Below are 571,712 nucleotides of genomic sequence, written 5' to 3' on the forward strand. Positions count from 1 at the left end.
CGGAGGCTGGATCCGGGTTTGTGGTGTTATTTATTTTTTCCTCCCTTCCCTTGTGCTGTCAGCGTTTATTTTAATTTTAACAACTAATTGCTGAACCCGGAGAGGGGCGATGAGCCTGTGGGAAACACCTTTTGTTTCACTTGATTTTTACAATTTTTTTTTTTTTAATGACTTCATTTCCTTGTGGCAGATGCATAAGGATTTCCTCCTGAGCAGGAAAAACCTTTATTTAATGGTGTTTAGCATCATCTGCTCCTTCCCCTGCTCCTTGCACCGTTGGTCCTGACTGCGTTACAGGGTTGGTCCCTCTCCGGTTCAGGATGGAGTTGGGATCTGCGAGGGAAGGGGGTGACGCTGGTCATCCCACAAAACCACTAATGGAACTTTTTGGGGGATGGTGGAGGACTTGTTTAGGCAGGCTCCTTGGAGCACCCTCATGGGGGGAATAGGGCCCCCAAATTGCTTCTCCGCCAGGATTTTTCCCAGATGGTGACCCCGGTGCTCCCCCTTGGGCAGGTCTCCCCCAGCGATGAAGAGGAGCGGGATGCGCTGGTGGCTCGTCACCGTCCTGGGGGTGAGTACAGCCTCACCCATCCCATCCCATCCCTCTGCACCTCTACTTTCGGCTCCTCCGATGCTCAAACCCATCCCGGCATCACCATGCCACAGCCACCATAGGGCACTCCAAAATGTTTCTCTCACAAACCTGCAGCAGCTCAGCCCTGGGATGATGCTTAATTTGGGTCCAGGGGGATTTTATTTTTTTTCCCGAAAAATTCTTCCTCCTCCTTTTCTATCCTTTGCCAAAGCTTCTTCCAGGCAGGGGCTGATAGGGAATGCGGCTTCTCCCTCGCCGCTCCCCCTGGGGCCACCGCGTTGTCCCATGTCTGGGAGATGCTCCCGGGATGGGCCGTGCAGGTACCCACCGGTGGGTTTGCATCGCCCGTGGTGAGTTTGCCACCACCGTGTCACCGGTGATGGGTTTGCATCGGCCGCGGTGCATGCGATGGGATTGCATCTGTCGCATCCCTTGTGACAGGTCGGTATCCGCCACGGTGCATGCAATGCGTTTGGATCCATCGCAGCATCGCTGATGGGTTTGTATCCGCCGCGGCGCATGGGATGGGTTTGCATCCATCGTGCAATGGGTTTGCATCCATCCTGTCACACCAGGGTGGCTGCAAACCCATCACGAGTGCGCGATCAGTTTGCATCCGTTGTGTCGCTGGCGACGGGATTGCATCCGCCGCAGTGCACACGATGGGTTTGCATCCGTCGCGGTGCGCGCAGTGAGTTTGCATCCATCACGCCACTGGTGATGGGTTTGCGTCGGCTTCAGTGCATGCGATGGGGTTGCATCCATCACGTCGCTGGTGATGGGTTTGCACTGGCCGTAGAGCGTGCGATAGGATCGCACCCGTCGCATCGCTTGTGACACATCGGCACCCGCCACCGCGCATGCAATGAGTTTGCATCCATCATGTTGCTGGCGACGGGTTTGCATCTGCCATGGTGCATGCAACGGATTTACACCCGTCGCGTCGCTTGTGACGGGTTTGCGTCTGCCGTGGTCCATGTGAGAGTTTTGCATCCATCACGTCGCTTGTGATGGGTTCAACTCTGCCGTATCACCTGCACCGGAGCCGCATCGCCGCCGGCGCAGGCCTCGGAGCAGCGGGAAAGCTGGAGCAGCCGGCGCTGAGCACCGCTCTTTCCGCAGGTGCTGAGCGGACCCGGCGCGGGGGCCGGGAGCTGCGGACCCCGGGAGCACGGGACGCCGGGATGCCCACCCGGAGAGGAGCCCGCCGGGGTAAGCCGTGCCCACCCGTGGCACATCCACCCCGGAGGGAAGGCGCAGGATGCGGCCATCGCTCACCTCCTTTTCCCTCCGGGCAGACGTGCAGCTCGGCGCAGGGTCCGGTGGGGACGTGTCGAGCTTGTCCCCCCGGCACCTTCTCACCGGGGGACATATCCTGCTCCGCTCACACCCGCTGCCGAGCCGGGAACAGGATCCTGGTGGCACCGGGAACGGCGATGACCGACAGCCGCTGCGGAGCCTGCCTGCCGGGGTGAGCCCAGCCCTTGGAAGGGGGGGAGAAAAATTTTGCACACCCCCAGCCCCGATGCCGCTCGTGGGCCGTATCCTGACCCTCCCCTCCCACCCCGCAGGTTTTACAGCCCTGAAGGGGAGAGGGAGCCCCAGGGCCGGTGTCTGCCCTGCGCCGATGCTCCCCGCAGCACCCCGGGGTGCCCAGGTGGGTGCTCGGGCTGGAGGCGTCACCCCGGTTCCGTGGGTGCCGAAAAAGCCTGTGCCGGCGTTCGCCCCGGGATACGGCGCAGGATGCGTCCCCCCCTCGAGATGAGGTGTGACGTCCTGCCGGGATGTGGCAGCCGAGAACGTCTCCGCTCGTGACACGAGTGGCTTCTGCTTCCCCGGGGCGCCAACCCTGCAGCGGGGCTCCTGGGAAAAACGGGATTTAATCCCAACAAAACCCTTCTCTGAGGCTGACCCGGTGCTTCCCCTCCCCAGGCCGGCGGCGAGCCCGCAGCCCCGAAATACCGGGCCGGCCGTCGGGGACCAACAGGACGTGGGTGACCCTGATGGGTGAGGAAGAGGAGGAGGAGGAGGCGGCGGCGGCGCAGGCGGCCGTGCTGACCATCGTCCCCGTCTTCTGCGCCATGGGGTTGTTGGGCATCCTGGTCTGCAACCTGCTGAAGAAGAAGGGTTACCACTGCACCGCCAGCAAGGACCCCCAGCCCGGCGGCACCGGTGAGCTCCGGTTGTGCCGAGGACACCGTTCGGTCATCCCACGTCCGTCTCCCCTCGCTCAGCCCATCCCCGTGGCTTCTGGTCTTCGTCGTCCCAGGGCATCCTCCTCATCCTTGAGGGGGGGGTTTATCCCCCCTCACTGAGTCCCCCCAAAACTTCTGCTTCCAGGTCCCAGCTCCATCTACCAGCTGGAGGACGCCAACGAGGACACCATCGGGGTGCTGGTGCGGTTGATCACCGAGAAGAAAGGTCGGGGGGGGTCCCTGGGGGTGGAGGGGGGGTGACACGGGCCGGACCCCCATGACTGCCCCCTCCATGGTCTCCCCCCACCCACAGAAAACGCTGCGGCGCTGGAGGAGCTGCTGAAGGAGCATCACAGCCAACAGCCGATGCCACCACCGGGCTGCACCCCCCCAAATAAGTAAGAAACCCCCCCCCCTGCCCCCAAGGTGCACGGAGGACCCCCTCATGGTGGGACCAACCCCCTGCTGATGGTATCTCCCCCCCCTTTCTTCCCAGGCTGCACCTCCTGCCTCAGTTTCCCCTCGCCTGCCGGCACCAGCAGCACCTCCACACGGTGCAGGGTCCGGCCCCGTGCGCCCGCTGCAGCCAGAAGAAGTGGCCCGAGGTGCTGCCATCGCTCGGTGCCACCAAGGTCCCCAAAGCTGGGGGTCGTCCCAGTGAGGTCACCATCCTCTCCATCGGCAGGTAAGTGGGGGACCCCCCCCCCACCCCCCCAGCGTGTGTGCCCCCCCTGCCCCCAGCCAGGGTGGGGACAGGCTGATGGGATACCCCCCCCAACAGGTTTCGAGTGTCCCGGATCCCCGAGATGAGGAGCGAGGCAGGGGGTGAACCCCCCCGCGGTCCCCTCCCTGCTGGTAGCGGGATGCGGCCCCCGTGGTTGAGAAGCATCGATGGCCCCCCCGAGGTGAAGGGGTGTGGAGGGAGGGTGGTGGGGAGCCCCTGGGCGGGGGGGGGTCCTTCCTGGGGAAAATGGGGGGCTTCAGGAGGCTGGGGGATAGAATGTTAACTCTGAAGCCTAATGAGGGCATCTGGTGATTTGTGAGGACAGAGCAGCCTATCACCCCCAAGCCTCTGCCAGCAGCTGGTACGCCTGAAAAAATACTTTAAAACTTGAGCCTGAAGGGGTTTGGGGAGTGTCCCCCCCGCATTTAAGGTGCTATAGGGGGTTGTGGAGTGGGTGCTGATGAGGGTGCAGGGGTGGGTGCTGGTGCAAGGGGGGGTGTTCTGCAGCAGCCAGCGCTTTAATATACCCTCGTCCCCTGTGTATCTGCACACTCGCAGACAGCTACACCTATGTACACCCCTATAGCACGCTAAAAACACATATGCAAATGCCCATACACCCCTGTACAACACATATGCATACACTTACGTGTATAGGCATACACCCGTACAGGCACAAAAGGCTACGTGTATGTGTATGTGCGCTTACATATGCGCACGCACCTCTACACGCCCCCCTATAGCCACGCATAGACTGGGACAGACAGAGGGGACACCGAGGCAGGACAGAGGGGGTGTCACACGCCGCAGGGTGCTGCGGGTTCGCAGCGGGGCCTGGCACGGGGTGACACGGCCGGGGGTGGGGGCTGCTGGGTGACTCACGGGCAGCTGCACGGGCGCACGTGCCCCCGCACACGCGCATCCATCCCCCCCCGCCACCCCTGCACCAGGTCACGCTGGCGGGCACGAGCGCCTGTGCGCGGAAATGTGTATGTGCATGCGTGTTAACGTGAGCATGCACACATGTAGGTGTGTGCGCATCGCTGCGCGTGCATGCGCACCTCTGCACGCATATATACATGTGTGCACGTGCACACATGCACGTGCACACACACGTATGCAGTTATGCATGCACGCAAACACGCACCTGGAGCTCTGTAAGCGTGTATACATGTGCACGCACAGATGTGTACACGTGCACTTGTTCACACCATGCTGCACACGCACACAAACAGATGCACAGAGGGACATGTATGTAAATACATGTGCAAACCCACCTCTGTACAGACACACAAACACATGCACCCATGTGCATGCACACACATGTATGCGGTCACACACGCATGCAAACACACCCACTCTTGCACATGGAGCTCTGTAAGTATGCATCCACATATGCACACAGACATGCACATGTTTACACACTGCCACACATCTAATGCATGGATGAACATGTGCATAAATACTTGTGCAAACCTACCTCTGCATGCACACATGCACACACATATGTACATGCACACACGTGTATGCAGGCATGCACGTGGAGCTCTAAGTGTGCATACACACACGGAGGTGCACATGTGACGCCTGTTCACACACTGCTGCAGATACAAACATACGCATGGATGAATACACGCACATGCAAACCCACCTCTGCGTGCATACATGTGTTCACATGCACATATGTACTTGCGCGCACACATGCAGTCACACATGCGTGCAAACGCACCCACACTTGCACATGGAGCTCTGCGAGTGTGCACAACCCCCCCGCTGCACGTGCACACATACGCGCACAGATGTGCGCATAAATGCGCGCGCAAACCCACCTCTGCACGCACACCCGTGTGCACGGGCACGTACGTACACGCCTGCGCACGCATGCAGCCAGCCCACGGGGACACGAGGTCACCTCACGCCTGGGGGCCGGAGCCTCGGCAGCTGCCTGCCCTGCCTTCACCTCTGCCCAGCTGAGCCCCCCCAGCTCGTGACAGCGATGATTAATGTTCACTGCAGCGTGTCCCCCACCCCAGCACCCTCAGGGGCCACCCCGGACACCGTGTCCCCTCCAGCTCCTGTCACCCCAACCGTTTGGGGGGCACCTTGACCCTGCTGAGCCCGTGGCCAAATCCTGCAGGGTCTCAGCATCCTTGTGGGGGGGGTCCTGGACCAGCTGCTGGGGGTGGGGGGACAACCTGGGTGGCTGCCCTTAGCAGGAGGAGTTGTCCTCTCCAACGTGGGGTACCCTGGGGTGGTGACAGCCACCGTGGACGTTGGCCCAGGGAGTGACACGGAGTGGCTCCTGCCACCTTGGGTGGTGTAAAGGACCCGATCCAGCCTCACCCGGAGACGTGGTCCATCCCTTGTCCTCCACAGCTAGCACCTGGCCTGGGGGCTGCCTCGGGGGGACGGTGACACCCACAAAGACCCCCACGGCGGGGATGGAGGATGTTGGGCACCGCGTGAAAGCCAGTCCCGCTCGGAGCCACGAAGTGCTGGAGGTGGCAGCTTGGCTTCTGCTCCTGCCACCAAGGTGTCCACCAGCAGCATGGCAAATCCAACATCTTGCCCGGCTGGTGAGAAGGATTCCCTGTCCCCGAGGTCCGGTGGTGGCCACAGCATGGTGGCCTGATGGAGAGCATCTCCAGGAGCTGCGACGCCGATGGTGGTGGCCATGGCGTGGTGGCCTGATGGAGAGCATCTCCGGGAGCCGTGACGCCGGAGCACGGCTCCGTTGGAGGCACCGTGCAATGGAGGACGTCGCGCGGTCAAGATGCCATTTCTCAGTCACCTTCTGGGTCTGTTGAACTGAAGCCTCTCCAGGACCATCGTGGGCTCTTGATTTCCCTCCATCATCAGGTGCCAGCGCTTAACGCCACAAGCTAATGACAGTGTCTGGATCGTGGGACAACTCCCACCCTACATACAACCCAACTGGGGCATGCATGGTTGCTTTGGCCAAAGCTGGTTTCCTGCATCTACATCTCCTCTAGCCAAAGTCTCAATCAGCCCAGGAGGACATGGTGGTGATGCTCTGCTCACCGTGAAGATCACACACTCCACTTTTCCATAGGAGCTGTTCCTGTAGGATCACATTGGCTTGGCCATGTTGGGACAACCCACCCAGGGTTGGGTTGGAGACCATCAAGCTCCACCACCAACCTAGAAATGGGTTTATGGCTGGTCCCATTCACTTCTCCACCACATCACCGCACCAAAAAACCAACCACCAAACCCTCTCGGGCTCTTTTATTTATTTTTTTTTTTTTTTTGGAAACATTTTAATAGTTATTGAATGTTCTACATCTTACAGTAAATATCGTACAGTTACAAACTCTTGGCTGAAATCTGTCAGGGAGAACACGACCTGATCTTCAGAACCAAAACCAGAACAGAAAACAAACAGGAAAAAAAAAACCAACCCCAAATTTACACGTCAGATGGACAAACCGAGGCTGTGGGGCTTTCCAGGGCATCAGTTCAAGGCCATGTTCCCTACACACCTTTGAGACCTAGACTTGGAAGACATGGTTACTCTTGGTTTTAATTATTTTTTAATGTTTTTTGGTTGTTTTTTTTAATCTGTTTTTGCTTAAGAGGTCCAATAATATTTAAAAATGAGCTGGCCTGGTGGTCGAAATGAATTTAAAACTTAATCACATAGAAAGAGGGGTAGGAGCACGGCATGGGTTTGCTCCGTGCTATGGGAATGGGAGGGTCTGGGTGCGATCCTGCACCCCGCTGTCTCACTTTCCCTTCCTTGCTGTGCTTCCCGATGGCTGCCGACCCTACAAATCTCTCCCCACCCAGTGCCCTGATCCTGAACCCGCTTCGCCTGGGGAAAAAGCCAGCTCACCCAGCTCCATCCCTTGCAGGAATATGCAGTGATGCTGCAGGTGGCTGCGTTGCATCAGGATTTTTTTTCCCTACAAAGAGCACAATTGAGTGTTTCTAACTGGGAATTGCTGCTGTTAAACCGCATATTTTGCTATTCCTTCTTTGCAAACATCCCTGTAACAGGTTATTTTACCCAATTACTGGTGAATCTGTGAGCACCACAGTGCAACATGCCAGAAAAATGCCTTTTCCAAGCTCTTCTCCCACCCAAGCTCCTTAACAGGCTTTATTTTCCTTTTTCCCTATGGGAATGCTAGCACACGGCAGACAAAATATCTGGAGCCTGATCCTGCTGGCAGCCCGATGGGCTCAGGAGCCAGCTTGGCACTCGCGGGAAAGTGAAGGGAAGATGGGCAGAGGGTCGCCGTGTTTCAGGGATGATAGATGGAGGGCCTGAAAATACTGACAATTGAAAAAAAAACAGAACAAAACCCTGGATTAACGGGTATCCAGCGGCTCTTATTGCTGTTGTCGGCTGGTTGGGTTTTCCTATTGAAAATAAACCCCCAAATGTGTTTTGTCTCCCTCTAAGAAAGCAAGATGTGATTTCATGCCCTCCGGCCAGGGATCGCATCATCCCAAATCCCCCACGGGGACGTATCTGCCGCTGGGATGCAGGAGAGGAGGGAGGGGATGGCAAAGGGGGGGTCTCTCCGGGAAGGACCATATTCAGCGAGATGCCGGAGGCTGGGAGAAAAAAAACCCTGATACTCTGAAACATCCATCATTAAAACAAACCCCTTAACTAACACTTCATGATAATTAGATCTTGAAACTGCAAAAAAGCTGGACTGGGTAATTATTATTCATAAAATACAGGAACAAATCCTCACCCGGAGGGTTCAGCCGCTTGGAGGCGTGATGGGAACAGGCTCCAAGGGGCTCGCTCATGTTGGGGGCCACCACCACTATTAATATGCTTCCCCCCGCCCCAGATCGTGTATTACAGCTCATGTTTTAAAGCAAAGATAACGTCAGGGATGGGTTAATGGTCATAACAGCGGTTTGAGAGTTATTTTCCTTCCTCTTTAGCTGGAATTTTAATCTCTGAGACACTTGGCTAAGGGTGGTTTAACCCCTCCTGCTCTTCCCTGTTAATGCCCGGTGTGATCCTTCACCATGGGAAACCCTTTTCCTTAACCGATGTTGGCAAAGCTTTGTTGGAGTGAATTATTTGAGAAGCTGGTGGCCTCCATCAGTGTCCCCCCCACCAAGGGAGTCCCCCACCAGGCTGTGACACCCCAGGACCTTCACTTAAGCCATGACTTGGCCAAGGAAAGGGCTTGGGGTCATGGGCTTTCCTCCCATCCTTCCATCTATCCGAAAAACCACATCCCTCCACAGGGAAGGGGACAGGGCTGCAGGTCACTGCTGGCATGAGCCGGGGGGGATATCAAGCCCCCCATCCCCACATGGTGGCAGGGAGCATCTCTCCACCACCATGGCCCCATGAAGCCACCTTGGGAAGGAGCTACCCAAGCCTGGAGCCATGTGGTGGCCCCAGAGCCATGCAGTGGTCCAAGCCTAAACCCAACACTGGTTGCCAAATGTGCTCACCGAAGCCTCTCGCCCAACAGATGGCGAGTATTTCACCTCTTCACATCCTTGTTGAGTTAACGAGTATTTCTGCCTGGGCATAACAGGATGAGGAGCATCAGATCTGCTATTGATCCAAGCAAAGGAATTAAAACTAAACCGTCCCATGTCAGATCTCATTAGCGGTAACACTAAGTGACCCTCCATGCTCAGCTCCTGGAGCTTTCTACCCCACCTTTAGTGTTTTCTTTCCTTTCAGGAGAAAGCCCAGCATCTCCTTCCTAGCCGTGGGCCAAAATTTTAGCAGTTGTTCCTAAAGCAGTTAAGGGTGAAGGGTGCCTAGGCCAGTGGTAGGACAGTGTCTGCTGGGAAAGGTCCTCCTCTGCAGAGCCTGGGCTGTGATAACAAAGCTCCTTGGACCCTGCAAGTCGCAGTGCCGTTACGTTGGCTAGAGCTTACTCTATCCTGGGTGTTTCAACACTCACAGACAGCTGCTAATACATAACACGAAGTCAACACTGAGAGCAAAAAAAGGTATTTGAGAGATCTTCAATTCCTGTGATCTATTGGGAGTTTTTTTTGGCCCAGGTTTAACTGTAGCATGCTACAAACAGTGGAAGGATGATGTAGTATTGTTATTTCCAAATGTCCCGTTGCTTTTTACGTGCCAACTCTTGGCTTCGCCAAGCTGAATGGGGCAACTGTCTGATTATCTACTCTTTTTTTTTTTTTCCTTTTATATGAACCCAAAGTGCAACCCAAAGTACTACACGGGAGAAAGCCACCTTCCCCACCCCACAGCATTGGTGTTCAGTCTTCACCCACTTTGTTCTCCTTGAGGTTGGGAAGGTCAACCAGAACTTTGCTAGATTTTTCTTTAAAACCAGCAGAACCAATCAAATGACCCCCATACAGAAGTGCCGGTGCCAACACCCGACCTGACAAACAACCCTGGACCAACCAGTGGTAGGACGAGTCCTTTTGGGTCCCCAAGCTTGTTTCTCCCCATTTGGACCATGCTCAGGGGAAGGAGCTCCAGTAGCTCCTCCCAATGGCAGCAGAAGCCGAGCTGGGAGACACCACCAAGAGCAAGGAGGTCTCACTCAGGTGCCAACAACTGGTCACCTTGCTCTTCTGAAGGACCCTCCAGTCTGACCTCTACACTGTGTCCTGGTCAAGGTGACCCTCCAGTGTTGGTCTTCACTGCCTTCACCTCCATCTGGAGATGTGATCCAGGCATGACCAAAGCAGAGCGACCAGCAGAGACATCTGGGCACTGACTCAACACCGTGCATGGGTTGGAAACCCATGCCAGGCGGGATTCCCATCCACATCTCCTATCCCGACTTCTTTAAAGGCTCTGGATTTGGTCCGTTGTGACAACCTCGGAGCCCAAGAGACGTGAGAGTTGCAAACACGCCACCAAGTGAATGTAACTCTTTTGGCACACTTGAGGGAAAAATCAAAACCCTACAGTATTTTTGTCTTAGGAACAAAAAAGAAGAAAAACCTTGTTTCTATGCTGGGTTTAGTGATAAGGATTTAAAAATAAACTGGCCGCAAGCATTGTCTGCAAATACGAACTCTCTCTCTGCTGCCCTCGAGACAACTTATTGCTCTACTTGGGCACCCCGAGGTGGGATGTCACCGGCTGCAGTTGGCTTCTCATTCTTCTGCCCTTGGGTAAGCCAACACCCCCAGAAATTACCCCTGTGCCCACAGCCCCTGCATGCCCGTTATCTCCCAGCCCGGTCCATGTCAACTGTGGATCACCTTCCTTGCTCTCACCTTTTCTCAGGTGCCTTCCTGTGAGGAAGGCGACGTGTTTATTGCTATTGCTTCCTCTTCCCCCCACTTCTCCCCACTCGCCAAGCAGAGCAGCCAGACATCATCCCCCTCTCCGGCCTTTCTCTATGGTGCTGGGATTTGTGCTTGGATGAACATTTCTCCTGGAAGTTTCCGAGCCCAGCTGTAACCCAAAGAATGGCAGGGGGAGCACCTCGTTTGCCACGGAGGCGTCACAGTTTGGTCTCAGCCCTGCCAACGACACGGGTGCGAGGTGAAGCCACCCATTTTCCCCCTCGCCCTGCCTCAAAGACTCTTCTCCATCAACCAGCCGCCCTCTTTCCCCACACCACCAGACTCTGGAGAAGCTCTTCAGACCAACCCCTGGACCTGGAGAAGCTCTTCAGACCAACCCCTGGACCTGGAGAAGCTCTTCAGACCAACCCTTGGACCTGGAGGAGCTTTTCAGACCAACCCTTGGACCTGGAAAAGCTCTTCAGACCAGCCCTTGGACCTGGAAAAGCTCTTCAGACCAGCCCTTGGACATCTCCTCACTTCCTTCAACAGCTGCCTGGCACACCTCTGCCTGCAAACGGTAGCCACGCAAGGAAGGAGCTGCCTTCTCCCTCACGCAGCCCCAGGACATGGCTGATGGGGAGCATCTTGTTTTCCCAAGAGGTGCAAGATGCTACCAGGGCATGTGTTTCTCCGCTGCTCTCTTCCCATCACGCAAGATCCGTTTGCCCAGTTGGAAAAAGCAGACCAAAGACCCGATGGTGACCAGTCCTCCTACTTCCTAAGACAAGTGTGTTACATCGCTAATTATATTTATATTCTCTTACTCCTACAAAAGAAGGGATGAGTTCAGAATTTCACTGCAGATAATGCATTTATAATCTATCACGACAGCTATCTGGAAGACACCAATTTTCCTGTAATATGTTATGGAAGATTAAATAATTTATATTATTCAACTAAAAATACCCAAACCAAATCGGAATAAGCCTGCCTACCAGCGCTGTGCTTTTCACATAGTACCCTGAACATCAACCACTCTCACTAGCCAAAGAAAATCTAGGCTCTTGTCAACAACAACAACAACAGAAAAATAACGAAAAGAACCCAAACAAACAAGAAGTGGGGGGATCTTTGCACCACTCAGCTGGGCAATGCTGGAAAAGTGAATATTCTGAGCTTTCAAATGATAGGACCAAAGAGAGAACTTTACTATTGCTCAGTGTCAGTATGTGTGTTACACAATTTATGTGGGTTGGGGAGGAGGAAGGGGGAGAGGAAAAAAAAAAAAGAGGCAGAAGATTAGAAAAAGCAGCTTTTACAAAAACCACTAAAGAATGCATAAAGTGACCCTTGCACTTTTTTTTTTTCTTTTGTTCTTGCAAACAGACGAGGTGCTGCAGTACAGCGGCCACAGCACCGATGTAAGACTTGTGTAGTTGCATACAATGTTTGACTCCGGATCTGGAAGAGAGCAAACATATTAAAAATAAGGAGTTAGAAGCAAGCGGTGCAGGATCAGAGAGGGCTGTTCTCCTCTCCTCTGCACCCCTGCACTGTGCGCAGCACGTATAGCTGATGCATACGGGATTTAACCATCCCTTGCGCCGCTCTGCGGGCAATTTCTTGGGCACAGAGCTGAGAAAGCAGCAGCTCGCCGGTAATATCCAATGCACAGGATTAAAAATATGCAGATGGGATGCTCTCTGCTAATTGCACAACAATTTGTCATGGGCAGGATTAGCCCAGCGTAATGTATACAGCAAGGAGAGATTTCAGATAACCCCCTGGGCTGGATGAGCTCTGCGCTGCCTCCCCGTGCAGAATCATGCGTTCCCATCAGCTGCGTTGCCCGTTAATTGGGCATGATGGACCAAGGGCTCCAGCAACACGCAGAGGGCGTTTAAACAAGCAGCTGGGATTTCTGGGATCCTTAGCAGGACACGAACCTGCAGCTGGTAGCAGGCAGCTGCACGCAACCCTGGTGCTAATGAACAGGCAGGGTGCAGGCAGCTGCATGCAACCCTGGTGCTAATGAACAGGATGATCTCCCAGTGTGTTTTAGCAGGGAAAAAAAAACATATTCAAGTGATGCTGAAGATGGGGAGGACTCTTTATCAGGCAGTGTAGTGACAGGACGAGGGTAATGGTTTTAAACTGAAAGAGGGTAGATTTAGATTAGATATTAGGAAGAAATTCTTTACTATGAGGGAAGTGAGACACTGGAGCAGGTTGCCCAGAGAAGCTGTGGCTGCCCCATCCCTGGCAGTGTTCAGGGCCAGGTTGGATGGGGCTGTGAGCAACCTCGTCTAGTGGAAGGTGTCCCTGCCCATGGCAAGGGGAGTGGAACTAGATGATCTTTAAGATCCCTTCCCACCCAAACCATCCTGTGATTCTGTGAAAGAGCGCGATGCATCCAAAACCTTAAGGCATGACAATTTCCACCCTCACTGTGCCCGACTGCACTCAAAGCGGCTTGATGCCACTGAGGTCACTGGTAAAGCCTTGCATGCAGCGAGCAGCAAGATGTCAGGTCAAGGTACGCCGTGCTTTGCTAACACCCTCCGTAGCCCCATGACAGCGCGCGATGCAGCTATCCCTGCCGGGGAGCAGTGCTAAATGGCTCTTCTGGAGTCAGCATCGCCCGGACAAAGAGATTCAGCAGCTTTGTAGGAAGGAGAGAAGCGATAGCGGTGCTCGGTGGCTAATTATCGACAAGGGCAGAGCAAGACCAGTAAAGGCAGCACTTACATGAATTGGCCAGTGGGTTTACCAGTGTGGAGGTACGTAGCTGTAGGTGGGGGTTCCTTGAGCCCTGTACGTTGGCACGGAAACTGGATGTGCTCCGATGGCGGTGTGTTGTGGGGTGGTCAACAAGGTTCCTGCAACGGCATGGAGAAATATTTAGCAAGGCTGAGAGCTCCATCGGGGGAGCGGTAGCCCGAGGGTACGATGCTGCAGACTGCATCCGAGGGGCAGGCACAGCATCAGCTCCCTTTTTTTTTCCTTCTTCAGTTCTCCTAAATATTATTCTGCCTGTGAGACCTGAATCGAAGGCATTTAACCCATGCGGTTGGTATCAGCCAGCACCATGAATGGAACAAACCCACCTGAAGCTCCAGCATATTTGGGCCCTTAACTCATCTTTTTCCAATTTTCCTTGTCCCTAAAAGAGCAGCAGCACATCTAGCTGCTAACCTGCTGACATCTTTCACCTGCTGAAGGCACCGGGCTAAACTGCAACAGCAGATCACTGCAGCAATCTGAAGCATCCAAGGACCAAACTGGAAGGGATGAGGGTTGCAAAAGGAGATGAGAAAAAACCCAGACCTTTCAGGGAAAATTCAGATGAGTTTTGCTACTCATCTCCCAAGGGCAGTGGAGCTCTTTTGCTTCATTTAAACCCACAGAGCCAAGAGCCTTGGGATGCAGCAGAAGGAGAAATCCTCTGCCAGCCATGAAGCAAAGGGACTGCCCAGTGCAGCCTCTTTTCTTTTAGTCTGCAGCTGATACACAGAGGGGTTTTAGGTAAGAATTTGCACAATGCCTTCAGCAAACATGGGGAGGGAGAATACAGCCCCAAACTACTCTGTTCTGGGAGTAACTGGGTGCTTGCAACAATTTCTCAGTTTCTGGGTATCTCTCTACAAATGCTACTAATGAAATTTTAGGACATCCCACGTGCATTAATTACATTATCCACTTCTCAGTATAAGCAACAGTAAATCTCTCAGAGTGGTTCTTGTCATACACAGGCTGCAATATCTCTGCTTGTACCAGGGATTGCGTCCCATAACAAAGTCCTATTTCACAGCTAATGCAGATGCAAAAGGATGAATGATGCATTTCTTGGCATAATTCAATATCCAACCCTAAGAATTGTTAATGAGAGAAATACAGGCTTTGGAAAAAATAAAACCAGCCCATATCCTTACTTAATGTGCTATCAGTTAATTGCAGTTTGAAGCAATCCTGCACATAAAATGCAGAGGATTTGGGATACATAAACCAAGGTTAATGTTCATTTCATAAAATGAAAGCAAGACCGTAGGTATCCTAAAAAAGGAACTTAAGGATAGAAATGCAATGGTATTTGAAGACAGACAAACCTGGTTATTCCTCTACTTATGGAACAGAGGAAAGAATAATGTATTTAAGGATGCAAGAGTGCATCTCTCTAGAGTGAGCCAAATGAAAGGTCTCCTCTGCTAACCTAAAAACTGAGTTAGATCAGTATCGGGAGCAAATTAATTGATTTTTGCCTGCAAAGGAGCAGTAACTAGCAAGCAAAACTAGCAGACGAAGCTGCAATTAGCTGTGTGCAAGGTGCTTCTGCAGCCACTTGCCAGATACACCCTGCAAGGCTGCAGGCAGCACGTGGGATGCACAGCGAGTTTTTCATCCAGGACAAGTCTCCTGCACAGGTTGTTTGGATATGTCCCACCTGAGAGATGAAACTATGGCTCAGAACATGGAAAGATTTTTCCCTCTTACCTGCTGACATTGCCATGGTGGTCCCAGCGACCATCCCCATGGCCACACCGTTGGTCCTGGGCGCAGCGACCGGGGCCGGATAGATGGCCGATGGGATGCTGTTGGGCTGAACCACGGTGGTGTGATGGATAACGTGAGGCTGTGCCGCGTACACTGGCTGGGTATAATAAGCTCCCTGTTTGAGAAGGGAAAAAACCCCAACCATCATCGTCTTTGTCATTTGATTGAAAGCACAAGCCAAAGCAGTGACTTGAAGCCCAGTATTTTATTTAAAGGCGATCACCAGCACTGTCTGCAGTGGGTGGCAGCCCGGTAACACAGACCGTGCTGTCAGCAAGGAGTTAGTTACATCAGCTGGGACCGTAGAGCCTGCTGTGGAGCGAGCAGTGATGCTCTCGGAGCCTGTCCTGCCGGCTGCGGCAGCAGACCCCCACACCTACCCCCTGCACCACACGGGACGTAAGAGGTTCCCAAACCCAGCCCAGAGCGGCTCCACCGGGACGGTCCTTCACTTCGAGACGTCAAGCCCTCAGCTCCTCCAGATGTGTTGCAGAAGCAATATTAAGATGAGCAGGCGTCACGCGTGGCTGCTGGTACAAAGAGCTGCCCACGGGACATCATTCAAGCACTGCCAAAGGGCTGGTCCTTCCCATGAGCAAGCTCCTGTGCCTGGAGACCTGGATAAGCAAGGATGAAGCTGGACCTGTGGACATGTGAGACGGTCCGTGGGATGGATGAAGGCAACGGGACTGGGAGGGGGATCAGCATCATGGGTCAGAGCTCGTCAGGGACAAACCGTGCTGCCTCCGTTTGGTGGGATGAAATGGGGCCTGGACCCAAAAGACTTTGGCTGCTAGCACAGAAAATGAACAAGAGATGGAGGAAAAGGAGAAGCCATGGCTCTCGGCTGATCCCAAGGTGCTTGCTTGGGTCCAGGAAGAGTGTCGTCTTCTTGGGTTTCCGATGGGAGACAGAGGGGCTCCGAAATCTGGGCTGCTGAGACCCGTGAGGTTTTGAAACAAGGTGGGGAAGACAGGTGGGAATAAAAGAAAGGAGCCAACAGAAAAAGCTCCACGTCCAAAATAATGAAGGGCCTGAAATGTGAGCGGTGCAAGGGAGAGAACTGCCAGGGGACAGGCAGGGACACCACTGATACCTGCAAACCAGGGACAATTAGAAAGATTAGAGGGTTTAAAACAATGAAGGGAGATTTTATCGTGCATTGGTGAAAGCTGTTAGAGAATCTCTGAAGCTATGGATTAAGGGGAGAAGGAGATGCAGGTGAACTATTAAATTACTTCTTTCTTTCAGGAGCTACAAAGGTTGGTAGGACAAATTGCAGATGCTGAAGGGCATTTCCTTAGAGAATGAGAAGGAAGCGCTAAGATAAATTAGGCCCATGAAGAAAATGCGACTGAGAAATCAGCTGCAGAGAAGGAACATCCCAGGCAGCAAGTGCTGCAAGCGCAACGTGCTGAAAGGATCTACCAAAGCATCCCCTTCCCGCCGTTGTTCCCTTCCAGGCTGTCAAAACTCTTATTTGCCAGTCTCTGGGAAGCAGAGAGGAGGAAACGGCATCTGCAAGCTCTGCTCCATCTCAGGCTTGCTAGTGGGCACTGCTAGCAGATGCCAACCTCCCGCTGCGGCTGGGATGGGAGAGAAACCAGCAGGCAGGGATGGGTTTGGTCCCCAGCGGTTTATGCAACGCTCAGTTAACGGAAGGAGAAGTGATGGCAGACCAAATTGGCAAGAGGAGATGCTCTGGTCTCAGCAAGACGTGGAGAAACCACTCCATGAGGTTGTAGTTGCTGGAGAAGTTGGTTATTTGACATTAAAGAGGAAGGGGAAAGCTAGGGAAGCCGTAGGGCCAGATTGCTCCAAGGAGCTCGTGGTGTTCAGTGGGAAGGGGCATCAAGGTGATTTTTGGAGGACATCTGCCCTAAACTGCATCCCCGTGGAGGATCTCGGCCCCAGCACATAGCTGGAGGCGGTGGCAATGCAGGAGCAGAGAAGATGGTACTGGAAACCCATCCAGGTGCTCAGGGAGGAGCTCTTCCATGAGGACACGAATCTGGGTCATGCCTGAAATAGCTTGTGCTGGTGAAGGTGACACAGGGGCTTTTCCACGGGCGGCGTCAGGAGGGCAATGCAAGCCAAGTGAGATGCCAACAGCCACCAGCAAGTGGACCTTGTGGTGACCCAGACTCATCTGTGGCCATGGGGAAGAGCAGCACTGAGAGCTGGCGAGCGTGGGGAGAGGTGGCTGCAGGGACCACCCTGGAGCCAGCAAGCCCCGGCAAGTCAGGCATGTGATTTTGGGGGAAGGGACCCAATTCCCAACCTGGCCAAGCCACAGAGATGCCACCATGCTGACTCCGCTGCACACCACCAACCACACAAGACCATGTCTCATCCAGAGGATCCAACGGAGGAGGCAGGAGAGAGACCCCAGCATCCCAGAGACCCACCAAGCCCCACCAGGACATGGGTGCTCAGCCCTGACAGCCAAGGACAAAGCCCCGCAGGAACCTCGGGCTGTATTCGCACGCCATTGAGTGAGGCGGTGAGCTGCCGCGGCGGCTGGCGAGGCACCTACCTGGGTGTACAGGTTCTGCTGTGGATAGGCACTTCTGATGGGGTACATAGCGGTTTGGTATGGATTCGGAGATGGCGAGTAGGGAGGAGGTGCGTTGTTACTCTGGGTCGGTGGGACCTTGTAGGGAGTCCCCGCAGTGTACCCTGGCAAAGACAAGAGGAGTCCAAGTTAGGGTGAGGATTTATAGCTGCAGAGCCGGTCTAGCTGGCCCATGAGCAACCCGAGCCGCTCTTCATGATGGACCGGCTGCTCGCCGGGCATCGCTCAGCACGGAGGAGACGTACCGAGATGCACCAGCATCTACTGACATCCCATGAAACCCATCAAGCCGAGACCTCCGAGTCCAGCATCCAGCCCCTGGCTAATCGGTCACAGCAGCCGGGGCCGCATCCTCCACCCAGCCCAGCGCTGGCTCTTCCCACACTGCCTACACTGGGCCATAGAGTTGATGAGTATTCCCAGCGGTCAAGGCATGATGAGACTCAACCAGCACTTAAATCACCTAAGACAGCAGTATCCCCACACCTACTTACCCATCTCTATACATCTACTTGATGAGAATAATGTTTTTCCTTCTCTCCTCCCCAGATTTTTGTCCTTTCACCTTTTTTTTTTGCTCAGGGTGTGATGGGCAAAACCAGAATTTAATTGCTGGAGGATCTGATTTCATGGCACAGTATGGCTGTCCCCAGGCAATGACCAGAAAAGCAGCAACACCGATGGTCCAAACCTTAATATTAAGGTGAAAATGGTGGCTGCCTTTAAGTATTTCAAGGTGGACAGTGCCAAGCAGTTTTCTCTCTTGAAAGGAGGGCTGTGACCATCAGCTCACCTTGCAGGTGGAGAGGCAACCCCAACTGATGCTTGAGCACCTTTATACCTGTCCTGCTCCCTGCAGGCTATTTGCATTAGCCGCAAAAGCAGCAAATCTGCTTTTTTGCCATTAAGAAAAGCCATTTGCTTTTTTTGATGGGACGTCCCTGCACCAAGGATATACAGCACTTGAATTCCCAACCTTTAGAGGCATTTCCAAGGAAGGTGCCATGAAGTTGCCCCTAAAACATTATTACTTAAGTGCTAAATTGGGGAAAAATCCTCGAGAATACTTAAAGTTGTGCTTTAAGGGTTTTTTTTTTAGGGTGGACTAAAAGCTGAGCTGCTGCCATGGGACACCCCGGACTGCACCAAGTATGCTGTGAAGGCATCAAGGTGTTGGTCACAGCTTGATGAATGGTTAAAAAAAATGGAAATGGAAAAAATCTGCTCGCACAAGCAAGGAAAAGCATGTGGGCTGGGCTGGCTGGTGAGAAATGGTAGCCAGCTCTTGCAGGAGAGCTGGGAGAAATCGTCCTTAGGGCAAAGAGGCCTGGAAGACTGTGTAGGATGGAGAGGAGAAGTCAAGGCTCAGCCCAGCGTTAAGACGTCTAAACACTCAAATATAATGAACTAATTTACTCAACCAGTGTTCAGAGCAGCAATTAATGAAGGCTACGTTTTCAAGACTGCTAATATCCCATATTATCTGCCCAGCACTGAAACAGTGTTAAGATAACAAGGAGCTTTCTAGGAACTCCCAAACAGCATGTCACTGCCTCCTGATTACTGCAGATTGGAAAAAATGTGTTAATTAAACAGCGGAATAGCTGTGACCCTTTTCCTGACTTGCATTAGCAGGAGAGCAACTATCTTTAAATGAGAGATGGAAGCAGCAAGAGGAAATGCAGGTTCGAAACGGCCGAATTCACCCTAGCAGCAGAAGTGGAGACTCCTCCATCACGAAGTCCTCCAGGAACCCAACAGTATGTCACCTACAGACCAACCAGCCTCCTGTTTTTCAATCTTATGGATTTTTTTTCTATTCTGAACTCATTTTTCCAAACAAAGACCTCTTGGCATCATGCTTCGTTTCTGACGGGCATCTGGAGATGTGGACCAGCTCAAGGCTGTGTGGTTTCACTGCCTTGAATGCCAACGCTCGCTGCGGTTTCCTGATTGCTGAATCACAGACAATTTATCTACAATATTTTAAAAGGTATTACGCATAATAGTCCAGGCAGATGTAATCTTCCATGTTTATAAATTGCAAAAAAATAGAACAATCTGTGGGTAAAAACAATGTGTAATCAAGTGTTAATGACACAAGATGATGGAGGTTCCTCTCAGAAAAGCATGTCTGATAGCTAATTTTAAAGCCTAATTATGACTCTCTAACACCTTATTAGGATTAGGAGGTTGGCATGGCCCGTGCTTCTGCCGCTTCGCAGTTCAGCAGCAGGCTGGGATTTTAAAAGCAATAGCGAGCCTTTAAGCTCCAACATTTATTAAAATTGCGGATTAAATCCTTCGTGCCACTCTAGAAAGCTCAACCTTATTGATCCTGCAACACAGAAGTGCCCTGAATTGTGTGGATAAATTTTTCTATAATAGCATGAAGGCTGGGGGGGGGAAGCTCTCTGATGGATTTTGTATCACCATCTCCTCTTGTTTCCACATGAAGGGGTCACCAAAAGCACGGTTCCTCAGATGGAAAAGGAATTGGCTGGATGGCCATGTCCAGAGTTACAGTCAACAGCTCAATGTCCAAGTGGAAACCAGTAATGAGTGGTGTACCTCAAGGGTTGGTACTGGGACCAATACTATTTAATATCTTCATCAGTGACATAAATGGTGGGATTGAGTGCACCCTCAGCAGGTTTGCAGATGACACCAAGCTGAGTGGTGCAGTTGATAGGCTAGAGGGAAGTGATGCCATCTAGAGGGACCTGGACAGGCTTGAGGAGTGGGTCCAGGTGAACCTCACGAAGTTCAACAAGGCCAAGTGCAAGGTCCTGCACATGGGTCGGGGCAATCCCCGGTATCCATACAGGTTGGGGGATGAAGGGATGGAGAGCAGCCTTGTGGAGAAGGACCTGGGAATACTGGCGGATGAAAAATTGGACATGACCCAGCAATGTGCGCTCGCAGCCCAGAAAGCCAACCGTGTTTTGGGCTGCATCACCAGCAGCGTGGCCAGCAGGTCAAGGGAGGGGATTCTGCCCCTCTGCTCCCATCGGGTGAGACCCCACCTGCAGTTCTGCGTCCAGCTCTGGGGTCCTCAGCACAGGAGAGACAGGGACCTGTTGGAGTGGGTCCAGAGGGGGGGACACAAAAATGATCCGAGGGCTGGAACACCTCTGCTATGAGGACAGGCTGAGAGAGTTGGGGTTGTTCACCCTGGAGAAGAGAAGGCTCCAGGGAGACCTTACTGCAGCCTTTTAATATATAAAGGGGGCTTCTAAGAAAGCTTACAGATTGGACATAAGGAGGAAATTTCTTATGATGAGGGTGGTGAGATACTGGAGCAGAGAAGCCATCCCAGAGAAGCTGTGGCTGCCCCATCCCTGGCAGTGTTCAGGGCCAGGTTGGATGGGGCTGTGAGCAACCTGGTCTAGTGGAAGGTGTCCCTGCCCATGGCAGGGGGGGTGGAACTAGATGACCTTGAGAGGTCCCTTCCAACCCAAACCATTCTGTGATTCCATGATTCTGTGATTCTATAAAAACCAATGTGCATTTTTTCAGTAAATTCAAGCTGTGTCTAAGGAGGCTGCACTCAGCACACTCCCACCCCCCGGAGCAGAAGGCAGATCCCCTGAGGAAGGCACAGGGCAGAACACGGGGCTCACGCTGCGGTGGACTGTGGACAGAAGTAAGCAGCCACGAGCAGCTCCGGGAGGTCCTGTGTGGTTGCATGGCCCAGTTGAGTCTGACTGGTTCTGGGTGTCTGGTCCTGCTTCTGCCACAGCCCTCCACCTTGGCTCATCATCCTCCAGCCTTTTTCCTGGCTTTATCGTCCATCTGCCTTCCCTGCACCCAGAGGGCTGGAGGAACAGCTCTGGAGGGGTGAGCAAGGAGACATCACAGGGGATGATGCCGTGGCATGGACACTGGCACAGGCAGCTGCCTGGCAGGCTTGCACAGCCTCTGCCAAAGTCCTGCCTGGCACATTGTCACCGCCACCACCATCCTCACCAGCCAGACAAAAGCAAACAGGAGGCTCTGGGGCAGAAACGACCATAAAATCTACAACCTTGCTCACTACTGTGCGCAAGGCTTTGTGTCTATGACCGCCCTGATCTCAACTGGAGTATCTAAGCAACAAAACAAAATACCCCAGGCAAAACCAAGCTTTGAAAACCCATCATTAAAGGACAAAAAAAGCCAAAAGGCAAAGGCATGTCCCCACACTGTAGGCAAGGCCAGGATGAAGGCACCTGGGCAGCTCTTACCCAGCCTTTAAGTTCATGCATGTCTTGCCATGGTCTTTCACTGCAGGGTCACAGCCCAGTGGAGCCCTCAGCACCTTTTCTATCTTACTGGTGCAGATGTGGGGAGGTACTGAGCAGCTATTGCGTATTTATTTGTATTTATCCCTGTTTGGCATGCGGCTCCAGTCCGTACTGGTGGGCACTCTTCACCCTGGGAACAGAAGGACTTGTCTCCCAGGATTCTCCTTGGCTCTCCTCCATCCAGATCTGACACCTTGCCGATGCTCATGAGTAAGCTCTCACCTGTCTCCTGCCGCCTGGGGAAGGCTGTTCTCCCAAGAACAAAACCTGGGCTAGGTGAGATTGAGCTGAAAGACAGAACCGATTTGGGATGCCCAACCTGAAATGCTTCTGATTTTTCAGAGCCTGCACTTGAGATGGCATCTCCCAGCAGAGCTCTGGTGAAGCCAACTGCAGCTGTAAGCCTGAGGCATCTCTGCAAATCAAACCTCAAGGCTTTATCTATTAAATATAATTTCCAAATTAAATGTGCCCAAGCCAGTCCTCTGGAAACAAGGCCAGCCTGCATGGGTCTGGCCGGTGACTGCATTATTAATCTCCTTTATCACCCACACTGGGTGGCCACAGCCAAATTTTGCCCCCAAACCCTTTCCTACCCCAGTATCTACTCTTGCCCTCTCTGTTTTCGAGGGAGGAATCTCACCTGCAGCAGCCCAGAGGAGCAATGGAGAGGAGAAATCACATCCAGGCATGGGTGGAACTCCAAAGGAATTTTGCTGAATAATATCTAGGTTTCTACTGATTACAAGCTGAGATTTTCCAAACACTTACAACTCGGTCAAATCTGGTCTGCTGTGAAATTAGGTGCGATGCAAAGCCTATGCACCATGTCAGGCATACAGCCCCTACCCCAGAACTGTAGGGACATCCCTCTTCAAAGAAAAAGTCTCCCAAAGGCTTTTAATAGATTTATTTTTTAATAATTCTTTTAATAAAAAAAAGAAACAATATTTCTTCCTCTCATCTCATTCTGTAAATGATTTAATTTAGCACAAGAAGGGAGCCTGCAGCAGACAGACGGTAAGGAACGCTTCAACCCGCACGTGTGCATGGGCGCAGCAGTCCCAGCCTTGTAAACACGGCCCGCGGAGAGTCACTTTAAGATACCTTATATTTTTTTCTCCAAATATGACTTGGAGTTTCTCCAGGTCCCGGGGGGTGTTTGGAAGGTTAATTTTGCATTTTGAACCTAGGACTGGTCCCACCTCACGCTTGCAGCATGCCCCATGCTAGCCATGCCCCAGCTTTAGCAGGCAACAGGAGGGCAAAAGCAGGCAAGAACAGTCAGGCAGGGGCCAGAGGACACCCCGCATGCCAGGGGAAGCACTGGGGGCCTTATCGGGGAGTTTATCACCTTTCCTGGAGGCACTATTTGGCCTCTTAGGGGATGAGATTACAAGGCTCCTCCTGGAAAAGCCTGTTTGACGGCGATCCATAAGCGGCATCTCCTCCCCCACCTCTGCTCAGCCAGTTTGAGTTAAAAGGTGGGAATTTCACCCGGGTTCCTTGAAAATCACGCTTTATTTTGGAATTGTCTCTTTCACTTTTAAGGGAATAGGAAAAAAATCTCCCTTTGGTTTTTCTACACATACCACTCTGCTCAACCACAGAGCATCATCACTACAGACACACACCTGCAAACAACCTCAGGTTGCTCCTGGGGACCAAACACTCAGCTAAAAGAGAGGCTTTCACCCTTCTCCACTTGCATTCCTCCTCTGAAGGAGCTCTAGGAGGGTCAGTGCTCTCCTTTTCATGCTCCTTCGTGGTTTTAACACATGAGAACAGAAAGGAGCAGGGATGCTACCTCGTTTTCAGATGAAAAAACCCAAGAGCTCTGCAAAATTTCATCCCAGAAGGGAATTGCAGCAGCAGCACAATGCTCCCACTGGGCAGCTCTGGGTGCAGAAGGTGATGGATCAGCTCCATGGTGCCGGTGAGCACCCCCAGGACCTGCAGCACCCTCACCTCTGTCAGGGCTTAGGACTCAGGGAAGGACACACGGACGCACGGACATGAATGATCCCATCCGTTTGCTGACCCCAAGTAACCCCATCCCCAAATAACCCACAGGAGGGGAGGCAAATGGGCACAAAACAACCAAGTAAAACCCCAGAAGAAAAGGTTTATTTACTGAATGCTGCAGAAGAAGCCTGATAAGTTCTGTTCTCGGTCCCGGTGTCCACCGGGAGGTGGAAGGTGCCCTCCGTGGCACAGGAGGAAGAGGTCTGTGGCCAGGCTTGCTTCATCAGAAGTGTAGCTTGAGTGGAGACAGAGAAGAGGTGTCACACAGAGCAATGAAGATACGACTTCCCGCATTTATGTCACATTTGAACCACTTTGCTGCTCTCTTCCTTTCCCTCCCACCTTTTAAGGACAACTATCCGTAGGAATTTCACACCATGGTTCCTCTGGCCCCACCTGCTCCCCATGGAGGGATGGTTTGCACAGCGCATTGCAGCAAACCAGTTACCTACCCCAAACAACTGGTTTCCCGAGCTAAGCAACCTGCATGAAGATCTACACGTGGGGCACGTGGCCAGCAGAGCCACCATCCCTCCCCAGATACCACCAGTCACCTCTGTGCATAGGGACCAGTAACAGCTGTCCTTGACCTTGTGTTTCCAGCTGGAAAACAGGCCGAGCCTGATGTGCAGGGCATTTTATTCTCAGTAAAACTCTTTGAGATGCTTGCGTGGCAGGTATCACTAGTGGACAAGGTACTGGTCACTGTGACCGTCCCATCAGTTTAGGTGGTCCCTAGAAACTCTGGAAAGGACAGTCAGCAGAAGCAGTGACTTTGGGCAGGTTGCACTGTATCCCAGTTTGCAGAAAACTATTTATAAAGCCAACCAAGATAATCCAGAAGAATCTCAAGAGCCAAATCTTGTGGGATTTGAGAAGGGACCAACAGAATTCAGACATTTTGTGGGTCATAAATTTTCTGAAAGAGGAAAAGGTCTTGCACTAACTGCCATAATGCACCTGTGTATGATGAACCAGCACTGGCTATACCTTTATCCTATATCCAAACGCATTGCCAATGCTCATCTAAGAAGGACTGCCATTACACCGAAGGCACACCTACAGAGAAGGCAGATCACCAACACAAGCTGACAACCAGACTCCTTCCCAAAGTTGGTGCCTCTGAGAAAGGCTTAACAGGTCTTTTTCTTTTTCTTTTTTTTTTTTTTTTTGTCCCCTGAAACTATGGATCCGTCCTAACTTTTTGTTCCAGACTAATCTCAAATGGTGGCCCCCACCATCCTTGGTTTAAGTCCCACCACATCCCAACACGAGTGCATATATCTTTTGAAAGCCTCAGCCAGTTATTACAGCTCGCTGCTCACCAGCTTAACAAGCTGCTCTGGCTGTCATTATGAAAGAAATAAGCTCCAGGTTTTCCATGTACTGCAGTATATACTTTGCACACGCAGCTACTAAGGAAAGAAAACCAAGCAAGGGTTGATCGATCCTCAGCAAGCCACTCAGTGATTAGACTTCGCTGTGAAGTTGTGGAGGATAAAGGAGGTAAAATGATGCAGCTGCTGGAATCAAAGAAAATCACTGATTGATGGCTTCTTTAAAGGTATTGTTTGTGAACGCAGAAGGTAGACTGTTGAGACGCTCTCTCTCCACCAAATTCTGAACTTCCCAAGATCTCTAGAAGGTTGGAGGTCAGAGTACGTCCCCGTCGTCCCCTTCTCCCTGTGCGGGTGGCATTAGGGACAGGTAGGATTTCCGTAGAGATGTGGTAAAGAGATTTTGGGTCAGATCTGCTAACTCAAGAGACTTCTGGAGGAAAAAAACAAAGGTGTAATTTTGTAGGCAGGGAACTGTTTCTGATAGCAGAACCAGCCAAGCTCGGACAAAGCAGTCTGGGGCAGAAAGAAGAGCTCTTTGGGAGGGACACCATGGCCCACAAGAGGAGGTGGTGGGTTCCTTATACTCCCGTCAGCCCCAAGGGCATCACACATGAAGACATTTTAAAGCTGCACTTCATAATTCCTTCTCCCAAGCAAGTTCCTGCCCCCCGAGGGGCTCGGCGCTAAGCCCCAAAGAAGGGACTTCATGACTTGGTCAGGACTTGTAAACCTTTCTGCAAAGGCAAGAGCAATGATGTTTCAAACCCCTCCAATGCCTCCATGTCTGCTCAGACTCTTAATTAACCATCTCGGAAGATCCAACTGTAAATCTGGAGTGCCACAGGGCTGGAAGTTGGGGATGAGCGATTGAGGAAGCCAAGGAGGAATCGGCACTGGTGCCACAGCCCGTGCCAGCCGCAACGTAGGTCCTCATGGCTGGGCACCACTGCCCAGAGAGAACGGAGAAGCACTACCACAGGTCTGTTGGTCCACCAAAAACTCGTGAGACCACTCACCTAGCGTGGGGCAGAAATACAGGAGCGTGGAGGACACCCAGCAGTGATGCCTTACGGGACAGCACGGCAATCATGAGCTGTGTGGAGATGTTTATGGGGGCAAGATCTGGCTGGATGGTGCTCCGCTGCTGGAGACATGGAAAACGTGCTCCTCCCTCCTCACCTTCTCCCAAAGAAAACCAGGAGGTTTGTGGGAAGTGAGGGACTCGGAGCACAATTTCTCCTCCACTCAAGCACTGATCACATTCTGCTCCGAGCCTGCGCCCCCTCCCAAAGGTTTGTGAGTTATTAAGGATTTCCAAACTGCCTTGCTTTATTTTCCATGGTACACTGCACTCCTGAACATCACACTGGAGAGCTAACTCCCAGCGCTGAGACAGAAACACTCTTTCACTTACGCTTTTATTCAAAATCAGATTCATTTTTGCCTCTGGATTTCACAAAGGTTTTAATCTCCAAGACTGATGAGACAATTTATTTAGATGTTACGTGAATCCTTCCTCTGCAGTTTCTCCTCTCCACATTAGACCTACCAAAAAATCAAGGTAATCTGGGTTGGAGACGGCTGGGAGCTTGCCATAGCTATACATGTTCCTTATATTAAATCATGGATCCTCGGAGAATCCATCACTTAAAACTACACAAAAGGTGAACCAAGGAGGCTTCTAGAAACATTAATATCTCCTGGTCCTTTGCAAGAGCTACAATTCATAGAGGTTACAATCCAGCCATGACTATCTAACATAATTTAAGATCTATCTCCTACCAGTGTCTTCCAGATTTGGTTTAGCCTCTTGCCTGTGCTGTTCATTGAAAAATAAAGAGCTTTTATTCATTGTCTGTTGGATCCCTGGCAAATCTAGTGGTGGGGACTGGGCAAGCAATGTGAACTGAGCAGGGGTCTCTGCAGCGCTGGGACTGGTCTGTCTCCCTGCGAGGACCTCTAGCCAATGTGCTAATGTTCAAGACATATTTTAAGTGGAAAACCAGATATGCCTGAAGAAAATTCTGTGAATTAACTGGAGTACAGAATCACAATGAAAGGATGAAGCAGATGATACAGAATATACAGTGTATATATATTTCTTGCTTCTCTCTGCCAACCTTATTTGTGATGGATACAGCCTTGAGCCTTGTACAAAGTTTGCAATAAGCTTAATTCCCCAGGCAGTCCCATTACCATGAGCCTGAGTGCCCCAAAACGGTGGGAGCACTTGTTCTTAGAAAGCCTTGCAAGGCTGTACAGGATGTTCACCCCACCAGACCCCAAGATACCCACCTTAGGGGACCCATTGATGCCCCTAAATAGTCGGTGGGCGCCTACAGAGGATGGTTCAGAGCACTTATGTGGGGAAAGACGATGCCTACACTTTCCCTCTGCAGAGCAATGTTTCCTCTGGGGAGGACCCAGAAGCAGGAATGAGGGATTGGAGCCTCCGTCCTGTCCCACAACATCCCCACAGAGACCCCTAATTTCCGAGGGTGATTTTAGAAATATCTGTTCTGCTCTGGAAGGGCATTGAAGTAATGGATGCAAAGCATTATTCTCCCCTGCATTATTAATAAATGCAGTTAAAGCATAAGCCAGCCTCCGTGCAAAAAGTGTGTGCCCTACTTTCAGGAAAATAAAAAGGCATGCTTTAATGAAGGAAGTTAAAACAAAACAACCATCTCAGGAAGACAGAATGCCTGGGAGGGAACATGCACCAGGCCTAATGAAGACATATATTATTATTTTTTTTTTTAAATTGGCATGCCTCGTGTCTCTGCAGCAGAGTGATTTTAGGCACTCATTTTTATATACTTGAAAGGAATTTTTTTTAATAACACTGCCCTCAATAACCAGGCTTATTGCAAGCATAAGAGTTTGCAATGCCAGTGTTTTGCAGTCATCTTGTAGCCTGCCTTATGTCTCTCCCTCTAACAAATATGGAAAAACACCAACAGGAAAATCACACAAGGCAGAAACTTGTGTTGTTTCAATGAATCAGGATGGAAAGAAATTAATTCCCTTGCTTGATGTAGGGCTTCTTTGGCTGAGCTTTGCAAGCAATGCAGTGGCTGGCTGTTATCTATGCCTTGGGAAGGGTTGCTTTGAAATAAACTTGGTGCTCAAACATTAGCAAATATTCACCAGATACCTGACATTGACAGAGGGAGGAATCAAGACTGGTTCCAACTACCGTTTTCCTTTCCTTTCCTCACGGCTATTGGACCAAGGGGACTCCAGAATTCTCCAAGCTCCTCTCCATGTCTCCTTATGCTTCTCAGATTGAGGCAATTACAAAGTTTGGGGCACTAAATCATTTACTTTTCCACATGGATCCCGGGGTCTGGGGAACCATGAGGTCAACAGAAGAGCAAGAGCATCGCTGACTTCCAGCGTGGCATCAGGGACTGTAGCATGAGTGTTTGGGAGGACATCAAGGATGATAGCGGATGGCACATAAGTAGCAGGTATTTGAAAAACAGACTTTGAAAATTAACCACCGCTGATGCACTTCTCTTCAGTTGGGGTGAACCACACCAAAGGCAGGAGCCAAGGGCAGTCTTCATCTTCGCTCGGTGGTTCATCTCTTGCTAAGATTTTGCATGGAAGCCAAGCAAAACTCATGAGGTTTGGGGCAAGAGATACCTAACCAGAGAGAGCTCGTCTGAGGAACACCTTTAGGGTGGACCAGAGAGGGTGATCAAGGTTGTACACAACAGTTTCTTTCAAGACTGACAGCTCACTTCCAGTTACATCCCACAAATTCAGAAGTCACAAGCAAAGGATGCTCTTCCCACCCTTTTCAACATCTATTCCAAGCAGCATTAAGAGGCACATTTTCCTGGTTAACCTACGTATGGAGAATCAGATAACCAAACATGAAACTTTGGTTTGTGATTGCTTTTTTAATGATCCTGAAGGATTTCTGCCAGCAGGTACCACCCCCCTCCCAGCCTGGGAGGTTTTAAACAGAAGAACATTGTCGGTGGATGGGGTGCTTTTGAGAGTAGCAATTCTGCTGGGGACGTACAGCATCTCTTTCTGCAGTGAGGCAGCTGAAGGCTCAACATCTAAAATTCCTTAAAAATACATTTAGAATAAGTCTTCTGTTTCAGAATCAAAGATTTTAAAAATAAAGCTGATCCCCTCTGATTCCCAGTGTGTTTGATGGATGGCATGAACCCCAGCAGCATGTTATTCTCTGCGGCAGGTTTATTTCCAGCCTCCTGTATGACAGCAGCTGATTCAATTTGAGTAAACGCTCTCCATACCGATACAGACGACTGGTTTTTAACTCAGCCACTGAACCACAGTATTACTTCAAGTCAATTCCATTTAACACAGTGGAGGACGCTGCTTGCTCTGTCACATGCACCCACTGCTGGACTATTTTATGGAGCTTATTTTGCATTAGTTGTCCTCAAAAATTCTTCATTTTTCTCCTTTACACATGTTTTCCATAGAGAAGTGACCACAGACAGTGGGTGCAATGCTGGGAGGTCCTGAGCGGCAGAGCCCGTGCCTGCTTCCTGGAGTTGTTAATGTGTCATTTTGCCTGCGGCAAAATTGGGATCTTAAGAAACATAATTCAATAAAAACTGGCAGGGAGTTGCAAATAGCTTGAAAAAGCCTCTAAATTTAAGAAGGGTCCAAGCCAGGATTGCCTCTGTAGCCTTTGCTCTGCCTCTAAAGATAATGTTGACAGATGCTGTCCTCACTCACAGCATCACACAGGCGTTTTTCTTCTCCACTAACTGGTGCTTGCGCATCCCCCGCTCCTGAGCCGCTGGTCTGAGCATAGGCGAGTCCACGAAAGCATCTTTCCTCCCGGCTGCACACGAACAAGCTGAGGGCTCTGAACCATGCCTCCTACGAGATAAATCTCCAAATAGTGGGGAAAAAAAGCCTGCTGTGATACTAAATTGATTTCAAGAGCTGCATGATTGTTTATGGGGAGAATGGAGGTTTCTGCACAAGAGGAGTTGGGTTGAGGAGCACCGATTTTAATCTTCACCGTTTCCTTGCTAATTTAGTGCTTAGCTATGTCGCGTTACGCACTGGAAGATTTTTGTTCTCACTGCAAAATGACCTGTCAGCTTTCTGGACATTAGGAGATTTCTAATATGGAAATTATTAAAGGCATTTTTTAAGAACTGTAAACAGAGAAATGAAATTTAAATGTTAAGATGGCTGCAAAGGCTTTCTTGCTTGAGCGTTAAGCTGCGTAACAAAAAGATCTGGCGAGGGGGGGACAAAATGATCAGAGGATTTTTTTTAGAGAAAGCAAGTCGGTAAAGATTAGGATTGCACTTCAGAAGGGAGCATCGGGGGAATGAACAAAAGGCTGGCTGGCACAAAGAAGATTGACCAGGGCTTTCCTTTCCCCTTTCACACCATGCAAATCTAAAGCAACAGACAATTATTTGCATTGCTTTAAAAAAAAAAATCAGTAACTCAAGCCTTAATTAATCTGCAGAACTGCTTGCTGCAAAGTATTGTAGCGATAAAATATAGCAAGAATCAAAGCACGGGGGAGGTTAAGCATCTTTAATGAAAGAGAGGACACCCACAGCCACAGCCACCAGGACAAAGGTAGGGAAAAATCAAAGTCTTTGTGTTTTTGTGCTTATAAAAGCCGCTGACTAACAAGGTTAGGGGCGGATTATTCTATACCGAACAATCACAAGGAATCTTCTGAAGGTCGATCTGGCTGTTTTCAGGGAAGAGAGACCAGGGTGGATGGACAACCCAGCCCTCGCTGAGTGTGGGGGCTCCTTTCTGCTGGGTGGAGGACACAGGCTGTAGATGCTGCTGCAGGAACGATGGGGCTCAAGAGGGTGTGCCCAAGGGGTCACTGCTGCCCACCTGTGTGAACCCCAATTTCCAGGGTTATCCCTGTGTTTTCTTGTTCTTTCCTGGTTTCCTGACTGTTTCTTCACTGTCTGGGTTGGGACAGGCACTTCTTTCTTGTCTTTGTTGTGCGGGCAAGCAACTTCTTTGCTTGAGAGAAGGAGGCTTGTCCTCCAGCCCACTCCAGGACCTACACTTCTACAAGCCAGGTGCATCCCATTTCTCAATCTATTCCTACTATCCTAACCTATGCCAAGAAAGCAATCCCATAAAACATTATCTTAGAGGTCTCTTTCTCTGAGGGTATCTTGACTATGTATCAGAGTTACTTCAGAGAGCATCCACAACCCCCCCTTGGGTTCCTGTTCCTCATGAGCATGAAGGACATCCCAGGCAGGATTCATCTCAAGCTCTCCTGGTAGGACAGACAGGCATCCATGGGACGTCTGTCCCCAAAGATGGGCTAGATGTCTCTCTGGGGAGGTCTGTCTTTCTCTCCACTGAATACAGAGGGACCTGGGCTAGAAGGATTAGAGACCTAAGGTCTATAGAGCTAAAGGGAACCAAATCTTCCCTAAATATGGCAATTGCTGCAGCTGTTTAGAATACTTGAAAATTTCCTAGTCTTTTCTCTTTCTTTTTGATTTGGAAAATTAAACTGAGCTGAACTAAAATCTTTCCAGGGGAATGTGTGGATTTCATCAAGATTTTGCAAAGAAAAGTATTTTGTTTGGATAGCAACACAGCATTTCTGAGGGGTGTTTCCATTTGTTTTCTAATAGGAACTCCAGCTCCCAAGGATGGTGTCTGAGATGTACAAGAAGCAATACAAAAGACCCTCCCAGAATTCCTCGTCCTGCAGTGATTTGGTGTTCCCTGTCACTTGGGTGTCCCCTTGGCCATCTCACCACTCAGCGGTGGAGCTCCTGCCTGCGCAAGGCACAGGCAGTGGCTGGGGACAAGAGACATTTTATAATGTCCAGGCCAACATGCAGGAACGCTGCTGTATTTACATCCCTGGCTAAGAAGGCAGGACGTTGCCAGCCTCTGGCAGGACAAGTTACTAATAAATTTGTGGGTTTTTTTAATGCTGTAGAGCTCTTTTCACTTTACTCTTTCAGTGTTATATCCTTCAGGGGAATTTGAGGGTGGCCAGCACACATCTAGGGGAACAAAACTTGTTTCATATTACATGTTAAGATTTTTAGTGGGAAGAAATGCAGCTAAAGACCCTACCAGAAGCACATAAAACCAAACAAAACACAACAGATCCCTTACAGAGTCATCCGCAGTAAACGGCTTTATTTAATAACCTTGCAAAATAACAGTGAATTTAAACTGTGATGTGGAGAAGACAAGCACCAAAAGTTTTTGGCAATGAAACGCTCATTCCTGCTTCATCAGCCTTGGAAAGCTCCCGAGCCTGGGGATCCACTGATTTTACGACAACCGGGAGACTGAAAACTTGGCAATTCAAAGGAGAAAGGGTTTAGCAAGACTGCAACAAAGTCCAGCTTTGTGTTCGTTACGCAAGCATCTATTTCACTCCAATGACTACTGAACACTTAGCTGAAAAGAAGGCTTTATTCAGAAGTTTTAAAATCCTGCAGCTCTTTTGAGGCAAAGCATTCAGAATAAACATCTCGGCCAACCGAAAAGCCATGAAGTCAAAACAAAGGGTGAGATATTATTTTTCATCTCCAATGTGTGCTTGGAAATGGGTGAGCAAGAGATTTTTTTCAGGCCTTTTTCATGAAAACCATGAAAAAAGCACAGTCCTGATTTCAGAAATGCTTTTCCAATCACAGTTCGGACACTGCCAATTCTTGCATTTGACCTGTGTGAGCGTACCCCTTAAAAAAAATGCTCCAATAACACACAGACTAAAAAACCACAGCTAATAAATAATGTTCTGATCATAGAATGGTTTGGGTTGGAAGGGACCTTCAAATATATCCAGTTCCAACCCCCCTGCCATGGATGGGGACACTTTCCACTAGACCAGGTTGCTCAAAGCCCCATCCAACCTGACCTTGAACACTTCCAATGATGGGGCATCCACAGCTTCGCTGGGCAGCAAGATCTCAAGATTGCTATTAAATAGGATATTTCCTTTTCTTATACTAACTTTCACTTAATTCACTCCACATAAGAGTCACATTTTCAAACTGCTACTTAGCCCTTGGGTTTCTACCACCCTTTGTCATGCCAAGAGGGTCCCGTCCCCCAGGTAATTTGGCTGAAAGCAGAAAACTTAACTGCATTTTAAAAACTCAAGGTCACTTGGTCCTTCCAAAGGGCTGCTTTCAGTAAAGTACTTAAATGTAGGTTTGACTTCAGTTAAATTATTTCCTGAGCGGGGCCTAAGAGAAGTCTTCAACTCCAAAAAGAAAAAGACTTCTATAAAGGTTTCCAAATTTGGGCTCAAAAGCATAAAAAAGCAAGCGATTGATTTAGCAGAGCAACTCAAATATTCCTCATTAAGCACAGAACCTCATTAGTCTGTGCTGTGGTGAAGACAACTCCTTGTGGACAGGTGGGAATTACTCCATGACTCCTGCTTTGGAGTAACTTCTCTGACTTAAAAATAGTGGAAGGTCCCCTCCTCCTGGAATAAGAAGTGTCCTTGCTGGAAGCTATTTGACAGAAGCTCCTGTGGTTAATTTCCATTGTATCCTCATCTACATGAATCTTCTACCATTGGCAGCCCTTGGCTATAAGCATTTCTCCCATCTCCCCACCTCATGTAGATGAGGTGTTCAACCTCAAAGTGACGGACAGGGGATGACTGGGTTTGTACTCATGCCACCCACATGCTTTGATGGCTTTCTCCTCTCCAGTTCTCTCCGGCCAGGCAGGAAGGTCCTGGATGCGTGTGTGTCCTCCTCCATCCAGACCCTTCTGTACAATATAACCGGAGCCATGGGCTGGGTACGAGTTTGGCCAAGCGACAACAGAGGAAACCAGACAGAAGGGAGGTGTGGAGCGATGGTACTCAACAGCAGGGAAGGGAAGGATCTTGGCAGTCTAGTCATGGGTTTTTGTCAAAAGAAAAATCATGGCTAATGGAGGAATTCAAACGAGAAGTGGCTTTGTGGATGATAAGGGGAAGCCTCCTTCCAGTGAGAGGAGCAGAAGGAACAAGGGAGATGCTTGCTTGGAAAGGTAAGAGGTGAAGAGGACAGACATTGTTGGCTGAGCTAGAAGAGCAATAAGGCTCTGGACACCAAGAATGAATGGAGTAGGCGTTGTTTCTGTCAATAAGGACAAGTAGCCTGTGCTAGATATGAGTAAGAGGGAGGCAAAGAGGGGGATGACATAGTTAAAGCAGTGGGCTGGGAAAATTATTTTCGTACCAGCTCTCTGGAAGGATGGGGAAGAATTTGCCAAGATTTGAGACAGCAAAGAGAGCAGAGCTCCAGGGTAGGCGCTGAGCTACGGAGGATGAACGCGTTACCCATCAGCCTGGCTGGTAGGATGGTTCAGAGGAAAGGCAAAGGAGGATGCAAAAGAGCATGTGGCTCCAAGTAAGGTTTCCCGGAGACAGATGGGGAGTAGTGGAGAAGGGAATAAAGGACGGAGCTTGGCTGAGCTTTCATGGAAAGCTGGAAGAGGCGGATGACAAATACATCCCAATGGACACACTGCAGCAGAGGTAGAAAACAAGTGGCCAGACTGGGAAAACTAAGGGAAAACAAGATTTTATGGAGGAGAGTGCAGCTGGTACTGTCAATGATAACCAGTACACCAAGGCTCAGGCAGAATTGTTCCTGAGTTTGGCCGGGAAGAGCTTGCTGCATCTTTGGAAGAGCCATTTTAGGGTGGTGTGAAGGGCAGGAGCTGGACAGAAGACACTAGGACAGACCCAGAGTCCGTCGGTGCCACAGGAAAGCAGGGGACAGTAAAGACACGGCACGGGAGATCCAGACACCAAACAGGACACGGTTGCTGACGTTTCTGCATCGATGACATGGAAGGAGGAGAGAGGGACAAGCAGGGGGAAGGGGAAGCAATCTCGGCAAGATAGCATGCGGTATTCAGAAAATATTAGAAGCCATCAATGTGCAGGTATCACAGCAATGAGGATTATAAAATTCCTGGGATTAGTATTAAGATATAATTCATGGCTCACAAGTACTTTGCAACATAGACAAATATTCACAATGGTGGGCATGAAGTTAATAGCAGAGTTAGGAAGGGAAGAGCTTAATACAGGCCCCTTGCCTGGGAAGTATTTGCTGACAAGCACATGGAAACTGCTGGGTTTTGTACACTGAGCAGCAAAAGGTAAATCCTCTTGCATGTTTCAACATGCCTGATCTCTTCTCCATACACAGATTTTTACCTGGGGCATAGCCGGGGCTGCTGGTTGGATACATGTTTGGGTTGTAGGCTGGGGCAGCGGTGGGATAGCCCGTCGGATAACCTGCAATGAGAAAAAAAGAGAAATTATGCTTTTGTCAACAGGGAGAGAGAAAAGGACAGCATCCCTGGGAAGCAATAAACAACCTGTGTGAGCAAAGAGGCCAGCGGCACAGCTGAGAGGTAAAGCACAGATGTATTCTCAGTTGGCCAGGGTACAGGAAGGACTGTGAATGCGCTCTGCAGACTTACATGTGACATCATCAGTATTTCATCTTTATTCCTCTAGAAAACAAGGACGATAACCAGAATGCAGAATGCAGGAATGTTCACTGTGCTCTGAAGAAAACTACCAAGAAAATACACACACTGAATGCAGAACTCAGCTACAAAAAAACACCAGTGTTGCAGTATTTGAAAGGTTTTCCTTGGCTGCTTTCAGCCATCATAGCTTGATCATCGTACCACTTTTTGCGTTCTAACAGCAGAGCTCAGCACCCAGCCCAAGTCCTCGGTGCTCAGCACTTCCATTAACCAGAGCTTCTTGCTAAAGGGAAGGTAGAGACGTTGCATGAAAACATGCCAGCCCTTATATTCACTCATGGCTGCACAACTGCCATCCCTGGGAGGGACCCAATTACCTGCCAGGCCACCTGGAAGGAACACGCATGGCAGCTTGTACCCTTTGAAGCCGCATGAGGTTTTAATGGGCACTTTAGAAAAGGTTGCAGAGCATCTTCAATTTTCATCATCTTCACTCAGATCGGTCACAGGGAGTTCAGGGGAAATAATCTAAACAGTCAGCTACATGGAGGCTTGGAAATCACCGTACGCTGCAGACCCAAGTCCCTATGTGCACCCACACACAGTGCAGATGTCTTGCACCAAACTCTTACTTCATTAGAAGTTCTTGTCCTCTACAAAGACCACAGACGACAACCTCCACACCTTGGTCCCCTCCGTTTTTGCTTTTGTTTACTGCCCTACTTCCATTTCTTGGAAGTCTTCCTGACTGAAAACAGTAACACTCGAGTAACTCCATCCTTTCTTACGTGCTCCTGCATAAATCCCTCTGACAGACCAAATGGGACATGTTAATCTTCCTTTGCTGGCGGAGAGTTTGGCTTTGCTGTGCTTCACGGCCATGGCCACCGCCCCGGTTTATCTGTGCATCTCGTTGGCCATCGTCCCAGAGCAGAGCCAACCCAACGGCAGACAAAATGACCCTTGGAGAGTCTTTCTACGCCAAGCTCCACTGACGCTGTCTGCTGGTTGCCAGCAAAGGCTGGAAGAGGTAATTAGCAGTCGATTCACACCCCATCTTTTTTTTTTTTTTTTTTTTTGCTTTATTAAATAAAAGCAAGTGTGGGCCTTTCCTCTCCCTTTCCGAGCAGTAAGACAAACACATCGCAATCTCTTCCTCCTATGCCCCAAAGCTCACTGCTCTTTGACTACGTGCAGATTTCTAAAACCTGGCACCCATCACACAGCTGACTACTGCGGCAAAATTTTGAGGTTCATTTGAATAAATCTAATTCAACAATCATGACCACTGTACTGGAATAAATGACTGTATGTTCTACCCTCTCATTTTCATCAGTGATATATTTGGCTTCTAAATCAGGTTAATTAAAAATTGCTGTAGTTAATGTTGGATAAGCAGCAGTTTAACAGATTTTATTTTTTTTTTTAGGCTACACAAAACTATGTTGTCATCATACTCAGGAATATATACAGCCTTTTAGCAATCAAGAAGCTCCTCAGAAAGTTATTTGCAGATCCAGTGATTGCAAGCAGAACATTAATGATGAAGATCTTAAATCAGAAATATGCTTGCCTACTCTCTGCTTCATTAGAAGATAACAATTTCTTTTCCAGTATATTCATTGCTCCAAGGTCCTCCTATTGTCTGCTCAAGCTCAATGATCCCACTTTGCCTCCTGACCAATCTGGCTAGGGGTGTTAAACCAACTCCAGCTCACTTCTTCACCACACCAAGCATATTTTCCCTACAATTCTCTCAACCATGTTTCTACATGGGGTTTTACCTCCTCAGCACACAGTTTAGTAGCCGATGGCTGTGTGTGCGTGCCATGGTGTTGGGAAGTCCCTTGCTCATCAACTAAGGATAAGATCTAGATGATAGCCTTTTGGGGCACCAAGGGGTTCTTCTGGTCTTTGCTGCTGGTTAATCACCCCCCAAGTAAGTCCTGAATCCCATGAACTGCTGCAGTAGTCCTTAATAATAGTCCTTAAGTAATAGTTCTTAAATCAACAACCATGAAAAACATAGTCCTGTGTGGCTACATGCAGCAAAGGTTTAATCTGTGCCCTCTGAGATATCACCAGCAGACACACACTACCATACTCAGCAAAAAAACCTTCTCTTTTACTCGGACCAGAATTTTCAACATTAGGTTTACAGGCGAAAAACAAGCCTGAAATAAATCAAACCACTTTCAGACCACAGGAAAACTGTGGCTTTGGGTAAGCTTTTCCATGCAGCCCATTATTGAAAGACTTCACAGTTATTTCAGGCAGATGGAGACAACCATATATTTAGGTCTTCTTTCTCTTTTTTGGGGTTTAACTTATGCTTGGTAGGACTGCATCTTGCTTACTGTGGTATCTTTTGTTGTTCTGAAAGAAAGTTATGGCCATTTTCAGAATAATTTCATTTCAGATAAATACCGTTTCTATCAAGGAAGCTTTAATAGCTTCGGATGCGAAAAGATGCAGCCAGCCCTGCTCTACTCTATCTTCCACTCTGATCTCATAAACTTTGATAAGTGCTGACCTCCAGCAAGAAAACTTGTCCTTTCTGTTTCAAGGGGAAACAGAGATGGGAAAGGTGCAGGAAAATTAATGTGGTTTGCTCCTTTTTTGGACATACTAAAAGATAAGAAAGTAGCAGAATCTGGGGCAATTTGTGCCAGGGGAAACACGCTTGAAAATTCCCAGCACTCAAAACCCACTGGGTTTAAAAATACATGAGATGGTTTTATACCTTATTGGTTTTTGAGCCGTTAGGATTTATGTTTGTTGGCTCTTCTTCATCCCCCAAATGACCACAAACAAGCTTCCTCAGGAAAGCAAAAGCTGCAATCCCCATGATGGTCCCCGTGTCTTACATCCCCTAGGGTAGAAGACAAAGCCTGGATCTAACGACCAGGGATGAGCTCAGGAGAGGTGGCAGCACCAAAGCATCTGATGTCCTGCTCTGATTTTCCCCCTGGATACCCTAAGAGATCTCCAGTAAATCCCTGTCCCTCCTGCTGACCCTGCTCCCCTCCTACCACATCTGTCTTGCTTCTTCACCTTGAATCAAAAATAACAGCAAGTGGGCCAAACCCACTTGTTTTGTGTTGAGTGCTGCTAATCTTCATGGGCTTCCTGCTGGAGACATGAAAATGTCAGGGACAGAAAGAAAATATCCTTTACTTTCTACTTGAACAGATCTGCACATGATGGGACCCTGTCTCTGCTGGGGCTTGGGGCCTTATTACAGCAATGATACAGAAGGAAAGAAAAATGAGATGGAAACATATTGAACAAAATTTATCAGAGTCCTCACAGAAGAAATCAAAAGTTGTTTTCTTGCTTTATTTTAATTTAATATCATCTCCACAATCAATAGGAGTAGGAAAGCCAGTGTTCATTTAATGTTCTCCCCAAGGAAAATATACAGCACTCCAACTCGGAGAAGCACTAACTGAACTGCTTTAAAAATTACGACTCAATAACTGGCTGTGCAAAGTGAAGAGCACACAGGGCTGCATCAAGTAGGTATTTTAAAGCTGTCTTTAATTTTTCATGTATTTCTAAATGTTTCTATACCATTATTTCCAGCTCTGCTCACCCCTGTCCTCTTTGGTGCAATGCTGCTTTTGATTAATGGCTTTTAGGCTACGAGTCCCAGCTACCCACCCCCTCTTTTTAACATGCACACCTTTAGGAGATGCACTAGTAAAGGAGTTAATGAAATAATTTAAAAAAGAGTGGCATACAGAGCCTTCAAATGTGTTTAACCACCAGCTTTGTTTAGCTCAGGCTCCTTCGTGATTATACTCAGAACACCCATAATAAAGCAGTTAGCTTGTATTTCCAGCTATATATATTTTACTGCCTACATGGAAGACAGATGCGTGTGTAACTGTACACACAAGCTCACCGCAGACCGTTTCTGCACGAGACAAGAAATGGTTGGATGGGGCATTTAAGACAGCTCTTTCCATCCTGGCAGCCTTCTGGGTTAGCTTATTCCTGGTCTCGAGGTACCGAGCTCATACGTGGACGCTGTGGTTGTTCTGTACGTCAGTAGACAAAAAATGCTGAATTACTGGGGAGAAATGAGAGGGCAGGAGAAAAAAACACAGAGATGTCAGCAGGTAAAGGGCTGCCCTCAGAGGAAAGGTTAGCAGCAGGGTGGGGAGGATTAAAGAATTGAACAGGCAGCGATAGAGGGGAAGGGTATATTTGGGCTCATTCAAGGATTAGATTTGTTATATTCTCTTAATTCGCTTCAGCATCTGAAATTCAGGGTGCTCATACCCAGCCCCAGGTGCAAACCAGCTCCAGCTCATCCTTCCCACGAGCCACTGGAAAAAACCTTGTGACACCCTGTAGGCTGGCACCACCAGGCTCCATAGGACCATGCACGAGGGACAAAGTGACATTAAAACTCCATGACAAAGGCACCTGTGGCAAGTTTTAGAGGTGAAGTCCCAATTCAAAGGTCTCCTCATTTGTCTGCTTCCTCTAAAGTAAACTTCAGCATACACTGCCCATCCTCACTGTAAATGAGCAACCTGCACCCACAGAATCACAGAATGGTTTGGGTTGGAAAGGACCTTCAAAGATCATCTAGTCCAACCCCCTGCCATGGGCAGGGACTTCTTCAACGAGATCAGGTTGCTCAAAGCCCCATCCAACCTGGCCTTGAACATTTCCAGGGATGGGGCAGCCACAGCTTCTCTGGGCAACCTGTTCCAATGTCTCACCACCTTCATCATAAAGAATTTCTTCCTTACGTCCAATCTAAACCTACCCTCCTTCAGTTTAAAACCATTACTCCTTGTCCTGCAGGCCTTGGTAAAAAGCCTCTCTCCATCTTTCTTAGAGCCAGCTTTATATATTAAAAGGCTGCAACAAGGTCTCCCCAGAGCCTTCTCTTCTCCAGGCTGAACAACCCCAACTCTCTCAGGCTGTCCTCATAGCAGAGGTGTTCCAGCCCTCGGATCACTTCTGTGTCCCCCCCTCTGGACCCACTCCAACAGGTCCCTGTCTCTCCTGTGCTGAGGACCCCAGAGCTGGACGCAGAACTGCAGGTGGGGTCTCACCCGATGGGAGCAGAGGGGCAGAATCCCCTCCCTCGACCTGCTGGCCACGCTGCTGGTGATGCAGCCCAAAACACGGTTGGCTTTCTGGGCTGCGAGCGCACATTGCTGGGTCATGTCCAATTTTTCATCCGCCAGTATTCCCAGGTCCTTCTCCACAAGGCTGCTCTCCATCCCTTCATCCCCCAACCTGTATGGATACCGGGGATTGCCCCAACCCATGTGCAGGACCTTGCACTTGGCCTTGTTGAACTTCGTGAGGTTCACCTGGACCCACTCCTCAAGCCTGTCCAGGTCCCTCTAGATGGCATCACTTCCCTCTAGCCTATCACTCCAATCCAGATTTGAAAAAATGGAGTGAATTTACAAAAAGACAAAACTGCGGATGCATTATTATGATACTCTTTGACAGTAAAGAACCTCCTTAGGTTAACCAGCATCTTAGCCAGGCTGTGAGCCTGCCTCTGTAAGCTTTAGGTCTGGTTCTGGAGCTTCAGAGACACCAACATGTGGTACCAAGCAGAGATTAGGCCACATTTCCCCCCAGATTTCATTCATGTTTCTAATTGTGTCACCTACCGTGCATATTTCTTACACCCATCTCACACAGCCTTCTGAAGGCACACTATAAACCTTGATATATCGTAAGATTCATGCCCTCTTGTCCTCCTATTTCTGGATATGGGCTCTCCTCTGTGTACAAACATCACAAAAGCCATGTCCAAGAGACAGTGGGGCGCTCAGGAACCACTGTGGACTTCAGGGGACCTTCCCTGGGGCTCTGCCACTCACTTCTCCCCTCCAGCCCTGCTGAAATGGAGAAACAACCCCGTCGTCCACACACCCAAGGCACACAGATGTTAAAAAGTGGAGCAGACAGAGCACTTCAGAGTACTTAGAAAAGGAATCAATACGGTGATCTGAACCTGTCATGCTGAACTGGTCTGGTTATCCCATACCAAGGTCCTTCTCAAAAGGTGCTCGCTGGTTTTGAGCAGCCCAAACTCCACACGTTCACCCAGGGTTTGGCATCTGCCAGCAGCATCTACCATAATCCATCCACCCACAATTTCACACCACATATGGGTGAGCTTCCGGCTCCAGATCACTAGCAAAATTGTCAGGAGCATCTAAATAAGATACCAGTCAATGCAGCACTGAAAGTCCACAAGTGCTAGGTCTCTGCAGGACTTAGGTACTCCTGAAACTCTTGAAAAAGAACTTGCTTCTCTTTGGCTAGAGAAGATTCAAACCCCAGGTGGTTTGGTCCATACTTCAGATCTTCCACCAGTGATTAGGTAAATGAATTGTCACTTACAACACTGATTTCCAAAATGTGCCATTTAATTTTTCGAGAATAGTTTCTGTTGGCCATTATCTGATTAGGATTTAAATTGCTACCAGCAGCCTAAATTAATTTACAAGACAAAATATTCTCCTTAATTCTTTTTCCTAGCAAGTCTCGAGGAGTGATACAATCCTAATAGCAGCCATATCACAGGGATTTTTACAGGGACAGATAATAAAGTCCCTTATCTAACTGCAGGACAAGGCACTATAAAACCAACCACACTTCAGCTCGTTGAACCACTGCCACCAAGGACTCCAGCTCACCGTTGCTCAGACACTTGCTGCATTATCTCAAGAGCTCCTTAACTACCAACATTCAACGGACTAAAAAGCCGGGCAGCCACACAAAACTGTTCATATTGTGTCATTTGTTGCTCCAAGGTGGATAAATTCAAGGGACCATTTTACTAATTCTCCCCTTTTAAACCCCTAAACCACTGTATGCCAGTTTGCTTCTGCTGAGCGATAGCTATGAAGCTGCAACAGGTCAAGGAACATTTTGTCTTTATGATCACCTCTTCAGGTCAGCCCTATGAATCCAAAGTATTTTCACCTGCAAAATACTTTCACGTTATATTTTAAGCCCATCTACCATTTCTCATTCTTTATTGCCTAGACCTCAGAAACTCTTCAAAAATATTATTTATGAGTACCTTCTCAGGACAGAAATGTGACAAACTTCATGTCTTCAACTTCACACCACACTAAATCCATTCCCTCTAGACTGATTGGGAATTTATTCTTGCAAAAAGTCACATTCTGTGACATGAATGTGCAAATTTGGTACTTGAGGAATTACCCCAGAGCTGAGAAACTGAAGAGCAGACACCATATAGGCTTCCTGGAGTAGCTCCACCAAAGCCTCCACTAGCCAGACTTGCAGCAACGCTCTTGAACGTTGATTGCCGGTAGCAATGACACCAGAAAGAATGAGCCTAATTATCACTGGAGGGCACAGAGAAAATAGCTGAGAAAGACATCTGGGAACTAATTCTGCATTGGAAACCAAGCCTCCAGGGATGAAGAGCTACAGCATTTCGGAAATGACATGCAGCATAAATTTAAACAAACCTTGCTCTCCCATGGCATGAGCCTTTCTCCATCCAGAAGGCTACCTTTTCAGTCCACCTTGCTCCTCACACAGCCGCAGAGCTTGGGGCTTGGGCCATGAATCTCCTCCTGCCTTTTGGGGAGCTGTCCCCCAGGGAATATCCCTTGGTGTATGGGAGGTAGGGAGGGGACCTCTGAATGGCTTCTTACGGAGGGCATCTTATACAGCTTTCCTGTTCAATGGGAACTATTTAAAACATCACTTACTTATATCAAAGGTTAATTGCTCCAGATTTATCCCACGTAAATTAGGTGTGTAGCTGCCTTGATACAACACCGTAGCCTACCTGGTACACAGCAGGTATTCCTGCCACATCACTTCAGATGTTCACGGCCAGCCTGTTCATCCCCTTCCATAAGCCATGACCCAACGCTACCAGGCTGCTCTTTTTACGGGTCCAGCTGCCTTGGTGGGCACGGGGGCTGCACCAAGGTCAGCGGAGAGCAACGCTTCTAAGACCAAGCACCTGATTTACCAGCCAGGAGCCCTCTGTCACAAGTGACTTACAGACTAAGGGCCCTCAGGATGCTACAGGTACGAAGATTGTCAGTATGTTTTAAGATGTTACCGTCCTTCAGCTAGAACTCGGGTCAAACTCAGTCCTAAAACATCAAGACACATCTCATCCATTAGACTTCACTTACCCCCAGCTTAATTCGGCCTCGTGCATTTTAAAAGGCAAATCTATTCTACTGGAACTCCTTTTATAGCTCAAAATGTACATTCCCCAATTCACAGACTTTTCCAAATCAAATTTAAGTCTAGAAGCAGTCTCCAACTCAGGAGGACAGAGCTGAAACCCTCCTAAACTGATTTCTATTTTGTTTTATGCTTAACACTTTAAATTATATGAATCTGAGTAAATCCTGTTTTGCCAGCTCACAAATGCAACTACAGCAGGAAGGATGGCACAAGCTTTTCTTTCTTCCCTAATCAAGCAGAACCATTTAACAGTAGAATCCAGCACAGCGATTGCACGCACTTCCATGTCAAGCTCTGCCCAAACCTCTCCCGCGTGCTGCTCCTTTGCCATCACAAAGGATGAGCATCCAGATCTGCAAATGCACCTTGATGCTGCAGGGAGCCCAGAGGCTGGGCCAGGTTTCATTTTACACTAATCATCCCACATTACTGCTGGTATCCCATCACTCACTTGCCACCTTGCCATGAAACTATTCCAGCCCACTCATGCTAAATGGATGTAAAAATAGAGGAAAAGCTGAAAGCAAGGGTGGAACCGTTCTGCAGAGCAAGTTAATGGATGGTGGAGAATCCAGCATTTCTGAAGTCTCTGAGGATAATAAATACATTCATTCCCATGAAAAAGTGCCACCCCCTTATTACTGTTTCAAGCCTCATCAGCCCAAGAGTAGAGCAGTCAAATGAACATGTATTCAGCAGACAGAGCAACTGTTTTAAAAAAAGATTTGCTCTAGCATTTGACAACCTGCTTGCTTTCCTGGAGACCTTTTACAGTTGGTTCTTTTTTCACCCGAAAGTTCCTTTTCTTTATATAAGCAGCAACTTATTTTTTGCCCGTTACCTCTGGCCATGCAAAACCAGTCTTCATGTGGACTGTAAAGGTACCCACAGCTTTGCTGGTGCTGTTGTTTCCCATTTTTAAACCTGATGTCCATACAGACCAGCAGCTGCTGATGCTGAGTTGCCTTCAGCGTGCCAGGGAATTAAGAGACTTTACAAGACCAAAAAGATATTAAGAAAATGACAGAAGCACTGTTTTCTGCATACGTTGCCTTCATTTTCTCTTGCTCAGAGAAAACTTGCTTTCAGACCATTTTTTAAGGTTCAGTATGGTTGCAAGCTGTTGGCCCAAAGAGGTGATTCCCATTTCCATTCTTATTTCAGTTCCATCTCAGTTTTACTTCCCACCTACATCCAAAAGAAACCTCCCAGGCCTTACGGTAGCTTTCTGGGTTCAGGATGCATTTGTATGAGCAAAACTCATCTTGAAAACTAGGAGCAACTGTCCAAAAATATTAGGGAGATAGTTTGATTATTTAAGGCACATACTATAAATAAACCATAGTGACAGAACTTGACAGACTGTCAATCAATATAACTTCTGGGCAAGAGACATGTGTCATATCCTTTCCCATGTTGAGACAAGTCTCTATGGGAAAGAAGTTCTAGAAAACTGTTTAAGTCACGCAATATTAATGCTCCCTGCAATTATTTACTTCATTCTATATTTGACTAATCCAAAGCAAGATATGAACAGCCTCTAATGGTAAAATAAAATTGTTTGTTGCTCCAAAGAAAGCATAAGCCCGAGATAAAGAAGCCATTACAGTTTTTCTTAAACACTGAACTGTGGCCCCACCTTATCCGATAATGTTCCCCAGAGAAATATTTAGCTGGAAGGATTAAAATAAATTATGATAGCAGAAGACTGCTAAACTTGAAGCAGACCAAGTAGTATTCCTCCTATTCTCCCTAAGATAAGCCCTGAAGAATAATGATTTTCATTCTTCCTCAAAGGAATCCCAGTTGTGGAGAGAACCAGCTTGCCATCAGTCTGCAGCTAAAGCCAGACATCCACATCAACGCTGGGTAAGCACTAATATGCCTGCCCAGAGCCAAGTAGAAAAGACTTATGACGCCAGGGTTGCTGGGAGAGGACAGATCTTTTATTAGAGAAGCTGACATAACTGCAAAAAAAGGGAAATTTTTTCAGGCACAAAAGTCCATCTGCAGCTCTCTCTCAGGAGAACTTGTCACCATTTAGTTCCTTGCACAGAAGACCAGGCAGTGTGGGAAAAGCGAGTTTCAGAAGTAAATACTGTGCTGTGCTTTAGCCCTGACGGGCTCTGGATGTAAGCAAGAGGACAGACCATGCTGCCAGAACAGCAGGAGCTGTACCGTATCGTCACATAATCAAGCACGCCCTTGCAGAGGATGGTACTGGGGAAGAGCAAGAGGTAAACATACCAAGGAAAGGCCCATTGCTGGAGAGCAAGCTGAATTGAGAAGGTTATTATTTATCAATAAGCTGAGCTGAGCACAAACACTGGGAGATACTGCTTGGTCACTAATAATTTGTTCAAATGACAACCGTTGCTGAGGTTACAGCTGGGCTTCAGGAAGGGCCTCATCAACTTAATGAAGGACATTAACCTACCAGCAGCTGATGACTGTATCGCTGTCCTAGACCTGCTTGTAAACCTTTCCTCTTCTGAATCACCTACCAGAGGATTAACACAAGGCATGAGTGTGCGTTGTCAAGACCTGAATAGCTTTGGTAGGATCATCCCTGGTCCTTGTGGAGATCCCGCAGCAGTGATGTGATGGACAAAACCGACTTTCCCTCTTGAGAAGCTGTGCATAAATTCAATTTAAAATGTAATGCCTGTTTCCTCCCCAGGAAAATTATCTCAGGAAACAGTGTTTCTCTACCTCAGGCAAACAAAACTGTTCCTAAATTCTTCCATAAGGACACATAAAAGATGGCTGTCAGGCCCTCAGATTAGTTGTAGGGACAGGGCATGGACCAAGAATGAAAAAGTCAAGGACTCTGCAAAACCTCTTTCCTAAAGCAGAGCCGGTAGCACTGGGTTGTGCTGTAGGCTGCACAAGAGTCAGCCACAAAGAGATGAACCACCTGGCACAGTCAAGGTAGAAGAAATACTGATACTGCCATCGGCCAGGTCGTGCCAAACCCCTTCCCTGCAGAACTGCTCTCTTGGGATGCAATCGGTAATAGATGCTCTGCTGAAGAAGAGGATGCTACTGGTAAAAGTGTCACCGTTTAGTAGCCAAGGTGAGAAGCATAAAGCCAAATTGCAGGTGTGTAAAAGGCAAACAGCAGCTTTTTATAGCTATGAACATTAAGACTCACAGAAATGAAGAAAATTTCTGCACAGAGAACACCAGAACTTGGATGAGGACCCGAGATCCCAGACTGATGGTGTACCTGATGCCCAGCACTTCTTAACCTCTCAGCCAAGCTAGCATGAAAAGCCGAAGTAGGGCAGAGCAGACCCCATCCCAAGTCTCTTACCATGATGAGGCACAACAAATTCTTACTCAACTGACATGAGGTGTGGGCGATAGAGATTGGGACAACACATACCAGCAGCTGTATTGGATCAAACTAAAGGTCTGTCTAGTCCAGTGCCCTGCCTCTGACAGGGGCCAAAACCACTCCTAGGATGTCTGAGGAAGAGAGTAGGAAAAATAAATGCTTATGAATTCCCTCCAATACACTCCCAGCCTACAGCTGTTTATAGCTGGGGGAGTTCCTGTGCTAGATACTATTTTCACCACATTTATTATTTCTTATTTCTCTCTTAGTGGGTTTCTTTTCCATGGTCTTGTCAAGTTTTCCGTTTCAGCCTTGGATCTCCACAGCCCAAACACTTGTTGAAGAAACTTCATCTTTGGTTTGTTGCAAACATTTATTTAACTTTCCTTCATTTGATGACTCCTAGTTTTTGTACTACAGAAATGGAGAATGACTTATTTTTAGGGACCGTGTCACCCATGGCTCTATTGACCTCTCTCATATTCCCCTTGGTTGTGTCTTTCTTAGGCTGAAGCTTTCCAGGTTACTCAGTTGCTCCCCTTATGGAAGCCTTTCCAGACCTTTATTTGCCCCCATTGTCCTTCTCTGTACCTCTTCCAGCTCTCCTAAAGCCTTTCTGAGATGGGGGCCAAAACCACACAGAGTGTTCCAGAGCTGGGTGAACCAGGGAGATGCCCAGAGCTGTACTGGCAAGCTCTGGTCTTCAACTCCTTTCCTGATTAATTCCTACTGTAATATTTGCCTTTTGGGACAGGTGCTGAGCATTGAGCTGATGTTTTCATGACACTGGCTGTCATGGTCCAGGACCCTCCTCCTGAGTGGGAATGGTCAGCTCAGACCCCAGCATTTTACATGTGAGATTAAGACTCCTTTTCCTCACATGCATCACTTCACATTCACCTATACTGAATTTCATCTTTATGCAAGTCTCACAAGAGGCTACTGCAAACCTTCACACTCAGCCCTCATCTTCTATTGGCCTGATTAATTTAAAATTAGCACTCCTCAGCACTCCTTCCCTTTCCCTGGTCACTTCTGAAAGAGCTGAACAAACCCAGCTCCCACCAACCTCTGCCAAATGCCAGGACCCCTTCACGAGAAAAGCCTGTTACTTACTCCAACCCCCTCTTTTTATCTTTTAATAAATTACTTATCCTGGAAAGGACCTTCTCTTTCCTCCCATGATGCTTAGTTTCTCTACAGATCTTTGCTGAGGCTGAGGGACCTTGTGGAACCCATTGGAAATGCCACCTCCTTCCTGCAGGGGCTTGTTGACATCCTTGGAGAATGGCAGTAGGTTTGTGAGGTTTCGGCACATACTGTCCTAGGACTAAGCTACTTCTTTCCTTCTTAATCTTTGTTATTTTCAAAATCTTTACCTCAAAAGACAGTGAAAGATGTTCTTCTCTTCTGCAGAGTAATGAGGATGAAGCACAACTACTTCATCAGGCCCTTAACTCAGCCGATATCTTAAATTTAAAGGAAAATAGAGTGACTGTTCCTCTTCCTGCTCACAGTGACTATACATAGCTCATTTTTCATCCTGTCCAGAGGCTTTTTCCTCTGTCTTTCCTTGAATATTGTAGAAAGCATCTTCTGGGGCTGTTATAACATTTAGAAGGTCAGCAAGGGTGTACAGCAGGTGAGGATATGCCACAGCAGGGCATCTGAGATGGCAGCTGAACTGATCCAGAATGACAAACTAAAGGGAGGTTACGGTCACAAAAGTGACGGGGTTGCCTTTTTTTTCTGAAAAACTCTACTTTCCCATGTGTACTCAGAGTCAAATCTGGTTACTTCACCAGCAGAAGTCGCCTTCTGCTCTCACTGGCTTATAGATGTGACGTGGTTCAGGGAAAGTGAGCTGGAGCCTTGCTCAATTCATGTATCTTTAATGGGATAATTACTTACATTCTTAATACTGAATCTGCATTTCTTTCTCTGAACTGAAATCTGCACTGAAGTGCAGAGGTTGGAAGGAAAAAAAGCTGCAGTAAACTGAAATTTGGGGAGACGTACGTGAAGAGAAGGAAGATGAGGACATCATGTTTCTGGTGCTGTTTTTCTACCTTCAAGTGAAAGTTGCCTGGTGCAACTCCGACACAGAGAAGGCTCCACCGTGGTGAATTTTAAGCATCGGATCCTCCTTGAGATCCTTCCCTAACCAAGGAGGAGACAGAGCATCCTTCTGGCCCCAGAGACATCCCTTCTCCTCCAGCAACCCGGGAGTCCAACCCACGAACACCCGCAAGTCACTCCAGTTTCATACATGACGCTACCGAAGCCCAAATGCTTTTCAGTCATGAATTCGCCATCTCCCTGCAATCTTGCAGAGGACGAGGCGAGCCTCACGCTTTCAGAAGCGGGTGCTCCCGATCCCCTTCTGCTCTGGCAGAGTTTCTATGGCAACTCTAGACGGGTCTTGAAGGGAGGATTTCTGGTAGGCTCTTTCTGGAGGAGTTTGTAATGTAAATGCAGGCAGGCATAAGAGCAAGCCTGCACTCTCCGTGCCCTCAGGTTATAGGTTATGGCAGGGTATTTACAATAACTGCTCAGAAAACAGCCCTTTGTGATTTCCAAAATGCACTTGTTCATCTGACTAATTTTCAATTCAGCCTTTTCAGCTCTGCTCCCAAGCCAGGAGGAAAAAAAAATAATCATTTCAAGCCTTGGCCTTTTGCTCCAGATGTAAGTTTTGCTCCACAACAAACAGCCCGGTGCGTGCAAGACCTCCGTCCTTCCAGACGGAAAATGAATCAGCTTCAGTGTGCATCTCTGATGCCTTTTTAGACTTTGGAATTGGGAATTTGCTCCTGTTTCATATCTATTGTAATTCCTTTCTTCTGCCCGGTTGGCATTTACAACAACTGGGTCTAAAATATTCCTTGTTTCAATGACAGCAGCATCTGGATCTGGAAAGGGCTTCCCGTGCGCTAGATACCTGCAGATGCGTCAGAAATCGGTCTGTTCCCGCAACTTTGCAATGTGAAGAAATGGTTGAAAAGGCTGGAAGAAGGAAGGGAAATCCCAGTTTCACAGCCAGAGATGCTGACACACCGAGGAACAAGCTAGCTTGCCACCAGTCACCCAGAAACTGCAAGCTGAGTGGAAGATGACCCTGTTTTGTCTGTTTGGCACAAGACTATCCTCCCACTTCATTTGTCATCACTCAGTGTTGTAGAGACACAGTCTGAATGTTTTCTGGGACAAGTCGCCGTTTTCTGATAGGAGGGGTTGTCGCTACAGACCTCGTGGGACTAGCGCTGCGTGAATTGAGGAGTTAAACATTGAGTAATAGGTGTCAGAAATGCTTTTTCAGACTGTTAGTTTTACAGGACAAACAGCAAGGCATTTGCTTGGAAGAGAAGTGATGGCAGAAAGCTCCTTACCTGGTCACACATTACTTTTAGTTTTTCTTATTCAAGATGCTTGAATTTAATTTGCCAGTGTTGGACCTACCTTAAAAATGGTATTCCAGGTGTGCTGCCAAAGCCAGGTCCCCAGTGCTGCTGGTTCGGCATACCCTGGGCATCCCCAGAGCACGATCAAGGATTAACGCAACAAAAACTGCCCAGTAATTAAGTCTCTTTTATAGCACAAGTGTTGTCCTGTTTCCTATCTCTGCTTTTTACACTCCATATTCTCCTCTGACATTGGCAGCGTCCTCCTGATTTCACCAGAGCTAGTCTTGATTCACACCCTTAAACAAGATCTCTGGGGACACTGAATTTCCTATTTCAGCTAATTCTAGTAATAGGCAATTCCAGGATGACCACAACAATGTTACAGAATCAAATTATTGCCCAAAAGGGCCAGTTTTAAAGGATGGACCCAGCAGTTTTCATTTGCAAGGGTTAACAAAGATAAAAATTCAAAATTATATAATATTTGGGGTTGTAAGAATAGGCCCAGTTTGAGTTAAACTCAGGAAGGCCAAGGATTTAGGGATCACAGCATCCTTAATTTGGATATTGAATTTTAAAATGCTAATTAACTTTAAAATGTCCATATGGTATTTTGGACATTTTGGACTTAGACCAGCGAAGTGAATTGCTCTCAAATACATTAGCTTTAGACAAACACAGCAGCAGATGGAGCACACACAGAATATTAACAAAACCAGTTTTTGGGTGTTAAAAGGCTTAATGGGTCTCTTGCATGTATTTGGGCCAGGAGATTAGATTCAAATTGTGCTTGGGGGAAGCTGAGAATACATAATATTTGAACTGGCAAAACTCCACAGCAGTGTTTAAAAAAAGGCTCTAGTGAAAATAAAATCTAATTTCACCAGCTCAAAAGTGGAAAGGTTCTCTCGGAAAGAGAGGAGAAATACAGTGATCTGACAAAGACCCCTTATCCCGAGGTCTTTATTATTCATCTTCCAGCCAAGAGCAGGGATGAGATCCCCCTGACACCGGACCAGACCCTAGAGAAACCCACAGCAGATGCAGCTCCTGCCCAACCCACCGAAAGCCAGGGAGGAAGAGCAACAGCACTGAAATCATGGGGTTATGCAGTATTTACTACTTCTGGTTCATAAACTGAATTTTTCAATCTCGTTACTTGATAAAGAAGTGTATATAAACCATGTTCTTGCCCTATAATCCCTCTCCTAAAAAAAAGAAACTCATTTTGGGAAATGTTTTCATTAGAGCTACGTTTTTGCACCAGCTGTTCTGGTAGAACTTCTCTTCAGAAAGCTTTAGAAGAAAAAAAAAAAAAGAAAAAGCAAATAAAAATCCCTCCCCCCCCATCTTGTAAATATTTTATTCCTTACAAACAGACTTCTGCCCAGAAGAAACTACAAATGTATTAAAAACCACAGCTGAGGGGTGACAGCCCCGGTATGTTTTAGCACAGTACAATTTTCATTTGCTTGCCATAAAACAATGATTTCTATGATGGTTCAACTCGGCAAAGCAATTACAGCTAATTAAGTAGATTACATTTTATGGTTGAGGTGCATTCTCCTGGTTGCTCAAGCAGATGTGATAAATTTGTGGCAGCTCCTCTTTTGCTTGTTTTTGACATGGGGAAGCAGTCAGGCTTGTTTAAAAAAATCCCAAGACTCGCGTGATATTACACAGGCGCAATATTTTATGTGGATAAGCGGGGAATGTCTACGACTCTTGGGATGGATGGCAGATGTAGAGCCGTGGAGGAGGAGAGAAGGACCTTCTCCAGCTTCATGCCCCAAACCCATGATCTTGGCCAACAAGGTTGGGAGAAGCTATCTGACAAACTAAAAGCTCATGGAAAACCTCCAGCGCTCACTTGCTGGGATCTAATCACCGGATCGGCAGTTCCCGTACCTGCATGCCAGAATGGCCCCACCGCTCGGAAAGGAGCCGGGCACTTATCGTGCTTCTCCCTTCCACCGCTGCCAACAAAGCGCTGGAGGAAGCTCGAGTGGATGGCTGACATGAGAGACTAAAGGTACAAGGAAAGATAGAACACAAAATGCCCTGTATGTGATTTATCAGCTGGAGATGCAGAGGAGGAAAGTGCCGACAGCACTTTCCAATTCACCCAGGCGGCCGTAGGACTGTAGGTGGGCTGCAGACCACCAAAAGCTATGGCATTAAATCAGTCCTGCCCATCCACGTGGAAGAACAGGAGGGATTTTAGTAACATATCTTGAAATATTTATAACGTTAGATACATAACAAACTCTCCTAAAATGCATAATATATGTGTGGGCGCTGCAGAGGTGGTGGATGTGTATTCATGATGCACGCAAGCCCAACTGCTCAAACAAAAAAGACAGCAAGCACGTATTAAGCAAATAAGTATTGTGGCTACGCTGTCACATGCTGTTCACATTTTTGCAGGCCTTTGACACGCAAGCCCAAATCTCAAAGGATCAAAAGTAGTCCCCAGTGTCCAGATTTAATTAGGTATAACCTCCTTCCCCCTATATGTGTCCTGAGTTAGACTAAAAGCTCACTGTAGACAGACGGTATTTTCATATTTCATAAAGCAGGGTGTATAGATCCAGCACACCAAAGCTAAGGATCCCATTCCCATCCAAACTGGGTTTTACAGACAGGATTTCTTCATGATTTAAAGCTGAAACACAGTTCTTCAGGATCAGGGTCCCTCCTCAGTGACAGAACAGGTCACCCAGAGAAGTTGTGGATGCCCCATCATTGGAAGTGTTCAGGAGGAGGTTGGATGGAGCTTTGAGCAACCTGATCTAGTGGAAGATGTCCCTGCCCATGGGAGAGGTCCCTTTCAACCCAAACCATTCTGTGATGGCTCGGGAACACAAGGCACCTCTCTGCAGATGGGAGGAAATCAGAAAAGCATCCCAACAGCAATTCCCAACGTGTTCATCCCAATGTCCCAATGCAGCTGGTTTTCCTCTCGGTTTCCTACAACCACCTACTACAGAGCAAATAGAGCTCTACCAGAGAAGAAATACCAGAACACATGAAATATTTAAACCTGTGGACCTAGGTTTTCAGGAAAGATACAAAACTGTAATAAGGATCATTGCTGTGTTACCCCATTAAATCATCCTGCCTAAGGCATCGCTTTCCCCCTACAAACCCAAGGCTTGCTGCAGCCAACCCCCCATCATTTCCTCTGCCCCAGGAGGTGGCTCCCAATGCAAAAACAAAAGGTCCTTGGCTCACTCTATGCCCCCTAATTTTAGAAGGGCACACGGTTGTGTTGTGTTTAGGGAAGATTTTCTGGCTTTAACATCCTTAAAGGATTTGGAGACTTTATGCTGCGCTCCTAACTATTCTCTCAAGAATTAAATCCAGAAGTCGACTTCTTGGCAAAAACGTAGGGGACTTTGCAAATCCGTAATGAGTCATCGTGCCGCAGGTAGTGAGGCTGGCTTAAAAATAACACATCCACCAGCGTGTCTGGGAAACAGAAAAAAGAGTCACCAGTTCCCTCCAGGAATAGCAAATTATAGTAATGGACTGGGATGAAAAAGGGAAGGAAAAAAAAGAAAACCTCAGAAGTTGGAGGAGCAAAAGGCATTATGTCGAGCAAAATAAAAATCAGATGGTTCACATCAGCCTCCTCCTGTACTGTGAGCTGCTGAGTAGATAAATTATCTTAAAAAAAGGAAGACAACTAGTTATGGTTTGGGATTCAAAATAGCAGCATGCTTCAGTTTTACCAGCAGAACCTGAGGGTTTTAAATGAGGAGCATAGATAAGGAGAGGAAAGAGCCATCCAGAGAAATCTCTCAGATGGTATTAAAAATTGTTACCAAAAAAGCCAACAGTAGAAAACAGCCATTAATTCATCGCACCAAAATATACTTCTAAGAGATAATTTGAGGCACTTGAAACTGAAAAAATAGCAATATATCTGCACACTTATGAATTTTTCCTACACTAGTTCATGTGGGAAAGGTCTCTTTCCGACAAAATGCCCAAAGCGTGATTGCTTTCACACATGTCCCTGCCCACACCTCTGTCTTGGTGAGGACCATCCCAAACCATCATTTGGATGATGGACTGTGGTCCATCATCGCTGACTCTGCAAGCTAGGGAGCACTGCAAAACCATCCTTCTGCTCTGGAGCACCAAGGACATCATGATGAAGCCATACTTGAGGGTCCTGCGTAAGGACAAGGTCACCCTTGCTCTGGGTTGACCTCTCCTTGCAGACATGCCCAGAGCTGCACGTACTTGTGTAATGTTGATGAGTTTAAGAAATGTATTACCATGTCTACATTGGTTTTGATGTACACTTGTAAAATTCCGTATATCCTTCAACAGAGGTTATGTAAGGCAACATAATGAAGTAGCCAAAACTCATGGCAGGCTTCTGCTTTGTCTTCTGTGTATGTATGTTAATGGGAACAGCTGAGAAATGAAGGATCAGCTGAGGTTGTCTCTAAACTTAAAAAAAAAAAAAAGCTGAAATGCAACAAGTATGTATTTATCCTGACATGTTTTTTCAATATCAACATTACCAGCACAGCACACAGTCCTTCACCAAGGTTTAGCAGGCAATGGTGCTACGTTCTCCTTAGATCTCCTGAAATCCTCCTCTGCCTGGATTTCTGCCTCCCACTCCATCTCAGCATGCCAGAGACCTCCCATTATCCACAAAGCCCTGGTCTACTTCCAAGCAGGGCAAGTATAAACAGTATATATTTTATTGGATACGGTTGTTTTTAAAGCTATATGCGAAGTATATATTTAAATTATTCTAAAGCCTCATCAATATAAAATACTAAGGTGATCCTTCTTCATCTCTGTAACCTCTTTATGGGTTCACACATTGCAAAAAGGCACTAGGCTGGATGGAGCAGAGGTGTAGGCTTGAGATGTGGTATCAGGTCATAGTATTTGGCAGTGATGGTACTAGCATGGTGGGATGGGACAAGGTACAACAGTCACCAAAAAATGATGGACACCAGGGAAAGAAGTTCCTCCTCAAGTGGGAGCAGAGAAATGGGTTAATGGTGATCAGTTCCTGAAGAACTGAAGACTTCAAGAGTCCTCAAAAAGCAAGACTGCCCCAATGGGACTAACACAAGTTGCAAGAGGGTCCAGTTGTGTGAGATAACCTTTCTCCAGTTTGGACACGTTCCTTGCTTGATGTATTTTTGGAGGGATCAGCAGCAGAGACTCAAAGGGGCCAGCAGGTTGGAGGACTGTTAATCATTTCATTTTCACTTCAGCTTTAAAAGATGCAAGATACTCAATATCCACCCATAAAAAATAAATATGCATCAAGCCAGAAACTCCTTTTATAAGGGATGCAATTTCTTTTCACATGGTTGGAAATTGCATATTAAAAATACCTTCATGCTAAATTATTTCCCCTGCAATATTTTTTTAAGCATTATGCAACGCAGTTGCTAGCTTTTCAGCAGATTTTTCAAGGGACTTACTACAGGAATGATATTTTGAATTAGCATTCTTTTAATCAGCGTAGCTGAAATCAGCCTCCTAGTTACCAAATGAATTAAGTCAACAAAAAAGTCCAAGTTTGCAGAGTTCCTTCAAACCCAAAGGGACATTTCTTCATTAAGTTAAAACTCGCCAGAAATGATGAACCATTTTAGCAGCATCAGCTGAAACAAAACCCAAGACCCATCACCCGTGGGCCTGCCCATGTGCTTTTGTGTGATGGCAAAGAAGGTCTCTGAGGAAGCGTTTCCATGCACATCGTGCCCTAAAGAAATTAGCAACCAGATTCCCTGCGGGAATCTGATTTTATCTGACTGACTCGAGACGGAGCATCCTTACAGAACACTTTTTAGAGATTTTGCTCCTTCTTTTAAACACAAGCAAGTACCAATTCCAGGTCACTTGGCAAACATCAAGTGGGTCACACGCAGAGGCTGTTCTCAGTGTACGGTGACATCTCGGGTGTCCTTGCTGGTATGAGCAGACTACAGTTCAGTCAAATAACCACCAGGCACCTGGTCAGCCGGTGCTCTTACAGTCCTGTTCAATACTAATGAACTTCTGTAGATTACAAGTATAAAATCAATGCATTACAATTAATTTATACTGAGTCATTGTCTTGCAGTATCTCCTTGCAGCAAGCAATTGTAGGGAAAACCACAACTGAATGATAGCTTGATTTTCTAGGTAAAACCCTAACATGTAATACTCATCCCCCGCCTCCCCATATCACCAATGAGTCAAATCTAAGCTTTTGTCCCAGAATAAAATAAAATTAGATCTTAAAACACTGAGCAAAGCTCTGAGATCCAAAATATAGCCAAAGTTAAGAGAAGCCCTACCATTGCTAACAATAACTGGGCTTTCTGCCCAGCCATCAGCCTGCTTGACCTTAGACTGGTACAACTGACCTCATATCAAAAGCCAAGTGGTGAACCCTTCAGTGGTCAGGCTGTTACCAAACATGCACATTCCTGCCACCAGCATCCACTGGGAGCTGTGGCCATCCAGGCACTTCCCACAAGTGCACTTAGGGTTTGTGTCGACCTCAGATGCAGCACTGCTTCAAAATACTCACTGAGAATAAATCTGGTGACACACAACACCCTCCCTGTAATGCAGCCTCTTGATACCTCAGAGAAATGAGAAGTTACTGGGGCATGCATGAACATATCTGCAGGTCCATCCAAAAAATCCAATCTTTTAGGTGTAAAAATAGTGGTGGAATGAAAATTCCCCAAACTCAAAGTTTGTTATTCCTTCATACTCTAAATATCAAATTTAATAAACAATGAAATTGCCAACCAAATCACCCATCCAGGAGTTTTATGACTATAAAAGATGCTGAGGACTCTGAGGATACTTTTCAAAAATGAAAGGACCAATAGCAAAGAAATTCAGAAATACAATAAGAACAGAAAGACCCACTTTTAGCATCTCATTTCTAGTAAAACAAACTAATGAGACCTCTATTAGAAGTACGGAAGTTTCTAAATTTATGTTGGAAGCATTTCAGGAAATGTATTTTAGTTGTGAAATTTCACCTCGAAGCTCCACATTTCATTGCAAGCACACGTGAGTCTTCACTGTTTGTTTGCAAAGCAGCTGCTCATGAACTCCAAAGTCACTTATACTCCTATGTGCAAGCTCAAACCAATGGAAGCAAATCCTAGGGTGAGCAGACTCACAGCTAGAATGATTAGGAAATTAATAATCCGGTTTTACTCATGGAAAAGTGACAGAAATGCTCTAAAACCCAAGGAGGTGCAATAGAAAAAATTATGGACAAATGCTGACCAGATTAATAGGAGATAAATCTCAACCAGGGCATCCATCTCAAGACAGACCACAGTTAAGACATCTCTCTGCAAGAAGACAAAAGAGCTGGATTCAGTCCCATGTGCTCACCTCCCTCTGACCTCCAACAAAAATGAAAGGTGAATTCTGGCTTGTGCCTCATCCCAAATCAGGGATTACACCTTCCTTTTGTGACCGTTTCCCTGGAGAGGATCCTCCATCCTCTTTGTTTCCTGCTTGGGATCTGGAAGTCAAAATATCAGCACATCAGTGAGGCATCGGGATCGCCAGCGTTCTGGCTTCTTTGCAGACTCTTACTTTGGGGATCAATGTTTTGCCTGGTTTCGCTGGCAGTGGGTGCTTCAACACCTTGCTTTTGTAAAAAGGAAGAGCAGGGCTCCTCGGCCCCTTCCACAACCCATGCTCCGGTTTCTCGTGCAGAATACTCTACTTGAATGCTCAGCTGCGCTTTTTGTTTTGCCTTCTCAGAAATTAAGCACAAAGAGGGATGTTACAGCATCTACATGTGTGCATGCTGGAAATGAGGAAAATGATAAACAATTCCATGTCCAGCACATGCATCTCTAACATATGTGAGAGGCAAAAGGGGATCTCAAAGGCCAGTCGTAATGGACACAGAGAGGAGAACAGTTGTCAGAGACACAGTTCAGAGAATCACAGGACGGTTTGGGTTGGAAGGGACCTTTGAACACCATCTCGTCCAACCCCCTGCCACGGGCAGGGACACCTTCAACCAGACCAGGTTGCTCACAGCCCCGTCCAACCTGGCCTTGAACACTGCCAGGGATGGGGCATCGACCACCTCTCTGGGCAACCTGGGCCAGTGTCTCACCACCCTCATCTTAAAACATTTCTTCCTTATGTCCAACCTAAACCTGCCCTCTTTCAGTTTAAAGCCACTGCCCGTTGTTCTGTCACTACAGGCCTCGGTAAAAAGTCTCTTTCCATCTTTCTTAGAAGCTCCTTTTATATGTCTAAAGGCCACAATAAGGTCTCCCCGGAGCCTTCTCTTCTCCAGGCTGAACAACCCCAACTCTCTCAGCCTTTCCTCACAGCAGAGGTGTTCCAGCCCTCTGACCATATTTGGTGAAAGTCCAAAACCTACATCCTTAGTGAATGAACAAATTCAGAGGCAAATTTAAAATATAAAGGCAAGAAAACAGGGGAGATTCTATGTCAAGCAAAGGCAGACAGAAGAGCTCCCCGAGTCCCTGAAGCACCAGTCCCAAGACTGGCTGCAGCACAGAACACTTGGAAGATTTTGCATCAATAGAAGACAGAATTAGCCAATATTTTAACCCAGAATTCACACCTGTGCTTTGTGAACTGGTTCTGTTCACCGTAAGGTTGCCTCACGTTTGAAGTGAGCTCAAGCAAACGTGGTACTTACGGTACAGTCCTTTTTTAGAGGTGATGGAAGGTATCTGCCCCCTGAGCTTCCTACCGGGTACCTGGAGAGCGGAGCGGTTCCCTGCTGAGGAGTCGTGAGAAGGAACTGAGAGCGAAAAGACCATCCGTGACCTCAGGAGACATCCTCATTGCCAACTATCTGATTCTCACATGAGTATCAGCTATACAGCAGGAGAAACCCCCGGTAGGTCCCACCATCCCTCAGGTGACAGAAATTATGACCAAGCGATTTTAGCAGATAAACCACAGAAAAGCTGAAGAAGCCCAAGGCCTTGGCAATCCCACCTTAGGAAAAATTTCTCCCTTTCCTCAGATCCTCCACAAGATCTAATGATTCCTTTAGCTTTTCCACTGTTCTTCCACAGAAGAAAGGCAGAGGGAAAGGGCTGAACAAACTCCTACCTGCCCTTCTACCCCCACTCCACTAACATTTCACTTTAGTTCTGCCAGAGCTTGGCATTTTCTCAGTATATCAAGATGGATCCATCACAGATGGGCAAAGGGGTTAAAACAGTGGTATTAACTGTAATCTAAAATCTTCCATCTGAGAATACAGACAATTGAAAATAAAGATTAACATTTTTTTCTCTTAAAAAACAGAGACAGACTTTTAAAAACACAGAGCTACTCTGGATTTGCTTCTCGGGATGATAGAAATGGTGTTCAAGAACCAGCTGTGTGAAGTGCGGTCCTGGGCACAAGAAAGTTGCCAGCTGGGCTGAATAAAACTGCAGCTGAATCCATTTCAAGCAGCTCTTCCATCCTGCAGAACCCATTAACTTCTGGATTTCCTGAACTTGCTGCTGATGTTTTTCCCTTAAGAGTCGGTTGTGGCCTTGAAATGGAGGAAGGGAACCTAAGAGGTGCTAAGAGCTATTTATCTGCCAATTTTATATGTATGTTTGTATGTATTTTTGTATTTTTGGCAGTGCTAGACTACTTCCTACATTGTCCAACTCGGTTTTAAACAGCCAGAGCTCACACCAACACCTTTTCTGGAGACAAGTTCTTATTGCTGTTATGACACCTTTCGCCTTTGGGTGGAAGGACCTGCACATCCAGCACGCCCTGGGATCAAGAGGATCTGAAGTTATTCTGGGGGGAAAGGGAAGATGAACATCTATTTTATCAGCACACGTGTGCAAACTAAGCAGTGTTGCAGTACCAGACTTATTCAAAATTAAGGTTTTACAAACACATGAGAGTCATGAAACCCTGAGAACCTAATGCCATTCACAGTCTCCAAAATCCAGCAAAATTCAAGTTGTCTGGCTTCAGGCTGCCTCTATCAACCAGCTAAATGGTGCTGGGCACCACTGCCCAGTTGAAATTTCATTTTCAGTGCTGCAAACCATCCAAATGGGAAAGACATACATGTGCCTTAGCTGATTCCTGCAGCACTGGTCTGCTCATCCCAAGCTCCACCTTCCAAGGTGGTTCCCACACATTAAACCAATTTATAAAGGAGCTGAGGAGACTTCAGAGTGACTGCAGACAACGTGAGCATCTCACAGGCGTACCCATGCATTTCACACACGCTCCTGAGCAACAGCAAACGTACCAGAACAGGGAAACAACACAAAATGAACCAGAAAAATCAGACCTTCAAGATGGATACACTATAATGGTGAAATTTGAAATCCCCCTACAACATGGTTTCAAGGCAAGGGAGCTCGGTAAAGATACCTTAAAGCTCCTCAACTGGCTGACTTGCAAATGTCAAGGAGAAGAAATGACCTGAGGCCAGTTTGTCACTGTCACAGCTCTGGTTGAATAAGTTTTAACTTTTCCCCCAAGCAACCTCCTGCCAAAGTACAATAAAAAATGCATGAAGACAATCATCTCTTTTTGCAGGAGATTTTTCTCCCTACCAAAAATAAACTAATGCATAACACCTTAGGAGTTTTAATCTAAAATAGATTTCCAAAGGGCTCCACGTGCTATCAGTCACAATTAAAAATGCTTTTATTGATTCAAAATAGGAAGTAAAGCTTTATAGCGGAATGTTTTGTGCAAAAGGAGATTTTTATTTCAAATAAGCTAAATTATGAAGCTAATTTAGAAAGCCAGTTTTCTTCCAGAATAAGCTGCCTTTTGCATGATTAGAGCAAGAAACATGCCAATGCAGGCTGCAAGGCAGTGTACATAGAGATGTAACTACTTAGAATAGATGAAATTATTGCGTTTACCAGTTCTTCTTTGTACGTGGTACCAGGCAATGGATCACTCTCCCACAACGAGGAGCAAGCCTCAGGAACACTGTTCGGATACCACTGCTGGGATAGGGCAGGAAGAAATCTGATGCTTTTTCTTCACCAGACATGTTATTGCCAGTTGTGGTGCATGGAGAAAGTGGAAGAAAAGGTTCTGAAGCTGTTGAGTGTGCTCACCAGGCACATGGCAAGTTGCTGGAGAAATTTATTCAAATAAATACAAATCTTTCAAAGGCAAGAGCCCTCTGGGATCGAAAAATGAATGTTTGATAATGGTGCCTTGGGCTGGTCCAAGTTTATTAGCCAGATGGAAGAAACCAATTTCCACAATGGGTCTATTTAACAGCAGAAGCATATCAGGAAGAGAATGATTGTGTATATGTTACACACACCAGAGACTACTTATATAGGTTCATTAAAATAATAGAATAGAATAGAACAGAACAGAATAGAACAGAATAAGTTCAGTTGGAAGGGACCTACAATGAAGATCTAGTCCAACTGCAAACTGGGTTCAATTCCAAGGGTTCAGTAATTACAAAATAGTATATCTGCAGCGCCTCGCCATGTCACATACTACATGAGATACAGGATAAGTTCAGTGTATACTCTCCAGTAATCTGAAAAAATGGAGAATAAAAGACATTTATGAGAATAGCTACAGGAAACTCCTCTATTCTCAAAGATCAAGGGCAACAGCATGATCCTGAGAAGACACATCTCACACGCACAGAGTCCATACCGCAGCAACATAGAGTTACGTACTCCTTTGCCACTTCCAAGTGTACAGCTTCCACAGGGCTTCCACAGACTCCATCATGGCTTTCCCTTCTCCTCAACTTCTAAACCTTTATCTTGTACAACCTAATCTAAAAGTTCAAACCTCTGTGCCACCTCTGTGCAAATTACACCTACCTTCCCAGCCTATGATTTGTCCACAGAATACCCTGAATATACCCAAATGGCTGGCACCTGACAGATGATCAGGTCACGAAGTCAAACGTAGCTCCACCTCACCTCCACAAGAGCCATTCCCACCACATTTTTTCCAGTTACTCTGCAGATCACCATGATCCTCCTGTCCCCTTCAGCTAGGACAGATCTTGCTTCTCCAGACTATACCCAAAACTTCCAAATTCTTGCTGCTCAACACCTCTAAACCACAGCCTTTGCCATCCAGCTACGTAGGCATGTACCTCATCTGCCATCTTCACTACTGCAACCCCTTTTTTTCTCTAGGTTGACACCTGCAGTCTCACCCTACTTACATGCATTCCGTCTGCCGCCACAAAGTTCATTTTCTTAGCTCATCATTAAGATCAACGAATATCCATCTCTGCAGACAGAACTATTAATAGTCACTTACCTCTCTAGCTGCAAATTCAAGGCTCTTCGCAGCCAATCCTCACCCTCCTTAAAATGTCTCTTCTCATCACGTATAACACTCTCATTCTACTGAAATGCCAGTATTTTAATCCTTGAATATTAAAGACTTTCCTGTCACACACTTCAAAAGGAAAGGAGCCAATAAGAAACAAACAATTTGGGGTCAGGGTATTTCCCTGTTCAGCTCACAAAATAAAGAGGTGATATTCCTCCCCCCTCTCAATTCTTGTGTGCAAATTTTAATTGCTTTTCTGACATCTACAGAATGTAATCTTCTTTCCGTGTTGTTACTAGGATTAGGGCAGTACGAAGGTAAAGCTATTTTTGATTAATATGGAAATCAGAAATTACTTCCAAGAGAAAACTGGGGACTGTTCCTAATACTACTTTATCTTTGGGGAATTACAAATCTAAAGAGTAACAAGAGATAGCTGGCAGCTCTCTATGTCTTGCAACCTGTGCAAAATATGTTTAACAATATCTAAAATCTATTCTGATGGAAATATGAGATTAATATAAGTTAAGAAAGGGCTCAAGCTGAAGAGAAAGAGAGTTAAACCCCCACAGAACAGTGAACATCAGCTTATCTGGAAAAAAAAAAAAGGTAATGAGACCATACAGTGCAAGGATAGCTTCCAAAGTCTAATGGTTAAATATGTTCCCAATTCAGTTCTTGCTGAAGTTCAAGTTTTCAGCTGAATTTCTAATGGGTGAAAATTTGAGGAATATGGTGGCATCCAGCTCCTCCTATTTCTGCAATGGGAAGAATCTGGAGATAAATACCAGGCTATTTTGGATGGAGAACCATACTTCATTTCTGAATCACTTCTGCTGCTGAAGAGCCTCTCTTTCTTGTAATCCACACCTGAACCCATTTGTGGCAACACAGGGGATTAAAACTTTGGCTCAAGTTTGAGGTCTCGTGACACCTCTTTGGCTGCCACCATCAATGCATCTGGGTGAATTCACCTAAATACCGAGTTACATGGATTCTCCCCATCTCCAGCATCCACATGCTGGGGTGAGCGAGGAAACGGGGAGATGACAAGTGACCACTCCTGGTCTTGCCCAGAGAGGTGGTTGATGCCCCATCCCTGGAGGTGTTCAAGGCCAGGTTGGATGGGGCTGTGAGCAACCTGGTCTAGTGGAAGGTGTCCCTGCCCATGGCAGGGGGGGTGGACTAGATGACCTTGAGAGGTCCCTTCCAACCCAAACCATTCTGTGAGTCTATGCCTGGAGATCGGGGATAAATACTAAAAGCCGTGTCAGCAGTCCCATCTTCCTGTCAAAAATGAGTGCAAGAGTAGGAGACAGGAGATGATTTAGAAGGAGTAAAAAAGGTACATCCTGGGAAATTTTACTTGATTTCTCTCTGAAGTACTTATGAAGCCCTGCTCTGACAGCCCTGCAGGTGTATGCTGAATAATAGGAAGCCTGTGGAAGAGGAACCATATACTGTACTTTTTTTTTTTTTATGTTATCATTGGGTGCATGAGATTAATAGGATTTTCAAATGGAATTGTAGAGCTTCAGATACACCTGGAAACAAAGGCATTTACTATGACTACCACAGAGGAGTGAAAAGGAGACAACTATTTTATCTTGAAAGCCCTCAGACACTTTCAAACAGATACAGGAATCAAATAGCTCTGTATAAAGACAGAGAGCCCTCAAGGACTGGTTGGGCCAAGCTCCTGTGTTTTAAAATGACAGGATGTGGGAGCAGGCTATTTAGTATAAAGACACAACGTCAGAGCACAAGGCTTGGTGGTGTTAAAAATTGATTTAGATGTGGGAAAACACTGAAGTCTTGCAAAGTCAGAGGTTCAGCTGTGTGTGCCGGAGAAAAAAACTACATGCTGACATTGTCATGTTCAGCGGGTATCCAGTTGTACAATGGTTATATACATATTTACTCTGGTACCTTGAGACGTATTGAGTTTAAACTGGAATTTCTGCTGTATAAAACACAATGGACAATGCTCTAAAATCTGCTGGTGGTGATGAGCAGCCTAAAAACCATTCACAGAGAGAGCCCTTTACAAAAGCGTAACATATTTCTTGCCATTTCCTTCTGACCATTTCTTACCATATTCCCTTCCATGTAAGATTTTGCAGGACGGTAGGTTTGGCATTTTTTAAACATTTTGCAACTCCATTGACATATCCTTGTCATGGCACATTCTTCTTATTAGCTGTGCACTTTTAAGAGGGGAAATACATGCTTTCTTTTTTCACGAGAAAATTTTTATCATCTTAAAGACACTAAGCATAGTCTTCACTTGATTCTCCATTAGTTTTCTTAATTTCCAGTACAGCTTCACTTCCCGAGTTGTCCCATGGGAATACAAATTATATAATTTTTTTTAGCAGTTGGCTATGGTGACACTTCCTGCTGCTAGGTGGCTCTGGTCCTGCCAGGATAGATTAAGAAGGCTCACCAAACATTTTGTTTGGGTAAGGAACAGCTTAAGGGCATTGCCTCCATATTCTATTAAAGGCGCCACAGGAACTCAGTAACATTTTCCTGTTGATCTCAGCTGCTATGATAAATGGAGACCTCATCTATTCCTTCAGGAGGAGAGGAGACATTTTTAGGACGGGAAACCAATTTCCTTTCCATGTTATTGAGTTAAACACGGTAGTTAACTTTTCAAAGGTATTAAGGTCATTTTGTTATTCTTCCACTGAGCGCTTGCTGAGCCATCGTATCAGCCTTCAGGAATTGAGACAGAAAAACTTCAGCTCCGCAGGCAAATTCCTACAGATCATGTTCTCCAGCAGCGAGGGTACGGTCAGTACATATATACTGACAGTGATGAAATACATCTGAATGTATAGACCTCAGAACAATTACCGCTGAACAGCCTTCAGCACACCATTAGTGAGAGACAGAAAAAAATCTTAAACTATCTTTGGAAAGATGAACAATACTTCTTGTTATCAACACTTCATTTAGTATCTTACTTGCCTAAACCCAATTATATCCCGAAAAGGCAACTATGAATGAACAGGATCTGAGCAACCCCAGATAATGGGACAGGATAAAAAAACATTCCAAAAGTAATGAACTGATTTGGCATTCATCAGTCACTCAGTAATGAGCAAATGCAGATTTCAAATCTAAATTCGTGTCAAATGCCTCTGGATAAAATTAACGCAAAGCATATTTCAAAACACTCATTCAAAGTGTCGCTGCTGGTTCCTCCATCCCCCTCCAGCAGACCAGACACCCTCCTCTTCCATAGCTCCTGGTGTTCCTCCTTCCACCACTCGCTCCAGCTTTTAAGGCTGTGTCCTCTCCCCTATACCCTAACTCGAATCTCATTTTCCACGCTGGTCCAAGCTCTCAGGACAGTTTTCAACCCCCTTTTAAAGGACTATTTTTGGAGAAACCCAAAATGAGTGGTGATAATGAAGGATAGGAACCAACACAGAAGACTCTCAAGAGATGTCCCTAACAAGCCTGGACACGCCACGATCTCACCTCTGCCGTCTCCCAACTCCCTGCTCCTTGGATCAGCAGCTCTGACTGTGCGTTAGCACAGGAGCACACTTTGCACACCATGTTTACAAATAATTTGCATTCCATCCAGGCAGATGCAGACTTGTAATTTTTTTTTATATTGAAGGATAAACTCAGGGCTTTAAAACTGCAGTGCATTACAAGCGAAGACAGGCAATCGTGTCTCCCAAGAATAGCATGAACTCCTTTGCAGGTGAAGCAGGTGTATGTGTTAGCAGGAGACTGAAAAAGGAAGAAAAATCTCCCCTGTATCTGGCATCAACAACAACTCCTTGAGTGAACCTCAGCTGCCTGTGATCCATCATTGCCTTTATTCTTTGACCTTACAAGTATTTTTTATATGGACAGTAACATCTGTGGCAGGCACCAATCTGATTTAAACTACTGATTTTTTTTTCCCAAGAAACTAGCAATGGATGGGATTTGTTGTCGTCGGCAGCAGTGAACAGATCCAAACACATTGCTTTTGGTTCATAGTCACTCCAGATCCTTGACAGTGTGATGGAGGTCACCTAATACCAGTCTGCTGTGGCAGGAGCTGCACATCCCTGGATAAACATGGCCAGAAAGCCTTCCTGCCTCCCACGGTCACCGCTTCCACATACACACATAGAGAAGTCAACAAAAATTACAGCTGTCCATTACAACAAAACATGGCATCATCCTGCAGCCTGAGAGATAACAGTGGTAATAGCTCTTACCACCATAAAGGTGTATCAAAGTGTTTGCAAATACTAAAGAATGCCTTTTATAATTGAACAGCTCCTTTGATTCTACCCAACCGAAAATTGCCTTCTGTTAATTCTGGCGATGTGAAAAGACTGGCAAAAAACCCTACAAACCTAGAAAATGCTAGTAGGAAGGGATTATAAGAACAAAAACGTAGTAGGCCAAGTGTTGAAGACAGCACTCAAAACAAGCAGCTCCTCTGTGCCTCCAGAGGAAGCCTCAGTGCCCTTGTTCCACACTGTTCTATACAATTTAACTACTTTTTGACCTTAAAGAACTTTGAAGCTTGTGGGTAATCCAGCTGTGAATGAGATTTCATATTCCTTGATGAAACATTTGAAGCTGCTGTTCAGTTTGCTGATGGATCCTTTTATATATCTGTGTGCAAGGCAAAAGCTTCTTTTTATTTTTATTTTTTTTTTTGAAGATGAAGGGCACCCAGTGGACACCAGGCAGAGACCATGCAAGCTTCAAAATAATTGTTCTGCCAAAAGCAGAAAAGATCTGACAACAAAGGCTGTTTCTTTCTCCATCTTGAGATGTCCGTCTACTGACTTTGTTGTACTGTGGACAGCCAAGCTCCTAATCTGTCAAAAAGTGAAGACTGCTGACTTCTCCAACTTCAACTGTTCTTGAAAGGGAATTTAAAGCTCTTAACTCCCATACAGAAAACTCAAGCGGTGTCTACTGTAGACCTGACTCCTCCTGTCCAAATAACATTTCAGCTTGACATCTCTTCATGGATGTCAAGGGTGCCTACCCATCAGCTGAAGCTCTCAAAGAGTACATGAGCTTTCACCACAAGCTCTTCTCATTAATTCTGCATCAATGGTGCCCAGCATCCTCCCTGTCACTCACACTTAGACCTTCATCACTATCTTCAACTGCAATCTGTCTGTGCTCCTGCATCAAACTAGGTTGAAGTCTTCAAGGTTCTTTGTGCATAACACCCTTAAAACACAGCCTTCCCCATCCATCTAGGCAACCATCCACTTACTTATCATCTCACATCCTAACTATCACAATAGCTTTTCCTCCGGCCTTGACAAAAACATTGCTATTCCACCACTGCCTATTCAGAATACTGCTACAAAGATAATTTCCTTAGTGCACATCTTTGTCCCTTCATTTCTCTTTTGCTCAACTTGACTGGCTCCCTTTCCTCTACCACAAGTCAGGAATTTGTGCTTATTTCAAGGTTCTCCATCACCTAATCCTCCTTGGTTCCCCCAGCATGCCAGCCTGGATTGTGCTGCTCACTCAGGGCATTTCAAAATAACCATCTTTGTGTGCTCTCTCTCACTCAGGCTGTCCCACTAAGAAAGGCTTGAATTCCCCCTAAATATCGAATGTCTCCTTAAAATATTCCTTTGACTGTCTACCTCCAAAAACTGTCGTAACAATTAGGCTGCCACTGTGCTCCATCACTCACCTTTACCTGCTTGTCTCAGGCTCTGGGGGCAAGGAGTACGGTTTTGCTCTGCACTTGGGTACTGCCTGGAGCAACAAGATGTTGATGAATCTCCTAAACCCTAAGTCCCACCTAATATACACAAGCACTGCTATTTCCAGCATGCTCTGACAATCCTCCCCATTAGGTTAGCCCCTGCAGGGGTAGGAGTTGCTGCAGTAGCTGTGTCAGAAGGGGGGAGAGCAGAAGAGATTCACCCCAAAGATGTGCTCCTTTTACTTCTTCTTTTAACCATCACCAAGGCTAACTAGGTTTGATCCACCATCTGCTTACAAGTTGTCAATGACAGAATCCAAGTTCATCAATCTGCACTTAGATCATGAGAACCCAATGCCTATTGATTGGAAATTTGCTTGTAAAAACAGCACATATATTCGGTCAAACAAGTGTTGCTCTGCTGGTGAATATAAGCTTTGGTTTCTAGAGAACTAAAACATACCAGTGGCAACAAAACACAACAAATGAGAATAAACCCCAGTTTGTAAGCACAGAGCATGTGTTGTCTGAAGGTTGCTAAAGGCACAGCCAGTTCTCAGGGGCTCAGAACATCCCTGTGAGTTAAACATCATTTAAGTCCATACACCTAAGGTTTGGAGGGGTAAAGTGATCTGCAAAAGATCATTCAGCAGTTGCAAACAAAGTCCTGAGCAGAACCTTAGTCCAGTATCCACCTCTCACCTGCTCCCAATAAGATCCTTTTATCAGCAAGGCCTTTTTGTACACAAACTAAAATACGTATTTCTTTTCCCAGCCTCAAACTACTGCAGCAAAAGCAATAATCCACTGTGCGCTAACAACATCCAGGAGGAAATGTTCCTGAGATCCGTCTGCTTGTATGTGAGTGTAGGACTGACTGTTCACTGATGCCCAGAAGGAAGTCAGGGTCAGGTCCATGAATGCCCAAAAAAAAGGAAAAAAAAGTAAAGGAAAGTAGGTCAAGCAATTCACGTTTGCTGAAAAGGACAAAGAACACTGCAGAATTTTTATTACCTTATGCAAGTGCTACCAAATATCTGAGGCATCCTTTTTATCTGATTCAAATCCCACATGAGTAATCCATGATTAAATTTAGTGGGTGTGAAATTTCATTAGGTCGTTCAATTTTAAGCATATTGGATAATGAAGTTCCGTCGTCCTTCAGAATTAAGAAAAAAATTAATACTGTAATTTTTATCTCACTTCCAGCCTTCCCCCATCTGTGAGATTATTCTCATTCATGTAAGACATCAGTGTCTTACAGCTCCATCTTTGATGCACGTGACCTTTGCTATCGAGAGAGGTTAACTGCTTGTAAACATTGGCAGGCAGCGAAGAGCACGGCTGAACCTCCTGACTGCTCTGTCAAAAGCTAAAAACCAAACTAGACTTCACCCGATGCTTGTTTAGGATACATACAGGTCAGAAATGCAAGTTTTCTTGAAACTAAGCTATGGAGCAGCCCACTACATTTTACGGACTCCGGCAGGGATGTTTTCTAAAAGATCATGATTTCTCAGAGAAATCTTTGGACTAATTCAATACTATCACACATGATCATGTTTCTGTTGGTATGGGAAAAACGCTAATAGGTAGCAGATGCCACATTAAGTCTTAATTTGCCACTCCAAAGAGCCAGACAATTCAAAGAGAAGCCACCAGCTCGCTTCATATGAAAAGGCTCCTTGCTAAGACAAAATGAGAGAGGTTTGGAGTTTTTATTAGGTTTTAAAATTCTGCTTTTTCAAAAAGACTGTTTTGAACTCATACATTATAGAAGCACTGCTAGGATTTTATAAGACGAGCGGTACAATGATGGGGAGTGGACTGCGCAAGCCAACAGGCAGCCATTTAACTGTACATTGCCCTGCGTTTCCCACGCAGGACGGATATAAACTCTGCTTATTTCCCGCTCCCCTCCCTCCCCTGAAAGATTATACAATTAAATTTTTTAATTCAATTGTATAATCCTTGGGAATAACCCAGCTGAGAAAGAGTTAAACGACAGCCACGATTCATCTCGCTGTATTTTCAAGGCACTTAGCAAGCAGATAAAGCCACTCTATGCCAGTACAAATAAATAATATCTATATCCACATCATAACAATGTATTTTCATCTTGATATCGTTCACCAAAGCATGATGACAAATAATTGGTAGTGAAGCAGGAGTTGTCAATTCTGCCTTAATCATGTGTTTACTTTCAGTCTTGACAGAAGTTGCAATATTTCTCCCATTCTCCTAAATGGCTACCAGCTGTTTTCAGTAAATGAACTGAAAACAGCAAACACCAATCTGCCTTCTATATTCTTCTGTGCTTTATTGCTGGATAGTTTTCTCATGAAAGAAGGAAAAAAAAAAGCCAAAAATTCAGTGAAGAAGCTGAAGCTTGGCACGTCTAGAGAAGCATCAAGGAAAAGATCACGTTTGGACAGATACTACTTGGCGGCACAAGACCAATATGTGTCAGTCTTGACATTTATTAAAAGTACACCCCAATATCGCACATCTATGTTAAACAAATCCTGCTAGGAATTCATTTTAGAGTCTCCTAGAGTAGGAGTTGTGAGACATCAGTCAGGCATCAACAGCAAAACAAATTAAACACCACAAAACAGTGAAAACCCGACAAGCCAACCTGCAACTTTAAATAGCACCAATGAGCTTTTTCTGTCAATAGCTGTTTACTGGCCAAGCTCCACCGCATCCTCCCTCAACTTCACCCAAACCTGCATTTTTCACATTGCAAAAATCCTCAGCCAAGTCTGGATCAGTGTAATTCTCAGCCTGTTTATCCCTTGTGCAGTTTCACACACACTTTCTTTATCCATCTTGCCTTCCTGCCTATCTTGGACGCTTTCTCTGATCTCCTCTCTCATGGGACCAAACGCCTTCACCAGCCATGTTATCGGACACCTCAAGAGTCAAAAGGGCAGAAGACAGACACTGCAGGGAGCAGGAAAGCCAACGAGGCTATGACCCCAAGTACCGCAGAGACAGACTAACGATGCGCCTACATCGGTGCTTTAGCTTGGGTCAGGAGTGCGCTTCCCATCACACCTTGATGTCCCAGGGTGGTGGCACGTGCAGGCTGCATGGATGCCATGGACCTGGAGGAGAACCTGGAGGAGAACCAGGGAAGTGAAGTTACTCGATGATATAGGCAACACTATAGGACTGACTATGGGAAAAAGGAGAAACGCGGAGGTAGGGAAGAAGACACAGTAACAAAAATGAGAAATGTGTGAATTTACACTACAATGGATTTTGGCTTGTTGGCTTGTTCAGGGGTCCGGTCAGTGGGATCCCACGGGATGCTGTCCTTAGTGGGTCTGTGAGAGCTGCTGTGCGGGGCTGGCATCGGAAAAGCCAACGCTTTGCTGGAGTTGACATTGTCAAGAAGGGCAACAAGAAGGACTTCTGCAGGTACACTGGCAGCAAAAGGAGAACTAAGGGAAACATGGGCCACTGAAGAAGGTGGCAAGGGACCTAACAGCAAAGGACACAGAAAAGACTGAGATAATTCAGCTCCTTCTTTGCTTTGTCTTTATCGGCTAGCTCTGCTCCCATGTGCCCGAGAGCAGGCTGTCTTGGCAGAGTCTGAAGGAGTGAAGTACAACTGTCGATAGAGAACAGATGAGTTATGTACCACTTAAGCAACCTGGACATACACAAGTCCATAGTGCCAGACGAGATGTATCTGAGGGTGCCAAGGGAGCTGGCTGATGTCACTGCCACTCTCTGTCATCTCTGAATGGTCATGGTGATGGGGAAGGTCCCTGATGATTGGAAAAAGGGAAACATCACACCCACCTTCAAAAAGGGCAAAGAGGATGAAGAGGGGAATGCCGGCCCAGTCAGCTTCACCTCCCTACCCAGAAGTACATGAAGCAAATCCTTCTGGAAACCATAAGCAGGCACGTGAAGGATAAGAAGGTGACTGAACAGCCACCACGGATTTGCGAAGCACAAATCATGCCCAGCTACCCTGACTGCCTTCGTTAATGAGACGACTGGCTCAGCGGCGGACGAGAAAGCCGCGGATGTTGTTTCTCCTGACCACAGCATGTCTCTCAGCATGGTCTCCCCCAGGACCAGGGAATTAATGACTGGATGGGTGGGAAACTGGTCGGATCATCAGACTAGAAGGGCAACTGTCAGTGGTTCGTAGTGGAACTGGCACTCCCTAGGCTTGGAGCATACAAAGCGTTGAGGGGAGGACCAGAACGGGGTTTGCTCAGCCAGAAGAAAAGGCAAGTTGGAGACCTTAATGCCATCTGCAGCTACCTGCTGGGGGGTTAGAAGGAAGACAGAGCCATGCTCTACCTGGAGGTGCACAGCAAAAGCATGATGTGCAACGGGCACAAGTTGCTGCAAGAAAAATTCGACTCAATATTGGGAGAAAACACATCCACAGGGAGGGTGGAACTGGGGCCCAGAGAGGGGATGGAAATATCCTTTCTTGGCTAAATTTGAAACTCAATTGGATATGACTCTACATCTAACTTTGAAGTTGGCTTTGATTTGAGCCAGGGGCTGAGGAAAAAAGATCTGCAGAGAGCCTTTCCAAACTAAATTATTCTAGGATTTAATATATTAGCCTGAGAGTTTCTGACACAGAATTATTTAATAATTGCTATTTTATGCTTTCTCTATTCCTTTCCTGCACTTCAGTTCCTGCTTCTTCTGTCTTCTCTCCCCTGAAATGATATCTTTTTGTTCCATACTTGCAATTACAACAAGCATGGCTTTATATGAAATATATATGAGATAGCGGTCCTATTTTTCACCTGAACTTGGATGCTAAGAGGTGCTGGATTCATTCTGCGCACTGTGCTCTAAGTGGTGTCAAGTACCTTCTGTTATTAGAAGCAACGCTGGCAATGAAGAGCATGGTGGAGGGAGAGCACAAAGTCGGTGTGCACTCATTTGTCTGGTAATAGGTGATAAATTAAAATATGGTAATAGCTTTAATCATTCCTGTTGAAGCTAATTTACTCTTTATTTTTTTTATGTGGGCAGTTCTACACCTAGGCTTAATGAAAAAGGTAAATAAACCAGAGTGGAGTAATGACATATACTGACTGAGCTGTCAATCAGAAACAGAGCTCCTGTATTGTTTGCTAATGATTTATAGGAAAGAGCTGTCTTAGACCCAAGATCCGAACCACAAACATAATTCCCACAGTGAATTACATTTGCCAGAAAATGACATGAAATGGAGCTTTATGATTCAATGCAAGAATCGTACATCAGAAGACTTTTTCTCCCTGTCCAAGAAGCTGCACGTACTCTGGAAAATTAACTGCAAATCAAGTATAGACAGTCTGGCAGGAAGGAAAAAAAAAAAGATAGCGAAATGAGAATATATTTAAATTAATCCTTTGGCAGGGGATAAAGGAAAGACAGGCAAAATAAGGGGAGAAGAGTTAGACTCCAAACTGACGAATGCTCAGTGCATGCGTGAGCATCTGCCCTCCGCAGCATCCTCATCACCTCCTGTAGGGTCCAGCCACCAAATGTTCCAGCACACATGCTGCTTCTATCACTGGGCACTTCAATTAAAAAGATATCAGCTCACTGCCAGTTTAAACATGGGGGGAAAAGGCTGGTTGCCTGAAGTGACCCGAGCTCAGTGTCCTGGACAGGGTGTACTTGCTGTCTCCCACTGGAACTGATTTGCGCTGTTGCTGTGATAAAGGCATCGATAACAACGGTCGGCATTAAACAGCCAAGAAAGGACGTTTGGTCTCATTGTCCTGATTCAGCGATAGTGGCCAGGGACGTGGGGGGAGTTTGCAGCCCTCCATAAAAGCTAGCAATGATGCACATTAAAACCGACACATTGCCCTGTGGGCACAGGGGAGGGCTGGCTCGTGAAGCTTGGGAAAGGTAAAAATATCCCCCGCCAGCTCCCTTGGCTCATGGAGGAGGCTCTATAATTTATTTTGTATTAATATACTGCAGCACCACTCCTCTATTAACTTTTGGGAGAGAAACAAAAAGCCATTAACAATTGTTTGATAGATGTATTAATAATGAAAAGTGACTAGTAAAAAAGAAAACTTGCTAGTAAAATGTATTAACAACACTAGCCAGACCAGAGAGGACCACAAAGAATTTAAGGGGAAAAAAAGCCTGTACAAAGCCCACTACTGATAAGTGTAAAATAATACATATTAGGAAAAAAAACCCCCACATCCAAAGTATTAAATGAACTATATCCACTCAGAAAAGGGACTGGTGCTAACAGTGCCAGGATGAAGAGAAACATCTGCTCAATGAGCAACTGGGGTCCAGGAAAGCAAATAAGATATTACGCCACATAAGGAAAGGCAGGGAGAACTCATCTCTATTAATCAGTGCTTTGCTCTCCTCTGGACGTTCCGTGTGGTGCCGGGCTCTCCAGCTCAAAAGGAGTATTGCAAAACTAACGGGGATTAGGGAAGGGCAGTTCACTTTAGAAAGGAGATGAGAAAGAAAGATATCTGAGAAAGATGAAATTTAAGCAATGGCCTCCAGGAAGGAGGTACAGACAAGAGTAGGGAGCAACTGGCCGGGAAATTCCCAGTCTGGCACAAAATGAACAAGGCAGCATTTAATGAAAATAAAAGGTGATTAATACCAAACCATGTCTAAGAAATACTTGTTTGTGAAAGTCCTTATCAGAGCATGTCACTGATGCCAAAAATTCAGTATGAATCTAATGCATCTGGGACAATAATTAGTATAGAATACACCCATCATAGAAGGAGTTAGGACATTTCATACCAGAGAGCTTAAACCAAAATAACAGAGCTCTTGATGGGACTTAGCATCCATGGACCTGGAGAGGGGGAAGGACAAATCCTCCACGTCTTCTTGTTGTGGAGAAGGTCTTGCACCTCTCTGCAGCGTCTGGTGCTGGTCCTGCCATGGAGAGGAGAAGGAACCGGGTGGACCATAAGGACCTGCTCCAGACTGGCAATTCTTAGGTTCTCAGCTTGTCCCACGCTTGAAAGACAGATTATTATAATAATATAGGAGGAGAAATGAGGAAAACATCTAAGAAAATGAAGTACAGTTTCCAGCTTTCAAGCAGAGGTCAATAAACAGGGCAACTTCTTTTTTTATGGTTTCAGACAGCTTGGCAGGATCCTTTTGGTGTTGGTATAACAAAAGATAAAGAGATTATGAAAAAGAACATGAAAGTGAAGACCTGAAGAGCTTCAGCAGAATCAAAAAGTCCTCCTAAAGCTACTGCAATAGCACAGAAGTTTTATAAATGGCACAAATATACCTCATGTAGGTTTTTGCAACTTCAGTGCTTTATCTTCCTTCCAAATTTCCACCTCAAGTTATACCTGACATGGTTTATGTGCCTTGCAATACACACCTATGCAGAACCAGAGAATATATTGATGCAAACAGCGTAGCACTTGGCTGCTTCATCATATATGAAGCTTCCTGCTTCATTGTCTGCTTTAATACATGTTCCTCACACACATATGATTCCACTCATCTATTAACCAGAATTAGAAACATGATTCTGAAAACTACCGTTGAGGTTTTGGCCTTCATATTTTTGCCTAACTTCCCTTTTCTCTCTCTCCCCCCTTCATTACAGTACTGAATGTGACACCTAGCTAGCTCTCTTCATCCTCAAACTACAGGCACCACTTTCCCCAGGTTCCCACTCGGCAGCCTGTTGACATGTCTTACGATTTTCATCTCACTTTCACAAGGGCTGACAAACCAGCAAACGTTCCTTTTACCTATCACGTACTTCACTGAATTCTGTGATCGTGTCTTTAGGCTCTGGTGCATGAAAAGGAGTGGTTTCTTGGTACGTCTCTCTGAGAACGGTCCTCCCCAAACTCTTCATCTCCTTTAACCCCCCTGCATTCGTGACACTCAATAGTGCAAAATCAAGCTAGTTACATATTTCAGTTCCTTCCTGAACCTTTTATTTCAGCTGGTGTGTCTCAGTAGCAGCTTGCACCGGGTATTTACATACTGCTTACACCTAGACCAGCCATCCTGCAACCTGCAGGTGACACCAGCTTCTTGCATGGCATTTATTGTTTCCTAGCACAAAGAATCAACACCTTTTTTCAGTAGAAAATTACTACTGCTGACTGCCTGGAAATCATGTCTTGGAAGCAGGTACAATACATTGTCAGGATTATTTTATACGACCGTTGGCAGAGGAGGAGATGCTCTGAACACAGTTAAGGGTACTGTCTGGCAATGAAGATGTATCTCAGCTTCATTACATCTCAGCTGAGCAAGAAGTTACAAAGGTTCATCCATATTCTCATGATTAAGGGCATCAAAAATTGATTCTAGCTTAAAATTTTCACTCATAAGAGTGAAAAAGAAGAAAGCACTGTATTTCCTATAGTATCTGTCTGTTCTAACTATATATAACCTATGTAACTCAATAACCTGTTTTATTGGAGTGTATAATAAAATCAGTGTCAGTGCTGAATTCATTTTCCATGACAGCAAAACCTTGCCTGAAGTAGCTTGAGACGCGGCATTTTAAGTCCAAATCTCAACATGCACTGATAGCCCCACAATTATTTTGTCTCCTGTGCATCTTTTTGCAGGTTTCGGTTTTGTGGGTTTTTTTTTTCTTCTTGTTAAAATTAGCACTGAGGAACAGGCTTGCCAAGTTAAATATCATCATAGAGGTCTACGATCAGTTATTATACAGAGGTTCACACACCTTTATCTCCAATACATTTTATGGGTGAAGGGATTCACTGCAACTCAGAGCAGTTCTACATTTGCTAAGCTGAGTAACACTCAAGAAATCCCTGTTTCGCTCCAGCAAGAGCCTGTGGTGAGGGGCTCACATGTAGACCCTCTATACTGACACTCCCTAAAGACAGATGAGATCAATCTAGGTCCTTAGCTGACATCATTTTGGCCCCTTTTTTAAAAATATATTTATAGGACACTAAGCTGAATATACATTTACCATGATTTTGAGTAGATATTTTAATTTTTAAGTTTCATTTGAGGAACAATATGGAGCCCAGCCCTTCCTGATGAATATGATGTTCAGCACAAACGGTGGTGAAACCCAAGAGCTGGAAATTCTTCAGCCAGCTGCTCCATCATAGCATAAGTACTGAGAAGAGCTAGGCAAGATCCACCAGCCCCATTGCTGGTCATGGTCCTATCTAAACCACAGCATTAAACACAACACAAGTGGGAGGTAGGAAACAGAACAGGGATGAAAATCAGTTGTGGGGTCTCCTCTCATCTCTAGATGAGACGGGCTCCTGGCCCTGAGATGTCCTACACTAACAAACACACTACAGCTTCCAGGGCTGCCATACATAACCTGTACTAGCCATTTATTCTGAAACACATTCTGGTTTTAGGGTGGTTTTCTGATTATTAAGCCCTAATCAAAGTATCATACTTACATGAGTTGAACAGAGGGAAAGAGTTTGCTCTCATAATTCATGTCCAAAAAGAACAAATGTTCTTGCATGGCAAAACAATTAAGCCCATGCTGTATTTTTACCTGAATAGGGATGCATTTGAGCTTGAGCGTCTTCCTAAGCCAAGACCAATGCAAGGCAAAATGGCAGCTCTTCTCCAAAACCCCTGGTCTGCTCCCCAACCATCATCAGGCACATTTGCAAGGACAGAAGAACTTGACAAGTCTCCTGCCATAAACCAAGCAGTCCCAAAGGGGCAAGATACAAATCAACAAACCAACCTGGATTAAAATCACAACAGGAAAGAAACCCAATCAGTGCTATTTGAATAAAATCAGTGCTAAAGAATATCACCATAATTTTGACCTTAAAGGCATAGAATAAACTGAAAGTTCCAGAAAAGGAAATGACAGCATCATTAATTTTTATTATTATTCATGTTCTCATCACTATGACTTTCAAAAGACCAGTTTGCTTTTGAGACCCTTCCTCCAGGTCAACTAGATTTCTTTACATAAAACAAGGAGTGCCATTTGGTCATATTAAATAAAATATGGCATTAGGGATGTGTAGGGAAACTGACTGGAACAACCCCTCAATGTTTCACAAAAGAATTCAAAGGAAAGTGCCCCAAAAGATTACTGTGATCGTTGAGTTGGTATCTTACCTGTTTGAAAATGCTTTCAAGCAATTTTCCAAAGAGCCTTTTGGTGTAATTTGTGCAGGCTTTCAGGAGATTAAAGAAAATGTAGATGCACATTCCTTTCAAAAGAAACAGAAATGGGCTAAAAGTAATTTATTAGTGGTCAAGGGCATAGCATGGCCAAGTGAGACTTAAGATTGAGGATTTTTTCAAGAAATTTTGGGAAGAGGCACTGCAATTACTGAAAGAGTAATCAGCTGGATCTCCTATCTGGTACGGAAATATATGCTTTCCAATTGTGTAATTTACATATGGAAGGAGGTCAAGAGGGATTAAGAAAGTAAATATATCACCTGATTAGGTATGCAAGTTCAGGACGTTAGAAGGACTTATTCTATGAATATTCAAGGTCTTTGCTTCCCAAGGTTGAGCTGTACGCATGCAATAAATTGAATATGTAGCCGAAGTCTGGTGAGAAAACTAAAGATCCCACCAGTGTGCATCAGTATACACTTGTTCCAGGATAAAATCAGATGGGTTTTTTTGTTTACTACCTTTTCCATTTTACCATGTGAAAATAAAGTTAGAGAATAAGGGGAATATACACAGGCAAGGAAGGAAAAACTATGACCTGACAAGGACATGTTCACTACTCACTGGATGTGTGTTTTTAACAGAAGCAGACAGCACTTCCTAATTATTCTTCTTAATTTGTGCTACATTTAATGCAAGACAGAATATCACACTGCACTGCTTTAGCCTTTTACTTGGGATAGACAATATAGGGAGATAATATGATCATCATCTGCTTTCTTTGATTCACACTTTGCTTCCTATGAAGGATGTCATTTATTAGGAAATTAAAGTACAGATAAGCTCAACTGCAAGACCAAGCCAGCTTTCCAGGAAGAAAACTGAGCTGAACTTTTGCTAACTGATATGTATTTGCCCTATTAACCATAAAATGTGCCTTGGACTGAGTTAAGTTAGAAAAAACGTTGGGCAATGGTCTCATAAGAGCAGCACTCTGCTGGAAAGCAGAGATGGGTCCCAACTCAGAAGAGCCAAGACATCTCTAGGAGAACCTCCTGCTTTTCTCACCTTCTCTCAGCTGTTATTCTCTCATCCTGCTATCAAAGAACCTGTGAGCAGCACCAGCTTTTTATACCTCCACTAATTGCACATTCTAGGAAAACAAAACAATGTAATGTTCATCACACATAACGTGCAGCATCATAAGGCATCAGTATGAATAGGGACATGTTTTGGATGAGACGGCACTGCTACTCCTTTCCTGTTTCTGCTGGGTGACTCATCATCCTGAATTTGGGAGGATGTGGAAATCCATTGACAAAGCAGCACCAGCTGCAAAAGCTTTGTGTCCACAGATCCTGTAAATTTTGAAAAAAACCCCACAACACACAAAAAAAATCAAGAAACCCAGCGTTCAGAATGGTAGTAGAGCAAAGGATGCTGAATCTTTCCATAAAATATTCCATGAAAGCCTGTAAGGACTAAGAGGAAGATTTTGGCCCTGCCAGGGAGGAGATAATGTGGTCAGGTTTTGAGGTGCTGCTGTTTGATTTCCACTGTGCCCAACTTATTACCTACTCTCTGAAGTCAGCCTCAGCCAAAGCGCTGCAGGGCTCAAGCACTATCAGAGGGAAAAAAAAAAAACCAAAACCAAAAACCAGCAATAAAATGAACATTTTTGCACACACTGCCTCAGCATCTAGAAAGAGAGATGGAGGAAAGTCACTGCTCAATGTGCAGTTGAGGTAAGACAAGCCAAACAGTATATTAAGATAAAAAAAGGACTCAGACAGGGTGGTCAAACCCTGGAACAGGCTTCCTAGAGAGGTGGTCGATGCCCCAAGCCTGTCAGTGTTGAAGAGGCATTTGGACAATGCCCTTACCAACACGCTTTAACTTTTGGTCAGGTCAGGCAGTTGGACTAGGTGATCATAGTAGGTCCCTTTCAACTGAAATAGTCTGTTCTAATAAAGTCTTCGAGCTGCCAGGGCATCAAGTCAGCGCTAAGAATAATCTAAAATAATCCGCACAGGTAACAGCTAAGAGAAAGCCCCTGCAATGGACTTCCATGGCAAGAGTCTCCAGCCAGCCTCGACCCCAGAAGCGTAGGCTCATCTTGGCCAGGCATCTCGCGCACGCCATACATACCACACCTGCTAGCTAAGGTATACGAAAATGCACGTATCCTAGCTAAAGCCTTGAGCTTTCCTGTTCCCCATCTCTCCCTCGAACTACGCTCACTCAAAGCTCTGTCATCCTTCCAGCCTCCAGGAGTGAGTGCTTTACAATATCCTGGATCCTCTGAAGGTCCTGTCCTTTCAAAACCTGGCAACAGAGTCAGGAGAACTTTTTTTCAGCAAAACTTGCAAACCTGCCAAAGCATGTGGCTTCAATCAGTCGCAAACATTTCATTAACTTCTGTCAACCGGACAAGGCTCTGAGCAACCTGACTCAGGCTGGACCTGATGACTTCCAGAGCTCCTTTCCAACCTGAATTATTCGGTGACTCTCCTTCAAATTTATGAGATAATTTCAACTAGAAAAATATATTGAGGACTGAACCTGCTGGACATTGTTTTGGACTCTGGTCCCATTCCAGTGTTAACACAAAATGAAGCAGGATTATAAATAAGTAGGAAAAGCATCCCAAAATATCCTTAAGCCTTGCGATCACCCTTGAAATGAAAGCATACAGGTTCAAACCTCCTCAGACAGAACTGAAGCTGGTTCTTCCATACCCCGCAAAAAAATCCTAACCCTGAGACTACTGGGTTGAAGGGGAAAATTAGCACCTCTCTTCGCTCTTTGTTTCCTTTAATTTTCTCATAAATTATTGAAATTAAACATTTTCCGTTGAATGAAATAATTTGTATTAAATGCAACCAGACTGGCTGGCAGGCAAATGGGGTGTTTGGAGAAGAATAAATATTAATTATTATTCAAACTGAATGGAATTATTTTTATGTTTTCAGTTTGTTTGCCAAATTAAACATAACATCACTGCCATAGCCCCGGCTGAAGAGGCAGGAGAAGAGCTAGGCAGAACAGGGAGTGAAGAATGGGGACAAAATGGGGTGATGCAGGAACCCAAGCCCAGAGCTGAGACCTCGAGGAAGCCCTGGAAAAGCTGCTGAAACAGTGCTTAAGGACTGATGGAGAGGGATTTTCCTAAATCCTCTGGGCAGCATAACTACAGACACTAGCTATCCAAGTCCCAAACTGGAATAAAAACAGATTTATTTGCCCCAATGAAATTATCTTTTCTTTCTTCCCAAAATCATCGTGACTGCAAAGATTTCTTTCTTTTTTACACTGTGATACATTTTTCTTGTTTTTCCACATCCTGATGAATACACCTGAAATGTTTTTAAAGGAAGAAAGCCGATTTGTAACGCTCTACTTAATTTTTAAAACGATGTCGTGCCCTGTTCTTTAATAGAATCCTGACTATTTGTTCAACAGAAAAAATTTAGTGTTTTATACAGTATTTATAAAGGGTCACATAAATACATAAGCAGAGAAGGAAAAAAAAAAGTCTACAGGATTAAAAGATAAGGAGGCTGCCAATCTTGTAGCATGGGTATGGCACTGGAGGCTTACAGCTCCTGAATAATACCTGCACAGCAGAAGGCATGGCTACCAGGAGATTCTAAGCCCCCTGAAACTCTTGTATAGGTGCTATAGGAAAGGACATAAATGTGTATTGTCCCACTAACTAACAGCTCCTACTGATTTCCCTGAAATCATTAATTGCTTGCAAAGAAAACCTCCTGAAAATGCCCCACCTGCCCTTGCAGGGAATCGCTCCGCCAGGAGTGTGAGGCTTTGGAGGAATGAAATCTAGGATAACATAGCTGAGCTTTGGGGTTTTTATCCTGGTAATTAGAAACGTTAATTTATCCTCCGATATGCACAGAAAAGCCTGGAATGTGCCAGCAGGACAGGAGCCTTAGATGCCACGCTTGCAGGACGTTATCGGGTGCTTTTGGCAGTCTGTGCCCTGCAATGTCCCTCCTCCTAACAATAATAACCATTTCCAACGACCACAACAAGTTCGTTATCCTATCACAGCAGCATCCCTCTATGAGATTAGTCAGGCATCCCAGTGTCATGCTTTATCTCTAAAGCCTTGGGCTTAGGCATAGCACGGGTCTACCCCAGAAAGCTAGGTGTATTCTAGTCAAACAGAAGAGGATCTATAAACATCTAATTTTTTATGATATGCACTAAGTTTGCAAGCATGCTTTAAATCAAATATGGTTCTGACATCTACTTAAGCTTCTGCAATAAATTGGCCAATGATTAAAAAAGAGGAAAACACTTAAAAGTCAGGCAAATGTTTCCTAAAAGTAAATTAATATGGTTCATCCTTAACAGAAGTGTGGAGTTTTATTCCAGAATGGCAAAAATGTGTTGCACAGGGCACACGTTAATGACAGTGCTTTCATCTGATCCTCTGCCCAGTGCAGCAGAGTCCTGCAGCACCAAAAAGCAGGACCTGCTAAGCACGACGAGGCTTAGAAGTGTGGTTTAACCATAGGACGTGGGTTTTAAATCTGATGACACACCGGCCTGTCAAAGGGCTTGTTGCAACCCTCCCCACCTCCCTTCCCCAGCTATAAAACCCTACCACAACGACATTCATCCACCAGCATCAACAAGCTGCTGCAACAAGATAGAGGATATTATTATAACAGCAAAGGTCCTGGCAATGCTTATCAAATAAATAAATATTAAGTACCTTGCAATAACCCCTTGATGGGAGAGACGTGGCAAAACAGCCAAGAAACATTGAATAAGCAAAAGTCTCCTGGATTCTCAAGGGGATTCTACATAAATAGAGATGAATAAACTATAAAAAACCCCACTCTATAAAGGGCTCTTTATTGCGACACATTAAATAAGCATATATTTTCTGCGATGACTAGTACAGCACGGCTCGTAAAAATGCACGGGCCACCATTTTACTCGTAAAAGAGCGCAACATTATGAAAGTTTTATAAGGAACACTTGCCCAGATCAACACATGCCAGAGCCTGCACCAGTTTCTTTTTCTTACCTAAGAAAACAATAAAGAAAAGTCTGAAGGATGACAAAAGGTACTCGATAAACGTGCGGGGGTGTTTCAGTAAGAAAAGCAGTGGCACTTTGGATGCCGAGTGGAAGTGGCACTTTGATGCTGAGATGATCCCAGCATCAGCATAAGACATGGGGAGAGAGGGATGTAGATGTGAGGATGTCCTCACTTTGAAAAACAGAGTGTGGAAGAGAGAGGGCTGCGTTACCGAGATAACCACAACACAGCAGTGAACATCCCTTCGGCTCGGTGAGAACAAGCTGATGCTCACGTCGCTGGCTGGAGGGTACCCAACTTTTTCAGGACTAGGGAACATGCTCCAGGAATCCCCTCCAGGTTTCCATCAGTGTGTGGTACAGCCAAGCAAGTGAGTAAAATGAAAATTTAAAAGCAGCCAAGGCAGCGTACAAGTGAGTGTATCCCCAGAAGCTAGAGCTTTGAAATATGGTATCGGTCAAGACACTTAGGTTACAGCAGGACTATTGCCAAGGTGCATCCTTGGTGCAGTTTGCTGCTCCCCCTCTCCACATCCCCCTTCTGGCAGCCCTTCTGCTGATGGAGCTACATAGCAAAAAAACAAACAAACAAACAAACAAAACCAACACATTGGGTAGCTACTGAATTCATTTTTCCCCCTAATTATTTTTTGCTTTAACTGGGGTAAACCAGAAATACTACAAAAGGAAAGAAGGCAGCAAAAAGCACCAGTGGCAGCATAACCCTGAGGAAAAAACTGGGAGAAGCAGTGGCTCAATAAGACCAAGTGCAAGTTTCATCAAAGCTGCAGCCCATGCCAGGCTTGGGGGGAGGCAGGGAAAGAGCTTCCCAGCGCAGCACTGAAGTCTCTCTTCATCTCCATCAGCTATGTGCCGAATTTAGAGACCTGGGGCTAGAAGCTCCTGGAGAGCACACAGTGGATGCGCCTCTGATGGGATCTAAGTGGGGATGGGGGGTGAGGAACCCCAACTGCGTTGCTGATGTCCTGCAGGAAACCTCCTCGGTGGGGATAGGAAACAGAAAAGGTGCGCTGAAAAAATGGGGCAGAGAGGCTGCTTTATAGCCAGGAGCTGCATTCAAGGAGGGGGAGCTTGTGCCTGCAAAGCCAGCGTGGATGAGCAGACCATGACCAAAATGTAATTTATATGAAGATGTTTTGAATTTCTTCCAGCTACTCCAAAGTCAATAATGCATAACAGCTCCTTGCTGCTTGTGCACAAAGGTTTCTGCAGAGAATATAGTTTGATTATAATTACAGGACAGCATTTAAAATTAATCACCGCAGTAGCCCACATTCAGGTGCATTGTGCAATTTAATTATTACACTCATGCTGTCCATAGTACCTTCTTCAATCTGTAGCCTATAGAATTTCCATCCTGGCAATATGTGGCTAACTAAAATATATCTGGGGAGCAACGCCTTTGGTTTGGTGGGTTTTTTTCAACATGACTTCAACTTTCAGAAGCCACAGTTAACATGATACCATTTATACCTGCACAGGTAGTGTGTATGGCTGTTGATATAACTAAGAGGAGTTGGCTATATGAAACGGAGCATTCCAAACTGGTACTACGTACTCTCTGCCTCCATCCAGGCTGAGCAAGGAGCACTGCTGGAGCGCGGTGGAGTGTGGAAATCTTGGCTCCTGCTTCACCTTCAGTCATGAAACCGTCCTACAAATGTGGAATCTAGTAACGGTGCTAATGACAAAGCAACAGGCAAAATTAAGTACCACTTCTCCAAACCCCTTCTCTGAGTGTGAAGAAACATTTGCCTCAATAGAGCTCTTTGAGATACCATTTTTGTTGATAAATCTAATTATGATGGTTGCTTGCCACTCAGGAAGGCTGAAATCCAGTGTTTTCTTCCCTGTAGTAAAATGAATTTCAACGCCCCAAAGATTTTCTGCTTTAAGATAGTAACAAGGAATACAGGAAAAAAAAAATCTGAAAATCAAATATTCAACAACAAAAAAAATCTGCATAGAAATACCAAGAAATTCCTGGTTTATTGATTTCACAGCAAAACTGAATTCTACCATTTTGTCCCACCTCAAGGACTAATAACCTAGCTTGATAAGAACTTCAGGGAAACGTGGTGGGTTTTGCAGCCGTGTGTGTCCTCCACTTTCGGATCAGTGGAATCCCAAATAAAAAGGCACAGTAAGACCCAATAAATATGCAAATAACTTCAAAAGGAGATTAAAAACCTTCGTCGTGTTTATGTAACTAATGAGTTTGTGTGCCGGTAACAAAAAGGCCAGCGGCTTTCTTTTTTTAACCATTCCTTGAAGGTCATTTCGACTCAGAAATTTTTTTTTCCAAGACCTCAAAATTTGTTATATAACAAAGACAGAGCTAAACATATGGCCTTCAGCTGGTTTGAATTAGCTCACCTGTATCAACCGTGTTTCATCAATACGCACTGCCATAGTAACTGGTTCCTCGGTTGGAATGCTAATTACTCCCCTCCGCTTCCAGGAACAAGAGCATTAGACCTACAAAAAAGATTCCTTTCTTCCCTTCTCATTAACTAGTTTTACTTGCTCAGCACATTAATGCAGAGCTAAGAATGATTATACAGGGGCAGCAAATGAGCTGAATAAATCTGCTTTCTGTACACATTAGCCACAGGGACTCAGGCACAACGAGGGTGATGCTGGAAGGAAACCCAGCGGTCCTCACCGGGGGGTTCACATTGGGCATCGCAAGGGAGAGCATCATCCCAGCCCCAGGCAGCAACGGCAGGGACTAAACCTGAACTCTGCTGCTGTTGCAAGGTGTTCGGGCTCAGGGCTTGACCTTCCCTTTCTAAAAATAATCTTGCCACAGGTATTGATTTTAAAAGGCAGGCGGGTCTTCTGTTCACCTGAAGGATTGAAATGACCTTCATTCTGTTGATAAAATGCATTGGATTGACAGTGCAGGAAAGCAAAGGCTTGTATTTAGTAATTGAGTAAGTACAGCGAGGACATCAACAGTACAGAGTTTGTATGCACAGAGATGCATGCAAGTATCCAGAGATACCTCCCTGTGAAGCTTATTGATTTACACCAGGAGCAAGAGCAAAACAAAAAATTTCTCTAAAAATAAGGAATAATAAATAAATAAATAAAAATCTAACTTTGCCAAATACTATGCAACTCGTACCATTTGTCAACAGCATTAGAAGTCATGCCATCCACCAAATCTCCCCATCCTGGAGAATGACAAGTCTTCCTGCTTAGCAAGGGTGGATAGAGAAGTGCAGGATGACATGCCCTGCCTTTTGAAGATGCCTGGCTTTGCATTTACTTTGGAGAGTTGCTCTGATTGGATATGCCAGAAACTTTAACAACCAAGTTCCCTAGGACCACATGTTACTCTTTCTAAATATATGTGAGTCAGGCTCTTCCAATAGGTGACGTTCGCTCCCACTTTTTGTTGTGTGTGACAAAAAAGTCACGTACTATTTTGCAGCAGAAGTCATTCAATCTGTCCTATAAACAACTGACAGACAGGACTTACTGGTAGTTGCAGTATCTTGCTTTGTTTCTTAAATACTTCTGAAAGCAAAGATTTTGGGATAAACTTCCTGGGGGAAGCAGGAGAGGTTTCTCCAAGGCCAAAGTGGGGCCAGATGGGTTCAAGTTGCTGCCAGATGGACCTGCAGAGAACCACCTGGACCACCTTGAGCGGTCAATTAGTCAAGGAAGCCCCAGGGGCTTCTAGGGATGATTTAACTATTGGTTAATGTAAGAGCTGGAAGGCAAACAAGTGGGCAAGTCGGTGGATAATCAATCGCGGTGCATTCGCTGAGTCAGTGGCTGGCAGCATTTGGTACCGAGTTTACAGCAAATGCCTCCTGAATTCCCCTTTGCTTGCTTCATACCAGTCTCTCACACTAGTTCCCTTTGCTTTTTTTATACCAGACTACTATACTGAATACTTTTTTCACATGAATAGAGGGTCCTTTCCTGTTTTAGTACAAAAAATAGAAGCTCCAAACACCACCCACTCAGTTCACACAGGCCAACAACCACTTGTCTGATAATCTTCACGTCCCAAAACTGCCTGGATGGCAGCTGAACTGATGAGGTAGAGCTGAAAAGCTTCATCTACCATCATTAGTCCTGCATTTATTTCCCCAGCTCTGTTTTTTTAATATGTACCCCAAGGCTGCGTAAGCTGCCCTCATTCATCTCATCAAAATACTACACTAGGAACAACATATTTGGTGATTAAGACCAGCTTGTATCTCCCCACTGCAAGAAGAAATTTCCCCTTTTAAAAATAAAGTGAAAATGTTGCCCCCCCCCCCCCCCCCCGCCTTCTAAGGCTCTTCAGCAAGCTCTGGGAGACCTCATCTCAAATTCAGTTAATATCAAGAATGGGAAATGTCTGCTCAAGCTGTAAGTTTGATCTGCTGTAATTTTGCTAAAATATCATAAAAGGGTGAGAAAACCAAGTCATGGTTCTTTTATTTAAGATGGTCAAACCCTGGAACAGGCTTCCTAGAGAGGCGTTCAATGCCCCAAGCCTGTCAGTGTTTAAGAGGCATTTGGACAATGTCCTTAATAATTTGCTTTAAATTTTGGTCAGTCCTGAATTGGTCAGGCAGTTGGACTAGATGATTATTGTCAGTCCCTTCAAACTGAAATATTTTATTCTATTTAACTCTTCAGAACAAAATGAGAAACAAAAGAGGAGAGAAGCAAGCTGGCTTGCTTAATAAAGTCTTGGGTTAAAGATGGACTCAAGTTTATCAGCTCTGATGGCAGATTAAGCGCTTAAGTGCTTTCCATGGGAATTCAGAAAGAAGAACAAGAGACGTAAAAACTGTTGTGAGAAAAAGATCCCGAGCTCCAGGCACACAGAAAGACAGATGAGAAAGGTTGGATTTTGCAGTGATCAAGAGGAAACAAGTCTAAGCAGAAAGGAAAATCTGCAAATATTCAATTCAAAGGTAGCAGCTAAATTTGTATCTATTGATAATGTTTTCTGCAACAGAAGCAAAAAGCGAGCAGGGACATAGCCCAGCAGGGACCCCACAGACAGCTGGAGGTGGGACAAAGAAGAACCTCTGAAGGACAAGAGGTGACAAAGCCTCCTAAGTTGATGGAGAAGGTGAATCTCAAAGACATGTCAAGGAGCCTGAAGGACAAAGCCGGAGGTAGAAAGAGATCCTTGGAAATTCAGTTGAGGTGCTTCAATGGACGAGGAGCAGACACTGCACTAGAAAGGAGCTCAGATGGAAGCAAGGCAAGAAATGCTCCTGATAATTCAGGGCCGGGCATTCATCCTGCAAGAAAATACATTCAGTGCTTGAGAAGAGGAAATTTAAGGCTCTGGACTCAAGACCTATCTTGATAATGTATTTTCAAGCCAGAGTACAATAAAATGCCCTTACACAGACAGGATCTAAAACTGTCACCGCTGAGAAGAAGCCAGGAACCCAACCAGCAACAGAAGTAGGCCACAGTTAAATGGAAAAAATCCCCGTGTTATCACAAGATTACTATAATAAATACCAGCAATATTTTTGAGGGGCACAAACAACATCATACTTTCATAAGTTATTGTTCTACATTTTTGCTTGCTCCTTGATCTCAAGGCTTCAAAGATTTGTTTACTATAGTAAAAAGAAATATCTAAGAACAGATTCCTGCTTGGGACGACTTCTTTGGCATCCAAGGAAAAAATGCACCAGCTGCCTGGAGCTGTTTGCCATTCTTATTTACCAACAGAATGAAGCTCTTGCACATTACTTGTGGGGGTTTTTTTCCACAAGAAATATTGGAAATAGCTGCAGAGAGTTTACATTTCTAAAAAGTCTTTACAAGCCCATTCTCCAAGCAACTGTCAGTGTTTTTTGGGGCGAGCGTGTAATCACAGAGAGAAAATCTCCTGGAGATGCAAGGATTTTACGCAGCTTGTTTTTATCTCTAAGTCTTTGTTTACTCCAAAAGTCATTGGAATGGAAACTACATTAAGGAGAAATCACAGAATCACAGATTGGTTTGGGTTGGAAGGGACCTTTCAAGGTCATCTAGTCCAACCCCCCTGCCATGGGCAGGGACATCTTCCACTAGCACAAATTGCTCAGAGCCCCGTCCAACCTGGCCTTGAATGTTTCCAGGGATGGGGCATCGACCACCTCTCTGGGAAACCTGGGCCAGGGTTTCACCACCCTCAGCATAAAACATTTCTTCCTTACGTCTAGTCTGAATCTACCCTACAAGAGGATTCCTCACATCTTTTCATCTCAGGCAGCCTGAACCCAAACTCCTCTCCTGACCCTGTTTTTGGTCCAAGCGAACTCTGCTGCCAGCAGCTGCACCCTTGCTGCAAGCCAGGCATGACTGTACTTTGCCAGACTGGGACTTTTCTAACAACCTCTGCAGTTTTACCATCTCATCAGCCTTGGCTTACGATGACAATACCCTTTGATACAGAAAAGTCTCCTTCCTCATATTACTAAAGGAACTGAATAGACTTAATTTTTATTTGCACTGATTTAAATAAGATGAATACCAATAGGGAAATCTGAAAAATTCCCCCTCCATTCCAAAATAATATGTTATCTCTTGCCTTTTCCGTACCTGCTAAGTGCAAGAGGAAGGAAACTCCATTTTTCTATGCCTGGAGATTTCTCATTGCACTTCACTGTAGCTGCTGGTCCCAAGCTTAGGGAAAGCACAGATCATGGTATATTTTCTTAACCAACGTGTCTCATAAAATTAATTCACTGGTCACAGAAATGCAAATTAAAAAAATCAAATAACAATGCCCTTAATAACACGCTTTAACTTGGTCAGCTCTGAATTGGTCAGGCAGTTGGACTAGATGATCACTGTAGGTCCCTTCCAAATGAAATAGTCTATTCTGCTCTAAATAATGTAAAAAGAAACAAAACCCCCAAGCAACAGAACCCACTCAATATGAAAACTATCAGCAGTATTATTAATAATTTGCGTAAAATATATTAGGTATATCCTTCATTGCTAATGATAACAGCCATTATAGTAACAATTGCTATTGAGGAAAGCTAAATGCCCTTTTAAACACACACAAAAAAGGCAAAGAAATTATTCTGAGTACAGCATGTGTACAAAATTCTGCAGAAACACTTAGATACAGCCACACACATTATAATCAACACAATTTACCACGTGAGTAATACCAGTGTAATTACACAATGTCCTCTACAAGTAGTGGTACGAAAAAAATTATCAGAGATTTATAAATTATTTCATTTGGGTGCTATATTCTCAGCATTAGGCCTATATCTTCTTTGCATCTTGCAGAATGCTGAGCAACATCAGGATAAAATCTTGATCGCTACAGTTAGTGCTACAAAAATCAACCGTATTTCATAACTACCCCTCATAACTGAAAAGCAGAACTGAACCATTAACCTTCCCAGGAAATCCTGCTACCAAAATAATGATACAATGTTAGATTTGAGGGCTGATTTATACAGAAATCATGTTGTATTTTGATTCTGCATGGAAAATGCAAAATCAGACACATCAGAAAGCAAAAGGACTCTGATGAATATCGAGACTCTGCAAGCAAGAGGCATTAAAAAACCATTCTGATCACTCTTACTGGCTGTAAAAAAGATTCAGAGTGACCTTAAACAGCAAAAGGATTTAATTATCCCAGAGAGGGAAAGATTTTACACCATTTAAAAAGAGCTTTTTAGAATCAATGATAAGCTCCTGAGCTAGAGAGGCCTAAAATTATTGACAGAAATATTATCTGTATATTTGCACCATCTCTTAAAACAACCAGTTTTACTTCAAGAAACAGGAGCACTGACCAACACCAGCTTCGTCACAAGAAACTCTGGATGACCCAGGTTTCTGCCAGCGCAAACACCTCCAAGCATGGTTTGTTAGGGATCCAACCCCATCCCAATAAAGCCAACCTGCGGGAAAATTAGCGAAAAGCACCTAAAAGGATTATAGTGCCAGAAGGTCTGATTTTGGGGGAAAGATTAAGATAGCGAAATGTATAGTTTGGCTAAGTGACAATATCATAGAATCACAGAATGGTTTGGGTTGGAAGGGACATTCAAAGACCATCTAGTTCCAACCCCCTGCCATGGGCAGGGACATCTTCAACGAGACCAGGTTGCTCAAAGCCCCGTCCAACCTGACCTTGAACACTGCCAGGGATGGGGCAGCCACAACTTCTCTGGACAACCTGTGCCAGTGCCTCACCACCCTCACAGTGAAGGATTTCTTCGTTATGTCCAATCTAAACCTGCCCTCCTTCAGTTTAAAGCCGTTGCCCCTTGTCCTGCCACTGCAGGCCCTCGTAAAAAGTCTTTTACGGGATACTGATCAATGTCTACAAGTCCTTAAAGGCTGTACGCACAACAAAGGCAGAGCTAAGAGTTAGGCTAGTATTGAAGATGCAACAGTTTAAGAAGGCTATCAAGAAACTACCTAAAAACTGTAATAGTTATTAGATGTGGAAAAAATTCCCAAGTACAGCAAAAAACCATTTACTCAAGGCATGATGAATAGAAATGAAATGCCTACAGAGTCTCAGCCACCTTCAAGAAAGACTTCCAGGCTGAGGCAGATAGCACTAGATATTCCTCAAAAATATAAACCCACAGGCAATAAAGTGGAGGAGGGCACAGAATTACACACAGACAGGAGGCTTTGGTCTGCTGTGCTGTTTGTGGAGCCCTGCAGAGAAAACCCAACCATGGCAGCAGCACCACCAAGGGATGGATCAAGCCAACGCCAGCTGCCTACAGAAATACTCTTTTTCCAAAGAAACATGATGTTCGAATGATCTGAATCAGGACTGGATAGACAACAGTATACTATAAGGTGTCCTTTTTTAAAATTTTAAGAGCAAGTGCCTAAACATAAAGAAACCTGGATTAATCCATGGCGTCACCTCTCTGCTAACTCTCTCCAGTGCAGCACAAGTGGTGATGCCACCTCAGTTTTGCCATTTTTTATTTTGGAGTAGCCATGCTCACACCCACTGAAGAAGCAAGATAAATACTTCATAAATAAATAGTAGTTGACAGTCAGCCTTGTCCAGCTTTTGGGAAACAGTCCGATGGATGCAACCTGTTTTTCTGCTATTCATTCTTTATTACTTTTAATTTCTAATTCCAAGTGATGAGGGGGAGACTCCCATGGATCACATGAACTGGCTACTTGGGGAGAAAATAAAAGCACAGGAAAGAGGGAGGCTCACAAAATAGTTTTACTGCCTTTTATAATTGAGGTAATTTGTAATAATGTTTAATGATAAGCTAGTAAATTTTTAGCTGATTGAGCGAATGTTACTCCAGTAAAACTTCCTTTGTAAACTGTTAGAAAGACAGAGAGAAAACTTCATTTCTGTGCAGTTTTGCTTCCCCAAAACAACTACATAGCAACAAAAAAAAATTACCACTTTAAGCGTCCTGTTGACTGTCTTATGTAGTTTTTCTTTTTCCCTTGTAGATTTTTTTTTCCAGTGTCCTGTGCAGAATCTGAAGTTTTCAGACGGAATTTAATGCAACAAATAGGGTCACATGCAAAGAAGAATACAAGTGCTCAGGCACTACAGCAAATGTAAATGTTAAAAATCACACAAGAGAAGATAACAAAAAAAAAAGTGCACATAATACAACAAAGCAGTAGAAAAGCATACTGTACAGACCATTCTTGCAACGGCTGACAGAGGGATCGGTTGACCTCAGAGGTCTCTGCCTTTACTGACTTACATACTTCTGTGAGGCTCATTAAAGGCTCCAAGCACAAAGCATCAAACACTTCAAGTAAAACTTGGTCTCCATGGGAATAGAGGACAAACTAAAAATAACTATAAGACGACATTTTAACAATTTTGCAGGAGATTGTCATGGCAATGAAGAGAGTTGTAACCTGTTGTCATGATAACCAAAGTTTTAAATTAATGGGAAAGCATTCTGCTTCCACTTAATCTTTATTCATAACGAGTCTAACATCCACGATGGGAGAATTACACATTACTGCCTTTAAGGAACCAGAGAGCTGGGGAGAAGCAAGGGAGGGATAATGCACTGTCTGGTTAAAAACAAAATTAAAAAACTCTACAGCCCAACCAAAGCACCGATAGGATAGAAAAGAACCTAAAGATGAAAATGCATGGGGAGATGCATGATGCCTTTTTGAGGGAGACACTCTCCTCTGCCCTTTAGTGCTTAGATAACATTATCTTTACCATGGGAGAAGTAGCAGAAACGTTAGCAGGAGAGGCAGGTCACTTGGGCCAACTGCTCCAGCAGAAGCATCACTAGCATTCAAGGAAGCAGCAACGTGAATGATTTATTGTTTTAATGGAGACAAACTAATCAGACCAACCTCATGAGGCCATGCTGATGCCAGCTCTTCCCTCTTTACCTGGAGTCCCTGCATTTTGGCAAGTGGATTTTGGCATGGGAACACTGGGAAAGCTGGAAAGTGAACGTCAGCCCCATGCCCGTGGACTCTCCTCCCTGCAACGGGAGCGGGAACTCGACTAGCATTATCCTTCATACATACCTGTCATCAGCCACTCGTTTTTACACTCCTTATCATTTATTTTCACTAGTTTCAGCATTTTTAAGATTTTATTTTATCTCGGTGGAGGCATTCCCATGGCTGCCAGAGAGAATAATGCAGCTCTTTGTTGAAGAAATGGCAGAAGAACAGTTAAGAGAAAAGCACGTGTTGGTGGCATGTGTGTCAGCAGGTCACTAATATCACAGCACAGTATGTCCAGTTTCTCAAGACACCCAAACTAGCGGGAAAAAAAAAGGACAAGAGCCGTAAGACCTCCAGATAGAGGGGAAAAAGGGGCAGTAAATAAATTAGCAGTGTTGACTAACGACTGGCAAGAGGAGAGACAGGATGAAGAGGAGAAAGATCTCAATCACTGTCAACTCCTAAAGAGCACAAATGGCACATCCAAAAACCAGCTTGTCTTTGCCAGTGAAGAGGGACCCAAGAGATACGATGAGGACTTGACGGCTGCATACCTTCTCCATCCGGCATACATGTGGTCCTGGCAGACTCTGCAAATACATTCATCTTGGTGTTGTGAGCGTGCGAGTATGACAGAATAAGCAAGAGAGAGATGAGGCGCGTGTTGGGGTTTTTTTTAGTAAGTCACCTTCCCCTCCTACATGTCTCACTTGCATTTTGCTAGAGACGTTGCAACAAGCTGCATGACACGGACAACTCCCACCATCTTTGGAAACCAATACCAAATACAGAGTGTACACACATGGACCCTCTTGTACCCTCCATCACTTGAAGCTTGCTAGCAGCACTGACCTTCAAGTGTTTGCTTGGACACAAAAGCAGAAACGCATTTCTGCTCTCTCCTTCCCATCGGACAGGGAGACATCAACGACTAATTTTACAATTTAACTCAGTGCACCTTGGGGTCAGGGGCTAGAGGAGAAGAGACAAAACAGGTTCAAATGCATGTACCAAAGGTCAAGTGCCAAACTGAGGACCCTGAATGAGAACCATTGTTATCCTAAACTCTCTGAAGCCAATAGAAAGAGCTGAGTAATTGCAAAGAATGATCCCCCCACCTAAGATCTGAATTTGTCTCAGTTGGCTGTAAGAGACCTGAGAGTCACCAACCTACTGCTCATGCATTCAATGAGATGCTGTAGATGTGCACCGTAAGTCTGAGTCCAGCAGTCCTAGACTGTAAATTATATTAACAGGCTCAAAACAAACCATGCCTTGTCTAAAGACTACATAATCATTATTGTGTCTTCGCTTATGAAAAATTGCTCTGTTCACCCTGGAATTACTATGACAGTTAATTATACTACTGTCTCCTTAACTGTTTTGAAGGGAGAGAAAAACTATTCTGGCAACAGAATGCCTAAACAGTACACATCTTTACCCACACCTTCAACACACAGCACAGAATAGTCTTCACCTCAAGAAATAGTTACTAATTGGAAATAAGAAAAAACAAGGTAAATAGAAGTTCAGATGCATACACACTCATATCTCTCTGAATTAAACAACTCATTGTTTGGCTGTTAAAATAATTTTTTTCCCCTATCTGATTTCATTTACAATTATCATGTGCTTTGCATCTCCTGGGAATGCCACCAAAATCGACAACAACTTATCCCTAGAGATGGATGCTCTTCTCTGCAATACATTAGGTTTCTAATAATGAGAGACAGCAACATCATTTTTGAGTGTAAATGGGAGGGAACAAATCAAGCATAAGGTGGAAGCTGCCTTTGATTATGTACTAAAGAGAATTTCTTAACTATGAGTTACAAAGGTCTCCACCGGTCATTACTCCAGGGTTTCATTCTTGTACTTCTCCCTCCAACCCTCACATGCAATAACTGTTGCCCACAACTCAAGTCTTCTGAGAGCTCAGCTTTTCAGCCTGATTTCTTCTTTATTCTTCTTTTTCATAAGATTCAAAATTATCTTGTTTATGAAGTGAAACAAATTAGGGGGCTTATAAGAAAGACAGAGAGAGACTTTTTTCCAGGGCCTGTAGTGACAGGACAAGGGGCAACAGCTTTAAACTGAAAGAGGGAAGGTTTAGATTGGACATAAGGAAGAAAAGTTTTAAGATGAGGGTGGTGAGACACTTGCACAGGTTGCCCAGAGAAGTTGTGGATGCCCCATCCCTGGAAACACTTAAGGCCAGGCTGGACAGGGCTTTGAGCAACCTGATCTGGTTGAAGATGTTCCTGCCCATGGCAGGGGGTTGGACTAGATGATCTTCAAAGGTCCCTTCTAACCCAAACCGTTCTGTCATTCCATAACAGGCTCCGATACAGACGCAAGAAGTGTCCCCAGTATTTCGGACAAGCAGTGGACAGCAGCTAGCTTTGCCCACCTAATGCAACTCTCACATCCCTCTCTGCCCATGGGAGACTGATCATCTCCACCCAACACCTGCCTTCAGCTGGTGACGTGAGGAGCACCATTACAACCAACACCAGCAGCAGACGCAGCCAGCTTATCTGTAAGCAGTGGGATTAGCTCCTTTATGCTTTACTTTAAATCACAAGCAGAGACGGCCGCCCCATGGATGAGCCCACCACCATGACATCGTGGTAGGGTGGCCAGGAGCACAGTGAGAGAGATGGCCAAAACCCATTTCAGTGGCAGAGCAATGACAACGTCGATGTTTACTGTTCTCATTGCTGTCCTGTGAAGGAGGCAGAACATACTTAGAAAATTAAATCACCTCTCCATCAGCACATGCAAGAGAAAAAAAAAAGGTGACAGATAACACATAACTCCTCATGCCTTGACCTGCAGGGACGTTTCAAGCAGCAGCACAATTTTCCTCCCAGCTAAACAAAGATTTATTGGATGCTATAAGCTCAATGGAGAAACCATTTCCAAAGTCTCTGAAAACCTACAGTAGGTAAAATATCCCCCCCGGAGAGCTCAGCTCCGAGCCGCAATGACCCACAGGGCTGCTCCAGCAGCTCGCCGCCCCAGATCAGTGCCAAGCACCAAGCTGTGCCGGACAGAATGAGGACCACGAGGACATCTCCCCCGTCCACGGTGATGCTGCATTACCTCCCCAGCACCACTGGTTCATCACCAGGAGCCCAATCTTGTGCCCTGCCACAAAAATTTCATTTTTTTCCCCAACTTGAGGATTACGTCTCCTTCTCGGCCTCATGCAAAGCGACCGCAGGGATTCAAAGGGCTTTATGTGACCAGGCTGTTGACAAACGTGTTTATCGTAAAAAGACCCGGGGATGGCAATTCCTGCAAGAAAACGAACGCTTCTCAACATCAGCAGAAACTCAGGGGTCGGGGACGGGGGAAGAACCGGTGGGGGTAAGGGGAGGGGAAGGAAAAAAAAGCCGTAACACTAAAGAGTCTTTCAGGACTCATTTATTTGAGCAGTGCCAAACCAGCTCACTGATGCAATATTTTCTTCCTGCACTCTGAGCCAGGGCTTTGGGATCTAATAAATCATCGCTGGCCGCAGAGACATTAAAATTCTAGCCCAGTACTGCATTAGATGAAATGAGGCCGAATGCCAGCAAGCGCAGGGAGAGGGAAAGGCAGGCACACGCACTTTAAAATAAGTATACGAATGTGTCTGCATATAAGCAACTCCTGATTCCGGTTTCAGATGAGGCTAAATCTAACGCAAACAGAATAGCAAAACAGATTAACAAGCCAGAGCTCAATCGCGCCACTTTGGGAAAGCTGATCCCCATTAAACTAAAACTAAGATGTTAGGTATAAAGCACAGTAGAAAAATAGACTTGGTAATTTACAGATCTGGTACAAACCGGGGAACAATTTCTGAAGCTTATAAAAGCCTTTTACGACCCCGTACCAGATCATGTTTCTGTATGTACAGACCTCTGCACTGTATCGCATTGACTGCACAGAGTGTAAAAAATAATTGTGCACCAGGAGAGGAGAAAAATTCAATATTTAATCTACAAACATGTTTCCAGAAGTCAAGCCACAAAATTTTAATTTATTCCTTCAGACTGCAAAAATATAACAAGTATCTAACCACTTATTTGCTGTGCCAGACAAAAAAGAAGGGGGGGGGGGAGGAAAGACAGCAAATATTAAGGGTTTTCAATGGATTATGAGGCAGTATTGGAGCTTATTTTCAATAATTTAATTGAAGCACCTGGGGATTTAAGAGGTATTGAATGTGTGGTGTGCAAGTATGCACAGAGAAAAACAAGCAAGGATATGAATTTGAACTGCAAATGGCAGAAAAAAAAATGCAGAAAAAGCCATTTATTTTAGTCTTGGTGAGATTTTTACTTACAACTGAGAGATTCTGAGCAGGCGTGGGATTTCAGTGCTAGGAGATATTTTCATTTTGTTTTCTGAACAACCCCCATCTCAAATTCGCACAATGACAAGGTCACACTCCAGCTCCACGGTGCCCATGGCAGAGGCTCCCAAAGTGCTCTGCAGAGAATCACTGACCCATTTAGCGACTGCCGACGGACTTCTGCCAGCCAATGCCGGTGCTCTTCACCTCCAGAAGGAAGGATTTTAAAAACTGATCTAATATTTTTTCCACAATTGCTACCATTGGAAGAGAGACACCATGGCTTCGTGAAAGGCGGTGTGCTAGATTGGAAACAAGGGGAGGGAGGTCCCTAAAATAACCTCTCGGTAGAGGGGCTTCATAGTAGGAACACCACCCACATCAGCAGCTTTCTCAGCAGAGCAAACCGGACATCCAGAAATAGTTACGGGGAGGGAGGAATAATTACGGGGGTTTGGAAAGCGATGAGGCCAAAATAAGTTTAAGATTTGATGTATGGCAAATCAGGTGTGACTTGGCAATGTGACCTAGAGGCACGGAGAACCGAAGTGCCACAGAGACGATGCCAAGATGGCCAACATGATCTCTGACTGCCTATACAGAGGCTCCTTGTCGTTCAGCAGTGAAGTAAAGGGAATGTATAAGAAAACATATGTAAGTAAAGGGAGCATATAGGAAAAGAAGATTTAAATGGTGTAAACCAATACGACCATGGCTAGAACAAAGAAAAAGAAGATGGCTTAGAAACATGCTATAAATTGACAAAGCCACTAAAAAAGAGTTTCATTCTATGATATAGACAGACTAAGAAATAACACAAGGCAAAAAAACCACATTCACCAGTTTTAATACTGAATATATATTTTAAAAGCCCAAATCACTGGTTAGAATTTGTCTACACACTATGTAAGACAGAGCTTTGGTAGAGCTCATGCTTAAAAATAAAGCTTATTTCTTCCCCAAGTGAGTGAAGAATTTCAGATTACGTGCCAATACTCTATAGAAGTAATCAACACACAAGAAAATTCTCCATTCACCTTTTATTTTCTTTAAATGGAGTACTTTCCCCTTCAAAACATGTTTCCAAGGCCATCTTTTTTTCCACCTATGTTTTTTTTTCTTCTCTGCCTTATACACATTTTCTCCAGCCCTCTTCAGCCCTAGTCATTTAATCTTTTTATTTCTTTTCCACTACAGGGAAAAACAAAATCAATATTGTAGCCAAGAAATGAGGCAGAGCATAAACCAGTTCCATGTACTAACTGAGCACGTAGGATTAAAAGGCACACAATGGGGTCATTCAGGAAAACATAACATAGGGTTTGTTTGCTTTTAAGATCTAAGACTATTCTGTTTATTTACAACATGGGGAAACTCAAAAGCGTGTAAAACCTGATACAAACAGTTACAAAACAAGGGGTGAAGGACGTTCCCCAAAGTTTCTGTGAAAGTCCTTGAAAGGTTGACATCAGTTGGACCAATCTCCAAACCAGCTGAGCCTACAAGCATCTGTAATGGGATGTTATAAATTATTTTCTTCAAAGGAGCTTTACTATGCCTCCATTTCTAACACTAAAAGAAAGGAGTTTTTTGTCTTGAAACACTTTTGTCTTTTATGCCAACCACACTTCCGTCTACTAAGACCTATTTTGCACAGCAATCCGCGTTCATCCATAAGTGAGTGCCGTGGGGTGACCTCCACGCCCATCGTCCAACGGTGCTGCCGTTGGCAGAAGAACCACCCAAATACAGCCTATGGCTATTGCACGCGCTTATAAATAACCCAAATCTCACCCCAAACCCCTCTGCTTCCTTCTCCCTCAATCCCCAAACAAGAAAACTTGTCCCTCATTTCCTTAGGGGTTTTACACTTTCTATGACTTTGAGAAAGTCCATGAGTTAATTTATTACAAAGATGGTGAATTAGCCACCATTGATCAACCAAAGTGCTGGAACTCAAACAGTTTCCAACACTGAGAAATTCAGCAAGTTGTTTGGAAGTATTCCTGTACAAAAATTATACATTTAAACATAAAAATAACAAGAGTCTACACAAGTCAGAGCTCATTCTTCTCCCAGTCAAGTGTGATTTTCCTTTCTGCTCTATACACACCAATTAATAAACATGAAGAAACGCCAGAGGAAAAATATTCACTGTACCCACTTCATACATTTTTAATCACCCTGAAATCAATTCAACACCCTGAACACAGTTTAAAATTCCTGTTTTACAGAACCAGTAAGCAATGGATCACCTAATTAAATCCAGAAATGGCATTTCCCAGTCAATGGAAGGGGTAGACATGCATGCAGATGTTACAAGCAGAAGGAAAGGTAAGGAGAGCACCCCAACCCTGCCTGCTTCAGCATCAAAGCCATTTGCCTTGTGTTCCTCAGCACTCCCCACAAATGTGTTGAGAAATGGCAAAAAGAAAGGAAAAAAAGTCAAGTTTATCCTCTTCACACACAGCAGTTCTGAAAGAACTTGTTTTTCTTGGCCAAAGAAGTAATGTTATCAAAGGCCCAGCCTTTCCAGAGAATAATACAGCAAAATTTTAAGTTAACAAGAAAGGCTGAAATCATGCCTAGAATTATCTTTGTCCCACAAAGAGTACGCAAAGGAGGATTAAAAGCCAAATGTGGAAATCCTACCAGAACATCCTTCTGTCGTCTACAAAATTGGAGGCTACCTGTTTTCAACATACCAATAAATTAAATGAACAGTCAAGTGTAAATCAGGTCAGTCCTCACATGTGCAGTTGTGTCTGAGGTTCAACAACGAATACAAATGATACAAATTAGGATAGAAACACACGTAAGAATCCCACACCTCCTGTACTGCCAACAAAACCAATGACCGGAGGGCGGACGGTGCCGATTCCCTCTGTTCTTCATTATGTCCAAACAAATGTTGTGGTTTCACCTTGGGGGAAAAAAAATGACAAAACTCAGGAGTTTGCAACTTGGGAGTGCAGCAAACAGCCTGGCTCAGGGATGCACCTCATTCTTCTGGAGCGTGCAGAGGTCCTCTGCAGGGAACCCAAATCACAGGTGGGAGAACTCGACGTGCTGGAGGAAGCACTGGAGCTTTCCATGTCCAAAGAGGATGGAGCAGGGCTTGCTCACGCGCAATAGCAGAGGTGTGGAGGGTCCTAGAGGAAACCCATCCTCAGCAAGCAGCGCCGGTCAACCTAGAGCCCAGAGCAACGGCTGTGAAGTTGACTGCATTTCTGTTCTCTGCCTTTCTACAAAGATTTAGACAGAATTAGTCTCCGATGGCTGTACAATTTTTGCTTCAGAATTGTGCAGCCTGCCAGTATGGTTCACAAACATAAAAGCATCAGCTTGCACAAATCCTTAACCCTTTGGGAATCCCTCCAAAAGATCTCCAAGATTTCAGGCACACAAGAAGAATATCAAACCAATGCCTTTCCACCAACATAAAAAAATAGCAATTAGTATGTTGACTCGCATATTTGCTTACCAGCCACACCTATTCTCTATCACAAAATCTTGTAACTATAACCGCATGCATGCATTATACTGTGAATTAAAATTACATTAGTGTCATATATCTTTCTCAATGCTCTCAAAAATCCCGCAGAGAGATTGCCACTTGAAGAAGCAGGAAAATCAATTAAATTGGAAAGCAAATGAACCCAGACCTTGCAGACAGCATAAAAAAGGTTGACAAGTGACACAGGGAGACACCCCGCTTTTCCACATACAAATGATAAAGCTCTTAGCCAGGACTTCTCCTTAAATCATCAGAAATAAGACTATTTTATGCTTTAAAATGAAGACAACACATTCATTACTTGAGGAAAAACATACTGGGTCTTGCACCAAAATCACAGATGAATTGCAAATGTGATTCAAAGTCTTCCTTGCTTTAGACTACTCCTCTGCTTCTCCAAAATACTTTAGTGAATCTTGTGCAGGATAAAACCTGCCGAGCAGCTATCTTTGAATATTTATTTCACACTCGTGTGCTGCAGAGGTTCACTAAAAGCACCTCTGGGCAGTCTAGGTTAATCCACTTTGGAAATGGAGCTAAACAGAACCCAGCCGCACAAAGACCTTTTACTAAAAGGCGTCAGGTTCCTCCTGGAGAAATGAGTCCAGCTCTCCTGGACATGTGCAGGTGTTTGCCAGCTGGGGCAGGCTGGCAGGCTGCAAGAGAGAAGGAAAAATAGCTGGGATGGAGTGCACGACTCCAGGGAACGAGCAATGCAAGAAGGAGAGGGACCAGAAGAGCAGCAGAGGGGCTTGCCTGATAATCTTTCCCCAAAAGGCAGGGAAGGGGGTGATGAAGGGTGCTACCTCCCAGCCCTCTCCGGGACAAAAAACAAGCAGAGAAGCAGCAGAATATCCACAGCAGAAACCTGAATGCGTGATGGATACAAATCATTAGCAAAAGAGAAAAAGGAATTGAGTAAAAGAGACAAAGGTGATTAGCAGAAGAGACAAGGGAATTCCTGCTGCAGAGACACGGGAAGGCTGGGGGCTCCACCTGACAAACCAGGAAAAGCCCTGGGAGAAGGAATGAGGGTATCCATCACATTCAGATGCTGCCACTGGGATTCCCAAGCCTTACGTGCAATGGAGGCGGAAGAGCGGGGAGTTCCCAGCCTGTATCTGGTCGGATTTAAGGACGTTAGGCGCTGCCTCCTATAAGGATAAACTGTCCCAGACAGGGTGACCCTGACCCCAAGACACTTCTGGGGAAATCCCTTGAGCGTCGCAGGTTGGAGATGAGGACCCTGCCGTAGCAGCACGCCTGGAGAAGCAAACTCCTTATAGACCTGTAGCAGTGGGGCTGCTCGTGGCTAATCGACTATCAACAGGACAAGTGTATGAGATATCAGAACTCTGAAATGCACGGGTTTTATTTATCAAAACCAGAGGATTATGCCATCTGAATACTGCCACCCAACAAAAAGCTTCTTGACAGCAGCTCACATTTGTACTTGGTGGTCTACTCATTCCTGAAAGAAACAAAGACTCGGTTGTCTTCTCTACACCCTTTCTGAGGTTGGCACCCTCCTTCTTGAGGTCTCCTTGCCGTTGTTTCTGCCACACTGTCTTCGGCTACCACCAAGCTGCATATCCCTGACTCTTTCCTGAGCAAGACCAAAGAGGTGGGAGGATCACTGACCTACGTGGCTTTGGACCAAGCATCCTCACTAGTTCAAACAACCTTGATCTGATGGCCTTGAGGACAGACTGCAGTGATGGGCATGGGCTGCAGGGATTAGGTGAGAGCTGAAAACCTTGTGTTTGAGAAATGACCGGTCCAGCTGGCCTTCAGTGGGCAAGATGTCCACGTTCTACATGTGTGGGAGTATCAGCCTAGAAAAAGCGTTACCATCCTTCCTTGCCCCACACCTCTGAAGATACATTTGCCTTTCCCTTCCCACCCAAGAGCCAGGCACATAACCTGGTCAAGACAGAATCTCTTTAAAATGCATTTCACCAGTTTAGAAGACCTGCAGTAAATAATTCAGATACAAACCCCAGGGATGGGACTCAAGACCAAACACAAACTACTTTGTGTAGATGTCTACATCCGAGTCAGCCGTCAATACACCTTTTAGTATCAGAGAGAAACGAGTACCTCTAGGACACAACCCAATGGCTCATAAAGTAAAACAGACCACATGGGAGATGCTCTTTTCTTGTCCCTTACCATTAAAGCAGTCCAGGGGATCACTCACATCCACACTGCAGGTACCTAAAACTGGGCAAAACAATTCTGAATCTGGGTGACCAGGAGAGACCCCAGGCAGGGTGAAATGGTGTGTGCCTCAGATACAAAAGTACTGGCACTTCCACAGCAGGGATTTAGGACTAGTACAAGGAGTTTGAAATAAGAGTGTGAATTTTTGTCAGAGAGCAAGTGGAGGGATGGATGTGGGAAAAGGTGGAGGGGAACAACCATCTGGAAGAGTATCACCAGTAATCTGTGGGCAAAGAAGGAACAGAAGAGAATATATCCATATTATTTAGTGATTTTTCTGAATGGATAAAGAGTGAGAAACTAGAAAAGTACATCCTTTCCTGTTTCTTTTAAAATTTTGGATGATCAACTGAATAAAAGCATTTTTCCTTTACCTTCAATAATTGTGAGGGGGAACAGAAATATTGCTTCAAGGCACATAGAGCCTGAACAGAGCTCTTTGTCAAAAGCAAACCAAGGGCTTCCATCAGCAAAAACTTGAGCTGGAGGATGTCTCTTTTGAGCGTGGAAGCTCCCGAGCAGGTTGCTGCTGCAGCAGGACCTGGGAAGTGTCATGCACTAGAGCAGTGTGACACAAACTCCTTGGAGACTTACTAAGCAGCTTCACACCTTGGGGCTCTTAGATTTTATTACCATTTATTATTTAGTAATAACTACGACGAATACAGTCAGTCTACCGAAGGTTCATGAGTCACAGCATCTTATCAGCATATTAATCAGCTTCTGGTAGGGAAAATTATAATAGTGTGAGCTATAACAAACACTTTTATAGTTTCATGCTTGAAGTCAGACAAGCTACAGGAGAGACTGATTCTTCATCCCTGATTCCACACCAACAAGCTAATCTATTTGCTGCAGGACTGGTGCCTTAGTAAAAATGGGTGCAAGAAAACAGGAAGGATAATGTGCCAAAGGAAAACCAGGCAGTTCAGCAGCTCACATTTGGGGCAGGTAAAGTGAATTCTACCAACAATAAAAAAATCAAACGACAGTCCTTAAGCACATTTTAAAGTTAACCTCAATTAAAACGACAGCTTACATGAAGAACCAAGTTAATTACAGGCTGTTTTAATTAAATAGTAAACAACACGCAAACACTGTTTGCTGCTGATGTTCTAAAATACATTGAGTTAGCAAAGTGGAAGCAGTCACCAGCCGAGCACGAGGAACCAGGACTTGCTGGAGCACAAACCTGGCACTGGACAGACGTGGCTCCATCTGCAGCACGAATATTCTCTCCATGTCACCTTAGCTCAGCAAAACAACCAGCTCATTCAACAAGCGAGAAAGCATTGCTAGCAGAAAATGCAAACAAGGCTTATTCTACTCTTTCAGTTTAGGAAGGAAAATGGGAAGAAGGTTGCAATTCAACAAATCTGGGTGTCTTAAGGACCCCCAAAAATGAGACGTACTAACTACATGAGAAACCACCTTTGCTTAATAAATCTATTAGTTCAAATATGGGGGATGTTTCGATAAACATTTCTCTTAGAAATTTAACACTTCTGACTTTGTTTCACCTAATAACTCTATTTTAAAACTTCCTTTTTTAAACTTAATTATAATTTCCCATAAAAATTCATCTAATTCAGACCACACTTTAAAAATCATTTAGGAAATAACTGACCTTCACACTGCCTTTAAGGAAGATCAAAATGGAAAAATTAAGGATCTGAATAAATGTATGGTACATCAAGTACTTGAGTATGTGCCAAGGATTTCCCATTCTCCCTAACGCGAGCAGTCAATTTGGTACAAAATTTTTATTTACCTTGAAATGGACTTCCCTCCCTAGCCCACCAGGTATTGAAAACAACAAAGAAGTGAGAATGAGAAGAAAATCAGATTAAAACTAATTCTTTCAACCAAAAGCAATCTATTCTATATAAAGGATTTACATTTAGCACTAAAAAAACACAAAAAAGTAAAATTCAACCTGCCAGTATCCTGATTACCAACCTTGTTTTCTTTCCGCATACATCCCACCTGAGTTTTATTCCAGAAGGTTAGAAATGAATGGTTTATGAATGATCTTTAAAGACAAAAATTTAAGTAATACATGTGCTGTACTACATTTGCGGTAAAAAAACCTGAACTCTAAAGCCTAGGGCTAACAACCTTTACCTCAACTTTATTACACTTCAGGTTTTTTTTATTTCTCTTTCTTGCCTAATATAAAGCTTGGCATTATTTTTTTCAGTGTCTTCAACTACTGCAAAAAGATGGCATTAAAAAAAAACACTTTCTATCTTATACTGTATAAATTCTATATTGTATCCCAAATTAGATCTCAAATCAAAATTTGGGGACAGATGTTGTACAATCTGTCTCATGAAGTGATTGTGAGAACGGTTTGTTGACATGCTATTTCAAATTAGGGGCTCTGAGCAAACTCTTCCATTCAGCTGCTGATCAGGACTGAGACACTCATTAAGCCCCAAAGCTGTAATGAGCTCCAAGGACCGTGGAAGGGGTTTGCACAAGCGATGGCCGTCAACATCTCCTCCAGATCTACGATGTCATATGCTTTAGCAATTATTTTCAAAGCAATTTGAAAAGGAAGTATCTACAAACTCCATAACTTAATGTTCCTCCTGTGAAAAGTCGATTTTGTTTGTCTCTAAGAGTTTAAATATTCCCCAGAATAGCTTGTGGCTACATTAGAAACTGATACGTAGCTAAATGACGCCAAGTTAAAGCAATGTAAATGAAGTCTAAGCATAGAAAGCAAGAATTAGATAGACAGAGCCTGGCACTTGTAATGCAAGAGACATGGCAGCCTTTTAATAATTGCTGAGACCACCCTCAGGAGTTGCCTGTCTTTGATATACAGAGGAAAGAATTTAAACTTTCCCCCCTTTTTTTGCAATTAAATATTCATTAAATATTCAAACAAATTCATATTTAAAAGGTTTTGTAATACTATTTGCCTAGCAAAGAAAATAGCTCTTCGTTTAAACAGTTTTTAACCTATTATCTATTTTGGGACTTTATTGTAAGAATTCAGTCCACTGACTCCTTACCTTACACCTGCACAATAGAAAAACCAAGCACTAATATGATTCAATTACTGCTTCGATGTCCTATGTTCAAGCAGTCACTTGCATCTTCCCTTCTTTGTTTTTCTACTGACATAACTAAAGGACCTTGTTACATTGATCTGCCTCCAACTTTTTTCTCCAAAGTCATCCTGCACATCTGCCACTGATTTCTCTTCATTTACCACAGACTCTGGAAGACAAATGCCTGACGTCCGATGGTTTGGGTGAAACCAGTCTCATAGGGGCCACCTCGCCACGATCCCTACCAGAGCTGGCGCAAGCTGGCCAAGGCAGACAATAGCTTTTTATATTTAAGTGCGCGGTATAATCTTCATGGTGATTACCCAGCAGGTTATTTTAGAAGATAATATCCTATTAATGTTGCCATTTGACTTATTCGGAATGCAGTTCATGTAGAATTCATTCATCTAAACCAGAAATCACCCTCTAAAATTCTCCTTCCAGAAAGGTCAAGGTACAAACTCTATATAATCTGCACCTCAATATTTATATAAAATCATCTTATCAAGTGCCAGAAGGCAGCTTCTAAAACATTCAGGATTGTATGAAAGCAGATACAGAAAATCTACATTGGATGGATATTAAGGTGGAGCTTTGAACACCTGCCAAAAAAAAAAAATAGTAAAGGGATAGAGAAGTAGACTCTTGTCCAAACCATCCTTGTGTTGGGAAGCACAAAATTGCTGTTCTTTCTAGTGCAGGAAAAGAACTGTGCACTTATGAGCTCATTCTGTCACCCAAGCACTGTTGGAGTCTGCAGTCCTCTTACAACGGTGATATTTTTGAAGAGACTATTATTCACAGAGATTTTTTTTTTTCCCCAAGCCTCTAGTGCTTTGACTGTGAGACCAAAGTTCCCCCGAGCTACAGTATCTCCAACAAAGCAGCATGCATAATTTTGATGGGGAAAAAGAAAGGGTGAATAAAAATGGGGCAAAATGCCTTTGAGGAACTCTCTACTCTGATGAGTATCAGACAGATCTCTTTGCAGCAACGCAGCCAGCCCTACTGAGCTACCAGCTGAAATAGCTACCAAAGTCAATGAGAATATTTTGTAAATGAAGTAGCTAAGAGCATTTGATGTTCATTTCCATTTGCTGGTGACCACTCTCCTCCTCAAAAGCACACTCCCAAGCAATTTCACACGTTGGGTAAAAGTCAAGACATACAACTGGCAATGCAAATATAAAGAAGGAAGTCTTAACACAGTATGACACTTAATAGCTAATTACATTCAACAAAATGTTAGAAAAAGGAGTCTTCCAAGGCTGATTTTGTAAGGTGCTTATACAAGATCAGAAGAACAACTGCTGGTAAACATGATCCACAGGGAAAACTACAGATACACCTAAGCTGAGATTTTCTTTTTCCAAAACACTATTTCTTTCTCAGCTAAATTCTTTCCATATCAGTACACTTTAGTTCCCCGCTAGTTACATAATTATGGTAAACATATTTCAGTGCCTTTTTCAAGTATTAAAGATGACATTTTTAGACAACTCAGTTCTAAAGATGGACTTCAAACAGACATCAGACTTGCTGTTCAAAATAAGATTAACTCAATGAAAGCACGACTTGAAAACAAAAAAAATCAGTCAATAATGCAGTTTAAATCACCACCTATACGAATAACTGCATGTTCTTCAAATACCAGGCTCTCGCCTGTGGGATCCTCATTTCTACGGCAGGATTATTCCAGCACGTGCGCCCGAGTCGTTCAGTTCAGCTCCGGAGGCAAGCCCTCCAGCTCCCAGCTGACTCCCCCAGCAACTTCTTGCCTGTATTGTTTGTCTACAGAAACCCCCTTTTGATCCTACTCTTTAGGATTTCCGGGGCATCCTCTTCTTATGAATTCAGATCCATTTCTTCTTGCTAACCTTACTGCATTGGCTTTGCTGGAGAGTTTTTCCTGCAAGTCACATTCCCATCTGGCTCCCTGATGGGAACTCTTTCTCCCTTCGTTAAGGGATTAATCACTCATTAATGATCATCTGCTCTCACCACTGAACACAGACATTCACGAAAGAGCCACTGAACACCACTCCTACCTGTATACGCCATGTTCTTCGGGTTTCCATAGGGAGCCCCAGGTTGGACGGGGCTGTAAACAGGGTTCATGGTGGAAGACAGGGAACTCTGAGGACAAAAGAAAAGGAGAGTTGAGATGACTGCCTTACATTAGCTCCGGAGTCGTCTTCTGTGCAAAGAGTCTTCTGCTACCTGATAGTGTTACCACGTTATAATTCAAGACACAGAGAGCTGCAAAGGAAAGGATTTACAACTAGACGTTACAACCAGGTAGCATATTTAATAATTCAAGTTTTGGATCCCTCAGTTAATTCCCCTAACTTCTTAAGCGCTGCATATTCTGCCTACAAATGTACCTGGAGCAGATTGATCTTACATATCCCTGCCTTCAGGGGGGCTCAGGACTCATGACCCCACTTTTAGCTTGCGATGAACAAAGAGAAGAAGCCACAAATTCAGACAAGGAATTCTCCCCCTTGGAGGAGCTAATAGTTCTTGGGTGACAAAAACAACCACAAAGAAGACCTGACCTTTCAGAAATTAGCAGATAAAAGAACATTTGCTGCTGGCGAGATGGAGAGCGGCAAATATTTGTGAGCTTCTGGCGTGAGCTGACTACAATAACTTCAAGCCTAAGGCTTGGGTCCTGTTCAAGGCTGCGCAGGGCACCCAGTGCCACCCACCGCATCCCACTGGTGTCCCAGACAGGGAGATGCAGTCACGGACCTAACGCAAGCAATGAGATTTTAACAGCCCTTCTGTTTCTCTCTCCAATAAAGATGATGAAGCAGTGCCGGGTTAGCTTCTTGTGAGTTTTATTTAGAGGAAAGCAAGTAACTTGGGAATTTGTGTCTACTAACTGTCAGTTAAGCAACTGGCTCAGTTAATTATCTTAATGAAGCACATTCTCAATTCTGATTAATGGGAAAATCAGTCATTAAGCTTTATTAGGCGACGCACTTGTCTCCACAGCTATCTAGTGACAATTTCACACAAGAACCTCAACGATCTTGCTTCAAAATATGGGGGTTTTTTAAATGTATTATTTTACAGTTCATAAATAAAACCGTTCTTTCCAAACAAGTCTCTCATGATGGATGCACAATTTGTTAGATCATTAACTCCTTCCGCTTTACCTCAAGATAGTAAACAAGTCAAATGTTAAATGTTAGCACCAATTGACTTGACAACAATTACCACTTAATTAATTAGCCTTCCCTCCGCCCCCAAGTTAGCACAGAAGGAGCAATTCTCCAAGCAAAGGAAATCACGGTTATAAAGTGAACTGGAAGAGAAGGCTACACAGAGACACGTATTTACACCAGCGGCTTCAGTAACGCACGATGGAGCTCTTAAGAAGAACAATGGGAAAATCAATGCAAAACTTTACATCCGTGAGACATTAGCACTGGGGATTTACATTCAAGCATAAGGGTTTTATGGCCATTTGGTCCTCGTGTCCCCAGGCAGTGCTGCGAGTCTCGGTGAGCCTGCCCCTGGCAAGCAGGCGTTTGCCTTCTGGCTTGAGTTCTCCTTTACAGGAAAAAACTCAACATCATCTATCTCTGAGACGGTGAACACCAGCTTCTGCAAGTGTGGGTTCAAAAGCCTGGCTTTTTGGCTGCCATACGGATCCTGTTCAACACAGGAGGCTATTTCGGTGTAGGATGTGGCAGATACAGGACGCACTCATACCTATACCTCAAACCGCACAAACATGCACTTTATGTGTCCACATATGCTATATGATACCTACCTACCACTACATTAAACATGCATATGAACATGAAATTAAAAAATCATCTACATTCATGAAAACTATCTTCTCTTCTCTAGTGAAAAAGAATGTGTTGATTTAAGCCCAACCACCACATCTCTATCGCATGTTATTTGTCCAAACAAATCATCGCAGACGAGGCACCAAACCGAATTCCCTCTCCCTGTCCAAAGCATGTAGGACGTGTTTCACCTTACTTTTTCAGCAAGTTGAAAGCATCTGAAAGAAGATGGTTTGACAGTAACAAGGTGGGGGAATGTGCTGCCCAGAAGTGCCAGCATGACCCAATGCATGAGGAGCATCTACTGCTGCTCTAAATGCAAGCCAAAAACCTCCTCCTTTTTACCCAAATGCCTCCATGGGCGACTTTCTTTTTTTGCAATTCAATTCCACCACCACCCTGCAATGCAGATTCGACATCAATAGTAGGAATAAGGCAAGAAGGTGTTTTGAACTTTTAATGGTTGTAGAATATTCTGACAAGGAAAAGCACTATAAAAATCCAAAGATACATCTACATTAACAAATGCTTTGGTGCAATCAGACACGATCAGACAATCAATACACTTTGTGCTGAGGCTCCTATGGCTACACCCTCTGCGCTTTGAGGGCTTCCTTTGAACTAGATTTAATCTGGTTTTTAGTCTGGTCCCCACCTGATGCATGGTTTGAAGTTGTCTAAAGGACACCACCAGTATGTCCTTTACTGGTAAGACCATCACCGTTAGAGACCTGTATGTTCCAGGAGAGGTTGGAGGACGTGTGATGGGCAACTGGAGTGAAGCTTCTGAAAGAAATGTGGTCCACACACACCAAAACCACTTTGCATGCAGAAACAACAATGCAATTGGTGGGAGTCACCTTCAAAGTGCAGTACTGCTCTGAATTTGAACACCGGTAATACACATAGCCTAAGGGTTACTACTAGTACATGATGCTTTAAGTAATAGATGCCACAAATAGGACTTGAGAGAAAAAGGAGGAGAGAGGTGTCATAGAGTTGCAGAGATTTCCTGGCCATAATTAACTGTTAAATCACTATTAGGACTCCTCAAGTCCAGACAAGAAATGCCCAGTGGGACAGGGAATGTGACAGATATCTATAAAAAAATAAATCACAAATGACCCAGAGGAGGTGGAGAGGCAGCACTCTTTCTTATAACCCAAGCAACTGGAGGCGTTAGAAGAAATAATTGTGTTGTAGGTTCAAAACAAGCAAAGAGGGTGGCTGGTTGCTTTCATTGCCTCCGCATGTCCCTTGCTGCCAGGACGGTGGGATTTGGAGAGCCTCCCAAGGGACAGAGCAATTCCTCCTCTCCCCCAGACAGCCTTCCAGACAGGCTTTTAGGCAGCGAGGACCTTTCACCATCCAGCCACCCTTGTGTTCCCAGGAGAAAAGTCAATATCCAGGCTAAATTTTAGGTGCCTGGCCACCCAACTAACAGCATGACGCCTGACATCGGACTACGCTCTCAACAAACGTGCCCACGGTGCTGAATGGTGCTCTTTGCACTGGGAGATCCCTGCAGCAATACCGAATGGCTGCAAAAAGCCGCATCCCATTCATCAGTCGTGCGTGGGCACGCAGCTCTTCGCGTTGGCCGTGTCAGAGGACCTGTAAGCCGAGGATGTTCTGCAACAGAGCAATGAAGTGATGGGTCCATCTTACTCCCACCCTGTATTCTCCTTCTCACACACACAGAGCCAGCCACTCACCCAGCTGAGCCTTCCTGCCCAAGAAATAAAGTTTATGAGGGTCCCTCTTCCCTCTGCCTTCCAGGTGAATGTGTGTTCCTCCACTCAGGACCACACAGTGACAGCTGGACCTGCCCTTGGGCAAGGATGGAGTCACGGCTGCATTTATAAAGTGCCTTGTTCAATGCAGTTATTTGATTTGTGCTTTTCTGGGTGTAAAGGGTACAAATAAATCATAATTTGGTGAAAATTACTGCTCATGTCTGGCTTGCATTAGGTGTTGTACCAAACAGTAAAAAGAAACACTCTTATTGAGAAGGATGAAATAAAATGCTTTTTAGATGAGATAAAGAGATTGTAATCATGTTAGGGGTTTGAGTGTACTGTGAGGAAAAGGTTTGTGCTTCCTCCCTGCTTGGTATGCAGGGTGTTATTTCCAGCCAGCATGAAAGAGTCCATGCAAACGGCATTTCAGATGGATGATTTTCTTTCTTTTCAGCCCCTAGTATTAGAGCACATTCAGATGAGCTTCCAATACATTCTGCAAGACAATACCATTCAAAAATACATTTTAAATTCATTACAGGCACTGCATTGTGGCATTCAAAAAGCTACACTGAAATGGGAATAAAACAGGATTAGCAAAATTAAACCTCCTTTGCCACAGTAACTTGCAGCACTTGCCTGTGGCCATATATACACAACAAAAAGACTAATAGAAATGAATTATAAACAGACAAACACAAGTATTTCTCTATTGCACAGAGCTTCCACTGCTTCGTAATCCCCACAACACCGATGCTCGGTTGCTTAGAAGCTGCCGAGACTCCAGCAAGGAGCTGAAGGAGTAACTCCAGCAGGAATGCCATGGGAATAAGCTGCTAGCAAACAGTCTTGGGATACTTTCTGGCTGTAACCTGGTTACATTTTCATCTATTTTATCTTTCCTGTGAAAGTGCATGACATGCTTCCATCACACTAGGAAATTACTTCAGATGAAGGGTAAACAGAACTACAAGAGAGGTCAGGCGTCAGGCGGCCACCACGCCATCAGCAGGCCACCGCGCCAGCCAAAGCGAGTTTGCACGGGGGATTTCCAGGCAGCACGAGAAGGCAAATGGAAATGTTTGTGCCGTGCACGCTGAGCTTGAACTTGCTGCGCTGTGAAGCGGCTGCAGAGCTACGCTCGAGTGCTTTTGCCTCGCTGGACCAGAGCCGGGCATTGCTCTCTGCATCGCGCTCTCCTGCTGCCGTCAGGGGAGCGGACTCTGTCCCGCATCCCTGGGACATCGCCTGCTTCATCCTCTTCCTACGGGAGAACTCGAAGCACTCGAGAACCGGCACAGTTATCACCACCACCTTCAAACTGCTACGGGTGCAAGACAACGGGAACATCTTACCCTGTTGTTTTTCTCTATCGTTAGCTTGCTTCGTGCCTTTGAAAACGCCATGACCAGCTTCGCTGCTCCCCAAAGACATTCACGCCTTCTGTCTTCATACTGGTGGCCATCACTAATTTCTAACACATAAATAAACTTTAACACGAGTATTTCTATGCACACCTTGGTGGAGCTGGCATCTTATACGCCTCTCCCACTCTGATATCCAGCAATATAGGTATTTCCTATTTCTAGCATACAGAGGCAGAGGAAAAGAAGGACGACATTGAAGGAGATTTAAAAAATCCTAAAAGAAAAGAATAAACCCAGCATGCAAGATTTAGGAAGTTTATTAAATTCTTAGCATTTTCTTTTCAGACTAAGTAAATAAAATCTTTATAAACAGAGTGTTACTGAGAAATAAATGCATTTTACGGGGTTCTTAAAACAGTGACACCGACAGGTGCATCTTTCAGGTTCTCAAAATTTAAATAGTAGATCTAAACTTAAGTCCAATTGTAAAGAAAAGAGTAAATAATGCAAATGTGAGCTTTTCTGGATGACAGACACTTCTCCATCTTTCTTCATGTCAGTCCTTCTGTCAAGGTGACCCACCCTTTAACTTCCCATACTGCTTAGGTTGTGATTTGCCTTCATCTTTTGTGAAAATGGGATATAAGTGCTTCTGAGAGAAAATATATGTACCAAAAATTATTTATTTCACATAAGATGGCACAGAACCAAACATGAGAGAGTATGAACAAAGAAAAAAGGCAATGGAAAAAGATACGTTTCTTCCCTGATCTGCACATCACCTCTTTAAATTCATTTTATACAAATCACATGCTAATAGTATTCAGCCAAAGCCTCCTTGAACATGGAAAGACCTCCTGACCTTACACTGCATTCAAATTCCAATAATTTTCTGACAATTTTTCAGTTAAGTCATTTGAAGCTTGACCCTCACTTGGGATCCGCCAAACAATAATTAAATTAACTTCCAATTCATCTGCTAAAGGTTAATTTAGGCAAGCTACAAGGCTATGTCCCACCTTTCCCCCAAAAAACTCTGCTGTGACAGTATGCACAAGCTTGGAGATTCATAACACAACGTGGTTTTCCACAATTAACACCTCCTTTCTAATTTACTCCTTTTTTAGCTACACCGTAACTAAGAGTTGATTGAATGTATCTCACCTGAAGCAAAATATTTAACCTGTTAAAGACCTTATAAAAGAATCAGGTCAAAGTTGACACAATTTTAGTTAATCTTTTATTAATAAAATAAAAAGTACTTTTTAAAAAATCAATTTAAAGAGGGAAACGAAAGGAAGGCCAGACTCCACAAAAAGTTTAAGGCTTCAATTAGCAGTAAATTATTAATGGTAGCTCCTGTTTGTACAGTATAATGTTCACTTTTACCTCTTCCACTGTACTTCAGCTATACCTTGATGTTTATACAAATCAATCTAGGGCATCATTCCAGAGCCTGAATATTGCTTTTTTCCTTCCTTTTTTCTCCTCACTTTTCACTTTCAAAGAAAATTTCAGCTCTGCTCCAGCCTTGTTTTACCTAAGTAACTGTAAACTCTTTTCCACAAACTCCAGCTCCCCAAAACCCGCAGCACCCTGCTTCACAAACCCATGCAACCGGAGCAGAAGGGTCATCCTGGTCCTCAAACCATCCCACTGATACATCTATTGATACTCATATTGCCATCTTTATTTCTAAAGCACCTGTCAAGTGGTAGCTAGCAGCAAAAGCTAGGCAAGAAGCTTTTCTTCTATCCTGAGAAAACGCTTGCTATTTCAAAAATTCCACATTTGAAATGCACATTTGATTTCAGGCTTGCTCTCAGTCATGTCCTGGACCCTTTTATCCTGGGAGCGTTTCCAGTGGAAATGAAGATGTGCAGTGAAGCAGCGGTTCAGGAACACTTTAGCAGTCGATGTTACTGCACGCAGGCATGCCTTTGCTGATGTGAACCAGATTTGGGATGGCACGTCTGCATCCCTCAGGGGGTAAAGGCTTGCAGACAGCATCAGTGTCCTCCACGCACAGACCATCTTTAGAGGAAAGATACGCTGCACGGTTTTACTCTCCAGCCAAGTTTTGAATTAGAAGAGCTAGTTCAAATAATATTCCCTCCATTCAAGAGATGGCAACTTTAAGGGAATACATAAAAAGCATGATATGAAAATATCTGAAGCGTAGTCATCACCTGACGCAATCAAGACGTTCAATGTATGAACATGGATGGCGTTGAAGTCAGCAGTAGAGCTAACGCAGCTGGTGATTAACACCACGTCATTTCTGTATGGTCTTTCATGAGGCTCTGGACGTGACTCAATTGCATTACTCATTAATTACACTGACGATGTATTTTCTTCATAGGTACTTCATGTCACGCACTTTCAGCAATCGGAAGGCGTTTGCATCCGGCTAACTCCAAGGAGTCCTGGGGCTTCGTCAACAAGCCGCTGTCCCCTGCCACAGGGGTGTTATCAGCTTGGACTACGTCAACGGGAACGGTAGGATGTTAATGACCACCATGGACCAGCAGTACGGTTCGCACCCGATGAGACCAGAGCTGTTCAGCTGAAGCTGACCCTGATGGAGGGAAAGAATTAAACCAACTGGAAATGCTGCAGAGCACGAGATTTCAGTGCAGCACTTGACCTACCCAATCTCAAAGACCAGCAGAGGGAAAACAAAAATGAGCTGGATGATTTACAGTCCTACAGCATCTTTCATACAGATCCACTGCCAAACCAGGGCAGTAGCACCCAGCTGTTCGCTGAGGAGACACAGGAGGTTGGCATGGGCTAGCTGGGAGTCACCTAGCCAAGCCCATAAGGAGCCACATTCCCACACCTATTGCCTCTTCTCCAATAAATAACTAAATAAACCCACACACCTTTCATTTGAGAAAAGTTTGACATCTATAACAGGAACAAGCCCTTGTGTCTTTATTGTATGAAAAATTAAACAGCTAATTCATAAGCACAAAGCAGCTCTTGACTTTGGAATTTGCTGATCTCAGACTGCCCAAAAATAAATGCTGAGGCAGGAAAAATCTTGACCTTTCGTTTGCTAAAGTTTATGATCTACTTAAAAGCCAGAGGATCCAAAAAGATTTGGTGATTCAATTATGCTAGATAGCATATTAAAAAATAATAAAGGAAATCCTTGCCCTAGCCTGAGAAAGTGAGAGACAGACAAGGAAGACAGGATCACTTGTTGCACTTGGTGCAACAAGAGGTTGCTCAGTGAGCCTGAACATGGCATGGCAAAATAGCTATATATCCTATTTTTTTCATTAGGCAGAACTTATAAAAATACCCTTATGGACCTCAGTAAATGAGAAACCAGTTCCCCTATAAGAAACTTCAGCAATGAGAAAAAAAAATTATGCTAGCACAGCTGATGTTATATTAGCTTGTTTCCAGAGAAGAAAATGTCTGTACGCAGATGAATTCTGCGCTGTAAATTCCTGGCTTTGTATCTGCAAGACTGATGGGTTTCACCAGCAGGTAACCAATAAATAAATGTATTTTAAAAAATATCTAACATATCTGTCCCTGTGTGTCCAAAACCATTCTCAGTAGTTTTCAGACGACTTCCTTGATACATTCCTATTAATTTCTTTAACTTGAGGCCTTGCTGACTTTTCCTTTTGAAACGAACCCTGCTGTACTCTTGTATTTAGTGTTCTCGTTCTGCCCTCCAACCGAGCCATGTCCTCCTCCAGCTGATTATCTCGATTCTTTTATCTTCACAATCCTACTTCATTGTGTTTTGTGAAAAGACTTCCCAGGACATGCAGTTTGAAGACTCTTCTCTCTGCTCCTTTCTTTCCATGAAAGATGGCTTTGAAGATTCAGGTTGGCCATTAAGAAGAGCCTTTAGACTAGGTGGGTTACTGGACCAAGCTGACCACAGATTTGCTGGAGGTTTTCAGGACTGGTGTGAGCAACGCCATGCTTGACCCGACCTGGGGCTGGTGGGGTTGGACTGGATGGCTGCAGATGTCCTCCCAACCAGCATTTCATCTCTGGCTCAAAATAGTTTGTGCTGCAACTCATTTCTCTGACCTCTACCTCCCTCCACAGTGTCAGGCTGTAACCTTCTTAGTGTCAGATGCAATTGCTTTCCAAAGACTTTGGATTCTTCCTGATGGCCTCCAGACAGAAGTTTCCTTGGCACTTGGTAGGACACCAGAAATCTTGGAGGGGTGGGGGGGGAGAGGGTGGCATTCACACTTTTCCATTGATGGATATCTATACTGTAGCGTATCAGTCAAACAGAGAATGTTAAGATGCCCCACAGGACCATGAAAATTTACATACCACATCAGCATGATGCTAAGCAAGCACTAAGTAGCATCTAACTGACATTTTTTATTAACTTTGTGCAGAATTTGACCTACCATAAAATTATTGAGGCTTTGGTTAGAAAGTTTCCCTGGATTATAAACATCTATCCTATAACATCACCCAGTCACTATAAAAAAAGCAAAATAATATTCTTAGTTATCTTTCTTATCTGAGACTTCTCGAGCTGCTTCAGACATTTCTCACAGTCAACCATTGCTCCTTCTCCTAAGAGAAGCTACACTTTAGTAGCAGACACAAAAACAATATTCATAAAAATCAATTTATGTTACTAATAAATATAAGCTTCCCCTCTTCCAAGCTCTTTCAAAATATTAAATAATCCATCACTACTGCAGCTTCATTTTACAGATGCTGAGAAGCCTGCAGAAGAGCGTTGAGATGATGGGCTCAAGGTAAGCAAGACCATACTGGCAGGACCAAGATTCAGCTCCCGAGCATCAGACTTGCTGCCATCAGTCTATTGTTTTCAATAGAGAAGACTCAAGTATTTAAGCATGTTTCGGAGATGGAGGCTCCCATCTCAAAGAGTTTAAAGCATAATTTAAAGTGGGATGTGGTCAGCTAGAGAAATACCAGGGTGGAAAAAGAGTTGAAGGCAACACCATTACAGCAAGCTGAGGATGCAGTCGCTTGCAGACAGCATATCCAAATCACGCCAGCTGCATGAACTCTTGTTTTCATTTCAGGCTACAGTATCACATTTTCTTTTCTTTTCCACTGGGTCAAACTAAACTGTATTAACCAATTTCTAACAGAAAAATTTCAATACCAGAAAAAGTCATGTTACCCTCAAAGACGTGCTTTAATTTACGTTTTGCTCCAAAATTTCCAACCACTACCACTAATTACCTTCCTTCGATTTTTGTAATTACTCCCCTCAGTATGGGAGAATCACTTTCCAACCATATCCTGAATATTGAAAACATCACTCCTTCCCACGCACTGCAATAGGATAAAGATCTAAATTTGTTTCTGAGTGGATTACACCGTACAAAGTTGACATACCAGAAATACAATATTCCTGGAATTAGAATCAGATGAAGGCAGAGATGTCCTTTTAATAATAGATGGGTCAGAATCCTCTCGGCTTTATTTGGTCAGCGTTCAAATCCACCGCACTGCAGGTTTTGACTGCGTGATTTATGACTTCCAGCCATGGTTGTTCCTCATTGCCCTCTAATGATCTCCTCCCAGGTCCTGTTTTCTGGTCGCAGGCTTTCTTCTCCAGTCAAGACTGGAAACCCAGTGCAAGGTTCAGGAGCAGGAGGACGCTGGAGCCATCCTCCAACTCCAGCCCCATTCCCCTGGCAGGCAGCACAGCAAATCCTTCCTTGCCTTCTCTTTTCCTTTGCTCATGCTGATGCACGGACAAAGACGGGGTATAGACACTGGGAAAAATGAAGATTAACAGTGCAAATGGAAGGGATCAATCCTCTGTAATAGTCTCTTCTTCCTTAAATGTTTTGCAATCTTTGTTCTAAAACAAAGCTGTACCGGGGAAGACGAAGGAGAGCACAGGCTAAATCTGTTAGCGGAAAGGCAGCTTTGGCAAGAGGTCTGTTTATCATTCTCTTTTTGTAATTTTGTGTTGGCAAGAGGTACTGTATTAACGAACCCAGGAGACTGAAAGTCTTTCCTACCCATAGGACAGGCAGACGCTGGCATTCATTCACTCCGTTTGGAAATCAATCTACATGGAAGAAGAACAACAACAGACCCCAGATTTATGCTGGTCTTAGTGCGCCTGGTGCTACTAAGGACCACCAATACCTGGCTAATATACGTGGCAACTTGTTACCACTTGAAAAATAAGTAAAAGAATGCTGTTAGCTTTTTGGGTGAAAGCTGCCAAGTGACGAACAAACAGAACTTCAGAAAATAAGAAACTCACAACACTCACAGGCAGACCTCAGGCAGGGTTTTTACTCCCTAAGGAAATATGGGACAGTCTGGGCTAAAAAAAACAAAGAGGGATGCACACCCAAAGGCAGCGGTGTTGCAATTATTATTACAAGCCATCAAAATAAAGATTATTCAAACTGAAAATATGAAATTAAGTAGTTGATTTAAATTCTAAAGACTTACTTAATCACCTTCAGCTCTCAAACACTGAAGTGGAGTGGGAGACGGGGTGTCCTACAGCTAGCTCCCCTCCCCTGGCCCACAAAAGCTTTGCACTGCTTTGGCTGAAGGTTGAGCAGCGCTGGTGGGGACCACCACCCGATCCGAATGTCCCACGCATCTCACCAGCTGCCCAAACCCAACTGCCTCCGTGACCAAACTGTGCTGTGCTCCTGGGTGGCTGCGGGTGGGTGAAGGAGCCGACCTTCAGCATCCTCCCTCCCTATCAGGAATGCCTGCCTCCTTCTGTACATATGCCCTACTGCTCTAGTACGTATCCAACTCACACCATGTCTGAATTCTTTACTACTTGCTATTTCTTCTATTGACTCTGAGCTTAAGCCTCTATGGGTGGATGCTGCAAAAATATGAGGAAAAACAACATATAACCAGCGTAAGTGAAAGAAAGTTTGCATCAGATGACTGTGATCAATCACTTCAAATCTTTAAATGAATGCTACATATGTTTATAAAGCTGTACTAGGTCTCAAACACAAATTAAACATTCAATACAGGAATTACCAAAGGTTAGTAGCAGACACTATACAAGAGACAGGAGACCAAGATCTGTGAATGTATGATATGACTCTATAATGCATGCAATATGCAGTCAATTAACATATTTGTTTCATAATCACTGTAAAAAACCAAGAATCTTTCAGCCTGCCATTACAGAGGATTTTGCAGTGCTTTTATTCACCTAAACACTCATTCAGGTTTCCAGTGAATATACCCAGCCCAGGAGGCCAAAACCAGGAATGCTTTTGCAGCACACACAAAGAAAAGGGCTGAAAGGCCACAGCAAGTCAACAATTAAGACTTTTCATAGATTTCCGGACTTTCCTTCCCAAACTAAAGAGTGAGAAGAGATTCAATGAAGTTTGAAGGAGCTTACAGCTTGCAGTTTATATCAGAAAAAAAGAATTGCTAAATCCCCAGCCGATGATTCAGGCTGGCCACACAACCCAGCTTTGCTTTCTTGTTTTCCATCCGGGGGGGGCAGGGGATAAGGCCAGTTTGGGGACTGAATGGCACAGCAGAAACTAAAAGCAGAGCAGTCATTCCCTTCTTCCTTAAAATAACAGTGTATGCTGACATTAAAAAACAACTGAAAAAGTCTTCGAGGTCTCTCGGAAATGTTTAAAAGGAAAAGCTTACTCTGAAGCAGCTAAGCAAATATTGGTCTTCACACGTGAACATTTCTATTCACCTCAAATTGATTTCTCTTGCGTGTGAGGTCAAGGATATGTGGAGCCATTTGAACAACCAGGGCTTCAGCATCCGTGTGTAGGAAAAAAAAAAAATCCTAGCGTTTTGTTTAAAACATAAACAATGTGATACTCACGTGAATCCAATATGAGACAATGCTCTCGGTATCTAAGAGTACAGTAGGATTTCCAGTCGCAACTACCGATATTTTCGATAAAAGCAATACGAAAAAAACTAACCCATTCAATTGTCGAAGGATATTACACTACGTTAAAACTCAAGAGGGCATCCAGCAATGATATGATTAGTTTAATTCACTAATCTGTCATTCATATTTGTTTTGGCTTGAAGGATGCCGGAGCCTCCACACTGAGAGCTACAATGCCTTTCAACATAGTAGTGATAAAAATCTTATTTTCTATCAATCAGTGTCCCTTTGATGCTAAAAAAAAGAATGTCTAAAAGTTTCCATTTGCCACAAAATGCCTTTATTTCATGTTAATCCCTATTGTAAGAAATCAATTTTGCAATTTAACAGATTCAGTGAATTTCTGTTTTTTAAATATCATCTACAGTCAACAGGTTACCCCATATCTTACACACATGCTGCCACCGCAACTTGGAACATCTCTACAAGATCTGTTTCATTGTCAGCTTGCCTAAGCTCTCTGCATTTTTAATATAATTTCAGTAGTATTACAGGTACAAAGGTGAAAGTTTAACTGAAAACAGAATGTATAATCTCCGCGTAATGGCCTTCTACAAAATACACTGAAATTAAACTTTAGCATCTACCTATGTCTTCACACCATAAATAACCTAGCAGAAGTAAGACACCAAAACATACACTTGCTGCTGCTGCCTTATACCAAAGCCAACACGAAATCAAGCGCTTGTGCATATCCAAATAGATAGTCGGGGGGTATTACCTATGACCAATAATTTAATTAGTCTTAGAATTCAGTGCTGCAGCTATTTTACAACACACTTAGGTGTAGGCTTAAACCCAGGTGAGTTTAAGCACACAGAGATGTCTGTAGCCTCACAGCTTTACATTATAAACTCTACAGAGCAAAGTCTTTTGTATATTCTGCAAAGATCCTCGCATATGTTAGACAGTGATTACATGATTTACAGACACACACCCCTTATTTATGCATTTCGAAAAAGAAAAAGAAAAAAAAAATCAGGCCTTTGATTTGCAACCAATTTGTGACACATTTATTTTCATGCTGATAAGCATCATCTCTGTACATAATAACCTTTTTGCCATCATTCTTCATAACAATTCAATTCATATCTTAAATTAACTCTATCAATCATACAACAGGTGCACACCACCTACTCAAGAGATTTCCTTTCTCCAAATTTTTCTCTGCTCTGACAATGCCCAAATTGATATTACCTGTGATGAAAAACACAGCCTGGTAGGGGACTAATTTTGGTGAGATTCACTCTAGTTTTAAATGAATTCACAGGTCTGTTTTTACATGCTTGGAAAATAAGCTCAATAATCCCAGGCAGTGTCTTGTGAAATATTGGGTGGCATGGTTTTTTTCTTAAGAAAGAAAGAACAGGAATCGAATTCCTGGTTTCAGTTCAAAGATTAATTCAGTTTTAAGAGACAATTTCAACACCAAGGAAGAACGATGCCTGGAAAGCTAACAAGGAACTGGGATCTAGAAAGAATCAAATATATAATAAGCGTAGCAAAATCCCCTGCAGCCCAGAAGGCAGCACACCCCATTAGTAAGACAGAAACCAGGCTGGATGTGCATCCTCTGGAAGACCAGTCCTAAGACGCTCGACAATGTGACCGGCACAGAAAACAGAGGGAGAGCACAGGGCAGGACCTAAGTGATCTTCACATGGATTGCCAGGCAACACAGGCAAAAAAAAATGTCCTTGATGGAAAGAAGAGGAGGGCAAATTGTGAGAGTAATCATGACCTCTACGATCTGGAGAGCCTGGGAATATACACTTCATAAAGAACGAGCATTACACAGCAAGACACTTCCCCAAGGTCCCCCCTTTCTTTCTTTCTTTTTTTTTCCCCTTAATAGACTTCCTTCAATAACTATTCCTTTTCAATTCATAATATACACTTAGGTATTATATTTAAATATAAGTTTTATGTTTAAATTTCTTTACATATATGAATTAATTTGAACAGAATGGTGCATGTGTGGAGAAGAGTGCATGACACCTCATGAAGTATCTCAATATAAATTTCCTGGGCACAGGGGTCCCTGCATTACTGGGGCCATGCTTCCCCCGCCAGCACCCTTCAATGTGCAAAATGACACCAGTCCAATTACAGAGGAAGACGCACAACATACGGAGAGGAAGATGCACTTCGCACCCCGCCATTTTCTCCAGAAATAATAAAGCAATAGTGCCTAGATTTAGATATCTGCACAATAGTGTCAGACTTTTCCCTCTAATGTGGCTGAAGGCTACAAAAATGTAATTAGAAAGCTTTCTAGGAGTGGCACTTTAATTTCACCCTTAGGCAATCTGTTTGCCACAGGCAAGCAATTAAGTGAATGTGTACCTTCAGCGTTTAAGCCCTTTGCAGAAGCAGCCCAGGTTTCCCCCAGCTAGCACTATTAGTTTTCAAATTAACATGAGACCACGCTGAGTGCATACAAAACCGCAGGTATTTTAGACCTGCGCGCTGCATGGATGAGTAGAGCCTTTTTCACCTCTTGGCGAAGCTGCCATTGATGCTCACTGGTCTCACATCCCTTCTTTGTTCAGATCAGCCTACACAGAAAGCACCCGTAAAAAGATGAAGCATGTGCCTGCACCTCTACTGTTTTTTTTTATCTGATGCAAAATACTTGTTACTGGCTGAAAGAGAAAGAAAGGTATGATACTGAAGAACAGGAATGACAGTTTTTGAAGGATTTTATTCTGCAGAGAGAGGTGAAACCTCCAAGCATTTCCACTGGAGAACACCAAATCTTGGCAGAGGCAAAACATCTGTCAAGGCAGCCCTGTAGAAGGACCAGAGCAGAATATCAGGTGGCCAATGTCACTGAACTCTGCTCCTTCTCATCCCTTCCAGCAGCACCGGCTCCATAGCTACGCTCCTGAGCTCTTGCTATCGGCTGACCCAGGACTTGTAATCTCCTTGGGCTGGAGTGTGTTTGATACAAATGCTAATCCTCCTGATTTGCAATTCACTGTTGCCATCTGATTTTGAAAATCTTCTGCAGACGTTGGAGGGGGGGAAACAGAAAACTGAACACGAGAGAGAACTGCTAAGTCTGTGCTGCCAGTTACTGGCAATTAAGAGGCATGCAAAAACACTCATCAGCCCCTGTACCATCTTGCAAATCTGAGTCAACATCATTGACAAAGTCAGCTTCCCATGCCTCTCCGCCTTTCTGCATCACGTTGCGTCCAGCCTGCTTGTCTCCATCTCATGGCTATTGAATAATCTGCGTGAAATGAGTTAATGATTTCAGTCTAGATCATAGTAAATGGACATTCACATCCACAATGGGCAGTAATTGCCCCATTACTGTCTGTTAACAGGAGATCACACATACAATCAAACGACCCACCGACTGAGCCACAGCTGCCCATGCAGGGAGAACACTGCCACGATCCTGCCCCAACTCTGTGCGACATGAAGAGCGCTTCGTAGCTTCAAGGTCTGTAGATCAGGCACTGCTCACCATTAAATTCACCCTGCCCTCAACATAAGCGCATACAAATTGCAAAATAATGTTCAACCCCGATGGAGTTTCCTTCCTGCAGCGTGGACCACGGTTGAGACAGCAACCTTCACAAGCATCGTGACGGACTCCAACAGATGACAGTCCATGCACGTAGCTCATGAGGAACTTTCCTCCACAGGTGCTATGTGGAGGAGGAGAGTCTCCCTAGAGGTCTAGAACAACCAAAATAACACACTTTAAGTTCCATATCTATCATCTGTATTATTAAAATGTCAGGTAAGGGCTTCATGACAGTCTAATGGCCAACTGGATACGGTGAATCTCCTGTACAGAATTATTCTTCTGATGCTGATTTATAAAATATTGTGACAATCTTAAAAATCCTGCGATCAATAGGAAAGCCATTTAAACTGACGAATGCTACTTGAGAAATGCAAGAGGACTGGATTAGAAACGAAGAGGGGGAAATTACAGAGGCGGAGGGAAGTGCTACAAAATGCAAAAGCAGCAAGTAGATCTCCAAGTTCAAAACCAGGAACAGAGGAGGCTGAGTCAGAGCAGCTATATTTGGTATAAATCCAGAAGAATCATTCCTAAAATAGGTTAACAAAATACTAAGAAGGAGAAAAAGGAAATTCCATCTTGAATATAGAGAGAAAGACTTCATCTCAGAGAGTCTTAACACGGTAGGAAAAGCTCTGGGGTCACTAGCATCCAAAGCTAAAGAAACACTGGTGTAGCTGAAGCGGATCTTTGTTAAACATAATCCTGGAATTACAAAAGAGCCACATAAAAATACAACTCTATTTCCAATCTTGTAATCCAGTATTTAACACTTGCTTTCACTAGAAAAGAAAAAGCATCCTGTTTTTTTTTTAAGGCTGTTCAGTGTTTTTTCAAAAAACAAAGTAAGGCTTCAGATGAATGCAGCACAAACTCTGGTGTTTTACTTTCCCAGGGGTAATGAGACCGAGAAAATATGTGCAGCCCAGGAAAGGTTTGGGAACTCTCAATATTCCCAAAAAGATGGGGCTCACAGCTGCTTCAGCAGCCTCTGCCCTGCAGGGGTGGCCTTTTTAGCAAGCAGAAGCTGCCGTGAAACAGCCTACGACCTCAGATAATCTCCTGCAAACCTCTTTCGCTGCATGTTCCCCATATACATCACGCTTCATATCCTGCACGACTTTGGCAAATCACTCGATTATTTGGCTGTTAATTACAGCTACACATCGCTTTTTTCTCAGCATCAGACTCCCGGCAATTATACATCTTATTCTGTTTTACTTCTGTTAACCTGATGTCTACCCCCATGTCCCACTTCCCAAGAGCCGGCTGGAAGCTGTGTGGCAGCTAGGGTGGGTTTAGCTCCCTCCTGACCAGCTGAGGTGATTTTGAGGTGGTTTGGTTAATGAGGTGATCTGCTGTCCATGCCTTATATATCCTATGTATACTCCTGACATAGGTTGTAGACTTCACACAGGTCTGTATAATTTCCTGACAGACCCATCACCAATCAGTCCAAAGACACCAACTACCAGAGGTTTCAGGTTAATCTAAAGCTGCTCCACATAATTAAACTAGCCCCAATTCCTGAACTATGTCATGAATCCTTTACTGGGGAGAACGTATGCAGTAAATCAAGAATACAGATCTTTGTGAAGCATACCCTCTAGCTTACCTGGAAGCTACAGGCCTGATGGAGACATTACCGCAAGAAGTCCCACAGTCTGGTTGAGAGAAAGCCAGGCTAGATGCATTGAGGAAGCCCTTCAAGCCTCTAAAAACCTATTAAATCTGTTCAGCGGGGAGGCTGAGGAAAGCCTCCCCGCAAGGGAAGCAAGGGAACGCAACTGCCTGTGCCTCGGCAGCTCACCCACGCTCACTGTCAGGGCTTGTTCTGCTCCCTAAGTTGCAAACAAGCTGAAGATGAATCATTACGGATCCGTGGACTTTCAGAACAAAGGATCATTTTTCTTTACCAATCTTCCGTATCTTTTGGCTGGCTGGATGAGCAGTACTGTGCCAAGAGCAGGTATTTCACCCACAGATACTACAAAGACATTTACAGGCTTGGATTCAGTAGGAGGACAGTAAGAAGTGCTAGTTCTTCACTCAGCATTGCCCTGAAATACATCACGTTCCCATAACCAGCATGGCTTTTAATCTGTCTCCCAAAATAAACTACCCCATTAGGAGTAGCCAAGTTTCTGTAATTTCCAAAGCAGTTCTCAGTAGTTTCTTTTGGACAGTTTTGCTATAAGCATATGAATGTTTTTAATTTGGGTCCAATGCTGTGAACAATAACTTTTTACTTGTTAATGTGTGGATTTGCACTGATTATTAAATGAGGCATGAAAAACAAACTAAATCGCACTTATTCGAGTTTGCATCAGCGGAGTGCTCTCCATCCCAGTACTGGAGCACTGTGACAGCTGTCACACACAAACCACGTACCAGCTTTATGAGAGACAGCAGTCGAGCATAAAACAAGGCACCTCTAGGGAGCACAACCTGCGCTCATCACTGTACACTGGTACCCTGGCAGTATCGCAGCGGAGGAGATACATCCAAGGAGCAAAGGGAGCAGTCATGCAGGTGTCTACAGGCAGCTCTTCTTGGCCATCAGGGCAGCAGGAGCTTGACAAAACCAAATGGTGAAAGAGGAAGAGGAGGAGAGCTGCCACCAAAGGACAACTGGAGGTGGACAACAGCCTCTCCTACAGAATGAGAAACAACACATAGGGCAAAGATAGGCTGCAAAGGGCTTATGTGTGAAAAGATTGAGAAGGGGAGGCAGCAGAAGGATGTAAACAGAGGGATGACTTGGTCAAAGGACAATCGAGGAAATAATTTCTGTGGTCCAAAGGATAAGTAGCAACTTACAGAGGCCTCTTCCAGCCTACCACCACGATGGAGCACCACCATTAGCCTGTTAGCTAGCAGATCTGAAACTGAGTAATTTGGAATAAACAAACACAAACATTACAGTTTAGTCCTCATGGGTACAAACACATCCTGCAACCCCTGTCCAGCTGAAAGAAGTGGCACCTCCCTCGCACTGGCTTTGAGCTAACAGACATGACAAATGGGATTACCTACCACCGTCCTATTTACAGAGGAGTTGGTAAGCTGAAGGTAATAACATGCACATTATCATCCAAACAGCCTTGCTATAAAACCTACAGTCAGGTATCTCCTTGTAAGATACAAGTTCCACCTCTATCAGAAAAGATACAGAAAAAGGAAGACTTATGGTTAAAATACCGAAAACCATCCTAAGGGATCTGAGTTTAGTTCCCAGAGGTACCTCTGATGGTGAGATAGGGACACTTCTTTCAAGAGATATTAAGAGCACATGGAATGGTACAAGCTGCCGCAGCAATTCCCTATGGATGTACCCATCTGAGCTGCCAACAGATCTGGAGATCCACAGAGTCCCAGCCAAGGCTTTGCTGGGTTTTGTATCAGTGGTATTAATGGATGCTTTAAGGCTTGTAAGCTGGCAAACACCCTATAAAGAGCTCCCTCGCCACCCGAAATTGCATATGAGCAGTTTGAGAATAAAAAAAGAGATACTCTGGAATTCTGTTCCAGGGCAATGCACTTCACCGAGGGTAAACAGCATTATGGAAAGAACAACTAAACTATCTTGGCCAAGGAGGCCAAACAAGGAGGGCTGGAGTTTTCCAGCCAGGTGGCCAGGATTCTTTAACCCCACATATTCCTGGAGAATCTCAAGATCCAGAAAGCAGTTGATTACTCATCAAGCAATGAAACCATCTCTGTGGACCACTTCTTCCACTGCACAGACACAATTAGCATCACCAGGAGAGGTGCCCACAGAATCTCTCATCACCATACCTGGAATATGAACTGGCAATGGCAACCCTTAAGCAACAAGGAAACAAAATTATTTGTCTTTTAAACTAGGAAGAAAAAAACCTCATTTTCCACTGCTTGCTTTAGCAGTCTCAGCAGCTGTGGTTGCATCCAGACAGCCAGGGACACTGCAGCGCAATATTAGTCATCGTTTTACCTGCAACATGCGGGAGCCCAGCAGAAGCAGAGGGGTGATGGAGAAGACTCAGCAAAACGAGCTCACTCTCTCCTGCAGCAGAGAGAGAGATCTCGGGCAGCCATGAATCCCAGGGCAGGGCAAATAGGAATATATAAAAACCTAATGGTCAGACCAATGAAATGAGACACCAAAAGACAACTTAAACTGGCATCCTACCTCCAAAGGATGCCAGGCATGTAAGGATACATGGAAAGGACAAGCATGCTGTGCTGCTCCCTCACAGAGCGCTCCTCAACTCTAGCAAATTGCTCTTCACAGATTCCCTGAGAAAGAAGGATTCAGCAGCCCCTGAAGACCTTTTCTGTGAACTCTTCCAGTCACTTCTGAATCAGTGCAAGCTCTTACCCTCTGCACCGCACTGGTGCTATGAGTTCGACTGCTGAACTACACGTATGAAAAGAACAACGCTTTTCTAACAAGCCTGCTGCCAGTTTCACTCAATGTCCCCCAGTTCTTGTACCGAACAGACAGCAAGTAAGGACCGATTGCTTGCCTTCCCTATACTACTCATGATTTTATAGGCATGCAACCTTCAAATATGTCAGGAGCGTATATATACTGCCATGCCTGCCACTATGGTATCCCTATGTCTATACCAACAGCACTTAAGTGCAAGGATAGACATCTTCCCAGTCATAAGACAGAAGAAGGTGGCTCTTCTCAGCCTGGAGAAGAGAAGGCTCCGGCGAGACCTTATAGCAGCCTTTCAGTACTCAAAGGGGGTTTATAAGAAAGATAGGGACAGACTTTTTAAACTAAAAGAGGGGAGATTCAGACTAGATAGAAGGAAGAATTTTTTTACGCTGAGGGAGGTGAAACACTGGCCCAGGTTGCCCAGAGAGGTGGTCGATACCCCATCCCTGGGAACGTTCAAGGTCAGGTTGGACGGGGCTCTGAGCAACCTGATCTGGTTGAAGATGTCCCTGCTCATGGCAGGGGGGTTGGACTAGATGACCTTGAAAGGTCCCTTCCAACCCAAACTGTTCTGTGATTCTAAGAACAAAGCATGACTAGATGCCTGCAAATCTGAGCACCCTATTTCCAAAGAAGAGATTACATCAAAGCATATTTTTAGAGCAGTTTACAACCCAAGTTCCTTAGTCAGTAGAGAAAGGCATTCATTAAAACACAGCCACAAGGATATCCCAAGTGATCTTTTTCTCTTTAGTCACTTTCGCTCAAATTAAACTTCAGCCCCAGCCAGCTACTGAGCTTTCACCCAATAAAGCAAGGATTAGGTAGTCCAGTTATATTTCTACCCCAACTGTCAACATCTCCACCAAAAGAAGCCTCCAAAAGCATGAGATGTCATTCTAGGAAGCACATGAACAGGAACCCACCCTGTGGACACATCCCAGCCTTGTTCCACTTGGTACCTCCTTCTTTGCCAAGCAAGGACAGACACCCTTCAGAATCGGTAGCAGCTGCTGCTGCGGTTCTCCCCCAGGGTTTCTGCAGAATTAGAGCTGCTTTTAGCAAGTTGCTCACAACATTTGTTTCTCTGTGAGCAATAGGAAGCCTTGTTCAGAGGTCAGTCAACAAGCATTATTGATCGCTTCTTACAGCACCCAAAACTCCACTAAACACTACACAATACAGATAAAAATAGCAATGAACTTTGTTCCCAGAAGAAAGAAAGAACAAACATTGCACAGCAAGGAGCAACAGCCCTAGGGCTAGTTTGTGCCTCATAAAGCAGACGGGCTCTAACGAACGACCCTGGTGAAATTGGGAGGGCCAGCTGACCCTGGAGCCAGCCGCCCGCTGCACCCTCTCCTTCCCTCCCCTGCTTCAAGGCAAGCACACACGAAACGCAGAGAACTTTTATTCCCCCTCCTTGTTTGCAATAACAGCAGAGCCCGCCGAGAGCCAAAATAGTTTATAGCTGGCGAAGGACTCCACAGCAAGCCGCTCAGAGGAAGGAGGAAGCAACAGAGCTGGGAGGGTGCCCGTCTCTAGACAGAAATTTGCAGACAGACGCGAAGCTGCTCTGCTTACGCTCAAACCGCTCCAAGCCGCACGAATGTCGCTGGTGCAGCGCCTGCTCCAACCACGGCGTTCGCTCCCAGGGCTGCACTAAAGGCGCTGGCACGCTTTCGGTCGGCCCCGAGCACGGGCAGCGCAAGCTCGCATTGGCTTGGGATCTCTGGCAGTGCTTCTCCTTGCAACCCGTCATCTAAAGAGGGACACTGAAGGAAGCAACAACTGAAACTTCAGTAAGATTACAAAACACAGCCTAGCGTGGAGGTTTTGCCCTTTGAGAAGCACCTTTCTTCCAGCCTCTGTAATAGAAGTGCATCCTAAGGAAGAATTTGAAAGCCTTAAGAGCTGGGGCTTCACAAAATCATTTCAGAGGAGGCTCGCGGTGCCCAGAAAGCTGCAGGAAAAAAGCAATTTAAAGGTCACTTCTTACCAAGCAGGAGAGACGATAAGGCTCACCAGCCTCATCTGTAGAGCAGAATAGGTGATGTGAACAGAAGCACAAGCAGGTAAGTAGGGAAGTACAAAACAAAAAATAAAGAAAAGGACTCTAAGGCTCTGGGTTTGTGCTCCTGACAAAGAGTCTTAATTCACACCGAGACAGCTTCAGAACAGCACGTCAACACTTGGCCCTCCCCGCTAACTGGTTTCCTTAGATCTGCTGAGCTGTTTGGGCCGAATGAGCAATTAGAGTATAAGAAAACAGATGGCTCTATTTGGCAACTTCTTTAAAAGTGTCATTTTGAGACTAGCCAGGTCATATCACAACTAAATTACTCCAGATTAACTGCTTTCAGGCGACCTGTAATAAAGAGATGAAACTATTCGGGCAGCAATCTCTAAGACTGCCAAACGGATTGCACCCTTTCAACTACCATCATATTTTATCATTAACAGCACAGTCGATTATTCCTCGTTAATAGGATCACAGAATCATAGACTGGTTTGGGTTGGAAGGAACATTTTAAAGATATTTAATCATTGCAGAAAAGATGCAAGTAATTATATGCTAAATGCATCCATTTATTTTTCCTTTTTTATTCAAAATGCCAAAGCTTTTCCACATATGGAGAAAGACTGGTCTTCTAAAATGCCTTTGGGACTGAACAGGGATGTCTCTGGACAGCAGCACTGCACAGCAACCCCAGCTGAGGACTGAAGAAAGATGTGGATCGCATTCTCACATAGAAAAATTTAATTGCTAGTCTAAGTCCAATCTGCAACCCAAGAGCCAAGGTGCTTGTCCATCCCTGTCCATCAGACATCCTTTACTATGACAGTGGTGAGGCACTGGCACAGGTTGCCCAGAGAAGCTGTGGCTGCCCCATCCTTGGAAGTGTTCAAGGCCAGGTTGGACGGGGCTGTGAGCAACCTGGTCTAGTGGAAGGTGTCCCTGCCCATGGCAGAGGGGTTGGAATTGGATAGTCTTTAAGGTCCCTTCCAACCCAAACCATTCTGTGATTCTGTGACACACGTGTTCAATGACACAGTTGATAGAAGTTCTGGGGGTGAATCCCTGCTATCTCCTTCTCCAATCAGTTTGCTGAGAAGCGATCAACAGAAGCTTACTCAATAATTCTGTTGGGATCACAAAATCACAGGATAATTTAGGTTGGAAGGGACCTCCAGCAGAGATCTTCTCCTACTTCTAGCTCCAAGGAGGAACATCTTCAAAGCTGTGTTAGGTTGCTCATGGGCTATCCAGCCAGAGTTTTAGCATCTCTGGGGACAAAGACTCTCGTGTACAGTATTAATACAATGGTTATACAATTAATTCTCATTCTCTTTATAGGGATCTTGGTTCAGAGGAGAAAAACCAGAACAAAACACATACTAAATAAAGCTAATACAATCTGAAGACAAATTCAGCCAACAGCATCATTCTCCAGTTTCCAATTTCAGAAATGAGCTATAATTTGAGAAGGAATGAGGGGTTGTCAAGGCTTTGTTGGAATTTACTCTGCCTGATGCCTATTACCTAAAATTTCTACATTACATCCAAGACATCATCTTGGGTAGTGTAATGTTTCTTTGTGCTTCACTGAGATGTCAGTTCAGGATAGCTTCAAAGTAACCCCCACACACACTGCGGCAGCCCTCACCCAGGCTGCAAGAGCCCCCCTACTTCAGAAGTATTAGACAGCGGTTTGAGCAAAATAAATAGTTGATGTTTTCCAGGATGAAAGCAGTTCTGATGACAAGTAAACACCATACTTTTTAACCACTGCCAACATATGATTTCAATGTCCAATTTTAAATCAACAAGTACAATCTGAACTTCCAGCAACACAAAACACATGAAGGAATTTTAAGCTGGTATTTTTATGTTCAGCAGTTGCTCATTTCATACAAACTACCAGAAAAATAGACAACACTACCCAAATCCATCTTTCATTTGCTCATCTGTGGAATGGGACTGTAAGCCCATGGCTAATTTCAAACCCAAAGCTGCTATTTACAATTTAGATGAGAGTCTGGCAAACACACATTTTTCAAAAAGCATGAATCCTACTTCTGCATTTCAGTTTAATCATAGGTAGGTCCAGTTGGGGGAGGGGTAACTATTTTTTTCTGAAAGACAGTAACTGCATTCTATGCAAACTAATGTTTTCAAAATACTGTTATGGGCTACACGTGTGAATGAAGTCTGCAGTTTAGCGATGCCACCTCAGACAATGCTTCCTATCTAACCCACTACCACCAGGCAAGTTCTGGCAACTTGTTTAATGCAGAACTAGAAGAAAACTGGATTATTTAACCTGAATATAACTATTCATAATTAGGTTTTAACTGCAAAACGAGTTGAAGATGAAAACTGCCTAAACCAATTTTAAAATGTAATTTCAAGAACATATTTACTTATGTCTTTTTCACTGTTTCAGTTGTCCAAGGCTAGAGTTTGCTGGGTCCCTATACCAGAAGCATGTCTTGCAAGTTGGTACCAAGAAGTTCCAGGGGTTTTCTGGTTATTAACAGGGTCCGGCAGAAAGAAAATCTGATCTGACAGTTCCCTTTTTCAAAAGTTACCTGAAACACAGGTGAAAGAGCTGGGAGTTATTCTAGGAGAGGGATTTAACAGCTCTGGGAAAAAGGAGCCCCCAAAGGTATTCTACTTTTGGGGGGGTTGGGTTTTTTTTAATATATATATGTGCTATTTAAATAGCTAGACACTTAGCTAACATAATTTTTAAAAACTGATCCTTCCTATGTTCTAATTGCATTGGTAGCTTTGAGACATTAGATTAGTCTTAACACTGCCAATGGACCATCACTTTAGCGGGACTTATTAAAACATGATACTTAAGGGAAAACAATGTTTCACCTACATATTTTGCAATTTTCTACCACAGGGGGGAAAAAAAAAATATTCAGGCATTTACAAACAGCTGTAGACCACCCAAATTACTGAATCTTTTCCAAGTTCAGTAATAGCAAGGATAGATATATTTCTGGGTCTGGTATATCCGATGCTCCATACCAGCATTATCTCTTTGTATAACCAGTCTAACTGAAAGACCTCTTTCCCCAATATACTTCTATTAATAATAATTAAAAAAATTAATACTTAACACTGCTAGAGTTACAGAAGGCATTACAACATCCCGCAGCTCAGCATTTTATCAGCACTAAAAGACTTTGCTGGCCTAAAGCAAAAATGTTAGTACAGCAGCACTCACCTATCACCATCAGTGAGGCCTGGCACAGCGTTTTCCTCAGTTATTCTCATCACTATCGCTCCAAAAATGAGGAATTTTCAGGCAAAGTCAGGACACACAGTTCAATGGTTTAAGTTACCTAAAATTTTCCTTTTCTTTCCCCAACTTCCCCCAGATTTCTTTCACTATTTCCTCTCTAGCCAAGAGCAGCGGATGGAAATCTGCTCCACATCCACATGAGATAATGGCCTAATATAAGTGGAAACTATTTCCTTATACTAGAAGAAAACAGCCATCAACAAGACAAATAGGTAGAACTGCTCTTTTCTAAGCGTTTCCGGATGAGTAGGAAAAGGAAAAAAAAATAAAATGTTCCGGCTGTCATTAAAACGCATCTGAAAGCTATCACTTCTCCTATATCCCAGAATCAAACAAACTACCATTTAAAGCCACATGTGCTGCTCCTAACTTGGGAATATTGTACACTCCCTGGTTTTTTTCTGGATTTCTTATCTATTTTTCAATAGCAAGAACTGTCTTTAACACGAGGACTCAGAGGACTGAACATGCTTTCAGTCATCCATAAATTCTGCTAGTAAACAGCACTTCAGATCTTCACTGCCAATAATGAAAATTTATTTGGGACAGGGAAAAATTGCAATTGAAGCTGTTTCCAAGGTCCTGCTTGGAGTGACATGGTTACACTTTTATGACATAACTTGTCTTGTTTTATCTTAGCTATCTGTTCAATTTCCCTCTTTTCAGAAGCATCTTATGAGTAGATTTCTGATCTCCACAATTTGATGCTTGTCTACATGGGCTTTTTCGGTGGGAAGCAGTATAAAATGACTCCATTTTAAAATATTCCATTTCAAAACTACACTTTAATTTTATTTTTTTTTTAATTTATTTTTTTCCTTTCCATGTCTCTGAAAGCCATGACTCCTGACACCTGGCTCAGTTTCCATCAGTGCCTATGGGATCTGTGCACCAGAGGCGATGATCACAGCCAGGAAAGACCACCTGCAGCACTTACACATACAGATCATTTCCTGGGCTGTTTCACTTCTAAGCATGCTGGCTCTGCCTTTGCTCTCTCTTTTTCATCTTTCCAAAGGTCTGATCACTGATCTACGCCTACCTGGCCGAAGCAGACTGCAGAATACTGCTGATCACACACCTCCAAATGCTGCATAGTCGTTGTCTCATGGAGGTGACGTGGGAGGAAGACTAACCAGCGTGTGGACTTCACGATGGGCAACACAATGACAAGAAGAGACCCCATGATTAGCTCTCCATCATACTGGTCTTCAAAGCATTAGAGATCTGTCTGTCTATTTTCTGGTGTCTCTATGTAAGTAGATCCTGCAGCAGATAAGAACAGTCTTTCTTCTTCAATGCTATAAACTGGTTATGGGAAAAGGAACTGCTCAAGGTCTGGTGATATCCAACTGGTTGACACAGGAGGTAAATGGTGTCAACTGTCACAGCAGAGTTCAGAGAAGCAATTTCTCAGTTACTTAAGTGTTTTTTTTCTTGAAATAGCTATTTCTATTGCATCTAAGAATTGAGGCTACTTTCATCTAATGTCCAAAACAACTTGAATAACAAGACTGGATTTGAAAATACTAACAGCTGTGGTCACTAAGTACCAACAGTACAATTGCCATGGAAGCCAATGTTTTCAACTATAAATGAGCACAGCGACCTGGAAATTCGATGCATTTGTTTACAGGAGGATTTTAAAATAAGGATAATTGAGAGCAAGAGCCTTAAGTCAAAAGGTGAGAAAATTACAGACAATAGACTCTGCCTGCTGTCTACCTGAGGAGATGTAACAGAACCTCCGATGGGAGGAGTAGAGGACAGTAGGGAAGAAAAGGCTCATCAGAAAACAAGATTATGGGAAGCAAACAAGTCAAAATCCAAACCAAGAGCAGCATAAACAGACAAAATACCACAAACAACCTAGAAAGTGCCTATACCAATTACAAATCTACTCCGCATGTATTATTTTTCAAGTATAGAAAAATCGGGGACCTTCAGAGAGCTACTAGAGAAATACAAGATGGAAGAAAAAGTAAATGTATACTAAAGTCAATAAACCCAAAGACTGTTCATTTAACAATTCAGAAAGAACTTAGAATGACCTGTCCATAATGTTTACAAAAATACACTATCATATTCAAATCGCTCATTACATAACGGCAGAAGATTTGTACTTATCTCTAATAAGTGTATTAAGGATTATCATGGAATTACCCAATGTCTTATTTCACATGAAGCACACTGGCTGTAATGATGCATTGCCCTACCACACTCAGATAAACAAACACAGCAAGGGAAGCAAAATAACTCAGAAAAAATCCTTCGATCGTGGCTATACAGTAATAAGTAAAGAGTCCATAACTGGGGGGGATGACCTCAAAAAGCTATTAATAAAAGCCCTAGAAAGACATTATTAAAAAACTAAAGTTACAGGATAAGACAAAAAGGGGCTGTCATGGATTAGAGAGCAGCTAAGCTATAGGAAACAGCCTAGTATTAAACATTGAATTTTCAGGCTCCCAAAAGGGTAACAGTAAGGTGCTCCAAGATCCTTTACAAGGACCAGCAGTATTTCATGCACGGCGCTAAAACTGGAAAAGAGAGCAAAAGAGATAAGGTAACGTTTGCAGAGATGAAATTATTCTTAATAGTCATAATTAAGTTGGGAGATTCAGAGACCCCTGATAGAAGTGCAGCCAGTGAAATCTTCTGCTAAGAGATGCAAGGTATGCGTGTATACTGAATACAATAATATATCCTGCTTGTATACAAAGAGGGCTTCAGCTATGCAGGAACGACTTGGGTAGCAGCATCTTCCAAAATCTCTGCAAACTGAGCACGCTAGTGTATGCACAACACTGCTGCCCGACTAGACACCCAAATGTCCAAGGTGCTCATGAAAGGTGGATATTTTGGGGCAATCAGAGCAGGACAGTGATGTGCATGGCAGGAAAAATTCCCTTGAAAGCTGAACGACACCGCATCTCATTGCCCTTCCACCCCCTGGCACCTCTGAGAGCAAGCTGCTTTCAAGGTCAAGTATTCAGGCAGCCTCTCAAACACACAGGCAATAATCCTCCTACATAATACTGGGTTGCACTGGCAGCTGACAACAAATATAAAAGGCTCAATTATGTTCTTTTTAATAATTTCACAAAAGGTTTATCAAAATAAGAAGATATTAAGCAATGGTGACAAGAACAACTGGACAAAGAATATGGAAGACAGTACAAAGAACCCAAATGTCACCGACCAGAGAAGTTGTGTAACATACTGACCCCCAATGCACCCACATTTCCCCCTTCCCTTCTCCCCTATCTCTTCTCTTTTTCCACTTCAAGTGGCTGATGAGATTAACTGGAAGCTAGGAGAAGCTTACCCAGGTAAAGAAACAAAGGTTTGCATTGCTTTACATTCAAGAGAAAAATACCATGCATGAAACCATCATCTTAAAAAAAGACAATATGAGAAATGAAATTAAATGCCACTATTTACCCCACCATGTGCTACAGGAACAAGGGATAAGAGAATAAAGTAAAATTCAATTGCAATTTACTCCAAGTTTGCAAAACTCACTACTAAACACTATGCGCAAAAGCTTAGTGTGATTCAAGAAGAGATTTGAAGTTTAAAATTAATTCACACACACATGTTTTAAAGGTGAAAAATCTAAAGTATCAGGACTTATAAACAGCAAATAAAACATATTAAAAGGGTCTCCTAGAAGTGAGTTATTCCAAAGTCACTTGTGATGGAGCTTCTTGACTCTTTCATTGAATGCTGCAACTTTTGTATCCACGCAACAGAAATCAAGCGGCCAGATGAAGGACTGATTAAAAACCTGCATTAAATAATGCACTTCATTTTTTCAGAAGTTAACAGCATTTCTGCATTAAAGCCATCATTGCCTTGAAGAACATGGGGAGGAACAGAGGACAGAAAGGGGACCCCTAAGAGCAGGTTTGCCCCCTTCAGATATTACTGCCCAGTTAGTCTGGGCAGCACCCTAACCCTAACCAAGAAAAGGCACAATCCTTCCCTTATAATTCTTCTTTCCTGAAGACACTAAGTCTGAAGGTTTTCATAGCCATGCTTTATTCTTCAGCATGAGATGACAGCTCCCCGAGCTCCCACCATATTCAACTTTGGGAAACAGGATTGTTTGGTTTGTTATTTTGATCGGGTTGCATTACTGGCGAAAAGCTAATATGAGAGGACACCAGCATTTGAAGCTCCGATTTGGTTCTCATAAAATTGCCTGTAGCTCAGCTCCAGCAAGACACAACTGATTCTTCCAGATGCAAGACACCTTTTCCCGGATGTATCACCTTTACATCTTAATTCTCCCTGCTTTAAATTTACCATCCTGCAAAACATTTAAGAGCCAGTAAACCCGTTTGTGTCCATTCTGAGGCCAACACTCATTTGCGAGCCACGGCAGAGTGATACAAAACCCAGATCATAAACTGGCATTTGGGTTTTCTTTTTTAAAACCACACCTATTTCACAGGTGGGATTGAAAAAAAAATAAAAAAAGATGGACACAAAAGATGACAACGATAATGAGAACTGAAGGTTCAGATACGTGTCTGGCTTTCAAAGGAAAAAGCAGAATAAAGCAGCAGAAAGGAGGAGGAACTCTTTAAAAAATACATATAGTTGAAGGCAGAGCCGCGAGGCATCCTGCAACGCTCTCCTTGCATCGGCGGCAAGGTCTGGAGCTGGGGGATGATAACAAGAACAACATACGTGTATGGATAATTTTTTCTGCTCATTTTACCAGCACAGATATTCCTACTATAAATTTAGTTAAATGATCAGGAGAAAAGTAATTATTTTACTGTTGCCCTCACTACTCATACTATTGCCCATCTAAACCCCTCAGTGAGGTACTAAAGGCAGCACATCAAAACAGTTTCTCTAAACAATATTTGACTGATAACCTCCTGTGCCCAAGCAATTCTGACTTTTTTTTAAATCAACATTAGCACCAGCCAATTCCTACATGGCATTCAGCTGGGATCCTGCAGACACAAAACCTTCATAAAAAAAAAGTAATTTTTTTCCCCAACAAATTATTTTAGGATAGCAAAAGGAATTTTTTTCCCCTTAAAGCAAGTTGTATTTCTGTTTGAGGAGAAAAATTTAATACACATTCCCTCTTGTGTAGAAAATATTCCAATTGCACTACAGAGACCCATATTCTGCTGATATACTTTCAGCGTAAAATAACGCTCAGGAAAATGAATTTTTAAAAATACAAAAGACAGTAAAATATACACATTAACAGTTTCAAATACCTACACCCACTCTGTAATCCCCAGGGATAAACCCAACAAATTCATACGCTTGTTAATTAGCTCTTATTGCCTGCCACATGTAAAAATGAACAGCCTTCCTGCCACCGCGGCAATAATCTGCAGTCAGGACGCGTTTTATCATCGTATCAGCTGCAGCCACCGCCGGCTCTGACAACAACTGAACGGTTTGGCAGAGTGCCTCAAATTACTGCCGACTAAAAGCACTTTAAACCGTCCTGCTGGAGCTTGACATGACAAATAAAGCAATGATTCATAACTGAATTACAGCGAGACGCTCTGGAAGGCAACAAGCAGGCTTGCTGATGAAAAGAACTCGCCATTCCTCCACGCCGGCAGCTGGGGGAAGGGAGTCCGAGGATGCTCCGGTGACATGCCAGCGTTATCAATCCAGGCCGAGAGACCGCTAAACGGAGGGGAGGCATCAAAGGAAGCATGTGATGGTAAATAAGCTGCAGTGGTCTTCCTACAGAACATCATTACACTCAATTACTTTCCATAGCCTATAAGCTTTCTGCTTATAATCCTTTTTAAATCAACAAGAGAATTGGCTACCAATTCTGAAATCCCACATTATTTGAACATTAAATGCAAAATATTTAGTAACCCAAACCAGGTCCACCAGAGCAACCAAAGCTGTCAGCTTATAAATACCCATCAAAACCTTTAATTAACTGACACAAACAATCCTCAAGCAGTACCTGTGAAACAACCCTCACAGTCCATCGACAAACCATTTCACTGTTAACTTGTGATGAACAGCAAATTTTTCAGTTGTTTTCCAGACATTTTTACTGAAGAAATACCTTTCAAACCTGATCTGCCCATAGACAAGGCACCTTTGCAAATGTAGAGCGCTGCCATGATTGTTTCCAAAATGCCTATTTTGAAGTCCCTTCAGAAACAAGACTGCAGCTTACACTATGGTCATAGATCTGTCTTGCACAGCTTCTGGAGGATAGTGCATTGAAGTTATTTTTATGATCAGCTTTCTTTCCTTGAGCAAGATCGAAGTCCTCTCAGTGCCCCCTTTAAGAAAAGGGAAATAGGATATTGGCCATCTGAAACAGGTTGAAAGCCAATGTACAATTCCTAGATAGATCATTTGATCTACAGTACTTGGTTTAGGTTCTTATAAAGAAGACTAATTCTAATTAAATATCTTATATAAGCACATGTGTATATCCAATAGTAACCACCAATGTGGGCAAGACTCACAGGGTACCACTTGTCTTTCCTAACTATCTCCATTTAAATTTTTGGTATCTAAGGTACATTAGTGGTCCAGATGTCCTCCATCATCAGTTGGAAAAAACTTCAAAGGCAAATTCACCCCATTTTAACACAACTGTCTACAGCAGGTGGGATGACCATATGCTGCAGATGTCTACGTGTCCCCATGAACTATGAGAGGAGCCTAGACAAGAAACTAGTGGCTAAAGTTATAAGAAATTAATTCCCTCAAGATTATCCTAGCCCTCAGACCAAGGCACCTTTTATAAAACGAATGGTGTTTTTAGAGAGAGAGAAACCTGGACAGAAATATTGTTGATAAGGCCCTACATATACATAGAACAAAATGAAAGTGCGGTTAGTGATGTACAGCCCCGTTACGCTTTTTGAACTTGCAATCTTGACATTAAGCTGCCTTTTATTTTTAACTAGAAATTACACACTCAGCTGTATACAAGACACAAAACACGTTTCTCCTTGTCCCCAGCTGTGACATCCAGAAAGACTGACAGAGAGGCAAGAGGCGCACACTGAAGTGCCAAGGAAGACGGCTTCAAGTTTGTTATGTTTTCTCCTATTTACATTTTACTATGTCTAACTGCAGCCTTTAAACTTCTAATTCACCTATTTACATTTCTTCCTCTGAGACCAGCATCCCACTTATTTGCAGATTCATGCCAGCCATGGGTCTTGGTGTGGGGATGAGTACGGCCAGCACCTTTACGGATCCAACGCATACTTCCACAAGGAGGTTGACAAACTGGGAAGAGCCTTTCACATCTGCAAGAGAATCCATCGGCTGTTTTGGTTGAAGTGGAGACCATTATTTCCACACTTTTAACATAAAAAATTGAAAATAAATATACGTAAGGAACCCATCTCCAAAATGAGGGAGAACATTGGGCAAAAAGAATTTGTGACAACATTCTTAAGGCAGGTTTTGCTCCCCTACCAATTTGTCTTCAGTTTTCCCAATGTTTTTGTACCTGACCTCCTCTTCATTACATAACTAGACCACATCCAAGGGTAAATAGGATCCTAATGATCTCTCATTAGCTAAACTTCCCAGCAGAACACTTCCAAAGGAAAAAAAAAGGTCAAAACCTGCCATCACTAGAAGTAAAATTTCAAAGGACCGGGAAACCAGCTAAATTGTTAGCTTTTCCTGCTCAAAATCTGTAGCTTATAAGGATCCACTCCCCCACTGAAAAGCTATATAATGTGGACCCAAGGAAAGGCGGTTGCATTAAGTAAGCCATAAAAGAAGTATAAAAGGTTAAGAGCAGCTGGCAGCTGTTGTGTAGCGTCTTGTGACTAAATACAGCATTTGATATTAAAAAAAAAAAAAGATATTTTAAATGACAAATGCTTAGTTCGTACACCACAAGGGCCACCAGCCAGAACTCACCACGTCTTCTTTCATTGACTCTGCTCCAAAGGGGCACAGACCACGTCCTCCCAAAATTGTACACTTCTGTCCTGAATTGTAGGCGGTATTTCATCCATCGAGCAATGGTAGATTGGGAGGCTTTGGGGACTATTATGTGGGTTGAAAAAGAGAAAGAGGGAACCCTCAGCCTTGAATTAACACATGGGAAAAAGCGAATAAAATCTTTCTAACACCGATGTCTAGACAGTGTCGACGTCTTTGTCTTTGGGAAGAGGGATTAGGACAGAAATCTGGCTGTGCTGTTCCTCGTTTGATATGAAAGCTAAAAGACACTTTGGGCTAAAGGCCTGGCCCTGTTCCAGAAACTACTTTATTATGAAGCAACTGAAGAAAAGGAGGTCTGTAAGACAGGAGAGTAAGATTTCTGCCTAGCAGTCACAGCAATTAAGCAAGCTGTCTTGATGAAGAGGAAAAAAACATTGGAATAGAACCCAAAGGCTCAAAAGAGCAGGAGAAAGTAATTTTGAGAGTAGGTCAAGACTCCAGAGGGGATTACCTTTCCAGTTTGAGACTTAACACTAGAGACATGCTTCGAAAAGCTGACCAGCGAGATTCTACTAATACCACGGATGACCCCATAACGTCTGCATGCTCAAGCACAAGTCAAGTATTAAAAGTGAATGTTGAAAACCATGCGAGTTAGGATCAAAACCGGCAGAACTAAAAGGTGCGTTCTCCTTCCTTCCTTCCTTCCCCTTTTGTTAAAAAAAAACCCCTTTTGTTTAAAAAAAACCCATCTAAGTATTTTGTATATCTGGCCTTAATAGGTTATTCAACATCTCAACTTGAAAACAGCAATCTAAGCACAGATCTCTGGAAGAAGGACAGAGTGGACTTTATATATAGTTTTCAAGAAAGAGGTCCTCTCCTCCTGTATTTGAATCGATTCCACTGTAGTTTGAACTTGTTTTTATTAGGCATCGGTATGATTCCACTCCCTCAATTACTGCACTATCTGAGCAGGTAATAGCCTTAAAATTGAAGGAAGGGCTGCTTATAGTTGTTGGAGCTGAAATAGCTAGTGAGATTCTCCCAAATAAAATCCCTGCTATGAGACTGCTGGGTAAAAGTGGTCTAATCAAATCCCAGATGACATAAGAAATTTCAAAGATTCACTTCAAAGTGCTACTTCAGCAAACAAAGTAGTTGAGTCAATTTAATCCTTCTCCTACTGAAAAGAACCACTTCCTTCAAGTGGGGAAGGAAAACAAATGATGGCAAGTCAAAGACCAAAACATTTGTGGTACCTGTGAATAATCATCCTCAGGCTGCAGCTGTAAAGAAATGATGGGTTCCCACTTTCCTGGCTGTACTGGCACATGGTACAATGCCCTTCGTACCAGTGGTCCCAACACGCTGGACTTATTTCTAAGGATGTGCTGACTAAGAGTGAAAAACAAAATAGAAGCTCAAAGGTTTTCATTCTCACCCAAAAACCTGTCCGCCAAACAAGGCAGACACCGGTAACTCACTGCCCCAAGGTCTCAGATGCATTCGGGGAAGACAGAAGGGCATAGAGCTCTTTCAAGCAAATGGAAATGTTTTTACCTGTCAGAACCTGAGCTCGGGCCCGAAGCATTTTGCTTCTTCTCCAGGCAAGGAGTATCAACAGCAACTGCACAGGACCAAGGAGCCACATTCTTTACCCTGCTTCAAGCGCCAACGATGTTATCAACTGCGGCAGGAGAAACAAACTTGGGAGCCTAAACAAACTGACAGGTAAGTGAGGGAAGAACCAGCTCCTAAATATCTCCGTGCTGCTAAAGATATTTGTCATTTTAGATCTGTCTGTGTTGCTGTTAGGAATCAAGTTTTGCTAAAAATGCAGTTTAAGGGCAGTTTCCATTTCCCTGAGTATGCAGAGGACTTTTACAGTTCAATACTCCAAAGTCCTCCACAACCACCACCACCTCTTGAGGAGTGTAGTTGCATTCCCAGATGTCTCATTTTCTATATTTAGCCATTCAAACACATGCATAGGATTTCTTCTAGGGTATAAACACACTACCAATTTTTTCCAAATGGCTTTAATTCAAATAAATAAGTAAATGAACCCCAACCAAAACCAAAATCAAGGCAGAGAGACTTCTCCTCTCTCTAGGTTGTCTAAGACCTGTTACAACAGCTTCCTAACCCTGCCTCCAGTCCTCCCTAATCTCTTCACCAGTCTAATTAAACCCATTAAACCCAATTCTGGAAATTCTGTTTCCACTACCCTTTCCTGAAGCCATCTGGACAAATTGCCAAGCAGCAGGTCTCAGTTTGGGTTTTCACAGGAAAGGAAAGAGTAAATACCTATTTTAAGGTTTCTTGGAGAGTGTATTTTGAATAGATACAACACTACTGAAATGACATGCAATTACCCCACTCCTAACACTCATAATCTTACCTCATCACTCAAAATATTCTTTTACCTTTTTCCCTAGACAAAAAAAACTTGAAATATATGATGAATTGATTCAATGACACACAAAAAAACCCCAAAGAAAATAGAAAACAAGGAGCTGCTTTAACACTAGTTTCCCATGGAGTTGTTTCTCATATTGATTTTATTTGGTCAAGGGGAAACTCAAAACAAAGCTTCTCTCATGGTAGGACATCTATCAGATCACTGAAGATCTTCTGGGACCTCGTGTGTGAATACATGTTGCCACTTTACCCACTTACAAAAATCCTTCTTTCTTTAACTCGCAGTATTTTCATGAGACCTAGAAGAATTTAATCATCTCCAAGACTTCTCCTTCCCTTATCAGACTTCCAAAGTTTGCAGAATGGAAACGCTCACGCAGACAGCGTAAGGCAAAAGCCAAATTTCCCTAGGACATCAGGTTTTAAAAGAAATGGTTAAATCTAAATTGTTGTTTTAAGTCTAACTCCTGATTCTAAATGAATCTAAAACTAAACTCCCTGCAGAATTGCTCTGCTTTCCCTACCACCTTGCTCTGTAATTTATTTGAAGAAATTAGGTTAGCAATGTTTACAAGGCTCATGAAAATAAAAGCATCCTCCTGCCAAGACTCAATCCTAGGACCTCCTCACTGTTCTTCTGCCCATGTCCTCTACCTGCCCTGCCTGCACAGCCCTCTTCTAACTTGCCGCATTCCCACATCCCTGTTAAAGACTGGATTTTCCTCAAACTGCAATAAATGAGCCCAAATTCCTAGATCACCTCTTCTACTTTAGATTACGAGCTTCCCAGGAAAAGGGAAATTTCTCCTGGACAGTCCCCATAGCATATCACATGCTTTGTCTTACACTAATAACCATGAGCAAACTTAATATCTGAAGCAGAATCATATGCTTTAAACACTTTTCGGAAAGCAAATATTGCTCTCTGTCTTCATTTCCATTCATAAATGGATTCAAGCAAGGACTCTGAACAAGAGGAAGATGATAAAAAAATCCTCAAACCCATCCTAGCATTACCTTACAACTTTGCTAAAAAAGCCAAAAAACAGGGGTCTCTCTCCACCTTCACTTATTGAACCTCAGTTATTTAAAACAGAAGGGAATTTTCCATAGGGTTGGAAGAAGGCAGCACCTTGACAGCAAAGTGTGGGCATGCGCTAGTCCATAGCCCAGCAGCTTTCAGCCATGGGGCCAAACGTAGCACGTGGACACGTTTTGAATGGTACACCATAGGTTTAGGAGCTGGGCATGAGGGTATCTGGAGAGAGTTGACAGCTCTCACTGTGTCCTAACCCCAGCAGAAGCCAGGAGGCTCTCTCCAGCAGCAACCCATGACACCCTCTAATAAAACCATCATTAATATCTACCTGCAGAGGTCGTCTCCAGTTGCTATTGGGTTTCTACTAACATCATTAACGATGAGAGGAGGGAAAAGCATATGCTGTTATGCTTTCAAAACTGCCAAACCCTGAACTGGCCTACAGAGAACGTCAGACAACTTCACAGAGCAAACATCTTTTAAAGTACAAATTACAGTAGAAGACATCAGTGTGTCATTATACACATACAAAATATTCAGGAAACCAAAGAAGGCTTTTTCTTAAGCCGAGGAGTTTCAGATGTATTCCACCGTTCTCCCTCATCTAGGGACTCAAAATCTTCTGTGAGCTCTGATGTTCAACAGTGGGAAATGTGGAGATTTTCATATGCAGCTAGATATTTGTATGTTTAAAAAACATTTCTACAGTGGGTCATCGTTAGCAAGTCTCACAGTCAATTGTTATAATACATGCTGTCATACAAAGCAAATGAAGGCAATATTGGAGGTACCACACGGGGCAACTGTTGACTCTTTAATGACAAGTATTAGCAAGTTTGGATGAAACCCAGTCCAACATTCTTTTTATAGAGCAGTTAATGCAATAATATCTAAGACAGAAGGAAACTTTATATGGACAGAGGGAAATCTTAATTCACAAACAAACCAGAGGCAATTATCAAAATTATACCAATGGTATTCTTTTTTTGCAGTCAAGCATAATTATGGAAGGTTTATTTAAAAAAAACAAAAACCAAAAACTTAGCCTGTAATTTGCATTTCAATTAATTTTCAAACTTTTCTGTGGAGAATCGATGGCTAGAATTGGGTACTACAGAAACTACCATATACTGAAATACATTCATAAATGTTGTAATGTAGGAATTGCAAGTATAAAACCCAGGCAATGCTGTAAGGTCTGGGTTTTTTTGCTCTTAGCCTGTATGAAATGAGTGAAGATGTAGGGGAAAAGAAAAAACATCAGTGCTGCTTGCGATGCAGTTTACAAAACTTCCATTACATTCATATGCTGCTGAAGTACTGCACAACGGGCAAATCCAAGGCTCTTGAGAATATATCCTTTCTGAGGTTTACCAACAGTGCCCACAGCTTACAACAAATCCTCTGGATATGGTTACTGCAAATCTAACAATACCAAGTTATCACATCCACATGTTAAAAAGAACATTTCTCTATTAAAATATATGTAAAGTTCTGGCCAATTGCTTTACAAGTTTATTGCTTATAATTGCACAGGGCTCTTGCTCTTCAAGCCCAATCTCTGTATTTCACACTAAACTCTAATTACACAATCTAGCACAAAAAAGCCAGAGATACAGACCCTTTAACAAGCTTAGGCAAAAATCAAAGGCCCACAAAGGGCTAAATCAAAAGCTGGCTCACACCAACTCTATTCTTTGTGCAGTCGACCAAGACTAATTAATGCTTTTAATGTCAGTTTACCCCTTTTGGCACTATAAATCAGAACACGCAGCTTTTATGAGTTAACAAAAGAATCTTTGAAAGGTGTAGCTTATTAACCAAACTCACAAATTCAAATGCACTTAATCAGAAACAGGTATATTTAGCAGCATTGTACTCAATGAGCAGAATTATCTGCAGGTTGTACACAGAGAACATTCATTTATCAATACAAACAAGGCTGGCACACTGGGAAGAGGTGGTAAATTATACATCTAAAAGAAAGGCCACTGCTTCCAGCACGGCTTTTGTAAGAGCAGAAATGTGGAGCAAACACAGCAGGAAGGTGTTACAGAAAGGTGTAGGGAACATACTGGATGTTTCCCTATAATCTCACCTCAGCCACATAGACCGCAAGACCTGAGTGTGCTATTGCACCTCTTTGGCATGAATAGAAAATTGGACCTCAAGTAGACCTCCTACTATCACCCACTTGGCTTGGCCCTTCAGCAGCTTCTCTGTAGCTTGCTGCACTCATTTCAATGTATCATTTGAAGAGTTCTCATTAGGGTTTTGTTTCTTCCCTCGTCAGGAAACACAGATCTCCATTTTTCTGTTGTTTCTGAAATCCATTTTGCTCTCTGTACAGTGGCCAATTCGGACTTTCATTTTGCAAGTCTGCTGGACGTCAGTCTGGCCTCTAAGAGAAGCAGCTACCACAGGGCTACACAAAGATACCCACATGGTAAACCTCAGTCCAAAAAGAAGTCAAGGCCACAAAGCTTTCAAGATATGTACACATTTTTTTAAGAAGAGATGTAGATACGACTCACATTCTCAACTCAGTGAAAGAAAAAAAGACCCTGACTGCGTCTTTCTGGCTGACTAGACAGACAAAAAGTATTTTGGTGCACTCTCCACATACCTCAGGGCAATATCTACAGCACACTTTAATATGCCACATAAGCTTATAGATCAAAAGTAGAAAGTCAGTCCAGAGCATACTGAAAAGTCTGGTGTCAGAGATCTTCTTTACTGCTTATGTCCATAAATCTTATTAAAACCTTCCTTTGTTTTTAAATCAGTTTTTGACAGTTGATTTTTTTTTCCCTTGTTATGGGAAATGTCATCTTCCTAATGATGTCTTACTCCTCTAACAATTACTGTATGTCAGCAGTATTCAGCCATAAAGAATCACAAAGCCGCTTTGTCAATAAAATAGTTCCTCTACGCCCCAAACTAATCATCGTGGGATGTTCAGGCTGATGTTCCTATCCTGACACTTAATTACAATGCATCCCTGTGCCGCAGCATCCATCACGCACCACAGACAGCCAAAGGACGCCGCAGGTTTCATCCAGAGAGCTGCAGTGGGTATGGTGGGAAGTGACACAGCCCAGCTTGGGGACCCGCAGTCACAGTTCATGTGTGCGTGATTAGCCCGTGACTCCGATTGCCACGATATACTGAGGCAAAAACATTAAGAGAGGTTTTTTTAAGGGATTAGACCTGACTAAGAGAAGCATTTGCACGAATGCTACTTCAGATTAAATGCTGGGTCATTAATCTTTATAAATTCATCACTTTACGCAGGGAAGAAGTTCCCTATGTGATATGTTACAGCGTATTTAGGTACATCACGGAGCAGGGGTTCCTTCACTGATACATCCAGCCTTGCAATAGTGTTCACAAAGGAATAAAAAACTTCTCAGGAAGTGAAAATTCCCACGAAGCAAGGATGGGCAAAGTAATTATAGATCTCAAATCCTTCCAAAACCTATAATATTTGTGACTGGCAGCAGAGAGAGGGAAGAAAGGGAATCCAACCAAAATCCAAGACCCTATGGGACTTGAAACTGTCTCAGCTGAGATACATTTAAGAGCGCCTTGCTGCTCCATGACTGTCAGACTGTGTGTAGAGATCAAGGAGATACAGCTTAAGAGAAAGAAGAGTACCTGCATTCTCTACCAAAAGTGTCCACGTTCCTGTTTCTTCCAATACAAGGCAAGATGTTGTTGGGCAAAACCAAAAGCAGCAAGAGCAGAAGGAACACGTTGGAGGGTTCTGCTCTTAAGGCAGCCATTCCTGCTCACTGTAAGAGCATCCTTAGGAAATGCCCAAGCTTGTCACACACTCAGCACAGATTTGGTGATGTGGTATGGTGGAAAACACCAGTCCTCTGGCCTGCTCTCATAACCAAACTGATACACCCCACAGACAACAGTAAGCTTTTTCTTCCCTCAAGCTCACCACCTGAATCAGAGAACCAGCAACCTCAAGCTAAGAGGCTCAGCCCTTCTCTCACCAGCTACTAGCTTCAGCTCTTAGAACATAAGACTGAAATATCTCCAGACTGAAGAGCCCTGAAGCAACAGGCAATATTCCCAAGCCCCAGTTTATGCTCCATCTACTTACACACTACTGCAGTGTAGATACAGTCACACCAAGTTGTGCGGATGAGCAGTGTGCTCCGAACTCAGACGCACGCTCATAGACACAGCTGTGTCATGGAGCACACGGAAATAAACATGCCAAAAACCTACAAAATGTCGAGACTAGATAGCAGGCTACATTCTAAAACATTGTTAATGTTCTAATATGACATATTTCCCTCCTCTAAACATGACCCAAAGGAAAGAAGGGAACATGAACCACTGTCTTTGGTATCACCATCATTAGACTCCAGCAGGAACAAGGGACAGGGATCTCCTTTCACTCTTAAACAATAATATGATGTCTCATAGGAACCTAGGACCTACAGAGAATCACAGAATGGTTTGGGTTGGAAGGGACCTTCAAAGACCATCTAGTTCCAACCCCCCTGCCATGGACAGGGACACCTTCCACTAGACCAGGTTGCTCACAGCCCCATCCAACCTGGCCCTGAACACTGCCAGGGATGGGGCAGCCACAACTTCTCTGGGCAACCTCTGCCAGTGTCTCACCACCATCGTAAAACACTTCTATGTCCAGTCTAAACCTACTCTCCTTCAGTTTAAAACCACTGCACTTTGTCCTGTCACTACAGGTCTTGGTGAAAAGTCTCTGTCTTTCTTATAAGCCCCCTTTAAGTACTGGAAGGCTGCTATAAGGTCTCCCTGGAGCCTTCTCTTCTCCAGGGTGAACAACCCCAACTCTCTCAGCCTGTCCTCACAGCAGAGGTGTTCCAGCCCTCGGATCACTTCTGTGGCCTCCTCTGGACCCGCTCCAACAGGTCCATGTCTGTCTTGTATTGGAGACCCCAGAGCTGGACACAGTACATAACTCAGCTTGACAGAAGTCACCTTCCATATCGTATGTTCTCTGAAAGGGAATTAATTCTCCAAAACAGAGCTGACAATTCAAGAAAACTTAAGATCTGTGAACAAAGGATTTGCTCATGCACTAAAACTCGCTAAGTGAGGTACCCATGCCCCAACAGCAGAGAAGTATCCATCACCCGCTGGCAAGATGCTTCGCTTCATCGCTGGATTTGGTGCATTCCCAGCCCAGTGAAGACCACCAAATGAACCCCACCAAACTGGCATAAATGGTCAGGAGACTAGAGATCAGGAATTTTCCGTATGAGTTGAGGTGAATGGAGCAAATACATAAAGTCCAGGCCCAGTTAACTGCACACCAAATTCCACTCACACACAGTATATAAAAACCAGCCTAATGTAAAAGCACATTTAAAAATATTTACATCAAACCAAACCATTACGCAGATAAGAGAGGTATTTTTAGAGACACATGAATTTTACACACACACACACATTAACTATTTAATTGCTGGAGTTCCACTTTGGATCTGGGGGAGTGCGGTACTTCCCAAGCAGGAAATTACCTAAGTAAACCAAGTTAAGAGGTTGGGCACACACACATTCAAGCGTTTAACAAAACTTCTTCTGCCTTTTGATTTCTGAACACTGTTTACCATCACGAGTCTAAAAGCAGGAGTTTCAATCCAAGATAAAGACACCTGAAAAATAAATGTCTGAAGTGGCTGGTAGAGATCCCAAGCAGGGCAGTCACGGCTTTGAGAGCAACCCCAATCGGCTTGAAGAGGACAACTAGTAGCTAGTCAGCCAGATCTCCCAAGGCTCCATCAATTCCACTCTCAAGATCTCCAGGGACCAGGCTGGGAGCTCAGACACCTAGCACACACAAAGCTTAAACTTAAGTTTCTTAATCTGAAGATGAATCAGACCAGGAGCCCCATGGACCAGAAGCTCTCTCTCTGATGTAAAGCTAACACTTCACAACATATTCTCATTTGAAAAAACATCTTGTCTTCTAGATCTCCCATCAGTGCCAGTCCCACTTCTCCATTCTGAGCAACTCAGCCCCAATCTCTGCTTTCTCTCTACGTCACAACCCATCAAATGCACACCCTTGGCTTTGCCTCTCTCCCTTCTGCAGCACTGTTCCTCTGTTTCTCAGCCCTAGAGAAAGCAGCGTAGCCTCAACTGTGTCTCCTGCTGTTGCTTCGACTTGAAGATATGGGGAGCAGTATGCAGAAAAAGGGGACAGGAGCAGCATCAAAGTCCTTTTTTTTTTTCTTTATCCTTTTTTCTAGCATGATATTCAACAAAAAGGGGAAGAGAGAGATGGAAAGGCCATCATCGTTACTTCAAGATTGGCACAAGCAAGGAGGAAGCAAAGCTTTTCTGAAATACTTGGCACTTTCTGTCCCATCCCACAATAGATGAGTTGAGTTGATGAGGATGGGATGAGAAAGAAACAAGAGCCTGATTTCGTCCATACCCAAAGAACAGGCATCTATCTAATCAGGGCAGGTTTTTTCCAAAGCAGGGCTGGAGCGCTTCTGTGTGCTAAAATATTGGGAGGGTAAGGGTCACAGCAAGCTTAAGTGTTCGATCCCGGTGCAGTGCAGTGGATCCAAGAGCAGAGAGTACCCATCAGCACTGTTGTTGTCTGCCTGCATCTGGTTTTCAGCAAATCTGACTTGAGTGGGAGCAGAACACTCAGTGAGTATCCTGGCAGCTGACATTTAAAGTTCATGTTACTAGGCAAGCAGCAAAACATATAAAAGGGGAGAAAAAAAAAAGTCAACCCTGTTTTTTCCATAATCCTTCACAAGAACAGCTGGATTGGGTCAGCCTGACACTTCAGCTATCCCAGTGTCTTCTCTGCAGCAAAAACCAAGTGTGAATATCTAGGGGAAAATTTAAGCACAGGGCAGGCGTACAGACATTTGCCCAGCATACTTTCCAGCCCGTAACCGTGTGCAGCACAGGGATTTCCTGAAGTGCTATGTTCATATTTAATAGCTAGGTGTATATCACATTATACCACTACTAAAACATATTTGATTTTTTTATATATAAATGCTTAGAGGGCTTGACCTGTTCAGGTCTCATAATGCTAGGCACCGTATACAAAAATAAGTAGTTACGATAGAACCTGCTCCAACCAATTTACAGACCACATTACACTGCAAAGTTTGTATTTAAAAAAAATGTTTCTAGCTTTCTTTTGTAAAAGACTGCAAATAAACTATTAGAAAATAATTTGCCTGTCTACAGGCAAATGACAGTAATTTATACCAGGAATCATGCCTTTGCCAACCCAGTGATTTTGTGATACAAAAATACAGTGATACAGCCAGCAAACACAAGCAGTACTTTTTGCCTTCTTTTTAATATCAAACAAAAATAAATTATTTACTAAGAATATATTAAGACTAATAAACGCTAAAAAACCCCTAACTCCCACAATTCTTTATAGGAGCAGCACATACCTACTATGTGTTCTACTCCAGTCTGCTGATTACCTTAGGTTTATTAACTTTATAAATCAACACAATAAGATACGCTACATACAGTGTTGCCAGAGTTTCAGCTTATGCATTTCTTAAGTCAGAAATTATTGCTTAGTTTAAAATGTAACGCGATTCTGCGCCAAAGTTCATTTAATATAAACAAGGGTCCAACCCATACCAAACACCAACACTTTCTGATCAATATTTGCAATCTCCATGGCATCCAAAGCTTTTCTGTCTGTGGAGGGAGTAGGGAAAAAGGTGTTTGGAGGAGTATCTAAACTCAAGTGCTACAATTGAAGGGTGCATGTAAAACACGAATTGATACCTCTTGGATACGAGCTTCCTTCAGAAGGAGATAATCCGGAGAGGAGTCTGCCTACGGCTGCAGGGCAGTGAGTCTTCACAGCATTCCACAGCTCTGCAGCAGCAACCAACAGAGAGAAAGAGAGAGACCTGTGAGGCTCTGCGGGCAAACCTGTCAGACAGAAAACACGGCTCTTTCTAGCAAAGAGTGGTCTTTTTCTACACCAGAGCAAAAGGGGAAGTGGGTACAGGTAAGAAATGCAGTCAAAAAAGGAGGAGCGATGGAGATGCAGGATAAGAGAAGGAGAGAGAAGGGATACGGGAGCCAGCTAAAAGACCATCAGTTGCAAAAAAGACAGTGTAATGTAAATGATCTGCCACTCATGTTTCCTACCTGCTGTCGTTAAACAAATAGATATGCATATTTACTGTACCTCTCCTACAAATAAATACCTCAACTTGCCTTCCCCTAAAAATACCAAAGATATATTTTTCCGTCACCACAGGTATAGGGAGAAAGACAGCAGAAATTGAACATTTGCACCTTCAAATCAAGACACGAAATCTTTCCGCAGCTATACACTACAGCTCACTGACTTTGGGTGGAATACTCACATGGGGTGTCTCGCACAAAGTCTACATCAACTATGCTTTGCCTACGCTCTGCTGAAAAATTGCATAGAAACTAGAAACAAACAGCATCAGGAGCGGATAAAATCAGAACTAGGATCTTCTCAGCTTTCAAAAGGGAGAAAACAAAGTTCAAGCTTTCATTTAAATACTTGTTAACCAGCTATTTGTCAGGATTTGGGACTGAACAGGCCAAATAAAGTTTTACACATTACTCCTACGCCCTCCCTTCCCAGCTGACACAAAAGCTCAGACAACTGAAAACGAAATACCTCAAATTAAAGCACAGCACACAAAAAAAGCTCTCAAGCAGCTCCACATGCTTTATGCATTATACAGAGGAACAGAAAACCTACTGTTCACAAACCAGGACCAGTGCTCCTTCTAACAGTTGTTTATTTTAATTAACCCAGTACCAAAAAGTTTACGTTAAATATTTTTTCATTGCTTCTAACCACTGATCCAGTATTAGTTTACATTCACTCAAAAAACACTCTCAGGGAGAAAACAGGATGCAGAAAACATTGAATCCTGTAAAACAACAGAGAGTTTCTTTGGGAGTGCCAATCCTTCCCACCTTTCCCTGCAGTATTACATGAAGAGGCCCTTCAAGCCCAGCAAAAGAACAGCATGAAATTGGAAAAGAACAGGAAAAAAAAAAAAAAAAATCTTCATTTTTACTGAAGTTCCCAGAATCGCCTACTGCAGGAAACCACCACCATACCATCTGAGATGGCATCACTGGAAAGAAGTCAAAATCCACACTGCTGATGCTCAAACATCCAGATAATCCCAACACTGTTGTTACCAAGAGCGTGAGCACACTCAGGGAAACGGCTCAGTAATATTTCCACCTGTTATACGGGTGCTTGACTTCTGTATTTCCACCTTATAGTAAGCATATTCATTGCTTGGAATTTAATCCTGGTTTTAGGCTTTTTAACTTGCCTTTATGGTCCCCCAGTTCAAAGACATAACAACTCTAAATATATAAGCAAACATCTTGAGGAGAGAGAGGAAAGCATAAGTGAATTCCAGCAGAAACGACGACTTGACAAATCTCATCACATCAAGCTCTGCAGTGGCAAATTAGTCTCTTTGAGCACATTCTGTACTCAAAGTAGCCTCAGTGCTTCAGGAGGTACCAAATATAACACAGCCCCATTTTAACTTCCTTCCAGGAATACACACAGTCATTTATCAAGAAGACGTGGGCTGCAGTTTCAGTTCCAACAGCTTCAGTAACATTTTGTAAAATTAAACAAATGACTCCTTTTGTGGCAAGAAAGAAGTAGAAAATAATCTGGGTCCAAGCAAATGGGGGAGAAAACCACCTCCCCCAAGTCTTCCTCCACCCTTTAGCGATTTTGTGAAAAGCACGCCTTGCCAGCTATGCTAGGCTCAGCATCAACCATGGGATCAACAATCATTCCTTCCACTGCTTTTACACCTCGAATCTCGATGCCTTTGCCATTACTATTTCATTTAGCAGAGCTGGTTTGATAGCTAAATTTGCTTCAAGTCCAAGTTTTGGAACATTTTTACATCTTTACACTTGTATGGCCAAGGAAGTCAATAAGCTCTGCTTAGCAAATACTAAAGGTTCCCCAGACGTGTCCAACACTGCTGCGTGTGCTGAATACATGAGGGTTTCCAGGCTCCCCCTCGATTTAGCAGGAGGACAGTATTGCAGCAACCTTTAATGCTGCGGGATTATCAGAAAGTTCACCTTTTTGTTCATCTCTAGCTGCTAAAGAGACAGAGAGAAGTACTGTACCCACCTCCCATTAACCTTGTCGGTGGGATCTTTCTTTAGCTGCAACAGCATCAATACCTTCTTGTATTGTGCTGCCACGCAGACACTGAGCAGAATCACCCTTTTTCAGGGGTTTTTTTGGTCCCTTTTCTGTTTTTTCTTGACCAGAAGTCAAAACGATTAGGATCATAATAACTGGATGCTGCTAATGCAGAGAGAAGCTGTGATGAGCTGCACGGAGATGGAGGTTATCCAAATGCCCACACACACACATCACTGCCCTCAGTCACCGTTCAAAAACCAGTCATAAATGGTCAGAATTTAAGAGAAATCATTCAAATGAGTACAAACACAAGAGAAATCCAGTTTCACATGGATCTTCACTTAACTTGAGTGTGTGAGAAGGTGCAAGACGTAAATGTAATTGAAGCTGTGTCAGATTCCTCACCATGCTCTCTTGCTTCGTGCTGTACCCCATCTCCCACCCCTCTTCAGCTGGAGTCCTGGACTGCCATGTTCTCTAACCACAGCGATGCCATACACATGCAAAATTTAGACATATCTGCAGAAATGTAGTCAGTCCCAATCAAGGCCTTTGAGTAAAAGTACGAAGACATTCATTAGAGAATGAGAAAAACAAAATATACTTTAAAGAGGGAAAACATGACGTGAGGAAGTATTACTTTGGAAAATTTAGGGACAACGTTGGGAAGTTCTTCTGGCACAACCATGTTCATCAAGAGTGTGATCTCGGATTAAGCCTCCCTGTTCAGCACGCTGGTGTAGCTCTACCAGCAAATGTTGCTCCTCTTGAAATCACTGGGAGAGGAGCAGCAGTTGGAGAAACCTCAGCCTCTTGTGTAGAAAGGGAAAAGAAAAGCTTGCATCTCTGTAGATTAACAACAAAAAAAAGGCAAACCAAGGGAATAAAGTCATTTTAGTGCTGAAGAACAGCAGGCGTGTAGCATATCTAGGGTGGACATTTGAACTGTAACATGGCATTTTTAATACCCATCTAGCTGGAGCTTTCACATGAAGCATCTAGAAATCAAAAGGAGCAGTTATCCAGCACACAAGTGCCTATCAAGTAAATATGATTACTGCTTCCTTGGGGAAGAGCGTTAGGGAAGAAGGCGGCTCTCCTTCTCAATTATTATCTCAATGATAATATTATTTTTTTCCTGGTTGTCTCTAAGTTTAACCAGGCTCATTGCTCCATCCGTTAAAAGAGCAGAGAAAGACAAGAGAGTGGGGAGCAAAGACTTCAAAAATACAGAAGAAACAACCCTGCCTTCCCCAAGAGATGCAGGTTGTCTTTCACCACTCCTGCCACTCCAGCAGTCTCTTGCAGGCTCAGTTTCAGAGCTGACGGAGGTATCGTCATCATCCGATGGTACCACGGAAAGCCAAATGCTGATCTCTCACTGGCAAGCTCAGGCAAGGCAAACACTGATGGAAAGCTGGAATCCACCTCCTTTAGCAAAGGCAGAGCATCAGCTCCCCCAGTTATTGGCCTGACAATGTTACCATAGGTAGGATTGCCTGAAAAAACTACACAGTTTTTCCTGAAATGAAATATGGAAAGAAGAAAAGGAGAAATATTCACTAGCTAGAAAAGTCTTTCATGCTTGGCCAATATTATTGATCCTTTTATTTTAAAGTTATGATCTGGATATTAGAGGGTCTGGAAGAGATGCTGGAACCGTCCTCATCTACTCACCCATCAGGCACCCCCTCTATGGGCAGAGGCACTGCCAGCCACGAACAGCTGAGATGTCTGAAAAAGGTACTTTGACCAGCTGAGATGTATGAAGAAGATACTTGGATGCCTTATTGAGTTTGGGAGGTGCTTGTTTCTTGGTAGTGAGGGGTTTGTCCTGTTTGGGTTTTTTAGAGATATGGAATGTTGCTAAACCTTCTCTCTTCAGTCCTCACAGATTTTTGCCTTCTTTGCTTGTACAGCAGATTTTTGCAACTGCAAGTGGAAAACCATCTCGGTTGAGAGTCAAGACTCTTCCAGCTCCTGCTTACTACACTTGGCTTCCTACCAACCCTTGTCAACTCCTTTTCTGGAGCCAAAGTTGCCCCAACTTGCTCATTAATTCATGTAGAATATGTTTTGTGCAAGCTTCCCATTAACTTCTAATTTCCTAATTATTCGATTATGTGCTCTGGCTTTTAAAGCAATTTACCTCCATCAAGTTGAGCAAAGAAACTTAACAGGGTTCCTGCAGCCTACTCCATAATGAAGTCCTCCCACCCCTCCCTCTTTCTTCTTGGTGTGAAAAAGTTTAAATCCCTTAACATTTCCTTTTAAGATTACTGCCATTACTTAGTAAAAAAACTTGTTCCCTAATATCTTCATCAATTACACATGGTATTTCAAGCAGCAATACAATATTTTTCATTTTAATTCTATCCTCCCCTCCTATGACCAAAATTTAGTTTGCTGCTTTTGTTTTAGTACCTACACCTTCACAATGATCTTATTACAATTATTCTTCTACAATTCCCCCTTTTTATCCATTACTTTTGTTCTTCTTTCTATAAAACTGGACTCCAGTGGTAGGAGCTGGGTCCATGGATTATAAAATAGATTAAGAATTAATTAGAACATGGTGATTAAAGAACCTGCCTTGGTAGATTGCAGATTGTTATGATAAAATAGTGTTAGCATAATTCATTTAAAAATACACTCCACAACTACTTATCAAATGAACATAAAAACATTCACTAAGTGTCTGACATGCTGAAGAGCAAAAATACAGCATCCTCCACTGAGAAAATAACTTTATTCAGTTGGACAGCACTGCCAAACTTTCCTCATGAGCCAATTTTCCATCTCAAAAACCTTCCGTACCGCTTGAGTCCCTTGAATTGCATGGTCATCCATCCGGACATTCACCAAGACCAGGATTTTTGAAGGAAGAAAAAAACATTAGGATCTAAAATCCAACAGGACAAGGTCTAATGATGCTTGACTGGAGCCAGGCACCTTCCTTTAAATCCTATTCCACGACATTTTGTGTTTAACCCTCTGAGTATCCAAACCCAGCAATATGGGAAGGGATCTTCCAGGCTCCAATAAATAAAATTAAATTGACTGAGATTACAGAATAAACGTCCTTTGGGGCAGCAGGGAGGGCTGACATTGAGTGTGCATAGCCTCGTACATCGGGCTTGTACTTGTTTCAAACACATTTCTAATTCCAGCAGGAAAAATTCTTCAAAAGTAGATTTTGAAGTTATTCACCTCCTGTTTTCATCAACTTTTCAAAACCGGTTCTTTAAGTATTGATTCTGGATTAGTTATTCTCACTTGTGCAATTTATGTATTGCAAGACACTTAGAGGTTTGTAAGTCGCAGATGACTTTGTAGTCAAAAGAAAACAATTTAATTATCTAAGATTAGCGTTAATTGAAAGAAGCGATTTACTGCACTATTGACAATGCTCAACCTTCAGAAAGTTTCACTATTAAAAAGTTATATGCAGCCATCATCTTAAAAATAAAAATAAACCTTTCAGCAATAGCAGCCTCAGTTTGACCTTTACCTCTATTTAAAAAAAATTAAAATCTAAGAAAAACACTCTCACACAAGCCTTCACAGCATTACAAAAGAGGGATTAATGAGAACATGACAGACAATCTATTTGGACATTAGGAAAAGCACTGACAGTGTTTTATGGTGAAAGTTAATTCAGACACCTTTACTTACACAGTGAATACAAGTAAAGGACTAGAACTTAAAGGCAATAATAAAGGGTGTGGTATTGGGTTGGGAGCAAGGAGATACCATAGACAGGATACCACAGACATTTGTCATGCAGCCTAACGCATTTGGTATCCAAATTAAGGAAGAATAGGGCAAAAAGTTAATGAATATACACAGATTATACAGATCGGAGTTGAGTTCAGTTCTCAGGGCACATTAAAAAAAAAAAAAAACCAACAAAAAACAAGCCCTGCGAAACCAGAGGTATTGGCAAAAAAAAATATCAGATGAGATCCACCTGGAGGAATTGGAAGCCAAAACATCTGTGAAAATACCTAGCAGGAAATAAACGCCTGGAAAGAAATAATTTTGGAAGGCAGAAAACATGGCAGGAAACCGCAGGGACATTACTGGCTGGAAGCGCCTTCCCGTCTTTCCTCCCCTCAAAAATTGCCAGTTGCCTTTGTACCAACACGACTGCTATGGAGCTGTACAGTGAACCAGATTAGTGAACTGATCTGGGTTAAAAATAACCTTTTTTGCTGTTCACTGATCTGGTTCACCATATGGCCCCTCAGATAGTTGTACCAGCACAGTTAAGGGAGCCCAGCAATGGGAACAGGCAGCAGAGGAGGAGTGAAACTCCCAAGAAAAATGCTTCACCCTGAAGAAAGAAAATACAAGATGCAGCCAAGAGAATTTGCATGGAGCAAAAGGGACACCACGAGCAGAAATTCACCCGTGGTCTCCCCAAATGCCACAGCACGTTGCTGGTGCTCAGGAGAGAAAGGCTACCAGGACTGCTTGTATCTCCTGAGCTTGCTCCTGCCAAGAGCTGGGCAAGCAAAGACCCATGCCTGGCACTTGTCCTGTGCAACTGGTGGGAGCAGGTTGGGGATCACCAGCGATGACTTTGGCAAGTCTGGAGGGGGAAGAGCTCTTGAAGGAAGAGGGTGAAAAGGGACTGGAAGCAGCAAGCTCCCCAGCCAGCATGGGAACACGCACACATGCTTCACGAGCAACTTTGCACACATCCTTGAAAACTCCATGTCAAGATACATGACGACTCAACATCTCAAGGCGTGCAATGAGTTTCTAAAATTAAAGGGTTCTTTAAACTCAAGAGTATTAAATCTTACACAGAGCCACGTTTTTTTTGGTTTTTTTTTTTTTTTTACGTACAGGATACAAATGTGAACTAGAGATGCAAGAAAAGTGCGGAAGTCATTAAAACGGGCAAAGTTGGGCATCATCCTTCCTCCAGGAACATCCTGTTGTCTCGGCTTGCAAGAAAGACAAGTGACTAATGTCGGTATTCATCTGCTGAGTATCACCCCTGGCCACACCTCCCTTTTACATCATTTCTTCCACTACATTGTTAGAATTACTTTCCTGCTTGAAGGATGCCATATCAAGGCTAGAAGGGCAGAGCGAGATTAGGAAAAGCAGCAAATCCCATCCCCATTTTTACTTACTGACCAGTTACTGATTAAAAAAAAAAAAAAGTCTAATCCACTAGAAAACTGGAGGGGTTACTTTTAGAGCCAAAGATTGGGAAAAGGACAATTGCTACCAAAATATCAGCAGTGATTTGCCTGGGCAGCTCAGTTCCCTGCTGCTGTCGAGCTCTGGATTTCAGCGCCGGAGAGGATTCAGGTGCAGAGCTTGGAGCCGTCACACCGGCAGGATGGGTGGATTCAAGATATTTAAGTCAGCCACTCTAATCTGAACTCACATCAGCAGATAAGAGAGACTTAAACAAACAGAGTGAGATCTGGTTTGATTTTATATTTGCATCTATTTAAAAAAGACTAAATCATCTAAGGCCAGTCTTTAAAACACACCAGTTTACAAAGAACTGTTGCTATATACCACATCTGCCACATTTTGTAATCCAGAAAAATGCACACTGGAAACAAACATACTGATTCTTGATTTTCGCTTTATTACGTTTAGAATAGCAAACGGCATTATGTTCTAGCCTAGTTTATTAATCTACTTCAATTTACACAGTCCATCTATGAAGGAAAGTTTTTCTTAAATCTCCAAACTCTATCAGAATAATTAGGCTCAATACACTGTCCAGTAGCAGAGTTTGGGGAGACAGGTGCTACCCTCCATGGAGGACAGAGGACTAAATTAAGGACTAATTAAATAAGCCGAGGACACAGAAGCCCCCAGGACAAGACAGGACACATCCAAGGATGCTGAGGAACATGGCTTTTCGATATCAAATTTGAAGGATGACAGCAATCACACCCTGACTGCCTCTGGCAGGGGGATGACCAGATCTGCGTATGATGCGAGTGCAGCGGGTGGCACTTACCTCGACTTTAGCAAGGTTTTCTACATGGTCTCCCACCACTGCACCATTTCCACATGATCTCCCACCGTTATATCCTTCTAATCTACCCAATTTGGCTACAAGGTGCATGGAAAATTTGCTGGGCTGTCAGACTGAAAAGGAGGTTTTCCATAGCTCAAAGTTCAGCTGGTGGCTGGTTGCATGTGGCATCCCTCAGGGCTGATCATAGGACCAGTACTTCTCAACAGCTTTCTCAACGTAGACAGGATAGAAAATATTTTTTGCATGTTCACAAAGCATATCAAATTAAGGGGAGTGGCTGATAAACTAGAGGAATTGTTAATGTTTGGAGAGATCTCGTTACGCTGACGAAATGAGCTAATGGGAAACTCACAGAGGTGCAGCAAAGGCAATTGCAGAGTCCCTCACCTGGGATGCAATAATCCCATGCAAGAGCACGTGGTCGGGAACAGCTCTGCAGGAAAGGACCTGGGCTCCTGGCAGACAAGAACTGGCCTGTGAATCAGTGTGCCCTTGCAACAGGGAAGGCCAACCACATCCTGGGTTTTACTGGCATGGGAAGTTATTATTCCCCTTGGTTTGGTACTTCTGAAGCTTCATCTGAAATACTAGCTCTTGGAAACCAGCAGTACTGGGGTCCCCAATACAAGAGAAAGTGCAACGGAGGGCCATCGAGATGGTCAGGTGGCCAGAGCACAGGAGGAAAGGCTGCAGGAGGTGGAGTTGTTCGGCTTGGAGAAGAGAAGGCTTTGGGGCTCCTCCTTGGTGCCTGCAAGTACCTACAGAGAAGATAGAGCCAGACTCTTAGAGGTGCACAGTGAGCCAACAGGGACGTGTGGCAGCAAGGGGAATTCCAGATGGGTGTAATGTAGACACAAGTTCATATTATGGGTTAAGCAGCAGTGGAAGAGGTTGCCCAGAGAGGAGGTGCTATCTCCATCCTCAGAATCTCCTGATCTAGCAACCCGATCTAGTGGAAGATGTCCCTGCCCATGGCAGGGGGGTTGGACTAGATGACCTCTGAAGGTCCTTTCCAACACAAACCATTCTCTGATTGGGGTTTAGAATCTGGTTTTCATCGATGCTCCTTTAACACACCCAGAGGATGCTGCATAAAGTCTCCCAGTGGAGGCTTGTCTCTTGGGAGAAAAGCAGATGTTTCCAGCAAAGACAGATGTGCTTTCCAAAATAAGACATTTATTTGTCAGGTGGAATACTCAGTTTAAGGACAGTGAGATATAACAGTAGAACAAGACCTGCGCACACCTCTCTCACCACCTCTGATGGTTTTATCCATCCTTTGTCCTGCCCTGTAAAGCCAACTAACAGCTTGTAGTTAAACTCCAAAACAAAATTACAGGTTAACAGTAGACCTTGATCTCTTCATGATGTTCTACTAATATAGCTACACAAGGCAGAGTTGTGATCTTTTCTCCTCTGTCCTCATGACAACAAAAACATGACAACACAATCAATTTTCAGATTCTTGTATTGACAAAGATTATTTCCATTTGAAAAAAAACAGCTAAGCTACATTGATGAAATCATCATTTTACCGGTATAAGCTACGTCTTGACCAAATGATTTTGCTAGCAACCCTTTTATCTCTAGAAACTACATCAAATTCTGCTGTCCCATGTGTCTTAGGAGAACAAGTTCTGGTCAAAAAAGTGATTCACAAAAATCATTTTTTTTTACTTATCCATAAAGCACTGTACCAGCTACTAGGAAGATAATTAACTCTATTCCAGCTGAAACCAGGACACTTCCTAAAGCAACAATTGACTATTTATCAGATCTTTTGTCTTCTAACTGAAGGATACACGTGTTGACTCATCTCCGAGCAGCATTGCTGCACTGAACTACACTTAATTAATTGAGCCATTCATACAAGATCAGGTATCAATAAAAATAATTTTACAGTGGGTACCTGCTTTTCCATGAAGGTGTTTCCAAAGTTCACCACAATTTTTCAAGGACTTTAAATACTTATCTTTTCAACAACAAACTCACTTTTAAATAAGCTTAAAAACAATTAAAAATCAGTTAAATCAACATTTCTTTCACTAGGGTCTATTAAGCACTTGTTTAAAATAGTCCCAATCTCTCCTTCCTGTGGAAGTCATTAGCAATTTCTGTTACCATAGACTTAATTTTTCATCACTTGATTCCCTTTGCCACACAGAGACACACAGATATTACAGTAGCAATGCCAGTGAAAAAGCTAGCCAAAATTTAGAGCAATATTGACCAGTTCTTAAAGAGATCATAGGGGATACAACCCCCCTCCCCCAAGTACTTCACCTTCTTGAATACTGCAGATGGACCAAAAAAATTCTTGACAATATTAGAGAAAAATAAAAAGCTTTCTTCCAGCCCTGTAACAGCTTTTGCAAAGGACTTTAATCATTTACTGTTCCACTACTGGCCAATCACAGCAAAGACCATGCCTAATAGCACTCTAATCCTTACCCCACACATTTTGTTTCTCGCAGTCAGGTCAGGTCACTAAGCAGGCCAGAAATTATCTGTTATTAATCACTTAGTAACAAGAGAGTGTGGAGTTTCCCCATTTTCAGTAATGCCATTTCCTAAGTTTCTAGTGTGTCATGGTACTCTCGAACTTCCACATTGACTCTAATAAATATATGCACCCATTCCAAATTACTCCAGGTTGCTCTCAGCAGCTCTGACATGCCAACATCTCCACTCCAGTTGTCCTCCTCTGTCCCACGCTAGACCCCCTCTCCACGCTACTCCTTCCACGTGCTCCTCTGTTTTTTTGCCATGCTGGCTCCTACTTTGAAGACTACTTTTCCTTGCACAAAAAGACCCAGACTTTCCTCCAAACAATTCCTAAAAATGTATCTTTTACCCATTCTCCTTTACATAATAGCCAGTGTTTCCAATCTCACGTTTTCTTCTCATTATATTACCAACTTCCATTTAAAATGCAACTTCCATTTAAAATGCAACTTCCATTTAAAATGCAACTTCCATTTAAAATGCAACTTCCATTTAAAATGCAACTTCCATTTAAAATGCAACTTCCATTTAAAATGCAACTTCCATTTAAAATGCAACTTCCATTTAAAATGCAACTTCCATTTAAAATGCAACTTCCATTTAAAATGCAACTTCCATTTAAAATGCAACTTCCATTTAAAATGCAACTTCCATTTAAAATGCAACTTCCATTTAAAATGCAACTTCCATTTAAAATGCAACTTCCATTTAAAATGCAACTTCCATTTAAAATGCAACTTCCCTAGCAAAGGGCCATGTCAGATTTTGTGCAAAGTGCATATTGAAATCAAGCAACATGTGATGGATTTTTTTCCTCTCCACTGACTACAGTGAGAAATATTCCAAAGCAACAGCATGCAATGGCTAGCACCAACGCTTATCATCTTCTGCTCAAGTGTCCTTGATGTACCCTCTCTCAGAAAAGCTACAATTCATCTTCAAACAGCCCTGAAAATGTGCCGGGAGAACATATTCTGAGCCAAACCTATTACTCTGCCCATAGCTATCTAATTAAGATACCTACATAGCCTCATCTTCACAGCATCTGACCACAAAAAAAACCCCAAACCCTGAAGTATTTTTCTTTATAACATTGCTGCAAGAGAGGACAGTAGCAGTGCCCCTCTTGTAGAGATAAGAAATAAACCATATTACATAGCCTACAGTCTAATCCCTCAAAGATATTTAGGAGCTCAACTCCCACTGAACCAATGAAGTTAAATTCCTAAATTCCTCTGCAGATCTGGGCAATGGAGAAGTACAGTATTCTCCTTGAGCTGGGTATTTCACATTCAATTTTTGTTGTGTGTTCTGGAGAACCTCCAAATGTGCCAAAGCCTCCAAACATGCCACAACCTCCAAACCTTTGCTTCCAAAATTTCTTCGCTCCCGCCGTTATTGCGGCAGTTTCAGTTCATGCTGTTTGGTAGGGGTGAAAGGTTCAGCCATTTTATGCTTTCAGCAATCATAACATAACTCCATTTTATTTCATGCACTGCAATGAAAGTTTTGCCCTTAGTTTGGCAGCTTTTTATACCATGCAATAACAATTAACTCCCTTTGGCATAATTTATATGAATCATTGATTTAATACAGATAGCTAGGAAAAAAAAAGACCTATTAAGTCATCTAAATGACCCTACCATCACCGCTGGATTGTTCCCGGCAGCACATTTTCTGTGCTTGTTTTAAATGTGCTTGCCACAGCGTAAGTACAAAAATTGTCTGCAAAGCAGAGACATGTTTCACTAACATATGCTTTAAGTCAACACGGTGTTGGAAATCTTCAATTTATGACTAAATGTTGCACTGCACTTTTATTCCTCCAAATAGACTTTAACGTTTCTTGAGGGAGCAAAAAAGGGCTATTTGTATTTCACTGTGCAGCAAAAATACGTAGCAAATACGTCCCTGATGCTTTTCAAGTTGAATCCAAGGCTTGCACGTCCAACAAACTAGGACTTGGAACACACTAGTGCCCACCTCTGAGAAGATATGGATGCACTGCAAAAGGGTGCCCAGTTCTAGAAGTACAAATAATACAGGCATGCACCGTATCTTCAGGATGGTTTTTTGGTGGGTTCTTTCAACCTTTGTAAGAAAAAAAAGGTGAGACTTTCTTCACGGAAGTCCAACAGGTTGGTTATGGAAAAGCCGAACTAGAAAAAGTCATTGTCTCACTCCCAGCTTCAAGGCAAGAACAATACTGGAACTGTTCCTGGCAGATGTGCTATCTAATCTAAATCTTTCCAATGGGGATTCCCATGTTTCCTCAGGCAATAGTTCAGAGTTTGGGGTTGCTTTTCCTCCCCCTCCATGTGTAACCTAAATCAAACATGTGTCTGTTGCCTCTTATCACTACACACCTGAGAAGCACACACGATTTTCCCTGCAACCTCCCCTTTGGGTAAATGAAGATAACAGCAGCAATAAGATTCCCCCTGCACCTTCTCCAGATTGAGCAGACCCAGCTCATCACCTCTTCTACATCATGCACTCCAGCTCACAACCACCATGGAGGCTTCTCCAGTATTTCACTGCCCTTCTTGTGCCAGGGAACCTCTTGCATGGGATTATTCCATCCCAGGTAAAGGACTTTGCTGAGCTTTATGGGTTTCCATCAGTCCTGGTCTCTACCTTGTTAACATCCTTCTGAATGGGAAGCCCTGCCCACAATCACAACAAGCATCACTCCCAATTCAGCTCCATCCATTAATTTACAAAAGGTGCATCCTATCCCATCTACCAAGCTGTTGAGACAGATGTTAGAAATTGTTGGTCCCGCTATTAATCCTCAGGGAGGCCACACATAACCAGCCCTCTGGCTACATCAAGCCACTGACCTTTGCAACCAGTTTTCCACCCACCTTGTAGTCTACCACTCCCCAGTATGGCTAGAAGGATGTAGAAAACCTTGCTGAATCTAAGTAAATGGCATCCACTGTGCTCCCATCATCCGCAGAGCTGGTCATCCCCCTGCCAGAGGCAATCAAGAAACTATGACGAGTAGTATGGCAAGAAAAGAGGTGTTTGTAACGAGCACCTCTGCACAAATGCAAGTGAAATATGCTCCGTGTTTTATTTGAACTTAGCAGTGCTGGCAGAGCATTACTGTTTTGCTTGTGCTGGCACGGCTTAGAAAGCTGCAACCTGAGGGGAGAGAGAGAGATTTGTTGAAGAAGTGATAAAACAAAGCTAAGCAAAATCATTTCATAGTCCACTTTAAGAGCCCCCCTATGTGCGCTTCCTTGACCTCCTAAAAGCCTACTGCAATAAAAAGCCAACCATACAAATGTACAAGTCCCTCCCATGGAAGCCATTACCTTCTAAACAGCACATAAAAAGTGAAAAATAAAGATCAGCATTTCCGGAAGAAAAAAAAAAAAAAAAAAAAAAGAAACGCCCTGAACTTGCAAGACTTAGAAGTCCTTAATTTCACTTTATATCTCAGAACACATGGTTCAAGCAGACTTAAAGTCCCTTCAATCCACAGCAAAAGGCTTTTTGGCTTCCACATTTTCTATCAACCTTTGCTGTTCTGGCACCATAGTATCTTCTGTGGTTTGTCTTTGGGTTTAATTCAGACAAACACTAAGTACATCTTACTACAGCACACTGAGTAAAAAATTAAGGGGGAGAAAGTCATGCACAAAACTGCCAATGCTGGTCCACTGAAGCTGATTCCTGAAAAATGGTTAAACTAATGCCTTTTACACTGTTGCAGAAGATTGCATCCAGTGCATTGAGATGTTCAACAACTGGGAAAGAAGACAAGAAGTGGTGCTCCTTAATACAGAGAAATATGAACAGTCAAGTGAGTACAACCACTTGGATGGAGATATAAAGGAAAGTATAGGAAAAGTAAAGGCAACAGGAAAACAGAAGCCATACGGATCATGCATTTGTCTGTTAAAGCAAGAAAAGTCCTTCTGAAAAGTATATTAAAAAATATCAGAAGCCAAAAAAATATTAACATCATTGTTTCATGAAGAACGACAAGCACCTTCCATTTTTAAGTTATAAAGGAGCAATGAGATTTTGTATTAATTCTGATGTATTTCTCAGATGAGTATGAATAACAACATATAAAAAGAACAGTCCCGTTTGCATTGGGTGGTGGTGTATAAATACACACATCCACACATATATAAAATAACATTCCTGCATAATACGGCTGGTATCATCTTCAGGCAACAATTCAAAGAGGGGCCCCATAACCAAGTGAAAAGACTGGAACAAAGCATTGGTGACAGTCTCCATCCTCACTGAACTCTTCACACAGCAGCGCCCATGGCAAACACTGCTGGGTCAAAAAAGGGCATCACCTCATAAAAATTTGAAGTGTCTTCCTGACTGCATAGGGAAGGTAAATTGCGAGCTATTCCGAGACCCTGAAACTCAGAATCTCCTGACTTTGTGAGGTCTCAGTGATACTCACAAAGAGATCGTTTAGTGGAAGGAAAATCATCCTGTGTAATAACACCAGATTTAACATGGCAACAGGTCTGCTTGTGGCCTTGAGAGCTGAAGTCTCAACGTAGCACAAGTTCGGAATAGCAACTGGTTTTCTTTCTTTCTCTGCAACAGCAATGTCTCATGCTCTTGAAACTGTTGGTGCCTTGAGCTTCGGGCCGTTTCTGCCTGCTAAAGGGTGTCTGTGATCTGAAGTTGCCACAGCATTCCAGGCTGAGTCGTTGATTCCTTCTTGATGCAAGGACACAACAGGAAAAGACCACGTAAACTAAATAGCATCACAAGCAGCGTTTGTGGTAGCATGTGGCATGAAGGAGAGGGAGACAGATTCCACAACTTGCATTTACCCCTCTTTTTTTTTGTTGGGATCCTTTTTCCACAGCTAACAGAAGGACACCAGTCTTTCTTCAGGTGGTCTCAGCTCAGCTCTAACCATAGCCAACGTTTCTTGTTTCTACCAGTTCAAGTTGAGCTGTAAGACTTTGAAAGCTCAAGCCAACTATTCTCCTATTTGGACAGGACAAAAAAAAAAAAATCTTCTGAGTCAGAAGTCTGTATGGAATCTCTCTTTAAATCAAATCAAATCATTAAGTTTGCAAAAGACCTCTAAGATCATCAAGTCCAACCGTCAACCCAACACCACCATGCCCACTAAACCATGTCCTGAAAGTCCATGTCCTGAAAGACCATGGAGTCTCCTTCATATAAAGGCTTTCAGGTGATTTTGCAGGACCTTGAGAACCACTACAGGAAGAGCACACGATGAAAAACTAGAAAACTGGATAAGAACAAGTGGTATGTTAGGAGGACACCAAAGACCAAGTGAAAATTCTATCAGTCTCACAGCCTGAGGAACAACGTTAAAGAAGGGTTACAATAATGAGAACTGGGATCACTGAATTACTGTCAAGACAATGAGTTATTTGGAATGAACCACCACAGAGCAACATAATCAGAATCCGTCTCTTTTCATAGCAGTGACAACATGGTCCTTGTCCCACCCTGGCAACCTACGAATCTTTAGACATGGAGAGAACAGAATACAGAAAGAAGAAAAATGTTAGTGGTTTGGGACAACAAATCTGAGGTAACACTGAATATGTGCAGCAAGGCCATAAGAAATTGGACACAATGCAGTCCTGCACTAGATAATGGAAAGAAAATATTAATGACCCCAAAATTTTGACTGCAAGCCCAGAACAGCATGAACAAAGAGGAACACACACACAGAAAGTGTCCCTGAATGTCAGCGATTCATAAGCGTCACCATCTGCCTACCTGTTCATCAGTCTCAGAAGTGCTTCTGCTGGACATCCAACACACACAATTACCCAACCACGGACAAATATCTCACATAGCTCTGCAAGTCAGCACCTACCCATTGCCTTCCTTGGCATCCTCAGATCATTACCACCTCCAGACTGACAGCTCCTTGGATGTCTAATTCTGTTATATGTTATCAAATTGCTTTTATTTTATCATTAACACGATTATCGCCATGTGTCCTGCTGCAGGTTTTTATTTCTTTCCCAAAAGAAAACAAGAAGCAAAAGGTTGCGGTTCATTATGGTCACTAACCTGTTTACACAGTTGGTGACCCTGAGAGAAAGAAATAGTTGGTCTCCTGAATATAAATCATTGCCCTTGCCATGATCATGACTATTGCTGTGTCATGATGGGCAAGAATTAGCTCTAGGAAGTGTCTGTACTATAAATTTTAACACTGAAAAAAACCAATCCCTAAAAACCTCTCTACTAAGCTACAATAAGGAAGAAGACAGAGGAAAAACTTGCATGAGTAATAGGAGAGATGTTTAGTGCTACAGATAATGCATCAAAATTTATCCTCCAACCTTTTACACAACCCAAAAATGAGTAATTATGTGCCAGGAGATATCATCTACTCCACAAATCAAGTCACTGAAACTACAGACTAAAAATGTTTTTTAAAAAACTCAATTTATTAGAGATTACTGTGCAGACAGACATATGAGTGCTTTTGTGTACTTGCTGCATTAACAACCTCTCAAAAGCCACAGGAAAAGAAAAATCAATACTGTATATTTTTTCTCACATCAATTTATCTACTGCTGAAAAAAATAACTAGCTTCTGTGTATGTTATGTGTACCATATTCAAGGTTTCCTTCAAGCAAGGAAAACTAAACAAGCTTTTGCTGATTTTAACTAACTAAACTCTGCCTTGCTGAACTCAGATTTTGCTTTTGATAAAACCTGAAATAAAACTTTAAAAAATCAGAGCAGTCGCAGGCAACTTGGCACTGGTACACAGAGCCTTTTGTTACTGATCCTGCAGTACTGGCGCAAATCTGGAGCCCATTAACAGTGAACTGTCCACTAAATATTTCACGATTCTAGATTTCAGACATTTCCCAGGACAGGTCCTATCACTAGAGATCATACAAACTGGCACGACAGTTGCTAAATAAAGTATATCATGCAGAGTAGCCTCTCCAAAGCACTCACATACATATTCCCCATTCAGGAACAAAAAAATTTAAAAAAAAAAAAAGCAAAAGTACTTTTTTTTTTTCCCTTTCCAACTATAAAACACAGAATTTCACTGTATAAAGCCTTTCAGACCGGTACTTGCACAGGAATCAAAATAAATCCCACAGTGGCATTCCTTGTCGAGCAGACTAATCTCGCTTCCTTCATTTTCTTTTTCCAGGTCATCAGTTTACTTCCCTCAACTGGGAGCTCCCTGTAGACTGTGGGAGGGCATCTTAAAGAACTCTTTGCAGTCATAGCATTTTACCACCCCATTAAAAAAGTCTTAAGGGCCCCTTAAAACATTGCTGCACATCTGCCAGATCCGAAACAGGGGCAAAGTCCTCTCCAAAACTAGTACCACAGCTCTTACTCTCCAGGTCAGTTATGATTTCCAAAGACACAACCTCGCTGCTTTCCCACAGCCAGTGGAACCAGGGATTCATGTCCACAAAGCCTGCCTGGGGATGGATGCAGGAGAGGAGAACGTGGTCTTCAGCAGCCACAGATTAGCAGCAGAAGTTGGATGGCATGGAACAAAGCAGCAGAGAAAACATGAGGACTCAAGCTGGGAAGCTCTACCAGACTCCACCAACTTCTCTTCTCTACTCAACCACCATGGGGTTGACACTGAGGTGCTGCCTGATACTCCTCTCCCAGTAACAATTGCTCGTTCACTTGGATCACACTCAACCTGCACAGCCAGCGGGACTAATCCTGCCCAAAGCCAGGCTCGTTAAGTCAAAGAGGCTTTGTGCGACAGGAGGAATGACTCATGCCACAAACAGGTTTCCCCCATCGCCGCCTCACTGGGCTTCACTTTCATGATGGCTTTAAGCTGATCTAAGCTCCAAATAACATGGCTAAAAATGTTTCATAAGTAGTAGTGATCCACAAATGTTCATGCTAGCACAAGGAAAGGTGGGAATAGACCAGGAGAAGACATCTCTTTCTGGTGGGAGTCTACCTAATGACGCAGGACAGGCCACTCTTTGAGCCAAGGAACTACTGCAACCTGGTTTTCCCATCATTTTTATTCTCTACCCTGATAGTTGTATCACAGCTCAGCCACCAGTGAGGCACCCAGTTCTCCTCCACTGCTCTTGCTCCCCAGCTTTGTAAGACCCCCTCTCCCTCCCATGTCCCACTGCCAGTGCCTGCCGTCAGGTGGTCAAAAAGGGATCGCCGCTGAGGTCAAAAGTCTGCCCTTCCCCAAATGTCACCCACCACCAAACGTCAAAACCTGGAGCAAAACTTATTTTTTAATCAAAATTTGGTTGAAGTTGACCCGTGCACTCAAAATCCATGAGGAAGCAGCAGACTAACAGATGTCACTGCTGCATAAGCCTCACTTCTTTAGGAAGCCGGGCTAAAAATGGAACCAGCGATCACCACTATCATCTATGTTTAGACCCAATATTCTAAACAATTCCTTCCTTTGCAGTTCCTCCCCCCCCCCCCCCGAAACTATCTTTGGCAGAAGAATTAAACAGCTGCCACCAAGAGTAGAAATTGAGTTAAAAGATGAAGAAATGCAGCACTGGTAGCAAAGGAGACACACCAGCTGGATGCCTTCCAGGTCACTGCAGCCCGTCAGTCTCCCGAAGAGGACAACCCAGCAGACCTTAGGAACACACAGTTTGCTTTTTTCCCCCACGTATGCAAAAATGGTAACTCCTATATAGGTAATCATTTCACGCTATAAGCTATGCAATTAATTTTTAAAAAGGTTTGCCAATCAGATTATTATGTTCAAGCTAAAGAAAAAAAAAAACATACAGAAAGACTTTTCATGGGGAAAGCATTCCACTTGAGATTTTACTTGTCTTCCTGTGCCAAATTGGCAGGGGAACTGTATAATTACAGTGCTTTTGCAAACAAAATTAATTTATTGCAAGTCTGTACATGGTCACCCTTACATACATGTATTTTACGGAGAATGGAGAGAAAGGATGTCAGAGTTTTATTCAACCCCACAGTTAAACCACTCTTCCAAAAAAGGAGTATTTTTAAATACAATCGCTGTGGGTTGCCTTGGACCATAGTCCCCTCTTCCATTTTGAAAGACAGAGAAACTTCACAACACAGCGCCACGGAAAGCAGGGACAACATCCCTCAGCTCTGTGGTCCCACATGGGGACCGGGACTCAAGCTGCCCAGGATTGGCATCAAGACATGAGATGCAGGTATGGATATAGAGGAAGGGCTATTATGTATGTTGTTAAGCATAAATTATTGGTTTTTTACGTGTCCGACCAGGAGACCCGAGCTCAAGATGTATCATTTTTTAGACTAAAATATAACCAAATACATGTATCATAAAAATCAATTATCCATAAAAGCCATGTTGTTGTATATTAAAGGTTTATTTCCCTTCATTATACCAGCATATCAGTTCCATTAAGATACACAACCAGCTTCCAAGAATCCTCTGTTGCTTTCACAAATGTTCATTCTGTGTATCCTAATTTTCAGTTGTTTTCCCTGTTGCATTCAATATGTCTCATGTTCATAAATTATAGACTTGCCTGATTTTCCTAACATTACCCAAGAGCCTACAGTAATGCAGGAATGCAGCAGAGGCTGGAGAGGTCCAAATACAGGATGCTGAGACTTTTTTAAGATGCTAAGGATACATGCTAGGACTTTTTTAAGATGCTAACAGACTAAGGCACCTAATTCCCCCCAGACTGAGCTGGCCACCTTCCTTTCCCTCATTATCCCTCCAAAATTCAACCCCTAGCAATTTACCGTTGAAGTGCTGAAGAGATGAAGAATACCCACGTGTGTGGTCCCCGGACCTGCTGGTGTAGGATCATACCTCACAGTTTATGCTCCAAAATTGCGCCAAACAATTTTACTAGATCAAACCATACAGATTCCCTATTTCCCAGTGACACGAGACACATCCCCATTCGCTCAAGAGTCACAGCCCAGATTTTTGGGGGAAACAAGAAGAGATCTGTCATTTCATCAGCGCCTCCGCATGACCGTAACACTGTGATCATTGAAGAAATTACTGGCTCAGTGACTTTTTAGCTGGCAGATAAGCAGATACACTTCTCACATGTGAATTCCTTCCAAACTCTCATATTAATTTTAGTATTATTTTGGACATGGTAATGGTACTGATACAACTGTAATTTAGAGCAGCAAACGTCAGAATAATTCAATTTATTTCTCCATGCGTGTGAGAAGCTTGTTAGCTGCACAGCAATTAAAACACGCGTGTGGAGTTAAACATGTTTGTGACAAAGCCACACAGCACAAGCTTCATAGCTGCCACGTTGATGAGCTTCTATCCAATTATTCATGTTCTTTTCCCATTGCTAAGAGGCTTTGTTTGTATTGTTTGGGGGGGGTTTAAGTCACCTTACATATACTTCCCTGGTAGCTCTCTTAGGGGGGAAAAAACCCCTATCTTTAAGAGGATTTTAAATTATTTTAATCTGAAGAGCGCTATAAACATTTCCCACTATACAGGAAGAACAATCTGTTGTTGTTCGTACATTAATCCTGGCAAGCACTTGAAGGGCAGAAACACAATGGGGTGAAATTGTTACAGATAGCCTCGGGGTTATTCCAATACTTGAACAACTAGAATAACGGGGTGGAATTAAAAACATAGGCCAAAGTGTAGGAAACATGCCTCATGATAAGATCACAGTGCTCAAAAAGAGGAACATAAAACTACTGAAGAGGAGACAGTTGTAGAAATTAAAAATGAGCCTTGTAGAAGCGTAAGAAGTATTTGCTAGTCCAGATAGAAAACCATCCATCCTTTTCGACTCAAAAAAAAAAAAATCATCAGCAGGCAAATTATCTTTCTTCCATTGGACAAGTAAAATTTCACAAGGTTACTGTAGAGAACAACCCAGAACTGGCAAGATGGAAGAGAGGCGAGATAATCTAATAGGCCTTTTCTATCTAACTTATGATTCTTATGAAAAATGACCTGAATAAGTGAAGTTATTTGCCCTTGTCCTCTTTGTTCATACTGAATTCAGTCATAAGGGAAATCCTGCCAAGGATAGTATGTTTTACTCAATTTACTATCCTTTGTGATTGCTCTATAAAATATTAGATACATGATAGAAAAGGTTATGGGGTTTTGGGGTGGGGTTTTTTTACAATGGAAAAAGAAGGAACACCTCGAGTACTTGCTAGCAGAAAAAATTAAGACAACAGGAACTGATGAAATTTTCTGTGGAGAATGTTTATCTATTAGTCTGTGTTCAGAGGATTATATTAAACCCAAATGCGATGTAATTTAAAAAAAAAAAAGTCATTGAGTATTGAACAAACAGTCTCTTAAAACATTTCAGTTCCAAGCAGGTCACAAATAACACTGGAGTCAGAAGCTCCATCTATCTGGTGCACAGACTTCATAATTGCAAGAAGCTGAGGCTTTTCTTTGAAGGCACAGTATTTTATTAGCCTGCTACTTTTGGACTCTCGCTGTTAATCATACGGTTAGACTGCTACTGTTATTACAGCAAAATGCAAGAAATAAGAACCTACTCTTTCAGGGTTTGCATTTGTTGTAGCTGACTGATACCACACCTATCCTTACATCGTGCTGCAAGTCTCCTTTGCAGACTTCTTCCATGAAATACATCACTAGCCCCAACATTTGTGCAGACAAAACTTGGGTCACACACAGTGCAGACTGCGAACCATAAATAACAGGCAGAGAATTATGGTAAAACCCAGGTGCAGCCAGTCACAAGCACCACTGATCAATTCTTTTGGACTCGAACACACTGAAGTTGTTTTTCTAAAGCTATAAAGGCGAACCATAATTATGCAGGATCTGTTAAGTCTTGGGAAGGCATTCCCTGCACACCCCACTCCATGTGCAAGCGGTGCTGTAAGATTCCAGTAAGAGGTTTTGACATTTCTCTCTTACCATTCAATCCCTACACCAAAACAAGAGACTGGGAACTAGCAGCTGCACACTATTGTAATAAGCGGTGTCAAAAATGCCAAGCAAATGAGTAACACATGTCTGTGAAGCAGACCCTTTTCCTGGGCTGACCTCTGAGACTGAATGGCTGCCCCTTTCCTGACAAAAGGACTGCAAAAAGAAAAACATCCCAACTACTGCTATGTAATAGCGCGGGTAAGACGCTGTGTCCCTTTTGGCATAAAGAATGTACATCGTGTGTTTGGGATAAGATCGGCTCCAACCGCGGTAAGCACAGCTCAGCTCCTTAAATACTGCCATTTCTCAGAAGTTTCCTTAAAAGCTGAATGGACTCCCATGGAGCAGGTCTCCGTTACCTCACAGACAGGCTTTTTTTTTTTTTTTTTTTTTTTTTTAATGGGGGATTTGCTAAATCACTGCTGCTACAGTATCCCCCATGGATTTGTTAAGGCTGTTCTTGGAATGAATACTGGGAGACAAAGAAGCCCTGACTCACCTGCAGGTTTCTGGAGGTTGCATTTTTGTAGTCATTGAAAAGATGGACATGCTACTCTCCAGCTGTGTCAGACATTAGCATCAAAAGGCCTAGAAATTATACATGTTATTCCTTAACCTTTTCACAGCAAGTTCCTCCTGACCCTTTACTTTCGACTAAATTATACACATTTACAAAAACTAATTGTCTAAGACGCATTCCAATTACAAGTCTAATTATACTTTCCTAACAGTTGCCTGACCGACTCGGTCTGAAATCAAACCATGCTTTTTTCTTTTATTCCATATTAAATTGGGCTGAAAGGCTTTCTGGAGTTCTGTAAAGTTCAGAAGTAGATAAAATGTAAGCATCTGAAGACTCAGCAGATAAAAGACCGAGCCAACACAGAAGAGTTTTTCAAGCGTACATCAGAAGGACCTGTCAAGATTTAATGAATCTTAGACTCTGCTACCCTCCCTAGGAAGATGCAGGAGGGAGAAAGGTGAAAGCATGTACCTTCCCCTCTCCTCTTCATCCTCCTGCATCTGTGCTTCCTCTCTTTGGGCACGAAATTTGGCTTGGTGGAAAACACCTGCAGCTGTCCGCCTTCTCCCTGGAAATAGGGGCCCCCAACATGGTTCCTCATTCACCTCGGAACTGCTCTCATTTCCTCCCCTTCCTTCCCAACCCTTCCGTAGCTGACAGCTTCAGGCCTTATCCCACTTCCCACCACTATTTATCTAGCATCAGGCTCTGCCCTGTCACTCCACCCTGGTCAGTGCAAGCCAAAGCTCCTTTCCTGCAGTTCTCCTGCCTGAAAGACAGCTCCTGCGAAGCCTACGCTTGTTTCAAACCTGCCAAAAGTAGTCTTCTTTACTGGGACTTCCTTAAAAAGGAGAGGGAGAACAATTAAACACTGTGAACATTTATTAGGAATAACGATGGACTCACCATTGCTTTGTGTCTTTACTTGAATAGTAAGTGTTTCTAAAAGACAAAAAAAAAATGCTCTGTTCCAAGCTTTGGGAGGGTTTTTCATCCAACCAGATGATTATGTCAGTCTCTCCTGATCTTGGAACCTGTACAGCCATTTTACATTTCTTTCTTTTTTGGAGACTCTGAACATGTCTATAAAAACCTTGCAGCTACATATTAAGGCAATAATTAAAATCAAAGATACATGTCTAAACGGGTTTAAAACAGTCTGGACCACTGTGCTCAAAGGACAGCAATCAATGGCTCAACATCCAGTTGGCAGCCAGTAACAAGAAAAGTGGGGCTGATACTCGGGCTAGTATTGTCCAAAAACTTCATCAATTACTTGAATAACACCACAGGCTCACATTAGGAGGAATGGGGCTAGCAGGTCAAGAGAAGTCATTATTGCCCCCAGCTTGGCACTGGTGAGGCAGCACCTGGCAGGTGGTGGACACCCTCGTCCAAGAACAACATTAAACGACCCAACGAAAACCCAGCAGAGAGCTACCAAGATGACTGGGGCATATAGCACAGGACTTATGAAAACAAGTCAAGGAAGCCAGGTTTGTTTCATCTGGCCAAGACGAGGCTAAGGACAATTTAACCGCAGCCTGCAGCTACCTAAAACACAGCTACAAAGATGACAGACCAACAACGTTGTGGGGTGACCTCTGCAATAGCCTCTTCTCAGGCACCCCAGAGCATCGTGCCCGACATGCTCAGGATCAGTCCGAGTATCAGATTAAGTTCAGGAAGGAAGGAATCCCCTTCCCTCTTCCTCTGCTGCAGGAGCTGTGCTCAAGTGAACCTTCAGCAATGCCCCATCAAAGCAGACTTGGCAATTAATACCCTCTCCTCTCCCATCATTTACTTGTGACAGAGTTTAGCCCGTAAGGACTGAAAGTGTGTATTTAGTTTACTACTCAGAATTTGCACCATCTAATTTACTCATAATTAGCACAGATGATCTAATATTCCTTTCTGACCTTAATTTCCACAAAACCCATCAAATTAATTCTTCTTTTGGACGTGTACACAGACTACAAAAGCTCAAGTCATTACAATTCCTATCCAGTTCCACGCTGGTGTAAATGAGAGAATCAGACCCTTAAATTCCCGAAGAACTTGTAAGCAGCGTTGCATTAATGGACCTCCTGGAACAACCACGTCTCTGTGAAGAAGAATGTCAACCACTTGTACGGCAGCCTTTGAAGTGCCTCTCCACAGAGGAAACAAGCCATCAGCCTAGACAAATTCACCGGCTGGGTTTTGATGGTTAGATGGATCACATGGCAAACAGATCTGTACGCTGCATTTCAAACAGATGCTGAAATTGTTTTCTGCTCCACAGCTTATACTCCTAGGAATCGCTGCTGTCAATAAAGCGGAACGGCACCCGACTATTTTGCCTTCCGTAGTTGCTGTTATTGCTGCTGCGTAAGAAAAATACTCACCTTCTGACGAAGCGTGGGGCTTTTATGCAGCCTTGTATTTTTGACCTCAGTCCTAGGGCTGTCCTGCTCAGCTCTCCACTCACTCAGCCTGTTATAAAAACCTTACAGTGGGTACATACATATTTGAGGATGCAAAATATTTACTGCAAAATCCAAGTGCTAAGAGAGCACTTACAGATCTGAGGAGAAAAAAAAAAAAGAAGCATCTTTGCTTTGAGTGAGCTTGATGTTTATCTTCTACACCAAACAAGCTGAGACAGGTTCACACTTTTATGTACCCTTTAGTTTTCTAAAAGAGTCCAAACGCATTGAAGATCTCATCTGCCTAACAATGAGGGAGAAAAGGCTTATTCCACAGGACCTGAGGATCCAAAACAGTTGGATATCTGCTCCAGGTCCTGGTTCTGGTTACCTACAGGATCTTCTTACACAAGCCCCACGACAGCACTCCTCACCGGTAGCTATTGTCTCCCACCTGTATGCATTGTACAAAATTACAGTGTAGTAGCGAGCACGGCGATGCCGATAGGGGCTGAACCACTGAACGGTCAGAGGATGGAGCCGAGATCTTTCCTTGCCAGTGGGGATGAGGCAGGGCAGAAAAGGGACAGGACCGCACAAACACTTTGAAAATCTAGTCTACAGTGACCAGAAAACACCCTGACAATTCATGCCTGCTGTTAACACTGCAGTCTGTTTTGAGAGAGGTCTGTTGTTTTTCCTCAGGAATCCACCAAGTGGGAAGTAGCTCTATTAACATAAAACACTTGTGAATCCCACACTGTATTAAACTGAATTCCAGTTTCCAAGGGAAGTTTGACATTAGTTACTAGCACACATAATCACTGAAATGTATCATTCTCTGTTTCCTACCTAATAAAAAATTAAACAAAGACTCTCAAATTACTAACTAGATGTCATTGTTTAAATAAGTGTGCACAGAAGCAATGGCCAAAACAAAGGAGTTCTAATTTTAATGAAAAGACAACAATTTACCACTAATATTTGAACGGTTGTACCAAGCAGGGAGTAAAACTCCTTTTAGGAAGACAGAGACACAAAAGAAGAAAAACACGTTTACAATCAAATGTTTTAAATCAGCAATCTGAGATCCTTGACTTCAATATAATCAAAATCAGCAATAGTATCAACTCGATTCAGATTAATCTATCGTATTAGCAAATAGGTGCACTCCCAGCTTCACAGGTAATACTCATCACAGCTTTGCCAGGCAAAGCTTTTACTGTTTCATTGTACCTACGTGACTCCTTTGCACACCAGGAAAGCTCTGGGATGCAATGGGTGAGATGGAGCCATGCATCTGCAGTCCCAGGCAGACAGCACTGTATCTGTTTTCTCACACTGGCACGGGTTATTTTCAAGAGTACAACAAATTTCATTTTTTCTTTAAATACAAACCAAGAAGGTTCAATACAAACTGAAGATTCAGCAGCACTCACCCAAGGAAACTCCTGCACATCACAAACCACCTGCTTCATTAAGCCACAAGTATTGCATTTACGCCCAAGAATGACACAATCTACGGGCATAAAATAAACACACAGGTTCAGCAAAGCAAGCCTAAAAGTTATAGGAATCTTGGTCTTATTTTCTAACACTTGTTCATGTTAAAGTCAGCACCTCAATGTGATGGAAATGGCACGTTGTCCTGTCTAGTACCTCCTCAGCTGGGAGAGGTGCCGTGGCCCTCCCAAAGCCCCCGCATGTGTTTGCAGCTCTGCTCTGCACTAACAGCCCTTGTTACGCTCTCACACGAGCTATTTGTACATCATGACAGGCATAATTCTTGCTTCCCATGTCCTGCAGCCATCCCACATGTGCAGACTGTTTTTTAGCAAAAACCCCATCATTTTCTTAAATTAACAGGAAAGCTAATCTCTCTACAGAAACAAATGAAGGTGCATCTGAATCTGAAGGAAAGGTGAAGAGGATGATGAAATAGCAGGCTTGGATATAGAGAACACATCTATAAAAGTAGGTAAAGGAGGACAGAAAAAAATAATCATTTCCTCCCCAGCAGACAAGACTCCAAGATCCCCTCTGCCAAATAAATAGGAAATTTTAAGAGAAATTCAGTATTTAAACTACATTTTGCCTACTGCAGCCCTTTCTCATATAAAATACAACAATCCTAAAAATAGAAGCAGTCAAGCTTCCCTGACAAGGTTATTACTTAAGTATTTGCACAATCATTTTTCATCTTTGATGTATTTCACTAGGAAGAGGAATAACTTCTAATCTTGCCTGCAAGAGCAGCATCGCTCATGACCACAGCCTGGAGAGGGGATGCAGAGGAAGGTCTGCAGCTGCAGCACACCTCAAGGAGTTCTGTCAATCCTGCCTGTGCTGGCAATAGTGGAAAGGGCCACACGGGATGGAAGAGAGGAGGTATTCCAGTGAGACTTCTTGCTTTTGTCCCCCACAACTACATCCTCTCGTATCTTAGGCTTATGGCCTCACCCTCATTCAGAAATCCCAAATATCGAGCTGTGCATACATAGACAAACCCAAGGATAGCAGAGAGATCAGCCTAAGGATCCTACCACAGCAATTGTTACTTTCTAAGAATATATCGAAATACAGCCAGAAGTGCACTTAAAGCAACACAGACAAATTCTCAGGGCAAACGGCAGCTTCCTATTTTCTAGCACTTCCCCATTTATCCTGGCTAGAAATAAGCATGGCAATAACAACACAGTTCTAGCAGCTTCTTTAAAATTCTTGCTATTTCAACATGAGACAACTGATTGGGCAAGTAAAACGGAGCATAAATATATGGCCTAAATGTGTCAGATACTGAGGAGTCTCATAATCCAAATTATTCTATAAGGAAAACAATGTAAGGCAAGCAAAAAATAGTTTAAATAGGATGGTAAACACCAAAATCCAACTCTACCACTTTTCCCCACCAAGAATGCAGTCACTGTGTCTAGACACAGAAATACAACAGGAAAAATTAAACAGGGTGTAACAACAACAAACAGAATGAAAAAAGAATGTATTCAGATCCTCCCACTATTAAATTCCTTTGATGGTGATTGTTGGAATTAACATAAATCCAAAGTACAAAAATCAAGAAGATATAACATGTAGGTTCACTGCCACTTCTTACCTTTGCCAGTACTTACTACGTAAGGCACTCAAAGACTTCAGCGCACTATAAAAATCAGTTTTCTTCAGTTCTCACCATTACTTTTAAGTGGCACCAATGCCAAAATCCAGAGCTACAAGGACTTTTCTTCTATATAATTGATCCCTGCAAAGGTTTTATCCAAGAAGCCTAAAAACAGCCTTGCAAGGGAAGTATCAATCATTCCATTTCAGGGATGTGAAACACAAATATCCAGAAAAGCTACAGATCTTGCTCAGTCATACAAGAATTCAGCTCCTGTGTCACGCACATTCTGTGCCTAGGTCCCCTGCTTTTGTCTTTCCCTTGTCTTGATGGAAACTCTCTTCATCCTAAATCTAAAAAATACCTTAGCAGACTGCAAAAGAGAGAAAAATATAATCTTACCTCTGACAACAATTTTTTATAGTGAAATACCCTATTGAACAAGAGAATTTTCCACAATGAAAGCATTTGAAACCTCCCCAGCATCTTCTTGCTAAGTTTTAATCAGTATTATTCAGGACGAATTTCCCAAGCAGAGCTTGTAAACAATTGCAAAGTAGCAAATAAGCATAGAGATTAGCCCAAAAGTTTCTGCAAGGTTTTCAGGTAGACCTGTTGCTTAAGGGGAGAAAATGAGTGAGGGGAAAAAGGAACACTCTAGTTACTGTGGCTGAATGAGCACTGAAAATGTAAAGTTTTTGGTTTTTTCCAATCCCATAGGTTGCTCTGCTGTCTAGTGCTGAATAAAACTGGCTAACTCCCCTGCAGATACTCAGGGCTCTGTAGGCTACAGCAGCTATATCCATAATGCATGTTGTTTACACATCTACCTGCTGCTTGGGAAAGATGAGTGGAGAGAGAGATGACATTGGGAAGAGTTCTCTTCTTTTACACTTCATTCCATCGTCCCAAAAGAAAGAAAAAAACAAAACAAAACAAAACAAAAAAACCAAACCACAGATGGAAGAGGCTGAAGAAGCAGAATAGTGATTAATCCCTGAAGTGTAAGAAAAACTTACTGCTTTTTTTCCAGCAAAAGAGAATAAAAATGGATTGATACGGTTTCAGTGGGGGAGGACAAGATATGTGTGGCCAAAGCAGCTGAAAGGCAGAGGTGGTAAGTGGGTCTTTTGACTAAAGTGTCATTCCCTACACCCCATGAGGGCAGCCGTCTTCCATGCAAGCCCCCAGCTGGCAACTGTCCACACCCACATATGCATACTCACAAAAAGCAAGTCCCACATGTAATTTTTAAAAGTTAAAGGTAATAGTTTACCTTTGTAGTTATCAGTTTGGAACCACAGGGAAACATATGCCCCTTTTGAAACTTAAAACAACAGTCAAGATAGTTTAGATGTTTCAAAACTCTATGTTGCCAAACTTGGAAAACTTCTTAAATAAGTCTCATAAATGGGGAAAGTCAACTACAGGAAAGAAAAGTGTTTAATCAACGCTATACTAAATCAAGTAGGCTACATTTTCTTACTGAGCAATTACTATCACTTTCAGTAGATGGTAACTAGCTGGGGGTCATGTCATGGAACACTCCAGTATGTGAAGTATCATGCGTTTAGTTTGTATGCAATTAAGACCATTTCATTGTCTCATCAGGTTCCCTGTGACACCCAATTAAGTAATAACACAAGGAAAGGGCTCTTAATTAATGAGGAAAATCCTCTGCAAGCTAGACACAGGTGTGTATATCTCAAGTAGAGCCTGAATTAGTTAATAGATCATTTAATCTTTATTTAAAAAAAAAAAAACACACTCAAATTTGTATATAATTAACTCAATAGAAGGATTCTTTTTGATTGCTTCCAAGGGGGTTACATTTCTTTGCAATATTCAACAATCAAATGGTTTATATAAGATTAAAATTAAAACTGACACTTGGAGTGAAAGAGTAGTTGCAAGTGATCACAATTTGCACATTGTTATTTCCAGTTTTTCACAAATTGGTGTAAATAATCTTTCTTCTTGCAATGTTTTTTCAAGAACAATCTCCTACATTGGTATTGAATGAGCACATTCGTATTTATTTCTAAGCAGATGCTCTTCAGTGTATTTTAAAACATTATCTCAACCAACTAAAAATGCCACCAACATAAGACCATACTACATATCCATTGTCTCTGACCTATATAGCTACAGGATCACTAAATGTGCGATGGACAGTAAGGAGTCAGATGAAGTGAAGTTGGCCCATCTTTCAGATCCAAGCTTATCCGGAGACAGAAGACAGACTGGTACTTGGTCAGGGGCTTAAGCCCAGTTTCTTTCAACAGCATTGCATTTTTCTTGCTGCTTTGATCACAGACAATTGCTACTCTCATACTACAAAAAAATATTTCCAAACCACAAAACATAAGCAATAGTAACGCTCATCTCCTGATATGGCTTTTTCCACTATTTATTTCTGTTTCCCATTGTACACTGTCCACTCAATACAAAGTTTTCTGCAAAACAGGGACAAGGTTTTCATTTGTGAAACTTCTACCCAAACAATATACATCCCTTATAAACTACAGGCAGGGATGCTATTTTTCTAAGAAGCAAAAAATCTTTTTAAGGTCTAATCCTATATATATAGATATATATGTGTGTCTATATAAAGCTAAGGCCATCCTCAAGAGTTGCTGTGTGCATGTATTTGCGCATATACAAACAGTCAAGTTCAAAAATTGGTTAAGGACAGATTTATAGATACTATCTGAAACACATAAAACTGTTGTTCTTATACAGAGCTATGCTATTTTGGTTGAGCTCAATGAAACCCCATCATAGCTAGCAATGTTAGATTAGTCAGTGCAACATCTTTAATGTTTTGTGATGCCTGTCAAGGACAATGTCATGCAGAGGCTATAGCAAAAAAATGATGCTAGAAAAAGTCAGAATATCATTCTAGGTCTCTTTCTTACACGCTTCAGTAAGCAGAACAGCAAAATTTAACTGCAAAGAATGACATTTCCATCAAGTACAGTAGTTTTGTACCCAAATTTCTCCAGCTAAATAAAGTGGACATGTCTTTCAATGCATTAAATGTATAGGACCATTCTTCATAACTGTAAGTAAAATTCTGTATCCATAAAGTGCAGCTGGTACAGACAACTTTAATAAAGGTTTTCTCCCACTTTCCATTGCTTGGTTTCAGTGACATTGCAACCTGAATAAATTTTAATTGTTCAAGCCACAGTTTTCTACCTTTGGCATCTGACTTGTAATGTATTTTGCAGGACTTCAACCCTAAGAAGGCAGCACTGGTCCACTTCTGCTGACACTAAGGAGTCCAGACCTTATCTGAGTATTTTGTATTCAAAATTTAGTTACAGGACTTTGCCAAAAGGTGAGGCAAAGTTAATAGACATTAAAGATGTGTGTTTAACTATGCTCATAAAAATCAGCCCTAACTGGCCAAATTATAGACCTCTGAAAACTGCAGCTTTTACAGGTTAACTTCCACAATTAAACACAGAATATTTCATGTTTCTACTCCTCCACTCAGCCCTTTACATATGCCAACAACAGGCACCCTACTCCATCCCCACAGGCTCAGCACACGGGTTCTTTGCAATTCCCCATCATTATGGTTTTTGGTACCCAGGATTCAGGATTTTTCCAATCTCAGAATCCTCTAACATCAAATCAAATAAAATAGTAAGAAACATCAAATAGCAGGAGTCCCTTCTAACAGTTACTTTGCACAAATAGTATCAACCTCACACTGACTATTTATATTTGAGCTGTGTTTGCTATTTAAAGTCTTAACGATAAACATGGTTCCGTATTATAAATTTTTGTTTTTCAGATTTCTAGTTCATCAAAGCCTGGCATGAATATACACTTGTGATTGCAAAGCCACACAACAAAAAGAGAAATTCCAGCACTGATAGTACATGATATTTTAGAACTGATAACTGATCCTTAACACTCACTTTTTTTTTCTTTTTTTTTTTTTTTTTTGCTAGGACACCTATCTTAATCTGTTCAAGAACCAAATTAGCCTTAAGAGTGAATGAAGCTGTTGTCTGCAGGACTCTTGCCCTCTCAGCTGAAGAAGTTGGATGGCATATAGTACAGAACCTGCAAGAACAGCAGGTATGGTCTTGCCATCAAGCATTAAGATGAATACTGTCCCAAGAAACTGGTCTTTCCTAGCTTCTGCCGCAGAGATTCTCCATGATGCTCAACTGAAAACTCCTTCTAGCCAGTTAATTGTGTAATCTTCATTTTCTGGACACTCAAGGCCAAATCTGCAAGTTAGATACTATGACCTCACAATCGCATCTGTGGTCAACAGAGCTTTGTATTGAATACATGAAGCGATGTGAAGATGCAAAGACTCTCTGAAAACACATGCCTCGGACATCTCAAGAAACAAATGTGGTATTTGCGAGCAAATATTTTTCTGATGAATACTTAACTATCCTCTTTGGACCTTAGTTCCTCTGCTGTAAAATGGGGACCCATTACACGAGAATTAATAAATCACACTCCTGCTTGTGAAGCAGCCTAATTCCGCACTCAAATTCAGACCTACTGTATGAAGAAGGGATTTCTCACATATATTTCCAGCACAGGTGGCCCACTCTTTCCGTGTGGTCGTGCTCAGCTACACAAGAAGAACCCATGTATGCTGCCCAATAATCTGCTTCCAAACAGATGGACAGCTTAGTTAACCTGGCGCAAGCCCAGCCTTTATCAGCTTCCACTCACAAGCCCAGCTCAGGGTAGCATGCCACGCACCATAGATCTATTCTTCCAGCTCCTCACTCTGCCTTTGCACTGCCACAACAAAACGTGACCCATTTTATTTAAACTTCATCTTGGTGTGTTTATGCCACACCAAGAAATAGGTGTGTCTCGGCCATGCAAGAAGTACATGGCTAAAATGCCTCTGAGGAAATATAACTCTGAGCATCACTGTGTCCATAAGCTCCCCTGCTCATTTCCAGCCTCATCTTTCCTCCTCCCTGCGAGCATCATCACTACCAGACCACCACATCTGGTTGCCACTGCTGCAGGCAACACTGAAACGTTGGGAAATTTTTAATTTCTTCCCCTGACTGAGAATCAGGAATGGAAACAAACTCCTAAGTTCCTACTTTAGGGGCAAACATGGACAGGAATTGCAAGAAATGTTATTCGCCAGAGACAGAAGAAAGGCAGGAGGGAAGTCATCTGAAAATTTGCACTTGCCTTTCTTCCCAGGCTCCTCAAGCACAGTCACCTCCCCTCAGCAACCAGCCTTCAACCTCTTCAGCTCTTTTTTGCCCAGATGGCAAAGGAGACCAGCTTTCTAGAAACTCAAAACTTCTTTACAGCACAATAAAGGTCTTTGATTAAAAAAAACATTAATTAAAAAGTAAGTATCCAGGCTACACTAGCCTGCCCAAAGTCTTCTACAGCAGATCCCTATGGGGATATGTTGATAAAAAGGACAGAGCTGTCAACCTGTACTTTCATAACCTCCCACCCCAGTTTCTTTCATCACACAGGTTCTTTCCTAAGCCCTAAATCTCTTACCTCAGCTGCTCATTCTCAGCTCTTGAAAGTTTTGGTACAAAGAAGGCACTGAGACAATTTTTTTTTTTCTTTGATCAGTCATGCCCCACTGTTCAGAAAACAGGTTAAAAACCATTAGTCTTGCTTATGTTATCCAAACGCTTGCTAGGATCTTATCTTTCCTATAATTTATTTAGCACTGAATCCCTTGACAATACATCTAAAGTATTCTTAGATCACTTCAAATATCACTCAGACCAGCAGTTTTGATTGCAAAGCAGAACTGGCAGAAATAGGTTTTAGATGCAGAACAAAGACTGATCAATGCATGTGGCACATTTCCTGAAAACCACTATGAATAGGGTCTGACCGGTACCTCGGTGACGCCTGGCTTCAATGACCACAACAGATCATCTGGAGACATCCAGATACTATAATACATCGCCTGGAGCCAGGGGATTTAAATAGAGTCTTTGTCTTGCTGCTCACATGCCTTGCAGTATTCTTGTTGCATCATTTTAGCTGGTGCCGACATGCACTTCAAACTCCATTTTATAAAGTTTTCTAAATTATTTTCCAAAGGCACAGCAGCCAGAGGTAAACACTCAGGATGAGATCACTTTGGGGCGAAAGAAAGTTTACAGGTGGTTTGTAAGTAGTGGTTATACAGATGGTTTCATGCCATAAATCCCTCCCTCAACTGATCCTAAATTGAGATCACCAGCCAACACCCATCGCCCTGTGAGCATCATCAAATTTCAGAACAGTCCAGCTTTCCACATGTATTTTACAGCTTTTAGAGATTCCCTATTATAAATATAAGGATTTTACCCTTAACTCTCAACAATACAATTCTGTTCCCGTAGTCACCATGTGCTCTACAACATTTTTAGGGCTTGTCTTCAGCTCGCAGTTAATTTGAGCTATAACCCAAAACTGCCCTTACCATCCTGTACAGAAATTTTTAACTAGAACAAGGCAGTAATTTTAACGTGAAGGTTGGCCCATTAAGTAAAAACTAACGTTTCAATTAGCAAACTCCTTCACCTCCTAACACAACCTCTGTAACGCAGCTACAGGTTAATGGTGCCTGGTGCCTTTCCGCAATTCTTTCTGCCTGGGAAGAAAAGATGTGTTCAGAGTTTCATCAATTTAAAGGCCAAGAAGAGACCACAGCTTCCCCGAAATTCCCCTCCTGCCTACCACATGCCACTAAGTATTGCCCACAAACTGAGCCTAATACTCGAGAAGAACATACCCTCTATTGGCCTGTACAGTTTTAAAAGAAAAGTGATCCAATAGGGGAATTTCTAGAGATGGAAAGCGCTCTTTTTTGTTTGATCATTCATTACAATGGGCGGTCCACCTCCCTAATAAAACCATGCCTCGCTTCAACTCTGAACTGCCCAGTTTCCCCTTTAAAAAACTGATTTTAGGTACGACTTCCTTGGATGCATAGGAGGACACTCAGTGCCTGGAATTTTCTCTCTGTGATGCTACTGCAGTCAAGTGCTTCCCCTGATAAGCTAAACAGACTTAGCTCTAAGCTTCTCCGTGCGTGTTTTTTCTAGTCCTCAGACTATTTTTGTGTTTCTTCTGTTCCCCTACAACTTATCCAAGAGCTATTTCAAGATGTTGAAATGGAAATCATACACAGTCTTCCCGTACGAAAGTCACGAGTACCAAATACAGACATGAGATTTGCTCTCTTTTAAATATTTTCTTGCTCAGGAACCTAAAAAAAAAAAAAAAAAAAAGCATTTGCCTTTTTTGCTACAGCATCAACCCTAGTGTTTAGACTAACCTGCTTTGCCCATCACTGACCTTTTAATCCCTTTCAGCATTACTACTCGTAATACAACTCCCTCCTTCTTCCACCTCATTTTGTAAGCATGGTTTGCAACTCTTACCTCCAGCAGCATTGCTTTGCGCCTATTTTATTCTCATGTTTCAATATAGCTTAAATCAAACACAGAGGTGCCAAGCCCAACGTACCAAGCCATCAGAACCACCTCGTATGATGATACCTGCCCTCGATGAGCACATCTAAGCGGGAATGCTGAATGGTCTCCACTGTCCCTCCAGCCTGGGCAGTCGGGGAGCAGGAGACTCCACTGAGGTGTCCATCTGCTCCCCATGTTTAACAGGTCATGATTTGTTGCTTTGCCCCTCTGTATGACATGTCATTCACAAACAGTACTGACACTACTTCAAGAGCACTAATAAAAATGCTTCAGTTGGGTCCACTGCTGGTTCGCTGAAACCCTTCTAAAACTCCATCCGTTTGACCACAATATCCTGTCAATGGCCATCGTTTGAAACCCAGCTACTGTTCTTAATGTGATTAACATCATCTTTATTTGATAACATACTGCCAATTTTCTTAATCAGAATATCACTTGGTACTAAAATGCCTCAGAAGTCACAGTTCTCGGGGACACAATTTAAAGCACAGCTTCATTTGTTGATACATCCCCAGAGGCTTCAGCACAGCACCTGGTCTGCAGGCACCACAGGACAAGGCTTACTTCTTAGTGCTGCTGCTCTCCTTCGAGCTACTTAATTTGCAAAGAGTAATTTGAGCACAGTCAACTTGATTTAATTTCCTAGTGAAGAAATAAACTGGCAGCCTATTTAGGCATTATTAACTTAATATGAACTTGACAGTAACTTGCAAAGTAGATCTGCTCTAACAAGACTGAGTTCAATTCTTTAAGCACTCCTTTATTATTTGAGGTTTGGCTGTCTTAGTGTTCTTACATGAAGACATTTTTAAGAGGTGTTTATTGCATGCCTATGTATACACGGCAGAATCACGAATAGGTAAGTTGAAAACAGTAACCTCTGAAAAATAGATTTTCACAACTTGCCTAATCTATGGCTTTTGAGAGACAAAAGCTTTGAGAAACTAAGAACTCAAAGTGAAAATCCACATATAAACACAATGGTGTCTTTAACCTTTAAAGGTGGGTTCTCATCCATCCTGTGCACTTTTGCAAAGACCAACTAGTTACCTAGTGACCACCTACCAGCTCAGAAGTCAAAACTAATCGCCCAGGGCTACTGAAGGCACTAGCCCAGCACCATCCAGGATGAAGAGTGCACATCAGACAACCTGCCACCAAAATCCACCACAACAAGAGTCCTGCAAGTCCAAACACATATTGTTATTTCTATGGGAATAAAAACACAGCAATGAGTCCTGCAAATTACACCATTATTATGACTAACATCCTATTTAAACAACTCTTATCACATAAATAGCTTTACTGTATCTATTGTTGCATCCAACTTCTGCAAAAAGCTTCAAACCAGGTAACTTCCTTAAAGCAGCAGTTGCTATGAAATTGCACTATGGATCTCCATCTTATTGCTCCCTTTGTGTTCTGCTAAAAGGGTCCCAAAAAAACCAGAGAACATACTGCTACATGCCTGTACTAACCATCTGTGTCATAACAGCATGCATTAGTACAGGTTTATTTTACTGTACTGATTCTCCTACCAAATGTGAAAAATATATTTAAAATACAGTGCATTCAAGATTTCCAAAGAGAAAAAGAGAATTAGAGCATTCTCCGCAAATTTCAGTTTATCCTTTGCTAAACCATAATACGCTTTTTGTCCAAGAATGTGTGACTCTGCTATATCACTTCACTAATGAGTCTATACAAGACACTTCAAACAGCTGCAGTTTCAGAAAATAAGAACGTATTGCACTATTGTTGCCTTTAAGACACCCAGATGAAAATCAGCGTTAAGATAAAAATCAGCTGCTTCTGGTCAGATACATCAGAGATAGACAGTGCAATCACTCTGAAAACAATTAATTTAAGGAAACTTAGAATTAGAGGTAAATTTTAGGAGGACTCAAACTATAATTAGGGTATGAAAATGAAGATTACAGCACAGTCTTTCCTGCTGTAGCAACAAACATATGTTTATAGCAGAGAGGTTTTCACGTCCATCATCCCAAATTATCTGAAATTTATTTTTGAATACAGTATTTTCATTTTATTGTTCAGTTTAGTATGTGAGAACAAAATTCTGAGGTTTTGTTACTAATGTGTATTACAGGCACACTGTCAAACAGGAATAAATTGTCCCTGTAAACAAAAACTTCCAAGACTAAATGCTGAAGGAGCAGCACTTTTAATGGTTAAGCTCAATTTTCCAGACATTCCAGAAAACAGAACTGGTTTAAAAATAAGGTACCTGCACACTTTTTTCTTCTGAAATTAGAGGGATACAGTTATCTTCAAAAACCTATTTTTAAAGGCTTCCAGCTATCTAACTTCCCTGGGTTATCTCATAACATTTTGTCTTCGTTTCCTAGCTTTAATTGGTTTTGTTTCTTCGCTCTCGTATGTTGCCTACAAATAGAGAAATGAGCCAAATCAGGAAGAGATCATCAGGGTTAATTATATATAAGTAACAAAGAAATCTCAAGTCCTATTTGTGGCAGCAGTGGATTCTTATACCCTCTCTAAGTATGAGATATTCAATAAAACAAACACAAAAGGTGAACCCAGGAACTATGTTCCCATTGATTCAGGTACTTTTCAGGGAGGTTTAGTATATAGTCTCTGAATCCCCTACAGAGAGCCTCTGTTTTCCCAAGTGCTGCCCAATTTTTGTTCTGTTTCTTACTGCACCCAGGCTACTTGAAATGGATGTAAAATGCCTGGGGTTTTTATCATCTCTCAGGCTACTGATCGTTCTTACTGTTACCACTCTGGCAGGAAGCATGGCTCCCAGAAAGCTGCTCCAATTAAAACAGATTTCCGCTCTCAGTACCAGGAATAGGCTCTGGATACCCCCCAATAATCTTAAAATGGATACTCCCATTAAATTATTTCAATATAAAAAGATTTGCTGAGACTACTGATCTCCAACGAAGCATCCGTGTTTCGTCTTGAGAACACATCTTAAGTAAACGTAATCTCCGGATTGTTTCCTGCTCCCTCTTTACTAAATGGCAAGACCCCTAGGTGTACAACAAGATCAAGTCAGCTGCCACTGTCCACCTTCTTTAGCCAGCAAAAGAAAGACTGCATTGCTATAAATTTAAAAAAAAAAATAAAGGGAGTTCTCCTGCTAGAAGCCTCAAAAGATGCCAGACATTATCCCTGAGCTTATTCTTCCCCTACCAATTTATGCTTTGCAATGTTCGTCTTGGTTATTTTTGCAAGGTTTTCCTGTAGGTTATTTCCAAGGCTTTCCTGTAGGTTATTCTCCTGCCAGTTCAGTGCATTGAATCAGCTCACCACGCAGTCAGTCAAGCATCACAGACGGCGTAGCAAGGTGGTCAGTCCCCTTCCTCAAACTCATGGTAGGAATACACCCTGAGGATGCTGGTTTAGTTCCTGAAGCCAAATTTAAGGTCATTTAAGTCAATAAACTCATGGTTTTACCAGAAGATGTGGTCTCACCTTTCCTCCCTTCTCCTTGGCCATGTGTTCCCAAGTACAAGTTCACACCAGGTGGGCAGCTCCAAGCAGAAGATGTTGGTATATTGGTCCCATCAGTATCTCATGAAACAATGCCTTTAGCACAAGGGACGTTAAAGAGCGTGGCAGGAGGGAGGGCAGAACTACATCTTTTGCAACACTGAGGACTTGCACCCACCTAAACCAGCGACAAAACTAGGTTCTCAGCCCATCTGATGCACATTTTACAGATGGGGAACTGGGGTAAACGACACTTCTCTACCTCTAAAAGCACTCTTATGTTAACTACAGTTTGTAAGTGACTCAGATGGTCTGAGAAGGAAGCCATAAAAGTACTTGAGGTGTTTTTAGTATGTAGTCTAAATACTGTATCATCAAAATACTATCTCCTGATACTTGGCTACCAGAAGAACCTTTAGAGCATGCTGTATTTTACATCTGGAGGAAAGCAAAAGCCTTAGTTCAGAGAGGATATGTGCTGTATCAAGGGAATGAGCTAAAATTACTGCAAGACACCTACACAAAACTTCTTGTCTTCAAAGAACAGTGTCAGGATTTCTGGATTTGGGTGCCAGCGCTTCAGGAATTTGCAGTCATGAAATATAATCACAATTCTTATTCTGCTGAGACGTAGATACAGATGGCAGCAAAGAGTCCCTTTGTATTCGAGTTTATTTTGCACTGCAGTATCTCGGAGTTTGGGGTTGTACCTTTTAGCATCAACAAGGTTGTTTTAGCATCAACAAGAATTTACAGTTAGCCCTTCAGGTAGCAGTCATTGCTTGAGAAGTTATATGGCTGCTAGTAAGAAAATTAGTATCTTATGTGCACTGGGTGGTACTGATTTACATTTTTCTTCCTATGGATGTGCCATAGCCAGAAGTAACAGTAATGGGCATAATTCAAAACTTTCTAGATGAGTGACCTCACTCCAGAACAGGCCACGCTTATACAGAGCCACAGATCTGACACCTGCAAAAGTTCACATTTATTAACTCTGACAGTGAAGCAGTTTTGAAACTTGTCAAGATACAGAAAACGTGTGTCCCTGTGTTGGTCCTTAAGATTTTCCCACTTTATTTTATTTTTAAATCAGAACAAGTTACAAACTTTGAAGACAAGATCTCCTGCTTCTAGAACTCAACTGAGCAAGTCCATTTTCTCCTCCGTCAGGACAGCCCATGCTTCTGGTACCCTGCCAGCACCTCAGGAGGGCAGGCAGAAACCAAAAGCCAAAGAATAAGGGACTGTTTTCCCCAATGTCGTTCCCACTATCTTTTGGGTAATATAAACACACATAAAAAGCAAGAAATATGAAATAATAATAAAAAGGTAAAATTGTAAGAAGGTCAGATAAAACCTAAAAGTACTGAAGACACATACAACTTCCACCAGTTGCCACCGTAGGAAAAAACCTCAGTGATCCATAAGCCCCACGGCTTATCTCGATAGCCAGAAAATCCTGATAACACCAAGAAAGACATATTCCAGAATCAATGCCACCCCGGCCCCAGGAGAAAACTCTGCTGAAGTCCTCTCAGATTTAAAAACAAGATTGTTAACGAAGTAAAGCCCAGCTAATCCTGACTGCCAGCACAGTCCTGGGGAAAGAGGTCTCACAAGGAGATAAGATTCAAATCAAGAGTTTCACAGATCAAAGGCACCAGCCTGAATTGTAAACCGAAACGAGTAAGATACCAGAATAGTCTCTGCAGCACTGATGTTACGCACTTTCTGCGAGAGCCATTTCCATGTAAGTGGAATAATTTGCTGCCGCTTTGAAACCTGTACAAAACTTAAAAGGGCACAATGAAGGAACCCAACCAGGTGACCCTGTAACCCAAGCAGGCGACCATGAGCACAGGGTCAACAACCTTTTCATTCCTTCATGTGCTGGAGAAAGGGGGGGGAAGTCATTGCTGTGGCATCTCCTAATGTTTCATTTATCTATCTTGGGAAATACAGGCATTACCAACCCTTTTTGCCATATTCCGAATGGGAAACCGAGGGACTGCTTACGCAGTTTGTGAACTAGAGGGAAACTGTGAGCATGGAAAGAACTGGATGCTCGTCTCCCACAATCTGACCATGAGATCATCAGTCATCACTAGCAAAATACTGGCCACAAAAAGAAAGCTTGGAGATTTGGGTTCTCTGGCAGAGAGATGTCCCCTGAAGTGAAAGCATAAGGCTGAACCAGATTACTAATTCATCCAAAAAAATCTCCATTGCAGACGATTCTGTTACACGGAATTTTGGATGAAAAGGATAAAACCAGCAAGGCTGGCCACAGACTGGCCTAAACACATGTGAGTAAAAAAAGCTTCCCAAGGGCTGAACACAAACACAGAGCATCAAGCTTTGTTTTGGTAGAAGGGGAAACTATGTAAACTGCAGAGAACAGGAGAGAATACACACACTGTCGAGCCTACTAACAGAGCCAGAAACGTCAGGGAAGAGCATCAGGAACACACGAGAAAGTCAAGGACAGCCAGAGAAACACCCGTGGTGTAAGTCACAGAAAAACTCTCCACGTGAGTACGTGTGCGTGCGGGCACACATGTATTTAGCGCTGGCAGGAAAAAACGACCTTGGAATACTGAGCAAAATGGTCTCCTGCTGTTTGCTTCAGACTGCGTTCGGAAAAACCAGCCTCTGCAAACATGCTCTGTGAATCAGCACGATTGCCTCTGAGAAATACCTGGCTGTCATCAATTTCCTCTTTCAACAGACAATCACAAATATTGGCTAATCACTCTGGTCAAAAGAAGCAACCATGCACACCGGGAGCTGCAACTCGGCATCAGCTGGAACTAAGCAGATGAGAAAAGATTTCAGGGGTCCTGGAAAAGAACTGAAAAGGAAAGTCTAAGTCAAGGTTTGGCAATCTTTTTATGGTGTCATGCCAGGCTTTTTCTTCCCCATGCTCGAGTGTGCTAAGAGAAACCTAGCAGGATCTGGTAGAAGCTGCCTCTCGAACAGACAGGAATCTGCTAGTCGATGGTATCTTGCTTTTACGCAAGGCAGTGGCTTTTGCTGAGCATATAGCTCAGGGAGAGTCAGAAATTGCAACCTGCTGCCTCCTGCAAATGAGTGCCTCAAAATGCCAATGCTATTAGCCCCACACTCCATTCATAGTCTGATTGCACATCCACAGGTTGTTGATCCCTGAGCTAAAACATGCATCCAGTACTAGATGCAAGAGAAGGCAAAAAAAGGTCATCGAACTGAACAAGGCTGCACGACTGATGAGAATATTTGGATTTGAGCGATGGAACAATATTGCAGGGAACAGAGAGATCATGAATTGCAGAGCCAGCATCTTTCCAACTAATAAGACACCTTCCCAGATGAAACTGCTGATGCATCCAGGAAAGGAATAAGCTAAACACAACAGAAGGACACTTAGAAGGGGAAATGAGGTTCAAAGTCAGACAAGAGCGTCCATAAAGAAAATGAATTTTCTGTTGCTATATATGGATGCAAGGAGTCTAAGTAACAAGCAGGAACAAATAAAATCCTGACCAGCAATAAGAAAAAAAATGAAACCTGATGCGATGAGCATGTGACTGGACTTTAAAATTATTAGCTCGACGGTGTTCAGATACGAAAGGGATGCAATGGCTGCAATATACCCCTACAAAGAGGGGGAACTGTCACCTCTTTGACAGTTATCAGGACTGCAGAAGAACTGAATTTCCAGGGCAGCCTGGCAATAACTCAGTGTCTTTTAGTGGGTGAAGCCCAGGAGGAGGTTCTGGGAAGAACCGAGGCAGGAAGCAGGGTACATGACTCCATAGGCATATGAAGGGGGGAAAAAAGATGTGGGGTTATGGAGGAGACAGGAGGGGTACAGAAACTCTCATGCAGCAAGTAATTATAGGGGATTAGTTTCCCAAAATGCTAGGTGACAATTTATAACACAAAGTAACTATTTTGGACCTCATTACAACCAATAAAGCTGCAGTAATCACTGGACTGTAAGTCTTGACAGAGGAGAAAAAGAACAGACTCGCATTTAAATATATCTAAGTCTAGTAATTCAATCAAGATTGAAGAATGCCTTGATTTAAATAATTGATTTTAACTTGTATGACGTTTGTACTTTTTAGTTATCATCTTAATGAAATATCAACATAATGAAAACAGGCATCACTTAAGATGTTGATTTTTCTCAAATATAACTTAGCAGAGGAGAAATTAAGGAATTTGCATATAGATGATCCACTTATATTCACTCACAAAGTTTCAAAGTGCTTTTGGGATCAAAAAGGAAATAGCTACAGAGCGGAGTTTGGAAAAGCTTCTAAAGCAAACTAGATATTTCACTGCCCTTGCAATCAGTGGGAAGATACTAGAAAAATTATTAAGCAACCTATATAAAAGCAACTACAGGATAAAGCAAAACATGAAGCAACACGGATGTGTCAAGATCAAATTGTGTCAAAGCAAAATAGCCTGGTGAAACTCAATAAAGACAAGTGCAAGAGCAGCATACGCTGTGCAGGAGAAGAATAACTAGCTAGGCTGCTGGACGAGAGAAAATAACCTAGAGGGTATATTGGATCACAAATGAATATAAGTCAACAATACAATGGATTGGGGGGGGGGGGGAGGCAATTCAGATTGTTTTAATAGAGTGCCACGTGGAAAATAGCATTACTTCATTTTATACAATGCTGACAAGGCCACAGAGTACCGAGCCCATGTTCGGAGAGAAGTAAGTACATCAGAGTACAGAGGAAAGCTGCAAAAATAATAAAGAGATTTGGAAACAATATGATCCATGAGAACAGATTAAAGGACCTTGTTCAGCCTAGAGGAAAGAAAACTGAAGGAGAATGTAACACGCTCCCATCAGCGACAACGGAGACAAGAGGATGGGTTATTTTGCACATCCTCTGGAGTGAAGCAAAATGTCTTAATTTGACAGAGAAATAAGATATGGGAAAAGCTTTTAACTAAATTGGTTAATCACCCACTACCAGCTACCTAAGGAGGCTAGGTACCTCCTAAACTGGAAGATTTTAAGGAAAAATTAGGAACATATTTGTCAGGGATGCGCTAGATACGCTTTATTTTGACTCAAGGAGGGGAATGGACTGGGGACTCTCCTGAGCTCTCTACCAGCTCTGCATTTCAATAAGAGAACGTGCCTCAGAGGACCAGGCTGTTGAACTAGAGAGTCCTCAAAGAGTCCTCCAAAGAGTCCCAACATTTCTGAGACCCTGAGGCTTCAATTCCAATATTTTTTGGAACGCAGGAGAAAATTTGGAAGACAAACATTTCTAACATGACAACATCAGGGCAAAAAGATGACTCAAGTAACTATCAATCAGTCAGACATCGGCTCTGGACAAAATAAGGGAAAACTCAATCAGACTTGATCTAGACTTAAAAAGGACAAGAACAAAATTAACAACAGTCAACACAGTGTTATGGAAAATAGGCCTTGTCAAACAAAACTGATTTCCTTCTTAAATGAGATTCAAAATCAGGTTGATAAAGGTAACTGCTGCAATGTAACAAGCAAACTTTTGTTGAGCATGACATCTTGATTAAAAAATTACCACTCTACTATGTCAACAAAGCAGCTAAACGGATTTTGAATTCACCAACTGACAGATGACTAAAAGCACTCATCCATGGAAAATTGCCGTCAACAAAGTTAGCTGTAGTAGGGTTCTGGTGGACTTCATACAGAGCCCGGTACGGTTCAAGAAGTCCACTATAGCTCTGAAAATTAATATAATCACAGACAAGATCTGTGAATGGTCCTCTGGATGACAGATGAAGAGGACAGGCCAACCAGACACAACAATTCAGACTGCAAAGGCCACTCAAAGTAGATTTCAATATAACCAAATACAAGGTACTACATCCAGAACACAAAATCTGAAAGCCAGAGACCCTGAAACACAGTCCGAGGTACTGTCAGGCAAGAAACTGCCCAGCACTTCCCAGCTCAATGCCACATGTTTAACTTACTCAAAATAAAAGCTGAAAGACCACTCAGTTATGGAATTACGAGTTCCCTCCAACAGGAAAAGTTATCAGGTATCAAAGGACCTTTTAATTTAGCCAAGAAAAGGCTTTTGGAAGCAATAGTTGGAAACTAATTCAAATTAGACCTCTTTTTTTAATCAGAGAGGGTAATTCATTGCTGAAAATATATCAAGAGAAGTGGCACATTCTTTGTGACTTGAGATCTTCAAACTAAGACTGACTGTCCTGGTAGAAGGTAAACAGTAGCCCAAAATAAATAGTCATTAGGCTCCTTTTCCAGGGAAGATCTAAGGATCTGTGGTTTCGAGGAGGTCAGACTCATTAAGACTTAAGCTCTAGGAACTCTCTTCTAAGTCCATACAGAAAGCCACCAACATAGCATCTGAGCACATCCCGACAGCACACAAAGCAAATCAAATCCATCTCCTGGACTCTCCAAAGGAAGAAGCAACACAGCATCTCTACCCAACCTTGCTGTGCAATGGCAGCTAGAAACCTCCAGGCTCCATTTTTCCGTGGTAAAAACAGAGATAGTACATCTACGCACAAGGATCTTGCAAGGCTTAACCCAGGAAGGTCTGCAAAGACCTTCCAAGAATCTTGGACAGAAGCAGCCTTAATGGTATATATACGGTTGCCGGTCACTGTGGTAGAGTCAGCATCAGAAAGAAAAAGGGTCATCTCTTGGAACACCTTCACAGTGGTGTTGTGGAAGAGAGGGAGAGAACAACACGCTTCGTGCTGGACACTTTGCTAAATGGCAATCCAAAAGCAACCAAGAACTCTGAGGGTTTTATGCCTTTTCTTCAAAAGTTGTTTGTAACATAAAATGAGGGCTTTGATTCACAAACCAGCAAAAACTCTAGGTAACACCAATCTGCTGCAAGCCACTCCAAGATCATTTTACAAAGCCTAAAGCAATTTAAGGCATTATTTCTTGATGGTAGCGCTAACAAACACATACGTAAAATCAAACTCCAGGAATTAAGAAAGAAAAGCTAAAACTCAGATGAGAACAGATGTGACACCACATTTATCTATTGAGCCCAAAACATAAGTCTACTACCACAGAAGTAGCCAACTCAAACCAAATATCTTCTATACAACTTCGATTTGTGTGCGTGTGTTATATATGGACAGTGAAAAAATTCTTATAGAAAGAAATATTTTATTGAGCTTCCAAATGAGATCCGTCCATATTCAGAAGACTCAGCTATCCAGGAACGTGTAGCAGCTGGGATTCGGATGCTACAGTAAAGAAAAAGAAACAATTTCTCAGATTTATGGCACTGCATTTTAAGACCTCAAAAACTCTGTTGTGAATATAAGTCAAATCAAGAGCAGACTTGAGCTTTAACCAATTTTCCTTGCACTGGTGTTACCTCTCACTTGCATCACGGTAAGAGGCAAGGATGACTGTTGGAGAGCGTTCGGGTGACCCTGTTCTCGTGGCCAAGTGACCACCCTCTGAATACAGCACTGGCCACTCTGGGACAAGAGTAGAGGACGTGTAAGACAAGTCTGATTTCCTCCTCCAAACTACCACAAGGCCAAATGGAAACCTTATTCTAGCTGCCTATACCACACAACATTGAACCTGAAAAATATGTGTAATGCCTTAGTTTTTGCAAAAGCCATTAAATGTCTCATTAAGTGATGACATACACCGGAAACTGAAGAAAATTATTTGCAGAATAAACTACTACAGCATAAATGTTCATATGGGGACCTATTCCAAAGTAATTGCACTTTAAATGCTCACAAGCTTAATTCAAAATACTTTTCAACAAGGACAAGTCCTTAGAGCCTGCCTGTCCGTATAGACACTACATTCATCTTGGTTGAAAAATCATCAGCAACTGTAATGAGCGACCTTACTTTGTCCACCTAAATGGCAGGAGAAGATCAAACATGCTTGGAGACTTCCTTCAGTCAGGGCCAACTATCTCCAGAAACAGGTCAAGCCAAGTAGTACCCATCTAGGGACATTCAAACAAGTCGTTTTCCAGAGATCACCTCCAGCTCTGTCTTGTCAACAAAACAAAACAAGGTGTCTCCTATGTAAAATACATATGTATACACACACATATGTACACACAGAATGCCATCAAGTCCAAAATCTTGCATTGAACAGGATGACCCAGAGAACAGGAACAGACTCATCTGTTGGGAGTGTGAAGAGTCTTAGGAGTTTGTTATGAATAACCACGTAAATGCCCTTGTCCATTAAAAAAGCAAGTTGTCATCACCTACAAATTCAAGTATAAAGAACTGAAAGGAAAATGGGGAAAAAGCAGACTGTGCTCAAAACTTCTCACTAGTCTTCAGGACATATTTCCAACATCAAAAGGATAAAACCCACTCGTTATCAAATTTAGAGAGTTGGGTATCTAATGCCAAAGAAAGCAAAAGCCCAAACACTGTGCTTTAATTCGTGGCAGATAAACTAAAGAGTCTGATGCCATAAAAGAGGCAGATCTTTTTTATTAAGTTCTACAGCAAATTAGAAGCAAGAAAAAAAACCCTGCAGAACCCAAAATGTTATGGTCTATTCTAACTTTTGCTGCAGTCTGCAATCTTTATCCATTTTATCAAAGAATTAGACATGCCTAGCAGGCACGATGGCATCTATTCTTCTTCTGCCAGTTTAGTATTTTTTCCTCTCATAAAATACTCTAAGCTTGTCTTCAATAATCCTCCCAAATCTCTAACCCTTGCTAAGACAAGGAAGGCAAAAATGTTCAGCCTACAAATACACTTCAGCATTAATCTTCCTATTGAGAAAGTTATTGTATGAAAGCTATGATAAACCCCATTTTTCTGCTCTGCCTTTTAATTTTCGCACCTTCCAGTTTTCCACCTGACCGTTTCACTCAAGGAAAGGAAGGAAAGACAGGGAAAAGTACAGCCAAATACAAAACAGCATCTCCAACAGAGGACGGAAACGTGTTTTTCCAGCTTTTACAAATCCTATGGCAATAACCTCCTAAATGGTTTGCTGGAGAGCATCAACAGGTCGGCATTTTTCCTCCCAGAATGCACACAGTCACTTGAAATTCCTTTACAGAGCTCAGGGTTTTCAGCACATCCATCGTAAACAAAGCTCAGAAGAACTTTTTAAAAATGATTCAAGTCCCACTCACACTGTGAGGAAACCAACGTGTCTCTGTCTTCCTCAACAGAAGCTCATTCCCTATAGAGTTCTTTGAAAAATAAAGTATTATGCCATGAATGTCATCATCATCACTTCCCTACAGAGTTCCAACAGGAAAGAGGAAAGAAATATAAAGTTTACTTTAATACCACCATGATGAACCACATCATCTGCTTTCAGACTGAGAGGCAGTGAGAAAGACATTTAGAAAAATACGTAAATAAAAAAATGCTCATATTTGAGTGAAGTTATATATTAAAAACCTATCTGGAAATTACTCAGACCTGTGTATTCATGTTCCTGTTTGGTGCCCAAGACAAAAAAAAAACAAAAACAAAAACAAAAAACGGCCTGGTTCTCAAAAGCTGCTTCATACTCAAAAGCTTCCACAAATTTCAGAAGATCTGCAAATGCTGGACATACCTTAAGAGCTGGATCTTCCCTGACTAGGATCTTAATTATGGGTCTGGGATTCTTGCTTCAGACACCCATCACAAAGTGCACCTGCCTCTCAACAAAAAAAAACCCCGAAAATTCACAACTCTTTCTGTTGTTACCAATTCAAACCAACATGTAAATAAACATAAAATCCCACCTCAAGATTATCCACCCAACAAAGCAAAGCACCAATATATCAGAGCACAACAACACAAAATATATACCCTATAGATGTTATTCCAAAACCTGCAACACAAACAAGCACCTACTTCCTATTGATTTTTACGCGAAGGCCATCAACCACCACCCACGTAATACTTCCAAGCTCTTCCTTCACCTGCTCAAAACTTCTCCCAAACTCCCTCCCACAGCCCCTATCTCTTGGTTGGGCAAAGGACGACACGGGCTCCACCGGCACGTGTCCCAACCAGCCAGCGAGATGCTGTCTCCTAGAAAAGTAAGGGGAACTGTTATAAGCTCTGTTCCCTGGGTAGAAGCACCGATTTTATTCTCTCCCCCTCAACCCAGCAGTCAACTTTCTCAAAACTTAAAAAAAAAAGACAAAGCTAGATTGTCTTCTACGTCTACAGCCCTTTGAAATCTGGATCAAAGTGCAAAGGGAGTGCAGAACTACTGGTGGGCAGGTAGACAGTGCAATCACATCATCCTTACTTCCTCAAGAAACCGAGTTTACGTAAATTTGCATAAACAAACATAGCACTGTCACTGACATTTTCCTCTCATATTTAGTGATATCAATGTTTTAAACACAAAAATAGGAACAGAATGATTCAGCTGAGTGGAAGGAACAAGAAGGTAACACAATTTAGACACCTCTGGAGAACTGCATCTGTTCGACTGGCAGGTAGTTGAGTCACACGGAAATAATTCTTGAAATTTATTCCCAGTTGTAAAAACTGAAAGATTAGGAGCCAGTATTTTTTAATTCCAAGAGTTAAAAGACCATCAACAGGCAAAAAATAGATAGGTGGATTTTATTTATTGTCACTGAAACAAAAATCTTCATCTACTTATTGAAGAGACATGCAACAGCATACAAGAATCCAGTAACATCAGACGGGACTAATGGATTTGCATTTGAAATCAGCAAAAAGATGCTGTTTATGTAGTTTGGAAAAATACTGTAGAATATAACGAGAACACTTTTCTCATTCAGTCATTTTTGGATCGAATATTTCTATGGACTGAACATGATGACTTACAGGTTTTAAGCAACACAATTGAGTCTGATTGATTAGAAAGATCACGGTACATTAAGAAACGAGACCAACGCGAATAGTTACAAACCTCTCCTTCACAGCCAGCTTCTTCTCAGACACACGATCTCACCCGCAAATAAATCAAAGGCGGCACTGTAGAAAAATCACCTCGCTTGCACTTTGAAAGCGATGCAAGAGTCACTCCTCCCCGAGCACGCTGGCTAATAACGAGGTTTTCCAGGGGATGCCTCAAATACTTCTTTGTCGTACGAGCGTTGGGAGGAGGAGATTGGCAGGACATCGCACGTCTCTCGCCTCGTGACAAGGGTCAGCCCGAGCACCTCCGCGGCGCAGGGAGACGGCGCGCGACCATCCACAGCCGCCCGAGGAAAAGCCAGCCGAGCGGAGCGCCGGCCGGCCGCACGTCAGCGAGGGCGAGGGGAGCTAATTCGGGACCGAAACGCGCAGTTAAGAACGCCGCGGTTTAAGGAGAGACTTTATGAATTACAGAGGAAACAGAAAGTACACGGAGCACTTGTGCTGCGGAAAGGGAAATCGGGGGCCTCTGCAGATACAATCAAGCCCAAAAGGCATGACTGGAAGACAAATGAAGATCATAATCTGGACTGAAGGAAAGAGTGAGCTCAGAAAGGAAGATATAAAAGTTGTATTTCCCTTTTGACAGCCTCATCAACTGCTACCAGCCGCTTGAGAGCTGGAAATCGGCGGAGAGCTCCTGGGTGGAAATGTGGAGGTTTCTAACTACCAGAGGATAAAGGTCTGAAATGCTCCTCTGCCACAGGCAGCAGCAGAAAAACACCCGGGTTTAAAATAAGATTGAATTATGTTTGTGCCACGGTTGCTGGCTTTGGCGGCGGGTAGGACTTGGTGACCCGGGAGCTCCATCCCAGCTGCGAATGTCCCACTTCTCAGAATAGGAGATCAGTGCCAACCTCACAGAGATCACCTTTGAAAACTTAACCAAAAGCGGACACTAACCTGGATTAAACACACGCTTCCCTTGCCTGAAGTGGCTGCATTTGCACCTACGTCTCCAAACTGAGGTTCACAAGCTCTTCTAGACAGATCAGATAATGAAATTTAGACTCAATTTAATTATCATTTTGATTATGCTTTCAGTTGAGGTACTGAAGGCCTTTCGCAGAAATGCTTCTCCAAAGCATTTTCCCTTGCCTGAGAAACGTTTTCAGAAGCACCAGGAGCAGTATCACCTTTCTTTCCTGTTTTTGCCTGTTATCCGCATGGTGGGTTACTGATACAGGGGAGCATAAAAACTTAACTGCAAAGAGGATTTTTAAAAATCCCTAACTAGTTCACCTCCTGCAATGCAGACTAATCATTGAATTTGACAGATGAATATCACCTAAGATCAGAAAGGATCTCTACAATATGTTCTCCCTAAATGACCATATCCCATAGTTATTTCACATTAATTTTGACACAATATGGGTGTATCATTTAGGTTTCTCACTCCAAGCAGTATTTCCCATTACTGAACAAACTCAAAACACCTTCATGGCATGCAGTCATTTTGCTTCCCATCCCTTTGTTCCAAAGGAGAAGGGCTATATATCTACATCTCAAAAAAAAGTGTGTCTTTACTAACAGCCAGGAATTTTAATCAACTGAAGAGTATACAAAAAAGCCCATACATCCGAACAATAATCTCTGAAATACTTAGCACACGTTCACTAAAATGAAAGGCCACTATAAGCACATCATTTGGGAGAGAGAGATTCCTTCTGGAAAATGTAAATATTTACTTTGGTTTAAAAAAAAAAAAAGTTAAGATGCATACCTAGGTAAGTTGATATTTGTAACTTCCAGAAGAAAAGTTAACCAGATTTAATATATATATTTCATCCAAAAAATACACTGCTAACTGATATCAGTCCTTCTAATGACGACATGCATTTAGCAAGAATAAATATTCAGACCATAGTTGTTGGTTAGGGTTTTTTTTAATGGACTCAACCATAAAGGTCAAGAGAAGCCATGAAACAGTTAAAATTGAAAATTAAAATCAGAGAGAACTAAAAAGAAATAAGCATTTGGCTTCCTCGTACTAATTTCCTTTTTCTTTACATTGCTCAATATCACTCCTCAATTTGAGTTCTAATCAACAACCACTTCACAGTTAACATTTCATGAAATAATGCGGTTGATGCAATCAAGTCCAGCAAAATGTTTCCCTAAAGATGTTTCCATCATTCACATTCCTTTAAAAAAAAAAAAAAAAAAAGCTCTAGCTTCCTCCATCGCTATTTAACAGCAAGAATAACCACACCACTGCATCTTAAATCATATTTTGATTAAAACATAAGTAGAATCACTTGGGGTTTCTTTCTGGTTAATACAACATGCCTTTGTCCAGGAGAGGGAAAAAAAAAAAACCTCAACCTGCTCATTTTTCTACATTTGACAGTATTCAGCACTAAATGAATGCCTTTTGAATGAAATTCAGTCTATGGAAATACAAGCCATAACCTGAAAGCTTATCATCATGATGTGCGGGGGGGGGGGGGGGGGGGGGGAATCCACCCCAAAATCCAACACAGTACAAAACCTTTTTTTGATAATGAATATTTATTTCATTTCCATACTTCAAGGCTCCTCTGTTTTCTATAAAGGACTGAAGCTAAGCACCTTTTGGGCATTATTAACCCACAATATAGCGACGGACTTCATTGCCCTGAAAGCCACAACACCAATAACAAAGTATTCAAGCAATTATTGCCAAAACAAAAAAAAAGAAAAAAAAAATTCACCCCTTTCATAAAAATGAATAGCACATACTATTTTATACGGACAGAAAAAATAACGCCACCTTACATTTCACAACCTTGCGCTCTCTGCTTTCAGGCTACGGATGTTGCGCGCCGGCATCCCCCCCCTCTCATCAAACCTGGGTCATTTTTACACCCCCCGCCAAAGGGAGCGGGACGGGGGATAGACGGCCGCAACTCGGCCCTTCCCATCCCATAAAGTTGCTGGCGGGCTCGTTAATATTCCCCTATATCGCTCTCGCCGTCGTCTTCGTCGTCCTCGTCGTCGTCCCCACGTGCCCCTCTCGATTTTTTCGGTGGGTACGCCGTGAAGCGACAGCATCCCCCCCCCCCCAAATCTCTGGGGTGCACCCACATCCCCGACCCCCCCCCCGACACCTCCTGAGGGTCGAGAGCTGGACACGCCGAAGAAACCCCCCCCGAACCCCCGCTCGCCCCAATTTCTCTTCTTCCACACCAACAGAAGGTGAAACTTGCCTTGGACCCGGCGCTGGTGCCTCCTCAGGTGGGGTGGGGGGGACACCCCAGCACCCCAAAAAGCGGCTGGTGAGGTGAACCCCCCCCCGCCGTGCCCCCCCCCGCCCAAACCTGAGGGCATCGAGCCCGCTCGTTCCCCCGTGGGGCTGAAGGGAAACCCCCCGCCACCAAGGCTGAGGGGGGACAACAGGCTTTCGGGGGGGGGGGGGGGGCACACGACGAACAACAGGCTCTGGGGGCCGGGTCTCGCCCTCCCCAGGGCGGTGGTCTTCCCCTTTCCCACCGGCTCGGGCTCTTCTTCTGCCACGCGTGACCCTCATCCACCAAAGGGGGGGCCCACGCAAAGCCCCGTCCTGAGAGGATGCTCCCCCCCCACACACACACACGGCCCTGTCCCCTCCGCCGGGGGGGGGGGCTCGCAGCCAAACCCCCCCCCCCCGCGCTGTCCCCTCACGGCCCCCCCCCCGCTGTCACCCGCCGCCTCACACACACACACACCCCCCCCTCACCGGCAGCGGCCGCCCTCCGGGGTCCGTGTGTGCCCCCCCCCTCACCTGCGGCTCCTCGGGCGGCGGCGGCGGCGTCCCCTCTGCCGGTGCAGCAGCAGCGGCGGCGGCGGCAGCGCTCTCCCCCTCCTCCCGCTGCCTTCTCCGCGGCTCCTGCCTCTGCCCGCAGCCGCCAGCCGGTGGGGGAAGGGGGCGGCGGCGGCGGCGGCGGGCGGAGGAGGTTGGAGGGGGGGGGGGGGGGTGTTAGCGGTGGAGGGGGGGAGTACCACCAGCGGGACCGTTACAGCCGCGGTAAGGACTACCGCTCCCGGCATGCCCCGCGCGCAGCCGCCGCGGCTGAGCGCCCGGCGTTCTGCGCGGGGCACGCTGGGTAATGTAGTCCGTGAGGCGGGCGGGGTGGGAGACAGGGCCCGGGCGGCCGAGGGGTAGGTTGGGAGGTGGAGTGCCGGCGCGCTGGCTGCTGGGAGGTGTAGTGCGGCGGGAGGGCTGCGGGAGGGGAGGGAAGAGGAGGCGGTGCGGCAAGGCATGCCGGGAGTTGTAGTTCGGCGGGGCATGACGGGAGTTGTAGTCCGCGCGGGCTGAGGGAAGGACACGGGCCGCGGCGGGGATCCCCACCGGGCCGTGTGAGGAGAGGCTCGGCGGGCCCCGGGCCCCGGCTCCGGGTGGACGATCCCCGGGCCGCCCGGTGAACGCAGCCCCTACATCAGCCCGGGCCTGCGGTGGGAGAGGAGAGGAGGGGAGAGCCTCGGGCCCGGCCTTGGCCGGGGAGGGGGAAAGGGCCCTTCTCCGGGAACTCAAACGAGCGCTTTTACTTTTTCACGCAGGAACGGGTGTGAAAAAAATTCACGGGAAACCTCGTAGGAGGGACCGGCGGCACCCACCGGTGCAGGCGGCGACGAGGTGGGTGCAAAGCGCGTCACCGCAGCTCAGCGCCCCGGTTTCAGGGCGGGAAAGGAGTATTTTGGGAAAGTGCTGGTAATCTGGGAGGTGGAGAATTAAATTCCTGCGGGTCTTCCCTCAGGGACTGACACCAACAGGGGTACGTCCCCTCCTCAGTCTCTCACAACACTCAATTGCGGTTCAAAGTATTTCGCTTTTTGCAAAGATGCATGCTGGCAGTTTTGTTTCCCGAGCGATCGATGTCAAACGACCCCCTGGGGAACCAGGGAGTCGGGATGGGGGTGTCCCAGGGGTGGCAAGGGTCATACCTGAGCTGCTCGCTTTGGTTTCTCACCCTTTGGACACGCTGGCATGGGGGGGATGTTGTGAAAACCCTGTCAAAGGAAACATTTCTCCTTGCAGGTTTCTCCCGCGGGATGGAGGACGCTGGCAGCGCTGATGGGACGTGCTCAGCCGCAGTGATGCCCAATATTACACGGTTAAGGGAGCCTCCAGCGGTATTTGGGGGCTCCTTAACAGCCCACCGTGGGGGTTTTATCCCCCCCTACAAGCCAGGTACTGACCTGTCCCAACAGCAGGTGCATGTTTGTGAGAGAAAAAGCAAATGTCAGGGTATCCTCTCCCGTGGCTCTCCCTGGGTTCAAGCACGGGGACAGCAGGTCCGAACCCCCAGAGCTTCTGCCCACCCGCCTCCACAGCAGGAGGAGACAGGGGAGACCCACTGGGGGAGATGCTGCTTTCCTACATCATGTGAGACATGGGAAGAGTTTCAAAAATCCTTTGTTTCGTACCCAAAACCCAAGGCTTTGGCTAGGACAGAGATCTCCACCAGGCACTGAGCCACTGCTCTGTGACAGCTTCCTGCTGTAACAACCACCCGGGTGAGATGCGGACAGAGCCCAGCTGGAGGAAAGACAAACTGGAAGTATCAAAGTCCATCCCTTTTACTGAGCAGCACCCAGCTGCTATGGAAAATGGGGGGGGAAATCTGTGATTTGGGTCCCCTGAGCGAGAGGCCGTGTCTGTTCCCATGTTGCATCCTTTCCCTTCTTCCACCTGCACAGCTTTGCCAGCTGGAAATAACCTCCTGGCTCCTCAGGTCACCATTTCCACCCACTGTGTCCCAAATTTATCCCATCTAACCAAAAAACACCAACCCCAGTTTGCAAAAAAAAATAAACCAAGCCCCCAAAATCTCATGCCAGCATAATTTTCTTCCCCAGAGGAAAGCAGAGCCATTTGGCAATGTTTTAATGGTACCACGTTTGGTTTGCAATCCCCGACGCCTGCCATTTCAGCCCGTCCATCACAAACATGTGGGCTGCGTTGATGTTTGCTCCCTGGGGAGGTTTATTTCTGCTCTCTTTTGTTGTTGTTGTTGTTGTTGTTTCCCTCCTCTCCTTCTTGGAATAAACTTGATGTCTTATCTGCCATCCGACCGGGGGCTGCAGCCAAGCAGAACCCATTAGTGCAGCACTATAGATTTTCAACCCCATGAAAATCTGCTGCCATTTTAAATAGAGCATCTATTTATTTCACTCGGCAGCATGTCCTTTTGCTGTCAAGGAGACAAATTATTCCAGTCCTGTGGCAGAGCTCACAATAACGCGGCGGAAAAGCTTTGAGAACAATTTATACCGAACTGTGGCATACCTCTACCTACGGAGGGGCAGCCCGATACCAGTGGACAGCACGGAGTAAATCCAAATTTCAGCCCAAATCCCTTCTTAAGGGAACTTTTTTTATTAATTCATTGCAGAACAAAGTATCTGGCCCAGCCCCTGATTTCCCAATGTACATCTCTGAAATATTTAGAACGATAAGGATGTTTTGCAGCCCGATAACCCGCACGGAGAGATGCGTGGGGCTGCATGTATGTAGCCTGGCCAATGGGGCGATTGCAGTTTAACTCCTTCGTAATCAACCTGCATGCTGCTGGATTAATTTAATTCCTTCTGCTGTTTGGCACAGTAAAGCCAGCGCTGGAGGGAGGGCAGGGGAAAGGGCTTTACATTGAAAAAGACTGCTGGAATAGATGAGGTTTTTTTGTATTAAGGGCTGCCATATGCTTAATAAACATCTTTATTATCAGCCCAGCCTTGACTATAAATAGCCTGGCTTGTATTTTAAGCCACGTAATGCCAGCCAGCCGCCAGGGATTGCGCTCCCTAAGTTGTCTTGGGCCCAACCGTTTCCAGCGCGTGAGTGGAGCCGTAGGAAATGTGCTATTTCCTTCCCCAGGCAGCAAAAAAAGGCTTTGGGAGAGGCTCTGGGCTCCCACCACAGGCTTGTCTCGATAGAAACACATCCCTGCCCACGCGCAAATCCTGCCACGTTTGCCTGGGCATGCCCTACATATAAGTATGGAGAGATATATATTAAAAATATATAGTTATTGCTTGCTGGCACTTATTTTGTGGAAGAGGAGGAGTGGATAAGAGGGGCTGGGTGATTCTTGGCTCTTGATCTGCCCAAATAATTCAACCTCGCGTTTTCCCCGCAGTTCCTCAGTCTGTGATTTCCAAATCTGCCTGGGGGCCGGGGACTGTGTCTCCGCCGGCTGCTGGCCAGGCACAGGGATGCATCCCAGGCTCTCCTCCCTCCTAACCTCTGTTTTGGTTTTTTGCTCCCAACAGATTTGCAAAGCTTCAGATGTCTGGAATGGGGCAAAGGGCCCTGGTAATGCACAGCAACAACTCCAGAAGCTTTTCCAACCCTGCAGCCTTTGAGCACATGTGACTTCAGCCCGTTTGTCTCCAGAGCCAGTGATAGTTTTGCTCTTACATCCAACTGGAACCAGGTCAGACCTTGATTTTAACGCAGAGAAGAATTCACTCCACTCAGAAATTCAATTCAGCTGAGCGCTTAGGTGCTTAAAATAATTTGAGTTGTTCCTGATTTATGCTCCTACCGGTGGTGTGCCCCTGGTCCTCGCTCTGGCAGGATCCCATCGTGGTACTCAACACCTCCTCAGACCCATTCCCAGCACCGGAGGAGGGTCCTGCATCCCCCAAGCATCTCATCTCCCTATACCCAGCTCCGGTCCTATCTCTGTGTGGGGCAGGAGACCCCCGGGCATCCCCTTGCTGCCCCGGGTATGGCTTTGGAGCTGCCGTTTGGGCCAAGCCCTCCCAAGGGCACCCAAGCACGTGGGTTGTTTACGGTCCCCGTAGTCCCACCTGGACCCCCTCAATTGCCCGGCTTCTCCCGACCCTGTAGCTGCTCCGTCTCCAGAGGAAAAGGGGGGCTCCGGGGAGAAAGGGGGGCTTGAAGGTGCTGGATCCTGACTCCTTGGTGGGTCGCGGCTGGATCAACTATGGGCATCACCAGAGGCACCAGCCCGGCACCAGCCCAGCCATGCCAGCGCCAGGCATCTGGGTTTTGGGGATAAATTGCTAAAAAGCGGTATCTTCTCCCCTGCCCGGTACCTTAGGATGCTTCTACCCAGCCGAGCCGGCACCGGGCATCTGGTTTTGGGGGATAAATTGCTAAAAAGCGATATTTTCCCCCCTGCTCGGTACCTTAGGCTGCTTTTACCTAGCCGATCCCGCCGCCCCGTTCCTGCCCGCCCCTGCCGGTACCGGACTACAGCTCCCGGCGGTCCGTGCGGGCGGGCAGGGGCAGGCAGGGGCGGGCAGCGGGAGCGGAGCGCAGCTCTGCCCGCAGCGGGGACCCGCCGCGCCGCCTCCTCCCGGTGAGGGATGCGGGGGGCGGCTCCGGGGAGGGGGGGGGTCCGGCTACCGCGGGGTGGGGGTACTAGGGGGTGACAGTACTGAGGGATGTGGAAAGGGGGTGCCCCAAAATGTGGGTACGGGGCAGGGGGAAAGGATGCCGGGGGCTGCGAGTACCAGGAGATGTGGGTACCGGGGGCTGCAAATACGGGGGGAGGCTGTTGAGGTTGCCAGGGGGATGTGAGTACTGAGGGATGGGGGTACCTGGGGGATGTGAGTAGAAGAGGGCGAGGGTGCCAGGGGATGTAGGTAACCTGGGGCTGTGATTTTGGGGGGATGTGGCTGCCGGGGGCATGTAGGTACCAGGAGATGTGGGTACCAGGGGGATGTGGGTGCCGGGGCGATGTGGGTGCCAGGGGGATGCGGGTACCAGGGCTGCGGATTCCAGGGGGATGTGGATACCCAGGGATTCGGGCGCTGGGTAACTCAGGTACCAAGGCACAGAGGTACTGGGTGGGGGTCTGCGCCTTGGTGTGCCCCCAGATCAGGAGAGGACCCAGGCAGGCGGTCCTGGAGGCTGTGCTGGGGTGCTGAGCCCCCGTCATCAGAGTGCTGGGGCTCTTGGTTGGCGCGTGGATGGGGGGGCTGTGGCTGGGGAACCGCTTCTGCCTGGCCCTAGGGTGTTGGCTCTGCTCAGGGACCCGGTGAGCGATGACTTCATGGCCTTATTAAGGACTAATTTCCATCTAGGCAGGGGAAAATAAACAAGTGTGGCTGTCGTTTGCCATGGAAAGTTACCGGGGCCGTGGGGAGTTGCTGCCTGTTCTCATACATGGCCTGGATTTCTCCACTTACCTCCATGGGATGATAATCCCTAAATCCCAATGAGATTAAAGGCAGAAAGAAAGGTGGCTGGAGTTCCTCCTCCCTGCTTTCACAACGTTTCCCAGATGACGAAATCCCACGTCTGTCTAACCCTGATTAACCTGTGCGCTCGACTCATCCCCCCGACAAAAAAAAGGGGCAACGAGGGTGAATCCCCATCCCACTTTGCTCCTGGAGCTGCGGGGAGGTGAGAGCTGGGGGAAAGGCCGTAGGTGAGGCAGGAGCTGCTGTTTTAACCACCTTATTTCTCCTGTGCCAGCAGGTCTGGAAAACCCTCCCGCAGCCATGGCGCTGGTGAAGAGCGGTTGGCTTTGGCGGCAGAGTAAGTGCAACCCTTGAGCTTTCCAGGTTGGGAGCCCCCCCCCCCCCCCGAAAAAAAACCCGGACAGGTTTTGGCTACGGGATGTGGGGAGGAGGCACAGGGAGGGGGAATGGACCCCGACCTGGGCGGTTAATCCATGGCAGCGAGGAAATCGCGGCTCAGCCGCTCACGGATTTACATAAGAGGAGAGAGGGGCCGTCTGCCATGAAAAGAGACACACGGCTCCACGTCCGGGGTTGGATCTGGTCCCGCGTGCACGGCAGGACAGCACCGAGATGGCCTGATGGCTTTTTTGGCAGCTCTTTTTAATTTAAAGCCACCTGGTCACACTGCCCCGGATGCTCACGCCAGGCATGGGTGTCCTGCAAGATGCAGTGGCTCTTGCAGGGGGTGGTGGGATCTGGCTGCAAATTTGGGGGACGGTGTTGGGTCTCGTGGTATCCCACTGGGCTTGCTGGGGTCCTTCACCTCCTCCCTGTCCCATCAGGCTCCATCCTGCGCCGCTGGAAGAGAAACTGGTTTGTCCTCTACCTGGATGGCAGCTTGGTTTACTACCATGACGAGACGCAGCGTGACATGGACGGCCGGATCCACATCAAATACAGCTGCCGGGATGTGAAGACCGGCCGCGAGTGCAGAGGTGAGCAAAGTCCCGCGTCCCCAACCCCATCCCGTGCAGAGCTCTCCACGTAGCTGTAACCGTTTCAAATGATGCTCTGCTTGTGCGCGTCTAGGATACCCCAAAAATAATCCAGGCTGCCTAATACACCCCTTTCTAGCTCCCAGCCAGCAGCAAGCCCTTCCCTGTGAGTTGCATGCTGCACTTTCTCTTCCATTGCTTTTCCACAGGGAAGGAAGGAGAAACTCTCCTCCTGGTTTGTGCTTGTTCAAAACACGATCCCACGGCACTGACTCATCCCTTGCCGTCTCGCACAAACAAGGAGAACAAAGCAGCAGCTCGGCTCGGCCCCGGCAGCCCACGGCCGCCGCACAAAGCGCCTTTTTCTTGGGCTGCGAGTGGCAGCAATGCCGGGATGCCACAGTGGGAGCACAAACCCAAAGGTTTATGCTCACTGGAGTGTCCCGCCAAGCTTTGAGAACAGGGGAAGATGCACGAGCCTCGTGGATTTAAGATTTTTTTCTTGCTCAAGCTCATGATCCAACTCCAGCAGCGAGCATCTCCAGTTTCTACAGAATTTGGGTGCTTGCTGCAATCTGGCAAACGCAAAGCAAACACAGCTCGGCCTCGTGGCCTCGATCAGATTTCTGGCAATTTTCTGCCCTTCCATTTTCTTTCTGCCGTGGGAGTGGAAGTTTCTGCTGGTCAGCTCTTTGCTCGTGTTGGCTTTTAACCTTTGAGATCCCAACCACATCTTGCGAGTGGAGACAGAGCTGAAATTAAACCCAAATTGCAAACAGTTTTTTTAATGGCACATGAGTGGGGCAGGGGGGAAGCTGGTCATGGCAGGGTAATTTGGAGCCCAACCCTCTCCCAAGAGGGTCCGTGGGCAGATAGGGAGGGTCTCTGGGGCACCTCTTTTGCTGAGGCCGGATCCTGCCCCTTCCATTTCCAGATGTGCAGCCGCCCGAGGGGAAGAGCCGTGACTGCCTGCTGACCGTTGTGCTGCGGGACGGCTCCAAGACGACGCTCTGCGCCGAGAGCGAGGACGACGCCGTGTAAGCTGAAATCCCGCGGCGGCGGCACCGAAACGCCCTTGGCGGCTTTTTCATCCGAATTATCCGAGCCTGGAGCGAGCCTCATCCCGCTCCCACCACGTCCCACCCGTGGTTAAAACCCCCCACAGCCCCTGTTTTCTCAAACACCTGCGTTTGCTCGCAGGGTGATAGGCGTAGGTGGAGATTTGGATTTCCCACTGAATAATCCAGAGCCAAAAGCAGCTATTTTTAAGCAGTTGGGTCTCCTGCAAGGCGGGTTTCCCTCCCAGATGAGAAATCATCTCTTGGCCTGACTGAGGATCACTTGGGAAGGGTTTTCATCGGTATTTGGCGATAAATAGTGTGAAAGTTAAGTCCTTAGTGGCTTAAGGCCATGCCCAGCAGGAGGAAACACATGCTTTTTAGCACTGCTCCCCTTCCATTTATTTCTGTAAAAACTTCAGAATTTTATTTTTATAAAAATTCCATTTTTAAATAAAAAAGTCCAAAAAATTATAAAATAAAAAAAAGTGGGAACATTCAGCTGAACTTAGATGGAGGGAGATGTTCAGCTGTGGCCAAGCTAAGCTTGATCCATTTGAGCTTGACCCCAGCTGAATGGAAATTCATCCGTTACCTGCTTTTTCCCCCCAGTGTAGATGTCATTTTCCTGCCTGCCCTTGTTTTAGCCGGGGCCCGTTTCCAGGGAGAGCATTTAGCCCTGTGCCCATCCCCATGGCATTGGGTACCTCCTGGCACCTTCCAATCCCCACCTATTAGCCCAGCGCTGGCCAATAGGGCATTAAAGATCAATGCCAGCACCGCAGCCGCATCCAGGTCACCGGTGGAGGGAGGAAGGGGGACACGTGTGTCCAGCGGAGCTGCTGTCCAGCCAAGCAGTCCCACGGGGACAATTCCTGCCCCCCCCCCCAGCACACCCCAAAACAGAGTTCCTCTTTTTTGTTTGCAGCGCTTGGAAGATGGCCGTGCTGGAGGCTAAATCCACCCCGGTGAGGCTTCATCCCGCAAAGCAAGGGTGCACCGTCCCGGCACGGCCTTCAGGCAGGGCCTGGGTAGAGGTTACACCAACCCCGGGGCTGACACTGAGCTCGGGGTGGCCCCCCAAGACCCTGCGCCCCTTGAGTAAAGCCCCTGGAGCCAGACGGGGAAAAAGGTGGAGAAGTGTTAGTGACAGAGCAGTCCGTTCGGGATGCCACTGACGGAAGATGACAGAGCGAAGGGTGACCCTGTTCAGTGGTCTGGTGTGATGGGGGCAAAGTTACTGTGACAGGAGACACAGTTAAGGGGAACGGGGGCAGAATTAAGGGGAACGGGGGCAGAATTAAGGGGAACGGGGGCAGAATTAAGGGGAACGGGGGCAGAATTAAGGGGAACGGGGAACACGGTTATGGTGACAGAGGCCAAGTTAAGGGGAATGGGGGCAGAGTCAAGGTGGCAGGGGACACAGTTCAGGGGACCTGAGCACAGGTAGATGATTCGGGTGCTTGAGCAAAGGCTGCCCCTGGCTTTTTGGACACTCTGGGCCCCCCCTTTCAGCAGTGCAGGGGAACCCAAGCGATTCAGGCCCCCGTTACCCATGGGGGAAACTGAGGCACGGCACAGGCATGGCCACACCAGCTGGGTTGCGGCTCCACCGTACCCTGCGCGGCCCCGGTCCGGGCACCAGCCTCACGCCACGCTCCCGCTGCTCCCAGGTGCACGTCTACGACCCCTACGACGACGACTACTACCAGACGGTGCCCCTCGACTCCCACCAGACCGCCTACATCAGCTCTGGCCACTACGGCCACCAGTACGGAGGTGGGTGGCCCCATCCAGCAGCATCAGGGGCGGTGGCCGCATCCTGATTCACCCCATCCCTCCCCAATGTTCGTTTGATGCTTTGCCTTATTACCAACCGGGGAATGCTTAATTTGGCCGGGGGGGGGCGGGTCACAGGTCCCCCCTCAGCACACCGATCCCCCGAGCGATGGCTTTGCAGTTTGTGGCTCGATGGCCCAGCTCCAGGAGCCGATGGGCTGAGACCCGGCAAACTCGGCGCACCGCGACACATTCAAGGTGGGGGGCTGTTTGCCACGGTGCGTCAGGGTGGGGAGGGAATGCTGGAAGGAGCCACGGCTACACGGGTGACAGCCAAAAATAGGGGTCCTCCCCTCCATCCCACTCCAGTGGCACCTCTTGGGGGAAGCGGTGCCCCTCCATCAGCATCGGGGGGGTGCCAGGATGACAGTCTCCCCCCCGCCACCCCCCAGCTCACCCCCCCTTTTTGCCTTGCAGCTCCCGGGGTGACCCACGTCATCGTGCGCGAGGATCCCTACAGGGTCTCCGGGGACCAGATGGCCTTGGGGCTGCTGGCGGGGGCTGCCACCGGCGCTGCCCTCGGCTCCTTCATGTGGATGCCATGCTGGTTTTAGCAGCCCCGCACTCTCCTCCCGCAGGATTCGGCCCCCCTCCGGCTGGACCACAGCCCCCTTTGCCTCCCCAGCCCAGTTAACTCACCCTTGGCTTGGTACCCTCCGCAAGCCACCCTCGGCTTCCCAAAAACAGCCTGCTCGGCCCCCTGCACCCTGGGGACAGAGATACAGCCCCAAACCCATCCCATATCCTCCTCCCAGCCCTGGCTTTTGCATTAAATAACCCCTACGTGCTTCAGAGACCCCCCCAAAAACCTACCCCAAGACCCCACAGCGCCCAATTCCCATCCGCAGAGGGCCTGGGGAGCTGCCGGGGCCATCAGCAGAGGGGAGGGCACAGTGCCCCAACCCCAAAACCTGGCTCAATTCCCCACCCCAAATCTCTGTAGGGAGCTGGCTGTAGAAATACCTGGTTTTTGGAGCGAGGGGGATTTATTTGGGGGAAGGTGGGTGAATTTTTTTGCAGCCCTGGCTTGGCGAGGTGAAGCCAACAGCACAGCTGCTTTTTAAGAGCTTTTTTGTGGGGAGGTTCCAGCACCAGAGTGGGATCAGGTGCTGACATGAGAGGCAACCCCAGGGGTGCTCAAGAGACAGGTTAAAGATTAAGGGGGATGAAAGCCTTTGCAGGGTTTCCACCCCATTCCAGCCTCACACCAGTCCCCTGAGCCTGGCCAAGCTGGAGAAATGGTGCAAAACTCCCTGGGATTTGGGGCTAAACCCCTGGGAACTGGGGCTAAATCTCTGGGAATTGGGCTGGGAAGAGCCCTGGGAACATCACAACTTCCCCAGCCAAGCAGCAGTCACTGCGGGAGGGATGCGCAATATCGTGAGTTTCACCCTGATTTTTGTGAGGGGGAGAAATCGCTTGGGGATGAGGGCAGCTCTCGCTGAGGACCAGGGACCCTTTCTGGCAGCCAAGCCGGGATCTTCGAAGCAGGGGTTCGGGATTGAGGCGGGGACACAGTGTCCCTTTGGGTGGCCCTGAGGCCAGGGGACAAGCAGCACTTCACATTTTGGCACTGCGTTGGGCAGCACCAGGCAGACGTCGAGGGAAGGGGGAGAGGCGCAGCTGCCGCGCATCTCCCTTAGAGGCACGATTTAATCCTGGAGACACCATCAATATTAAACAAAATCAAGAATTAAAAACAAAAGCCACAGCTAGATAAAAAAAAAGTAACACCAGCACCCCAGCCCACCCTTGCTGTTAAAGCCCTGGATCAGTTTGTCCCTGCTCCTGACAGGGGATCGGGATATCCCAGAACACCGTCCTCATCCTCCCCCAGCCTCCCTTGCGTTGCTGCTGCTGCAAACCCGCTCCCATCAACTGCATCGATTTTTGGAGAGGAAAAGAAAAAAAAAAAAAAAAGAAAAAAAAAAGCTATCTGCAGTCTAATAAAGGCAGCAAAAAACGAGACCCTGCCTGCTGGTGAGTGAGGATGAGGAGGGGGCTGCTCATCCTCACCGATCTCCAGGGGGTGGGAAGGTTTGGGTCCCCCTTGACAGCTGCACGTGGATGTCACCAGCTCCCACATCTCCTCCTGCGCCCCTTTTCCTCCCCCTTTTTCAACCGGGAGCTCCGAGGGGAGGGACGGGCTACTGGAAAGCTCAAAACCATCCTCTGCTCCTTGCAAAAACGGGGTTTGAGCAGACCTCGCAGCACCCAGACGGGGTCCCCAGCACTGCAGGCTCTCAGGGTCCCCGCTCGCAGCCTCTGAACGCGGCACGACGACCCCGAAGAGACACAGAAGGGAAAAAGCTGCCCCAGAAATCCCGCTCACCAGGGCTCCATCGCGGTGCCAGAGAACCATGATGATTTGCTGCCACAGCGGCTCCTTCCCTTGCATCTCAAGTTCAGACCCTGCGGGATGAGCCATCTCCGTTCGGGAAGGGACGAATGCAGCGAAGGGCCCTGCCAGCCCCGTTTTAAGCCTCAAGATGGCTCAAAAGCATCCCTGGGTCTATTTAATTTGCAAAGCAGAGAGAAGCTGAGGTTTGCCTGCCCCCTGCTTTTAGAAAAAATTCAGCATTTTCTAAGCCAGGGGTTCAGGCTTTCTCCCACGGCCCCTCCATCGCCGCATTAATCCCAGGACGCAAACCCCAGCTTTCAAGGGTTGGAGAGGAGAAGGATCCAGCCCCGAACACCCCTCTGCGCCCTCATCCCTTCTACCTTCTCATATTTCCCAGCCCAGGTCCCCCGTACGGCACACTCACCTCTACACCTCCCCGCGGCATCACGCGTGCTCTTTTCTGCCGCCGATCCACAAACCCCGCGGTTATTCCTGCTGCAACCTGCAACGGGAAAGGGATAGGGGGGACACGACAGAGAAATGAAATAACGAACCCACGACTGCTTTTAGGATGCACATCAGATGGGAAACGAGCTGCGTGGAGGCCGAACGCCGCTTAGATCTGCTCCCTCCTGAATCCGCACTTGGCCCCGTCTAACACAGGAGGCTGCTGTCCCGTTTTCCGACCTATTTTCCATCGTCACCTCTACCTAAACTTGTCCCTGCAGGACCAAAAGACCCTTTGCAGGGTGTCCCCCCACACCCTGGTCCCAAAGGCAGGGCTTTGGGAGCCAGAGCCCTTTCCTCCGCGTGGCTGGAAACGAGCCAGGGAGCAGGACCCGCTGCAGGGCAGAGGGATGGGGCATCCCTGCGGCGAACGCGGTCCAGCCAGGGAGGGCGTCCATCTCCTGTCCCCACCACCAGGTCCCAAGGTACCAGGGTACAAGGGTCGAGTCTGGTTTGGCTCCGGGGCTGCGCAAAACCCCAGCTGGCACCGCCACCAATTAGCGCCGACGGAGACTCCCCGGTGCCGTCCCATCTGCTGGGAAGCAGAGCAGCGCGTCTGGCTGTTAACGAAGCAGCCTGGGATGCGGAGCCCCCCCCCCCAGGGTTGAGCCCAGCTCCAGTGGGAATAAAGCATCAGCACAACCTGCGGGAGCAAGACCGTTTGGGCTGGGTGGGGAAGAGGCAGTTGTAGGGACACACCAAGCAGGGGGACGTCCCCTAAACCCTTTTTTCTCAGGGACTTCAGCAATCCTGGGCGTGGGCAGATCTGGGAAAAGAGGGAGCTTTTCCTGAGCAAGCCCGTCTCCAGCGCCAGGCCAGGAGCCGCTAGCAGGCAGTTACCGCACAAGGTGCATAACCCAAGGGTGAGACACGCCTGGAGATGGAAACATCTGGAAACGCTTCACCAAGAGCAGCACGACCTGGAAATCGGCACTCCTTTCCACGCCACGTCCAGCTGCTGACCTGCAAAAGCTCCTTTTTCCCAGCTCAGACAGACCCCCAAGCTCCCCATCCCTGCGGTACCTGAACATCCCAGGGATGATCCCGCTTCTCTCCTACCGTGCAGGGCTGTGCCCGTCTCCTGAAGACCCACGGACACCAAGTGATCCAGGCAAGGCCACTGGGAAGGGCAGTGACGGACCAGCACGTGCCTCCAGCAGCGATTCCTGGGGTCTTCGCGCTGTCGGTGGGAGCAGCTGATGGCAGCCAGACCCCTCGCTAGGAAGCTAAATGAGGGAGCAATTAAATAGGTTAAAAAGAAATTTGGAAGCATAAACAACAGAAGCCATCATCCACAAACCACCTGGCTTGGCTTCCGCTCCGCTCAGGTGTTGGCCCACAGGAGAGGGGCTTCCTGGGGGCCTTCGGTGCCAACTAGGACCGACGCCGCACAGGACCAGTGGGACGAGAAGTGCCGAAAAACAGAAATTAGGGTTGACCCACTCCATTCACACTCAAATACAGACTCGTATGACCCCTCTCTCCCAGCAGCGAGGGCTGCCGAAGCCCCAAACACCGGCCGAAGCCCAGAACAACTCAGAAAAATCTCCGAAATGAGGATTAACGTGGTGGGACCAGGCTCAAAATGTTAACATCCAAGTATGCCCACAAACTGCCTTATAGATTCGTCCCTGAGTGTCACAACAAAGGAATCAGCTGGAGGCTGCTTGACCCTCGCTGCGATCAAAAACCACTTATCTGGAAATAAAGCAGCTGCATCGCAGGCCGCTACGCCTCAGCAAATGTCAGGATCAAGCCTCAAATTTCCACCCGTCCCCTCTTCCCCAGCTCGGATAAAAGCAGGAAAGGTCAGTGCCAACTCCACCGCCAGCCCTGCAAGCATCGATAAACGCCATTTTCTCCCTCCAACACCCCGTATCCGAGGTCACGCAGCACCGCGGATGGACTGATTGGCTGCGCAGGGGGGATACAGAGTGATTTCAGTGCTTTCATTAGCGGCAACTTTAATCAAGGCCTTTAACACAACCCTCGTTCCAGACGCGCTCTCTGGGTGGCCGACAGCGAGCACTCAAAATGGCTTTAATTTATACCCAGAACCCCAGAAACAGGTGGCAAGCCTGGAAGATTCGATTCGGAAACAGCGCTTGTGGAGAGCCTCCTCCCTCCAAACCCAGCAGGGCAGAACCACGGGGCAGCAGGAGCATCACCCAGCTGCCTCCACCCCGAGCTGCCTTCAGCCCTGCCCTACTCCTCATCCTCCAGGGAACGGCAGAGCTGCTCGTGTCATTGCAATTCAGCTGGCGTTTAACTGCCGGCACGCCTCAGCCAGGCGTTTACAGCATCGGTCTGGGCAGTCTGTTATGTTCAGGCGCTACAAGAGGGTCCCAAATACCTTTTAAAAAGCCATGTTCGACTTTGGCACGCGGTCCGACCGGGTGGAGAAGGGAGAGGTTGTTAAAGACAGGGTTAAAATAAAAAAAAAAAAAAAAGAAAAAGAAAAAGAAAAAAAGGTCCTTTCTCAAATCAATGAAAAACCAAGCCCAGCAAGCCTGGAAACCCCAGCTCAGGCAATGACAGAGCAGCAGAGGAGGAGGCTGAGCACCGAGCGCTACGGCAGTGCAGACGGGAGAGGCTGTTTTGAGGTCCGGGTGTCTGCAACTGCTCTCCTGATTGCAGGAGCATTGGCAGCCTCTGCCGCAGCCACGTCGCAGGTAAAGAAGCAGCCTGCCCACCCTCCATTTATCTTCCTTTTGGAGCTGGTACATGCCCAGCATGGAAAAAGGTGCTGCTGCATCAGGTAGAGCCCTCTCACTGTCTGGTTTGCTGAGGATTTGGGCGCTGGAAGCAAACTCGACACTGTGTGGCGAGGGGACGGCGTCGGCTGCTGCGGCAGCTCTGCAGATGCTGCTAGGAGAATGCCGCGGCTCTTCCAGCTTGGCAAAATCAGCGCTGACCCTTCCAGCGGAGCAGACAAAGAAGCCATCAGCAAACGCCAGCATGAGGCACTCTCTAATCCGAGCCAGACACTCCCTATCTGACTTCATAGCCAATAAAAACCAACAAGGTTGGAAGCAGAGAGCTTGACCTGCTGCAGCCACAAGCTAACGGCCAGGACCAGCATCCTGCACCCGAGCTGATGTGTGCCCCCAGACCATGCCTTGCTCAGAGACAGCCCCTTCTCTGCAGTTTAATCCAGCTCCTTTTTATAGGTGGGAAATTGAGGTACCGGTATTTGAGGTGACAGCCCCAAGGCTACATAGAGCAGCAGCATGAAGGTAATTCATCAGCAACGGGGAGCAGTGAGGGATTGAGACCATCACGCTTCAGTGCTACCCGGGAGACAATACCCACTGAAGTTCAACCCCTTCCAAACCCACTGTTGAGAGGCGAACGTGGTGTTTTCAGCTGCTCCCACCCAGGGCAGAACCTGGAGGTGCCAGGTACAAGGAACAGAACCTCCCCCCAGTGACAAAATCCTTTTCCAGTGACTTGTCCCCATATGGCCTCACCATACGGCTGTTCCCATATCACTAATTCCAGCACATCTCCACAGCTACAAGACTATGTTCAAGTTTCTTGCTTGCCAAATTTCACGACCAATTTATTGACAGTCCTTTTAATATAGGAGAGCTTGAACAAGTGACAGAGGTTAGGCTGCTGGTGTTACCAGACCAAAAAAAACCCAGTTAATTTCCCTAGCATACTAGACACGGATAACTCTGTCAAAGAGCATCTATTACTGGTACTCACCTACCCGTCCCCGCAGCCCTCGTCTGCCATCTCCAGCAAGATGGAGGTTTAAGGAGGATCCTCCTCAAGGAAGGTGGGGTTGGTCCACCCACGCTCACCAGCTATCGCAGAGCAGGCACCCAGGGAAGCCGAAGCAGGCAGCGGTGCGGCCGCACAACGCGCCCGAATCACCTTTGCGAAAGGGAAGGGAGGAAACGGCTGGATTTCAAGAGCGAGAAAGGACCAGACAGGCACACTTGCAGCAGGCAGAGGACGTGCTCTCTGTACCCGTCCTCGATATCACTCGTCGATCACTGGAAACAATCGCAGAGACACCGTATAGAACCGGAGTGACAGTAAGCACACAACTCCACCATCTTTCCTCCCACAAAAAAAAAGAAAAAAAAAGAGAAAAAAAAAACCAAAACACCCCCCCCAAACTTATTCTCACCCTTAAAAAAGCCTCCTGCACGCTTCAAACCCCAAAAGCATGAGCCTGAGGCCCTGCACCCCCTGCGTTCGAACCTGCGTTCTGATGGACATACTTAGAGAAGAGACCCAGAGCTTTCCAATGAGACAGGTATTTATTTAGTTCAAGCGCTAAGGATTTTTGTTGTTGTTGTTGTTTCATATTATCAAACAGAGCTGAGGTACCAGTGACATTCCAACATGAAGAAAAGGAACCTTTTTCCCCTTATACAATTTCTTCAACTACTTGTATCAAGACAAAAAGTGAGTAATGGAATAGCTGCATAATGTACTGTACAACAATCAAGCCAGAGTGGGGAGGAGAAAAGAAACAGAGCAGAAACCTTCACTGTTTACAAAATCATCATTTAAAAAGTCTGTTCCCATGGTTCTACTGGCCATGTCGATGGAGCAAAAGAAAATTAAAACCTAAAACCTGATAGACGGATGGAGCGAGGAATTATGGTGCAAAAAAATTAAGACTGTGTTGCTCCTGTGCTCACTTTGGAAGTGTCTTTTCTCTGGAAAACCGGGATTAGGACAGGATTGAGTCCTGTAGTCACGTTAAGCACTGACTATCAGCAAGGACATACGGTAAAACATACCTGGCTGTCCTGAGCAGACCTCAGGGCCCTCCTGGGGGTAAATGCCAAACAACTGACGACTCGTCCTTGTTCCTGCAACCACAGGGCTGTGTTGAACACGGAGCTTGTGGACACGCTCCTTTCTAGACCTTTTTTTAGAGCAAGTTATAATGGGCCCATTGAACAAACCTGCTCCCAGACAAGCAGCCACTCTCCACAAGCAGCTTCCATTAAAAGCAGCCGAGCTGCTCGTCCACCATAACCCGTACATGCTAAGCCAGCTCCTTGCAAATCCAGTGCTTAAAGCTTGTAACTATGGGAAACATAGGGGTTTGGTTATATCAGAGGCAAAAAAGTATGTGCTTGTGGAAAACAGCAAATGATGGCCAACGTAAGTTGCATGAAGAACCAAAGGGGTAAAAAAAAAAAAAAAAAAAACAAAAACAAAAACAAACCCAAACCGAAAAAGCAGCAAGATGAACCATTTTTGCACAGTTAAGAACAGTACAATACAGGAAAAGCAGCCAGGTTTCCTTCCCCCCAAGAGTTTCTTTTAAATAAAGAATGATCCTTTGTCACATATCATTGATGTTTATTTCAAGACATGCCACGTCAAAAAAACTCGCCTTTAATATTGCATTATAAAAGCACTTTACATCTCATTCTGCCTTTAAGTTATTGTTGTGCAGAGTTGCTATAAACCCAGGGCAGGGCACGAGTCTAGCATTCATTTCAGGAATGAAGAATTCCAAATCTTTTATGCCCATTTCCTGGTGAAAGTGGTGGTGAGGACGATTCCCTTTCTCTTCCCCGGTTGGTTATTTTAGATGGTAGAGGGGCAGAAGAGAACAAAGGAGGAGCCTGAATATTTGCTTGCAATTGTTCATTAAAGTAGCAATCGCAACACAGACTCAAGAATTCCTTCCTGCACTGTAACTCAGCCATATTCGCCCAGCAAACAATGTATTTACAATTGTGTTTATTAACTTACACAGCAACTTCACAATGACTAGTAAAGATTAAAAGGGTGCACTTCTAGTGTGTTCGATTCCGTGTTTCTCGGGTAGCTACATCTCGCAACATCAGCAAAGCTCTAAACAGATTCCTCAGCAAAACAAAACATAATTACTGAAAATAGTAAAAAATTAAGCAAAGAAATAAATATCAAAGAAAAATGGTTAATTGTAAGCCTAGTTAAATAGAAAACTAAATTACTACTTATTTAACCAAACTATACAGCTCTAGTGAACCAAACTAAACCAACTTGGAAGACTGAACATAAAAAAAAAAAAAGCTAAAAAATAAAGGCATAAATCTGCATAATCGTAAGTCGGTTTCCATCCTATTAAACTCCCTTCCTTTCCATCTAAGATCTCTCAACTAGATTTCTGTATGATCAAAGTAAACACCCTCTTCCCCAGTCAACCTACGACCACGCTACAGAAAAGCGGGAGCGACTCCCCCTTTCCATCACCCCCTTTCTCCCAGCCGTGAACTGGCCTGTGAGCACAGCATCTCCACTGGGTAATCCAGCTGCTCTTTCCTCTTTCTGCCAAATTTAAAAGGTTTCAATCCGCTTCGGCAGGTTTTAGTGCCAGTCCTGAATTCACTTAATATTTCCCCTAAAAAAAGAAGCAAACCGCTTTCTCCTCCAAACAGCTGAAAACATTATGTTCCCATCTCTCGGGCAGTAACATTTACTTCATTGGTGTTCTACATAAAAGAAAAAAAAAATTGATCTTAAAACTCATCTTGCACTCGAAACATATTTCCCTGTTTCCTGCAAGTGTTTTGCTAATGCACATCCACCCTCTCCTTCCCCCACCAAATCCTCCAGAAGCCATTCATCCAGTTCAGAAAGACACTTTGTATTTCTCAGTATTCTTTCTTGGAAATGTGTTCACATTGCCTCTGCAAGAACTAAAAAATCCAGTAGCCTTTTGTGGTGTCGAAACCCCCGCTAAGGTTGGTTTCCAAAAACGTTTGGGGGTTTGAAAACCAGTCAGACTATCTCTGCTCAAAAGATTAAAAGCTTGGTTTTAATTTTTTTATTATTGTAAGGATAAGCATTTAACCCTCGGCATATACCACCTCCGCTTGCATTTCTGACTGCCGTCTAGTCATTTCCAGTTTGTTAGAGAAATCAAATGGGTAAGATTTGCGAGCATTCTTCTGCACATACATCTCGTCTAAGTCCAATTCAAAACTTACTCAGTTTCCATCATTTCAAAGTGCAATATCATAACATATTAAAAAAGGAACAAATATTAAGAAATTGTACCTATTTTTTTTTAAAGTTATAACTAGAATATGCTGGAATATTTTGGCTTTTTTTTTTTTTCTTATAAATAATGAAGACACTGACATTTTCTTTGTGTGTGTGTGTGTGTGTGTGCTTGTGAAGCTAATAGATCATCTCCACGAGACAGCCAGCGATGATGAACTGCAATACGTTATTACTGAAAGGGGAAGGTTCAAGCCAATATTCACACTGCAGTCAATGAAGAGTAAAGGGAGGGAAAGCAGTGATGTTCTGGAGAAAGGTAGAAGCCACATGGTATTAGCAGGAACAGCCTCCTTCACTGACAGGCTGCTCTTGAGGCTTTTCCAGTTTTATGTCAATCACTGGAAGAAAGAAGTTAAGGCAAAGAAATATCCAAGTCTGTTTCCCTACCAAGCACAGGTGGGGCAGGATTTTGACTGGCATTTTCAGTTCAGTATTTCCCACTGAAATACTTGAAAAGTATTTTCAAAAAGCTCTTGAAAAGACCAGCTTCAAAACAAAGTCAAGATACAGGTTTCTCAGCAGCCCCTCTTGCCCTGGCATTAGCACGTTCTTAAGTACATAGCAGAAATAACGTCAGACCCCAAATGTCTGTCTCTAACCAGAGTCTGCTCGTCCCCAGCTATCTCTTCTCGTTCTAAAGTGACTACTACAGTAATTAAAGATGTATACGCTGAAAGGTGGGTCTAATCATCATTTCCAGAGGGAACCAGTAACAGCTTGGAAACTCCCAGTTTCAAATCAATGCTGGATTCAGCCTTCCAGCACTGAGAGCAGCACCTGCAGCTGGTGGGCACCCAGGAGGGGCTCTACCTGCTGGCTCAAAGAACAACGAAGCCCTGGAGATAGCAGGAGCCTGGAGGAAACCAGGGAAGGAAAGCTTGCTTTCTTCTCAAACTCCTGCTCCTCTATACTTCACTGCCAACTGGCAAGTATTTCCCTCTCGCTCCCCTATCCGCACGCAGCTTTGGACAGGCAGGAGAGGCTGCTTGGGTTTGAATACAGATGGCAGCGTGTGCTCTGCTAAGAGAATCCCCCAGCAGCATATTCTAGCGAGGCCATTCCTTCTCACACTGTGCCCATCACTAACCCCCGAGTACTTACACCACCCACAGCTCGCAGATGCGATGCTCCTCCGTACACGCCATCCTGAACTCTCCCATCAATCCTTCCTCTAGTTAAACCGCTCTGCTCACCCCGCTGCCAGCCAACAAAACCCCTACTGCCTCCCTGAACTCACCCCTTGCAACGACAGCTAATATCCAAGAAGAACATAAGGTCGCTGGAGAGCGTGCTGCTCTGAACCAGCCTGTGATAAGCTACTCCCTTTGTGGCACTCCAATTCCCGACTGATGCCCCACAGTTACAACGCTTAGGCAGCCTTTCACAGGAGGAGCTTTGAACACTAATCCCCAAACCCGACTCAAGGCAGTTCAGCAAAAGTCTCGAGCGTTTCCCTTATCAGTTAACACAGAGGCAAACAGGTCACACAGCTGGTACTTCCAACTTATTTCTTTAGGGGGTTGAAGTTGCTTTTTACAGAGGTTGGGAGAAAATAAACACAAAAAGGGAAACAAAAGACCAGTAATCCGTCTGAAATATTTGGTCTGTTTGTTTCGCTGATTTAAACCTCGACACATCTAAGAGTCAGAGATGCTCAAAATGAGCCTTGCCAGCTTCATCGCCAAGCACAAGCAGTTCAAGATCCTTGAACCCTCAACGTTCTGCAAAAAAAGCCTATGGAAAATCCCCCACTATTAATCCTAGTGCAGCTGTCTGGGAGACAATCGTATTCAATTTCTGCTATCTGCAGCCTGCAGGAAGTCAAATTCAAAGTGCCCTTATTGCACTCCCATTTAGAGACCGGTGATCAAACTCCCCGATAGGGAAACTGCAGGCCCATCAGCCAGTGCCTGTGCATGCTACTACCATCCTCATTAATAAAGATGGTTGCTCATTAACCTTTTGGTGACCTGCATAACGAAGTATTTTTGATCAATCAAGTCTGTATCGCACAAAGCTTGTGCCTTAGCAGTTGCAACCCACAGCTTCCCAAATCCTCCTTTCCCCTCTGCAGTAAGACACTCTACAGGAGATGTAGTTTGAGCACCAAGCTTGTCCCCCTCTGACAGTTCCTGCCACATCCTTCCTCCAAAGCACCACTTGTCCTCCATTTACCAGCTGCCAGCTACGTGATCCCTGCTGCAAATAAAACTGACAACCCTGAAAAAAAGTTCCTCCACTCAAAAAAGCTTACCCCCTTCTAGTATTTCATCAACTCTTTCAATCAAGATGCAATGCAACCCCTCTTTGCTCCCACCTGGAAGCACCCACCGTGGTTTCCCCCACTCTTTGTCCATTCATGTCCCGTCCAGCACTCTTGCTGCAGGAGGAGCTGTGTGCAGAGGCAAGCAGCCCTCCCTCTCCACTTTCTGCATTACCTGTCCTCTCTAATCCAAGGGAGCAGAAATAGGTATTCAGGTGGAGCAGAGACTGTAAGAAGTGGCTCAGTTTCCACAGAACTTCTCTCACCTTCAGAACTATGCTGAACAACCACAACCACTCCTACAGTTCTGTCACAAGCCACCCACAAAAGCAACTTCATGGGCTTAACTGCCCTCCCCAAACACACCCAGCTGGCCAGGTAAGCGATTCAGATTTAGCCATACTGCTTGTTATGCAGAAAGCTTTATCCCTTTTCCATCCTTCATGCCACCTCCTTTCCTTTGCCCAAGACTGATCCCTTCAGTTGAGTCTTCTCCTCCCTCACACCACACAGATGCCTGCCCAGAGCCGTCTGGGGTCAAGCACTGTGACAGGCTGCCCTGGGAGGTTATGGGATGTCCATCCCTGGAGATGTCTGAAGTTTCCCTGAACACAACCCTGAGAAACTGGCCTGATTTTGGAGTTAGCCCTGCTTTGAGCAGGAGGGTTGGAGAAGGGACCTACAGAGGTCCCTTCCACCCTAGCTTATTCTAGGACTCTGCAGGGCAAATCTGCAAGAGCCATAGAGTTTTCTTCAGGGCTCTTTGCAGCTGTTTTCCCCCACTTCATAGTCTCCCCCTCCCTCCTCACATCCAACCTCCTCAAACACCAAGCATCTGGATCTGACTGCACCCTTCTGCACCTTCCTGTTGTCTTTCATTCAGCTGTCCTCACTTTTATACTACCTCGCAGCCCTAAGCATCCCTACTTCCCCTGCTTTACAGTAGGGGCCTCCACACTTAACACTCCTAGTCCCAGCCTTCTATCCCACCAGGCCTTCTTCCTCAGGACTTCAAGCTCGAAGGTTACTTGCCCCTATTCCCCCTCTCAGGCCTCTTTTTGGGATGTCCATAAGCTGACCGAGGGCTGCAGGACAGATATTGTTCCCTCCTCCTTCATCCTTGTTATTCAGGGCCTGCATTTTCCTCGTCCACGGTAATGCCTGGCAGCGCTTTGCCACCACTGAATCGCAGCACAGACGCATAAAGGATACTGTCTTCTCTACTTTTGTCTTGTGTGCTTTCCATTCCAGGCAAGGCAGCTGCCACGCGTCGGAAAAGCTGCAAAAAAACACACAGGGAACAGATCAAAACAATCGTACTTTAAAGAGTGCACCCCAGTTGATACAGTTCAAACAATGATTCAATACATCCTTTGGTACTATTTACACTGCTTACACCAAAAAGCCTGACACCAAACATAACCTTTATTCTTACGAAAAGGCAAACCACATTTTTGTTGTTATTGAAGATCAAATGTTACTGGCTACAAGCAGCAAACCTTCTACCACCTTCTCTGCAAATATGCTCTGTTTGGAATCCAGCATTTCCACTTCACATCTGCCATAGATGTCCACAGACCCCCAACAACTTCCCCAAGTCAGGTGAGAACTCCACATCTGCACAGAGTATTCGCTACACAGGAGCATGGACACACTGATAAAGTCAAACACAACATCCAGGAGTCTGTCACCAATACTGGCCAAGCTAGCACATACAGAAGAGTGTCAGAATAGGGCATGTACATAATGACATCCCCTAAGCACCTTCTTCCAGGCTCCACGTTATCTGTGGCTCAGGCTCCCTATGAACCAGACAAAGAATCTTTCCTTCAGGAATTTGCCCAATCCTTTTCTGAGCACCCTCAACTTTCAGTACCCACTCCATCATTATCATTTGTCCATACTCAGGGTATAAAACACAGAGCAGGAACAAGTGTCAAGAGCACTTGCAATCCCAAAGCAGTTGTTCTACCTCTCACTTGGACACTGTCTCCTAGCAAGGTCTTTGCTCCAAACTCTTTGTAGTTTTATTCCACTTGAAGGAGGCTGAGAGATAAGACTGAACAGGATCAACTCCCCCTCCTGCATTTCCTACCTTTGCCCCTGAGGCTCAAACTTCTGGTTCCTACCACATGGCTTTTCCCCAGCCCTCTGGGCAAGGACCCTACAGATTAGTGCACGAGAATTCACGTGAATTTCCTGAACCCACGATACCCTGTCTTCTCCTGCACAGGAACAGCACGGTTAAGGACTATCCTTCAGCTGTGTGCGATTTCTCTGAGAAGCTGTCATGTTCAGTTGGTAGGAACCACACAAGTTTCATCAGTAGTGTTCTCTTTTTTATGTGCCTCGGCAAGTGTGCGCGCAGCAGGACAGGAGGACAGGACAGATCAGATGGATGGAAGGATATACAGCACCTTTACTATTCATCAGGGTTATCAAATGACTACCTAATTGTTTCTTACCTTTGAAGAACAGCCCTAGTAGAGTTTTGATCCCATGCTGATGCACTCAGCACACACCCAGATAAGCTTCTGACATACACTGCATTAATATTTTTACACCATTACAGACATTGTTACTTCTATATGTTTCTTGCTTGCATGTTATCAGGCATCCAGGACACTAGATGTTACTAGATGTTAAGCGCTCAACATCTCCATCCATCAGTGTGTTAACATCACCGCACTGCATGCCCGACAGCAGCTCAGGAGTCCCAAAATGCCTGGTGCAAGTCTGACGTCAGCCTTAATGTGTTAAATGGACATTATTGCACATTATTTCAGTCCTCTCCTCAAATGACACAAAGCTAAACCACTTATTCCCAGTGACCCACTTTCTACAGAAAACTGAGCCAAGCCACTGTCAGTCTGTTTATATTATGAATGTTGGTACCTGAAACAGCTTTGCAGATCAGGGCGCAAGTGCTTTTGCAAATTTGGCCCTGAGCGTCCAAATAATGATGGGAAGACATTAAGACAACTTTATCGGCTTGACAAGTACCCTCCAAGCTAATCATGAATAAGTCCCCAGGTTTGTCAGGTGCGGCTGTGACCTTTGCAGGGCAGGACAGGAGTACAAACACAATATGCTCGTTGGTATCTGACCTTCGCTGTCACCACTGCTGTTATAAAGAGACTGCTACGTGAGGAGAGGACAAAACTGACAGGTAGAAAAAGGCAAAGCTGCTTTCCTTCACCATTCCCATCATCTCCCTCATAACCACTCTAGAAACCATCTCCAGCATCCTCACCCCTTTTTCACCAACAGCAACACCACTTCATAGGCATACACTGAAATCTGGACTGAGACAAGGATAGGGTCTAAGAAGCCGGTCCTTGATATATCTCACTGATTTTAGCCAACAATTTCAAAGCAAAAAAGCTTAGTATCCCCCTCAAAGTTTGTATTAACCTCTGCCATTATCTTGAGCCTCCCAGCCTCACTGAAAAGTTCTCATATGCCGACAACAAAGAAACAAAGATCACGTCAAAATTCTAGATGCTAAACTGTACTAGCCACCGACACCGACAGCAGGAACACACAACCACCCAAAAGTATAAAGGCAAGAGAGACTTCCTGGTCAGAATTAAGATAATTTGGACACGGGGAGAAGTTAAACCTTGATCTAGTTGTAATCCTTGTACAAAAAAAGTCCTATCAATTGAACTCACCACTTCTTGTTACTGTATCTGCTTGCCTCATCTCAGCACCACTCTTCACTCTTAATTCTGCTTGAAAAGGCAACGTGACTATGATTTTTCCAAGCATTTTAAAACTAGTCAGACATAAGCACTTTGGCTTGTAAGAATGAAATGGGGGAAAAGAAAGAAGCTGCAGACTTTCAGAGCAATCTCTCATCATATCCTTATGGTCAGCATTATTTTTCCTTGCCATTCCAATCAGATAAGAGGACAGCACTACCAACATCCTTAGCTTAATTACTTTTCAAAAGGCTTTTCTTTCACTCAGTATAGCACTAGACTATCCATTATAAGTTCTTTTGCATCTTGGAGATGATCAAGGAAGTAATTGAGATTTAATCTCATCTTCCTCTGGAAGCCTTAAAAGTTTTAGTACCATATTTGAATCCACAAGCACTCTGCAGTCTCGATGGTTTCTTTGCATTTAACAGTCTTCGACAGACTTCCTGACTCAATCATATTTGGGTACAAAAGGTTCTGACTCTTGTTCTTTACTGGGCTTTGTCCCTAAAGTTACTTCTACTCTCAAAATATTCAATATTTGGTGAGCTTTCACAGGCTGATTAACAGATCTCAACTTCAGTTTTATGAAAATAAACAGCTTTGTGACTTCTGGGGGAAAAAAAAAAAAGAAAAAAGGATTACTGGACAGCCACACAGCTGTATTGCAAAATATTCAATACCACCTACAGTTATGCTTTCAGAAGTGTACTGGTATGTTGTCAATGCATAAATAGATGATATGGTAAACTCTGCTCCTCTCTGGCACATCACTTCATAGCTGTATCTATCCCTATTAGCTCTGCAGGAGAAGATCTGTTAAACCTCTCATCCTTCCAACACACACTTTCCTGCTGATATGCAAGTGATACACTAGATGTAGAAAATGGAGCAAACTAGCTTACTTACCCCTCCAGTATACTGGCGGGTTTTTTTGCTCATACACTACAGTCTTAAGAGTAATTTTGACCCAGTTCTTGACACAGAAGGTTTGGGTTGAAAAAAAATCCCTCCCATCAGTTTTAAGGGTGGCTATGCAACAGAGTTTGGCACAATCCTACCAGATCATGCCTAAATTAGGTTGCTCACTTGCCATCTTTGCTCCGATAGAAACAGGGGAAATGCATCACTTCATACAGCTCTTTGCTGATGTCATGCACCTTGAGATCCTAGGTGGAAACAGCATTACAAAAAAAAATTGCTTTAAACTGTGACATTGCTATTTATTTCCCTCTTGTTCAATACGTAGAAAGTGAGGGATGCAGTTTATAGAGGGGAGAGGTGGGGAGTCTTAAAAAAAAACTCAGCTAATGGGAGCCAACTGGAATTACTGCATTTAAACCAAGCTGCTGACAGAAAGGCTAAGTGTTTAAAATACAGTAATCCTTTCTTTACATTAAGACCAGGAATAAAATTATGCCTTTAGCAGTATTTCTCCCCTAAATTATTTGACTAAAAAAGGAATTTGGCAACTAAGAAAATAACTTTCTTTCTTATTAACCTTCTGCTTATCAGCCACAGCATGTGTGAACAAATCCAATTAGGGAAACTTCATGATGGTTAGAAAGCAGCCTTCTACACAGGGACCTTACTGCTTCGTAGGACCCAAGCCAGCAGTCTTATCCCACTGAAAAATGCCACAGGCAGTTGCATATATATATATGCATATATTATTAGTGCATACACACACACATATATATGTCTAAATATCTGTGCATATATGTGTGCATGAAAACACATGTGTTAGTGAGCATTCAGGACTTTTTTCCAAGGCAGGAGTTAAACGCAGCTATCTGAAAGACTGAGCCACACAAATTCTCTTTCAGCATTCAACCCTGCAACCTCCCTCCTGATTAAACTCTGAAAAAAAAAAACCAACCCTCATCTCTCACCATCAGTTTCAATTCATTTGCCAAACTGTGCCTTTCCTACTACTCCAGCCAGTAAATCCCCAACAGATCAGTGTCACAAATGACTGTAGGCATGAAACAGTTTTCACTGTAACACTCCGGCAGCAATATGGAAAGGACAGGAGGATCACTGTCCAGATGGAAAAGCCAAGCAAGAAACCTGTTCTCCAACGCAAAGCAAACAAAAATGTTTCCCTAATTCTCATTCTCCAAGGAGAGCAGTGCAACTCAAAGAATAATTCTTGCCCATCAGATAGACAAAAATCAAAAGACAGGAGAAAGAGCCAAGCTGCTAGATGCAGCCAGCTCTGTGAAAACAGGGTTACTCGAGGGGCCACGGTCCTTTAGCTACTGCCGTGAGAAAGTTTTTCTGCCAAATACTATATTCAGCCTGTGGCTCTTTGAGAGCAAATGTGAAGTGTGCCAGGTACTGCTGTAAGGAGGTCTTCAGGGCTCTCCCCCCTCTCTCTTTCTACAAGACAGCAAAATGAACCCTGACATATTCTGGGCATGAAATCCACAGACTAACAATAAGATTCCCTGAAATACAGACTGCCGAGATAGAGCATGAAACTCAAAGTCTTTTAAAGCTTATTCAGGGCTGACAAATAAAACGAATTAGAGACTACAATTCTCTGCATTAACTGAAGTTATCTACTTCTCTCCTCAGTCTAAGGCTCCCCAGCAATCAGTCTTTGCTGAAACTTGCAGGATCCAAAAGCCAATTTTTTCTTCCTACTGCATCACTTTAACCCCAGAACAATAATATTGCCATTTTTACTCCATAGTATCATTCACTCATTTTTCCTTTAACACCCACTCCCCAAAGCCAGAAAGAACAGTAAGTGTATAGTACCCTGGTGACTGGAGACAGCTCTACGCTAACAGATCCAACAGCACACAGCAGCTGTATGTTACAATCTAGTTTGACAGTGTGCAACGAGAAGAGATGAGGCTTGCCCCAGCAGCTCATCAGATCAGTCTTCGGGGAAAAGAAATGCCAGAGAAGTCATAAAATGAAAGTCTGCCGTGTCCAAGTTTCAGCCAGCATGTACAGAGGCTGCAAATCCTCTCTACTTTCTCTGCAGTGGCTACATGGATGATCCACCCCTAAGCCTCTAAACCAAGCCACAGGTTACTCACTTCCACCTCAGCCCCCAGTACTGCGTTAGCTGAGGTACCTTCTTCTGAGCTGTCCCCTTTCATGCCACAGGGGAATGACAAAAAAAGCCTGTCAGCAGTACATTCCCCTCTATTTCTCTGTTGGTAGAAGATCCCGGCATTAAAATACATGCTGTTTGAAGTATGGTGCAACTCACCTTCTAGAGTCACACTATAAAGCCAGGCACTCTGGATCTGTAGGATAGCTGCAGTGAGCACAGAGCTGAAGACAGTGCCCCTTCCTCTTATCTGTGCTGCCTTCCAGCAGCAAAGGATGAACAAGAAGCTAAAAGTAGTACACAAGGTCAAAAGTACCCTGGCTTCCCACGGACGGCTAGGAAAAAAGTGACACAGCTGAGGAGGTGAAAAAGTCTTAGCCATTACCCTCCTCAAGCAGGACAAGAAATTAAGCTTCTTCTGTATCCTTAAAGGGGCAAACACTGCTTCTGAAACCTTGTGGACAGCATCCTTGGAGAACCCTAGTGCTTGGGCCAACACAAAGAGCACTAAGGTTCACCACCTATGAGATAACATTATTCTTCAACATCTGACTAAAACTAGAATGAGGTTGGTGTACTGGCTAGTGCCCCACAGCATCTCCCAAGCTGCCCAAATGGCTGCCTCTGTGTCTGCTAACCCTGCCTGGCAGTCAGATCCAGGGCAGTGAGGGCTGCAAGTCATGTCTCCAGGACTCACCTGCACACAAGTTACAGTGGAATTCACATCTCTGACCTGAAAGAGAGGATGGAAAGAAAGCAAGGAAGCTATGGTGGGCCAAACACGAGGTGTTAGTAAAAACAGAGCTCGCTCTGGAATTGGTAACATCAAGGTGCCTACATCCAACACCACACAGAAATCAAAACCTTAATGAGAAGGGGATGGAAATGCCAAGAAGCCAACAATAGAGGACTAAGGGTTCAACTTCATCCCAAGTCTCTTTCTGCATTAGCTTGTGCCATTCCCTACCTTTAACCCAGGGCACAGGATTCAGTTCCAGGGGACAGATTTTGTACTGGGAAAATAGGACATCGGGGAAACAACAGTGTTTTGTCAGCTTTTCTGGACTGTCCAGACAGGCTGCCAAGTGAAGTACTGACAACCTGTGAAGTTTTTAACAGTGGCAGGCAAGAGTTTTGTGTGGAATTTAAAAAAACCAAAACAACAACAAAACAAGAAAGCCACACACCAAAACAGTTCATATTCCCTAATCTACATATTTCAGTCATACGCAGTATCAAAGCCGCATGGTAATTGCTAAATCTCAACCTACACCCTAGTGGACAAATCAATGACTCGTCAACTAGTCTAAGATTCACCTTTACGTTAATATTTGATATCCAGCACTAAGTGGTCTTAATTTTTATATAAACATGTTTCATTATATGTAGTCAAAATATGGACTTTGTATCTAAAACAATTTGACACTTGAATTAAAAATCCTGTATGAAAATAACTTGGACAGCAATTGCTCTGCAGACTCATAATGTATTATGGATAGAAGTTATCAGTTATGGGAAGGTCAAATTTGCATTCAGCTTATTAAAGAAAGATTTTATACAGGTTATGGGAAGAGTATCCATTCTGCAGTTGTACCTATATGCTTTCCCATTTCATTGGGGAAGAATTTATTGACAAGTTAGTAAAATAAATTCATACCATTCAATAGAGAAGCTGCAAGGAAACAGAGATCTAAATAACTAGCGGTATTAAAAGTCTTATCCTTTGAGAATCGTTTCAACAACTAGTTACAAAACTAATAAAAAATGAGGGTTTCAAATATATAGAATAGTTTTGAAGCTCCTGAAAATCCCAGTCCATGCATGCAACACAAGGATCAAAACTCAGAAGAAAAATCCATTTCTAGTTCTTTTTGAAAAACCACTTGTATCTTTTGTTTTGATATTTTACACAGAGAACGAAGTCACTTAAAATCTGTCTTCTTGTCCCATTCTGACAAGACCTCACACTACATGAAGTACCCACTCGGATTATGATGCAGTGATATGTAACAGCCCCAAGTTTTTTAGATACTACTGTTTATTGATGTTAGTGAAGAACAGGATTTATGTCTCGGAACACCGAATCTTCTATTTAATACAGAGAGAACTAGCCCCCAGGCTCCCACCACCACTTTTTTTTTTTTTCCTGGAGCTGAATTACCATGCCTATTTTCTCACAGAAGTAGTCTTACAGCATGTAACCTGGCAATTAAAATCAGAGGCATAATTTGTCTAGACCTCCGTTATGCAACTAAGATTTTTCTCTAGAGTGTGTGCAAGTGAGGCTACAGCTATAGAAATGGCTCTATGCTCTGACAATCTCATTACTACAATCCCTGAACAGCTTCAGCATAAAATACAAAAAGGCAAAGTTTGTTCCTTCATAATGTATTAAACAGAGCGACCATCCTTCACGATGAAGGCTGTAATAGCTTTACAAAGCACATGTTTTATTAAACGACAGTATCTTATGCCAAAACAGACTACAGGCATACCAGACAAGATCTTCCTACTTACATCTCAAATCACCAGGGCTCCAACTGGCCCTGAAAGCCACAAGCTACCTTATAGGCTTGGACACAGACTTCTGGAAACATGTCAGCTGCACAGTAACTCCCTCAAGGAAAGAGGGAGTAGAGAGCTTCATCATCATCATTCCTCTCAGCGAGGCAACTGCTCTCAAGTGCACACCCCCTAGTCTAAGTAAAGATTAAGGATTCCAGCACAGAATCCAAGCCTTAATTACAAGCCAGCCCCTCTGTTGTGGCAGGATAATTGGTGGACCCTGCAACTGAACACTTTCATGCCTCCTAATGCACTGAAACACAGTGTTAAGTTAACACATCTAATTATTCCATTATATAGGGAATAATTTTGCTACTAATATACAAAGTCAAGGGACATTTTAATAACAGAACCTTTAGTCTTGTCTATAATGTACAAAGTAATTTATAACCCCGTTTTAGCAGCTCCTGATACAATTCTCCATACAAACCATTTGTGTAACTACATATATAAAATATACATGTGATTATATACATACATGTATGTGTGTGCATGCGTTTGCTCTGTGGAGACACCCAAGAATGAATGTCTTCTACATCTCGCACTACTGCATTTCCTCCTACCACAAGACCAGCTGCCAAATGCTTTAGCAGTCACGACTCCGTATGAGAAATCGCTAGATCAATGAAAAAGCAGTATCCCATTATGCACTGAGTCAGTAAGGATGTCTCTATTCATGATCTGCTAGTAAGCATATTTGCTTACATAACTAATAAGCTCAACAAAATTTCTTTCATGTAAACACCAGATCAGTTCCACAGCGTTTACTACTTTCACCAGTTCACTGTTTGCCAAGTGATTTATCTTCATTAACACAAGTGCTAAAACTTCATCTAGCAGGTCAGAATTTAAAGAGCTGCAGCTCATCTCACAACATAAAAACCTAATTTCGTTGCAGTTACATCAGCTCTGAAGACATTTCACTGCTGTCCGCAATTCAAAAGCAACTCGTCATCTAACAGAAATAAATAGCTTTGGCTGTCCAAGAACATTTGCTCACACTTTCAGTGCCTTCCAACAGAGTGGGAACACCAGTTTACACTGTCTCACTGTACAGTGGAAGCATTTTAAGCCATTGCATTCCTCCTTGACTGGTTTGCCTGCATTCTTTCACTGAATAGATATCAGAAACAGTCCTTGGACCTGCGTTTCCTCAACTTTTTGGCTCATGCCTTAATCCCTTCAATCTAAACACCAAATCTGGATTATCAAAAATCCAGGAAGGTATGATTCCGTACCCACAACGCTTCTGTAACTCCTCTTTTCTACGGGGAAAGAAGTTCAAAGTCATTTGCTGCAAAGTCAGGGATCCTTCTGAACCTCAGTCAAAAATTCAACTCCGAGACGTTGCTCGCTATGTATGGACTACAAATGTCCCTCTGACACCCTTTGCAAAGGCTTCCCAATGTCTAGGGAAGTCCTATTTCCACAACTGGGCATTAACAGAAGTAGTGTAGGCTGCAACCAGTCCTGAGACATTACTCACCTGTTTTACATTGTATCCTGCTTTTGCACTAGTTTCAATGAACATTACATTCAGCTCTTTGGCTTTTCTTTCTCCTTCCTCAATGGACACTTGTCTGGGAAAGATAATAGAGAATTAGGAAAAAAAACCCAAACAGACAAACACCTTGAAAATTAAGATTTTCATCTTCAACCCAAGGGGATGACTGCTTCATTAACAGTTCTGAAAACATTTAACTTTTTTTTCCCCTGCATACAGATGCCACATACTGAGCACAGCTGTAGACAAGGATCATCACTTCATTGTATCAGATGGACCTCTATCGCACGCTTGGGTCCCAAAGTAGAACTCAGCTTTCCAGTGGAACAGCTAAGTGGGCCAAGTAGACTTCTCCAAATCCCTGTCCAGGAAGCTATGTTTTTATGTCTGAACAATTAGCAATCAACAGATTTTAATACCCCAGTAACAATTGTCAACTTGCAGCCTACCAAACTATTTTGATAAGGGACCAAGCGTAACTACCTCATATCAAATTAATTTTGTCCTGTTATCCCCTGGGTAGGTGTGCCACCCATTAAGCAGTCTGCTACAGCAAAAACTGGGGGAAACTTTGGTTCAAGAACTGCCAAACAAAAATCATGAGGTATATGAGGGGCACATGTGTGCATAAGGAATTCTTAATAGGCTGTTATAAATCTGAAATAGGGGTCACAAGTGAATCTATTCTGAAGAAATAAGGATTTCATTCAAATCCAGAATACTTCCCTCTCATGCTTTTGTTTTACCTTTGTGACCTTTTACTCATTTGTGCTAAGAATATCATAAACCCAGAATAAGCAGAGTACACAATGCAACAAAAGCTGAAGATGCACAACTTCTAATAAAAATACTTAAGTTTGCCAACTTAAAAAAACCCTGAAGAGTTTTAAAAGGGAGGATTACTTGCACCTATCATATATATCTGAGCAAATCTATTAAGCATGAATAATTGTAACGACTTTAGCTTATTCATTCACTGATGGAGGTTGTAGTTAACACTCCATTCTCTCCTGACATCCGAACAAGTTGGTGACAGTTTCTCAACTCATTCACAGCATCATGCTGGAACCTTGTGCTTATCCAAATGAAAGAAGTTTTAAAACTGAGATTTCTCTAGTCACAGCCATCTCCAGCATAGTTAAAACAAGTTTGAGGAGTTTGTGGGGGAAAAAAAAAACCCACACACAAGTGTCCTTTTTATAATAGTTGTCTAGGAGAAAACAGCAGCAGATTAAGAAAAACATTTGAAAGATGAGTTATTCCTCCATACCTCTTATCTGCTAGATCTGTTTTATTTCCCACCAGCATAATGATGACATCACTGCCCCTTTCCGTTCTGACATCATCAATCCATTTTGTTGTTTGCTGGAACGAGTTTACATCTAACAGAGAACAGTGGAGAGGATTATCACTGCAGGTATTCTTCACCAATCACTAGTAAATACACCTGTAAACCTCAAATAAAAGCTTCATATTCTCTAGAATTGGCATAATAGGGAGATGAAGAATCAGCAAGTGAAACCCTAAGTCTCCCACACTGAAGCATATGAAAACTTTGGAATTAATTTCAAATGGGCTACTACTTCATTACAGGTGAATTCAAAGCCAGGAAGTGAACCGAGTTGATCTATAATTTGGTTTTGACAGCATCTAAAATGAGAAGTCTGATCACTGTGTTTTAGACCAGTTCCCTCTTTTTTTTAGTTCAACATAAAATATTTTATATAGAGAATGGGGATTAATGTGCATTCTGTATTATGGGGACATTGCATTCTATACTGCTCATGACTCGTGCATCTACAGCAAGAGGTTCCTACAGTTTCATTGCTTCTCAAAAGTACTTAATACCAGCTACACATTTTGTACAGCTTAATCACTTTTTACTTGCTAGGTTCAGGATTTTCTCTAGGAAATATCAGGGTTATACAACATACTAGCAACTCCTGTATTGTTGAACAGTGAGTTCAAAATAGTTTGCAAATCATTTGCACAGAACCAGAAATACAAATCTAACCTATCCACAGATGCTTTTCCTTAATAATATGCCCTTAAAAGCTGCAAGATAAGAATTTTAGGAAGCTATCCTGATCTAATGAGACAGTATGTTGTTTGAAAAGTTGCATCCTCTAAGGAAAAATGAGTTGTGTAGAAGCTGCCACGGAGCTCAGCATTTGCCAGTTAGCTACACAAAGAGCATCTGAGTTGCCAAAGTAGTACTTAAAAAAGGGGAGGCTCTGCAGCAGTTCTTGACAAGTATTGATTTTTTTTTAATGGCTTCTACTGCATAGTAATATATTGTATGCTAGACAGTCAAGACTTGATCACTTGCCAGCATCTTAATTCTTCTCTTTACTACTTGGTAATATTGAATTTGCTAGGTCAGTAAAAAAATTTCAAAGTTCACAGCTAACCTGTAATTTTAGCTCAAATGAAAGTGCTATTTTTAACAATTAAAGCTTTTATAGGTAAAGCCCATGTTCCTGCTGTAATCTTCTAGTATTTATAAATCAAAGGATGAGCACCTCTGCATTTGTATAGAATTAGGCCATTGCTCTCGGTCAATTCCAGTTTAGAACTGAGTGTCTGAAGGTTTAGTTCTCCTAAAACAAAACTTCTGTTCTTTGTAAATACAGAAAGCTAGTAAGTTAGGGGTCTCTGGACTGAGGGGAGGGAGAGAAGAAGAAAGGTTGAAAAGGCACTAATATTTTAGTTCACAAAAATGTACATACCTTAGTAAGAAATGAAAGAGCAATTGTTAAAGGATAAGGGCTTAGTGGTAAGTTTTACATATTGCAAAATGTGAAAGTGACTGATTCAAATGAAAATGTGATGTTAATGCATTTCCCCCCCAGCCCATGCCCAGAATTTTTTTTGGGGGGGGAGGGTAAATGGAGTGAAGCAAGCTACAGCTATCAGTGCAAAGTCTCTAATTTAAGAATTCAGATATCTATGAACATGATTCAGGTGTTTGAGACCAAAAGTCATAGGTGATATTATGATCAAAAAGCAGATGAAAGAGGGTAAAGTGCAACAAGACCAGCCAGGACTCAAGGCTTCAGGAGAATGTGATAGGAAAGGGTTACAAAATGATGTCATTTGTAAGACAGTTTATACATTACAACAGCAGCACCCAGGTGGCTAGCTTAAAACTTGACTACAATAAAAGAAAACATTTTTTTTTTCATGCCAGAATGAAGAACAAGCAGATGACTGTGATAGGACATGCAAAGCTAGGCTAAAGGATGAAAGGGGCAGAGTATTAGAAATGCAGAATTCCCCCCACTCACTTGTGATATCATAAACAACAACTGCAACAGTGGAGTCACGAATGTAGCTAGGAATCAAGCTCCTGAACCGTTCTTGACCTGCTGTGTCCCATAATTGCAACCGTACCTAACAAAATCAGTCAAACAAGCAAGAAAAATAAGAAAAAGGTCAAACCCAGTGCAATATACCTACTTGTGATATCGTAAACTACTACAGCAGCAGCAGAGTCACGGATGTAACTGGGAATGAGGCTACGGAAACGTTCCTGACCCGCAGTATCCCACAGCTGCAACCTGATCTGTGGGTGGGAGAAAATTAAAAAAGCCAAACTGCCACTAAAAATAAAAGAGTAAATAAATTTTACTTTTTGAAAAAAGCTAAATAAAAATTATAAGCTCATGCAGGAGATGACTGGGGACTGGGAGCAGCAGCATACTGTCTCCTTTACAGCAATCTCTCCCAAGCACTAGCAGTAGCCAAACTGGTATATGTGCGCCTATCTCGGCTTTCCACCGTCTCTGCTTTTTAAAAAATGCTTCCCTTCCAAAAGGGGAGAAATAGAATTGCTCAGCTTTCAAACTGAGAGGACCAACAAGAAAACTAAGGCAAATGTTCACCTGCAGCTCTGCCTACACAAGATTTTCATGCTCTGCTGCTATCCTTCCTTAGGACTCAAGCATGTAACCTCCAGCATCCTGGAGGATGGTTGCTGGTGGAAGAATCAGACCACACACCATACTTCTCAAGGAAGAGCCTTCAGCGGCTGTCAAAGCACTGGAAAAGCTACTAATGTGAATTTTTCAAGGAGGATAAAATGCTAGTTATTACTCTATATTTAAGCTTTAGCCACACTGCAAAGTAACATGCACACAAATGAGGCTGAATGTCTCTTACCATCAAGGTTCTGAAAGAAAAGGCAAGATATACTAAAAGCAACATGTATGGCAAGATGTGCAAGGGCCAGTTTTGATATGGAAAGAACATCTCATCACTCAAGCACTTTCAATGCAATCACATTTATTGTGGGTTTATACAATACCATAAGCTTATGCAGCACTGCAGAATTTGCTTCTGCAAATAGCTCAATGGCTGAATTTCTTAATTAAGAATCTGAGCTCATTTTAAACCACAGGCTTGCTCCACAGAGGAGTGATTTCATTTCAGGAACTAGAACTGCACCAAGCTAAGGAACAAGTGTTATTTCTGGATTACTACTGAAGGCAACCTTCTTTTTAAACAAGTAATATTAAGCATATCTAGCTAGCTATTAACTGGCCAAGATCTGGCAATTTATATTTTATCTTTCCTTCTTGTGACATCAAAAACTGAAGGCGTTAAACATGGTCCCCTTCTCCAAATTCCCACCATTATGCACCCCTCAAACTATCTGTATCATCTCTTTCTTCAAAGAGGATGACACTATAGCACCTTCTCCCGCTTGCAAAATGGCACTCATGAGCCCTCCACAGATGAACCAAATGGTGATTTCCCGTTTCCCCAAACAGAGAAGGGAGCTGTCTCCACAGCCCTTGTCAGTCTGGAAGCAGCCGGTAGATGAAGACTCAGTCTGTACTTTCAAGTGATCTCAGAACTGTGGGCTGCACAATTACAACAGATGCTGATCCTCATTCCTACTGTACATGGAGAAGTGCAACAAAAATCTTACTCACTGTTCGATCCTCCAAATACATGGTTTTCGATAAGAAGTCAATGCCAATTGTTGCCTGTAAAAAAATGAAAAAAACCAACACCTCTTAAACAAAACATCAGAACAACTGTAGTGATTTTCAAGGGAGCAAGCATTACTGCCAGATCAGAATTCAGCACCTGTAGCACATCTGCAAGAAAAATATGCTGGTTTTCTTACTTTCAACATATAGCTTTACCTATGAATAAGATTCAATAAGCAGTTTCCTTAATATCCATAACCAGAACAATATCTTAAAGCACAAAAAGTTGTTAACCTTATGTCGTGGTTTAACCCCAGCCAGCAACTAAGCACCACGCAGCTGCTCACTTGCTCCCCCCCCATCCAGTGGGATGGGGGAGAAAATCGGCAAAAAGAAGTAAAACTCATGGGTTAAGAATGGTTTAATAGAACAGAAAAGAAGAAACTAATAATGATAATGATAACACTAATAAAATGACAACAGTAGTAATAAAAGGATTGGAATGTACAAACGATGCGCAGGGCAATTGCTCACCACCCGCCGACCGACACCCAGCTAGTCCCCAAGTGGTGATTCCCTGCCCCCACTTCCCAGTTCCTATACTAGATGGGACGTTCCATGGTATGGAATACACCGTTGGCCAGTTTGGGTCAGGTGCCCTGGCTGTGTCCTGTGCCAACTTCTTGTGCCTCTCCAGCTTTCTCGCTGGCTGGGGATGAGAAGCTGAAAAATCCTTGACTTCAGTCTAAACACTACTTAGCAACAACTGAAAATGTCAGTGTTATCAACATTCTTCGCATACTGAACTCAAAACATAGCACTGTACCAGCTACTAGGAAGACAGTTAACTCTATCCCAGCTGAAACCAGGACACCTTAACTTCAGTTTATGCATATTGACAGTTTAATCCATCCAGTAATATGGGTATCAGCAAGGATTTTTACGCATATGATCTCAGTTAGTGTCTATCAGCTGAACGAGGATATCTGGGCAAACTGTATTCTTCCTGACTGCCAAGTATCTTAACATATCTTAACTTTAAGCCTTTTTCATTAAGGCTAAGGTGGACATCTTCACATCTGCTGCAACACAAGGGCGCATGCACACACACAGCCCCCAACAATTACTAAAGCTCAGTTAATACTAAAGCTCACTGCAGCATACCTGCATCCAAGTTTCTAGACACTAGTGGGAGCTTTGTGTAGAACATCCTTGTATCTGTTTAAGAGAAAGAGCAAAGCACTACTATGCGCTATCAAGAGCTGCTTCTTAAAACACATGATCTTCACCCTGTTTTTCAAGGCTGCACAGTGAGGGTGAATCCAAGCTCTAGGAGTTCGTTTGCTGCAGGGATACAACCAAACTGACCTGTTGGGGCTATAAGGCCACCCTGGCTTCAGCAGGATGCTGAGCACCTCGAGCAGCTGCGCTGCTCAGCAACATCAATAGAGCCTGAAAAATGTTCCAAATAAATTTAAAAAGAAAAAAAGAGAAAAAAAACCTCAACAGGTAAGAGGTAAGTCACTCAGCTAAGGCAAAAAGACTTGATACAACCTATTCCCTGCTCTCCCCACACTGAAGCAGGTATTTCTAATGCAGAGTCTATTTTACTGTATATGCTCCATATTGTTAGACTGCTATTATGCCTTCACTATATAACCCCATAATTAATTCCTTGTATTCTGCCAGTTATTTTACGTGGTAGGAATAAAGAATAGAGCCAGCCAGCCCGCTTGCAAGCAATAGAGAAAAAACAGCTGCAAATGAATTAAAAGAGCAGAACTGAACAACTCAAACTGAATTCCCATTTGCAACTAAATAGAACACGCCAGAAAACAAACTTTCCTGGCTGGATCAGGACAGCAGATTTGCAGTACCAGAGATGCATACAGGAAAAATAAATAATGGTGGATCCCAAGACAGCTACCCAGTGATTTTTCACCTGTCATCAAGAACTGTGACATTGCTAGTTCAGAGAGATGATACTGAAACTCCAAGACGGATATGAGAAGCCACAAAAGACTAATGCAAAAACGTGCTTTCTTTCTGCTTTTGTTTTCCATTGTTTTGGTAGAGGGTACTCCTCAGAAGATTGCCTCAAAGATGCTTCTATTTCTCCTCATGTCTATCTGATTTTTCTTTACAGAAGAAAAACTACCAAACCCCTAAGATCTTACACCATATATACAAGTCAAGATCCCATTCTGGCTGACAAACTGCTGGAGACTCAGATTTTCTCTGCTCTCAGTAGGAGCTGGCACATCAGCTGCAAAGCCTGAAACCTGCCTCAGCTTGTACTTCATGCCATCCCTCCCACACAGCTGTACAGCAGCAAGGCTCTGAAGCTCACTCGCTGCCATAAGAAGTCTCTGTATGCCTGGTAGAAATGCAAGTGCCACACAGAAACACACTGGGTCAGTGAGATATCTGCACTTGGACACTCACTGCACGGGAAATGCAACAGAGCGGCCAAGCACAAAACCTATTTTAGACCTGGGCGATGAAAATATTTGTGCTAATCACATTGAAAAGAACATATGGCAGGTCTGTTACTTTCAAGCTGTAAAATGGCTCTTGACCTAAGCCCCCACAAGCTTTAAGTATTACAACGAGTAACTTACAGCCAGACGTATTTGCCTGCCTGTACTGTTCTGACCATATCATGATGATACAGAGAAGCAGCAGATGTCAAGGAGCGGATGCAGGCACTCTACATCCCACTTTTACTAAAATAGGTAACCTACAAAGAGGCATTTTGTCACAATTCTGACAGAAGGTGCAAAAAAACCTTGGGGGATCTTTACAGATAAGTTGTAAGGAAGAGCTGTGCAATGTATGAGTAGAGGAAAAGTCTGCTTACTGATGGGGAGAAATACATGGACATGAAACTAAGCTAATTACTTTAATTAAGGTGGAGGCAGGTTTAACCCACTTGTGGAACACTGTGCACCACATGGAACAAGCAGGAACTAGGCATGCTCTGAACATGCTGCGAGGTACTGTAAGTCCCAACTGCAAATTTAAAGAAGACAAGCAGCACAAAAAAAGCTGGAGAGGGCCACACTACAGATGGGGCCACGTACAAGAACACTTTTTAATCCATTTGTCTTTGCAACACTACTGTCTAATAAGGAACTGTTGCTACCCTATTTTATAGACTATACTTGCTGACACAGAATTACCCAAGACTATGCAAGGAAGCCTGAGGCAAAGCAAGAACCTGAATTATCTTTCAAGTCACTGGCCAGCGTTTCAACTGAACGCTGTCCTCCCTCTCCCGTCCTCCAAGAGGCTGAAGCTAAAGGGAAGCATGGCCTGTAATTCTCCTTTTGCATAACACACAGAGAATCATCACGCTTACCAACGTTGGTCTTTCATTATACATCACATACAGTGCCACAAAACAAGGAAAACCTTTCCCAGCATGTCCATGGAGAGGAATAACTCCTGGTAAAATATACACCACCAATGGCACAATTTTACTTCAGGTGTTTGGGTTTCCTGGACACAGTACAGCAAGTTCTTGTTTGATTCACAAATGCCGCTTTCATGAAAATAGCTTATTAATAAGCTACGGGGGCAACAGCTGAATTCCTCTTATCTAGCAGCAAGAAAAAGAAAGCTAATGCACAGCACAAATTTTATTAAACGGCAGCTTTCTATTTTTACCAACTGAACACAAAAAAAACTTGTTCAAATGATAGGTTGTGGCAGCTTTCAGAAAATATGCATTCAAAATTTATCAGAAATGTCCACAATGAGCAAATCATCCATCAACTAACCTACAGCTACAGTTAACCACGTACATGGTTTGATATGCATTATCATTCAAGTAACTTGGCTTTGAGAGGTGTCTATATAACCCTGGGCATCAAGAAATTTATTTTCTGGTTTGACACTAACATGTAGTGTGATTTTGGCCAAATTACTGGAGCTTTTATGACTCATTCTTTCTTCAAGCTATAGCAAAATAGGACATATCGCACTACGTCAGTCATGACTTCAGTAAAATAGAGGTCTTTGGATGAACGACACTGTACCAAGTACATTAACACCCAAACTAGGCACGCATCACTGATAGCTAAATTGAAGCCATCTTGTAAGCCCTTAAGATTTCTTACTGTTTTAAGTCCCACTCGTTCATTTTGCAATCATTTAGTATATTATGTCAGACCAGCTTCCCATGGAGACAACTATATTATCATGAAGCACGGAGGGTCAAACCTCTTCAAGAAAGAACTAGGACGCAAGCTCCGTAGAGAAAAGGAGCAGACCTGAAAGAAAAATACTGTGGGAAAAAAACAGATTAAATAAAAGAACTGCATTCACATGTCCATGTAATTACAGTGGGTAGAATTTGAAAGGATGTTTGCTCCCTTGGGAGCAATGATGTGTACTCTAGCCCTCCTACACCATAGAAGCTTTGCTTCTCCCATAGTTAAGTGAGAACTTGTATTTCATTCTACCCAACTTGCCTAGCAGCAGCAATGAGGAATTACTGAAGAGGCAGGAAGGAAATCATTAAGGGGTAAAGAGATTTAAACAAGATACTTGGATAGACACTAAGTAACAGAAGAGTCATAGCATTTTTCTTATTTTTTTTCCCATTACCTCCTCCTCCCACCCCCCTAAAAAACCCTTCACATTCATCAGGGAACAGATTTTTCTCAGCTTAGTGTATTCAGAACATCACCAACTGTAACCAAGTCATGAAACATGTTCTGCTTGGAAAAGACACACTTTATGAAACTAAAGTACTTCTATAGCTTGCCACCTTTTCAAGCTCATCCTAAATTCTGGGAGTGGGCAACAATGATTGCTCTCCTAGAGTTCAGAAAAATTAGCTTGCATCAACTTGAACTGACTTGTCATCAAACACAAAGCAGTGAGGGGGCTGCAGGGCCAACTGGAATAAAAGATAACCACTGCTTCAGCCCCAACCTTGCCAACCCAATCTTGTTTAAATAACAAATAAGCAAGCATAAATAAGCAGTCATAGGATGGGGACATGCATAACAACCAATTTTTTGGGTTTTGTTCCACCAGACAGCATAAAATAGTGTCCTAAAGCACACCCAGTCTTAGAATCCACTGCTTTCTGCTCCACAATTCCTTGTTCATCCCGCTGCAGAACCTCTTGCAGCTCAGCTTGCTTCTTTTAAAAAGAGCCAGGTACCTGTTACATTTTCCCCATGGAGGCATTAGATCCATGATGGTCTGGTAGCAAATGGTGAAAAAAAACCCTTGGTAGACTTAACAACTGCTATTACTTGAGTATACCTAAGAAGCCTATCCTTTCAAACCACAGCTCATCCTGCTGCAATTAGCAGATAAGCTACTCGAGCAGAATCCAACACCGACATGCCATTCTGAAACGTTATTAAAATACAAAGCTTAGAGTTTACAGTTAAGAATTTGGTCAGTGTACCAACTCTTATCCACTGCAATCGAATGGATTCTTCCTGCAATGGAAGACACAGCAACAGAGGGGCCTTACAGAAGACAGTAATATGGATTAATTTACCTGGTAGGTGTTGTCAAAGCTGTCATACATGAACCTGGTGATCAAGGATGTCTTCCCCACTAAAAGAAGAAAAAAAACCACAGATTCAAGGAACAATTTCTGTGCAAGTTTTAAGCAAGTGATTTAAAAATGGTTTCAGGAGGAGTTTTACTCTGTGTCCAACAGATCCACACTGTGCAATTAAACTTCCTAGAAGCAAAAGCGCAGTTATTTGACTTTACAATTGCAAAGTCACTAGTAGGCACATTTTTTCTGAAAAAGGTTGGTTCATGCATCATTCCTGAGCATCAGTTTTACTCTTAAATATTTGAGATTTGAGGCGAAAATTTAAATCATTCGATAGTTGCGGTTTCTACCAAGTCGTTCACAAATTTCAGTTGAACTAAATGAACAAATGTAATAGGTCTGACAACTCCTACAACAAATTATTATAAACAAGACAGCTCTTCTTGCTCATAAAACAAGGTAGCTATGTTGCTTTAAAATACATCTCACTGTGCATCTCCTCAATGTCACACTCTCCATATTTGTCACACAAATGGCAGTCCCTGCTGTAGTATCACGGTAGCATAAGACAAGATTGAAGAGCATCATTGTTGAGAGGCTTGTTTACCATCTGCCCACAATGCCTCCAGTCCTTATCACTCCATTAACTTCACCCTTCCTCTGACAACATATTCACTATACCTTTTTGTATAAGCAGGTTCATATGCTGTTAAAAATGCCGTTATCCACCCCAGCAATGGCTGCAGCTCGTGATGGGTATATTCACTTGGCTATTCAGCATTAGGAAGTCAGTCGGCACTGCAATCAGAAGGCGGCACTGCAGGATGTGCAGGCACACCTGATAGTCACAGAGACATAGGCGAAGCCTTTTTCATGCAGGCATTTGTGATGCTGCAGCTCCTCTGTAACTGCAACTCAGCTTGGCCAGATTAAATCACAAACTACGTCAAACTACGTCAAGATCTTCATTTCATAACTGAGATCTACATAAACTGTGTGTATCGTAACATTCCAGCCAGGTATCAGACTACTTTGTAATCTCATTTCCTTGAAAGACAAGTAACGTGAGGTTCATTTTAAAACACCCATCATCACAACAGTTACTTTCTCCTCCTGTAAGACCAATGATACAGCTAAGCTGGGACAAAGCCTAACTCATACTCCATGGACTTTTCCTACTCCATGCCACCTTCACCTAGAGGAGACCAGCAAGATATGCAGGAACTGGAACATCTCAAACCTGCCTTATTCCAATATATTTAAATACTCTTAATTGTAGGCAAATTATTTAGGAAAAAACTGAAGTTATTCAAGAATACATCACCTCCCACTGTTTTCTTCTAACCTCCTTGCAGCTGGAATTTGCCATCTCCCACTGGCAGGGGAGAAGAGCTCTATGACTTACATTAGCCGTCAAGCATTGCAGGTACACATAAAAGGCAGTTAGATGTGCACAAGCCAAAGCTTGTGTTCTTCAAATAAGCTTCCAGAGATGTTAGTTCTCTGCAAGGGTGACGATCAAGACAGTAGGGAAATTTAAGCCATGATTTTGGGGGTGGGGTTGTTGGGAGTTTGGTTTTTTGGGGGGGGGGCAGGGGCACTAGGGTTGTTTGTTGGGTTTTTTTTTTAAATCTTAGTATGAAACTTTCAACAAAATCTCCAGTATCATACTTAAGCAACATTTTAATCCATCTGCAAACTTCAGTTAACTCTGTAAAAGTGCTAAACTAACAGGAATCCAGCCTTTGACAAAAAGATTTTCCCAAGTCAAAATCTGAATTCCTGTGTGAATTTTTAACATATTCTGCTTCATAGGCATAATCAGGTTTCCCACAAAATTAAAAAGTTGCCTTTGCAAAGGCAGAGCAAACATGCCCTTTGGTGAGTAGGTTTTCAGAAGCAACACATCTCACATGGGCAGGATTCCTGAATCCCTTATTCAAATTTGTCCCAGGACACCACAGATGTGTTGAACAGCAGCACAAACTGGTGCAGGGCAAACAGCCATGGGCTGCGAGAGGAGCAGGGTTTCTCTCCAGACCCAGCAACAGTGACAATCCTCGAGACAGCAGTGAGCAAATCCAATACCTTCTCACTGCAGCACACACTATAAATCCCAGTAATGGGTCTGCAGCACCACGAACAAGCTGGCTTTTTCTCATGTGGCCACTGATGTAAACAGTTAAATTTAATTCTTCAGAGGTGCAAGGGGATGTAATCAAAGCCATGAAATAATTTGCTTTGGTAAGTCACAACCCCTGAAGAGCATTAAAGTCTTCTGGCAAGTCATTTCCCTTCCCACTATACACTGAGATGTCTTGGAGGGAGTCTGCCTAGAAACCACAAAATCTGAAAAGATTTTCTATTTCATAGTCCTGGAGCTCCCCAACCCTACCTTCACTCATTTCACAAAAAGAGGGGAGAAATAAGGTGCCGCTTGGCTTGCTTACATTTAAATATCTGCTTCAACCAACATTTGGATAGTGTCTTAATGCACTTCAGTTCCAATATATTTCTTCTCCAAACAGACCAAGGTTTTCTTTACATAGTATGTCAACAGGCACCAGATCAAGTAAGTATTAATACCAACTGCTTACAATTTTAATTCCACCATAACTACTGAAGCATCACCATTTCTCCTTTAAAAAAAAAGACTTGCTTTAAAAATCCTGGCAGAAGTAAAAGCCCACAATTCCCACTGTATCTATAATTAAAAGTCAGTGAATCTTCTCTTCAGAAATTCACAAGTTTAGATTATATAAACAGACACCTTGTCCAGAGGGTTAAAAGCTTTAAATATTCCCTCTTTAAAAGAGCCACTCCTAATACCTAACACCATCTCACCTCTCCCCAGCCTCCCCACACACACCACTCTGCCTGCCAATGGCAGAAACTATTCCCCAGCCCTACAAAAAATAGCCGGATGAATCACCTTAGGATTCATATACCATCTGTTGCACACTAAAGTGATGCAGATGCATATGCTGATTCTCCTGTGGAAGCCATGCTGCTATAAGCTCTGTTTCAGAGAGCTTCAATAGAGAATGAAAACACACAGAAATTAATCTATTGTCAATTATGTTGATCACATTTCTCCCATACGGAGGCACAGCACAGGCCCCTCGGCTAGTCATAGCTAAAGCACTGTCACACATGATTTTGTGAGTACACCGAGTACTTAAATGTGCTAACTGTATTTATGACGGACCTAACACAACAGTTGCAAACTAAATTCCCAGTGAGGATAATCCCTTACATAGGGAAACCTCATCATGCAGCTAGCACACCACAACCCGCAGAAAGAAAGAGCTGATCTCTTCCCCCTCCCTTGGCAGAGCAACAAGGAAGGGCCATTGAGCGATATTTCACCATTTCCTTTTGGAGCTGAGCCCCTGAGTTCTTGGATGAGTTTTCTTTTTACATCAGTTTTTATTCAGAATGGTCATAACGGAGTTTTAAGCCCCTGTGCATGACTTCAAAAATAAATAAAAATAATAGTAAAGAACATTGCCAAAAAAGAACCAATTTATTGACTGAGGATCTGCAGGAGAGTTTGAATCCCATTCTGTTACATATTTTCACTTGCTTTCTTTTGTCTTGCTGGCTGTATGTTTATCAAATTCACAGAAAGCATTAATTTGGGAGTGATTGCAAGCAAGTTAGAGGACAGAATCAGAATTCAAAATAATCTTGAAAAAAGCAGAAGTGAACTTGAGAGGAAAATGAAGCTCAGCAGGGAGAAGTAGCACAAGGTAATACACACAGACAAGAACAACTGGCTGCTTAAAACACAGATTGCAAACAACTGGGTAAGCAATCTGGGGGTTATAACCAAAGGAAGCAGATAAGACAGTCAAGGCTTCAGCCTTGCTTCATTAAGCAGGTTTTTTTTAATCTAGTGGGTTAATTTAATCTCTTGGAAAAATTTCAACACAAAAATATGTCCAGGGCAGCATTAATCAGTAATGCAGTAGCATACAACATCCTTTAGGCCAAAACATTTCTGGTATGCTGCTGGGACAAAAGAAAAACAACATGTTAACATTATCCTTGGAGGAATAAAGGTGGGGGAGGAAATGCTGCGAATGAGGTTTTACCGCAGTGCACAGCTTTGGCTGGAGCAGCAAAGGGAGTTCTACCGGACACACAGACAGCTGCGTTACAGGAAACAAGGAAAAACCTCAAACAATTCAGGAGCTGAGAAGGAGCCTTCTGGCAAGAAAAAAGGCAGCTTGCATAGTTCACACAGAACAACCGAAAGGTGATGCACAGCAGAGACGTGATAAGGAAATGTGGTCTCTAGCCTCTCTTCTTTTTGTACATCAAGATCTAACAGCTAAAAGCCGAGTCCAAACAAAGTCCTACCAGAAAAGGCATGCAACTTTAAAAGTTAGGGTAATTAAACTCTGAAACGACCTATTCACCTGGGCAGTGGATTCTCCTCCCTTCCTTGGCATGCAAAGTTGTCAGAGGTCACCCCATCGTAGGAATTTATAAGCAAGGCATCCGAGAATTTTTTGAACCAGAGGGAAGCTAAGAAAATAAGTGATTAACCAAAGAAACCATTTGTTCCAACACTGCACCTGAACGTCAATTTTGGACACTCTTCTGTCATTAAGTGGCTGAACAACAGTAGCAGCATGGGTTTCATTAGACAAGTTTTCTGCTCCTTCAAGCTTTCGATGTAACGACAACAAAGTCCACATTAACCAGCTCCTAATCATACAGCTGTGGCTCAGACACCATTGCTTAAGTGCACCGTTTATCAGTGTATGCTTCTGGATGGAAAGGCAACCAGCTCTAACAGGAATTTTTAAGCTTGTATCTGACTTGCTCAGATGGTTTTCTTCAGCTATAGCAGCTCTGGAAGGATTTGGACCTGGGGATCACTGGTGGCTCCCATACTGAACTAGCTACTCACTCTCCTAACCATCAAACCTGAACAGCTTACATTAATACACACTGCAGAGCCTGCCTGGTGTTTTTTTCTGGAAGGCTGGGGGAAGAGCAGAGAGAAGTATTTGCTGTACAAGGCAGTAAGTGGAAGCATTCATCCACATTAATTCCAATAAACTGCAATGTTTTAATATGTTATGGGACAGAAAAAAGTAGGCTGTTCTAATATATAAAAATAGGAAACTCCTAAAAGGAATGGTGTGATCACTATTCAGGACAGAAACAAGTAGATGCCCAAATACTAATATCCTCCTAAATCAGCAACTGAATCAGTGGCAGCAAACAGCAAAGCATCCAAGACACATAATTGAGTTAAAAGACAGGAACTTGTGAAGTTCCTATCAGCGAAATTGCCATTAACTATGAGGGCCCAAATTCAAAGCCTTCAACAGCTAATTGAGTCAACCTGATCAATACTCTTTGTCTGGAAGCCTTGAGCCACTGCCTAGCACTTATTTCAGAAAGAGCATTCATCTGCAAGATGAAATCAATACGCTAATCTCATGGTTCCAGCAACTTTGATCTGACAGCAGTGACTGGAGAGATTTCAAGGTCATTCATCTGATTCTTGAAGACTGCCTTGTCCTGCTTCTGGGGCCTTGCGCACTGGAGATTTGTACGTCCAACGCCAACCACCACTAATGACATTGATTAATGGTGGGTACCAACAACTCCTCCGCGCCAGCGCGTGCAAAATACGTGCTACCAGCTACCGCTGGCAGCACTGCAAGCAGCACTCCATGCTCTGTGCTGTAACGAGTCAGTGGGGAGACTCGCACAACAGCCAGGGATGGAAGAGACCCATTAGATAATACAAATCATCTCCCTGCCAGCACAGGATTAAAAGGTCATTTGTTGCCAGGCAGAGTCTGCAAAGGGCTCAGGCAACAGTCAAGAGTGACCTACAAAGGAGAGGTAATTGGGATTGTGCCACTTCTAGTGTATGATGTACGAGGACCAGGCCTTACATCCCCATTTCATTTTCTTAGGCATGCGCTTGCCTCTTTTATACCAGAGATTTACATCTTGTCCAAGGATTCTTCCAGAAAAGTCACACCTTAAATCTCCCAGTTCATACTAGTTCTTGTTTAGCATTTTCAAAGCATCAGCCATAAAAAAAAAAATAATCCAAGAAACATCTGCAAAGCAAAATAGTCTTAAAAATAATCAATCTATCCAGCCTTTTCATTGTAAAGCTAAAAAAATCCACTTGACCTCTCCCAGATCTCAGAGACAGACTTGGTTAACAGAGATTCAACTTGCTAAAAGCATAAGTTAAAGAGAGGAAGATGAAGAAAGGCTTCTCATCACACATACAGATAAATCACAGTGTAATCCCAAAATTTCACTTGCCCTTTGCAAGACTCCTTTAAGATTTGGTTGAAGGATAAATCCCAGTGACATTACAACTTTCTTTCACAGATAAGCTCACCTCAAAATCTTCACTGGAAGTACTTCCTTTACTAGACATACCACAGCTTATCTAGCAGTTACTGAGGTGCTGACAAGGAACAGTATTTCTTACTGAGACGTCAAACTCTGTTCTGCCCTCAACTCTCAAAGCAGATGACCCGATACCACCCAAGGAGTCCTGTTGAAAGTTACAGCTCCAAGACCTTTCGACTACCAGCCTCACATCAAGTTTCATGCTCAGATTTGCTGCTACTTCAGACCCAATGCTTAGAAGAGTTGCTGAAACTCAAAGATATAATGCTCAGGATCAGAGAACTTGCTAGTCCAGATCCAGAAAAAAACAATCCAAGGCAACAAGAGGAAAAAGCATTGCTAAGAACAATATACTGAATTATGAATGCATGAAAACCATTTTTAGAATTTTTATTTTAAAAGAAGCCCCAAAAGGAGGATGCTTATATTTGACTTAAAATGATCTGTATGAGCCAGTAATCAAGAAGAATATTTTTAGGTATGTCAGTCTGAGCTCTTAAAACAGAAATGCTGTATTAAAGTGATTAAAGCAGCTTCTTTAAAAAAAAAAATCCTCCTCTGCTCTTCACTGTCAAGCTATGGAAATTTCACCCGGTTCCCCCAAAGGAAGAAACAAAGCTCATTCAGTATCCCAAAGACACTGGCAGAGCCAGCAGACTGCATTCACCTAACAAATTCTCAGTAAGATTAAGTTTATCCAGTCACAACTGAGGAACTCTGAGGACAGCATAAACTCTAGTCACAGAGAGCAGAGGTAAAAGTCAGAGTTGACAAGGTGTCGCCTCCTAGCTCTAGTTAAAGAAGTTTCTACCCCAAAGTTGTTTTTTTTCCCCCATTGATTCCACTTCTGCTCTATTGTCAAACGTCTTTTATTCTGCCATTTCTTTCCTGATGCAAGACACCAGATGAGATCAGACCAGAGGACCACCTGAGCCAATTCTTTGCATCCCTAAGTCCCCAACAAATTAAAAAAAAATCGGGGGGGGGGGGGGGGGGGGGGTCAGAAGAAAGCCTGAAAAGAATAAACTTTCTTGAAATAAATCTATGGCCCCACCCTCTGTAAATACCATTGTTTACAACTAAAATCATGGAGTCAGGTAAAATAGTTATTTTTAATTTAAAAAAAAGTATGGCTACAATTGTTTGGGGTTTTTGTTTTGGTTTTTTGTTTGGGGGGGGTTGTTTGGTTTTTTTTTAGAGCAAAGGGCAATATTAAATGCATATTTAACAGACATTTTCAAAGCATGTTTTGGCTACGCAGGATAAAGCTGGCTGAAGGATGCCCTCCCAGCCTGGTTGCTGAAATGGAACGGCTGCCCCCACTGATTCCAGGAAATAAGAACATTTTGTACCATTAACACTACAAAAATTGTGCAAGTGGCTTTCGTACTACTTCAGTGGTTCTTGCATTATACCAAAGCAGCAATGGCTTCTTTATGTACAAACAAAATGGTTCAAATAGCCTCTTTTAAGATAATTTATTCCCAGCCTAGTTAAAGATCTAGGTTATAAATTATACTCTTGTCCTTTTAAACAGATTTGCTTCTTTAAGAAGGAATTTAAGATTCTGTTTAGGAAGTTAACGTAGAATGTCCAGAGAGTTACAGGGAAACAAAGACCCAGAAAAACAGGGAACAGTTTTGTTTTATTTTAAATAATTTTAGTAATTCAAGAGATGTTCCATCATTTTCTACTTTAAGTATATTTTATTTCACTCATCCCAGAGAACAGAGGCAACTCACCTTGATTTTAATTGATTGTATTTTTCATATTCATTTGGAATAGAACAAACAATGGACTATGCCTTGCAGCCTAGATCAAAGACATGAAGATCAGTCAAAGGATATTAAAGTACCTATGGTGAATCCATCAACTTCAGACTGAGTGAAGCACAGGGAGCCTTGAATAAGGAGCACACTCTGAATAGAAAGTCCGTTTAATACACTTCGGCAGTTTTGTCACTTCTATTTTAGTTGCAACTTCTCTGACAAAGGAAATTTGCAGCTACACTGCTCTACACAGGAACTACGGGCCAGTGAAGATCTGCAGATAACTTGCTGATGCAAAGCATCAATATTTATATATTTCTTTGGCAGTTCAGTAGACATTTTGGTCTGTCATAAGAATACTTCTAAAATGCAAAAAAATAAGTCAAGAACTTAAAAGCAGGTTCCACAGGCTGCAGATGACTAAAGTCCACAAATCTCCACGCTCGGAGTCCCCCGCGCACAGCAAATGGTAGGCAACAGCACAGGAAACCAACAGTTGATTTGTGAACAACAGATCATCACACAGTGAAAAACAGCAGCAAAGATGCTGCTGGCAGCAGCCAGCAGTTTGTACATGATTGTAGGGGGAAAGAAGGACAGACAACAGAGCAACCAATTCAGAAAGGGTTTTTTGGCAGTGTATTTGTGTAGGTTTTATGGCATCCTACCTCGAAAAGTAATTCTAGAAAGGCAGACACAATCAATAACAATGTCAAACAACTGTAGCTGACCTTTTTAGGCCAATGAATCCCTGCCAATCCTTAATTTCTTTTCAGGTCACCACCCACAACAAAGCTTTTTTTTCACTCCTTTAATTAAAAGCACTATTGAAAACTGTTTGATACAGTCCTGGATCAATTACTTTGGCCTCAGGGATTGCTGGTAGTCTATAGCTCTCAGTTTGAGAATCACTGGCTTGTACCCACAAAGCAGAGTAGGTAAGTTAGCTTACTGCTCCTGGGGTACACATCATACACCTTGCACGTTGCCAGCACAGTTTTATCAGTCCACACATCTGTAAAATACACTGTGATGTTTGTATCATGCTATTCAGTAATTCCATGGATGTGCACTACACTTACCAAAATCAGCAGTTACAAGTCTGCAAAAGGCATGAAACCAGCACCGTAATGTCTACAAGGTAGCAGGTATATGGCAATAGGTTCCTTTTGATTCAAATTCAAAGGAAGCAGAAGCCTAAGGAGTAACTGTCCCCTTAGAGTGTTATTTCATACAAAATAGTATCTCCGTTCAGTAGCCTCTTACAACCAGAGGTGAGGAAAGAAGAAAGCTCAAGCTGCCATTAACCCTGCTCCGACACCTCCTCTCTTCCTTTTCCTTCCCAAATTAAAACAGAGCGACCAATCAAGACAGTAAAACACAGGCAAACACATGCTAAAATTCACCAGTGTGTGGTGAAGTCAGGATTTTCTCTAACTCTTCCACCTCTTCCTTTTTCATCTTTGAAAAGATGCATCACCCTTCCCAGCTGAAGGATACACCCTTACACATCTTTCACAGCTGCCTTTGTGGGCTCCAGCACTGGCAGAGACATTTCACATTACATTTCACGTACTCAGTTGCAACAGCTTGGACTGACCAGGCATTATTTCTTACCAGAAGTTTTAACAGAAATGAGTCCTGAGAAACTGGCAGCAGAGGAATCCCACAGTCCAGTTTAATTCCTGTAGCAGCCTGCCCAACCTCAGTGAACTACAGGCAAAGGTGTGCTTCGCATTTTCCTATTTTCTATTTAGCCACCAGTTGACAAAACAGTAAGAAATAACTAATCACAGCCATCACCACAGTTGTTCAAAGACTATTTATATTAGAAGCAATCAGAATTAATAACTCTACAGAAATTAATCAACTGGAAAATATAAAAGACTTTTGGAAGCCTGAGGTAATCCTGAAGCATATCAACTATTTTATTTTTCCATCCCGGGCCACAGTATTGGACATTACATAGAGTCTTAAGATCTTTACAAACTTTGAAGTCCCAAATTCATAGTGTGAATTAACATCAGCACCCAATCCTCTGAATCAGGTTAAGATGTGCTGCTCATCGTCTAGCTCCTGTTCAGGTAAGGTGCTGGGCAGGGCAGGGTGGCAGGCAGGTTGAGCCTCTTAAAAGTTAACTTTTTTACCACACATTTTAACACCTTCCCAGATGAACCATAATAGCATTGCCCCAGTTAAGAAAACTAAGCGCAAGGGCTTTACGCAAAATGGTGATGAATTTAATGAGATACAGCATCTGACCAATGAACCAGTGAAATGACCAAGACGGTAACTGGCCTCAGAAACACACCTCTTCCCCTCCCCTCTATACAGAGCTCCAAGTATTTTGAAGTACTGAAAGATACTGAACAAAGTTACTTATTTTCTCGTTGTAAATTTGATTCCCTTAGTCCTTCCAAAGATTATATCCAAACTGGACTCTTCAAGGCAAGCTGAGACAGTTTTATTACAGCTGAGCATCTGCTTAAGGTATGTTCCCACAAAAGACAAGTTTTACTCATTATTTCCATTAAGTAAGAAACAGCACGGCCAGAATTTTGCTGCTGAGGAAGTTGCCATTTTCATTTTACCATGTAACAAGCAAGTGCCTTGAACTTCAATCAACTCTTTGTGATGGAAGAATTTCCACAAGAAATATTTTAAACCCTCAATATCTCAGCAGTTCCCAGCAACTTCACAAACCAGAAACTGTGACATCAGCCTTTTAGCTCACTAGACAGCCTTCAGCACTCTGGTGTTAAAAAAAGCCTGCATTTAACAAACTAGAACAGACCATAAGCTAGGTATACAAGCCTAAATGGATGGTAAGAAGCAGGCATGAATATTTATGACTGTCTGGTGCAGAACAGCAGGAAGGGAAGCAACAGAGTCGAGTGAACTAGCATGATATAACAAGGAATGACACCTACCTAGCAGATGAGCACACATAAAGCCTTTATGTGAATGGCTGATATCATCTGCAGCTTATTCTCACATGCTACAATAACAGGGACACAAAGAAAAGAAGCAAGTCCCTTTTCACAGTAGCACCATTTTTAAAAACTAAGTATATGAAAAAATCGGGCATTTCACATGCATTGCTGTTCACTCAATGCTTTCCTTTCAGAGACAGCGGGCATGGTATGATTTTCCTAAAGGATTCTAAAGATTTACAGCAAAAATATTGACTATATGTATTTTTGCTATGGCCCCAGAATATCAGTGAAATTTGCAGCTCCTGAAGTCTCAGCAAAACATCTTCAAACAGTAGACACCACTAAAGCTATTTGTCACTCAGGAGGCAAAGGTTCCACTTGTCTCCCTGGCCATAGCCAAAGAGTAATTTTTTAATGGCTTCTAATAGAAATTGATGAATATGCATTTCAAGTGATGCTCAAAATTATGCAAGTTTCACAAGCATTTGAGACCTTGCTGGAAGACATGTCCTTGCTACTCAGAAGCAAATAGGAAATATAACTTTGTCACAAGCCAGATGTCATCAGAGCAAAGGGGTTTTAGTTCCAGTCAATCTCTCTAGGCAATAACCCACATAAACAAGAGTTTTCATGCCTGCTGCCTGGCCGACTGCTCTTTCCTGTCAAGCATTTCCATAATTTACAAAAAGGGACCAATTACTCCCTTATCTACAACAACCAGTAATCAAATGATTAACACTTCAGTAACTGCCTTATAAAAAAGATGACTATGAAAATACATGTTAGTCTGAAAATCTCATTAACATTAATTTTCATTCAGTGTTTTCCTTGAGTACCTCAGAAGAGCATGTACACAGTGCTATTTTGCTAACAGAAGCAATGAGGCCCTGCTTGTGCCACAATACTTCACCCAAGACAGAAGGAAATTGAGGTTGAAGCACTTCTCTGACCTAGAAAGTATTTTTTCCCAGGGTCTTGCTAAAAGCCATGCCCAGCAAGGCCTGTAAAATTTGAATCCTGGTGTTCAACAAAAGCAGAAGCTTAAGTAAAATCAGTTCTTCCAACTCCACTTCTTACATTCCCGCTAAGGAAGCCAACAGCTCTGGTTCAACAAGCTCATACTTCAACAGGAAAGGATCCCATCTCAACAGCAAAACACGATATTTGACAACCAGGTTGTCCCTGACACTATATATTTAATTTATTGGCCTACTAAATAGGAACAAGATTCTTACTCACTAGTTAAAGCCCTGCAGATAGCAGATTATTTATGCTGACACAGGGCCACTTAGGTGCTTTATTCAGAGGGATTAGGACTGAAGTAAAGACTGGTGGAACCAAGGACTGAAAAGCTGCCCTGGCTATAGCAACTGTCTTCCAGTGGGATTCTGCAATAGATTTTGGCACAAGTATTAAATTTTCAAGAGTACCATACTCCATGAGAAAATTGTCCTTTGAGTTCAGTCTGCCACAAGACAATTGTGAATATGTTCAAGGGAATTGGAGAGGGTCTGCATCTGCATTAATAGAAGAATTAGTTTGTCAGGTTTCTAGTCCAGATTTATTTTACCCTCTAATATTACTATAAGAGATACAAAGAAAACATCTCTCCCAAAGAGAGAGAGAAAAGCTCTCAAAAACCTAGCAGGGACGTCTTGCACTAGATGTTAGTTAGTACCAACTTTGTTGGTTTTCACTCTAAAATCTCAGGTTTTCATTCTAAAAATCTTCCCTTCCCCAAGGGAACCTGCTCCTAATGCTGAGAAAAAAAGCTCAAAGAAGGACTGTTTGAACAGTATCATTTCTGCCACTCAAAAAGATACGAGTGGACATACCGACAAGTGGAAAAGCCCCTTGTTCCTTTGGGAGAGGTCTTATGGTCACATCTCACTAGAAGATTCCTCCTTCCACTTTGACAGCTAAGATGGCTCACTGTTATATTTTAACAGTTTAGCATCTCCAGGCTGCTCAAATTTTCACACCACCCTTTTAAAGAAGCATATGTTCAATTATTTTGTGTCCTACACTAGGCTCTGCTGATCAAGATGAGTTACTAATACCTCTGGAAGCCTTTTGGGGAAGTGTGGGCCAGGAAAGGTGTGGAAAAATACTGTCCTTCCAACTGGCTTTTGAACCTCTCTCTTGACTTCAGGCTGCAGTGGTGGGACGCAGACCCCAGGAAACACTTGTTCACAAACCATCTCTGCAACAGGGAAGGAACAGACAATTCTCGGCCAACAGGAAACACTTGAGAGAACATTCTCAGGGTCACAAGGCAAAGCCCGAAACATTAAAAGCACAACTGTACTGTAGAAAAAACTAAAAGCCTCCCCATACAGGTCTGAGAAGAACCCACCAAGCTCTCCTGAACACAAAATGCTGGTCCTTCTGGCACCAGGGTCCTTTTGCGCAAGACCTGCCAGAACATCCTCATGATGATCTTCACTAATTGCTTTCAAGCAGCACACCCCAAATCTTGCCTCAGCTAGCCTCAGCGTCCATGACGCTGCAGCTCCTGAAAAACTGCATGTGCTACCCAATATAATCACATGATGCACTCTGAAGTAATGTTAAGCCTATGTTAAACCTCACATACACATTCCCAAGGGACAGAAAATGGACAAGAAATTGCCTCTAACAAGCACAGTAACAATTCTCCCAAAGGATCCTACCTTTTATGCAACCATTCCACCAGGATCCAAATGCCACACTATGAAAAAAAAATCAGTTCTACAGCTGACAGTTAGATATTGAAGGACGACTGGATAATAGTCTGCTGTGCCACTGATCTAAGTATTCAGCGACATACGGATGTATTTTATGCTGTCTCTAGGCATTTTAAGACCAGCAAGAGAAGCAAAGAATTGTAACTTTTATTTAAAGCTTGGCAGTAGCTAAAGGGAAGAGGCAGAGAAGGTATTTTCTATTATCAATTTTTTTTAAGTCAACATTAGCCTGTTTGCTTTCTTTAGACACGTTAGAATCCTTTTTTATTTAGTACACTTTTTTCTTGAGGGAGATGCAAGTTAGTTTTACCCGGAGTTTGGTATCTCTATTTATCAGTAATAAACTAAGCCACATATTGAGACTGTAGCACAGCCTAGACACATAAAGCTAGACAAGGCTCCCCTTTGTATTTTGGTTTATGAAGGGTTCACACAAATCAATAAAAATTTGTGGACACTAGTCACAACTTTAATTACTTAAACTCAGTACTCTTTTCCACTAAGTAAATCCTAAAAAGCACTGACACAGTTGATAAAAGTAGAACAATATGACTGATTATTAATGCATGGGCAAGATTTCTCTTGGGATACACACCAAGTCTTGTGACAGTGACAAAAAATTCATGGTGATAAATAGCTTCATTAACTCTTGTAGGTTTTGTCAGTAATTAGCTTTACTTTTCCTCCCAAAAGGGGAAATATAAGAAAGAGCACAATACAAAAAAATCTCATTCTATTTGCTCAGTCATGGTCATGAAGAAATGAAACACTGAACATGGGTCAGTCCTCTAGCTCCATCTCATAACCACTCAGTTTACAGACTTTGCAGCTGTGATTGTTTCTCTACAACTAAGTTGCACACTGCAAAGTTTTCATATAAAAGCTGGTTTTTTCCCACCACGTGCACTAACCTATAGAAAAGAACAAGTCAGCCCCTCACTACTGAACAGGAAAGAACAGGTCTATTAAAATTATAGAAAGCAAAATACAGTAGTTTGATTACTCTGTCAAGATAGTAAAATAAAAAGCATAGAAATGTTACCTCTTAGCACAGCTATAAAAATTAAAGTATAGGCCGTGTGTTCTGAAGATGAAGCCACTTGTCTGGTTTTCTGCAGAGGATTTCCAAGTCAACCACATAACATAACCACTGCTATTTTCACAGTTTAAAATATTTCTAAAAACAACATAGAGCCAAAATTAGTGTCACAAGAGGAGGACCTTCAGGCAATTTCAGTTTTCCTCATCTTGCATAACATCGAGCATCTGGGAAGTTACACAATGCCACTTTATGAGTACTTCCAGTTTTCTGTTAGTGAGAACATCTGTCATCTTTCATGTTTAGAACTTTGAATCTTCCATCATTTTGTACAGAAGGGCCAAATATTCTCCTTAAACATGGCTGAAAGCAACTGAGTTTTGAAGAAGCAGAATCCTGCCCATTTCTGAATGATGGACACCCTGTAAGCTGGTATAGAAGCCAGAAATTGTCTTCTACTATCTATAGCAGACCAAGCTAGGAGCTTTTCCTTGGTGGAAGGGACTCATAATCTTGTAAAGACCTGTAGCAAAAAACTTAAGAAGGTATGAATGAAGTATGCAGGTAAAGGCAGGCAACAAGAAGCAACAGCAGAAGAAGGATTAATGGATTTACACATGCAATTTGCTACACAGTGTGGTAAATGTGGTTTCATTCAAATGACCAGACAGCAAGAATAGGAAGAATAAACCTAAGATAAGGTAACAAGAAGATCAAGAACTGGAGCCTTAAGTCCCCAGATAAGGAAAACAAAAGAACAAGGAGACTCAGGAATTTTGCCCAAGCCCTAAGAGGGATAAGACAAAAAACCTAGAGGAAAGGTCCCAAATAGTTTCAGCTCCTAAGTGGTACATAAGTACAGCCCACAAATAGCAGCTAAGTATCAGAAAATCAAGAAGAATCCAAGAGACAGGATGAGGACTCAACTGTGTCCTGTCCTGTGTCACATTAAGCAACTCCAGCCACAACATTTGGGCACACATCTTGATCTTTTTGAGGACACCGATGAGAACACATACAAGTAAAATCTACGCTAGAGTGACTGTGAGTGAAATCTGTTCAACTGGAAAAAAACAACTCCTTTCACTTCCCTAAGGGCCTGCACTGAGTTTTGTTACACCTTTTTTTTTTTTTTTTTTTTAAATGCTGTGGCTCTCAAGAATGGATTCTGGAAACTGGTTTCTATTCCTGGTTTTCTTAAGCCCTGGTTCACTACGTTAGAAGCAGCAGCAAGATACAGGGCTGCCTTTCATACATAGGCACCACAATTTTTGTTTAAAAAAGCCCCCCTACTTCAAGACCATGTGTAGGAGCCCGAAGTATAAGACTATTAACACCTTACATATTTCTAAAAGGAAAATCTTCACCTTTTGATGACACTAACTTTAAGTATTTCGAAAAAAAAAAATATCCTAAAGAGTAACTATTCTTGCGCATGGCAGACCGAAGGGGCAGTTGTCATGCAGATGAGTTCAAAACCAACCAGAGAACGGGAAGGATGAATGATATGCTCCCATTTGCTACGTGAGATATCCAGGAAAATGGGGGGGGGGGGGGGGGGGGGGGGGGGGCGGCGGCGGCGGCGGCATTAAGCTTGGGTAATTAACTAAAGGTACTCCCAGGTCACCTTTGCATTTCAAAGACTGCTGCACAGGCTCTTCTTATTATTTGCCAAGAATGAAAAAACAAAACAAAACAAAAAAACCCCAACATTTATAGTCTCAGGATATTTTTCACCACAGCCTGAAGATTTAGCTTTCCTTCTTGTCTTACACAGTTAAAGCTTTTTAAAACAAGTATCTAATTAGGCTTAAAATACGCTCCAAAGGACTTTTATTATTTTAACTGCTCACGAAATGCCTCAGAAGTAAGGCTCTTCAAGCCTCAGTATAAATATTGGTAACACAAAGCAGCACGTCTACAAAACTGTAAGAGCACTCAGAAATATTGTAAAACATGTCCCAAGGATCTTCTGATCAAGTCTGGATGACCATGAAGCTAAGGAAGAAGACTCAGTAGTAAGGAAGTCCATGTGATCACAGTCTCTATTCAAAACTTCTTAGCAGCAAGGCACAGCAAGTGGAGGAAGGAGGTCTCAGCTGCTGGTCAACATAAGGAAGAGAATTTCAGGTGGATCTAATCAGCAACTCAGCTGGCAAGAAGCAGGTAAGTACAGATTGGAAAGCAGAAGACATTCCATGCAGGACATGTAGGAGGAGCTTCCCAATAACATCTCAGAATTTATTTTTTTTTTTTAAAGCTGATGAACAGGAGCAGTAGTTCTTGCAAAGTCATGTCTTCTGGACTCCTCACTCTGCTTTTAAACACTGGATTTCACCCAACACATGGACAAGTATTCCACTATCAGACTGTACAACCATCTCCAATATTAACCCAAGTTATATTTGTATGTACGCTTCTGTGGAAAAAAACATTTAAGACCAGATTTGGGAGGCAGGGGAGTTGGAGGATGACAGGGGAAGGGAAGGAGGAGGAACAGTACTAGATCTTGATTAGTAAAGTCCTCTTCATTTCCATTGCAGTTTAGTTGGGAATGGCTGCCTTTCCTTGAGCTACAGTATGAAGATTTACAAGATTCAGCTCAAAAATCAGAGAATGAATAAATCTTGTATAATCTCATTATTAAAAGACAGGTAGCAGGTAGAATAGGGTTCTAGGTAGTCCCACTGAAGAAAGATTAAATTAATTTCATATTCTCAGCAGGTCAGGGACTAAAAGTGAATTCGGGCTCTAAAATGACACCTGTATGCCTAGGCAAAATATAGCAGGCTGCTCATACTAAAGAACTATCTCGTTTAGGCTCTGATTCAAATGTCCTCAAAGTGGTAAGGGTTGAGCTGCAGCTGGGTAGTAAACAGGAGTTCAGAGAGTCAGAACAGATGACATTTAGTATTTGCTTTTTACTAAAATGCCCTGTTTAGTTATTACTCCAATAGTCTCCACAACACTCTGGCTAATCATTTCCTTAATATGCAATTTTTGGACAAAGAATCAATTTTGGGTTGTGGTGTTCAGGTTGAAATTTCAGAACAACTCTATTTAACTTTGTTCCGGTTTACTCAATGATAAAACACACAGCTTTGCTGTGAGCACATTCAGACAAATTAAATGCTTTTAGAGACACCTCATCCTTGTAGCATATTCAGTTCAGGCAGAAATGCAGTTACATTAACACTTCCTAAGGTGCTTGCAGTACAAGAAAGTACAAAAGAAAAAAGTGGTGGTTGTTCATGTAATAGCTTACAGATAATTTCCACTGTATTTCTACTTTTATGCATTAATGTTACACAAATTTCAGTTATAATTTTGGTTCTAATTTATGTGTATGTTTACAAGGTAAACACACTAGCAGACATTGCAAATGCTAAGACAACTTCATCTTCGCCAAAAAGCTTTAGCCCTTGGGTCAGGTTGTTTCAAAAAGAGCTCTTGTAAAGTTATATTGCTAAACATTTTTATGAAGCAATAAATTTATTAGAGACATTTAATACATACTGAATGTCAAGTCACTTCTAGCCTCATCAATGGTTTCTAAGCTAGATTCATAGAATAAAGCCAAAAGCAGGAAAGTTTGATCCATTAAATATTTACTTTGCCTTTAACTGTAACTGCATGTTTGTTTATTAACTGGGTGGTGGCTTTGTGGGGTTGTTTTTATTATTTCAACTGCTTTAATGGTCCACTTGCTTCTTACACAAAATTTTGAACCTATCAAGTTTAGAAGACCAATATTTAAGTTTTATTATTGTCATGCAAGGGTAGCTTAATATTCACTTTATATATGATGGCAGTTAAAGCCTATGGGGATTAATTCACTTTTTGAAGCATATTACATACAGGCTAGATCATTCAGACATGCCATTAAAAACAAGTGCAGCACTGAGCAAAAATCCACAAGGACACCTTAAGTAATTAATCATTCATAAAATCCAATTTTTACATCCCAGTATTTTATTTTTAAATACCTAATTATATGCTTGTAAAAGACTTGGAAGATATAAAATGCTACATACACAGATCAAAAGTAATTAAGCCACTTTGGACAGACATTGCATTGGAAGTGTAGATCTACTCTTTAAAGCGTGCAACTGTTGCTCTGCACTGAGCTCCTCTTGCAAAAGGGGAAGGAGCTAAGAGCTCCTCCATCACCTAGATCCCAAGATTCAAACAAAACAGTTTTATAAAAATGACATTTCCCAATTCAGAAAACTGCTCTGAGTATCTTAGATTGGCATAAAGTCAGAATCAACACAATTGTTTCCTTCTCTTGCAATTACAATTACTTTTGGAATGAGCATGTTAAGTGTAAAAATACTCAAGACTTCATTTCACTTCTCCAAAATCAGTGACCTTTAGGTGAACAATCCATGCTCCTATGAAGCATTTGCTCATATTTACTGAAAAAAAAAAGTTAGAAAGTGGCAAGAAGAGATATCCCTTCAACTAGATTTCCAGATTTTACTGCCACTTTTAAGTTCCCAGTTTAAATGAGAAACTAATAGCCACAGAAACATTTTGAAAACAAGAGGGAGACCTTCAAAAGATATAATGAATTTCTAGTTTAAACACCTTTAACACAGTATTTGCTTCCAGAACAAACCATATTCATGGGCAGGTTACACAGGAATCTGCATATAAATCCTCAACCACAACAACGTTTTCCAAAAATAACTTTTGTTAAAATAGGATAAACTAAAAACGATAGGCTAACACATCATCTAATACAAGAATACTCTTCTGCATTCTTCGGAATTATAGTGCACCCGTGACATTTCCCTGCAGAATTATTGGTTTCATTATCTCTGTGGTAAGGCACCACAAAGAGTAATGTCTGTTTCTCTGCCACCGTCAAAAACAAATCTTGCTATCTGAGGAACATAATGCAGTAACAAGAGAGATTCCTCTTCCCTATGCAAGAGTACTTAAATACTTTCAGAAATCCTGAATTTTAATTTTGCATCATTCATCTTCTCCAGAGATTTGAATATTATCAACGACAATCGTAATACAACACTAGAAATTACATCAGTGAAGAGACCTGTTGCCATGTCTTATAATTTGCTACCTGAAACTACCAAGTTCAGCTGCTAGTTAGGCTCCTTCTTGGATAACCGCAGATTATCTTCCTCCTCTTCTTTGGTACAGAGTCCCAGGATTGTGATGAGTTATGTTTCACTCTAACCTTCAGAGCATTCAAATTCCAGTGGTCTCGCATCTTTTAATTTAAGGCGTAAGATTCAGAAAGATGAACAGCAACTTAACAGTGAACAGTCTAAGAACAGAACCAAATCATTTTACATTGTTTAGTTACAATTTAAAATTGGTTACAAAACTGAACTTCAGTGAAGTGCATTCGATGCTTCTTCCCTAAAACAAGTCTTGATCAAAAATCACCTGTCCAGTTCTCTCCTGTCACAAGACTGTCAAAGACTGAGGTGTAAATATATTCCTACTCCTTCAGGATATGTACACATGGGAAAAATCTTGCCTAAACATAGACGGTCAATCCAATATTCTCTAGATGTTAGTGATTCTGAAAATGTAATCTAAGAACAACAGTATCATCAGCTATAAATATTATTTGGATTACGTTAATGTGCATGAAAAGCTGTATTCACCAGATACAAAAGGAATCACATCTGCTCCAGACAGCAGAAAATATAGGCAGAAATCAGCACAAGAAGAAAGGGGATTGAAAAGTTTGAATAGCTGTAAGGGGAAAAGTCTATTTTATTAAGTTTTAAAAGCATACTAGTTCCCAGATTTTTTTGCAGTCATGAATGCATACCAAACTGCCCCCTAAGAAATTTCTTTAACCTAGATTTATTGATAGTGAAAGTCAATGAATGCTATTTAACCGATTCAACTTTTGTGGAAAGTCTTGATGAGAACATGTTCAGCTGCTTCAAGTAACCGTGCGGCTCAACTAGGCGTGAAGGTTTAATTCAGTCTATTAATAAAGTTAACACAATGTTTTATCATATTTTTATCAAGAAATTGACCAAAAAAAAATCTTACAAAAAGCCAAAACTGAACAGAGAAATTGGGATGAAGTTCAATAGCCATTACCTTAACTTTAGCTTTCAGAACTATTGAAGCAAAACAGCACCTTGTCTCATTCAGAAGCAGCCCCAAATTGAGATGGTAAATCAAGCACTTCACTGAACAGGTTACATGGACAGTGTCCTGCTACTTTAGCACATAAATAGATTCTACAGAAATGTGAAGTCATTGCTGATACACCAGAAGAAAACTGAATTCCCTCTGTGAGTTTTCTTACCACAGCATGAACGCATCAAAATCAGTTGATTTTTTGAAGGCTACCATGCCCACCCCATGCCTCAACACTCTATAAACATTATTAAAATAACTTGAGTCTTTGCAAAATCTCCAATTTTCACTTTAAGAAAGCATGACACTGAATTCTACACTGGTGGCTGTACTATAATTTTCCAATGAAGTTTAGAAAAAACAAGGAAAATTTAAAATTATTAGACACTCAAAAACCAGATGAAAATATCACAATACTATTGACAATGCTGCCTATTAAAGTCACATCTGGCTGGCACATCTGAAAGATCCTTGCAGCAAAGACATCCCAGAACACCCCAATTCCTGCCACTTGACTTGGAGCAGTCAAGTTTTAACCTTCATCTTTTCCCTTCTAGTTTGAGCTGTTATATTTCCCACTTGAAAGCTTAACTGGACAGGACACAAACTGCCGATGGCACACAAAGCTGCTGAAATAAGGAGATACCTCATCCCTGCTTCTAGAGCAACCCATTAAGAGTACTCTATACATCATTTTAAAGAAGGAAAAAGTAAGTTCATTTATTAGATACTAGCAACACAGAACAGTACAGCCTTTAGGACTGCTCCTGAACTACATAGATTTCATGAAAAAAATTGATTTGTAGGGGAAAAAAAAGGACAATATCTGACTTATTTGCACTATTTTATGAACATTGATAAAAGTTCTTAAGGCACTGTAAAGAAATTTCTAGACCAAGCAGTTTATCCTTTCTTTAAAAAAAAAAAATAAATTAAATTTTCCTCTTGGGAACTATCCGGGCAAACTGGCTCCAGCAATAACACAGCATTTGAATCACAAGATGCAAACATTTTGACTAGTCTGTCTAGGGAGAGTCCCACAGAAAGTATTCATTTAATACTGCAAACAGGACAACACATAAAATGCCTCTATTTAAAAACATCTCAACAGTGGCTAATTAACTCACTGTAAGAGGTGTTTTCAACTACAAAACACCAAGACAGATTCTATTTCTAAGTGGCAAATATATTAGGAAACGGAATGTCATGAATAAAAACCTGGAAGAGCTCAGTGTGAGCAAGGTGCTTCAAACTTCTGGATACCTCCGCAACATCAAAAGGGTCTTGTCATAATGCTAAATTAACCTTGTAATAGGTATTCCGTGCTTATACAAAAATGGAAGAGAGGAATCTGGGTGATTCAGCTTCCACTCAGAACAGTTCCAGTCATCTTAGGGCAAAAAGAGAAACATAGGATCGTCCTATTTCAGATGTGTGACCCATGGCAAGCCTCAGACTTCTCCCAAGACAGCAGAAGTGGATTCCTCTCCTGGAACTACTGAGAAACAGGGAGAAAAGCAGTTTTCATTAGCTAATTCTCATACATACAGATCATATATAGATTACAGAAGGACAGGTGAACTATTGTCTACCTTCTTCACATTTAGCTGAATCGCCCACATACTTCTAAACCAGGAAACATCCCTCACTATCTCCTTTGCAGCTTTGAACCCTGTGCTGGTTTTGGCTGGGATAGAGTTCATTTTCTTCATAGTAGCTAGTATGGGGCTATGTTTTGGATTTGTGCTGAAAACAGTGTTGATAACACAGAGATGTTTTCGTTACTGCTGAGCAGTGCTTACACAGCTTCAAGGCCTTTGCTGGTTCTCACACCACCCCACCAGTGAGGAAGCTGGGGGTACACAAGAAATTGGGAAGGGACACAGCTGGGACAGCTGACCCCAACCGACCAAAGGGATATTCCATACCATATGGCATCACGCTCAGCATATAAAGCTGGGGGAAGAAGAAGGAAGGGGGGACATTCAGAGTGATGGCATTTCCCAAGTAAGCATTAGGTGTGATGGAGCCCTGCTTTCCTGGAGATGGCTGAACACCTGCCTGCCCATGGGAAGTGGGGAATGAATTCCTTGGTTTGCTTTGCTTGCATGTGCGGCTTTTGCTTTACCTATTGAACTGTCTTTATCTCAGCCCACAAATTTTCTCACTTTTACCCTTCTGATTCTCACCCCCATGCCAACATGAGGGACGTGAGTGGGCGGCTGCGTGGTCCTTAGTTGCTGGCTGGGGTTAAACCACGGCAAAGCCCAAAATTCTGGCACATTAATGTAGCTATCAGTTTACTTCCACAAGAATTAAATCAGCAAAAACAGCCAACCCTTAGGAAAGGTGCTAACCAGACAAACTAAACCTAACCAAGAGGCCTCATAAGCTAACAACAGATCACTCAACACATCATTCTTATTCACTTAATCTGAAAGACTCTGTGGTTAGGCAGGCCCTCACTAATAAAAAAGAGTAAACTTTTATGTCTGAATTTTGCACCTTTAAGGACAACATATCTCCACTGAGGAAGGAGATTCAAGAAAGTTAATTGGAAGCATGCCCATAGTTTAAGGAATTCTTGTTTTAAATCAGTAAAACAACCTAGGTTTGATGGGAAACATCATTCTCCTAACACCTACATAAAGCACAGTAATTCTCTGCCCCCATTACAGATGCAGAGAAGTAGGGGTAAAATTCACCCACGCTAATGCAAATGCCTGATATTACATTACATCCAACCTAGTCACCAAGGTTCCCATTGTAATCAGTGGCATCCATTTTACTAAAGATGAATATATGGTTCTATAACAGCTTTATGTGAAGGCTATCACAACCTTACAGCCAGCTGTGTCACAACAGTTGTGAAAGCTCTAACCCTGTACTCTTTACTCTGTTAGACCACAAGACTTCAGGATTCTTACTAAACTTTCCCTAAAATACAGCATAAACGAACATAAATTAAATAAATATAATAATAAATACATAGCATAAACAGCATAAATTAACAGGCTTCCTAGAGAGGTGGTTGATGCCCAAAGCCTGTTAGTGTTTAAGAGGCATTTGGACAATGTCCTTAACAACACACTTTAACTTGGTCAGCCCTCAATTGGTCAGGCAGTTGTACTAGACAATCGTTGTAGGTCCCTTCCAACTGAAATAGTCTAAAGACCCTGATCTTCACAGCATGACACTATTCATAGAAATTTGAACTTCATCCTTCCTGCTTACTAGCTGCGCAAAGCACCTCTAAAAGTGCTAATTCAACAAAATTTTTCCATACTGTTATTCCTATACACTTAAAATTATTAATCATCTACCTTGCGTTCTCAGCTCCAAATCTAGTCAGTACAGGATCTGAGTAGATTTATTTCTATTTTTTTGTAACAGGGAACTACTTCTCTCCTCCACTTTAAACATCTATACAGCCCTCTATGCCCTTCTGAGAGGGGTTCCAGCTCTCTACGAGAAAAAGCCAATATTCTCCTCTTCCCTATTCAAAATACCTGTATTACAGAAATCTCAGATTCTGGCCTCTTAAAGCAAACTGGAGAAGAATCTCAATGAAGCCTGTAATGAAAGAGCACAATACAGGCTTGTAAAGTGTTATCTTTTAAGAGAACCATCTGGATTATTAATTTCTGTAAAGTGTTACTGAAGGGGTTCTAATGTAATTTATGTCTGAATAGCTGGAAGAATTCAGTGCATTGCAGGTTCACTTTTTATACTGCAACATCCCTTCATACATTATATATATATAACTGCATACATAAAAGCCAAACAAAAGCACTCCCTCTCCCTAAACCACTGGCTTTTTAATTGTTTCAAGTATCCAGAAGTTTCTTCAGGTTTTGCAATTCTTTCTTTTAGAGCTCACCTATAAACTCCTTCCCAATGATCCAAAGCTGGCCTCTTTCCCACACCTCAGTACCACATGGTCACTGTTGGTGTGAATGCATCTCCATCCTCTGCCATCCACAGAAGGTCTCTACACCACTGTGGCTAACTCTTAACCTGGAGTTCTGCCTCCACTATCTTCTCTTTGAAGTAAGGGCCAGATTCACTGCTGTGATAGGAATAACCAGAATTTTCCAAAAACAGCCTACCTGCCTCTCCCTATCCTATTGCCTTTGGAGAAAGCATGGGAAAGAAGTAATTTCTGCAAACAAAAGCAGCTGTATGTGCTTCTGTGACCTGAGTTTTTCCTGTAATATTTGATTATCTGAAGTTTGGTTCATCACCTTTTCCTGCAGATGATGCCTTCCTAATTAAACCCTGCTCTCTGCAGTCACTAAGAAATGCAGCATTAGGACATTTGTCACCACTGCATCTGTCATTCTGCTTGAATATTATCTATCCTTGTCCTTTCTTCCTAACCCACAAGGGTTCTTTTAGGCTCCTTACAGCCACAGTTACCTGGCACCATATTTCCACAATGCCTAGGCACAGCTGGATCCCCTCCTAATAAATCTTTTGATTCACAGTGCTAGTAGTTCAGGTAGACAACTTCTTCAGCCCAGTTGCAAGCCAGGCAAATATGGATACCGCCATTCTTCCTGCCAGGAGCTATTTGTGTAAACAGGAAGTTTAACACAAAAATCTTGATAACTATTACAAAGCATAGAGCCTTTAACCAAGTCCACTACAGGACTTCAAATGTTTATCTTCCAATTTCCCCTCTAAATAAGTATGCAGATTACAACCTCCGTCTTTGTCCTCTGTTTCCATGCAACCTCCCCCCTGCCCCATCTTAACTATTACTTGCATAATTTAATGAGCTAAAGTCAGATAAATAAAAAAACTGCATTATAAGATGCAACCAACACTAGCGAGTTAGAGAAAACTAGCTAAAATCCCATGCAGCAGATTGCAGTGGTGAGAGATTAAGTGGAGAGTAGATTAAGTCTGTCTCACAGGAGAAATTTCTCCTTCACGGTATCATGGTATACAACATGCAAGACTTTCTATAGCTATGGAACATAATGTTAAGATGGCAATATCCTCAGGCAGAGAACAGCTGCAGAAGGGACGAGATAAAATCAGCAGCCACCTGAGTATACATTTCTGGAGTGAAACATTCATGGTTTCTACTCTTTTTCAGCACTAAACATTATTCTAATGCAAGCTAAACCAGCATATGCTATCATCTAGCTCAGGGAATCCAGCCATCATTTCCCTGTACCACATGCTGAATGGAGTCCTTAAAACACGCTATCACTATCTTCCTAAATGTTTTGCCCTTGAAAGCACAACAAGCAATGCTAAGTGAGCCTTTTCAAGCAACGAATTAGAGAAGTTTCAGGAGACCTATTAAAATGCTAGGGATTACTACTGACTTTCCTTCCCTCCATCCTTTAACAAATTTAAGTTTTTCCTAATGTATCCCCACCACCATTATCCACGTGGCAAAACAAGCAAATACTTCTTCCTGCTCCCTCCTCTCATGACTCCCTACCCTATGCTGCCCCAAAGAAAATTCTGCCCTCTCACACTGTAGCGATTTTTGTCCTGCCTGGGGGGAAGGAGAAAAAAAGAACAAAAAGAAGAAAGAGAGCTCCACATAGCTTCCTCCTCAGTGACTCCATCTCATTCCCAGAACCTACCATCTTCTGGGCAGCTCTGGAAGGACTAAGACTTGACCTTTACTCTTTCCACACAAGGAGCTGCAGAACAGCTTCCACAAGAGCTCTCTTCTCTCAAACTCATTCTTCAGGCAGACACACAGGTGGTACTTCAGAATGAAGCTCAAACAAGATCTTAAAATAGTCCTGATTTAAGGTCGATGCAGCCTGGCTTCTAAGGAGGCAGCTTGTAAGGAAGAGAAATGCACAGTACATTCTGTGCACTTTCATTAAGCACACCTCTCCACAAAGTACAGCGCGAATTCAGTCAGCATTTGCTGATCCAAGTTGACAAGGATGTCTGTGGAGAATACCTGGGGACTGGTGCAAAAATAACCAGAGATGTATACAATCCTCTGCACAACAATACACATGGGTTGGCCTATATGATGCAACACCACAGCAACACAGGAGGAAAATAGCTGCTATCAAAATAGAGTAGAACATGTATACCAGTGCATGTTACAAGAGCAGCACAGGACCCTGTTTTTCAGTACCAAAAAAAAAACCAACCATGATTTATTTTTTTAGCAACAGAAACCAAAAAACACATAGAACTTGAGAATAGCACAGTTTAAGAAGTTGCACACCCTGGTCTCCTCAGACGCTCATATGAGTTTAGGCAACACATATACCTTATGTTAAGAATTCAAGATAAGTGTATTTTGACATCACACTACCCATTTCTCCTTCACGACTCTGCTCCTGAGACAGCTTTCCTCCTCCACACTGGGGCAGAACAGAGGCCATCAGCATGGACACTTGACATTGCTGCTGCCTGCTCCCCCTGCACTGCAAATTAAGAACTTCAAGCTCAAAAGATGTTAATCTGGCAAACTAAGCAATGTTAATCCAGCACAACAGTTTTCAGCCTTTCAGTGTGCAGGCCTCTAAACTTCCTAACTGAGACACAGACCCCTCTGTAGGGAGTTCAAGCCAGCTGACAAAAAACTTGTCCTTCTCAGCTGCATTTCACAAATGCCTTGGAAAGAGGCCATGGAGCCTGAGGGGTTTGCAGACCCAAGGTTTAATGCTCATCCAGAAGAATTTCTTTTAAAAGTTAGTCTTTAAAAGATAGGAATTTGGTTCCAAATAGTCAATGGAACGAGTTTTTTGGTTTTGTTTCTTTTATTCTGACCTTTTCTAGAAAAAGGCTATTCCAAAAAGAATTGTAGGGTTTGACTATAGAAAAAAAGGAAGTGCTTATATGAGAAATTGGGTTTGGACCAGGACATTCTTTAGAGGAGAATTATCTACACTCCAGCTGGGATACAGTATCTTGAAATAAATATTCTCCTCCAGCAGTATTTTCCAGAGGAACAATCCCTTCATATAAGGGCTCTAAGGACATAATACTAGTTAAGTTCCTATTTAACTGTAATATTTACTCTCTGAGACACACAGAAAACACTTATTTCTAACTCTAGCAATTCCCTGGATAAACATGCACAGGAGGTAATTTTGGGTCTTCAGGCTATCATACCTACAAAACCAGCTTTCAGTGCACCACAGGGTTCTTCGAGGACCTCAAAGACATACTACCAAACACAGAAGGTCACATTTGTTTGCCATTAAAGATGCATAAAAAAGCTGCCACCAAGTACAGTAAATACTATGCGACACCTGGTTGCAGTCTTCCACAGTGTGGCTGATGGTGGCAGTGGGGAATCAACTACTGAAATCAAAGCAGCACGGAGATAAAATGTAAAAGCAGATTCTTGAGTCAGGAATTTTAGGTGAATGCCTGAAAAGCATCAAATTGGTGAAAAAGCATAGAGCTGTTCTGAAACTCCTTAAAAGCATTTCATGTAGGACACTTCTTCCCTCCTTCCACTTTCCAAAGGGTAAAGCTGGAAAGCCTTTGCTCTTCCTGGGATCAAGGCTCCAGAGATACCCCTAGCCCAGGATACATGTTCCTCCACCTTCCAAGGGGCACAGTTCTGACTTGTGACACACTGGAAACAACAAGGACTGATTTAACCTGAAACAAAGCAGGCAAAGCCAGGTGTCAAGCCTTTGTCTCATTCTTAGCTGTGCAAGTCTTGCACAGATGACAACAACCATTTAAAACATCATCCGCACAATTCCATAGGGAAATTTTTCTCTAGATGTCAGGACTTACTGGAGGGAATGGATGTAGTAATTACCACAAGGCTCCTCTTGAGTTTACTATATATTCTGCAGTTCAGTGATTTGGGGGAAAACCCAGCTGTCTTCCAGAGAAAAGGAAAAAAAAAACCCTCTTGTATTTTTAAGCAAAATTGTAGAATTCCTAAAGCCAAGGCTGTATTTAACTGTAAATTACTTGCTGTGACAGCATAAAAAGTCCACCAAGACTACAGATATAAACAGAAGCAACCTATCAGCCTGTTGCACTCTTGAACAGAGAGGGAGAAAAATAATTTTTTAACACCAAACCAGCAGATGATTACAAGATTGTGACACTTTCATTGGGAAAAGCTTTTTTGAAGTCTGCTGTTACCCTACAGCATCCAAATAAAGAGGTAAATTTTATGGGACACAAGCTTTTTATCTGCCTACTGTTTACGCAGTTTCAGTAAAATACCTATCCCTTTCTCCAAGTCACACTGAGGTTTAAGAGCAACTAAAAATAAAAGAGTGGTAAAGAACTGTGGTCACAAAGTTAATTGTATGATGGTGGATAAAAGCCACTTCAATGACTGCTCACCAAAAAAAGGCCAAAGATAACTCAACTAGGAAAGAAAAATAGGAAGTTGAAAGAGCAGAAAGAATAGGAATATAATTTTGAATACACACAGAACTGATATTAAGAGGCAGCTTGGAAAGCTGAGAAGGAATTACAAGAACCTGAACTGGTGGGTGGGTCTGGAAACAAGGGGCTGGAAGAGACCCAGCCTGTGAAGACCTCTTTGTAAGGCAAACTGAGGTCAGGAAGGGAAAAAAAAAAAAAAACAACAACAACTTAGGATTTCATTGAGATGATACACCAAACTCAAGCTTTCCTTGGCCATTTTAATTTGAGCCTCCTCCAGCTGTTTTCAGCTGCTATGCTGAAAGATTCACCTACAGCTTTATCCAAGTAAGCAGCAGAAGCCCAGGTTTAGTAAAGCCATCCTAGCTTTTATGCAGACACAAGTGATTTTTCAGCTATTTTGAGTGAGCCAAGGACACAATACTCAAAAACTGCTTCAGCAGCAAATGCATCAATCTGAAACCAGGGGAAGGGGCGGGGGGGGGGGGGGAGGGGGGAATCAGGTAATACAGACAAAACAAATAAGGCAGCAAACCTCTAGCCTGAGGACCTGCCCTACTGCTGCCTAGTAGAGTCAAAAAGGGGTCAGAACTTCCTTTGAAAGAGAAGACACTGCAGCACGGTGTTTCACCACCAATTAATTCCGTTATACATGAAAGTTAAGCCCTGTTCATCTACTTTCACAACACTGACTGCATTCATCAGGAAACATTACCTGCAGATTCGGTTGCTTTTCCAAAAGCAAGTGTTCTCCACTTACTGCATTTCTAATCAAATGTCCTCTACCCTGGTTCTGAGTTCGTGCTGCTCTCACCAAGATTTATTGACCTCCGTGTGCACACTATGCTTTTGCTCACAGCACTTGCAATAAATTTTGTTCTCTTCATTTCCTCCGCCACCTCAGACATCCACTGGATGATTCAATCACTCATCTAGTTCAGATTCCTCTGCTAAGCCTTCCTTCTGTCAGGCCATAAAAAAAAAATCCTCCCATGACTGACAAGTAGGGTTTCTCACAACCATTTCTGTGCCAGCGGAAGAGGACAGAGTCAGTAATGAGTGAATATTTTCTACTCCCAGAGAAGGCAACACCTTCATTAAAACAAATGAAGTGCCTAGCCCTACAAGCTGCAGAGAAGCACTTCTGCGCTCAGATTAATACAATGCTGCCTGCCCATTTCTGCGCAGAGAGCTTCAGAGCCTCTGCAGAGCCGAGCTCTTGACTTGTTAGCAGGAATTCACTCTGCCCAACTCTAGGAGCAGCTACTTAGACCCCCTTGGCAGAGATCAAACTGACAGGAATCTTGTCAGTCCTGCATCAGCCACTGCTTGGAGCTTTGCCGGTGAGACTGCACCTACTGAGAGCCCCTCTCCTCTTAGCTACACATCTATTCTGCATTTAATTTCCCTTCCCTTTGTGTTGCACGTATCAAGAACATTAAGAAAATGAACTGGCTGTAACTCAAACCTAGACAGAGACAAGTACAGGAAGTGTAGCAGGAAGCATTTAGAGGAATGGAATAAACTGGCCTCTGCATTAATTACAGAAATGTTGGAGTGGGTTGGGTTTTTTTGATGCACCAATTGCCGATTGGTCTCCTAGAAGCAAATCACTAAAAAAGTCACTTAACAGGATAAATGGCATTCATTTATATGGTCGCAAACGTTAACAGTACAGAGGTTTAAGTGGTCAGAATTCAAGACATAGAGGAGACCAAGTGAAAGTTAAGAACATTTTCTCATTAGCAGGTTTACCCACCGGTGCAGCTAGTTCTGGCCATGTCTGAAGACAAATAGCTACCTGCTTACCAGTATTGCTCCAGTATTTCTTCCCAACTCTTTCAGTTCTGGGCAAATATGCTTTAGATTTAAACCAAAGCCTTAATTCTGTGTGTTGATGACACCTACACATGTCTGGATGAGAGAACACTACGAGCCTGCAAATCTCAGAATAGCTGTGTGGCATCTCCAGGGGATACTGGCAGCTAGTCAAGTCATGGAAACTTAAAAGTATGCCTCAACTCTGTGCACTAAAATGGAAGCAACTACCATGGGTGATATCAGTGTGCACCTGTACTTAGGCAGGCACCTGCACTCATGAAATTAGCCAAGGTCAAGCAGGATTCGCTTGCAGAGTTACCAGTTAAGACTCCAGCACAGCAGAGACTGGCATTTCCAGCTCTGGTCCTTGTGATGGGACTAGAGGAGGAAGTTACAGTGTGGACAAAAATGCCGTAAGAGAAGGAAAGGGACTTTGGAGCACATACTCTCTAACTGGTTCTCATCACGATCAAGAGTCTCAAGCATTTTGTGTTTGGCTTTGTAAACATACTTTAAAAGTCAAACTTCAGGACATCACACAATGTATTCCTCAGCCTCTCTTGTGCACACTGTAACTAAACCTGTTAGCATCACCCTGGGTATGCCATAAGTCCAAGAAGTCTTTTCAAAACATACAGCGGACTGGGAAACCATGCCCTGGCATTCTGGCAGCGCTGACTCATTGTGGTTTAAAGCCCTCCAGCAGAAGGAACATGCTAACAGGGAACAAAAAAGGAAAGTTACACCCTTGTTCTAAAAAGTCAAATTAAACAAATGGCCCTATTGTGCTGTACAGCTGATTAAGGACTTCCTTCCCAATTTAAAGATTGAACTCTGTTTGACAGACTCAACAGGAGGCAGCCAAAAGTAAGCAAGGGGCTCAAGAACTCGGTGGCACAAAAAAACCAGGTTCATATATCCAACAGGGGGAGGCTTCAGCAGCATGTTTTATAATCACATTGAGTTGCATACAATATCAGGAGTAGGAAGCCCTTCCACTTAAACCCCCAATTTTGATCCTGCTTTGCATTTAGGGTTGGTTATTTTCTTAAGTTGGTATTTTTACTGGTTGACAACCAATGAGAGGCAATTTCCATCCCAAAAGGATCTTATCCATTCAGTATGGCCTTTGCATTAAGTTTGATATTTTCTAAGTATAATATATGTACATAGCCCCCCTCCCCAAAGTTACTGAACCATTACATAGGTCACATGGATGAAAAGAATTTATTTAGATTTAGTTCCATATAATATTTGCTTCCCAGATTAGCTTTTTTTTTGTGTGTTGCACCAGGCCACATTTGGTTAAGAGTTAAATACTACTGAAACACACAAAAAAGTCAATTTTTTTCAGTTAATATTACTCAAATATTCCAAAACATATTTAGTCCATCATGCTTTGAACATAAAAAGAAAATATCCGATGTAAAGTAATTGATTCAATTGTTCACTGTCCCTGGGCCCTTCAATATATTAGAGCCAGAAGAGTTTGTTTTGTGCTGAAGAGAAAAGAAATAATCCATTTAGCTTTCCAACTTTGTGTAAGCTCAGTAAATAAATCAAGAAAAGAGACCTGAAAAATTCTACTTTCACTGCCAGTCTGTATTTTGACTGCTGTTTGTTTGCCGAGACACACAATTTTAGACTACTTCCATCAATAATTTATACTGATGTGTCAAACTCATAATCATTTTGATTATATCAGTTAATTTTCAAAATAGTGCTTTTAGTCTTGTCCTGTCCTGCTCCATACCAGAAGAGACGCATCAGAGCTCCCATACTCTTTCAGAAACACATTCGTCTGTCACAAGGTAATTGTTCTTGCAGGTTACAGGACTCACAGGTGAGTTTTGGAGATTGTCTTGAAAAATCTGATGGTTCACACAGAGACAGCAAAATTCCATTTCTTCTGGGCCATTTTTCAAACCATTGACAGTTTTTGCTGGTTTTGGTTTGTTGGTTTGGGGTTCTTCTTAAACAGTAGTATATACAACAGGTACTTGTACATGCATGAACATAACAAATGTCTTTCAACACCTGGACTAAATTATCAGGTAAATGGGAAGGTAGCTACTTCCTCACAAACTGAGTATGGAAGACAGATTTTTAATGATCAGTGAAGTTGAGAAGAATGGCTGACAATTGTCGGCTCTGATAATTTCCAAAGGCTAGATATTCTGCTAAGGTGGCCTCAGATGAGGTTCCTCACCTTTGTTTCTCTGTTTGTCCCATTTACAGCTTCAGCAAAAGCCTCAGACATCAGCTTCGCAAAACCTGGATCAATGTGCCAAGAAAGTGTCAAGTACCACCAAACACCCCAACAGCTGCAGATACAAAATCCATTATTTTAAATCGAGGGATAAGAAGATCCTTTCCTTCCAAGTTCACAAATTATTTTTCAGATACAGAGAGAAAAACACACCAAAGTGCAGAAAGGCGCAGCTATTCTTCCTTTGAAGAAAAGATCTATCTCCTTCAGAGGCTTCCACAAATAGACAGGGATCAAAAGGCACCATGAGAACAGGCACCACAAAACATTTAAGTCTTTTTCTCCAAGTCTGACGTGCTTCTTCCAGACATTGCTATAGGAAAGGCTATTTCAGAAATGAAGAAGAGAAATAACTGGGGCAATATTCAGCCTCCAGATGTACCCAAGAAAATTAAGTTCAGCAACTCATGGAAAACGCATATAGTCCAAATATAAACCCAAATATCTGAACACCCTGCCACAGGAAAACCAAGACACTAGGAAATTAACAGGAGGGAAGGGGATAAGATTTTAAACCACTGGCGAGACAAGTTAACAGCTCTCTGGAGCTCATAAAGCTGAGAATTCCTTAAAAAGGGAGTTTTAAGTTGCACAGGGATGCCAGTCTCTGCAAACAGGCTGAACTGTGACCAGTGTTACACCGGCTTCATGTTACACACAAACCACCTGCAGTTCCCCAGTTATCTAATAAGACACATCACACTGTTCAGCAGTGCCTGTACCAACATTGTTATGCAACAGCATAGTTCATCAGTGGTTTCCAAACAGTTACACTCCTCAAGTTATTATCTGGTACTTATCAGTTTTTTCAATATTAAAAATCTTGGTTCCTGATAGAGAAAATTAGAACAAATTAACATTTTTTTAAGATCTTATGCAATATAGAAATGCCAGTAGAAGTAGACAACAGGGACTTATTTTGCTTTCTGTACATATTAATAATGCCCTTCAGACTTGCTCACCAATAAAAGCTGCAGCATAAACCCATGTGACGAAAGAATATTTCTGTTGTGGTACCCCAGCATTCAGTTCTGCTCACTCAATCAAAAAATCAATTTATTAATAAGCAGAGGTGCTCCTATGCAAGGCAGAACTAAAGATGTTATTAATATTTGAATATATACCATATTTACTGCAAGCTACCCTAACACAGGTGATATATACACTAACTGATGTGACCCAGAAATTAGAATTTCTTAAACTTGAGGCATTAGGACTGATGCAAATCACCTGATAAAAGAAGATCAAAGGCAGTAAGAAGCATATTTTTTCCCCACATACACAATAGTTCTATCTAATCCCTCAGCACAGAGCTCTCTCTGCCTTTTCAGTAAAGATTAGCATATTTAAAACTGCTAAACTGTATAATCTTCAATCATTGAGAAAAGTAATTCAATTAAGGCAAGCGCTGGTGAAGTTGCCTTCTTGCTAGCCACCCAATGCTATATCCTTGTACTACAAGTTAAAAAAAAAAATGAGAGAAAGAAAGAGAAGCTTCTTCTAGCTGGACACGGATTATGTTGCAGGCTCGTGATGAATCCACAGTACATGCGGCAAGTACCCAGGCTTGGCTGGGGAGGGGCGTGGGGGACACAAGAACCATATTGCTATTGAGAGGCAATGACTTGCAGTAAATCCTGAAAGAAGCCGTGAGTGACCTGATGTCATTCAGCCAACACACACCACCAGTGACCGACTGATCAGCACGGGCAGGACCCATGGACAGAGAGCTGCAGCAATGTGTCAGCTTGCTCGCCATGGCACCAAGCACTCAAGGAGTTGGTGCAATAAAGGCAGAAATGGCAGACAATGCGAGTAACAGACATGGGAGACAAGATTTTGGGGATCAAGGAGGAAGGAAAGAAGGGACTTTTAAAAAAAAAAATCAGCATCTTAGCACGGGAAAGAGAATCTGCAGCTAGTGATGAACAGCATAACTAGGAAGAATCACTGCAGTCCACACGAACGCCTAGGTATACGACATTGAACTCCCACAATATGGCTGAGGATACCAGCAAAAATGAGACGCTGCATCCACTGTGCAATCCCACTTTCAAATAAGAATAAAACATCCGGAGATGCTTCCAGATCTCACATGGAATGATACTGTCTCTGATGTCTGTGATTGCTCACACAATGGCATAGAAGGGCTGTAAAGCCTGCACAGTAATGAACTCCAGTTAAGAATTTCTTAGCCGTAAAATACACATTTATTGAAGAGCCTGTATACAGTCAGCACAGAAGGTCTGATATTAGCCAGCTTTGGTTGCTGAGGCAGCTAATCGACATCGTAGCCCTTCATAACATTTCATTTGTCATTGTGAAGTCCCCGAATGTAAATGAAACAGAAGCATTCAGCCACCCTACCAGCAGCAGTAGGGTATCTTTAATTATGGCCTTCCAACAGGGCAGACAACCTTTCAGCTAAACAGGAAGCAAATACAGCAATCCAGCGCAACAGTTGTACAAAGAGATCTTCTCGTTTATGAAAGCTGCTTTCATAAAAACTTTATTTCTACATTTCCCTTAACCTTCAAAACAAATGACAAAGGGAACTATGTCTAAGCATAGCCCACTTGAACTCCCTTTGCAGCATCAGAGATGCTTCTGTAATTATCTCCATCATACAGAAGAACATTATTAGGGCATTTATTCTTCCAGGAGCCATTTGTAATGGGAGCTATACACCCTTTGGTCAGTAAAAAAAAATTAGACAGAATGACATCATGACAGCAATATCTACAGAGATTCAAGCTGAATTCAGAAAAAGCCGTTTCTCCATCAGAGACGAGAATCATCCGAGTGCTGTGTTGGAACATGCCCACACTGCAGCACCCGTGGGCTGTGGACACACCAAGGGCTACGCTGCCATTGGCATCGCCACGTTTAGCACCGAGTTCAGCGCAGATCAGTCACGGAGTCATCGCTCAGGATCTGAGACAAAGGCAGGTCTGAAACCCACACCGCAGCTGCTAGCTGGGCCCTAACAAGCTAGATTCAAACCAGCCTGAACCCATCCATAAGCCACAGTCAAGACAGCAGTTGCAGTGCTATGTATATTTAGTTAGAATTATTTTGCTACACTATACCCATAAAATCCCTTCTCTCCTCTCCAGATCTGATACTATGAACAGGATTTAAAACCTTCCAGTATGAACACAAATGATTAGCCAAGAGGGGAAAAAAATGACAAAGACTAGAGGAAGCAGATATCTGATGTTATGTCTGCTAGATTAGGCAAGAAATCCACGTGTAAACTAAGAGCTGCTGAGATTTAAGATCTGTACCAGGTGCTGCAACCTTCCATGGAGGTATTTGAAAAGCTTCATGAAATCGAAGCTCAGAAATACAGTAAAACAAGCCAAGCATTTTGCAAACTCATAGCTAATACTTAAGATTCCTGTTATCAAATACCTGGGGGGGGGGGGGGGGGAGCTGTTCTCAAATACCTTGGGAGGGGGGTTGGGGGGGGAGGGGAGCATCTTTTACACATGACCCTCTTCCAAAATCCTCATAAAATGGCTGGCCAAATAGCACCTCACCAACTAGATCAGGTGACTTACCCAAAAAAAAATAAAAATACCCAAGTTGAACTTGTGCTCTTTGAATCCCTAATATGAAGAGAAGCTGTTCCAATACCAAAAAATAAAACAAAAAAGAAATGAAACGAACAGACTAAAGGAAACCACCAATGTATCGGTAAATAATTTTAATAGCAGCCTTATCACCAAGCTCATCTATGTATGAGTGAGGAAACACTAAGATACAAGTCATTTGGGGAAGGAAAAAAAAAAAAAAAAAAAAAGACAGACTAGTATTTCATCATCTCCTACCACATAAGAGACCAAAGGTGGCTGAGGGAACAAATACCCCACCCTGAGACAGAAAATGTTTTGCACCTACTCATTATGTCAAAGACCACTCAATATCTGACCAGGATTACACAAAGCATCTGACAAATGAGCGTTTTTTCAGAAAAGTCTCCTAAGTGGAAGATTTGAAATGCAGTATTGGAGACAGAGGCCTTCTACTGAGGAAGGAGGAGACATCGTTTGGGTTTGGGTTTTTTTTCATTCCAAAGACAGGGAAGAAAATCTCATTGACTGAATTAAATATTTAGAGCGTTGGACCCGCTTTGCCAAGACGTAACTCCATTTTCGAAAAACGCTATATTTACATAGAAAACACCAGGGATTGAGACTCCTGCCCCCCCAAAATAAACAGAGGAGCTGGGATCAAATGAATCAGCAACTGTTTCTGGAGATGTGGCCGTTGGGCTTCGGTGGGATTTTTCGGTTTTGGTTTTTTTTTTTTAAACCACAGCTGAACCACGCTCGGTCTCTCCCTGTCCACCGAAGGAGCTGCGACCACCAGGCAGAGCAGTCTCAGCAAGGGGGAGGCAAACGCCCCGAGGCAGCCCCCCCACCCCACGGAAAGCGTCAGGGAGGGGGCGGCAGACCCCCATTTCCCCTCATAACGTGTGGTTACGGCACAGCCGCCCCCTCACACACCAATAATTAAGAAAGGGGGGGGGAAATCCCCTCAGACGCGACCCCAGCCCCCACCAGGGTGGGTCCGCCGCGGTGGGGGGGGGAAGGGAGGAGCCCGCCCCGCCGCCGCTCTCCTGAGGGAGACCCGAACCGATCCGAGCCGGGCGGTGACTCACCGCTCTGCTCTCCCAGGAACACCAGCTTGAATTTCCGCAGCGGGTTGCCGAAGTCGCCGCCCGCCGACATGATGAAGGAGCCGCCGCCGCCGCCCCGCGCTCGCTTCGCTCCGCTCCGCTCCCCGCGGACGGGACCCGCGACCGCTCTTCACTCGCTTTCCTTCCGCCCCCCACCCCCCCCTACAACGAAGGCTGTGGGACCGGGCGTGCAGCCCCGGTGGAAGCGCAACCGGCTGGGCGAGGTGTCTCCGCCGCCGCCGCTCCCCTCAGGGCCGGGCTCCTTCCCCCGCGCCTCACACCGCGGCCGCGCGCACCCGCCCTCGCTCGCTCCGCTCCACACCCGCGCAGGCGCGCCGCCGACCCGACCCGTCCCGTCCCGTCCACTCGCTTGGACGTCGCGCTGCGTGGCCCGCCCGCCCGCCGCGCGGTGGGCCAATCACAGAGGGAGGGGCGGGGTGAGGTGGGAGAGGGCGGGGCTTGCCGGCCTCTGCTTCTGAGCTGCGGGTGCGATCACTCTGGAGCCTAACGATGGGTGCGTGGGTTTTCCCGCTCGCTGAAATCGCTGAGGCGGGGGGGCCCAAAGGCGTGAGGAACAAGCCAAGTCCTTAAGACCAGAGGCCTAACCCTAAACTGATGCAGATGTTCCTTTCAGAGGAGCATCTCTTGGGGACGCTCACTCCACAATGTCCCCAGCAGATCCCTCACGGCAGGATGACATTCCCCAGGGAAGTCAATGATTCCCACCGTCACCCTTTTGTGGTGTCGTTCGGAAACGGCTCGGTGCTCCCTCCCTGCCTCGAGGAGAGGCCAGAACCCCACCTGGGGGCCAGCTCTCCCTTTAGCTGTTCTTTGCCCATTTCTCCCCACTTTGCACAGCTTACCCTCGAGGTTCAGCGGATGAGGAGGCTCCCAGCCGCATCCTGGCCCCTCCTGTTTAAACCTTGGCTTCAGGATCTCTTGTCCATGCATCCTTGCTCCCTCCTCTCCCACGCTGGTGCAATCCTGCGCCGATCGATACTCTGCTGCTTGAATTTGAACACAAAATGTGATTTTTCAGAAGTGCTCACCCCCCATGGGCTTCCCAGGGCTTCAGCTGGCGCTGGCATCGCCTGCCGCTCCCAGAAATATCTCAGCTGAAACAAGAATGTGTTCAATGCCGGAGCCCTCCGGGGTCTGCATCTCCTGCCCCATGGTCATATTCATGTTGATGTTGGTGCAAATCTCTTGTGATCCACTCAACAAGGTCCAAATAATGCTTCATGGGGTATTTTCCACCTGGAAACGGGTAGGTTTTCCACCATTTACCCATCTGGGAGATTGCTCCAGAGCCTCTCTGCTCTGATGGTCAGGGAAATGGCATCCACTGCTCATTTAGTCCCCCTAAATGTAGTCACTGCCAGTGAATACTGTTCTCTTGTGCCCTCTCACATCTCAACACCTTCTTCTCCAAGGCCCAAGGGCTACATCTCAGCACTGCATCTCTTCTGCTATGGGGGACAAGACACCCCCAAATCCGTCTCCTCTTTGAAAGAGATCATGGGTTGAAACAAATATTATTCCATCTCCATGTGACCTGCTGTCCTGGATTTGTAAATGGTCCATGTAGCCAGATGGGGCACAGGCTCTTGGCGAGGATTTGCTTGCAGGTAGGTCGCCCTGGGCCATGAATGTCCTTTGTTCGGTGTCTCCAGCTGTGGTCTCTGTGCTCTGCCTCTGCCTGGTGAATGGAAATGCTCCCCGCTCTGGGGACATGAGTCTCACCCCTACCAGCGCCCGCAACCCAGGTGCAGAATTAGACAGCATTTTGAAAACCGAACAGTCTACATTTTCTATTTTTGACCATTTCATTTGTACTCCCTCAACATGATTAACTGCTTCTCCAAAGTTTTTTTTTTCCAGGTCTTGAACTGCCAGTGAACTGAAAGAGAAAATGTGTCTTTAATAAGGTGGTTAAATTTAAATAAGTTTTAATAAAGATATGAGCAGGAGCTCGCATTCAGCTTTGCACCCGGCATTTGGGAGCGCTTCCCCCTTGCTGTGGCACTGGTCGTGTGGCTGCTCTCCTACACCACCAGGAAAGGGAATCCAGACTGGCAGAGACCTGACTTAACTAATTCCAACATCATTTTAAATACATATATTTTCCTTGGTTATGTGTCAGTATGGATTCAAGGATCTTTCCCACTGATCCCAGGGAAAACAAGGGCTCTCCATCAGGGAAAAGTCTTGTCTGTTAGGAACAATTATTTTTATCACAAAAGCTCTGCTCAGGCTCAGCATCTCTTCGCACTGAGCAAAGGAAACGCTTCTGCATTGCCTGCCGAAGAGGTTTCAGCCCGAGGGGCTGGCAGGGGATATGGATGAGGCTTTCAAGATAAAGCAGTTGAGGGACCTGCCTCCACTTGCTGAAGCCAGGGGAGATCATCCCACCGACCCCTGCGGGCCTTAGGTGTGGTCCTAAGAAGTGCTGCAGAAGGTAGGAGACATGCACAACAGAGATTTTTTTCTAAGGTGTATTTAAACACTTTTTGATTGTTTTTGTAATCGAACAAGTCCGAAAAGAAGTGGAGATTCAGGCACTGGATCTTAACTCTTCTAGGACAGCTTTGCTCTTCCAGACAGCACAATAGAGAGTGGATTGAGAAGGGGCAGGGAGCCTGCAACAGCCTTTTGCGTAGGTCGCAAACCGCTCGAGCATCATCTCTGACAGCACTTGTGCTGTGCACCACGCTGGGTCATTGACAGGGCACATCCAGCTACGTGACTGGGAGAAATCTGCAGCGAAGCAGAAGAGGATGGATGAAACAACCTCTCCAGCAAGGCCTGGCCCTCTCAGCAGCTGGGGGAGTCTTGAAAAGAAGAAGAGCTCCCTGGGTTTTTTTAGCGCAGTACAGAAAAGGGGTGGTTTGGGTTTCTGCGGCTTTGCTTCTTTTTCTAAATGTCACAAAAAGGCAGGTTGTGCTCCTGCAAACAGGGATTCGGTTACCTGGCTGTGAAACGATTCATTAGTCAAAGAAAGGCATAGCAAGGACCGGCAGCTGGGAGCTGAAGCCGAGACACATTCAAATTGGAAAGAAGGTCCACGTTTTTAACAGAGAGGGTGCTCAGCCGCCAGAACAAGCTGCCAAGAGCAGCCCTATCTTTGTATCCAGGGAAAATCAAGAGCAGAAGCCTTTATGAGAAAGATGCTTTCATCGAAACAGGAGTGATCTGCTTCCATACAGCTGTAAGTCAGCGGAAATCTATAGGCTGCAATGTGCAGGAGACTGAATTACATGATTTAACAGTCCCTTTTGGCCTTAAAATGTATCCATCTATGACAGATGTTGGAGAAACTCCACAATGAAGAGATGGACTCGTTTTTCACTGAGACATGTAGGACAATGATGGTCATTGGGAGGGGAATTCCTGCAATACGTTTAGCAGTGACTGCTGTACCCCAAACTTGGTCTGGGGCAATGCCCCCTCCTCAGCAGCCACATTATGTGGGTGGCCGAAAGATGACTCCCCATGAGAGTCAGAGGAAATTAAGGGGTGTAGCCCCTCTCCATGAGCACACAGTTTTTGAGGTCATGGAACAAGGGGTCATCATGAGCATAACCTGCTGTTAACTGCAGTGCCTGCCACAGCCTCCCCTGACAAATGCAGGACCAGTCAGTCCCCCTCCAATCACAGCAGCCCCCCCTCAAGCATGGAATTTCCTCCAGGTTTTCAAAGTTCAGGGGAGCTGAAGCCCAGCTTTCCTGGAATGGGAGTGCCAGTATTAACCCAGCTCAGACTCCCACAGTGCTCCTTGCTCGAAGCACCCTGGACTTATCAAACAAGTGTCATTGCCAGGGTGGCCCTGCCTGGGGCTTGCGAGGTGAGATCAAAGGGCAGTACAACATCCGTTCCACGTGAGCAGTTTTGTCGTGTCCAGGGAGCGCCACGAAAACACAGCTCAGAGCTGGAAGCCCACGTCCTTGCAAAGCGTGGAGGAGAGATCAAAGGTAGCATGGGTCCACTCTGCTTACTCCATATGCTGAGCGGGTGGAGGAAACAGCACAGCCCTGTGCGTGGCACAGAGCCCACCCAGGCTCTGCTTTCGGGCAAACCTTGTCATCTCACATTCCTTCTCTCACCTCCATGCATCAGATCACAATGGGGATGAACCTCTGGGGTGTCAGGTGTGTCTTGGGAGCTCCAGGCACTCAGAAATGCAGGACAGGGCCTGGCAGGGTAGATCATGGAGCAGGAATCAAATGCATGAGTCTGGTCTGCAGCAGAGGAGACTTGCCACATCAATGAACGCAGATGAACTGGAGAGAGAAAGTCCATCATGAGCCCTGACAGCTCCAGCCAAAAGCAATTGGAGCAGCAATCAGTCAGCAGAGGTAGAAGTCCTGACCTGAAATCAAGCTGCCAGGCAGCTGCTGCCCAGGATAGACAGCTCTAAGATGGGGGCTCAGGGAAGTGGGCAGGAGTATCTGCCACGCAATAAGGGGGAAACCGGGGCGAGGCAGGAGAGAAGAAAGTGGGGAAGAGCCTAGGAGAAATAAAGGTTTGTATGGGAGATGGCCTGGTGAAGAGGAGGAGGGCTGAAGAGACCGGAGAGGGCAGTTTTCAACAGGATGGCTTTTCCTGAGCCAAGTCCCAACTGCCAGGTTTGGGGGGCACAGGGCCACGCAGCGCCTATCTCTTCCCACCCCACTCTGTCGGGCAGACCCCCCTGCCCAGCTCCTCTCCCACTGGGAAACACATGCTGCAGATTGGGGAGGTCCCCATCAGTCCATCCTTCCTACAGTCCTCCCACTTCAAACGTTTTAGGGAATTGCCTCCAGAGTGGCTGGGATCAAAGCGCTAGGAGTAAGGCAGGATTCACTCTGCCCTCAGAGGGAGCAGCCTGCCGTGGAAAGAGGAGTTTGGCTTTGCTTCCCCCACAAACCAAAAGCACGCCTGCCGTGGGGCCCAAACACCTCATTTCAAGGTCCGTGGCAGCCTGCCAGCATGGACACAGCCAACCCCGGACCATTACACGGCTGGTGACTACAGGCTAAGGTCCAGCCCGTCCTCTGCAACCGCAAAGAAAACCCCTTTGCAGTGCTTGTACCAGGTGGCAGCGCCCAACGAGGCAGGTTTAGTGCCAAATCCCCTGGCCCTTGCTTCAGGCCTGCACAGCCCGGCCGGCCCCAGGTGCCCTCCCACCCCACAGGGCCTGTCTCCAGGCTGGAGCAGGGGCCTGCTGAACCCCCGCAGGGTTCCTGCCTCGATCCCACAACCAGCAGGGATAACGTGCACTGACTGAGGGCTCATAAAAGCAGATCACCTGCCTGACCCCGGCCGCCCTCCATCCCCGCTCTCCCCTCACAGCGTTCCCGCCCTCCGCTGACATGGCCGCCGCAAGGCGGGGCCGGGCAGGCCACACTCAAGATGGCCGCCGCAACACGCTGGGGGCGGCGCTGGACAGACGGCGCTCAGCACAACCGCCTCGCCCCGCTAGGTGCGAGTCCACCCAGGCCACACTCAACATGGCCGCCGAGCCGTGCCTCGATGGACGCGGCGGAAGGCCAATCAGTGTGCGAGGAGCGGGCGGGGGGGCGGGGCCGCGGCTAGCAAGGTGCGTAGCGCTGGGGCGCAGGCTTGGTTGCGCCGCGCAGCCGCTGCCACGTCGCGGGGCTCCGTGGGACGGCAGGAACAAAGTGTCCGCCATTACTGTCGTGTCGCCGTCCGTCCCCCCCGCCCCAAGCATTGCCCACCCCTTCCTGCAGGAGACCGGAGTCCTGCGACCACTGGAGGCGCGGGGAGGGGGGTGTCCAAAAATTGGGGCAACTCGGGAGGCACCCGTGGGCGGAACGCGGGGCGGAGAGCCGCGGGCCGCGGGGACGCTTAGCGGGGGAGCACCGAGGCGGGGGGGGGCCGCTTATAGAGCGACGGATGCGTCTCCGTTTGAGGCGCAGGGATGAACGCGGCGTTACCGAAGGTACCGGCGGGCTCTGACCGGCTGTGGGGGGACACCGGGCCCGGCCTCGGTTACCGGCGGAGGACGGGGCGGGGAGAGGAGGGACAGGCCTGGTTCTGGGACCGGGGACGGCAGGGTCAGGCCCGGCCTTTCTGAGGGGGAGACAGGCCCGACCCGGCCCTGGGACTAGATTGGGGGGGTTGTGTCTCTTGGGGGGACACAGGCCTGGCCCTGGGTTAGTGCCCTGGGTTGCCTGTCTTGGGCAGAGACCCTTACCCCTCCTGCAGCACCCAGGGATCACCCCAGAGACACAAGGTGTCCCCCCGCCATGTCACCGCCCTCAGGGAGAGGCAAATCCCTGGTCCTCCCTGTCCCTCTGGTCACTCTTTGGGGACATTGGTAATTATCCCCCCCCAACCCAGCTGGCACGATGCAGCTCCTGGCCTGCCAGGATTGTGGTGACAGCAGAACGCTTTGCTTCGTGCTGCCTTGGGGATGGATGAGCTGTGTTTCCCTTCGTCCGTGTGGAGCTGGAACAAGCACGAGGGTTGTTCATGCGGCTGTTGTCACCTGGAGGTGGTGGGAGAGGTGCGAGGGATGAATATGGCCTGTAACCAAGGGGAGGAGGGTCGCCCACCCCCACTTGTTGGATCCTGAAGCAAAGTGAGGGGGTGCATGAGGAGGTTACCGCAGTCATCATCTTTCTCCTCCTTCATCCCTTTCCTCTGTGTTGCGGTGGTATTCTGGAAAGCGATAGTGGCTGGAGGCAGTGGAGGGTTATTGGTACGTTCAGAGGGTCTTATGTGTGGTTTCAATGGGTGTATTCTGGGAAGTGTGAGTGAAAACTCACTGAGTGTCCACTATACTGTTTGTGTTTTGACCGTTGTGATTCGTTGCAGGTGCTGTGCTTGAGGAAGGGAGCATTGCTAAAGCAGGTGTTTGCACTCAGCAGGTGAGTGGTCTGAAATCAAACTCAGTAAGTAATACACAGTATAAGGCATTAAAAATGCTCAGTCACTTCTGACTGTCAGAAAAAACACATGACAAAAAAAGTACTTTTTGCTAAGGAAAGTCTTTTAATTGTGGAGGGAAGACTTTCAGCTGATGTCTGGGAGCTGAAAGGGCTGTAGGATGTGAAGGAGAGAAGGTCTCTTTCCTAATGGGATCTATCTGTGTCTGAGGGACTTGGGGTGTGAGCCTTTGGTTAAGGAGATCAGCCAGATATGTTGTGTTTCCACAGGTATGTGAAATCAGCTTTTAATTATCATCTTGTTTCCTACAGAGCAGCAACACCCAGAGAAAGCTGTCTGTGTGCTGCAGGTAAGGCCTCTTAGCAATCCACTGTAAGGCAAAACTTCATTTACCCAAAATAAATATTACACATTTGAGTGTTTGTGTCTCGTTTTGATGGGTTTTTTTTAGCCAATTTTGGATTGGTTAAATAACCTGAGCAGGTGCTCTTCCACTTCCATACCTTTTTTTCTAACCTTTTCTTCTGTTTCCCTGTTCTCAGCTAAGCAGGTGGTACTAGTCATGGCGTTATGCTGTGGAGTGACACCAGCCAGATGCTTTTCACTGCATCACTGCCTGAGAACTGACTTACACCCCTGTGACGTCCCACTTTAACTTTTATTGAGCTGGTGGAGTCTGCTGTCACAGTTTAAAATAGAATTTGATTTTGATGTGGAGGCAAAGTGTAACTGAATGGCTTAGATCCTTGGTGTTCAGTTTTTCTTTGCTGTTCTGAGCTTCGTTTATTAAAATGAGGGTTATTGAGGGTTTTATTTTACTCTGGAGAAGGAAGTATAAATAAAAACTGATTCCGTTTTGATTTGGCTTCCTAGCATATGAATATTTGAACAGGATTGGATTTAAAATTAAGTGGGGCTCAGATCCATCATAGTAGCATCACTGCTGTCGCATAAGAAGAGGCAGATGTAATATTTCATCAGTATCCTCACCATCCACTGGTGCTGACAAGTCTGTCTTTTTTTTTTGGTTTTGTTTGTCTGAGAATTCGCCTGGGAAATGAGTCATTTTTAATCTCTTCCTTCCTTATTTAAACCATAACCAACTGGGAATTGTAACAGGCTTGCTATGATGCACAGGCTGCCTGCATTGAGCAGAGATCGGCCGAAGCCTTAGCCTGCCTTTGCCTTGTGTCAAAGAACCCGGGACAAATTCTTGTCCCTGGTGTGGATTTTGGGCTCTCAAAGCACCCATGTATGTTTTTTAAAAGAAGGGCTGTCTGCCATTCAGCTGGAAACATGTTTGCTCTGCTTTGATTTTAAGGTGATGCACTTGTGAGTTGCCACAGACATTACAGATCCCATCCTACGCATGGTATTGGGAAGTTTAAATACCTGCTCCCAAAGGAGGTAGGCATAAGAACTCCCCTACTGTGCTTGCTTTCATCTGACCTGTCTTTTTACAGTCTGATTTAAATGTTGGTATTATTAATTCCATGGCTGATGAATCATATTAAAAAGGAATAATGTAGTGGTTTACTGCTACTTTTCTTGGTAGAGAGTGTTATGTCACATGAAGTACCCACTCACAACACTGCATAAATACTTTCTTTTGTCCAGTAACATTCTTGTTTAAGTTAACGGGTAGTTTTGGGAGGGAGGAATCTCTTCCTGATGCTGAGTTTAACACCCCAACTTCAAATTATTGCAGAATATTGTGAGCAGGTCTTATTTGCATTTAAACTTTTTACTTTCCCTGAAATTTGGAAAGACAATTTTTTGGAAGGAGGAAGCATCTAACTCATCTAGACAGCTGCCTTGAAGGCAGGAATTGAAATAAAAAGCAGTTTGTTTTCTACTCCTTGGTTTTTTGTGGAAGAAATTAATCATGGTATGCATGTATTTTCTGTGTGACTTCTGTGGTGCTGCCATCCAAGAACTGAACTGCTCAACTTGAGAACATCTGTTAAGATAATGTCATCCCAGTTTTGTAGTCGGGGAAGGTGAGCACAGATGGGCTGTGATATGTTCGACATAGTTCAGCAAACCTTTGTCAGAAGAGAGTACCCTAGCATGGTCTCCTGTGTAGGGGCAAGAGTTAATTTTTTTTTATTTCCAGCTTTGTTCAAAAAAGATAGGCTTTCTATTTTTTCTTTTTTTTTTTTTAAATACAGTCTCCAAAGAAGAGAAAGGATAAAGTACAGATGAAAGAGATAAATGTTGGAACCGAATATGAGTATGGAGATGTCAACATCCAGATGACTTCCTATGATATGTGTCTCGTGGAGCATTTTGCTCAGTATGTGCATAAACTCTGCAACCGACTCTCCATCAGAGTGAATGAAAGGTAGGAGGAACACAGCTCTGTGTTTGTCATCCCTTGCAGTCAGGTTGCGTTAGGCCATGTGAGGCTCGTAGATGATGATACCTTGCAGACAAGAGTGCAGTCTAATCTCTCTGATAGATTCCTATGTGTAAATCCAAATCTTCTGTCATCTGCCTGGTGTTCTCTTTTTGTGTGTCTGTATGCTTTATTTATACAAGGAAGTCTGAAATGGAGTTGTTCAGGCACTGACTGAACAGATCTCAAGGGAAAAAATAGCTGTTACTTTTCATTCCGTTGAGAAAAAGGCTTAAGACTGTGTGTGCTGACCCCAGGAACGTAGGCTTAAGTATTGCTGACTTTTGCTGCTGTTTTTTCTTTATAGTGTTTCATCCAGGCTCTGCACATATATTGTCCAGTAAGCAAATGATACTGATTATACAAACTAGAATGAGCTTGGGAAACCCCTGGAGATTGTGGGAGAGCTACCAACTGCTTTAGCTTATTAGTAGGGGATGCTTCAGTGGCACACTAGATCTCCAAAGCAGGTGTACCCCTGATAGCAGCATTGCTGGTTTTAATGAGTCTGAGGAATGTGATACAGCTTCTTGGTGCCTGCAGTGCACCCAAGGAGCTGTAGTCACTGGGAGAAGCACTGCGTTGCTGTAAGGAAGTAAAAACACTTTGCGGTAATTCTCTGAAATGTGTATCTTTAATTGTAACACTGACTATAAACACTGGTTCCTGCTCATTACAATTAAACCTATCATTTTCTTTATGTTCATCTACTTTGATGAACTGTTAGCCATGGATCTGAAATCCTTTGTCCATAGATCAGTTGCTTGTAGTCTCATCAGCAGCGACGCACTGGAAAGCATTGGCAGAGAAATCCCACGGCCTTAGACTGTTGATAGCACTTTCAGTGTAAAGCATTATTACCCTGTATCGTACTTGTGCCCTCTGAGGTTGGACTGGGTGTGCAGAGTTCAGTATGTACAGAAAGAAATTATTTGCCCTTTATGAGCAAAAATTGTAGGGTAAAACGTGGACAGTAGGATGTAGCCTGTTGTTATTGATGCTATACAAATGGAGATGGGGAGGCTGAAGTCTCTGGAGTAAAGCTAACTGGAGAGCAGAATCTGATCCAGTGCCTGATCATACTCCTGTTAAATTCAGAGGTGAAAGTAATGTCTTTTGAGTGGTGCGTTGCAGCAGTGGTTTTTAGCTCTGTTCCCAACGAAAAGATTACAAAATAAGCCAGAACTGTTGCTTTAAAGCTCTCCTTTAGCTATAAAGAAGTTAGAAGTTCTCTTCTTAAGCTGGTGTTTGTAGCTGAAACAGTTTTTTGCTGGCAATACTGCTGCAAGCTTCTCCCTTATCTCTTTCCAGTAAAACACCCGGCTTCTGCCAGTGCTTGATTTGCAAGATACATTGTTTGCATAATTAATTTCTCATGAAAAGTTAATCTCCTTCCACATTCTCTGCTGCTGGAGGTAGATTCATTCCTGTAAAGTAGTGCAAATCCATCCTCCCTGTCCTAAGCACTGACCTGTGGTTCCTGCAGCTACGCGATGCCCACCAAAACCAACGAAGTGCTGTTCTTGGAAGAGCGAGGTTCCAAAATGCAGGTGGATGCGGTCCTCACTACCCATCAGAGGGTTGTCCAGGTATGAGCTGGTGTTTGCTGATAGTGCTGCAGCTCTTGTGCAGCACCTCCTATCTCAGGCTCTCAAAACCCCTTAACAATTGGAGTTAAGTCCCTTGAACAACTGAAAGGCGTAAATTGAAGCGCAAAGAAGTCTAATTAGATTTTTTGCTAAAGGTTGCTCACAAAGTAGAAGCAGAGGAGGGGTTCCTGGATTCTGTATTTCAGCCAGAAGATTTATGATCTATTTTATGCAGAATACTTGATACAATGGGTAGAAAAGTCATATTTAAGGATGAATGATTGGACAAACTTGATGAAATATAAAAATACTATTAGTATCAGGGCCAGCATCAAAAGTGTACAGCTGATTGAGGTAAACAGGTATTTGTCCTAAGTGACTTTTTCCTATTTTACAGTGTCTTCCCTTGCTATATGCTAAACCTCTGCTGAATTACTTTTTAAATCTAGAGGCAGACTTTTTCCACTGGAGAGAGCTGATGGGTGGCTAACGCTGGGGCTTGCAGGTTCACCGTGGCAGCCTTTGTATTAGGGTCTCACCTAAATTGAGGTCTTTGTGCGTGGTTAAGTCTCTTTATGTGCAGGAGAGCATACAGGCAGGGGCAGGAAGCACAGCATTCATAGAGAAGAGCCGAAACGAGAGCTTTGGGCTGTGCTGCATGCGAGAGGTGTGTGCACAAAGCAGGGAGTGCTTCTCTAATAAAGTGGTTGACTGCCACAGGCTCATACTGAAATGGACTCTCTTCCTGTGCCATTAATATAATGAGTCCGTTTTGTATGTGGTGTTCTGCTCCTGCAGCACTTTTATTTCTTCTTTCAGATCAGCGGTTTGAGTTCAACGTTTGCTCCGATACTCTTGGAAATTATTCAGAGTAATCAGCCTGAAGGGGTCCATCTGTTAGTGAAAGAGGTATGTTTAATTTTACCAATGACTTTGCATTTAGGAAGCAATATGATGCGTGACATGAATTTGCTTTGAAAATACAGACCTGGTCCTGAGGCTACTGTCTAATCTAGACTTAGGGATACCCAGGATCTCCTAGAACCAGGCCCTCACTTGGTCTATCAAAACCCATTCTCTCTAATTCTTGATGAACATTTCATTTTCCATTTAGCCTTCTATAATTAGTGCCACAGAAGGTACCTTCTCAGCCAATCCCATAGATCTGTAGGAAATGGCAGGTTGCAAGTTGCTTTCCTTTGCTGCCGCAGATTCCCTGCGACTCAGAAGGGAACACTTTCCTTCAGCAGTGCTTCACTGCCTCTTATCCGGGAATCACCAGGAACTTCAAGGAGCAGTTGGTAGCAAAGCTGAGACTGGAAACCCAAATGCTGTGCCCTGTTTTGCTGGAATTTACTCTGGGAGGGGTTCAGCTTGTTTCCTGCAGAAAGGCCCAACAGTTTTCTCAGCTCTGAGGACTTCAGGACAGAACTCCAATCACTGGTGGACCAGGCATAAGGAGATATTTAAACTTCTGTCACTTTACATTCAGATAGAACAGTCCCAGGAGGCCCTTTTTATTCAGGGACTAAAAGACTTCTGTGGCTGGAAAGGAAAGGCAGCACGCTAAATTCAAACATGAAAACACAGCTGGCTTCTTAAGTGGCCTTTGAAGAATGTTTAGTTATCTCCAGCTCTGCAAAACCAGAAGGAATACAGGAGGTCTCTTGAGTCCAGTAATCTTCTCTGCTTTGGTCACAGTCCGGTCTCTGCCTTAGGGCTGCCATGTCTTTTTTTTTTTTTAATTTTGGCTGATGGCTTTGCGTCTGGAGGGAGACCTGTGACATTGTGCCATTTGCAAAGTCATTGCAGTCTGATGCAGGAAGCCCAGGGGAGAGACCTGAGCTGGCTTGATATGACTGGCAGTGCAGAAGAGAGGTGAAAGCTTTGGGATGCTCCTGCAAAGGTCTGGAGAAAGTGGCAGGTCTCGTCAGGAAAGTAGATGCTACGATGATAGGCAGTGGCAGAGTTGGAGATGTCCAGTTGACTTCTTGAGCAGAGTGCCATTGCTCAGTCTTCCAAAAGCAGCTCCCAGGTGAGGAGGAACCTACAAGGCTGAATTTCAGAGTAGTGCGTGCAGTGATCAAGCATGTCCACGGCTGCTGTGCTTCCAGGTTGAGCTGCCCACAAGAGCGTAGCCTGCAGTGACTTTCCACTTGTGCTTCCCACTCCCTGGATTCAGTGGACATTTAAGTCTTTTATTTTGCTGCTCTTAAGTGATTCTCTTTGGGAGAGGGTTTGAATTCCTCTTGATTTCAAAAGTACTCAAGAGGTGATTCTGACTTGCTTGAGGGTTTTTTTTTCCTCCCTCCACAGCACACAGAAGCTGACTTCAAGAGCCGATTAAAGTCTCGACCAGAACTTGAAGAGCTGCTAGCGCAGATGAACTGAAGTGAGGAAGAATGCTCCATCCATTTCAGAGCTGCCCCTGGGAAAGCAAGCCTTCTCCCCCATGGCCACTTGAGCCTCCAGAAGGCAACTTCATGAGCAGTGTACCCATAATTTGATGAATTGGAAGAAATTTCCACTGTTGTCAAGCAGCTTGTCTTAATAAAGACAAATACATGTGTTTATATCTGACTGATTAGTACTCTGAGAGAAGGGGGGCGTCACAATGAAATGTGGGTTACTTTTCTCAGCTCTTCCTCTTTTTTTTTTTTTCCCCCCTGCATGTTTTGGGTTTGGTATGTGAGGATTTCTACAAGTTTCAGTCTGCAGAAATCTCTGCAAGTTAATAATGCTGCACTGCAACTCTCCCAGATGCTATTGATGTGGAAGTGACTGTCCTGCTCCTTTCTTCAGCTGAAGGCTGGAGCAATGTGTTCTTCTCATAACAGCTGCTTAAATCAGAGCTTCGCCAACATGAATGGAGCCTCAGAGCCCTGGGAGGGTTGGGGATGATCGTCCCTGAGTAGCTGAACAACCGCTGCTTAACAGAAAAAAGCCTCAGAGGGCAGAGGCAGGAAGGTTGGAGCTGTGTCGGGCAGTGTGTGCAAAATTTCTCCTTAATTTCTGATTTGCCTTTCAAGCCATAAAGGATAAACTTTCCCCTGGATCCCTGAAGTCAATCTACTTTTTACAACAGCCCCTTGGAAAGGGAGAAATTACTTGTGCCTTGGAAGGACAACTCGCAGAAGCGCAAAGCTGTTTGGAGAATTTCCCAGGGTGGTGCCAGATGCTTTTCCCGGGACTGCTGCTTTTCCCGAGTGATGTGGGACTGAATTAGACACTTATTGCCGTCCTGCAAAACCCAGAGCCTGTGGGAGCTGTGGCTTTTGGGTGCACCTACTAGTGCTGGGTTGAATGGGTCGTGGCACCTAGGTTTTTGCTCCAATCCTCATTCTTTCAATTCTGAGACAGGGTGCATGCGGCTGTTTTTGCTTAGGCTGGAGCTAAGATACACATGATCATGCCATCCTATTAGGAAGTATGTTATAACAAAATTTGAGCCCTGCTTTGATGGAAGCTAAGAGAAGGTTCTGTTCCTGCCCCAAAAATGGTTGATTTGTTTGGGGTTTTTTCCCCTTCCTAAGCACCAGCTCTTTAAAAGAGGGAAAATAACCATTAACACTACTCCCCCCAAACTGGGGCTGCTCAGGCGTTGATGGATATTTGCTTGTGGTCCTGTGCCAGCTGTGATTTTTGGCTGGCAGTGCCAAAACCCAGCCCTTTGGCAGCCCCAGCACCCACCTTCCCAGGAAGTTCCCCCTGGCAAAAGCCACAGGTGCCCTTCCCTTTCCAGCCTACAAAAAGCAATTTTATTTTCATTTTCATAGCTCGTTCCCTAGGAGGTGGTGTTCAGACGAGCATCCCACTCCATAGAAGCCCCTTTTCCCCCCATTCCTAATGCTCCTGGGGCTTCCCAGGAGATAAATTCCCCCCCAAAGTCCTCTCCTGTGGGACATGAGGATATCACTGCTGGGAAGAACTGTGGGATGGCACAGGGAAGGACAGGGAGTGGAAATCTGCAGCAGGGCGGTCACAGAGCCGAGACCCAGCCTGGGTGCCGTGAATGCTCCCAGTTTGGGACATTTTGGGCTAGAAATCCCCATCTCACCCCACAACCATCCCCTCCAAGCTCCCGGTTATCCCCGGTGGCGCAGAGACAAATGCTTCGGCCAGGACAACAAACGCCACCGGATTTAATTTCCCAACAACGTAGCGGGGATTTACCCGGCACGTCCACCTGCTTGAATAAAAAATAACACCAAAAAAGGGTCAAATGGTGCAGCTACCCCATTCCTGGGGTGCTGAGTATGGGCTGGCTGGTGGTGCCAGGAGTGGGGGTTCCCCAGCGATTTCAGTCCCCAGTGGGTGAAGGATGGGCTTGGCGTGAGCCGGGTGCTCGGCGCGGTTCCTCGGCACGCTGCCGCCGAGCCATGCACTCGCCGAAAGCCCGGACCTGGGTCTGGCAATGCCGCCAGTCCTGCCGTGCCGCCATGCACTCCTGCAGCTCCCGGTGCTGCGCCGCGCAGCCTGTCCGTGAGATCATGGCGTCCAGCGGGTCCTCGGCCTCCTCATCATCTTCCTCCAACGACGGACGGTTCCTGGCGTGTCCTGGCCTCGCCATCGCTGAGCCGGGCTGGAGGGAGGTGGCAGGCGTCAAGGCGCTGCCTTCCTCTCGACAGCCCTGCGTGGGTCACTGCCCCCTTTTTTGGGGGCACCCCCCAGGGTGATCCAGCACTCCCAAACCTCCATGGGTGCTCAGCACCCTCTGCACCCCCCTCCCACCACCCCTATCGGTGTCCAGCACCCTCCATGCACCCCCAGAAGGAGCTCAGCAACCCCCCCCATGCAGCCCCCCCAGCTCCATGGGTACTCAGCACCCCCCATACATCCTTCCATGGGTGCCCAGCACCCCCCAAGCACCTTACCCCCACCCATGGGTGCTCAGCACTCCCTAAACATCCTTCCATGAGTGTCCAGCACCCCCCAAGCGCCTTACCCCCACCTATGGGTGCTCAGCATCTCTCTTCTACATCTCACCAGCCCCCTCCCTGCCCTCCCAATGCTGTACCCAGCACCCCCCCGCCCCCGTACCAGTCCAGCAGCGCAGCGCGGTCCCTTTAAGGCTGGCGTCGGGGGTAGACGCTACCGGGGCGGGGCGTAGCGGTGGGAGCGTTCGCTCATTGGAGGACGCATTCCCCTTTCCGCTCTCGCCCCGCAGGGGTTGACGGGAAGGAAGGAGGCGGAAGAGGTTGTGGGCGCCTCGGCAAGATGGCGGCGACGCTGCGGATCCAGAGCGACTGGAGCCAGGCGCTGAGGTGGGCATAGCCCTCCCGGTCCTCTTCCCCGAGTCCCGGTCCCGGTCCCCTTCCCCGCACTCACCGCCGCTCTTTCTCTCCGCAGGAGGGACGAGGGAGAAGCCTGGCTGAGCTGCCGGAGCCCTGGTGAGTGCTGAGGGGCCTGAGGAGACCTCGGAGGGAGGCGGGCTGAGGGGGTGTCTGGGGGGCTTGAGGGAGCCCTTTGCGTTAGGAGGGGGTGAGGGCGGTTGGGGGATGCTCTGTGGTTTGGGGCAGGGGGGTGAGGGTGGTTAGGGGATGCCGTGTGGTTTAGGGGGGTGGGGAGGGCAATTGGGGGGGTTTCCTGTGGGTTAGGAGGGGGTGAGGGTGTTTGGGGGGTTGTCCTGTGGGTTAGGAGGGGTTGAGGGCAGTTGGAGGGGTTGAGGGCAGTTGGGGGGGTTGTCCTGTGGTTTAGGAGGGGTTGAGAGCAGTTGGGGGGGTTGTCCTGTGGTTTAGGAGGGGTTGAGAGCAGTTGGGGGGGTTGTCCTGTGGGTTAGGAGGGGGTGAGGGTGTTTGGGGGGTTGTCCTGTGGGTTAGGAAGCGTTGAGGGTGTCTGGGGGGGGTTCCTGTAGTTTAGGAGGGGGTGAGAGTGTTTGGGAGGTTGTCCTGTGGTTTAGGAGGGGATGAGGGTGGTTGAGGGGTGCCCTGTGATTTAGGGGAAGGTGAACTGAAGGGGGGGTCTGGGGTCTGAGGGGTGGTCGAGCTGATGGCTGCTCTCCCCACAGGGAAGCCGACCCTGTATGGCAGCCTGACCCGCCGCGGGCTCAGCACTGAGGGCGTCCCTGACATCGCTGCCTCCGAGGGCTTCGTGGTTGGGACAGTCACCAAGGTGCCAGGGCTGGGGTGGAGCGGGGGTCAGTAACTGCCTTCCATGTGCAAAAGGGCGATGCTCTTACAACAGTCAAAATAGCAGCCTAAAGCTGTCGCCCAGGGCCTTGCATGGTCCTGTCCAGCTATCCTGGGCCTCCCGCCTCTGCAGTGTCCTGGATTTGGTCTGTAACATTCCATAGTCAGGCTGGAGCTGTGTGTTGTGGCTGGCCAGGCCATAGTGGCCATCCCTTGCCACCCAGGGCCTGCATCTTGAGGAGGTGTAAGGAGACGAGCCCAATGCTGCACCTTCCATCAGCCTTCAGGCTGTGAGAGACCACAGCTGAGTCCAGATCGTAGTTCTACCTTGGCAGCTTCTGTGTTTCAGTAGGCGTAAGAACACTTCTAATTCTTTTCCCCTCTCTTTCTTCCTCTAGAAAAGCATTCTCATTTCTTGTCCTCACGAAAATGTGTCCACCAAGTTCCTGGCCCCATACACAACTTTTTGTAGAATTCATCAGAAAAGTGTAAGTAACCTTATGAAGTGAATGAGAAATAACTAGAAGCAACCATGAACTTTCACATGTCTCTGACCATCGTGTGCTTGTTCTGAGGGGTGGTCTGCAGCATGGCTTTGTGTGTGAACTAGGTAATGAAATATATCAGACTGTAAGAACTTGAGAAACTTGATGATGGTTACGTTTAGCCCCCAAACATAATCTCTAAAATTCTTTAGACTGTTTTCTTGCAGGTGATGTAATTTCTGCTCACTTTAGGCCCATGACAGATCCTCCTGTAAAGGAATAAGATATGTGAATTAGTGTGTCAAAAACCAAGATAAAAATAAGAGGTTTCAGGCACTGATCTTTTCATCTCTGACTGGTTCAAATCTATCCCCAGTTTATAGCAGCTCTTTGCTTCTATGTAATGAAGTTGTCTGTATTTGATATTTGCTGTATGAATTTCTGTTTGTGGGGGTGGGAATTGAATGTTGCATAAACTCACCTTGACCTGTTGAGAATTCAGACACCAGAAAGGCCCAGCTTGTAAATAAAAAATAAATACGTTGCATGAACTTCTCACTTATTTAAAAGCAGTCCTACTTGTTTTGCTGAAAAATCTTTCTTATTGCACCCCCATCGATCTGTGGGTGCAACAAGTAACAGCTTGTCACTAAACTGTGATACAGAAAGGCTGACTCTGACCTGAAATTTCATTTCTTCACTCAAGAGGAGCACATAACTTGGCTTTGCTGGAAAGTAGTCTGTGTTTTTGCTGAACGTGTAACCCTACGTGGAAATGATCCAAGAAACTATGGAGTGTGTAGCCTGCAGGTACAGCCGGCTGCCCTAAAGAGAGTCCCCTGAAGGCTCCTGGAGATGTTTTAGTACACTTGTCTCATGATTTATTAAGTAAATGGTTGTGATAAACCCAGCTGAAAATGCTGAAAAGTTAGTCTCTGTAAATGAAGCTCAAAAGTGTTATAAATCAAGGTGCGTTTTGACATCAAGGCAATTCTGCATCTCTACAGCTGTTTTAAGAGGAAGTGGGGCTCTGCTGAGAGACAGAGCTTGGCAGTAAGGCAGCTCTGGAGACAGAGGTGAATCACTTCTCTGAGCTTTGTGCTACTTAAGAGTCCCCAGCTGCCCTTTTGTGTGATAAATGGAATCAACATTCAAAGCACAGCAAAATGGAAATGCAGGCGTAAGTGTTTAGTCTGCTGTCAAATGGGTGTGATGGGTTACAGCTGCACTGCAGATCTCTCCTCTGGAAAGCAGCTGAAGCAATATCTATTAATATGTAGATGAGTTTAAAGCTGGTGTGGACTAAGCTCCAGTCATCCTTTTACCTGCTGCCTCTTGTTCTGGGCACTCGTGCTTGGCCTTGCCTGTTTATGTATCCCTCCTGAAAATTTGAGGATATGTCAAACATCAGTGAGGCTTTTCATTCCTCCTTGAATGACCTTCACAGGCTTTTTTTTTTTTTTTTTTAACTAGGGAGCAAATTACCACAGATTGGTTTGTTATATAAAATGCCACACAAATTAGAGTCATAAAATCATTTAGGTTGCAAAAGACCTTTAAGATCAAGTCCAACCATAAACCTAACACTGCCAAGCCCACCACCAAACCATGTCCCTAAGTGCCACATCTACATGTCTTAAATACATCCAGGGATGGTGACTCCACCACTTCACTGAGCAGTCTGTTCCGAGGCTTGATAACCCTTTTGGTCAAGAAATTTTTCCATAATACCCAACCTAAATCTCCCTGGTACAACTTGAGGCTGTTTCCTCTCGTCCTATTGCTTGTTACTTGGGAGAAGAGACCAACCCCCACCTCACTACACCCTCCTTTCAGGTAGTTGTAGACAGCGATAAGGTCTCCCCTCAGCCTTTTTTTCTCCAGGGCTAAACAACCCCAGTTCCCTCAGCTGCTCCTCATAAGACTTGTGCTCCAGGCCCCTCACCAGCTTCATTGCCCTTCTCTGGACATGCTCCAGCACCTCAAAGTCTTTCTTGTAGTGAGGGGCCCAAAACTGAACACAGTATTCGGGGTGTGACCTCACTAGTGCTGAGTACATGTTACCAATGTATTTCTCATGTTACAGATATGTAAGTAAATGTACTTAATGGCTGTTGTAATGGCTAAACCATTATCTTGTGCTCTTATTTAAATCTTCTAATTCCTGTTTCCATTCCCGATTTTTTTTTCAAGTGGAGGTTGAGTATTGATCCTGCACCCTGTTAAAATTAGCTGTGATTTGAGCTGTCAGAGCTTTTCAGGAGAGGAGTTTGGTCTGACCCTTGCTTGGACAGGAGAACTTATGACTGAAATGTGGCATATCATGTCCCCACAAGCTTTGGCTGATGCACGTGCAGCAATAGGATACCATAGGATGTCCTCCTTAACATTGGGAAACAGCTGGAGATTGATGCAGGTCTGTTATGCATTTGGTCTGCCCAAGGCCATCATCCTTAAATCTCGGGCCCCTAGCTGTCATCTTTTTTGGCAAAGTCTCTCAATCTACTCATATCTTTGGGTTTGCCTGTGAACATGGTAGTAAATCTGACTGTCTCTTCAGGCTGGCTGCTAGCTAAGGCTGAGCATGTGCAAGAGGGTCAACTAAGCCCAGTCCTGTTTAAGAATAGATAATTGTTCAGAAAAGCATTTAATCTGAAGCCTGGCATAAAGATGAGCAGCCTCATCCCTTACATACCTGACCAGGTGGTTGCGACCTGCAAGCGCACTGACGGACTGTGCAAGTTAAGACCAGAAACCTGTGCTTTGTTGTGCTGGTGAGGGGGTTGGAATGGTGATGGAACTGTAATCTGCATTTCTTGTGGTGGATCTGCATTTCTCACTTCTGTCAGTGGATTTTACCACTGTAGTATTTTCTTCTAATCCATGGAGTGCAAATGCAATTACTAGGAAGCTTTCGGAGGTAATACAGCATGACTCCAGTATCCATATCTTGCAAGACAAAGCAGCTATTCCACTACATAGTTGTGATAGTTTTATTGTTTTTTGCAGGATGCAACACTAGTGTTAACCTTTGTTCTAATAAAATCTATATCGTTTTTTCAGCCTGTTTAGTGTTGCTGCAATCTGTATTGGAAATACCTCTGTCACTTGGGAGATGTAATTGTTTCACTCAAGGCTAGAATACCTGTTATCTTAAATTATTTTAGAATAGAATAGAATATTTCAGGGACCTGTAATGATCATCTAGTCCAGCTGCATTTATCCACAACTAAAATGCATCTGCCTTTCTCAAAAGGCAGCAATAATGTCTGGCATCATGGGAAAGGCTACCCTTTTGCAAGAACATAAGATCAACATCTGCTCTCTTCAGAAGTATTCAGCTTTCCCAGTGTTTATGCAAAGCAGGCAGTTGTTAATACCTTAGTGTGATAGACTGTGAGGAGTTAGCCTGCCTGCATAAGAAACTAGTTTTGAGTCAGTGTTTCAGAAAATTTAGGCTGTGCCATTGGCTTCATAAATATCTCAAACAATGTCTTGTGGGCTTGTGAGTCAGGGTGCTCTCAAGCTGGCCAGTTATCTTGAGCTGGTGTGGAACAGCTTGCCTCAATTTCTTACCTGTGTACAGGAGTTGCTAGAAAAATCCAGATTTCTGCTTCACCTGGGGTAAACCTGAAATACAGCTGCTGTCTCTGCAGGCTTCTGACTCAGCATTTCTTTTTCTCCCTGCGTGGCAGATCTCTGTAGAGTCACAGGCAGAGAATAACAATTTCTCTGTCAAATTTGGTGGCAATTACAAGAAATCTAGGGTGCTTTGTGCCAGGTTCCAGTCACCCAACTTGTCTGAGCCCTGGCTGCAGGTCAGCCCAGATCAGCAGCTCACTCTTGAAGGAGGAATACAGCAATCTGTGTAAACAGATAAATTGAGGAGGATTTCTTTTTGTGCTGCCCTTGTCCTCTAGATAAACCCTGCTGTTCAGGATCTGCTTGTTTTTTGATTTCTTAAGGGCTTAATTAATATCTCGTAAAACATATCAAGAGGGTGAGGTGAGAAGTCCTTGCTTTAATGTTAGGATATTATCAGGCTGAAAATGCTTAGCTAGGACTTTGGAAGCTCTTTTGGGTGTTTTAAATGAGTCCAGCAGTGTGTCTTGGGGAGATAATAGTGCTGAATGATGTACTTGGCAGATGTCCCCCAGTACAGAGTTAGGGTCTTGAGCAGAAATACCTATATACAGGGTCATTCATATAAAGCTAATGTTTGGTGGTTTTACCCTCCTGCAGATTACCTGTCTTGATATTTCCAGTGGTGGAGGGCTTGGCGTGTCTACCAGCACAGATGGGACCATGAAGATCTGGCAGGCTGCGAATGGAGAAATAAGAGTAAGACCGTCTAAGCTTTGACGTTGTGTGTTGTCTGTGACATTACTGAAGTCATTCGGCCGTGACTTTGGTCAGGCTATCCACACGCTTTTTATTGAAAAGCTAATCGAAATTTGACATCTTGGGGGTTTTAAGTCAAAACTGTTGGAAAACATGACTTCTCCCAAGGGAAATGATGCTCAGCAATCCAGAGAGGAGTCCCAGGGTGAAAATGAGAATGGGTACTTAGGAATGACAGCTAGAGTGCAGAAGGTAACCGACAGCTCCTAACCTGCGTGGTACAAGCACTGAATTTCTTCTGCAGTAGAGAAGAGGTGAGGAAGAAAAGACTCCTGCCTGTGATGGATTAACCACATCGTGGCTATCTGCCTTACCAGTTAAGGTGTTTCTTGTGGAGCTTGACCTGTCCGCTGCTTGTTTGGCAGAGGATAAAGACATTTAACCTGTAATTAGAAACAAATGTAGTATCCTTTGCTATGTAATTAGCTACTCAGATGGTAGAGGGAAGGTGCAAAGTGTACCTGCTACCTCTTTGACTGCCTCAAATTCAGATGAGTGTTCCAGGATCACAAACCCAAAGGATTTGAACTTAATCCTCTGCCCACGTGGGAACGCCAGGTTTTCCAGTGTCATAGCTCAAAAACTGCTCGGCATAAGGTTTATAACAATGGAACTAGCACATAGTTCTTTGTTTTTCCAGAGACTATTGGAAGGCCATGTGTATGATGTGAATTGTTGCAGGTTTTTCCCATCGGGCCTCGTGGTTCTGAGTGGGGGAATGGATGCCCAGCTAAAGATCTGGTCAGCAGAAGATGCCAGCTGCGTAGTAACATTTAAAGGTCACAAAGGAGGTACAGAGTACTTAGCCTTTAAAATGCTTGATCTGCCGTGTGTATAATTGCCTTGCATCCGAGGACTAATGTTCAGTCGCCAGCCTACTGCCCTTTGTGCTCTGCATTTGTATTAGATGTCCAGAGTATCTTTTTCAAGCTCCCAGAACTTGAATAAAAAGATCAGTAGTTGTTATATTAGACAGATGAAACTGTTTCACTCACCAGCCTGTGTTTTCCTCATTAATTAAAGTAAAAGGAGGGAGGATGCAGTCCATTAGTCTGTCGCGAGTGGCAGAGGTCAAGGCAGAGGGCATTCTGCTCCTCCAGGGCAGTCTCAGCTCTCCAGAGCTCTGACCTGCATTCAGTAGACTTGCTGCCTGCACTGAGAATGCCTCTTGCTTGCACCCAGATCATCCTGCTTACCTTCAGTTGCTCCACAGCCTTTTCCTTTTTTTTTTTTTCCTTGCCCAGAAAAGCATATAGCAGTTTATTATGGTCCTGCAGAAATCAGGCAGGCAGTTACCTGCCTCGAGGATGTGTGCTGTTGAAAGTGAGTAAAGCAGAACAAGAGGAGCTGCAAAGATAATTAAGAGATTATTTCTTAAGAAGGGATGGAATAAGCATGTTCACCCTTGTACCGCGGGCAGATGTTCAGCTCTGCCCCTGCTGGTGGTCGTGCTGCTGAAAATGAGAGCAAATTCTTCACCCTCCTTGTGTCCTCATGCAGAGGATGCACTGGCCACCTTACATGGTTGAGTTTAGTGCTGTTCCTTGCATTCAGGGTCTACGCTACAAACTCCTCCAGTTGATGCTGTCTTAGTCCAAAAGAAGAACTGCAAGGGAAGGCAAATGAGCTACCCATAAAGGCTCCTGAGAGCTGTGATCAAAGCAAGTTTCTGGACAGAGCCTCTGTTAATCTCTGGAAAGAAGATTTGGTTTCCAGGACCCCTCATTCAGAAGCAGTGTGGATTTATACGTAATGCTTAAGCAGTCTCCCATTTTACTCCTGTTTACACCTGGCCCACAGCACAGTGGCTGGTGCTGCTGTCTTGTCATGGTGATTGCTTCCTAAGGGATGCTGACTTGAATGCTTGGGTGATCATGAGCAAGTCCAAGTGAATTGTGGATGTGGCATCAGATGCCCAAAATCCTACTCCTAATTATCTCCTCCCTGAGAAACTAACTGCTCTATACAGGTTGTTTTCCCTGTCTCACAAGATGCTAGGCTTTATTGAAAAGGTTAATTAATAAGCCATGTGGCTGGCTGCCCAAAACTTGATTAACTTGAAAACTTGTCTTGTGCTGAACCTGCCATTGTTCTCATATGATCTATTTGTGTGGATTCAAAATACTTTGCTGCAAATGTTCTGTAAACAAAATGCAGCAGGCAGTGTAACAGAGCTTTGGTCAGAATGAAGTTGGCTGGCTGGCTCCTGATGACTCTGAAGTTGACTTTATTTGCTGCTTATAACTCCAGCCCAAACTGCTGCAGTTGATTTGCTTGGCTTGTCCTGTCATTTGAACTTGTCATGTTTAATGACTGCTTCTGTAGGGAAAGTGTCAATTAAATCTTCTAACCATCTGACTGTTCCCTTCCAAAAAAACACTGCGTCATTTTTCAGATCTAGACTCAACAGCCCACAGTGAAGTGTTTAGGGGATATTAGCACCTGCAAAGACTGCTCTTTTGATGTTGCTGTAGCTGCATAATGTGGATGCTGCTTGCCCCACACAACTTTTGGGATTATCCAGAGCTGGACTTGGCAATGTTTTAAGAGTGCTGGGCCAGACTGTTTTCTGCCCAAGTTAGAGGTTAGTTCTGGAGGTAGAAATTCAGCAGCAGCTGCGGTATCGGCTCAGTTCGAGGTGAGGTGTTGCTGATCATTTTATTGGTAATATCTCGCCTCTGTGTTGGGCATGTGATTTGCTGGGAGCTGCTGCCTCCCATGTACATCCTTCTAGATGCAGTGGCTCCCTGCCCCACGTTGCACACCACGCAATTTGGCTGTGTGTGACTGGTGGCGCTCTGGAGACAGTGGCTTGGAGCTTGTAGTTGAGTTCACCTTGGGAAATGAGATGCTTTGTCTATCTGCCTTCCATGTTGTCTGTCTGAGCATGGTCTCTGCTTTGATGCAGGTATTTTGGACACTGCCATTGTGGATCGGGGAAGAAATGTCCTTTCCTGCTCTAGAGATGGCACTGCCCGCCTCTGGGACTGTGGAAAATCCGCCTGTCTGGGTGTCATTGCTGACTGCGGCTCTCCTGTCAATGGCATTGCTGTGGGCACTGCTGACAACTCACTGAACCTGGGCACGCCTGAAAAAGCTCCTAGTAAGGGTTTTTCTCTTAAAAGTCAACCTTTGTTTCCCTTCCCCAGACTGCTTAGGTTTGTCACCAATAATCCTGAGTGCTTGACATGCTGCTGTGTGCCCTTGTACCAACTAGGGAAGGGAACTAGGGTTGCCAAAATAGAGCACTCCAGTCCTGCAGAGGAATTGAGCCTTATCAAGCAGTTTGAGTGATTAAGACAGGAGTCTCTTTGATTACTGTCCTGCATTGCTGCATCTGGTGTTTTAGGGTATGGAGGAATGGTGTTACAGGTTCAGCAGGGGTGATCCAAACTGTCAGGTTTTGGTACCATCAAGACTTGTTGTGTAGCCACTGCTGCAGTTAACTATTGTCCTTTTGTCAGGTGAACGTGAGATTGGGACAGAAGGGAAAATCCTGCTGCTGGCTCGAGAAGACAAGAAGCTTCAAGGAGTGGGACTGCAGAGCAGGCAGCCGGTAAGGAGTCTGAGACTCTCAGAAGTACCTGCCTGGGAGAGTGCTCTGAGACGCTGCTATAAAATCAGCTCCGGGGCCCCAGTCCCTTTGTTTCTATTGCTGCTGCAGCAGCTCCTCAGTTTATACACTGCTGTTCACGTGGCTGTGTGGAGCACTGGGGTGAGGAATTGAGCCAGATTAAACCTAGATAGTTTACCTATCTAATTATTCAGTGTTATTCCAGCTCCATTCCCCAGTGAGGTTCACCATGTGGCACAGAAGGGGACAGAACTAGGCTGGAGGCAGGGGAGGGCTCATCTGCCTGCCTTTGGTCTTATGCTGCAGTGTTCTCCCCTGTATGTATTCCCTGGAGGAGAGACTAAAACCTGGTACAATAAAGGGATGCTTTCTCTCCTTCCTGCTGGCCAGATTTTTACATGGGGGTTTGAGGAGGAAGAATTGCTCACGATTTAACCTGGGTATGGAGGATATGGTATTTAAATTTGAACAGTGGCCAGTAGATGTCATTGTGAGTGCAGGAACTGGAGGCCGTCTCATCCAGCCAAGGTGTAAAGTTGCTGTTTATTCTGGCAGGTGTTTTAAGCAGTGTGTGAAGGGGACCTCAGGTGGTCACCAGTCCATCTCCTTCCTCTTGGCAAAGGGAGATGGAGTTGGTAGATCTCGGGTATTGAAGATCTTATCAGGCACTCCTGGTGATGTAGCAGATTAAACTGCTTCCAGTGTTTGTGGAGAGTAAAATCTGGGTGGAACAGATAAGCTCACCAAGGCCGGTCAGTGAGATGGCAAAGGCTCGCCTGGAAAACAACTCGCAGCCTCTGTAACAATGACTGCAGCTCTGGGAGGAAGGAGTGGTCTTTGCCGACCTGCCATGCAGATCTGGTCTCGCTGCTCCATGGGTGTCTGAAGATTAGTCTGAGCTCAGTATTGGTTTGCCTGTCACAGTGACACAACCTTTATCCAAAGGAGATTCAGGAGCATTCACTGATTGCAGTGTCTCTGCTGACTTGGCAAAACTGATCCTGGAGCACTGTTCCCTTCTGTGTTTTGGAGAAGAGCTGAGGGGTTATTAACCTCTGGGTTTGCCAGTTTGTGCTGTGACTCGTGGAAGTGGTGTACTGACTTCTAAATAAATTATTGCTTCCTTCTCCTGGGTGTCCTGTGTCCTCATCCGTGAGTGTCTGACACTTGAATTTGTTCCTATATTCCCAGGTGTTCCTCTTCGTCGGATCTGATGCGTTCAACTGCTGCACATTCCTCTCAAGTACCTATATCCTAGCAGGGACTCAGGATGGGAACATATATCAGCTGGATGTGAGAAACACAAAGTGAGTGTGTGCTTGGGGCTGCAAGTATTTAAATGACAGCTAGTTTTTTGCCTGGGAAAGAGAGCCAGATCGAGGGTGCTAGCAGACAATGCCCCTTCTGAAGGGTGGATACAGCCCAAGCCATGGCACCTTGAGCTCCTGAGCCTCTTGCAGCCATTTCTTTCTCTTGGGGAGCACTGGGGAGGATACTTTTGCTTGGGTTGGTGATCTGATGGGGTGTTCTTTGGGAGGTGCCTTCTAAAAGACTATAGGCTCTGTGTGGCCTCCTTTAGTTACTGAAAAGCTTTTCAGTCTTGATCTGTGACCAGGGGTGCTCTTGGCATAGCCTGACCTCTCAGATTATTGCTTTTTTAAATATATATTTATAAATTATGTTCATATATTGTGTACTGTGCATATTATGTTATATATGAATATTTGTGCAACTATATATAATCTATGTACATAAAGAAGTTTTCTGCTAAATCTGTCTACAAGCATAACAGCAGTATTCCTCCCACCAAAAGCACAGGCCCTTCCTCTCCTTCACCAATAAGACCTAAGTGTCTTTGTAAGGTCTTATGCTTTACCCTGATCCTCATTCCAGCATAGGACTGGAACTGAGCTGTTGCTGAGGGCAGGAGCTGCTCTAAGTTGGTTTTTATTGGTGTCAAAGGCGAGCTCCAAGCAGGGAGGCATCCAGATGGTGCTTTTGGGTCGGGGCTGGAGAGGCTGGCACCAACATCTGAAGAGTCTTTCATGCTGGATGAGCTCCAAGCTTTTGTCTGTGCCTTGGTAAAGATAATTCCTGTCTATGATCATGGAGGCATGCTGATGTTCACCTGCTAGCTACTCCCATTTCCATCCATTGGCAACATCCGCAGGAAAACCAGTGCTGACTTCCATCTGCTTCTAGGGGACAGAGACTCTTTGCTAACCACTGATCAAGTCCCCATGTCCTGTACATTCTCCTCATGTATCTTTTAACCACGAGCTCACACTCTTTCAGTGTTTGCACATTGGAATGGACTCTTGACTATAGACCATAATACTCATCCCTTGTTTGTGCTCCTTTTTCTAGTGCTCCAATCCAGGTCATCCATAGATCAGGAGCACCGGTGCTTTCACTGCTCCCGTACCGAGATGGATTTATTGCCAGCCAAGGTAATTCAAGTCCTGTATTGTGCAAGTAGGAATTGTATAATCGAATTGAGGAGTTTTCTGCTCTTTGGGTATTGCTCTCTTTGATAGAAGCACTGGCTGGCTAGGCAGAGTGTCCATGGCAAAAAGGGGATGTAGTAGGAGCTATATTATATGGTTGCTTTTTGCCTTCTGATTTTTTTTTCCCCCGTGTTCCTCCAAAATAGGGCCTCTAAGTTGCCTCTCAATGATTAAAGCCTTTTCCCATCTCTCTGACATCCTCATAGCACTTCTCCCTCTTCCTGGGGACTCTGTCCCCTGTGATCAGGTGTTTCTGATGGGCCTGTTAGTGCTGTTTGTAATTAAGAGTGTGGCTTATTTCACTGATTGGCCGCTGTTCTTTCCTTGCTTTGTATCTGTTCTGCTCATGTAGGTGATGGAACCTGCTTTATCATTCAGCAAGACCTCGATTATGTCCTCGATCTCACAGAAGCTGACTGCGACCCTGTGTACAAGGTAAGGAATACTGTGTATCGCCCAAGATAAAGGGTGCAGGGAAAGGTGATGCCAGGTAGCAGGCAGCTGCCTTTATCTCAGGATTTGGCAGTCTGTACAACGGGTTCCTTCACACAGTTGACTTTTAAGCTTATTTTTTTTTCTAGCTGAATAATCTTAATATTTTGCGTAAACAAATCCTCTGTGGTATACTCTGGCGTTATCTCCATCATGCAGGAGCAAAACTGAAGCAGTGGAGTAGCTTGGTGGTTGGAGTAGCTCTGGCAGAACTGTGTTTCTGTAAAAAGCGTGAATTAATTGTGCTTGGAGGATTACTGGGGTAAAAGCAGCAGCCGACTGCGCAGTGCTGCCCATCTTCTCTTGTCCCCTCATGACTCGAGACCAGAAAATGGGTCTTGCTGTTATGTTTCCAAACGCCTCGCTGTGCTTGTGCAGATTGGGGAGAGTGACCTGGGTTCCCTGGGCTTTCAACCTGGTGGCACTGGTGGAAATCAGCTCTTTTTTTTAACCCGTTCCAGCTCTGCGGTCCAGTTCCCCCTCTCCTAGCCAACGCGCACCCTCAAGGGTAACACTCAGCCTCGCATGGAGGCTGAGATTTGACCTGCACAACTCATTGGCATGTGCAAAACACAAGAAAACTGAAAAAAGTCATTTTCTGTTTCGAATTTAACAGAAGAACCCTTGTGTGAGCACTTACCTGCTCCCTAAGCTCCTGGTAAAACCTAGAACTGTTCTTGGAAACCTGCTAATGCTGTTTCAGGGGACACTCGCCTCCTCTTCCCTCTGTAAAAGCCCAAAAGGAAAGCTGATCTCTGAGAATTTTACTTTTAACTGTCACTTGGGAAATACTATGCTTAAATACTACTTCCCCCCCGCCCCCGGCTCTTTTTCAGGTGGCTTCCTGGGAGAAGCAAATTTACACATGCTGCAGAGACGGGATAGTGAGGAGATACCAACTTTCTGAACTTTAAGTGTTCAGATCGGCAAAATAGTGGAGAGATGTGTCATAGCTCTTCCACACTTATTTTCCTGTACAGTGTGTTTGAGATGTGTATATAGAAGTTTTTGAGGCTATTGTGATGACCAGGCTCTATACAGAGGTTTTTGGTGACAGGTAATATTTCTTACTACAACACAACTTTGATCATTTTTTTAATTCTGAGAGCGTCTTTGAGGTGTTAGAGAGGATCTTGTGTTGCAATAATTTTTTTTCACTGCTGAAAAACTGCTGTTTCTAAGGGGGGGGCGGGGGGTGATGCAGGCAACTGTATCACGGTATGGACTGAAATAAAGCTACTGCTTTGATAACACCTGTGTAGAAAAGAAATTTTCCAAGAAAATGTCTTTTTAAAAAAAAGGGGGGGGAAGGGAAGAGAGAGAGATAAAAGAGAGAAGAGAGAGGAAAAAGGGAGAGGAGCGGGAGAGAGAGGAGAAAACAGAAGAGAGAGAGGAGAGTGAGGAAAGAGCGGGAAAGGAGAGAGAAATAGGAAGGGGAAAAAAGGGGGAAGGGGAAAAAAGGGGGAAGGGGGAAAAAAGGGGGAAGGGGGGAAAAAAGGAGGGAGGGGGGAAAAAGGAGGGAGGGGGGAAAAAGGAGGGAGGGGGGAAAAAGGAGGAAGGGAAAAAAGGGGGAAGGGGAAAAAGGGGGGGAAAGGGAAGGGAAAAAAAGAGAGGCCTAGGGGCGGATAGAGTCCGGACGTGAGCGGGGAGAACTACAACTCCCGTGGTGCCCCGCGCGGCACGAGACCGGAAGTTCCCGTCGCCCCCCGACGCGGTGTCCATAGCAACGGGGGAGCGGGCCGCCATGGGGCAGGACTACTACGCCGTGCTGGAGCTGGGCCGCGGTGCCACGGACGCCGACATCAAGAAGGCGTGAGGGGCCTTGGTCTTGTCGCGGGGGGGGAAGCCCCGGGGTCGGGGAGAGACCTGGGGGGCCGGGACCCTGTGGGTGGCTGCCGTTCGCCTCCCCCTGCTCCCCACAGCAGGGGCCTGAGGAGGGGAAAGGACCTGGGAGAAGGTGTGAGGGAACAGCCTAGGCTGGGGGGGGGGTGTGTGTGTGTTCTGGGGCGCCGGGGCTGGCTACGAGGCTGGGCTCCCCCCTCCTTTCCCCTTCATAGCTATCGGAAACTGGCCTTGAAGAACCATCCTTTAAAATGCAAGGAGCCCTGGGCACCGGAGAGGTTCAGGCGGCTGGCGGAGGCCTACGATGTGCTCAGCGACCGTAAGTGGGGAGACGACCGTAAGTGGGGAGACGGCTCTCTTCCACGCAGTTAAGGGGCAGGAGGGGTTGGACGGGGTGTGAAGCATCCCTGGTGTGGCCAGAGGCGTGCTGAGCTCTGAACCCCCGGTCCCTGGCACACCCAGGGAGGTGGCATCAGCTTTGCGACCCACAGCCAGGCTGAGAGAGGGCATATGCTCCTGCTTCCATCCCACCTGCTGCTGTTCACAAGGTGGCGGGGAACCCCCCTCTCCAGCCTCCATCCAAGCAAAACCTGGATCTCAGACTGGGGCTCTCACCCCGCACTCAGCATGAGGGGAGCATAGCCATTCCCAACTCCTGCTTGTTCCCTAAGCCATGAAGAAAGGCATCTACGACAAGTTTGGAGAAGAGGGGCTGAAAGGCGGCATCCCCTTGGAGTTCGGCGGCGAGAACCCCTGGACTGCCGGCTACGTGTTTCACAATAACCCTGACAAAGTCTTCAGGGAGTTCTTTGGTGGAGACAACCCCTTTGCAGGTGGGTAGGGGGGCTCTGAGGGGTGGCCCAGGCCAGTCTGTGGCTGTTGTGGTGCTGTGGCCACTGCCAGCTCTGAGCTTTAAGCTTTACGGGGATGTTTCTCTGCTCAGCTACTCTCAGGTTCCTCTGGGGTTGCTGGTCTTCAGTGCTTGGAGGTTAGATCCTGACTTCCCCCAGTCCTGGGTGGGCAAGAGGCCCGAGGGGTGCGTGTTCAGGCTGTCAGCTCTCCCCAACTACTGTTGTGACCCTTTTCTTGGAGGATTTCCATCAAAAAGAGGGGTCAGGTTGGTGAGACTGCTGTAAACACATGAGCAAGATAAAAACACTCCTGGAGAAAAACACTTCAGCTAAAGGAGGAAGGTGGTCCCAGGTAGAAGCAGATGGGAGGTTTCTGGGTGGTGTATTTGGGGTGCTCAGCTTCCACGATGAGGAGGCTCCGGGGGACACCCCTGACCCTCTGATCCCAGTGAGGTGACCCCCTCTCTGCTTGCTCACGCAGAGTTCTTTGCTGAGGACGGCTCAGAGTTGATCCTGCCCTTCGGAGGGCTGCGAGGACGAGGAGCGATGAAGCAAGATCCCCCGATCGTGCGGGATCTCTACCTCTCCCTTGAAGACCTGTTCTACGGCTGCACCAAGAAGATTAAGATCTCCCGCCGGGTAGGGGCAGTGGGGGTGAAGGAGAGGGGAATGCTCCGCAGGGTGAGGAATTTGGGTCTGGGCTCTCCTCCTCTTTGTGTAGGATGTTTTGGCAGCAGAACCTGAGGCTTTAGGGCTGGTCCTGCTCAGGGGGCTCAGCAGGCCATGGCACTGTGTCTGTGCCACGGGGAGGGGTCGGAGCCAAACCCAGCAGAAACGCCAGCAGGATCCAAACCGGTACCCTGCTCTCCTGCTTTTGGCGAAAGGAATTCAGCACGAGAGGTGATGCAAAAGCTGCTGGGAAGGAAGGGCTGATTTCAGAGTGGGGTGGAGAAGGAGCACAGCGTTTCCTGCACTCCCCTGATTTCATTTTTCACATGGGGCTGTGTGTCCTTTGTGCTCTCAGTGACCTGCATCGCCCCCTCTCACTGTCCCGGTCTCCTGGTTTCAGCCCTGAGTTCCTCCTAATTGATCTGTCCCCATTTGTTCCCACAGCCACTTTGCTGTGGAGCGCGAGCTGTCCTTGCTTTCCTCTCTGCCGGCTCGCACGCAGCTGGATGAGCAGAGCAGTTATAACGTCCTCTCTTTGGGCACCCCAGTGTCGCAGATCACCGCTCTGTTTTGTCCATTGGGCCCTGCAGAGAAGGACTTGGCGGTACCGGTGGATAAAAAGCTGGACATGAGCTGGCAATGCGAGTTTGCAGCCCAGAAAGCCAACCATATCCTGGGCTGCATCACCAGCAGCGTGGCCAGCAGGTCGAGGGAGGGGATTCTGCCCCTCTGCTCCCATCGGGTGAGACCCCACCTGCAGTTCTGCGTCCAGCTCTGGGGTCCTCAGCACAGGAGAGACAGGGACCTGTTGGAGTGGGTCCAGAGGGGGGACATGAAAATGGCCAGAGGGCTGGAACACCTCTGCTATGAGGAAAAGCTGAGAGAGTTGGGGTTATTCAGCCTGGAGAAGAGAAGGCTCCTGGGAGACCTTACTGCAGCCTTCCAGTACTTAAAGGGGGCTTGTAAGAAAGATGGAGATGGACTTTTTAGCAGGGCCTGTAGAGATAGGATGAGGGGTGATGGTTTTAAACTAAAAGAGGGGAGATTCAGACTAGATATAAGGAAGAATTTTTTTTACGCTGAAGGTGGTGAAACACTGGCCCAGGTTGCCCAGCGAGGTGGTCGATGCCCCATCCCTGGAAACGTTCAAGGTCGGGTTGGACGGGGCTCTGAGCAACCCAATCTGGTTGAAGATGTCCCTGCCCGTGGCAGGGGGGTTGGACGAGATGACCTTGAAAGGTCCCTTCCATCCCAAACCGTCCTGTGATTCTATTACCCAGCTCTTCTAACCCCCTCGTCCACTCCCCAGGTGATGAACGAAGATGGTCTAACGAGCACCATCAGAGATAAGATCCTAACAATTGACGTGCAGCCGGGTTGGAAGCAGGGCACCAGGATCACCTTCGAGAAGGAAGGAGACCAGGTAGTGACCACAACTTGACATTCTGGGCCAGGTTTCCTTGAGATCAACTGTGCGGTCTTTGCAGGGTTCCCATTGCTGTGGGCAGCTGGCAGCAGGGCTAACGGAGCAATTCAGTGTTACTGTTCTCAGAAACACTCTAAGGAGCCCTTCCTGCCTGGATTTTCCTTAGGATAGATAAAAAATAATTGAAAGGTGTGGCTTTCTGCCTGGCATCACCTTTGCAAAACCCAGTCTGATTTCCCTTAGCTGAGCGGAGTCTTTGATAAAAGACTCCTTTTTTTCTTAAAGGAAGAGAATACCTTTCCCTTCTCTGAAGCCAGCTGAAAGCAGCAACAAAGGGACAGGCATTCGTGTCACCTTTCCCTGTATAAAATAATTTGTTTTACACCAAACCATTTCCAGGTATCTTTATGTTTTTTCCTTCCATTTTAGGGCCCAAACGTCATTCCAGCTGACATCACCTTCGTTGTCCAAGAGAAACTCCACCCGAGGTTTAAAAGAGCCAACGACAACCTCGCTTGCGTCACCACCATCCCCCTGGGAAAGGTAAAGAGCCAAGCGAGGGGACGGAGCCAGCCCAGCTTATGTTTCCCCTCTGGGGCTGCAAATGCAGCTCCGGGTCCCGCTCTGTACCTTGCAGGCGCTGATCGGCTGCACGGTGGACGTGAGGACGCTGGACGGGAGGCTGCTGAACATCCCCATCAACGACATCGTGGAGTAAGTGCCGTGGGGCAAACGGCTGATGGGCTCAGATGGTCGGCTGGGGCCTTTCTGCAGAGCCTGGTGGCCAAGGAGGTAAACGGACGCTTGGGAGGAACCTCAGCATTGGCCTGTTCCTCTTGGCAAGCGCTCGGCACTTCCCAAGCACATCCCCATTGCCTGAATTACTGGGGTGCTTCAAAAGCTTTTCCAGCAGGTTCAGGGCTTGGGGGGGGTCCTACTCATCTGGTTGGGGGCCATGTTGGTGGTAGCAGAGGCAGGGAGAAGGCTTGGCGTGGGTGGGTGGAAGACACGAGTGAGACAAGGGCTGGATGGTACAGCTTGCAGGGCAAGGAACGTGGGGACACAAGGCTGGAAGAGGAGGGCAGGCCACCGGTTGAAGCTGGAGGAGCAAACTTGCCCTAAGAAACCCTCTCGGAAGCATGCGTGGGGCTCTGCATGTGGACACATCGGGGCTCGGGGCCGTGGTCCCCATGTTCAGGATCATCCCACGGCTCCTCTCAGCCCCTTCCTTTGCTTTGCAGCCCCAAGTACTGTAAAGTGGTGCCAGGGGAGGGGATGCCGCTGCTCCAGGACCCCCGGCGCAGGGGTGACCTCCTCATCTATTTCAACATCTCCTTTCCCAAGAAGCTCACTCCTGACAAGAAAATGCTCTTGAAAAGTGCCCTCCTCTCCTAGGGAACAATGACCTTCCCCCTCTCCTCCCACCAATAAAGCTCTACGGCCAGCACTGTGGCTGGGTAGAGGTTGCTCCAGGTACCAGGGACCCTAAAATGCGGGATCACCCTAAAACACAGCACAACACAAGCTAAAACACACCTTCCCCCTTGGGGAAGGGGGGGGACCCCCTGCCTGCACCCCACTCAGGGCTGATGGAGCAGGGGGAGCAGGGACAAGGACTTGGCGGGGGGATGACGACAACCCTGGGGCAGGGGCAGGGGGCTACCTGGGGCAGCCAGGGCATTGGCGTTCCCCAAGAGAGGACACAGGAGTCCCCAACAAACCCTGTGCGGGGGGGTGTGTGTGGGGGGTCTCCCAGTAAGGACATGGGAATCACCAGGGAGGGTCCCCAGCACAGCCCGGGGACTTACCAGCTGCTGCGGGGCTGGTAATGGGGACAGAGCAGGCAAGACCCGGCAGTGGCAGGTTGTACAGAGGTGGGGGTCCCCTGTGGTGGGGTCCCAGGACTGGGCACAGCCATCACCAGGGCATCAAGGCTGCACATCCCATCGCGAGGGGATGAGCCGTCCTTGGGGCTGGGAGGGGGGGCCAGAAGCTCTTTGCATCCACACACTCGGCTTTGATATTTTTTTTTTTTTAATCACAAAAATTATCTCTTCTAAAGCTGATCCCCCAATAGCATGCGACACTCGGGGAAGTTTTCAGATAAAGGCTGGTTTGCCTTTTCCAGCAGCACACCAGGGCTGGGAGAATGACCCTACCCCCCTACTCCCCCAAAAAAAGGTGAGGGAGCCCCGAGTCCTGCTGTGATCACACCCCATAGGGGTGGTTTATTGGAAGCGTCACTAAGGAACAACAGGAATCGCCGCATCCCCCAGTCTTCAAATCAGTTCCACCTGCTCACGCTGCTCGCCTTGTTCCCGCCGCCGCCACTGGGAAGTGATGCTCTTCCCTCCTGGAAAACCTATACACTTTTTTTTCTTCCTCCCTCAACTCCCCTCTGGAAACCTCCGTTTTTCCACATTTCTCCACAAACATTGTCATTTGTCCTTTCATCTCGCCGGTCCCTCTCGGGGGGGGGGATCCCCATCGGGTTGGGGGTGTTCAGCGTCACTGCTCCCTCGCCGCTTCAGCAATTAATATAATTTACTCCTGTGTCTCGCCAACGCTGGCGAGAGGGCCTGGGGTGGGATGGGGGTCAGGATTGGGCCGGCCGGGCCAGCACTGCGACACGCTGCAGTTGCTCGTAGGAGACGAACATCACCACGTTCCAGGAGCCGAGCCGCAGGAAGGAGGGGACGAACCTGCGTCAGGAAAAGCAGCGCTGGAGGGGACATTGCGGGGACACCCCTGCGGTCCCCAACGCCCTGCCTGGCACTCCAGTGGCGGCATGTGGGTGATGCCGCGGTGTGAAGCGAAGCCGGCCCACGCCAGTGTCCGTGCGCATCGTTGCACTGAGTTTGGCAGTGCTCAGTAAGGGCGCGTCCCCAAACTCACCCCTTGTAGAAGCCGGCGAGGCCGTCCTGCATCAGCAGGGCCAGGAAGCAGCTGAGCACATTCCGGTACTGCCCGGGACCGGCGTTCATGTACCGCGTCTTCACCACGTCCACCGGTGACGCCACCACTGTGGCGCAGAAGCCGGCCCCGAAGGCGGCCACGAAGTGGCAGGGGACGTTGTCTGCGGGGCAGAGGCAGGGGTTGAGGGTCGCGGGGACGGGGACGGCGCCCGGCCGCGTTCCCCCCCCAGCCCGGCACCATCCTCACCTGTCATCAGCTGTGCCCGCAGCAGCGCGTCCTTAATGAGATCGTAGGTGACGAGCTCCCCGCAGTTGATGATGGCGTTGCGGGCGATGTTGGGCAGCGTCCCTGCGCGGGAAGGCGGTGGCATTGGGGAGGGCGGTCGCATCCCCTCCTGGAGCATCCCGGATGGGTGCTCCAGCCTTGCTGTCCCCATCCCCATCCTCCCCTACCTCTCCAGAGCCCGCGGACGCCCTCCTCCCTGGCGATGGTGCGGTAGGCATCCATGGTGCCACTGTACCGGCGGACGCCGTCCGGCTGCGCCCCGTTGGCCTGGAACCGTACCTTGACCACGTCGGTGGGCTGGGCACACGTCACCGCCACCGCCCCCGTGGTGCAGCCCGCCAGCACCCGTGCTGCCAGCCCTGTGCCTGGAGAGGGCAGGCGCTGGGACCCCTGGCCCTGCGGGGACCCCCCGGCTGCGTGGGGACCCCCAGGGCGAGGGGTCTGGGGTGGGGTGGGGGGGTTGCTTAGCAGGGGGGGCGTCTCGGTGGGGGTTGTGCACCCAGGGTGGGTTGTTCACTCCCCCCTCCCCAGGGTGGGCTGCTTCCCATCGGGGTGCTCTGGGAGAGGGTCGTGCATCGGGAGAGGGAGGGGTGCGCAGGGACGGGGTCCCGACCGCCTGGACACTCACTTTCGGCACCCTTGGGGGTGTAGAGCTGCTTCACCGAGTCGTACAGCCCAATGCGGATGGAGGCGAAGCTCATCTGCCGCTGCAGCCCGGCCGCCAGCCCGCTGTAGAGGCTGCGGGGTCCCTCGATCCTCACCATGGTGCTCAGCGTCCCCAAAACACCGCGGTACTCCACAGTGCCGATGCTCCGCGGGATCCGCACCTCGCCTTGGATCTGCGGGATGCCACCACGTCACCCTGCCCTCTGCCCACACGTCCCCAAAAAATGCCACCAGCTCTGGGTGGAGCTGGCGTGGGGGGGGGGGCTGCCCGTTGTGGGGTGCTCCCTCCGCCTGTGGGATTTGGGGATGGGGGGGTCGGCGGATCGTACCTGCAGCCGCACTTTGGCAGTGTCCAGGGGGAAGGTGCAGAGGTCAGCGATGCAGCCGGCCACCCCGGCGCTGACGAACTTCATGGCGGCTGTCGGGGGCACCTCGGGGGGCTTCAGACCCACCATTGTGGCAGAGGGGCTGGAAGGAAAGGGGAGGGGGTTTGTGCGGAGCCAGGATGCTGCATCAGCTTCAAGCAGGCGTCCGGTTTGGGGACGGAGGTGACAATGCACCACAGTGGCTCTCGCTGGCTTTGGACAACCCCAAAAAGCCAAATCCTGCCCCATTTCCACGCCTGCATCCCTGGGGAAACTCAGGCCTGGGGCTTCCTCTCTCAGCCGGGGGCTGGCATGAGATTCACCACTGCCCACCCTGCCCTATCCACCCCCCAGCCAAAATGGGGGGTGCTCGGTGAGAGCGTCTCCCCCAGGGTGACCTGCCCAGGGCCAGGTCCCCCGTGGCCTCACCGTAGGGACCTCGGCACCGTGTCCTGGCTCCTGCCTTACACCCCTCTCTGCGCAGCCATTGCCCTGAGAGCCAACTCCTTGGCCCCCCCTTTATATAGCAACCAGGAGGAGATTCCACCGGCCGCCGGGATCAGGTGACAGTGAAACCCAGTTCCCCCAGTGGCATTTGAGCCGATGAGAGTGGGGCCACCCAGCACCCATGACAGGGTGGCTGTGTTTCATCCCTCTGCTCCCCCACAGGACTCGGGCATGGGGGGCGGGTGTGTGGGGTGTGTGTGTCCTGCCCAGACCACCAGCACCCATCACAGTAAAGCTGTGGGGCAGCAGCACCCAACAATGCGGTCCTGCCCATTTGGTGGCAGCTGGGACCTCAGGAATGGGGGAGTCATATGGTTTTTTTAACCTAAAGGCACTCTGGGAAGGACAAGATGCAGAAAACACTTGCCCAAGGCTTTAAAAGCAAGCGGTTCAGAGGCAGAGCAGCACCGAACACTGCCCCCCGCTTTGCCCCTGGCACGGACCACGCAGCCGGAATTCATCCCGGGCAGCTGCCAAGCTTGTCGGCGGGATTTCCTCTGCATGGTGCAACGTGTCCCCCAAGCTCACGTGGACCAGCCGGAGGGCAGGGGCCACATGAGCGGCTCTGAGGTAAATCCCTCCCGTGTTTGTGCTCTGCATGATGAAAACCGTGATGCCCTTTCACGTGTGGCCGTGTGCTGGGTCTGTGGTCAAGGGGAAGGCGCTGCCAGGAGGGACAGGGCTCAGGACGAGGCTGGAGGCCAAGGGTAGGGTGACAGCTCAAGGAATTCCCCTTTTCCTCCTTTTTCTTAAAACTCAGTGTGTTTAACCCTTCATGCTATTTAGCACTACACGCACGTTCGCAAGAGATCGCACGTCCCCGTTGACGTGCAGAAAGCTTCCACTCTTGTGTGCGAGCTCGCCTTGCGCACGAGCACACAGGAGGGATTTCGAGCTGGTTTGATACCCTGAAGTCACCTTTGCTCCCTCGATCGGGCTCCAGGCAGAAGCTCATCTGGCGCTGACACCCCTCTCCGGCTGGTGGCTGTCATGTTTTACTGGCTGGCTGGACCATGCTCCACCACCGACCTAAACATAACAGAAAGAAGTTGTTTATCTCACACCCTAAATATAACGCGAGTCAACATCGTCTCCTCCCCTATGACCGTGTTCCTGACCCAGCCAGCATCCCACCTGGGTTTTTGGGGACACTCAGGATGCATGTTCACATCCCGACCCTCGCCCGGCAAGGGGATGCATTTGCAGGAGAGAGGATGGGGGCTGCTGAGGCTGCGAGGGGCAGCTTGCTGGAGGCTCAGAGCTCTGCAGGCAGGGCAGAAGGGATTTTACCACTGGGGTCTAACCCAGCACGGGCAAGTTGTGTGTTAATGCATTTAGGATTTCCTCTGTGAAAAACAAAACCGCAGAGATGGGAGGAAAAAGGGATGCTGACACTTTGGTTCCTTAAATCCTCAATTCAAAGCGTGGTTTGAAAAGCAGCTCTAATTTGGAGCATTCGCTCGCCTCTGAGATCCGACTCATTCCATGTGGGCTGCACTATACAGCGGTATTCCATTACTTTGCAAAGCAGTGACCTTTACATCTGCCCCCGGCTACACCATCTTCCAGGAAACATTTCCACGATGTCCTCTCCCACTTGTTACTGGAGGCTCTTGGGGGAAGGAGTCCCGTCCACCTGTTAATGACAAGCTTGTGACCTGGCAGCGGGACAATTTGCACCAGCCGACAAGAAACCAAGGGAATTTTATTGAAACACAAACACTGGAGAGCAGTACAAAAATAACTTAGCTTGGTTCGCATCAAAGTCTGTTATCCAAAAGGTACCTGACATAAAAATGTACAAAAATAATTTAGAATATAAAAGTTCCATATTTCTAGTAAACCCCTTTTGTACACACATCAGTATTTTACAGTATCCTTGGCCTGTTTTTACACAAGCACCTTGAGCACATCAATTCCTCTAGAATCAGAAAATTACACTTCCCACCAACTATTTTCGGAAGGTCACTGGGGGAGGGAGCTCATCTTCCCTCCCCATCCACAGCACATGCCGGCAGGGAGGCAACAGTTCTCTGCTTGCCGATGGGATGGCAAATTTCTCACGTTCTCCATCCTTTGGCTGAAGAAAAAGGAGCTGTCTCAAAATGGGATGCTTTGTGTTTACTCAAAAAAAAAAAAAAAGTTAATGAATTTCAAATGAATACATCCCAAAAATGGATTATCTGGAGACCAGATAACAGCTCATCAGTTACCCGAAGTGTTGAGACTCATTGGGGACTTGCCCTTGCAAGACACAAAGTCTCTCAGCTCCCCTTGGTTGACCACCAGGCTTTAAGTCTCTCTAACGGGATACCAATTAGGCAAATTAAAAATCAGATCCTGAAACCTATGGCTTCCATCTCCTCTTCCCTGGAGGCTGATGCGTCAGGCTGTGTCTCAGGAAGCAGCCGCTGCGGACGGCCTCTCGCCAATGCTATTCCTTCTTGGACAACTGAGCAGAGAAGATCCTGGCGATTCTTTTGGTTTCCTCTTCCGAGAGATCGGCCACGGGCCTGGGACGATTCGGCCTTCGGTACGGGATCCCCTCTGGCACTGCTCCGCTTCTGCTCTGCGGAGAGAAGGAACAAGACGTTAGAGCCCTGCCAGTTCTGCCCCGCGCCTGTTTTCTGATTGTGGCAAACCGCGGGGTCACGCAGCATGCAAGGAGTTGGACACACAGGAAAAAACCCTCATGATGTGTTTTCTGTTGCTCACCGGTTCTCCTCGGAGGATTTTTTTTTCTCTTGTTCTGCACGCTGAGACACAACTGTTTGGAAAAAGACCTGTCTGCTCCAACTGTTTGGAAAAAAATCCACGATGGTGAAATATTTCCCTGCCCAACACAATATTAGGTGCTGCAATGCTATTCTTTCTCAATGCTGCAGAAAGCAAAAGCTGAAGACCAAAATTAGAAAGGTCCAAGCCACACAGTTTGGCTCTGGCAAGTGAACTCTGAATTCGTGAATCTCTATCCTCAGCCAAAGTCATCTTGTATAAAGCCGAAAGGAATTACACCAGTGTGTTCACTGGGCTCTGATTCTCTGAATTTTGGTTTTCGACTATTATTTCATTTTTAATTTGCAGAACCACCTTGCAATGGAGAGGAAAGGCTCCTACACAACAAATCCAAGCCTGCTGACAAACTAGATAGGCCGGTCTCCGTTGCCTGCAGGGGCCCCTAAGCAGCAGCAGCCCATGAGATGAAAACCACCATTTTAAGCATTTTAACATCATCCTTGGTTTGCATGCATCCTCCCAGCAGTCAGGCTTTCTCCCAGGGCAGATAATTTCAGCGTTCAAAGAAACTCGCATTTCTCCCCAACTAGTTTAGAGCCAGGTTGTGCCTGTGAAACACTGAGAAAGGAGAAATCCGGCCTCAGCTGCCTTTAGAGGCTGAAGCAAGCGGTGCTCATTTAGGACATGCTGCTCATTAGCTGCAGGGCCAGGACAGTCTGCTGGCAAGCAGGGTTGATTTGGAAAGCCGATACGACGGTCCGGCCTTTCCCCTACATCGCTGGGCTGCTTCTCCATCCCAGCCGGGCTCAGCCTCGCTGGGCACAGTCACGGTGGAAAGGTCTCCTGAGGTGATCAGCTCCCTCCCATGAGAAACGGCACCAGGATCCTGTTCATGTGCGCTCCCCGCTTTGATGTGCACTGTTTGCGGGGAGGGGATGGCTTTTTTAGGAATAAGCAGGTTTGGAGATTTCTTGTGTTTGGTTACCTGCACTTTACAGGCTCAGATGACAAGCACATTGAGTATTAGCCTTGTGACAGCATTGCTGGTGAAGACCCTTATGGGAAAACAGTCTGCAGATAAAAAACACACCCTGATCTATATATCCTGTGTTTGCTAGAGCCAGGGCAAAGCACAAGAGGCTAACTGTAAGCTAATTTAACATCAGCTACAATTTCTGCAAACAGACAAGACCACGAGAGGCCATAACCGCAGATCAAGATTTCCTAAAGGACCATTTTCAGATACGCTGACCCAGCCTGCTCCTGCACAGCCAGATTTGGGAGACAGACGGATCAATGCTCACAAAGATGACGGTTTTGGTCACTGGCTGTCTGGTTAATAAAAAGGATGACAAGGGTGGGAACAGCTTGCGTAGTTTCACATCCAACAGTGCAGAAAAGGCTTCCAACAAGCTAACCATAAATTCCTATACCCTAAATACCATCTCCTAGTTTCATTGGGCTAATTGTGTAAATTATGTGAATAGTGCTGCAAAAGACTTCAAACTGTATCCAGGAAAATGCTATGGCTTGTAGTAATTTAAAACAGTGCCCACAATTATCATACTGAAAAATATATATCTATATTTATGAGAATCCTTGCTTTGTTTTTCTTTCTCCTTAATGCTGCTCTAGGATGATTTTTCCTAAAGCAAAATGTAAGACGCCGAGAGAGATTAAATGCAGACCTGGCAACATTAGGAGCTTAAAAACCACAAGAGAGAGATGCTTGTTGGACAAACTAACTCCCTTTGACAGCATATTCTGCTCAAGGTTGTTCACAGAAGACCCTGTCAGTAGCTTATTCTTCCCATACTGTTTTCTGTGCCAACTGTCTATGAAACAGCTGAAACATGAGTATTGGCTGGAGACGGACAGTAACCAGCTCACGCTGGCTCTGTGCTGGCCCCTGATCTTTGTACAGCATTCGTAAGCAGTTAATAGAGAAAAAATGTTCAAAGTGAAAGCTCAGAGGACTGGTAAAAGGGTTCTGGTTTTAGTGCATCAAGCAGCATTCGCTTCTGAACACCAGTTTTATATATTTGCAAAGAACCGGTATGGATCGCCCTATCCCTTGGCCCAGGAAGGTCTGTAACCGTAACAAAAACAAAAAACCAAGGAAATTCTGGCTCTTAAATCTGATACACTGGCCAAATGGCAGCTAGACAACCCTGCGATGCTTCTCTGCGCTGGCACTGTACTTCAGAAACTCTTCTTTCCTTCCAGTTGCGATGTTGTTTGTCCTGTTCTACCCTGGAGGAGGCTACACCACTAACATACCTAAAAAAGATTGTCTGAACAACCACGTGCATGTGAAAAGCTTGCAGGAACTAACTGCAATATTAAAACCGAGGCAGGTTTACACTGTAGCAATGGCTCCCTATCAAATTCTCCAAACCATCCAATTAACCTTATTTCAAAGGGTCACGAAACTGCACTTCTTACCTCTCACAATTCCCCTCTCACGCATATTTGTGCTACACACATCTTCATGCACAGCTGGGAACTGAGAGACAGCAACTCACATTTTGAATGTAAGAAAATAAACACAGATGGCTTTCACTGACCCAACAGGACATTTCTAACAAATTTCAGTGAGAGCAGCTGCATGTCCTGCAACTCAGAAGAGAAGGTAACATATCATGTAGGATAAGATAAAGGAAAATAGAACCAAATTACCTTAAGAATCCTAGACCCACCTACCATCCCAGAGACAGCACAGCTGAGTATTTGTGTAGAAATGAAACAACAGGGTTTGTTTGGCTTGCACAAACCCAGTGACCCAAACCAGCTGTAAAATAATCTTACCCTGGTTGTAAGAATTTGTAAAATTGATTCTAAATGAGAAATTAAATGAGATTTTCTCTTTTGTTCTTAGAGTTAACAATCCAGAGGTGCCACAGTACTTCTCCTGCCTCAAGTGAAGCCAGGGGCATGTCACAAACCGAATTGTTCCGGATCAACTCTGGTCGGCCAAAGAGGCTCCTGCAGAAAATACTGCCCCTCGCTCGCATTTTGCCATCAGCGCAATAACATACCTTGAAAGAGCACTGTACTCTAAAAGCGAAAATGTCACAGCAGAGCAGGTGTCTGCTGCTATCAGATGACACCGAGGCGACGGATAGCAGTTCACATGCTCCGGACTGTCAGTAAACAAGGTGTGTTGGAAAACATACCGCTTGCATACCGTTTCAGATAGAAGTGGCTAAAATACTCCTCCCCCCAATTTTCATAACGCCGTGTCCATTTGCAGCAACACAGAGGTGTTAAGAGGCATGTATCTATCCAAAGGACCTTCCTAAAAATGAACTTCCAGCTGTGGGAAAGGTTTAGCAGCATTTCTTGCTGCTATTCTACAGGCACAGGTGTGAACCAAAATGAGAGAAGTTTAAAACCACATTTAACACTCCCAGCTCACACAGATGATCAGAAGCCATATGAAATTACACTTGCAGGTTTAGCTTCACTGACAGTTTTGGGATAAGGCTATAGGAAAGAGCTACACTTCTATACTTACATCTGTATAAAGCTATTTTTCTTTGAAATATGCAAATTCCTCACACATATAACATTTAGCAAGACATTCTAGCCTCAATGCTCCATTTTTAAGATGCTCCTTTGATACATCAAACAGGCTGTTTCAAACAGTCAAAAGTTTTAACCTTCTGCATAGTTTCGAGAGCACACAACTGAAATGTCATGTTTACACCGTTTGCTGCCTCCGAAACAGGCTTTGCCAGTTCAGATACAACCTGAGCACAAGCAGTGCTTGCCCTGGGTTTCTCCTTCTTCTAAGCCAATGGAGTCACACACTCCAAGTATCTGATGCTCAGCCATGAAGCACACACATTTAATCAGAAAGGTACAAGAGGAAAGAGGACTTGCGCACAGAAGATCACGCTTCACTTTTCTTTTTATAGAAATGGCAGCGATACGGCAGGACACTTAAACCAGCCGAGGATTATCTAATTGCTGTGTGCCAGGGATTGGAGTAAAGCAAACAGATTTATTAGCATTTTATACATCTTGGGGTGTGTGTGTTGCTTATTTCAAGGTCAAAGAATTCTGGTAACCAAGGCAAAGAATGTTTCGGCCCTGTGGCTCAGCAAGTTTAATGGCTAGTTTTGTTTGCGCACAGTGATGAAGGAGTGAAAACAGATCTGTGTTAATAGGCTACAACCTACCCCTGGAGTGACCTTGCACCTACTTCTGCTTTCTGGACAGGAAAAGGTTTGTATGAAATCACAGACCACAGCCAGCAACTCCGAAACGGATGCAAAGAACACAGCCACCTTTTCTTTTTTTCTGATTGTGAAAATGAAAGACAACATCAGCATTTCTGTTCAGCAGGTTAGGAGGACAAATTTAGCGAGTCAAAGCCTTAGCTCTCTTCTCTGGGTAAGCTGAGTAAGGAAAAAGAAGAGCTTTAGTGGCTGCGACTGAAATGGGAGCAGATCAAGAAGAAGTATTACAACCAAGAAAGGATGTTTGGACTGTTGCTAGCCATCTGTATTTTTAGAACAGATAAAAGCCTGTTATTCTGAATCTGCCTAAGTCTGTGTTATAAAAGTGTTATTTATAATTTACACTGAAGGTAGATCTATGTATATACAAATATTAATTATTCTGAGTAAAACTGGTTTCCATATAAGTTTCCTATCCTTTTGGAATATTCATAGAAGTGAGGGGGGGGGTGCGAAATCACGATATTCTAATGAAAAGTTTATTAACTCTCCAATTTTTTGAATACTTCCTCCTGCCCTGCAAAACCCCAGCTTCATTACCAGTAGACTGGGCCAATTCTGAAAGGCAGCAAGCCTTAATATCGGTTTCCCAGCCAGAATATCATTGGAATCACATTTAAATGTTTTTACCCTAGCATATGATTGCCCCAAACCCTGACCAGAATCGATGTTGCAGTGCTCTCTGTGTGAAACACACACCTAGAGAGATTAAGTTTTTGCCCTGAAAAATCACCAATAGTATATAAAACAACATGGAACGTATGAACGCAGTAAAGGCAAAGAGGGAGGAGAAGGGAGGCCAGGGGCAGCAGTCAGAAATAAGATTTGGATAGTAATCTGGGCCACCTACACAATGGCTCAGACTCATTTAAAAAAATAGTTGTAGCTTTACAGTAAATACGATAGTGTTGGATGCTGTTAAGTTCAGCCATGAACTTGGATAATTTTCCTTAGGTTGAATCAGGAACTGCCTGGAGAAGGGCTACAAGGAGAAAAATGCAAAGCTGATCACTGAACTTGTAAAGCATCAGAAGTTGAACCAGGACTTATGGATCAGACAGGACAGCAGGTGACCAGTGTGGAAGAGGAGAGCTGGGGAAGACCTCAAGAACTGGAAGCCTGAGTCTGATGGAATGGAGAAAAAAGGTAAAAAAATTTCCCATTTCATGAGGCTCTGCAAAACTCAGGTCCCTGGAAGGTGACCACAGCATCTGGGCTAAGGCTTGAGCTGCTGCAGCACCTTCTCAGATCCCCATGTCCTCACAGCACGAGCTGAGAAAACCCTTTTGTCTCAAAATGCTGCCAGCTCACTTGACGTGGCTGCCCACTTCACCTCCTAGCTGTTTCTTCATCATTTTGCGTAGGAAGACAGGGAAACTGGGGAGTCAGACAAGACAGGGAGAGGAGGCAGGAACACTAGGGAGGCCAGGAGAGAGGTTTGCCAGCTGCCACGTGAGCGAGAGGGGACTGCTGATCTTCAGACGAGAACAGCTCCGATTTCAGCCTTGCTGTCACGCTCCATGTTTGCTGAACGGCACAGAAACCAAACAAACCCAGATTTAGAAACTGATGTTCTTAAGGCTAATTAAGGACAAAATTATGAGAAAGCAGTTTTCCTGAACTCTGTTTTACCACTGGCATAAACTTCTTGTTCTTCATACAGGGTGTTTGATGCTGGGGGCACAACACGAGGCACAACTGAGTCCTGTCTCAACAGCCCCCTACAAGTGCTACAGTGAAGGATTAGCTGTAGCTAATCCTGGAATTAAGCTGGTTTAAGGTCAGCTATATCCAAATAGTGCTAATATTCTCCCTAATTATTAACCACTTTCAGGAGTGTGTTTCTAGCCACTAAGCTTAGCACTGCGGAGAGAGGGAATTCAAGTAAAGCTGGTATTAATATCAAACCGTAGGTTTGAATGATGATTTGCAGATGCACAGAAAGACATGGTGCTTCCACAGGAAGAACGAGAGCTAACTCTGCAGAGAAAGCAAAACTCAGAAGTGGGGGCATGACAGCAAGACAGAGGGGAAGGGGGTATCAGTGACAGAGGCAAACACAGAGAATTTGAAGGAGATTCCAGAGGAGAAACACATCTGAGATTCTGCTTCTGATTTAATCCAAAATATTTAGACACAGCATGAAAAGTATGCTTAACAAACACTAAGACACACTGCAGTCTAGGTGCTATAATCAAGATACATCTTAGGATCCTTAAAGCATACTATGCCCAAGACTCCCTCATAGAGGTCTCTGCTTTCATCAGGAATAAGTTTCAAGGGCTTTAGGAGAAGATAATGTTAAGTAAATCAGAAGAAAAATAATTTTTACAACACAAATCAGCAAAAAATCAGGTATATTACCTGAGCCGTAAACATGTTCATTAATTTAAAGTAGTTTCCATTACTTCAGCACTATTAGATCCTGCCTGTTTCTGTTCTATTTAATTAAGCAAGCTGTTTCTAATTACATAAATGTTCCTTACAGCATTTGTTTCATAGGTCATAAGGAGGGGAACCAACGCATTATCTTTTCTGGGAGTGGTAAACAAACAGCCCAGCTGCTGCAGTGCCCAGGTCCACATCAACATCCACAGCAAAGCTATGGCTGGAAAAGAATAATATGTAGACCTCAAAACAATTGAACCACAAACCTCTTGCAGTAAATTAATGTTTATGCACATAAAACCACCTATGAAACAGCAAAAGCAATCAACAGCGTTCCCGTATGAGGAACTATCTCTCCAACTATTTTACTATTCCCTCCATCAAAGAACAGTTACTTGATACCTCTCAAGGAGAGGCTCTCTTGCTGCAAATTCCCTCATTTCACCCTGACCTAAAAGATATAAATTGGAGTCATAATTATAAGTTACAGCTTGTGTCCTCAAAATTAGGCACCTTACCTCCCATTAAAGCACAGAGAAGCATGGAGTGAGCACCTGCCACTTCTACTGACCCCAATGGAGAAGAGCAACATTTGCAATTGTATATAGACAAACCGGTTAACATAAATGCATAAGTATCACCGACGACGCAGCCATGAATGTTAAAAATGATTCTCACAGAGAGAAGAGGTATCAGAAAGATTCTCCTTGACTCGATTTGGAAACCATCACTTCTAACCTGAGCGCAGACAGGCAAAGAAAGGGAGAAGTACTTTTGTTCCTGCTTTGACAAACAGACTCCGTTAAGCTAGGACAATAAAGTAAAGGATGTCCCATACTTACTTTCAGAGCTGCAGAAGGATGAGAAGAAATGCTGAGCAGTCTCATGGAGGCTTCCATCTGCTGGGGTGGAAGGAAGAAGTTGGGAACAACAACAGGATCAGATCTGAGCAGAACTGTTAAGGAACAACCTTTGGCAGCATGTAGTTGCACAGAGCTCCACAGGAGCTGCAGATTTGGAATGCCTCACTGTAACAGCTGTTAATGGATCCCAGATGCTGAATCTCATTCATTTAATCAATATTCTATCATTCTGAACACTTGTTTCTCTCACCTGGCCTCACAGAGCATGGACACCAACTTGCTTTACAGTAATACCTCACATGTTTGTAGAGTACTTCATCCTGAAAAAATTCCAACACGACTTAGTGAAACTGAATGCGAGATTTGGGATCTGTGCAAGAAACGTGGCAAGTGTTTTAAATGCAAAATAAACTATGTTTCTTTTAATACAGAAGAAACACAAGAGCTATAATAGTGCCAACATGGGGGGAAAAAAATGCAAGACGACATGTTGAAACTACCCAAAATGAAATAACTCTCATGGATCACAGAATATATTGGTTACAAATGGTAAGGAAGTCATCACTACGCTGCGCAAAACACAACATAACAAGGTCTTCCAGTACCTTCTCAGGTCATCAATTCTAGACTCATTTCCCAGGGAAGAGCTCCACACGGTGAATTTCTTTCCTGAGGACAGTCAGATTCTAACCAAGAAATAAGACAGGCTCCTTGAATACAATGTGTGCTTAAGAAAAGAGAAAAGAAGGATACAAAACAATTTTTGGTTTGGCAGACTTTTCTAACTCTTCCAGTGGGTCTTCACTACTGTCATCAGAAAAGCTTTCACCGTTTCCTTCCGAGCCTGCTTGGGCTGATACACTCTTAACACAGATCTCATCAGAACCACTTTCTTCCTCATCTTGACGATCTTCATCTACAACCTCACTGTTTTCCTCCTTCTCTCTTTCTGTGTTTTTTGCGTTGGTTAAACCAACATCTGGTGGAAATTCCAGTATTTCTTTGGAGACTGCATGAAACTCTAAATTTTGCTCTACAGGTTTAGTGTTAAATGCTCTGTCCCAATCACAATTTCCATTTTCTACATGGCCATTGGCTGTTTGATGCACTTCGGACAAATGAGTAGGCTGAAACAGCTCTTTCTCTGTTGTTTCTTTGCCACTACTCAAGCTTTGAAAGCCTTCTGTTACTGCCCAAGGACTGCTCTTGTCTGCCTGGAGGCTAACACGTGGGCTAAGGGCGGTGAGCGTGCTTTGGTTGTCACCTTGTAGTATGCCAGAGAAGGTGCTGCTCCGTCTGCTGTTTCCTGTTTGGAAACAATCTATATCCACCAAGTGCTGATCTTCAGGCCCCAAGTCTACGGACTGCTGGTCAGCAGCCTGCTCCACTTCAGATAGCACACTGGACCAGGGACTAGTTTTGTCTGTTATGGTTGTTATTTCGTTAAGAGTTCGTGGTTCTATAACGTCTTCTTCATATTCTTCTTCACTGTGTGGTTGGATGGCAAAAGCACCTTCATCTTCCTGGATGTAGTCTGTTGGCAAAGGATGCTCATCTTCAGGGACGGCCTGGTCTAGAAATTCATGCAACATGTGTCTCTCAAACACAGATCTCCCAAAAGAGCATGGATGCTGCGTATCACTGCAAACGCTGGGTGAGTCCAACTCAAGTTGGCCTTGACATACTTCAGGTCTGGCTTCTTCATCCTTCTGGCTGGGTGCATACATAGCACCCAGCTTTCTGCTGCTGTCTTGATGCACATTAGAAGATTCTTTACTATTTTTAGTTATAGTCTGTAAGTCTGATTAACAGAAAACAGCATCAGTAAATGCACAGAACAACAACTCACCTTTTACCTGATTTATTTGGGCTTTCTGCAGAAAATCAGATATGTAAGAATGGTTAGGAGTTAAACATGCACAGCTTTGTCAAACACTCTGCTGATGTGATCACATTCTGCTCTCTACTATTGACAAGGCCAGGAGAAGGACAGAAATGCTAATGAAAAAAGGAAATGTTCAGGATGAAATACTGGGAAATAAGTAGAAATACCTACATCAATATAAAGAAAAAAAATTGGGACAGTGAAAATACTCTGATATACAGAGTACACCTAAAGCAAATGGAAAAAATTCCTACTGCTTGGAGTGGCTAAAAACAGTCTGGACAGATCAGACCACATGGGAAGGAGAGAGGAATAATCTAGACAGGAAAGACAGATAATCTTACCACCTTTTCCTCTCATAGCTTCCCCAGTTTAATGTAGGGGCCCAGAAGACACAGTTCCTACTGATATTCTCCAGCTTTCAGTTCAATTTACCAACTCGAATCAAATGACAGACAATTAAATATTTGTAAAACAGAAATTCACTCAAGGCTATTGCTCAGTTGTGGTGGTAAAATTGTAGAGTCTGAAAACAGAGAGCTGCCTGTGCTCCTAACACAGGCTCTGAAAAAAGGTGATTGGATTAGGAGCCTAACATTAATAAAATCTATACAATCCTGAGAATCTCTGGGGATTTTACAACTTCTTTAAAAAGCCACAGACACCTATTTTTGGTTCCTAGTTAGCAGATCCTATTAATTTCTTGCATTCTTTGAGAAATTAGTTCACCACTATTAGGTTAAATGGCAAGCTACTGCTACTGCGAGGCAAGAGAAAAAGTCTTGCTATAAGGTAATGGTGGAGAACATTTGGAAAAGGAGGAGTTTGAGACAGATTGTAGAGGACAGCATGTAAAGGAGCAGTAAAAACAACTGATGAGAAGGGGAACAAAAAGAGCAAAACCCTGGAGAAGAAAAAGAAACAAAATGAGAAGATCAAGGTGGTGATATAAGAATGGCAAGTTCTGGCATAATAGAAACGTGCCCTTCAACTCCATCTCTTGGAAGCGCTGCTTCCCTGTAGGTAGCCACAGGCAGAAACAGCACTGAATAACTTTTCAACTGGCAGTGCTCCGAGCCATGGTTTATTCTCTACTCTGATAAACTATTTTAAAAAGACCAGCATGGATTTGATTTCCTAGTCATTTTGCTACTCACAGCACCTTTGGTATGAGATCAGAGTGGCATGAACAGTTAAGCTAACATTAAATTAACTGCAGCCAGTGAGCGGTCTAGTGCTGAGATGAAGAGCGGTTACAACAGAGCTGTTAGAAATGCCAGGCAGAGTGAAAAAACGTACATCTGAAAACAAGGTGTACAAAGAGATATGGTTTACCTTCCCTGTTGTGTCAGACTCCATCCTTATTAAGGATGTCATTCTGTGTCCAACAGCACTAACGATAGGGAAAAATAATTGTGCTGATGCCTCTAAAAGAGGAAATGTATTGAAGGTGATAAACAGAAAAGAAGCTGCTCACTAAGAGCTTTGTCTTCCATATCCTAAAAAAGCCTTATTTTAGCTATTCATCATAGGGCATAAATTTCACCTGAAAACAGAGATATGCCAGTTCCTATTAGCAAAGAACCACAGACTCAGCTCTGTACCCTTCTGTGGATTGCTCTTCTGCAAGACCTCCCTTCTTCTGCTGAACAGACATTGGAATTTAAGGAGAATTTAGGCTATCTAGAGAGGGCCCTAACTCCCACCTAATCTTCCTTCTGAATGTTTCAGTTCAACACTACCATTACTGACAGGAGTTTGAAAGTCTCTCTGAAGCATTCTCCCAACAGACCAACACACGCTGATTACCGACACCAGGAACTGGTCCCGATTACGCAAGAAATTTCAAGATACTTCAAGGCAGCTTCTGACAAAAAAATCCAAACCAAGTGACAACTTACCATTGATTAGGCTGCTGACCTGAGACACCAATTGACTAGATTTTTCCAAAAGATGGCATCCATTGGGATCCTCTTCTCTGCTCATTGAGCCCCGATGATCACTCTCCCGCTCCTCACGACTTGGTTTGGATGCGTTACCATAACTGAAGTCAGGAAAAGACCTGGTCAGCTTCTGACTGAAGTATCTTTGAACCTCATCCAGCTCACTCAAGTTTTTTCTGTAAGCAGTGGTAAGAAATTTGGTAAGAGAAAAAAAAGCCTGCAGCAGATTGGTTCTATTGGTTCTGTCTATTGTTCCAGACAACAGTGTGTAAACATGCAAATACAAGATTAAGGTTTAGTATTGAAAAATAGATCAGTAGGTAAGTGTTCATGTTGCTCTGTCTAAGTTAAAGGACAACACTTACTAAAGAATAAATGCTGAATCAGCTACGAATAAATTTAGGCTGGAAGTTAAAAAAAAAGAGCTAGTTTTAAACTTACTTAATCAAAGAAGGTTGGATTTGAGATGGCCTTCCAACAGAAGTCATAAAGGCAAGGATATTAATTGCCTTTATGACTGAGCTTGATAAAAATCTAAGGATTTCTACCTACTTAAGATCTAAGGATTTTATGATATATTGCTTGTGGTAGCATGGGAAGGGATGGAATAACTCAGAAAGTCTCTTTCAGTCCTATATTCCTATGGATAATAAATATTATTCTTCTAAAATTTATACCTGATTTAAACCTAGAGTCTAGTCAAGAGAAAAGTGCTTCCAGTAAGGAGAAAGGCATCCTGCTGGGAAAGGACATCCTGCTCCATGCATCACGAAAATGCTTACAGGCTTGTTCTTGAGTCTTTGAGAACCAACACAGAGGACTATTGGCTTAATAAATAGTGTGTATTGTGTTACAGATGTACAAAGATGGACAAAGCAAAGCATTCTAACCAGATTTGAAAACACTGCTGTTGCTGTTTCACTTCAGAAACTCACAGCATCACTAGAGCACCTCAGCCCTGATGCAGAGTTCCCTGCCTAGTCCCTGCTTTTCCAATCTCATCTCATCCTGCTGTAAATGACACTATCTCACTGATACCTCTTAATCATTAATATACAATTACTATATATTTTCATTTTTACTTCCTTTAAAATTGGATGCAAGAATTCTTCACTTTCAAGCTCTGCTTTGCAAACCTAAGGCTTTGAATTACCTTGTTGGCTATATCTCTGCTTTACCTGAGAGCAGTTAGAAGAGAAGCACGTGATGACAGCGATAATGAGTCCATCTTTGCCGCCCGGTGCGCGTTGCCTTCTGCTTGCTGCAGGGATTCATGAAATCTGCGCACATTCTGCATATGCTCTTCATGACGAGGTGTGTGTGTTCCAGGGCGATTAATTCTGCTAGAAACAGGCCTACATTTAACAACAGAACACAGGTTGAAATCTCTAATTGTGAAAAGTCTGCCAACTAAGACTATCCAACATCTTTAAATGCACTAAAGAGCCACCGATGGATGAAACTAGCTCTTTCAAATGTCATCAAGAATGGCATTTACTGTTTCAGATTTAGACTAAAATAAAGTAAACAGCAACTACCCTCTCTGCCCTGGTTAATAGTGTGGCTGATAGAGTATTTGCAATGTCTGCTGGGAGCTGCCAAGCCAGCTGCGGTGGCCCACGGTTCCTCTAAACTTCAAAGACACATACAGGAAAAGTATCATCTCCTGTGTACGCTAAATAAACAAACCGTGAATTAAAATGCTCTCGCACATGTTGCTAGTTAAATATATAAACATTGGTGCTTGTTTTAAGGGACAGAAAGCAGGAATTGCTGCAGGATATCTGACGGTCCTAGTCCTGGAACATGCAATACTACAACATTTCACCAGCTGTCATTCACCGGCCATGGACAGGAGTTACAGCAAAATAGAGGGGATGTATCAGTAATACTCTATTCTAACTTACGCCTATTATCCTTATTAAAAATAAAAACCAAATACAAACACAACCCTTATTCTTATAAAGGCCTGGAAGAAGTACCTACCAGTTTTAGCAATGGCATAGTGTAAATCCTCATGTAAATGAAACAAATTGGGAAATATCAGTGAGAAGAAGATCTGGGTTTTGTAGAAAGGAACCTGTCTCAGGACTGCTATCTCCTGGGCCACCCTCTAACTGGTAAAGGGAATTTGGTATAATCTTTCAGCCCAAACACAGGGAAAGACCTTTGACAGGGTTTGATATTTTTCAGTAGAGTCAATAGGCTTTAGATAGGTAGATTTCTGAGCCCTGAAAATAATCAAAGTGGTTGATAGCCAGCAGACTTACCGCTCTCGAGTAGGAACACTGACTTCTTTTGACAAGGTATTCAATTTCTGCTTGGAAAAGCTTGTAGAATAACTAGGAAATGTTGGAAAGCTGACCTTCACCTGGAATAAAGAGGAACACCGCACATGAGTCTTCCACAGCAAGAAAACAGAGAAATTAAAGTAGTATCTTGCTGAGCTAACAAACAAAAACTTAAGTTTTCTAAATAGCTTTAAATTTTCAAAGGATTTTCCAGCAGAGCCAAAGTACCATGTCACAACATTCTTATTTCAGAAACATTTGTTAATTCCCCACACACTACCAAAGAGTAAACTGATGAAAAGTAGGGTATAGGGGCTCCATTACACGTGTATATCACACCCCAGTGTAACTGGAAAGTCTAGAGAATAGAAACAAAAAAACCAAAAAAACCCCACAAGAAATGGCAAGTCTTCCAGAAAAACAGATTTCTGCCAAACTACATATTTCCTAACCAACGAAAGGCTGAATTTACAGTATGTTTTGGGGCATCTGCTGCCACCCAAACCAGCAAACAGAACAATGCCAGGCTCCCAGACATCCAAAACCACAGAATATTCTCCTAACAATAAAAAAACTCAGACACCCATGAAGCAACAACAGAGTGAAGCCACTGGAGATCATCGTGACCTAAGTTTGAATGAGTGCTGTAACTAGTGTTGGCCTGCAGCTACCATGGAAACACAGAGCAGCATTCTTAAACAAGGGATTAAGTGTTTCTGGTATATTTACACAGACTGATCCATTACAGTACTCTGAATTTGCTATGCTCGCTCATTACTTCAGAAACCCCCAGAGTCAGTGCTGATTATTAGCAATCTAATCAGATATGCACAGGGGAGGAAACTGAAGCACGTACTGAAGAACTTGGTGGCTGGGTCCGGATTCTTGCCTGCCTTTCTTCTTTGAGATTATTTATGTTTTGAAGAGGGGAAATTGCTACTTTGATCTGCCCTCGGCACTGTCCACTGAAGTCCGTAATATTGTACCACCCGCACACGAGCTGGAAGCCAGAAAGAAGAGGAGAAAGGTCCACTGATGCAAATCCTATCACTCGCTCAGTCTCTGGGGAAGAAGAATAAAAAGCAGATATTAATTTCAACTGCATGTAAACAAAACATTTTCAGGAATGCTAAAAATCAGCCAATTATACAGCCCTTGAAATATGCTTAGACTTTACAGGGAAAGACATCTTATAAAACTGAAAAAATGGTTTAAAAGCTGACAGCTCTCATGGGGTAAAGAGTAATTAAAGAGTGGGACAAAAAAGTGGAGGAAAAAGAAAACAGAGTTTAAGACAACATAAACGAGACTTAGATTTTGGTTGTTAACATGCTTCAAACTAAGAGACCTATGGTGCCTGATTGAGAAGCAGGAAAAATTGTTTCAAGCAATTAAACCAGATTCCTCCCTAAGGATCTGCCAGAACAGCTGTCCCTACTGCAGCTGTTGATAACCTGAACACCTACATTGGTGTTCACAGAATGAGTGCCTTGCTGCAGGTGTAAGAAAGGACATGAGAGTTACGTACCCTATGCAATACTTAATCAGCAGAACTAGTTAAACCAGGCTTGTAATAAAGGGAAAGATACTCAACTTGAAAATGGGCTGGAAATAAGAGACAATCAGAGACTTGAAAAAATAAACCTGGAGGCCAACCCAGGAACCTCAGCAAATGCATTCCACCTCCGGAATTGCATCCTCACTTCAGAAACTCCTGTTTCTTCCCTTTTCACTTTGCCAAAACTTTCAAAAAGTGCTGACTTGTCCTTACACTGTTGCATTTTTGTGCAACATTTTGTACTTTCTGTCTTGCAAATTTATCTGAAGTACAGAACAAACAATCCTATCCAAGAAGAGGATATTATTTGGATTACTTTAGCAGTTACATTCAGCTAAAAATGTCCCTGCAGAGATAATGAAAGACCAGAACAGGGAGAGGGATTGCCAGGAGAATCACTGTGTACACACAGTACTCTCTATAATACAGAGGAAAGGCTGAGTTACAAAGGAAGTTTATTTTTGGAGCAAAAATCAGACAGATGAACTTTAATATGTAAAAAGAAGGAGAAAACCCCAGTAAAGATCATATCCTAGCAGTTTGAATTGAAGAAGTAGGGCTGTCTTCCCAACAACAAACATGGATTTTTGCGCTTGCTTGGTACCAATTAAATATTGGAGGATCTGGCCTAGCAACAAAACAAGCAAACACCAGTTCGAACTATTAGCAGCATCTTTTATCATTTAATAATAAACAGCAGGTTCAGTAAATATGCTTGCAAAGAGCTTTTATGTTGTTAGGTTTGAAACCCAAGGCCTTCAACTCCCCCAGTGAATGCTGAGACCAGATACAGGAGCAATTGTTAAAATATATCCATGCCATTATAAAAGTATTTGATTACAATTGGCTGGCCACACTTCAACCAACTGCAGAGGCAACAAACAGCATATGAAAGACACAGTAAAGAATTTCCTTCACTAGGAAAAGCCAACCTCTAAAATACTGTCAAATTAAAACCAGAAAGAATACAAATGAACCAAACCTTGCCAGATGATTAATGGGGAAAAGGAGGATGCCAAGAGGCAGGAAATCAGTGGGTATTATCTCTAGCATTCTTCTAGTGCAAGGTAAAAAATGTTATTACAATTCTACTCTCTAATTTACGTAATAGAATTTACTTTACTTGTATTAAATACAAGTCTGCAAGGAATGCAGAAAAGACACTCCTCTCAATACTGCACTACAAACTTTACCTGCTTTATGCCACACTTTGAAGACCAAGGTTTGCTGTGGATCCAGCAGAAGCTCTTTGGATAATCTGTTGGGAACAAAAATCATAATATTTTATACAAAGTAGGGAAAAGAACAAGTACAGTAAAATGCCTCTGAAGTTTCAATGCCATTGTATCTATCCAGACAAATCAGCTTCTTTCTGGACTGATGGGGTAGGGGCAAAACACACCAAAATCCAAATCATTGAGCCCTCAAAAGCATAACTATCTTCACATGGTTTGGGCTTTTGCTTATTCAGGAAGTATTTCCCTCTCCTCATTCTTCTTGTAAATTTAAAAGACAGGACAATAAAACCATGAAGAAATGGAAATACAATTTATCTCATGTCGCAATAACATTGACAGCAAAGCTCTGGGTTTTATGGTTGAAAGCTGTAATGTTTGAAGTTGATTTCTGGAAAAAAAAACAACCTGAAAATTGAGGTGTCAAATGTACAACAGCTTTTAAGTTGCTTGAAGCAATTTGGATATGACTCTGAGCATAAGCAGCCTCTGAAACAAAACTTTTAAACTTCAGCTATCAGAGCCTTTCAATGGCTTAATCTTCATATTACAAACTCCCTAAAGCAAAAAACCCAACTCAGCAGTATGGCAGAAAAGACCAGTCCTGTGGAGGCACTGGTATATATTTGTGATTGTCAAAATAAATTCAGTATGCTTTCTTGTTGCCTGTAACAGACTTGTTCCACCTAGTTTAGAAAACGCCTTTGGCTACTGCTTCGGAATTAATTTAAAATCTGGTATAGAAACACTGGGGAAGCAATAAGAATGCAAACACAGGTTTATTTCTGAATATTACCATGTACGACTTGATCTGCTGAGGTTCCTTGGAGTGGTCAATTCATCTGCTCTAATTTAGGTTCAGATATCTAAGTCCAAGCTATGTTCCCTGCACTATTTTGGCAGTCACTGGAGAGAAACAGGCATCCTTAGGGAATTTTGTCCTAAGCTAGGTCTCTAACACAGATCAAGTGACTCACTGTGTGGAGGGGCCTGCGTCTCTCCAGTGACTGCAGAGGAAGCCAAGGCTGAACAGCTCTTGAGTCAGAAACCTAACTTTTCAGTAGGTGAATCCAAACTTAAGAGCTCTGGTCCTGAACCAGGGCATAATTTCTAAGTATGAAACTAAGTAAAACATACAGAAAAAGCCAAAAAATTGGATCAAGTCTTACTTAACCTTGCCAAGAGTCCTTTAGCAATTAGCAGCCCCTTCCTCTAGACAGGGAAACTACAGATGAGTGGAAACAGACTGACTCACCCGAGGTCTTAAGCCAAAATACAATGCACGCAAGGTTCTGTGCATGTCAAACTGCCCTTCCTCACATAAGCTTTAAGACCAAGCCTTCTCAAACAACTTTTCACCCAATATGAGCAGCACGTGGTGATTGTAAAACATGGAAACAAGCATTTTTAGCTGAGACTACAGGCCCGGTAAGTAGAAAAGCACCCCCTCCCAAATGGATATGTCCTTTTCATACCTAGCCTGGCTGTCAGACGCAAAGTGTGTCTATGCGAGCCCACATCACTTACCTTGCTTGTTGCTGAAAGTCCCAGACTGGTGAGTCTGTATTTTCTATTACTGAAGTGGTTATTGGAGCATCTGCACCAGCAACAGCAAATGATACACAGCTACTGGGTGCTGTTACTTCACGTTCTGTCAAAGGACTCCCTAAAATTATACAGAATTAAATACAGACTTGTTATTAATAATTTTAAAAAGCAAATCTAAAAGCAGTTCAGCAATTAAAAACAGATAATTAACAAAGAAATCCACCACCTAGGAAATAGTCCTTTTCATTGGTGGAGCTGAAAATACAAATATTTACAATGGGAGCAAATATTACATGAACCTTTTACAGAGCAGAAACCAGAATATTCAAGGGAGAAACAGAAAAAACATTTGCCCGAGATCATCTGAGAAGTCAGAGGCAAAGCTAGGACTAACCCTGGGTCCCCAGGTCCCTATTCCAGTGCTTGATCTACCCTCCACGCTGGGCCACAGTTTGGCAATCCTAGCTGCAAACACAGAAAATATTCAGCATTACAAAAGGCAGTTTGACTTAAGAGCTGGACTGCTGAGAGGAAGCTCACTTGTGTTGACTGAATAAGAAAATGTACACCTGGTGTTAATGATACCCAAGGATTAATAAACTTTCTTATAGCCTCTCTTAGTTCTTCTCAAAAAGACTGAAATAGTTAAGAGAAAGTCAACATTCTTGCAAAGTAGAAACAAGTACCACTCGCATCTGTTATGAAGATTTAAATACAGAGGAAAAAGCAGTATATAAAATTTTACTTCAAGTTCTTGCTGGCTTCCCTCCCAACTTTTCCCACCACCCTTCATACCCATTGCAGAAGTGGGAGTTTGTGTTACAGATCAATTGTCACAGCCCCCTGTATTTTCCCATGGTACGTGCTTTGAGCAGGGATAGAGCACACAGAAAATAAAATACCGGTCACCATTACTACTTGAAGTGCACTTGTGCTCCCACTAGCCCTGCTCTGACACCATCAGGAAATTCGAGAGAAGAAAGTCTACTGTAGATGAGGCCTTAACATTTTGACCAAAACATCAATGTTTTTATCAGAGTCGGGGGGGGGATCGGGAATCAATTGCCTTCATGTCCTAGTCAAGAGAGCTATACATGGCGCAGCAGGTAGGCTTTGCTAAAATTGTTTTTAAGTAGCTTCAGGAAATACCATTTTTAATTTATGCACAAACTAGACCTTTGTGATTGCCAAGCTAAGCAACTAGGATGGCATTCACTCTACAATACACCAGTGAAAGCTTTACAAAACTCCTTATGTAAACATTGTTTCCATAGGGCTAGAACCATAAACATTTAATCCCTCATTCATCCTGAAATAACCTGGGAAAAGGTTTGTAAGAAAACAGATAACGAATTAACTAGTCTGACTTAATTGGGCATGTTTGCACTGAGAGGCAGATAGTTTATCATCAGAGGAATGCAAGGTCAAATTAAGGGGTGGAGCTAGATGTTCCCCAGATGCTGCTGGATATTACAGATTAGGGATTGTTGGATGAAAGCTGTAGAAATTATACAATCACTTGCACTGAATTATAGCCCAAAAAGGAGGAGAGATGCTTAGGGCCTCTTCCCTTCTCTATGTGACCCTTCCTCCAGGCTTGGACCCTTTTAGTCATGTTCACATCAGTGAGATTAATTTGCTGCAGCGTATCATGGCTTGTAAAGCTGTAGTAGCACTTTATTGCTTATGGAGCTGTTCAGATGGTGAATTTGTAGCTAGGAGAAATGGCTTTAGCCAAGGGGAAACAAGGTCAGACTTTGCAACCAACTATCACTCGGTTATTACAGACTGTTTCCTCCTTTCTGCTTTCCAAGGATTCAGTATGTGGCTTTGGACTTTTCCAAGACCTTGCTGGCCAGAATGATCAAAACTAATGAGTACAAATCTGATTTAATGAAAAATAATTCTCTTTTCTCCTGAAGTCTGATTCTCTGTGAAAATATGATCAAATACGACTGATTTATAGTAGCTTACTGAGCTCATTTATGCCTTGACCTTGAGGATTTGCTTGAGAACAAGGTTTGGTTTTTTTTAACCATATCTACAATGACTTCAGTTAAAACATGCCACAAAAAACTCTTTGCAGTTTGGTAAGACTGTAGACGTGACAATTCAAACACAGACGTGGGCAATGTGAGCTCAGCTTAGAGAAACAAGCAAGACCTGTCCAGACTAGCTCACCATATCCTGCATGTAAAGATCAATCTTTGTAGTCAAAGGCAAAACCAGCATTTCTCAAATGTTAGTTTCCTTTTCTTCTAGAAAAAAAAAGCCTATAATAGAAAGAATTGTTGGCTCTAATAGGAAAGCTCAGCCATCATCAAAGGAGTCTTACAGAGCCTGATTTAGCCTAGCAACTCCCAATGCCTGAACTTTGCAAAGAAGTTACACTTAGAAATATTAGTTTCTTTCTGCTTTACAAAAGCAGTGTTTGAAAGATTAGGTGAGAGAAGGAATTGAGGTGTGTGACCTGACAGTTCAGGAAGTGGGCGGTAAAACACAAAAGCTTTAAGCCTAGGGCACCTCCTGCATGACGTGGTCTGGACTGGCAGCATAGTATGCTGATGGCTACCACAGATAGAAAAAAATTAACAGACATCTATTCCACGGGGATGCAAGAACCATACAGGAAAAGATGAAAAACATGGCAGGAAGAGGTTAGTGACTGCAAATTAAAGTGACTTCAGTCCTTAAAAGATGCATGGGAAATTCTGTTCTAATATTGTTCAAAACAGTGTTCAAAACAATTAGAACTAAGTTAGAGAAAAGACTTGTTGGTTTGAACTTCTGCATTTTGTAGAACTTCTGCATTTTTATAGAATTAATTTCATTCCTTTCCAACATTACGAAATTTAGGCTATTTCTTTTCTTTATATTATTTGGAAGATGAAGAAAAAGAAAACAGGAAAATTGACTTTAGACCATGAAAAATATGAAGAGGCTTGGGGAAACATTTTGTATCTTCACTCAGTTTCTGAAAATCGTGTATCTTAGGTAATTCTTCCAAAAATGCAGGAAGCTTATCATCTATGACATACTGGACTGGAAAGGTATTCCAGCCTTTTTGTTTGTAACACAGTAATTAAATTGTTATCATGAAGAATGAAAATTCTTCTTGAAACCAGCTTATATAGCATTTGTTTCAGTGTAAAAATTGCCTCTCAGTTAGTTACTTCTAAAAATCCCCTAAAATGATAAGCTGTTTGAAGATGGAAATATTGCAGATAGTGTACGCCATCAAAAGAAACCTCCTTTATCCCATCAAAAACTTTGCAGTAGCAAACAATGTTGCATCAGGTTTCCAAAGACCATGAATTCCAGAAGATTACAGAATCATTATAAAAAGCCATCTGTAGGGCTCAGTATGTGTCAGAATTACTTAAATCATGGCTTATATTTGATTCCTTCAGTGGTGTTACCATACCATAAAACGCTGAGTGTTCCTTTCTGGCATATCACATGGACTGTGAAACTGTTGATCTTAACAGAGACCTTTCCAGTAAACTCACCTTGGGTCAGTTCCTTATTCCCATTTGTATTTAGGTAGCATGCAATGGCCCAAACAAGATCAGATCACTCCAAGTGCTGAGCAAACACAAAGTGATCAAGTCATGCAGTGCCAGAGGCACCCAAGATGAAGGGTAGAGCACCTGATGTGTTTTAAAGGGTTTAACTCATCTTTAACAAAGATACTCATTTACAGACTGCAACTTGAGGGAAAAACAAAAGGCTCCAAAAACCTGCAAATTCACCAAGCGTGTTACATTGCTGCACATCAAGAACCAAACATCACCTGCTAGGAAGGAATATTTTAATACGCTTAGCATAAATTTAAAAGCAAAGAGCAATTCTTTGGTGACCCTCAGCACAGTGACTAGCCACCGAACTGTAATTCCCACTCTACAGAGCGGGAAGCAGCATGTCAAGCTTGGGAGAGCTCAGACTGCTCTGCCCTTACATTGCCCTTCCTCACTGCTGTGTCTGGCAGTCTCCAGATAGCACAAGTAAGCCAGCTTTACAAAACTGATTATACGCTAAAAATGCAAATTTGCAAGAGTCTTTGAGATACGAGTGTCTTGGGGTTAAGTTATTCAGATAATGCTTAACTTCAGAATTCAGCTGTCATCTGTAACAGTGAACATTATATTATTTATATTTTGGATTTTATTAACAGAGATAGCTGAATAGTTTAACCTCCTGCTTCCCCTGTACTTATACAATGACGCAATGCTCTTGGGGTTACAACACTATGAAGCCAAGTTCAAAACCCATCACATCCGTTCACTGTGCCGGAGTAAGTTTGAGGATGTGTTTTTAAATTGCTCCATGCAGTACCTGTTATGAACAGAACCCAGGAAAAAAACCAACACCAAACCCGCAAAAAAAGAAAAAAGAAAGAAAAAAAAAAGGGGGTGGTGGTGATGTTACCTTTTAAACTTAGATGCATTGCTCTTTCCACAAGGATATTGACAGCAACTGTGTTTTCCAGAAGTGTCACATCGTCTTCTTGTGACTTGCCATTGGTGATTTCTGAACTTATGATATCCAGTTTCTGACTCTGATTTTCAGAGACCTGTTGGCTCAGATCAGGGGCTTTCTCTGTGCCTTCGTCTTCACTGTTGCTGTATTCCTCAGCACAGTGAAGTCTGCTGGGCAGAGCAGCAGAAGTGGAAGAAAGGACGATGTGAACACGTACAGCAGCTCCTGCCAGATTTGCAGCGTTGCATCTGAACAACGGGTAAACCCCTGCGAGAGAATTCACAAACAACCAGCTAAACAAGCCAAAGAAAAACAAGGATCTTGGAAAACAGCTGGTACAGTTCATTACGGTAGAGATCTCACATCAGACCAGCAGAATGAATTTTGATTTTCAATGTAATTTCTATGCAAGGTATCACCCAGTGCACTTTTAGAAGTATCAGTTTGTAAAGGCTAAAAACAGTTGAACAATCCCCCCAGTTGGGTACACCTTCATTTTCCCGCTGGCAGCTCAAATTACTATTTTAAAGAACATCAACTTCCTGAGAGCTCTGGGAATAGTGCCTCTGAATAATTTTATATATATATACAGAGAATATAACATATACACAGCATAAATTTTTTTTTTAACTCTTGTTCCTTCTCCTGAGCATACTCAAAGAGCCAATGACCTGTCCACAAATCTACCTGTAAGCTGGTGGCTGATGGATACCATGTAGATGACAGAAGCCTAAGTAACTGAATAGAGCAGAAGTTTCCATGACCTTCTCAGTGCTTAGTCATTTGCTCTGACTGCAGGCATTCAGCCTCCTTGAGAGACATTATTCTTACTGCGTCTCCCTCTATCATAATGCCCAATCTGTAATTCTGAAGAAACTTTCTCAACCAATCCATGTAGGCTAATTGCTGTCCCTATTACTGCCATTTTTGCACTCATTTAAACTTGCTAAGTTTTGAATTCAGAGAAGCAAGCGTTTTAACCTTGTTTATTGTCAGTGAAAGGAGTTGAGTGCATGTTGCATACAGGACAAAACAAAGCTGTAAATATTTTGCTTAAAGTGACTAGAGAAGTAACTAAACTAAAACATCAATAAAGAAGAATGAAACATGACAATGTTCTTTAGGAACTTACCACTAATACTTAGTGTTGTCCTTGACCTCTCTGCTAATGCTGCGAGGTCAACATAGGCAGATCCAATAAGACGATCTGTATCAAGTGGTCTTTCCACATCATTTTCTTTACCATATGCCCACCACACCTGTATTTCTAATTTCTCCTCTCTGAAGAACCAAAGCAGTCCTTGACTCCTTCTGAGAGTCACCTTGTTTGGTTTCTTAAAGTTCACTGTAACATTCTTTGTGTCGTCACTCAATTTTGGCCTCCGAAGCAAAGTCCATGTGGCTTCCTGATTATATAGCTTATACCTGAGGTAGCAATAAGTGCTTTTATTCAGGTGTGTCTGGCCTGCAAGCAGCACACAGTCAACTGGCAGCCATACTCTTGGAGTTGAGATGGTCACAGTCACTGGATTGGCACTCTGCTCCCATTCGTCGCTATCATCCATGCTGTCTTCACAGCTCTCCTCGCTGTTCCATCCTAAAAGCTTAGCGGCCTCCAAAACACGCTCTCTGTCATCCTGATGAGCAAAGGTAACAGAAAGTTCCAGTCCTCCCACAATGGCCTGCATGATGTTTGTGCAATGTGAAGGCATTAAATCTTCAGATAGGGTAACTGGATACCAGCCTGTAATACCTTCAGAAGAAAAGATCATAATTAGACTTATCCTACCTTTTGAAAAACAGTAAAGAATTTTCTGCTCTCTGCTCATTAGTCAAGGAGCAGTACTTGAAGTGTTTATTTCTTGTGAAAGTTTTGAATTTGTCAAATCATTTCTAACCTGAAAAAGCAGCAAATTGTTAGGCCTCAGAAAACCTCGCCGGTGGTTCTGATCCCAAAGGCATTTTACTTTCCATTTCACTAATGACACTTATTTTACAACAAAACTATATCTCCATATAAAATTAGGCATTCTCAGTTTTTTCCTCCTCTCTTCCCATTAAAAATAAACCCAAAACTTCATGTTGGAGAAAACTAGCACTATACTGAGATTAAAGCAGAAATAACCAAGATGATAATGAAAACATTATTATTACAAGACATAATCATCACAAACTAAGACTACATAGAGGAGGTATTTTACATTTAGTTTAAAAAAAGTTAATCCAATTGCTTTCTAACTTATCTAAGCCTTTGTTTCCAGCTTTGACATCTGAAAAGCAATCACTGGTCCTCCATGAACACTACAACCCTTGGGTCTTCCCATCTTAAGGTAGAAAATAAACAGCACTGCATAAAATACTAAGGAGGTATGCTCATTTTAGCTGGGATGGAGTTAGATGTCTTCATAGTAGCTACAGAATATTAATTCAGCTACTATACATCCCACACTCTGAAAACAGATCTTCAAACAACAACCTTTATATGAGTTTTCTAATACAGGATTTTTAATGAAGATGTGCAATATCTGAAAGAACTTTGGTCTAAAAAAACCCCAAAACCAAAACATCCACAAAAACCTCAAAATGGGAATAAAGACTGTTTTAAGGAATTACAATAGCACTTACTATTGTATGTCAGCAGCTTAACACTGTTGTATTACCTGATCTTCTTCTCAGGAGGTCTCTGGTTGGAATTGTGACTGTCCCAAGAAGATAATCTCTTGATGTTCGAGCTACCAACGCGTCAGTGGCTGGAAAAGAAATAATTTTGTAAATACACCAAATTGGAACACAAGATTTAGAAGTGATTTGAGACAGCATCTCCTTTGAAAGGAAGCTGTATTGCCTCAACAGCAAATAGCTCAGCTGTCATACTGAAAATGCTTTTAACCCATGAAAAAAGGACAAAAGCTAAAAAAATTGCCTGGGACATATTAGGCCAAAAGCCGTGAGAAAAAGGGGTGTGAATAAAACCTGTCTGTGGGCATTGATTGCCAGTGCACATTCATGACAGGATACACGCTCCACCACCACTGAATTTGGAGAAACTTTTAGGGGGTATTTCCACAGATGAACGTTAAGTAACCAGTGGGGAGCTAGTGGTCAGTTACCCCTAACAGCATGCCAGTCCTGACTCTTCTTCCCCAGGAGTCAAAAACGCTGTCATCCTTAGCTAGATTTTGGGTTTAAAATAATTCTACAACATGTTGTTACATTGTAAAACAATCCTGCTTATCTGCCACAGGATCATTGGAGGATTTTAAGGTATCATTTTTCTTAACTACCATTACCTCTCATGAAGTGGAGGCAATAAGGCATGCACATACAAAGGCAGGCTGCTCCAAGAGTCAAGTGCTGTTACTGTTAATTGCATTATCTTTTTATTTAGGAGGTGGTCTTAATCTCCTGGAGTCTTAGAAACCTCAACTCTTTGCACAAGGGGAACAGTATCTCCAAAAGCCTCCTCTGAAGACAGTTTAGGTAATTACATCTATTAGCAACTGCGCAGAGTAGTCCCCGGAAACATTCAAGGTCAGGTTGGACGGGGCTCTGAACAACCTGATCTAGTGGAAGATGGCCCTGCTCATTGCAGGGAGGTTGGGCTACATGATCTTTTTAAGTCCCTTCCAACCCAAACTGTTCTATGATTCCATGAATAGTCTCTCTTCTAAACCAAAAATCAAGGGGACTGGATCATTCTGCAACAGCATTCAGCCATTGTAATCACTTGTCCTCCTTACCTGACTTGGTGCTCTGATGGTAGATAGAGAAGACGATTCTGGCAGACTGCAAGAGCTCCCCCAGACAAGTGGCTTCTCCACTACTTTTCTGAATGATGAGGTTACAAGGAAACTCTATGTGATGCTCGAACTCTGGGCAGAAAGTACAAGCCACAGCTCGTGTGCTGCATCTCTCTGCCTCAGGTAGGAAGGAGAGGTGCACAGAGACGTAAGCATTAACTCCCACACCTGCATAGTACTGGACCGAAGGGTTCTTTTGTGCCACAGCTCTTCATTTAGTATGTAAAAAGAAAAGAAGAAAGAGAATGAATATAATGTACAAGGAATCTAGGAACTAATGCAATTAAAGGTTTCAAGTCTTCATGATGAAAAGATGGGACAAAACAGTGAATGTTTTAAGTCAAAAAAGATGTGGGTTCTGGCTGCGCATTATTTTTCACCATTTTTTTTTTCAACTGAACATACTAGGAACAGATATGAAATGGTGAGAGTAACTGTCACACGGTCCATCACTGGTGGCTGCACTCTTATTATTGTCAGGAGCTGAGACCAAAGTGGCTGAGAAAGTACTCAGCACCTTTAACAATATCCCACACTGTAGAAAAAGTTGTAGGGTAACTTCCCAGAGAACCTGCTCTAGAAGGAAGCCAAAGGTCAAGCCAAATTATTTTTACAGACTAGTACTGACAAGCAAAAGGAGGTGAAATTAACAAGTGGAATTATTTACAAGTAAAACAGACCCAGGTATTACTCAGGTCATACACCTGAAGGATGAGGAGTCTGAGCTCATTCCACTTTCTTTACTTCTCCAAGTACCATATGGTAGTGATCCTCATCTTACAGAATCTACTTGAATTAAGATGGATCAGGAGCTCAGCAACACTGAGAAAGGGTCAGTGTACTGGTCTAGAACGACAGGAGCCGTCCTCTTATGGAATGGACTCCCTCTCTTCTAGCCCTTCCTTTCTTAATTCTTGAAAATCATGTATTGGAACTAAGTTCAGGTGATACCATGCACCTAGGGCAGCGGCGTTCTGGTGAAAAGGAACATATTTCATTTACTAGTTAGTTTATCAATGTTTCCACAGTGAAATTCAAGAAAACAAATCTCAGCTAGCTTTTAAATAGCATCAGTAACACCAATATCCAATGCCCAAATATGTACCATTTTATATCAGCCAATTTTTATATCAGCCTTTGGTGTAGAAAAATGTGGAAATGTAGAAAAACGTGCCCTTACAGTCTCAATCCCTCTGCAGAACAAATGCTACCACACTGTACTGCAGCTTAAAGGACAAAAATAACCACTGATGTTCTTTATAAAGTTATTTTCACTTCTGATCAGAACCCAGTTTGAATCTCTGTCTCTGCAGATGGAAAGTTGGCCAGTTACAATTTGTTCTAATCTAATGTCTCAGCCTGCTGCCTCCAGATAAAGCTATTTTAAGAGAAAAATCTTCCTTTTAGAATTAGGCTTTACCTAGCTGCTGCTTGCAAACCAGCTGCTCTGTGTATTTGTACAGAAAGAGAAACAGCTTGAGCAGTTATTCCTGCTGCTGTTTTCATGGATCGTTGGTATCTCACACTCACATCAAGCAAGCCTGGATTAAATAAAGAAAGAAAGGAAAGAAATGGTCAGCTTTCTATAGCTACATCCAATATAATCAATACTTAGTTATACCTCTTAATACAAAACTTACTCTATTCATGCAAAAAAATAATTCCATATGAAATCCATTGAGATTGACTGTGCAAGATGCTGTACTTCAGCCAGAAGTTACAGTCTGATACAGGAAGCACAGAAGGAAATAAAGGACTGCATCCTGCAACCTGACCTACCGGCAGTCAGATCAGATGGTCTTAATGGCTCCTTCTCATTGGCAAATTTATGGCACAGTAAAATAGGAGAGGCTGTTTAACCCAGCCGCGCCCTCATGTGAGCGTTCATTGTAATACTTTTAAAATAGCCCACTGCAGTATTTCAACACATCTTTTTTATAGCACTGCAGTGACAAAATCCTCAGAGACAGATTTTCTGCTGCTGCATGTGGCGAACCTTCAAAATAATTGAAGCATACTGGACTCCCCCTCCAGCCCCAGCTTTTTTTAAGGCCATTCTTTCCAAGAAACTGCCTCAGAGCTCCTCAGTGCCCTGCCCAGGAGCTGATGTTTGTATCATTTGAAGGAACCACAGTGAACAGAAAGATGTTTCTGCCCACACTACGTACCATAAACAGGCCTTCTTCAGATGTCCCATTCCCTACCTTACACGGGAAGCTTAACTACAGACTGTGGCTTATTGGCAACTAAGCAGTTCAATACACAGGGAGGGCTTTTTTAAACTTGTTAGCAGTTTGAGGGTTGCTTATGTTTAATCGCTGATTCTTCACTAGGTATGGTGACAGTGAAAGCTGGGAGGAAAAACTCTCATGGTTGGTATCAGTTGCCAACACAAATATGCATTTTTATTTCCCTTGGCAGCAAATACACAGATCTTCACTTTTACACATAAAGTGAAAACCCACAAGCCTTCCTTACCTGAAGACCGCAGATGAAATTCCTCTGAGGAATCAGTCCTGGGGACCAATGGAAGATTAAAAGTCTGTAACCCTATCTCTTCACGATGCTGCATAGTCACCATGGCACATAGCCGTGACAAAGGCAAGGTCCCTTTGGCAACCATTTGGTCTCTGACATTTGGGTAATAATACCTGGTAAAACACAAAGAAGCAGCATCAATCGTGCTGTTTTGATGATGACAAAATGATCATCATTTCTCTCACAACTGTACATAAGTCAACTTTGTGTGTCTTCAAACACTAGTTAGGTCTCCCGATAGCTAAGGGATAAACTCAAGTAAATGAATTTCCACAGAAAAAAAAAACAGTAAGTGCTCAAGTAGATAATGCTACAAATGTTCTTTTGCGCTAGTCCTAGCAAGTCAACTAGCAGAAACTCTACCAAAAAATTGGCATCCCAAAGAAAAACAAGAGAAGGATCTGGCACCAAATACTCTCTGCTCTCAATTTTCATTAACAGATAAAAATGCTACTTGCCGAACAGATTTGTGGCACCAGTTTGTGAGTGTAAAAAATTACTCTGGACTGCTTCTCACTGTACTACTTGGCTTCAGACTCATCCTAAAGCAAGTTTTGGCACTCTATCTAATGAGCAACAGGTAGATCAGGAGAAAGGCATCCACTGGGTTTTCAGCAGCAGTAACTGAGTAACGTGGTAGTGCTATAGACTCGTGTTTTCCTTTCCATTTTGGGACAAATCCTGAACATTAATTTATTGTTTGAGTCTTGGGTAGAGCACTGCCTTCCCAGTAGTCCCAATATCTTGGAATATTACACCTGTTGGTTTCTACGTTTTCCCCATACACTTCCAGGAGTAATTCAAGATGCTGGCAGCATCATAGCAAGAACTCTCTGACTTGGAATCTGGCAGTCAGTATCTAATCTCCTTCCTAATTACAAAGATCTGTTGGTAAGCTTTTTCCATTTCAAATATTGCAAACTGGTAAGAGGATGTTTACAGAATTCTTAAAAGGCTTCCAGCTCAGTAATTTGCTCCTTTCACCCAGAACAGCCTAAATTTACCAGCCACTATCAGTGAGTGGTCAGGGCAAGATTAAACCAAAGTCTAGCTGTCCTCAGGAAACTGAGCTAAAGCACATTTTTGAAATGCCAGGTACTAACAATTGGTCACTTCAACTGCTCTGGTCATTACCAACACTAATGTAAACACATCCAGCATGTAGTAATTCTCATGTGACTTTGCAAATTTTAAATAGCTTGGTTTGCTTACTACAGAATGAACAGATCATTACAATTATGCTTTTCTAAAGCTATCTGTCTTCATGGTCTCTGCTTTCCACTACTAGTAATTAGCTTCAGTTGCCAAAGAAACTACAAAATGAACTTACAAACATTTTATAGTATTTTTCTTTTGTAATCAGTGACTTTTATTAGGGGAAAAAAACCCAAAAATGAAATTATACTGCCAGGGTGCTATTAAGTAAAATTTAGATGTGCCAAGCATTTAAAACCTACTTTTAGATCCCTATGCTGATGACAAAGTGGAAGAAAGCAAACTAAGAGCACACACTTTTTAAAGAAGTTGTAAGAAGAAAAGTGTAATTAGCACTCTTGGGGGGGAAAAAAGGCTCACATGTCTTAAATGCAATCTTAAATGCAGATATTAGTCACCAAATGTTGATGAGCTCACCATTTTTTCACTTACTATTAAATATCCATCCCCTAGCTAGAGATTTTTCAATACCAGATATGTCTCCATCTGTGTTGCTGTGACATCTACAAAAAATAGGACGTTATTCTGTACCTGCACCAGACTTCAAACTGGATTCCTCCTCCAGCCGCTCCTGATGTCATAAATGCACTGACCAGGAGCCTCTGGACTGGGACATCAGCAGGAACCAACAAAGAATGATGATGCTCATCATTAAAGACAGGATCGGGGACGCACAAAGTGGTTGCTGTGCGAAACGCCTTTAATTTGATGCCTACAAGTCAAGCAGAGTTGGTTAAAAATGGTTGCATTTGGGGGTTTCAACCTTTTCCTGTTTGCAGTCCTTCAGGAGGCAGGACCCAGAGACAATAAGTTAAATCCTCCCGCCAGAAGACTAGCTCTTCTGAGTTTCACTTTACAAATCTTTTACAAACAATTCACACAGTCCCATGAACCTGTGAGCCACAGGCTGAAAACTACTGTTAAATGTGGCTGGAAGCTGACATAGTCCACAGAGCTGCTACGGAACAATGTTACAGACCATCATTTTTCAGAGGAAATGGATATTAATGATTCAAAGCACTCAAAGACAACATTAAGTCCTTCTCTACAATTGCAATTATTTAAATACTCCTTTATAATCCCAATGATTTAAAACATGCAAGACTTCTCTTGGTGTATCCATGAAAATGAGCATCTTGAAAGGCTTGTGTATGTAAAGCCTTTGTTGAATTTAACTGTATACAATCTTAGTATTCCCTGCGACTCTGTTCTTGCATCTTTGCAGGATCAGTTGGTGAAATCTTATAGGATCTTTAACAAAAAGGCACCAAGTGAAGAGATTCAGAACTAAGTATCCTTTTTTGCCGGGAACTTTGCCATCTGCCTCAGTCAAAGCAGGCTTTTAATTTACTGACACAGACCAAGTATAGTTGTATGCAGATCTTCTGAGGAAAGCAAGCACTGCCTGCATTATGGAAGCTCAGAGAAATACAAACCCTCTTACTTAAGCAGAGAGAATATTACTAAACAGTATTTAACTAAAGCAATGCTCTAAATAAGGATGTATCATAAAACAAACTTACCATCTTCATGCAATTCAGTTCCTTGCAGTGCACCACAACCAGACTCTTGAACTGGGAAATAGTACTGTACATAGCAGTCAGCCTCTCCCCAGACAGTGGATTGTAAAGGAGTGAGCCCTTTCACACTCTCCACATGGATCTCAAACACATGTTCCATCAGGCCTTCCCCTTCTTGGTCTAACTGCTAATAAAACAAAGGAAATCCACGTGGAAAGGATGACTCGTTAGGAAACAGCATACAAGAGGACTGGGAACATAAGATTCTAAGAAGCCTGAGACGGGGCAGAACCACTATGTGCCATTTTCCTTCTAAAGTTCACAGAAACATCGAAAGCCTGATAGCAATTTTTTTTTTTCTGCAAAAGCCAAAAAAACACAGCACATAAAAAGCATGAAGGTTCCCACATATCCAATGCAGAAGGTAGTGGCAAAACCTGTATGGTACAGAATAAGGCTGTAAGAATTAAGATTTTTCTCCAATTTTGGGGTTTTTTTTCACTGCACTTGTCATGTAGATAGAAGCAATGGATATGCAGGGCAGTAAAAAGGGCAATAATGTCAGACTGGTGAGGGAAAGTGGGTAAGAAAAAAGTAAAAGTAATATAATTCTGCAAAGAACGTGAGCGTTTATAATAAAATTGGCTACAGCATCAAAAGAGATTGGGGATCACTGGTCTGTTAATGAATGCACTGGTAAAATCCTTTTCACGTGTCCCTAACAGCAAGGGAATTTACTGAACAATACCATTGCAGGCTTTGTAGGAGGAGGGTCCAGAGAGTGGGAAGGGCGCTGTGTGACAAGAGGTACCATTCCTTCTTCATTTTTTAGCCTTTGCAGTGCCACTATTTGATCAGCTGACCCCATCGCCAGAATGACCCTCAGGCTTCCACTTCTACTGCCAGTAAAAACATCTATCACAGGCATATAGCTGTCCACAGCAATCACTGGATACTGAGCTTGAAGAAGCAGGTGGTAAATCTTTGGATCTCTAGAACAGATTAAGACAAAAAAACCAAAAAAAGACCCAACATGAGAATAAGCCATCTGAATATGAACATGATCACACAAAGCTCATTTTAGATGGGACTTTCAATGCAGTTAGAAACCAATCTATCTCCATTCCTCAAAAATCCATCTTAATTACATTAGTCTTCACAAAGCACAGGTCTGTGAGCTATTTTCAGCAACAAGAGAGCACAGCTCTCCAAAACCTAATGTGGCCTTAGCTATAAGCCAGCCTAGAAATCTGTGAGCAAGGTGATGAACTATAACAAGACTCCCATTAATATACTGTAGCCATATGATATTCTTATGAGGCTGTTACACACCTTTGGGAATGGACTTGGGCAGGAAGAAAAGAAGGAACAGGGACAGTCTCCGAGAGAAATGTAAAAACCTCTAATAATACACAGAAGATACACACAAGTAAACTACAGTGGATTACTGAAAAAATATCCAAATGACTTACTAATAATTAACAAAGTAGTGGCCAGTCGGTTCCAGCACCGCCTGATTTCCACCTATCACTAGTCTGACCAAAATAAAAGGAATTAATCCTTCCCATTAGAAAGAATCTCTTCTGTCCAGTATTTCCATCAATTTAAATTGCTTTAAGCAGGTGTTTTATTGAACAAGAAGCCAAAACACTGAACCAAAAGGAACAAGAGGTCTGGAGAGACTCATCAGCTAAGAGAATTAAAACATGAACTATTTAGAGACCTTTTAGATACCACAAGCATTATCATGTGCTGTGCAAAACGACAGCATCCCTAGCAATGGGATCTATGCAGAGCATAATCACTCCATCAGTTGTAACCTTGGAAAATCACCAGTGGGAAACCACACTTACTTTTCCCATGCAGTCACTTCGACCTCTTACAGTTTTACTCTTTCACAGGACCACAAGTTAATCTGGCTCCAAGCCTGATGCAATGCAGTGTCTTTATTTCTCACAGTCTACTTGTATTTCTGTATGAGGACTGTGTAACTTACTTATATATACTGCTCAGTGTAGGAAAGTGCCAGAGGAAGCTTGGCAGGACAAAAATGCCCGTTGCTATAAAGTATAATTATGAACCCTTCCAGACAAACCGCAGACACCATCCTTCCCTTCTTTCTCTGAGCATCAGTTAGGATATTTCGCAACCCAATAAAATATGGAACAAAGATGTTTACTTGAATGAAATGTAAAACTGATGCAGAGGAAGTTTCACTAATCCTAGCAGTCTGTCACAGCCAGGACTTCCCATCTTGTTCCATGCTTCAATAATCATGACATTATTCTTCAGCCGCTCCAGGTGTTTGGAAGTCAATGAAAAAGGCATCACCTGAAAGAGTTTAATGCAGAACTAGTACACAGAATACACTGGAAGCTATTGCAAAGTACAGAGCATTCTGGTAACGCTACATTATTCCAGTCTATAGAACTGTGCTCTTTAGATATGGAAATTAAAAATTAAAAGTATACTTGCCTAACAAGTTTCAGAAAACTGGTAAGCTTGGAAAAGAGCTAGCCAGGAAAGTAAATGCAATTTAGATAAATTTTAACATAAGATCACATGCTATCTTCAAAAACATTGCTTTTATCTTTAAACACCTGTTTACTAAACAACAGATAAATAATTTCAGACAACTGTTTCAGATGTCTTTTGCCATGTTTTTACATTTCACTCTTTCAGCTAAAGACTAAGGAGTCTCACAAATCACTAGGTGTTTTTAAAAATAAAACAAATGCATTTGAACATCCTGACATTTCCAAAGGAAAATGTCCATAATAAAATTACAAACTCATAACATTATTAAATGCTTGAAATTCTGCTGTTTGCCTGGGGAAGGCTCTGGCCCACATAAAGACAGTAACCCACACTTCTGTGCTCATATAGCCATTGAGAAGAAAAAGAACACCAAGAGATGGAACAAACAAAAAAAATCTACATCTACATATTAGGATGCCATGAAGATGCCATTAACAATGTGTTTTCTTGCCAAAATGGAAGAAAGGAGAAATCAACTTTTTTTCAGTTTTGACCTACACTTTTCTGACTATTTTTCTTTTGTACTTCAACAGTCCCGTTTATTATTTGGATGATTCAAGGAACTGCATTTCAAACTGTGCAATGCAGCCAAAACAATACTGAAAGTACCTTTAATATACTGAACAGGGCCAAGAAGAGAAGTTCCTACATATATAAAAGTAACTTAGCTTTGAAATATGTTTGTCAGTGTGGAATAGCACATTTCAATCAGTGTTAAATGGAAGACATGTGACTTGCCTGAGAAAAATTAAAGGCAGGTTGTGTTGTGCCCCATACGACAGCAGATCTTGTTGCCTCCTCAGAGCTGAGGAGCTTGCAGTTTAAATACACATTACAAGAACTGTGGAGTCCATAGTCTTCAGCACCAAAATCCTTTCCATCAGGCACCATCAACAGCACATGCAGTAACAACCCATCCTCTTCAGATGCAGTTATTTGTGTCATCAGATTACGGGCTACAGAGGTTGGTACAGCCTGCGATGGCTGCATGACGTTTATGCTGGCTGCTCCTGTCTTCTGTGAGTCCTCACAGTTGTTAAGTTTCAAGCAGCGAGGGCTTTCTGCATTTATACTCTTCCTGTTGGGCTCCTGGAATTCCAGGCGCGGACTTATTACAGCATGAGCTGGGACCTGCTGCACAGCCATAGTTGACCTGGCAGCGGTGCAGGTGAAGTCTTTGTTGTCAGCTGCAAGCTCTAAGGATACCTGCATCGTGCAAGGCAAAGCGAGCTGATCAGAAGACATGCCCCATACAAAGACAAGAGGCTGCAACATAAACTCAGGAAAATGCATGGCATATTTTGTTCAAGAACTGTGTTAGATCATCACCCAGAAGGCTTACCTTTAGACACATGCTGGTTACAAGCTACAACTGTCACTGCAAAATAAACTACATGCAGTTTTATCAAATAAAGCAGTAACTCAAGTACAAAAGCATACAATTACAGCTGAATAAAGGAAAAAATTAAAACCAATCACAAAGCTGACTGAAAAACAAACACCTACCTAGCCAAGGTGAAAAGTACTGTGACAAAGTATCATAACTATCATTTGTTCCACTTTGCTACAGTACTTGCTGCTTGCAAAAAATTATTAAAAAGAAGCGTTTCTCTCAAAATGTTTTCTTTCACTGCTCTTTCGCTTTTACATTCCCTGCTGATTTTAGCTGTCTCTAACTCCTCTCCCTTCTGTGGGCTCCTTTTTCTCTCCAACAGTCTACATATTCCACTGCATTTGTCATCTTCTTTTTCTGAGGCTGGGTTTTTTGGCTTTTGTTTTATTTTTTTAACACTCTGTCCTACATTTGAATTGCCTCTTCATGTTGTCAAGATTTGCAAATGAAATAGTTAGATTGGTATGAATGAAAATATGTGTGTGAAAGCAATGAAAGAAACATGAGAACAAAGGTTAAAGGAATCGCAAGTGTTAATTTGCAAGTGTTAATTGCTAGAGCATCATAGATCTGCTGGATTCATTCATATGACAAGACAGCAAGAAGCGGAGGAACAAACTGAAACCCAGAACATAAGGTAACAGGATAAAGAAAAGGATTGGAGCCATAAAATGCCCAAATAAGGAAAACAAAATAATCAGACTCAAGAATTTTGCCTATAACTTAGGAGGGATGAGACAAGATATTGTGGCAAAAGATCCCAAACAGTATCTACTCCTAAAGTGTATAAAGAACATGTCCAAAGATGAGGAGTTCAAGGCCGTCTGTCAGAAAGAACCCAAGAAATGTGAAGTGGACTCAATAGCTGACATCCCTTACCCTCCATGCCCTGGCCAGAATAGCTGGACATACATGTATTTCTGATAGGCAGGTATTACACTGAGCAAGTGAAACCTAAGAGACAGGGCGACCAAAATCAGTTTTCTTTAAGTATTAGCTTCCCCTTCCATAAGTTCTTGCATGGAACTTTGGTTCATTAATTCCCCACAACACCTCCTTCCGCTTTTCTCCTCTCACACCCTGTTGCACTCCATTCTCTCTTCCACAACACACCATTTCTCATCCTGCCTTCAATTAACTCCTCCCACACCGAACCTCTGCATTTTATGATTCACCCTTCTGTGGCTCCTCTACTAGCAGCTCTGCTGAATAGCTCCCCTGAAAGAAGTTTCACAGCCCCTATGACAGAAAACATTGCTCAACCCATGAATTACAAAGTGACAGAAGCAGTCCATGATCATGTTGTCTGGGAATAATTTAGGAGCTCTGAACGTAAAATTCCTAAATACTCTCTTAAACCTTCACTTGCTAATCTAGAGAGCTGTTTATCTTCAGAACTGGCATATCTCTCAAATGTGCTATGCAGAACTGTTAATTCTTCTCAGTCAGAAGTTGAGCATTAGTAGAAACTTTGGCTAGAGAAGCTAACTCCTGAAGTGACAAGGTGGTACCAATGACAGGGAGCATCAGGCCTCTGTGGCAGGAGAGACCTCAGCTCATGTCACATGTGGAGCAGGAGCCAAAGCTCCCAGCCCTGAATGTGTGCCACTCAAAATGTGCCTGTAGAGTGGTTTCTGTATCCAAGCCCTAGCTTCTTGACCCTCATTTTACCCTGCAGCCCGAGGAACATCACACAGCAACATCCTTAGACATGCAGGACATATATTCAAAATATTTCTCCAAAACCCAAAGGAAAAAAAGGGTTCATGTTATCTTGTATTGGTCTTACAAACCTTCCTATCTGAGACCTGGCAAATTAAAACAATGAAAGAAAAGAAAGAGGAGGAAAAATTTTAAAAAGAGATAATATGCAGCCAAAATCGTAACAGCACGTCATGTAACTCAAACTCCATACGGTAAAACACATACCTTTAGTGGTCCAACTTGTGTCTGATCTTTCTCTTTTTCCACAGGTATTTCACAGCTGACAGCAAGCAACTCAGACTGGATAACCTTGCGTAACTGAAGTGCTGCTGAGCCAACGGCCACTGGCTGAGGGCAGAAAAAGAATCAATTTTGCAAGATTTCTGTCAGGTTTAAAGAACTAAGCGCGTAATATGAAACAAATGGGAAGCCATGGTCAGCCACTCCTCAGTCCTATGCCACTAGTTTTACCAATAGGGATTTGTAGGAAAGTTTCCCTTAGTTTCCCTTAGTTCCAGTTTCAAGTATCACTAGGACACAATAAGGAAAATTCTCCCAGTACCTACAGTAAACAGTTTCAGGATAATGCAAAAATGAACATTCCAAATCCTAGTAACCGAGCAAAATTTCCATACTTTTAAGATGCAATTTATTCACCCCTTAAACGAAAAGCTCCCATTAGAACAGATGGGCAGATATCCTTGGTGATGATTAAAACAAAACATAAGCTGAGTTAACACCTCTCACTGACTTCATCACATGCAGATGATTATGCAAATATTTTTACCCAAACGAAAGATACTTTTTTTTCCCCTCCAAATGCACAAGTTACACCACTTTCTCACACCTCATATTACTCCCCTTACCCTAGGCAGAGTAATGATATCAACTGCATCCACATTAACTCATTCTATATTGCTAAACGAGCTGCGTTGTCATTGAAGACTAATGCTTGTAATTGATCCAACAGCTTGTGATTGCTTCAACAGCAAGAGATAGTTTTAAAGATGAGGGAAGGACAATTTCTTTTGCCTGTCAGTCTCAAACTCAGAAAACCATTTAGTTGGGCAACAAGACTGAACAGCAATTAGTTCAACATCCAGTATCTGCACATAATGTCATTTCCCTTCATAGTATCTGGCAATGGTCGATTAAGAAGTGGCTCAGTCAAGCCACATTACTTTGTTTTGCCTCTGATGGCTGAGATGGCAGCAACTGCAATGAAGTATTGCAGAAGACTTAGAAAAGCCACTGTTGTCTGCATAAGTATTTGGAGGAAACAGAAATGCAAAGAATTTCTTTGCTTTTCAATACACAAAGTATAAACAACTTGTAATAAGTACCTTTTTCTGTGTGCTTTTTCTCATGTAGATTTTAAAAGCAAGGTCAGAGCTCCACCAGTGCTCTATCATTGTTCCACCAAAACGGACAGGGAACACAAACCGCTGCTGAAATTTCACAGCTGCAAGGAAGACAGAGACTTGTGAGCTCTTAATTGGATTCAGATCTAACCTGTCTTTTGAGCTTGATCAGGAACAGAGAAATCTTCAGTCTCTGCAGAGAACATGCAGGGTGAGTAGAGACACGTGCAGTTCAGAAGGTATGAGGGGAAAGTGATGGCACTTCTGAGGATGGACAAACAAAGAGCATTTGCACATCTGCCAGAATCAGAGATCAAGCAAGGCTGGGAGCTGAAGGGGGAAGGTCTGTCATTGGAACCCTCAACAAGAATATCTCGAGGTTTCAATCTATTAAATTATGTTACAAGTCTGTGGGTAACTTACTACTTTTTTTTTTTTGTTATTCACAGGAGCAACAAATATTCAAAATTAACTGAATATAAATAAACTTTCCTGTGGAGATTGCTCTGTTGCACACACAATCACTTAATTTTGCATTACTTATTAACACCAAGCCCAAAGTAAACCATTCTTCATTTTCCAAGGCCAAAAAATAGCAGGAGGGCAGCACAACAAAATGAGTACTTTAAGAGCATCTAAAGGCTGCAGTTGATACCAAGTCTCTGTCATCCTAGCACGCAATGAGACTTTCCCTTCTTCAGTGGGAGAACCCTGTCTCATTTTAAGCAATATATTTCAAGACATATCTTGAGAGAGTCAAAGCTGAACTGCAAGAATAATTGCAGGTTCTGGAGAAAAGTAATATCTGCAAGAAAAGACTGAATGAATTGGCATTTAGTCTAGAAAAGAGAAGAACAAGAAGTACAAGAACAGTATTGAAATAGTATGCTTTCTTTGTTCACAATGGATAAAGGAAGTATTCTTGTGATGACAAAAACTCAGGTTAGACATATGAAAGCTTTTCTAACAGGAAGCGCAGCACTTCTACAACTTGCCTGGGATGGCTATGGAATTCTTCCCATTGGGCATCTTTAATAAATGAGATAAACAGCTCTCAGGAAAGATAATGGTACAGTGGATTGACTTGACAGCTTCCTCAAATTGTTTTCAGCCCTACCTCTTTTTCTAGGTTCCAAAGAGCTGGAATCTAACCACACAAGACAACGTGCAGGAGGCTGTATTATTTTTGTATTACAAAGAGCTAAGGTTCAGAAGAATTAGATGTTTTGTCTGGACACAAATGGAGAATGTACAAGAGAACTGAGAATTACCCCCAGATCTCTCTCTCAAGTGCCACACAGAAAGATGCAAAGTCAATGAATGACCATATGGGAGAGGCATTTGAAAGCGACCCTGGCATTCCAGTTTCTGGAAAGACTGGGCAGAGAGGATCTTGCTCATACAGCATTCTCTGCTCACTGAGGAAAGAAACATTAACATCAATTGTTCTCAGGGATACAAACACCGGTGACTCTCAGTAAACAGATTAATGTCTACTGATTTGAGCACAGGACTCAAGATCTCTTGGATCCAGCAGAGTCTCTGAGCTCTTGCAGATATTACATGACATACTTCAACATCTGGAAAAATTATTTATTTGAGATGTAAGCATCTCTGATATTTCTAGAAGTACTTTATCATCCTCATACTATTGCAGAAAGGATATTGGGCTTATGCTGAAATGACGGAATGGGCTTACTGACCTGCTATTATGTCCCTAGGAAAAGAAATTTGAAAATCCCAACATGAATACTTCTTGGAAGCCAAAAAAAAAATTAAAAAAAAATCTCTTGGCTTCCTTCTCCCTGAGAGGACCATTCCACTACCTGCAGCGAAGCAACTCTGTTGGCAAAGGTGCCACTAATCATATTGTATTTTTCAGGCAGCAAAGAAAATACATAGAAAACGCTACTAAATTTCTAAGAGATGAAGGAGTCAACAATACTAAATACAAGGGGGGAAAATAATGCTCTTACCGTCATCTCTGATTTTACTTGAAGCTATTCGAATTACTTCTGTTTTTATGGAGACCTGTCTTTTTTCATCCTTGGAGGCTCCCACAGGAAAGTGGTACTCAACAAAGAAGGTACTATGAATGAAAAAGTGAATGGATGATCACAATCCATCAAAAATCTAATGTACATAATGAAACTGAACATAGCAGGCAAGTTTCATATCCACAATTTATTGTTACGCTATTTTTTTAGAATAATTGAACTACCTATTTTATGAATTCCTTCAACAGATTACATATATGTCAGATTCTCCTCCAACAAAAACCCCTTTTGTTTCCAACGTACTGCCATGCACAGTGCACATTTGTAACTCCCCAAAATCCCAGAAAAAGCACCACCTGAAGTGAGCCCGCATCAGGATAAATTATTCACATCTCTAACTTTCAGAAGTCTATGGTATACAATTTCCTGAGAGGAGCAGAGAAATAGGAAGACCTCAGAAGCCTGGAGAGCTTAGGTAAGCTGGACTACACAACAGACCTCAGAGAAAGCTACCTTGAAGACACAAGTAACAAGCTGGTGAGAAACAATCCCCCTTACCACTTATTAACTGATGCAGGTCTTGGAGGCTTCCCCATGAAACCTTTCTTTCTTGGTGTAATCTGGATGCTCTCAAGAGGGATTTTCAAGCTTTCAATGATGACTCTGGCTAGGTGTATTCGCTCCAGCAATGCCAACCTGTCTGCACTGAAGGATGTGACATGAGCTTCTTCTGTGTGATCTTCTGGAGGAACCAGTGGCCTAGTAGGAGAGCGGCTGAAGAGATAAAACTGAGAATCAGGACTACACAAACATTCTTAACACAACCACATGAAGGGAAAATTGTAGCTTGGTGGGATATTATTTAAAAACTGCTCATGGTTCATTAAAATGCACATTTTTAATGTATTTTTTACAACAAATTTGGTGGTCTCCGTAACAGAAATCTTCTAATACACAATATCTAGGGAACATAATTGGGGGGGGGGAAGCAACAGTGTTTCACATTGTTGGAGTTTTGAAAAAAGCTTATACAGCCTAACTCTTCAAAAGGAAAAGCCTCATTCAATGTCATAAACAAAAAAAGGGAGAAGATACAGTTATACACATGGACAAGTCACTGCTGCAGAGGAACAGCAGCAGGATTTTTGTCATAATTTAAAACCTCACTTGCACTTTATTTGTAAGACTTGACTTGTAAAAGGTTTTGTGTTAGTACCTCTGGAGATATGAATTTTATCTGAATGTAAAAATAACAGTATTTGTAAGAAAAGTTTCAGAAATAATTGTTTGAAGGTGAATTAGAAAAAAAAAGTCATAAAACCTTAATGCTAACTGGTATTGTACAAGTAAAGCTTGATAACTGGATTTTTAGGGACACTGTTTTATCGGTTCTGTCATGGAAAAAAGGGAACACAGTTTAGATCAGGTCAGAAGAAAAGTTTATTTACTACAGCTATAGAAGAGAACACAAATCAGCAGAGAAACAGACTCTGCTGATGTGAACTCTGTCCCTGTAAAGCAGATACAAATTTTATACACATAGAGACATTGTGCAAAGACAGATAATAGGATGTGAGTTATTTCATATCTGTTACATACACAAGGCCACAGAACTGCACAAAGCTCGTCTGGAGTCTGCTTTTTTCAGTACAGGGACTAATTTAGCATGAAGATTACACAGTCATTATTGTTTCAGGAGACAGGGCGAGAGTTCAGTTGAGAGGCCCACTCAGGCTTTAGCAATTCTGCTTCCACAGTTCAAAACATTATTACTAGGCTTATTGCATTTTTGGCAAACTTGTCATTTTAACTAATTGCATCTCAATAGTTTCTTTAACAGCAATGCCTGGGTGATGCTGATGGCTTATCATTCCCAGCGATGCTATGAAAATTCCCCATCAAAATGGTTATTCAGTGAATTGTGTGATAATAATGGAGCACGATAACATAGTGTGATTCTTGCTAATACTAACTCACAATGAACAAGAAGCTGCAAAACAAGTCACTAATGTAACTATTTACCTGGGTTTCATTTCTGTCACCTTCTGACCCTCATCAAAGGCATTAGAATCCTTCTGTGGATTCATTGGATCAGCTTTCTTGAGAGTTTCTGTCTTGGTTACTTTTTTGGAGGAGTTAACATCATCATCACTGAGGAAATCACTTAAACTGGAATCAGATTTCTGAAACAGAAATAATGCACATAAAATAAAAAGTTAACTACCGTTGTCAAGAAAGATACATAATGGTCATAATACATAAATAAAAAACAACTTGCTGATTGCATAATTCAAAACAATTAAAATTGTATCAAAATTTTTTAGAGGTTTAAAAAAACCGCCTCAATCCTAGCAATTTCCAAACTCACTGCTTGACTTTGTATTCTTAATAGTATTCTTTTAATAATATTAATTTTAAGCAATGTTCTCACAAGCTTCTGTATGATACTTAATGCTTATTAAGCCTTACTAATACTGAAATCTGTAGCCTTTATTTTTTGAGGCAGACTTCTGATTTTCTTCACCTTATGGGCTACATATTAAGCACCTTCCTTTTGATCTCCACTTACAGGAGCTGTGTAAAAAAGACTCTCTAGCAGACTCTGGTCATAATGCGGATCATTGAGTTCACTGTCATACACCTCACTCCCGAGAGAGAAAGAATCCAAAATTGAACCTGACCGATCCCAGAAATGCTCAGGAGATAAATCAGCACTGTGGACACAAAAGAAAGAAACATAACTTAGTGTTGCAAGTTCTGCAGTCAATGTCTTATGAATTCTGACAATACTGCCTATTCTATACTGGATTTGTGCTATATAGGCTCCAGATACAGCCAAACTGTGCTTACATAGCACTGTACCCAACCTAATACATGTCTGTGACCTGATGGGTTATCTTGCAATAACATCTCTGGACTCAATGTGAAAAAAGTGCATGTGAATATATATCCATAGAATTGCAGAACAGCTGAGGTTGGAAGGGACCTCTGGACATCATCTAGTCCAACCCCTGCTCAAAGGCAGAGGATGCAAATAAGAAAACTGTCCAGTCGCATTTTGAGTATCTCCAAAGCTGGAGATTCCACAACCTCTTTGGGCAACCCGTTCCAGGTGTTGCTGACTTTCATCATAAAATATATCTATTAATATCTACCTACAATTTTTATCCATAAGTACATGATAACTTTTGTAATGCTTTAAGATACCAGTAATACTTAAGGACAGTTTACTTTAATAAAAAATAAATACAAGCTATATCTGAGTAGGTAAATACAAGTATCTTTAGAACATCGTTGGAAAAAGTTGGGGTTTGTTTGGTTTAATGGTTTTTTATCTGTGCTGCGAGTTCAAAACCATTTTATGGTCTGCAAACACTTCAGTGTGATCCAGTGGTAAACCACAGGGAAAAAACAAGTGCAGGGCATGAAACATATGATCTGAAATTTTGAACCATATCCAACACAGAGGCTGTATGCTTCATACCTCTGATTTGAATAAAGACAACCTCATCATCATTCATACTCTTACTACTCCTCACAAAATGAGAGAAAAAGGTCAAGTTAATATTTGGAGAAAGATTAAAAATAACTATTGGTTCTCGCCATTTTTAATTTACAGACCACAAGTTCTTCAAAGAAACACTGTATTTGTTTTATGTACTTCTTAACATTTTAGGGCACAACAGTTACAACTATTTAATAAGTTATTCTTATCAAAGATTGTGGTTACTCTTTCTGACATAATTTTTACATCAAGGTACTTGGAGCTGTCTAGGTTGTCATACATTAAAGTTGAGCGCAAGCTGAGGTATAAAACACCTCCATCTCTTGCACATATGATTCGCTGGTTACATTTCCAGAAATGTGCAGAACTTGAAGAGTCAAGAGGCATTTTTCAGTATAACGTGCTCAAATAAGGACAATTTTGCAGTAAGCCCCAGTGCATTACACTCACCTGCCCAATAGTAACTGTATTGCTCTCTCTTCAGAGTTTAGGTCAAACTGCTGACCTGAAACTTCAGATGTGAAGAGACGGGAATCTTCAGGAGTGGGCACAAAATTTGACTTCAAGCCTTTTGGGCTCCTGGATAACAGCGATTGCAGCAGAGACAGCAGTAAAAGGAAAAATAAAGATATTAAGGCACGTTCAAGATTAATCCATCAAGGATAAAAATCAAAGGTTATGTACAGGCTTCTCCAGTTTGCAGCTTAATCTTTAGATACACAAAAACTTTCTGCAACCCTGCAGTCTGCTGCAAGTCACATCCAAAATCTTATACTTTGCATTGTGGCACAGAATCATAGAAACATTTAGGTTGGAAAAGACCTTTAAGATCATTGAGCCCAACCGTAAAGGTTGACCCAATCTTGCAGTTTAAGCACAGCTACTGCAAACAAGAGGAAAGGGGGTCTGAGAAAGACAAACAAGATGTTTATAAATGACACTTTATCAAATTTTCCTGGAAAGTCCAAAATAATCTACTTTTAAACAAATTGGAATAGTTTGAGCAGAAATAATTTAAATTGTGTTTGCAACAGCATCACTGACTGTCAAAGACAGTGACAGTATTTTCTGGTTTATAGTGGAACAAAAGGCATTGTTAATCTTTTCCCAAAAACAAGAAATTGAAGTTTCTCCTGTAAAAAAAATGCAATTGTCTCAATACTTCTAAATTTCAATTTCACTGAATTGAGAACATTTACTAAGCCTAGTACTAAACAAAGTTGGAGTTAGAAGTTGAAAAGGCACAAACACTTTTTTTTTTCAGTCTGCTAAGAAAGATCATATGGAAGAAGATAATGACTACTAATTCTGAGAACACAGTTATAGATGCAATTTTCATGGGTATTTTGGCATCAAGAGCTGCAAACTAGAATATGCAAAAGTACTCAATTTATGTCACTAATTACTTACATTTCTTCAAAAATCTGTTCTCTGTGATCAAGAAACATTTAATTTGCTATGTTCCTTATCATACTCTTACTCCTTATCAACATTTAACATTTCCTTATCAAATAACACTGTACTAAATAGAAATATACTGTGAAACAAAATTAAAATCAGTGACTTAAATCAAGGCTTACTACATGATGATTAAAAACAATTCACAAAATGTAGCATTTTATTCACAAGTAGAAGTTAATTTCCCATTTGAACAAGAATCCTAATATAAATCACATGAATCTCAGTATTTCAAGTTTTCCTGATAGGGTCTCAAAATTTATGGTTTGGAACTTAATATGACTTCCCCCTTTCCCAAGCTCACTTTGCTGGTGCTTTGAAGTTGTCCCTCTCTATAAAAGCAGGCACTTCATTCAGTTCAATCTCCATGTCCGGGCTAGACTTCATTGCAGAAACAGCCATGGCATCACGGAGTTTATTGCCTTGATCCAAAAGAGCTGAGAAATAAGCAGAAGGATTAAATCTCAGCATTCAAATGCAATTTAAAAGCAACGTATAAACACAATAAATGTGCCAGCTACAGTCAAGAAAATTCTGTTCTCTGCTGTTATAAAGAGATCTTGACATACTGGAGATTAAGTGCGTGCTATACACTGTAAAACAGATAGCACAGCTGGGAGTGAGTGAGAGTAATCCTCTATTACTCAGAGCTGTACAAATAACTCATCTGCAGGCAACGAGTCAGGCATTAGAGGGGCATTATTAAGATACAGTAGCAAAATTAATGTATGGAAGAACAGCTTGTCACCTTAGCATGTCTCAACAGCAGTCTAATTTTAGGCCGTCTCTGTAAATATAAAAAAATAACTCAAAAGGCAACACACATGGAAATGTGCCCTACTTTGATGCTCATTTGAATCCAGTCCAGGCGGTCTGTGACCTAAAAGGGATGTTAACTGGCAGGTGATGGAAAAGAAATTATTTTCCACCTGAAAATGCCAATGGCATAGAAATCCTCCCAAGACCTACCTGAATGTGAGTGGAACTTTCGATGACTATCTCGGAAGACATGTCAATGATTAAACAGGCTGTGAAGCTGAGCTTCTTTTTCTTTTAGCCAGGTCAGAGCTCAGGCATACTGCTAGGGCAGCATGTTTTGCCTGATCCTGATACTCAAGCCACCTTCCAGCAAGACCAAATCAGTACTTTTTAAGTAAAGACCATTTTATTATCATTTTCTGTTTGAAATAATATAGTGAGAGCATGCAGAGTATCACTTTTCCTTAAGTCTTTATCTCTAGATAGGCAACTGCAATATTATCAAGAACTACTTATTGTGAAATCTAAAAGATGACGACAATTGTATACAAACCTGAAAGCAGGTCTTTTGTAGCTGGATTATGCAAAGAGAGTACCCGCGTGTTTGTTCTAGCAGGTGCTTCAGGATCAGTGCTGGTGGGAAACGACACCTGCCAATTTGAAGGATTCACTTTCAGACAGTCATCTGGTAAAATCAGACGGTGATGAGAAGCAGAAAAAGTGTCCTTTATGTTTTCAGAGTTCTCTTGGAAGAGCAAATGGTCCTTTCCTCTATTGAAAAATGAAACATTATTTCAGTGACAACTAAAATGGATTGGTAAAGGGATTCAAATCTCTTCAAATTCTCCCTAGCACTGCAGCTGCCCCAAAAAGAAATGTGACACATTATTTTAATGACTCCTTATCTTCCACTTATACCATCAGAGAGACCGACTCAAGCTGTAAGTACAAGATCTGTGGTACCTCTTGTGCCAATTAGCATAGCTTGAACTAAGTCAATGTAGGATGCAAATTTGTATCAGATGAGAAACTGGCCCTGTAAGCTCTGAAATACTGAATGTTCTGGATTTCACATAAAATGCATATTCAAAAAGATCAAGTATTCCCTAACTTAGAAGTGTATAGCCATTGCTTAAAAAAAGTGTTGTGAACTGCAAAATAAACCAGAATTTTGTCATGGGGAAAAAAAAGATACCTGGGAGTTGTGGCTCTGCTATTGTTAACGGACTCTTGGTCAGCAATAGTCACCCGTGTTTGTCTGGGCTGCTGTGATGGAGCAAGAACCTTGGGCTTGCTGCTTCCCTGAGCAGGAGAGACATCTAAACTTGCATCTGTGGTTGGGACAGAGCTGCTGGTGTCATACAATTCTGGCAGAGGTTCTAGAACTAGTGAGACCTGAAAGACAGAATGTGAAAACTGTATTTCGTTATTTTCTGAATTAAGTGCAACACATACTGTATTCAACTTTGTCACACTCTGGAAAACTGTTGCTTTTCTATGCAAAGTAGTATTTGTATCATGCAGTTACATAACATCATAAAACTCTGACATGTTTACAACTACTTATTTCACATTCTGTGTTTTCAAATCACAGGCAACTATCTTTCAGCATAAATTGTCCAGAGCCAGGGCTGCAGAACAGAACATCACCTTCTTTACCCCGGATTTCAAAATCTGCTACAATTTGAGCCCAGTGAGGCTCTGGAGAAGCGTCAGAACTGAGTATCTGTTTTTAAATATGCTCTTAAAACTCACTCTCAGCGTAGAGACTACAAATTTTCTTAATCAAGTTGAACTACCAATGCCACACATCCTTCTAAACAAAAGAGAGTCAACACCGTCAGTATTCATTTTTCATTTGCTACCTTAGTTCACGAATGCCTTGGACAGAAACCAGGTCTGTAGCGCACCTAGTAAAGCTTGATCCTGGCACCTGATTATACTGGTGTTACAGCAATACAATTTATTACAAAGAGCAAAGACATAAGGACTACCTGCAGCTGTCCTAGTTTATCAGATGTTGGTGAAACTATGGTGAAAAACCCATTGATCGGATGGCTGGGAGAGAGCTGGGACAGTTCAGTGATTTGCACTCTGCCAGTTGGAAGATGGTCAAGTTTGGTCATTACCTCCAGGACAAGCACACCCATATCTGCGAAAATTAGGAACAGTTTCATTTCAGTCTCACAGAACATGGTCACAATTAAACACAACTAAAGCTTTTTTGTTAAAATGACAGAGGTGCTAGAGGTTAACATAATGTTGTATCATGAAATTATGATAATGAGGCAGCAGGTAAAGAAGTGTTATACTGATAATAAATGATGATAAATAAGTACAAGATTACCACAGAAGGACTACTGAAGATAGGACAAGGGGTAATGGTTTTAAACTGAAAGAGGGTAGGTTTAGATTAGATGTAAGAAAGGAATTCTTTATGATGAGGGTGTGAGACACTGGAGGAGGTTACCCAGAGTTGTGGATGCCCCATCCCTAGAAGTGTTCAAGGTCAGGCTGGGCAAGGCTTTGAGCAACTTGATCTAGTGGGAAATGTCCCTGTGCATGGCAGAGGGGTTAGACTAGATGATCTTTAAGGTCCCTTCCAACCCAAACCATTCTGTGATTCTACGAGCAGCAACAGCAGGCACAGGTTTTACAGACAGACTCTAGACATCAGGCTTGCATTAATTTCCTAGAGATCTTTCACTAAATCAATCACCTTAACAATATTACCAGCTCATCTGAGCATCTTTTTATTCTTCCCGCCCTTAAAATATGGAAATGTCTATTTAATGTGATATGTATAATAGTAAAAATCATCTGATCTTGACACTAAGGGGACGACAAGAGGCTTCAACAGTTTGCAGACCTGAGGGCTAAACTTGATTACTAGAGAGACCGATACCAGCAATTCCAAAAGCCTCCCTAATCAGGAAAACGACCTAAAAAGCCATAAAGCGAAACCAGGACCGGGGTTACTTAGCAGGTAAATAACTCCCCAGCTTTTGTGGGTCTCCGGGCAGCTCCAGCCCGGCCCTGGCCTGCCTGACCAGGGGGAAGCAGCTCTACCTGTCAGGTAGGCAGCGAACTGCCTGGGCCCGCAGCGGACAGCGTAGCGGGCGGTGGTTCTCCCCGCCGGCTGCCCGGGCCGGGAGGCGGGCTGGAAGACGGTACCGTCGGAGGTCTCCCCCCACCACCTCAGGCGGACGAAGGGGGCGGCGAACGGCTTAGGGGCCGTCCATACAACTCGGGAGACGGTGCAGCGAAGGAAGCAGCGCAGCGGGCCCTCCACAAGCGGCGGCAGGCTGGTGGAAGCGGGGATGTCTCCGGTACCTGTGGGGACGAGGGACCGAGAGGCGTCAGCGAGCCCCGGGCTGAGGCGCGTTCCTCAACCGTCGCCGCCGGCTCCCACCACCCTTCATTTTCCCCCTCAGGGACCGGCCCACCTCCCCTCCGCCGGGAACCCCCCGCCGCCGGGGCGAGCACCCTCGGCCTCCTCTGCCGCATCCCGCCTCGCCTCAGGCCTCCCCGGCAACCGCCGCCTCGGCGGGAGCGGGACGCCGCCGAGCCGCACTTCCGGGACTACAACTCCCATCATGCACCGCGAGCACAAGCGGCACCCTCAGGGAGGACTACGTTTCCCAGAAGGCCACGGGAGGGAAGCTACGGGTGCCCGGCGGGGGGGAGGCCGTTTCCGGTGGGGCGGTGCGGCGCGGAGCGGGGGTTGGCGGCGGCCGAGGCGCTCGGCGGGGGCGGTTTTTTTTTTTTGGGGGGTGGGGGGGGTGGGTGGGTGTTCGCCGTGTGTTTTTGTCTTGTTGGTGCCTCGTTCGCCGTCATGTCGGCTCTGGAGAAGCAGCTACACCTGGGCCGTCTCCCTCCGCGGCCCCCGTTACCCGGTGGCGGTGGCCAGTCCGGTTCCAAAATGCGTATGGGGTAGGTGGGGGAAGGGCGGGAGAGGCTGAGGGGACCGGGGGGGTTGAGGGAAGGGGAAAGAAGCTAACGGCCGTGGGGGAGGGATGCTTGTTGCTGCGGGCCTGGGGGTCTCCCTGGCAGTTGGGGGGGGGGGGCCCTGGAGGGAGGGGGTGCTCGTTATTGGGGAGAGGAGGTCTGATGAGAGGGGTGGTCGGTGGAGGAGAGAGGAACCACCCTTATGTGGGTAGGTTGGGGTGCCCTGTACAAAGGGGGGGTGCGTTCTGTCCTGAGTGGAGCTGAGGGTGTGCTTTGGGGGATGGGTGACTTTTTGCTGAGGAGGGGACACACACCGGGGGCTGGGGTGTTTGCTGCTGGGGTGTTTGAGGGAGGGGGGGCTGTGGGTGAGGGGATTTCGTGGGTGGGGTGCTTGTTCCTGGGGGAATTGGTAGGGAAAGGGAGAAAAGTGGGTGCTATTTGTTTGGGGGGGGGGGGTAGGGTGAGGGGGTGGCAGCCCAGTGGAGGTGGCCGGCAGCGTGGTGGGTCTCCATGGACGGTGACATGATGCGAGAGGCCATCAAGCCCCCGGGGTGGGGGGGATTGCTCTCTAGTGCCCCAGGAGAACAGCATCTGGCCGGGGCTTCTCCAGCCGCCTGTCCCTGGCAAGGAGGCAAGCAAAGGTGTTACCGCACCGAGAGTGTCCTCAGTGCTGGGGGAAGGTGGCTGGTGCTGGGATTGCTCTTCAGCAGCCCTTTTCTCTGAGTCCTTTTGTCATCTGTGTTTGAAGGGAGGGTCAAACACGTCGTAATTTGTCCGAGTTGTACCTCAAAGTCGGTGAAAGCATGGTTCGGGGCGAGAGGTATATTTAAATGTTTTTTCTCAGCAGCAGACGCTTACGTGAAGCTGTACAGTAGGTGAGCTCTGCCAAGTGACTTAAGTCCCTGCTTCAGATGGTGGAAAATCTGGGGTACAGGTGTCAAATCTCTGAAGCGGGAGTGAGAACATGTTTTGGAAGCTGTGAGAGAAGACTGACCAGTGTCTAGCTGTGTGGATGGCAACTAAAAAGGACTGACTGGACAAGAACAACCTCGGCAAAAGCTTTATTCTCTAGCGATGAGTCAGAGGGAGCAAATGGGTTGCAAATGGGATGGCTTTGAAGGGAATTTAGTCATTTCCCCTCCAGAGGTGTGAGGGAGAAGCCTGTCTTGCAAGCAGGTACCTAATTATGGTTAAAGGAGAGAAGATGATCTTGCAGCAGGGTTATGGCTAGATTGTAGGGAAGTTATGGTTGCAGAGTTAAGCAAAGGAAGCTGGCAATAATCATGGGGACTTGAGCTCAGGAGAGGTGCGGTCTCAGGACGCTGAACGGAACATTTTGGCAGCCCTGTGCAAAAGTGTAGATTTAAGCAGAATGGCAGAAACATAGAAATTTTATTAAATCTGGAGAAAAGGCATTTTCAGGGCTGTATGACTTTTCTTATGTAGCTGATTGTTGAAGTACGAAATCTGAGGTCTGGATTGTGACAAAGACCAGGGGTTGATCCTCTGGAGGAACGCCAGCGTCTGTGCAAGAGCGAGCCTCTGCGAGGTCCAGGTGTGCGCTGCACGATTTCTGCACGATATGAAGTGCTCTATTTGGAGGATAAAAATATCCTACAATCCCTACAGGAAATCTCCTTTGCCTTGATGCATGAAATCGGATAACTAAAAGAAATAATGAAAAAGACAGCTACTCCGCTGTGACTGAAATAAACTGTTTAGGTATTTATGGATGGGAGAAGACTATTTCTCCTCTCCTTTAAAGCATACTTTTAAAACATTTATTTTACATCTTATTATTTCTATTATATTTGAACAAATATGATACAATTGATGTAGTTATTACATGAACTAATACTAACAAATCTTCATCAAATACTTATTTCTTTTAATATGAATTATTTTAAAGCTAAGCTTCATGTAAGTGTTTAATGGCATGGCTTTGAGGCTAAGCAAAAAAGTTGTATTCAAGGACTAATTTGTACTATTAGTATGGAAATAGGCATAGAAATTAGAAAGAAGCAGTTTGGAATGACTTTCAGAGGGGGTTGCTCTCTGTCAGGACTGCTGTGCTCTCCTGTATTTCTTGGTTATCTGATGTTGAGAGTTGGGACTCACGGGCTCTGTTGTGTTAACTGTGGCATTATGAGCAAGTCACTATGCTGCTAGTTCACCCGTTTGTGTTGTGGAGAGTCTTGTATTTCACAGGAGTGTGCTGAAGGTTACGTGGTACATATAAGGCTAGATTTAATGTTAAATATATTATTTAATTATGTTGGCTCTGTTCACAACAGAGTTAACCAAGCAAACCCTTATGCTGTACAAAGTCTGCCAAACACACAATTTTTCTGTTTTAGGTGAAGAAATGAAGTTTTTATTTCTCCCTCTTGTTTTATCCTGTTTAACTTAAAAGTCTTCTCCCTTGTGGTTATTTTGTGTAATTTTGAATGTACTTTATACTGGTTTCATGCATTGTAAACTTTGTCAGCACCTCGTCTAATTATTTCCATACAACAGTGTATACACTGATGGCACTGTAAACAAAAACCATGACACATTGCTTGTTCAGTTAGGTATTCCTACTTTAATAATAAATCTAAAAACTTCCAACATTGGTGTTAAGGTGGCCTTAAACAGGATGAAAATCAGGTTGCAGTTTGTCTTGCTGCTGGTGTCAACTTCTGTCAGCTATTTCCTGAAGACAGGTACCTCCATGTTAAATAAAAAGTCAAAAATTAATTTCCTGCAGCACAGGGTGATCTGCACTCTGCTGCAAGACCTCAGAGTTGGTAAACTAAAGGAGCTGATGTGTTTTTCATGTGCCTTTAATTGGCCGTGTTCTTGCAAAATGATGCCATACTGCAGGATGTATTTTCCATGTCAGTGTTGTCGTTTCTGAAAATCCATCCTCGTGATGATTTTTATTAGAAAAAAAGACAAAAGGCCATTAAGTTACTAACTTAATGAGGTGCTGACAAAACCCCCATGATATTTGTTGCTTTGCTTACTCATCTCAGGTAAACAAGCAACTTAGAATTGAGCATTTCCAGGGATTTTTAAATAGATTTTATTATGTATGCCTCTGGGGTATTTTTGCAGGTCAGTAATATTTCTGCTCGTGCAGTGCTCATAGTAGCAATCCTATATAGTAATTTATATAAAGCTTTCTATCTTGCTGATCTTTGGAGGGTTTTTGAACCCTCTCTGTTAGGGAAATGATTATGAAGGGAAGTTTGTTTTTTGTTGTTCTATAATGCTATAAACCTCTTTTTTTCCCTTTCACATACTTTCTGGAAGCACTGATATGAAATCCAATGTTGCAGTTAAGGATCAAGAATTCTCCTCTCTTTCCCCTTCGAAGCAGCAGGGAATAGTTCATAATCACATTGTAGTTGCATGGTGCGGTTTTATGTTTCGTTTACTGCTCTGACATCGAGTAAATCCCTTTACGGGTGATCTTCCCGTTGTGTGAGGCACTGCACGTCTGACATGAGAACAGTGTCATCCGGAGAGGCTTGTGACTTATGTGTAAAAAGGAGACAAGAAGAAGTGGAATAGACAGCTAGGTACAAGTAATGGTGAGGTGAAGCTGTCGTGCTGTAGACACTTTTATGGCTGTTGTTGCAAAGGAGGGCTGGAAGGGAGATCTGGCAGGGTGGTGAGGTGGCTTTTTAAATAGGTGTTGACTGTCCTTCCCGAGTGGGTAGGGTGGTGCGTAGGAGAGCTCCAACATTTGTCTGAACCTGGAGCGTGGGTAATGGATGCTGCTGCAGCAGAAGCTTTGGCTCAGATTTTTAGTTGAAACGTTCAAATGCCAGGACTGCATGGGATCAAACTTGTCAACCTACGTTTGTGTGATTGTATCATTTACTTGTCTCTGGTTGCTGATGAAGCTGGCAGGAGATAAGGGTGGCTGGATGTCAGCATCATCTAGACCCTTGCTTCTGAACCTGATTAGTTGTAGACTCAATACTTTGTTCCTTTAACCTTTTCCTCTTCCCCCAAGATCTCTGATCTCTCCTCATCTTAAGCTGTGTTTTTATTTTTGGACAGCAGAGCCCAAAACTGGACGTGGAACTTCAACAGAGGCTTTCACACATCTGTGAGCTGGAAAGATTATTTCGTCTACATTTGTAGATGATAAATTCATTCATACATCTCAGCAGAACTGAGGGGTTTTTTGGTGGTATGACTCTGCCCCTCTACTCAGGTTGTGGGCTACAGTTTTGCTGTGTGGCTGCTTGCATCTTGTCTGCTTTTGTGTGAATTATTTCTACCTGGGCTTAATTTAGGCTTAACTAAGTTTAGTCTTAGCAGGATGCAGTTCAATACAACCAAGCACAGGATTCTATAGTCAGGCCACCAAAAGAGAATGTAATTAATTTTATAGAGAAAAATGAGTGTCTGACTTTCGGTGCTGGCAAACGTACAGGGCTATACTGAAATAGTCCTTTAAAATTCAAACTTTTACAGGGAACAAAAATAATTAAACTTAGAGAAACATTTGTTTGCTGTGTTAAGCATCTTGTGTTTATAAACCTGTTTTATTTCTGCACTTTAAATTTCTTGAATTGGAAGCAGCACCATTAAAAGGGGTTTAAACTTAATATCCAACAGTGCTGGCAAGCTGATTTTTCCATGGCTAAATGCTTTGCTTCATACACACCGATCCTCTGACTATCTGCTGGGTAGTCTCTTTTTTATTCTTTCTGGTTTTTTTATCAACCAGGCAGGCCATGTTAGTGTGACTGTATGGTGTGGTTGAAAGCAGATCATAAGCAGAGGGTGGAGCAAGTGAGATTGCTTTAGGAAAATAGAAAAATAATTTACTGCAGCACTGAAATTTCTCAAGCTTCAGTCATCCTTGACCGGAAAGGCAAGTTACGGGGTAGGATGCTTTCCTCAAAACATCGTTTTCAAGCTTACTCTGAAATTATTTGTTTTGAAAAGAAGATTTTGCCATTTATACTGAGGACGTCTTAACCAAAATATGTCTTAACCATCTTTTTCATAATACATCGTTAAAAGTTTAATACATGTTTCGGTAGTTTGTAATAAAATGGCACCTACTATTGCCTTGAAATAGGTGAAAATAGACTCACCTCTCTTTTCTTTTTTTTTCCTTTTTTTATTTTATTTTATTCTTTTTTGCCATTTTCTAGTACGATTGCTTCCTTATGTCTCTTTACTGGAGAGTCTCATTCAAGAATTCAAAGTGGCCGAAGCAAATAGCTGTGCTGTGCCCATGGGACTGTCACACGAGGCCAAGTGCTCTGCTCCGTCACTGTGAATCTTAGCTCTGCTGCCAGCTGCAGCCTCTTCCATGCTTCCAGTTGTTTATTAAAGTAATGACACACGTGAAAATCCAAACAGTAGGGATGTTGAATCCTTGATTGTGTGGAATACTGATATTAATATTTAAGTAAAACCACTGAATAGTTAAAATGGCTGCTGCAACATAGTTTTGACTGGCTTTTGCGGTAGCACAAGATGTACGCTTAGAATTTCATCATATTTCACAGTACATTGCATTGATTTCTGCTACCTTGCTTCCTCTAAATTACAGCCCCCTCCTGCCTGCAGACACACATGTGTGCATGCACCGTTCCAGCAACACCCACCTCTGCTGGCGTAGCGCTTTCCTGCCTGTATTTAAGTGCTCTCCGACAGAATTGTCCAACTGAATGATGTTATCAAAAGGCTGTTCTTAAAGGAAGGTGGTGCTTCTCTTTGACCTGAGCAGTACGTGAAAATCACATCAGTGAGAGGAACCCGAAGTTCATTTTTCAGTGTCCATTTATTTTCAGGAGCAAATCTGTCTAACATTGTGTTTGAAATTGCCTGCATATTGAAAGTGATTCGTTTGAATTGCTCGGTTGAAATGGAAATAAAGTCAAACTTTATCGTCAGAGTTCTTTGAGGAAATCAAATAATGGAGTTTGCAAAATCACTAGTGAAGCAAAAGGACTGACACTTACAGCAGCAGCTCCCGACAGCTGTAGCAGCTGCTGCATTTGCTGTCTTAATTTTTGTCTTGAGTTTTTCACTACTTTGCTTCCAGAACTAGCTTATTCAGAGTTAAGGATCCGGTTGGGATTTGAAAATGAAAGACAGTTTGCTGTTCTCTTCCAATATGTGAATAAAAATTACATATGATCTCCTGAGATCTTTTAATTGTCTAGAAGGGCTTGATTGGATCAGAACTGTGTAATTCAATCATGACAATTTCAACTAATTTCTCCCTTTCTAATCCATTTTTTCCCCTGCAACTTTTTAAATAAAGAAACATTGTATGTATTCAGTATCTTCAAGGCAGAACTTAAAATACTGCCCTTGTCAATTATTAGAATTTTTAAATATAGCTTGTCAACTATGGCAGTTCTTTCATACAGATTATGTTTGATTTGCTTTGGTCAGGTTCAAATGTGGTGCAAGAATTAAGTATCTTGATTGATGCACATGATGTTCTTTAATTGCATTAATAGTTTTAAATATGGACTCTCAGTCAACAAAAAAAAGGCATTTCTAAAAATGGTTCTCCCTACTTGGTACAACCTTTTTTTTTTTTTTTTTCTTTTTAGGAAAAATACCTGCAAGAAAACCCCGTTAAAAATTGGTGAGAGATTTGTTGAGCCGTGTGAGCTCCTGTTGCTCTGGGATCACTTGCAGTATTTGCACATTTTCAGTACGTGATGAAGAGGACAAACTGCACAATAGGATAAAACTAGCTGTAGAGGGTGCCCAGAATTTGTTTTGTGATTCCAGTTTAATATGCTGGCTGGCTGGCTTGGAGTTTAAGGATCATTCTAGAAAAGTTATTATGTTGGATCCATTTCTGTTTTGGTCTGCCGGATACTTTAAAAAGCAGTAATTAGTTCTGTCAGTTTAAATATTTGGTCAGCAAAATACTGCTTCAGCATAGGAAGGTGCAAAAATCGCAGCTGCTGTTTATTGGGCTCGCTTCTAATTTTGAATGTGTGTTGATGTATCGCTAAAAAAAGGAGCTCTGGGAAAAATAACAAATCAAAGATACTAATTCTTTTCTTAAGAGAAATCTTTCTCTGAAATCAGCCACTGCCCAGCTTCCTGCGGTTGCCAGGTGTTTTGTGGAAAACTACATGTTTATTCTGCCCTTCTCAGGGTTCACTATTAAATGAGAGGTCACTTATGTTTTCCCAAGCATTGTTTGGAGGCAAGTATTTTGCTTTAAATTGCAATTTGCACATATTTGTGTTGGAGGTGACAATAGTTTTTAACTCCCGGCTCCTCTTCACTTTCTGCTCCAATTCCCCAGCAAACATAGGAGTTACGGTATATATTGTTCCCAGACATTTCATATATGACACAGAACTACTAACATTTTCTCTGGAGGTGTTAACTCTTGTTAAGCTGAATTTGAAGCATTTGCTAATGCCACTAAATCAAACAGTATGGCAAGAAGTAGAGTGGCAGCTTCCCAGGGAAGGGCTTGACTCTGATTTCATGGGTTCCTCTTGCAATCTAGGAGCTACTCTGCATGGATATGTCGTGGTATTAGCATATGCCTGCCTCTTGCATGAAAATTTTAGCAGTAGTCCTTGCGTTGGACCTCTGCTATCAGAAATGGTGTTAGAAGGAGATACAAAAATACTCAAGTCTTTTGATTGTGCCTTTGTTGGGTTTTTTGTTGTTTTTATTTCCCATTCTGGTTTGCCCCAAGCGAAGTGGAAAGTTGACCAATCTAATCTCACTTTTGCTTAGGAATTATGGATGGCTTTTGTGAAACTGAACTAACCATTTCAGTCAATAGTTGCTTCACAAATTCAGACTATGGCAATGTGATCAGGCCAACCCTGTGTGGGTTTTTGCTGCTACTGGACGGAGCAATTTGTCTCCTACTGTTCTGCTACTTGTCTTCATCTTCTCAATTGTTCTGTGTTTGGGTGGCCTTGCGGTTAGCCAGGTAGGGAACAGATCTGGCTGAAAGATCTGGGAAAGACCAGAGCAGTTATGGATGCCCCATCCCTGGAAGTGTTCAAGGCCAGGCTGGATGGGGCTTTGAGCAACCTGGTCTAGTGGAAGATGCCCCTACCCGTGGCAGGGGGAGTGGGCTAAATGATCTTTAAAGGTCCCTTCCAACCCAAACTGTTCTGTGACTCTATGAAAACCGTTTTTGTTTTCAGCTAGATTTGTTCACAGGGAGTGGTTAACTCTGGAGGAATGGGGAAGGAAGGAGATGTCTTCTTCACTAGTCTCGCAGGTTTATTCTACGTTACAGTGACTGTGTATCAGTGCTCTCCGTAACTGGAGGGTCACCTTTTCTGATTGTCTGCCAGTTCCAGGAGAAAGAGCTGCATCAGGTCAGCCTAAGAGGCTTGAGACTAATACCAAGTTCTCCAGATTATCTGATCTCTTGAAGACATCTGCTTGAGAAAATGAGCTAAAAATCCCTGTCAGTCTGAGCAATTGAGATGAAGTTAGCTTACCCCTTCACTCCTCCTTCACCACCCTGCCCCATGTCGGTCCTGGTGTGTTTAAACACATCAGCTGGTCTTGATGATTTCTACACTTCTTTGAATCCTCCTCAGTTATATCCTTAAGTTATTGATCCAGCTGCAGGTACAGTATTCCAGACATGGTGGCACCAGCGCCTTATGCAGTAGTGGTAGAATCTGTGCTCCGAGTCAAAGTTGTCCTTAGATGCCTGAGAATCATGCCACGACCGGGCTCACCGTGCTCTCACTTTGGTGTATGCAGTCAGCCAACGAACCACCGGCTTTCCGGAGACCATGCATCACAGGAGTATGTGCCCGGTGCTGTTAATGCCATTTCTTGCCTTGTGCCTTGGAACATAACTTCACCTTGTTGGTTTTGAGATATGTTCTTCATCTGTCAGAAAAAGAACAATGCCAAGTCCCTCTTCACCTGCTGTTGCCTGTGCAGGATTAACGAACATTTTGTACGTGGCTTGGCTATCGGTAGCCAATTTTGGTTAGTGCTGTGCTTAATATTCCCTCTGGCAGTCTTGAATGCTTAAAAATGTGAGTTTCTGGTAGAAACTATGACATGGGGTTTGGTGTTTGTGACAGATCCCGAGTCCGATGTTATCAGTGACAGCTCAAGCTATTTCATGGTCTTGCAACTTGGGCTTGTAGCATTTGTGTGCAACTGTGAGAAGTTCATTTATTTTTGTTATGATTTATTTTGATGCTAAATACCCCAAACTTGTGCTACATGATGTTTCATGTGATTTCATGCCTTTCATACACAATACGGGTTTAATGTCCTTGCACTAGTCAACAGGCTACTGTGTTCCCTTGCCTTGTGCAGTAGTGGCTGTCCATACTGTAACCCTGCTTTCACAAAAGCGGACTAATTTGTCACACAACCAAAACTCTTTGTCTGGCATGATACAATTAATCAGCAACTTGCTCCAGGATTTCCCCATGTTCTGCCTCCCTTATAGGTAAGAGAGTCCACTTACAAACTTTCTGGTCTCACGATACAGGGGAGGTTACCAGGGAGTTCCCGCTATTTACCGGATTTATGGGTTATGTTGGAAGGGGTGTAGCCAGGCAGATGACGATAGTTGCTAATCATCTGGAATTACTCAGGACAATCAAACCTAAAACCAGCTGTAACATGCTGTGGAAAAGTCTGACTGTGCTGAAATGCTGCATTTTAAAAGGATGATCAAATTTGTTGTCACTAACTGCACATCCTACCTATTCAAAGACCAGTGAAGGGAAATCGTCCAAGCTGTGGGCAGTTCTCTCCATCTCCAGAAAGAACCAGAAATGGCATGGAGAGAGAGCATGATCAGGGCTGGGATGGCTTCCAGGCAAGGAGACAATCAATAAAGTAGGATTCTCTGCTTGAAAAATACATGGCCCAGGCAAGGGAAATATGATAGGGGTGTATACAATCATTAATACTGTAGAGAAGAGCAGGCAAACATTATAGTGTGGGCTTAAAAGCAAACAGAAGTAATCCTTTTTGCTCAAAGCCTAATTAAATTGTGGCACTGTTGTCACAGATGTTGTGGAAGTAGCTCTGGCTGGAAGCAATTTGTATTTTATGTGACGAGCTAATGGAAACTGCCCTCCCTTAATGCAACACAGTGCTGAGGATGCAGCCTCTGGAGATCCCCATCCTGCTAATAGTGAAAATTTGGAGGCAGGTCATACGCGCTTCCTTACTTAACCCTTTCCAGAGTATTTGCTCTACTGGCATCTCTCGGTGACACATTGCAGAGCTGGATGGACCTTTGCTGTCTCTCATCATACTGATTCTTGTGGTCCTAGAAGATAAACCAATTGTAAGACAGGTAGCTTGAAGCTCTGATTAATAGTAAGAGTTTGCTGTATTTCGTACCAAAATCTTGCTTAGGAAATTCAGCATTAGTTGTTCTTTTCATCTTGATCTGCACTGGGAGGTTTTGTGTTTATTTTTTTTCTAGCAGGATGTTTTATCAGTGTCACAGCAAATGTTGTCTCCCTTCTTGGATACTTGGACACTTACGCAGGTGTGCTTGGTTCTTCCCAATGTTATGACAACTCATCATCTTGATATTACTTCACTTTGTTCTTCCTGATCTACAGCATTCTTTGAAAGGCTAAGGTTTGAATGTGGTATTTTTTCTTTAATCAGAGAAAGATTAAGCTGAGGCAGTAAAAGAGATTAATATTTTCTGGATTTACGTAGGTGTGTGACATTTTATTTAATTGAAACTTGACAAGAGCAATACTGAAGTCTGGAAACCCACAGAAGAGAATTTGGACCGTTCAGGGGGTGGTTGTTTTATGTTTCATTTTCTAGAAATATCAGGGGAAATAGGAGTTTTGTTTCTACAAAATTGAAAAGCTGCTTTGTCTGTTCCTTTCTATTGCTTTAGGAAGCCAAGAATTCAGGAGAAACTCCCTTCAACGGAGGATATTTTTCTTCTGTGAAGGTCTTTCACGCCCCACGCCCATGCTTGATTTTAATATTCTGTGCTGATTGCCTCCCCCAGAAGAGTTGAAGTGCAAAAAGCCTGTTAAAATGGTGCACTGTTACTCATCCTGTATACTGGGCTCAAATCTAGTCTAATTATGTCACTGCCGAAATTAAGCACTACTCTTTTAGCCTTACTGAGTGAATATCAGCCTGAGAAACAGATTTTGCATCAACTGAGTCATCAGGAAAATTCTGATTGCGGAGCCTTTTGTTAGTAATGGGGATACAAGGAGAGGGCACAGCTGCACCTTTTGATGGAAGCAAAAAATAAATTGGTTTGCCAACTGGGCACCTTTGAGAGTCCTGGTTTAGATGATGTCCGCAGAACAGGTCTTCTCCGTTCACCCAATAATTTAGAGGAATTTAATTCCCTAAGGTGCTGGATACAACCTGACATTAGTACTACAGGAGCAGCTAATTTAAAATGTAATTTGTTGCAGTGCTTTGTGATGTACCTGTTAACAAACTGCAGCAGAAATTAGCCTTACTATAAAGAGGAGATGAGTCTCACTGCTTATGGGGAATAATGACTGTGATTCACGTTTTGGAAATGTGTTACTGGGAAAACTAGGTTGTTGGTTTTTTGTTTTTGTTGTTTGGTTTTTTTTTTACTGCCTCTGTTCAGGTATTATTTCCTGGGCATGCAGAGCACTGGCAGGAAGATGCCAGCTTATACAAAAGGAGGAAACCTCTCCAGGTAGAAGTAGTTACTAGACACGAAGCAGTCCACAGGTAGTGCTGATGTCCAAATCTTTCATCACACCAAGTCCTCTTTTAACACAATAGTTTCGGTCCATCTCCAAAGCACCTTCTCTTCCCCTGGTGTCCACCATTATGATTTTCTTGCCTGTGCAGTGCTCGTTCATCAGTATTTGGCAAACGATGTGATAGAAAAAGAAATCTTGCTTCTGGGCACTAGCTCCCTAGTTTGTGCTGGATAGAATTGGGCATCCAGAAGTCTCCAGTGATTGGAATGTTGTTGGCCAGATTTTGCCTTTCTGGGTTGTTTGATTTTTTTTTTTTTTTTAAATTTTTTTTTGATGACGGTAAAGCAGTGTTTCTGTATGGGTAGATTATGACTTTTAAAGCAATTACAGCAACCTGGGAATAGGTGCAAAGCCTGGAGCATACGGGAGCCTGAAAGCCCATTCTCGCGTGGAAATATTCTGCCAGCATCTGTGTTACACAGTCTTGTCATTATGATCCTTAATTTAAAATGCAAGTTTCTAAAGGTCCTACTTTTTTCTTTTGTTGCTTTTTTTTTTTTTTTTAATTTTATTTTTTACTTTACCCTTTTGGACCAGTACCTTCTACTTGCATTGCTGGACTTGATAGCATCCTTCCTAATGAAATGTTTTTATTATTGGATATTTTCAGAATCACAGACAGTTGCCTGTGTAGCTCTAAGAACAGGGAAGAAGGCAGCTTGAGGAGTGTTTGTTGGTCTTTATTGTGATGCTGTTCTCATGGCCCTTATACTTAACTGAGGCAGGATAGATATGGAAGCATATACCGAATTAATTTGGTCTTGTTCTTTTCCTTCACAGCCCTGATGTTGCCCTACATACAGTATTTAAATACTAGATCTGTTTACAGATATGTTAAAGTTTTAACCGTTGCAATAAATATCAGGAAACTTGAGCTGTAATTAAAACTTGCTGCTGTTAACTTAAACCTGGTGGATTTTATTTATTCTGCTCCCAACAGTGTTTCTAAGTTTTTCTGTATACGACACTGTTCAATTCTCTCCATAGTTTTTCTACCAGCTGCTTAGCCATCAGGGCAGGTTGACTTTCTGTTTGAATTGTATTTCTTCCAAAAACTAGAGGAGATTTCTAGGAAAGTTGTAATCTCATGACAGGTAGTACACGGTAAATTGGTAGTAACCTTCAGTAAATAGCTGGCATTCTGCTTTTCAATACTGTGGTGTCAAGGTGATTTCAGAGAGGGACATATTCTTTTTTTAATTTTGATTCATGGGCTGAGTCATAAATTTAGGATGGCTTCCTGTGTTCCAGGCACTGGAGTGCTCCCAGTCATGTCAGCATCAGGCTTGCTTTAAGGCTAGAGCGAGACCATTAAATACAAAGGTATTTAGTGACTTTTGACTCTGACTTTTGAAGCATCTGCTCTATGGGTCATTGCAAATTGGAAGGTTGTACTGGGACAGTATCACTATGTGCCGTGTTCTTTTTCTTTTCCCTTGTCTTAGGTCTGTGTAGTCTAAATGGCCATTGTTCAGTCTTCCTTGGTGTTGCTTTATGAGGAAAATACTCTTCTCTCTGTGTCTCCACTAGTTTTCCTGTGCATCTTTGTAATATCCTCAATAGGAGCAACAAGTAGGGGAAAAAAGGGGGAGATTTCCTTATTGACCATAAAATTGCTAATACTGTAGTTGTATGGGAATTTCACTGATGCATCATTTGCTTCCAGTCATAAACTGTTGTGTAACACCAGTGTGTTCTCTTCATTGTGCATAATGATGCCTGTATGCCAATTTAAATGAAAGATTTTAAAAATCCCTCTTACTGATTTTTTTTTTTTTTTCTGTGTGTGTGTCTTGCAGCCCTGGAAGAAAGCGTGATTTTTCGCCAGTGCTTTGGAGCCAGTACTTTGAATCTATGGAGGATGTTGTGGTAGAAAATGAAACTGGCAAGGATATATCCTTTTTTCCCCAATTGAATTTTTCTTATTCTCAGTGACTGAGGCATTATCATGTTTAAGTTTGTCATTGAGTTTATTGGGCTTCTCTTTTTTAATGTATTTCTTTTCATCTTCCATTTTTTTCTTTTGTAGGGATCAGTATCAGTAACTAGAGCAATACCTTCTAAGCTGACAGTTAAGATGTACTAGCAAGGTCCATTCCTGGTATTGCTTCTTTTGTAATCATTAATTTTAAAAAGTGTTTTCAACAGTTTAATAACATATTTTGCAGGGAAATACTCATTAGTTCCCATAGTCTAAACTGTATCAGGATCAAAGCTGTTATTGATTTTTATTAACACAGGTAGTTAACAGGCAATCAGTGAACTGTATGTTCAGGATCAGTATCAGCAGTACAACAGGTAAAGCCAGTCTTCCAGGTACAGTTTAATTCAGCTGATGGCAGTCATCCTCTTTGACGTGCTCAAACTGCTGTTGTATCCAGGCTGTTTGCTAACTGGGAGCACTCCAACAAGTACAGTGTGTGAAGGTACTGGGACAAGACTTCCCATCAGTCCTACCTCTGCCTACATCTCTGACAAAAGCAGGTTTGAGAGGTATTTCCAGGTCTTTTGACCTAATTACAAAATGAAAACATTTTAATCTGTGTTTAAATAACACAACCTTGTAGTTTAAATAGTTGCATAGTTTTTAAGCATGCATATTCTAGCTTGGCCATTAGGAAACCCAAACTTTCAAGCTATTTCTCTCCAAATACCAATTTACGGATTACTTCTCCAATGCCGGTAGCATGTGATGCTTTGAAATGAGAAAATTCTCTCTCCTCGTTGTTTTGCTCAGCTTCTCATTCTTTTGTGTTTATTAACTGCATTTGTCCAACTGATCCTATGAATTCTTCATGATTTACACCTTGTCTGCCTTTGATGTAAGGGCCGTGCACAACCCCAGGTAACCTTCATGAGTAATAAAATAAAAAGTATAAGGGACCTATTTGAATAGGTGGTGTACATAAGCATCCCAAATTTAAGCAAATCTTAGTTGTTTGGGATTTATTGTGCTACCTATGATGTTTGACAGAAGCTTGAGCTCCCATATGAAAGGTTGTGGACAGATGGGTACTGTAGAAGCAGCTGAATTAATGAATGGAGTTGGTGCCCACTGTTCTGCCCCAGTTACCTGTTACTGCTCCATCAGATCTCCTCGTGTGAACAAACCCCAGCTGATGAAAACTGCTTTAAGCTGACACAGCTCACTGTGACTGAAATAGTGCAGGGAGCACCTGCGTGAACTGTTTGCAACCAGCAAATCCAAAGGGCACTGCAGTATTCAGCAGAAAAACGATGAACAGCCTCATCAGTAACTGCAGCTAGCACAGTTAGATTCAGAAGAGTGCTTTAGTCCACCCAAGACCAGAGGGGGAACAGTGGAAGGAGGTGAAGTGACTTGTCTGATCTGTTGGTCACAGTTTCAGGCACTGAACACAGATCTCACAACTCCCAGTTCTGTGCCTTTCCCTAACTGACATCAGTTTTAGTGATAGTTAAACTGATTTTTCTTTATCTAAATATATACTGTAAGGTGACCTTAGCTACCCTAGTGAAGCATCTTTACTGTGAGTGTTCCAGAGAGTAATTATATTGCCTTAAAAATCTTGTTTACTGGTTTGTCTGGCGTTTTTCCTTTGAAGTAGTAAGAAAATACACCAGATCAAAATTACACGCTCCGGAGTGTATGCTCATCATGGTTTGGTTTTTCTCTTAGTTGTTCAATTCACTGTTTTGCACTAGGGGAAAAGGGTGCGGGGAGGAGGAGACCTGGGCAGCAGGAAAACAAGTCTTGAAGCTTAAATAAAGTGGGTTAAGTTTTGTCCAGGTTATGCTTGCACATGCCTGTTGATCAGAGGGAGAAATGAGGCCTTGGGTACACAAGGGTAGAAACAAAACAGTATTGGGCATTGCAGACTCCAAAATACATTCAGCTAAGTAACTTCAAATACGTTTATGAAATGTCCTTAACTGTTCATACACTTTTCGAATTTACAAAAGCGGATTGGAGGGGCCTGTCTTACTGCTGTTACACGGTGGAGGCCATTCTGCTCTTTCCTGGGCTGTATTTACTGTAAGTAAGCTGCTGCTTTATAGAAGTATATATGAATGCAAATATAGTCCTCTGAGCATGGAAGGCAACTAACCTTTCAGCTATGTTAAGCACAGAAAAATCAGTTCAGAAAACTGTCTTATAATCTCCTGGTGCGTACCTGACTCAAGTCTTCTAAATATTTCACTGTCAGTGTATTTATTAAGTAGGCAAAGCACATCCAAAGGTTTATCATCTAGGTTTTAATTATCAGCAGTAACCAAAACTACATCTGCCAAATAGCTTGTCTGTTTTAATGAAGAGCCAAGACGTTTCCCATCATAGCATACCCATTTTTTTTCAGAAGGCTGCTTTTTCATGACTACCAGTGAAAGTTCAACAGCTTTATCTCATCATAACAATATTATCTTTGCATGGTTGCAGTCTTGTTTGACTTGTCGAGAAATCTCATTTGCTGCTCAGGCAACTCTCTGAAACGCGAACTGAGGTGATGGCAATAGGAGTGAGTGTGGGGACTGACCAACCCAAAATTCCTCCCTCCCACCCATTCCCTTTAAAAAATAAGGGGAGTTAAGGAAGAAAACTTTTAAAGGATTTCAAGAAAAGTAAAATCACTTGCAGTGTGTGATTTTTTTATTTGGGACGTTTTTAATCCAGGAACTCTTTGTGCTCTCTACTTAATAGAAGGATGCTATAGGATCACTTTGATGGAAGTGCGACTGGACAGACGGAGTCTCTATGTCTCCCCTGTGCCTTTGGCTGTGTCATATTTGTTACCTTTTAGCAGTTTGGTGGTCTGTAGATCACTTAGCCTTTAAGCAGAGATTCAAATGAGTAACAAGAACCAATGTTTTACAAGAGTCACTACCAGCTGCTCTTGAATTCCCAACATGAATACTGTTGAGTAATCCTGATGGTGTAATCATAAACCATCTTATAATATGATGAGACACATTAGAAAAATTCTTTGCCACCTGAGCTGTAATCTTGGTATTGAATAGTAGTTTTACACCTAACAGTTCATTTGTAACTAGCTGACCCAGAGACTGGCGCAGATACAGGTCTTCTGAAACTGTTGAACTTTAAGTCTTAAGTCTTACTAAATCCTGTAGTTACTTGCTTGTAGCTCACTAGTTGCCAAGATGGATGGATGTCTTTTCCTCTGCTAGTTTAGGATTGGGGTTTTTTTATAATGGTATACAAGTGCCTTAAACAGATGTAATGAAGGTCACTGCTTTTAATTGGAGGCAGAGGTATGAAGTCATGTTTTTCTGAGTTAAGGAAGGGGCTTCTTACAAGACACTTCCACCCTTTCTAGAGCTCTTTTTTTCCGATAACACCACCAATACCATTTTTATATTTAAAAATCTCCGGAGCTGAATTTAGCGGAGTGATTGCAGTTGTAACGCTGTACCTTACAGTTGCTGGCTTTTTATGTTACTGTTAGCAGTTAACAAAGTTAGATCATATACAAAATTCACATAGATTTACGCCTTGCACTTGAGACTGCATTTGGAGAAAGAAACTGCCACAACAATTAGCTCATGCCTTTGTGTGGCTGCTACAGAACTATTTCCTTTGTGCATTTTGACATGAAAGTTTGTCCCAAGCAATCAAGTGTTAAATGTTTGGGATGAACCAGAACTTAAAAAAAAACAACAAACAAACAAACAACCCCTCCCCCCAAAAAAACAAGAAGAAACCCGAACTGGGAAGCATTGAGAGTAACCATCTATAAATAAAATACAGACTGCAGGACTGGCATGCTCCTTTCTTCTTTTGCTTATTGGCCTGGTAACTTCCTGGATGATGTGTTTGTACTTCTCAAGGCCAAAGTACTCCTATTGGGATAAAATTCAGGGCACTGGAAAGCTTCCCATTCTCTCACATCAGGTTGATGTTCCTCTTTCTTTACTCCCTACTGACAATAGTTTGATTTTTAGCAGCAGATTACTCATCTGACTAGTTAAATTATTGCTTAGGTGCATAAGCACCTTGCAGATTGAGGTTTCAGGGTGTCTTTAGGGGCTCTAAAATATTAACTTGTGGATTCAGTGGTTTTGGGGAGAGCAACTGCTACAGTCATTTAGGAGTTGAATAGCTGAACAATCAAAATATGAGGACTGGGTAGCTTTCAGATCTCTCTGCCCGTTATGTAGGTGGTTCTATTAAGAATCCCTCAACAAATTCCCCCACTCCTGCAGGGCTGTTATTTAAATAATCAATGATTCTTTAACACAAAAGTCTTCAACAAAGAATTATACTTGATCACTGTGATGCCTGAAATAACTTACGTAAATTAAGCTGTCAGGGACAAATAGAGCCATAATTGTATTGCAGCTTTACCTTACTCTGAAATGATTCCTCATTTGTTCCCCCCGAACCCTTTGGACTAATCAATTTTTGTACATTTCAGCCTTACTGTAAAATTTTGTTCTTTGAGAGCAAATTGAATGTGTGCTGCAAAGCAGCTGCTTCATCTTCATGCCTGCTGTATAGCTAAGGCTGATTTTGTAACATGTGGGGCTTGGGGAAGGGGGGCATCCCTGTGGTGTCTGTAATCCTGCTGCTGCATTTCAGTTTTCAGAGGTGCTACAGAGCAAACATGCATAATGTCTTATGCACAGGGAAATAAATATCCTCAAAGATGGCGTGAACAATGGTAGAAAGGACGGAGCTTTGGTTAATTAAGGATACTTTATATGGAATATTCTTGCTCGCTTTCTGTGACACCTTGTGCAATCCAGGTTCAGCCACTTTGTTGACAGTAGCAGGTTTTTGTCGCACCATCCAAGCCTTTGCTGTTGTTTCAGGGAGTCCTTAATTTTGCTAATCCTTTTGTAGATGAGGTATGGCACTTTGCAAATTGTATTATCTTTGTCCCTTCTTGCAGTCTGCAATCATTAACAGGATTCAGTGTAGGATTGTGGCTTTAGATCTCCGAGGCCATGGTAAGTAAAATCACATAAGCATGTTACATGCTCTCGTTTTTTAAAGAAGATGTAATGAATCCCTCCCAAGATGACTAAGAAAGCATCCCTAAGGCATCCCAATTTTTATTCAAAAGCAGGGATGGAAAAATGGCTTCTAGAGCTTGGCAGCCACCTGTCCTCACGTGCCAGCAGCTGTGCCTTTGTGCAAGGCGGTGGTGGACTTGTTCCTTCCTACATACTGGCACCAACCCCCTCCTTCATATTTTCATAACCTGTAGGTGGTCTTTACCATTAGAAATAAGGTCTGTTCTTTAGTTTTAAGATACATTGCAAATATGGAACAGTTATGGGGAGCGTTTCCTACCCGTAAGCTATAATGCGATAAAGTACTAACTGTTCCTATTAATTCCGGGTTTCTTAATTATTCATGTTAACTGCAGTAGGCTCACTCTTAATAACTGTGCCAAAAAGCTTTGTACAGTTGCTGCTCTAACTCCTGAGGGATCTGAAGGTTTTCAGCTTACATGAACTTTACTTTTTCTGTTCTTTCAGGAGAAACAAAAGTTAGGAATCCTGAAGATCTGTCTGCAGAGACTATGTCAAAGTAAGGAAGCTTATGCTCTCTCTTCAGTATTTCTCTTTTCATAAACTTTTATTTTCTTTCCTTGAATGAACAATAAACTACTTGAGGACACACAACCTTCATTCAAGGGAGCTTGAAGATAGTTTCATTCCACATGATTCTGGTAGTTATCCTTCTTTTCCTTCCATTTTGGGACAGTTTGAAATTATCTCTTCCAGCCGAGTCAGATTCCAAACTGGAGTCATTCTCTAGGTGCCCTCAGTTTTTAAACTCACTTTAAAGATCAGTGGCTTCATTGCAAAGAATACTTTAAACCTGCAACATGCTATAACACTTGCTAGAGATTTCCTAATAGAACGGGAATGCTTTCCTTGGACATAACCAGCTGGGGCACTTTAGCTTGAAATCACCAGTTTGGTGGTTCTTCAGCTCCTCAAGCGAGCGTTCAGAGCATGCCCGCCTTGGACTGGCAGCATCCCCAAAGTGTGGGTCACAGACTGAGACTTTCAGGCGTGGAGGGAGTTGCTTTTTCAAACTATCACGACCTGCTTTGGGATGCAAATCCCCCTCTTGACAAAGCTGTAAGAAAAGCAAATACCCACTGCTAAGCACATTACGTTATGTCCACATTTAATACAAAGAGTCTCTTTGCTATGACTACAATCAAATCATGAAGGATTTTGTAACCTTCATATGAACAAATCCACTTGGTTTGTTGTGGGGAGGCCATGTGTGAAATGTATTCTGACTTCCATTGTATACCTTATTGCTACTGCTTACGGCTTGTCAGATCCTGATGCGTTATTGTCCTGAGGAGATGCCGTATGAAATGATTAGAATTTTTTAGATCTGGAGCAGCACTACTGTGGGGGAAAAACAAGTTCCTTTTGTTTTTAAAACTTTCTCTCCTCTTAGCAATGAGTTTGAAAGTTATTCCAGAATAGCCTTTAAATGGGACCGTTAAATTATAGCTGGTTTTCATTTTTTTTTTAATCAAATCCTCAAGCGATTTTCTCTGACAGAGCAAACAAGCTGGTCAACCTTTTTTTTTTTTTTTTTTTTTGACCTGTTTTCCATTTTCTAGTTGCAGTACTGCTCAGGTCTCCGGTTCCTCTGAATAGTTTTAGTCAGGAGCGCCAGTTTCGGTGTCTTACACTACAGTGCTCTTCAGCAGATTTCCATCATTAGCTCTGCTGTTGTTTTGGGTTTTGTGAATTGCACCAGCCATCTTTCACATACTGCAGTGACAACTTCAGTTTAAAGTAGGTGCCTTATGGAAAGGATAGGGAAATTGCCCTTTGCCTTGTAGTATCTGTGCTCATAGAGAGTCTGAATCTTGTTGCTTGTGCTCAATGTTGTTTATCTTTGCATTGGTCAGTAGGGCTCAGTTATTTTCTCTCTTTAATTGCAAACAGTTTCTCCTTTCAGAACAGTGAGTTTCTTAGTCTATGCTTCCATGCAAGAGGCTTTGACAGCTTTTTCTCACCTTTTATTTAAAATTCTCACCAGCTAATGTCAATGTAAAATGTTCTCTTCAGGGATTTCTTTTAAATGAGCACTTTCTCTTAGTAAAAATGGAAGTGACATGCTTGTTCAGGAAACTATTGGCTTGAATGATTTCCTGTATCGGTACCTAGATGAAACGGTGGTAAGAGAATAAGCTTATCTCAATTACCTGTGGGTTAAATGATCGTACAGGCAGGGTTTGGAGCCAGATGTCTGCCTTGGATGTGTACTTTCTCCTCCCATTATACAAATCTGCTTCAGAAATGTATCAAGGTAGAGATGCCGACCATGCTTTTATCTTGATTTGGCAGAGACGTTGGAAATGTGGTTGAAGCTCTGTACGGGGACCTTCCTCCCCCTATCATGCTGATTGGGCACAGCATGGGGGGTGCCATCGCAGTGCACACAGCGGTTGCAAATTTGGTGCCGAGTTTACTGGGTCTGTGCATGATCGATGTTGTGGAAGGTAAGTGTGTGTACCCTTGGATAGGGTTCTGTCTTCCACATTGATCTTTTTCTTTTATCCCCAAATCCCTGAATACAGAAAGTTTTGCCCAGTTTTTAAACCAATGCCAATTCCATCCTCCTAACAGATGCTACCTACGTAAAAGTCTTTCTAGTGTGACCCCTCTTTTGCTTTTCCCAGATGGACTCTCTGTATGCTATTTTCCTGATAATTTCTTTGCAATACTTTCTTGTTAGTGGGGAGAAGGGTGGCTTTTTATATAATGCATGGTGCTGATGAGTGGTTACTGCCTTCTCGTACTATCTGAATGTCCTACCTGTTCAAATATTAATTCTCTAATGTGAGAGGAGGTGTGACTGTGGACTTAGGAGTACTAAGCTGTACTTTCCTTAACAGCATTAAATCCCCAGTGAGCTCCAGCTCTCTCTGAGAGTGTGTCCGTGGTAGCCAGTTCTATATAGAGGGGATGTGGCAGTTATTTCATCAGATGCCATAAAGTCAAAATGCTTGTTCTTAGGTACAGCCATGGATGCATTGAACAGCATGCAGAACTTCCTAAGGAGTCGTCCCAAAACATTCAAGTCACTTGAGAATGCCATTGAGTGGAGGTAATGCATTGGCTTATTATGTAGTCTCCAAAATCACTGGTCTTTGTAGCTTCTCTCCTGAAGGAAACAAAGTTTATATAATTTGTCTGTTTTCTCCCTTTGTGCTCATTTCCCCAACTATTGTCACCAATTCCTTGGCTGATTTGACAGGGAGAGAGACGTCTCAAAGATAATTAATTTCCTAGGAAAGTTGGCTAGGCATTGGAGAAGGATCCTCTAAGAGCTTCAGCTAATGGAAAGCTTCATGGAATGAATTGCAGCTTCCTTGTAAGTGTCCCAACTATTACAGAAGAAGCTTGAGATATCCATCCCATGTGTAAGAAACAGGACTTATTTCCGATTCAGCAAGAATTAGTTACACATTTGGCAGCTGAGTTCGAAAGGGAGAGGTCTTGTGGTTAAGTTTGTAGATTGGACTACAGAAAGCCCAGGTCTGTTGCCAAATACCCATGTAGTTTCTGGCCTCCCCCTATCCCCTGCAATAAAATGGGTATAACACTATTTCACTGTTTGTCCACGAGCACTTCTCCCACGTGTCTTTTAAATTCACAGTTACAGAGACAACGGGGTGTTCGAGTAAGTTGGCATGTAGTGTGAGCCACTCTGAACACTTCTGAGAACAGAGGGTTTGGGAGTGACTTGTGGAAGTCATGAGCTGTAAAGGGTTTTTGCTCCTGTTTCTGGGCCTATTAGTTCCTGAATCTGTTTGGTAAATATTTCTGCCTTTCTTCTGAATTTTCTTCTTTTTTTATTTCTAGTGTAAAAAGTGGACAAATAAGAAATCTTGAATCTGCCAGAGTTTCTATGGTCGGTCAAGTCAAACAGTAGGTGTTTTTTGGTTTCGTTTTTTTTAAAGCTCTTAAAATAATCTTGCCTGTTTTACAATACCATTACTACACAGCATAAATGCACTTGAAAGTGAAAATTTCTTCTAGCAAATACAAATTTCTTATCATTTGATCACAGCTGATACCAGCTGCAGTACTGAATTGTAATCATGGCACTTGGAGAAAACCTGGCCAAAATTTCCCTGGGACAAAATCCGCCAAGAGCCATGTTTTAAAAAGTTTAACTACTGCTGGTTGCATATTCCTTGGTTTGTCTGCCTTTCTGCACACATTAAGTTTTAGTTTGATGCCTTTTCAGAAATTTTGCCCTAAATCGGGTTGGCCTTCTGGGTATGGTATCTTCCACTTACTTTTAGAAATTGTTTAATTACCTGTTGCATTTCAGGAGTGATCTGAGGTGGGTTTGGGGGGGATCAGAGTAACCTGCTTGTGCCACTCTAATCTTTGACATACCTGGAGCCTCTACAAATGTCTCATACTCCGTTAAGAAAAGCTGTTGTTGATTGATTGATCACTTCTGCATCCTCTAAGTAGCTATTTGCATTTATATTTGCACTGGGATACATGTGCTGCACAGGCACTTGGTCTCATGGCTAGTCATGACTGTATCTTTCATCCACAGCTACTTTTAAACTTGAGGGTTGTTTTTTTTTCAGCCACTGTCTGAGAAATTGCTGAATGCTTTAGGTTAAAACCTGTGATTTTTTATTTTTTTTTTATTTTTTTTTTTTTTTTTCCCAGGGAATCAGTTTCTGGTTTTATTTTCACAGGTGCGAAGGGGCTGCCAGTCCTGAATGTCCTAAAGCCATAGTGGAGGGTATTATTGAAGAAGAGGAGGAAGAGGAAGAGGATGAGGAAGGGGGAGGCTCTGTCAACAAAAGGAAGAAAGAAGATGACACAGAGGTAGGGAATTTTCTTACTGTGTTTTCAGCTTGTGTTTGCACAATGCTCCCTTGCAAGAGTAGCCACCAGTAGTTATCCAAATCGTTCTAATATAAAATGGAGCAACTCCAGGGACCAAAAACTTTATATTGTGACCATTGTTTTTCTTCTTCGTCTTGTGCCACTGATTCTATCTTGGACTGTTACCTGCAAGTGTGTGTTTGGTTTTCTTTCCTGAGACGCTCACAGATTTAATGCTTATGGCCTGAAATGGTGCTTCTGGCCTGAATGAGGAATGCTCTTTTCTGAGTCTTTGTGCTATTTTTGTTCATTTCCAAGGCACAGTGGCATGCAGGAGGTTCTACAGGCGATTGCAACCTAGGAATGTAAATTCCTCAAGGAAAATCGTTGTAGCCAGCTTAGCCCCTTGTATTTCTGTGTCACCTAAGTGAGAGCCAAATCTGAACTTTCAGGCAATTTGTGAGCTATTTGTGCAAGTAAAAATAGCAAATTGAGTGCCCTGAATACTGCAACATTCTCTTGATCTATAAGTGTAGCTCCTGCTCACTTTCTTGTTCCCTACTTGTGTGCTTTGGCTGTGATTTGGAGAGAAATTTAGGAGCAAGGAGGGTCATCCCTGGAGGTGTGTAATCCACCAGAGGGAGCCAGTATTTTTTATATATATACACTTCCAAATGGCACTCCGAGTTCATTTTATTTCGGCTGTTTTACTGATCACTAATGCAGAGCTCTCTCTCCTCCCTGCAGACAAAGAAGGAGCACTTATACACGTGGCGAATTGAACTGGCGAAAACAGAAAAGTACTGGGATGGCTGGTTCAGGGGTTTATCTAACCTCTTTCTAAGCTGTCCAACTCCAAAGCTTTTGCTTTTAGCTGGTACGTGTCTCTTCCAGTCCTGCTTAGGTTCAGTGACTGTTCACTTCAGTGATGTCCTACTTGTATTTTAGAGAATACGCCAGCATTTGGCTAATGTCTTTCTCTGAGAATACTGGACCTGTTTCTTCTACCTTGGCTTTTCTATGTATCTTGAAATACCACAAACCAGTCCATTTGATCTGTGCAGATCTGGAATTAGTTCAGAGCCTCTTAATATCACAATAGCACATAATGACATATACTGTGTATTGCTGCTGTTGGGTGGATGTTTTACTTGTATGATGTGGAAGAAGAGCAAACAGGACAGATCAAAGCTACCCTTCAGCCTCCATTACTATGATATTTTCCTGTATATATGGATGTAATTTGAACTTTTCAACTGAAAGTCAAATTGTCGATGTTTTAGAGCCAGCTGTAGGCCCTTTTTGTATCCTGATAGGAAATTAAGTGCGTAGCCAAGTTAACCACCCTTTTAAGTTGTGGGGAAGGATGTGTTCATGCATTTTTGGCTGGGATTCTTTCCTGTCGCTTTACTGTCTTGCAGTGCAGCAGTGAAGAGTCCTTGTGGGTGTCAGAGATGATGTTTCTTTTGAGTTTTTCAAGCCAAATGTCGCCTTCAAAATGTGAAGTAAAGCCCTGCTTAGACAGTCATGTTCTCTCTGGCTTTTCTCCAATACATCTGTTTATTTGATTGTAGGTGTTGACAGGCTGGATAAAGATCTAACAATTGGGCAGATGCAAGGTAAATATTTAATATTGTTACTCTATCCTTACTGTAATGCTCTTTTTGGATGATAGCTTGTTGCTATGGGTACACAAACAAGAGATAGCTGGAATGGCCTTTTAGCAGGTGCAGTCTATATCGAAACAAATGTGCATTAAAGAATTAGTCCATCCCAAAGTGTTCTCTTAGCTGTCTGTGGTTGTAGGTAAAGTGGAGAATTTGAGAAGGGAAAGGTTGAATTAAAAGTTGTGAAGGGCTGTTGCCATGGTTTTTGTTCAGTCTAGTGTTCAATGTTTCCAGCAATGGGGCTATCACACTTCTCTTGGATCAAAATGATTGGAAGGGCTTCTTTCTAATCTGTATTTTCCCTTTCTAACTACATTCCTGATGCTCTTAGCTAGAACACTTGGGACCATCCAAAACTGTCTGGTCTCCCGGTGTTTCTGGCAGATATCAGACCAAAATTCAGCATCTGCATTAATGTTTTGTGGTTTGGTTTTTTGGTTTCTTCCCCATCCCATCTTCACTGATTTCCAGAGCAACCAGTACTGGAAAGTAATATGGGGTAGCAGGGTAAACATTACATTAAGATAGATCTGATAATGGTTCCAACTCTGAAAAGTAGTCTCACCTGCATTGAGAAGCTCTAAGAAGTCTAGCTTCATTTTAACTCCTGGGAACATGCTTTAGTTACACATGGGGAAGATGAATTAAGCAGCTGGTTCTTGCTTTCTTTGCAGAGAGGTCTGCTGTGTGTATTGTACAGTTTGCCCTAGGCTTCCGTGCCTTCCCTGGTCCCTCTTCACCAGATGCATATAGTGAGATTTAGTCAGGTTTGTTTGTAAAGAATGTGAGACCTTTTTTAGAAGAGTTCATAAATTCACAGTGCTTTTAAGGGTGTAGTGTCTGACATTTCCTGTGTGCACAAGAACTGCTTGCCTAAACTATTGCTGTTAGAAATCAAGACCACTTAAAAACCAGCTCCAGTGATGACTCTTTTGATCTGCAGGGAAGTTTCAGATGCAGGTCCTCCCACAGTGTGGCCATGCAGTCCATGAAGATGCTCCAGACAAGGTGAGCCCCACTGTAGGGTTGAAGCTAGATAAGTCACGGTCTTCATGGCTTAAATGCAAAAGGGGTCCGTTGTTTACTATGAAGCAAAGATTATACTTCAGGGGCATTTTTTGACATATCTTAAATGGCTATTTGCAAAACAGCTTGGATTTTTAAGCTGGCTGGAAAGCCTGGGCTGAGATGTTACATGACGCAGGGCTTGGCTAGGTTACAGATTTAACTCTCAGTCTAGTGGTGATACAACTAACTCTTACCATGTGGAGTGTGGATTTGTCCTCCCTGCCTTTCCTCTTTAAGTTCTCCACTCTCCCTTGTACTACGCTGCAGCTTTTGGGGTTGGTCTCTGTTTTTCTGAGTTGGGTGGCTCACATTTTCCAAATACAAAACAAATGTTACTCAGACAGCTCACTGACAGAGCAGTGCTGCTTCTGAGTACTGCTGAAGTTAGTGTCCAGATAGAAGCAGGAATGTGGTGCAACCCATGGAGCCTGTGGTTGGAAACACATCTGGTTTTAAAGCTTGTTCTACACTGACTGCTGTGAGTGTAAAACTCAGCCTTTCTGTGCATCACTTTACCAATCTGAAATAGGGATTTTTATCTAAACATACTGAGTTCTTACATTTTTATTCTTTTTAAACATTCTAGGCGGTATTATTCCTGTCAGGTTACTGTCTTGATTTGTTCTTTATAGGAACAACTTGCATTGTGATTTCACGAGATCTTTTTTCCCTGCTAAATTTGGGCATTGTTTTAAGAATTACTGAAAGAGGTGGAGAAAAAGTTTGGTCAGATCTTGATTGTGAGATCAGTGTCAGAATAAAGATGGAAGCACGTAGTTCCTTTTTTTATATAAAAGCGTGTTACACAGAGCTCTTAGTTTTGAAGGAGCAAACTTGATTCAGCAAGAGGATCCTGGGGACATGAACTGTTGTTGGAGATGCTGCAGGCTTTGGAAACTGACTGGATTTCTTGTTATCTTTGTGTCCCTTTAAATTCTGACCAATTTCCCCCCCCCCCCCCAGGTTGCTGAAGCTGTTGCGACGTTCCTGATCCGTCACAGGTTTACAGAGCCCATTGGTGGCTTCCAGTGGTAAGGCTCTGTGGGTGCTTGAGCTGTGCAGTCCTTGAGCAGAGCTCTTGCTCTCAATGTGGGATGTTGGAGTTTTAGCATAATGCTAAAAACCACATGTAAACAAACAGCTTTGAATCACAGCCAGTAATATATTCGATGTTTATGTGTTCTCTCTAAACTACTCGCATATTAACTTGTGTTAATGAAACCTTCCATGGAGGGGAGGAGCAAAGCAGATCCTCCCCAGCTGATTCCTTTCTTTATAGCCTGCCAGAAGGCAGAATTACAAGCTTTATGGTATTTAGTTTAAATAGTATTTTATTTAAGTAATCAAGGCCCTGTGTTTTGGAAACAACTTGCACCACACTTCTTTGGCCGAGAAATACTGGTGAGATTAGACAGATAAAACTGTGTGCTTCACATTGCAGATTTTCCATACTGATCCCATGTGTTTTCATATCATAATGAACTGTAGAAGCCAGGCCTCTGCGCTCAGCCACACAGCGGTGAGAGTAGGTTGTGACTGATAAGGTTGATTGGAAAAACTCCCGAAGTCTTAGTTACAGTACCATAAAGCTAATAACTAAACCAACACAGACCTCATGGAAGGTGCTAATCTGTTTTAGGATCGTCTTTCAGGTGAATGGTAAAATAAACAGGTTTCTGTGGCAGTCCTGAAAAGTCTTCCTGCTTTTAGCTAAGAATTCTTCAAAAAAAGCTGTAAGCCCCAAAATGTGTAATGCTGTAGGACTGACAGTGCTGAAGGGGTATCCCTGGATGTTCCCTTTCTTTTTTTCCCCTTTAACCTGTGCCCTTGGGGATGAAACAGTAGAAGTGTAGGACTGTGGACTGCCTATTTTAAATCCAGTGAAAGGATATGATGTAGGTTAATGTGTAAATGGTGAGAGAGGGAGAAGGCGAAAGGACTACTACATTGTAATGTTGAATCCTCACCAGGTATTTGGCAACCTGTGCTATCTCTGTGAGTCTTTGAAGGTGGTAGCCTGTTGCTTCTGCTATTATGGTTGTAGCAAAAGCAGCTTTAAAACAAGAGGCTTGGAGAAAGTGAGGTGGCTTGCTGGCTTTATTGTGTCCTTAAGCCACAGACAGCAACATATTAAGCTTTTGTGCTTCTCACTATTACGTAGCTTACAAGTTATTGTTGAGTGCATCAATGCTGATTTTAACCTGCATGATAGACTCCTTTTGGCCTTCTTTTACCTTGGCTAATCAACTAAATTTAGGGTGTTGCAGAGCCAAATATCTGCAGAGAATACCTTGATTTTAACGTGTGACCTTTCTTCCACTCTCCTTTTTCCCTCCTAGTGTGTTTCCTGCTTGTTAATACCCTGGTGTTCTCCAGCACTGAGTCCTGTTGTAAATAAACTGCACCAGAGGCCACTGTGATGTATCCATATCCTTTCATCTCTCCAGTTCAGCAGCAGTGAGAAGTTGGTGTGAGATTCATCCCCTAGAACTAGTTCTCCAGAATGTGTAAATGCTTAGGGACTTCCTTGCTGGGAAGCAGCTTGTACTGAAGACCATGAAAAGCTCTTCAGGCCCTTGGAAGTGGGCTCCTCTCTGCTGCCACAAGGAAAGACCTCCTGAAATCCCAAGTAGTCAATCATACCGATCTCTATCAATTCTCAGGCTTTCTTGGACCCAACAGCAAAGGGGCTGTTGGCAGTCCAGATCCACCGAGGGCATTGCAGTATAGCCAAAGGCTTCAGGATTTCTCCATGGAATCGTCTAATCGTCTTTGAAGTGCCCCTTAGGTTTGTTTTTTATATACACGTTTCTTTCCCCTAAAGCAGATGAGGAATCGGCTTCATTGGGAGCTCAGGTTTTGTCTCACCAATGTCAGCCTTATGGGTTAAGCTGCAGAAAGAGCCTAGATGCTACTTTCCTGTGCAAAGTTAGACAGGATTGTAAAACAAAAAAGCGAGGGGGGACCATGAGCTTCATTTCAGTCTTGCGGCTTTCTTAATACCTGTTTCAAGTTCTCACTGAGAAAAATAGCCTGGATAACTCTTGTCTACTGCAGACACATAACAGGCAGGGGACTCTGGGCCTGCGTTTATGGGGAAGACCCAAGAGCAGCAGTAACAACGTGGTCTGCAGGCAGTTTGCCTGTTAGGCCATTCTCTGTGCCTGGAATGTGTTTATGCTTCCCATCTTGTAGCTGCTACACACAACTGAGAGCAGAGATCAGCACCTTTTGGATGAAAAAATGCAAAAAGGGCAGTAGATAAAACCCTGGAAGAGCTTGGAGTCAGTCCTGCTGATGTTGATGCAGAGGTGTAGGCAGCTGCTGCTGCATTATGCTCCCCCCAGTATTGGAGGAAAGACCTTGTCTTCACTGTCGCTTCCTAGATCGTTTTGCTGCCTGCCTTCCATATTTCCATGTAAATGCAGTAGTTGCACGGAGAGCTTTTCTTCAGGGTTAAATTATCCACAGACAGTTCGTCAGATTGCTTTCACCTAAGAATCACTCTTGAGCATAAGAGCAGACACGTTTTGGAGCAGTTATCCTCAATATTTTGCTGGTGGATGTCTGAAATTTCTTTTTTTTTTTTTTTTTTTTTTTTTGCCTTGAGTCCATAACCTCTCGATGCTGTATGATGAAAGCAGTTATTTTAACGCTGTTTTGCTGAGGCAGAGTTCTGTTGTTGGCCTGATTTGGGAGCTGCGATGTGCATCTATGCGTACGTCCTGTGACAAGAGCCATCATGAATTCTTGGCATTTGAGAGGCGCAGGTGGGGCAAAGGGAGATGGTGTGAAGAGCTGACAAAGCCTGGTTTAACGTTGCCATTTACCCTGATGGAGAGCCGCTCATCTCCTCTGATTCATTCCCATGTGAGCCCTGGACACGGCAGTCATGGCCTTGCTTTGTGTCCCTTCCCTGACACATCGGGGTGGGAAATGCCTGAATTAGAGACAGGAAAGCCTCATTCCAGAGAGCTTTCCTCTCTCCTGGCACTTTGGCCATCAGCACTCAGGTGTTAAAAGAGCAATTGCTGGCTCCCAGCGCTTCCCTCTGTAAGTCGCCGTGTTAATTATTGCATTAGTTTGCTGTGACCTTGATGTAATGTCCACCCCTGTTCTAGTTGCTGATGGATTAAATGGATCTTCAGTAGTTGAGATGCAAAATAGCACTTTCCCCAACTGTATCCTGAAAATTGGCAAAATTCTCAGTCCTTTCCAGATTACTCCTGTGTTCAAATTGTTAGAGATTAAATAATACAGTGTGTATGTCCAGAGTATCACTTTATGGGATAGTTAAGCATGTGCCTGTTGTCGTACTCATGAATGATCTCGGTGAAGTCACATTCCTCTGTGCTGAAGTAACTTGGAGGATCTGGCTTTGAGTGATTCGCTGCGGTAACTCCTTGCGTTTGCCTCTCATGTTATCCCTTTCATTTGCTTTTACAGTTTGTGAGATCTTAAAAAAACCAAACAAAACCCTCCATGGAAAGCAAAAGAAAATCAGTTTTGTATTCTGTAGAAGCACCACTGGGAAATGAATGACTGTTTCTGAATCCTGTGGGCTCCCCAGAACTATATTTTGTTGTTAACATTTGAGAAGTGAGTGAAAAAATAAATATTTCAACAGCCTATTTAATGTGGCGTTGCTCCGTGCCAAGCTCTCAGTCCTGACTTGCGCAGAATAGGTAGCGGTTCAGGGATTCATGTAGTGCTGGCTTCAAAAAAAGGCGACTACAGGGACAACAGCAATAGTGTGTGGGTGGGTGGAGGGGGAATTCCTTTCGGCTGTGTCGAGCCACAAACATTTTTGAGACTGTACTTTGAAAAATATTAATGCTCCTGTTGCAGTTTTTTCTGCCTTTTCAGGGAGCTACAGGCAGAGGTAAATGGTATTTAGGTGAAGGATAGCACAGACCATGGTAAAAGTAACTGCAGAGAGAAGAAATGTTCTCTTTGACTCATGAAAAATGAGGACATCTAGAAAATCCCCCCCTAACTACCAGCTTGTCACTGCATTTTCCCACAGCCTGCAGCATTGTACTGTCTCTGTGTAAAAGCAGATAAACAGGAGGAGGCTGTCTGAATTGAAAGGATGCTGGTTTAATGCTGGCGCTTTTGAGTATTTAGAAATCTCTCTTGCTTTTGTTCCAGTTGTTGGATTGAGGATTGGTGGAAACTTTCACAGTGGAAAATCCCAAGGCTCGGCAGGAGCAGAAGATGCAGTTTGGGAGGCTGGTTTGTTGTGGGGTTGGCTTCTTAAATTTTTCAAATCAGACCCAGGGTGGGTTTTGCCAGCTCCTGGATTATATGCACTGAACAAAACCCTGGGTGACTCGTAGATTCCAGGAGCATTGAGATTGTTGGAAAAAGACGATTCCTGTATTGCAGAAGCATGTAGTTTTGCCTTGAATACAGATCCTGCAAATGCAGAGCTCGGCTGTGTGTCTTCACACATGCTTAAGCTAGCACAGTTCCTCCGTGCTGGTGTTTTGAAAACACTGTTAGTGACTGGGGCAATCGATATGTACAGACGCAGACACTTGGTCTTGAAATGGTTGCCAAATCATGTTGCTGTATGGAGCTCACTTTTCTTTTGAGCCTTCTCTTTTTTTGTCTTCAGCCTGCCCTGGTCCAGATGTGAAGTGGGTGGGAGATGATACCAAAGCCAATTAAAACCACCGATGCTTATTGCAGCTGGAGGTCATTTTCTCTGCAACCAAGACACTCTCTGAAAAAAAAAAAAAAAGTAAGTTCTACAGTAAAGCATGGAGTGACTTCTAAACTGAGCTCATGGTCAGGGAGCTCTCAGAGGTGGTGGTGTTGTGAGAGATCCCATTGGTAACACCAGTAGCCCAGTAAATACTGTGCTGGGACAGTTCAGAGAGAACCTCCTTCCTTTTCCTCTCTCTGCAGCGTAGGGCTGAGCAATTGCGATAGGGCAAAGCCACTTGCTGGCTTCTCGCTCGGCAAGACCATCCCAGGACTCCAAAAACTTTTATTAGTGTGCTGCCACATTCAACAGGGTCTTCAGTGAACAGGGGAGCAGCGGGGCAGGTATTGGAACAGGAGAGAGCAAACAGCTTTGTGCTGATGTTCTCCACCTCCTTGACTTTAGCACTGATGTTTCTCCTCCCCTCCGCTATTGCCTTTTGTTTTGAGTGTCAAAGGGCCTGGGAGGATAGATGTTCAGAGGTGTCTGGCAATCAGCCATTCACTGGTTTGAACTGGTGTTCAACACTCCTGAAAATCTAGACCTAGATCTTCAGGTAAGGTCCAAAAAAAAAAAAAAAAAGTTTATGGGCTGCCATTTCCAAGAAAACTTGGCCCTGGTGCATTATAACACCCCTCTCTGAGCCTGGTGCTCCTCTCACAACCTGAACCTGCCGTTTGTGTTGCCCAAACCTGCCTCCCTTGGCTGTATCATCTGCCCTGATCTGTCCGGTAACGCTGCACCCTCAGCACATTGGCCGTAAGGCATCCAAAACCTGCAGGATAGTGCTTGGGTGTCTGCTCCGAGCTTTGCTGGTGGATGCTTGGCTGGTTTAGGCCAAGCTTTCCCAGTCTGGCAGGGTGATCTCTTACCACGTGCTGCTGTTTCCAAAAGGAAAATGTGTGTGTATGTGTGTATGTCAGTTCTCCGGAGACCGCGCTCTGTGTCCCTTGTCAGCCTCATCCTGTTCGTGTCTTGTTCGGTGTCCGTTTCTCTCGCCTACAAATAAAAGCAGTTGTGAAAAGCCTGGGGTAGGAACTCCTTCTTTCCCTTCAGCTGCGGTACTCGGGCTCCTCGGAGCAGCCTGTGGAGGAAGGGTGTCGATCCGGCTGTTCCTGGGACATCCTCTTAAAGGTCTTTTCCAACCTAAATGATTCTATGATCCCCGGGGCCAGACCCAAGCCTTGGGTTTTTCTGGTGACTCACGAAAGCCTCCCGTCATCCGAAATATTCCCCCATCCCTTCTCCGCGGTCTGAGGTGGGGAGGAGGGGGGGATGCTTTAGCCACAGCTTTTGCTTTTTCCCCTCCTCTCTGTGACCGATGGCTCCCACGTGTACAGAAACATCTGAAAGTAATAAACCACGGCGCTCTGGCTGTTAAGTAACCTGTGCTGTGTTGAACCGTCTGTTTTATAATACCCTGAATGCTGGGGTGGTGGTTCCTATCTGAAGAGCAGGAATTTGGGGAAATTTGCTCTGAAATTTTGCAGGCTGTTTTACATTCACGCAGGCCTAACAGAGCCCAAAAGGGCTCCTGTATCATCCTCCTGGTGCTCCAGCTCCTGTTTCCCTGCCCATCCCCTGTGCGTCTGCAGAAGGGTTAATCCGGGGCTGGATAAACCCAGCCAGGGAGTGATAAATGCACATTTTTTAACCCAAAACAAGCAGGAGAGCTCTGGGAGAGGTCTGCCTGGTGTTTCTATCCCCCTCCCCAGTTTTTGTCCTTTTCCTTCTAGCTAGCAAAAAGGCTGAGAGGTGACGGGGTGGCCTGGACCCCCCTGGGGAGCCGGGTCTCCCCAGGCTGCGGTACCCACAGCCTCTCCGTCCAGGAGGATTTTAATCTCGTCCAAACGTCGCACAGATGAGGCTGGATGGATGTGGAGTTGGGGAGTTTCTAGGTAGGGGCTGATGGTGTCCTCCAGCTTGACTCTCGCTTCATCCGGGCTGTCCCCCCTCGGAAGCGCCCGGGGAGAGCAGCATGGAGCGTGGGCTCCTTGCCCGATCTCCAGGAGTTGCCGGAGAGCCCTCCTGCCTCTTTTTGCCTTCCAGTCACGCAGGTGCTGTGGTCAGGCTGGAGAAAGGGAGCTTGTCTGCGGGGCCCCGGGGGAGCGACACTTGCGCAAGCGTGGTCCGAGCACGGGCAGGCTGGGGGCCAGGGCGGCTGGAAGGCAGTGGCTGCCTTCTCCCTCCCCAAGGTCCCTCTTACAGTGACTGCCCTGAAAAAAAAACCCAAACACCCTTCTGGGGTGCAGAGGACGGGGGGCCCCCATGCTGTTGTCGGGATGAGAGCAGAGTATGGGGCTGCACGATCAGGCCCAAGATGCAGCCAGGCACTGCAGCAGGTTTCTTTGAGGAAGGATAGTGTAGTGTCTTTGCTCTGGTCCGCTATGGCCATTCTGTTCACTCTGAAGCCTACCGATTACCATAGAAATACCACGTCACTAACCGCCAGTCCTTTTAGCAGAGAGACTTTTCATCTAGGGCTGGAGGAGGGGGCTTGAGGGCGCATTTAGAGTCCAGGCTGGAATCGGGGTGGGGCAGGGATGTGGGGGGACACAGACGCATACACACCCCCACATCATCCGGTCAGGTACCACACTGAGGTATTTCCCCCCGACTCCAGTTTAGTGTCTTTTGACTTTATTCTCACCAGATTCAGCCATGGCTGAGCAAGTGCCACCACCCCTGATAGCACCCCGCGCCGCTGCCAACCCCGTCCCTCCCTCCTCTCGCTGGCAGCCTTGGGGACACGCTGCGCGAGGGTGGCTTTGCCACCCACGGGTGCTACGTCCTTGAGCCCACGGCAGCTCAGTCTTGCGGGTCAGTGCTGCACGGCCGCCGAAACTCCTGCCCGTGCTCGTGGATCCACTTATTTGCCACTGGAAGGGACAAGGACAAGGACCCCTGTCTGCCTCCATCCCCCTGCACCCCTTTCCGAACCCGCTCCAGTATTGGAGACATATTTTTCCCTATTGCCCAGAATTTTTCTGGGTTCCCAGCCCCTCTCGCCTCCCTGCTGGCAGAGCTGCCTCTCCCAACCCCATGTCACCCCGGGGTGACACCAGGCACCGTCTCTCACCCCACTTGTCCCCAGCCAGGACGGGGCAGCCAGCGTGCAGCGTGTCCCCGTCACCGTCCCCGTTCCTCCGCAGGTTCCACCAGAAGAGAGCTGCATTCTGTGGAGCAGAGAGGGGGTGGGAGCTCTGGGGTTTGGCACCCCTAAAACAGAGCCGGGAGCCCCAGAATTGGGGTTTGGCACCCCAAAATGGAGCTGGGAGCCCTGGGGTTGGGGTTTAGCACTCCAAAACAGGCAGGAGCCCAAGGGTTGGGGCTTAGAACCCCTAAAACATAGCTGGGAATGCTGGGATTGGGGTTTGGTACTCTAAAACAAAGCCAGGAGCCCCAGAATTGTGGTTTGGCACCCCAAAATAGAGCTGGGACCCCTGGAGTTGGGGTTTTGGCATCCCAAAACAGGGCTGGGATCCCCGAGATTGGATTTGGGCATCCCAAAACACAGATGGGAGGCCCAGGGTGGGGGTTTGGCATCCGGACAGGCTCGGCCACAACTCCCTGCGAGAGATGAGGCACAAAAGAGCAGCATCCCCCCCTTCCCTGTTCCTGGGGGGCTCATGCAGGTCTCCCTCACCTTAACCACGGGCACGCTGAAGTTGGCGTAGATGAAGGCAGTGGAGCCGCCAGCCTCCACCGCGCTCAGCTGGAAAAGGAGAAAAAATATGAGCCATAGCTCTATCTCCCCTCTCCCCTGTGATGTGGCTGCTTTCCATGGGGAAACTGAGGCACAGAACCTCCCTTTGTCCCCCACAGCACTTCCCTCGCTACAACATGGCACAGGCTCTTAAATGCTCTGCAGATGTTGTCATTTAACACCCCACCATGGTTTGGTTTAGGGCTGCCCTCACCCATCCCAAACCTTGTTCACTCTGAACCCTACTGATGGCCATGCAAGTGCAGTCTCTCTAGGCTCGGAAATGGGGGGAGAACTCACGTAGATCATGACTGTGGCGATCCTGTTGCCCGACTTCATTCTGTAAAGGGGGCTCTTCCTGGACTGCCCCAAGAGCAAGGAGGTGGGGACAGTCAGTCCCACGCTGACACGGCTTGGCCTGGAGGTACCTCACCCTAACAGAGCTGGTGGCTGAGCTGCCCCCAGGGAAATCTCTCCCTCTCCCTTCTTTTCTCTCCCTCCCTTCCCAGGAACATCCCAGGCACTATCCCAGGGAGCACCATGGGGACACCCCCAGGGACCTCCCCCCCAGGCAACCATTCCAGGACCATCACGGGGACCACCCCAGGCTCCACTTCCAGGACCATCTGAGGGACCAGCCCAGAGAGCACCCCAAAGACCACCCCAAGGACCATTTCCAAGAACATCCCAGGGACCACCCTGGTGACTGTGTGAGAGACCACCCCAGGAACCATCCCAGGATCACCCCAAGGACCATCCCAACAGGAACCACCCCACGGACCACTCAAGCAGCTCCCTGACCGTGGCGTGGTCGAAGTGTGGCTCGTAGTGACCTCCCAAGCCATAGTTGACCACCTGCAGGTACTCGGCGTAGGGTGGCCGCAGATCCAGGCCGGTGACGGCAGCGATGCGCTGCTCCAATACCCTCACCACCGGGTCGGCCGTGTCCTTCAACCAGGCGCTGCGGGAACACCCCACCTTCAGCCCCCCCCCAAAATTCACACAGGGCTGGGCTTAACCCTCGTGGCACTGCTGGGTGTGGAGGACCCGGGCTTCCCCAGCATGGCTTCACCGCCACCTTGGTGGTGGCAATGGGGCCGTGGTGGTCCCACTGGCTGGAGGACAGGGGAGGGGGTGGCTACTACCTCTTGCTTATCCGGTACTCGGCTTTCTGCTGCTTCTCTCCAGAGGCGACCACGGACCTCTGCAGCTGGAGGACACATTGGTGGGGGGGGAATGTTGCTGCAGATGGGGACCCCCCACACCAAGCAGGGACCCCAATCGGGGTCAAAACTGGGGGGGGGGGGTGGTTTATACCAGCTGGTGGCCAAACAGCCCCACCCCAGCGTGTCCCACCGGGGTGATGGAAGCAGTGGTAGCAGTTGGATCCAAAGCAGTTGGGTGTCACCACGTCAAGCCTGGCTGGGAAGGGGTTCAGGTGCATGCATGGACCTGGTTTCTCCCCAGAATCTTTTGGGGGGGGCCTCGGTGCTAAGCTGGGCTCATCTCCCCCCCAGTGTCTCACTGCAGAAGTCTTTGGCCAAGCCCTGGCTTAAAACCCCTCCTATCTCTGCATGCTCAGGGAGGTCCACCCTGGACCACCAGCTCTTGGAGCATCCTCCTCCAGGAGATGGACAACCCTGGGGATGGCTCACCCAGGGTCCCGCCAGCTCCTTGATGGTCTCAGCTTCGGCGTCGCTGATGAAATCATGGTACAATGCCACGTAGGGCCGGATCCGGACCACCTCCTTCTTGGCAGGCTGGAGTAGGAGGTAGGGGCTGCCGTTGGTCTCGTAGGAGCAGCTAAGGCGCGGAAGCTGCTCCGGGGACGGCTGGGGAGAGAGACGACCAAGGAGGGTATGAGGAGGGGGACAGTGGTGGGGTGGGGGACCGTGGCACCCCCCCTGCCAGCCCCACCTGCCCCCCCGGGCGCTGGCACAGCTCCTCGTAGGCATCGCGGCTCTGCAGGCGGGTGCCATTGGGACGCCGCAGGGGTCCGGCGCTTGCCGCCATCCCCGTCTCCAGCAGCTTCTCGTACTTGGCCACGTTCCTCGCCACCCTTCGGTTACTGGGGTCTGCCGGAGAGGTGGTGTCACCCGAAAACGCTGTGTCCCCATCATCCCCCTTCCCCCGGCATCAGTCCCTGGAGAATCACCCCACGTGGGGGCAAGAAATGGGGTGAAGGAGGCTGGTGCCATGAAGAGGTGATGGGGACACTCCAAAACCTCTCCCCACCTCCAAGGTTGCCCCACATACCGTAGTGGAGAAACTCCTTGGAGAGGCTCAAGGCATGGGAGATGTTTCCAGCCTGGATGGGGGAGCAGAGAGCCCATGAGCATCCCCGTGCCCACGGTTCGGCTCCACCGGGCACCAGGGTGATGGGGATGGGACTCACGGCTGTACCATAAAGTAGGAGAAGGCGAGATGGTCCAGAGCATCCTCCAGGCTGCTCCGATCCTCGGGATTCCAGCTGCCATAGGAGAGGCGGAAGAGGCCGACGGCCTCCTCCAGCCACGCGATGGAGTGGTAGTAGTCGCCCGTGTCGTAGGCCACCTGCGAGGCAGCGCACCGCCCAGACCCGCCGGCTGGGCCAGCCTGGCCTGCATCCCATCCCCACCCTGTCCCATCCCATCCCATCCCATCCCGTCCCATCCCATCCCATCCCATGCTCTCCTGTACCGTCCCATCCTCATCCCATCCTGACCCATCCCATCCCTTTCTCACCCCATCCTATCCCCATCACCATCTTCATCCCAATCCCACACCTATCCCCTCCCATCCTGTCCCTACCCTGTCTCATCCTATCACATCCCATTCTATCCTATGTCATCCCATCCCATTGCAATTCCCACCCATCCTGTCCCATTACATCCTGTCCGCTCCCCATTCCCATCCTCATCCCCATTCCCACCCATGCCATCTCCATCCTGCCCCATCCCTTCCTTTCCTGTCGCATCCCCATCCGTCCCCATCCCCACCTCCATCTCATGCCATCCCATCCCACTCTAACGCTCCATCTCAGCTCTGCAGTGATGCTCAGAAGACTCTGCCCTGAACAAAAACCTCTATCAAAATATCCAAATCCCCTCCCAGGGATTTACAGACCCACTTTTCCCCCTGGGCGGGGACCAACCCTGTATCCAACCAGGATGCTGGGGTGGGAGGTCTCCCCCGAGCCACCAGCTTGCCTCTTCCCTTTCCTGAGCCACAAAGCAGGGAGAAGGCTCGTTATTTGGGCGAGAGCCGAGAGGCGATGGCAGGCAGGAGGATGCCTGCAGGCTGAGTCAGAGAGGCCCCTCCGCATCCACGTGGGAAGAAAACCCAAAGTCTATCCCTATGGAAGCCACAACCCAGGCTGGAAAAGCTTTGCGGTGGGCTGACGGGGTTTGCCCTCACCTTGCCCACGTGGAAACAGTCATCGGCGGAGAGGGACACGCGCCGGCCAGGGCTGTAGAGGGGCGGTCGGCTGGCGCCGGCTGGCTGGAAGACGCCGTTGGCCATGCCCTTGACGCTGAGCGCGTAGACATCCTGCAGCCGCATCAGTGCCCGGGCTGCCCCGTCCAGGTCCTCGGCTCCAGGCAGCTCCTGCTCCACCTCCTTGAAGCCGGCATGAAGTGCTGAGCGTGGGTAATGGGGTGCACGGAGGGAGATTAATGAGCTTTTGGGGTGCAGTCACCCTTATCAGCCCTTCTCCATCCCTGGGGACTCCACATGCTGCTCCTCCACCCATTCCCCTGCTCCTCCACCCATTCCCCTGCTCCACCACCCATTCTCCTGCTCATCCATCCGTTCCTCTGTTCCTCCATCCACTCCCCATCACCTCCTGGCTCTCCTCAGGTGACAGAGGGGACACACGACCAAGCACCCCCCCCCCGTACCCTGGGTGTTCTCGGTGGCTTCGTCACTGTAAATGACGTTGGGCCAGTCGGAGTGAAGACGCTTGATGAGGCTGAAGGCCAGCAAAGGGTTGTCCACCGAGGCCTTGGGGTCCTGGTGCAGCGCCTGGACCTTCTCGTAAAACCTGCAAGGCACCCACTGGGTGACACTATGATGCTCCTGGGTGGTGACACCCCTGGGGTGGGCTCCAGGGTCTAGCCCCCCCACCCCATAGTGGGGCAGCTTTGCCCCAGCATCCATCCACTTTTTGGCCAAGCCAAGGGTGAGGAAACCCCACCGTGGGTGCTGGACCCCATCCCTGGTGGGACGTGGGGGTGGCCCATGCCTTGGCGATGCCGTGACCCACATCCCCGGTCCCCAGCCCAGGGTTGGGGGGGGACTATGTCCCCCTCCTGGGACATGGCTGGGGGGGGGTAGTGGGGTGCCCAGTGTCCGGTCTGTGCTCCCCATCCCCACCACGATCCCCCAAGCTCCTATTAAGGGCCACCCCCAAAAATTGGCAGCTGGGGGGGGGTGTGTGTGTGTGTTAGCTGGATTACCCCCCCCTCCTCTCCCTGCCAGGAGTCGGGCGGGGAGGAATATGGCTCCTAAGAGGGGAGTGGGTGCTCCCAGCGCTGCGTGGGAGCGCCCACGCGTGATCGCGACCAGGTGTGGGTGGGTGGGTGGGGGTCCCATACCTGGCCAGGCGGCGGAGGCGGGCGCTCTCCTCCCGCAGGTAAGCGCGGAGCCGGCGGAGCAATCGCCCCTCGGAGCCCAGAGCCCCCCGGACGCTCAGCATGGCCGTGTAAGTCTCGGCCGGGGCGGGGGGGGGCAGCGGCAGCAGCAGCAGCAGCAGCAGCAGCGGCGGCGGCGGCGGCACCCCCAGCCCCAGCCCCAGCCCCAGCCCCAGCCCCAGCCCCAGCGCCCGCATCCAGCCGCCGCCGCCGCCGGGAGAGGCCGGGGGAGGGCGGACGGGGGGGGGGAGGGAGGGAGGGAGGGGCGGGGAGGCCCCGCCTTGGGGGGGTGGGGGGGTGGGGGGGGTAAGGGGGGTGCCCCGGATCCGCCACGCTGGCTGGGGGGGGTGGGGGGGGTGGGCGGAGTGCTGCTCGTCCCCCCATCCCAGCCTGCCCCCCCATCCTCCCTGCCCCCATCCTGCCTGTCCCCATCCCATTCTGCCCATCCCATCCCATCCCATCCTGCCTGTCCCCACCCCATCCCCATCCCATTCTGCCCATCCCCATCCCATCCTGCCCATCCCCATCCCATTCTGCCTGTCCCCATCCCATCCTGCCTGTCCCCATCCCATTCTGCCTGTCCCCATCCCATCCTGCCCATCCCCATCCCATCCTGCCTGTCCCCATCCCATCCCCATCCCATCCTGCCCATCCCCATCCCATCCTGCCTGTCCCCATCCCATTCTGCCCATCCCCATCCCATCCCCATCCCATCCTGCCCATCCCCATCCCATCCTGCCTGTCCCCATCCCATCCTGCCTGTCCCCATCCCATTCTGCCTGTCCCCATCCCATCCCCATCCCATCCTGCCCATCCCCATCCCATCCTGCCTGTCCCCATCCCATCCTGCCTGTCCCCATCCCATTCTGCCTGTCCCCATCCCATCCCCATCCCATTCTGCCTGTCCCCATCCCATCCTGCCTGTCCCCATCCCATTCTGCCTGTCCCCATTCCATTATACCCATCCCCATCCCATCCTGCCCGTCCCCATCCCATCCTGCCTGTCCCCATCCCATTCTGCCTGTCCCCATCCCATTATACCCATCCCCATCCCATTCTGCCCGTCCCCATCCCATCCTGCCCATCCCCATCCCATTCTGCCTGTCCCCATCCCATCCCCATCCCATCCTGCCCATCCCCATCCCATCCTGCCTGTCCCCATCCCATTCTGCCTGTCCCCATCCCATCCTGCCTGTCCCCATCCCATCCCCATCCCATCCTGCCCATCCCCATCCCATTCTGCCTGTCCCCATCCCATCACCATCCCATTCTGCCCATCCCCATCCCATCCTGCCCGTCCCCATCCCATCCTGCCTGTCCCCATCCCATCCCCATCCCATCCTGCCCATCCCCATCCCATCCTGCCTGTCCCCATCCCATTCTGCCTGTCCCCATCCCATCCCCATCCCATCCTGCCCATCCCCATCCCATCCTGCCTGTCCCCATCCCATCCTGCCTGTCCCCATCCCATTCTGCCTGTCCCCATCCCATCCCCATCCCATTCTGCCTGTCCCCATCCCATCCTGCCTGTCCCCATCCCATTCTGCCTGTCCCCATCCCATTATACCCATCCCCATCCCATCCTGCCCGTCCCCATCCCATCCTGCCTGTCCCCATCCCATTCTGCCTGTCCCCATCCCATTATACCCATCCCCATCCCATTCTGCCTGTCCCCATCCCATCCTGCCTGTCCCCATCCCATCCCCATCCCATCCTGCCCGTCCCCATCCCATTCTGCCCGTTCCCATCCCATCCTGCCCATCCCCATCCCATTCTGCCTGTCCCCATCCCATTATACCCATCCCCATCCCATCCTGCCCATCCCCATACCATCCTGGCCCCATCCTGCCCTGGCCTCAGCCTCATCCTGCCTGTCCCCCTCTTGTCTGTCTGTCCCCAAACTGCCCTGGACTCATCCTGCCTGTTGCCATCCCGTCCTGTCCCCATCCTGCTTGTCCCTGTCCCATCCTGTCCCCATCCCATCCTGTCCCAGTGGGGTGAGGGGGGTGGGTCGGGGACATCCCGCTGGGTTCCCACCAACACTGGGGGCAATTTCTCACCCTGGAAAAACCCCTTCGTGCAGAAAACCTCGTTGGAGCGGGCGCGCAGGTGCCCCATCTGGGGGACAGAACCGCAATGGCACCCCAAAACACCACCCCCCTCCCCAAGCTGAGCACTCCCAGCCTCCCTGGAGCCTCCCAGGGAAAATGGGCCAGAATTGGCCGATTCCCAAAGGAAAGGCCAAGAGAAGTTGGGGAGTGTGTGTTTCTCTCAGGGCGGCTGCGGCTGCGCCGAGGGGCCAGCCCTGTCCTGCACCACGGGGGGGGGATGATGGGTGCAAGGACATGATGGGTGCAGGGCTTGGGGTGGGCATTGCTCTGAGATCTTCTGCTCCAGGGTCTGGGTACCGTGTTCCATCGCTCGGCCATGTCCCATGTCCCGAACACTCAACCATGTCCTTCACCCCCATCATTCCATGTCCCATATCCCGTCACTCACCCGTGTCCCCCTCACTCCATGTCATAGGTCCCCATCACTCAGCCATGTCCCGTGTCCCCACCACTCAGCCGTGTCCCCATCATTCCATATCCCATGTCCTCATCGTTCAGCCACGTCCCATGTCCCCATCACTCCACATTGCACATCCCCATCACTCAGCCATGTCCCACATCCCATCGCTGAGCTGTCTCCCGTGTCCCTGTCACTCACCCATCCCACATCCCCATCATCGCATGTTGTATGTCCCCATCACTCCACTGTGTCCCATGTCCCCATCACTCCATGTCCCCATTACTTAGCTGTGTCCTGCATCCCCATCACTCAGCCGTGTCCCAGGTCCGTTGCTCGGCCGCATCCCGTGTCCCCATCACTCCATGTCCCACACCCCCATCGCTCAGCCGCGTCCCACATCCCATCGCTCAGCCGCGTCCCGCGTCCCCATCACTCCACGTCCCATGTCCCCACCACTCAGCCATATTCCACATCACCGCATCATCCCCCTCCAGATTCTCCCCCCCCGCCAACACTCACCCCAAGCAGCCAGACAAACACCACCCCTCCCCAAACTCCAGTGCTTTCCTCAACCCCCCACCCCCTGCCCACCTTCACACGGGTCCCCCCCCCATCCCCTGCGTCCCCCATGTCCCCGCCAGCAGCCGCCGCAGCAGGCCGAGCCGTCGCCCGTCGCTAAACCCCATCCAGCAGCACCCTCCGCCGCCAAACCCCACCTCCCCGGTACCGAACCCCATAAATACGACCCCAGGTGACGCCGGCGTCCCCACACCATGACCCTCCCGCGCCTGGCCCTGCTCCTGGCCCTGCTCCTGGCCACCGGTCCCCGGCCCCCCATCGCCGGCGTCCCCCAGGACCCCCCCGGCGACGCCGTCCCCACCAGCGCCCGACCTTGCGCCCAGCACACCGGCCGCTGCCGTCGCTTCTGCTTCGCCCACGAGACCCAGCGCGGACATTTCGGTTGTCCCCGGCGCTACCGGTAAGACGGGGATGCCGGGACTGGCCCCCCCCCTCCAAAATAACTGGTAATCCCATGACCCTGGGGGGGGGGTCATCTTCTCTTCCAGGTGCTGCGTGCCCAAAATGTAGCGGCGGGATGGAGGTGACGATGCTGGGGGCCATCCCGCATCCTTCCCCAGCGGGGTCATCTCCCTTGGGATTTTCCCAATATTGGCTGGATTGCACCCGTTTTGGGAGGATTTTATTTGGCAGCAGCACGTGGATGTGAGGTTGCTGTCACTGTCGGGATGCCACAACCTGTCCCCTAAGGAGCAGAATAAAAAAAAAACCCCCGAGATTTAAGTGCTTTTTCCCATGGGAATACGGGGCAAAACTCAGCCTGAACCAGCAAAGTGAAGAAAACGGGATTAAAAAATGGTAAGAAAGGGGAATTGTCTCTCTGCCACATGGGGAGGACACAGGAATTGCCAGTATTTTTAACTAAACCACCATTTTGGGGTATTTTTTTCCCCAGGGGACTAGCTGATCTCAGTGGTACCTTCTGCTTTTTTGCCGCTACCAGGTGAAAAATGCCGATTTTTGGTGACGCAGCAGCATTTCGGGTGCCGTGCCGGCATCCCCCCAGCCAACCCGCAGCAGATCCTCCACGCCCACCCAGGTTGCCAACAACATCTATCTGATGGGTGATTAAAAAGCCAAGCGTTAATCAAATAAAAGCTATGCGATGGCGAGCCTCCGGTGCATCTAAAATGTCCCCGGTGAGGTCCCGGCATCTCTGTGCATGCCAGCTCCGGCTGCTGGCGGTCAGAAGTGACACTTCTCCCTCCCTCCCCCCCTTGCTAAAATGGGTCTGTTTTAGGAAGTTTTGAGGTTCTGCTCGCCGCGGTCAGAGGTGTCCAGGGTGAAGAGGCAGAAGGCGATTTCCTCGCAGGCGCTGGCGGTGCCGCACTCGAACAAGCAGCCGAAAAAACCGCCGGGGCACACAGCCAGGTCGGAGTAACCGGACGGCCCCGGGTGCAGCACCCACGGGTGCCGCCAACCCGCTTCGTCCAGCGGCGAGGGGTTGAGATAGATGCCCAAATCGCGCCGGCGGTGCCGGTCGGTGGGGTGGGAGTAGAGTAACCAAGTCGGTACGTCCTCCTTGCCGGTCGGCGCGGCGAAGCTCACCACGCTGCCCTGGCACCCCCGCGGCGGTTCGCCCAGCGCCTCGCACCGCGCCGAGCGCTCGAACCGCAGCCCGCAGTCGGTGCTGAACGCCACGGCCCGGCAACCCCGCGGCGCTCGGGCGTTGCAGTAGAGCAAGGGCTGGCGGGCATCGCTCCCACCGATTTCGGCTACCTGGCACTCGCCCGTCTGCCCGCCGCCGACCAAGGCACCCTTGCGCCAGCGGCGCCCGCCGTCGTCGCTGTAGAAGACGAGGGCGTGCTGCCGGGTGCAGCAAGGCAGCGGCACGACCCCGCACAAGCACCGATGCACGTAGTAGGTGTACGCCGGCACGACCAGGCGCCCCGAATCCAGCTGTACCCCGTGGCCCGGCCCCACGGCGAAGGTGGCCCAACGGGACAGGTCGGCGCCGACGGCTTCGTCCGTCACGTCCCGCAGCGGGGTCCAGCGGCGGCCGCCGTCGGCGCTGGTGGCGTAGCAGAGGCGAGCGGCGCTGCAGCCCCTCCAGATTTGGCACCGCTCCGTCTTTCCCCGCTCGACGCAGATACAGAAGAGGAAGACGGTGCCGCTCCTCGCATCGTAGAGGGGACAGGGGTTCATGGTGCGGCGGCCGGGCAGCGCCAACGCCGACAGCTCTTCCACCGGACCCCACTGTCGGCAAGGAGGAAAAGGGGGTTCAGCCGCCGGACGCGCCGGCGTCGCCGCACCCCGAAACCGCTCGGCATCGCTCCCGGGGATGAGCTCGCCGTGACGGAGGTCGCCGCTTGTTCCTACAGCCCGGTTTGGTTTTCTCACCTCGACCGAGGAGCCGTGCCAGCGGCCCCGGCGCAGCACCAGGTACTTGGCGTCCTCGTCCCTGGCCGAGGAGCGCTTCTCGGCGAAGGCCAGGAAGGCGGCGGCCGGGGGGACGTAGAGCAAAGCCGGGATGCGGTAGGTGACCCCGCTCGCTTGCCGAAACAGCGTCTCCCGCGGGAAGACCAGTGGGGATCCAGGTGGGGTGGGGGGGGTCTCGCCGCCATCCCCCCGCTGCTGGCAGGGTGGGAAGGTCAGAGAGTAAAGGGTTAAATGCTGGCCAAAAAAAAAAAAAGGGGGGGGTGGCCCTCATGCCCCCCAAGATGGGGGGATAGGGATGAGGACTCACCTTGAGGCAGGTGATGGCCCGGGACATGGTGGCCCCCCCAGTGGCCCTGCTGGGACTGAGCAGGGTGGGGGGGTGTGAGAGCAGAGCCCCTCGGCGGGGTCACATCCCACCGTCCCCCCCTCCGCAGTGTCCCTCTGTGCCAGAGGGGCTCCCCTACCCCCCCCAAGGCTGTCCCCAAGGGCTCTGCACCCCCCCGGCCCCCCAATCCCCCATCCCTTTTAGCACCCCAGAGCCCCCATCCCACCACTCCCCCCCCCCCCCGCACCCCACCATTCCCCACGCACCCCCAATCCCCCCATACACCCCTTTCCCACCCAGATCTCCCCGTGCACCCCCCCCACGTCCCTGCAACCCCCCCCATAACCTCCCCTACACTCACCCATTCCCCCCCCCAGGCCCAGCCCCTCTCTGCACCCCCTCAGCCCGACTCCCTACACGCTCCCACTCCCCCCCACGCACCCCCTTTTCCCCTACACCCCCTCCCTTCCCCAATTCCCCCCCCAGCAGCCCCACGCACCCCCCCAGCTCCACCAGCCTCCGCCGCGCCGGTTCCGTCCCGCTCCGCCCCCGCCCGCCCCTTCCTGCAGCTCCCGGCCCGGCCCCCCCGATGGCGGGGGGGGGGGGGGGGGGACGGAAAAACGCGGGTGGGAGAGGTTTAACTTGAACCACCCCCCTTGCCTTGAACCGCGAAACGCCCCAGAGATGCTCCGGAACAGGTTTGACGTCGGTTCTTCCCTTTTATTGAGAAAAAAAAAAAAAAAAAAGAGAGAAAAAAAAATTTTTTTTTTTTTTTAAGAAAATGACGTTTTATCGAAGGGTATGCTAATAGGAAAGGGGCAGCGGGACCAACAGGGACAGTCACAGCTCAGAAAAGCCCTTTGCTTTCCTTTTTTTTTTCACCTTGTAGATAAGCATCGCGGGCAGAACATACAGAAGTAGCATATTTGTCTTCTCCCCCCCCCCCCCGCCACCCCAACACATAAAAGGCTTTTTTTATATAAAACAATCCTCTACCCCCAATCAGATAAATACAAAAATAAAGAAAACTTGTTTGCAAGCAGACAGTTGCTTTACAGAAGGGTTTTGTCCTGAATTCCTACCGCAAAAGGGAAAGGCGACGTTAGTGAAATGCAAATGGTAAATCCCAGGTGCTACATGGCATGGAGCCGTCCGATAAAGCACTGCCAGGTAAAAACGGAGGAAGCCAGGGTGGCATCGTGGGTGACAAGTCCCCCCTCCTGAGGGTCCCCATGGGCAAATCCTCCTCTGCGGTCCACCACAAGAAAGGCAGGGACACAGACCAAGGCTTTCCGTAGCTTCAAAAACCTTGGATCCAAGAGTAAAAACCCTACTCATCCAAAACGGAATAGGATTTCAGGACAAAAACAGAGGCAATGATTCACTCTCTTTGCTATTTTACTTTATTGGTGTTAATTTAGCACGTTCCCAGGAGGCAGGTGGTGTCAGAAATCATTTTGTTTTCCTCTCCAGGGCCAGACTATCGTGCAGCTTGGACACCTCCGGCTCGTAGGCCTCCATGACTAACGTCCCGTTGTTATCGAAGAATTTTGCGATGGATTTGGTGAACTCGGCTTCCCTCTGCTGTTTGGTTTTCCCACTGATGAAAGTCAGCTTCAGGGTGTACTTGTCATCAAACCTGCAGGAAGGGCAGAGAGATTTCAGAGCAGAATTTGTTAACAAGACACCAAAAAAAAGCTGACAAGAAAGCCTCATCTTTGTTAAGGGGAAAGCCCCCAGGAATGGAGGTCCCCGCCCCCAGCACCCCACATGGACACTAACAGCTACAACATGCAGGTATTAACTGTAACACAATTCAGTATTTTTATATCTTTTGTGATCAATTCCCCCGCCCCAATTAAGGAGAAGCAAAATGTGAACATTTGTGGCAGATAACTGCTTGGCACTGCTCCCATTTCTAGATTGGGACATCTAGATTTTCATGGAATGAAACAGATTTGTAGGTATAAAAATAAAGGAAAATATTTAGGGTGATCCTACAGAGAGATACGGATGGAAACAGTGCACATGAGACCGGCAAGCCCATCACAGATTGCTGTTACTTCTGAGTAATAACATTCTGCGGTGAGTATTCATCACGAGTTGCCTGGGAAGCCACAAAGATCATGGCACAGTAGCTGATCCTTTGCAGAAAGCTCACATGCCCAGTGCAGACACCCCACTATTGCAAAGACACCAATATTTTCCCCCATTTTGTTTAGGAGTTATCCAAAATGCAGCTTTTCTGCCCCACCGTAGAGCACGCGATAGCTACAGGCGTGCACAGCACAGGCAAACCGAAGCCGTGCCAGTACCGCACCACCACACTCCCGCTCGCTAAGCCCGGGCTGACAGAGCCAACGATACCGTTTGAGGCTGGAGGAGAGCTGCCAAACGTCGTCGGGGTCCATCCCCGCAGGGTCTTTTCTGTGAGCTACGAGGAAAATACTCTTTTCTTTGTATGAGGTATAGATAGTCAGGATTCCCATCATCACAAAATATGTAACAAAAAAGTTAAGGAAACTAAGAAGTTGCAATTAGAAATAGAAATTAGGCAGAGAAATTGCTTGGATCCCATCAGACACCATCGTTTAACCACCTCTCATGACATTACTGTTCCAAACAGGAAGCTTGGCTGATGCCTCGTTAGCATGAGAAATTAAATAATAATTGGGACACTTTCTTAAATCTTTGCCATTGCACAAGAGCATAAATCAACGCCTGGAAGCGGCGGGGAAAGCAACAACTCCCTACACCCCTTCCTGAAAGGGATTTCTCCAGCCACATAAAATTCTTTGTTCATGAAACCATGAAGTAAAGTGGAAATTACAACAACGAAATGCTATTTTCAATTATTTTGCTAAATTTTTGGAGCAACATCTGTTGGGAGATAGTGGGAAAAGGTGAGACCAAATGAGTCACAGAATTAATTGCTGTGCATTCCTCCTAAGCACAGATAAAGCAATTAATCTTTGTCATTTTTGGAATTAAATCATTTTAAGTGGCTGCAAGACTTATTATCTCAACATTTGTGCCCAAAGCCAACCAGAAGAACTGTAGCCTGGAATAATGAAATGACTTGCCCACAATCATGCAGCCGTTAGCAGTACAGTGACTCCCAGGCCAGCAATAAGTTTCCAGGCTACCAGTTCACGCCATCTCACTGGTACCATCCAAACCGCCCTTGAAAGCGGGCCCATCAGCAGCCCTTGGAAAGCACCGCTCATCTGTCACATACATTTGTTGTAAAACCTCTACAGGCGTCTGTCTTGCTAGAGGAGCTGCAGGGAAATCGGTGCCATGCTGACGCTCTAAGCCCAAACAGGGAAACTCCCCCCCGCACCCTAGCCGTGCTGTAATACTGGAAATTTAAGAGTTGATTCTAAACAGGGTTGGCATCTAAACATTTAAACCCCAATTTGTAGCGCTACCCTCCTAAATGCAGCGTCTGCTCCTTTTCAGCAGAGGTGCTGGCAAGAATTACCTCCATTTTACTCTTCACTCTTGGTACCTGATCTGTCATATTAGGGAAGAGCAGGTGTCTCTGTAACCAGGCTATAGGTAGAATTAAAAACAAACAAACAAATGAACCCCCCCCCCAAAAAAAAACCAACACAAAACACAAAGCAAACCCCTGAAGCTTTCAAGGGCTGATTTTCAGTTTGAGATGAACACACCTAAGTGGAGGAGTCTCTATGCAGTTGGCATCCAAGACCTGAGGAATCTGCCCAACCCAGTCAGGAGCCTGGAGAGCAGATCAGCTGCCCAGGCAGCTGCTGACTCCTCTGACGTGAGCTGAATTGCTGTCCAGGCTTCCACGCTGCTACAGGGGAAGGCTGGACCCCCAGATCAGCCAAATTTAAGTGCGTTGCACCCAGACAGGCAGGAGTTTTGCCATCACATGAAAACTATTTGATTTTCAGCTGATCACCACACCACAGGCAGTAAAATTCCCACAGGCCTGAAAATGAGAATACAGAGAAGGGTTTTCTTGTGCTTTATGGGGAAAATAAAACCCTTCCGGTATAAACAAGAAAACATATGTAAAGGATATGATACAACACAAAATGCAAGAACAGGTTTGGATTCAGGGAAAGGGTGCAGGTAATCCCAAATCAAAGCTACAATTGCGAAGAGACAAGAGATTGTGCAGATGATGAGGCGGCCATCAATCAAACGAAAATTTTCAACGTACTTGTACTTCTCCAGGAGAACCTGCGGGAGAAACATGCAGCTGAGTTTATTTTGGGCTTTTCATAAATTTGACAAACCACTTCTGGAAAGGATTTAGATAAAACAAGTCTCGATTATAGGGGTAAACTGAGCTGAAGCTTTATGCAGATTTAATGTCTGCCTCAGACATTGTAATAATTGCTGATACTCCAAGAACAACCACTGCTTTAGTCATGGGAATCAGAAGAGATGCCACAGAACCAGCATAGCTATGGGCACTTCACAATCAAACCAAAAAAGTTTACAGTTTTTAAACTAAATGTAGAAATCTAAGAAAATAGAGCGTTTCCCAAGAGGGAGAAATCAGCAGTCGCAGAACATACCTTTTTGGCAGAATCGTCCAAAGAATTTTTCACAGCTGAACCGTCCCATTTGTCAATTTTTACCGGCTTGTCGTCAATCTTCCACTGCAATGGAAACCAAATGGAGTTAAGAGAATTTGGCACAGGTTAGCCTTTCATTTCAATATATTTGTTCCTGTCGTGAGCACAAAGATAGGAGGCAACCCAGAAAATACCTACCTGTTTGGGAAAACCTGACCAGAGATGGAGGGAATCCAGGGCCTGTTACACAGCAGTATCGCACCAAAAATCACCTCAGCTCCAATGTACCATTACCCTTGCAGATTTAAGCTTATATATCTTGTCGTGGGCACTGAAGGTATTTGGTGAAGTGACTTTTTACATCAGTTCTATCCTAATATCGATTCTGCGTTTTGCTGCTCCTGCTGCCATCCACAGAAAGTGTCAGTTATGACTTAATTCTTGCTTTTGAGGGTGTTCACGCTTTTCAGCCAAACTGTTACAAACAGACTCTTTGGGGATTGATGAGAGGAGGAAAATTTCAGGGCACCCTTAACAATCCGAGTACAAGGCAAGAATATAAAGGCACAAACAAGAAATGAAGTTTCAGTCAGATTATCCTCCAGAATGAAAGCAAAAGACTCTGTTGCTCTTCCATATTCAGATTTTCCTCAGAAGCGGGTCCTTCATCAATAATGAATCTCAGATACAACGGCTCAGCTTTTCAAAGGGGTTAATTTTCCTCTGAACTATATTATTTTTTGGTGACGCTATTCCTTTTAGCCACGGTCAGACACATGAGTTTGAGCCGTGTGTATTTTAAGTCAGAGCTTGAATTTTAGCTGCCATTAGAAGCAATTCTCAACTTCACTCATTTTATTTCCTGCTCCTGAAGCTCAGAAGTTGGATTTATTAACTACCTGTCAGAAGAGCTCATTTCCCTTCTCCGGCAGGAATGAAACCATTTTAAAGTAAGATGTAAAACCTGATCTACTTCCCCTACACTCGTACAGGGAAAAGCCTGATTAACTTTCAGGCTCTGCAGGTATGAATTATTAGGTGCACAGCAAACATCACTGTGTGTGCACATGCAGTAGTTGGTTTATGAGGGACAAAAGCAACAGCCAGAAGCATTTAAAAGACAGGGACAACATAGAAAGAGCACTCACAACAAAGTTACAAAATATTTTAGGTGGTTACTTTTTTGTAGTATTTTTTTTCTAGGGTTAATTGACACATTGACACATGAAAAATGAAAGCCAAACACTTTGCCATGAAAGGATACAGAAGAATTCTTTCAACTATTTACTTTTCCTTATAAAAGCATCTACAACAGTTTTATTTCTTGCCCCTTTGAGATTCCCAAAGATTGAAGTATCAAGAGCTAGACTAGGGAGAGGAGAAAAATACTTTTTTTTCCTAATTAGTGAACTGGAAGTCAGAAGTCTCTAAGTAATAGCACCAACACCCAATCCCTGTTTCTTTATCCTACAGATAAATTAAAAAAGCTTTCAAGAAACCCATTCGGATTTGACCTCACTGCTCCCAGGTGCAACCTCCATTTCTCATGAGGGAGTGGAGGGAAAGCCAACAAGCCTGTCAACATGAAAATGTACTCTGCTTAGCAAAACCCTAAAATAGAGTACTCTCCTGAAACAGCATCAGCTACAGAATTATTCTTGCAGGGTGCAGAAAAGTCCTGTTATTTTAAAAGACAAAAATACTGACTAGTAAGACACATGCAAGACACAGCACAGCTGGATTCACTACTGGATACACCAATAAGTGAACCCTGAACTCGGATGCAACTGTGGGGAAATACTCTGTCCTTTATTGTAGTTGTACAGGTCAAGTGAAGACAAGCCTTACCCAGGAGGGAAGGCATCATTCAGCCTGCAGAGTTTGTTTTTGTTATTGATAAAACTCCATGAAGAGGCTCAGTCTTTATAGCTGGTTAACTCTTCCCCCTGATGCTTTTTACAAGTAATAAAGAACAAAATGAGTGAAAAGTTTTTGACACCACAAGGAACCTCCACACGCCATTTGAAGCCTTCCTTCAGACCAGATCTGCCTTTAAGTACAGCTGTGATTTTTTTTTCCAAAGGCCACTAAAGGAATCATTTTGAAGAAGTAAAAAATATGTCTGAGCAAATATTTTGAATAACAGTTTTCCACATTTCTAGGGCTAAAACAAGACAATCCTTAGTATAAAATATGACAGTATTCTACAGCTTGTTCCTAAGTGAGAGCAAGAATCCAGAGATACTTAAGAAGATATTACTCAAGTGGTGTTTTTGTGATATGTTTTACGATTAAACATTTAATATTGGAATCTTTGCTTTTGGCAACAGCAGTTTTCCTGGTATTACAGCACAATGCAACTATCTCCTTGTCAACACTCAAGTTTTTAATCAATCTTATTATGTCTGGTTTTAACTCCTAAAGCCCAAGAGGATGGAATCAAGGCTTATGCAAAAATTTCACCTCCTCCCCTCCCAAATAAAACCAACAGCTTTCTAGATATATTTGAAGACAGAATAGTTGGAAAACACCAAGGAGAAAAGCTTGGGAATCAAGAAATAAATGAAAATAAAGCCCCAGGCTTTTTTGTTTTTAAAAACCCTCAACATTTTAAAGCTATTTTATAGGCACCCTGGAAACCAGCCCTGGAGGCACAGGACTGCTAACACTTCACTTGCAGAAGGGATTTGCACAGAGGGGAATATCTGTATGTAAAATGAGTCAAGGCACTGCCATAATAACATATATGAGACACTGGCATAATAACGTATATCCAGGAAACCCGTGATAGACCGAGAACAGGATTCTTGCCTCTTGCTCTCTGTCCCAAGCCACCTGACACTGGAATTGCCAGATAACATCAGTGATATTTAACTGATACCATAACAGAGAACCAGCACTTTCAGGGGTAGATGTAAAGCCCACATGACATATTTTTTGAAATAAAGCTGTTACTGGGGGAAAAAAAAAATATCTAAACTTAGACCGCCTAAAGCAAGGAGCTGAACCAGCAGTTCTTCAGTTCTTGTTCAGGCTTCCCTGTGACTAAGGCTGTTCTGTTTCAAGACAGTAACAGCTTGATAATCTCAGGGCAGTTCACATCAGAAGGGACCTCGTAATGGGGACACATCTGTGGTTTGGGACTTCAGCCAGGCAGAAGCTTTAGCCCTCCCTTTACCTTGGTCATGATGTTCCCATGAGGTTACTTCTAACACGGTACAGCACTGCAGTGCTGCTGCTGCTTCTCTTAATTCTTCCAGGCTGATTGGCAGGACCAAAGAGGTAGGGAGAGGCTGGGATACTGCGCTGGCACCCGGAGTGCCAGTGCTGTGGAAGAGGAGCACAAGGAGGTGCTCAAAGAAAACAATCAACATCCATGCCACCTCTGTGTCCAGATGTGCACAGAAACATATGCACATCTGTACATTGATGTCTATACACCAGTGCAACTGTGGGCAAAACCTTTGACTGATGGCCATCCCCACCTTCAGCTTGGAAGAGAGACAGAGATTTGGCCCCTACCACCAAGAACTCGCCCTCAAACAGGGGGGAAAGCCTCCACCCCCTCTTGAGTCTGCAGAACTGCCCTGCCTTGCCTGCGGAGGTGGGGAGGGAAGATGAAGCTGCACCGACGTCCTGTGGAGCCTGGCAGATGCAAAAACGTCTGCTCCTCTGGCTAGTGGATGGTATTTTTCAACCAGTAATTCATTTTGAGCACTTCAGGTGTGAGCTCCAAAGGCTTCAAAAGAAAAGCTCAGATTTTGGTTCTAGCCTGATGGGGGGGAACCCAACCAGTTCGAAACAGTTTTTTAGTTTGGGTGTGTTTTGACTCCTTTTTAAAAACCAAGTGAAAGGTTATCATACTTGTCCTGAACACATCCCATATTATGAATGGAAAGCAAATATGGTGTTCTACAGCCAGACACAGCTTGGAAGTGGATTTGGTACTTGAAAGTGTACCTGTGTAAGAACGAGGTTTCAGAGGAAAGGCTGAAATATAGCCAGTGGTCAGAAATGCAATTTCAGAAAGCTGCAAAACCAGTCTGACACCAGAAGCACACAAGGGCCCCAGCTGTTCACATCTGAGTAAAGATGGTGCCTGCAGCTGGATTGCAGCAGGGGAGCATTCTGCTGTTAGCTCCAAAAAAAGGAATAGCAAAACAAGTGCTTGCTTTCACAGCAGACACCACAGGATCTGAGAGCTCACAGGGCTCATTTGTCAAGCTATCACCTTCATTTAAATCCCTTCACAAAGCTCCCTCATAAGCACAAGGCATGGAAAAATCCTACGGGAGAAATTTCAAGATGTTTCACATCACAGAAGACAGACATGGCACAAACTTAACTTTTTTTGCCCCTGTCTTATTCCTTCTGCTGCTACTGTCAGCCTCATTTATATCACGTCCAATTTTAGCCTGCAACATCTTCTGGGTAGCTAGCTTGTCTCTTCAAATATTGCTCTGAAGTTTATGGCACACTGTGGGTATTAGAAACATAAATAATCAAATCATACAGTAAAAAAGATTTGTTGCCACTGCAAGAGGAGCACAAGCGTAGACTATATAAACTCTTCAAGGGGAATAACATTTCTGCATCTGGTCTGTGTTTTCTGTTACAAGGATGAAAAGAAAGTAACCTCCCCTTCCTAAAGCCAGAAACTCCTCAAACCAGGACACGCAATGCTGCAGCTGAGGGAGGTTGGAAGAGCCTCAGCAGATGATGCACATCAACTCCCTGAAGGCACACAGCTGACACTGCAGCTGATTGCCTTTTCCTGTAGGTTGGGCTGCAGCCCAACAGAGCATCGAGTCCCAAACCACAGGTCCCAACCCCCCCCCCCCCCCCCCCCCCGACATAAATTCTAAAATAAGTGACACCACACACCACGACCCCAGCACAAGCAGGATTTGCAAGTGGCACAGTCCAGGGACACCTCACTGCGCTTCAGTTCCCTCCTCTTCCTCTTGAAGGAAGAGTCGTAGCAAACTCCAGGGAGTCAGCGCGTCCATTCTCAGCTCCAATTATCTCAGCCTCTGCCTTGGAGGAAGGAATTCTGGACCCCGCTCTCCCCAAAATACCAGTGCTGCCTGACTGTACTCACAGTCAACATCCCCTAGTACCAGACAGCTCCTTCTGACGCACAGGAGCGGAAGGCAGTTGCAGCAGTTGGTAGCCAGGAAGTGGTTTTAGTCCTGGAACTTACAAAACCTTAGAAGATTTTGCTCTAGTAGGGGCAGAATGTGGTTAATAACTTAGTGTTGTGCTAAATTGGTGAAATCTCAGGGTGTTTGAGATGACTGTAGCCACTGCTGCACACCATTTTGAATTCAGCGGGTGTGCACTCTTAGGTGGTCCTGGTAAAGTGAGGAGAGGTCAGGGGGAGCTACCTGATTATCACAAACACTTAAAGAACATGAGAAGGACAAAAAATGGGATAGTTAAAACACATATCTCCCTAATCTCACCCTGATTTAGCTTACTAGCAAGGTACGAAAAGATAGGCTGAACAAGCAACCTGTCCTAAGATTTTAAAGCCTCACTGATAACCCATTATTTCTATGTTTGAGAAAAGCCCAAGCCAATTATGGACCTAAGGCCAAAATTCTCCAGGTAATACCTCAGCAATACATATACCAGTTCACAGAAACAACCAGATTTCATTTAAATCATCCAGGGGGAGGAAACGAAGGCACACAGATCAGCATGGAGGAGAGAGGGAAAAGGAGACAGAATATTATCAAGTGTGTGTATGTACTTCAGGTAGAAGCCCTACTGAAACTATTCAATGGTTTCTCACTAGAGGATTCAGCTCCTACACCAACAGCGTATTTCCCTCACCAATGACTCCTTTTCCTTCTGAAATAACTACACCTCAGCATCCATAGAGCACAGCAGAAGGAACAGGAATGCCTCGAGAGCATGACACTTTCCAGAGTTCTTGAAGTTTAACCACAAAGCACTGTCATTTCAAAACCGAAAGCTGAGCACATTTGCAGGAGACAGCCAGAAATAATTAATTAGCACACCTTTCCCTAAAAGCACTCGTTCAACAACTTGATCTACTGTTCTAAAGATCAGGAGAAAAACCACCAAATTTGTAGGGATAGTAAGGATAACGTCATCTCAAACAGATGCAAGAAAACAATGCTCTTTAGAAACAACTAATATACATAAATGAATGAAAATCAAAGTGTTTTCAATTGCAGCCACCTGTATTTTGAATTTCAATGAAAGACGCCAAATACACCACTCTGAAGATACACCCTCTTGCACCCAGAGATACAGATGCAACTGCTTGCATCTTCTTGTGGAAAAAAAATGCCTCCCGGTCTTTAGTTTCAGCTACCAGGCTGCCAAATACCACAAAGAGCTGTGACACAAACACCTGACCGCTTAAAACTCAGCCGAGATCAAAGCCGCTCTGCAAGCAAGCTCCTTTAAACTACTGAGACAAGACTAGGCTTATCAACAGACTTTTACGGTACGCTCTGCTCCACCTGACATCTCTGCCATGTCCAGCGTTACTTTCCTGGCAAAACACCCGCCGGGAGGAGCGCAGCTGTACCGTTAGCCGGCCTTTTGTCAGGACGGCTGGGCTAAAACCAGCCATGCTGGCAGGAAAAAAAAAAAAGAAAAAGAAGCGGTCCCCTACCCGCGGGACGCTTCCTCCCTCCCCGGTCCCCCCCGGGGCCTCTTCTGCCGTTTACTACTGTCCAACTCCTACAAGAAGGCAGCTACGGGTGGCAGCGACGGGGTGCCGTGCTGCCGGGCGGAGGAGCTCCCCACAGCTGAGGCGGGGGATGCCCCTCAGCAAGGCGGCGGGGTGGGGAGGGACGGGATGGGACACTGAGGCCCGAGCTCAGGGCGGCTGCGGCTCAGCCCAGCGCCGGCTCGGCTCTGGGGACGCCGCTGAGGAGAAAGACGGCACCGCCGGGAAGGGGAACCCCGGGAGGGCCGGACCCCGAGTGGCCCACGGCACGGTACCTTATCGAGCAACCCGTTCCTGCCGCCTTTGGCCGCCATCTTCTCACCACCCTCCGCCCCCGCCCTCACCACGCAACCTGTTCGCTCCTGATTGGCTGCGCGCGGGGGCCGACGGGAGCGGGCGGGCGGAAAAGCCGCCGCCTCGCGGCCGCGTTGCACGCTGGGAATTGTAGTCCGCCCTCCCCCGCCCGCGTTCCCCGTTGTTATGGCGACGGAGCGGCGCGGGGGGGAGGAGGAGGAGGCGGCGGCGGCGGCGGCGCGGGGCCCGTTCGGGCAACGGGGACGGGAGAGCGGCTGGGGCGGCCCTCGGTCCGCGGGGTGAGGGGTGGGCACCGCCGACCGGGTGGGTTGCCTGGGTCTGGGGCCTGGGGAAGGTGAGGGGGGAAGCCGCTTGCGGGGTCTCTCTGGGCCGTGGAGGACCGTGAACTCTATGGTGGTGGGGGGATGTATGTGAGGAGTGGGTGTCTGGGGTGTCGTGAGGGGGGTGTGAGGAGTGGGTGTCTGTGGTGTATGTGAGGGGGTTGTGTGAGGAGTGGGTGTCTGTGGTGTCACGGGTGTGTGTGTGGGGGGTGTGTGTGGGAGGGTGCCCACGGGTGTACGTGAGGGGTGGGTGTACGTGGGCTGTGGGAGGGTGTTCGTGTGGGGGTACGTGGGTGTGGGAGCCTGCTAGTGAGGGGGTGTGTGTGAGGGTGTTTGTGTTGGGGTACGTGGTGGTGGGTGCCTGCCAGCGTGGGGAGCGTGTGGGTGTGCGTGGGCGTTTGTTTGTGCGGGGTGTGCGTGGACGCCGGTGTTTTGGGGTGTTAAGGACGTGGGCTGTGTGCGTGGTGGGGTGTGTTTAGGAGGTGTATGTGAGGAGTGGGGGGGGGTGTTTATGTGTGTGAGGGTGTTCGTGGGTGATTTTGGGGGTGTGCGTGCATGTGAGGAAGGTGTATGTGTGTAGTGGGGTGTGTGAGGGTGTTCGTGGGTGGTTTTGGGGGGGTATGTCTGTGGGGGCTGCTGGGGTGGGTGGTGTGGATGTGTAACTGTGTGGGTGTGTGTGGGGGTACACGTCAGCAGGGTATATAGATGCGTGTGTTAAGTGTTTCTGGGGGGGTGTTATACAACGGGATGAGTGGGAGTGTATGTGGGAGAGGGGTGTGCGAGGGTGGTCGTGGGTAGCTGGGGTGTCTGGGTGTCTGTTGGGGGGGGTGTAGTTACAGGAGCGTGTGTTGGATGTGTGGGTGTATGGGCTCACGTGTGGGGGTGTATCCAGTACGTGTGCGGCTGTGTGAGTGGTGTGTGTATGGGTGTCCACGTAAGGGTGTACGTGTGGTGGTTGTGTGTGTCATGGTAGGGGAACCGGTACAGGGATGTGTGTCAGGAGTGAGGGTGGTGTGTGTTCACAATGGGGTGTGCGCGTGAGTGGGGTATGCGTGGGGAGTGCGTGTGTGGGGGTTGTACAGATTCATGTAGATTTGGAGCTCTGTATGTGTATCAGAGTGCGTACCAGGACACGCAGGTGTGTGCCCCAGCTGGTGTCCTGGTGTACCCCATGCCAATGCCATCTTGGTGTACTGGCAGTGCCAGCATCTGCGTTGCACTGAGCATCACTGCGTGGTGGCAAAGCAGCATTTCGCCCGGCCAGTGCCATGCCATGGCAACGTTGCACACAGCTGCCCTCCCACTTATATTGGTGCGTGAACACACAGCGTGCGCCTGTTGCAGAGGAAAGCTACCCCAAATACTGGCACCGTGCGCAAACACCATAGTCAAACTGTGCTGTGGTATGTCAGAGCGGTGTCTGGGCGTGGAGACACCATCAGATGGCACTGGGAGACCATGTCCCGCTACAGGGGCACAGGATGAGAGCGATGCAGTGCCTTTGAAGTTTATTTCTGAGGTGTGGGGAGCGGTGACCAGTGTGGTTCTTTTCCCAGAATCCCCACAAGTGCCAAGGGAAAGGATATGGGGAAGGAGGAATGAGGGGTAAAGCAGAAATCCCGTGAGTCATTGTCCACACAGCTGGACTCACGCACACGCCGGTGTCTGCGTTTTGCTATCTTGAGGTGGAAAATAATGCATGTATTCCTGGCACCTCATTTACTTCTCCGTTTTAGGAGGTGATGCTCCTCATGTGTCCCTGACAGCGTTCCTTTGCCTGCAGGCTAACACTTCATTTGTGGCTACGCTTGGAAAGAGCTGTTTAAATCAAAGTAATGTTAGAGCCAGTGAAAATTTTAACCCATTTATTTCTTTCTCACTCTCCCCAGGAATGCTGCAGTCAAGATGGCTACGACAGGACAGTATAAAATGGGTGATGGAAGCAACTATGCAACTAACTGCTTCCCTGCCAGGAACATTTTGTGTGCAAGTAAAGAAGGTGACGCTTCTTCAAGTGCTGCTGGTGGAGTCACCCTGCAGAATAGTGTCGTGTCCATAGGGGCAGGTCCACCATCCACCCTGTTGTTGGGCCAGATAGAGGGTACATACAGCTGTGGTTTCTCGTATCAACATCCCAGCTGATGATAGATAACAGTTGATAACAGAACTTAAAACAGTGCCCAGAAAGTCTTAAAATTGTTTAATACTTCATTGATATGAAGAGGGCAGGATGTCTAGGACACATGTTAAATGAGGGGTCCAGCAGCCATTTCCACATGCCAGCAGGAGGGAAGATTCAGGCAGGCATATGGCTAGCACAGCGTGGTTCTCCAACAGCTATTCTGAGCTAGAGCTTCTCCTTTTTCTCTGGGCTTTGAGACTTACATCAGTGAAATTCTTAGAAATAGCAGAAATGTCTTCTAAGATTTGGGAAATGGTGGAGAGGTCTACCAGGCTGGTCAGGTGTCTGGAGCACAAGACTTTCTAGGAGAGGTTGAGGGTGCTGAGTTTGTTTTTTATCTGGCCAAGTGGAGTCCAAGAGGAGATTGTGGCTTACAGCTACCTGAAGGACAGCTACAAACTCCTCTTAATGGTGGCAGATGGCATAACTAAGCCAAAAATTTCACCTTGGGAGGTTTAGGTTGGACGTTAGGAGAAAATTCTTTGCTGGGAGGAGGTGCAGCTCTGGGCCAGGTTACCCTGGGAGGTGGTGGAATCGCCAGACAAAGTCACAACTGACTGATCTAACATTGCTGATGGTCCTGCTTTGGGTGGGAGTTTGGATTGGAGATCTCCAGAAGGCTGTTCCAGCCCATGTTTCCTTGTCTGCAACCTATGGCTCTATTACCATCTATAAAGGAGCACGTTTCTCCTCTTCTGTGGATCTGGCTGTAGCTTTAAGGTTCCTGCCTTAAATTTATGGTCACTGAACATTTTATACTCTAGTATTTCCTAATATAGGGGATTTTAAAATGATGGATTTCAGTGTTGGGCTGAAACACCAGGCAGAGTGCAGCTACTTTGAGAAGGGCACATTTAGAGGGTTGCATGTTCACCATACCATCTCCTCTGCCTTGGTCCATTGTTGTGCCAGGGTCTGGGCGCTGGGTGCTGACACGCAGAGCTACCCTGAGGGCTTGGACTGAGAAGGGTACCACCGGGAAGACACCACAGCAGAGGAGAAAGCCCCCAGAGTCTGCCTCCATGGAAGAAAATAACAAAGACAATGTCCTAGATGAGCCATTTCTGGTCAGTGCGGATTTCCTCTGTTATTGCCTAAACTTTCTGATAGCACTTTGTGCAGCTGGGGAGATCCTGCTGGTGGATGGACTCTGCAGCTGCCTCGCCCTCCCCATCTCCGTGCCACCTTCTCCCCCCTTCCCACGATCCAAGGCACCAGGTGCCCCCCTCACCTGGGTGTAGCTGAGGTCTGGTTTTGGGGCTCAGGTCCCAGGACATGACATAGAGAATTGCTGTAGGACTAACCATTTGTGGGGTTTTCTTTGTTTGTTTTTTTCCAGATGAAGCACCACTGTTTGAAGAACCCCTCTGACCTGTGCTCTGTGAACATAAGCAGCCAAAATCTGGTCTCTGTGAGTATCAGAGACTCAAGAAGCATTAAGAAACTGCCTTAAAAGTTGAAAAATTTACCATGCTGGCACATGAGTGTCCAGAGATCAGAGAAGATACACATTAGAAGCAGGCATATTTCCTGTACAGGAAGGTGGGCCAGACAGCTGTGAACAGTCTTGGAGGATTTGTCCTACAAACTTTTGGATCATGTCTTCATGACATAAATTAGCTTGGTCTTCATCAGTTGTAGATCCTTCCCCACTTACATCCCCTTGCAAAAATGCTCTTCTTTGGGTTTAGGGATGTTTATCTCAGCTTTGGTAGGAGTTCAACTTCAGCTTGAGAAGCAACTTTTATTTGGGTTCATAATTAACTTGCAGTGCAAAGAGAAAATGAGCTGATAGGTTTTTAGGGTCTTTTTAGGGTTCTCTCCTGGTGCTCTGAAGGACAGATGTGCTAAATCGTAGGGTGGCTGTGTTTGCTGGGTCACACATAGGTATGAGATATGGCCCAGGAGCCCTGCGACACATGTAGAGGAGTGAGGTCAGTAGTGAGGACACACTTTGCTTTGGGGCTCAACTAATCCAGGTCTTCTGGATGTTGGTCACTGAGGCAGCTGTGCATTAAATGCATACTCTGAGGGGTGCTCTCCTTAGTCAGAAAAACAAATTAAGACCTAATTATGGGAAATTCTATGATTTAGGCATTCTGAGAAAAGGAGAGATTCAGTTGTTTCAGATCCATTTAGGGCTGGAGTGGGATGATTTCTTTTTTCTGTATTTTTCAGGCTAAAGAGGATGATTTTGAGAAATTTGATTGCGTTGCTTTCATAAATGCTGCTGAGAACCTGCTGACACTAGGTAAGGGATTGCATTACCAAAAAATAGATGCTGCATTTCAAGCCGGGGAAGCTTACACTTGTCTGAACAAAGGTCTAGAGCTTTACAAAGAGGTTTAAGATACACGTGCAGCAGTTTTTTGCAGAATTGCTTCCTTCCTGTTACTGAGCTGAAATCCTTGTGCTAATTCCCTTTATTGTAATGATAATTGTGTGCCACTGTGGTATCCTTTTCATTATTAGAAAACAAAGCTCTTTACAAAGAAAATCCCCATTTAATATATAGAAGCGTGGAATAATGAAATGACTTGTCCCAAAGGCTCAGAAGGTTAATGGTAGAGCTGGGAGGTGAATCCAAATCCAGTGTCATGGGCTCAGTTAATTTGAAGAAGAAAAAATGGAAATCCGTTTATAACTAGTAAAACATATAAGCTAAATGTGTCATTAGTGGCTTCAAGCAGTAATCCAATCTGGGCGGGGGAGCAAATGCATGAAAGCAAACCAGATGTCTAAGGAGTAGGTTGGTGATGCATTGTGTATTGTACAGCCAACCATCTAACTGAGCTGGCATTTTCTTTCAAACATGCCCACTGATAATACTAGTACTCTTGTTCTTGCTGGTTTTGGTCCATTCCAGGCCCAGATAAGACATGGTTTGTTCTGTTACTGCTGTTCTTCACTCACTGGAGCATTTTCTTTTCCACACTTGCAGAGCCATTTCGGAAGTTTCCAGGACTGCGGGAACTTGAACTTTCCTTGAACAGACTAAGAAATCTGAAAATCACCACTGGAGACTTTCTGCATTTGGAAGTAAGATGAGTGGGCTCTGAGACCTTATTCATCTCCTACCAGCCGTCATGCTGAAGCCTACATATAGCGTTGACGTATGTCCCTGCAGCATGAGTTCTCTGAAACTGCAGCATCATTATCTCTTCCTGCTTCCTTGTGACTCCAGGAAGGCCTTTCCACTGTGTCCCTCAAGGACCTTCACATCTTGCTTCCTCCTGCAGAGCAATCCCTCACAGATCCCCATTGCTCAGCTCCTTGCCACAGGAATTGTTTCCCCTGTGATGGGCTACCCCCTTTGCTGTAGGATCCTCTTCCTGCAGTGTGTCAGTCACCCATGGCATCCCTCACCTCCCTGATGCTGTGTGGTCCCTGACAGCTCCCCATCCCCCTCCACACTGTGCTCTACCTCTCTGCATCCCATTGTTCCATCCTTCTCCTCTCCAGATAGGTGTTTGCAGTTTCCCCAACTTACGGGCTGCATTTCTAACACAGCAAAGGGGTCACTTTGTTTTTTTCTTTAAAAAAGAGACAAAGTGGATCTTAAGAACAAGCAACTGTGCCTGGTATGATGGCTTTAGTCGTCCTTTCCCTCCAGCTGGGAGTGGGTCTCTGCTATAGAGATCTCAGGCTCAGGCTCAGCTGAACTGACTTTATCTAGGTTTGCTCTCTTTGAGGTGTCCTTGTCTGGATTTCTCTGGTTTCTGATTGCTACTGGATATAAAGTTTTGTCTTAAAAGGTTTCTTTCTTCTTGTCTTATTCAAAGAATTGTTGGTGGCTCAGCTGTCAGGTCTGCACACTTGGATCCTGGCCTCCCTCCTGCCTGCAGGCTTTGGGAGGTCCCCAAATCCATGAAATGTAGGAGACCTTCTCTCACGTTTTTCCCATGCACTGTTGGTAACCCACTCAAGGGTTTGACTCAGTCAGTGGGCACGTGCCCAGGTGATGGGTAACCAAATTTCCAGGGCTCATGAGGCCAGGGTTGATCCTGTCTATCCCTATGTGCCTCTCTGTGAGCAGCCCTGTCACTGGCATCAGCTATGAAATGTGGGGATGGGACCTATCTAAATTCTCCTTCCTGCCATGCCCCCATGGATCTTAGCTTCATCCATGACCAGTGTCCGGGATCTTGTTTACTGACAGCCCAGAGAAATCAGCCCTGGGAAGGCTGATTGGTAATTCATATTAAATTGATTTGGAAAGTGCTTTGAGCTCCTCCTAGGAAAATGCAGCCTATTTTAATGCCCCAGCAAAGCTATTCCTGTTCACGTATCCTAGAAATCCTTGTCCTCACTCCCAGCAGGGTCTGCTCCTTGGCTTTCTCCTGGCTGTTGTCTCATCAGTCACATGTGTGAGTGGGGGACTAGCCCTGAGCATTTCTGCCAAGGTGCAGAGTCCCACCGCTGTAAGTCCCTGCAAGTCAGAGATGTTCACGGCATCACTCTAGGGTAGGTGGTAGCATGACTGAAAGTGTCCTGTAAATATTTAATATCTACCTGGGGAAAGCCAACAGAGATTGTTCTTTACTCCAGGGGATTGTTTCTTCTACCTCCCTCAGGTTCTGGATCTCTCCTACAATAACTTGTCCCCCCAGGACATTTGGACATTGGGAGATTTGTCTCAGCTCAAAGTCCTTCGCTTGACAGCCAACAGGCTTCGGTCCCTGCCTCCAGACCTGGCAGGCTCGTGGGAGTAAGTGCACACAGCAAGCGATGGTTCGGTTTGGTAGCGAGCTGCCGGCATGCCGGCAGGATGAACCGGGCAGGCAGGCAGGGTGATGGAGCAGTGACGCTGGCAAGGCAGTGGTGAGCGGTGGGGGTAGGCAGCCTGGAACTGATTTATCAGTCCAGGCAGCAGAGCTCTTCTCTTGCAAACTGGAAGATCAAATAACCTAAGGTTGGTGGCAGGGAAGTGTTATCCCAGCTCAGCTCTGGATCACCCAGGGTATCTGCCGTCATCAGCAGCTAGAGAGGAACCTCTGGACAGTGATTCAGGAGGCCTGTTGTGTGGCCAAGCCACGTGAGTAGGATGTTATTTATTTGTTGTTAATTAGACCCTTCACATATAGCTTAGCCACAGTTGCCATGCCAAGGTATCCACTGTTTGCCATCCTTGAAGATACAGTGCTGAGCTAAATGGTCCTTTGGACTGATTCAATGTAGCTGCTTTGAGGTAGGATATCAGTTTTCTATTAAAAGAATGAAAACAGCCCCAGCCCAGTCTCTCAGTGGATACATCTTCTAGCAGTGACAGCAAATTATGTGGTTTTCACCTGTCTTTGCTTGAGCGTGTTATTAATGAGCCTCTTTGTATCTGCAGCTCTGCTTATTTAAGGTTTCCATCTCTGGAGGTCTTGTCACTGGATGACAATTGTCTGTCAGACCCAAGCGTCTTTGTGAGCCTGTCTCATCTCTGCAGGTAAGGAAGCACCTGGCAGCAGACGGCTCTGGCTTTTGGGGGCTGGCAGCTGCCTCCGTCAGCTGTTGCTCAGTAGCAGGCTTAAAATGAAAAACAAAATCTTTGTGATTCACTCAGATACTTCCCTGTTTAGTCTCTCTCGTATTGCAAATGGGACTGAACGGAAGAAAACAGCCTGCTGCAAAGCACAAGCTGGCCAAACCCGGCAGGTGGCTGGTAATTCAGCTCCTGCCCTGGGTGTTTGCTGATCTCCAGGCCTGATTTGAGAAATGGCAGTTGCTTTCTCCTTTTTCCCTTTTTCATCCCAGATTCATCATTATTTCAGCACAGCAGCACTACGAAAGGCTGCAGATCAGGTCCCTCTGTTTAATGTGGGCTTTCGTGATTCAGCCAGAGACGAGTCACTAGGAAGGGGGACAACTTGCCCCTCAGCTGGGCTGGGCTGAGTTTGGGGACAGTGCAGAGAGCTTCTGATATTCCCCTGGTGCTTCCAGTGCTGTGAATTGGATCTGGCTTGTTGCCCTGGCTCTGCCAAGATGTTCCTGGAGGAAACTGCACATTGTCTGCAGTGTTCCTGAGAGGAGGGGGAGTGGGTGAGCTTTAGGCATGAGACTGCAGGGCTGGAGTCCGGATGTTTGGGTTTCTGTTCTTCCCTGAGCTGTCTTGTGACCTTGGGCAAGTGCACTGGTGATGTTATACTTCCATGGGAAGGTGGAACATTCTTAGGGAATCCCAGTAGGACCACAGCTCCTGAGAGCCCTGGGTGATTTAATGAACTGCCAGGACATCTCCTTGTCCATTAAATTCTCATCAGGAGGTGAACTTAGAGCTAGGTGACCCTGAGACTGGTGTGGGGGATCAAAGTTACCGGCTTCGGGGGCAATGCCAGGCTGCACCAAGAACTGAGCCTGTGGTTGGGGTTTGGAGAGGAGGGGGAATGGGGCAGCGAGATGCAGGTGTCACGGATGCCTCTGCACTGCTGCTGGGAAGCTCAGAGAGGAGGCAGGTCGAGGGCCAGCTCCCTGCCCTGCAGGTGCCAGGGCGAACAGATGGCCGGGTGTGTACACCGATAGCAATCGTGGAGTATCTCATGCAGTTCCTCTTCCAATAGCCTGAGGGAGTTGAATCTGGACAGGAACAGGATTTTGGCTGTTCCCTACCTGCACCAAGCAGAAAGCCGGCAGTTCTTCCTCCACCCAGTGCTGGACGGCGACAGCTTCAGAGCAGAGTGGTACAAGTCTCTGAGCAGCCTCTGGCAGCAGCCCCGGCTGCCGCAGCAGGAGGACATGGAGGTGCCAGCAGAGCTGGAAGGGAAGAAAGTACAGCTTGATTATGTCATGTTACAGAACAACAGGGATGCAGACAGGACAGGTGAGCAGCGCCTGCCTCTCTCTGCCTGCACTGAAACCGTGGGATGTTTCAGTGGGAGAGGGCTCAGTTATGTCAGGGTAAGGGTCTGCTGGATGTTTACTAGTAAATGAAGCTGCTTGACAAATTTAAAACGGTGAGGGAGGGATACATGGGACCATTTTAGACAGTTCAGTGAATGTGTACAGTCCCTCTGTATTTACTGGGAGCAATGGGTGCTTACTGGACACGAATCACCCTAAAGCAGACATCTCCCATGGTTTGGATAGAAGTGCCCCTTTCTCTCTCCTGGCCTTCTCCAGGGTAGCTTGCTCCAAAGGAGGCATTTCATGCTAACTGGGAGGAAAACTGATAAAAATGGGGAAATAATTCAGGTTAGGAAGTGGATTACTGTGGATGCTGGACAGGCAGAGGGCAGGAAGGTTGTGTGACTAGGTTGCCCATGCACAGGTCTGCATTCCTGGTGTAGGTCAGCTCTCCCCTCTGGATGTCTTTACTGAAGCGTGATGCTGGGCCACGTGATGGGATGGATCCAGAGGCTGCTTGGTGTCTCCTGTGTAGACCAGGCTGTGTGATGGAGGCTGCCGGTGGGGCTCCTCTGAGCACTTCTCCTGTCTCTTGGCTTGCTGCAGCAGTGCCTGTTGTTAGGTATTTGTGGAGCAGACAACAGTGCAACTTCTGGTGCTGGCCTGGTGGTAGCAGCATGAGGTGGGAAAGGCCTTGTGCTCATGGGTGAGACTCCAAATCAAAATCCACCTGTGGGGAGCTCCTGGCTGCCCTGAGGCCAGTAGCAGGGTTTCTGCATTGTTTGAGGGATGTGGACCTCATCTGGAGTGAAGGGGCAGTCAGCAAGCCTGCTACAGTGGGTCTGATTCCCCCTCACCTTGGGCACGTCTTGCCATTGAGCCAGATCCTGCCTGATGCTGATTTGCTTTTCCAGGGTGATCCCAGCCTTGCCATGGCTGCGGCTGGCCCAGCACTCAGCTTCACGTAGAAACCCTCATTTTGCTTGTGTTTCATTGCAGAGGTTGTTTTCAATTCTGACCCTCAGGAACACCCAGCACTGGTAAGAACCATTGGCTGATCTGTGATTTGGGGTGTGAGCTCCAAAACTTTCCTTCCCCAAGCCTCTCAGCTGAGTTTCAATAAGCCTGTGGGTACAGACAGGACCCTGGGTGCCTGCAAGGCTTGCAGTGAGTATTGCCTCTCATCAGGGAGATCAGGAGTAAATTTTCCCATAACCAATGGACACCAGAGCTTAAACTTATATCACTTTCAAATAAAACCTGGTTTGCTATTTGCTCATGACTGTGTGCCCTCCCTGCACAGGGAAGTGTGTTCTGTGGCTCAGGTGGGGACCAAAGCTCAGGAGCTGGGAGTTCTTTCATTCTTAGCCCTGTAATTTTTCCCCTCAGATTTATTTACATGATGCTCTTCAGAATCAGATGTTTGAAGCCAAAGACGCTGATTTTTATTAGAACTTGAGTAAGGGGCTGAGCTTCAGAGATGCTGAGCACTTGCAGGATGTTCTAGTGTAACACACATACACTCCCAGAGAGCATAGCCGCTTCCTCCCATGCCCACGCATGTTTTCAGTGCTGAATGATGGAATTTGGTGCATTTGATGTGACTCCCTGCAGGGGTCTTACAGTAATGCAGAGACCAAACCAAGCTGCCACAAGGCAAGCTCCGAAGCGGGTCTGAACCAAAAGCTCTTCAAATTATAGCTCTGTTTGGGCTCAGGAGGGTGGTGTCCTGTCACTGGAGGTGTCTTCTGCCACCAGAGCCTCTGGAGTAGTGTCTCTGCTCACCTTCTTCCTCCTCTCTTTAAGGTTGTTCCCAGGGAGGGAGAACCATCTGTCTCTAAGACTCTGCCAGCTCCCTCCACGCACAGGGATGTTCGTGCTCCCTTTCCTGAACTGAAGCATCTCAGCCTGGCCTTCAACAAGGTGATGTGGGTCCTGTGGCTCCGAATAGGTGTAAAGGTTCAGCTGCCTGAGTGTGGCATTAGTGCCCTGGGAAACACCCTGGCCTTTAGCTGCCACTGCAGAAGGGCAGAGCTCTCCCCTGCTCCTGTGTCCATCTGCCAGCCCAGGGGAATGTGTCAGACATCCAGGATCCCTCAGGTGGGATAGGACACCTATTTGGGCAGCTGAATTGCACCCAGCTTATCTAAACCCTTGCATATTCAGGGATTTAATCAGAGAATGGGATATGTGAAGGACCGCCCTCCTCCTGGACTGATCCTTTGCTGGAGCTGCACGGTGGATGGTGATGTCTCATCAAGAACTTAGTGCTGTTTTAGTGCCAGGTTATACCTATCTGCTGAGCCACATCGGGTTCTCAGTGTGCGCCAACAGACAAGTAACACACATTCATTTAACCTCACCTTCCTGGTGCTTTTGGCTCCTGCCCAGGGCTTAACTCATGCTGCTTCCCAGCCGGGTGAGCTGTCAGTGTCGACTTACCACTGCTCAGTGAGGGGCATCCCCTGGGACATGATGGGGTGGCTCTGCTTGCTTGTGAAGTGAGCTCTGCTGCCATTTCCCACGTGTCATCACCCTGTTTTAGGTCACTGCCTTGGTGAGCTGGTTTCTGGCTGCCATGCCCTGGCCAGGCTGTGGTTTGGATGGCAGAGTGAAGAGGCAGGACTTGAGAGGCAGGACTTTTTTCCTGCTCAGAAGCGATGCAGCTGCAAAAAAAGGAAAAAAGTCCTGCCTCTCTACCTTGCAGCTCTTCTGAGCATTGGAGGCACCAGTCGTCTGGCTGTAGTGTAGAAGAGGGAGAGGGGAGTGCTGCCTCTGTCCTCTATAATCACAGGCAGTAGAGCTGCTGGGCATCTCTGGCTAAGGGGTGCCATCTCCCTCCTCCTTCTTCCCACTGCATGTACCTGCCCAGTGCCAGAGTCCCCAGGCATTGGAGGAACACGCTTTGGTGGGAGGGTTGGGATGAAAATCAACAGCCTCCAGCTTGACTCAGTGCTTACAGCAAACAGTAAACTATTTTATCTTGCAGATCGCAGATGAGACAGCTCTTTTACCTGTAGCTTTCTTCCCGTGCCTGAAGGAGCTGACATTTCACAACAACCCTCTTACCACCACCCGGAGCGGTACAGTATGAGCCCAGCTCTGTGGGGCACTCCTGCTCTGTCCCTCCTTCGCTGTTAGCTCTCTGGGACAGGGACCACGTTGCCTTTTGGTGTTCAGACATTCCTGCCATGCTGGCCCTGGTCCCCAAAGAGATACTTTAATCATTTTTGCTCTCTAAAGAGCAACGCAGATGAACACTGCTCTTGCAAACACCATTAATGCCCTGCTGCTGCTTTCAGCCCCAGTGAAGTCCTTAACAGCTCATCAGTGACTGTGGCAGTGCAGTCTCAGGCTAAATTTTGCTCTCCAAATGGTGTTCATCCCACAAAGGGCTTGTCTGAAGTTGGTCCAGGTGTCCTCCTGCAGCAGCTATCTGAGCAGGAGGGATAAACCCCAAACATGCCTGTGGCCGCAACAGGCAATGTTCGAAGGTAGCCAGAAGGATACTGACGAAACGTTGCAATGGTGTTGCTCCCCTGCACAAGCTACATGTAGACTAGTAAATAAAACAGGTTGGGGCTGCTCCTCTGGCCTTGGTGGCATGTAGCCCAGTCTGATATATGTTCTTAAGGCTAAAGCATCTTCCTACAAAACTGGGTGGCTTCTACTGTGGTCCCTGAGCTGAGCCTGGGGTTAGTTGGCACAGTGTGCTGCTGGTGAAGGTGCTAGGCATGGGCTCTCCACCAGCTGCCTGCAGCTCTGGTAAACCTCTGCTCCTCCAGGGCAGCTGCCTCTGCTGACTCAGCTCCTCCAGCACAATCTGGGAATTAAACTTGTCCAACAGAAGAGCCTAGCCACGGAGAAGTGGCACTTCTCCATCCCTCTCAAAGCCAGCCGCAAGGTAAGGAGGGATGTGCTTCAGGAGTGGGATGAAACCCCTGCTGAAATATTCAGGGCAGGATTGCCCAGCAACCAACTTGCTGGGGAGCATGGGAAGAGCTGGTGGGACACAGGGATCCCAGTGGGCTTGGAAGGATGGAGGGAAGGGTGGGAAGGATTGGAGGTATTTTGCTCAGGATGAGGCTGGGAAGTCCAACCACCCCCTTATTGCTGCCCCACGCAGGGTTTGTTACTGGGTTTTTGGGTTCAGTCCTGCCCATCGGCCTTGGCTGATGGATCCTATGGGATTGAAGATGTTGCCAGGGTGTCCCTGGAGCCAGGGACGCCCTGGCACTCCCTGTCCTGTAAGGAGCAGCCTCCAGCCATCAGACCCAACCTCACGCTGACACTCATGGCAGCATGCATGGACATCCATTCCTTCTCCCCAGGTCACGTCGCATCTCCCCAAAGTCACAAAGCGGCCGCTGATGCTGGAAGCTCCTGCCAAGACATTTCTGTGGAAACAGCTTCCAGCTGCGGTAGAAGCTGTGAGAGATGCTGCACCTCTGAGTCCGGCCCAGCCGCTGCCCCCCATCAGCTCCGTGACCCCAGCCGGCAGCCAATGGACGGCACTGGGGGAAGGGGAAGATGACTCCAGGCCTCCTCCTGGCTCAGCTGAGGATGACATTGCATCCTTCTTCATGACGCAGGTGAGGCCGGGCTGTAAGTGTTCAGGACTGCAGGACTTGTCCAGAAATGGTCCACAGATGGATCTTTGTTTACCTAAGTGAATGAACTGTGTGCACGTGCTGTGGGTACCAGTGGTTATAACCCTCCTTTCATTGTAAGGGATTTAAGGAAGTACTAGCAAGAAGCATAAATGCAATGTTGTGACCAAGAACAAGAATTGGTGGCCTATTTCGCAGGGTGGCACAGGGCTGTGCTGGCTTGGTGGGTAGCCCCACTGCAGGAGCTCATCAGTCCAGCATCGTCCCTGCAGCGTCTGCTGGAATACTTCCTCCTAGAGCTCACCAGGGCACCTTTTTGACTTGATTTCCCTGAAAATCTTGGGACTATCAGGGGAAAAAAAAGTCTGTGCCAGGATAGGGATGGCCCCTCTCTCCTCTGCACCCAGTGCCGCTGAGCAGAGATGCGATGAGATGGTGGCTGCGTGGCTTGGTGCCACCAGGTGAGACCTCTGGCCACAGCATGACAGGCTCTGGCTGACTCCATCAGCTTGACTGGTAAGAAAGGGCTGCTGTGAATTCCTTTATTTTGCTGCTTTGAGGTGGAGGATATGTCCAGACCCCTGCTGAGACCTGTGGCACAGGGCAGGCTGGAGAAGAGGAGTGAGCAGAGGGGAGAAGGAAGCTCCCACGTGGTTCTAGAGCGATACGAAGGCTATGAGGAGCTGTTCGGTGGAGATACAGACCCAGATTTTATTGAACCAGTTGGTGAGTGAAGATAGCAGAGGGCTCCTGCTTAGAAAAGCCTTGGCAGGTTGATGAGCAGTATGGTCCACTGACCAAGAAAGAAGCAGCAAAGGCTTTTGTTGTCCCCTTTTCCCTCCGGTTCACAGGGATACAGAAAAACGTGCAGGCACTGTACTACATCCTGAAACATCCGCTTGTTTACCGGGACATCAAGCCACAACTGGACAGCATGCAGAAGCCCTATGTGCCTCGGAAAAAGGTAAAGAGCCAAAGTTCCAAAGGCAAGCTGGTTGCATCTATATCTGGATCAACCCACGTGTTTGGATGAATGCTGAGAGCCTGAGCGTGGGCTTGGCCCCAGTTCCTGATCCCAGTGCCTCGCTGTTCTCTCCCTCACGGCATAGTGCATGCAGCTCCCATGGCAACTGACCTGCAGGGACAGGGCAGCTCAGCACACTGGGGCTGGTAAATGGCCAAGAGCCGTGCTATCCCCTGGGCAGCGTGAGGGGAACTGCTTGTCACCAACCCCTTGGAGAAAGCCAGCCCTGTCCCAAGGGAGATGGAGGAAACGGCCTCTGAGGTGGGTCTCTGGGATGGGTTGTAGTAGAATTCCAGTGCCTGAATCCACTGCAGTGCTCTGCGGTTGTGGAAAGCTGATCCAGTGTTGCTCAATAATCTTAAGCTGATGTCTAAACCGCACCAGCTTGGTCCAAAAAAAAGAGAACGTCTCACCTACCTTGTGCAGATGCACAGGCCCATGTTAGTTTGGGAGAGGGGGCAGGAAAAGGAGGTGGAGGATTATCAGCCTGGAGGGTGGAGGGGAGGCACGCTGCAGCCTCCTGGTCTTCCTTGCAGCATGGGAGGATGCCTGGCCCTCCCACCCGCAAGACAAGAGCGGAGGTCCTGGAAGAAATCCTGATGGCCATGAGAAACACCTCGACCATCACTGAAGTCCCCTTGGGTATGTTCCTGCATTCTCAGTCTCTCCTGTTGACAGCACCGCAGAGGCAGGGGCAGGATCTGAACGTAAAAGTGTCCCTGAGCTGGCCGGGCCCTGGGGTGCGGCCGAGTTGGGAATGAGGGTCCCCCCCATTCTGGCAGCCTCCCCCCATGTCCCTGCAGAGAGGACAAGGGCTTCGTTGGCTGAACATCCTCAGCCCACCGCGAGGTTGGACCCTGATACTCTGGCTACTGGTTAACAGAGGAGTAAATGCAACAGACACTGCTGGGGTCCCTTAGATCCACAGCTGGATTAACCCCACCCCAAACCCAGCTGTTGGGAGAACAGCCTTGGAGTAAAAGTGGTTTTGCCCCCTGACATGAAGCAGGACGTGGGCCCCCGAGCACTGGCCATGCTTTATCTCCATCCCAGCTCTGATGGTGGTACAATCCTGAACTGCTAGTGCAAGCAGGACCTGGCTACTCCCCAGTGCTGTCTCTTTTCCCTGCACCAACTGGGGAAGAGAGGAGAAAAGAGAGGCAAGAAATTGAGGCACTTTTTGCAGGCTATAGTAAGAGCCACTGCCCAGGCTTGAGCCTAGCACATCTGTCTCACTCTTGAGTTGCTCAAGACCACCGGTGCCTTTGCTTTTGGGGCTCATGTGTTTTGTGTGGGCACCAGGATAGAGCTGCATCCCAGCAGCCACCTTTGTGTCCCTGCCACAGTGACGTGCCCCTTGCTGTGGGGATGGGAGAGAGCTGGGGCCGCTGGCAGGCAGAGGCACGGGAGGGAAGATCAAATATTGCAGCCAAGGAGCTGTCCCATCCCATTGCTCTTGGTCTCACCCCTGGCCTTTTCCAGCGTCTGTTTTGCAAAAGAGGAAATCGAGACCCAGGGCATACCGGGAGGCACAGAAGCTGATGGAGGAATTCCAGGAGGTGTTTGAGATCCCCCCTGCAGCCATTGGTGAGGAGATGGCCAAGCTGTCGGAAGAGGTGCAGGTGGTAAAAGCCTTTCTCGCAGAGGAAACATCCAAGCAGGGGAGCCCCAAACAGCTACAGCTGCCAAGGAAGAGAGTGGCCAAGAAGGTGCCTAAAGTTTAGTATGCAGTACAGCCAGGGGTTGAATAAAGCATCCCACATCTTGGTCCTCTTGGATAACATGTATGTTATTTTGTAACTTGTTTGGAGCTATTTTTCCCCTCCTGAGGTTGGAAAATCCAGTGCCATGACAACGACAGCAACTACCAGCTTGAAAGCACCGATACAGCCACCACGCTGCAATGACAGCACATGAAAACCATGTCTGCTCGCTGCTGTACTCTGCAGTTCCTGCAAAACAAGGTGTGTCCTCACCCATCCCTGCACAAAAACTGACTTAAAACTACCGCATTCTCTGGGCATTGCAGGGAGGTTTTGCCCAGAAATGAACAGGGCAGAGAGTGCTGTCACTGCCCTGTCCTGTGATAAGCACAGCTCACATGAGGCTCTGCCTGCACTGACCGACGGTCTGTACAAGGAGGCCTTGCAGGCCAGCAGCAACACCACTATCATTAACAAAGTGGCAAGCTAATAGGAGCTGCCTGGTTCTCTCAGCTCTCGCCCCCTCTCCCAGCATCGGTCTGTCCTGCAGCCAAGTGCTGGGGAAAATCCGTCTCGTGCCGGGGCAGTGCTGCCAGCGTTGCTTGTGATAGCTCTGAGCACGGAGCCCCAGCCCGCCGCAGGTATGTGCCCGACCAGCCGGACCCGAGTGCGCTCAGGGAGCTGAGCTGGGCACAAAATAGTTATTAAAAACCCAAATCTATCCCACGGTCTGGCACCCCTAAAAACAGCTGTGTCAGTGCAAATGGGGGGGTGGGACAAGCGATGGGGAGCAATGGAGGATACTCACTTCCCACTGGCTGCTTACCTACATGAAAAATATGTCATTATACTCACCTTCACCTCCCCCCCCCGCAAAACATTAATCAACAACCTCATTCAGCCAAAGGCAACTGTAACTCGTTGGGGATCAGCAGCAGTAGGATCCCACTTGTTTCCAAGCGCAGCAACTTCAGCAGAAACAGGTAGTTTACTGTCAGAACCTGGTTTTATTCTGTTTTAACCTCGGCCTTTGTCCTGCAGTTAAAAGTCCTCGTTGCTGTTAAAATGTACATGTTATTTGTACACAGCTGGCATATTTCTGGTTTGTGACAATTTTTTCACAAGCAGGATTTACTCTGTTCCAAATAACAGAAGCCACAACATGACAGATGCCTGCATGTCATTTTACCCACACATTTTACACATGCAAGTCAACAGTCCTTCAGTAACTTCCATCGCTTTTTAAAACATTTGGATGAAGCCACGCTGGTTCAGCTGAGACCCAAAATGACCGTAAGTCTTTTACCACCCTGGTGCTCCGCTGGCGAGCTGAGGAGAACACGAAAGCACAACGATTTAAAGCATTATTGGAAAAAAAGTGTAGCAACATCTAGATTTGTTTTAAACAGTTTGACAGTAAACACCAAGGAAACCAGGCATACACAAACCCCTTTGTAACCAGCTGAAGGTTTTTCTGTTTGCATAGTGAAGAGCTAATGCTAGAGCTGATGCTTTGCGGTGTTTTGCAGACTTGGGGAAGAGAAAGGTTTGTGTCAGATGTGTGCGACATGTGGGGATCATCCCAGCTTCCGCACTGTAGTTCAAACCGGCGTCGTGTCCCAGTTCCACCCAGCTGCCATCCATGGGGACATCCCACGGGTCTCTATCACGGTGCCACACGAGATCGTGGCGTCCAACAGTTGTTAGTTTTCATCTTTGGTGCCCCAAGGGGCGAGAGGGGATGGGTTTTCATGAAACGCTTCCCCCACGCATGGGACAAGCTCCTTATCAGCCTTTCGCTGGACACCTGGGAGATGGCACAGGGCTGTTGGAGGGTCCAGGTGGAGCCCTGGAGTCTGTCCTCGGAACATTGGTAAAGGCTTGTTTTTAAAATCAGTGATAGTCTTTAAGGCTTCAACCTCCCCCTTTGCTTTCACTGAGAAAATACAAAGAAGCGCTTGTTCAAGCTACACTTCATCACTACTGTGCACTGCATGTACAATAGCATTTGAAGAAAAATACTGACAATATAGAACAACATTATACAATCATCTGGCACGATCCCTTCTTTTGGCACTTTTCCTTCATTTATCTCATCTCACTGACTCCAAACTCGGACCTTTCCATACGGCTTTTCCCAGGCACACAGCTCCAGAGGGTCAGAAAGCAACTTTCTGGAGTCGGTGGCATCTTTGGCAGACACGGTCCTTCTGTCGTCAAACCAACCCCAGCCCCTCCAGCGCTACCGGCAGTGCAATCTCTTGACCTGTTTTTTTCTCGCAAGAGAAGACAGCTTCACATTTTGGGAGGATACTCGCACGCCCATGCTGTACCACAGCCGGCAAGGACTGCCTTCATCCCAGAGAGAAGGTGGCTGCAGAAAGGAGGAGGATTAGAAATGACTTTCATGTAAGCATAAATAAATACTTGGTTTCATTTTAGGGCCTCTGCAGATCTTGTGCTGCATCCACCGTTCAGCAAGAGGTATTTTACTTCTCAGCTGGCATTACTTGTGGCAAAGGTAGCGTCACACCTGACCTTTAAAGGGTAGAGGCTGGGAATTCCTGCTCTTTTAAGTGTAATTATATACAATTATTTTTTTTGTGCAAGCTTACACAAACTTACAGAGTGTTAAATTAATAAAACATTCATCCTAGCTTCACATCGCCTCAAGTCTTGAACCCGACACCGCCTTGGGTAGATTTCAGCCAAGGGCAGTCGTGTTCTCGCTAGCTCAGGAAGAAGGCGAGAGGATCTAGGCGAGCCGGCTGAAAAACAGCCCATGTTTTCCCCAGTCCTTAAGCAACTAGATGGAGAAGCGAATGTAGAAATGCAGCCAGCAGCTACATCGGACTAAAAACCTGTGGGCGCACAACCTTATGAGAAAAGATCGATCCCCACCCTGATGCTTTACCAAAAGCTGCTGCGACCGCAACCCTTCTACGACGTGATTGCAACACCACGTCCAAAGGTCTCCTTCAATGTGGATGCCAACGGACTGTGCGTGATGCTTAGGGAGCTGAGCAGCGCTCTGTTTTGGGGGTAGCCGGCTGCCCAGTGAAGGCGAGGTTTGGGAAGCTGGGGGTGTGAGGGGTCCCATTAAGCTTTTTTGGCTGGGGACAGCTCCAGCTCAGGCATTGCCTCCCGCGCTTCCACCCAGCTCAGATTTAGAAAGAGGAAATTAACACACAAAAAACTAAATATTTATGTAATCTTTTAAAAAGAAGATATTTAAGACACTGGCCTGGTGCATTGGACTGCGAAATCTATTTTAAGAGGGGAAAGACAGTATACATTCAGCGTGTAAATCTAGTTTTTTGTGGTGTAGGCTTGCTCAGAGAGCGCCCAGCAGCCCAAGCCTGGATGAAACCCGCACAAGCGCCGCAAGAAAAAAGGAAACTGTTTAGGGAAGTCTGATTTGGGCTCAAGGGATTAACCGCAGGGAAGGGGCAGGGAGAAGGAGGCCTGTAAAAATAATTATACATCTAGATGCACTTGAGAAGTGCATGCTTTAGCTCAAAATGTTGGGAAAAAATGGCATGAATTCTGAGTAAAAGCTGTGAGTTTCCCTCCTGAGCTTATTTCACCACAAAGGGCAGATCCAGGCCACCACTACTTCGCTCTGCACTGCTCTTCTAGGTCTGTCAAGGCTCTAATTACTTAATTTCCTTCCAATTCACAGCCGGATACAGGAGCAGGATTCGGTTTGGGTCAAAAGCGCCTGCTTCAATCAGCACCTAACGAGGCTGCAGCGTGTGAGAGGGCACAGAAAGCCATCACCCACGAGCCACAGTGGGTAGGCAGAGCAGGCCAGGTCTAGCCAGCCCTAGGTATGACTTTAAACATCCAGTAGTTTGTGTGTTAAGGAGATACAGAGATAGATATATATATTACGGAATCATTGCTATAAGATTTCTCAAAACGAAAGTGTCAATCTGTTGAAATATAGTATTTAAAATATATAAATTTTATCCATTAAAATATAAGATTTCTTTTTTTTAAAAAAAATCCAGTTCAATTGGGAAAAAAGTGCCAGGGTCCTTGCAGCTATGCAAGTATGCCAGGAGAGAAAAAGAAAATCAGTTTCCATTATTTTTTTTTTAACCATTTAAGATGGAGGGAGAAATTAAACCATTTTTTAGATAGAGGAAATTGGGCAATGACCGTTCTCTTAGATCAGATTAATCTGTTTAAATGCATTAGTTGTCTTCCCTTCACACCATGGGTCACGGCAAGTTTGCCCCAGCACTGTGCTTCAGTTACGTCCTGAAAATACCGCTCGTCAACTGGCACACAGGTCAGCAAGATCGTTAACGCAGCAGCCTCCGCCCTGGACGAAGGTCCCTGCAGGCACCGAGGGTCCCCAGTGAATACACTGCAAGGCAGCTTTCAAGTATCAAGCTGAGCTGATGTTTTTTGATCCCGGTTACTGGAAATAATCAACAAAATTGTTGTGCTGATAATGGATGATGGGGAAGAGCGTTAGAAACACAAAGAGTCCAGAGGGTGGGCTGCCACTGAAGGCCACATCTGGGCAGACAACACATGCTCTGCCAAGCCCAGGCTCTGAGCTAGCTCTGGTCCAGGTTGCCGTGCCCTGCTTAATGCCTTTAAGTGGAAATTTTTAGTGCATTGCTCACCTGAGCTTTCTTAGTGGTTTGAACCTGAAGATGGCTAGCTCGGAGCAGGGGCAGGGCAGGCGTGCATCGCCCTGAGCACCCACCTCCGTGTGCCCACAGGCCGGGAGGGCTGGGCTCCTGTCCCAGTTCTACTGCCAACCCATCAGGTGCCTGGGAGAGGATGGTGATGCGTCAGATACCTTGGGATGCCTCCTCGGGCTGCTCTTGGACATGTAAGGACAGGTCTTAGGTGTGCTGAGAGATCTCTTAACCGAGCAAGAACCTGCAGGGTACGTGTCAGCAGGGAGAATGTCCTTCCCGAAATCACCCGGCCAGGGTTTCCCTTTCTGGATTTCAATGTTAGTGGGAAGAACATGAAACCCTCTTGCCTCCAAAGAGGCAGGGACCAGGAGAAAAGCTGCATTTGCTCCCTGGGTCACAGCCCCCAGCGCATGGCTCCCAGCTGCTCTACCTGAGCTCTCTGCTGTGTCGTTAACATGAATGTGCAAATTCCTATAAGGCTTTTTAGTAAAATCCTTACTTTATGTCTTTCTTCACTGCATTTGGCCTTCTACTTAAAGAAAGTAACCTATGATCTGTACTGCCGATGCAGACAGTGAGATACATTCATTTATAAGTACTATGGGTGGATCTATTTGGTACTTCCTAGCAGAAATAAGGATCAGCCTCCCTCCCCAACAGCGCTCAAGTCAGGTCATTCGAACACGCTGACGTCGGTAACGGTCTGACCACCACAGCCAACTGCAGCGTAAGGAAGAAAACAGGGCAGGCAGAGATGACAGAAAAAGCCTACTTTCCTCTCCACGAGCAGAGCTCTGATTTCTCTTGGCTTACTGAAGCAGCAAGGCAAGGAACAGCCAAGGTCCTTACCCCATGCCCCATGTGCTGCTCACACAACCCTCCTAGCTGGGGAACCCAAATGTCACCGACTGCACGTAGAGGCATTGCAGTGTATTCACAAGGACGACGGACACTTCTTTCAGACCAATGGACCAGAAAGCTGGAGGATTTTTTTCTCTCTCTCTTTTTTTTTTTTTAATCTGAAAGGACTCTGGCTTCTCTCTGAACTGGACCTACATATGTCTTACCACCAAAACCAAAAAACAATTGTTGTGGGTGGAAGTATGACAAAAAATAGTTTTCCTATAAGATAATCTGATAAACCTCATCGTCCTCTAGAAAGGCAACATTGTCCAACAGTGCTACTTAGCACCCAGAGTGCTCTTTGACCGCAGCAGATACCGATCAACTCTGACTTTCCGCCTATCCACTGTCCTGTTTTCGCTGTCGAAAATCCGCTGCAGATGCAGGGCCAACCTCCTGTCCTCCTCCTCTTGCTGGAGCTTCTGCTCCATCTCCCGTACCAAGCGATCCTCCGGAGGCAAGCCCACCTCCCCTGCCATGTGCCTCAGTCTTTTGACGGAGCCATTGTGCTCCAAGTGCTTTGTTTTGCAGCGTCTCTTTCGGCCCCGTCTCAGCGACGGGGGCTGTTCCCCAATGATGTTCTCAACAGAATTGCAGGTGCTGTTCTGCACGCTGATCAATTCGCTTTTGTTCAGGTATTTCAGCTGCTTTTTTCCTGATGGCTTGATGGGGACTCCTAGTGCGCTGTTGTCAGGCAGTGATGCACTGACACCCATGAGTCTTCTGCTCAGCATTTTTGGGCCAAGACTAAGACAGGATTTGTCCATGAACGTGTTCACCTTTAGGTCAGGGACTTCGGACACTCGTGTGTTTACGGAGGTGACGTTTGATCTCGCATCTGGTTCGGCAGCACTGTCATCTGTTGTTAAGGCCTGTGAATCTCTGTTCTTCTCAATCCCTCTTCCCAGCTTCGTTTCACTGATGGAAGGAAAGAAATCCAGCTCAGGGCGAGGGTCTCCTGTTGTGTCAGGTGGAAGGTGATCATCCTGTATTTGTGGCTGCTCTTTAGTGCAAGTGCTGGAGTTGGTGATGTCAGGAACTATAACGTCTTCTCCGGGCTCCGAAGCCAAGGATGTAAGGGTTGCTTTAGACAGAGTCTTTTTGATCTGGCGCTCCTGAAATATCTGCTCCCATTTTTTCAGTATTCTAGGACTGGCCTCATAGGTGGTCGGCTTCTGCAAGCTCCGGTTCAGGTTTCTCGGGGTAGACTTGATAATGAGAGGGCTCAGGACTCTGCCGTCAGGAAGCCTCTTTGGAGGAGTGCATGGGGAGCAGACGATAGGCTTGAAGTGGTTGAGCTCTTCCGAGATGCTGTCATTGCTCTCGGGGCTGATGGATCGCTCTGGCTTGTGCAGGGCTGAGAGGGACGAAACGGGGTTGAGAACCAGGCGCTTCTCTGCCGTCAGGTCTGGGGCGGAGAGGCAGCGGTTGTTTTGGGTGGACGACAAAACTCCAACCAGCGGCGTCGACGTGCTGGTGACGGGTGGCACCTGCAAGGCAAGGCACCACAGCTCAAAAAGATTGTCATTGAGAAGAATACGGACAGGAGGAGAACAGGAGAAGATGTGGCTACCACACTCAGCTCCTGCAGCAGACCAGCTGGAGAGCTCTCTGGAACAGCCTCTGCTGGTCATGGCACCTTTCATGGCCAATATATAACATAAGCAGAGGACACCAGAGTCCAGCACAGTCTCGGTCTCAAATTTATTTCAGTGTAAGAGCTGTTCTTGCCATAAATGGCAACCACTCGGATGGCAAAATGCTTGAAGCAAGGTAAGACAAGGAGAAGCCAAGAAGCACTGCACCACCATGGCTGAAGGAAGCCACGCTTTTCAAGGGAAAGGCTCTCCAAAGGATTTTTTGCTCCCTACCAAGCTGTAGGAGAGAAAGAATAAATACTTGGCCCAGGTTTAACACACTGCGCTGCAAAACTCATGACAAAAGGTGTGTATGTGCCTGAGGCAGATTGGTGGAGCAACTTTGACAAGTGGTCCCAGACCACACCACAGCCACCGCACTGGACACTGCCTGAGACAGCCTCTAGCAGAGCTTAAGAGCAACATTTCTTGTCGTCTCCAAGACCATTCCCTAATGCTGTTACATTTGGAATGCAACAGAATCCAGCCACAAAAAAATCAGAAATAAAAGCTGCACATACACCACTGCAAATGGTATTTTTCTTCTCCAAGATGAAATGATTTTATCCAGCAGCTACTTTGAGACAGTGATAACCTTTCCCTGCTTAGCCTGATAGACAGTTGGTTCTACTAGCTTATTCTGGGGCCAAAACAAATTTGTGGAACACCCTGGTAGTGCAAGTCTTAACTGGCCAGGTCCATAAAGCATCTCCTTAAAAAAAAATGTCCTGAGGAGGCAGGACAGTTATACACCCTTGCTTTGAGCTCTGTCCAGCTCCTGTCAGCTTAGATGGGAACTGGACCAGGTTTTTAAATACAGACTCTCTGACCATGGTCCATGCCCATAACCTCAGAGATGTGTAGCTAGGTGATCGCTAGGGTCAACTTAGTGTGCCCAGTGGGGATTTTACCATTTCTCCAACCAAACTGACCTTCCAAAGGATTGCAGAGGCTTTTGTTCCTTATGGGATCTCTGGAAGTGAACCCTCCCCTTCTCCATTTGGGATGAAACTGAGCCCAAGAAGCAGGGGTGTCAGCATGAGGAGGTGGAACACCCTAGCTAGCGGCCCTGGCAGAGCAGCGTTGGAGCTGTTCCAGGCTGAGAACTCAGAGCTTTCATAACTTAAGCTGCTGTCGCCAGCCACCAGGACCCCACGGGCCAGAGAGGCACATCGGAAAGGAGGCAGAGGACCTCCATACTACAGAGATTAGAACAAGAGCAAGCGTGCAAAATTTGCTTCTGCTGTCAGGGCCAAACAGAGGGGTCAGTGGTGCTGCCAGGTACAGCGCAAGGAAAGATGTTTGCAAAGGTCGTCTCCAATGAGTGGAAGGTACCCAGCGATTACTGCTGGAAGAGCCTGAAAAACCTCCGGCTCAAATTTTCAGCTGTGCTTCATGATCACCACTCATTTTGAAGCTGGCAGTGCATTAAAAGTCAGGCCTGTTGCACAGGGTAACAGGTACGGTTAATTCATATGGGCTGCTGGATGCGACAGGAAGCAAGAGCAGGTCAGCTCTTCCCATAGCCTTAAAGTGCAAAAGAAAGTATCCTAACATCAGGAGAGCAACAAGTTTTGCTCTGTTTAAACAGCTTTGGAAAGAACAGGAGAGAAAGAGGGAGGAAGAGAGGATTTTTTTCTAAACTTCTAAAAGATCTTTCTTTAATCGGCTGAGGATTCAGCCTTGAAAAGAAAATTAATTAGCAAACAAAAGCATGATGAGTACCCTTCCAACTTCCAATTATCCTCCAATGCTAACAAACAGCTCTGTAAGCTGTCTACTTTTCTGCTTAGTAATTTCTAACCTAGCAGGTTTTTATTGTGAGCTGCAAGGAAATGATTGGCCCCATGGCGATAACGCAGCACCAGCAGCACCACAAAACCAGTATTTTTTATCTCCAGATTACCAGTGCTGTGTAACCACAGATAAGAACATTTACACACAGAAATCCTATGCTTCCAGATGCAGCCGGTACCTTTGTTTTGTTGGCTGGGACTGATCTCTGCCTGCTCTTTGATCTCTCCTGAATGGTGTCATTGCAGCTCCGACTCCTTTCCACCTTGGCGGTTAGGTTCCTGAAAAGCAGACGGGTGAAAACAGGAGATTGTTCATGACCTTAGGAACAACCAGTCCAACAGCCCTGGCAGCAGCTACCCGTGGGGGAGGCATCAGCCTTGGCAGCGCCCGGCTGTAAGAGATGCCTCCTATGCCCTTGGGGTAAAGGGATCCAGGAATCTTGGATCTGCCACAGAGTCCTGGTCTGCATTCAAGGGCTCTGCGCTAAACACACTGACACCTCCACCTACGGCTTATAACTAATTGAGGTCAGAGCTAATGACAACGCTGTGGAAACCCCTGTGCTTCTCATGTGAAAACACACTTAGTTACTCCGCTGCTTCCACTGCATCATGCAACAGCTTTCACTGTTAAGCTTTCACTGTCTACACTAACTTAACTCCTAGGATTTTATAACAGGTAGGAGGTAATCAGACAGATGCTATATTCTACCAATTAGTCTGTTCTAAAATTCCAGAAAAAATACTACTTATTTTAGATTGGAACAACCATTTTAATTAAATTTAAAGCATCTCAGGTATGTTTAGAACAACAGTCAAAAGAACATCTGTAACAGACATTAATCGGTTTGAATCAAGTCTCAGCATCTTACCCTGAAAGGAAAGCAAAGGAGTAGGCACTGGTCTTGGAAACAAAAGCTGACCGATGTGTTTGCTTGCCCTGGAATGGTTCTTCATTCTCTGAATCCGAGAGACGCTCAGGAAACTGAAGTCAATCAAGGAAGAGTTAGCTGATACGTATGACAAAAAGAATCACTTGGAAAATAAAGCTCTTTCTTGCAAAGATATTAAAGATTCCAAAAGCCCCCGCCCTGATTTCACCTAGAGGACACAAACCGAGAATGCAAACTGCCAGCAGATACGCATGCTCGTTCAGCTCTCTTCACTGGAGCTGTAACAGCTCAGAGGCTGGCCCCAAAAGCATAAATAATGCAAAAATAAACACATAGTGCCTATGTATAGCTGTCTGTCATCGAACAAAGTTAATTTATTGATCAAGGAAACGTTGAGAAAATCCTACAAGAAAGGTACAATGAGACGTTATTCAGTACCCACATATGAGCCTATCAGCCTTTAAATCTTAAAAACATTTCCTGCGGAGTCTCACAACTGAAATGAGAAATAGGTAAAACTCAGCATGAAGAATCTGTTGGACTACAGTATCATATGCCTACACTGTAGAAGATTCATGGAGAAATGTTCATGGAAATGCATATATGCCTGAAGACCAAGGATATACAAAGCAGAGCAGTTACCTCTACAGATGTATCTGCTATGTTTGGAAGAGCTGCACCTTCAGTCACAAGTGCAGTGGGTAAAAGGGGGTACAGAAACCTCCAGAAGAACAACTGTAGTCATAACAAACCTTAAAAGACAGTTCTCACCAACATGGATCTTTAGCTCATAGCCTTCAAGGTCTATAAAGAAGTCAATCAAATAACCCTGGAAAGCTCCCTATGTCAAAGGATGAGAGGTCCCAGTTTCAATGGGCAGGAACAGGAGATACTTAGCTAATCAGGGGCTTTAAAAAACCTAGTTCTTGTTCCAGGACTGTCTTAGCAGCATTTCACCTACCAGTCAGTGTCTATGATGAGGATAGGAAAGAGAAGCTCAAGCTTACTTACACACTCTTGGTTCACTTTAAGCACTAAAGGTTCATCTTTTTTCTGCTGTTCTTCCATTTTTCTTTTTCCTACTTCCATGTCATCTAGAATGAACTTGTGAATCAGATCCTCGGAAGCTTTTTCTTCTTGTAGTTTTTCTTCTCTCAGCTGGAAATAATGACAAAAGAGACAGCGTATTTAAAAATATTTTAAGTCTTACACCTGGTTGCCAACAAGTGATTTTCCAAGAGTCTGGCCACATAATTTAATTCTGTGTCTTCAGTTCTCTAGAGTAGAGCCACTGCCTCCCTCTCGCAATAATGTGAAGATTGGTTTGTTCCTACAATGCTTTCAAGTTTGTGCACTCTACACAAATATTGTTGATATTATCTTCTTTGCAAAACAGCAAAGGCACTGTTAGGTCCAGGGTTTGTCAAAGACTTCTCTGCCACACTACTTTCTAAAATAGAGAGACAAAAGCTTTTGTCTACTTGTAGATAACCATACTACAAATAAAAATGTGCAAACAGTAGTTTCATGCAAGCGAAGACATTTCAATTTTAGTCTTCAAATGGCCTGTGACACAGCACACACACTCTCGCAGACATATAGACAGCATCACCTAAATTAAAATTGGTTAGATACAGCAATTCCCACGTTGAAACCTACACGCTATATGAAATCCTATTGTTTCATTGATGCATTGGGATGGAGAAGATCCAGAGAGATTACCTAACCCTCCGATGGCCAACTGGAGGCCCAAAGGTTGAATTCAGTTTACCAGCTGAAGTGCAAATGCAGATGAGAAGTGCAGGTGAATGCCAGATCTAGGACACTAGGACACAGAGAAGTGCAAACACTTTCCTTCCCTCCGAAAAGCACAATCCACCAGTTAGTGATCCCTTTTAACCAACCAAGGTCAACTTTAGTGTGACAAGCTTCTCCTGGCCAGGCTCTCCCTGCAGAGATTTCTTTCTTCCTGAACCAAAGGACCATCCCCAGCACGATCCATGACTCTGATGGGCTGCCTGTCCTGCTGCGTTATTTTGCTCCCCCTTACCTTAGGAAGCAAACTCCCCATTTCTGCCAGGACCTCTTTTTTGCAGACTTGCTACTCAAAACTAACAAACCCCCTTTTTTCCTCCTTTCCACCACCTTTTCCTGATGAACAGGCTCTGCGGTACATACTTCAGATAACACCAGCTGATTGTCCCTGCCCAGGCTAATGTCACCCAGCTCCCTTCTCACTCATTACCCAGCCATTCACCCAGCTTGTCTCTCACCTCTTCCTCAACTTCAGGCTTACACATAGGCCATGAATAGTCTACATATATATGTATATATACCAGGTCCTCCCTCCTTCTTCCACCCAACCTCTGTGCATAAGCTATCCTCGTCTGGGACAACAAGCCTGACCTTTGACTGACAGATCTCCATCATGGTGATGAATCACAGCTATGGCTAAGCACTAGAAATTCAAATACCTCTGTTTATTCCTCCTATTTAGTGTAGGCATCTCAGATGCTTAAGAAGCTGCCCTGTTACGTTCCCTCCTATCTTCTCACACTGCCGCAATTTCCCCCTCGCCTCCCAGGAGGGCAGCGCTGTGGGACCTGGTGCCCTCCAGTAAAGCTCAAGGCATCCACAGGCAGCTCAAGCACTGATCCTACAGCACTGCACATAAAGGCAGTGAAAGGCACTTCACATAAAGGGTGAAGTTGCAACAACTCCTCATTCTTCCCAAAATATTTAGTATTTTTCTTCCCTGCCAAAGGACAGGAAAAAAAAGCACGGACATGTGTATGACAAAGAAAACAGTGTTCATGATGCATTACATGAAAAACACGTCATGATCTTCAGATTGGGAAGGACCCGAATCCTACTGAATCCGAACACCCAGAGATGAGGAAGAGAGAGGTAGAAGGAGAGAAGGTAGAAACCAGGAAAACCCCCCACTGTTTGGCTGATTGTGAGTGTTTAGCAAATGTTTTCAAAGACTGGTTTGACTTCTTGTTTAGAGTTGTTTTAAGATGTATCTTTAAATTCCTGATCTATTAATAATCTCAAGCAATAACTACAACACAGTGTCTGACTAATATAGATTATGGCCACATGATGCAGACATGATGAATAGTCTGCTGTACATTTCACAAACAGTATTTCTGCACTTTAAGGAGCCTCTTTTAAGTATCTGAAAAACAAGTTCACATCAAGATTTATCATAAAGATTACTTTTTTTGGCCAGCTGAAATACTACCCAACACTTGTGTCCCTTCCTTATTTTTCACATGGAAGAAAGCTATATGGAAATCTTCACTTTTTTGTCTAACTTATACAATTATACTCAATTCCCAAATCTAAAGCCACACACATATGTAACAACATACAGGAATATTTAAAGATTTTGGGCAAACCTGCGGCACAGTTAATGGGAGGTGCAAGCACAAGCTCTGCTGACAGTGAAAAAAGCAACAACAGGATCCTAATCCTAATTAACGGGATACAAAAAGGAATTTACATCCTGAATTCAGGTTGCAAATAAAAGCAAACTGTAATGATAAAATTTGTACTGGTTAAAAAAAAAATCATTTTAAGTAGCTTAATGTAAATTATCTCCCAGAGAATTTACTTACAAACATGGCAACACTGTGCCGGGACATGAAGACTAGAAACTGAAACAAGCTGGTGTGAAACATCTACCCTGGGAAAAGTACCTTAGGTTATCCGAGTAGCAGCTTTGAAATACTGGATGCAGGACCATCAGTTGCTATTAGCAGTACGGTTATCAGAAAACGCATTTTAACCTGTCTGTAGCCCTTTCAGGTACTGGAACTGCAGGAAAAAATGCTGTACAAGCAATCGCTAGTTTTTTTCTCAAGAATTAGTCAAGAAATGAGCATTTCAGGAACATCATTCTTGATACTAACATTCATTTCCAAAAGTTTGGTAAACTCACGTTTGACATCTTCTCTTCACTCTATAAACTGTCCAGGTTTGCTTGCTCACTCCCTGAGCCTGCTCCGTCTACCCATGCTGCTGGAAAGCTGCATGTCAGCACATGCCTCAGGTAGGAGTTTCCCTCCTGATTGCATGTGATTACAAGCAATAGACTGCTTGTGATAGAAAGAGTTTAACAGGATTTTTTAGTACACAGAAACAACATCCTCCTTTGGAGAAATATAAAATACAAGAGCACCAAGTGTGCTGCCTAAAAGAGGAAAAAAAATCTCGCCATCCTGCACAGAGAGCAAACATTTCATCTCATTCTGAAAGCCAGTTGAGAAAATTACACTACAAGATTATCCACTTCAAATAAAAATTCTTCAGTATATAATTATGGTAACTACTTTTGTTTTCAACTGCAAAAGGCTGGGAAGCAGGTCAAGAGCTAAGATTTATAAAACAACTCACATCTGGGAGATGTAAAAGCTTTTGAACACTCCCCTCCCTTCCTCAGGAGCAAAGCCAGCACCGGTTATCCTCGTTTCATGGGCAGGGAAGCTTACATGAAACCTCTTGCCTCAAGACACAGAGGGAAGCCCAGTTATACACAAGCTTCGATTCCCAAAACTGAGTTCTCATCTCCTCCTGCCTAATTCGGAAGTTCAGAGACACCAAGTAACTCTCACTAAGTGGCAACAGTCACAATTTTGCCTGGAATAAGGAAAAAGCGCAAGTGCATCATCAGTTGCCTTTTTTGTCAGCAAAATTACATCGCCCTTTCCTCTTAGATGATGATTCAGAGAACTCCCCACCCCCAAAGCTCTTTCAGACAAGGTTCATAAAAAGTCAGTTTAAGTCAGCAGGGGAAGAAACCTATCTTCCATCTGCCAGTGAGCAAAAAGGGGAAGGCAGCAGGCTGAACAGGAACAAGACAAAAACATGCCCAAAATGCCAGAAACTTGTTAAAGTATTTCCTTTTGACTGGTGGGGAAGTGAGAAGTGTTGGCACTGGACTGCATGTGGTATCTTTTTGCTGAAGTCAAGCAGTAGATGCAAAAACCTCTTCAGCTGCAGTCTGACTATGCTTTAAATGTGCTTACTTGAACTTTATAAATAATATTTAAAGTTGGTAATGGAATGATCAGGATTAACAAGAGGTGACAAAGTACCCATTTTGTCCTGCACAGATGCAATGCTCCTATAAACGTTTTATGGACCATGGGAGAGAAGATGGTTTAAACCTTCCAGAAGATCCAGATATGCATCAGTCTGGAGGCACCTGGAAGAACTGCAGAGCTAAGATCCTGCCTCAGTGAACTCAGGCAGTTCCTGCTCCTCTGGACACCCGGGAAATTCTGGCCTTGTAGATGGATTGAAGACATCAAGCAACAAGTCTGGCAGGATCAATGATAAGTGAGCTCCAATATCATCATGACATTCACTATTATGGAGAGATTTATAAAACCCTAGCAAGGTTTACAGTTAATACCTACATAAAAAGTTTTATTTCTTCTTTAAGCCAAAGATACCCTGAGTATACTCATCCTGCAGGTTACAGTGAAAAAAAATTAAATTGCCAGATACAGTGATGCATGTTTAAGTTAATTAATAAACTATATTTTTATATGAATAAGATTTCTGTGCATTTAAGTCTTACGCTGCTGCCTAAACAACTGTTTCTCAACAAAGTGTCTCATTGTCGCTCAAATTGCCGCAAGTCACAACACTTTACGCACAAAGCCTGCTTGCCTACTTAGCAAGTGTCACCTGGACCAGAGAAGAGTTTGCATTCCTTAAGATCACTTAATGAAAGGTCATAGTCAGCCAAAGTTATCCTAATAACCTGTAGCAACACTGCCCATCAGTGTCACTGCTAACTCCATGCATAGAGAAGCAGGAAAGAAGACTGTTCCACATTTTTCATTGTCTCCTCACACATATCCTTTTCCCAGACAAGTTATTTACTTTAAATATCATCTAAGCAGTGTTTCCCTACTTAGCATCACTGAGTGGACAAGGTTATTCTAACTAAACATCAGCTTCCCAGCCCTTTCTACAGTTGTTGAGATCTTCAAGTGAAAAACGCAAAGAAAATTCTTCAATGATAAAAAAACCCCTGTTCCTTTTCCCCAGCAGGTAAACTAATCAGCAAGAGGTTGGACCCATCTCAAGGCAAAACACCATCACAGAGATCAAGGCCCCGGGACAGTGATTAAATCTATTGACAGAGACACCAGCAGCAGGGCAGAGTCCATGTTTCAACAGGACGGTGCGCGGGTCCAGGCAGAGCAAGGGACGACAGACGCAGGAGCTATGAGTGGCAGTGCGAATGTTTTAGCAAGTTATGGGCAACTCTCATGAGAGGGGTTGCAATGGAAATCATTATCCGCTCGGCTGCAGCAGTCATTGCTTTCACAGCAATTTTTCTCACTTAAAAAGCAGCCAATTTCCATAAATGACTAGCCACTGGAGACATTTCAATGATTTAGATTTAAGAAAAAATCCCTTTTTAAATGTAAAAAATATTTTCCCAAACTTTAACTCCAAAACAGCTGAAAAGCTTTTCTTCCCTTCTCAGTTTTTTGTCTTTAAATTACATTCTTTTTCTTGCCTAAAAATAGACAGAAAGCTCTAGTTTGGAATAGATTGTTTCTGAGAACGACGTTACTGCAGGAGATGCCTTATGCTGCAAAAGCCTTTATGGAATTACATCCACAAATACTGATGCTCTAATAAACCCTGTACAACTGAACAGTTGCTCAAGGTCCACCAAGGAAGGTACATTTCCATGTTCTGGAAGGCAGCCTAAGACAGCAAAATCTGGCTTCTACTTGCTCGATTACTGCCAACACTTTCCTGAACTGGCTGAACAGCATAAAGGGAATAAATGACCTTTGTTACAGAGCAGGAATAAAGAGCTCTTCAAGTTTCCTTATAGGTAGAATGGCATTCCTACAGGAAATCCAAGTTATTCTCGAAGAAAAACCGCAATTACACAGAATACCGTACCTTCCTTAGCTGGCTTTCATATTCTTCTCGGAGTTCCCCTGGTTTGCTTAATTTAATGGGTGCTCTGAATATGAAGTCTGGAAAGAGAAGGGAAAAAAAGGAAACACTTTTTAGTGTATGATGACTAGGGTTGTCCATTATTTCCCAAAAAGGGTAAGCTCTCCATGGACTGCACAAGAGGTTCTGCAGCATTTTTTCAAGCACGTATGTTTATATTATGACACTGCTATCAAAGCTCTGTTTAACATACAGAAACATTGGGAGGAGGATGGCCAAGTAATACCATTTTGCACTTCTATAGTTTATTTTGAGATTCTCAAGAGTTCTTGACAAGCAGTTAAGCAATCAGGGGAGTATCAGGAGGATGTAAACACAGAGGTTAAGTAAGAGCCCTGAGATGTCATAGGGAACCTGAGTCCTAGAAATAAAACCAGGCTTTAAGAGTCTGCTCCAGCCAGACACCCAAGAAACACAGGCTGACAGCAGCAACACAACACCCTGAATTCACACCTGTGCCCTTCTGCCATTTAAACGAACACATCGAGAATGCTCTCTATTTTGTATATAAACAGTGTTTTTACTCCTCCACATCCCTTTCCCCTTTGCAGCTGTTTGCAGTGCTGTCCCACCAGTCCAGAGCAAGCACAGCTTTTGTTCTGCTTGCAATACACTCCCTGAGGTCAGTATTTCGAAGCTGGGCAGGCGGGCTGCTCCGTCCGGCAGGAATTCCCCATCCTGCTCCCGCTTCCTCCCTTCCCCCTCGCGAATTCAGGAACCAAAAGCGTATTGGCAGGGGGTTATAGTTTAACCTCCATCCCTAGAGTTTGTTACTCCCCAAATGACTCTCCTCTTTATGTTGGCCTCAAAGCTCCCTCCCGCTTCTGTGCAGCACAAGTCTGGGCAAGTTTCACTACAGTCAGAGGAGCCTGGATGGAAAAGGGAACAACCAGAATAAAACAACCACCCCTGAACAACCGTCCTGGCTCAGCCCGTATCAGTAGTCCAGGCAGGGTGCAGCACAGCTCATCATCCCAATATGCTACGCTCAGGATGAAATGGGTACGAGCAAGGAGGAAAATTCAGTGGTATTTCCTTTTCCCAGCTTGCTAAAATTAAGGGATATAAACCAGCAGCTTCACCGCATGTTTTATTTAGAAAGCAGTTTTATTCCTCAAACACATTGGCCTGAAATAAAAAGTTCATGGTGGGGTATGTAAATCAAACACTCAGCAATCCTCCGGTTCACGGCCACGTGTGCCTCCTCCTCCCTGGGGACAGGTCACAGTCCTGGTGCTGAAACATGCCATTTAAAGACTGACTAAATCCTGTTTTCACCTGTCCTGCCTTCTACCGGTTAACTTTTAAAGTTCTTAGAGGACAGCTCCATAACTTCACTCCCACCTCACTGGTTGAGTGTGAGTGCAAACTCCGGAGCTTCCTGCTCAAGTAGCTCCGGAGACGGAATGCTGCCAATGCCAGAGCTGAACAAATCACCGAGTATTTCTTTAATACTTGCTTTAAAAGGGGGGGGAAAAAATCTCTGGTAATCAAACATCAAGCATAAAGATTATAAGGCTTTTTTTTTTTAAAGAAAGAGCTGCTATTCCCTCTTACTCGCACGCCTGTGCGAGCTAGGCTTGTTTTTAAAGGAAAACATCCAAAATGTCCCAACATGTGTGATAAAAATCCCAAGTGGTGGCAATGCTGGGGAGGCCAGGCTGCATTCCTTGCTCCTGCTTCTGCGCCTGCAACCGGCTGCGCTGGAAACTGGCTTCTCAAAATGTTTTTTCAATTGTGTCCTTGAGCAGTTCCAGTTCTTTGTGAATTTTATCAAGCTGAACTTCCACACAGACAGTCCCAAGAGCAGCAGCAATCTGTAACGCCCCTATAGCAAACTTCAATTACTTCTGAATGTTTAAGGCTTGTCTCAGACCTTACCTTCATACCTTAAAAAATGTATTTTTTTCCTCCAGGGTAATAAAAGCATATGAGCTAACCTGAGGGAAACATGCAGCAGTAAAGACAAGCCACATCAACGGTTTCATTGCTTACATGGGTTCAGCAAGCCAGAGATTTTGAATAATGGAACAACATTTATCTATAAAGTTGTGCTGGTTTAGCTGAAGTGGACCAACGCTAGGTGGAAGCAATTTTATCTATAGTGTCTTTATGCACCACTTGTATATTTTACAGATGGGTCAAAAGAGACGAGACCCCAAATTTCTAACTCTGTGTAGAAGAGATGAAACCAAAAACGTATGCATAACTGTATATCTACGTTTAAAACACCCCCATGTAGTTTCTGGGGTAAAGCAATGCTGCGCGGTGGCTGCCCCCAGCCAAGGATGCTTCTATCAGCACAGAACCGCTGCAAATCGAACCAGACTGGTCCTCGCACCAGGATGCAGGTGGGGAGGAAGGCAAAATGATCACACGTGTTCCTCCAGCACACCTCCCTGTGCTAATTCTGGATGTCCAGGTCAGGACAAGGCTGCTCAGCTGTTTCGATGTGTGCTACAACCTAGAAGAACAACAGAAATGGCTAAGATGATGGAAGATATGGCCTTTTACTTGATTTTGCAGCAAAGCTCCTGCTTGCTTTTCCTCTCAAGTGAGCTGTGGGTCAACAGAAATGGTTTCTAAATGAAGCTGACTTGGAACGGCTGTTGGGAAGGTCGGCACTGGGATGCTCCTTCCAAGCAGGGTGATAGCACTGAAACAGTCACAGCAGCAGGATCTAACCTGGCATCCTGCTCCTTTATGCTGGCAGACAAGTGTTTCATCGTGTTGTGCTCAATCTTGGAAAAAACAATTGATTTCTGCACTATTTGAGAAGACAAAAGATTTTTCTAATTATTTAATGCTGGTTCTCTTTATGAGAGGCATTTGACTTGTAGCCTCAATCCCCTTGAATGACTCCATCCTTACAATGTTAGCACAGAAGTGTGCATTACACACCATCACTATTAATCTGCACTCCTGACCAGCAGATTTTATATTTACTGGCAAAAGATTTAGAAACATCCATCTGGTGAATTCAGCAACAGGGGTTGAAGAAAAATAAGTTGAACTTGATTCAGAAACCCTTCAGTTCCCTGTCTGTTGTTCAGAGGCTCCTGGGTTTTGTCAAACCGATGCCATCCGGCAAGTCAAAGCTCTGCCACCCGTGGCTGTGAATCCCCCTCAACTGCAGCTTCTACAGAAACTTTTAGCAGACTTTGTAGCTTCCTTCTCCCCTTCATCCCTGGCAGGTATAATCAAAACCTTGAGGTTTTCACTGGTTTTCCTTTTAACTTCCAGCAGTTAGTGTTTATACTTGGAGAGGAAGATGAGATCTTAATGTTTTCAAAACATAAACCAAGAAGTTAGAAGTTTTCTGACTACAGAGAGGTTTGGAAACAGTTTTCCAACAAGAGTAGTTACTCTAGTTCTTTTAAAAGGATGTTAACTAAATTACATGAAGATATGCCAATACCATACTGCATATATATATATTTCAGCATTGGTGGATCGGGGCATATTTGGAAACAACAAATTAAAACTCAGACCATTTTGGCCACAAATATGCAACTTTTTTGTAAGTGTAAGAATCAGTAAGGTTGGAGCTGTAGGAAGACTTTGGGCTGTCACATACCAGTAGGACAACATGTGGCATCGCCAGCCCCCTTCTCCTGCCCTGCCATGGGCATCTGTGGTCACAGCAAACCAGAGACAGAAACTCAATCAAGCTAAAACCAAACTACTGAAAAAAAATGCAACCCTCCAAAGAAGTGTTTTCACCCCAAAGCAGCTCCTGTACCACAACAGGCTCCAGACCAGTTCTCACGCACAGCCAAATGGGACAAAAATAGATTTAATCTAGTTCTGAGCCTGGAGTTCCAGCTGAAGCAGGAGATGACACTAGAAAAATGTTAATGTGGTTGATAGCTATTAATATACTGTCATTTCTGCCTCACTTGCTACATCCTAAATAGGCTAGTACCAATAATTTCAATAATCTCCTTGAGACAAGTCTTCCCAACAGATTTTCATAGAATCACAGAATGGTTTGGGTTTAGAAGGGACCTTTGAAGATCATCTAGTCCAACCCCCCTGCCATGGGCAAGGACATGTAGTGGTGGACATGGCATTGTTAAGTTTATGGTTGGACTTGATGATCTTAAAGGTCTTTTCTAACCTAAATGATTCCATGATTCTATGATCTTCCACTAGATCAGGTTGCTCAAAGCCCCGTCCAACCTGACCTTGAACACTCCAATGATGGGGCACCCCCAACTTCTCTTGGCAACCTGCGCCAGTGTCTCACCACCCTCAACGTAAAGAATTTCCTCCTTATGTCTAATCTAAACTTACCCTCTTTAAACTGAAAGCCGTTGCTCCTTGTCCTGTCACTACAGGCCTTGGTAAAAAGGCTGCAATAAGGTCTCCCTGGAGCCCTCTCTTCTCCAGGCTGAACAACCCCAACTCTCTCAGCCTTTCCCCACAGGAGACGTTCTCCATCCCTCTGTTCATTCTTGTGTCCCTCCTCTGGACCTGCTCCAACAGGTCCATGTCTCTCCTGTGCTGAGGACCCCAGAGCTGGACGCAGAACTGCAGGTGGGGTCTCACCAGAGCGGAGTACAAAAGGAGAATTACCTAATTTTCCTTGATTTATGTTCCAAACAGAGCAACCTGGCTCCCCTAGCACTGATGCTGGGCACAGAAAGCATTGCTTTCCCCTACACCTCTTGTTCTGTTTCTTCATTTTCAAAAGCTTGGCTTAGAGACCTGGGAAAAGGCACACAAAGCCACCAAAAAGTGGATCTAGACATGCATTAAAAGCAAGACAGAAAACAATAAAGTCCATCAGTTAAAGGAAAGAGGGCAGAGAAATAACTGACACAGTGAAAGCTTAAGTATTCAGAAGAGCGATACTTTGGTGTTTACCAAAAATTAACTGTGATCAGGTACTTTAAGAAACAGAAGCGCAGAAACAAGAAGTAAATAAAGATGGCACAAAAAGTGCAAAGGAAAGGTATTTTGGAAGAACTCTCTTGAATACTGTTTCTCATCTGTATGAATGGTGTGACTTGCCTTGTTTCTATGGTCAGCTAACAGTGAATGCAAGGCTGAGGGATTCACAAGATGCATGTACCATAAATAGGTCTTAGGATAGAATTTATAAAATTTGTGAGTTGTACAGTGGTATAAATAGATGAAAGGCCATTTAAGCTAAAAGGAATGTACCAAGTTCGAGAATACAATAGAGTGTAAATGGATAGACCCCTCCAGGGACGCAGCCGAGAACCGGTCGATGCCTCTGCATGATGTGCTGAGAGCCAGTCTCGGCGAAGATGGGAGTTGTTCGAGCCATATTGGGTATAAATCCAAAAGATGTGTTCCTGCTGGTAGCAACCCCTGGGAAGAGGCTTTGAATAAAGGAAGATGGAAGATGGAGAGGCTGTCTGGGGATGCAAGAGGGAGAAGAGGTGGCTTTAGAAAGCTGGTGAAATCCCCCTTGGTAAGTTCTGAACTGTTTGTGGTTGTCTTCGAGGCTTCCTGGAGCAAAGGGGTTTTCTTTAAGGTCATGGAGAAGTAGGGGAACGAGAGGGGAAGCAGCTACTTGAAAACTGTAAATCAGCAGGCTTAGTTTCAATACGCGAACGGGTAATACAACCAATTGTTAGTTCATTAGCAAGTATCTGGGAAGTAACAGGCAGACAACAAACTAACACCAACTCTGTAAGAAGAACTTGCATTAATTCAATCCAATCTCCTTCTTTGATGGGATAATTAGGGGATGAGAGGGAAACAAGTAACAATATGAGTTCATCTCTTGGGCATGAGAGGGTATTTTACCTGCTGTAGAGACCAAGATGTCCACAATTTTTCTTTACAGAGTGAGTTAAGGACTAGCAGGATGCGCTGTGTTAGGGGTCACCCACGCACTTTTGAGCAGCCCATGCAGTTACTGCCTCCTGCACTATCCAAAACTTGCTCTGGACAGAAATGCATAAAGAAATAAAGCAAGAAAATACAAGAGTAGGAGCTACTGCAAAGGAACTCAAAATCCTGCCCTTATGCCTCTGTGGAGAAAGGAGGAGAAGAGCTGGCTGGGGAGGTAGGAGAGTGGTGTGAAGGCATCGAAGGGAAGAAGCTCAAGAGTCCTAGATGGGGAAGCTGTCAGGAGTGGGAGCGGGGCAAGGAGCGACAGCTCTTAACCTCATGAAGATGGGTTAAGAAATTTTGCTAGACACGGTTTAGTGCCAACACCCTTGGGGCTCCATGGAGACCACTTCAGCTCAGGCACAGCATTGCACAAACACTAAAGCTCGCGTGCTCTCCTGGAGCTGCCAGACACACATGCAACCCTGCAGAGCTGCCAGGTTGGGTACAGCAGGGCTGGTGCCGAGACGGAACTGAAATTTCAGCAGACGCAGGCTCATTCCATGAGGTTTCCTTGCATGCCGATTCCCAGCTCACCCTCTAGTTCCCGTATTATCTGGATATATCCCTGTTTTGCAGGATAACCCCGTCCTCAGCACCCTGAGTAACAGTACGCCAAACATGTTTTGTCTTTTTCATTCAGAAGCACATAAAAAATAACATTCTTAGATGCACAGTGAGAAAAAAAAGCTAGTCTAGGTATAACCACTATTCAGATGGATGCACATCTAGCTGAAAAATTATTTTCTAAGAGTTAATGATCCAGTGCCATGCCAGGACAGCCTCTCACATTGGCCGCTGGGGCTAGTGCTGGGTCTGGTCCTAATCACTCTCTTCATTAACGGCTTGAATGATAGATTAAAAATAATTTAAGTATTGTGGATGACTGGAGAGAGGACAGTGAGGGAGGAGATGGAGGTGCAAGCACTCTGAGAGTCTCATGGCACAGTTGTTACTGTCCCTGCAGAGGCACCCCTACCTTATTTCTTTTCCTGGGCAATCTTAAATTTAACCCATCCCCTTCAAACAGCCACACAACACCAATGCTGTGACAAGGAGGAAAAAAGAGGTGGTGCCAACTTTAATCAGCTTGACATGGGGAGTAAATCACTGCTTTTCATGTAGCAGGGAAAGGCTTCATCGGGATTGCTGTTTCTAAACTCTTAGCACTGTGGTCTTGAGACAAAAAACTGCTGACAGACTACAGAACAGAAATGACAGGAAATTAAGGAATCACCAGGAAATGCTCAAGAACTAGACTGGTCTGGTCCAGTGGGGAAAGAGGGAAACCACAGCCAAAAAAAGACTTGGAGGAAGGAGGGGGAAGTCATGTTAGAAGTCTGGCAAAAACACCCTACCCCTCGTACAAAAGCATCAGTTATTAATTGTTCTGCATAGCTACCGGGCAGAAGAGAAACAAAAGAAATCAGCTGCGTTTATAACAAAGGAGATTTTGATTAGATATTAGGCAAAATTTTTCAAGTGTTCAGAGGCTGAAACAAAGGTGGCCATGGGATTCCCTTCTGCCACCTCTGTATGAACGGATGACTCGGATGTCTACGAGGAATGGTTTAGGTACGCTCGATCCTGCCTTGGTGTACAGGAGCAGACTTCCCCTGTCCCTTCCAAAAGCAGTCATTTTATTCTCTCCCTCCCAGACCACTTTCATGTTAGGAGTTCAAAGCTCTTGACCAGCTTAACAAGCCCTCTCCTTGCAAAATTGAATTTCTGTTTCCGAGTTCATGGGGGAATACTTGTCCTTCAGCAATTTTCCAAGCTCCCTGAAGTCATCTATAATCTGGCACAGTAATGTCAGGATTGATGGGCAAAAATCTATCAATGCGGGTATCTGATACTAAAGTTAGGCCTTGTGCCTGCTGCCTGAGAAGATACAGCCACAATCTCATCTGCTTTTTCTTTTTCACAAGACCCTTTTCTTTTGTCTTGATTCATAGGGCATTCCATCTTCCTTGGGAGAAATATGAAGGTACTTATTTTCTTGCAAAGCAGGCTGAGCACCTCGCCGTGAACATGCTATGTTCTTTCTTCTTCTTGGCTAGCTGAATCCTCAAACACATACCCACAGTCTCCAAGCCTCCCATCTGCTGCACCTCTCTGCCTTCCAAGTCTTTCACCAGGCAACAGTTTTAATATAAGAAACCTTACTTAGCAAAGTATTACAGCCACTACTGCATCTTTAGCTCAAAATTTGGTTTTATACCAGCATCTAGGGTGCCTTTCCAGGTGCTATATGGTGCTTCGAGATGCCCACCTGGGACCTACGGGCCACCCAGACCCTTCTGGAGCAGCAGCTGGAGGGCCAGGCTGAAGGCAGCAGGGCAGCTCGAAGGGCATCTGGTGCCCAGGAGCAGGCAAGCAAACGCAGCCCACGCTAAGACACAACACAGGCAGCAAGTACACGTTGTCTCTGCTTACTTCTACCTGGTTTTGTTTGACAAGTGTCATGACAAGGACTTTGTCTTCATAAGTATTTGTATAGCACCTAATGCAGAATCCCCAATCTCAGCCAAGGTCTGAGAGCTCCTTAAGTCCACTATTATGTATGAATACCAAAGTGAATGACAAAAATTGAGACTTGAAACTGTGATTAATTAGCCAATTTAAGCTGGAATAATCAAGGTATGTCAAGAGGTCATACCAAGCAGTTTTTAAGAATTTGCAGATTTTAAGTTATTTAACTGACTACATCAGCTTATTCAGTGTTTGATAACAGAATCACAGAATAGCTGAGGTTTGCAAAGACCTCTGGGGACCAAACCCCTCTGCTCAAGCAGGGTCACCAGGAGTAGGCTGGCCAGGTCCATGTCCATCTCCGAGGATGGAGACTCCACAACCTCCCTGGGCAACCTGTGCCAGTGCTTGGTCACCTGCACAGTGAAAGGTGTTTTTCTTAGGGCAAGTGAAACTTCTTGTGTCTCAGTTTGTGCCCATTGCCTCCTTTTGGTATATACAGGGGGGTTATAAAACAGATGGAGAGAGACTTTTTACCAGGGCCTGTAGTGACAGGACAAGGGGCAACGGTTTAAACTGAAAGACGGCAGGTTTAGACTGGACATAAGGAAGAAATGTTTTACAATGAGGGAGGTGAGACTGGCACAGGTTGCCCAGAGAGGTGGTTGATGCCCCGTCCCTGGAAGTGTTCAAGGCCAGGCTGGATGGGGCTTTGAGCAACCTGGTCTAGTGGGTTGGCCCATGGCAGGGGGATTGGAACTAGATGATCTTTAAGGTCCCATCCAACTCAAACCATTCTGTGATTCTAAGACCAGCTTCAGGAATCCCAGGCCCCTGAGACATGGGGGAAAGGCTGGAACAAGGAAGACCCACCCTTGCTGGAGGGAGGATCAGGTTAGGGAACATTTAAACAAACTAGACATACACAAGTCCGTGGGACCTAATGGGTTGCACCCAGGAGTGCTGAGGGAGCTGGCCAACGTCATTGTGAGGCCACTCTTGATTATCTTTGAAAGGTCATGGTGATCAGGAGAGGTTCTTCAGGCCTGGAAGAAAGCAAATGTCACTCCTCCCTTCAAAAAAGGCAAGGAGGAGGAATGACAGGGCCAGCTCTACCTTGATCCCTGGGAAGGTGATGAAGCAACTATTCCTGGAAACCACTTCTAGACAAGGACAAGGAGGTGTTTGGGAAGTAGTAAGCTTGGAATTATGAAAAAGAAAGCATGCTTAACCAACACAGTAGTCTTCCGTGATAAGATGACTGGCCCGGTGGATGAGTGGAGAACAGTGGATGTTGTTTATCTTGACCAGTGAAGGGCCATGAAGACCATTAAGGGACTAGAGTATCTGACATACAAGAGGAGGCTGAGAGAGCTGGGACTGTTCAGCCTGGAGAAGAGAAGGCTTGGGGGGATCTTACCCATGTGTTTAAGTACCTGCTGGAAGACAGTAGAGAAGAGAGAGCCAGGCTCTTCTCAGCGGTGCCCAGTGACAGAATGAGAGGAAATGGGCACAAATTGAAATACAAGAAATTCCATTTAACATAGGAAATCACCTTTTTACTGTCAGGGTGGTCAAGCACCAGTACAGGTTGCCCAGGGAGGCTACAGAGTCTCCAACCTTGGAGACAGTCAAAACCCAACTGGACACGGTCCTGGGCAACCTGCTCCTGCTGACCCTGCTTTGAGCAGGGGTTGGACTAGGCAGTCTGCAGAGGTCCCTGCCAACCTCAGCCGTTCTGTGGTTCTCCAATAAGCCTCACTAATGTTGAGATAAACGACATCCACTGCTCTCTCTCTGCACATAGTAGGTTACCACTCTTAATGGATAAACTACCTTTGATTTCCATGGCATTAGCCCAACTTACAACCTAAGTGGCCGATTACCCTCACAGCTTTCAGTGCGACACAGCCGTCTGGTGCTGCTTAAGGACAAGCTTGAGCCTAGGCTAGAAATGCAGCAGGAATGCCATTCAAGATTACAGCTCATTTTAGCTGATCTCATCGGCTGTTAACTCAACCGCTCTACAGCAGCGAGGTCTGCGGTATGAAACGCGACCAGAGTATGGCGCAAGTAGGGGTTAGTCTAGCCCAATTTAGAGTGCCCATGACAAAGCCATACGAGGTGACACTCAGGTGCAAGTGTCTGTCTGCGTTTGGGGGTCACATCCCACATTTCTCAGTGCTAAGACATTCCAGGATTCTCTCCAAGACACTTCCAGAACTTTAGGAAGTTCAGGCAGGCAGGAAATGACAACCAACAAGATGACCGCATGCCTTGCTGCAAAATATACATATCTCAGACAATTCAAGACAAGCAGAGAATTGAAACTACTTTTCCTTAAAAAAATACAGCCAATACTGCATAAGCATTCCTGCAGCATGGCTGGATATTCTAATTCAAGCTAGGTTGGACGAAGCCGAGTATATTTAAGCATGACTGACACAACTACCTTGGAGCAGAGATCGACTCGGGGAGTTTCAGTTGTCCCTCCTCCGGCTGGGCCAGGGAGGAGGAACTGCTCCCAGCCGTTTGGCTCGGCTCCCTCCGGACAGCCCGTCTGTTCATTGATTCAGCAAATCCTTCTGCACGAAGGCTTCCCAATTCGCTTCCAGCAAAGGTTAGTGGGGTTAGTTCAAACCACCAATTTAAGCTGTTTAAGCTCATCCTGCCAATTTTTCCCGCAGCAAATTAGAGGGTGCTGACACAAGCATGAACCGGGAGACCAGTAACGTGCTCAAAAAGGAATGGTTAGGGCACGGCTGGATGGCTAAAAGGACGTTTATCCGTAGCTTAAAGCCTCGTCTGCTCTACAGGGCTCCCACCAGCATCGCTGCGTCGGTGAAGCACTGGTGTAGGTGCAGCGGAGGCGGCCGATCTCTGCCAGCGCTGCCGCATCACCTCTCCGACCAACAGGCACCGCGGTGCTGGCAGAAGATCCCGGCGCACCGGGAGTTTTGACAGCAGCAAGGTGGGCATCTTCCGCAGCACCTCGGCTCTCACCGGCGAAGAGCCACGCCGCCGGCTCAAACGAGGATTTATTTTAAACAAAACACAGGGAGTGGTTTTCTAGAAGTTGAGGAAGGCCAGCGGCTTGAGAGATGGGGAGGAAACGCGTGACACAAAGCCATGAACTCAGAAACGATGGACTTTTTTTGATGTCAACAAGGGACCGGCACTTCCCACGGCGCAAAAGCTTTCCTCACTCGACGCAGCAGAAACCCGCCCGACTTTTACCAGCCCTTCCGAGGGGTGGCACCATCGTAACCATTCACTTTTTGGGCAACGTTATTATAAAAATAACTGGCCATTCGCCATTTCAGGGTTCAAGCAGACGCGGGGCTGAGAACGGGGCGAGACGCTGCCGGCAGCCCGCTCCCACCCGGCCTTCGCGCCTCCCATCTCACTGATGTTCTATGGAGGGGGGGCACCGTCCTGCTGCCCCCCCCCCCACACCCCATACCTCTTCCCATCGCTGATGCTGTTGGCAAGGGGAGCCTGATGTTGATCCAGGCATGGCGTGGGGGGGGAAACATGTGTGTGTGCGTGTGTCCGTCCAGGCTACCCCTCCTGCCACTGCAAAGGAAGGTGGGCTTAGCCCCGCAGGGACGGGCTGAGCCCCCACAAACTCATCGCACCCACCCCCCCCCGCCTTGGCAGGCCGAGCCGGCCCCGCCCCCTCGGGGCTGAGCCCCCGCCGGCTCATCGCACCCTCCCGCGCGCCGGCTCCGCCCCCCTCGGCGCCGAGACCACCCCCCCCCACACACTCCCGCGCGCGCCCCGCGCCCCCCCTCCCTCCTCCTCCTCCCCCCCCCCCCCGCCTCCCCTCGCGCCGCCGGCGGCGGTTGGAACCGGAGGGGAGGGGGAGGGGCAGGCCCGCCGCCGCCGCCGCCGCCGCCGCCGCACCTTGGTCCGGCGGCCGCTGCTCCCCGCCTCCTCCGGCGGCCGTCGTCGCGGCGGGCTCGGGTCGGGCCTGCTGGCGGCGGGCCCAGGTGGAGAGGCGGCTGCGGCAGAGCGGGCAGCAGAGGCCCGGGCCCTGCAGGCAGCGTTGGAAGCAGGCGAGGCAAAGCGAGTGGCGGCAGGGCGGCGTCACCGCCTCTACCAGAGCCTGGCGGCATACCGGGCAATCCGCCACCGCTAACACCACCTCGTCCTCCTCGGCCGCCGCCGCCGCCCCGGTCCGCCCGCGCCGCCGCCGCCCCCGCCGCGCCGGCACCGCGGCCCGGCCGCCGGGGCCCGCCGCCGCCATCTTCTCACACTTTGAAGGGACAGAACGTTGGGGCGCGCGCGGCCCCGCCCACTGCCCACATAATTCATAAGGGGGCACGCCCCCTCCCCCCCGCGCTTGATATTCAGGAGCACTGCGCCCCGTCAGTACACGCGGGCCCCGCCTCCGCGTCGGCCACGCCTCCTTGTTGAATATTCATAAAACGCGGCTATAAGAGGCGGGGGGCCGCTTCCTCGTCACCTCAGTAGCCGTGAGGCGGCGGCTGGTTCAGCGGTCGAGTCTCCTCACAGAGCGCGGTCCCGGTGTGAGGGGCTGCGCTGTGGGAGAGTGGCCCCATGAGGAGGGGCGCTGGCCCTGAAGGAGGCCCGCGTCCCCTCCATCGCCCCGGGAAGGGTGTAGAGCGCGGTGGCTGCGTGCTCGTTCAGCGTTCTCTAGGCTGTTGGGCCGCCATGGGGAAGATCCTCCACGCCTGGCTGTGTGTGTGGGATCTCTTATTTCAGCCTTGCCGGATGCTTCGGTGAAGGGCGTAATCTGGGGTTGGTCCTGCTGGCCTGAGTTTTCACGGAGCTGCTTCAAATCCCTGTGGTTTGTCAGGTTTTAGGAGCCTCCCTCTGGGATGGGGCTCTGAGCAGCCCCAGAGCGTGTCTGTGGGGCACGGCACGGCCCTCTGCCTGCCTCCAGCCGCTTCCAGCCTCCCCTTCAACCATCTTCCAACAACATGCAGCGGTGGGTCTTTAAAAGGACACCACAAAATCCCTGTGTACTAACAATCCTTTTCTGTCTCGGTTTGCTGTTACTTGCAGATTTTTTTTCCTTGTACCCACAGCACATGCTCCTTTTTGGACTCCTCGGTGCTTCTTGAGCATAGCTTGACCCGGACGCCAACAGGCCAAGCAGTGGAGAACTCCCATTCAGCTTTCTGGCTGGCTGTAAACACCCAGGAGCTCCAGAGATCAGCAGGTTATAAATTGGCAAGAGCACAGGGGCCGGTACCACACCAACCCTTTAGTTTAAGCCGTTCTGGGTAATATCTGCTTGTAGGTATTCAGTCAGCATTTTTGCTCGGTGGCTGCAGCACTCAGTTCCACAGCCATGGCATTTGGAGGAACCCAAATCCCTGACATGCAGCATCGGGCTAACCCCTTCTTCCCAACCCCACAACTCTGTCCAAAAACTTTCAGGTTACCCCTAACCCATCAGTTTTATTGCTGCATGAAACAGGGACTAAAAATTAATCTCAATTCTTCCACTTCTGCTAAATAACTCTCTGAGGAGGGGTAAAAGAGGTAGTGGGGCAGGTCCTACGCTAGCCTAATTTAGGGTGTGAGCTCCCGGGAGGTGAGGGGCAGGGAGGTTTAGGAAACCACATCATTGAAACGCTGCACTTTTACACATGGAGCCCACGAAGCAATGTTCCTTGTGGATTGTCCAGTGTCTAGTAATGTATCCCATTTAGTGCAAGGCACTAATTTACATTTCTTATACCTAGCTCCCATGTGCACAAGAATATTTTGACGTGCAATATCTTTGAGATTTCTATCTTTCTGTCAGGCTAGTTGAAAGGTTCAGCTGATTAAGAAGTCATTAGACCTGCAAGGCCTCCTTGGCCCAAGCTAAGAAACCGGGCTAAAAATCTTAACGAAGGTGTGTTCCTGCCTATGGTGCTGTATGGAGCCTTGCAGCTGAATGGACAGCACTGCTGTACATCTGCTGCTGTCAGCATTTGAAGGTTTAGTGATGCAGAGTTGATTATTTTCATTAACGACATTTAACAAGTACTCCTCAGAGGCTTAATATGAGGAACAGTCATTTCTGAAGGAAGACCGATAGCATTTGGCCTGCAGCATTAAGTGATTAGCAAAAGAGGAGGAGAGCTTCAAAGCTCATGGAACAGACTGACGATTTAACAAACAGCTTTTACTGAGAGAGAAAGGCTTTAAACTATTTTCCTCCTGAGAGGTGCCACATCCTATGGGGGAGCCTCGGAGGAAGAGATGCAGAATCACATTTAATCTTCGTGGGGATTTTTTGGGGAAGGGAGGCTGTGGGAAAGAGGTTGCAAAACAGAGCTGGCATAGCGGAGCATATGCATCCAGAGCAGGGTGGACAGGGAAAAGGAGGCAGCGAACAGCCAGGCAAACAGGCTTTGAAAATAAGCAAGACAGTGAGGTGTGGGCATCAGCAAGGGGTCCTGGCTGTCAGCTGGGATGAGCTTGGTGTGTACAGCGAACCCCAGCTCCGTACCTGTGGGGTTATCAGCTGTCTTAGGAACAGATTCCTGGGATCTGTTTCACAGTGGCTTCCCTTTTCCCCTTCTTCCTCGGGGCAGGGTTTGTAGAGGGACTCTCTTCCAGGAGGGAAGAGATGAGGAAAGGAGCTGTGGCATCCAGATGTACATGCTTTCCTCGGGAATTGGGGGAATGCAAACCTCCCTGCTGCGTTGCTGGTGACAGGGGACTAAGCTAAGTGGCTGATTATTAAAGACAAATGCTATGTGGAGTTTCAGATCCGTGTGATATCACATCCCGGCATTGCCCAAGGGGGTGCAGGACTCATGGAAAATCGGGCTGGCAAGGTCCCCAAGGTGTTATTCAGTCACCCCCTTTCCCTGCAGCGGGATCAACTCAGCCTGAGTCACTCCTGAGCAATGCTTGTTCATCCTGTTCTTAAAGACCTCCGGTGCTGGCAACCCACCTCCCCTCAGTGCGGCAACTGGCTGAGCCTATCCCTGTCATCAGAAAGGGTTGGGTTTTTTCCTTTGTTGGACATAAATCTCCCATAATTCTTGTCTTGGTGTCTCTGCTGGCCCCGTTAACCCTCATCCCTTCCTCCTGCCTCAGGCTGGTAACAGAGGAGTCTAGACTAGGAGCTACCTTAGCACAGCCGCTCCCTGAGGCTGGGGTGAGTCAGATCCCAGGGAAGGGCTTTGTGTTACACCCCAAAGCCTGGCTTTCTCTCTCCTTCCCTGTGCCAGAAACCGTGGGGGGGAAACAGCCTCCTTATCACTTCCAACCTCAGTCAGGTCTGCCCTCGGCCATCCGGCTCGTCAAGGCCATATCTGTACTAGTCAAATGAGCACAGGGTGCATCCCCAGTGAATTGTTGGAAAGGTCCTTGGCACAGTTTTGGTCTCAAGCGGGCATGGTTTTGGGGTTACTGGGGCCACAGCTTATTCTTCAAAAGTGGTTTAGATGTGGCCACTCTGGGAAGGACGAAAGCTCTTAACAGTGTGGCTTTAGCCTGGGTAAGGACTATTTAATTTGTTAGCAGCTACAGGCTCTGTCTGCAGAGCCACAAATTGCTGTGACATGTACCACAAATGGCATGGCACCCCGGGAAGGAGTGGGAGCCTGCGGGTATGCAAGGGTGGCCATGCTGAGCACCTTGCTGCCACTGCCTCCATGCTGTCAAAATCCCACCCGGTGCCTATCTCTGTCTCCAGACACCTAAATTGCTTCAAAATCTGCGTTCCTCATGATGAGTCTGAGAGGGATATCTGCTTGGAAAGCCCACCAGCACACCTCCGAGCTGGCCTGGTGTGAGTGAGGCCGCGTGCAGGCTCATGAGGTTGGTTGACGGTTTGTTGGGGTGTTAAATGTGAGGAGTGGGAGATGCACAGCACCGGTGCAGGCAGGAGGCCTGGCCATCTCACCATCACTGACAAGTACGCTCATCCTCTTCTCAAAGGTCTCCAGCAGTGAGGACCCTGAAGCCTTCCCAAATGACCAGTCCCAATCTTTTAGTATCTCACACTTTTGTCTGAATTTCTCTTATTGAAACTTAAGCCTGGAATTTGCCTGGTCCCTCTGGGATGTCTGCCCCTACCCACCATCCTGTCTGAACAAGTATTTGTTTCTGTTACATATCTTTATGATAAGTAGAGGAAGAAATCTCAAACACCAGTGCAGCTCAGAAAATATGTTTCTTCTCACAGAGCTGTCCCACGCACAGTCCTGCTTTGAAGCCCCCTGGTTGCTGCCCCTCCGCTCTCTGTGCTTTCCAGCCTGGCTGCTTCAGGAGCTTCCCCCAGGACACTGTTTTCTACCAGGTTCTTGTTCAGGTGTGCAAGAACTTCGTTCTTAGCCCTCGGCTTGGCCAGGGTGACTTTATGTGTGGTGGTTTTGGTTTTGTTTTTTTTTTCCTGGGAAGAACAAAGGTGCATCAAGTCTGTGTGTGGTTTATTTTAAAGTCAAATGGAGCTCTCCCCTTTTTGTGTATTGCCTGACACACAGATGTTAGTAGTGCTTGGGCTGGATGTCAGCCTGATAGTGGTTGTACTTAGGACTCTGAGAGCATGACTTTGCTTTCCATGTTTCTACACTCGGGGGCTTGAATCAGCTTGAAGAACTGATTTTGGGGGGCATTTTTAAGCAAGCCTTAGGTTCAAAATCCCCCCCCCTTCAGAGGATCTTGGTGCTTGCTTGGCGAAGGAGCTGGTGCAAGGGATTTCTGTGTGCCTGGCTCCATCACGTGCTCACCGCACCTCCTTTAAGGCCATCCCTTTCCAGCGAGGTCGGTGATCATACCAGCACCCCTGGATTATCTGTGTGCAGGGAAGGTGAATCGGAGGAGGCAGAGCCTCTGCACTGGTTGCTATGGAAATCTCTTGTGCTTCTCTTCTGCTTTTCATCTATTTACTGGGGCACTAAAACAATCTGTTTTTTCACCATATTTTAGTGTCAGGTCCCTCTCTGATGAAGGCTCTCATCTACCCTAGACATTGGGTTGGCAGCAGAGAAAATGTGGCTGCAGAGACAGAGGTGAAGCCCCACGCCTTTGGGCCTCCCTGAAACATCCATGGTCGGAGAGAGGAAGGGAAGATCTGTGCCCAAGAAACAGCCTCTAAATGTGTGCCAGGAACTTGCTAGGGGTTATCATTTACTTGCTATATCTCACCCACACTTCTATCTTTAGTTGTTTCTAATTTAGCTGTCAAATGACTAAAATGATATCAGTGCATTGATCCTCGCTCTTGTGGGGATCCACAAAATGCCGGTTGACAAAAAACCTTAATCTCCAGGAAACAAAAAAAATTGGAGTGACTTTATTAAGATGAATGATGACGTGAAGGAGGCAGCGGTTTGGTGCTGGGACTGGACTTAGTCCAGAAACTCGGGTACCTGTCCTGTCGGTGCTGCTGCTAGACAGAGTCAGATGGGGTGCGTTGTTCCCGCAGATGCCCAGGCCTCCCACAAAGCTGCCAACTCCCCAGGATCAGCCTGACTTAGGAGCTGGGGCCTGGGGAGCCCTCAGGGAGGGACAGAGAACACGGGAAGGGGAGACAGTTCCCCACCAAAGCCACTCATGGGACAAGCCGCCGTGCAGAGCTTTAGCTCTCTGCAGAGGTCCTAGCGACAGCGGATTTGGAAGGGGATCTCTGCCATATATTCCCCCAAATCACGCCTGCACATCCAGCCCAGCCCGGACAGAACTTGGTTTCTGTGTCTCCAGCTTGTCTTCCAACCCAAACCCCTGCAAGGGGCAGAGGATTTAAACTGAAAGACGGCAGGTTTAGGTTGGACACAAGGAAGAAATTCTTTACAGTGAGGGTGGTGAGCCACTGGCAGAGGTTGCCCAGAGAGGTTGTAGCTGCCCCATCCCTGGCAGTGTTCAAGGCCAGGTTGGACGGGGCTGTGAGCAACCTGGTCTAGTGGAAGGTGCCCCTGCCCATGGCAGGGGGTTGGACTAGATGATCTTTAAATGTCTCTTCCAACCCAAACCATTCTGTGATTCTACAACTCAAGATGTGCGGAGCTCAGCGCTGGCCTGCAGAGGGTATCCTAAGCCCGTGCAAGGCTCCAGCCTCAAATCCTGCCACCCCAAGCCAAAACCTCTGCCTTGGCCAGCCTGCCAGGGAACATTTCTCTGCTGCTCACCTCTCCTGAGGAGCTGGCAGGGTTTTGCCAGCACCGTTTCTTTTTGTGGTCCTCCCAGTGATGATGCCGGCCCTGGCCAGACACTTGCCATGGGGTGCAGGTGGGGATGTGTCACGGCAGATACAGGAGATATGGACAGGCCCATGGCACTGTGCTCCCTCATTTTTCCTCTCTGTCCTTCTCCTTTGCTTTGCCTGGCCTCTCTTCACCCCTCCCTCTTATTTGGTTGCTGATCTCCATCCCTGGAGGGGAATCTTTTACTGACTGTCCTCCCTATACCGCTGAGTATAGACTGTTTATTGTGTGGTAGTTACGGCTGTTTGTATGGGGAACAGACATTCTCAGATGCTGGCAACCCAGAGCTGGCATGTGGTCTCCCAGGGTTTGACTGAATCCTGTTCCAACTCCACAAAGCCCTTGGGAACACACTTTGCATTCAAGGTGCTGTAACAAATTATGTTGCCTCCAGCACAAGTCCTGCAGGTCGTTAGATCGCTGTAGGGTGATAGATGAAAAGGCTGCTCCTCCTTTTCCCCAGAGCATGAGTCAGGAGAGGTAAGGTGATGTCCTCAGGAGAGGTCATGTCCTCTGTAGACAGTCTTTGTAGCTCGAGGTGTGGTATGAGACGTGATAAAGCTCTTGAGCGAGGCTGAGTTTCTCATGTGGTCCCTTGGGCAGAGCAATCTCTGGGACTGCTCCACAGTGAATGCTCTGCTTGAATGTCCCCCAAACACAGTTGCCTGCAAGAGACCTTCAGGAAGAGCTCTCGCTGGTGTTAATCATTCATCAGGATGGGAGCAGGAAATCAGATGCTGGGTAAAGTAATGTTTGTATTAGAATTGCAGCCAGAGGCAGCTTCCCTGAGCTGCTGTGTCATGAGGAGGTGCTAGCTGCTTGCAGGTGAGGTGTCTCCTTGCAGCTCCAGGAGACATTCAGTGCTGACTTCTAGCTTGGAGGCACATCTCCTGCCATCACTGAACCAAAGCCAGGCCCTTGGTCGGGGTGGCACAGGAGACAGGCTGCGGAGGAGGCTGCAGCAAGCCCAGCGAGGAGTTCAAGGGTTACACCGTCAGTCGTGATAGTGAGGTAGCTTCTCTCCTGTGGTTTCACTGCTCTGAATTGCAGCATTACTCCACCGCTGGTTTAATGCAGGAGAAGGAACAGCATAAAACCAGGCCAAGGCTCAGCCTGAAGGATCCTTGCCAGCTCTCCTCTTCCCACCCCATTCGGAGCTGCAGAGCCAACGGTGAGAGGAGCTCCTGGGGCATCGTGCAGGGAGGCAAGATTGACTCTGCAAAGCTGCAGAGAGAGATATTTTGCCTCCCCATCCAGCTGTCCATCTCTGCATGGTGCCCTGAGGGACCAGCAGAGAATGGAGCCACCCAAGCCACCAGCCCCAATTATCCAAATGTCCCTCTCTACCTCCTGGTGGCTTTTGTGCCTGCAGGGGGGAGGGCTGTAGAGCAGGATGGGCCAGGAGTAGGAGTCTTACACTCCTGCTCAACCCATGTGTGGGCTCAAGGCTTTGAAGGGTGGAGGAGACTGACTTCTCTGTGGTGGCCGCTCTTGGATATGGAGAAGAACTCATAGCTGCTGCCTGCTGAAAAGGCCAAAAAGAGAGACAAATAGGAAAAAGTCCAATAGAAAGCATTTCCAGGGTATCCAGCTTGTGGCTGATGGTCTCCTAGCAGGACAACATCCTTCTGCAGAGAGAGAGCACGATAATGGTGCAACATAGAAGTGACAAAGGTGAGAAGAGCCCTCCTTAAGGAGGGCAGAGGGAAAGAGGGATAAAGCCCACCGAAACAAGGTGGTGTGGGAAAGCAGATGGAGGGGATCAGTCGGGGCTGTGCCTCAGTCCTGTTCGAACTCTGCAGCAGGACTCAGGCCGGGCTGCCAGTGTCGGTGCCATGTCTTCTGTTCTTTGGGGACTTCGAAGATATGAGTTGTGCCCTCCTGGGAGGCTGGGCTGGAGCCAGCAGCTGGCGAGGTACTGTGAGCTTGTGTCTCTCTGCACAAGTGGCATGAACCAGCTTTGAAATCCCCAGGCGAGGAGAGGAAACCCACGAAGCTCCAAGCATAGGATGGGAGTTTTGTGAAGTTGCAGCACAAAGCAAATTTGGGTTTTGCTCAATTTAGCCATCGACTGTGGAGTATGGTGGAGAGGCGTCACCCCATTTCACGTCCGTCTCATTGGGATGGGAGGGCTCCATCTCCACTGACTCTAGCCTGGGCCTCTGGCATGCTGATGCAGGATGCATCGACTCCTCCTTGAAAGCATGCCAAAAATAAAGGACATGGTCACTAATCATCAACGGAGATGGAGGAAGACCATGGATTTACAGCAGGAATCTTGCCTCTGCTTTGAGCAACCCCAAATTCATGTGCCAGCGCATCTGTCCTCCCGCCAGCTTCAGTCCCCATGAGGCTGTGATGGTTTTGTTCAGGGTCTCATGCCACAGCCCGTGTTTGGAAAAAAAAAAGAAAAAGCAGAATCCACTCATGGGAGGTGATTTTACCCGCTTGATGAAAGGATGTTGGTGCCAGCTTGGATTGTGTAGCTGGCTGAGGGTTGGTGGGGTTGGCTGGCTGCGGGGCTTGAACGAGGACTGTGTTTTTCACTGCGGGATGACTGATAATCAGGATTTACTGCTGCATTCCCTGGGACAGGCAGCCTTCATGCTGGGGCAGAAGAAACCACATCAGGCTACGTGTTTTTGCAGCCCGGTGTCAAGTGAGGCAGCAGCTCCTCTGTCCCCGGGACAGGACTCACTCTTGCAGCCGGATTTCTTTAGTCCGGCTTGCAACGGTTCACAGTCCTGCAGGTTTCCAGCTCCATCACCTGCAGCTGGCAGCCCTCGCATGTGCGTTTCTCCTGGCCCCCAGATGCGCGCCGGATCAAGCGTCAGGGATATTGGGCTACAAACTTCCAGGGAAAAGTACAGTGTGCAGCCAGCTCCTCCAGCCTGCAGTCTGGCCAGCGCATGATCCTGCCACGAGGCTTGCGTGGTGGGGGATGTTATTGGAGCCCATGCTGTTTATTCAGTAGTTTGTAGGAGAATCTCAGTTTTCATTAAAAAAAAATTAAAAAAAGGAATCGTCTCCTCTTCTCAGTTGCCCAGAAAACATGAAGCAAGTTTGACCTAAAGGCTCAGGAACCAGAAGGCAAATAAAAAGGACCCAAGTTTTATTATTTGCAAGCCAATCCCATGGTTTTTGGAGCCTGATTCATGATCACAGATGGATTGATGTTGGCAGTATCGAACTGTCAGCCGAATCCCTTCGCAGATGATGATAAAGAGCCTCATTTTTGCCAAAGGGTGAATATATTCTTTATGAGATGCAACAGAGATGTAACACAGCACCTTGCTCCTGACAAGGCTGGCCTTTATTTCCTGGGTCTGCACTTAGGACATGGCTGAACTTTCCCATAAGTTTTAGCCCTGATGTGGGGCCAGGATCTACAGCCCTGAGTTCAGCTGTTGCTGTTACAGCAGAAACGCAAAATGACTTCATTGACTTGGGCTTCATGTCCCCATTTTTCTAAGCATTTTCATGACTTGCCCGCAGACCTATGCTACAAATGGGCTTTTCAAGTCTGCCCTGTTCAAGGGAAGAGCTGGGAGAGGAGGTACTGGCTGTTCCTGGTGGGAGCTGGAAGGAGCCTGCTGTTTACCCAAACCCCTTTAATTTCTTTATCGAGGCATGAGAAGAAAATAGAGGAGCATTGCTAGCAAAATTTGCAGGGAGTTGGAAATGAATGGAGCAGTGAAAGAAGGGAAGCTGTGTTAGATGGTGAGAAGCTGGGACCATTAGGTAAATTGAAACCGGGCGGTGTGAATCTGCTCTGCATGGAGGCATGGAGCTGTCAGCACACTGATAACACAGTGGGGACTGTAAGTTGGGGAGAAAATGCAGGTCCTCCAACCACAGCATGGGGCATCCCTGTCTCAGACCTACATGGAGGCTGCAGGGGTGCCAACCCATGCTCAGAGGAGAAGTGGGCAGCGTGGGCCATCCCAGGCTTTGGGTTCCTCTGACACATCAGATATTGTAATCCACAAGGCATGTTGCTGCCTTCTGTAAAAAACAGCTTTGTAGTTTGTCTTGAAGGTGTGTGGTCATGTCAGGATTGCTCTGGTTAGCCCTGAAATGCAACAGCAACGGTACTGCTTGTGCTTTCTGTAGACGGTGGGTGCCAGATGATGTGCAGAGCAGCCCTGGGTTATGGGCTCTTACGTTCCCCTGTAGTGACTTGGTCCTTCCGCAGAGTCATGCTCACAATTCCCAGGGGAGGGCACCGAGCAGTAAAATTATTTTTAGAGCTTGTAAACAAGTAGACCTGTGAGGATCCCTGCAGATGACCCAGCTCTGTCTCCTGCTCTGCACACAGGGCTGTGCTCCTTGAGGATCACAAATATTCCTGTACCAGAGAGCCAAGGTGGGGTGAGGACTTGTCTGCATTTGCTAGCCATGGTTTGGTGATTGCCACCTTCTTCCTGAAAGATGTGTCCAGCCCACGTGGGTTCAGAAATGCATCTTGACTTCTTGTGCTCAGCAGCTTAAAGAGAAAATAACAAAGATGATGATTTAAACTGTTGTTAAACCAGATTTTTTATTAGAAAGGAGATTTTCCCCTCTCATATCCAGCTCCAGGAACAGGCACCTGCAGATGTGGTTTGGTACAGGGGGATGTGTCTGGCTCCTGGGGCAGGGCTAGGGCCAGATGGAAAGAAGAGATGGATGGAAAGAAGAGGTTTTGCTGCAGAAATTCCCCTTGACTGCTCTCCTCTCCAAGCCAAATGAGACACGTGGCTGGTGTGACTGGGATTATGGGTTTGGGGATGCCTTGGAGCTGTTGACAGACTGGGGGCTTGGTGCCACTCTCAAGTGGGTTGGCATCGGGCACAAAGGTCTCACACCCTGAAAAGCCTGATCTCAAGCCTGAACTAATGGAGGAAAATAAAGAATAACTTGGCTGATGGAGATCTTCTCTGGTCAGCTGGTGCCAAAGGGATCGCAGGTGATGACAGTCTCTCCCTGGCCCTTGGTGCGAGGAAATTGAAGAGATGAGGGGAAGAGAGAGACCCTGTGGTGTAGAGGTGAAGCCATTTGCAAAGAAGTCCAGGGCTCCTGCGAGGTCTGGGACATCCATCCAAGCCTGCCCAATGGGGGAACATGGGCATGAAGGTGTTCAGCACTGCATTAAAGCCTGTATTTCTTGTGCTAATAAAATGTCTTGCTCTAAGCACCCCTGGGAGTATGAGTTGTGAAGGTGGAGCAGGGGAAATGGGTAAAAAACCGTGCAAGATCTGGCCTTAGTGGTCTAAGGAAACTGCAGGAACTCATCTCCATGATAAACTGGTGGCCCTGGGTTATTCTGGCCATGGGAAGCAGTGCTGCTGAGTGGACACGGCTGCTCAGGGAGGATCCAGTGCTGCCCAACTTCTCCACGAGGGTCCTGGAGAGCGGAAAGTGGAGCCCCACAGGCAGGCAGAGCAGGGCTGGCAGCCAGAGCTGGACCACTTCATGCAGGATTTGGGGAGCAGTGGGAACAGGGTCAGCATGTCTGGAGGTGAGGTGGCTTCTCCAGGGGTGACTGCGTGACCGGTGGCTTTCAAACTGATGGTGTTTCATGCCCAGCAGCTCCAAGCTGTGCAGATGAAGGGCAGCCGAGGTGCGAGCGCTGCTCTCTCTGCTCTGCTGGGGGTGATGGAAGGGAGGATTTGGGATTGTGGTTTGGGGCCGGGGATGTGTGTGTGTTCCTGCAGGCAGGGGCTACGCTGGTCATTTAAGATGGCTTTATGCAGCTGGAGGAATGTAAAGCAGCTGGTGGGGAGAGTGAACTCAACCGCTTTGTCTTGCTTGTTGCAAATATGGGGGGGGCTAGCTGCACCCCACGCCCCATTGCCCCAGGGAGACAGGAGCCCATCCATGGCACTGGGAAGGGAACTGGGATTTACTGGGAAAGCAGTCAGGGCACTGGGGGATCTCAGTGGCAGAGCGGAGCCCTGGCAGGGGAGGCTGCAGCCCAGATTTCTGCTTTGCCCCACTCGGAGTGTGGGGTGCTCAGGGCTGGGACAGGGCTGGCTTTGCCCCCGGCTGGGGTAGATGCATCTGCGTGGGCTCAACCCCAGCGTGGGGGTTTAAAACTCTCCCGGGTGGGTGGGTGGGGGGCTCAAGCATCTCAGAGCCGGGTGTCCAGGTGGGGTTTAACAGGGAGAAGGGGTGCAGCCGGCCCTTCTGAGGGGGGGTGATATATCCCACCAGTGTCACCTCCCGGCTGGTAGCACCCCAGGACGGGGTCCAGCCCGGCAGGTCCTTCCAACCCCCCCACCCCCCCGCCTTGACGGCGGAGCCCCGGCCAGGCTGCAGGGAGGCAGGGGTTAAACCTGCGGCTCCCGCACCCCCTCCCCGCCCGCCGTCCCTCCGCCCTCCCGCCGCCGAGGAATTTCCTAAAACACCCAAAAAAAAAAAAAAAAAAAAAAAGTGGGAAAATAATAATAATTAAAAAAAAAAAAAAACCACCACCACCCTGCGGATCCCCCCCCCCCACCTCCCCCCCCCCCATCTCCGCCTTTAATACCAACAAACAAACTCCTCGGCTTTCCCTAAAGGAGGCGCCTTTGATCGGAGCGAGACGAGCCCCGCCGGGCACCGGCACCGCGGCACCCCCGGGCACCCCCGGGCACCCCCCGGGCACCGGCACCCCCCGGGCACCGTCCCCGTCCCCGAGGCATCCCACACCGGGACCGAGACCGCGGCACCGCTGGGCACCGGCAGCGGGAGCGAAGACACCCCCCCCCCTCCCGCCCCCAACCCCGGCACCGAGACATCACCGGCCACCGCACCGGGACCAGCACCGGGACGTCGGGCAGCGGCACCGCCGGGCACCGGGACCGAAGCCCCCCGGACGCCGACCGCCGGGCTGCGATGCTTCCCGGGGCGGGTCCCCTCGCCTTCCTCCTCCGGTGCCTGCTGCTCCTCTTCGCCTCCGAGAGCCGAGCCCGGGCTCGTAAGTCCCGTCCCCCGCTTCCCTTGCTCCCCTCCCGCCTGCGCTCCGTGCCTCAGTTTCCCCATCGCCGGGGTCCCCCCAAAATTTGCGGGGGGGGTGTGTGTGTGTGTGGGGGGGGGGGTTGCCGGCATGGCTAGGGACACGGGGAGGCTCCTCGCCGGGGCAGGTGCCGGTGTCCTCCGTGGCCAGGATGTTCCAAGCCACGCAGCACGCCAGGTCCCCCATCCTACCGCGACAATCCTGCCCTCCTGGGGACGGGGCCGTGTCCCCCTCCACCTGCTGCTGTCCCCGGCTGTTTCGTGGGGACGTACAGCGCCGAGCGCACCGCTGCTGTGGGGTGTCGTGGGCTGGCAGGGACGTGCTGAAGGTTTGGGACCCCCCCTCCCGTGGGCTAGAAATCGTGCAGGGCAGGGGTGGGGGCGAATTACAGCCCTTCCCTGTGCATCTCCCCTCCGAGGGTGGATGGGGACATGGGCGGTTTGGGGCTTTTCTCCACGTCCCTCCGGGGTCCATCTCCATATCCATCCCTTGTTCTCTCCTTGCTCCTGCTCCCAGCTGGCCGATAAGATTTGGGATGGGGAAGGGAAGGGAGGCTCAGCACTTGCTTGCTACAAAAAAGGCTTGAAGGACTTGGCCAGGGCTGTTTAGCAGCTTGGAGGGTGCTGGAGGTGTTAATTGGGGCCAGGAGGTGGGTTTGGCTTGGGCAAAGCACTGGGACCCCACCAGCGGGTGCTGGGCACCCCTACAATATCGCAAAGCCACCTGAGCACCGAGCAAACCAGAGCAGGACCCGTCATGTCCCCACATTTATTCTCCCCTTTAGTGTCCCGAAATCCCAGCAGAGTCTGTCGGTGGCTGCATTAGGGTGATTTACGACTTGCCCACTGCCAGCAGTGCATTAGGCACTCGGCAAATAATCGTCCTCCCGGAGCGCTGACCCAAAATGTGAGCACTGGATTGCTTGTCCCGGCGGTTGGGTGTGCTGGGGGGGGGAAAAGGCAGGCGGATGGATGGGGCTGTGCAGAGCCTTGGAGAGCAAAATCCAGGTGAGTTTGGCTACTTGCCCTCCCCTGCGCTCATCGAAAGCCGCTGAGCTCAGACCACAGCATCCGTTTCTTGTGCGAGGGATGTGGGTCTGACTCCCTGCCTCTGCCAGGGCTGCATTAACTGTCATACCTGGGTTAGGAGGAGGATGGAGACATCTCCAGAAGGTGAAACAGATGCTAGGTGAGGTGCTTGCTCTTCGGAGGTGCCTGCTGATGGTAGCAGAGCCCCTAAATTGGGCATAAACCATGATGAGTAGGGGCAGTAGGGGTTTGTCTGCTTTGGGAGGAAGCACTAGGGTCCATTTGCAGGATTTATAATGGTGTTGAAGGGCTGGGGACTGTGGGATAGGGACAGGATTGGAACAGGGAGGTCCAGGATCCCCTGCCAGCTCCGCATCGCTTTGACTGTGCTGCCGGGTGCATCCTGCAGTGTGGGGGGCTTGGCTGGGGCTCCAGGTCCCCTGTGGTCAAGGGCAGGGGGGATCTTGGTGACAAGATCCTCATCAAATTGTGGACTTTTCTCCACCATCCACCTCTGCAGCTCACTGCCTCACATTTTTCTCGTGGCCAAGCGCTCAGGGAGAATGAAGACAGGAATAAATTAGTTATGAGCAGGCTCATCAGCCAAGAGACCTACAGTGTCGTGTCTAAAAATAGGTGAGAAGCAGAAACACTCGGGCTCGAAGGCAAGTCAGAAAAGAAGAATTTGCCCACAGAAACAGGCTATTTTAGGGGATTTACACTCAGCTGAAACAATATCAGAGGCACAGGTTACTGGGCCGAATGTGCTGCAGTCCATCCACTATGAGTAATTCAGCGGCAATAGTTGAACGCAATGATGTTTTGGCTGGAGGCATTTAAACACCAGCATCTCTGGAGAGTGCGGGACAGTGGTTTTCCCCAGGAGCTTGGAAGTTGCTGTTTCATTTCTTTTCAATGTGGTTCCTGGAGAAAAAGGGGTTCCTGGGATCCATCTGTCCTACAAGTTCAGATCCATCATGATGAGGGACTAAGCAGTCCAAGATGGAAAGGACCAGGATGAAAAATAAATCCTACCAGCAGCCATGGTAAGGGAGAGGAGAGGGCTGCATGCTCCGCTTTAGACAACCATGCATCCCCTTGGGAAGGAATGGGGGAAAAAGGGGCCCTGTCTGCTGTTTGCAGAGCCCATCGGATGCTCTGGGTGTAGGACTTGGCTCCTCCACCCTGGGGAGCTCAGGGATGCTTCATGAGGCTGCATTTGCAGAGCTGCAGAGTTTTCAAGGCTCCCAAAGTCCTGAGAAGAAATTCCCAGCCCAGGACTGAGTGAGGCGAGTGCGTGGGAAGCGCTCTGAACATGAGCGGAGTCGTTAGGATGCCACATGTCAAGGGCCCAGTGTGTTTTAACCAGCCCCTTCTCAGCTAAGTTGCATTTTAAGCCCTTCATAAATACAGGGCTGTCATAGGAGTGCCTGGACTTTCTGTACCAGACAGTGCTTTTTACACTTTATTTATGGCCGCTCTTAAAACTTGCAAACTGGTTTGCATAAACACACCCCTGCACGCCAGGCGCAGTGCTGGCTGGCAGGTGCGTGACCTCCGAAAAAGCTGTCGGGGCTGGGAGCCTGGTTCAGATGTGCCTTGCTTGGGAGAGAGCTGTGGGGGGATCGCCCGGGGACATAGAGGTGGGAGAAACCCCTGTGCCATGAGACAAAATGAGAGAGAAGTGGGGCAAGACCGGCGGGATGTTTTGGTAGCATCCTTGTTGGAGCCAGTTTGGTACCTGGAGTGAAAGCCCCTGCTAGGGAAACTGAGGCACAGGGCTTTCCACGCTTTGGGGTCTCATGGGTGCGTTAGCCCCTCTGTAGCCACGAGTCAAGGTTTTACCTGCAGCAGGGACTCACCTCTGGGGACTCCTCAGTGTCCTGTAGCATGGAGGAGCTCCAGTGTAAGTCAGGACTGATGCGTGGTGATTCCCTACGTCCGGAGACCCGGCTGGGTAATGGGTGTGCGAATGGCAGCCGTTCCCCGGGCTGATGGAGCAGTGATGTAAAACCAGTTTAAAACCAACCATAACCCATAATGACCCTTGGGTCTGGGAAACCCTGATGTGGGAGTGGGGGCTGTAGGGGCAGGGTCTTGCAGGTGTGTATGTGGCTTGACTTTGTTGAGCATCAGTCCCCGTATCCAGAGGGAGGTGCAGTGAGCACGGCTCAGCCTGAGCCAAAGGACGAATTGGCAGCAGGACATGGTCTTTCAGTAGCCATCACGCGTGCAAGTTTAATAGCTCACCTTGATTCCTGCTGCCATGCTTGGGATCGGTGCAGGAGACCATCTGACCTGTTTTGGCCCCTGGTTCAGCCATGGTCAAAGTGCCCAGGCAGTGGGACGAGTCACACCACGTTGGGAAACCCATGGGGACATCCTTGTCTGCTGCGAATGTGGAGGGATGCAAGGAACTAGCTCAAATGGGCTGTGCTAGTGGGTGGGAGAGCTTCAAGGTACACATCTCATGGACATGCTGGCCCAAGGGGACTTGTCTGCATCCAAGGCCAAGAGATGTTGGGGGTGGTCAGACCAACATCGGCCAGTTTGATGGTTCAACAAGGACTCTGTGGGGTCTTGCTCGTCTCCCCTCATTTTGTGGTCTCTCACTGGATCTAGAGCAGGTCATGAAGACGTGGGATGGCATCTCATTGGTGGCTGATGTATGAAGCTGTTGAGATACATCCTAAAGAGGCATTCGGGCCATTCTGATGGTGTGAGGGAGACATCAGCAGTCACTGAATGCAGCGCAGGATGGGTTTCTCCATGCCATTCAGTTTGTCGCCCTCGATTGGTGTCTCTAGAGGATCTTGTGAACATGCTGCTCCAGCGGATTCATAGAGTGTCTCAGAGCTTCCACGACAGCCTCTTCTGGGGTTTCAATCTCCTGGTAGCTGGAAAGCTTCCTGCAATACCTATCCTAAATCTTCCAGGCTTTGCTCCAAGCTGATTGCTTCTTCTTGTCCCTGCCATGGCCGGAGATCACTCTTTTCTTGGTAAGAGCCCTCTCTTGCTTTGCCCTCCCCATCGTACTTTCCATCTCGTATTACATACCCTCCTTGCCGTCCAGGATGCAATTAATGATAATGACAATTAATGATAATCAAAGTAAACCAGAGCCTGGGCACAGCCTCAAGCATTGACCAGGGGTGTCCAGACCCTTGCTGCAGGTGCACTCCCCAACGTGGTGTTGGCTGGTGCCAACTTGGGCTTTGCCAAATGCCTGGGGACAGCTGGGCCAAGGGGGTTCCAGCAGGTGGGTATGGACATGAGCAGGGCCAGGCCACTGGCCCCAGACCCTGGCCTGGGGTATTCAATGATTTGGATGTAACCAGGTGGTCCTCACCCAAGAAAACACTGGAGCCGTGGCAGAAAATGGCTGTTGGAGGGGGAGGCAGGAAGAAACCTTCCTCCTCCATGATGTCCCCAGCAGAGCCCTTTGGGGTGGGCAAGGCAGAGCAGCTCCCACGTGGAGGAGCTGCTCTCTGCAGCATCTCCCACCCTTCCTCTGGGCATGAGGCCACAGGACTTGCTGCTGGGTGGCAGAGGAATCATTTCCATGGCTTTCAGTTGTTTTTTCTGGTTCATACAACACATAATGGTACTTGGAAGAGGAGGGTCTTGTTTCAGGGACTTCTTGTATTTGAGAAGAAACCGGTTAGATGGGACCTGTTCTTGGAGGTGTTTGCAATGGGGAACTTGCCTCTTTCCACCTCTGCTCCTGCTTCCAGGTCCCATAGGGCCACCTCCAAGTGTGGAGCCTCTGGCTTGCAATCTGCAACCTCTGGTTGTGTCTCCAAGGTGGCATGGACCAGGCTGGCCCGCTGTCTTCTCCTGTCCAGGGATGGCATGGTCCTCAGGAGTGAAAACAAGGTGATGGCTTCATCTGGGTTTTTGGTACTGAAGCCTTGAAAATGCTCCGCAGCTCAGGAGCCCTCTCTGGAAAATGAGAAGTAAAACAACGTGACTTTTGTGAGCATGCTGTTGCCGAAGACGCAATAAATAAGGAGACTGAACGGCACGGGAGCAATTTACTGCCACAAATGGCTTTTCACTCCAAGAGAATTGGGAAGATATCCAAAGTTTGACCTCTGAAAATGAAATTATTAGCCTGGCATGGGAAAAAATGATCCAGAGCCTCCAGTTTTTAAGCCTCGTCCTTCCATCCATCCCCAGCTTGCTTTTAACCAAATAAGCCGTCGCCTCTTGCCAAATACGCGGCATAGTGCTACTGAGATGCGGACAAGTGTCTGCTGCTGCCCAGCGCTGCCAGTCGGCTTTAATTTTACCAGCAGGCCCTTTGCAGACATGAATCAGGCTGCTTTCGAGGGCTGGACCCAAACCAGGGCTCCACTTGTGATTAAATGTTTGAACGAAGCAGCCAACTGGCATGGGAGCCTGCAAGCTGAGCAGGGCCGCGTCACATGAAGGCAACTTGATTTCTTCACCCTCAGCGTAATTCATGAAGATGCTGCAAGCAGGGAAAAATGAAGTCATTTTCTCACCCTTTTGCAAATTGACGATTATTTTTTTTTTTAGTTTTGTGGATTTTTTTTTCACTCTCTTCTGGGTTTCTGCAGTTTCCAGCCACATGCTCCCTATTCTTGCGTGGTTTGCTGTAAGCTCATGTCATGCATGGCCAGGAATATGGCTTTGCTGACTTGTCAAGAGGTTTGGAGCAAGCTATGGGGATGATGTAAAGACCTGAGTAGGGAAAAGGAAGGAAGATGCCTCTGCCTGTCCCTCTGATAGCATCCACCCCAAAATTATTGCAGATCTCCACCTCTGTAGATGCAATGCTGGCCCCACACTGCTGTGCTTGGGCCAGGTGCTCTGGACAGCAGGTAGCCACCTCCTTTGAAGGTACAAGTTGGAGAATCATGTGCTTGAAGCCATCAGCTCAACGATGAGCTCAGGGCTGCTGGCAGACCCATAGGGCTTGAGTTGGAAGGGACCCATAAGGATCATGACAGACCCACAGGGCTGCCCTTCCTAATGGCCACAGGGTCTGGCCGTGGTAGAGCGTCACTGGGGTTCATCCTGAGGATGGTCAGGAGCTGGAGCAAGGATGGCAGCCCACCACAGTGAATTTGTATGAGTTTTGCCTGGTTGGTGGGAGAAACACATTACACAGGTGGCATCTCCAGCTTCGGCAAGGTGGGACAACGCCGGCTGGGCTCTCTAAACTACTGCTTTGCCCCAGGTGACAGAGTGGAGCATGGGATGGCTTTTAGCATCGTTGAGGTGGTGAATGCCACTGAGCTTGTTTTGGGGACCCTCTGCTATTCATTGAGGAGTCCTTCCAGCAGCGTAGTGGGGTCAGCACCCGCTAGCTTGCCCGACTTCACACGGCGGGGTGGTGGGAGCTGGGCACCATGCCTTGGAAAACAGCTCTCTCCCCTCTCCCCGCATCCCCAGGGCACTGCAAGGTTTTAAAAGACCCATAAATGCTTCAGGGAGTGTAAATGTCTCCGCTGCCTTTGAGCAACGTAATCGCCCAAACTACCTCAAATCCCCTCGATGACATAACCTTTTAAATCACCTTCAGTTTTTAGTGGGGCTTTAAGCACTGAAACCACTAGTAACACATGTGGGCAGGCGTGTACTTATTCATGAAAGAGCTTAAGCCCTGGTGCATCCCTGTGCCTGGTCGGGGCTTGGGGACATGCCACGGGAGAGCAGGAGCAGCCGCCGGGCTGCAGTGGGAGTTATGGGGTCCAGGTTCCTGCAGGTCCAACCAGGATCACAGCTCAGTCCTGCAGGACCAGATGATGCTTTCTGATGTGAACATTAAGGATGACTGAACTGGGCTTTCTGGCCAAAGCCCTGTGGTTTTTGGTGGTGATTATGGCCACCGTTTGTCCCACAGGTCCTGCTGCAGGCTGGGCTCATCCTGCCAAAGGGTTGGTGTGTAACCAAGGGCTTGGAGATGGAGGGGGAACTTGCTAAAATCCGGGGAGACAGGAGATCTCCGAAGGGGATCTCTTTCACCAGTTGTGTTGGGCACCATCTCATCCCTCTCCCTGTGCCACGGCAAGGTTAAATCCATGCCACTGTAGGCAGGGCTGGATCGTTTCTGGGACAGACACCTCCAGTTTAGGAGCATACCTAGAAACTGGTTCTTCTCAGGATGATAGGATCAAGGAGGAAGAGAAAAATACACAGTTTTATGCTTTTTGGGGCAAAAAGTGGACGAGGTGGACTTGCTGTCCCCGTGGACAGCCCCATAATTGAAAAACGTGGTTCAACCCACTCTAGCCAGACCAGTGCCATGTCAAGCCCGGTAAAGCCAAGGATCTGAGCCTGGTGGGATGGGGCAAGCCAGCACAGTCCTGCTCCTTAGGCCTGATGCCGGGCTGGCCGCATATGATAGTGCTTGTCCAGGGATCCTTGACAGAATGAGCTGAAGCTCTTAGGGGGAGCAAAAGATTTTCCTTCAGAATGTGTTTCTACCCCCAAATGTCTTTTTTTTCTTGTTCTTGTTTTTGGGTAAGAGTCTCCTAAATTCAGGTTCTCCTACCTATCTCCCCCACCACTCCCAGCCCTTCCAGTTTCCTTGGGGGAAATTCAGTCTCATAGCATCACCCTGAAATCACCTGTCCATCTTCCAGTGAGCACTTCTACTGACCTATTTTAGAGTGACAACTCTAATTTTTGCCTCAAAAACATCCATTCTGTTCCTTTCTTGCAGAGGGAGTCCAGCTTACTCAGAGGAGTTGCTGTTTGGGTCAGATGGGTTCCAGCCTAAAAAAACAAATCATAGCCAAAAAAAAGGCTTTTGGGGAATGTATTCCGTCTGGGGTTTGGTGGATGGGATGCAGCTCATGGGAAAGAGCATGAAGGCACCGAGCTGTCCTTGCTCTTCTCATCATGGAGGAAGGATGGCTCTCCCAAGGACCATCCCCTTCTCTGACAGCTTCTCCTGGTTGACTTTCAGGGCCGGATATGTTCTGCGACTTCAACGGCAAGAAGTACAGCCCGGGCGAGAGCTGGCACCCCTACCTGGAGCCGCAGGGGCTGATGTACTGCATCCGCTGCAGCTGCGCCGAGGCACGTCTCCTGTGAGGTGCCACCGGAGGTGGCTGCTGCATTGGGGCATCGCTTTGGCAGCTTTTAAGCAGATTGGTTCTGGTGTCTAATTTAACCAGAGAAGCCCTTTCCAGTCCCGTAGGAAAGTTGGATTAATCGCTTTCCTTTTGAAAAAGGCCCCCGTCCCGCTGAGGGTGTTGGGTTGACCTTGTGAGGGAGCTGTCTCGGTAGCGTTGGTGGGCTGTGGGTGGAGGTGGCTCAGGGCTGCTGTGGGACCATGGGTGGTCTTTGATGATGAGAGATGAGACCATGAGCTGGCTGGGTTTGAGCTGGGGATGGAGATATCCTTGGCTGGGCGAGCTACACCAGCACAATCTTTTGTGATAATGGGGCCATCATCCAACATCTTCCTCCTCTTGCAGGGGTGAATGTGTAGCTGAACGAACCGTCTTTCTGTCTCTCCCCAGAACGCCAACATCAGGTGCTACCGGATCCAGTGCCCGGCTCTGCAGTGTGCCAGCCCCGTCACAGACCCCCAGCAGTGCTGCCCGCGGTGTCTCGGTAGGTGGACATCTCGTTGGAAGGGTTGACAAGGTGGCCGTGGTCCTGCTGGGCGTACCTCAACTGCAGTCACTTGAATGCTCACGCCTGGGGCAGTGCAGCGATGCTGGGTCTGGCCCTGCTCACAGAGTCACGGCAGCAACGGCAGCTCAGGCTGCTCGTGTTGCTTTTTCCCACCCAAAAAATGTCATTTTGATGGAAAAGGGCTCTCTACCAGACCACTTTCTCCAACTCCACCCCATCCCAAGAGCCTTGTAGGGACAAAATGTCAGTTCACAGTTCAGTGACAAACCAGAAGCCGGCACTTTATTCAGATCATTTACCAGCAAAATGTGTTGGATACAGGAAAAAAAAATTTTGAAGATTTTTAACAAAATTCTTGATTTTTCCCTTCCCCTGAATGTGATGACCTCCAACATCAGTTGGAGTCAGATCAAAAGGGCTAAACCTTTTTTTCTAATTTCCTAAATCGCATGTGGTTTTTGACTAGCTTTGCCACCACTCTGGCACGGCGTGGGACAAAACCCCAGGAGGTCAGACTTCCAGGTTTTACCTCTATGATGAATTCAGCATGGTCAGGGAAGCCCCATTCTCCAAAAGCTTTTGGGTACAAAAATCCCCATGGGTCACGCAATGCCCTGGCCACTTTTTCATGGTAACTGTGGTGTGTAAAGAGCTCCTTATCCTTTCGGGTCAGACTGATGGGGAATATCGTGAGCGCCCACACTACATGGGAGCCGGGTAGGGGCTGGCTCTCACCCTGCTGCTTTCTCATCTTCTTTTCCAGAGCCACATTCCCCTTCTGGCCTCCGGGCACCCGTCAAGTCCTGCCAGTACAATGGGACGACTTACCAGCAAGGCGAGATGTTCACCACCAGCGAGCTCTTTCCCAGCCGCCAGCCGAACCAGTGTGTGCAGTGCAGCTGCTCCGTAAGCTACCTGCGAGCCCATGGGAGGTGGGGAGGGCTCGGGGTCTGCTCCTGCACCCCAACAGTGTCCCACCAGATCAAAAACCTCATGAGGACCATTGGGTGGTACCAGCCCGTGGTGGGATGGTTTATCGTCAGGATCAGGTTATCAGTGCAGGAGACTGAACTTCTGCTGAAATGATGCTGGGTCCTCCCTGCCCAGCGACTAAGGACCACCGCAGAGCTGAGTGCTTCTCCCTCTGCCCAAATGCACTTTCTGGCCTCGACCCCGAGCAGGGTGTGCTGCAAAAGTCCGCTGGGCCCTGGGGTCAGAGCACAAAGCACTCACCTGCATCTCCTCCCCAATAGGAACAGCACGAACAAGCTGCTCCAAGGGTGGGTTATTCACTGGAGAGCCCACAGGGCAGTTCTGGGTGGACACACCTGGGGCTCCTTGGGGTGGGCAGGGGGACAGCTCTGTCCCCGTTTAGCACACCAGTGGGTGCATTTGCCTGCTGCGAGGACCAGTGCTCTGGGGCTGTTCCCACAGCATCCAGCTATCCCGTCTGCCCCACTGAGGCATCGTATGGCAGATGGCCAGCAGCGAGGACAACCGGGAGCTTTTCTGCATTTGTGCTTGCTGCAAAGCAGATGGGGTTTGCAGCCAGGGGAACCTGGAGGAGCTGTGTGCCTGCAAGGCAACACGGATGCGAGGTGCCAGCTCCTGGGCTTCAGAAGTTCTTGGCATGTCGAGCCTGGTGTTGAGCTGGGGAGATTGAGTTGAGCTCCAGAAAGGATTTGGTGGCTCCCAACTGCTGCTGGGTGCCTGGGTCTCAAGGTGCCTCCAGCAGCCAGCTCCTGCCCTGCATGGCTGGAGCTCACCCCCTGATGCAGCCAGGAGATGACAGCAGAGAGACGGGCCAGTGGAGCCTGGCAGTCAGAGATGCCAATGGGCAGGCATCTAGCCATCTTCATCCCCCTTGCTTGGATTTAAATGGAAGCTGAACCCAAGGCTGAGATGTGCTTGAGCACCAGGAGCTGGTCTCATCTGGAAACTCCTGCAGGGTGTTCACCAGCCCTCTGGGCTGTTGTGTGCAGAGGTGTGCCCTGGAGAAAGGCTGTGCATGTGCTTTCCAGGCTGTCTACAAAAAACATTTGCAAGAAGCATCTGCCTTTTATGCTGAGTTGCAATGACCTTTCCAGGACCATTGCATGCCCGTCTTCCTTGATGGTCCTGATTGCCCCACCTGAGGGCTGTGACAGTGGCCAGGATGCTGTGTGGTCCTCAGCGTGCATCCCCGTGATGGACTGCCAGCACTGGAGGGATGTTCTTTCTCCGTGAGCTTCCAGCAATGCCCTGAGACAGGGCTTGGGTCCGCTTCACCCAGCCCCCTCCCACAGGCTGAGATTCTGCGAAAAACCATCAAAAAACAAGTCCTGACCCTGCTGGGGATGCGTGAGGCAGCCTGGCCAGCAGCAATGGGGAAGGTGCATGGAGTGGGCCCGTGCGTGCCAGGAGCTGAGTGTTGGGAGATAAATGGAGCCGCTCCTCCTCCTTGAGAGGGAGCGAGGAAGGGGGATTTAAATTTCCAATGCTGGACTTGGACGCTGTGGGGAACTGCTTATACCAGCTACAGCCTCTGCCATAAAAAAGAAGAGGGTCGCAGACGTGGCTTTCACCGCCCATCGTACAGAGCCCTTGGATGGGACCAGGCTCCACTGGTCTGTGCTTTGCTTACAGCAAATAATTGGACTAAGCTTGGCCTGGAAAGAAAAAGGGGTGAGAGAGCCCAAACCGCCTCCCTCTCTCCTGCCAGGAGCACACACATGGTGGTTACCATCAGCTGATGCTTGATAATAAAGTATCCATGATACCAGGAGAGCTGCTCTGAGCCTTTGGTGCTTGTGCAAGCCTTAGAGCTAGGTGGCTTGGAGCTAGGTGGCAAGAGGAATAGCTTAGATGTAGAAATTATACAGCTTTTGAGGCTGGTTCCTCTGTTATGGAGCCCAAGTAGGTGCCAGGCCACCAGGCTGGGGACAAACGCCAGGCAGGAGCCCTCAAATCTGAGTGTATGTGCCCACCTGGCCCTGCTTTCCCACCCCATCTGCCACCATCCCCAGGAGCCTGCGGAGCTCTGTGTTCCTTTCGGAGGCACTGGCTTTCGCTCAGGCTCTGTTTATTCGGCAGGATAATGCCTTGGATACAAAAGGGAAAATAAAAGGATGGCTGTGGAGCCTTGCAGTGGCGGGGTCTCGCCGGGCTGTGTCTGATGTCAGCTGCTAGAACAGCTGCGTGAACAGCTGGTCTAAACCTCTTTGAAAACTGCCCTGAGACCAGAGCCTCCGGGATAAGTCCTGCTTTTTATGACATTTGCTCTTTCCCGCCTGAGGCAGGTCTTTGCCATAAGCTGCCGGTCAGAGGAGAAAGAAGGAAGAGGCTGGATGGCCAAACCCTGCTCCCTGCAGGTCTGAACCCCATGGAGGTCCCTGAAGTGGAGAGCAGGGTTTGGTTTGCAGCAACCTCCACCAGCTCCTCTCATTTACCAAACTTTTTTCCTCCTCTTCACGTCCCCTGCACAGCGGCTTGGCTTCCTGATGGTGGAAGAAGCTGCGGTGGTTTGGTTTTCTAAGGATGTCCTTGGCTAACCTCTTGGTTTCAGTTGACTGAGAGCTTGGGGATACCCCAGAGAAACTTGCTGCCTGGAGAAGAGGACCTTGCTGTTGAGGTCTGGCTGCTGTTGGGCTGCTGAACATCCTTAGCCCTGCAGCAAACAGGTGCAAATCCATTGACTGGGATGCACTGAAGTCAAAGCTGGCCTTGGCCTGTGGTTTTCAGCTTGAATCACTACAGCAATGATGTTTTCCAAACTAACCACCAAGTCAGTGGAAGAAGGTCTACATCTGAAGGTCCATCCACAGCTCTTGACCCAATGTCTTTGTGGGCTTGGCTCTGGTGTTAGTGAATAACCCAAGACAGAGGGAAGGCAGAGCTGTGGCGTGGACCCGGGTCTGGGTTCAGCATCACGCTTCCCCTTTCCACCTCTCCCCTCCAGGTCCTTGTCCTGGGACATGTCAGAGAAAAGGTTCTTGTGCCACTTTGAACTGGTGGGTGTTATGCAGGTGTGTGGCAGCTGTTTCAGATCCACTAGCATGAACGATGCCTGAGAGGAAGGCACTGCCTCCCCCTTTTTGGGGAAGACCACTCCACTCATAAGCATGTGGACTGGCAATCAGTGGACCAGCCATGCCAGGGGAGGACACCGCTCACCGTCCTGTACCCTGCAGGGTGAAGAGAGTGGCAGGACCAGATTTTAGGTTTTCATCAGTTGCTAGATGATTGGTGATATCCGAGGATGGACTGTTGGGGGGGGGCTTTTGATTTATGCTAGATCTGCAATTTGAAGTGCTGGCGCCCCAATACAGGGGACATACAGCCCTGTCCAGATCTTTATAATGCTGACAATGCTTTTTTTTTCCTCCTGCCCTCCTAGGAAGGCCAGATTTACTGCGGCTTGGTGACCTGTCCAGAACTGTTGTGCTCCTCTCCCCTAGCCGTGCCGGATTCCTGCTGCCAGGTCTGCAAAGGTAATGAGGGGCCCAGGAGCTGCTCCTTAGCGAGTGGTGGGAGACCTCAACTGGTTGCCATCAGATGGCAGGAGCCATTTCAGGCCACTTTAGCAGGATTTTGGAAGCCTGTGCTGTAAATCAGGCCACTTGCTATCTCTTGGTTGCACCAGGAAACAAAAGATGAGGGCTCAGCTTTTTACTTGCATGCTTTCCCTCCCACACCTAGTTGTGTCCTGCCTCCCTGCAGCACATATGCTGGCCAGAGCTGAGCATTTGCCCTGCCGCTGGTGCATCATGCAAGAGATGTGACCTGCATGGAGGGCAAAGTCCTCCAGACCACTCACCCACCAGGATGGAGATGGTTGTATGGACCATGTAAAGATGGTGCATGCTACTGTTGTTCCAGGGAAGTTTCCAGGACAGTCAGGGACAACCCCCCCCCGCCTCCACTCCAGTACGGCATGGCTGAGTTTCACTCCTACAACTCTCCGCAGGGGAGAAACTCTTGAATTTTCTGCTGTTTCCCCTGACTCACACCTGGGAGGGTGAGGAGAGAATCAAACTCCATGTCTCCAGATGAGACAGACTCAAGAGCGAATAGGCAGGTTCACACCTTGCTGACAATGAAGTCACAGCATAAAATGACTCTTTAATATGAGAAATATTTATGAAGCTGGAAAGCCATGGGGGTCTCCTTGTCAGGTCACATAATGACCTTCTCCAGGTGCCTCCTCCAAACTCTCCCCTTCTGCAATTTGTGTTCCTCTCTCCTAGTTTTCTTTGGTGCACGTGGGGCATGTCACTGACTGGGTGAAAAATGTCTTTGGATTTGTTTTTAATGCCAGATCATCCCAATCATCTCATACTCTACCTCTGAGCTGTTTTCATGCCACCTAACTTCAGAAGTCTGCAAAGCCATGTCTTCCTTGGAGACGAGCTCTTGTTAATAGTCAGTGGGGATAAAAGGCATTTTGGGGTATGACCCCAACTGGCTTTGGGTGATGTGAATTGCATATTTGAAGCTCTTCTCTCTCCAGACCTCGCAGGTGGGCCAGCACCCTGAAGAAAGCTGCTTTTAGTCATCTGGTTCCCAGAGAGCAGATCCTCATTCAGCCCTGCAGCATTTCACAGGACAATATTTTTTCCTTGCAGATGGCTCATATGAGAAGTCCACAGAAGAGGAACCCCTGCAGTTAAACAGAGGTGTTGTACGTGATGTTTGCATTTTAAAACTTAGATTATTACTTCTAGCACAGCCCCATTAAAGAGCTCAAAGAAAGCCATTTGCCCTTGGCCATAGTCTTCTACAAAGCAATGACCCACAGCAGCTCTAGGAAGGCAGGCAGTTCCTTGGATAGCAGAACCACAGACACCTGGTTTGCAGATGAATTGTGTCTGGGAGTTGACTTTAGGTGAGGGCTATCAGCATAGGCTGAGACCTCAGACCACCAGGGAAATACTCCTGTCCTCTTCCTCTGATGCTTCTCTGAAGTCTCTGGAAGACCAAAAGATGTGTGGGAACTGGAAATCCTGGGTACTTCTCCTCCCTGTTGGCCAACCTGGCTGAGGTTGGCCAGTAGGTTAAAACAGCTGAGGAACATGGACAGAGGAGACTCAGAGGTGACCGACAGCCAGATGTGACCCTTATCCATAGGGTCAGATGGTCCAAATCTCTCTTTGGGGGCTTTTGCTTCAGGAGATGGTGTCTCCTCTCCACCCTGGGCTCAAAGGTGTCCTGCCTCCCAGCCGCAGCTCCCACAGAGCAGCCAGCGCTGGAGCTGGCCACCAGCATGCTTTCCCCAGGCTGTTTTTATCGGCAGCCCCAGCAAGGAAAAAGTGACTCCTTGGCTGCTGAGGGTTGATTCACGGTGACATTTCAGAGCTGGGCAGCCCATGCCAGGTCTGTGGGATTAGGTCACTTACAGCTCCTGGCCCTGCCCTTTTCCATACTGCTGGGTGAAACGCCAGCATCACACCTCCACCACCTATAAAACCTCCAAAATAGACACAAGGGGACCCTTTGTGCTGCATGTCTTGTCCGGCGGTTTGCTCTTGGAAGCCCAGGCTCTTCCAGGGATTTCAGTCCTGCTGGCTGGCAGTCCCACACCAACCCTCCTGCTGCCAGCCAGGTGAGAGGGCAGGATACAGCCTGTCCTTACCTCTCTGATCCTGGTTGGGTTGCACGGATGCTGGTCCTCAGTTTCCCAGCTGGCATCTAGAAAAGACCAGCCCATTTGCCTGCCTGTGTTAGTGCTGTAGGACCTCACCTGAGGGCATTGGGTTGAGCGTGAGACGAGAAGGGTGCTGCCCCAATGAGGGTGACCCGCTTGCAGCATAGGGCGGACATCAAGGTGCTCAGGGTCCCTTAGGCGGTGGCAGGCACCGAGATGGCTCCTGGGTCATTGCTCATCCCTGTGTCCTCTGGACCTTCCACTCCTGATGGAAGGTGTGCAGGACGCTGCATGGCTTTTTCCAGCATGCTTTGGAGTGAGAACAACCCAACTGCCTGGGTCTGAGTCTCCTTCTTTTCTCTGACTGCTCACAGAGGCACTCGCAAGACCAGTGCTTGGGGGAAGCAATGGGCAGGAAGACACCCGGAGCCACCATGTCCACTGTTCTCAGTTCTTCCCTGGAGTTCATTCCCAGGAGCTTTAAACCCAAGGGAGGAGGTGGCACGACTGTGAAGATCGTCTTGAAAGAGAAGCACAAGAAAGGTAAGGGATGGAAGGGCCAGGCAGTCTGTAGGTGGCCTAAGGTGACTTCTCCAGGACTATGAATTCTCCAGGGAATCTGTTTCAGCGGCAGTTTTCCACCACCAAGTCCCACCTCCCTCTCTTCCACAGCCAGCCTCACCCAGCTATCTCAGCTCTGGTGGCCCACAGCCCCATGGCTGCATGAACCTATCACTTTCCAAAAAGGGTTGGAAGGAGATTGGTCCTTGGGGTGTTTTGGAGATCTGGGACTCCACGTGGTCCTTCCAGGACAGTGCCGCAGAGGTACAGGATGTTCCTCCTTGCACCTACCCACCACGTGCTGGGTCTGTTCCACTGCTGTGGTCTTCCTTCTGGAGGAGAGAGTAGGAAAGTGAGATGAGCAGGCAATCCCATGGAGCCAAAGAGGAAAAGACAGGTCCCTTCTCCTCTTGTGGGCTCTCCCACCACTGTGTCTCCAGAAGGGCTCTTTCCAGTCCTTGGAGATGAAGCCCTGGAGGAAATTTTGGGACCTCCAAAAATTTTCATGGAGGAGTCAGCAGGTGGCACTCTTCACTGTGCTTCACGCCTGTGACAGCCTTGGAGAGACCCTGGGCTTGCAGAGGCTTGGAGGCAGGTGAGGTCCTGCCCACACTTACCAGTTGCCTCCACCAGGGTGGTTGACCCCAGCAGCCTCCATCTCCTGGAGCCTGGTCCCCCTGCCCCATGGCACCTCCCGGGTGGGGTGGCTGCAAGATCCCAGTGTCCGCCGCTGCCAGAAGTGCTGCCAGAGGACCATGCTCCTCAAGACAGCAGGGCCACCCGTTTCTGAGGTGGTGAAATGTCCTGAGCTCCACCAAACCTTGGGTCTAGAAACAGGAGGAGGATTTATTTCCACCAGCAACTCTTTTCTCTCTCTCCTCCAGCTTGTGTTTACAACGGGAAGACCTACTCCCACGGGGAAGTGTGGCACCCTGTCTTCCGGCTCTACGGCCTCCTGCCCTGCATCCTCTGCACTTGCAGGGATGGTGTCCAGGACTGCCAGAAGATCACGTGCCCCAAGGAGTATCCGTGTGACTATCCAGAGAAAGTAGATGGGAAATGCTGTAAAATATGTCCAGGTAGGTAGGATCCCACCTGCTCCTGCAGCTGCCTTCCAGTTCCTTCCTTTAGCCTTGATTTAAAGCCCCAGGCAGACAGATGTGTAGGGGCTCACGTCGCTGGTGACCTGAATTCACACCAGGTGAGTTCAGCAGGGCAAGCACTGATGTAAGAGTTGGCCTGTCTTGGAGGGCAGCAGGACTGACCCGAGGTGAGGAAGCTGCACCGATCCCCAAAGGTTGCATCTGTTGGGTGGGTTGGAGAAAGATGCCCAAGAAGGGCCATGCTAAGAGTCTTCAGACAGATAGAAGGTGCTTTCTGGGGAGAGGGCATGGTCTATTCTCCAGACCTCCAGCTGGGACAAGAAATCATAGGGTTGAATTGTGGCAGCTGAAATGTAGTTTTGAAATTAGGAGGACACTTTCTGTGTGCAGGGTTATCTGTGGGACTCATGGTTTGTTTGAATTTGAGTTGAGGTCCCCATCCCTGGAAGGGGAGGGTTAGGCACACAAGTATTGGGGTGGGACAGGTAGGACTGGGCTGGGGCTGGGACATGGTGGAGAGGACCTTTTTTTTCAGGTTCAATGGGTTTTGGATCTCTCAGCTGCTTCTTGGTCTTTAGAAAGCTGTTTACCTTAAACCACAGACCTGGCAGAGATGTGGCAGGGCATGAGCTCTTCTGTTCCCACTGGAGAATGTTTTCTAGGTTATACCTCTCTGTACTGTCATTCAGCAGTAGATGTTTAGATGATGGACCACCCACTGCTTTCCTAGAGAGACTAAAGATACCTGAGGGTCTCTGAGCCTGACTGCAGATGCAGCAGTTTCTGGGTGATCTTCTCAGATGTGCATCTCCAAGGTGGTTTTGTGGAGGGGTCTCACCAGGGAGAACAAGCAAGGGACATTGTTGCATTTAAGAATGGGGGCAAACAGGCTGCAAAATAATTTCAGCTGGGATTTTCAAGGTTTTCCAGCCTCTGAGCAGGGAGGTTCTGGGATGGCCTCCCCGGGGAACGAAGGGCAGAAGCTCAGCTTGTTTTAATAAGGTTTCTGATATGTTTATGAGCAGGATTTATGACGTGGTGCCTGGTGGGAATGGGATGTGATGACTGAGCAGAGCCCTTTCAGTCTTGCATTCCCATTATAGTGGGTCTTTCTGATTTAAAGTCTACAACTTTCTCTGCTGGGATCTCTCGTCTGCTGTTCAGCCTTCATTTATTTCCAGTTAAACACTCTGACCCAGCCAAAATGTTTTTCTTCTCGCTTTCCAGTACTCGTAGATAGCAATCACACACACATACACATTGCTCAGCCAAGTTACACGCTTGTCCTTTGCTTCACTGCACAGAGGTTTCGCCCATCTTCTTTTTCCAGGCAGTTTCCACGACTGTCCTCCTCTTTCCTTCTTTGTGCCCAGTAGCTTGGAGAGAAATGCTGAGTGATTTCTATTTGCAAAAGGGATCCCGATCAAAGGGGAATTGCTGCGATGCATTGGTCAGATGGGAGACCGTCGCGGCTGCTGGGGGCAGAGCTAGTGGCCAGGACCCCTGGGTCCCTGCTCCTCCTCCCCAACGCTCTTGGCCATGGAGTGGCTCCAGCATGAAGCTCCAAGGTTGCTAAATACCTGTCGTACCTGCGAGGACGGGTGGTTCCTTCCCCGTCGTGAAGGTGGGGCTTCCTCGATCGATGCAAAGAGCAGCCCTGGAGTGGGTGAAGTTTAATGGTCTGGGACGGAGGTTTTCTTGTACCCAGACCCCATGATGAGGGTGGTGGGCTGTGGTCGTCCCCTTCGTGTCACGCTGAGCCTGCAGAGCTGAACACTTGTCTTCCCGTTGCTGAAAAAGCCCTGCTTTGCATCCCTTTAAATTGGGATTTCCATCCCCTCCCTAAGAAGAGTAGCTCAGGACCGCCCCAGAAAGCACAAGGGAGAGCAGAATCAGGCCTAAAATAACTGTCCTACTAAAATAAACCCCACGCGTCTATTTATAGCCAAACTTTCTTTCGAGTAGTGTAAAAAGCTTCAGCATCCAAAATGACTGGGAGAACAAGGCTAAATTCAGCAGAGCTGGGCTCCTCTGCGTTCCAAGGACCACAACCAAAGGCAATAAATCTCCTTCCAAAACCATGGGGGATTCTTAATTACTCCAGATACATTAAAAGAAATTAAAAAATTAGCAGCTGTCCTTTACCAAGGATGTTGCAAAAGTCACGTAGGGTCCCCCCCGGTGCTCCTGGTGTGGGTGTCCCCGCCGTTGCACCCCATACTGGGAAAAGTCTTGGGCTGGGACTGAGCCCACCCGCGGGGCTGAGCCGGGCGCACTGCCCAGGCAGCCCAGCCACGGCGCTGGCTCCCGTGCTGTGGGCTCATCTTTTCGCTTCGCTGACATTGCTCCTCCGGGATGGCAATGGGAGCGAGATGGGAAGCTCAGCATCCAGCCTGGGCTTTGCAGTGATGATGGCAGCAAGGTCCCTGCAGCAGGTACGGGGGATCCAGGTGGAGAAAATCCCCTTTCCCCGTCCCCGCTGGTATAGATGCTGCCAAAATCAAGGGGAATGGAAAATACGGGGATGAGCAGGTCCACAGATCCCTTATCAACATCTCCCTTTGCTGCTGATCTCGGCGCTGGGAATCGGAGCCTGGGAGACAAGGTCCCATTCAGAGATGCAGCTGTGCCACATCAAACCCAACAAGATGCCTTTCCCTTGACCTGGGTGCTGAGGTGGCTCCCCCAAGCTCCTTCCTGCCCCTATTTAATGAACTCTGTTCTTGTTTTTGCCCAGAAACCAGGGTCAAACCCACCGATGAAATAGTCACCACCCGGTGTGGCAAGAACCCCAACCGCGTCCTAGTGTACATGTTTGTGCCGCCGAGCTCGGAGACCTCCAAGGAGATCCTCAGGACGATCGCGATCGAGAAGGAGCCTGCGGAAGAGGTGGAAATCTACAACTGGAAGCTCATTAAAGGTGAGTACTGTAACGAAACCAGCCAGCAACGGAGGAGGTGTGTGTGGAAAACTGGTGCTTTCCAAGCTTTGTTCAGTTTTTCAGGCTTTTCTAGTGGTGCTCCAGACCTTGTGTAATGAGTCGAAACCTGCTGACAGCAGGTTGGCTTTTCTCACTCCCCCCTTTCACACTCTTTTGCTGCAGTTGCGTGCAGACCAGGGGCTGGAAACCACTTTTGGCCTCAGTGTACCCCACCACAAGCTGCAACACCATCCAGAGGCACAGCACGTGGGCAAACAAGGCAAGGGCCATGGGGCTGCTCCTCCAAACCTATCCGCTTCCATGCCAAATGCACATGGAATACAACCCAAAACTTGTTCTGGTCACTCCATATTTTTGCTTTTGCTCTTCCCCCCCCACTCCATCCATCACTGCGAGCAAAGCTTGCAGAGCTGCTGCAAAGATGCACACAGAGGGGAATGAATTGCCCCCAGTTCACTTTTTGGATGGGTGGATTTGGATGCTCCTGTTGGTGTGTCCTCCAGAGGTCAAAGAATCTCAAATACCCTGTCAAATGACACCAGCGTCTTGCTCTCTCCCCATACCTTTAGCTGTGCAACATTCTTATGGACCAGAGGAGCATATCTCTGCTAGGGGCACTTGGTCCAGTAGATATTTGTGTTGTTTCTCTTGGGCCCGGGAAAGCGTTGCAGTGCCCCAACCCCAAGTCTCCATCGGACATACTCTACCTCTGGCAAAAACTTGTGCCTTGAGCACTTGAGGTTGGTCGCACCCCACCTACGGATACAGTGACCCTCAGCCCCTGTAGCTGGGTGTCTTCCGGACACGTGTGGGCAGATATTCTGGTCTTCTGGATAAGTTTCCGTCTCACCTCACTCTCTAAGGAGACTTCAGCCCTCCTGGAGCTGGCTCTTCCCAGCCACCGAGGGTGGGCACACGTGGATAGTAGCCGGAGAAATCAAGTCCAGAGACGGAGCCCTGGCTGCCACCATGTTTCCATCCTCCCCCTGCCATCCTCCATCCTCCATGGTGCCCCTCTCCCCGTCCTCCCCCCCGCCTCGGCAAAGCCTCCTTCACAATGGCACCTTGTAGCTGGAGGACAGCTCTGAGCCTGCACTGTCTGGGCCCCACCGTTTCCTCTCCTCGCTCCTTGGCAGAGGTCGCCACCCAAACCTTCTTGCCACCTTCTGAGGCCAAAAGCTTCGCGTCTGCACGGAGCTCCCGAGCCCTGCCAGCCAAGGACAGGGGAGGCCCTTGTCCCCGAGGCCAACACAGCTCTTTTGCTTGGCAGAGCGAAGTGTTACTATTGGGAAAGAGCATGAGCTCAGTCACATATGGATTCCACCTCTCCATGGTCCATCACTCCACCAACAGAGCAGCGTGTGTGGAGAAAAGAGGCTGCAAGTCGCGCCTGGAGCCTGTCCATCTGCCTTTGTATGGGCTTATGATACCTACGTGGCCTCATCTATTTCTGTGCCGGGACAGTTTCCTCCACGAGGCAGGAGTCGGGAGGAGAAACCGGTGCCAACACCCAGCCGAAAGCTTTACCCAGCTTGCTGGTGGTGCACGACCAGCCCCCACATGAGTTGCAGTGGGGGCTTCCCCATGTTTTTAGGGGTCTGAACACCTCAGGAGTTTTGAAAAGTGACTTTCCGGTGTTTTAGAGCGGGAATTGTCGTGGGGAGTGAGGAAAACAAAGGAGCAGGCAGGATCAGCACAGCTTGAAGGGTCTGTCCTTCAAACTCCTGCCCTTCACCCTGCCTCGCTGGAGGCCTGGGCTGTTCTGGAGGCATGGTCCCCCCACGGACCTCTTTCCCACGTTTACCCTGCCAGGCTGTTGGTTAGAAATTAACAAAAATACTCCTTTCTATCCTGAAAATCTGCAACTCTGGGACCTTCAGCAATCCCCAGTGTTTCACCACACTGGTGTACCCTCACACCTGGGCTGGAGGGGACCTGTGGGATCCAGACCAGCCATCCTCACGCTCTTCTGGCATGTGCTTGGATCTTCTGCCATGGAGACTCTACGGCACATGTAATCTCTTCTAGAGCCACAAACTCCTTCTTAAGGGAATACTTTTCCCAATGTGCAACCTCCCTGCAGCTCAAGCTCATGCCTTCTCATGCTTTCCACCACAGAAGTGAAGAGCAGACTCCTTTCCTCTGATGCACCTGAAGAAGCCATCAGCCTCTGCCACTGTCCTCTCTTACACAGTTTAAGCATTTGATTTTTTTTCAGTCTTTCCTTGATGTTAGAAATTTCTGGTCCTTCCCGTAGCTCTGCTCTGGACTCTCTCTCTGCCTTTCTTGAAGTCCAGATCCCCAAACAGGGTACAGGGCTCTGGTCAAAGTTTGTGTCCTGCTGGGATGGGTCTCATACACCCATGCTCCCATCTCCATCCACCTGCCGAGGCTTTGTTTTGGAGATGACTTAGGAGGTCCTGAGACCAGTTTCTTGAATTAGTCTCACTTCACTCCCCAACCCAGCATTAAGTACCACATTTAAAGAGTCACGTTGGTTCCCCACGAAGTCGGCAGAGAGAAGCAGTGAAGGTGTGTCCTGTCCTCCCATTTTAGGATGGGTAGAGTGGCACTGTGGAAGAACCTGTCTCTCCCTTGTCTCTCCAAAATTAGGAAAGATGATTTGCTCCCTTGGAGATGGGGCTGGTCCTTAATTCGTTCCTTGTGCTCTACTGGACTCTGCTTGGTTTTTGGTCCTGAGGCAGTGCTTAAAGCATAGAATCACAGATCGGTTTGGGTTGGAAGGGACCTTTCAAGGCCATCTAGTCCAACCCCCCTGCCATGAGCAGGGACATCTTCAACCAGACCAGGTTGCTCAGAGCCCCGTCCAACCTGACCTTGAATGTTTCCAGGGATGGGGCATCGACCACCTCTCTGGGCAACCTGGGCCAGGGTTTCACCACTCTCAGCGTAAAAAATGTCTTCCTTACATCTAGTCTGAATCTCCCCTCTTTCAGTTTAAAACCATTACCCCTTGTCCTATCGCTACAGGCCCTACCAAAAAGTCTGTCCCCATCTTTCTTATAAGCTCCTTTAAAAGCACCAAGGAAGGTGATAGGTGCCCAACAGCCTCACCACCTTCCCTCCATCTCATCCTAAACTTTGCAAAGAACGCTCCTGTCTGTTGGACAGGATCTGCTTGCTGGGAAATGGCATCACCTTTTACCAGCTCCATCCTGTAATGCCTGTTTGGCGGATGGCAGGCGCAATGGGCTATTCTTATCTGCGCTGCCTCGTGCTCTCCTTGTGCGTGCTGGAGCATCGTCGGCATTCCTCCGCTGCTTCCCAGCTCCTGGCATCTGTCAGAAACGACCATCCGGGGGGCCAAAGGTCTCAGCCAGCTCTCCGAGGGCTCTTGGGTGAACATTATCTAGGTCGGTTGATTAAAAGATGTTTATCTCTTGTAGCTCTTGTTTAAAATATCCTCTTGGTTACTAATGTACTGGAAAGTGCTTCATCAGCCACGGGGACTATAAGCACACCCTCCTGCTCCTTTCTAAGTATAGACCAGAAGGATTTATTGAACACTTGTGCCTTTCTTGCGTCATTAACAGTTTTATTATCTCCATCCAGTATCTTCTTTTGTTACTGGTAGGACTTCTTTTCCTGACCCACTTAAAGGACTTATTAATAGTCCAAATATCCACATATTTCTCCGGATGTCTTTGACTTCCTGTATTAATTTTCCACAGTCCATAACATCTCGTTTATATGGATTGCTAGCCGGTTCCCATTCGTTACATACTCTTTTTATGTGTAATTGCTGCTGGGAATCAGGGAAGGTCTCTTAACCAAATAAGGGGGACCACGTTGCCTCTCACATCTGCCGACAGCGAGAGGCTGGATGCACAGGGAGCCTGGCTGAGAGGTGGGGAAGGCTATGCCAGGCATACCTGCCTGGTTTGTCATGCTTCACAGGCAAACATGAATATTCTAACCCCTAATCCCACAGAAAGGTCGCTTCCGTTGCTAAATGCAGGTTCTGGTTTTCTTGGGTCAAATGTCTGAGTCAGGCACCTCCACTAACGGGATGGTGCTGGCACAGGCAGAAATACCAATCTTTGCTGAGGTCATTCATGGTTTTTCCTGTCCTGGAGGAGTGTCAGGGCTGGGGGCAGAGAGATGGAAAACTTTGGTCCACGGCTGCTTCCAGGAAAGGAAAACATCTGAGGATGGAGGGGCCTCTGCGGTCGGGGAAGATAGGTGGTCGAGAGTCAGCAGAGAGGACGGGGATCCCAAGATCCCGTCGGTCTCACCTTTATTTCTTTTATGGTTTTAGGGGAGATCAGACCTCCTCCAATGTGAGATGCTTTTCGGAGCAACAAAATCTTATTGCTTTCACCTGCCTCGTGGAGTTGTCCCTGCCGTGTTCTGATTTAGCAAGCAGTTTTCAAATGAGATTTCTCCTGGTCCTTGGCCAGCCCTGGATTCACTCCCAAACTCCCACCAGGCTGCGGCAGCAGGCCCTGCATTGAACCAGAACCCTGGGGCATCCCGCGCAGGCAGTGTCCCTTTTGCATCCCGGGAGGGGACAGAGGTGTGCATCCAAACCTGCCTGAGCCTTAAATTGAGCGTCGCAGAGTCTGATGCCCTGTGTTTCCCTCTGCAGGGATATTTCATCTGATACAGACCAAGAAGATCAGCAAACAGGAATTCAAGCAAGAAGCGCAGAACTTCAGGCTGATCACCAGGACGAACGAAGGTAGGGAGAGAAAAATCCCTTTTCCCCGCTCCGCTGGCAGACCCTGTCCGAAACAACCCCATGTTTTGCTGCATAAATCCCAGCACGGTGTGGGGAGCCAACCGCAGGGAGAAGGCTTGTGCAAACATAGCCAGCTTGGGGCTGACCTGTCTTCACACGCATATGCAACACTCCTGGTTAGCAGTCACATTTTCACTTTATGGTATCAGAAAGGGCAGCCAGCTTTCTAAAAGTGGATGCACGCTTGTGAAATCCAAAGGCTTTGTCTCTCCAAAGCCCGTAAAACTGTTTGATTTTTATATTTAATCCATCTGGCATTGCAGGGGAAAAAAAAATGATGCAAGGGATTTGAAAAAAATAAACTCTTGAAATATTTTTAAAAATCATTCTTAATGTTCTTGGATGTGCGTAAATGTTACAAAAAGCAGGAATGCCAGTGCACATGCCGAGAGTGCCTGTGCGGAGTGAAACTGCCGTGCTATTTCCCCCTGGCTGCCTCTTCGCCTGGGCTGGGTTAGAGTTTAATGGGTTAGGTTCGGATCGGAGCCATTCCCGTATTGTCCAGCACCCACGGGTCATCGGGTCAGCCGGGAACAGCTCTGCTGCCCAGTGCATACCAGCACATCCAGTGCCCCGGGGAGGGTGGAGATTTGTTTTCACCTCCAGTCCGTTCGAGACAACATCTCTTGACCAAACCCTGGGGGATTTTTGAGTCCCTGCTCCCCAGCTGGGCTTCGCACCCTGATGGGGTCTCTGGCACATGCCCCCTTCTTCTTGCCTCAGTTTCCCCTGACAAATAACCCTGTTGTGAAACCATCCCTCTGCCGTTGCCGCAAGTTCTAGGAAAGCATTGGCCGGTGATTTCTTCACAACAGGAGATTAATTCAGCCAGAAAATATGCCCCCCCCCGGGGATAACGACATTAGGGCTGCATAATCCTTGCTGGGATTATGGGGGAAGTGACCACCTAGAGGGAATGTAGCTCCAGCCACCTCCTGCACATACGGGGATGATGGTGGTTTGGGGGGGGCAAGGAGAGGGGTTGGGGAGCTTTGTGCCCATTTTTGGGGTATTGCCCAGTTCCCTCCAGTGCATTGGCTTTGCAGGGAGTCTGCAGCTCACCGGTGAGGCTGTGGGGGGGTTCTAGGGGGGTTTCTTCTCCTCCTGCAGCAGGATCTTCCCCTACCGTAGGTGGTTGCACAGCCCTGCATGAAGAGCCAAGGCTGGGGCAGCAGCAGAAAAATGGGTATAAATGTGGGGGTTTTGAGCAACCCACCCCAAAGAAACGGGGCTGACAGAAGAGAGGAGAGAAGCATACCTGCCCACAGCCCGCGAAACGTGAATTTTGGCATTCTGATGATGAGTCAGAGGACAAGAAAAATGCTTCTTCCCCCTGAGAGGCAGGCAGTCAGCACGAATCCCAGACACGCCGGGGAGGACATGGCCCTAAGCGCTCATGTTAAAGCATCCTTTGAGGAGGCAGAGAGGGGGATTTATCCCTGTTTCAGACTGAGGTCCTTTTCTTTTAAGAGCGTGCGAGTGGTTTCCAGGGAAAGCATTGGAAATGCTGTTGATTGTGCTGCTAATTGCATTGCAAGAGGTATATAGGGCCCCTCTTGATCTCACATACCATTTTAATTGCAGGATGGCAAAGTCTAGGACTGGATTATGGGACCACTGATAAGCTGCTCTGGCCATGGCCAGTGTTGCGGGTAGACCTCTCTCCCAGCATGGTCTTTGTGGGTCCTCCAGTGCAGAGGTTGCTATGCGTGGGGTAAATTGTGTTTTCCTGCTCCAAGGGTTGTTGCTAATGAGTGTCTGTCTCTGCTCATCCAGGTCACTGGAACATCTTCCGAGCCCAGACATCAGAGCTGAGGATGACAGAGAGCCCAGAGAAAGAAACAAAGAACTTGTAAAGAAAAAAACTTTAACCTAGCTATTGATTTATCTACACAGACACACACATACACACATACACATATATATGAAAAAAAAGTTGCATTATTAAATAGACTGGCACAGCAATAAAGGATACACTAGTGTAAATTACAGAAACTCCAGCAAATGAACCAAATTGAACCGCGTTGAAGCCACAGCTGTGGAGGTGCCTCTCTCCAGTGGGAGAGTGCAAGAGGCCGGCCGTCGTCTCCTGCTACCGAAGGTGTTGGGTGTGCAGAGGGAGGAGGGAAAGACGGCGGAGGTGTGAGACCTGGTGTGATGTGAAGAGGTGGGATACATCCCTGACACCCCGGCATTTCTGAAGAGCATCAGGAGCTAGCAGTAAAGCAGAACGTGACCGTGCTTTTTACTAACCGCTGGCATAAAGATGACCTGCAAGGAGAGAAAAATCATCCTTATTTCTTTTCTTGGAGCCCCTGTGATCTGCAAAGGGTTTCTTTGGCCGAATACCCTCCAAAGGGCATTTGTTGAAAAATCTTGGGACTTTTCTCCTCTGTTTCAGCTGGGAGGATTCTTTTCCTTTCTTTGCAGGTCACTTGATGATGTAGTTTTTGGGAGGACCCACCTGCTGACAGGGTCTGAGACCCCGAGCACTGCACTAAGGTCGCTACTAAGCATGTTATTATGCTATATATTTATATATATCCTACATAATATCTACTGGGCTGTATTCACAGGAGGGGCATCTCCCAAAGGGCGAACAGGACCATTTCTGCAGCGTGGGGAGGAGGGCGTGCAGCAGCATCACCCTCCCCCTGTCTGGAAATAGCTTTGGGGGATTTTCAGGTTGTTTTGGTACATGTATTTATCCCTGGTTTCTTGTTTTATTCTGTTTTGATAAATCTATTTATTTGGTGATCCAGATCTGTCCGATAAATCTGATTAAAGCGTCTTCTTGATTCAGCCTCCTGTGCCGGCTCTCCTTTCCCCGTAGGGTCTGTGTTCCGACTCGGGGGGCTCTGTTGGGACCCCCGTCCTCGTGGGTCCTGATCCCCTTGCACTCACTCCAGGAACATCCTCAGGGTTGGGATGCGGGATTGAGGCATGGAAAGAGCATCCCACGGATGCTTTGCTCTTCATCAGGGGATCGTCCTGTCCCTCTTGCTTACGGTCCGCAGCCGGTTTGGGGCTGAAAACAGAGCTCGGGGCTGGCAGTGGGTGTGGGGGGTCACGCGAAGGCTGGGGGCAAAGCCGGGCCAGGAAACGGGAGGTCCTGGCGTGCTGGATGGGCGCCCAAGCAAGCTGCTAAGTGAGTGCAGGTGCTCTCTCTTGGACAGGCAACTGCTCACATGGGGCTATAAAAGGATCAATGCCAGCAGCTCCCACCCCGGGGACGGCCGTGCCTTCCCCTTCTCTCTTCGTTATGCTCCCAAAAAACAGCGGTTGCTGCCACGCGCTCGGTATGTGGATGGAAACCAGGTCTGTGCACGGCCAAAGGACGGAGAAGCCAGAGAGCAAAGCGTCCGCAGCTCCGGCGGACCTGCAGCGAGGAGCAACCGGGGATAATCGGAGCAGCTGGCGGGCACCGACCCGGCATGGCTCACCGGAGCCGTGCAACGATCCAGACGACAGGGCCGATCCGGTTAAATATACCCAGGAAAAAAATCCCAGTGATGCTTTGGGAATTGGGGGTGTCCCCCATGGTGTGGGGCAAAGGGAGAGGGGAGAAGCCACCCGCTCGCCCCACGGCCGCCTGCATGACTATAGCTGCATGCTGGCAGGGAGGATGCTGCCAGTCCCCAGGCAGAGCCTGACCCCTCACTCGTCAGTCTAATTAACTCGCTCTTGCATGCCCTAATTGAAGCAGAGCTGAGGCCCAATTTACGCTCGTTTAGCAGAAGCGGCAGGCGTTTGCAATGAAGCTGCCTGGCTGGGTTCCTAAGGATGGTCTGGAGAAAACCAGCACAAACCCTGCACCGCCTGGCCCAGGTGAGGTTTCCTGCAGGTATCTATAGGTTACTGAGCCTAATATAGGTTATACTGAGCCCATATAGGTTATACTGAGCCCAGACACAGGTAGGAGAGTGCAAATCATCTGAGTGCCATGCACACAGAGCTCCTCTACCATCTCCAGGAGGGTGGTGGATGGTCTTGGCTGCCGTCCCTCACTGAGTAATCTCTACCCAGATCCTGGTGCATTAGATTTCTTCTAAAAAGCGTGTTTGAAGTAACCGCTGAGCTGCATCAGCCCTGATAGTGCTGCATTGCCCTGGACCCCTGGCTGAGCTTTACCTTGGGCAAGGCGATTTGGAGATTGACAGTGATGGGCAAGAGGGAGTTTCTTTGGAGAGGAGTTTCATGGAGATGCAAGACGGAGATGGAGAAGTGCTCTCATCCCAAGGAGCTTCCCAACAAGAGATGATGCTGCCACCTGGTCCTTTCCTGGGAAACACGGGTGGCATTGCCCTGGTGCGGATGCTCCAAGGTGGACTGCTCCTGCTGCTGCCATTGTCCTTGCACTGGAGTTGGTCCTAGCAAAGAGGGTTTGGTGCTGAGCGTACCCACCACAAAAGTAAGATGTGGAAGTCTCCAAAGATGCCATTTGCATGATGCGACTGTCCCATCCTCCCATAACTTCTTTTATCTCCCAGACCCATTGCACCCACTGGCCCCGGCTGCCTCTAAGCAGCATCTCATCTTCTCTGGTGTCAGCTTCTTCCCTGCCATCAGCCGTTACGCCACTGCCAGCTCTGTTGTTGCGAGTCAGGCTTTCTGCTGCCTTTTAGTTATCCCTTTACTGCAGCCCTGCTTTGGGACGCTGTCATAAAAGGCACCCCATAAATTTTATATTGAACAGTAAAACATTTTCACCTTGGCTGCTGTTCCCCCCTCGCTCGCTGCAGCAACACAGACCAAAGGGGCGAGCTCCAGTTAGGCAGGAGCCAAGCGCTGTATCTCGGCTGCTGGCTCCTGGCAGAGAAAACCAAGACAACATGGATTTTTGCTGGTTTGGTTGGAGGAATAAGCCCGGAGGCATCTCGCCTTGCACTGGTCCTGGAGCAGCGCCGGTGTCTGCTGTCCAAGGGACACAGCCACGGATGGCACAGAACAGCTCGTCTCCACCCAAGGAGACACAAAAGCCTCCCCTCTGCTCTCTGCGGTGAGGCTGGAAGAGCTTTTGCCCATCTGAAGCGATCCCTGAGCCAACAGGGACAGGAGGGGTGGGCTCCACTCTCCCTTCAGATGGCGGAGCTGCAACCATGGGTTTCTTAGGTGGGTTCCTCACCCTTCACCATCCGTCTGTCCATGCATCCACCCACTCATTTATCCATCCGTCCATTCATCCATCCTTCCCCATCCATCCTTCTCCAGCCATAACATTTTGGGCCCTCTGACTTTTCCTTCCCTGCAGTGGCATGGGAGGAAGAAAACATCAGCTTTAGCTTGGTTTACCCTGAATACTGGCCAGTGTCGGAGACCTTCATTTCTCCCAGGAATGTAAAAAAAAAAAATCCCAGAGGAGCACTGGGGACATGCACAGGGGCCACGTGGGCCGGCGACCAACCTCCGCACATCGCACTGCCTGGGGACGTGTGGCCGAGGAGGGACAGAGGGACTTGCTGTGGGGCTGGACGGGGCTGCAAGCGGTGGGTAATCTCCTGCAATCGTGTCAGTGATACGCCAGACCCGTCTGTCCCAGGAGCTTGCCCTAATGACCATACCTCCCTGCGGGAGACCTCTTAGAGGCTGCTTTCCCCGCGGGGGCATCTCTGGGGATTAACCCTTTTAATTGGATCAGCAGCCACAGATCAGAAGCCAACGTTTCGCGGTCGGTGGCATCGCCTCCCTCGCCCCGCTCCTCCTCCCTGCGTCCGTTTGCCTCTGCAGGAATCACCCCGTTTCCACCCCGAGCCGTGAAGACGGGGTTGATTTGGGGGCAGAGCTGGCACAGCACCGTGGGACCTTTCATCACTTGCGACACGGAGTTTGCAGAGCAGGGCTGGGCTTTCTGCGAAGGGTTTTTTGCGGGGGGGGGGGGCTGCTCCCAGGGTCTGCAGGGGATGGTCCCTGGGGACATCCAACGTGTCCCACCATCACCTCTATTGCAGCCCTGAGCATGTGGGTCCCCATCCCACCACGGATGGGGAGCCAGCAGGGACGCGGTCCTTCCCGGTGTGTGCAGAGCTGAGAGCGTGCCATGCCTAGACCAAAGTTTCCATGAACCCTCACTGATGATTGCATTTGCTCCCCTTACCCCCAGGTAGCTCAGCACCTTTGTAGTCTTTCTCTACAGCTGGGCCACCTTCCTTACAGCTTCTTAACAGGGTTTGCAGCCCTGTCATGGTCCAGTTGTTCTGGCTGTGACTCATTTCTGATCCGTTCAAGGGTTGGGAACAAAACCTTGCAATCCTGACTGTGTTTGCACATCTACGAGCAAGGAGAAGCCTCAGCTTGTGGTCGCAGAGATGATGCAAGGTTTGGGAAAGGTGGAGCTCTCCGAGACCTCCCTGCATAACCTGGCTGATGTCCTCCTGCTCCGGACTGCCTTCCCCATGTTTCTCTTGAAGTAGCCCTAGAGCCTGAGAAGGAGTTTCAGCCAGCTCTGACCTTTGCTGATGTGGATAAGACCTGTGAGCAGAAAGCCAGCGCCCGTTGATGGCATCGATGGGTTTTGCCACCCTGCCTTCATTTGCCTAGCCTCTGCCAGCATTTCGCATGTGGGTTAAATGCGACTAATTCTGAGCACCGCTGGGTAGCTGCTCCGTTGAGCACACTGTGGGCTCCTCGGGGTGTTTGCAGGTGCATCCATGCAATTGGACCACGGCAGCATTTCTCCCCTTGGAAGGGATTTGGCTCCATGGGGGCAACAGCAACACAAAGGGATGTTTAATGCAGCATCCCTGGCTGGGGCAGTTGTCCCCTCACCACTGTCCTTTCTCAACACGCAGGGAGAAGATGTCATGATTTATTTGCATGCTGCCACAGCTTCTGCAGGACCCACCTCTCCTGTCACTTCTGCAGGACCCATATCTTCTGCTGCTTCTTCTATGGGACCTGTATCTCCTGCCAGTTCTCTTGCAGTCCCTCTCTTCTCTTGCTGTGATCTGGTTTGTGTGCAATAAGTGCAACAGATTTCCCATGGCTGGTGCAACCTGTGCTGAGACACCTTTGGTCTCTGCAGAGAGCATTTGGGCACTGGGTCCAATTGGGGTCCCCAGTACCGGGCAGGCAGCAACAGGCTGGACCCAGTCCAGCTGGAAGATAAGCCAAAAAAGCTTTCCCCTTCAGGCTGATCAAAAGCTGGAACAGAGACCAAGGGAAGGAGGGGCATCCCATCCTTGGAGAAACTCAGCCCTTGCCTGGACGCAACCCTGAGCAACCTGATGTAACTTCAAAGCTATCCCTTCTTGGAGCTGGGGATTGGACCAGGGACCTCCTGGGGTCCCGTCCAACCTGAATTACCCTGTGGCTGTGTGCTCTGGGATGGATGGCAAGTCACCATCAGAAATCTTGGCTCTACCTCTGGGGTCTTAGGGTTTTTTTACGTCAGAGCCATGCTATTTCATGCTCTATTATCAGGTTAGTCAAAACACTTCTCTAAACTATATGTCTATATAATTGCCAGCTACACTCACTTCCTTGGCTCCTGCTGTTTTCCATTGCATTGGATTTTCAGTCATGCAAAATATCTACTTTCACCTTAATCTGCATGAAGCCCCCCTTCCCCGCAGGAGGCTCAGGAGCGAAGGGGAAGCCAATACCTCTCGGCTACGTTCGCTGGAGCCTCATTCCCCATTGGGCAAGATAGGAGAGCTGGTGCTGGTGAAGTGCACTGCTCAATTTGGGGTGTCACTGCACTATTAGGGCTCTGTCATGGGGAAATTAAGTCACATAAAAGAAGGTTTTGCTGGGTTTGGTGCTGCCCTGAAAGTCCCATATGAAGCCCACAGCTCTGGAGATGGTTTGAATTTTTGGCTCGTAGATGAAGCATCTCCCAATGAATTGGGATGTATGTTCTCATACCACCTTCCCCCAGCCAAAGCGGGGGATTTCTCCCCAAAGGGGTGGGATTTCTCTTAAAGCAGTGCTTGCAGCTCTCCATAGAGACCCGCACGCCACACAGGGCGAGTGTTTCCCCCGCATCTGCTCTCTTCTGCACATCTCTTTCTTTTTCAGCAATGAGAAATGGAGAAACCAGAGGATCGTCCGTGCTGCACGGCTCACAGGCTGTTCTTGTACCACCGCGGACCTGTCTCCTCTCCAGACTAAACAGTCCTAATATTTCCTGTCTCTTCTCACATAGAATGTGTCTGTAATCACTCTTTTCTCCTGTTTCTGCACCTTTTTGGGTGCTGGAGCAGCTCAGGATGTACCTAATCTGGCGGGTTGTCCAAGCTGCTGGGGAAACGAGATCGCATTTCCCTGCCTCTAGCTTTGTCAAAGCTTGGCACCCCGAAAACTGGGAAACAAAAATATCCCTGCAGAGAAAAGCTTTGCCAGCAAGTCAGAACTATCCGGACACTGGAAAAAGCCCCCGGCTGCTTGGAAGACGGGTGCCGAGAAAGGGGTGATGAGAAAAACAGGGAAATCCTCGGAGACCGCAGCTGGCGGGGCTGGAGCCGAAGTAGGGATGGGAGGTGGAGGAAATGTGACCGGCACAGCACGGCCACAGCCCCAGGGGCCCTTTCCTCCAGCGAGATGCTCGGCCTCTCTGCCCTGTACTTGTTACGTGGCCATCGCCAAACGCGGGGTTTCCAAAGGGGAGGTAGGACAGGCCGATGGTACAAAGGAGCAGGTGGAGCATCCCGTGGTCCTCCTGCTCCGTGGGATGCAGGAGAGCTGCCCACGCCACCTCCGGCTGCCCTCTCTGGCGTACCAGGGTGGTGTTTCTTGCTCTCCTATTTTTTGCCCATGAGAGCACACAGCCCCCAGCAGAGAGTCCTGTTTGTGAGGGCTGGATTAATCCGAAGGAAACTGCTTACAAGTCCTTCTCACCAGCATTGCCAAAAGACCATGATTCAGTGCTTTTTTTTGGGGTAGAAATTAATTAGTTCAGGCCCATCACAATTATCTAACTCAATGAGCACAACAATAACCCACTGTTTAAAGGTTGTTCATGGTCATTTAGCACCATCTGGGTCGTCTGATCAGGGGCTTTGAAAACAGTTGAAAATGAAGTAAGAAGGATTGCTTGGCCCGGACCCCCCCCTTTTTGCCTCCCAGCTGCACAGACAATGAAAATAATCCTGATGGACCCATTAGACACAGGGAGAGGGACTGCAGAGCAAACATCACCCTGTATCTCGCCGTGCCCCTCTGAGCTGTGGCTCAGCGTCCCCAAATGGGAAGGTGGTGGCCTTGGAAGGAGCAGGGGAGAAGAGCTTGGCCACATGTCCAAATAACAAAGAGTTCTGCCCTGGACATGCTCCTCTTCAAGCGTTGGGGGTTGAGTTTGAGCAGGTGAAGCTTGAGCCATCCCCATGGAAAGGCTGGGGTTTGCAGAGGTCTCTGCTGCTGCTCAGAAGGACTTGGACCGCTTTGGAGACTGGGCAGTTTCTTGCACGTGCTGGAAGATGGATTTGAGGGTTTGCCAAGTTGGGCTTCCCCAAGTTGGGAAGGCAGTGGAGAGCACTGTTGATTTTTAAGGGCGAGTGGCTGCTCACCATGTCCAAAGCTGCCCCAAGAGGGGCTCGTAGCCTGCTGGAAATTCAGGACAGTCACGTATAGTCCATCCCTGGGTAGCCACCTGAGAAATGAAGCTCCCAATGTCATGTGAGTTAGGAGATGCCACATCTGGTAGCCCACGTACACCTTGCAGGGACTTCCCAGCAGCCAACCTCCAGGTCCCACGGTCTCTCCAGTAGCTGGCTTGGACCTTCCAGTCCCACCGGTCCCAACTTGCAGCCCCACAGTCTCTCCAGTATCTGTCCCAGCCTGACAGCTTCTCCAGCTCCCGGCTGTCACCTGTGGTCTGACTGTGTTGTTGGCACCCAGACCCCCCAAACACAAATGCACATGCAGGGGAGAGTCCCTCGACCAGGAAAACAGTTAGACATGGAGCTTAATGAGGAAATGAGTCTAACAAATGAGACAAACTGTGCTGATTGGGGACAAGTGTGGTGATCGTCCACCTGCTTAGGCAGAACTGGCCCATTTATCCCCTTATCCCTCTTTTTTCACATGCTTGTGTCTCCCCAGACCCCCTTCATCCCTCCCTTTACCCACCATTGGTCCATCCCCTCAACATTGTCTTCTACAGTCCCCAAATGCTCTTCCCTTGCGGTCCCAGCACCTTCCCCCATCCTCATGCCCAGGCATGCACCCCTGGGGCCCAGTGACCCCTTCCTACATGGTGGGGGGGCAGTGGTGGCACCACGGGCTTCTTCGTCCCCGTCGCCACCACCTTGTTCCAGCCACGTGAAATGCACTGTCCCCGTCTCCCCCAGGCTGGGGGGTCTGGGTGCAGATGGGGTCTTGGGTAGGAACAACACATGGATTTATAGCCCTGGTTTTGCTGCAATCATGGCTGTGCAACATGCTTGCCATGCCCACGGGAGCTGGGTGTCTGGCCATGCCTGGTGGAGGCTGTGCACGGTCACCACCATGTCTTCTGCAGGGAGGGCACCCAGTTTTCTACACCCTGACATAGCCACAGGAGCACCGACGTGGGACATATCTTCCTCCATGGTGCACTATCGTGGCCACCACAACTTGCACCAGGAGCTTTGCCAGCTGGGTGCATCAACCTCTTCTTGTCATCGGGGAAATTGCTTGCATGACTGGATGGCAGCACAACTCGTGGTCAGATCTGCACATACACCCAAACATCTCCTTAGGATAGACTGGGCATCCCTGAAATGTGGTTGTGTGACGGATTTTTGGTCTGGAGGCCCAGAGGGGTGCATTTGGGGTGGTCAGAGGATGACAACTAGCCTTCTCTGCTCTGGGAAGGTGCAGGTCCCAGCTGGGCTGGGGTGGTGAGGTTCAACCCATGGGCTGGAATGGGCACCATGTCTTCTTGCGATGGCCAAAGACATAGATATGACTTCAAAAGGGGACAGAGACAAAGCCATAGGAGGGGCTGCTGTGAAATGTGGGTGTCCAGTGGCACGGGCTCTGCCCTTGCAGCATCGTTTCTCCCTGCAGGTCACTGGGGAAAGCCAGTGTGACTGGCCTGGGAGGGGACATTACATCTGGGCATCCTTTTTGGCTGGATGACCCCACTCCTGGTGTCCCAGGCCACCTGGTGGGGCAGGGGACCCACGCTTCAAGGGTCTTCCCAGGTCCTGAGCGGCAGGGTGAATGCTGCAGTTTGTGTTGGACACTGATTCATGGTATGGCTGTCCCGACGGCTTCCTTCTGCCATAGCACTGCATCTCACCAGCCTCATCCAGCAGCCCTGGGATGAGTTTGTTCTCCTCCACAGGAGGATGAAAGACATCGTTCCCAAACCCCTGTCCCTCTTGCACCATCCTGGAACTGCCCTACAGCACAAGAGAGCTCTTCTCCTCCCAGTGGGATGGAAAAATTGTCTTTTAAGAGAGCAGCCAAGCTAAGGATGTGTGTGTGTGAACGATCCATATCAGCAGGAGTCCTGCTTACACTGGGAAAGGGTGTCTCCATCTCCGAACGGCATCTGTGATCCCTGTTTACAACAGAAAATGAGATGTTTCTTGATGTTTGTGCTCAGCAATGGTTCTCCCAAGCACTGCTAGGGGTTGGAGCAGGCTGTGCTCTTGGCATGGGGTTCCCACCAAGCAGCGCCATGATTGCTGAGGACTGGGTGGGAGATCTTTTTCATCAGTTGGTCCTGTTGCTGCTATGCAATGTGTCTTTCATTTTTGCATGGCACAAAGACCCACATTTTAGGAAGGATCCAGTCTGATTGCCCTCCAGGACTTGGTCCTGCTTGGAGAAAGCTGGACATGTCACCGTGGGCTTGCATACTGGCTCCTGTCAGGTGGGAACCCATTACCTGGTCCCAGCCCCAACCGCAAGCCCAGCTTTCATCCCAGGGAAGGAAGGTCCCGAGAGCCCAATCCCGTGGTTGGGAGCTCTTTCTTGCCCGTGTCCACGTCTTTCCCATAGTGGGCTGCACAGCCACTGGGTGCTGGAGACCCAGGGTGACTATGCCCTCAGTGATGGCTGTGGTGGGATGGGTCGGGGCTGCAGGAAGGGCTAAACTCCAGGACAACCTCAGCAACCAGTCCTTTGACCTCCAGGCATCTGTCCAAACAAAACCACAGGATATTAAACCCTTAGCTCCAGACTGAGATGGACAGGCAGGTCTCCAAGAAACCTATCTAGATGGGAAATGTAGGCAAGTGTTCCCCACCAGTGTCCATCACCACCACCAACCACCATGTTAGTGGCCAAATTTAGTTTTTTTAAAATATTTTTTTTACCTGCCTGTCTCTCTGGCTGGTTTTTGCTTGCTGCCGAGTGCTCCAGGCTGCAGTTTGCAGTGGGCAGACGGGTGGGCTGCCCAAGACAGCAGTCTGCAAGCGGGGTTTGGCAGGGGGCCGCAGAGGGACCCGCTGAGGTTCCTCCGAACCCCATCAGGCTGACGGCTCCCATTCTGTGGCAGGAGTATTGGCACTAAATAATGGACGGAAACATTGATCCCCTTCCAGGCTGCTTTTAGCACGTCCCGAGAAGTTACGCAGGCAGCGGTGCAGGCTCCTTCTCCTCGGTGGAGCGAGAGAATCTGGAGCCTACTGACGTAGCAGCCCAGATGTAACACAGAGGAGAGCTGCACGTTGTCCTTCCCTCAATGACCTTCCTTGTAAGTCAGGAAGACCCAGTTACACCACAGGCAAAGGCTTTCAATATGTGATGATAGCTGCATCAGTACATGATGTGGCTATTAGCAATTGCTACCTGGGCCAAGAGGTTTCTAGGGGAAAACTACAAAGTCCTTTGCTGACTCCCCAGGATGGATTACCGGCATTTGAAGCTGAATGTGAATGACTAAAGCCAGCAAAAAAGGTCAGTTAGAGGTGAATATAATTTGGCCCTTCATCTAAACGACCACCAGCCTGTGATAGATACCCAAAATTACCGGAACAAACTCTCCAGACAGTGTTGATCTGCTAACAAGCAAGAGATTGTATGACTGGCACTGGATTTCCAGATCAGCCTCACCAACCGCTGGCCCAAGATGAGCAGATCCCTAAAGGCATTTGGGTGCCTCTTGCTCTTGAACCTGCCCCGCAGGTCTGAGCATCTTGGTGAAAATCGGGGCGTGCTGGAATCAGAGGGAGTTTTGTCCTTCACATTGGCACAGCCAGGGTTTAACCCTGTGCATCCAAAAGGATTTTGAGGGAGGTTTTGTCTCTGAAATGGCAATTTAACCCTTTCTAGCTGGTCATTGCCTTGCAGGAACCATTTTCCCATGACCCAAATCTTGAGTTTTACCTCTATTCCTTGGCCAGGCAGCGTGTGTGCTGGTTGGGATGGGGATGTCTGGGTTGACTTGGCTGCCAGCTAGCTTCCAAGGGACCTGGTACCCCTTGGGGTCATGTTGCATGTCCTAGGAGAAGACAGATGATGGGCTGCACATGGACAAGTGGTGGGAGCTGGGACTTGCAGCTATAGCTAGGTTGTAGCCAATTGCTCTTTCTTTTTGGTGAGACGAGCAGTAGAGTAGCCCGATCTTTGTGTGGGGCTCCAAATCAAGCTTTGGGTGATGCTCTTACCAGCCCCAGGGTCCCCGTTCCCGGTGGGGATGGTCCCTTCTCCCCTGGGAAGTTTTGCACCCGTGGGGAGCTGCCATGCTCCCTACACCTGGTCTGGGGAAGAGGGATAACGTCATCTGCAGCTCCTTGGCACAAAAGCGATTGCAAAATACCAGCCAGCAGGCCAGAAGAGAGGCCAGCTGGGGGAAAACTTATGGGTGAGCCCAGCGCCAAGTCTCCCAGCCGGGAATTGGTGGGGAGGGCTCAGGCTCCGCTTTTCACAGAGCCTGTGGTTTTATTCCCTTTACACCAAGGTAAGGGGAGGGAGGAGGCATCTCTTGCGACCAAAAAAAACCCTGGGATTTTGTTTTTCAAACATCTTGGTTTGGGATGGTGTAGTGGGGTACGTCAGTGGAAGATTTTTGGGAAATGACATCCCGGTGTTCCCATGGGATGGACTCAGCAGGGCCAGGGTGCCCTGTGACTCTGTGCGTGCTCCTCTCCCATGTCCTCCTCTTCTTCCCTCTCTCCTCTGTTTTTTTTAGACATCCTAGAGCTTTTTTAGAGGCCCAACAGAGTGCTGTGATGGTTCATGAATCTCTCCAGGCTTTGACATGGGCTCCAGCCCTTGCTTTGATGCCGGCAGGGCAGAGTCTGCTCTGCTTTCCAGTCTGTGGTCCCTGCTGTGAGAGGTGGGATCTTGCGGAGAAGATGCTGCTTCTTGGTGTTCTTTTTTACCCTGCAGTGAGTTCCGAAGTTGCCAAGTGCCGGTCATGGCACTGCTTAGCCCGCTGGAGAGGAGCGTGCAGACACCACCCCCCCCCAGTCTTGTTTCCCCACGTGAAGGAAAAAAACACAAGAAACAAGGTGGGTGGGAGATGCCCCTTCCTTGGGGTGCCCCCCTGGTTCCTCGCAGGTGATGGGTTGGGGCCTGGAGGTGGATGTCACATCGAAACCCACAGTGCTCAATAGCCACCAGCAGCTCCATGTACTCACCTGGTCTCTATTTGAACCCGCCCATAATTTTGGCCTCCGCAAAGTCTTGCAGAAGGTCTGAATTCACTGCTGCAGACCTGCAGGAATGCCTTTGGCCCCTGATTGCTCCTGACTTGCACCCAAGCAAATGAGACCCCTAGCACTTGGGGATTTGGTGAGAAATGCTGTTGGTTTTTTTTACAATATTTCTGAGTTTCCATCTCAGGAAGCATTTAGAGGCTTTCTCCAGCCCAGTGGGGCATCACTGGGGGGGATGTCCGACCAGCCCAGGAGACGAAAATGCTGCTCTTCACCCCACAGGAACCAGATTTTCTCTCCAGCACTCAGGTCTGACCCAGCATCTGGCTATTCCTGGTACGGCAAAGCCTTTTTTTTCAGGGTTAGAGCAACTTTATCCACCCAACTGGCAATGCTGGCATGGGAAAGACTCAGGTGGGCCATCCCTAGACCGTGGTGGGCAGCACTGCAGAGCCGGCGGGAGTGGGTACATCCCCTCCTTTGGCAGTGGCAAGGATTTGTGTTCCCCCAAACACACACATCACCATCCCTTTTCTGCTCCATCCCTGGGCAGGGCAGAGGGTTTCCATTTGGGGCTGAAGCACCAAAGATCCCACTCCTGCCACCATTGCTTTATCCCAGGTGGAGAACGTCACCTCCAGGCGAAGGATGAGAAGAAGATGGGGACAGCCATGGATCAGGACCAACCCAACCTCCAGCTGCATGCATGGGTGGTAAGCCAGGGATGGGATACACTGGGATTTTAGAAAAGCTTTTGACAACATCTCCACTAGCATCCTGGCGGCTAAAACTGGGGCAATATGGGATGATAGGGACACCCCTACAGCACATATCCCAGGGATATAAGGATGGGAGTGGGTGAGGATGCCTGAGGGTGATGTTGTTGGGCAGCTTTGAAGCACATCTACCAGCTTCCATCCCACCCAAATTTACTCCTAAAGTCCTTTCAGAAGCACAGCCTTGGGCTAAGCACCAAGGAACATGGTGAGTGCGAGTAAAGGGCTGGAGAGATGTGGTCCCTTGGGCTTGCGCGTGGCCATGTGGGACGAGAGGAATGCCAGAAATCCATCATTATAAGAATAATCTTATTATTTGAATATTAATATTTAAACTGTACAGTGAGGATGGCTGCCCTAGCAGAAGACATTGTGGTGGTGGGTGAGCAGGACCTGGAGCAGGAGCAGTGATGGAGGAGGAGAAGGATGATGATGATGAGTAGGTGGCGGAGGAGGAGGGTCAGATCTGCTCTTGGATAAACAGGTCAAAAGTCTTCAAGACCCCAAATTTAGCAGGTGAGCAGGTGCCACGGTGGTTATGTGATGGTGTACCATGCAGGGGGTGTCAGCGAGTGTCGCTGGGGGCTGTGTGCTGTGTGCAGCCCCCAGACCCATGGAAACAACTCCCCAAAACCTGCAAACAGCCCCTGGCAACATGGAGGGGAGGTGAAGAAGATTTAATTCCCCAGGGGTGGGATGCTGTGCCCCAGCTCCATTGCACCCAGCAATGTAGGGCTGAGATCCTGGATTTGGGGGGGGGCAGGTCTTCCCGAGTGGCTCTGCCCGCATCGCTGTCCACACTGGGGTGTTTCAAGGGCCACGGACAGGCCTTGGTGTGGGGATGGGGGCTCAGCCCTGGGGACACATTCGTGGCAGTTCCGTGCACCACAGGGGACCTGGGAAGAGCAGGGATGTCCCTGGGGTGGCTGGAACCTCTCAGCCAGTCCCTGTGCCCCCTCCCAACAGCCATGGGTCTCCAAACTGGGGGGGACCGGTCCCCACGAGCATCCCTGTCACTGAGGATGACACGATGGTCCATCAGCAGCTGGCGCTGAGCTCTGTCGTCCCCAGCCTCAAGCATCTCTTTCTGGGCACAGAGCAGGGTGACAGCCTCGTGCCAGCCCCCCAAACCCCCCCCCCTGGCCCTGGGGCTGACCGGTCCCCCATGCCGGGGTCCTCCCCCGCAGCCTGCACCCCCTCTCACAGCAGGGCCGGTAGCCGGGAACCTGCACCAGGACCAGAAGCCTGTTTCATACAGCCGGGGAATATAATAAAATTAAAGCTCATTAAGCACTTAGAGAAGGGTTTGCATTGAGGGGGTGTGGGCGGGGGGCCGGGGGGGGCCGTGCATCTCAATACTGGGCTATTTAGAAGGGAGAATTTAATAACAGGGGGGTTGGTTTTTATGGCAATAGATTTATTCCACCTGGGCTAAGAAATACATTCCACATCTGCCGAGCCGTGTAACCAGACTCTAATTAAAATCGTATGCCAAGCGAGGGCCTGGCTGTAAAACACAAAGCTGGCTTTTAGAGCGGCTGGGAACCGCGGCTCGCGCCGAGCCCCGGGCCCGGGGCCAGGCGGCCGCGGGGCGGCGGAGGCAGGCGGTGGTGGCCGGCACGACGGGCACGGGGCTGGCGGAGAGGGTTTTCTGGTCCTCGTTGTCCCCATGGTGGGACAGGAGGGTGGCATGGTTCGGGGGGCGGTGGCGGTGAAGGGTGATGTCCGTGTGTGCGGGGGGACCTTGGGACAAAGTGACATCTGCGTGCGTGTAGCGACCATGGGGACAAGGTGACGTCTGTGTGTACGTAGGGACCTTGGGGACAGGGTGACGTCCATGTGTACACAGGGACCCTCGGACAAGGTGATGTCCATGTGTATGTAGCGACCACGGGGACAAGGTGACATCCGTGTGTATGCAGGGACCCTTGGACAAGGTGATGTCCGTGTGTATGTAGGGACCTTGGGGACAAGGTGATGTCCATGTGCGTGCAGGGACCCTGGGACAAGGTGACATCCGTGTGTATGCAGGGACCCTTGGACAAGGTGACACCCATGGGGACAAAGTGACATCTATGTGTGCACAGGGACCCTGGGACAAGGTGATGTCCACGTGCATGTGGTGACTATGGGGACACAGGGTGATGTCCATGTGTGCACAGGGACCCTGGGACAAGGTGATATCCACGTGCATGTGGTGACTATGGGGACAGGGTGATGTCCGTGTGTATGTAGCAACCTTGGGGACGAGGTGATGTCCATGTGCGTGAAGGGACCCTGGGACAAGGTGACATCTGTGTGTATGTAGTGACCGTGGGGGCAAGGTGACACCTATGCGTATGCAGACACCGCGGGACAAGGTCATGCCCGTGTGTGTGCAGGGACCCTGGGAGAAGTAGATGTGCATGTGTGTGCACAGCGGTCGTGGGGACAGGGTGACATCATTGTGTGCATGGTGACGGGGACACCCATGCGTACGTGGTGACTGTGGGATGGGGCGATGTCCATTGTGTGCATAGCGGCCACAGGGACAGCGTGCTGTCCATGCATAAGTAGCGACACGGGGACAGGGCGATGTCCACCTCTATGCAGTGACCGCATGGACCAGGGTGACATCTACGCGTACACAGTGACAGTGGGGACGGGAGTGACAAGCGACCGTGGGATGGGGTGATGTCCATGCACTAGCGACGTGGGGACAGAGCGATGTCTGTGTGTATGTTGCGACCCAGGGGACAAGGTGACCGCTGTGTCTGCATAGTGACGGTGACACCCACACACGGGATGGACCGTGGGATGGCTGATGTCCATGCACAAGCAGTGCCGTGGGGACAGGGTGACATCCATCCATCCATGGATGGGGTGACATCCACCTCCACGCAGCGGCCGGCACTGGAGCGGCCGGTTACCAGGGCTGAAAGGCTGCCCTGTGCGCGCCGTCACGGGACACCCGCGCTGTAATTTTACGGTCCCGCGAAGTCAAGCCTAATATTTACCGAACAAACAGCGGTTCTGTCTCGGGTTTAATAGACCGGTCCTCCAGACAGCGGCAAAAAGCGCCAGTTCTGATGGAGAAACTAATGAGACCTTCGAAATAGTTTGTACGGCAGTAGTGAAGCAAAAAAAAAAAGAAAAAACCAATGCACTTGATGCCAAGGAAAATACACTTACCTAGTAAAGCATGAGTAATAAGTGGCACTTTTTACAGTGTGAAGATATAACTTTTCATGAAAATACCAAATAAGGCTCTGCGCGAAAGGTGGACGGCCTTTCTATTGATTTTTTTTTCTTCTCTTTTTTTCCTTTCTTTTCGTTCTCAAGACGCACGTGTGTTTTCCCCAGCGCCCGTTTTGCAGGAGCCTGTTTACGGGGCCGGGCTCCCACCACCCCCGGCGCAGCCCGGCTCGGGTTCCTTCACCGTAAGATGAAATGAGAAGGGAATGGAAAAACAGGAGCTGCTGTTCTGCGAGACTTTCTATTTTTAAAAGGTTAAAAATATCTATTTTCAGACACCAGCCCAGGAAGCGCTGGGGTGAAGCGACGCGGCGGGACGTGAGGAGTAAACAAGGACTGGGACGTGCTGGGCGGTGCGGGAGCCACGGCTCCGAGGATGCTCATGGGGACAGGGACATCATGGGCCACCACGAGCCACGGACGTGGCCGCAAGGAGATGCGGGGTCGCATAAAAGGGCTGCGGGGCTCAGCGCCAGCGGGCATGCTCTGCCCCAAGGGAGGATGCTCAGCACCAAGGTGGGATGCTCAGTATCCCAGATGCCTAGCACCAAGGTGGGATGCTCCGCATCAAGGCTGGGTGATGCCAAGCCCTGAGGAAGGGTGCTCAGCACCCAGGGAGATGTTCTGCACCCAAGGGAGTGCTCAGCCCCCATGGAGGATGCTCAGCATGGAGAAAGGGTGCTCAGCCCTGAGGAAGGATGCTCAGCCCCCAGGGGGGATGCTCAGCCCTGAGGGCCCCAGGGTGCTCAGTACTGAGGCTGGGGGTTGCTTAGCACCCTGGAGGGATGTTCAGCACCCAGGCAGAATGGCTTCTCTCCCCCAGCATCATGGTCCTGGTGCCCTCATGACTCAGTGAGCGGGATGGGATGCTTGGCTGCTGCAATTGGTATCGACCACAGGAGCGGGCCGTGGTACGCACCGTGGGAGAAGGATGTGGAAAAACCATCTCCAAAATGTCCCAGGCTCAGGGTTCTCACAGGTGAGTTGTCCCTGGTTTCCAAACTGTGAGTTTTTGGGATGCTCCAGGCAGCTTCCAGGTGCTGAACCCCCCACACTGAGTCCTGCAGAGGACGTAGTTTAAGATAGGAAGCCTCTTAAAAAAACAATCAAATCATGAATTAAGACACAGCATTTGTGTACTGGTCCTGGTAGGACATGGGCTGAAAACATCAAATAATGGCACCAGCAACCCTGGAAGAATTTCTGCTAAAACTCAGCATCTGGTGTCTTGCAGCCAGAGGACACAAACATGGGCAGAATTACCCATAACCTTCCTTAAAACAGTCACAGATTGGGGATGGGTGATGGACTGGACCTTGTCAGAAGTCAGCGTGGCCCATCTTGGTCCAGGGACAGCACTGACCGCTCTGCCCTGCCCTGGTGTGACACTTGGAGCTGAGACAAGGATTAAGAGTCTCCTGGGGGGAGGTTCCAAAACTCATTTGGACTTCAGCCCCACTGCCCTACATTTAACCCCATCCTTTAACCCAGTCCCAGCCCATCAGCCACGTAGGATCAGCAGAACCACCTCCATCTTCTCAAAAGAAGCCACCAAAATCTTTGAAATAGTGTCTGTAGAAGCAAGTTGTAACCCTGAATTTATCTCGGCCGCCTGCCTTTACCCTTGCATAGTTGCCAGGTTGTGAATTGGCAGCTTTTGGTAGCAGGAAGGATATTTTAGGTCTTTAAAGCATCGTGAGCCCCAAGGGGCTGGAAATGATGGTTCCTCAGGAGTGCTCTCCCAGCTCCCCGTTTCTCCAGCGCCTTTTTCCAAGGCTCGAAGGAGCCGTCATCAGCTGATTCAGCAGCAGTTTCCTCAGGCTGGGGATGCTGGTGCAACAGGCTGTGCCGCTGGCTATGGCTACAAGCCGCTTTGCTCTGATGGGAGGATGGGTGAAACCCCTTCCCTCAGCAGGGAAAGACCGATTTTGGAAGGGGAGCAGAACAGAAAAGACACAGGAACTTGTCTACCCAGTGCCACGTGCACAAACCTTTTTCCCTTCAGCTCTCTGGAAAAAAAAAAAAAAACCAAAGAGAGATAAAACCAGCAGCATCACACCGCGTAGGGCCGGTTTTAACCACTGATTTTAATGCTTTTTAAATCCTTCCCCAGCTGAAGCGGCCACCACGTGCGACAGCGCTTGGGAGAGACAAATGGGGTGAGAGCCACCGTCGAGCTTCTGCGGGGATCTCGGCGTCGAGGGCCGCAGCCGCCGTGACCTGCTGCCACCGAAGCGGACCTCAACGTGAAAGGGGGGGGTGCCCCGAATCCAGCCCTCGTATGCACCCTGGGGTGCTGCAGCACGTACCCCAGAGCCGGGGAGAAGCGAGGCGCTGACGTACAGCCCTGGCAAGCGTCCTTTTTCCCCTCCACCGAGCCGTTTTTTGCTTCCTTATAAGGCCCTGCTGCTCCATGCTCTCCTCTCCGGTATCTGCGGCCGAGCTGGCATCGCCTGTTGGGAGAGCAAAACAATTCCCCGCACGCCGCCGGGACACCCTCCTGCCTGGCTCGGCCGTGCTGCTTGCCATTTTGTTATCCTAGGTTAGCACCCAGCAGCGCTTCCTGGGATCCATCCTCTGGGTTGTTTTTTTTTTTGGTTTTTTTTGTTTGGTTTTTTTTTAACTAGATAAAGGCCAGGCAGCCCCAGAGCGGGAAATGCGGAGGGTTTTTTTTCCGAGCAGGCTCTGCCCCATGGGAAGGAAGGTTGTAAATCAGCTCAGCTGTCTCCTGAATAAGGGATGGGGATTTTTTATCCCTAGGAGCAGCATTTCTAACCCCTTACCAGGGCACAGGCAGTTGCTGGTTCAGAGGCACCTTGTCCGACAGGAGCTCAGTGCGTCAATAGTTTTACCCCAGAATATCTGATGGTGTAAATTCTTCAGCTTCTCATCCCACCTGGAAAACAAGGATGAAGCTCTCTCCATCTGAAAAAAAAAGGCTTTCAGGGAGCCTGACCAAAGAAACACTATAAAATGCATTATTTAGCAGAGAATATTAAATGAACAAACATCCTCTCCCGCTGCCTCTTTTGAGGCATTGCTCTTCTGAGGGTGGAAGGGAGATGCAGGGGGATGACGAGGGGAAATCCCTAAAAGGTTTCTGTATCGATTTCTGTACCTCCAGGATGAGGTTTCGGACTCTGAGCACCATCAATATCGAGTCTTGAGCCAACTTGCGAGGCAGGAGTCACATTCCTCACTCCGAGAGCTGCTGCCTGGCTCCGAGCTGCGCAGTGCCACCGGGTGCCAAACGGGTGACATCTGCCTGTGACAGCAAGAGGGAACCTTCTCCTTTTAACCAGGAGCTGGGGGGACCCAGCCCCATTCCTCGCTCCCACACAGCGCTTGGGGACGCTTTGGCCTCACCAAGGGGGCATCCAGGGACCTGAGGCCCCCCTGGGGCTGGCAGCCCATGAAATACAGGAGTGGGGAGTATTAGATCATGATTTTTGGAAGTCTGAAGTTCGCCTATGTCCTGCTTCTTCAGACATTAAGTCATTTTCCTGAGGAAGTCGCATATGACGTTGATCTGGTTATAGAGGGAGTCGGGGTGGAGCAGCGGGCTCCAGCTAGACCATGGTAGAGGTGAGGTGCAAGAGCACTAGGACACTACGTCCTGTCAACATCTGCCATAGAAATAAGACTCAAGGGGTCAGTTCAACACAGATCCTGATAGTTTGAGATGTTCTCACCCACATTTCAGATGCCCTAAAATGCTCAGTTTAATGCTTCCAGCACTGGCTTTGATGGAAGAACTCTTTACCCATGTTACTAGTGCTATTCTTCCACACAGTCAAATGTTACAGCAACCATTGCAAATCAGGATGTAGCACATCTTTTAATGAACAGCAAGGACAAAAGAAAAATCTGTAGTTAATGGGTTTGTTACTTATCATCACTTTTCAAAATACACCCCCAATTCTACCAAGAAAAAACAGAAACACTACAGCAGTATTTATTTTTTTTTTTAAACAGTTAAATTTTCTTCATAAACATCAGAACAAGGTTGTTCATTCTTTCCCCATGGACCTCTGCTGCCCACGGCACTCCAACATACCACAGGAGCATGAAACCTTTTTCACCTTGTGCAGCAGGCTCTGTGTTTGGATGTCTGCAAGGACCGTGCCAATTCTGCCTTCCCTTACCCGTCTTCCCATTATAAGTCTCCAATTCAGAAAGTCCAGAGTTTAAGTTCTTACTGCTTCCGAGGAGCTACATGGGGAGAGTGCTGAGCTATGAGGTTACCCTTGAACAGCCCCGACAGCAGCGATCCACGCAGTGAGCAGCTGAACCTGCCCAGCCAGGACACAAGCACGGGCACAAATCAAGAGAGATCGCTGTTTTTAAGTAGACCCTGTCACTTCTGTTCAGGGTGTAAGCTGCCTAGGGTGACAGTCGAGTCACTAACCCGATCTCCTGGTCAGAAGAAGTGTGTAAATACACTCTGTTGGCCCTTTTACTGGCCACAGGTCAGAATACTTTCAGCTGGGTGCCTGAAGACATTTCTTTCTTGGTCACACTCTTCAGACTTCATCTATCTTTCTGCCAACCACAAACACTTTATAAACCAATACGTACATACGTATCTGTACGTACGTTGGCCTAACACCACTCAAACAACAACTGATGACATCAGTTGCCCATTTGGGAGCCCTCACCAGGCCAAGCTTCAGAAATGCTTAGCACCCATCCTCTGGAAAATCTGCCCTTTTACATAGATCTATCAAATTTAGCACCAGAAAACCAGAAGGCATCCAAAATGACGACTCATTTCTGATTAACAGGACTGCAGTGCTTTATTCATCTCCAATAACTGGTTCCTCAGGACCATTCGCTGTGACACACTTCCTTCAGCAGGCAGATGACGAGATGTCCTAGAAAACAACTCTTCTGTTGTCTGGTTTATGCCTGTAAAACAACTTCAGGCAACCCAAAACCTACAAAACCAGAAAGCAGCATGCAATTCTTCACAGACAACAACAGCAGGTACCTCACTGGTGTTATCAGAACTGCCCTCTAATCACCCTTCCCTTTGACTCATTAACTTTCAAGGTTAAAGATAGAGTTGCTTGCCCAATAACAGCGAAGCCTTCCCTCAATTACACTGGAGCCAATTGTGTGGGAAGCCTCAAAGATGTTTTTGCAGAGACAGAGCACCAACAGTGTCCCAGTCTATAATTAGGCATCTGAGCAATTTACAGAGGATATGTTCAAGGAAGAAAAGAGTAAGAGAATTTTATATGCCCTGCTTTGTCCAAAAAAAGATTATGAAAGGCAGAGCAAAAACTATTTACCAGTCTTAGGGGGAAAATTAAGTTCATTTCATTCAGTTAAAGCTGAAGCAGATGTTCAATATTTGTGTGTATGCCTGAAGACCTGCTACATTACAGCTTCTAACCAATGTGAACATTTAGATCAATCTAGAGAGCTGGGGGTGTAAAAAGAGGGGAAAAAAAATGCCACAACTCAACTCCTAATTTAGTCCATCTACCACTCGTGGAACAGGCTTCAGCACTGAACAGGTGAAAGACCATATTAAAAAAATAAAATTTCATGTGAATAGATTAACAGTCTTTCAAGAGTTCCTCTAGATTTTGCTTCTAGCTGGCGATTCCCATACTGCTTAGTAAAGACGATTGAAATTATTGCAGTAACAAATAAAACTCTTCTCTGATACAAAATCTAGTCCAGAGGGCTTACTTACACAGTAAGCAAGATATCTTACGTAACTGAAGATTGCATGTTGTTCTCCTCCAACGCAGCAGCTTTCAGAAGGCCACACAAAAAGAGAAACACTCCCAAGCTGCCAAGAGGACCAGGAGAAAGACCCAGTTCATTTCTTCTGAAAAAAACCCATGATGGAGACCTGTTTGTTGGCTCTGTTGGCAGTGGCTGCCCCTTTCTTCAGGTTCTTCCTTTCTTCCTTTGGTTCTTTTCTCATAGGCAGCACAGGCTGTTTGTGTGCAGCTGGTGGCTTGGACTTGGCAAAGTCATCCTCGCTATCCGTACAGGATTCACTCTCGTAAACCTTCTCTGTCACTGGTTAAGAGAGAAGAACAGATAATGATGGTTAAGCCTGTGTACCAAAGAGCAGAGACCTCCCCACTGCAGCCTTCCCACTCCGTTTCTGGAAATAAGCCTTTTGGGTTCAAGGAGTATGCGCCAGACACAGGAATTCAGTCCATTGCTCAAGGTTATGCAGTAGATCCAGACGACTGGACTGGCTTTCCGTACACTTAGTCAAACTGCCTCCCCTCTTTCTTAAGTGTAAGATGGCAAGTTAATGACTCGGGACCTTTAATGTCATCCAGGTCTTTCAAAATGGCTTGGTGTCACCACACACATTCATTTGCAGGCCATATGCACACCTTAAACAGCAGCAGCCCAAGGGTACCCACTCAGAAGGGCTCTTGAGAGGAGAGTTCCCTCTCCAAACCTATCCAAGCATCGCCCGCTTCTAGAAACAAGGCCCAACTGTGCTGAAGACCATCAATTCATCTTGCAGAGGCTGACAAGCAGCTGTCAGAAGGTGATAAATCTGAATGAGACCAGAGTCCGTAGTTTAGCATTAGATGATAGAACATCTATTTTATGGTTAAAAACCACCATTCTGACTTGGTCTGATTTCCACAGGGGCCAAAGCAATCAGATTGTCTTGAAATCCAGACAAGACAACCCAGAGACAGACCCAGCCTTCCCTCACCAGCACTGCACACATCAGACAGCCGGGGAGGAGTAAAGCAAACGTAGCACATCTCAGGGATGAGAGAAGGAACACAAAACCTTGGGGGTAGCTTCTTTCTATACAGGTGGGCAAGCAGGGCAAATATAAAGAAATCCCTTACAAAAAATAAAACCAAACCCGTGGCTGAAATCAAGGGCTATGACTGAATGGGATTGCCAGCTCATTGCTGTCAGCATCCGGTGATGGAAAGCTAAGGGATATAAAACAACGCTCACGGAAATTAAACTGGAGTCAGCTCCACTGATGTAAGCCATCATTAGATACTAGTAAATGTTGTTATATCAGCTTTCCCAGCAGTGCTCTGGTATTCTTCTAGTAAGCCATTTTTCTTTAGCAACTGTATTCTTTTAAACAGATGTCCTAACTTCCCTTCTTCTGGGAAATTGGCTTTTACTTGTATTAATGCATCAAAATAAATAAGGTTTTCTACGTAACCAGAGACAGGGAAGAGGAATGGTATGAAATCCTGCTCTGCGGTGCTAGCAGATGCTCAAGCAGGGAGTGTAAACCTAAGCTAACCTCCTTTCAGAGGCAACTGGCTTTTCAGTGAGCAGCTTTAACAGACCACTGGCCACTTACTGAGCTTTAAAAAGTTATCACTTTGTCACCCCTGTCAGTAACTGTTGGTAACTCCAAAAGTGTGCACTTAATCCCCTCCAATTGCAAGATAACACAGGTTAGATCAACTTTCTTTTACTGAGATCTCAGCTGAACTTAAAAATTCTTTATTTGCGGCAGCTATGGGCACACAGATACTTAGTGGTGCTCAGCTCACAGCCAGACTTGCTAAATCACGATAACTCAAATTACATGAGCTCTAACTTCAACCAGTGCTGTAAGACGAATTTACCTACAATGTACACCTATATATTCCAATATACAAGTCCACATGTGTCCCTTCAAACTTTAGAAAGTACAAGGTATAAATGCACTAGCTTAAACCTCAGTAATTCCCCTTCACTATAGACTAAGAGCAGGCACTCAATTGAGTCCCAGCTAATGTATGGTAACATGCCTTGTGCTTAACCCCACAGATACTTTAATTGCTCAATTTCCCTCAGGGCTAATCCCTAAATTAGTTTTGCTTTTTGACACCAATTCCTTGCTATTGCAGCTATTGTGAAAATGATCACTTAAAATCACAGAGAAATATAAAGTACAGACTAATCCTAATGTTAGGATTTAATGTCTCTCGAAACCTAGTCCTTGTTTCAAAAAAAAAAAAAAAAAGACAGCAGGAAGAGGGGGAAAAAAAGCCCCTATATTTCAAAGAATAACAACAATTTACATTAGCCCAGGAGATTTGCAAGTTATTTAGACTTCAAATGATTAGGCCTGTGCATGGAAAGGGTGGGGAAGGGAGGGGAGGAGAGAAACTGGACAATAACCAGACAGCAAGTTCTGCACAACAGACTGGTAGGTTTTTAGTACAGAAAGCAGCATCTCCTCCCTACCCAGTTCCTCAGTATCCCAGCTCCATCCCTCCCTCCCTTCCTCCCTAGAGGATCTGTCTCCCAAAGGCACAACAGGGGCTTGCATTTCCATTTTCATAAAATGGTAGTGGATATGAACTGTAAAACCAAAGGTCTGGATTTCACAAGAGACTATTAAACCCCTTGGGGTTAGGGAGAAGAGAAAGGCAATCTTCCCAGCCCTGATACGTTTGCAAAAGGCTGAACAGAAAGAGAAGAGCACTCTTTGCTGGAAGCTGAACCCGGAACAGTCATTACTGCGAGCTCTGGACACAGACCTTGTTCAACTCAACTCCCCAGCTAACGCTTTTTTGTTCCATTTTCCTTCCAAGTGTTTTAATGGTTCTATCTGGGATGGGAGAGCAAAACACCCCATAACGCAACTAGCCAAAGCAGTCAATAACTTTGTGCAAGTCCAATTTTTTGACAGTAATCCAGTACTTAAGATTTCAGTTACTAGCATAGCCAGTTGCTGAGTGCTAGCTTTATATTTCTTTAAAGGAGACACACAAAGTTAATAGGAAACATAAGATACAACTACACAGGCAGGTGCAAACAGACACAAGCTGACTCACGTCCAGGCAGCTCCAAATCTGGGCCAAGCAAGCCTGTATCTATCTATGCTTATGCACAATGACAAACCTGTACAACCACAACAGATCTTCTCCTAGAACTGGCTGAGCTCCCTTGACATCTACTCAGATCAGCAAGGCTGGAGAATGTTAAGCATCCCATACAATTGAGCTGACAACAGCACTACAAAAAAAACACATTCCACCCTCTTAAAATTTTTAAAATCTTAAAAAAAAAAAAACAGATTCTGAACTCCTGCAGCTCTACTTCAATGTCAGGACACAGAGGAGGACACAAGTACAGTGGTGGTACGCAGCTTTCTCCAGGTCACAGGAGGAAACAGTGTCCAGTCAGGCTGGAATTCAAAGCCTCTGGCTCTCAGTACTTCTGTAGAGACTCTCTTCCCTGCTGAAAGCAGAGCCATCCTTATCAGAAACAGAAACCCTCTCAAGGATTTAGGCCCCAACTTATTCCTTGTTTATCTGGGATACTTGAAGTTTATATTAACATATAATCAAGCTCTGCTGCACAGCTCTGGATCTATCCCCAAAAGAAAAAAAAACCAACAACAAACAAAAAACCAAGCCACACTTCTCCCACCCAGAATTTATCCTCAAACCCAGATCTCTCTCTGCACCATCTTTAAAAGTTTGTGTCTTTGGAGAGGAGAGCAAACGAAGGAGGTGCTCGTGCTGGCAGGAGGGAAGGGAAAAGAACTGAAAGAAAATATGTGAATAATCAAAAAAGAGTAAGGATTCAGCCCCAGCTCCATGACTCCCTACCCAGGCCTTCACCAAAAGGGCAGTTACCTCAGTCTGGGAGCACGAGGTTGAAGGGGAATAACCAAAGTGATTTTGTGAACCTCTTTCAAAGCCTGGGAGAGGCTGGCCTGTAAAAATCTTCAACACATCTTCAATAAAGTTAGTTCCACTGAGGTGTCTTACCCATGCAGCCTTCTTCTTCGTCAATAAACATCTTGGATTTCAGCACACGCTTCCGTTTCCTCTTCTTCCCTCCAGCTGAAACCTGAAGGACGTTGCAGTATTGTGAGAAATCAAGAGTCAAGACCCCATACACGTACACAGGTCATAAAAGCATCAGCCCCAGGAGTGAAATCTAGTCTCTCTAATGAAGCTGAGCATGGATTTGATAACTAATTCTGTCCCTTCCCAGGATATCCTAGTCTCATTTTTGCTAATGCCACAATTCTCCCCATCCTACCAGGACAAATTTCAGAGAGACAAAATACAACTTAAAGGAGACAGCAAGCTTTCCTGTCTGCCAGCACAGGGGGCACATCCCTCTTCTGGGGTCTGTAATGTTTTTAGTTATGCAAGAAGGTGGCACTGGGGTTCCCCAACATACCTCTGAAGAATGAGGAAATAACAAGGTGTGCAAGACTTCAGAACCCCTGCTGTGACAAACAGCTGCACTTTCACTAAAACTATGTCTGTTTTCTCAGCTCAGAGGTTAACTTCTTGCCAATCACAGCCCGCCACCCTTACGCAGCAGCTTCCCTGCGATACAAGGTTGAATACCAAGAGTCTCTGGTTTCATTTCTGGCTCTGCCCTGACTCCTGAGGCCAAGATTCAGAGGGAAGAGCATTCAAATACAAGCCACAATTCATAGAACCATTAGGAGGGAAAAAAAGAGAAGAAAATAGAAAACTGCGCTGTCAGCAGAAAAGCTAGAATTTCAATAATAGTCTAGAAAATGAATGAACCAGTGAACACGGTGGATTCTTTCAAGCAGGATGATGTGATAGACTTGACAGGCAAACAGGACCTCTCCCTTAGCACCTGAAAAGTGGCTGGGCAATACCCATTGAGTCAGATAAAACCAGAAGTTAATCACCCTAACATGCTCTTACCTCTGTGGATGCAGGCTCCAGTTCAGTTTTCAGAGCAGGTACAGGAGGTGGAGATGGAACTTTCTCTTCCTCAGGCATGGGAGACGGTGGGACATCTGCCAAGAAGATGAACATCTTGATAGTACGTGGGTCTAATGCCCCCTTGCAGCTACCCTTTTGTCTCAGATCACTTCATTTAACTCTGAGCAATCGCTTGTAACGTGTATTCAGATCAAGGTTTACAAGTTCTCACTCAGATTTGTTTAATTCAAGTCAGGACAAATCATCCAAAGCAGTCGGCCTCCAGCCAGACGGCTTGTCCTGTGCTAAGGTGCTATGCATTGCAGTTCCCAAAGGAAGGAGGGTGGATGGTGGGATAGGATGGGAAAAGTGCATTTCAGATTTTTGGTAAACCAAAAATCAGTTCCACCAAATGAAACTTTAAAAATAGGCACAAAACCTGGTATGTTTTAGCCATATATTTCACTTGCTCATTAAAAAGAGGGACTGTAATTTGTTTAGAAATTGAAAGAGTCAGGGTTTAAGACTACACATTCCCAAATCACTGGATGACCTTACTTTCTCTACCTCTCCCCCATTCGTAAAACAGTTACTGCTTCAAAGGTGGTGCTACACATCCCAAACAATCCATGCCATTAGCTTGGAACTACCCTAATGCACGAATTAAGTGCAATATACTATTACCCATCCTAAAAGATTGTTAAGGGACACCCCAACCTTTCATTTGTAAAACAAAAAAAAAACCCTAAACCACCCCAGAAAACTAAGCCCATTCTCTCATCTGCCATCATCTATGCTGTCCTCCAGGTGCAAGGACAGAGAGAGTGGAATCCTTTTAATGCCTGACCTGACTGAAATGGTCAAGGTCACCTTCACAAATTTGTACAGAGCAAAATCAGCTCTGGAGCCTCTACCAGCAGTGTCAAACAGGGCTTTAGTGAGACTAGCAGGGCTTATAGACAAATGAAAAAGCCAGGGTGACTCTTCTGTGGGGCTGGCAGAGGGACAGAGCTGTGACGGTGAAGAAAAATCAGTACAGGGCAAGAGGGGAAGGAGCAGCACCTTGCACCACGCAGCAGGCACCGTGACTAATTTAAACGGCTTTAAGGAATACTCTCCAAATCCAAGTGAGAAATGCTGCCATGCAAGTCCTCAAATGTGGGGGAGAGCTAGGAACGTGGGGGAAGAAACTCCTCATCTGACCTATTGCTTAATAACAACAACGATGCCGCAGGACGGGAGGACAGAGAGCCTGCTTGGCTTCTCCTCCCAGCTCTGCTGGCTGTAGCACTGCATTCATGCTGTCGTTGTAACACGAATTCTGGATCTGTAGCTGTCCCAACCGATTAGGTCAGTGTTAAGAGTTATGACTGTGCCAGGCATATGGCCAACTGACCTTCATAGGTTAAGAAGGGCTCAAGTGAAACAGTGGTTGGCTGCCAAGGCTAAATAATAAATTACATTCTTCAAACAAGGACTCAGCCTCCTAACTACTTCAGTAAGCGAGGCACAGAAATGCAAACAGAGTGGGATAACATGACTCGGTATTTCACCTTGCTCCAAAGAGCTGGGTCTGGCAGCTGTGCAAAGATAAAACCAAACAACGGATCTGCTCTAAGGTGCTAACTGCTGGGGCAGCCAGGACCACAGCCGAGGAGCTGCAGGGAACTCAAAATTCTCAATATTTATCATAGTCTCACAGCAACTGCAGGCTGAAGTGCCCATATACTGCACAGCACCGAACCTGCTTCACAGACAACCCAGGCTGGCCACATCAATTTGGAAATATTTTTAAGAGAGCACAGGCTAAGAGGGCTGAAAACCAGCCTGGTGAAAAACTGCCACCTCTGGCGTGCTCAAGCAGAGGCTGCTGAAGGTATTTTCAGAGTGTCAACTCCACTATGCTTGCTTGGGGGAAATTTGGGCTTTTTTTCAGCCTCCTTCAAACAAGTTCTCCCAGGTTTTGGCAGGCAGAAGGCACCTTCTCCCCACGTCAGTGTTTCGGACTACCATCAAGCTGCGTCTCTATTACTTTATTATCCTCTTCTAGCCAACACAGCCCTCTGACATGTGATAACTCCTGAGTCAACCTCTAGCTGCTGCCCACAGTTTACTCAACAGCAACAGCTGCATGAAATGGATACAAGTTGGGCAATTGGATGTACCAAAGATGTAAATCCTGGCTTTGTTCAGTTTGCTCTGACCCTGCCTGGAAAAACTGTGAGAAGCTTTAGTGCTTCTGCTGCGGCTCTCTGAAACCGATAGAGTTTGTAGGTTACAGTGCCACTGAAATCACCCTCCAAAGTGGCTGTAAAACACTTGTCAACACAGCGAAACGCTGCCTGTGTTGGTATAGCTGAAGCTGCCAAAACCTCCTGTCCTCTGTGGACACACTTGTGTAGTTTATTCTGGCACTGGAAGCAAAACAACCTGCAGTGACTAAGGCACCCTCATACCAATATAACTTTTTAATGAAAAATCATTTAAATGGAGAGGATTGTGCCTTATGCCCTCTCTGTATTTTCAACTTGGTACAATGTGCTGACACTCGTGTAAGAAGAGCTTATTTTGGGCTAATTTCAGTACATTAAGAACAGACTAATATAGAACAACGCGAAAGACTTGCCCTGACATAAAAGCACCCATACAGCGCTTTGCATCAGTCGTATGGACCCAGTTTCAAACCCACAAACTGTCGCTAAGTCTGCCTGAAAAAGGCCAGTGGTTTTACTAGCAGTTACACAGGTGGAGGCCTGTCTGAACGCCATTCAATCACAGCAATGGCTGCGGACAAGCATCCCCTTTTATCTGCAGCTGCACCCGCAGGAAAGGTTAGCACCCCTGCCAGAGGCCATGCCTCCTCGAGCCGCGTGGAGCAGCCTGTGCAAGCACCTCCTCATTTGCTTCGAGCAGAGGTCAGACAGGTTAGCGTGGCGTGTTAGCATAAGCAGCAGCTAGACTGTTAGCCTTTGGTATCTGCTCTGGTGGTGCAGCTTCCCATATTGCATTTTGCATATTTAAAACTTACCCCTCAATCATCTGCGGGTGAATTACGCAGGTGGTGGATGAACCGTGCCCTGTCTGGCAGCGATTTCCAAATGCTGTGCAGCATATGGCGCCTTCCTCCCTGCTCCCAGAGGGATGCAGCGTGGAACAATGTCACTCCAGGCCCCATTTTGCTCACTGATGCTGCTGATTAAAATTGCCCCTGCTCTCTGGAGAAACCTGTTTCCAACCTTTCCAACGGTAAACACTCTCAAAGTCCAGCTGCTCTACGTTTTTTTTTTAATTATTTGTTTCATCCAACTTACATTCTTATACTTGAATACAGAACATTGCCTACATTACCAGTTTGGATTCGGTATGAATATTTCAAAGAATTCAAATCTATCTTCTTTCATCCAGTCGGATTTAGAAGGGCAAGCAGCAGAACCAAATGGCTGAATGCAGACCTCATCAGGGTGGTTTGGATAGCCATTAGCTTAAAAAGGAAGAAGAGAGAAGCTCTCTCGATTCTCATCTTTCCCTTTTGAAAGGTAATAGTTCTAAGCTAATCTGAGTAATATACAAATTTATGTACACACACTATAATTTGCATAAATTTACAATTCTAATACACAACACAAAGCTGATCCTTGACATAATGGAAAGAACAAAGAGGACTACAATGCAAGAGGAGCAACAGCAGTGCCAAGAAAATTCTCCAAACAGAAAGTCAAACTTTCTGCATATATCTCCAGTAGGTTAAATAGGAATAAACCAAAAATCAACCCTCCCTAACAGACGAGTGGGTAGGTAGCCTTACTTGTACTGTTTGCAATGTCTAAAGCTACTGAGAATGAGGTTAATAAGACAATTGGGGTCCCAGCCTGACCAGAGGACCAGACCCATGGTTTCTAATTGCAAATCCAGTTAACTCACACTTCAGAGCACAAACAAAACATGGCAGAACAACTAAACAGACCTACTGTGTGCACTGAGGTAGAAGTATACACACAGACTCTGGAACACACCTTGGAATAAATGAAAACAGAAGGCACCACATTCAAAGGCATTAACCACTGAGCACATGCTAAGGTAATACAGGTATTCAACAAGAGACCAGAGACCTCTAATATTCAAAGCCAAAAGTAGATATGCAGCAAGCAGGAGTTTGCAGTACTGTCTACAGAAAGCACTCCTCGATTTATGACAGTTTTATAGCACTGCTCTTAGTCCCAGGAGTTAAAAGAGCTCTAACAGAAATAGATAAGGAAAACAGACTGTGCGGTCACCTCTCGGCTTGCTGTGTGCTCAGAGCACTGTTGTGAACACAGGATGCTGGGGGTCCCCAACTCACAGTAGCACAAGGAAGACTGAACCAACAAGCCTTCATGCTTCAAAGAGCAGTCTCTCTGCACAGCCCTACTGCATGCCTGAAACACAGGGCTCATTTCTGCCTGCTCCTGCTAGCTGAGAACAGATGAGCCGAGATTCCAGCCCAGCAAGGAGCGGTGCTTCAAGTGGCTAAATGGGCTGATTTCAGTCTTCCCTCTTCAGAGCTAAACAACACAGCTTGTCAGTAGGCTGAGTGATGAGTAAATGGAAAGACCAGATAATAGCTTACAAACATCTAAAGAAATAAATACCAAAGAGTGTGGGCATATATATTTTTTTATGGCCAAACAAGGAGCTGCACACAGGAATGTGATGAAATTAAGGCTGATCATGAAGAACAGCTTCCTGAGAGATTTATCATCCTGTGGAATAGTCTGAGTAGAAGTGATGGATGCCTGATGACAGAGATCACTTGAAATTATGCTGGGCAGAAAGAAACCATGAAAATAGGCCTAAGGTGGCATGGAGACCGCCAAGATATCCAACAATATTTGCCTGTCTAACTTGTATTACAGATTCTCTTAATTTCGTGCTTGTTTCTCATGTGCTAGCCATAGTAAATAAGCAAACAGCTTCAGCTCTCCTGCTGGAGTCCACCTCCTCGCTAATACAACCTGTTTGCCGTTTCACCTTTTTTTACTGGAGCTGTACACCAAACTGGTGGTTTCAATTATTTGTCCATAATGATCACCGAATTCTTTTCCTGATCAGCTTGTTGGATGACTGTTCCATTTCGCACATACTCCCTAGCTCAATCCCAACTTATTTTCCAGTTATCTATATTGAACGGCATTTGTCACCTCAATTATCCAAATTCTTTGGAATCTGGCCCTGCTGTTCCTCATTATAAGCCCCAATCTTGCGATGTTCTGGGCACCCTGCTCCTATCAAAGCCAAGAGCCACCGAGGAGACGCAGAGTCGCATCGGATATGGCTCAACTGTTTTGCCTCCAGTTTCTCTATTAATTTTTTTTTTTTTTGGAAGTCTTGCTTCCAATGCTGTCTTCCAAACCATTTCTATAAACAGACAGAATAAAGATACTAAAAATGACCCTGGGAGGGGGGAGGTCACTTTGCGAGTGTTTACTCACCAAATAAACTGGTTATGACCAGTCCTACAATTCTGGAAGGCGCGATATCTTTCACAAGAGATTTGAGAACCTCCTTCCCACACGTCAGTATGACTGGCAGCACACTTGGTGAGGAGACAGCCAGATCTGAGCTAAGCTAAAACAAAGACTGAATGACTGAGGCATCTCAAATGTATGCCCAAGTGCCTGCAGCACAAGATAAACAGACAGCTCAAGCTACAGCCATTTGCACGGTCTTTAGTCCTCTAAACTATTCCCTCAATCGTTGACCAACAGCCTTGGATAGTAATATTGTCTAAATCAGGCCCCTGACCTACATGCCTTGTTGTTTACGCATCTTTTTACCTTCCTCATCACTGCTGTCAGACTGAAGTTGTTTGATTCGCTTCCTCTTTTTCTTTAGATTTTCAGGAACTCTTTCTTCCTCATTATCCGACTTGTCCACCCTCTTCATTTTACTGCCACAAAAAGGAAAAAAAAAAACAAGAACAAACGTGTTATCCCTTGTGTGTGCATGAAAACATCAGGCATGTTTAGATGAGCATGCTCCTGACAGATGTACTCCTAGCAAGGAAATCAAATACCTCTGTACCTCTTAAAAACATGAGCATCACATATGCTGAAGTATACTTGCCTATATGATCAGGCATAGGTGCATGAGCATTTTCATGCCTCTCATCCTTAACAATATCCAAGTCTCCAAAACAAGGAGGATTTCTTTAGCCCCTCTGCAGTTCAACGTTTTGCCCAGTACCTCACCTAGCTTGGCCACAGCAACCTGGCAAGAGGGCATTTCTGATCTTGTCTCTATAGCTCAGGCTCCCAAACACTAATGTCCCCAACAGCGTCGCTCAGAAGCTCTTTTGACAGACTGCTTGCCACTGACTGACTATGAGGTAGTGTCTCAGAATCCTGGAGCCATTTTTAAAGACTACTGGAAAAATAAAATAGCTCCTTTCTTTTTAATGTTGGCGAGACGTGTCAGACTAACAAGCCTGGAGGCTAAAGGCCCACGTATCCTCATAGAGCTGGTACAGCCCAAGTGGCCTTCCCAACACCACACTGCCAACATGCAGTTTCCAGGCCCTTGGCTTTTTGAATAAGATTATCAATAAGAAGACCAGTTAGCACTAACTGCCATGGTGGGCTGGGCAGTATGCTTACCTATTTAGTTAGAAACAGATTGAGACCACCAATTAATTACTCATAGGCCACCAGAGAGCCATCAGACTGTAATGATTTTTTGTCTCTGTCAGTTTGGGTTGGATTAAACACAAAGGGCTGAACTTAAAATTTACTTGGAGTCTCAGCCCAAAGTAAACCAGTGGCATTGAAAGCAGCAGTACATTAACTATGGAAATCAACAAGCAGAACTTTGTGTGCTGGAAGCTGTGTACATATAAGTTTGGGAATATAGTACCTTCCCTGCAGTACAGGTGCTCCTGCCAGCCCCCACAGATTGCCTGCAGGGTCTATACTAAGTCTGCTCACAGCGTGAGGTTGTCTCATGGAAAGCCACCCCCTCGCACTGAAGACTACCTGGACCATGTCCCTTCCCATTTCCAATGGCACAAATGGCCCTGAGGCATCTACAGCACTAAATGGAAAAGAAATATTAGGAAAGAATTCTAAGAGATAATTTTAGCCAGGTTTAATGCAATTTAGGAGCTGGAAACAGGAGATGAGCCAGTGCTGTATGACCAGCCAGCTCCATGCAGGCCATCAACAAGCAGGTTAACAGATTACAGGGACCGTGAATGGTGTGGCCCACCTTTTTTTGTCCTTTTGCTGAATTCTAGCAGACTCTGTTTTCTTCCCAGGTTTCTCTACTACAGGATTAGGGGATGACTCTGGTTCTGCTACAGGAACTGAAGGCTTGACTACTTCTTTCTCCTCCTTTGGCTGCTCAGGCACAGAGTTGACTTTGAGTTTATCTGTGAATAAACCATTAAAAAAGAACAAACACTGGGCATTCAGTATGAATGACAACTTACAAAGGAGTTGGCTAAACAAAACGCTGTGCACCAAGAATACAGAAAACACTACGGATGATATATAACAGCATTAAGGGATCTAGACTGACCAAGCTGTGTCATAGATGACAGAAGGGCATGCTTAGATTTCTAGCTGATTTACCAGTTTGGTTCTGTTCCTGATGGCACAGCCCAAGCATGCTGCAAGCTGAGTGTGCTGCAGCAGTTAAACTCTGCAGAAGAGGGCTAGGAGGCAGCAGCAGAAGCCCTGACAGTCACCAGAACCAAAGGCACCACAGAAGGGTTGGAAGACCCTCTTCTAGACAGCCCCCTTGACATAAAACCATGTCCATCTTTATAGTCTGTTTATCCCTTCTAAACAAGGGTTTTAGTCAAGCATGAAAGTGCCCAGAAACAGGAGAATCAGGACTGACGAAGAGCAACAAGAGGTGTGCACAGTCTCCATCCTGCGTAACATTAGAGCCCATGATTAGTATTTTCAGTAATGTAGTGGCTTCTTGTCCCACCCCAACCCCAATGTGATCAAGAACCAGCCTCTTTTGCCTACACAGCACCATATACAAGGACAATTCAAAAGGCTTAATCTAGTACCAGAGAAGAGATAGCAGGTGGGAGTGGACAGCAAAATAATATATTTATCAACCTGATAGGTGGTGCTGTTAGCACACTAGCACCTAATTACAGTCTGTAAGCTTCACTCAGCAGCTTTACACACACCCCACCAAAAGAGAGGAGCAGACAAGTTTGAAACCTCTATCATCCCAAGCACAAGATGCCCGAGTGAAGAAAAAGGATTCAACAATATCAACTACATTGTCAATATGAACAGAGGCTGTCGAGAGGGCTAAGACTTCATGCCAACGCCTTTCTGACACTGCTTGGAAAACAGGTTGTCTGCTTCATCACGCAAAGGAAAACATCTCATACATAAGAACTTGAATGACAGCTCTCTTATTTATGATCAACAGCAGAGAGCCGAAGGACCTAATTATTGCTAACTCAGGACTTTCTGGCAATGGTGTAATCTCTTGAAGCCAGGAGAGATGTACAACATGTAGGGAATAAATCTTACTCCTGGAATCACCCTATCTTTTCTATACACATAATCATTTCCAGTTCTGCTTGGTTTGCTCCTTCCCTGCAGCCACCTCACAAGTTTCCTTGAAGTGCTCCCTGACAGGACTCAGCACAGAAGTGAATCCCATGGGAAATTGTGGAAATGCATCCACAAAGCTTTCTCCATCACCACTAGGTTATCTTTACCACAGAATTTCAACTTCTTGGGTTTTCAGCATATGAACTTTGGTCTAGGGCTCTTCTCAGATCTTTAGAATTTACTTGAGTTAATTGTAGTTAACTGTGCTTAGGCTTGTGAGGCTTAGGCTGAAAGCATCCTCAGTCTCACAAAAACAGGAACTCAAAAGTGCCCAACAGTACTGTGCCTTGTGTGTTCAATGCTGGAACTGTACCCTGCAAACTGACAGATGCCTGTTAGAAAGTGAACTTTGCCATTTACTCTCTCCCAGTAACTCTTCTTTGAATCCTCTTGTACTTGTTATTATAAGGGCATCTTTGAAGAAAGTCCTACAGTCCTTTTCCAATGTCTATTTAAAAGCTTCAGCATATTTTCTTTAGACTTGGATAATTTAGGTCAGAAGGGACCTCCAGAGGCCACCTAGTCCAAACCCCTGCTCAAAGGGGAAGGCCACCCCTCATTTTTATCCTCCAGTTATTAGCTCTTCAGTTTTCAGTAAAGAAATTAACCCTAAATCTAACTATAGACTCCTCGGTGATTTGTGATGAAAAGCAAGCATCATTAACACACCCTGCAGAACAGGTTTTGGCAAACATTTTACCAATAGCTAATCTTCCAGCCAGAAGTATTCACTTTAAATCAGATTTCTTCTGCACTAAAAATCCTTCCTGGGTTAGTCTGCACAAATATGTCATTTTAATTGATCTCCATCCAGCAAGCTTTTTGTCTGAAAAATTCCACTTACAACCTTTAATTTTTGCCTTAAGAGCTGCATACAAAAACATTAACCCCTCTGAGTCCAAAAGAGCAGAAGAATAGTATGGAGAACTGTAAGAAAACAGGGGATATAAAGAAAATCCAACAAGTTGGGCGGGGAAGGGGTGGGAAGGAAGAGTTCTGCTCCTTTCTGTTGATGCCTCCCATCACAGCTGTATAACAAGACATCTGGTATCACTGATTATTTTTTTTTAATTGCCACTTAGCAAAAAAAAAATAAAAAAATTTCCAATATCCCTCAAGATTTTTATTTTTGTTATAAACTACAGCAGGCTGGTCCCCGACAATAATGGTTTCTGAAAACAGATGCATGTTATAAAGCACTTACTCATGGCAGCTTTTCCAAAGAAGTTGTTCATTATGTTGCCCTTTGCTGGTGGTTTGCTGCTTACTGCAGACACCTAGAAGCAAACAGAGGAGTAACCACAAGAATTATTCATGCAACACAGCCCTCAAAATGCATAGTACTGCTTCTGGACAAGCAAAATAAATATGTATAATTTGTTGACTGGTCAGTGTCTTTAGATTTCAGTATGTGTTTAGGAGAATTTGAAGATACTAGATATTACATGCATCAAAGGGTCGAGAGTAAGTTACTTAAAACTCCTTAGCTAGGCCTTCAAATCTAACTTGGGTCGCATTCCCATCTGATGGCTGACAGTGTTACTGAAATAAGTGGTTGGGACTTGGATCAGTTCCCAGTAAAAAACTGTTCTTTTTGCAAACTATCAGCGCCTCAATTCATGGTAACCGACGGAGGAAAGAACACAGATTGGCCAAACCATGAAGACTTTATCCAGCTACTCTGGCACGTACACTGTTCTGCTGAGCCGTTTGCAAAAAATATCACTGCTCTATTCCATTAATATAGCCACCACCAAAGTGAAAAAAATCACACACAGAAAAAAAAAAAACCCCAAACACCTAAGGAAGCCTGGCCTCCTAACACCATTTATTCTCGTGGGGAAAAAAAAAAAAAAAAAAAGGCAACCAGACACTGAAGTTCCCAAAACACACAGACACACAGATTTCACCAGTTCTAAATTCACTATAAAAATCAGAAAAATGAACCAAAATGTACTCAGCTGTTATTAAAAAAACAAACCATATGCAGGGAACATTACCATTTTAATACCCATTTACTGGCCACATTGCTTTAAAAACAATTATACTAATTAAAATGTAATTCTATCCTCGATAAAACAGCAGTTGAGAAGATAAACAATTTAGTCTTGCACAGGTCAAGCTCTGAAACTTCCATGCAGACCAAGTTTAAACACCTTGATACTTTTAAGACCTGGACTTCTCACGTTTCACTTACTGCTCAAAACAAATCCTTTTAAGCACAATGGAGAGAGCAAGATCCTCAACTGGTGTATATATTGGCATAACTGAAGACAATGGAACAATTGTCTCAATAATGCAGCTATGCTGGTTTATACTTGCTGGAGATTTGGCTCAAGGAAGAATGTTGAAGCGCCAAAGTTATGGCAAATATACATTTGTGGATAGATCAAGAATGTGGCACAATACTTTTTTTCCTAAGGTGACTGACAGAAGGCACATCTGTACTATACAGTTAAATACTTACAAGACGGTGACTGAGCATTCCCAGTGGACAGCAAGTTTAGCACTAGAAGCAGTGGACGAGGCTGCACTATGGTTATTAAGGTTATTTAGGTCGAGTACGGGCGAAGCTAGAAGAGCAGTTCATTAAAACTATTAACCCAGAGGGCTGCCAAAGGGTCTGAGGTAACTTACGCCTGGGGCCTCCTTAGCCTCTGCTTTAGTTTCTTTATTTGTGTCCTGGGGTTTGGAAGCCGCTTTTGCTGCAAACATTCCCATGATCCCTTTGGGCTGCTGCGCGGTCTGTTTTGCGGTCGATGGACCGTGGCCGTTGACCACAGGTACGCTGACAGCATTCGTGTCACTTGGTGTCTGGGAACCAGCCTGTACAGACGTCTGCACTTGAGAAACTTCGGCTGACGTCCTGGGGACTGCAGCGGCACAGTGAATAGCACTAAACCTGCGTGATGGAGCGAAAAATTTAATTAGCCTTTTAACTTCTTATTTTTCACCTCAGTTTCCTCTCTGGTAGAGCCTTGCTTCTCTGGTCCTGTGCTCTCCTGTTATGGAGAGGAAAGGAAAAAAAAAAAAGGCAATTTAATTTGTGCATGGGATAAGAAAGGCAGGCTGGCACAGAACAGGAGCGATGGAGACCTCTACTGAAAAGATCAGCTGAACCTGTCAGCAAGAGCCAGAGCATTCAAATGCTAAACAAGCTGTTCAGATTTTGGGGGGGTGGGGGGCCAAAAGCCCATCTCCACACCCAGGGTGGAGATGGAGCAGACTGCATTTTATTCCTAAACGGGTTACACTCTCTAAAGTTTGCAGCATAAATTGTATGGCTGTCTGATGACCTAAAACATTTACAACTTTCAGATGCTTTGACAGAGTCCACTACTGCTGCAACAAGCAGCCACAATCGCACCAGCCAGGTAAGTAAATCACAACTGAAGCTATACTACTTAAATGGCTCAGAAGATATCCATGACATTCAGACTTAACTATATAAAGTCATTTTCATGTAATCACTGGTAGACAGAGATACATCTCAGCTTCTAACAGTCTGAAACGTGATTGTTTGGGGATACAGAGATATAAGAACTAAAAGATGTGCTCACAGTTACAATACAATTCCCTGACAGTCAGGAATAGCAGCACCCAAAAATAACTGAACCCTACTCCCCACTGTGCAAATCATAGGCGAGGCTTTCCAGATTTCCTACAGAAATGCCACAAAAGAGCACAGACTCACGCCTTCCAATCCGCTGAATTACACAGCGTATTTTTATTTGCATAAGAAATAAACCAGTCTTCTGCCAATTAATTTCTGTGCCTCAGCATTAGCAGCTCACATGCACAGTCCACTTCTACTCAGATCAGGAACTGTAACGTATTAACAAAACAACACCATCTCTACAGCATTTCTAGGCTGCAGCAGCAATCTCTTGACATTCAAACCTTTAAAGGAAGGAAAGAAGACATTGAAGAAAAAAATATTCCTACTTTCAATTTGTTTTCAACATGGTCAACACCACTCTCTGGACAGCTTTCACTCCTACTCCACGCATATCCATAAGTTACACCAACAACTCTCCAGATTACAAATAATGTTTTATTGTCAATCGTTATATTGACTGTGCAGCAAGCGCATCTAAACCTCACACATTCCAGGTGCTTGGGAAGTTAACTTGCCTTAATGTTGCTGTGTGACTATAGTTTATGGGCTCGATCCAAATTCACTAAATAATCACTGAAAAAACAAGCAATGCTTGGACTATGCTCTGCAAGCAAGGAGCTGCTTCCACTTGGAAAGCTGACATAGCAACATACATTAAATCCAGTTATTTATATTAGTACACCTAGCTACCTCCACAGCATAACAGGTCCCATACAAAGACAGAAGAGAATAAGGATCCTTGCCTCAGAGCTTGAGAGATATATGGACTGAGAGGGAAGTATAAGAAGCCAGTAGGTTCTGTTTGCTATAAACATGCACATAGTTAACCTCTGTCTTTTACAGGTACTGCAGGAATTTTGCCCCAAGTGTAAGAGACAATTCATGTAGTTGACAAATGGGAGGGAACACAGTCAGTCTGAATTTAGTTCAGCCAGGTCACAAATGAAGAAGCTGAATTTTTCTTAAGTTTGCTTGGGAAATCCTGCTCCAAAGCCAGGCATGAATTTAAACGTAGGCTTCAGAAAGCTATTTCAGAATCTGAACTGTCTAAACCTTCTGGATGCACCAGCCTGAAAGGCAGACTCCTCTAAGACACAAGTATTGCCATGCAGGGGTGCCTGAGAGTAAACAGACTGGAACAAGACAACTGCAGCCAAACCTACAGCACACATCTTCACTGAAGCAGGGTTTTCTAGCACTTACTAGGGTATTGACATTCACATTTGAAATGCACAACTTCTAGGACATTATTTTCTCAGCCACTCTCTTCTCAAAGTTTTGAAGACAGCTACATTTCTACTTTCAAATTCTATACTCTATGACACAACATTCAGGCATCCCCCTTCTAAACCAGATTGGTCATGGCACTGTACATCCTGATTACATCAAGCTGAAGCTGTCGTGGTGGAAACAACATATAAATGAAAAGCCACAGCTGCCAGGCACTGTTCAGGAGGGGAGACAATGACCCCTGGAGACTGAAGTCCCTCTGAATTCCAGGACAACCTTTCTCTAGTTCAACCATGAAGGACATTTGTGCTGCTTGGTCTGCTTTGTATGCTTCCCCTGTGCCTCAGGCTCTCATCTTCTATATGGAGAATGAGCTCCTGCAAGACATCTTCAGGGAGGTGGATGAGTCCAGTGGATGGAAACAAAAGGCAAGCTCATGTTAGCGCTTTGCTGAGTGCATCACTCATGTTGTTGTAAGTCTGTTTCAATTTACTCTTCCTGTGTGACTGAGAACTGGATAAAAATGGTCATGATGAAGTGTGGCCTGGAAATGAGAAAAAGGTTTCTAGCCATCAGAGAAGAAAGGTACTGGAACCGTCTGCCCACTGGAGTAACAGAGCAAGTGAACCAACTGTAAGCTGGAAATAGCTTGGTTTATGAAACAATCATACAGTGTGCTGTCTGGGGACTGATCTGGCATGACTTAGAAGGTATCTTTTTTCTAGCTTTCTAAAAATCCAGGCATATCTGGTAACCATTGACTTTTGCTGAAGTGCACTACGTAGCAACATCCCATCAGCCTCAAATCACACAGCATAAGAAAAAAAACAAACCAAAAAACCCAAGATGCAACCTACTTGCTGCAGTTGTGCAGGTTTGTCTTGACAATATCATAGTCTGTGTTGTAGAGTGGCCCACTGTCCTTGAGCAAGGCTTTCTGAATGCTGTAGACATGCACGCTCGCAATCGTGGCTAGTTTAGACTTCATTGCTGGGGGGGGAGAGAAAAAAAAAGTCCTCTGTTAGCACAGCCTTTACAGAATCAGGCGGCAACTTTAAGTATCAGACTCCACCAAGGATGGAGAAAGACTGACAGACCACTTGACAGCAAGGACCTGAATATAGAAATGTGTAATTGCACCTTCTTCCAATGCTCACTAATTGAGAATTCAAGGTAACAGACTCCACAAGCCTGTCAAACATGTTTTCGACTATACACTCTTGGTTCTTCCACAACTGAATTAAGAGCAATCTCTCTGTGTTTACCTTCAAAGCATCCAGTGTTTGGGATCCAGAATATCTATATGACTACCTAGAGCTAAGGAAGAAAATAGATGGTCATAACTCTGCCCTGCTGGAACCGCTCTCTGCCATTAAGGTAGCATCCACTGTATCAACTAGTGTCACAGATGTCTTCTCTACTAGTGTGCTGCAATCAATGTTTTGTCTCTTCTATGCTATTTAGACTGTAACCCCCTTGAGACAAGGGCTAGTTTTTAGGAATTCTTTGTTCATTGCTTATATTGTTCTTTACACACAGTTCTGGTCTGAGACAGAGCTTCTAGGCACTGTAAAAATACACACAGTAATCATTTCTTGGGGCTAGTCCTAGACTATGCAGCCCTACTCCCATCACAAATCTCAGCCTCTTCCAAATGTAAGTCATACCTTTGGCCTGTCTTCTAATACAAAAAACATGAACAACCCTCTCCTCCACAGCAAAACGGAACATTACGCAGCACACATAATTCAACAAACATGACAGATAGTAGTTGCACTGCTTGACAATCTACTACCCTGATGAAGACAACTTTAGGTAGAAGTCCACTTCAGATTTCAAAAAGGAAAATAAGGCAAGCCTTTCAAACAAGGTTAGAACATTAGCATGGATATTTAAGGTCACAAATGCCACAGTATGTTCTCAAATGCCAAAGATGTTATTTGAAAGGGATGAAGAGCCTGCAGTTGCGTTTCAATTGTTACGGATCAGATCTCATAAGCAGGACCAGACCTGGAAAGATGGTAAGACACTAGACAGTGCATGGAGAGCAGTTGCAGGAAGCAGTGTTATAGTGGTAGGTTTTTTTTCACCTTTTACTGTGAAAGCAAATACCCCAGACAAAAGTGAGAGCATTCTTGTGGGACGTTTAACTAATACCCACATCACTCAGGGCAAAGAGACTGCAACTGCATTTAACCATTAGCTAGAATTACCTGCTTCAACATCCTTGGGAGCTGGAGCTCACAACTGTTCTAAAACACTGTGAGACACTGCTGTACACTACTCAAATATTGTTGCCTTTAAGGAGGAGCCGTCTGGCAGTGGGAGGGAGGTGGAAAAGAATCACTGACTAAAATGTTCAACATTGGAAAAAAAACCCCAAACCAGACCCAGATTACAAGTCTGTGAAGTTACACAGCTGTTGGCTCAGATATTCAAAATTCTGAGAAAAAGCTAGTACAAAAAGTACACACCTGAACCCAACAGCCTGACTAGGCATTTACGTGCAGATGGCAAGTTCTGAGCTTTACTCACTTTGCTGTTCTTTCAAAGAAAATAGTTAAAACCACATAATTTTCATGATCTGCTTACCTTCAAGTTTATCCTCTCTCACTACTGCAACCTTGTGGCACTGTAAAAAAAATAAATGGCAATCTTAAAATTTGAAAAAAACTGTTGTACATAAGACTGATATTTGCAGTTATCTATTGAATAAGAAAGTCTACTGATTATAGGTGAAGCTTTATAGCTGCAAAGAACACTGCCAATGCCTTTAAACAGTCATCAGCCACTAGTTTTTAAAGCTCTGTCTTCCTACTTTTCTAATAGACTGTTTCACAGACCACTACAACCCTAAAGAAAACCTCTGTCCTCCATTCCTGGCACTGGGATACGTGAAACAGATGAAATGAGAACTAAACAACCATGCAGTGCAGTGGAGAAAAGAAAACTAATGCAGCTGATGACCCAACTGCTAGATATCTGCCACACCAGCCCACATCACCCATTTGTATTTAGATTGCCAGTAAACTCTAACATAGCAAGCTGTAGCACAGACACAGCACCAGAGAAACAAAACACTATGAGAAATTAAGCTTTAATTTAAAAGCCAGAAATGAATGTTTCTGGAAATGTGCTCTACAGCTAGTCTTCAAGGACTATACCTGCTCTGTGACATTTAACAAGCTGCAGTTAATATAGAGAGCAGCCAAAGAGACAGACTGGACAAAATCCAACCATTAATTTTGTGTTTAACCAATAACCACAGACTAGCCAGCAAAAGAGTAGGAGGCAAGAAAACATAGGCAACCTGAAACAGTAAATAAAGATGGAGATACTCCGTCTCTCACCGAGGCCAATAAAAAGCAGCAAGGAAAGAGCGTGCAGTGCTTAAGACGCAATGAGAATTATTTGTGACTGATTTCTATCCGTATTTCCCTTGAGTCTTGCAGTTGAATCCACAGGCTTGTGGCTACACCTACTGACAGCAGACAGTAGTGCAGGATTACCAGCAAACAGGGCTGCACCTGAAGCACTCACATCCCTTTCCTACCCAAAACTGACTTGTGCCAGATACTACCCACCAGCTACTCCAACACCTCCATGTCTTCTGGAAGTACCTTCCAGACCTGACATCTTCTCCCACCTGCTCTGGCTAGTCCTCAGATACCCACTCAGAGGAACTTTAAACTCCTCTTGTGTGGCATTCCTAACCCCAGCATTGCTTCATCACTGCCCCTAACAACTTTCTGCACCTGCAGGTCACCTTTCTTAGCAGGTGCTGCTACTGCAGTATTCAAAAACAAGATATCTATAAACAGGAAAAAAAAGTGACCTTTATATTTTTACTTTGGTAGATCTTGCTTTAAAAATATGCAAGCTGCTAAGACAGAGTTAAAAAAAAATTATTTGTTCCTGTGTCAGAATTCACTTATTTGTTTTAAATAAATTACGGCAAATTTAAAAATAATAGAAAGCATTGACAAACCTCTGGCCAGTTCTAGTGAGCCAAGACATGCTACCTTGTTATTTCCAAAAGAAATCCAGGGAAAACTTTTTAAACTCAGGCTATAAATGTGATAGTACCTGTACTGCTTTAAATGAGCATATTCCATTATACAGTACTAATGCAATAATTTCAGGCAGATTTTGAGATTTAAAGATAATATTGTATGCATGTGAACCAGTTTATTATTAAGAAAAACAAAAAAAGGTTTGTCAGGTATTTTTTCCAGTCTACAAATAAAAGCCAGGACACCTTAAGATGTACTAATGCTAAATGAAGACTGTGGATTGTATTGTAAGAGATATTTGGGTATCTAAAAACAGGAATAGACACCTCATGGAATGCCAAAGGCATTTAGTGTTCAGCTATTGAATTCTTCTGAGAGCAAAGGGAAACAGGCACTCAATTTGCTCATTTTCTTTCAAAAACCTCTGGGGTACCTGTCTGAAATTTTAGATGACATTCTTGAAAATCTGACAAGAGCAACGAGAAAAAATAAATATATTAAGTAGCGATTCCTTTGCTTAATAACTCAAACCATTTAAAATACAAAATACTGTTAATAAATTTATGCTTCTCTTGTACACCAGGATAAAAAAAAGTTGCTTTATTTAACAAGACTACTATTTACTTATTATTCTATTTATTATTATTCTATTCTAACTGAATTCCAAGCTCTCTCCAAACACTACTCTCGACTCCACAGCAGATCATGGGAAATGGATTAGCTGATCTCACAAGGGCCCCTCCGGACTATTTTATAATCTTTGCTGTCCAATAATAGCGATAGGATTGAGAGAAGCCTGGTAACAGCATTTAAGGTTAATTAAAGAAAAACCCTGGTGCGTTATTCAGCACTGTATTACCAAATCATGACCAACCGATCCTTCCTCCCCATCATTTGTATGCTGGAACTGAGATAGTGCCTTGTTTTGTACATGTACAGAAACACACTGTGCCTGTTACTGGAAAAAGAGAGCAAGTTCAGCTTTTAACCCAAAGATTACAAAACAAGATGGAAGACATAAGAACAAAGAGCTCACAGACACCTTTGAGAAATGAAACACTCACAATGTGTCCATTCTGGATGAGGTTTCCTGCTACTAAGTAGGTGACATGAAGCTGAGCTCCTGAATTCTCCTTTCGTTTCCTTTCTACATAATCATACAGCATCCTGCACAAAAGAAACCAGTGTTAATCACCTAGAAAGGAAGGAGCCTGTCACCACCCCTTCCGTGAAGCTTACATAAAAAAAGAGTAAAGCCAGCCTGACCTGGAAATATTTCACATAAGCACACTTATTTCACCAGGATTAAATTAATTTTACTGAGACTCCTCTGCCACTTTGGAGAATCTCAGTCCAACAGCTATATAAACCAAAGGTGAAACAAATACAAGTTCTCAAAGCTTTAACAGTTGGTTGCAGATGGTGTCACATCCTCTGGGCAGCTTGTGCCAAAGTCTCCCCTTGAGAAAGGCCATTTCCCTCATTACACCCCAGCATTCTGAAACACCTGACAGAGGAACTGATGATTTTTGGTACATGATCGCATTGCCAGGTGTAGATATAAAATCCCAGTTACATCCACTGACACAGTGATCAGAAACAGGAGGAAAGAGCATGATTAGTGATGACGAGATTGAGCTGAGACTCAAGCTTTCAGTTCCCACTTATACCACTGATTTATGATGAGTGTCCCACATGACTGGGCAGAGACACTACCACACACTCCATGAGGATGCTATCTAGTAAAAATACTTGGAAGATCCTCATTGTCACAGAGGCGGACTGCAACTACCATGCTGCCACAGCCAGCACAATCACTAAAATAATTCACTTGTGTTATCAGGCACTTCTCCAGCTTCTAGGAGAGAGTTTAAAGCACAAAGACACCACAGGAGTTCTCCATCTCCAGGTTGCTTTCAAGGGTATGAGAAAGTGCCTCCGTTTCACCTGGGCCATCCTCTTCACAGCAAAAAGTTCTCTGGCTCCTTCTAGTTTACTGTAAGACCAGAATTGTTCCCAGCAGAGTTCTCCAGTAAGGTCTACACCACCACTGAAGCACACTCAGATTTACACATCATCTAAATCATTCACACACATGCAAAGGAAAGAGACCAAACAATCTCTTCATTACATTAGATGCCCAAGCTGATTCTCTAGTAGTTTGAACAAGACAGGTGAAGCTGGGCTCAGTACACTGCAGCTGAGCATGCAGCAAATGCCCCTTTAGGTCCAAGCTATAGCCAGAAACAAGGAGAGAAAAATATTTGTATTATGGGACTTGACACTCTTATGGAGCATTCAAA

General features: G+C 45.8%; 18 protein-coding genes and 1 long non-coding RNA gene across 39 annotated transcripts in view; 9 read left to right on the forward strand and 10 right to left on the reverse strand.

Moving 5' to 3' along the window:
• The first annotated feature begins 1,480 nt into the window (after window positions 1-1,480).
• RELT (RELT TNF receptor) lies at window positions 1,481-6,752 on the forward strand. Its single transcript, XM_075050606.1, has 10 exons — window positions 1,481-1,576; window positions 1,721-1,810; window positions 1,897-2,069; window positions 2,170-2,255; window positions 2,531-2,770; window positions 2,939-3,019; window positions 3,107-3,191; window positions 3,290-3,478; window positions 3,575-3,698; window positions 5,894-6,752. Exons 1-10 carry the CDS (start codon window positions 1,481-1,483, stop codon window positions 5,930-5,932), a joined length of 1,203 nt encoding a protein of 400 aa, XP_074906707.1. The 3' UTR covers window positions 5,933-6,752.
• Window positions 6,752-209,800, reverse strand: FAM168A (family with sequence similarity 168 member A). Of its 5 annotated transcripts, XR_012653477.1 has the most exons (10): window positions 209,573-209,795; window positions 155,085-155,177; window positions 109,832-109,919; window positions 35,732-35,812; window positions 24,300-24,425; window positions 17,841-17,983; window positions 15,245-15,419; window positions 13,502-13,632; window positions 11,219-12,214; window positions 6,752-11,156 (listed from the first exon to the last, which is right to left on the reverse strand). XR_012653477.1 is itself a non-coding variant. In XM_075050269.1 (9 exons), the coding sequence occupies exons 3-8, from the start codon at window positions 109,899-109,901 to the stop codon at window positions 13,520-13,522; spliced, it is 708 nt and encodes a 235-aa protein (XP_074906370.1). In that variant the 5' UTR covers window positions 109,902-109,919; window positions 155,085-155,177; window positions 209,573-209,795; the 3' UTR covers window positions 6,752-12,214; window positions 13,502-13,519. The 5 variants fall into 5 exon arrangements, 4 of the variants coding, with proteins under 4 accessions (XP_074906370.1, XP_074906372.1, XP_074906371.1 ...); XM_075050269.1 differs by having other exon boundaries at window positions 6,752-12,214; XM_075050271.1 differs by lacking the exon at window positions 24,300-24,425 and having other exon boundaries at window positions 6,752-12,214; window positions 209,573-209,800.
• Window positions 209,801-210,077: 277 nt separating this feature from the next.
• PLEKHB1 (pleckstrin homology domain containing B1) lies at window positions 210,078-220,804 on the forward strand. Of its 5 annotated transcripts, XM_075050274.1 has the most exons (10): window positions 210,078-210,243; window positions 210,349-210,424; window positions 210,827-210,979; window positions 213,061-213,224; window positions 215,243-215,302; window positions 215,790-215,942; window positions 216,877-216,979; window positions 217,929-217,968; window positions 218,674-218,779; window positions 219,257-220,804. In XM_075050274.1, exons 5-10 carry the CDS (start codon window positions 215,266-215,268, stop codon window positions 219,391-219,393), a joined length of 576 nt encoding a protein of 191 aa, XP_074906375.1. In that variant the 5' UTR covers window positions 210,078-210,243; window positions 210,349-210,424; window positions 210,827-210,979; window positions 213,061-213,224; window positions 215,243-215,265; the 3' UTR covers window positions 219,394-220,804. The 5 variants fall into 5 exon arrangements, with proteins under 5 accessions (XP_074906375.1, XP_074906377.1, XP_074906374.1 ...); XM_075050276.1 differs by having other exon boundaries at window positions 210,078-210,424; window positions 215,240-215,302; XM_075050273.1 differs by having other exon boundaries at window positions 210,078-210,424.
• A 6,196-nt stretch (window positions 220,805-227,000) lies between these two features.
• Window positions 227,001-291,310, reverse strand: RAB6A (RAB6A, member RAS oncogene family). Of its 5 annotated transcripts, XM_075050283.1 has the most exons (9): window positions 290,408-290,749; window positions 252,284-252,342; window positions 246,760-246,813; window positions 245,271-245,387; window positions 245,110-245,215; window positions 243,093-243,204; window positions 241,805-241,898; window positions 232,192-232,258; window positions 227,001-229,054 (listed from the first exon to the last, which is right to left on the reverse strand). In XM_075050283.1, exons 1-9 carry the CDS (start codon window positions 290,475-290,477, stop codon window positions 228,990-228,992), a joined length of 744 nt encoding a protein of 247 aa, XP_074906384.1. In that variant the 5' UTR covers window positions 290,478-290,749; the 3' UTR covers window positions 227,001-228,989. The 5 variants fall into 5 exon arrangements, with proteins under 5 accessions (XP_074906384.1, XP_074906380.1, XP_074906381.1 ...); XM_075050279.1 differs by lacking the exons at window positions 245,110-245,215; window positions 290,408-290,749 and adding an exon at window positions 291,289-291,310 and having other exon boundaries at window positions 245,282-245,387; XM_075050280.1 differs by lacking the exons at window positions 245,271-245,387; window positions 290,408-290,749 and adding an exon at window positions 291,289-291,307.
• A 4,764-nt stretch (window positions 291,311-296,074) lies between these two features.
• Window positions 296,075-303,874, forward strand: MRPL48 (mitochondrial ribosomal protein L48). 2 transcript variants are annotated; one of them, XM_075050285.1, is made up of 8 exons: window positions 296,075-296,366; window positions 297,245-297,297; window positions 297,628-297,665; window positions 298,638-298,723; window positions 299,488-299,660; window positions 301,201-301,303; window positions 302,123-302,212; window positions 303,620-303,874. In XM_075050285.1, exons 1-8 carry the CDS (start codon window positions 296,346-296,348, stop codon window positions 303,692-303,694), a joined length of 639 nt encoding a protein of 212 aa, XP_074906386.1. In that variant the 5' UTR covers window positions 296,075-296,345; the 3' UTR covers window positions 303,695-303,874. The 2 variants fall into 2 exon arrangements, with proteins under 2 accessions (XP_074906386.1, XP_074906385.1); XM_075050284.1 differs by lacking the exon at window positions 296,075-296,366 and adding an exon at window positions 296,509-297,128.
• A 1,551-nt stretch (window positions 303,875-305,425) lies between these two features.
• On the reverse strand, window positions 305,426-306,413 carry COA4 (cytochrome c oxidase assembly factor 4 homolog). Of its 2 annotated transcripts, none has more exons than XM_075050466.1 (2): window positions 306,344-306,413; window positions 305,426-305,885 (listed from the first exon to the last, which is right to left on the reverse strand). In XM_075050466.1, the coding sequence occupies exon 2, from the start codon at window positions 305,871-305,873 to the stop codon at window positions 305,604-305,606; it is 270 nt and encodes an 89-aa protein (XP_074906567.1). In that variant the 5' UTR covers window positions 305,874-305,885; window positions 306,344-306,413; the 3' UTR covers window positions 305,426-305,603. The 2 variants fall into 2 exon arrangements, with proteins under 2 accessions (XP_074906567.1, XP_074906569.1); XM_075050468.1 differs by lacking the exon at window positions 306,344-306,413 and adding an exon at window positions 306,249-306,331.
• Window positions 306,414-306,481: 68 nt separating this feature from the next.
• PAAF1 (proteasomal ATPase associated factor 1) lies at window positions 306,482-320,156 on the forward strand. Its single transcript, XM_075050286.1, has 12 exons — window positions 306,482-306,567; window positions 306,653-306,693; window positions 307,311-307,414; window positions 307,830-307,919; window positions 312,159-312,257; window positions 312,958-313,108; window positions 315,226-315,420; window positions 315,782-315,873; window positions 317,083-317,198; window positions 318,259-318,341; window positions 318,751-318,833; window positions 319,727-320,156. The coding sequence occupies exons 1-12, from the start codon at window positions 306,521-306,523 to the stop codon at window positions 319,802-319,804; spliced, it is 1,179 nt and encodes a 392-aa protein (XP_074906387.1). The 5' UTR covers window positions 306,482-306,520; the 3' UTR covers window positions 319,805-320,156.
• A 451-nt stretch (window positions 320,157-320,607) lies between these two features.
• On the forward strand, window positions 320,608-325,275 carry DNAJB13 (DnaJ heat shock protein family (Hsp40) member B13). 2 transcript variants are annotated; one of them, XM_075050469.1, is made up of 8 exons: window positions 320,608-320,702; window positions 320,948-321,051; window positions 321,404-321,565; window positions 322,065-322,222; window positions 323,562-323,675; window positions 324,108-324,221; window positions 324,316-324,392; window positions 324,920-325,275. In XM_075050469.1, exons 1-8 carry the CDS (start codon window positions 320,635-320,637, stop codon window positions 325,071-325,073), a joined length of 951 nt encoding a protein of 316 aa, XP_074906570.1. In that variant the 5' UTR covers window positions 320,608-320,634; the 3' UTR covers window positions 325,074-325,275. The 2 variants fall into 2 exon arrangements, with proteins under 2 accessions (XP_074906570.1, XP_074906571.1); XM_075050470.1 differs by lacking the exon at window positions 320,608-320,702 and adding an exon at window positions 320,755-320,847 and having other exon boundaries at window positions 324,920-325,272.
• A 419-nt stretch (window positions 325,276-325,694) lies between these two features.
• LOC142041443 (putative mitochondrial transporter UCP3) lies at window positions 325,695-328,442 on the reverse strand. Its single transcript, XM_075050290.1, has 7 exons — window positions 328,340-328,442; window positions 327,875-328,013; window positions 327,508-327,718; window positions 327,047-327,244; window positions 326,841-326,942; window positions 326,574-326,754; window positions 325,695-326,380 (listed from the first exon to the last, which is right to left on the reverse strand). The coding sequence occupies exons 2-7, from the start codon at window positions 327,998-328,000 to the stop codon at window positions 326,275-326,277; spliced, it is 924 nt and encodes a 307-aa protein (XP_074906391.1). The 5' UTR covers window positions 328,001-328,013; window positions 328,340-328,442; the 3' UTR covers window positions 325,695-326,274.
• A 236-nt stretch (window positions 328,443-328,678) lies between these two features.
• Window positions 328,679-338,609, forward strand: LOC142041444 (uncharacterized). Its single transcript, XR_012653478.1, has 4 exons — window positions 328,679-328,987; window positions 334,032-334,311; window positions 336,352-336,543; window positions 337,886-338,609. It is a non-coding gene; the product is annotated as an uncharacterized LOC142041444 (long non-coding RNA).
• On the reverse strand, window positions 329,044-380,929 carry C2CD3 (C2 domain containing 3 centriole elongation regulator). Of its 2 annotated transcripts, XM_075050287.1 has the most exons (34): window positions 380,822-380,929; window positions 380,445-380,708; window positions 379,370-379,527; window positions 378,571-378,770; window positions 377,929-378,146; window positions 376,921-377,053; window positions 375,609-375,737; window positions 374,223-374,367; window positions 373,676-373,836; window positions 372,212-372,427; window positions 371,633-371,745; window positions 369,639-369,757; window positions 368,521-368,643; window positions 365,937-366,404; window positions 364,840-364,991; window positions 363,409-363,652; window positions 362,664-362,847; window positions 361,672-361,852; window positions 359,866-360,038; window positions 358,808-358,928; window positions 357,328-357,596; window positions 356,248-356,337; window positions 354,720-355,340; window positions 353,537-353,854; window positions 349,088-349,226; window positions 347,519-347,583; window positions 345,624-345,829; window positions 344,747-344,847; window positions 343,655-343,831; window positions 342,435-342,652; window positions 339,402-340,449; window positions 338,628-338,730; window positions 331,133-331,213; window positions 329,044-330,986 (listed from the first exon to the last, which is right to left on the reverse strand). In XM_075050287.1, the coding sequence occupies exons 1-34, from the start codon at window positions 380,880-380,882 to the stop codon at window positions 330,852-330,854; spliced, it is 7,134 nt and encodes a 2,377-aa protein (XP_074906388.1). In that variant the 5' UTR covers window positions 380,883-380,929; the 3' UTR covers window positions 329,044-330,851. The 2 variants fall into 2 exon arrangements, with proteins under 2 accessions (XP_074906388.1, XP_074906389.1); XM_075050288.1 differs by lacking the exon at window positions 331,133-331,213 and having other exon boundaries at window positions 329,046-330,986.
• A 231-nt stretch (window positions 380,930-381,160) lies between these two features.
• On the forward strand, window positions 381,161-412,271 carry PPME1 (protein phosphatase methylesterase 1). The gene is made up of 14 exons (XM_075050291.1): window positions 381,161-381,308; window positions 394,864-394,957; window positions 396,987-397,079; window positions 399,952-400,009; window positions 400,544-400,595; window positions 402,392-402,546; window positions 403,064-403,154; window positions 403,913-403,978; window positions 404,773-404,905; window positions 405,653-405,782; window positions 406,480-406,524; window positions 407,516-407,580; window positions 408,604-408,671; window positions 409,980-412,271. The coding sequence occupies exons 1-14, from the start codon at window positions 381,211-381,213 to the stop codon at window positions 409,996-409,998; spliced, it is 1,167 nt and encodes a 388-aa protein (XP_074906392.1). The 5' UTR covers window positions 381,161-381,210; the 3' UTR covers window positions 409,999-412,271.
• Window positions 412,272-415,943: 3,672 nt separating this feature from the next.
• Window positions 415,944-421,855, reverse strand: P4HA3 (prolyl 4-hydroxylase subunit alpha 3). Its single transcript, XM_075050292.1, has 13 exons — window positions 421,631-421,855; window positions 420,935-421,077; window positions 420,453-420,673; window positions 419,460-419,609; window positions 419,313-419,364; window positions 418,974-419,131; window positions 418,712-418,888; window positions 418,202-418,266; window positions 417,858-418,017; window positions 417,357-417,419; window positions 416,997-417,065; window positions 416,430-416,526; window positions 415,944-416,229 (listed from the first exon to the last, which is right to left on the reverse strand). The coding sequence occupies exons 1-13, from the start codon at window positions 421,729-421,731 to the stop codon at window positions 416,159-416,161; spliced, it is 1,527 nt and encodes a 508-aa protein (XP_074906393.1). The 5' UTR covers window positions 421,732-421,855; the 3' UTR covers window positions 415,944-416,158.
• Window positions 421,856-425,975: 4,120 nt separating this feature from the next.
• Window positions 425,976-427,991, reverse strand: NEU3 (neuraminidase 3). Of its 4 annotated transcripts, none has more exons than XM_075050295.1 (4): window positions 427,960-427,991; window positions 427,443-427,497; window positions 427,097-427,327; window positions 425,976-426,952 (listed from the first exon to the last, which is right to left on the reverse strand). In XM_075050295.1, the coding sequence occupies exons 2-4, from the start codon at window positions 427,467-427,469 to the stop codon at window positions 425,993-425,995; spliced, it is 1,218 nt and encodes a 405-aa protein (XP_074906396.1). In that variant the 5' UTR covers window positions 427,470-427,497; window positions 427,960-427,991; the 3' UTR covers window positions 425,976-425,992. The 4 variants fall into 4 exon arrangements, with proteins under 4 accessions (XP_074906396.1, XP_074906395.1, XP_074906394.1 ...); XM_075050294.1 differs by having other exon boundaries at window positions 427,097-427,330; window positions 427,960-427,986; XM_075050293.1 differs by lacking the exon at window positions 427,960-427,991 and having other exon boundaries at window positions 427,097-427,330; window positions 427,443-427,575.
• Window positions 427,992-428,166: 175 nt separating this feature from the next.
• SPCS2 (signal peptidase complex subunit 2) lies at window positions 428,167-439,096 on the reverse strand. The gene is made up of 5 exons (XM_075050297.1): window positions 439,001-439,096; window positions 432,017-432,100; window positions 431,511-431,675; window positions 429,828-429,958; window positions 428,167-429,099 (listed from the first exon to the last, which is right to left on the reverse strand). Exons 1-5 carry the CDS (start codon window positions 439,037-439,039, stop codon window positions 428,913-428,915), a joined length of 606 nt encoding a protein of 201 aa, XP_074906398.1. The 5' UTR covers window positions 439,040-439,096; the 3' UTR covers window positions 428,167-428,912.
• Window positions 439,097-441,265: 2,169 nt separating this feature from the next.
• XRRA1 (X-ray radiation resistance associated 1) lies at window positions 441,266-455,728 on the forward strand. Its single transcript, XM_075050471.1, has 17 exons — window positions 441,266-441,359; window positions 442,455-442,609; window positions 442,882-442,953; window positions 443,721-443,793; window positions 444,484-444,581; window positions 446,117-446,250; window positions 446,878-446,976; window positions 448,088-448,347; window positions 449,370-449,410; window positions 450,177-450,293; window positions 451,360-451,453; window positions 452,156-452,274; window positions 452,702-452,962; window positions 453,541-453,706; window positions 453,832-453,944; window positions 454,541-454,646; window positions 455,487-455,728. Exons 1-17 carry the CDS (start codon window positions 441,266-441,268, stop codon window positions 455,726-455,728), a joined length of 2,244 nt encoding a protein of 747 aa, XP_074906572.1.
• A 2,560-nt stretch (window positions 455,729-458,288) lies between these two features.
• RNF169 (ring finger protein 169) lies at window positions 458,289-485,185 on the reverse strand. Its single transcript, XM_075050298.1, has 6 exons — window positions 484,843-485,185; window positions 472,540-472,616; window positions 466,609-466,755; window positions 465,577-465,689; window positions 464,884-464,983; window positions 458,289-462,761 (listed from the first exon to the last, which is right to left on the reverse strand). Exons 1-6 carry the CDS (start codon window positions 485,183-485,185, stop codon window positions 461,550-461,552), a joined length of 1,992 nt encoding a protein of 663 aa, XP_074906399.1. The 3' UTR covers window positions 458,289-461,549.
• A 12,517-nt stretch (window positions 485,186-497,702) lies between these two features.
• On the forward strand, window positions 497,703-525,525 carry CHRDL2 (chordin like 2). Its single transcript, XM_075050473.1, has 11 exons — window positions 497,703-498,054; window positions 506,062-506,174; window positions 506,621-506,714; window positions 507,502-507,644; window positions 511,114-511,207; window positions 512,342-512,397; window positions 513,735-513,903; window positions 514,806-515,000; window positions 517,762-517,944; window positions 522,575-522,667; window positions 524,504-525,525. The coding sequence occupies exons 1-11, from the start codon at window positions 497,973-497,975 to the stop codon at window positions 524,581-524,583; spliced, it is 1,302 nt and encodes a 433-aa protein (XP_074906574.1). The 5' UTR covers window positions 497,703-497,972; the 3' UTR covers window positions 524,584-525,525.
• A 19,541-nt stretch (window positions 525,526-545,066) lies between these two features.
• The window catches only part of POLD3 (DNA polymerase delta 3, accessory subunit), a 29,841-nt gene continuing 3,195 nt past the window's right edge, over window positions 545,067-571,712 (reverse strand). For both annotated transcript variants that reach the window (XM_075050300.1, XM_075050301.1), the window contains 10 exons: window positions 570,474-570,576; window positions 567,989-568,028; window positions 566,254-566,386; window positions 563,185-563,449; window positions 561,752-561,824; window positions 559,169-559,331; window positions 557,743-557,855; window positions 551,930-552,024; window positions 551,003-551,084; window positions 545,067-547,307 (listed from right to left, as the gene is read on the reverse strand). In XM_075050300.1, the coding sequence (XP_074906401.1) occupies window positions 547,102-547,307; window positions 551,003-551,084; window positions 551,930-552,024; window positions 557,743-557,855; window positions 559,169-559,331; window positions 561,752-561,824; window positions 563,185-563,449; window positions 566,254-566,386; window positions 567,989-568,028; window positions 570,474-570,576 (1,273 nt within the window). In that variant the 3' untranslated portion in view covers window positions 545,067-547,101. The remainder of the gene's footprint in view (window positions 547,308-551,002; window positions 551,085-551,929; window positions 552,025-557,742; window positions 557,856-559,168; window positions 559,332-561,751; window positions 561,825-563,184; window positions 563,450-566,253; window positions 566,387-567,988; window positions 568,029-570,473; window positions 570,577-571,712) is intronic.

This window comes from Buteo buteo, chromosome 18 (assembly GCF_964188355.1).
Source record: "Buteo buteo chromosome 18, bButBut1.hap1.1, whole genome shotgun sequence".
Taxonomy (NCBI): domain Eukaryota; kingdom Metazoa; phylum Chordata; class Aves; order Accipitriformes; family Accipitridae; genus Buteo; species Buteo buteo.

Bases quoted from the DNA above. Each gene is read 5' to 3' on its own strand.
- COA4 (XM_075050466.1), bottom strand. From the start codon at position 305,873: ATGGCGAGGCCAGGACACGCCAGGAACCGTCCGTCGTTGGAGGAAGAT.
- RELT (XM_075050606.1), top strand. From the start codon at position 1,481: ATGTTGCTGGCGACGGGTTTGCATCTGCCATGGTGCATGCAACGGATT. The intron at 1,811-1,896 runs GTAAGCCGTGCC...CCCTCCGGGCAG, and splicing joins CCGGAGAGGAGCCCGCCGGG to ACGTGCAGCTCGGCGCAGGG. The intron at 3,699-5,893 runs GTGAAGGGGTGT...TGTCCTCCACAG, and splicing joins GCATCGATGGCCCCCCCGAG to CTAGCACCTGGCCTGGGGGC.
- SPCS2 (XM_075050297.1), bottom strand. From the start codon at position 439,039: ATGGCGGCCAAAGGCGGCAGGAACGGGTTGCTCGATAAG. The intron at 432,101-439,000 runs GTACCGTGCCGT...TTTCCATTGCAG, and splicing joins GGAACGGGTTGCTCGATAAG to TGGAAGATTGACGACAAGCC. The intron at 429,959-431,510 runs CCTTTACATATG...TTTGTTACATAT, and splicing joins CATTTTGTGTTGTATCATAT to TTTGTGATGATGGGAATCCT.
- LOC142041443 (XM_075050290.1), bottom strand. From the start codon at position 328,000: ATGGTGGGTCTGAAGCCCCCCGAGGTGCCCCCGACAGCCGCCATGAAG. The intron at 327,719-327,874 runs GTACGATCCGCC...GGCATCCCGCAG, and splicing joins CTGCCAAAGTGCGGCTGCAG to ATCCAAGGCGAGGTGCGGAT. The intron at 326,943-327,046 runs GTAGGGGAGGAT...CTTCCCGCGCAG, and splicing joins CGTCCGCGGGCTCTGGAGAG to GGACGCTGCCCAACATCGCC.
- FAM168A (XM_075050270.1), bottom strand. From the start codon at position 109,901: ATGAACCCTGTTTACAGCCCCGTCCAACCTGGGGCTCCCTATGGAAAC. The intron at 35,813-109,831 runs GTAGGAGTGGTG...TTCTCATTGCAG, and splicing joins GAAGAACATGGCGTATACAG to GTTATCCGACGGGCTATCCC. The intron at 24,426-35,731 runs GTAAAAATCTGT...TCTCCACTCAAG, and splicing joins CAGCCCCGGCTATGCCCCAG to CTACACTTCTGATGAAGCAA.
- RAB6A (XM_075050283.1), bottom strand. From the start codon at position 290,477: ATGTCGGCGGGCGGCGACTTCGGCAACCCGCTGCGGAAATTCAAGCTG. The intron at 246,814-252,283 runs GTAAATTAATCC...ATTTTTTTACAG, and splicing joins GCTTTGACAACACCTACCAG to GCAACAATTGGCATTGACTT. The intron at 241,899-243,092 runs GTATGGAGGAAT...TATCTTTCCCAG, and splicing joins ACAGATCTAGCAGATAAGAG to ACAAGTGTCCATTGAGGAAG.
- NEU3 (XM_075050294.1), bottom strand. From the start codon at position 427,469: ATGTCCCGGGCCATCACCTGCCTCAAG. The intron at 427,331-427,442 runs GTGAGTCCTCAT...CCACCCTGCCAG, and splicing joins GGGCCATCACCTGCCTCAAG to CAGCGGGGGGATGGCGGCGA. The intron at 426,953-427,096 runs GTGAGAAAACCA...CCTTGCCGACAG, and splicing joins GGCACGGCTCCTCGGTCGAG to TGGGGTCCGGTGGAAGAGCT.
- P4HA3 (XM_075050292.1), bottom strand. From the start codon at position 421,731: ATGCTGAGCGTCCGGGGGGCTCTGGGCTCCGAGGGGCGATTGCTCCGC. The intron at 420,674-420,934 runs GTACGGGGGGGG...ACCCACGCTCAG, and splicing joins AGCCACCGAGAACACCCAGG to CACTTCATGCCGGCTTCAAG. The intron at 417,066-417,356 runs GTGAGTTCTCCC...CTCCTTTTCCAG, and splicing joins TCGCCACAGTCATGATCTAC to CTGAGCGCGGTGGAGGCTGG.
- PPME1 (XM_075050291.1), top strand. From the start codon at position 381,211: ATGTCGGCTCTGGAGAAGCAGCTACACCTGGGCCGTCTCCCTCCGCGG. The intron at 402,547-403,063 runs GTAAGTGTGTGT...GCTTGTTCTTAG, and splicing joins CATGATCGATGTTGTGGAAG to GTACAGCCATGGATGCATTG. The intron at 405,783-406,479 runs GTACGTGTCTCT...ATTTGATTGTAG, and splicing joins AAAGCTTTTGCTTTTAGCTG to GTGTTGACAGGCTGGATAAA.
- RNF169 (XM_075050298.1), bottom strand. From the start codon at position 485,185: ATGGCGGCGGCGGGCCCCGGCGGCCGGGCCGCGGTGCCGGCGCGGCGG. The intron at 466,756-472,539 runs GTACGGTATTCT...CATTATTTCCAG, and splicing joins ATGAAAGCCAGCTAAGGAAG to CTGAGAGAAGAAAAACTACA. The intron at 462,762-464,883 runs GTACCGGCTGCA...CTTGCCTTGCAG, and splicing joins TCCCAGCCAACAAAACAAAG to GTGCCACCCGTCACCAGCAC.
- DNAJB13 (XM_075050469.1), top strand. From the start codon at position 320,635: ATGGGGCAGGACTACTACGCCGTGCTGGAGCTGGGCCGCGGTGCCACG. The intron at 323,676-324,107 runs GTAGTGACCACA...CTTCCATTTTAG, and splicing joins TCGAGAAGGAAGGAGACCAG to GGCCCAAACGTCATTCCAGC. The intron at 324,393-324,919 runs GTAAGTGCCGTG...TTTGCTTTGCAG, and splicing joins CCCATCAACGACATCGTGGA to CCCCAAGTACTGTAAAGTGG.
- MRPL48 (XM_075050284.1), top strand. From the start codon at position 297,021: ATGAGGAGGTTACCGCAGTCATCATCTTTCTCCTCCTTCATCCCTTTC. The intron at 297,298-297,627 runs GTGAGTGGTCTG...TGTTTCCTACAG, and splicing joins CAGGTGTTTGCACTCAGCAG to AGCAGCAACACCCAGAGAAA. The intron at 302,213-303,619 runs GTATGTTTAATT...CTCCCTCCACAG, and splicing joins TCCATCTGTTAGTGAAAGAG to CACACAGAAGCTGACTTCAA.
- CHRDL2 (XM_075050473.1), top strand. From the start codon at position 497,973: ATGCTTCCCGGGGCGGGTCCCCTCGCCTTCCTCCTCCGGTGCCTGCTG. The intron at 507,645-511,113 runs GTAAGCTACCTG...CTGCCCTCCTAG, and splicing joins GTGTGCAGTGCAGCTGCTCC to GAAGGCCAGATTTACTGCGG. The intron at 512,398-513,734 runs GTACGTGATGTT...GACTGCTCACAG, and splicing joins TGCAGTTAAACAGAGGTGTT to AGGCACTCGCAAGACCAGTG.
- PAAF1 (XM_075050286.1), top strand. From the start codon at position 306,521: ATGGCGGCGACGCTGCGGATCCAGAGCGACTGGAGCCAGGCGCTGAG. The intron at 312,258-312,957 runs GTAAGACCGTCT...TTGTTTTTCCAG, and splicing joins CTGCGAATGGAGAAATAAGA to AGACTATTGGAAGGCCATGT. The intron at 318,342-318,750 runs GTAATTCAAGTC...CTGCTCATGTAG, and splicing joins TGGATTTATTGCCAGCCAAG to GTGATGGAACCTGCTTTATC.
- XRRA1 (XM_075050471.1), top strand. From the start codon at position 441,266: ATGGCTACGACAGGACAGTATAAAATGGGTGATGGAAGCAACTATGCA. The intron at 448,348-449,369 runs GTGAGCAGCGCC...GTTTCATTGCAG, and splicing joins CAGGGATGCAGACAGGACAG to AGGTTGTTTTCAATTCTGAC. The intron at 453,707-453,831 runs GTGAGTGAAGAT...TCCGGTTCACAG, and splicing joins AGATTTTATTGAACCAGTTG to GGATACAGAAAAACGTGCAG.
- C2CD3 (XM_075050287.1), bottom strand. From the start codon at position 380,882: ATGCGGCAGAGGAGGCCGAGGGTGCTCGCCCCGGCGGCGGGGGGTTCC. The intron at 368,644-369,638 runs GTACTTATTACA...TTCTGCCCTCAG, and splicing joins GAAAAAGCACACAGAAAAAG to CCAGTGGCCGTTGGCTCAGC. The intron at 349,227-353,536 runs GTAACATCACCA...GTATAATTTTAG, and splicing joins AATGCATCTAAGTTTAAAAG to GGAGTCCTTTGACAGAACGT.
- PLEKHB1 (XM_075050276.1), top strand. From the start codon at position 215,266: ATGGCGCTGGTGAAGAGCGGTTGGCTTTGGCGGCAGA. The intron at 216,980-217,928 runs GTAAGCTGAAAT...TTTTGTTTGCAG, and splicing joins GAGAGCGAGGACGACGCCGT to CGCTTGGAAGATGGCCGTGC. The intron at 217,969-218,673 runs GTGAGGCTTCAT...CGCTGCTCCCAG, and splicing joins TGGAGGCTAAATCCACCCCG to GTGCACGTCTACGACCCCTA.